Source organism: Lygodium microphyllum, chromosome 3, assembly GCF_053477565.2.
Source record: "Lygodium microphyllum isolate KBCC chromosome 3, Lygodium_microphyllum_v1.1.10, whole genome shotgun sequence".
Classification (NCBI taxonomy): domain Eukaryota; kingdom Viridiplantae; phylum Streptophyta; class Polypodiopsida; order Schizaeales; family Lygodiaceae; genus Lygodium; species Lygodium microphyllum.
The window spans coordinates 141,513,192-142,089,907 of NC_141137.1; the positions used below are offsets into that span (position 1 = coordinate 141,513,192).

The following is a 576,716-nucleotide window of genomic DNA, read 5'->3' on the forward strand; positions in this document are numbered from 1 at the left end:
CTGCGCTTGGCTATCATTTCTTGTGTGTGTTGGCATTATTTATACGCAGTTATAAAATTCATTATTTATTTATATACCTATTTATGGACCCATATCACTTCATGAGAATAAAAACCAATTGTAGAACTCAAGATTGTACTAGAGTGTGGCATATGCATCCAATACTTGTGATAGCCTACTTAATAACAACAAGTATTTTTCAACATCGAGTAGCATGTTACCTTGTCCAAGTCTACTCGCAAAATGTAGCTTCTCCTTAGTGAGAACCTTATCAGCCAAAGAGTTCTCTTGGCTAGTTACAGCTAAGTCCATACCCCGAATAATAGTCAGTACTCAGAAGGAAGTTGGCGCCACATAGGTTGGGTCTCTTTGAGACCGCCATTTGGCCAATCGCTCCTCTCTGAGACCATCATAATCTATGCTCCTAGTTAGCCATTGTAACGCGGTTTTCAAACCAACGTTACTCAAATTGACTTCGACCCTTTGATTGTTGCTTAAGTTGCTATATCTCTAAGAGATTTGGTTTGCAAAGCGCTTCGTTGAATGTCACAACTAAGCGTAGTTCTTGGGCCTCCTCGTTAGAGATGAGTTGCATGTGTTCATGTAGGAGCTTGTCATGGTGCTCATTAATATATTCTTGCTCTTCCCAAGATAGAGGAAATGAAAAAAGTATTCCTCAAGCTGCTCCTTAGGGAATGTACCCATGTCCGCAAGGATGTAGACACATGCGAATAATTCCAATTTAGTTAAGCATTTTGTGACACTTCTATGTTCTATGAAGGCTTGCTTGGTTTCTATCTCCTGCAAGGTTCTAGGAGTTTCTCTAAGCTTTAGCATAGTTGGGGGGTCAGGTCTAGATGAGCAATTTTGGTCAATGTAGGATTTCTTATATCTTTGAGGTTTTCGTGTTTCTCCTAAGGCTTTGCTGCTATTGTGTCATGGTTCCCCTTGGATGTGACAAGTATAGTTCTGTCAACTTGTTGTGACTGTGTTGTATCTACTCTTGATTGGTCAATGTAAGTTTTGTTGTCGATGGATTGAGTGTTGCTTTGTCTTATCAGAATACATGGATTTGTCTGAGGTTTCACCGCTCTTAGGAGAGATGGCCATGGGTTTCTTTGTGGGTAGACTCGACACTTTATTCCCAAGCCCTTCTTGCTCTTGGTCTCCGTCTTCTTGGTGTCCCCAACCACTTGTAACTACTGTTGTTGTCACTATTTTCTCCTCTTGTGATTGGGCAATGAAGGTGTATCCCTTAAAGGCTCAGGGTCCTGAACTAGGTTAGTCATTGATGTGCTTGGTTGGGCCTTAGCTTTCTCTTTCTCTAGTGTGTCCTCATGGGACGTAGCTACAACTTGCTGGACAACCTTGCTAGGTTGATTGGTCAGATGCGCCATCTCCTTGGCCACATCTTTCAGAGGTTTCTCCTCAGGCCTAGGCTTTAGGTTCTTTGACAGTGCTAGAGGTGTTAAGGATGTTGATTGCGACACCTCTTCCATAGGTGAATTGCTAAGGACACGTTCCAAAAGAGGCATCATCAAGGCCAAAGGTTGTGACTATTGTGATTCCTGATCGGAGGTAGTAGCGGCTAGTTCAATGGACTGGCCACTATTGGTAGACTGCGGTGTCAAGTCCTTAAGTAGATCAAAAGTGACCATGTCTTTTGTTCCCCTTTGCACATTCACTTGTGGAAATCGAGCATTAGTTGAGCTAGTCACAATGGGTTGCACAGGCATATCCTTAGGCTGAGAGCTAAGGGTGGTGTCATGTCCCACCTCTTGGACGTTTGGAAGCTTAGATGGAGATAGAGATTGGGATTGAGCAGCTGCACTTGACGACTGTTGTTGTGCTTCATGTGTCCACTTAGGGAAAGAGAGTGTAAGAGATTTGGGACTCCTTGGTGGACTTGGCACTGGCTGGGAGAATTGCTCGTGAGCCTAAGATGCTCGTTATTCTTTTGGAAAATCGAAGGCTCCTTGGGCACTAGTGGCCTTTGTGTACACTTGACGGGTACATATGATATGCGCTTGTTAAGCACGCTGGCCTAAGGATCTACCCTTCGAATAGTCTTGTTTGGTTTCTTGATTTCAATCTTGAGGGGCTCGATCACTCCAATGATTTTGACTCAAGATTTGGTTTTTTGTTTAGATTTCCTCTTGCGCTTTTTTGCTCTTGATACGTCCTGGCCTTTGCTGACACAGAGGTGTTTTAGCAGGGGGTTTTGGTAGCCAAATCCATCAGTTTCCTACGCAATACCCTTTAGAACATATCAACGCTTTGGATATCCATCTTGGCACTATGCTGGCTATCCATCGATACATTCATCTATAAGGCTTGGGATTATTTTGGGGTCTTCTACGATATTTGTAAGTCCAAAGCCCATCCTTGGCATTGTCTCTTGACCTTGTTGTTTTGAGCATGGCCTCACTCACCCGTTTTCTCTGTTCAACATGCACTTGTATGCGATGAGTGTTGGAATCAAGTGGGTCGAGTGGTGGGTGTCTGAGTCAAGTGGTCCAAGGGCCGATTGTAGGACTCGGCCCAAAATTGCCATCACTCGGATAAGCTAAACGTGACGCATTTTTTGCTGGACTCCACAGAATTCGTTGCGCCGAGTGATCGAGGCCTTCCCACTGGCCTAGAATCTCTAAATCCTAACTACACATGCAAGGAAAGGTGTGGAATTACTTGTAGTGGGAAAAGAACTCCTCGATGGCAAGATCAAAGTAGGTCCATGTGATGAAGCTCTCCCTCTCTCTCCAGCTCCCTAAATCCCTGAAATGCAAAATGAGGTCTCTCCTACCACTCGTGGCCTCTTATTACCCTGCCCAGGCCTGCATTCACCTTACTCTTGCTCCCCTTACCAAAATTTAACCTAAATTCTCTATTTTTTTGCCCTTCTTTTCCATGTTTTAACATGTTATACATCAACAGAAAACCTACTGCATGCTCAATTGTTTCGCTCCTATCCTACCTAAATGCAAACAAAAATCATAAAGAAAGTCCTACACTACTCCAACCTACCTTTTCAACTCCAAAAAATATATCAAAAACCTACTTGCTAAGGAGATCAAATACCTCTTCAACTCCCTTGATTCCTACCTATCTATCTCCAGTACAAGTTTGGGGAAAACCCTACTTTAATGCTCGATTCGAAGCGCGCATGTGCTCAAGGCTTGAATCCATTGGTCCCAAAAATGGAACCAAAATGCAGTGGCGATCAACTGTCGAGACCCATGGACCACTTATTTCTTCAAGCGTTCCAAGCTGAGCATCTATGGCTACATCTCACATAGCCGACACACTCTCCATCTCTACAAGTGTAGTGAGCTTACCTCCATGCCTGATCGAGTTACCTCCTCTCCTGAGCACTCCTGTAGCTCCACGATCCAAGTGCAAGCTTCAAGCAACCTCCATCCTCAAGCTCCATTGCCGCAAGCAAGACAAGAGAAGCAAAGAGAAGACAAGAAGAGAGGAGAAGATGGAGAGCTTCCCCTCCACGGTCCCTCACTCTCACACACTCACTCCCTCACACTCTCTCACTCCCTCTCTCAAGCACAAGCTCAAGCACACTCACACACTCACTCCCTCACACTCTCTCACTCCCTCTCTCAAGCACAAGCTCAAGCAAGCAAGCAAGCAAGAAGAAGAAGAAGAAGAGAGCTACTTTTGGCCACATACAAGAATGAGCTTCTCATTCACTTTTCAACTTTATATACAAAACTCTAAAATCCTTTTATATCCTTTTTGACACGGCCCCGGCCATGGCCTAGGACTTTTTTCCCATTGTCCTCCTATCTTCCTAGCTTCCTTCCTACTGCCCATCTACTTCTATAAATTGCACGGTGAGAGCACGATGCTCTTAAAATAAATCATGATGCGCCTTGCACTCTTTTACAAAATTATTGACTTGCACTTTTCTTGTGCGCCCTTTTCATTGATTTAGGACTTTTTTGCACTTATTGTGTTTTCATCTTTTTCTTGGCACGCCTTCGTCTCCTGCTTCACTTTTGCCTTGGCCTTTGTCTTCTGCTTTATATTTTTCAGATTTTCCACCTTGTTCGTCTGAGGGTTAACAATATGAAAAACCATCATGCAAGGCTTTTATTTCCAGTCTTGATTCCAAAATATAGGGCTTCCCTAAAATCACCAAATAACTACATGAATCCTACACAAAAAATGATATTCATCCCTAACATCTCCAATAGTCACGGGTACATTCAGAAAAGCTGCAGAAAGATCCCCTAATGAATTGTATACTGCTCACATGCACCATCGCGGATCTACATCAATTAGCCAACCTCCATTCTCATATAAGTTGTGTGCCATAACATTGATTTCAGAACCATGATCCAAGAGAGCTATGCAAGGTGTCTCTCTTTCTCCCACTTTAACAATTGTCTCTGTCGTGCATTTGTGAATAATGGATGCTTAGAATAAAATGAGCATATTCTTCTTCATGTGCTTGTTGATGGGCATCCCTATTATAGATAGCCTTCTCTTTATGCTTAGTGCTACCCACAATACCATTTTTAGCCACAAGCTTGTTGTCTGCACTTCCATTTAATCCATTTTCAACATCATCTTGTTCCAAAAAAACATTACATGTATCATCATATTCCCTCTGAAGATGTTTCTCTATGTCTTTGTCAACCTGCATCAATGCTTGCAAAACTTCACCATCAAGCTATCTTTTCTGTTTCAGCATATCAATGATTGTATCATGAAATTCACGTTTTGCAATTCCAAGAACTTTGCCAAGTGTGAATTCCACTCTACTGTCAAGTATGCAATCTTCCAAGACTTTTTTAAGGTTTGTGGCAGTCTCAAGATCTGATTGTAACATGTAACTAGGCTACTTGCCCCTTTTCTTCCCTTCTTGTTTCTTCTCTTGAGATGCATCCTCCATAGCATGCTCATATATGGATTTTTTAGCCTCTTTCTGTTGCTCCATTTTAATTTGTGTTATGCATTTAGATGGACCTAAAGAGGAAGGATCAACAATGTCCTCATCTCTTCTTCTCTTTTATTCCACAAGAGCTTCTTGATTATGAAATAAGCATAGGCTGAAAATGAATCCATTGGTGCACTCCATCCCATTCTCCCTCGTATACTCTAACTTGCATCAGCCAATTCAGACTTTGTTATTTTTCCCTTTTCCATGCAATCTAATGCTTGCATCCAAACACAAGATTTTGCTTCAACCATGCCTCCTTTACAAGCTTCATCAGTCCTTTTCAATTCTCAACCTATATGTGGCTGCATCTATGGCAACAAATGCTATCCTTGTAGCCATATCTTTCAATCTCTTCTGCATGCCACCATTTCCAAAATTTGGCTCTATTGGAAAACCACTTTTTGTTGTATGTATTTTACCATCTTTCCAAAAGACTAACCTTTTTTCTTCCGCTTCGTGTGGTAGGTTGTACAATCTCACTTTTCATGTTGTAAATTGTCACACCAAATGCATCTCCTCTTGTATCCTTCTCTATACGGCCTTTGGATTGTTGCTCAACCCTTCTTTTCTACCTTGATATCCAATTTTTCAACCTTTGCATAGATTTCTATCAAATTCATCCTCAAATCATGCATGCTTTGATTAATTCATCCACAGCATCACCTTTAAGAGCCAGACCAACAGGTATAGCTGACTACTCTGCCATAGCTATAGATGCCTTGGCTGCAATTTCAGCCCCCCTCTGAGTACTAGTAGGTGTGGTGCCTGTACCCCATCTTAATTTCATCTGCTCTCTCTTTACCAACATATGCATTGCCTCAGTTACATTGGCCCAATCTGATTTCAGTCCCGTTTCAGAAGAGGCATCTTCTAAACAATCACTTAGCTTCTCCTACAAAACATGATCTGTAGCCTTCAGAAACTAATCAATTTTTTGACTCTCCAATGATTGTTGCTCATCGACATCCAACTGCGCATACCAACTTTCAAATTCATGGAGCAAAGCTGTAGCAGTCAACCCTTTATTGGGCTTTTCAATCCAATCTATAAATGTCTTTTTAGTTACCAATCCTGCATCTTCCAAGAAAGACTATTCTCTCAAAGCTTTCTTAAAAGCTGCCCAATCAGCATCTCTTCTATGTAACTCATCAATCTGATCATGCAATGCATGCATGACCAAATGGAAGAAATACCAACTCCATGCATACTGCGGTATGCCATGAAACAACATCTTTTCTTCATACAATCGGATGAAGGCCGAAACATTTTGACCTTTAAAATGCTTCAATTCTTGTCCCACTGCCTGCAATGCATTCATAGCTAAGGAATCGATTCTTTCTACTTTCTGTCGAGTTTGCATCTGTTGTTGTAACAACTATTGTTGTTGTTGTTGTTGCAACAAAGCAATCATCTGTTGTAAAGCATCACCACCACTTGAACCCATAGAATCCCCCATCTTAACACACCTATACTGCCGACTTTCACATCGGGTTCACCACTGTTAGAGAATTTGGGGTCAAAAGTCTATCGTGGGGGTAAGAGATAGTGGGATGAAGTGAGATTCAGGGAGAGGAGTAGACGAAAGAGAAGGGGTTCAAACAAATAGAAGATGTAGAAGAATATTCACAGAAAGAAATAGAAGATATAGAAGAATACTCATATAGGTGAAGCCTATTAATTTATTTTTGCATTATGAGAAGATAGATCTCTTGTAGACAAAAACGTGCATAAAACAATACCTTCCTCTATGCTACTCAGATCACCAATCTGATGCTTCCATTGGCTCTAAAAGCGGGGTAAAATACCAAGACACTTAGCCAAAATTCTGCTAGATCACTCCATCTTCATCTCCCACTTCGAGGTGCTGTTCACTACCTAAAAATAGAGATTGCACCTCACATGATTTTGCTAATCCTTCTTTTTACACTCAAAATGGTTGAAAGCTACCTACTTTTTTTTACATGTCATCCTATTCTAGAAGTTCTCTAGAGTTCTTGGATTTTTACAAGGGATGATATCTAAAATATCAAAAATTGGCTAAACTTGTCCAAAAATCTAATATTTTTGAACCATCCACACTATGGACACTGACACTAATGTCTAAAATGGCATTGGCTCTCCAGATAAATAAGAAAGCCGCACTTTGGAGTTTTTCACATTGTGGCCACGTAGCGGCATGACAATGCATAGGAGAATCTACTAGATCTAATGTTGAGGTTGTAGTTTTTAATGAGAGTTGGATATGTCATGAAGTGAACATTGGTTTTTGTGGTGCAAATGTCATTAGGAAAGCCACAATTATCTATTAGCCCTCTAGTGGGTTGGTCAAGAATTAGAAATGTAGAAGTTTTACTCTCCACACGATTACTTTAGATCAAAATCCATCCTCTACTGCATATGGATCCAATGTGAAAGATACTTGTCAAATAACCACTTTCATAAGGTTGTAGTGTGAACATTCCAATAATTAAACTAGTTCACTCAATTGCTAATGTGAAAGTAGTTTGATTTGGGGGGCCTTTAGTAACCTTTGAGATAAGGCTTAAAGACTTTATGTAAAATAGGAGCTAATTGAATGTACCAACATGGTGAGTTGACGGTAACAAAGTTGCGTGGGTCCTTAGACTACAATTGATGACAATGATCTTGGTTAAAACATCCTCATGTCCTTCTCAATTGCATTGTTGAGCTTCAGCTCATCCACTAATCCACAAGTAGAGTCAATATCCTTCTCTTCTTTGTCTTTGTTAAAGAGAGCCCTTGCTTACAAGCAAGCCTTGTGCTTATCTTGCAAGCTGGCCCCAAGCTTCTCTCTAGCAAACATGCCCCCTCATTAAGTAGGCCTCGAGATTAAGTAGCCCTATACTTTTGGCATCCAATACATGACTGATTTGAAGCCAAAACTAATTAAAACCTTATTGCATTGCATTAATTTGTAGCCTTCCATGGCTTCCAAAATGCAGTCAAAGCAAGCACTAATGCCTAGAAACTAAGTTCCAATGGCTCTTAAAATATGTATATCTATTTTGGGTGGATTAAATGACGCAACTACAGGAAACACATCTCTTATGAATCAAGTGCATCCCATTGTATTAGGAAAAGGAAATTGAGAGAAAAAAATGTTTACATTAATTATCACAAATTAATTGAGCATGTTTCAAGATAGTAAGCGTACTAGGAAAATTTTGTTCATCGCATTCGTCTTAGGTGATCCATTAAAATTGCACTTAGAAGTAATTAAATTGCACATAATTTGCATGGAAATTTCATGCTAATATGTATATATGAAAAATTTCAAGAATATGCATTAAACTACAATTAAATGAGATGGATTTTATGCATCCGCATTCGTTTTTACTTAATTGAAATAATAGGGAATCCTATTACATCTCACAAAACATAGATTGAACTTGTGTTAGCCTGGGAATGCATCTTATTTCCTTCAAGATATTGCCCTTGAACTAGCAATAGGGGCCTCGAGAATCTATCTCGAGTCATGCAAATCATTTGAGTAGGACATGGAGGCATGGAATTTACAGTCAAAGCCCCCCTAGCATCCAAGTGTCCTCCTACGTTTAGACCAACCCACGGAGAGACCTCTGGTAGTGGGTTCGGTCCACGTTCCCAGCATGGCTATTTAGAATCCCCTTGGCTAGGGTTGGTGGCCACCTAGGGGTGGTTTGGTGTTGTCGGAGGGGTTTTTGTCTAAAGGTTGAATCCACTGGGGATCAGAGGTAGAAGGAAGTAGAGATAGGAGATGGAAGAGAAGAAAAATAATATATAAGAGGTAAACATGACAAATATAAAGCAATGCTCCGCTCAACCTCTCTGTTGTGGGCATAGTCGCATTCCAGTCTCCTAAAATGGTATGAATCGGGTTCTAACTTAACACTACCTAAAGGTCGGTAAAGCCTTGTAAGAAGCCTCCTATTTCTCTAGGACCACCCTTCCATAGGATGGACCCATCGGGGGTTTCTCCCTCTCGCTTCCCTCAATAGGCATACTTTAGTTACCTAATTAGCCCCTATCACATTTATGTGCGACATTTAAAATCAACTTCCTGAATTAAGCCTTTTAGGGAATAGGGTTCATTCACGTAAACTTATAGCACTGACATGAAAACAATTCAGTCAGGTTCCTTGGAAGTAAACTCAATACTGGCATTTTAACTAAGATACAAGTCTTATTCAAAAGTTACAATATCCGCAATCCTTAGGAAAAGAGATTTTTGCATTGGGAAGTATATAATAGTTTTGAAGGATTTTGATAGTTCCTTTAAATTGCACTTATATTATGCATTAGATAGAGTGCACTTGTGAAGTTGCATTCATGAAGAAGAAAAGAAGATGAATGCATACCTCGCAAGTAGATGAACGGATCAAAACTTGGAATGTCTTAGCATTAAAGTTATGGTAAAGCAAACTGATTAGTCAATTGAGTAATCAGAATAAGGGTTAGGGCATTTAGATTTAAACCTAGGGTTCCAGACCATACAATTAGCTATTAATTAATGATTGAAAATCATCAGATTCTTTTCATCATGAGTGAAATTGCTAGTATCAATTGTGTTGGCCAATATCTTGTGGCCCACGTAACTTCTGATAAAGATGCACATGTTGTATTAAATTATTATTAGTAAGTCTTAGGATTGCTATGATTTCTACTATGAAATCAGGGAGAGTGTTTGGTAATGGAAAAACCCTAACATAGGGTTCCTAGGAAGTTGAATGAATTTCAAACCCTAAAGAGTTAGAAGTTGAAAAGATTTTTCTCAAGGCCTATCTTACTTGAAGCTAAAATCCACAAATTGCAATCAACTTTGCTAGGATACTCCTTCATTCAAAATAATGAGAAAATTCAATTAGGTTATGTCTCGAAATCTTAGTTGATAATGGGGATAAAGACGAGACTAGATGCTATCGCATCAAATCGAAAGTTCCTTTGGCAGAGAGAACAAAGAATTGTCTAATACATATTATGCACTTCTGCTTGTGTTTGTACTTAGGAACACCTGTTTGGAAAAGGAGTAATCTAACAAAGGAATTGATAAGAAAAAAATCTTTTAAATTGGATTCAGGTTGAAACACTCGGAAAGGCATGTTGAGCACCCCCAGCTAGCCGCCGCCAACCCTATCCAAGGGGGGTTTTGATAGCCACATCGGGAATGTGGACTGAACCTGTCATGAGAGGTCTCTCCATAGAAGCGTCTGCTCATAGGAGGATGCTCCAGTGCTAGGGGGGGACTTTGGTTGTAAATCTCTTGCCCCCCGAATCCTACTTAGATGGTCTACATGACTCGCGAAGGAATCTCAAGGCCTTGTTACTAGTGTAAGGGTGGATACTTGGAGGAAAATAAGACGCATCTTTACGGATTGCGGGAATTGTCCTATGGATGGGATTTTTATCTCAGTTGAAATTTCAATATCAAGCTTATTTTAAGGGAATTTGTCTAAATTGTTTTCGTGTCAGTGCATAAAATTACATAAAGGAACATGTGACTAACTGGTTAATTAAGGAAGCTACTTGTATGTGTTACTACTAATGTGTCCTTAGGTAAGTAGAAAACTAACTATCACGGGAATTAGGTGGGCAAAACCCTCGACGGGTCTATCCTACAACAAGGTGGTCCCAGGGGACTAGGAGGCTTCTCAACATTCGAATCACGATGACATATTGACCTTAGATAATGTAGAATAGAGCCCTGGCTCATATCATTTTAGGGGACCATAATGGGACTTTACTCAACAAGTAGAGAGGTCAAGCGATGCATCCCTCTCATTTCCCATTCTCTTTGAACCAAGTGTGATATGAGTCCGCTTCAGTTCAAATGCTCTGCGCAAAGTAGATCGTCTGAAGAGACTAAAGACTGACGCTAGAAGGTGGTAGAATGACTTGACCATTACCAAAAAGATTCAGGTTGATCCTAACAAGGTTGGTGGATACGTTTTGTAGCAGAGTAGACTCGAGAGTCACAAACTGACAAACCCTGTGACATTCCGTGGGAGTGCTAGGTAGCATCTTTTAGACCAGACTCCCAATGGACTACGAAAATATGTCAGGAACCAAGCACACTACAGTTCGTATCAGAGAAAACTAACAAACAACATAAGTAAGATAAGAATAAATCAGGTAGAGTGAAGTAATTTTTTCGCTTTTTTTTTTTTGTTTACTCATGTGAGGATTATTGTTGCATCCAGACCTATGAGGCGTGGAGCGAATTCCTCATATTTCATATCATGTTCAGGACTACTATGAGCTCCTCAAGCTATCGCTGATGAATCGACATGATGGGGAACTTGGATCACCTCAACAACCCTTCACCACTGTATGTGGAAAGGCATTGGACTTAGAGTGCAGGTTACTGCTACATAGATACCAATCGGTTATCTTATCTTCAAAACAATCTGAAGAGGCTAAAATGGTTGGAGGACTTGAAGATTATTAAGTTATTCATCTTCCATAAGGCACATGTGAGCTCGATCCTGCACATCGGACACCGGTAGGTAGAACACACTCGCTACGTCTATGAAGATGTGGTCAAAGTCTTGTCAACAGATAGAATTAAAGTAATGGGGAGATACAAACATCATGGCTATCAGAAGCGGGGATTCCCTGAACTTCCCATGGCTTACCGCTTCCTGAAAATCCATTCCCCAAATCCATATTACTACTTGTCCCTGTCAAAGAATCCAATAAGAAACTACTCTCCTAGTGTTGATGTATTTTTTGAACAGTTATCTAGCCTATCCTTATCTCCCCCAAATGATTGTACTTGTGGCTTATACCTCTTTTGAATAAATGAGAATTTTATGATTACCTGACTTGTTGCACAATGTAAAAGTATGTGTGATTTAATCATAATCAGTGCATTGAGACAAGTTGCGAAGAGATTTGTAAATGCAATATTAACATGGAAATTTTAATCAAATTCAGACACAACCCCAAACACAGAATAAAGATCATGTTCCAACACTAAGCTTGACAGAGGCACAAGAGAAGAATTTCTTCTCAAACAAATCAAACCATCGGAATTCGATGGGAAAGGGAAGATTGTTGAAGCTGATGTTGAAGTATGGATTGAATCCATGGAGGATTACTTCAGTGCAGCAAGAACAACACCTATAAACTAGGCTATGATTGCGAAGCTCAAGCTAACCGATGAAGCTAGGCTCTGCTAGTGGAAGCAATGGTGCAAGGATTGGTAGCTGAAAGAACAATAACTTGGGATAAACTCAAAGAGGCAGTGCAAGGGAGATATATGCCACCTGCATACAAGACTTAGAAGATGAACGAGTTCTTTAAGATGAAGCAGTTTGGTCTATCTCTACTCAAAATTTGTCTCCTTGCTAAAGTATACCCTGACTATGAGCATATCCCAATAGGTTTCTAAATTTTGTGATGGGTTAAATCCACCAATGAATACCCGATTGGAATCTATGTGTCCTACGATTTACAAGATGCATTGATAAGATCAGGTCCCATTGCCCAAGAAGTTCAGCCCAAATCCATGAATAATACCCTAAGGTATCTTAGATATGCTAGTTTCTGGTTTACAACTTTCCTTATTTAGAAGGATATCCAAAAATACGTCTTTTTGCAAGATAACTTGCATAAGGATCTGCCGTCCTTGATGAGGGTTTCTCCCTTTTCTCCTTGTGAATCAATTACAAAATGATTTCATACATGTTGCGCAAGTCCTGCGATGGAATAATCTGTTTAGATTCTTTAAGCTGACGTATGTCAGGCCTAGGGTTTCTTCATTTAAGAAGCTTAGGGACAAACCCTAGTTTCGGGTGGCAAAATATACGTAAGAAGAATAGGTATTATCAATATGTCAAAAGGCTGGCCATTTTGACGACGAGTGATGATTTTTCAATGATTTACATGCTTTATTTAATTTTCGAAAACCCGAAATGCGGTTTTTTAGTGGTAAAATGGTAGTTTTTCCGTATTGGGTGGGTAAAAGGTGTTCCCATAGGGAGAAAATGGAAGATAAATTGAATGCTCGTATGCTGAAGCGTTTGGAACAAGAAAAACAAAAAAAAGTATATTTATTGCCAAAAAATCAAGAAAATGAAAAAAATAAGGGGAAAATAGAAATAGTACGTCTTGGAAAAATAAGGAAAAATATAATGATTGTTTGTGGATGTATGGTAGTGGCAAAGCATGAGGTTTAGCCTCAGTTTTCCCTATCTCCTTGTCAAAGTTTGTGATTTACCGTTTTTTATACATCAAAACATGACAAAATAAACCTCTACACCTATGCAATGAAAGCAATACCTAAACGTAGGGGGTTGGGATGTTTGAATGGTGTGATTTGCGTGCTGATTGTTGTTGATTTTTTGATGCATATCATGATATAGAGGGTTTTGTATTTTAATTAAGAGGATAGTAGCACGAGTGTTGTCTCGGTGCTATCCTTACATCGCCGCAACGAGTTAGTGAATAAGCAATTGAAAGCCTGGTTGTGCACACCACGTGTCTCATTGAAAATTATGTTTGAGCACTTTAGAATCATCCACCTTTGCATGTGCATGTAAACCATGGTATCGGAATAAAAAGGCATGGATGCATAGCACCTATTTTCAATGACAATGACCCACGCTTGAGTGCGGAAAGGCATCCTAAGCCGTAGGATAGACGTTCGTTTCTTGGGGGATTATTTGGAAAGGACACATGGTATCTCCTAGAATACTTTTGAAGTGAAAGAGTGGAGTTTGTTCATTTGTTTTATATGTTGAGCAGTGCATCAAGGGGCCAATCCCTGCAATGTAGGAGAGCTGTAGTGAGGCCGCGGTGATTCCACCAATAGGTTGCCTCCCATGTATGTGATTATCGTGGCACTTATTGCCAGTGTGTAAGGGTTCTCCCTCTATGGAGCTTATAGAAAGGGAAACATTGGACTATAAAGCTATAAATGCATAGATTAGGCTTTAGGGCAGTTTGTCCTTTAGTAGCAGATTGACGCTCCTGGCCCGCGAGGCCGTGAGGGTGTGTTTGTGTGTTATGAGCATGAGGTCCGGCTAGTGCCATAGCCAGTGCCGGCCCATTTGAGGTCCCATCAGTGGTGCGTGCCGGGAGCTGCCAACAAGTGGTGGTTCTCGAATCTAGGTTTTTTTAGGGACCAAAAAGTTGGTTTATGTCCTTTGACAAGGACCGTCAAGCCGAAATACAAAAAGCAAAACGTACTGAGAGGGCTAGACGGCGGTTGGAGATTGTAAGTTACTATTCTCCTCAAAGGAGTAGCCCGATACGCATAAAAGCTAGTGGTCTTAGTAACCCAACTGTTGCACATAGTCCTTTAGGTGCAGGAGGAAGCGTAAGTTCTTCCTCTCTTCCACCAAGTCAACCCACTTCAAGTGAGGGTGTGATCCCATCAGTCCAAGCTCCTATTGTTAATCCAATTGTCGTCATGGCACAACCCATTGCAATTCCTACAGGGACGCCGGATCTGCCAGATTTAGGAGTTCCTTTGCCCATTTTTAATGGGTTAGCTGAAGAAGATGCATAGTTTCACATTTGTGAATTCCAAAGATTAATGTTTAATTACTGTATCCAAGATGAGGGACATCTTATGATGTTCTTTAACATGACATTAAAAGGAAGGGCTGCAGTATGGTATCATAGCATAGAAAGTGGAACCATAACCACAATCGACCAATTGTATGCAGCTTTCCAAGGAGAATATGCCCCTAAAAGAGGTGGCCAATACTGGTTGCGTGTTTTGAATGTAACACGCCAAGACCCCCATGAGAATGTGAAAGCCTATGCTAAGAAGCTTAAGGAAGTATTTCGTAAGTTACAAACTTACATTCCTATTCCGTCGGCTGCCCAATTGCTATACTTCTTGCATGGATTGTTCAATATTTAGGTACAATTGAGCAGTGTGGCTTTGGCTGATATAGACACCGCCATCACGCAGGCAGAAGGAGTAGAGTCATGATTACAAACGGCCTACTCCTCTCTAATAAATCTTAATGCGGGTCTAGTACCTGGAGGCAATTTCCCATTGATGAATGGAAGTCAAGGGATGCCTATGAATAACCCTAATGGGAGAGGAAGCATGGTTCAAAATGTACCTTTGCTTCCAGCTCCTCCCAGTGTGACTATGCCTATGGCTAGTCAGTTGGCTCCACCAAATGTCGGAGGCCAAGTTTTGAACCCTAATGTTGTTCCTATGAGTCAACAACCAATGCCCAATCAAATTATTAGGCCAATGGAACGATGGATGGACAATCAAGGCTATGAGTCGAGTGCCTCTAATGTCCTTGGCGAAGTTAAGGATATGATGAAGCATTATACCAACATGATTTTTGAACAATATCAGCAAATAGCTGTTGACGTCAATTTCCTGAAGAAGCAGCAGAATCTGATAGGGAGTCGACGCCCTGAAGAGGGTGGCCCCTCAAGATTCAGCCTGTAAGTGGTATGGCGGATAACATTTCCCTAGAAACTGTCCAAATGTTAAATGTGATATTTGTGGAAAGTCGGGCCACTTAGCCGCTACCTATTGGAGTAAGATTAGTTCCCTCCAACAAGGGAGTAAACAACCAGGTCCAGTTAATCATAGAGCGCAAGATAATAACCTCCAGCAAAATGATGGAGTAAGACAAATATTGCAAAGGGGAAAGACCACTATAGAGGAGTTGCCACATGGCAATGGAGTCAGCCTTATTGAGGCTGTACGCGTCAATGGCGCTGAAACCTCTAACCTACAAGCCGTGACAAGAGGCCAAAAGGCTAAAGAGGGTGACAAAGATAATGCAAAACCGGTCGAGGGAAACCCTAAGCAAGGGGATAAGGCGACGCAAGTCCTAAATCCTAGCGTGGAAGATGGACCTCTAAGGCCTGTTGAGACAGAAAAGTCGATCCTAAGAAGGATGAGGAAGTGCCAAGAAAGGCAAGTTCTCTTTTCGAAGTCAAACCAGATGTAAACCTTTTACAATTGATTAAATTGTCTCCAGGAGTACGCAAGGAATTCAAGAAGATCCTGCGTATTGGGTATATTGTAGAACCTTTGGGCATAGCACGAGTAGGGGAAGATTGGTTTGATCATGCTAAAAAGAATTGCCCTAGGGTTCCAGCATACGTAGATGGAATATTAGTGGAGCATGCTATCGTAGACATTGGGTCCTCCGTCAATATCATGAGTTCAGAGTTAATGGAGAGGTTGGGTCTAGGCATCCAAAAAGATAGCTCCACCCTTCTTAGAATGGCTGATGATAGTCGAAGGCAACCAGAAGGTTGTGGTACTAAAGTCCATGTTACAGTTGCAAGTATAGAATGCTTCTTGGTCTGTAGGGTGATAAGATTTGCAGGATATCCTAGTTATCGAGTCTTGCTAGGTAGGCCTTGGATCTTACGAATAGACTGTCAAGTCGATATACCCACCGATCAAGTGGTTCTAGGTAGAGGTGCTAATCGAGTAATAGTTGATGCTTACCCTGAGTCTCCTCAAAGTGAGAGAGCTCCTTTATCCTCTACTGAATTAGAAACAACAAATGATCCATCTAGTAGTGAGACATCTTCCATCGATGAATCTAAATAGGGGTCCACTACAGAGGATATTTATCAGATAACTCTAAATGAGCCGATAGAGCCGCAAGATAGGATAAGAGACACGGATGTAATTGAGTTGGACCTTGGCACGCCGAATGATTCGTGGCCAATTAAATTAGATTCCATGCTCAGTTCAGCAGAAAGGGAGGACTATGTGTCCCTGATCCAAGAATTCCGCGATATCTTTGCTTGGGAGCTGAGAGGCATTCCTCCCAGCCTGGCTGTTCATATATTCCTGTAAAAGAAGGCAGTCGTCCTATGCATCAAAAAGTATGGCATATGCCTTTTGAATTGAGGGACGGGCTATTTGAGGAGTTACAGAAGTTACGGAAAGCTGGTTTAATCTTCCCTGTACAGCACACGGAATGGTATTCACCAATTGTCATCATGAAGAAGAAAAATAACCAGCTCAGGCTATGTGTAGATTTTAGAGAGCTGAATAAGCAGACGGTTAAGGATTACTACCCGTTGCCATTTATTGACCAGATTTTGGATCAATTAGCGGGCAGGGAAATATATTCGTTCATGGATTGCTTTACAGGATATAACCAGATAGCAATTGCAGAAGAGGACAAGTTGAAAACAACTTTCATTACTTTCTTTGGTACTTTTGCATACCATGTGATGGCCTTTGGTTTGTGCAATGCACCTAGATCATGGCAACGAACAGCAGACAAGACCTTTGGTGACATCTCCCCAAATGAGTTGAAGGTATTTATTGATGACCTCGGGGCAGCCGTTGTAAGGGAAAGGATATTGATTATTTTAAGAAAGTGCTTTGAGCGCTGCAGACAATTTTGTATCGCTCTTAACCCACAGAAGTGTGTTTTTGGAGTGCCTTATGGGCTATTGCTAGGCCATGTGGTTAGTTCAGTAAGAATCAAAATTGACCCTGAAAAGATCAAGGTTATAGTTGCTATGAGTCCACCACGCACTCCGAAAGAGGTACATAGATTTTTGTCATCGATAGGGTACTATCGAAGGTTTATAAATGCCTTGGTAGAAAGGACGTTGCCATTAACGAACTTATTATCCTTTAGATGTCTATTTGTATGGAGCGACCCTTGTAAGGTAGCTTTCGAGGATGTGAAACAGGAGCTAGTAAAAGCACCAGTTTTAAAAGCACCTAAAAGAGGCGAGGGTTTTTACATATTTTCAGCAGCCACCATGCATAGTATCAGCTGCTATTTAGCCCAAATCTAGGAGGAAAAGTGGTATCATCCGATAGCTTTTACTAGTCGAAAATTAGGCATATCAAAAATCAACTACACCTACATGGAGAAGTTGTGCCTTGCGATGGTCTTTGAGACTAAAAAATTCAGGCACTACATCCTCTATGAGAAGGTAGATTTCTATACAAAGGCGGAAGGGCTTAGATTGCTTATGAACAATCTACAACTGCCTAATCGTCTGGCAAAGTGGTTAATCACTTTGCAGGAGTTTGATTATGAGATTAAGAGTAAGCCACCGAGGTTGCAGGGTATTGTGGAATGCCTTGTGGATTTCGGGGAACCGAAAGAGACTTTGGCTGAAGAAAGTGATATTGAAGAAATGTTTAAAATTGATACAGCTTCTATCCCATCTTGGTATGCTGCTATCACGCATTACCTATCAACGGGAGAGACTGGAGCTGGTTTATCAAAATCTAAAAAGAGGAAAATCAGACAACAGGCTTTGAAGTTTTCTTTGATCACAGGAACACTATATCGGCAGGGTGTTGATGATATCTATTGTCGATGTGTGATGCCTGACGAGGTTCCTTTCATCTTGGAAGAGTGCCATGATTCTGCAGTGGAGGGCACTTCACTGGACGGTTGATGGCACAAAAAGCTTTATTCCTTTGAGTACGTTAAGAGGTGTGACACCTATCAAAGACATGATAGCAGAGAGAATAGAAAATGTCCACTTACACCTATTATGGCTATCCTTCCATTTGAGAAGTGGGGCATTGACTTTGTGGGTCCTATCACCCCGTCATCTACTCCTCAGAAGAGGTACATTATAGTAGCAACTGATTATTTTACAAAATGGTCAGAAGCGCGGGCGACGAGGCAGGACAATGCAAATGAGACTGCAAGTTTTGTTTTAGAGCAGATTATGTGCCATTTTGGTCCATCGAAGGAACTAGTGTCGGACCGTGGAACCCACTTTTTGAATAAAGCTGACTGAAGCTTGGCAAATCAAGCATAATAAAACAACCCCTATAATCCGCAAGCAAACGGACAAGTTGAAAGTACTAATATGCAGCTTGTGGGTATCTTTTCTAAAATAGTATCGGAGACGAAACGAGACTGGGATAGGAAGTTGTATGTGGCTATATGGGCGTACAACACCACATTCAAGCGAGCTACCAGCCATACTCCATTTAAATTAGTTTATGGGAAAGAGTGTGTGTTACCCCTTGAAATCAAGTTGCCAACCATATGGTTTGCAATTAACCACTCTTTGGGAGATGAGGATGCACTCTTTGAACGTTTCACGACCATAGCCAACCTGGATGAACTGAAATTGCAGAGCTTATTACACCAGGAGGTAGCTAAACTGTTGAGATATCGAGCTCCACTCGTGATACGCCAGGGTGACCGTTGTGTATTTATGTCACCGACTTGTCAGTTGCAGACGCGGTTGGTACACCGCCCATTAATAATAGCTACATGATAGCTATCCTTATCTACTCTAGTTCGTGGCTCAGGGTGACCGTTGTGTATTTATGTCACCGACTTGTCAGTTGCAGATGCGGTTGGTACACCGCCCATGAATAATAGCTACATGATAGCTATCCTTATCTACTCTAGTTCAAGGCTCAGTTAGTATGCCACCTTAGTTAGTTGAGTTTGGTTTGAGACCCATATATAGGGTTCTTCTATTTCTTTGTATTAGAGTTTTTTTTTTTGGCTTACACAACTAAGAAGAGGAAAACTGTTTTCAGCCTCCACCCTTGTGTGTATTCCCCCATTGTGCAAGCAAGAAAGCTACAAGTGAGACTCCTTGCTTCTCTCCCACAATCCTGACATGGTATCAGAGCCTTGTTCGTGGTAAGGAGCTCAAGAAAGCAAGCTAAGCTCGCGGTGTTCTGGTAAGAGGAGCAGTGTTGCTTTCATTTTCTGTTTTGGGAGCAGATCTCTGCAGGTAGCACAGCCGAAAATTGCAAGAGTGCATTGTCTCAAGTTGAGACGCCCTTCGCAGTGAAGCAAGAGGGCCCTTCACGGTGAAGCAAGAGGGCGACCCTATTTTTTTGATTTGAGGCCATTTCGGGGCCTGTTTTGGAGGCGGAAGTTTTCTGCACGCACTCAGGAAAAGGCTCAGTTTAATGCTATGCAGCCACTGTTCTACAGGTTGGTGAAAAGTTACTGTAGAAATTGCATCGTATGCTTGTGCGCAGAGACATTGGGAGTTTCAGAATCATCCTTGGTTCCTGTTTATGCAAAATCGTCACTAGGAAGTGACTGTGTGGTCAAATACCACTTTCGCCAATTTTGCAGATTTGCCCTTGTGAGGGTGAAGCTGTGTCTTTTGCAGTGACAGAATTTTTTGCAGTATTCTGTAATGGCGTCTGATTCTCTTTCACAGATTGTCACTGAAAAGCTTGACAAGAACAACTTCCAGGCATGGAAGTTTAGAATGACGAATTTCCTTATGGGAAAAGGATATTGGGAATTTGTTGCAGGAAATGAAGAAGAACCAGTTCTTCCTGATGTTCCCAATCAACAGCAAATGCAGGCATTCAAAGCATGGCATGAGAGAGCCAGGAAAGTTATGTACTGGCTGTCTATCAGTATTTCAGACTCTATGATTGTGCATATTCAGGATGCAAGTACGCCAAAGGAGGCATGGGATACTCTGTCAAAAATGTATAGCACAAATACGCAAGCCAGGAAAATGCAGCTCAAGCAAGAGTTGCATAACGTGCAAAGAGAAAGTATGAGCATCAATGACTACCACATGAAGGTGAAGAAGATTGCAGATGCACTTGCTTCCATTGGGTCGCCAGTGGAAGATGATGATTTAGTTTCTGTGACCTTGAACGGTCTAGGAAAGGATTATGCACAGTTTCAGACATCCATTTCAGTTCGTGAAAGATTTCCTGATTTTGAGGAGTTGATTGCTCTTCTAATTTCTGAGGAGCAGAGAAATGGTGGTGCATCTTCTTCAGGAGGAACTTCAAAAGAAGCTGTCTTCTACTCAAATGCTGGAAGAGGTAGAGGCAGAGGTAGAGGAGGCCGATTTGGAGGCCGTGGTAGAAATCAGAATATACAGCAATCTCAAGAAAACCAGTCCTATGGAGGAGGACGTGGTAACTCTAGAGGCAGGGGGAGCCAAAGAGGTCGTGGTGGATGGCAAAGAGGTCAAAATGCAAACAGTAATGTTGAATGCTACTACTGTGGTAAAATGGGTCATATGGCTAAAGACTGCTATAAAAAGCAGAATGACATCATAAATGGAAAACTGCAACAAGGGAATTATGCATCTTCTAGTAGACAGGGTGATGACAGAAATGAGCATTTGTTCATGGTGCAGCACATGAATAATTCTATGACAAGTGCAGAAGAAAGCAATGATGTATGGTATGTTGACTCATGTGCATCAAACCACATGACAGGTCATGCAGAATGGATGGAGGATGCAAGGAAAATGGAAAAACCAGGATTTGTGGAGACTGGTGATGATACTGCACATCCTATTGTGCAGATTGGAAAAATTCCCTTGTCTATGCAGAATGGGATAAAGAAATACCTGTCCGATGTATTTCATGTCCTGAATATCACCAAGAATCTGGTTTCTGTTGGTCAAATGGTTGAGCAGGGCTTGCAGGTCAGATTTAATCCTCATGGATGCTTTGTTGAGGATATGAAAAATAGAGGTCGCTTGATAGCAAAAGGAAAGAAGAAGGGCAGAATGTTTACGTTGGATGCAGACATGTCTGAATTGAGTGCAGCAATGTTTGCACATGGGACCGGTGTAGTTGCAGATATTGATATCTGGCATAAACGCATTGGTCATGTTAATGTACAGTGACTTAAATCAATGCAGGCCCAAAATATTGTTGCAGGATTGCCCAAATTCAAGGTTGCAGAAATGCATAAGGTATGTGAAGCCTGTCAGTTTGGAAAACAGGCAAGGAAACCATTTCCTAGACATGTTCAAGAGAGTAAGAAGCCATTGGAATTAATCCACTCTGATGTGTGGACTACTAAAGCTGCATCTCTTGGAGGCTGTCATTATTTTGTCACTTTTATTGATGACTATAGCAGAAAAGTTTGGGTGTATTTTATGAAAAAGAAAAGTGAAGTTTTTGGGCATTTCAAAACTCTTAAAGCTATGGTTGAAAAAGAAACAGGCCTGCAAATAAAATGCCTAAGGTCAGATGGAGGGGGAGAGTACCTCTCAAATGAGTTTGCAAGGTTCTTGCAGGAGCATGGCATAAAGCAACAATATTCATGCAGTCATACCCCACAGCAAAATGGAATTGCAGAAAGAAAAAACAGACATATTGGAGAGGTGTCTCATGCCATGCTCAATGAAAAAGACCTGCCAGATTTTTATTGGGCTGAAGCAGTTGCTACAGCAATCTACATAATGAACAGGACTCCCACTGCAGCAATACATGGAATGACTCCAGAGGAGAGGTATACTGGTAGGAAACCAGATATTTCTCATTTGAAAATTTTTGGTTGCATTGCCTATGTACATGTGCCAGATGAGTTGAGATCCAAGTTGGATCCAAAAGCTGAGAAGTGCATCTTTATTGATTACTCTCTGCAGCAAAAAGGGTATAGATGCTATAACCCTTCTACTCGTAAGTTTACAGTGAGCAGAGATGTTGTTTTTGATGAGATGAGTAGCTGGTATAAACAAGTAAATGTGATTGATGATGTAGATGCACAAAATGGTAATGCTGCACAGAATTCACAGCAGCAGTCACAAAATATTAGTGGACCTGGAGCGTCCTCTAGCAGTGGTTCACATTCTTCGCCATGGACAGGCAGATTGAGATCAGGAGAATCTTCTCAAAGGAATGCAGATAGTGGTATGCAGGTATCACGAAAAGGAAAAGAGAAGGTTGATCAGCCCATGTTTGATGTGAATGCAGGTCACTCTTATGTGGATGGTGAATCCAGTGGCTCAGAACAGAGCATTGATGATGAGTTGGGTATTCCTTCTATTGTTACACCTGGAGTAAGGAAGACCAGGGATGTTTTGAGAGCACTGGGAGTGAACCTACTTTGCGCAGGTCTACAAGAGCTAGGTATCCTGTGGATAGGCTGAAATATGATGGATTTACAGCCATTCACTATGCATATATGGTTAAAGTGATACAGGAACCAGAACCCACTTCTTTTGAGGAAGCCATGGGAAAAGAAAAATGGGAGAAAGCCATGGATGAAGAAATGGATGCCTTGGAAGCAAATGCTACATGGGTGTTGGTACCTTTGCCTAAAGGTAAGAATGCAATTGGCTGTAAGTGGGTTTATAAGGTGAAGCACAATGCAGATGGTTCTGTGAACAGATACAAGGCAAGATTAGTAGTCAAGGGGTATGCACAAACATATGGCATTGACTATGAAGAAACATTCAGTCCGGTTGCAAGGATGGCAACCGTAAGAGCAGTCATTGCTATGGCTGCATCAAAGGGATGGTCTTTACATCAGATGGATGTAAAGAATGCCTTCTTGCATGGTGATTTGCAAGAAGAGGTCTATATGGAGCAGCCACCAGGTTATGTGCATGCTGTTCATCCTGAGTTTGTTTGCAGGTTGAAGAAAGCCTTGTATGGCTTGAAGCAAGCACCTAGAGCATGGTCTGACAAGATAGGGCAGTATCTTGTCACTATTGGCTTTCAAATTTCCAAGGCAGATTTCTCACTTTATGTGAGAAAAACAGAGAAAGGTATTATGCTACTTGTCATTTATGTTGATGATTTGATTATGACAGGTGACAGTGATGAAGATATCCTTCATGTGAAAATGCTATTGAAGCAGAAGTTTGAGATGAAGGATTTGGGAGAGCTGCGTTATTTCTTGGGCATTGAGGTGATTAGATCACCAAGTGGGATACAGCTCTTGCAGAGGCAGTATGGATTGGACATGCTGTCCAAATATGGGATGACAGGCTGTAAGCCTATTTCAGTTCCTTTGGAGCAGAATGTGAAGCTGAGCACAGATGCAGGTGAGCTTCTGGAAGACCCTACTATGTACAGACGCATAGTAGGAAGTTTGATTTATATGACTATTACCAGGCCAGATTTGAGCTATGTTGTTGGATTGGTAAGTCAGTTTATGCAGGCTCCAAGGAAACCGCATTTGGATGCGGCTAGACGCATACTCAGGTATGTGAAGTCCACATTGCAGTATGGACTATTTTATGAGACTGGGGTTCAGATACAGTTGCATGGATACACTGATGCTGATTGGGCTGGTAGCATTTCTGATAGACGATCTACCAGTGGATATGTGTTCTCTTTTGGGAGTGCTGCAGTCACTTGGAGCAGCAAGAAACAGCCTACAGTTGCCTTGTCGAGCACAGAGGCTGAGTACAGGGGTGCAGCAATGGCTGCATGTGAGGTAGCTTGGTTGCATAAGCTACTTTATGATATGCATCAGTCTACAGATGGGCCAGTTGTCATTTATTGTGACAACATGAGTAGTATACACTTGGCAAATAACCCAGTCTATCATGCTAGAACAAAGCACATTGAGGTGCATTATCACTATGTGCGAGAGAGGGTTTTACTAGGTCTTATTGATCTAGTTTATGTCAGCACAGAGGATCAGGTAGCTGACATATTTACGAAGGCATTGGGCGCAGAGAAGCTGCGCAAGTTCAGAGACCTGCTTGGTGTGCAGGAATTGGGATTGAGCTCGAGGGGGAGTGTTGAGATATCGAGCTCCACTCGTGATACGCCAGGGTGACCGTTGTGTATTTATGTCACCAACTTGTCAGTTGCAGATGCGGTTGGTACACCGCCCATGAATAATAGCTACATGATAGCTATCCTTATCTACTCTAGTTCGTGGCTCAGTTAGTATGCCACCTTAGTTAGTTGAGTTTGGTTTGAGACCCATATATAGGGTTCTTCTATTTCTTTGTATTAGAGTTCTTTTTTTTTGGCTTACACAACTAAGAAGAGGAAAACTGTTTTCAGCCTCCACCCTTGTGTGTATTCCCCCATTGTGCAAGCAAGAAAGCTACAAGTGAGACTCCTTCCTTCTCTCCCACAATCCTGACATAAACATCGGATGAAGCAGTTGCACGATCTTAAAGCAAAGAAGTATACCTTTGAAAAAGGGCAATCAGTTCTGTACTACAATGCGCATAGGGAGCTGTTTCCAGGGAAGCTGGAACCTAGATGGGATGGCCCCTACAAGATTGTGAGGCTAGAGAAAAATAGATCTACGGCTCTACTAGTTGATCTACAGGGAGTAGAATTTAAAAATAAGATTAATCTTAATAAGATTAAACCTTATTATTTCTAAGTATACTAGTATGGAAAAATGCATTGCAGGTCCATGCTGGGGCTGATTTGAGACCTGCAAAAGAGCCTAAAGCTGGTTGATGGGGCGGTTAATTCCTTATTTGGAGCACCCATATCTGGAGCAGAGATACCACCAGGGGAGACTTATCTGGTGGAGCAAAAGATACAAAGTGATTGAGCAAGAAGACAGAACCTTTGTGTGGGAGATCAAAGTCTTCTGTCATCTCTGCTTACAAATGTTGACAAGTATCCCTGTTGAGTTTAATGAAGAAGGTGGGATGGAGCCATTAGTTCATCCTCTAAATATATTAAATTTCGACTATCATAATTACGAATAGAGGAGTTCATAATGGCATGCTGTGTAAACCCATTGTGGACGTACACATTATATTTTGACAGAGCGTCCAAGAGCCCTAATAAAAAAGGGAGTGTTGGAGTAGTAATCCGAGATCCCCGACGTAGAGTTACAATGAAGTTAGCTGCTTATCTCGGGGTAGGATTCACTAACAATAAGGCGGAGTATAAAGCCTTGATTATGGGATTGCATATTGCCAAGCAAGGTGGTATTCGGCGGTTGTTAGTAAAAGGGGATTCCCAGTTAATCTTGAATCAGCTAGATGGGACATACACAGTGCGAAATCCCATCCTTTGTATGTATCATCGAACTGCTATGACCCTACTTGAGGAGTTTGAGAGCGTGTCTCTTCAGCTGATTCCACGTTACTGCAATCAGTTTGCGGATTCATTGGAAAACCTTGCTTATGAAGAAGATTTTTTTTTCAACTGTGGTCCTAGTTTGGTTATTGCTATCAATAATGTGATAGGACCCAGTCGCTTGTGGGGAATGTTATCAGAGCATGCAATATATAGTAGGCGATGGTTGATATGGGTGATGCAAAGAGTAGCCGAGACCCATCTACCATTGTTATCTTGGATCCATAGGCTGATTAGACAACATGTTATGCGTACACCTCTTGCTATATATGCAGGAGGGATGGGTCATAATCTTATGCATTTAGCTTAGCACTGCGAGCCCTATTTTTCCTCCTTGGAAAGGAGCATATTATTGTATATTTGTACTATTTCGGGGAGGGATGTGTAGGTGCTATTTTGTTTTATTTCATTAGGCCAAGAGGGCCCCTTTTGCGAGGTTTTAAATGTTTTATTTCATTAGGCCAAGAGGGCCGATCCATTTTTGTAGTGAAATGCTTTATTTCATTAGGCCAAGAGGGCCAATTGTCTATTTAGTACAGGTGCGGTTAATGGTTTCTTGTTTTAGTCTTGTGCTAGACAGGTTTAAAGAAGAGCTTGGAAAGAGCCTTTGTTGCTCGGAAGCTTCTCGTGGCCCTATCCAGGTGATATCTCTCCTTTACGAGTAACGTGTTTTTATGCTATATGTGTCTGTGTACTTGTCGGGGATTTTCTTTTCTTGTTGGGGACCGGCGTTCAAGGCATGAAGTCCCAAGTTTAGGTTAGGTATGTCTGAGGGAGGTCTGAGTAGTTGTTGCCTTCTGTATAAAGACATTGCCAGGCAACATCGAAAGACATGTTTTAGAAGGTAGTTCTAGTGACCCTGTTTTGCTAGCCTGCTAGGCAGCCGTTCTAGGAGTTCTTGTTAGTTGTGAGGCAGTTAGAGAAGCCTACTAAGATAATGATGGAAAGAGGAAAAATCCTAAAGATCTGAAAGACAATATATAAATATATACAAAGGTGTGTAAAAAGGGGTTCTAACCCCTATAAAAATAGAAAAGAAAAGAAAGGAAAATTTATAAGTAGTTGCTCATCGCCTTGCGAAGGCTTGGTAGGTTCCTGGGGACAAGTCCGACCCGGGGTCGGTGCCTTGTCTTCCTAGGGGTGGCATCTTGCTGGAAAAGAATAAAGTAAGAAAGGTTGGAGCAAAAATAAAAGTGAGCATCAGAAAATGATTAAGTGTTGCCTTGCGAGGGCTTGGTAGGTTCTTGGGTACCGAGACAGGACCTGAGGCCGATGCCCTGTTCTCCTTGGGTCACTACGCTCAGCTCCCTCCTTTTTACACGCCCGAGTGTGGGGGAATCAAAACCTAAAAGAAGAAATGTGCTACAAGAAAATACTTCTTGATCAGGCTATAGGAGTCCTCGCCTAGTAGGAGCTCCTGGTTGTGTTTTCCTTAGTTAGGTAGGTAGTTCAGACCACCACTTAGGGTGACCTCTTTGATAGTTCTTTTTAGTTTGGCCGTGTTGGAGCAATCGGTTAGTAACTAGCTTTGGATCTTCTATCAGATTATGCTAGGCCTACTCCTTATGGATATCATGCCTTGGTTTTGTCAGGGGGTAGGGTGAGCATTGTGCTGTGTTTTAGTATGTATCTATTTTTCAGCTTGATGCTTCCTTTGGTTGTTTTGTGCAAATCTGTTGTGGGATTCGACGAGCTGAGTCGCCCCATCCCGTGGTCGCCAATGAGAGCGGAGTTTTGAGCCTGGGATGTGCCTAAAATTTGCCAAAAAATTTGGAATTTAGGGGAAAAATATTCAACATTGAAGGCGGCGGTTGCAGCTAGGACGATTTCAAGCACCAAGTGAAAGACGACTTTTAAAAGGCGCCCGAGCAACACTTGTGGATTTTTGATAATTTTTTCGATTGTCGTGCAGGATGCCAGGAGCTGCCAGTCAGTGCGGGATACTAAGATGGATGCGCAGGATTTTTCAGAGGTTGAAACAGAGTCCAAATGAGGAAGAGGCCAAAAATTGGCAAAGATTTTAAAAGGTGGACATTGAGAGGACCAAAGGGGGGGATGTCCTTTGGGATTTTAACCTCCCCCCCTTCATTTTTTATGAAAAAACGTGGAGAAGGCGTGGAAAAATGGCATGAAGATGCAGGCGCAAATTTCGCTCCCCCTCATGGATCTTGGATTTGGAGGCTGCAAGTACCTCATGTAACAGAGATTGGGCCTCAACTTCTCCCTCTTGGCTGACTCTATCGCTCGTCTTCGCGTGAGATATGGCTGTCTAGATGAAGAGATCAGAATCTAGTCTTTCTCTCTCCTCCCTCTCTCTCTTCTCTATGGGCTGTTCATGTGCACCATCTTGAAGGAGGAACCGAGAAGGAGAATGAAGGAAATGGTGATGGAGATTGATGGGGAGATGCTGAAGATTGATGGGCAGCATTGGATTGAGAGAAATGGAGGCTCTATTTGCTGGTTATGTAGTCATTCAAGGCATCTCGGGTTACGTAAAAACACGGTATGACCATTTTTATGAAGAAAATGAAGGATTTTTGATAGTTTATGATGATAATTATGTTCTTATTGGATGAAAATTCGTTTGTGTGATGGTTGCATTATGAGTAATTGCTGTGTATCAAAAAATCTTGATTTTTCAATGATTTACATGCTTTATTTAATTCTCGTAAACCCGAAATGTGATTTTTTAGTGGTAAAATGGTAGATTTTCCGTTTTGGGTGGGTAAAAGGTGTTCCCATGGGGAAACAATGGAAGGTAAAATTGAATGTTAGTATGAAGAAGTGATTGGAACAAGAAAAACCAAAAAATAGTATATTTTATTACCAAATAAATCAAGAAAATGAGAAAAATAAGGGGAAAAATAGAAATACGTCTTGAAAAAATAAGGAAAAATATAATGATTGTTTGTGGATGTATGGTAGTGGCAAACCATGAGGTTTAGCCTCAGTTTGCACTATCTCCTTGTCAAAGTTTGTGATTTACCACTTTTTATACATCAAAACATGACAAAATGAACCTCTACACCTATGCAACAAAAGCAATACCTAAACGTAGGGGGTTGGGATGTTTGAATGGTGTGATTTGCGTGCTAATTGTTGCTGATTTTTTTATGCATATCATGACATAGATGGTTTTGTATTTTAATTAAGAGGATAGTAGCACGAGTGTTGTCTCGGTGCTATCCTTACATCGCCGCAACGAGTTAGTAAATAAGCAATTGAAAGCCTGGTTGTGCACACCACGTGTCTCATTGAAAATTATGTTTGAGCACTTTAGAATCATCCACCTTTTCATGTGCATGTAAACCATGGTATCGGAATAAAAAGGCCTGGATACATATCATCTGTTTTCAATGACAATGACCCACGCTTGAGTGTGGAAAGGCATCCTAAGCCGTAGGATAGACGTTCCTTTCTTGGTGGATTATTTGGAAAGGACACATGGTATCTCTTGGAATACTTTCGAAGTGAAAGAGTGGAGTTTGTTCGTTTGTTTTATATATTGAGCAGCGCATCAAGGGGCCAATCCCTGTGATGTAGGAGAGCTGCAGTGAGGCCACGGTGATTCCACCGATAGGTTGCCTCCCATGTATGTGATTATCGTGGCACTTATTGCCAGTGTGTAAGGGTTCTCCCTCTGTGGAGTTTATAGAAAGGGAAACATTGGACTATAAAGCTATAAACGCATAGACTAGGCTTTAGGGCAGTTTGTCCTTTAGTAGCAGATTGATGCTCCTGGCCCGCGAGGCCGTGAGGGTGTGTTTGTGTGTTATGAGCATGAGGTCCGGCTAGTGTCGTAGCCAGTGCCGGCCCATTTGAGGTCCCATCACTATGAGATCTGGTGTGCAAGCAGAGCACTGTATATTCTACAGGAAAGCCCCTTTGGGGCTTATCCGTAGTTATTTTGGGCGTCTGAGACCGTTTCAGGCCCGGTTTTAGAGCCGCAAGGTTGCGTACAACAGTTTCAGGGTATACTATGATTTCAGCTGTATTGACCGAAAGTGGGTGCACACGTTACAAGTTTTGAATCTATAATTTTTAAGGTGTTTGTAGGAAGCAAACATAAGGTTTATGTGCAAACACGTTACAGGTTACATGTAAAAATTGAACAATCAGTGAAAAAGGTTGCTTGGTGTATTATTGTGCACATACTGTGAAAGATTACAGAAGACTAGCTTGTTGTGTTGTATCCTTGTTTGTGATAATGGCAGAGAATGGTGGAAATTCCACTATTGAGAAGCTCGACAAGAACAACTATCCTTCATGGAAGTTCCGTGTGATGAACTTCCTCATTGGAAAGGGCCTTTATGAGTTTATTTCAGGTAAAGAAAAGGAGCCAGATCTCAGTATCTCTTTGACTGCAAATAAATTAAAAGCATGGAAAGAATGGAATGTGAAAGAAAAAAAGGTGATGCACTAGCTATCTACAATCATTGATAATACGATATTGGGACATATCAGAAATGCAAAACCCTAAGGGCTTCAATATTTGTTGCTTTTTACTTGGCAATATTAACAAAATATTTGATATGGTATTTTTGGACTTTGACTGTGTTCAAATTGTCAAGAATAAAGTGAGAGAAGTGAATGAATCTATTCTTCTTGCTGGGATGAGGTATAGTATACCAAAATTTATTTTTACTCACTATATTTTTCTAGCAATAGACTTTCATGTTGATGCTTACTATCTCCATTCCTTTACTAGGTGTGTAATGCATGAGCTCCCCTTTGATATACAACAAAAGATTGATGTTCGTGATCCATCTATCTTGTGAGGTGCCTCCTCCAACAGATCTAGAGGAGTCCTCTGGTAGGTGACTGAAATTCATATCCATGCACATCACCATCCCATCTCCCCATGGAAAATCTTGGACTTAGTTGAACATGGGAATCTCAGTTCTACTTCACAAGGAAGCATGGACAAGTCACCCCTAACAGCAATCTAATGCCCACCTAAGAAAGACCACTTTGTAATCAATCAAAGGCAGGAGTAGAACAAAGGCCATTACAAGGAAGTAGAAAGTTGATCCTAGAGGTCTTGCCTCAAATATCCATCAGTCCTCCAAGACTTTCAAACTTACAAGGAAATCAAAGCCAAGGAGAAAATTCTCATAGTATATTAGATGCCTAAAGGAGATTAGAAGTGCAATGAAGGCTCTAAATAATACAATTCCAAAACTGTCTTTTCAAAGGCTTGTCAAAGAAATTTGCGACAAGCATAGCCCTGATAGTTTTAGATGGACTAGGGCAGCCCTCAACTGTATTCAGGAGGCTATATAAGATTTTCTGATTGAGTTTTCCAAGATTCTTATATCTGTATTGCACATGCACATAGGCTTACACTTATGGATAAAGACATGATAATTCTCAGGAGATTGAGATACAGGTTTTCAAAGGTCCTTGAGCTAGCCCCCCTTCTTGATGTAAAGGCTTTCAATATTTTAAATGTCCCTAGACCATATAGAAATAAGAAAAATGATCCAGTCTTAAGGTTAAACATGTTACCCATGAAAAGGACACAAGACAACATGAGAAAGAGGAAAATTCCATAGAAGAGCAAGCAAATAAATGGAGGCAGTATAAAAGAAAGAAGGAAGAAGAAAGGAAGTAAAACAACTCCCATCTTTTGAAGAGGAATTATCTACCCTTCTTGAAAAGGCTGACCCTAAGGGCTTCAATATTTGTTGCTTTTTACTTGGTGATACTAACAAAATATCTTATATGGTTTTTTTGGACTCTGACTGTGTACAAATTCTCAAGAATAAAGTGAGAGAAGTAAATGACTCTATTCTTCTTGCTGGGATGAGGTATAGTATACTAAAATTTATTTGTACTCACTATATTATTCTAGCAATAGACTTTCATATTGATGCTTACTATCTCCATTCCTTTACTAGGTGTGTAATGCATGAGCTACCCTTTGATATACAACAAAATATGGAGGTTCTTGATCCATTTGTCTTGTGAGGTGCTTCCTCCAACACATTTGGAGGAATTCTCTAGTAGTCCATTGAAATTCATATCCATGCACATCACCATCCTATCTCCCCATGGGAAATCTTGGACTTAGTTGAACATGGGAATCTCAGTTCTACTTCACAAGGGAAGCGTAGACAAGTCACTCCTAACAACAATCTAACGCCCACCTAAGAAAGACTACTTTGTAATCAATCAAAGGCAGGAGTAAGGTTAACATCACACTTGGTTCTAAGAGAGTGGGTGACAGGGGAGAGTGTAACTCAATTCCCCTACTCACAAGGTAAAATCTAAGCTCTCTGGCCCCCTAATATGGTGTTAAACCTGGTAACTAATCCTAACGGTATTGGGAGGGTCACAATTTAATAAGCTCTATCTAGTGTTGGACATCAAAGCCTCCCAGTTTCCTTGATGGGTTTGCTTAGTTTTCTAATTAGCAAAGCATATTACCACATTGTTTAGATATATAAAATGAGCTTCCTTTTATTACTTCGTTAAATTGTGTTCGTTAAACTCGATCTTTAGCACCTAACAAACTATTCAAAAATCATATACTTTATTTCACTATCACTCTACAGAGTGATATAAAACCTTCTTTCCGTAGAAAGACATCATCCAGCCTGGGATAGTACCTTCCAATCCCTCGGGATTGGGCTATATGTGATCGCACTCTATTCGTGATCAACATGGAATTTACTGGCTCATAGCCCTCTAAGCTTCCATGAGCCTCCAAAGACATACTACATAACATGGGCACTTACCACTTGGCCTTTTTTCCTCTCAGGTCTTCAAGTGATCAAAAACCAAAAACACCTACCTCCCTTGAGAGCATAGGACCCCCATTCACAGGTGAGTTTTTCCACACTCCATAGAGTGTAAGAGAGCATTGGGTTGGGGACCCCAATGTCCCGAACCACCACAATCCACAACTTGTCTAACTGTGCAAGCCTAGAATTATAAGAGCCATAACTCATCATTCACAAATTGAAAAAGAGTCATAACCATAAGTCATTTTAACACAGTTGTCAATGCGATGCATAGAATGTATCCCCTTCTTCAATTTCTGTGTTCCTTCCTAAAAATCATTTGATATTACTAACATGCCTTTACAAATTTAAGTAAGCTCTAACTAATCGTGATCCTTTTTTTATGTACTAACCCGATTATTTCCGTTCAGCCATCCATCATGATTACGGCTTATGACTGCAACCTCGGTTTGTTATGGCCGAATAACCCATCCTTCGGGTTAAATGGATTCGAGGTTAACTTTTGCTTGCATTTTAGGAGTGCCTAATTCTTCATGTTGGAGAGTTCTTTGATCGTGACCTCACTCAATATCTCAATGTCTCTTTGGAGCCATGGAAGAAGCTTGATGGGTTTGGGTAGCACTTCTGCATAAGAGTGGAGAGAGAGAGAGAGAGAGAAAGAGAGAGAGAGAGAATCTGATTGCAATAGATCTTTGTTGGATCAATAATAGTAGAGAGACTTCTACATGGATCATTGTGTGTCCTTGACGTGACGCTCTACTCGTGTTTATATAGTAATGAGGGGGGAGAGGGGTAAAGAGAGGGCGCTTGCTTTTTAGAGTTTTGATGATATCATCGACGACAAAGAGAGAACAGTTTCTTTTATCATTTTTGATGATGTCATTGATGACGCTAGGAAGGGGCTCCATTTTTTTAGAGCGAAGATAAAAATTGATTAATATGTGAGCGAGGACACACTATGCACCGCGTGGGCCGATGGGCATCACTCCAAGGCGCATGACGACTAAGGCGGCAACCAAGGCATAGACCTTGGCATACTTGGCAACGGGCTACAAAGGCTTCGTTGGCACCGTTGGCCATGCATGAGAAGCTCCCACTAGCTTGAAGGAAAATCTTCTCGGGAGGTCATCCATCCTAGAAGTATCGTCAACACCCAAGTACACTTAACTGCTAAGTGACTATCCACTAGGCTAATTCTTTTTGTTATTCTATACTACAAACATAGTCTTAATAAGCTAGTCTTGGGAGGGTCTTCCAAGTCTTCTTTCCATGAATTAACATATAATACCTCATTAATAATAACATCTATCTTCATAATAAGAGTCAGTTTCATAATTAGAGTTAGTTTTTAAAAAGGTACCACTACAACATATAGGTCTTATACCGACATTAAAAGTGACGAAAATGCAAATAACAAAATTTACCCCCATCATCACAAAAAGCGTCGTTATTGGTAACGCCATAGAACAATCGGTATTTGCGACGCTGATACCGACACCAATACCGACGGTTTGCGACGGAAATAACGATGCCAATAACGACGCGAGCAGTAAAATTTGCGATGCTAATAGCGACGGTAACAGGGGAAAAAAAGTTTCTGCACTGTGTATAATGCGCTTGCAAACAAAAACAAAGTATACTGAAATCATAACATTGATATATGAAATAAATACATGATCGCATAATAAGCGATTGGTACAATCATGACAAGATATCACTAATACATAGAAAATGTCTACATAGATCAGGCGACCAAAAAAAAAAGGTGTGTGAGCTCTAGGGATCCAAGGGCGAGCTACATATCGAAAGCTCGTCCCACTGCAAAGGAGCATGGAATGGACTCTGCAAAAAATCCAAGGGGTTGTTAGCCGCGTCGGCGGTGTTGAGATATCGAGCTCCACTCGTGATACGCCAGGGTGACCGTTGTATATTTATGTCACCGACTTGTCACTTGCAGATGCGGTTGGTACACCGCCCCTGAATAATAGCTACATGATAGCTATCCTTATCTACTCTAGTTCGTGGCTCAGTTAGTATGCCACCTTAGTTAGTTGAGTTTGGTTTGAGACCCATATCTAGGGTTCTTCTATTTCTTTGTACTTGAGTTCTTTTGGCTTACACAACTAAGAAGAGAAAAACTGTTTTCAGCCTCCACCCTTATGTGTCTTCCCCCATTGTGCAAGCAAGAAAGCTTCAAGCGAGACTCCTTCCTTCTCTCCCACAATCTTGACATGGTATCAGAGCCTTGTTCGTGGTAAGGAGCTCAAGAAAGCAAGCCAAGCTCGCGGTGGTCTGGTAAGAGGAGCAGTGTTGCTTTCATTTTCTGTTTTGGGAGCAGATCTCTGCAGGTAGCACAGCCGGAAATTGCAGGAGTGCATTGTCTCAGGTTGAGACGCCCTTCGCGGTGAAGCAAGAGGGCAGTATATGCTGCGGGGAAGGGCTTTAGCCCTTGGCGACCTTGATTTTTTGATTTGAGGCCATTTTGGGGCCTGTTTTGCAGACGGAAGTTTTCTGCACGCACTCAGGAAAAGGCTCAGTTTTATGCTGTGCAGCCACTGTTCTACAGGTCGGTGAAAAGTTACTGTAGAAATTGCATCGTATGCTTGTGCGCAGAGACATTGGGAGTTTCAGAATCATCCTTGGTTCCTGTTTATGCAAAATCGTCACTAGGAAGTGACTGTGTGGTCAAATACCACTTTCGCCAGTTTTGCAGATTTGCCCTTGTGAGGGTGAAGCTGTGTTTTTTGCAGTGACAGAATTTCTTGCAGTATTCTGTAATGGCGTCTGATTCTCTTTCACAGATTGTCACTGAAAAGCTTGACAAGAACAACTTCCAGGCATGGAAGTTTAGAATGACGAATTTCCTTATGGGAAAAGGATATTGGGAATTTGTTGCAGGAAATGAAGAAGAACCAGTTCTTCCTGATGTTCCCAATCAACAACAAATGCAGGCATTTAAAACATGGCATGAGAGAGCCAGGAAAGTTATGTACTGGCTGTCTATCAGCATTTCAGACTCTATGATTGTGCATATTCAAGATGCAAGTACGCCAAAGGAGGCATGGGATACTTTGTCAAAAATGTATAGCACAAATACACAAGCCAGGAAAATGCAGCTCAAGCAAGAGTTGCACAATGTGCAAAGAGAAAATATGAGCATCAACAACTACCACATGAAGGTAAAGAAGATTGCAGATGCACTTGCTTCCATTGGGTCGCCAGTGGAAGATGATGATTTAGTTTCCGTGACCTTGAATGGTCTAGGAAAGGATTATGCACAGTTTCGGACATCCATTTCAGTTCGTGAAAGATTTCTTGATTTTGAGGAGTTGATTGCTCTTCTAATTTCTGAGGAGCAGAGAAATGGTGGTGCATCTTCTTCAGGAGGAACTTCAAAAGAAGCTGTCTTCTACTCAAATGCTGGAAGAGGTAGAGGCAGAGGTAGAGGAGGCCGATTTGGAGGCCGTGGCAGAAATCAGAATATGCAGCAAACTCAAGAAAACCAGTCCTATGGAGGAGGACGTGGTAACTCTAGAGGCAGGGGGAGCCAAAGAGGTCGTGGTGGATGGCAAAGAGGCCAAAATGCAAACAGTAATGTTGAATGCTACTACTGTGGTAAAATGGGTCATATGGCTAAAGACTGCTATAAAAAGCAGAATGACATCATGAATGGAAAACTGCAACAAGGGAATTATGCATCTTCTAGTAGACAGGGTGATGACAGAAATGAGCATTTGTTCATGGTGCAGCACATGAACAATTCTATGACAAGTGCAGAAGAAAGCAATGATGTATGGTATGTTGACTCAGGTGCATCAAACCACATGACAGGTCATGCAGAATGGATGGAGGATGCAAGGAAAATGGAAAAACCAGGATTTGTGGAGACTGGTGATGATACTCCACATCCTATTGTGCAGATTGGAAAAATTCCCTTGTCTATGCAGGGTGGGAAAAAGAAATACCTGTCCGATGTATTTCATGTCCCGAATATTACCAAGAATCTGGTTTCAGTTGGTCAAATGGTTGAACAGGGCTTGCAGGTCAGATTTAATCCTCATGGATGCTTTGTTGAGGATATGAAAAATAAAGGTCGCTTGATAGCAAAAGGAAAGAAGAAGGGCAGAATGTTTACATTGGATGCAAACATGTCTGAATTGAGTGCAGCAATGTTTGCACATGGGACCGGTGTAGTTGCAGATATTGATATCTGGCATAAACGCATTGGTCATGTTAATGTACAGCGACTTAAATCAATGCAGGCCCAAAATATTGTTGCAAGATTGCCCAAATTCAAGGTTGCAGAAATGCATAAGGTATGTGAAGCCTGTCAGTTTGGAAAACAGGCAAGGAAACCATTTCCTAGACATGTTCAAGAGAGTGAGAAGCCATTGGAATTAATTCACTCTGATGTGTGGACAACTAAAGCTGCATCTCTTGGAGGCTGTCATTATTTTGTCAGTTTTATTGATGACTATAGCAGAAAAGTTTGGGTGTATTTTATGAAAAAGAAAAGTGAAGTTTTTGGGCATTTCAAAACTCTTAAAGCTATGGTTGAAAAAGAAACAGGCTTGCAGATAAAATGCCTAAGGTCAGATGGAGGGGGAGAGTACCTCTCAAATGAGTTTGCAAAGTTCTTGCAGGAGCATGGCATAAAGCAGCAATATTCATGCAGTTATACCCCACAACAAAATGGAATTGCAGAAAGGAAAAACAGGCATATTGGAGAGGTATCTCGTGCCATGCTCAATGAAAAAGACTTGCCAGATTTTTATTGGGCTGAAGCAGTTGCTACAGCAGTCTACATAATGAACAGGACTCCCACTGCAGCAATACATGGAATGACTCCAGAGGAGAGGTATATTGGTAGGAAACCAGATATTTCTCATTTGAAAATTTTTGGTTGCATTGCCTATGTACATGTGCCAGATGAGCTGAGATCCAAGTTGGATCCAAAAGCTGAGAAGTGCATCTTTATTGGTTACTCTCTGCAGCAAAAAGGGTATAGATGCTATAACCCTTCTACTCGTAAGTTTACAGTGAGCAGAGATGTTGTTTTTGATGAGATGAGTAGCTGGTATAAACCAGTAAATGTGATTGATGATGAAGATGCACAAAATGGTAATGCTACACAGAATTCACAGCAGCAGTCACAAAATATTAGTGGACCTGGAGCGTCCTCTAGCAGTGGTTCACATTCTTCGCCATGGACAGGCAGATTGAGATCAGGAGAATCTTCTCAAAGCAATGCAGATAGTGGTATGCAGGTATCACGAAAAGGAAAAGAGAAGGTTGATCAGCCCATGTTTGATGTGAATGCAGGTCACTCTTATGTGGATGGTGAATCGAGTGGCTCAGAACAGAGCATTGATGATGAGTTGGGTATTCCTTCTATTGTTACACCTGGAGTAAGGAAGACCAGGGATGTTTTGAGAGCACCTGGGAGTGAACCTACTTTGCGCAGGTCTACGAGAGCTAGGTATCCTGTGGATAGGCTGAAATATGATGGATTTACAGCCATTCACTATGCATATATGGTCAAAGTGATACAGGAACCAGAACCCACATCTTTTGAGCAAGCCATGGGAAAAGAAAAATGGGAGAAAGCCATGGATGAAGAAATGGATGCCTTGGAAGAAAATGCTACATGGGAGTTAGTACCTTTGCCTAAAGGTAAGAATGCAATTGGCTGTAAGTGGGTTTATAAGGTGAAGCACAATGCAGATGGTTCTGTGAACAGATACAAGGCAAGATTAGTAGTCAAGGGGTATGCACAAACATATGGCATTGACTATGAAGAAACATTCAGTCCAGTTGCAAGGATAGCAACCGTAAGAGCAGTCATTGCTATGGCTGCATCAAAGGGATGGTCTTTACATCAGATGGATGTAAAGAATGCCTTCTTGCATGGTGATTTGCAAGAAGAGGTCTATATGGAGCAGCCACCAGGTTATGTGCATGCTGTTCATCCTGAGTTTGTTTGCAGGTTGAAGAAAGCCTTGTATGGCTTGAAGCAAGCACCTAGAGCATGGTCTGACAAGATAGGACAGTATCTTGTCACTATTGGCTTTCAGATTTCCAAGGCAGATTTCTCACTTTATGTGAGAAAAACAGAGAAATGTATTATGCTGCTTGTCATTTATGTTGATGATTTGATTATGACAGGTGACAGTGATGAAGATATCCTTCATGTGAAAATGCTATTGAAGCAGAAGTTTGAGATGAAGGATTTGGGAGAGCTGCGTTATTTCTTGGGCATTGAGGTGATTAGATCACCAAGTGGGATACAGCTCTTGCAGAGGCAGTATGGATTGGACATGCTGTCCAAATATGGGATGACAGGTTGTAAGCCTATTTCAGTTCCTTTGGAGCAAAATGTGAAGCTGAGCACAGATGCAGGTGAGCTTCTAGAAGACCCTACTATGTATAGACGCATAGTAGGAAGTTTGATTTATATGACTATTACCAGGCCAGATTTGAGCTATGCTGTTGGATTGGTAAGTCAGTTTATGCAGGCTCCAAGGAAACCACATTTGGATGCGGCTAGACGCATACTTAGGTATGTGAAGTCCACATTGCAGTATGGACTATTTTATGAGACTGGGGTTCAGATACAGTTGCATGGATACACTGATGTTGATTGGGCTGGTAGTATTTCTGATAGACGATCTACCAGTGGATATGTATTCTCTTTTGGGAGTGCTGCAGTCACTTGGAGCAGCAAGAAACAGCCTACAGTTGCCTTGTCGAGCACAGAGGTTGAGTACAGGGGTGCAGCAATGGCTGCATGTGAGGTAGCTTGGTTGCATAAGCTACTTTATGATATGCATCAGTCTACAGATGGGCCAGTTGTCATTTATTGTGACAACATGAGTAGTATACACTTGGCAAATAACCCAGTCTATCATGCTAGAACAAAGCACATTGAGGTGCATTATCACTATGTGCGAGAGAGGGTTTTACTAGGTCTTATTGATCTAGTTTATGTCAGCACAGAGGATCAGGTAGCTGACATATTCACGAAGGCATTGGGCGCAGAGAAGTTGCGCAAGTTCAGAGACCTGCTTGGTGTGCAGGAATTGGGATTGAGCTCGAGGGGGAGTGTTGAGATATCGAGCTCCACTCGTGATACGCCAGGGTGACCGTTGTATATTTATGTCACCGACTTGTCAGTTGCAGATGCGGTTGGTACACCGCCCCTGAATAATAGCTACATGATAGCTATCCTTATCTACTCTAGTTCGTGGCTCAGTTAGTATGCCACCTTAGTTAGTTGAGTTTGGTTTGAGACCCATATCTAGGGTTCTTCTATTTCTTTGTACTTGAGTTCTTTTGGCTTACACAACTAAGAAGAGAAAAATTGTTTTCAGCCTCCACCCTTGTGTGTCTTCCCCCATTGTGCAAGCAAGAAAGCTTCAAGCGAGACTCCTTCCTTCTCTCCCACAATCTTGACAGGCGGGTACGTGGACCAAACTCGCCGCGAGAGGTCTCTCCGTGGGTGCTACTTGGAGCAGGAGGATGCTTGGGTGCCAGGGGGGCTCTGGCCGTAAATCCCTTGCCTTCGGGTCCTGCACAAGAGGCCGACGTGACTCGGGAGTGGATCTCGAGGCCGGCATACTTGTCTACAGGCAAAAACTTGGATTAGTAATCCCTGAGGATTATGGATAGCCTTCGGGCAGAATTATATATTGCCTTCGGGCGGATTATGGAAATAGCCTTCGGGCCGGATTATATGATGTATTCAAAAATTGATAAATAAGATCAATTGTTGAAAAGGAACTTTCTTGACATTGTTTTTCTATGTCAGTGCTAAGAATTACGTGAAGGAACCGGTGAATAATTGGCTAATTAAGGAAGCTGATTTTTCATATCAAACTAAATGTGATAGGTAATTAGATAACTAAAGCAACCCTGAGGAAAGTGCGCTGGATGTGGCCATGGGTCCGTCCTATGGATGGGTGGTCCGAGTTGGCCGGGAACTTTTCTCGAAAGAAGTTGACAGCAAGGTAACGATGACTTAGAATCTAGAAAGCTAGAGTCCGATTTGTGTTGTTTTAGGGGAACAGAATGGGACTATGCCTTATGGGCAGAGAGGTCGAGCTCACATCCCTCTCATTTCCCATTCTCCTTGAACCAAGTGCAGCATGAATCCACTTCGACCTTGACGTTTCTACGTAAAGTAGTTCGCCTAGGGTTCGACGCTAGCTGCCGTTCTAGGAATTTGACCATTAGGAAAACCCTAATTTAGGTCGATCCTAAGTGGGAACGGTCGGAATGCTTCCGCTTCGTGGCAGACTCGGAAGGACCTAGATCGCAAACCCCGTGATATTCCGTGGGAGTGCCGGGCAGTGCCTTCTAGACTCTCTTCCCGATGGGCTGCTAAGACGTGTCCTGCAAGTGAATAGGTGGATATGTTACATATTACCTTTCTTGAACATTATTATGGATCTTCCAAGATCTACATAGGATTTTTGCCAATCTTGAGCAGCTTGGATGTCTTGTTGGATCAATTGGATTTGTTGGTCCATCTCTTTAAGCATAGCCTTAGAGGAGTCTACCTTGAGAGTGGGATTTGAGAAGTTTAGAGGTGTACGACATTCTTGTCCATACAAGGCTTGAAATGGCGACATCTTGATTTTTTGTTGAAAAGCTATTTTATAAGCAAACTCCACCAAAGGTAAATGTTCAATCCACCATTTCAATTCTTTACTACAATAAGACCTTAGGATATCTTCAATGGTCTGATTCACCCTCTCAATTTGGCCATCAGTTTGAGGATGATAAGCAATACTGAAGCATAACTTCATTCCAATTGCTTGGAATAGGAAAGTCCAAAACTTAGAGGTGAATCTGGAGTCTTGGTCACTGATTATGCCCTTTGGCAATACATGTAACCTAAATATTACTTTGATAAAGACTCGAGAAATGTCAGATGACTTATATGTTGTTTTGACTGGGATCAAGTGTGCAACTTTTGTCAATCTATCAACCACTACCATGATGGAATCATATCCACTAGCAGCAATAGGTAATCCAACAACAAGGTCTATACTTATTGACTCCCATTTCATTTGTGGAATGTGCAAGGGTTGTAACTCTCTAGGCATCTTGATCCTTTTCACCTTGACTCTTTGACATGTCAAGCAATGAGTTATGTACTTTAATACATCCATTTTTAATCCTGACCAGTGATAGCTCTTACGAGCTGTGTTGAGCATCTTGGCATACCCTGGATGTCCTCGGATGGGGTTGTCATGTGCTTCCCATAAGATCTTGGTCTTCACTTTAGTCTTTTTGGGACACAAAGGTGATCATGGTAATATAGACAACCATTGCTAGCATGATAATCCTTAATCTTAGACCTTTCTTTGTTAGAGCTTTCTCCTTGAAGCACCTTAGCCATGAGTCCTTCATATTCCTTATCTTGAGAAATAGATTGGCATACAAGCTCAAGCAATAGGATTATCAGGTATGGATATGGTTCTTAAGCTTCAAACTTCTACAACACTATTAAGAAAGGCTTTTCGGCTCAAGGCATCTGTAACAACATTGTCCTTCCCTAGACGATATTTGATTTTAAAATCAAATTCTTGCAGTATCCCTATCCATATTTTTTGCCTCATGTTTAAGTCAACTTGTGTGAAGATCCACTTAAGAATTTAATGATCTATCACTAAAGTGAATTCCCTTCCCAAAAGGTAGTGTCTCCATAGTTTCAAGGCATGGATTACTACGAGTAACTCAAGGTCATGAGTAGCATAGTTGGACTTATAGGGTTTCAATTTTCTAGAATTATAGGCCATTGATCTTCCTTCTTGTACTAGCACCCTACTGATTGCAAGTCCACTTGCATAAGTGAGATCACTTTGAATGGTTGATTGAAGTTAGGGAGTTTTAATACAAGTGTAGTGGTTAAAGCTTCTTTAAGCTTATCAAAGCTTTCTTGATGCTCATCGGTCCAAATGATTACTGTATTTTTCTTCAAGAGATTTATCAAGGGTGCATCAATGAGGAAATAGTCCTTGATGAAGATTTGGTAGCATCCTGTCAGTCCCAAAAATCCTCATATTTCTTTTATTGTCTTAGGTATTGTCCATTGTAGGATATCTTTCACTTTGGTAGGGTTTACAGAGATTCCATTAGCAGAAACAATGTATCCAAGATATTCAATCCCGTTAATCAGAAATACTCATCTTGGCATAGAGCTGATTTTCATGGAGTGTTACTAGGGAGATCTTTAAGTGACCTTCATGTTCCTCTATTGATTTGGAGTATACTAGTATATCATCAAAGAATACTAGTACAAAATAATCTAGATATGGTCAAAAGATGTCTTGCATTAGTCAATTGAATGTAGCCAGGGAATTATTCAATCCAAATGGCATGACTAAAAATTCATAATGACCATACCTAGTGCTGAAGGCAGTATTCGGGATATCTTGTTCCTTGATTTGAATTTGATAGTATCTGGACCTTAGATCAATCTTGGAAAAAACTTGGCTCCGTGTAGGCGATCTAAAAGTTCATCTATCTTGGGTATGGGGTACTTGTTTTTTGACCGTAACATGGTTTAGTCCTTTGAAGTCAATGCAAGGTCTAAGTGTTCCGTCCTTTTTCTAGAAGATGACATGCACTTCCCAAGGTGAGTTACTTGGGCGGATAAATACTTGCTCTACTAGTTGCCTCAGTTGTTCCTTAAGCTCAATGAATTCAAGAATATTTCATGATCAACCTCACGATTTGGAGGCAATTGAGTCAGTTCTTCCGGAAAGACATCCTCGAAGTCGTTAATCCAGGAAGGTAGAGTGCCTTCATTACTCTTTTCGACCTTATTCAACCGGATCATGTAGATTGGTTGACCTTTCTTCAATCCCTTCTTGAGTCAACTTGCCTATTCTACTATCATTTTCCTTGTCCCCCCTGGATTTTAGATGCAGTATTTTATTTGTCTTGGGTGCAAGAAAGGAAAGCCTACTACCACAGTCAATTAAGATCATAAATGATGTACCCTTGTAAGTAGATGGAGATTGAATTACTGAAAATTGGTGGTTTGCTCCTTTCTTTTCTACGGCAGCATGAATGGATCCTCTTTCAAATTCTTAACCTAATGTACATTCCTCGAGCTGTGCAATCATGGTATTTACTTGGGCATCATCTATTCTCCCATGTCGATGGCCTGGGTTGTTGTTGCCGTTTCCTCGGCCTCTTCCACCAACCATGTTTGGGCTAGGATTTTGAGGACATTTGGGAAAATTTGCCCTTAGGTGTCAAGTCCTTTCACACTGGTAGCATTTCCTAATTCCTATCCCATTTGGTCCTTGGGTGATTGCATTAGCTCTACCATTTCCTCTGGCATTGGTCATGTCGATACCACGGTTTGGATAGCCCCTTCCATAGTTGTTTATTGGACAGTTCATTTGGCCATTTGGAGTGATTTCCTTGGCCATAGGTTTTCTTCGCATAAGAGAATATTCAAGAGTCATTGGTCTCATTGATTCAAGGCGAGTGTCCAAAGGTGGATTTAGTCCTTGGTAGAACCTTGCAATCTATTGCATAGACTCACAAACTTAGAATAGTATCCTTCCAAGATTTGGCTTAGTTGTCGTAAGTTGTAGAATTCATTCATCTTGATTGATTCCAAAGATGGAGGATAACATCCTTTCATAACTTCTTTGATCTTCTTCCAAGTTTGGGAAGCTTCTATTACCCCTTTATCTTAGCAAAACTATTTTCACTAAAGCTTAGCTTCACCAATAAGACAAAGACGAGCAGTCATGGGCTGATTTGCAGCAGTAGTTTCAACGGCTAGGAAATAGTTGTCCAAAGCCTCAATCCAAGCTTTTGTATCTTGTTCCACTTGGGTCCTTCACCGCTAAACCTAGGTGTTGGTGTCTGCTTGAGAAGAAACTTCTTCTCTTGGAGTGCCTCGTATGTTTCATCAATTTGCACTAGTTGTCGATTCGGATTATCTCTGTAAATTCTTTATTACAAAATGGTGGTTTGGCCTTTCTTTCTATGAATCGATAAGATTTTTGGGAGATTGGGATACTCTAGAAGCTCATAATTATTTTTTTGACTTTAAAATCCTGGTAAGGGTTATCCTATCAAGAGAAATGACCTTTGTATATTAGTCATACATCGAATGATGTAGGGTCTTGTTTCCCCATTAATTGTCATAGTATCATTAACTCTATGTCCTTTAAATAAGAAACATTGAACTAGTTTTAGTTCTTCAACCCATTTCAATAACTTGAGATGTACTTTCACATCTTCGTTTGGAGTTGAGTCTAAGTATAGGTAAGGGTTGTCCCTTCCCCTAATTTTTGGGCTCTAGTTGTAGCCCCTTCGTAAGCTTAAACAACTCCATAGACGAGTCTTCTCTAAGATATCAATTACACTTTCTCTTAATTTCAACATGTTTGATTGGCAAGCAGTGGAATACATCATCTCAAAAATCTTTTGCTTAAAGCGTACTTCATCATTAACTTGTCAAAGTAGCTCAACTATCATCATAAGTTCATAACTCACACTCTTTGAAAATAACAACAAGACTTTATATTTATGAAAAGTATTTACAAAGATGTATTTGATCATACTATGATCTACCAATACATCATCTCATGGATCCTTTCCTCATGAAAAGTATTAGGGTCTATATTCTCATATCTTGGTGGATTCTCATGTACATGGCAAACAACATAATGTGGTGGCTCTTGGGGATAACCAAAACATCCCATACTGAAATAAGGCCTTCTTGGCACTATAGCAACTCTCTCGGGTGGTAATATTTGTAGCACTTTTCGATATACCCATAAGGTTTCAGATATAGGCTCATCCCCAATGTCTAGTAACCATTCGACAAAGGAACTGAACAAAAGGTATATCTTAACTATCCTTAGTTGTTCACCTCATCGAATCCTCCATAGTTCATAATGAAGAAGAATGTTATGCTCACAATATATCTCCATATGTGGCCCATTCCTTGGCCATAAATCTCTCATGTACCATGAGTTAGGATGAGGTTGCAAAACAATTGGAGGAATAAAGATCATCTCCATTATCTCAAATATAGCCTCGTGGTATGAGAATTTATTTAACCCTAAGGCTACTCAATACATGGTGGGAAAAATATCCCGCAAACGTGTAGCTTCCTCTTCACTAAGTTCCTCATGAGCACAATGTGTATGCTAGTGTTAGTGCAAGATATTCAACAACAGTTTTCTTCAAACAAGTGTGGTTATTTTATTAATTCCTTTTATACATTGACAACTTAACCTTACACTAAAAGCTCTTTTGAAGCCTAGGCTCTGATACCATATGTGAGGTGCCTCCTCCAATAGATCTGGAGTCCTCTAGTAGTCGGCTGAAATTCATATCCATGCACATCACCATCCCCTCTCCCCATGGGAAATCTTGGACTTAGTTAAACATGAGAATCTCAATTCTACCTCACAGGGGAAGCGTGGACAAGTCACCCCTAACAGCAATCTAACACCCACCTAAGAAAGACTACTTTGTAATCAATCAAAGGCAGGAGTGAGGTTAACACTGCACTTGGTTTAAAGAGAGTGAGAGACAGAGGAGAGTGTAACTTGATCCCCCTATCTATAAGGTAAAATCTCAGCTCCGGCCCTCTAAAACAATGTTAAACCTGGTAACTAATCCTATCAATATTGAGAGGATCATGATTTAATCAGCTCTATCTAGTGTGGAAAGTTACCGGACTTATCGGGTCCCCCCAGCCACAAGTGTCCAATCGTCAGGATCGAAGCCTCCCAGTTTCCTCGATGGGTTTGCTTAGTTTTCTAATTAGTAAAGAATACTGCCACACTGTTTAGACATATAAAATGAGCTTCTTTTTATTATTTCTTTTAACTAGGTTTGTTAAACTCGATCTTTAGTACATAACAAACAATTCAAAAAGTAGATACTTTATTTCACCATCACTCTGCAGAGTGATACAAAACCTTATTTTTGTAGAAAGACACCATCTAGCCTAGGATAGGACCTTCCAATCCCTCGGGATTGGGATGTATGTGATCGCACTCCATCCACAGTCAACATGGAATTTACTGGCTTAGAGTTCCTCTAAGCTTCCTTGAGCCTCTGAAGCCATCCTACATAATAGGGGCACTTACCACTTGGCCCTTTGCCCTCTCAGGTCTTCAAGTGATCAAAAACCAAAAACACCTACCTCCCTTGGGAGCGTAGGACCCCCACTTGCAGGTGAGTTTTTTCACACTTCGTAGAGTGTAAGGGAGCATTGGGTTGGGGACCCCAATGTCCTGAACCACCACAATCCACAACTCGTCCAACTATGCAAGCCTAGAATCATAAGAGCCATAACTCATCATTCACAAATCCAAAAGCAGTCATAACCATAAGGCATTTTATCACAATTGTCAATGCAATGCATAGAATCTATCCCCTTCTTCAATTTTTGTGTTCCTTCCTAAAAATCATTTCATATTACTAATATGTTTTTATAAATTTAAGTAAGTTCTAACTAATCATGATCCTTTTCTTATGTACTAACCTGATTATCTCCGTTTGGCCATCCATCATGATTATGGTTTATAACCGCAACCTCAGTTTGTTGTGGAATAGCCTATCCTTTGGGTTAAATGGATTCGAGGTTAACTTCCGCTTGTGTTTCAATCGTGACTACTTCTTCACATTGGGGAGTTATTTGAGTGTGACCTCGCTCATCATCTTGACGTCTCTTTGGAGCCATGAAAGAAGCTTGATCGGTTTGGGTAGCACTTTCATGTAAGACTGGAGAGAGAAGAGAGAAAGAGAGGTTTGGCTGATTGCAACAGAGCTTCGTCACATCAATAGCAGCATTTAAGAGACTTCTGCATTGATCGTTTTGTGTCATTGACATGACACTCTATCCCTATTTATATAATAATGAGGGGGTGGGGGGGTAAAGAGAGGGCACCTAATTTTTAGTGTTTTGATGACATCATTGACGACAAAGAGGGAACACTTTCTTTTAGTGTTTTTGACGACATCATTAATGATGTCAAGGAGAGGCTCCATTTTTGTAGCGTGAAGATATAAATTGATGAATATGTGGGCGAGGATGCAATGCGTGCTGCATGGTCAGATGGGCGTCACTCCAAGCCACATGACCAAGGCGGCGACCAAGGCATAGACCTTGGCATCTTGGCCTTGGCATACTTGGCAACGTGCTACGAAGGCTTCATTGGTACCATTGGTTGCGCGTGAGAAGCGCCCACTAACTCGTAGGAAAATCTTCCTGGGAGGTTACCCATCTCGTCAATGTTGTCACCAAGTGCACTTAATTGCCAATTGACTATCCACTAGGCTATTTCTTTTTATTGTTCTATACTACAAACATAGTTTTAATAAGCTAGTCTGCGAAGGGTGTCCTGAGTCATTCTTCCACCATGGACTGGTATATAATACCTGATTAATAATAACAAATATCTTCATAATGAGAGTCAGTTTCATAATTAGAGTTAGTTTTTAAAAATGTGCAACATAAATCAATTTTCTTTGGAATGTGCACATTAAAATAAACTAAGTAATGGGTGGGGACATTACATATCTCATACTATATGAGGAGTGAGTTTAATGCAACTACATTTTACCATTGGTTCAATTCAATTGACTTTGAAAATTTGTAGGTTCTTCTAATTACATAGAATGAAAAGTAAGTAATATGATATTTTGTTAGATTTTATGAGATCTTGTTTTGCTAGACTATTGAAATATTTTTGTTTTCAGTTGTAATGAAAGAGACCTAACTGTCCTAACTAAGGGGAAGGAGAGAGAGAAGGATTGCAGGAGAAGAGGGAGAGGAGAGAGAAAGGCAAGAAGAAGAGAGAGAAAGAGCGAAAAAGGAAGAAGAAGAAGAAGAGAAAGAAGAAGAAGCCATGGAAGCTTGAGAAGGTGAAAAGAGAGTTTTTTGGATAATTTCTGTGATGCCTCAAAATACCCTCTTACACCTTATATACCGTCAATGTGACTGCTATGTTCCCATGCCATGTTCCCATGATCCCCATTCATTACAAACCATCCCGTCTCATAAAGTTTTTGTCCTAAACAACAAGGGATGTGGTCATGTCCTGTAAGGGTGTACTGTAGGAAATCAGCCATAACTTTGTGTGAGAAACTCCAAATGGGACAATTGAGATGTCATTACGGAGCCCATGAGATGTACTTTCAGCCCATGTGGGGAGGGGGGGGAGGGGGGGGCGGGGCTGCAATTAGGTCAAGACCAAAACTGTCACAAAATAGAGGGCTATCCAGGAATTACTAGTGTGTTGTCCCAGATGGTATGGCTGGAGAAAAACAACCATAACTTCCTCTAGCGAACTCCGATTGGGGCAAGTAAGGTGTTGGCACGGAGCCCTCGAGGTGTACTTTTAGTCCATGAATGGGGGATGGGGCTGAAAATGGACCAGGACCAAAACTGGTGCAAAACAGGTGGCTGTTTAGACGCAGACTGCAGCCCAAAACAAATGTCATGGTTAAGTTCCAACCAATACGGCCTCCTTGAGGTGTGAAAATTCATCCAAGATAGATGCTAGGTTCCACGAGGCTTCCATTATTAGTAGGCCTTGCCATTTGATCAGGTATTCATGTATGGAATGGGTGTGGAGTTGCTTTTCACGTTGCCCAATGACCGCTTTAGGAATATATTGGATAAGGCCCTCCTCATCTATGGGTGGTAGCTCCTCTACATAATCTTTGGGAGTGCCAATAAAAGGTTTCAATTGGCTCACATGGAAGACATTATGGATCTTAGTAGTGGGAGGGAGTTGGAGATGGTAAGCCAAGTCCCTGACCTTCTTAATGATTTTGTAGGGCCCATACTAACGGTATGCTAACTTGTTGCAAGAACCGTCCTTTAGTGTAGCATAACGGCACTTGGGGACCTTGAGGAGTACCAATTCACCCTCTTGAAAGTCAAGGGGTCTTCTTTTTGCATCAACATGGAGCTTCATGTGCTCTTGAGCCCTTTTGAGGTTTACCTTGCATTGTTGAAGTAAAGCTTACATGCGGTCCAACTCTTCTTTTCCAAGGGGGTTGAGCTTTTCATTGAAGATCACGTTTGGGGCACCCAATAACCATACAATGCTTCGAAGGGAGAGACTCCAATGCTCGATGAAAGGAGTTGTTGTAAGAAAATTCAGTCAAGTGCAGCCATACATCCCAAGAATTCTACACGTCATGACAAAAATGTCGCAAATAGGTTTCAAGCCACTTATTGACTCGCTCGCTCTGCCCATCCATTTGGGGATGATAGGCTGTAGACGGAGCCAATTTGGTCCCCATGGAGGTGAAAATTGTCTGTCAAAACAGACTCATAAATTTGGTGTCCCGGTCATGTACTACGACGTGGGGTAAGCCATGCAACTTAAAAACATACTCCATAAACTGAGTGGCAACTTGAGATGCTGTAAACTGAGATTTTGTAGGGATGAAATGGGTTGCTTTAGTGAGTCGGTCAACTACCACATAGATGCTATCCCAACCTTTCTTGGTTGTAGGTAAACCAGTGATGAAATCCATGGTAAGGTGGGTCCATTTTCCTTTGGGGATAGGTAAGGGCTACAACAATCCACTCGGTTTAAGAGTGCTATCTTTATTTTGTTGACAAGGCACACATCTAGACACAAAGTCTTTAACATCCCGCCATAGGCCTTTCCAATGGAATCTTTTTGAAACTCGGTCATATGTTTTGAAGACCCCTAAGCTGCCAGCAATTGGTGAAGAATGCATCTCTTCAAGGATCCTTTGGGTGAAAGGAGAGGCACGGGGAATCACAATACGGCCATGGATCCAAATGAGGCCGTTGTGGAGCTGATATTGGGAGTTTTCATCCATGACACCTTGATGTAAATTTTGGAAAAGAGGGCTGAATTCAGCATCAAGAAAGTATGCCTCTTGGAGCTCTTCAATCCAATCATGGTAGAGTTCAGTGATGGATGAAACCTTGCATGCCCACATGCGAGAGAGTGCATCAGCCACTACATTGTCCTTGCCACGAGTGTGGGTAATCTCAAAGTCATAGTTTTGTAGGGTAGCCACCCATCTATGTTGTTTGGGAGTGAGGTTGGGCTGAGTCAAGAAGTATTTGAGTACATAGTGGTCACTTTTCACCTTAAATCTACTTCCATACAAGTAGTGATGCCACTTTTTTATAGCATGAATGACTGCCAACAGATCCTGATCATAGACATGCAACTCTCTCTCTTTATCATCCAATTTTTGGCTCTCAAATGCTATTACCCTGTGTTCTTGCAGCAAGACTGCACCAATACTCCGTCCACTAGCATCACACTAGATGGTAAAATCCTTTGAAAAGTCGGGGCATCGATGGGGGGCTGAAGTGAGCAAGTCTTTCAACTGCTGAAAACTGCAGTTAGCCAATTCATCCCATAGGAAAGCCTCTTTTTTCAGCCTGTCTGTTAACGGGGCTGCAATTGTGGCATAATGGCAAATAAATCTCCGATAAAAAGAGGAGAGGCTAAGAAAACCACGCAAGGAGGTAGTGGTAGTGGGGGTGGGCCACTCCCAGACACATTGCACTTTCTTAGGATCAGCTTGGATGCCTTTTTCACTAACAATGTGTCTCAAGTACTCAACCTCTGTTTGCATGAAGACACACTTGCTTTCTTTGGCAAATAGCCGGTGCTCTCTTACTACATAAAAAAATTTCCTGACATGCTTCAGATGCTCATGCAGTGACTTGTTGTAAATGAGTATATCATCAAAGAATACCAACACAAACTGGAAAAGCCATGGCTGCAATATTTTGTTCATTAAGCTCTGAAACGTGGCGGGTGCATTAGTGAGCCCAAATGGCATGACAAGGAAATGGTACAAGCCACGGTCAATCCGAAAAGCTGTTTTGACTTCATCACCCACCCTCATTCTGATTTGGTGGTAACCAAATCACATATTAATCTTGGTGAAGAGAGCAATGGAGGCTTCGATGGCTAGTTATGCAGTCATTCAAAGCGTCTCGGGTTACGTAAAAACACGATATGGCCATTTTTATGAAGGAAAATGAAGGATTTTTGATAGTTTATGATGATAATTATGTTCTTATTGGATGAAAATTTGTTTGTGTGCTGGTTGCATTATGAGTAATTGCTGTGTATCAGAAAATTTTGATTTTGCAATGATTTACATGCTTTATTTAATTCCTGTAAACTCGAAATGCGGTTTTTAAGTGGTAAAATGGTAGTTTTTCCGTTTCGGGTGGGTAAAAAGAGGGAACATGGGGGGAATATGGAAGATAAATTGAATGTTAGTATGCTGAAGTGATTGGAACAAGAAAAATCATAAAATAGCCTATTTTATTGCCAAATGAATGAAGAAAATGGGAAAAATAAGGAGAAAAATAAAAATACATCTCGAAAAAATAAAGAAAAATATAATGATTGTTTGTGGATGTATGGTAGTGGCAAAGCATGAGGTTTAGCCTCAATTTTCCCTATCTCTTTATTAAAGTTTGTGATTTATTGCTTTTTCTACATCAAAACGTGCTAAAATGAACCTCTACACCTATGCAACAAAAGCAATATCTAAACGTAGGGGATTGGGAGGTTTGAATGGTGTGATTTGCATGCTGATTGTTACTGATTTTCTGATGCGTATCATGACCTAGAGTTCATCGTACTTTAATTAAGAGGATAGTAGTATGAGTGTTATCTCGGTGCTATCCTTCCATCGCCGCAACAGGTTAGTGAATAAGCATTGAAAAGCCTGGTTGTACACAAGCACGTTGCTGATTTGAAAATTATGTTTGAGCACTTTGGAATCATTCACCTTTGCATGTGCATGAAACCATGGTATCCGAATAAAAGGCCTGGATGCGTAGCACTTGTTTTCAATGACAATGACCCATGCTTGAGTGTGAAAAGGCATCCTAAGCCATAGGATAGACGTTCGTTTCTTGGGGGATTATTTAGTAAGGACAGATGGTATCTCCTAGAAACTTTCAAAATGAAGAGTGGAGTTTGTTCATTTGTTTTATATGTTGAGCAGCAGTGCATCAAGGGGCTAATCCCTGCGATGTAGGAGAGCTGCAGTGGGGCGGCGGTGATTCGACCGAGAGGTTGCCTCCCACGTATGTGATTATCGTGGTATTTATTGCCAATGTGTAGAGGTTCTCCCTCTGTGGAGTTTATAGAAACGGAAACGTTGGACTACAAAACTACAAAACTATAGACACATAGATTAAGCTTTAGGACAATTCATCCTTTAGTAGCAGCAGATAGACGCTCCTGGCCCGCGAGGCCGTGAGGGTGTGTTGGTCTGTTATGAGCCTGAGGTCCGGCTTGTGCCATAGCCAGTGTCGGCCCATTTGAGGTCCCATCAATGGTGCTTCTGCCGAGAGCTACCAACAAGTGGTGGTTCTCGAATCTAGGGTTTTTAGGGACCAAAAAGTTGGTTTATATCCTCTGACAAGGACCGTCAAGCCGAAATACAAAAAGAAGAACGTGCTGGGAGGGCTAGACGGCGATTGGAGATTGTAAGTCGTTATTCTCCTCAAAGGAGTAGCCCGATACGCATAAGAGGCAGTGGTCTTAGTAACCCAACTGTTGCACATAGTCCTTTAGATGCAGGAGGAACACAAGTTCTTCCTCTCTTTCACCAAGTCAACCCACTTCAAGTGGGGGTGTGATTCCATCAGTCCAAACTCCTATTGTCAATCCGATTGTCGTCATGGCACAACCCATTGCAATTCCTGTAGGACGTTGGATTTACCAGCTTTAGGAGTGCCTTTGCCCATTTTTAATGGGTTAGTCAAAGAAGATGGGGAGTTTCACATTTGTGAATTCCAAAGACTAATGTTTAATTACCACATCCAAGATGAGGGACATCTTATGATGTTCTTTAACATGACATTAAAAGGAAGGGCTGCAGTATGGTATCATAGCATAGAAAGTGGAACCATCACTACAATCGACCAATTTTACGTAGCTTTCTGAGGAGAATATGCCCTTGAAAGAGGTGGCCAATACTGGTTGTGTGTTTTGAATGTAACACGCCAAGACCCCCATGAGAATGTGAAAGCCTATGCCAAGAAGCTTAAGGAAGTGTTTCGTAAGTTAAAAACTTACATTCCTATTCCGCCGGCTACCCAATTGCAATACTTCTTGCATGGATTGGATTTCAATATTCAGGTACAATTGAGCAATGTGGCTTTGGCTGATATAGACACCGCCATCACGTGGGCAGAAGGAGTAGAGTCACGATTACAAATGACCTACTCCTCTCGAATAAATCTTAATGCGGGTTTAGTACCTGGAGGAAATTTACCATTGATAAATGGAAGCCAAGGGATGCCTATGAATAACCCCAATGGGAGAGGAATCATGGTTCAAAATGTACATTTCCTGCTAGCTCCTCCCAGTGTGACTATGCCTATGGCTAGTCAGTTGGCTCCACCAAATGTTGGAGGCCAAGTTTCGAACCCTAATGTTGTTCCTGTGAGTCAATAACCAATGCCCAATCAAATTGTTAGGCCAATGGAACGACGGATAGATGATCAAGGCTATGAGTCGAGTGCCTTGAATGTCCTCAGTGAAGTTAAGGATATGCTGAAGCACTACACTGACATGATTTCTGAACAATATCGGCAAATAGTTGTTGACATCAATTTCTTGAAGAAGCAACAGAATCTGATAGGGAGTCGACGCCTTGAAGAGGGTGTCCCTCAAGATTCAGCTGTAAGTGGTGTGGCGGATAACATTTCCCTAGAAACTGCCCAAATGTTAAATGTGATATTTGTGGGAAGTCGGGCCACTTAGCCGCTACCTGTTGGAGTAAGATTAGTTCCCTCCAACAAGGGAGTAAACAACCAGGTCCAGTTAATCATAGAGCGCAAGGTAATAACCTCCAGCAAAATGATGGATCAAGACAAATATTGCAAAGGGGAAAGACCTCTATAGAAGATTTGCCACAAGGCAATGGAATTAGCCTTATTGAGGCTGTACCCGTCAATGGCACTGAAACCTCTAACCTACGAGCCGTGACAAGAGGCCAAAAGGCTAAAGAGGGTGATAGAGATAATGCAAAACCGATTGAGGAAAACCCTAAGCAAGGGGATAAGGGGACGCAAGTCCTGAATCTTGGCTTAGAAGGTGGACCTCTAAGGCCTGTCGATCCTAAGAAGGATGAGGAAGTGCCACGAAAGAAGGCAAGAGCTAAAAAAGAAGCACCAAAGCCGGTCCCGAGACCAAAAGAAAGAATGGTTTGGTGAGAAAAGAGAGCTTTGGCTACCTATCATGATTTTGATTTAGCAAGTTCTCTTTGCGAAGTCAAACTAGATGTAAACCTCTTACAGTCACTACAAGGGATCGGGCTCATACCCGCGCTCCTAGCCGCACAAAATGACTTGGGAAAAAAAGTGTCGGGCCCGTGTAATAGCGCATGTATCATCGCGGCCAGAGACATGCGTGTAAAAGCATGTGTACAGTGTCAGCCAGTCGCGCGAATACACGACCCCATACACGCGTTCTGCGCAGTTTTGCTGCAAATTTACACGCGAATCTAACAGACTATCCGCGCAAATATACGCGATTTTGACAGATGACACGCGCTTATACATGCGATTACAGAGGGAAAAAAAAAATCCAGAGAGTGCTTTTGGGTGCCTGGATGCTGTTCCAGCATCCAGCCACCCAAAGGCACTCTCTGGATTTTTTTTTTGGTGCATTGCACCATAAAAAAAGAGTGATTTAGATTTCAAGACACGAATCAAGACTCACTCTCTATGAATACACGATTCAATATTACTATCTAAAACTTAATATACGACTCAAGACTCACGATTCAATACATTGTCAATACATTATACATTTGTGTACAAGGGAGTCCATATGTCAAAATAGCCCATGGCTTTAATTAGGAACAAATATATACAAAGTCAAATAGGGAGCTAGGTGCAAAAAAGCCCATGGCTTCAGTTACAAAAAAAATTTGTACAACCACATCCTATAGTATTCTGAAAGCTAATCAGAGGATGATGAGGACCCTGTGCTCTCTCCATGATCAGAGGAGCTCGCATCGGTATATTCCGATGAGTGGTGCTCGCCTCCACCAGGAGCAGTGGCACGAACATCAGCAGTGGCGGCTGGATCATCAGGGGCAGGAGCATCAGCAGCTTGTGCCTGTTCAAGAAATATACCGTATGTAAGTATACATATATATGCAATTAAATAAACCGAAATCATTCATTTAGAGTTTTCAAGTACCTGTCGACCGTATGGTCTCATGGCCGCGTCAAACTGCGCATCCGTAATACGTCCCTCGTTTCTGAAGATGGCCCACGTGTCACGTCTGCTATTGCGGCGAGCATACCCAATCTCGTGGGTTGTGGGCCTCCTCCCCATAACCCGTCGCTGTAACATAATCAAGATAGTTTGTAAGATCAAAACAATCATAGAATCAATGAATTTGGCAAACAATCAAATAAAGAGGCAAGTTACTTACGAACTCTGCCTCCCACGACTCGACGCCGCCAGATCTGAAATGCGACGATCCAATGGTCTCCATCTGGATCCGTCGTGCCTCCACATGCTGCCTGCTCTTCACGCCTCCCTCTGCGCGCTTCTTTGCCTCCTTCCACTCGCGTTTGTGGGCAGTGGTAGGTTTCTCACAAGGATAGCCACCCGCAGCTACATTCACCCCATCATCGTACGCGAGTTTCTTAAGGTGAGATCTTTTATTACTTAAGATCTCCCTTATTCGCATCCTTCCCCATACATCTGAGAATGTCGCTCGTGGGGGATTGGGGTACTGACTATGTACACTATCTAGGACCTCCCTAACTAACCGGCTATCCTGATCTTTAAATTTTACAAAACAGTTTCTATACATGTTTGAAACTACCCCCCGCATATACTCCATCACCTCTTTCCCTCTCGCATCCATGACTACCCCGCCCCTATCCGTAACATCGTAGAAAATCTCTCCCTCCACCTCTCTCGCCTCCTCCGACTCCTCACTGTCTCCTCGTACATGCCTCCCTCCATGCCCTCTCTCACCGCGTGCCCTACTACCCCTCCCACCAAAGCACCCGCCGCATAATCCTCCACTCCCGCTCTCCCTACTGCGGCGTGGGCTCTCATCTGTACTGCGGGAGTAGCCATGACTAGGGGTGGCTGCACGTGACTGTGTACGTGACTGTGGCTGTGAGGGAGCACGTGATGGTGGCCGTGAGCCCTCACGTGACGGTACAGAGGAGGGTGTGCGTGAGTGTGTCCGTGCAGGGGTGTGTCTCCTCGGTGAGCGTGTATGCGCAGGGGTACGTCTCGCCGGACTCGCAGGCATAGACGGCAGTGGAGAGGCTTGTGTACTTGGGGGCGCGGTGTGACCTGGGAGTCTAGGAGGAGGATGGGCATACATATACTCTGTCAGCTCCACTGGATTAGGATGGCGCCCAAAATGGTTTATCATCTCCATCATCCAAGTGGCGTATGCCCACGGATCGGAGGAAGAGCCTGGATCCATGAAGAATCTGCAAAGCGTCGAAATTCCGCCTCAATGAACCAAGCAAAACATGCATATAAAAAATAAACATATCTCCTACAATATATCTCCTCAATATATCTCCTACAATATATAACCTACAACATATATCTACCATTCTAGAAAATAAACATATCTCTTACAATACCAAACATCGAATTAGTAGAAGATCATAAGCCAAAAGAAGAAGTTCATTTCGAATTAGTGACGAAATTCATGAAAAACAAAAACTCTTTCCTCTATCTTGACGGACATTGTCCATCAAGGGAGAAATGACTAAACACATACACAAGGGTTCCTTCTTCTCTCTTTCCTCTATCTTGACGGATGTCGTTTGTCAAGAAATAAATAGTTAAGCACATATACAATGTGTGTGAATTCTATCCTCTGTCGCTTTCAAGTACACATAGCATGGGTGGAAAGAAAGAAAGCGACACATTTGCCAAAACAAACAAACGACAACCAACCTCTTTGAAAAGTCTTTGAAAAGTGAGTTCGTTGATTCTTGCTTCTCTCTCCCTTTCTGTGTTGTCTGCACCCTTTGCTTCTTTTGGGTAGTCCAAGAGGGAGAAGGCTGGTTGGAAGAGGCAGGTTCGGGGGTTTGGAAGAGCTGGAGGCAGAGGTACTGTAGCGACAAAGAAAGAAGAAGAAGAAGTGTTTTGATGTGTGGCTTTTGAAAGAAAGAAAGCGACGCGCGCGGTAGGTAAACGCAAAAAGCACGCGTGTAAAAGCGCGTGTAAAAGCGCAGCAGAATACATTGTAGACGCGCCTGTACACGCGACACAGAGACTGTTTATACTTTTTTTAAAAACTGATTGTTCTTGTGTATCCATTGTTTTGTGCATAGGATGTGTATGATTTCACTAAAAACTGATCCTACTTCTGTATTGGTTATTTTGGACATAGCATGTCATCATCCTCTTCAAGCAGTTCTGGTGAGGATGAGACAATGCGTCATCGTGATCGCGACGTGTGGCTGGCACAAAGGATCAAGTGTACGTGTAATCGATGTCAAGGGTGCATTGTACGAGCGCGTCGAATTACATTGAATCACATCTCGATGTATGGAGAATGGATTCAAACAGGTTTAGAGGTGAGAAGATGTGAATTGAAAGTATTAAAATAACTCATGGTGTGCAAATTAATGGAGCGCGTTGTAATATATATACTGTGATTGAAGCATGATGCAGTACCACACCCTAACATGGTGCCATACGCACGGCGAGAGCATGCAAAGCGTCGACGAGATGATGCTGGAGCTTCGGGATCTGTTGTCGGAGATGAGTGGGAAAGGGATGACAATAGCCCTGCACCCCACGAAGTTGTGGAAGAGGAAGTGTTTGATGACATGGTGCGGAATCTTTTTAGGGATGATCGCAAAGGTGTGGATGATAATGATATGGAACAAGAGCATCTCTACAACGCTTCATCGACACCGGTTTTTGAAGGGTGCACATTCTCTATTTTACGTGCTTCACTTGAACTGCTCAATATACAAACAGTTTATGGATGGAGCAATGCAAGTCTTGACGCATTATTGAAGTAAGCATTGTAACTTGCAAATTTGAGTTAGTGGTTTTTGGTTTACAGTATAGGGTTTAGGGTTATGGGCTAATTGATGATATTGGATGCAGGCTATTATCAAACATGCTTCCAAAGGGGAATAGACTACCCACCTCAAGAGACAAAGCGAGGCGCTATGTGACATCTCTTGGAGGATTGGATTATGATCGCATACATGCATGCGTCAATGATTGCATTCTCTTTCGTGGGACGCATAAGGAGGCTCGACAGTGTCCCACTTGTGGTGAAGCAAGGTATAGAATAGATGTGAAGAGTTTTGATGTACCTCGTAAAGTCTTGCGACACTTTCCTATAATTCCTCGCATCAAACACATGTTCAAGTGCAAATCCATAGCAGAGCTCATGTCATGGCATTCCTCGCATCGATCGGATGATGGCATGTGGAGAATTCCTGCAGACACAAGATGAGTGGCCCAGCTTTAAAACAGAGCCCAGAAACTTGAGACTTGGCCTAGGTATGGATGGAGTGAATCCGTTTGGTTTCAAGAGCACCGCATACAGCGTGTGGCCGGTTGTGTTGGTGAATTACAACCTTCCACCATCAATGGCGATCAAGAAGGGACATCTTATGTTATCCCTTCTGATTCCAGGGAAACATAAAGTCAAGCATATGGATGTTTATCTTGAACCGTTGATTGATGAGTTGGAGGAACTATGGAGAGGTGTTGCGGTAGTGGACATTAGTAGGCCTCCCTCCTCTCGACACTTCGACTTAAAAGCAGTGTTGATGTGGACAATGCATGACTTTCCAGGATACAGCGATTGTTCTGGTAAGAATTCTAACTACCTCCCGACTCTAATACTACTAGCTATATCAATTATAACTATTGACTTTATTATTCTAACTTTTTTTTTATTTTAACAGGTTTGAGGACATCGGGTAAACATGCATGTCCTATATGTGGCCCTTCATTGGTACATGAGTATGCTGATGGTTTGTGTAAGACCATATTCGATAATCATCATCGATTTCTCCCATCAGATCACCCTAAATATGCTCCTAGTAAGAGGAACATTCATCCACAGACACTTCGTGCAAAAGATTGGAAGCGTATTTGGGAGTCTTCAAATGTTCTTCCTCCAGATGGCATGAACAGGTACATCTCCATTGTTTTCAATCTTGTTTTGTGTAGTCTCTAAAGTTGGAATAAAGATGACAGTCTGCAATCCCTTGTGTAGGTACTCCATTTTTTTCCGGCTACCATATTGGACCCATCTCAAGATCAACCATCTTCTTGATCCCATGCACATCTTCAAGAATGTGGGATCTAGTATTTGGGAACATGTTATTGGTAAAAGAGACAATGTTAGCGTACGGGAGGACTTGCAGGTCGCAGGACGTATGCGTCAAGCTTGGCCACGAGAGGAGGGTGGGCACGTTCGTCTTCCGCCTGCTCCCTGGATTATATCAAAGAAGGAGGAGAAGCAGGTAAAGCAAGCCATCACCACTTTGCGTACTCCCACTGGATGCATGAGATCGTTGAAGGGAGCGTTTACAACCACTAAGAAAAGAGGGGTTGAGCAACTACATGGGTTGAAGTCCCACGATTGGCACAAGATGCTCCAAGTAAGTGTTTTCCAATTATTGTAGGTTGAAATTAAATTTTGTAATGCCCTAACCCAAATATACATGTGCTGTTATGTGCGCAGTTCATACTACCTACTAGCATCGACCATTGTGCAGACAGGAGTTTGAAAAGATGTATTTATAAGATGGGCGAGCTTGTGAGGTATGTAAATCCCATGTAAGATCACCCTTCATTATACCTTGCAAAATGAATGTGCATGAGGTATAACGTACTGTGCATTTATTTTTCAGATATGTTAGTTCCAAAGCAATTGATCCAGCCACATTGGATGATGCGCGTGTTATGGCAGTGGAGGTGGTTTGTATGGTAGAGGAGACTTTTCCGCGAACCATTCTCACAAGTCAACTACATCTCATTGTGCATTTAGTGGATGAAATTTCTTTATGTGGCACTGTGCATGCCCGTTGGATGTTCTTCCTAGAGTGCTTCATGAAGACCTTAAAAGACTTTGTGAGGCAAAGTGCAAGGCCCGAAGGAAGCATGGCTGAGGGTTGGTTGATACAAGAGTCTCTTGTATATATATCAGAATTTCTTGATCAGGTGGATAGCTCTTTGCCGCGACTATGGAGCAATGAAGAGGACTTGAGGATGACGTCTATTGTGCCTCAAGGAAAAGGACAGAGCAAAGTAATTGAGAGAACATTGATTGATGATCTTAATTTCACTTGCATCCTTAATAGTGATGTGATGAGCAGATGGGTTACAAGATACGAGGATGCAAAGACAAAAAGGCAAGCAGACAAAGCTCTCTTTCGGAGGCAACATGGCTCTCGTAAGGCGTACCCTAAGCATCTAGCAACACTTCCGAATGATATTCATGTTGATTGGTTGCATGAGGAAATGGAGAGAGCAGAGAGAGATGAGGGGCTGCATATCACGGCGGAAGAATGGGAGTATGCACGAGGATGCATGTTAAAGGTACATAGAACAAATGTAAATTTGCATTCTTTGTAAGTGATTGGCTTTTCATATTTATTCACATTAATTGCTTACATAGATATTGCTTATATTTTGGTCCAGTGCACTATGTTCAATGCTATATGGTGTGAAGGCAAGCATTTTCGAACACAAAGAATAGATGAAAAGAGGAATACACAAGATTGCGGTGTCATTAGTAGCTTTGAGGGAGCCAATGGAAAAATTGATGATTATTGTGGCACAATCCAAGACATATACAGACTTGACTTTCGCCGCTTCTTTGTGTATGTTTTGGATGTCAAATGGCAAATGAACGTGGTGGAAAAAGGGCCTAACGCAACGATAAAACGCCATGCAAGTGGCTATGTAACTATTGACTCTACAAAGTTTTGGCAAACAAAGAAAGATAGGCTCGTATTGCCACAACAATGTGAGCAGGTATGCATTTTTTTACAAATGTGTTTCATGTACATATATATCTAAGCTCGCGCACCCCTTGACTTTTGATATGCTAATTAATTAATGAATTATGTGTATTTGAGCAGGTTATCTATCTGCCAATGGTGCATGACAGTAAATGGTGGTATGTCATCCCTATTGCACCACGTTCCAAAGTAATGTATAATACATTCACTGATATGGAGCATATGGAGGATGTGGCAAGCCGCAAAGAAGATGATGTCGAACATGCCAATGTAGATGATCATGATAATGAGGATGAGCGTGCCATTTCTCATGATCATGAGGATGACCCTTCCATTGAGGATGATGGTGATGATGATGAGAATGATCAAGGCATCGGTACCATTATCAATGGGCAAAATAGCGATAGTAGAATAAATTTAATCATAGCCTTACAAATTGATCAAATGGATATTGATGTTGATCGTTTGGCAAGGATGGATCTTATTGAAGATGAGATCGAACCCTAACCAATCCATCACTGTATTGTTCCAAATTCATGACATTTCTATTGTATACTTTGTCTTTCAATAACCATATGAAGATATATTTTTCAATATATTACGTTGTTGTAAGTGCATGTAGTGGGATTTTGTAATGGTTTGTAAACACTGCAATGCACAATGACATTTTTAAAACTTAATGGTTTTCTGTTTTGAAAAGAAATGGATTTCTGTAGTTAGGCTCTGTGTTGTGTGTAATAGAGCGTGTATTATGACAGACTTAACACGCAAATACACGCGCCCTCACATGCAATTATACACGCGCTGTTACATGCATGTATACACGCGCCCGATATTGCTGTAAGTATAAACGACCATACACGCGCCCGTAACTTTTCACGTGTAATGGACGCGTGTATGGCGGCATTGTGTTGTAGTGAGTTGATTAAATTATCTCTAGGAGTACACAAGGAATTCAAGAAGATCCTGCGTATTGGGTGTATTGTAGAACCTTGGGGCATAGCACGAGTAGGGGAAGATTGGTTTGATCATGCTGAAAAGAATTTCCCTAGGGTTCCAGCATACGTGGATGGAATATTAGTGGAGCATGCTATTGTAGACACTGGGTCCTCTGTCAATATCATGAGTTCAGAGTTGATAGAGAGGTTGGGTCTAGGTATCCAAAAAGATAGCTCCACCCTTCTTAGAATGGTGGCTGATGATAGTCTAAGGCAACCAGAAGGTTGCGTTACTAAAGTCCATGTTACAGTCGCAAGTATAGAATGCTTCTTGGACTTTAGGGTAATAAGATTTGCAGGACGTCCTAGCTATCAAGTCTTGCTAGGCAGGCCTTGGATCTTACGAACAGACTGTCAAGTCGATATACCCGCCGGTCGAGTGGTTCTAGGTAGAGGTGCTAATCGAGTAATAGTCAGTGGTTACCTTGAGTCTCCTCAGAGTGAGAGAGCTCCTTTATCCTCTACTAAATTAGAAATAGCAGATGATCCATTTGGTAGTGAGACATCATCCAGTGATGAATCTAAAGAGGGGTCCACTACAGAGGATATTTATCAGATAACTCTAAATGAGCTGATAGAGCCGCAAGATAGGATAAGAGACGCGGATGTGATTGAGTTAGACCTTGGCACGCCGGATGATTCGCGGCCAATTAAATTAGGTTCCATGCTCAGTTCAGCACAATGGGAGGACTATGTGTCCTTGATTCGAGAATTCCGCGACATCTTTGCTTGGAGTTATGACAAGCTGAGAGGCATTCCTCCCAGCCTAGCTGTTCATACTATTCCTGTAAAAGAAGGCAGTCATCCTGTGCGTCAGAAAGTAAGGCGTATGACTTTTGAATTGAGGGACGGGCTGTTTGAGGAGTTACAGAAGTTATAGAAAGCTGGTTTAATTTTCCCTATACAGCACACCGAATGGTGTTCACCAATTGTTATCAGAAAAAAGAAAAACAACCAGATTCGACTATGTGTAGATTTTAGAGAGCTAAATAAGCAGACGGTTAAGGATTACTACCCATTTCCATTTATTGACCAAATTTTGGATCAATTAGCGGGTAGAGAAATATATTCGTTTATGGATTGCTTTGCGGGATACAACCAGATGGCAATTGCAGAAGAGGACAAGTTGAAACCAACTTTCATTACCGTCTTTGGTACTTTTGCGTACCATGTGATGGCCTTTGGTTTTTGCAATGCATCCGGATCATGGCAATGAACAACAGACAAGACCTTTGGTGACATCTCCCTAGATGAGTTGAAAGTATTTATTGATGACTTGGGGGCAGCCACTGTAAGGGAAATGATGTTGATTATCTTAAGAAAGTGCTTTGAGCGCTGCAGACAATTTTGTATCGCTCTTAACCCGTGGAAGTGTGTCTTTAGAGTGACTTATGGGCTATTGCTAGGCCATGTAGTCAGTTCAGTAGGGATCGCAATTGACCCTGAAAAGATCAAGGTTATAGTCGCTATGAGTCCACCACACACTCCGAAAGAGGTACATAGTTTTCTGTCATCGATAGGGTACTATCGGAGGTTTATAAATGCCTTGGCAGAAAGGACGTTGCCATTAACAAACTTATTATCCTTTAGTTGTCTATTTGTATGGAGCGACCCTTGTAAGGTAGCTTTCAAGGATGTGAAACAGGAGCTGGTAAAAGCACCAGTTTTAAAAGCACCTAAAAGAGGCGATGTATTTTACATATTTTCAGCAGCCACCATGCATAGTATCAGTTGTTGTTTAGCCCAAATCTGGGAGGAAAAGTGGTATCATCCGATAGCTTTTGCTAGTTGAAAATTGGGCATATCAGAAATTAACTACACCTACATGGAGAAGTTGTGCCTTGCGATGGTCTTTGCAACTAAAAAATTTAGGCACTACATCCTCTATGAGAAGGTAGTTTTCTATACAAATGCGGAAGGGCTTAGATTGCTTATGAATAAGCTGCAACCGCCTGATCGTCTAGCAAAGTGGTTAATCACTTTGCAGGAGTTTGATTATGAGATTAAGAGTAAGCCACCGAGGTTGGAGGGGATTGTGGAATGCCTTGTGGATTTCGGGGAGCCGAAAGAGACTTTGGTTGAAGGAAGTGATATTGAAGTAATGTTTAAAATTGACACAGCTTCTATCCCATCTTGGTATGCTGCTATCACGCATTATCTATCAACGGGAGAGACTGGAGCTGGTTTATCAAAATTTGAAAAGAGGAAAATCAGACAGCAGGCTTTGAAGTTTTCCTTGATCGCAGGAACACTATATTGACAGGGTGTTGATGATATCTATCACGATGTGTGATGCCTGACAAGGTTCCTTTCATCTTGGAAGAGTGCCATGACTCTGCATATGGAGGGCACTTCGCTGGACGGTTGATGGCACAAAAAGCTTTAAGAGCTGGGTATTGGTGGCCGTCCATCTTCCAAGATTCCTTTGAGTACGTTAAGAGATGTGATACCTGTCAAAGACATGACAGCAGAGAGAAATGCCCACTTACACCTATCATGGCTATCCTTCCATTTGAGAAGTGGGGCATTGACTTTGTGGGTCCTATCACCCCGTCGTCTACTACCTAGAAGAGGTACATTATAGTAGCAACTGATTATTTTACAAAATGGTCAGGAATGCGGGCGAAGAGGCAGGACAATGCAAAAGAGACTGCAAGTTTTCTTTTAGAGCAGATTATCTGCCATTTCGGTCCACTGAAGGAACTAGTGTCCGGACTGTGGAACCCATTTTTTGAATAAAGTGATCAAAAGCTTGACTGAGGCTTGGCAAATCAAGCACAAAAAAACGACCCCCTATAATCCACAAGTAAACGGACAAGTCGAAAGTACTAATAAGTAGCTTGTGGGTATCTTGTCTAAAATAGTCTCTAAGAAGAAACGAGACTTGGACAGGAAGTTGTATGTGGCTGTATGGGCGTACAATACAACGTTCAAGCGAGCTATTGGACATACTCCATTTAAATTACTTTATGGGGAAGAGTGTGTATTACCCCTCAAAATCGAGTTGCCAACCATACGGTTTGCAATTAACCACTCTTTGGGAGATGAGCATTCACTCTTTGAACGTTTCACGACGATAGCCCACCTACATGAGCTGAAATTGCAGAGCTTATTACACTAGGAGGTAGCTAAACGTTGGATGAAGCAGTTGCACGACCTTAAAGCAAAGAAGTATACCTGTAAAAAAAGGGCAATTAGTTCTGTACTACGATGCGCATAGGGAGCTGTTTCCAGGGAAGCTGGAACCTAGATGGGATGGCCCCTACAATATTGTCAGGATAGGGAAAAATAGGTCTACGGCTCTACTAGCTGATCTGTAGGGAATAGAATTTAAAAATAAGGTTAATCTTAATAAGATTAAACCTTATTATTTCTGAGTATATGCTAATACAGAAAAAATGCATTGTAGGTCCATGCTGGGCTAATTTGAGACCTGCAAAAGAGCTTAAAGTTAGTTGATGGGGCGGTTAATTTCTTATTTGGAGCACCCATATCTGAAGTAGAGATACCATTAGGGGAAACTTATTTGGTGGAGCAAAGGATACAAAGTGATTGAGCAAGAAGACGAAACCTTTGTGTGGGAGATCAAAGTCTTTTGCCATCACTGCTTACGAATGTTGACAAGTATCCCTATTGAGTTTAATGAAGAAGGTGGGATGGAGCCGTCAGTTAATCCTCTAAACATGCTAAATTTTGACTATCATAATTACGAATAGAGGAGTTCGTGATGGCAGGCTGTGTAAACCCATTGTGGATATACACATTATATTTTGACGGAGCGTCTAGGGGCCCTAATAAAAAAGGGAGTGTTGGATTAGTAATCCGAAATTCCCAACGTAGAGTTACAATGAAGTTAGCTGCTTATCTCGGGGTAGGATTCACTAACAATATGGGGGATTATAAAGCCTTGATTATGGGACTGCATATTGCCCAGCAAGGTGGTATTCGGTGGTTGTTAGTAAAAGGGGATTCCCAGTTGATCTTGAATCAACTAGATGGGACATACACAGTGCAGAATCCCATTCTTTGTATGTATCATCGAATTGCGATGACCCTAATTGAGGAGTTTGAGAGAATGTCTCTTCAGCTGATTCCACGTTACTGGAATCAATTTTGCGGATTCATTGACAAATCTTGCTTATGAAGAAGATCTTTTTTTCAACTGTAGTCCTAGTTTGGATATTGCTATCAACAATGAGACAGGACCCGGTCACTTGTGGGGAATGTTATCAGAGCATGCGATATATGGCAGGCGATGGTTGATATGGGTGATGCAAAGAGTAGTCGAGACCAATCTACCGTTGTTGTCTTGGACTCATAGGCTGATTAGACAACATGTTATGCGTACGCCTCTTGCTATATATGCAGGAGGGATGGGTCATAATCTTATGCATTTAGTTTAGGGCTGTGAGCCCTCCTATTTTTCCTCCTTGGAAAGGGGCATATTATTGTATATCTGTATTATTTCGGGGAGGGATGTGTAGGTGCTATTTTGTTTTATTTCGTTAGGCCAAGAGGGCCAGTTTTGCGAGGTTTTAACTGTTTTATTTCATTAGGCCAAGAGGGCCGATCAGTTTGATAGTGAAGTGCTTTATTTCCTTAGGCCAAGAGGGCCAGTCGTCTGTTTAGTACAGGTGCGGTTAATGGTTTCTTGTTTTAGTCCTGTGCTAGAGAGGTTTAAAGAAGAGCTTGGAAAAAGCCTATGTCGCATGGAGACTTCTCGTGGCCCTATCCAGGTGATATCTCTCCTTTACAAGTATCCTGTTTTTATGCTATGTGTCTGTGTACTTGTAGAGGATTTTCTTTTCTTGTTGGGGACCGGCGTCCAAGGCATGAAGTCCCAGGTTTAGGTTAAGTATGTCTGAGGAAGGTCTGAGTAGTCGTTGCCTCCTGTAAAGACATTGCCAGGCATCGAAAGACCTGTTTTAGAAAGCAGTCCTAGTGACCCTCTTCTGCTAGCCTACTAGGCAGACATTCTAGGAGTTCTTGTTAGTTGTGAGGCAGTTAGAGAAGCTTGCCGAAGGGAAAAATGATGATGATAGAGGAAAAAAACCTTGAATATCTCAAAAGACAATAAATATATACAAAGGTGTGTAAAAAGGGGTTCTAACCCCTATAAAAATAGAAAAAAAAAGAAAGAAAAATTTATAAGAAGTTGCTCATCGCCTTGCAAAGGCCTGGTAGGTTCCTAGGGATGAGTCAGACCCGAGGCCGAGACCTGAGGCCGATGCCTTGTCTTCCTAGGGGTGGCGTCTTGCTAGAAAAGAAGAAAGTGAGAAAGGTGGGAGCGAAAATAAAAGTGAGCGTCAGAAAAGGATTAAGTGTTGCCTCGCGAGGGCTTGGTAGGTTCTTGGGTACCGAGACAGGACCTGAGGCCGATGCCCTGTTCTCCTTGGGTCACTACGCTCAGCTCCCTCCTTTTTACATGCCCGAGGATGGAGAAATAAAAACCTAAAAGAAAAAATGTACTAAAAGAAAATACTTCTTGATCAGGCTATAGGAGTCCTCGCCTAGTAGGAGCTCCTGGTTGTGTTGTCCTTAATTAGGTAGGTAGTTAAGACCACCACTTAGGGCGACTTCTTTGATAGTTCTTTTAGTTTGGCTGCGTTGGAGCAGTCGGTTAGTGACTAGCTTGGGACCTTCTATCAGATTATGCTAGGCCTACTCCTTGTAGATTTCATGCCTTGGTTTTGTCAGGGGTTAGGGTGAGCACTGAGCACTTTAGAATCATTCACCTTTGCATGTGCATGAAACCATGGTATCCAAATAAAAGGCCTGGATGCATAGCACTTGTTTTCAATGACAATGACCCACGCTTGAGTCTGAAAAGACATCCTAAGCCATAGGATAGACGTTCGTTTCTTGGTGGATTATTTAGTAAGGATACATGGTATCTCCTAGAAACTTTCGAAATGAAGAGTGGAGTTAGTTCATTTGTTTTATATATTGAGCAGCACATCAAGGGGCTAATCCCTGCGATGTAGGAGAGTTGCAGTGGGGCGGCGGTGATTCCACCGAGAGGTTACCTCCCATGTATGTGATTATTGTGGTATTTATTGCCAATGTGTAGGGGTTCTCCCTTTGTGGAGTTTATAGAAAGGGAAATGTTGGACTACAAAACTACAAAACTATAAACGCATAGATTAAGCTTTAAATTAGTTCTTTAGCAACAAAAAATAGATGCTCCTGGCCTACGAGGCCATGAGGGTGTGTTTGTCTCTTATGAGCATGAGGTCCGACTAGTGCCATAGCCAATGCCGGCCCATTTGAGGTCCCATCAGTTTGTCATATGTACAACCAGCCCAATTAGCATCTGTATAACCTATCAACTCAATTGGATTTTCAAACTTATAAAATAGCCCATAATCAATAGTACCCTTCACATATAGCATAATCCTCCTTATTGCATCTAGGTGAGGCTTACCTGGCTTCTATACAAAAAACTGGCTAATCAGTCCCACTGAGTAATTGAAATCAAGGCGGGTAATAGAGATCGATCAAGCTGAGCACCATTTTCCTATGCATGGTAACATTCTCTACCTCAACACTAACATCAACCCCAAGACATTCAAATCTAGCAGTGTTTCCATGAGCTTACAATACATTATATTTCAGCAGCATATCTTATGCATATTGTATCTGTAGCAATCATATTCCTTGAGATGTAGACACAACCTCAATTCCAAGAAAGTATTTCAGCTTTCCAAACTCTTTTACCTTAAACTCATCCTCCTGTAATCTGGATTTTATTTCAACAATACCATGATCATTATCTCTAGTAATGATCAAGACATCTACATACACAACCAATACATATCTTGTCTCTGTTTTCTTCATAAATAGACTGTACTTTGCATGTCCAATCTAAAAGCTAAGAAACTGTAAATATGAGCTGATCCAAGCATTCCATGCCCTCGGTGCCTATTTTAATCTATAAAGTGCCTTTTTTAGCCTACACACATGATTTGGGTAATCAGGGTTTGCATTACCCTCAAGCTATTCCATATACAATTCCTCCATCAAATCTTCATTCATAAATGCATTTTGGACATCCCTCAACCAAAGATTCCATCCCTTAGATGCTCTCAAAGCAATGATAGTTCTCATAATTGCCATTTTCGCAACCACACTCAAAGTCTCCTCATAATCCATACCATACTATTGTGCATAAGCTTTAACAACTAGCCATGCTTTGTATCTCTCTAGAGATCCATCTACTTTGCATTTCACTTGTAAACCCATTTATAGCCTGACAACACCTAAAAACATGCCATTTATTGCAACAATTTTTTGGCAAAACTGTATACAATTGACACCTTATTACTAAATTTTTACATGAATTCAATGCAGATGCGGTGTTCGTTGTTGTTGTCTTTGGAAGCCGTGTCCTTGCAGTCTGGCCAGGGAATGTAGGTACAAAATTTAATCTTTTGGCCTATCTACAATCACAGGAAACTCTTATATCTCATTTAGGAGGCACAGGCTTTGGAGACCTAGAATTAGAGACTATAGGACTTTGCAAAATGGAATCCTTTGAGTTTATGCAATCCACATCCTTAGAGCCACTAGAAATCATGTCATTCACGGAAGATTATGCAGTTCTCTTTGAGCTTAATGAGCCTAGGTTACAACAAAGGAGAATTGTGTTAAAGTCCTCAATAGAAAATTGAGATGGCACTAAAGGTACAATAGCATTAAACAAAGATGATCCATCATTGTGGATTCCCACTCATAAGATGTCTGACCATTCCCTTAGCTTCTAAGGATATGAATAACGGCAAGAGAACCTAGAAGAACTAAAGAGAACTCACTAAAACTCAAAGTGTGCCAACTGTATGAAGCATAGTAGTAGCACTAGCTAGCAATATCCACCAAGCCACTTAGTATTTACAAAGGGCCTTTTTGGGATGGATATATCCAGAGACATAGCTGCAGTTGCAAATGAAGTACACTGGGCAGCAAGGTCATAGGATTCAAACATTGATTTGCAGAGGCCATTTGGTTCTTTAGGCAACATGAGTTTACATCCCATGGCAAAGGGGATCAAGTCAATAAATTTCTTCCAAAGCTTCAAACTCAGGCCATGGTATTTGTAAGCCATGCATGAGGGATTACCAAATGGTGTGGAAAGCAATTGCACAACCACAACTATCATGTACCATAACCTTTTGCAAGTTAAAATGCACAAAGGAGATTCCTTCTTTGCTAGGTAAAACACACCCCACATTTTCTCTTATTAAATTAGTGTTACTATCCTTGCTAGCTATGAATATGTACCACTTTGCCTCAATACTCCAATATTTACTATAGTATTAATTTCCTAAAATGTGTGTGCAAAAAGTTAAAATAAGATAGGTTGGGGCTTTCAAAAAATGCTCTCTCTCAACCATGTATTAGAGGGGACATAAGTTCAATATACAATAATTGACACTCTTTGCACTCCTTATGATAAAGGGGGGATGCGAACGACCGTGAGGAGAGAGAGGAGGTGCCGATTGATGAAGGAGGGGGAAACGGTTCAGAATCAGAAGAAGAAGGAGAGCGAGAGAATGTGAGAGAGAGAGACTCTGAGAGAGTCGGTTGTGATGAACGAAAGAAAACCCCGAAGGGTAGCATTCAACCCAACTGTCGGGATCTATATCTGGGTCTGGATACATTTTGCAATTAGAAAGAGAAAGCGGAATTGATGGATGGGTACGCACCACGAGAGGGTGAGGAGCTGTGGCATGAGCGCGATCAGGAGGCCTGCTTGTGTGTGGTGGAGCGACAATCGTTTATATGAATGTGAGAGAGAGAGAGAGAGAGGAGAGAGCGTGGATATTTCCATGACGTTGGACTGCAGGTTTTGGATCATTTTAAGCTTTACTTTGTTGTGGAAGGGCCTGCCATGCCAGAGGCTTCAAGTTCTCATCATTTGGTTGCTCGAGGGCTAGCCATGGAAGGGGCTATCATTCAGCTTTTCTAAGAAGAAGAAGGGAGATCAGACGTCGTTTATAAGCTGGCAATTTTGTTGGCGGTGGTGGTCCAGGACAGAGAGAGAGAGAGACTCGAGGGCGTGAGATTTTTTGGGAAGGGGCGCCACTTAGGCTCCCTCTCCTTTCCCAAATTCGTCCCTCTAAGACAACTAGAGAGAGACCCATATTGGAATACCTGCGTGTCTCTGTTGTTGGAATGCTTCTCCCCTGCTTCCTTGAGCCCTCCATAAGAATTTTCATGAGTTCACTTTGCCAACGGCATTCTGTTTTTTTGTGCTATGCGCTATCTAGTCTAGATTAATGGAGGGATTGCTTTTTCCATGATATTCTACCTTGTGTCGTTGTGGACTATCTTGATTGATGAAGAGACATTTAGTGTAAGCAGCACTCCTAAACACAGAAATAAGGGGCGCCATTTCTGAGGACGAATTGTTTTGCCTTCACTTCTCTGTTAGAAATTATGACGATGGATTGCTTGTGTGTCAGAAAGAAGTGAGGTGGTGTATGATTGCCTCTCTACCCAAATAGGGTCAGGGCGCCATGGGAGAGCAGGCGAGAGGATTTTGGGGGCGCCAAGAAGAGAAGAGGCAAGATAGGAGGTTGCATGTTTAACGGGGAAGCACAAGGACATCCACTCTTCTTCTTCTCCTCCGCCATTTCTATGTTGGCATCTTCTTCATCAAAAACGACATCTACATTCTTCTCTATATGAGTCCTCCCTATATGCACTTCATCCTTTATCAAAACTGATCCATGGTGGCTCTCTTTTCCTTATACATAAGAAGAAGAAGAAGATATTTAGTTCTCCTAATAACCGTTATCGAAAAGGTTTATTCAAAGAAGTGTAAAGACCTAGTTCATACATTGCAATCTTCAAGCCCAATTTAGCAACGTGTTGGAAATCAAGGATGGAATAGAGTTTAAAGTGATTGCAATAGGAAGACTACTTCGATGACTTACCCTTGGCTGGACAACATCAGGACACGGTCTCCAAGGACGTGACGACGAACCGCGGTTTTACACGTAAGTGTCTTAATTCGTTTATCTAAAGTAAATGATATGGCATGATAATTTCTTTAGTTTAATATTTTTAAAATATGTCTTTAAACCTGTTTTCTCATGCTACATGGTTGTTTGCATTTATCTGAACTGGTTTTTATTTATTAAAAATCAAAAACAGTCGAAAACACTAAAAAATGACTCAAAATTATCATAAATAAAATTTTATAAAATTACTGATTGAAAAATTATAAGTTCTGATATTTTTCCTATAAAGCTTATGAGTCAGGGAATTTACTGAATTTCTATCAAGATTTTTAAAGATGTTTTGTTATATTTAAAAATTAGAAAAGAGTTATATTTAGGGAAAAAGCATAGTTTTCCTTTACGTAAAATGTGTTATTTATTGATATAAACTATGGATTCTTAGTGAGATATTGGAAAAAAAATCTTTGATTTGTTAGTGCATTTATGTTGCAAGGGTTAAAGTAAAGAAACAACAATTTAATAATATTTTACTAAAAAATGTTTGTATAAAGATATGGTGTTTTGGTTTTGATAAGAGGAATTACACATGTCGTGGACATTTATGAAACATGGGAGGTTACAAATAAATTAAAAAACTTAACAACACTTTATAATAATTAATAATGTTATGTTGCTATTACAAAATTTAGTTTAAATTAAAACCAAAATCAAATCAAATAATTTAACGATTGGATGGCATGGGGGAAAAAGCCTCAGCATCTATATTAAATTTTTACATGTTATTCATTTTACAATCAATTTCTTAAATACATGGAGTGGAGGGCCACTAGGATAATTTAAAGAAAACTAAGGGGATATATGGGATTTAAAATGAACGTTGTATGTGAACCATAAGAGTGTGGAAAGAACTTGTTTTATCATGCTTGATACTGGTTATAGAAGAGGAAAAGAAAGGACGTGATTTTCGCAGAACGAAAAAAATTATTTAAAAATTAAAAGCAACGACGAAATTTATATACGGAGTGGGAAACATCTACCAAGGGAGATTAAAATTTAGGGGTTTATGGTACGTCAGAAAATTTGATTTGAATGTTTGTTTAAACGGAGATATACAAATAGATCTAAGAGATCTATATCCCTGAAACAACCTTTCCAAAGTCAAACATTAAAAACATTTCCTGGATAAACCGCCACTAGCATGGCAGGAGAACATTATGAGGAGTTGCCCCTGAGAGATGGGGAGAAACCATAGTCATCTTAAGTTTGGCAATTTAGTGCCCAGTATAATTTATTGAAGTTTAGAATCTTTGCAGTTGGACTACTACAAACAACGTTGTAGATATTAGGGAAGGTTAGTGCAAATAAAACAATTAGTGCAAATAATCACTTGTTTAGTGCAACAACTCTTGGGAGTTGGCTTGTTGACCTGGGTAAAAGTGGTTTGGTCTTTGGCCAGTCATTTTTTGGTGCGTCTGCCGGGAGCCGAGTGCGCTCGAACGAGTGATAAATCTTCCGAGGGTATTTTAGATCCTAAGTGTTATTTATGAGTGAATACGCAGTCTCTTTTCTAAGGGACTATTTTCCTAATTTGCCCCAAGAGTGCCAAAGAAAAGTGCTAGACTGGGCGAGAGATACAGAGTTAGTAGAGGGAGGCACATATTTTGGGCCACAATTAACGGTGGACGTCGAACAATTATCCTCTTGGAGCTGGGGTTATAACGACTGTGCGCAAACCATAGTTCTATTAGCGACACACTTTGGGTTAATAGATGCAGTGGAGTTAAATACAATCAGTGTATCGTACCACTTTGATTGGTATCACCGCACAGCTTATCCAACGTTTAGAAGAGTAGTGTGGGATGATGTGTTGCCTTGGATACGTGTATCCAGAGGTTTAAAATTTGCTTTTGACACGAAAGACGTTAGAGAGGTTGCTGAAATTCTAGGCTTAATCCCCGAGCAAGAAGAAAAGTTACCTTTTGGGGAGATAGACCCAGAGTTGCCGACTATTTTGAACCTTCTAAGTGCGCATATAAGCGACAACCTAATTTTATAGCTTCCAATAAAACGAGCGTAATTTTGGAGTATGACAGTAAAAGCTAGTTTAGTACTCGTGGATGAATTCAGAAGAGAGACGGAAGCAGCAAAACGAAGCTAGGGATCAGCGAGTTAGAGAACGAGCAGTGCGACAAGAGGCTTGGCTATTAGAAAGGCTAGAGAGAGTCAACGCATTGCTGAATTTGGGAGTAGACGCTGTGTCTAACTCAACGGTAGAACCTCTTCAGCCTAGCTTATCAACTGATAGAATACTATCAAAGGAAAGTGAAGCAGCTTCATATCAATGGGATCAAGTTGTCTCCAGTACTAGCAGTGTCACTGGGGAAAGAGGTAGGCAAAATAGTGAAAATAGGGAGAGTGAAGCTAATGCTACGGTCGGGAGTATTGAACTGCTCTTTGACTGGGATTTAGAGTCAAATTTGGGATTGCGTCAATTATTTAAGAAACCTCAGGAACCTCCGTGGTTTGATACTATCAACGATTTAGGGTTAGGGCTATTATTTAGAGAAACAATGGCTCGCAACCCAGTCAGATTAGCTGATTTCACGCAATTCGAGGGGCTATGGGACGAAGATCCCGATGCCCATTCGCAAAGATTTGAGGTGACTTGTGTCGCCAATGAGATAATAGATGACGACCAAAAGCTTCATATCTTCCCTGCAACATTAAAAGATGAAGCAGCGAAATGGTATGGGAATTTAGATGCTCAACATAAAGGGACCTATGATGCCTTATCAAGAGCTTTTCTAGAAAAATTTAGACGACAAGGTTTTCAAGATAGATTGGCTCTTCAACTGGATTATCTGTCCCAAGGAGCAACTGAAAGTGTTGAACATTATATTGAGCACATGGAGACAATCATTCGTAAGATGAATCCTGCTCCTGACGATCCCATGCAAAAACGTAAGTTTATTGATGGACTTAATCCTGAAGTTCATCAGCATGTTAGTTTACAACGACCAGCTGCGTTGGTAGATGCTAAAACACATGCTAGATGGTGGGAAGAAGTGCAGCTTAGTCAACAATGACGGAGAGATCTATTCAAAGAATCTCGGACAGAATATCCAAGCACTTCAGGTGGGGTACCTAAGAACGTGTCTTATGTGACCGTTCCTTTAAATCCCTCGGTAACCGCAAGCTCAAACATGTCGAGTGTACCTCTAAATCCGTACACTTCAATTCGAGCCTATATGATGCAGAAAGGAATGCCTTCTATGCCGCAATCTCAATCTCCTCTGGATGAAGCAAAAGTAGCAGATATTATTGCGAAATCTCTAGGAAAATTAAAGGAGGAAATTATGACTGCAGTACAAGCGTCTTTGAAGGAAATTTATTCGATAACGACACAAGGATCTAGTGCTCCACAATCGTCGGGAAATTCGACTTCAAACCCACCTCGATCTAATATCTGGTGTGGTAAGTGTCATGGTTACGGCCATGTGGCTACAGAGTGTCCGACGCCTTCAAGGTTAATGCCCGATCATCCACCGTTTTGCTCTTTTTGCCACAAGACTGGTCATTTAGATACAAATTGTTGGCATAAATTAGGTCAAGAGCAACAACAAGCTCGTTCAATGAAAACGAATTACAATTACATGGATCGTAATAATAGGACTTATGAGATTGGACCACCCAATCAACCTTTTAGGCCACGAGGATTGCCCACCCAGGGTAGACCCCCAGTGCCTCGAAACAATTACAACAGTGATGGCAATCAAGGGAGAAATTCTCCTTTTAGAAGAAATAATGGAAATTTTCGTAATCCAATGGGACAAGGTGGTCAACAAAGACCTAGGGGACCAGTAATTTGTTATCGATGCCAACAAGAAGGTCACATAGCCACATATTGTCGAAATGCGCGTAAAAATCAAGACTATACTCCTCTTTGCAGGAGGTGCAGTGGTGAAGGACACTATGAAGAGAATTGTTCTAAGCGAGAGGATAATAAAATGTCTGACAAAGGGAAACAAACCTCTAACAAACCTTCAACGTCTGCTGCAAATTTAGTTGAAGTAGAAACAATAAGGAAAGATACTGGAGTTAAGTCAAAATTTATACCTCGCAAGGTGACTTTTAGAGCTGACCCGATGATTGGTGTCATTACGAGGGCACAAAAGCAACAACAGAAGGAGCAAGGTTTAGAGGAAGAGAGTCCACAATTAAACGGAGCAGTGAAGGATAAGTCTAAGGACATAGATCCTAATATAGAACTACCTGAATTGGATTCTCCGCAGCATTCCTCTGACCATCCATTATTACCTGTGCCCTTAGTAAATCCTAAGATTCAAGTGGGAGTAGCTCCTTTTCCCGAAAGATTGGTTCCTCCTAAGGAAAGGAGTAAAGATTATGCAGAATCCGTAAATAAGACCTATGATCTTTGGGCTGCATTAGAAGAAATATCATTGACTATTAACCTTCGGCAATTGCTAGAAATAGCACCTGTTTGTCGGAAACAACTTTACCATAAATTAGTTCGGCGTCGAAGGAAGAGGATTGAGATAAACGCTTCTAAAGTCAGTGAAAATTCTTCCAAAGGAAAAACAACTAAGGATGTAAAAATAGTAGATTTATTTGTGGACCCAGGAGCTCCAGTTATCGATACTACTATTAATGGCCACTTGCTACATGAAGTGCAGTTAGATGGTGGCTCAGCAGTTAATTTGATGACAGAACAAGCTATGCAAGAATTAGGATTGAAGGATCTAGAACCTACTCATATTGTTTTACGGGTGGCTGATCAAAGGAAAGTAACTCCTTTGGGGTTACTGCGAAATGTGAAATCTGTAGTAGCTGGATTAGAATTTCATGTGAACTATTTGATCGTTCGTTCGCAAACAAATATTTCATCATATTCTGTGCTGCTGGGAAGACCTTGGTTATACCAAGCAAGATGCATTCAAGACTGGTATAAAGGTTCAATTGTGATTGGTCCTCGAAATGATAGGGTTAAAATACAAGTTATTTCAAAAGGATTTTTGAAAGATTTAGGAGATGAGGCAGTTAGTGAAATGGATGAGAAATCCAACAGTGAGTTTTATGATTCGGGTATGGAGGGGACTGATCATGAAGGGCCTTATGCCTGGTTATTTAAAACACCACATGCAGCAACAGCAGAAAAAGTGGAGGTCAATATAGTAAATCAGCCTCACAAGGTAGAACAGACGGGTATTGGTGAATATGCTGTAGCGTTTTCATCTGACAATGATTCGGATAGCGATATTACTCAGTGGTTATCTACATCCGAAGATACAACCCTCGACTGCTTAATGCTTTCAGCAGAAGAAGCAGAATATCTTGATGATTCGCTTGAAACATGTTTTCAATTGTCTACGGATCAAGAAAAAAATAATCAACAAGATGTATTTTCTGCTTACAATAGGTCGGAAGTGATTTCTATGGATGAATTAGAGGAGGAAGAAATGCCTGAGTTAATGATATCTGATGTGGCTGACATTTCAATAACCTCTTCAGAAGGTATGGGAGAAGATGATGTTACTGATAATCATAATAGTATGCTTGAGAGTAGGATTTTAGAAGCTCTTCCTTATGGGGAAAATGCTTTACCCTTTGGATTTGGACAACTGCCAGATAGAGCTAAAAGGATTTATTACTATCAGCTAGAAGCGAAGGAAAGAGAAAGGAGAAGTAGGCATAGGTGCAAACCCTTACAAAGACCACTATCTCGTGAGGATGAGGATGATTCAGCTTCGGCTTTTAACAGGTTTTCACAGACTTCTCGTGAACATCATGGTAATTACGCTAGGATTATTAGAGAATTGGAAGAGGCATTGGAAGTAGAGCGTGAGGCAGCATTGACTGCTGTGAATGAAGCAATGAAGAAGATTACTGAGTTGCAAAAGGAAAAGGCAGAGTTTCAGTTTAGAGAAAGGCGATATCTAGATGAAATCTCACTTTTAGAATTTTATTTAGAAGAAGAGAAATCTAAATTTAGTAGGGGTGAGTTACAGATGGACCAAGCGTTATCTATGGATACAAATTATTGGGAAGAACATGAAGACACTAATAGGTTTTTGGAAAAAAATAAATCTAAGAATACTTTTGAACCAGAGACTCAAGAGAAAAACCCTACAAATGTTCCCTGGTTGTGTCATTCTTTTAGGCGTTCGACCGGAATTGCGCAGAAGATTTATCGCTGTTCTAGGGGAGCGATAATTGGTTATCAACGAGTCCAATCTGAACCTACTAAGGTTAAATTGCACAATATGCAAGCGGTGGTGTTGCCTCATCCAAAAGAAAGAGTAATGGATTTTACTATTTATGGGGATGGGCAAGAGCCACAACTTAGATGGTTTGAACCTGCAGCACCTAGGAATTTTGTGGAACTGAAACAAGTTATACATTATTTGGGCTGTCGAATTCAGGGCGAGGAGGATGAGAATCTACATTCATTAATTCTCAAGCTTAAGGATAATCAATGGTTTTGGAGTCTAGATGATTAGGAATGTCTAGAAAAGAATACCGAAATTTTACGTCGATATCGCCGTAGGTTACATGCTCAATATCCATGTAATTCAGAGCAGATACCTAGCGTAATTGACTCTGTAAGAACCTCATTTACCATGAAATCTCCTAAAAATGTAAATGTCAATAATGGCGGTTTAGATAAATATGGGAAGAGATATACTGAAAAATCCTTTCCTGAGTTAGTAAATGTCTATGGAGTAGAAGTTGATGGTGCTACGCAAGATAACCTGGCTATTATTCCTTATAGGGCTTTACCCTTAGTAAATTCTGTGAGTGTGGGAGAAGAAGCACTGGAATCAAGTACTAAGAATAATCTGCTTGAAAATGTATTGATGCAGATATCCGAAGATGTGCCCACAATTAAGCCACGAAGAATAGACTCTCTATTTATTGAAGAGCCTGAAGTTGAAGTAGTTAAGCTTAAAATGGCAGAAGGAAAATATTTAAATTTAGGAGACCAATTGGAATCGCCACATCGTGAAAGATTCGAAGAAGTCTTACGAGTGCATGTTGACGCTTTTGCTTGGTCATATAAGGACCTTAAGGGTATCAAAGCTAAATTATGTCAGCATTTTATTGATCTAGAACCAGGCACAAAACCTGTATGTCAACGTCAACGACGAACAAACCCTGTGTATGCAGAGTTAGTGAAATCTGAAATTACTAAGCTTTTAGATGCTCGATTCATTTATCCTGTTGCATACAGTGAATGGGTATCTCCTATTGTGGTAGTACCCAAGAAGAATAGTAAGAAGATTCGCATTTGTGTCGATTATAGAAAGCTGAATAGCAAAACACGTAAAGATCATTTTCCTTTGCCATTTACTGATCAGGTACTTGATAAGGTTGCTGGTCATGAGCTGTATTCTTTCATGGATGGATTTAGCGGTTACAACCAAGTACTAATTCATCCTGAAGATCAATCCAAATCTACATTTACTACTGAATGGGGTACATTTGCTTATAGAGTAATGCCTTTTGGTTTGTGCAATGCACCCGCAACATTTCAGAGAGTTATGATTTCAGCTTATCAAGATTTTCTACGTCAATGGATGGAAGTTTTCTTAGATGACTTTTGTGTCTATGGTACGGCAAAAGAAATGCCTGAGCTACTAATGCAAGTATTTGAACGTAGTGATGAAGTAGGTATATCCTTGAATCCTGATAAATGTGTTTTTGGAGTACCAAAAGGAACCTTATTGGGGCATATCATTTCTAAAGAAGGTATTGCCATGGATCCAGCTAAAATTATTAAGATTTCTGCACTTCCACCTCCAACAAATCTTAAGCAATTGCGTGGATTTTTAGGACACCTAAATTATTATCGGAGATTTATTTCCGATTTTGCAAAGGTGGCATCACCTTTGATAAATCTACTACGAAAGGATACTCCTTTTATTTGGGATAATGTTTGCCAGAAAGCATTTGAATTTCTTAAACATAAGTTAATTGAAGGACCAGTACTCGCATCCCCAGATTGGACAAAAGAATTCCATATTCATGCTGATGCATCTATGTATGCTGTAGGAGCTGTTTTGTGCCAAGCAGATGATAATAAGGTGGATCATCCAATTTATTATGCGAGTCGAAATTTAAGTGATGCAGAAAGGAATTATACCACCACTGAGAAAGAATGCCTATCAATGGTATTTGCGGTTGAGAAATTTCGTCATTATTTATTAGGGAATAAGTTTATCATATATGTTGATCATGAGGCATTAAAGTATTTGCTTAATAAAGCAGAACTTTCAGGACGTGTGATTCATTGGATGTTGTTATTCCAAGAGTTTGATTTTCAAATAGTTACTCGTCCTGGTAGGGCTCATGTGCTAGCAGATCATCTATCACGATTATTAACATCAGACAAGGAGGAAGGTGTGGAAGATGATTTGCCGGATGCATCACTTTTTACTGTGGAGACACAAGTTCCATGGTATGCTGATATTGCAAATTTTCTTAGTATTGCTCGATATCCACCTGGTGCTGATAAGCGCAGGAAACGTCAGATATTAATGCAATCACGCTCCTACGGATTATTAGGGGGTTACCTTTATAAATTTTTTTCACGCGAAGGTATCTATCGACGTTGTGTAAGGGAAGATGAAGTGCCAGTGGTTCTTAAGGCATTGCATGATGAGCCGTGTGGTGGCCATTTTGCCGGTGAATTGACTGCAAGAAAAGTTCTATTAGCTGGTTATTGGTGGCCTACCCTATTTAAAGATGCTTATTATTATTGTCGCAAATGCGATGTATGTCAAAGGACTGGTCGTCCTTCTAAGAGTTTTGCTACGCCTTTGACACCTATACTAGCATTAGCACCTTTTGAAAAATGGGGAATTGATTTTGTAGGCCCAATTGATCCGCCTACTAGATATCGATCGAATCGTTATATCTTAGTCTGTACTGACTATATTACAAAGTGGGTGGAAGCGAAAGCGCTTAAAACGGATAAAGCCATTGATGTGGCTAAGTTTATGTATGAGAATATTGTTACACGTTTTGGTTGCCCACTAGAATTAGTAAGTGACTGAGGTTCCCATTTCTTGAATGGTCTTATCAGCGAGCTAATGGAAATCTATAAAATTAAACATCGCAAATCAACACCTTATTATCCCAGAGCTAACGGTCAGGTTGAAGTAACCAATCGCATTATCTGTGGGATTTTAACTAAAATGGTTGCTTCCCACAGGCGAGATTGGGATGAACGTTTATATGAAGCGTTATGGGCCTATAGAACTACTTATAAGGTGACAGTGCAAAATACACCCTTCAATTTAGTTTATGGTACTAATGCTATATTCCCTATTGAGCAAGAGTTGCCCACTTTACGAGTAGCTCTATCATTTCGACTAGGTGAGGTTGAATCTTTGAAACAACGGATTTTACAATTGGTAAAGTTGGATGAGGAAAGATTATTAGCTCTACAAAGTCTAGAAGCAATGCAAAAACGTCGTAAAGCATGGCATGACCAGAATATTAAAGTACGGGAGTTTAAAGAAGGCGATTTAGTTTTACTTTATGACAGTCGTTATTATAAATTTCCTGGGAAGCTTAAAATTCGTTGGTTGGGACCTTTTAAGGTGATTAATGTTTATGATAATGGTTCTCTTGATGTGCAGGATATTAATGCTGAAAATGAGATATTTAGGGTTAATGGCCTGTGCCTTAAACATTTTGTGACTTAGGCTAGCTAGGTATAGTTAGGTTAGTAGTTACAATAATATTTTGACTAATCCACCCTTGGATGTCTTTTCTTTCTTGGGGGGTTTTTAAATGGGATGCAGGTATGGCCTTTTTGTGGATGGATGCGCTTTACCCTCGTATTGATGCCGATAGTACTGATCCTGTTCATGCTGGACCTTACGATATTCCGCGTTTTCAAAAGCATGACAGGTTTTTATATGCACCGAGAGGGGAGGCCTGTTGTGGTTCTTCTTTTGTGATTATTTTTTGTTTACAATATCATCCACCTTTTGGTTGTAGGTCCTGTCAGCGGCATTTATTTGTGCGTGCTCAGCTCTTGTGTTGGCAATGTCGCACATACTTTCGACGCTATGGTACCACTGCCATGCAAGAAATGATTGGTTATACCTACCAGCGTCATGATTTTAATAGTGTTTTTTCTCCTGAGCGCGGCGCTGGTCAGTCTAGGGTAGGTAGAGAGCAGGCAGAATTTGCGAGATATCGTTCCACTGTCTACCGCCTTACTCCATCTTACCATGATTTGCAGACTAGTGTTCCATGTCCATGTTGGGATTATATTTTTTGGTACATGGATGCGACCGAGGGGCATTCCTTAGATGCTTTACCAGTGGCCCCTATGCCCTACTATGATGATGCAGCTTCGGCTTCGCTCCATGATGTGATGGAGGTTCTTAGCGATGCACCTGATAGCGGATCTGTGACTTCTGATATGTCTACGCTAGAGGCTATTCTTGACCATCCTATAGATGATAGTTTAGTTAATAGGTTTGACTTAGATGGAGTTGATGATTTCGGATTAGGATTATTGTTTTTACTAGAAGATCTCAGAGACTTTGAAGATTTTAGTCTAGATATTTTGTTTTCTTAGTCTTTTATGTTTTTCTTTTATTCTACATTTTGAAAAAAAAAACAAACAAACAAATATATATCGTTTTTAAAAAAAAAAACATACAATGCTTTGAGTTATTGATATCATGTAGATTTTCATGCACTTTAGTTTTATTTTCCACGTAGTTAGGTAGTTGGTTGCATGCACGGTTAGGGTATTCCTCTCAGTGCTGGAGTTTGGGATATTTAAGTTAGTAAGATGGACAGTTCTATATGCAAGAATGGTTATCAAGTGGAGAAATATACTGCTTCTTAAACAACCAAGCAGTGGAAGCGTTACGACAGTCTAGTTGATCGTGATTGTGACATGAGTATTTGACAATTCTTTTGTACAGGGAAAAGTTTTATTATTTATCTAACCCTTTAACATTGTACTGGCTAGTGTATGTTTCATGTGCAGATTTGACTATGATTTTGCGTTACACACTGTTGTATGCTTCTGTTGTTGATTCTTGGAGTTGCAATATCCACGAACATACAAGGTTGTTTCATACCTAAACTTTTTATTTCGTATTCATTTTGAAAAAAATACAAGAATAAAAAAAAATTATGGAACGAAATTAGAGATGTAAAAAGAAAGAAAAAGAAAAAAACAAAAAACACTTAAGTAAATTACATAGGAATTATAAATAAATATTTTAAACAAATATGAATGATATATACACAATTCTGTCTATATGAAGTCCACTCACAAGGGATGGGACTTAGCATTAGGGAGTGATTAAAAAGGCGGTGACGTGTGTGCATAACATAGTGAATTTCATTGTATGGGTGTCCGATTAGGAATCCTATAGAGTTTTCCCCTATCTTTTGGTCGCTTTTCTAGCGATATGTGGGATAGCTGAATAACAAGGTTCTCTCCACGAAATTTTGACTAGGAGTAGCGTGGAAGAAAGATGCTGAGCTGGTGAGTATTCTTTGCTTATCATTTGCCTAGGCAGAGTGACTAGTATTATGCGTTAGATTAGATTCCTCGAGCAAAGTTGTTGAGCTGAAATGTTAGACCGTTCAATTAAGTGATGTCTTCTTAGCTTTTTAGTTGATCCTTTAAAAAAAAAAAACAAAACAATCCTTAAAATCCAATCCAAATATTAAAAGTTCGGAAGAGTCTATATATTTATTCTTTTAAAGAAAGAAAGAAAGAATAAAAACAAACAAGAAAAAAACACCCTGAGACTACAGGGTTTGAAAAAAGACAACCAAAAGAAGATAACCATCGCCTCTGAGGTCCTGGTAGGCTGTAGGGATTTCCTTGACGGGTGCCCTGCGTCCGATGCCTTGCATCTCTTTGGGGTGGGACCTTTTGGGAAGGAGAATAAATGTATATACTCTTTTGACACTGAAAAGAAATGCCATTAAAACTTAAATTAAAAGAAAAACTTTGGACAGTTAGAAGTTACGAACCATTGGCTGGTTGTTCTAGTAGAATGTGGAGGGTTAGCAACTAAACCCTAGGAGTCCTATTTAATGTTGTAGTATTAGTTTGCCTTGTTTGGGTTCTTTGTTAAGTAATGACCTTATCAGTGATGCTCTTTCAGAAGCAATATTTTTAGTAGGATAGTAGTGTGGCAATTTATTGCCTAGAGGGATTATTGTTGTTTAGCGGCTCTAAACAGCTTCCTAGTTGGTATATTCTATGCAATGGAGGAAGCTCTGTTATGCATTTCAGTGGGGAGAGTGAGTAAGGGAGAATGTTAGTTTGCATAAGTTTTTATACAATTTACTTGGAATGTTTGTATGGTTTGTGTTTTAATAGGACACCAACAAGTATTTTTTCCTATCTTTTTAGTGTCTACTAGTTGTCCATGTGCGGTTTTGCAGATCTTGTAGCTGTGCTCGCGAGGACGCTTCGCAATTAAGTGGAGGAGAGTATATTTTTCTTTCAAAGTTGCGTAGCAGTGCTCATGGTAGCAGTGTTCGTGATGCTGAATGTTCGTGATGTAGTTGTGCTCGCGAGGACGCTTCGCAATTAAGTGGGGGAGAATGACAACACCTAAAAACATGCCATTTATTACAACAATTTTTTGGCAAAACTGTATACAATTGACACCTTATTACTAAATTTTTACATGAATTCAATGCAGATGCGGTGTTCGTTGTTGTTGTCTTTGGAAGCCGTGTCCTTGCAGTCTGGCCAGGGAATGTAGGTACAAAATTTAATCTTTTGGCCTATCTACAATCACAGGAAACTCTTATATCTCATTTAGGAGGCACAGGCTTTGGAGACCTAGAATTAGAGACTATAGGACTTTGCAAAATGGAATCCTTTGAGTTTATGCAATCCACATCCTTAGAGCCACTAGAAATCATGTCATTCATGGAAGATTATGCAGTTCTCTTTGAGCTTAATGAGCCTAGGTTACAACAAAGGAGAATTGTGTTAAAGTCCTCAATAGAAAATTGAGATGGCACTAAAGGTACAATAGCATTAAACAAAGATGATCCATCATTGTGGATTCCCACTCATAAGATGTCTGACCATTCCCTTAGCTTCTAAGGATATGAATAACGGCAAGAGAACCTAGAAGAACTAAAGAGAACTCACTAAAACTCAAAGTGTGCCAACTGTATGAAGCATAGTAGTAGCACTAGCTAGCAATATCGACCAAGCCACTTAGTATTTACAAAGGGCCTTTTTGGGATGGATATATCCAGAGACGTAGCTGCAGTTGCACATGAAGTACACTGGGCAGCAAGGTCATAGGATTCAAACATTGATTTGCAGAGGCCATTTGGTTCTTTAGGCAACATGAGTTTACATCCCATGGCAAAGGGGATCAAGTCAATAAATTTCTTCCAAAGCTTCAAACTCAGGCCATGGTATTTGTAAGCCATGCATGAGGGATTACCAAATGGTGTGGAAAGCAATTGCACAACCACAACTATCATGGACCATAACCTTTTGCAAGTTAAAATGCACAAAGGAGATTCCTTCTTTGCTAGGTAAAACACACCCCACATTTTCTCTTATTAAATTAGTGTTACTATCCTTGCTAGCTATGAATATGTACCACTTTGCCTCAATACTCCAATATTTACTATAGTATTAATTTCCTAAAATGTGTGTGCAAAAAGTTAAAATAAGATAGGTTGGGGCTTTCAAAAAATGCTCTCTCTCAACCATGTATTAGAGGGGACATAAGTTCAATATACAATAATTGACACTCTTTGCACTCCTTATGATCTACTCTCTCCTTTGTCTAATCCAAAGAGAAATACACATGATATAGAAGGCAAATATGACCCTTGTCATAGGTCATAGAAGGCTACCAAGACTAGGCATACTATAATGAAAGCAACCTCTATATTGTCTATGATAATGCATTGGACTATTCATATGGGTGTGGTAGTTATGCGTGGGAAAGGGGGGATGCGAACGACCGTGAGGAGAGAGAGGAGGTGCCAATTGATGAAGGAGGGGGAAACGGTTCAGAATCAGAAGAAGAAGGAGAGCGAGAGAATGTGAGAGAGAGAGACTCTGAGAGAGTCGGTTGTGATGAACGAAAGAAAACCCCGAAGGGCAGCATTCAACCCAACTGTCGGGATCTATATCTGGGTCTGGATACATTTTGCAATTAGAAAGAGAAAGCGGAATTGATGGATGGGTACGCACCACGAGAGGGTGAGGAGCTGTGGCATGAGCGCAATCAGGAGGCCTGCTTGTGTGTGATGGAGCGACAATCGTTTATATGAATGTGAGAGAGAGAGAGAGAGGAGAGAGCGTGGATATTTCCATGACGTTGGACTGCAGGTTTTGGATCATTTTAAGCTTTACTTTGTTGTGGAAGGGCCTGCCATGCCAGAGGCTTCAAGTTCTCATCATTTGGTTGCTCGAGGGCTAGCCATGGATGGGGCTATCATTCAGCTTTTCTAAGAAGAAGAAGGGAGATCAGACATCGTTTATAAGCTGGCGATTTTGTTGGCGGTGGTGGTCCAGGACAGAGAGAGAGAGAGACTCGAGGGCGTGAGATTTTTTGGGAAGGGGCGCCACTTAGGCTCCCTCTCCTTTCCCAAATTCGTCCCTCTAAGACAACTAGAGAGAGACCCATATTGGAATACCTGCGTGTCTCTGTTGTTGGAATGCTTCTCCCCTGCTTCCTTGAGCCCTCCATAAGAATTTTCATGAGTTCACTTTGCCAACGGCATTCTGTTTTTTTGTGCTATGCGCTATCTAGTCTAGATTAATGGAGGGATTGCTTTTTCCATGATATTCTACCTTGTGTCGTTGTGGACTATCTTGATTGATGAAGAGACATTTAGTGTAAGCAGCACTCCTAAACACAGAAATAAGGGGCGCCATTTCTGAGGACGAATTGTTTTGCCTTCACTTCTCTGTTAGAAATTATGACGATGGATTGCTTGTGTGTCAGAAAGAAGTGAGGTGGTGTATGATTGCCTCTCTACCCAAATAGGGTCAGGGCGCCATGGGAGAGCAGGTGAGAGGATTTTGGGGGCGCCAAGAAGAGAAGAGGCAAGATAGGAGGTTGCATGTTTAACGGGGAAGCACAAGGACATCCACTCTTCTTCTTCTCCTCCGCCATTTCTATGTTGGCATCTTCTTCATCAAAAACGACATCTACATTCTTCTCTATATGAGTCCTCCCTATATGCACTTCATCCTTTATCAAAACTGATCCATGGTGGCTCTCTTTTCCTTATACATAAGAAGAAGAAGAAGATATTTAGTTCTCCTAATAACCGTTATCGAAAAGGTTTATTCAAAGAAGTGTAAAGACCTAGTTCATACATTGCAATCTTCAAGCCCAATTTAGCAACGTGTTGGAAATCAAGGATGAAATAGAGTTTAAAGTGATTGCAATAGGAAGACTACTTCGATGACTTACCCTTGGCTGGACAACATCAGGACACGGTCTCCAAGGACGTGACGACGAACCGCGGTTTTACACGTAAGTGTCTTAATTCGTTTATCTAAAGTAAATGATATGGCATGATAATTTCTTTAGTTTAATATTTTTAAAATATGTCTTTAAACCTGTTTTCTCATGCTACATGGTTGTTTGCATTTATCTGAACTGGTTTTTATTTATTAAAAATCAAAAACAGTCGAAAACACTAAAAAATGACTCAAAATTATCATAAATAAAATTTTATAAAATTACTGATTGAAAAATTATAAGTTCTGATATTTTTTCTATAAAGCTTATGAGTCAGGGAATTTACTGAATTTCTATCAAGATTTTTAAAGATGTTTTGTTATATTTAAAAATTAGAAAAGAGTTATATTTAGGGAAAAAGCATAGTTTTCCTTTACGTAAAATGTGTTATTTATTGATATAAACTATGGATTCTTAGTGAGATATTGGAAACAAAATCTTTGATTTGTTAGTGCATTTATGTTGTAAGGGTTAAAGTAAAGAAACAACAATTTAATAATATTTTACTAAAAAATGTTTGTATAAAGATATGGTGTTTTGGTTTTGATAAGAGGAATTACACATGTCGTGGACATTTATGAAACATGGGAGGTTACAAATAAATTAAAAAACTTAACAACACTTTATAATAATTAATAATGTTATGTTGCTATTACAAAATTTAGTTTAAATTAAAACCAAAATCAAATCAAATAATTTAACGATTGGATGGCATGGGGGAAAAAGCCTCAGCATCTATATTAAATTTTTACATGTTATTCATTTTACAATCAATTTCTTAAATACATGGAGTGGAGGGCCACTAGGATAATTTAAAGAAAACTAAGGGGATATATGGGATTTAAAATGAACGTTGTATGTGAACCATAAGAGTGTGGAAAGAACTTGTTTTATCATGCTTGATACTGGTTATAGAAGAGAAAAAGAAAGGACGTGATTTTCGCAGAACGAAAAAAATTATTTAAAAATTAAAAGCAACGACGAAATTTATATACGGAGTGGGAAACATCTACCAAGGGAGATTAAAATTTAGGGATTTATGGTACGTCAGAAAATTTGATTTGAATGTTTGTTTAAACAGAGATATACAAATAGATCTAAGAGATCTATATCCCTGAAACAACCTTTCCAAAGTCAAACATTAAAAACATTTCCTGGATAAACCGCCACTAGCATGGCAGGAGAACATTATGAGGAGTTGCCCCTGAGAGATGGGGAGAAACCATAGTCATCTTAAGTTTGGCAATTTAGTGCCCAGTATAATTTATTGAAGTTTAGAATCTTTGCAGTTGGACTACTACAAACAACGTTGTAGATATTAGGGAAGGTTAGTGCAAATAAAACAATTAGTGCAAATAATCACTTGTTTAGTGCAACAACTCTTAGGAGTTGGCTTGTTGACCTGGGTAAAAGTGGTTTGGTCTTTGGCCAGTCATAGCCAATGAGTATTTTTCCTTCACACAACTTGACCAAATCCCAAGTGTCATTTTCAGCCAATGCTACACATTCCTCATCCATGGACACACACACAAAATCTCATCACGAATTGCTTCATAGAACTTTGTAGGCTCTTTGTGACCCATCACTTTAGTCATGTAAGCAAAGTGTCTGGTTGAATACCCACATAAGTCTATCTATAGGCTTTCTGACTCTCCCTAACCTTCTTAACTGTGGTGCAATATGTGATCCCCTCTCATGAGGTGGTACATACCTACTTTGCCTAGCCCTAGGTGTACTAGCAAATAGTATACCAAGTTCATTGTCAATACTGTCACTACCAAGTGACCCATAACCAGAAGTAAGTGGCACAATAACATCTTCAAACATCTTCCCTTTTCCTTTATCTAATCTTCCCCTCAGTAACATATTCGTGTTAATGGACATAGAACCATGACTATGCAAGCAACCTATTCATGGACTAATAGTAGAGATGTGTCTCCTATAGGCCGGCACTAATAGTGGTACTATCCATAGTACAAATTTTAGCATGAGTATCATCCACTGGTCTATTAGAAACAACCACATTTGGACCATCATACCATGAAGCTAGCTCATCAAACACTACATCCCTGTTGCTAACCAACGTCTCATAGGAAATCAAATTGTAGTATTTGTAGGCTTTTCTATCTTATGCATAGTCAATAAAGACACACTTAGTAGCCTTTGCATCTAACTTCCTCCTCTTCTCATTCGGCACATGTACATAAGCAATATATCCAAAGACTTTAAGATGGCTAGTATCTAGTTTGTACCCATACAATTTCTCATTTAGTGTAAGATCATGAATATCAATTATGGGAATTTTGTTTAAGACATATACTACAATTACAATTGCTTCAACCTAATAATAGTTCTGATAAATTCTTCTCATTCAGCATGGCTCTTGCAGTTTCAACAAGCACCATATTTTTCATCTCTACTAGACCATTCTATTGTGGTGTATGACTTTATGTAAGCTACCTTTTAATGCCATACTCAGTCAAGTACCTATCAAATTCATGCAAGACATACTCACTATCTCCATAGATCTCAAGCATGAGATAAAACATCCAAACTCTTTTTTTGTATGTTTTTTAAAGTCATCTAGCACTTCATCCTTATGCTTCAAAATATATAGCCAAGTATATCTGCTAAAATCATCAATAAACGAGACATAATATCTTGCACCACTAAAGGATGCATTATGCACTATGGACCCCATGCATCTAAATGTACCAACTGCAATGGTCTAGTCCTATTTTTGACATGTTTGATAAATAAAAGTCTTGCTTGCTTCCCAAATTAGGAAGCAGAGTATACATGTACTAACTCCATATACTTAAAATTTGGCAAACCAAGTACAACCTCCTTCAGTTGCATGGTTTTCAGCTTTTACATGTGCAAAGTGCTTATGCTAGATTTCCACATCTCTAACTAATCTAGTATCATGAGCAAACATAGTTGCCTTTAACAGAAAACAAGGCTAAGGAAAAAGTGAAATGGAAGATGAAGTCGCGCCAAAGAAGAATCCAAAAATACAAGAAGTGCAAAACAGTCCCAAATCAAGGAGAAATATGCCCAAGAAAAAGCACAAGTCAATACTTTTGTAAAAGAGTGCAAGGCGCACCATGATTTATTTTAAGAGCGTCAGACCCGTGCAAATTGTAAAGGTAGATGGGCAGTGGAAAGGAAGCTAGGAAGATAGGAGGGAAATGGGAAAAAGGTCCTAGGCCACAACCGGCCATGTAAAAAAGGGGATAGGGGGATGACTGGCCAAAAGGGATTTAGGGTTTTGTATATAAAGTTGAAAAGTGAATGAGAAGCTCATTCTTATGTGTGGCCAAAAGTAGCTCTCTTCTTCTTCTTCTTCTTCGTCTTGCTTGCTTGAGCTTGTGCTTGAGAGAGGGAGTGTGAAAGTGTAAGGGAGTGAGTTGTGAGGGTGAGGGATCGTGATTGAGAAGTTATCCATCTTCTCCTTTCTTCTTCTCTTCTCTTCTCTTCTCTTCTCTTCTCTTCTCTTCTCTTCTCTTCTCTTGCTCATAGTAATGGAACTTGGAGCGTGGAGCTTGAGGATGGAGCTTGCTTGAAGCTTGCACTTGGATCATGGAGCTACCAGAGTGCTCAGGAGAGGAGGAAACTTGATTGTCGAGCATGGAGGTAAGCTCACTACACTCGTAGAGATGGATAGCAGGTCGGCTATGTGAGAGGTATCCATTAGTGCTCGGCTTGGAACACTTGAACAATAAGCGGTCCATGGGTCCTGGCAGTTGATCGCCTCTACACCTCTTGTGGCATGTTCTTGTGGGAATAATCAAGAGAATATCGGGATGGGAAATGGCTGTCCAGCTTGAACCAAATGAAGATGAGATGATGTTGATGCTAAGACATGGAAAATCCTAGTAAGTCTCGTTTTTCATGAAAATTTGGTTCTTTTTGTTGCTTGATCATGGAAATGATGTGCATATAGCATAAAATTTGATATGAGTGCAGTTTGTGATGTTTTTTGAGTACTTTCATAAAGAAAATGTAGAATCTAACATCATAATAATAATGAGTAATTAATTATCCAAAATATAAAAAACCACGCAAAATTAAGTAGTTTTTATAATAATCGATCAAATTGATAGAAAGAAGTGTTGTATGTGGATGAAAAAGGGTGTGATGATTGCCATGGTTGATCTTTTCTATTGTGTGATTGGAAATTGAATAATAATGAGTATTTGTAGTAGAAATAATTGAGAAAAAATAAGAAAAAAGAGTAGAAATTTAGAAAAAAATGGTTTTTAAATCTAGAAAATTGTGAAAAATACTAAAACATGTCTGGATGTATGGTGGGCTATAAGACATGGGGTTAAGCCTCATCCTACATCCATTTGGGCATTAAAGGGTTGTTTAGAAGGTGATTCTAAGGGGAAATGTCATATAACATAATGAACGCTACATAATGAATCAATGTGCAATGAAGCTAAAATACCAAGTTATTTTTCATGAAAAAGTAATGATTGTGCATTGAAGTGAAGCATTTAGGTTCTATTGAATATTTAAAGGAAAGAAAGAAAGGGTTAGTCCTCAATGCCGCAATGCGTTAGGGAAGAGCATGAAAAGAATGTCTTTGCACAACATGTGGCTAATTGTTAGTTAAAAGTATTTGAGCACTCTAGGACATGACAAACTACATATGCACAAAGTATGGTATCAAATAAAAACTATTGGATGCATATTACCTATCTGTCGAAGTATTGACCTATGATTGAGCAAAAGAGGTTCCTTTGTTGTAGATTAGAGCGGCTATCTCGAGGAAAGGTTGTGTGAGGAAATAATTAATCTAAGAGATTGAAAATATAAAAAGAGAGGACTATGTTTGGTTCTTTATGTGTAAAATAGCACATTCTAGGGTCAATCTTTGGGGTGCAGGAGAGCCGTAGGGGCCACAACAATCAGCTAGGGGATGCCCTCGATGTGTATAAATTAAGGTGAAGTACTCATTAGGGAAGCTCCTTGTGCTTGGAGTTAGGATGGGCAAACCATTGGACTATAGTTTGGACTATAGTTTGAAACTTATGTCTACAAACGCATTAGTTAGATATCATCTAGATGCTCCCAACCCCAAGGCCGTGATGGTTATTTGGTGTTATAGGAAATCAAGTAGAGCCATCGACCTAGAGCCGATAGAGCTATTATCATGCCCATTTTTGTTCTCGAAAATTGGTGTGTTTTCTAGGAGCTACTAAATAAATGGCAGTTTTTGAACCTTGGCTAATAGAGACCTAGTCAATTAGTGTATGCCAAAGAGAACTGTGATAGATTCAATATATCCTAATAGAAATCACTAAGTTAAGATTCAACGTCAAGAAAGAGCTGAAAGGGCTAGATAGAGAGTAGAGATCCTTAGGAGGTATTCTCCTAAGCATGGAAATCCAATATACGTGAGAGGGAAAGGTCTCGTTGACCCTACTACCCCAATCAGTCTATTAGGGGGAGGAGGAATGTCTAGTATCTCTCCTTCCCCGAAAAGTTGGCCTACTTTGAGTAGAAGTGTAATCCCCCTGATACAAAGCCCTAGAGCAGACTCGCTTGCTATTATGGCACAATCAATTGTAATACCTATGGGAGCACAAGATTTGTCAGCCCTTGGTTTTCCACTACCCATTTTTAATGCGTTAACAAAGAGGATATGGAGCATTATATTAGTGAGTTTGTAATATTTCTGCTAAAAATATTACGAGGCCGTGCGAAGTCTAGGGCAAATGACAATGCCGGCATTGTGATCACAGATGGTGCGGTCTTTAAATGGTACACTCTCCACCGGCCAATCGAGTCTAAGGACTGAGAATCCCGCATTTCTTCATAAGAACCTCCTCTTTGGAGGAGATCAAGATGAAATTGATTAACTTATGGCAAAAAAAAATTAATCCCTTCTTTCCCCCAGCCGAAGGCCATGCTGGAGGGAAGGGAGTGAAGCGCGGTTGATTCAGCACGAGCTGGAGGTCATGGAGGGAGAAGGGCCATGCAAATTGGTCGCATGGGAGAGAGAGGGCTCCTCTCCCTAGACTATAAAAACCCCCTGTGGGGGGGAAGTAAAGGGGAGGAAGAGCGTAACGCTGCAGTTGCCAGGCCGTGTCGAGAGAGAGAGAGTGGAGAGCATCTCACCGTGTGGGACTCGTGAGGAGGAGAAAGCCGCCGCCTGAGCTCGAGGAATTGGGCCGTGAAGTCGCTACCAGCTGCCGCCTTCATTTTCATCCACGTGGTTTTTCCACGACCCCCAGAAGCTTCTAAGGGCCCTTAGAAAGCCCCCATTCTTGTGGCTTTTATAAGGCCCTTCTAAAGTGGTTTTTATAAAACCCCCCCAGGATTTAAGAACCCCTTCCCATGGGGTTCCACCCAAGTCTATTTTACCCTTCTCGTGGTCCATTTAAACCCCCTTCCCATGGGGTTCCACTAAAGCCCTATAAGCTCACCTTGCTCTAGGGTTTTAAAAAAACCCTTCCCGTGGAAATCCTCACTCCCGGGTTTCAAAACCCCTTTTCCATCGGCCCTACAAAGCGGGTTTTTCAAACTGGGAGTTTAAGCCCCTTGCATTCCACAAAGTCCATTTAAAGCTCCCTTCCTTGGACTTTCATGAGCCTTCCCAATCGGTCCTTATAACCACAAAATTTAAGCACTCTTTTCCCCCTTGCATCCCCCATAAAGCTCACAATAGCCAGGTTTTTCAAGCCCCTTTTCATAGCATCCCCGCAAAGTTTTTAACCCCGTTTCCTTTTAAAGCCTTCCATTACAAGTCTTTTAAATCCATTGTATCCCTTTTTGTGAAGGCCCTATTATATCCGGAACTTCCAATTCCCCTTTCCCTTACATTCCCCAAAGTCATTTTTGTCGGTTGTAAAGTCCTAATTGTGAAATCCCTACTTCGAGGAGGAAGCCTATAAAGCCTTTCAAAGCCCAATTCTGTGAGAAGGTGCATCGGTCAAGGAAGCCGAATCTCAAAAGGAATTGCGCATGCAAGGGAGACGAGCCAAGATCATAAGTGTGTGGCCAAGGCAAGAAGGTCGAAGTCTCGATGGCCCCTAAAAAGGCACAAGGTGCAACTGCAGGAGGACCATCTCCTAGCATTCATGTGGACATTTCACAGAATCCAAAAGTCCAGGTTTTCTTCCTATTTCATGATTCACGTCGAAGTATTACAAACATGCATGGTTAATTCAAGGAATTAGGTTGTGTTTATGCCTATCAAATCCACCTAGTTTGATAAGAGGCACTTTTTCACTTGAAATAAATTGGCTAGCTTAAAGGAAATAGCTCACGATTGAAGAATTTGGTCATTGGTATTTTTTTCAATGAAACGAACATAGATCTCTATACGTTCTTAGCAAGTGGTTTATGAATCTAGATCAACTAATGACCATCATTACAAAGTCGAAATTATTGTTGTACACTTTGATCATGCATGGAAAGATAAATTGCATGTTGCATTATTAAACATCTCTTTCTTTGCAATGACTCAATAAAGAAGATTGCTAACAACAGTAGGAATTTGCAAGGCATGGAAATGATTCTAGGGCTGCTTGAAGTAGGTTAAACTCTAGGAAATTGGCATAAATCTCGTTCAACTGCGTAGTTGTTAGAGAAGGCTGCATGGTTCATTTTAAACATAAAACCCTAAAGCTTAGTAGCATGAATCTTGTATGCATGCTTTAGAAGGATCAATGGAAATTATGTCATAACTTAACATACGCTTTGATCTTAACCAGAAAAGTTAGGGTTTGTAAATCTAATCATATGTAGGCAATGAATCATGTGATTACGAGAATGGTATCGTAATCATTTTCATGAGTAGACAAGTAAATTGGTTTACCCTAAAACACCTAAAACCATGAAGGAATTGCTTAGGAAGGGTTAAATCAACATAACATACCCCAAGTGCTAACTAGGGTTTAGCACGTTGAGGACCTGACCTAGTCGCACTTATTGCCAAGTTGAAACTCTCATACCCTAAAAACCTGTCCACATTCACGGAATGCAGAGACAATAGGACATACTTGTGAGAAACGATCTAGGGTTTCTACCTTAGGGATCACTCGCTAAAAAGATGACACTCGATTTGAATTTGGAACCCTAGGACCGACAATGTCGGCCTAGTGCAATCAGGAACGGATTGTTATGAAGACACCCTAACCCTGGTTCGTATCTAATCATGATTCCATGATTAGAAGACGTGGTTTGATGGGTAAAATAGTCCCATGGATTAGATGCGACACTTGTGTAACAAGTTGCAGAGTCCCATGATCTTGTGGTTTGACCACAAGGGAATGGCCAATTCCTCGGAATGAGATTGGTAGATTCTTGTGCAAGTTTATCTTGCAAGAGAATGAGTAGTCATCCTGACATAGCACCTTTCATGGGAAAAGTGACCAAGATAAGGGAATTAGATAAGTGCTTAGAAGCAAAAGACCAATCAGTAATTTGGAGTAACATAGTTACTGCTAATAGAACTTAAGGTATTTGTTAAGTTGGGTTAATAGGGTACTACCCTAACCCAAGGATATAAGGGTTAACAAACAAACCCTTGGGAATCTTGCCAAGTCGCAAGTGATCCTAGATCCAGTGCTGGATGCATTCGAAAAGAAGCATTCACTCCTTAGTAGTTGGCCAAAAATAACGACCAATGGAAATGATTGTGCTTGTAATAGTTTGAAGAGCACTGTTTTGATTTGTTTGCTCAAGGAATTAAAGGATGAAAAGATATCTAATGCTTCAGGTTGAAGACCTAAAGGGTGAGGCAGTCTTAGTTACCCTCGACTGTCTGTCTGACCCTAACCAAGGGGGTTGTTAACCGCACCGGGAAGGTGGACCGAACCCACCGCGAGAGGTCTCTCCGTTGAGCTCTACTTGGAGTAGGAGGACGCTTGGGTGCCAGGGGGGCTCTAGCCGTAAATCCCTTGTCTTCCTGGCCTTGCACAAGAGGCCAACGTGACTCGGTATTGGATCTCGAGGCCCGCATACTAGTCTATTGGCGGAATCTTGGATTAGTAATCCCTGTGGATTGCTGGATAGCCTTCGGGCGGATTATGGATAAGCCTATGGGTTGGACTTTATAAATGTATTCCAAAGATAAATAGGATAAGTTGTTGAAAAAGAACTTGTGTGACATTGCTTTTCTATGTCAAGTGCTATGATTACGTGAAGGAACTGGTGCCTAACGGGCTAAATAAGGAAGCTAATTGATACATGTCCCACTAAATGTGGTAGGTAATTAGACCACTAAAAAAACTTGAGGAAAGCGCGGTACATGTGGCCATGGGTTCATCCTATGGATGGGTGGTCCCGGTTGGTCGGGAACTTTTCTCAGTCATAAAAGACAGCAAGAAGATCGTTTCAAAGGACACAAACAGAAAGGGCGCTGAGCTCGAGTCTAAGTTATCATAATCCTGGTTTACGTTGTTTTAGGGGAACGCTTTATGGAAGAGAGGTTATTGATCAACCTCAATCAAGTGAAGCCATTTTGAAGCTATTTCCAGCAAGCATTTTCATCAATTCCCTTACATTCCCCAAAGTCATTTTTGCCGGTTGTAAAGTCCTAATCGTGAAATCCCTACTTCGAGGAGGAAGTCTATAAAGCCTTTCAAAGCCCAATTCCGTGAGATGGTGCATCGGTAAAGGAAGTCGAATCTCAAAGGGAATTGCGCGTGTGAGGGAGACGAGCCAAGATCATAAGTCTGTGGCCAAGGCAAGAAGGTCGAAGTCTCGATGGCCCCTAAAAAGGCACAAGGCGCAACCGCAGGAGGATCATCTCCTAGCATTCATGTGGATATTTCACTAAATCCACAAGTCCAGGTTTTCTTCCTATTTCATGATTCACGTCGAAGTATTACAAACATGCATGGTTAATTCATGGAATTAGGTTGTGTTTATGCTTGTCAAATCCACCTAGTTTGATAAGAGGCACTTTTGCGCTTGAAATACATGGCTAGCTTAAAGGAAATAGCTCACGATTGAAGAATTCGGTCATTGGTATTTTTTTCAATGAAATGAACATAGATCTCTATGCATTCTTAGCAAGTGGTTTTTATGCATTGCAAGGTAATGAATCTAGATCAACTAATGACCATCATTACAAAGTCGAAATTATTGTTGTACACTTTGATTATGCATGGAAAGATAAATTGCATGTTGCATTATTAGACATCTCTTTCTTTGCAATGATTCAATAAAGAAGATTGCTAACAATAGTAGGAATTTGCAAGGCATGGAAATGATTCTAGGGCTGCTTGAAATAGGTTAAACTCTAACCAATTGGCATAAATCTCGTTCAACTTGCATAGTTGTTAGAAAAGGCTGCATGGTTCATTTTAAACATAAAACCCTAAAGCTTAGTAGCATGAATCTTGTATGCATGCTTTAGAAGGATCAATGGAAATTATGTCATAACTTAACATACGCTTTGATCTTAACCAGAAAAGTTAGGGTTTGTAAATCTAATCATATGTAGGCAATGAATCATGTGATTTTATGAGAATGGTATCATAATCATTTTCATAAGTAGACAAGTAAATTGGTTTACCCTAAAAGGCCTAAAACCAAGAAGGAATCACTTAGGAAGGGTTAAATCGACGTAACATACCCCAAGTCCTAACTAGGGTTTAGCACGTTGAGGACGTGACCTAGTCGCATTTATTGCCAAGTTGAAACTCTCATACCCTAAAAACCTGTCCACATTCACGGAATGCAGGGACAATAGGACATACTTGCGGGAAATGATCTAGGGTTTCTACCCTAGGGATCGCTTGCTAAAAAGATGAAACTCGATTTGAATTTGGAACCCTAGGACCGACAATGTTGGCCTAGTGCAATCAGGAACGGATTGTTATGAAGACACCCTAACCATGTTTCCTATCTAATCATGATTCCGTGATTAGAAGACGTCGTTTGATGGGTAAAATAGTCCCATGGATTAGATGCGACATTTGTGTAACAAGTTGCAGAGTCGCATGATCTTGTGGTTTGACCACAAGGGAATGGCCAATTTTGCGGAATGAGATTGACAGATTCTTGCGCAAGTTTATCTTGCAAGAGGATGAGTAGTCATCCTAGCATAGCATCTTTCTTGGGAAAGGTGACCAAGATAAGGGAATTAGATAAGTTCTTGGAAGCAAAAGACCAATCAGTAATTTGGAATAACATACTTACTGTTGAGAGAACTTATGGTATTGGTTAAGTTGGGTTAATAGGATACGACCCTAATCCAAGGATATAAGGGTTAACAAACAAACCCTTGGGAATCTTGCCAAGTCGCAATTGATCCCGGATCAAGTGCAAGATGCATTCGGAAAGAAGGATTCACTCCTTAGCAATTGGCCAAAAATAATGACCAATGGAAATGATTGTGCTTGTAACTGTTTAAAGAGCATTGTTTTTCTTTGTTTGCTCAAGGAATTAAAGGATGAAAAGATATCTAATGCTTCATGTTGAAGACCTGAAGGGAGAGGTAGTCTCAATTACCCCCGACTGTCTGCTTGACCCTAACCAAGGGGGTTGTTAACCGCGCCAGGAAGGTGGACCGAACCCATCGCGAGAGGTCTTTCTGTTGAGCGCTACTTGGAGCAGGAGGACGCTTGGGTGCCAAGAGGGGCTCTAGCCGTAAATCCCTCGCCTTCCGAGCCCTGTACAAGAGGCCAATGTGACTCGGGATCGGATCTCGAGGCCCGTATACTAGTCTACGAGCAGAATCTTGGATTAGTAATCCTTGTGGATTGCTGGATAGCCTTTGGGCGGATTATGGATAAGCCTACGGGCTGGACTTTATAAATGTATTCCAAAGATAAATATGATAAGCTGTTGAAAAAGAACTTGTTTGACATTGCTTTTCTATGTCAAGTGCTATGATTACGTGACGGAACCGGTGCCTAACGAGCTAATTAAGGAAGCTGATTGATACATGTCCAACTAAATGTGGTAGGTAATTAAACCACTAAAACAACTTGAGGAAAGTGTGGTGGATGTGGCCATGGGTCAGTCCTGCGGATGGGTGGTCCCGGTTGGCCGAGAACTTTTCTCAATCATAAAAGACAGCAAGAAGATCGTTTCAAAGGACATGAATAGAAAGGGCACTAACCTAGATTCTAAGTTATAATAATCTCGATTTACGCCATTTTAGGGGAACAGAATGGGGCTATGCTTTATGGCAGAGAGGTGGAGCTTTGTATCCCTCTCATTTTTCATTCTCCTTGAACCAAGTGCAACGTGAATCCGCTTCAACCTTGGCGTTTCTGCGTAAAGTAGTCGGCTTGGGGTTCGACGCTAGTTGCCGTTTAGGAAATGGCTATTAGGGAAAACCCTGATTCAAGTCGGTCTTTCTTCTTTCCTTTGACCTTCCCTGCAACACTTATAGATCCACCTGAAGATGTGGGGCTACTCAGTCTCCCAGACCAAGGGCTCAATGTAGGTATAGTACTAGATGATGTTTTTGGTCCACTAAGACTCCGTGATTCTTGTTTTTCTATCTGCACATAGCTGTCTTGATCATTATCATCATCTAATACATCACCATCAGGTGCATACCAGCTGTCCATCTCATCAAAGATAACATCCTTGCTCACTCTGAACTCACCTATTAGAGGGTTATAACATCGATACCCTTTCTGCTCTAAAGAGTATTCAATAAAAATACATTTTTTTGCCTTTGGATCAAGCTTCTGCCGTATCTCAACTAGCACATGAACATATGCAACACATCCAAATACGTTCAAGTGCAATACATTGGGCTTCTTGCCACCAGTAAAGCATTCTTCAGGAGTTATTCCATGAACTCCAGTTGTGGGGTTTCTGTTCATAATATAGATAGTAGTATGGACAGTCTCAGACCAAAAATATTTGGGCATATTCTTTTCATCCATTAATGCCCGTGTGACTTCTGCAATATGCCTATTTTTTCTTTTTGCAAACCCATTTTGCTATGGGGTATACCTGTAAGTAAATTGCCTCTTTATCCCATGAGTCCTCAAGAAGCCACTAAACTCATTAGAGAGGTACTCTTCCCCTCCATCTGATCTCAAACACTTCACATTTAAGCTTGTTTCTATTTCAACAGCTACCTTAAAAGATTTGAAGTGCTCAAACACATCACTCTTTTCCTTCATGAAGTATACCCATAACTTCCTTGAACAGTTATCAATAAATGTGACAAAGTATTTGCTGCAACCAAGAGATACATTCTGTGTAGACTCCCAAACATATGTATGCACTACATCAAGTATTTTTCTACTCACTTCTCTGTCATCGAGAAGGGTTTTCTTGCATGCTTACCAAACTGGCATGCTTCACAGACTTTATGCAATTCTGCAACTCTAAATGAAGGAAACCCTGTAACCAATCCTCTGGAGTGCATTAATTTCAGCCTTTGCACATTTGCATGTCCATATTTCAATATCTGCAACTACTCCTTTTCCTTTAGCATACATAGCAGCATCCATTGCTGGAATTCTAGCATCTAAAGTGAATCGGCCAACTCTACTTGCTTTTGTGACCAACCTGCACTTATTATTAAAGTCTTCTACAAAAGAACCTTTTGCATTGAATCGGACCTGCAACCCCTGCTCTACCATTTGGCCAACAGACACTAGATTCTTTGTGATTGATGGCACATGTAATACATTTGCCAGACTCTTTGTCTAGCCATCATACAAGGACAAGGGAACCTTTCTAATGTGTGAAATTGGGTGGCATGAATCATCACCCGTCTACGTATAACCTGGATTTTGTAAGTCATGCATCTCTCCAAACCATTAAACATGTCTCGTCATATGATTAGATGCACCTGAATTGGCATACCATACATCATCATGTGTCCCCTTTCGTATAACTGCATTCATCATATGCTACATAACAAACATATGCTCATTTTTGTCTTCATTCTGTCATAAAGACGATGCATAGTTTCCATACTGCAATTTATCACTGCGAATATTATCGTTCTTATCATAACAATTGGCTGCAATATGATCTGTTTTTCCACAATAATGACAAACAATAGTAGAATTTATAGAACCTCTATTCTGTCATCCACCTCTTCCTCTAGAGCTCCCCCTGCCTCTAAAGTTTCCTTGGCCTCCTGAAACCTGCATTTCACCAAATTGTTAATTGAACCTGTTTTGCTGGTTATTGCCAACACATCCCATACCACGGCCTCTCGAAGAGGATCTACCATGTCCCCTTCCTGAACCTCAGTAAAATGCTTGGACATGTTTACCATTTCTTTCAAATGAATCACCCTGCATATTGATTTCTTCGGTAATCATGAGAGAGATTAGCTCATCAAAAATCTAGAAATGGTTTCCTTACATATATTGAAGTCAAATGATTTTCATGCCTTCTCATTGTTAAGGCCATTAAAAGTGTATGAAACCAAATCATTGTCATCAGGCATTGCATCAATCATTGCTAAAGCATCTACAATGCTCCTCACCTCAACACATACTCATTGATAGATATTTTTCCAAAGATAATAAATGTCATGAAGTTTTACAAGTCTCAAAATAGAACATCTTATTATCAACAAGTATCCTTCTATGTTATGATTTTCTATTGAACCATGATTCTATATCAAGAAACTTGCATTCCAGTGACGTATGAAATGCAAAAGAAGCCTTGTCCATGGGAAGAGCCATGACTTATTATGTTTCATACATTGCGATTTTTTGGGATTTTTTGAAGAAACTTGCATTAGTGGAAAAAAACTACATTGAAGAAACTCGTCAAGCCATGATCATTCATGGAAAGAAATTTCAATTTGAAGAAACTTGCATTATTAGTGACATATGAAACACGAAGGAACTCTTGTCCATTGGAAGATCATGACTAATCGTGTCTCATACATCCGGCCTTTTTTTGTATAATTTGGCAAGAGTTGTCAAGTATTGCAAAGTTGTTAGATATGACCAATGCCCCGCCCTCATTAGGTGCTACCAATGATCCATGGTGCTCAAAGTTGTAAGGCCCCCATTATGAGGAGAAGCCAAATGTGAGCCCGGACATTGGTTGAGTCCTGACTTGTATATCAGATGAGGTCTATGTGACCGGATGGCAAAAAGGTGACTATTGTGGGTCTAATCTTTGGGTTAGACGGAGTGGTTAAGCTGGTAGCAACTCGAGGCGCATTGCATCGAGTTGCGGTGTAAGGGAGTTAAAAGGGGCCCCTATTGTGGGGTCCGGGGGCCGCGGAAGTGGCCCTTGGCTGGGGGGTCCCAGGGGGGGCAGCGCCCCCGGCCCGATGGTAAAGGGAATATTCCCTGGAATACTCCCTGGCCGACTAGTGGAGGCTCATATGGTAGGTTGGTCAGCAGGCCGACCTAACGACCTTCGCGGGCTATAAAAGCTAAACCCCTTCGCAGCCATCTCTCACTCATCTTTCACCCAGTAAGAGTTGTTGTTCCAGCTAGCCTTAAGCTCTTCACCTATCTTCTGTCTAGATCGCCATCTAAGCTTCACACAGTGGAAGCGCACGGGTGGACAGAGCCATCTTTGTATCAGTTGTTTGAAGTTAAAGAATTTACTGATTCTCCTCTTATCTGTTGTGTACTCTCTATCTCTTTCTCAGATTCTGTTCGCTGCGCCGTGTAATATTTTACAAGAGTAACCTCAAAATTGTCAAAGAACTTACATTTTCGAGGGTTTGGCGCATATGCTAGGCGATGAAACCTTCTTTAGCCGCCTTGTGCTAGAGTAATTTTGCACTATGACCAAGTTAACATTGTGTTGGTGTGATCAAGGATAGAAAGAGCTTTGTCTTTGGAAAAAATCTTTTGCGGTTCACTATTTGGGTTTAAAAGGATGTTAGTTTACACGTATGGCTGCCCTAATGCGTAGTTGATTTCACACGTGCAACGGGAATACCATTTTATACACATACTTATATATATATGAAACACAATTTTACCATTTGCAAATTATTTTGAAACTATTATTTCGTGTTTCATGAGTCTTTAATGTGAAATTAAAAATGAATAATGAAACACAAAACTTAGAAATTGGTTTTACTTAGTTTTATGTAGTTTTGAAAGTTTGTTGTGGCATTTCATGATACATCAGGAACTATGAATTATGAAACTAGTTTTATGCAATTTCCCCTAGCTAGGTTTGTGGTCTTTCCCTTAGAGAAGTTCATGATTTTGAATAGTGTGGGGAAAAACAAGGATATTCCCACATAGGAAAATATCAAATACTTCATTGAAATTATCAAGAGCTCACCTTGAGGGACAACATAAGAGGCAACATGACGTTGAAAGGAGTCATGTCCATTAAACGATGGGGTTTTAACTTTTGATGTTCTAGATGCATTGTTTTGGACAATTTTTTTTTATGTTTTAAATGCGAATTCGTTATTTTTTTTGTTAAAGCGATGTATGAAACGCTGTCGCACAAAATAATACGTGCAAAAATTCGTGAAAGTCGCTCGTCGTAAGGACGCTTTGAGATGGAAGAACTCAATAGAGTTTTTAAATGAGCAAACAATTTCTTGATTGACAATATAGGCAAGTTACAGGTTCAGAAACTTTGATGTTAGTGAGGACATAAAGCTCGATCTCAAGCCTAGGGGAGGGGCTTAAAACTCGACCTCAAGTCTTCACTCTTGGATTCGACAAAAAACTTTGAAGAAGGCAATATCTTCAATAATGCAAGTGACACTTGTCCATATACAAGAAACTTTACAAGGAGTAGGGCAAGATAAGCATGGCTTGAGTAGGTCATGGAAGGTAATCCAACTGTTAATGCATACAACTGCTTGAAGATTCCAGTCCAATTAAGATATCAACACCTCATGTGGTTAGAAAAACCTTGACAATGACTTTTTGTAGAGCTGCGTAAAGGTTTGAAGAGTGGAAAACTAGAGATGTGCATGTGGATAGGGGTGCTTTATGTAGAAAAGATTAAATTAATACTATCAGAATTCAGATCTTCTACTCAGTCCGTAATATAGAAACACATAACCATTATCACTTCCTAATTATCAATCTCTTCACACTGAGAAAGATTATATGTAGTTTTACCACCTCCAGAGGACGGCAGCCTCCTATGCTCCTTCAATATTATTTCTGTTTTTGTCATGAGATTAGTCGACTCGCCAACTTGTAGCACGTCAAAACTCAGGTAAGATAACATTACAATTCTGTAGCAACTGACATCGATTTTGCTATATTTTTGCAAGCAGCTCGAGTTCTACAAAAGATTCGCGGCTTCTAATTCAGCATCAATCCATATTGGCATTCGGCCATTGATCATTAATCGATGGAGAAGTCGAAGGGTTGCTTTTTCTTTTAATTCACCAGCATCTTCCACAAGTAATTGTCTTTGTGCTGTTGCAGAAGAGGCCTGGACACGGCTTGATTGACACGGTTGATTGACGCGCTTATTCTTCAGCATGTATCTTATCATTGTCGAAGAGGAGTAGGTGGTCGAATCAAGAATCAAACATTTTAGACGTTGAAGAAGACGGTCATAACACCTCGTCCGCACGCAGGCAGCAAGGAAGATGGTTTAATCCTCATCATCGCTCCACCATCATGTCAGAGAAGTCATCAAGTTTGGAGACTCGTTTGATGCTATAGTACTAGCTCCATCCCCACTCTTCAGCGTTGTCGCCTTCCCTGCGTCTTTATAACCATCTGGCACCTCGAAGAACATTAGAAAAGCTTAAAAAAAACGCATCGTTCGTAACATCAATGATGACGTTGAAGGCGTCATCAATAATATCATTCTACACTTCTGTTTGAGGCACCATCAGTAAAGACAAAGGCGCTGTCGTGCCGTCGTCGTCATCTCCTCAATCAGACCGAATTGCAGGCATGGTCCTCAATTTGCACCCTGTGTTGTGAAAGGCGATGGGATAGTATTATTGCAAGGGAGGGAAAACACGTTGATAGAGTGATCATTGCAAGCATCAATACCAATTGTGGTTCCTAGCCTTGGCCGCGGCCAGCTTCTCGAAACATTCCTTGTTCTTGCACTCGTATATCGGAGTTGCAAGGAGATGGGGCGCGATGAGGTACTACTACGCTTGGTCCAAGAACGCGCGTCGAACTGTCACTAGGCTCCATGTGGGGACCGCTGTCTTGCGGGGCCACGTGGGCGCCCCCTCCAAGTGCCAGTTGGCTGAGCTCTGCGCAGAGCTCTTGCTTTTGCTTGGTTCTCAGCTTATTGATGTTGTTGAGGTAGTGGTATTTGATGCGCTGGCATCTACCGCAGTAGAGGCAGGCCACATGGAGGTCCCAGAAGAAGGCCGCGAGGCGGTTCCACAGGCGTTGTGAGAGCTTGTTGTAGGGCACGGGAACCTTGAAGGTGCTATTGACTTCATGGAAGAGCCCCCGTCCTCGGCCTTCTCCGTTTTGAGCTCTTTTCACATGGTCAATTTTCATCACTCTATATTTTACACCTTGTCCAATCTAGAAGCGGTTTGTAAAGTTTTGCAACTGAACTAGTCAATCTTCATATTTACCCCCCAAATTCAACCCTTTTAAATCACATTGATAAGGCAATCTCATCTTCGGTGTTGAATGCCTAATGACACGTCCCCAAAAACAACTATCTTTAACATTCTAGTGTATAAGGTATCCAATCCATGAACAAGTTCCTCCATATATTGTACAAGTTTTGTGCATTCATCTTTGCTTGTAACTTCTTCCACATTGAACATCAAACATACTTCCTCAATTGCCATCAACAACAAAATAATCACCATGGCATCATAACAACTCCATTAGACTCGTATATTTCCCTCAAATGTTTTATTTAGCCAAATCCACGAAGCAATGATTCAATTCATCACTCCATAATATGCATTCTCCCCGTGTAGTATCTCCCACAAGTACATTTATTTTCGAAAGGCAGAACAAGCTCATTGGCACATCAGTTTGGGAAAAATAGGATTGTGTTACATTCGGCTATAGGAACTGAGTAATAATATGGAGTGGGGTCATGAATTTTCAGGAATCGATAGGTCATAGGAAGCTTGGGGTATCCCTTCATTTGATACCCATTTCTCTCATAACATCCCAGCACCTTGATTCTGCGATAGGCATTATTTGAGTCACTTCCTCGTACACGCTTGACCTTTCGATTGCCAACATGTGGGGTTGCGTTTGCGTGAGCCTCGACAAAGATGTACAACTTCATGATCTTTAAATCCTCCATCCACTTGATTCTCTTCAAGTTGGTCCGAAGGTACACAAGTCGGTGGGCCACTATGTAATATATTTCTGATTCACCTATGCATCTCCATTCCATGTACAGGGGTGAAGGATTGTAGATACGATCTAGAATATTCATCATGCCTAGCCTCCATCTGTAATCCGAAGCACGTATTACAGTCATAAACATAACCTGGAACACCAACAATTTGTTCCATGCTTCGCGACTCTGTAGGCCAGTATCCATAAGTAAGTAAGGAAATGTTCTTAACAGCAACATTGCTCTATTTTCCCTCATTAAGTTTCCTTGTAAATATTAGATTCCGTTGGTTCGAGCCAACTGTAACGTGTCCCCCTGTCCACTTGTAGGACACGTCTTAACAGCCCATCGGGAAGGGAGTCTAGAAAGTGCCGCCCGGGACTCCCAAAGAATGACATGGGGTTTGCGATCTAGGTCTTCCCGAGTCTGCTACGAAGTGGAAGCATTCCAGCCATTCCCACTTAGGACCGACCTGAATCAGGGTTTCCCTAATGGTCAAGTTCCTAGGAGGTAGCTAGCGTCGAGCCCTAGACGACGAACTACTTTGCGTGGAAACATCAGGGTCGAATCAGATTTATGCTGCACTTGATTCAAGGAGAATGGAAAACGAGAGGGATGCGAAGCTCGACCTCTCTGCCCGTAAGGCATAGTCCCATTCCATTCCCCTAAAACAGCATAAATCGGGACTCTAGCTCTGTAGATTCTAGGTCATTGTTACCTCGCTGTCAAATCATTTGAGAAAAGTTCCCGCCAAATCACGACCACCGTTCCGTAGGACAGACCCAAAGTCACATCCACCGCACTTTCCTCGGGTTGCTTTAGTTAAATTTAGTTTGACAAGCAAAAATAACTTCCTTAGTTAACCAAATTAATCACTGGTTCCTTCACCTAACTTAAGCACTAATATAGAAAAACAATGTCAAGCAAGTTCCTTTTCAACATTTGATCTTTATTTATCAATCTTTGGAATACATCAAATAAACATGCCCGAAGGCTATTCTTCCAAGTTCCGCTCGTTGAGTAGTATGCCGGCCTCGAGATCCCATCTCGAGTCACGTCGCATCTTGTGCAAGATTCGAAGGCAAGGGATTTACAGCCAGAGCCTCCCCTGGCACCCAAGCATCCTCCTGCTCCAAGTAGCACCCACAGAGAGACCTCTCGCAGTGGGTTCGATTCATGTACCCGGCACGGCTAACAACCCCCTTGGATAGGGTCAGGCAGACAGTTGGAGGTAACATATACTGCCTCTCCCTCCAAGCTTTTAACTTGAAGCATTAGATGTTTTTCCTGAATTAGTTCTTTGAACAAAGAAGTGAAAACATTGCACTTAAGTATACAATCAAGAACATTCCAGTGGTCGTTTGTACGGCCAACTGCTAAGGTGTGAATCCTTCTCTCCGAATACATCCAGCATTCGATCCGGGATCAATTGCGACTTGGCAAGATCCCAATGGTTTCGTAAGTTGAGTTGCTTGTTTACCCCTTTTTCCTTGGGTTAGGGTTTATACCCTATTGACCCTAATTGTCACTACCTTAGGTATCCTTATGTCTTAGTCAATAAATCGTGGACAACCCCGTTATCCTAACTTGGTTGGTCAATTGCTTTCTTGGCAATTCGTAACTGCCCTAGCTTGGCAAATCAGTTCCCAAGGAAGTGATGTAGCAGGATGACTACTCATCCTCTAGAAAATTAGACTTGTACTTAGAACTCGCCATAATTGGTCTAAGGAGTGGCAATACTATTTTGTGATTTAGACACAAGACCATATGACATTGCAGCTCGTAGCACGAGATAGGTGTCAGTATCTCACTTGTGGGATTATATCCCCCTTCGTACGGTCTTTCTTGATCAAGAATACCTTTGATCAAGATAAGAGCTTGGGAGTCCTCTTGACCCAATCCAACCCTAACCCTACTAGGCCGATAACGCTTTGGCCCTAAGGTTCCTAAATTCATATGGAGGTCTAGTATTTGGTCAATTGATCCATAGGGTGAGAACCCTAGATCGTTCTTGCACGGTGTTTAAATAATCCTAACATTTGTAAATATAGGTATGACCTTTGAAATCGGAAGTCTTAAATCGGCATCCCAAGTGCAATAATAGGCAGAATTTTATCATAGTTTAACCCTACCTAGCACATCGAGGTGACCGTCATATGCTAACTAATCACACCTTTATGAGTTTCATGTAGGCTACTCATTTACACGTGAATTACTTAGTTGATCTAACCAACCCATGATTAAAAATGATCTTTCCTCTAAAGATGCAAATGTTTCCTTCTAGAATTCGCAAGACTTTCCTTTTTTAAAAAAATGGAAGTAACTGCAAGATGTATGCGATGAATCATTCCATGCAAATATGCGATTTGAAGACTATAGACCTTTTCCTTCTATGTAGCTATAAGATCTACAATGATCTTTCTTTCCCTTGCCCCAATTTGGAACTTTGATAAAAGAGCTTCTATCCATGGATGCATCATTCTTTCGTGACGAGATGCCAATGAATACATTGTTGATTTAATCCTTCTTCTACTGCTTATCGCAACCTAATTTGTAACTAACATTGCATGTGAATTGCATAATATCAATTTCATAAATCATTTCCTTTGGGAGATGCAACAAGGACGCGTTCGCACAGATTCATCTTTTAAATTAACTTTAAATCGAATGAATAAATAAATTTCCTGATGCATTTAAACTTCCCTACGAGAATTAAAACATGCTTAATGCCTCTTTTCCATGCGGAAATATTTTCGGAACCTGGGCATTAAGAATTGGGGTGTTTTCCACTCTCGTACTCGGGGTGGAAGCTCCCGCGTGCGCTCCTCTCGTCTTTTGCTTGGGAGCCATTGACGAATTAAATCTCCGCTCAGCAACTCTCCCTTGGTTCCCCTTTTCGATTTCTGAAATTGCCTTTCGTTCGGAATCTCCCTTGCGGCACGAGGGTTAGGCCTTGGGGAACACGGATTTAAAAACCTGGGAGGCACGGTGTAAACTTGGCTTAGGAAGGCTTCAATTAGAAGCTTCCAATAGAAGCTTCCAAGGTTATGTATCACAGGGATGATGTGGAGAGAAATTGATGAAGAAGATGGAGATGACGACGGTGATGATGATGAAGGCGACAGCCTGGCGGCGTGACCAGGGCGGCAGTGGCAACTTCCTCCATGGCAGTAGCAACGGACACCACGATTCCTTCTCTCCCCTCCCCTGAAGCTTGGGAGGGGGGGTTCATATAGTTTGAAGGGGGGGGGGGGGGGGGGGGGGGGGGGGAGTAGCCACACCAAGTGGTGGGCTGCATGCCTCCTCCCCATGCCCCTCCACCACTCACTCATGCTCATACTCCCTCTCCCCGCCATGCAATGGTTGAAGGGGAGGGAGTTAATAAAAAAATTTGCAAAATTATCCCCTTTTTTTCCCATGAAGGGGTGTTCCCACGTGGGCTTGCGGTTTCGAGCCATGGCTTCCTATACACGACACGGGGCTTGTGTTTGTTGATGCATGTGGAGGGAGCACTTAGCCCAAGGTTTTTCTGTTGCGGGAGGTTACTTTGAAACGTTTTTGCACGAGATCTAGAGTCATTAATATTTCGTTGCGGAAATATTACAGTCTTTGTTGAAGAGAGCCCTTGCTTACAAGTAGGCCCTGTGCTTATCTCTCAAGTTGGCCCCAAGCTTCTCTGTAGCAAACCTGTCCCCCTCATTAAGTAGGCCTCGAGATTAAGTAGCCCTATGCTTCTAGCATCCAATACATGAGCTGATTTGAAACCAAAACTAATCAAAACCTTATTGCCATGCATTGATTTGTAGCCTTCCATGGCTTTCAAAATGTAGTCAAAGCAAGCACCAATGCCTAGAAACTGAGTTCGAATAGCTCTTCAAATTTGTGTATCTATTTTGGGTGGAATAGATGAGGATTTGTACTTGAATTAATAGTAGACATTAAGCTTTCAATTCAATGTAGATCTTGATTCATCGTGCTCCTTAATCCAATCCTTCACTCCTGCACGCCCGCTCTGATACCAACTGAAAAGAATCAATATAGATGTGCAATGGAAGGGAGATGGCACAAGATATGGAGGCTTAAGCAATCTTCTTCTTCTTCTTCTTCTTCTTCTTCTTCTTCATTCTAATAGATACCTTTTGACCCTAAAGTCTTTTTACACACAACCTCTCTTTGATTTTATGCATGTATAGGATATAGAATTAGCCTACATTATATTTCTGAACAGAAAATGATTGTTTTATCTGGGGCTTGTAAAAATATTGTGATCATTAGAAACGTTTTTAGTACTTCATATGAAGCTTGGCTGCTCATTTCTAGACAATTGGCAGCTTGTAGATAGGTCATATTATGGAAGCATAATTTAGCACAAAGCAATGATAGTATCTAGCATGTATAAGGAAACATTGAGTACCTTTGTGGTTTGCGGGTGGTGCTAGATCCATTATCACAATGATCTTAAAAATATTAATTGAAATGTTATTTCAAGATACTATATGGCCCAAAATGATGCCATGTTTAACCTAGAATTGGCACTTCAAGAATTGAAGAAGAGCTGGTACCACCGACAATACTCCAAGACTAAATAAAGCTTTTGAGGTAGTCCTCCTAGATGGAGTGGACACAAAGGTCATCCACAAATACCTCAAGCTATTACCTCAACAAATCATGAAAAATAGTGCCCATGAGTCTTTGAAAATTGGTCAATGCATTAATAAGCCCTAGATAGCATGACAATGTAGGCAAATACTTTCCATTTGGTAGTGAAGGTAGTGATAGGATGATCACATTAGGATAAACTTGTACTTGATTATAGCCCAAAAAACCATCCAAAAAGCTATAAGATTTCTTACAACCACGTGATCAATCATATGATCTATGTATGGTAGTGGATAATGGTTTTGTATGGTTCCAACATCCAGTTTCTTATTATTAATACATACTTGAATCTTTCCATTTTCTAAGTACCATAATGATGGGTGATACATAGCCTGTATACTCAATCATGTAAATGAATCCTAGTTTTTACAGTTTTTCTAACTCTTCTCAAATGTGATAAGTATATTGACGATTCATGGGATAAGATGATTGTTTGATTGGTTTGGCATCCTATTTTAGAGGGATAATATGTGTTAGTACTTAGGGTGGTATGCTCTTTAGTCTAAGTAGTTCCAAACAAACGCATCATGATACTCCTTGAATAAATTTACAAGTCATTGTCCATCTTCTAAACTGAGGTCCTCTGCAATATAAATAGGTTTTAAGGGTTTCTCTTTGTTAAACAAGGTTTATCTCCCTCACCTTCACCAAATCCTCAATGGATTTGTTGGTTTGCCCTTCTTGCTTTACACCAAGCAGGAAGAAAAACAATGACTCAATCTCCTTTTTTGTATCTCATAAATCATCTTGGGAGATCATGTGGACTCTATGATGATGACTAACTCCTCAAAGATTAAGAGATTAGCTTTGGTTTTGCCATGGAAACCCGGTCGCATTGGCTCAATAACTTATGCAACTCAAGCCCACTCATAAGGATACAGTAGCCCTTGGTGGAAGCTTATGGCATTGAGTAAGGGGGCATCATAAAGAGAGGAAGTGAGACATACTCACATTAAGGACTGATCATATGACCCATGGTATTCTTATGCTCTTTTTATCTTGACTCATATGTTCGTGGGTTTCTTCATACTCAGTTCCTCCATGAATAATAATTCTAGAGTGGCAAGTATATGCATCTAGTCTCGCTCCTCAATGAATGGAATGGAATTGTGAGAGGTTGTTGGATAAGAGGACAATTACTATCTCCATGTAAGATCATAGAAATTGCATCTAGATCAATTGGAGATGTTTTCCAAGTCTGCATTTCCACCTATACTACATCCTTCTTATTCCCCTAGGAAAACTAGACCATTTCCCTAGTCCTCAATGAGTCATGCATTTCACATCCAAGGTCATCCAAGCAACATATCATAGTCACTCCCTTTCATAATGAAAAAGTTAACCAAAAATTACACCTTGACAATTTTTATTGACCAATCTTTCAAGACATATTTTGGATGGACCTTAAATTCATTGACCACAATCAATTTAGTGACCACAGTCTGATCAAAGGACAAGTTTGCTTGGTGGCTTTCCTTAGACATGGAGCATATTTTTGTTAACTATGCTAACTCTAGTTCTTATACCAATGATTTCTCACATGGTATTGTCCCTAACTAGAGTGGTTTAGTGGTTGAGTTATCAAAGTTTGAGGTTTTAGCAAACAGAGATACATGTAAAGCATTAGAGAGGCTAGAAAGACTCATGGTCTCCAAATTTTTCTTTTAGAAGATACTACCTTTCACACTTGTTCCACTCATGCCTTGATCTTATTGATGTTAGCCAATTGTCACTCAAGATGAGGGTATTTCCCAACCTTTCTTATAGTAGCCTTGTCTATTTGGAGTGCTATTGTTGAACTTTCAGTACTTGATACGAGAGCTATGCCATGTTGAGTAGTCAAGCCTTCGCTCTTCAATTTGAGGTCAGTGCATTTTCATCATTTCTTAGTTTCTTCTTGTCTATCATTGACCCTTTACTTGGTCAATCGCTTTATGGTGATTCCATCTTTCTTACTCTACGCTCTTGTGATAGCATTGATCAAATAGGAATGACATCTTTATCGTTGATCATTTCAACAACATAGAGACTCAAGTGTATGGAGGGTACGATTGCTTGCTAGTACTACCTTTTCATTTGGGATACATATGTGTGATTCTACATTTAGGGCACCATTGGTTTGCTTCATTTTCTTGGGTTGTTCTTGTCTTTGTGGATAGTCGGAGGATGCATCTCTTGGTTATCTAAAATTATAGAAAGCTTTTGTTTCTCATGGCCAAATCATTCCTCTTCCACTTTCTCATCCTAACATCATGATATGCATAGACCCATAATCCATTAGAATAGGATGAACCTCTTTCATCATAGCAAAAAAAGGGATTTATGTACCCCTCACTCCTCAAGAAAGTGAACAAGAGTACCACTTAAAGGATATTGGGCCTAGTGGTCTAGGGATTTGTCAAGGGCTGATTTTGTTCCTTTTGGCACTATTTATCTTAAATGCTCATAAGAAGCAATAAGTCCAAGGGTGGTGCTACATTTGCTAGTTAGTATGGATAATTGAGATCTTGATTGTATTGTGGGTAGTTGAAATTGGGGTTGGGACCTAGAAGTGTTTATAGAGATTTGAAATAAATGGCTTCATTATTGAGAAATGACAAATGATGTATGCTCCAGCAAGAGATGTCTTGAATCCCATATGCATAGTGAAGAGAGTAGAACAACCCAACTTCTATAAAGCATTGTACTTGACTATCACTTTCACAATGATGAATGCAATATCATGATGCTTTCCTCTTTCAGTTAGTTTCGTTGTCATTATCAGTCAAATTCAGAAGATTGTCTTTATGAGTCCAAGCTTCCATCTTGTATCCTAATTCACTTGTGTAATAGTTGTCTACTCATTGTCCATGTCAACATGAATTTAGTCTTAATCTTCCAACGTCCATAGCTCTTGCCACGATCTAGATCTCTGATATTTTCACATTCACGCCCATAGCATCCATAGTTTGTGCAAGTGCATGCTAGCCTTGAGCACTCTAAAGGAAGGTAGTCTCCTCCGCAATGAATTCTTTACGCATTTTGTCAATATGGTCAAGATAGTGTAAGAGTTTCTACCATTTTCAAGAGCTCTTGTTGCTACTCCTTGGTATTAGCCATTAGGTTGTCTCACTCTTAACGCAGCTTAGCTGAAAGTTAGGTGTGGTATGTATGGCTTTCTTATCTTGGTTTCTCTCTATCCTAGATACCCTTAATGAAAGCCTTTGTTACAACCTTGGCGATGGGTCTCCTAGCAACTAAGATATACTTAAAGAGGATCCTTACTTTTGAGACATAGTCTCGCCTGCTCTTTTCCTCTTTGTGCTTAATTTTCGTCAAACAAATGATGTGGTTATCATCATAGGTAACCTTTGCAAAGCATTTTATAAAGAGTTCATTGAGCAATATGAATGATGACATCTCAATGGCATCAAGTCCAATAAACCAGGCATGCCCCTTCTCTCTAAAACATAATCCAAATGCTTGTGCTTGCTTTGTATCACCTATAAGGTTGTTCACCTTGGAAACTTGTTGAAACTATTCAACAAAGCTCTAGCGGTTGTCCCAAGAACAATGCTTGTCTAGTTGGGTTTTTGGTCGAATCTATATTTCCCTAGGGTATTTTGCATTTCTATTAAGAGGCTTTGAGCTATGTCTATATGGTCAAATAAGCATCACTGCATTAGATCTAATAATGAACCTTGCTATGATCTTATAGCTTTGGCATTCAATAGTATCCTTTGGATCTATCCATTTCAATCTACATGATTGCAACATGTTTTTTTGTATTAGTATTGATATCCAACAACTAATTGAGAGTGTCTATTCCTTGCACTTGCATCATGCACTAGGTTTGGTGTATTAGGAAAAATTTGGACTAAAAAATAGTCCTTAAAAATAATATAGTTTAAGATATGAGCCTTTTGGATTATCCAATAAGAAGTCTAGATGTTGACATCCATGGAGGATTAATCTTCTCTCCAAATCTTGGGTTTTTGGCTTAAAAAAGGGGTAGTGGGATATTAAAAAAAGAGACATTGAATGAAAAGTACACAAAATTTGAGTTTCTTTAACCTCTTATTTCTCCCCTTTTTTGGTAAATTTTTAATTTTATATTTTTTCCCTCACAAAATTAGTTTGACCCAAAAGTTTAGCAATAGACTACTTCCTCTCTCTTCTCTATTGTGGTAAAATTTTTGCCTTCATTGAAGCTCTCTAGTGAGCGTAAATAGGGTTTTGAGTATTTTGCTTACCTCTCCACTTTCTTCTCCTTGTGTAGATCTAGAATTTGGCAAAACACATGTGCCCATGTCTGTTTACGTTTTCTATTGTTTGTTGTTTTTTCTCTAGGTTTTGATGTCATTCCTTACTATTATTGTTGTTTTGTTGTAGAGGTTGTTTTGGGGAGGAGGCACAAGTGCTCATCTCTCTCTCTCTCTCTCTCTCTCTCTCTCTCTCTCTCTCTCTCTCTCTCTCTCTCTCTCTCTGTGTTCTATGTGTTGTTTTTTGTTTTAGTTATGTTTTCAATAGATCTTGATATTGGTTCTAATTGTTATTGTTTTCTTGTAGAGTTCAAGTGCTCTTTTATTGTAGTGTTCATTTGGAGTAAGAGCTAAAGGTGCTGATCTCTCTCTCTCTCTCTCTCTCTCTCTCTCTCTCTCTCTCTCTCTCTCTCTCTCTCTCTCTCTGTGGATTTTCTTTGCTACTATCTTTTCAATACATCATAATGTTGGTTCTAATCCTTGTTGTTGTTTTATTGTCGAGATAATTTTGGGTGAGTTTGCATAAGTTCTCATCTCTCCCCCCCTCTCTTTTTCTCTCTGTGTTTTCCTCTTTTCTATTATTTTTTCAGTATACATTCATGTAAATAGTAAGTCTTGCTATTGTCTTTTTGCAGAGATCAATTTGGACAAGATTGGATAGGTGCTCATTGCTTTCTCTCTCCCATTCACACACACACTCTTTCTTCCTCACTATATTTTCCCTTTTTTGCTATCTTTACTTTAGGGTTTGATACTTGTTCTAACTTTCAGATTAATTGTTGTTGTAGCACGACACAAGGTAGAGCAAAGATTTTGTAGCTACAAGTGGTAAACAAGTTGGCACATGCCAGAGGATGTGTAAGTTGGGAGGGTGCGGATGTTGTGATGCTGTGCGTCCACCACTACGAACTTGAGAGTAGAGATTTTCACTAAGAATTTGAACGCATTAGTCAGCGTCATTAGGAACTTGTTTTCCGTTGCGTGTGTCTTTCTGTTTGCATTTTTGCATGACGCATGAGCACATATAGTTTGACTAGGCACGTTCTCTTCAGTGCATTCATAATTTTTGTGTGGACATGGTTTGATTGGTTGCATATCATGGATTTGACATTACATTTGATCTTGAATCATGAGTGAATGAGCACAAAGTTCTATTCCAAAGCATAGTTTGCTAGGACACATTGCATAAATAGGTATATATGGAGGAGTTTTCATGAGTCTGTCTTGGCTATAAGTGTTGTAAAGGAGTTAAGTGATTAGGTCACTTGACTAAAAGCTGAACTGGGCTTATAAATGTAATATGAGAAACGTTTAGCAAGTAATTAACGTAAAGAATATTATTGCCCAGGCACAACCTCAAGTGCAGATTCCTACTTCGACTCCTACACTAAGTACGACTGTAATTCAAGAGAAGAAGTTCCTTCTCAAACAAATCAAGCCACCTGAATTCGATGGTAATGGACCTACAAGACGCACTCATTCGAGTTGCTCCAATAATACAGGAGCTGTAAACCAAGCCTAGGAATAACAGGACTTGGTCTTATAGGGATCAGAACAAGGGAATGTATAATTCTCAGGCTAAGAGAGTGCAGGGCCAAAACCAGGGACAAAGGAAGAAAGCTAGGGCGAACGCTGTTAACAATTGCATTCCTACACAAGGTAATGGCCGCAATCTCCGTTGCTTCCATTGCAACGAGCCTGTTCACTTTAAAAGGCAGTGTGCCAAGCTTAGCAGAGGACAACGTCAAGGGCTATTCCAAGGAGTCGCCCATGGACAAGGAGCCACTGTCAGGGCCAGAGGGAGAACCTCCAATGTTGCCAACAAGGAGCTAGGTGATGAAGAAGATCCATCCATGGAAGCTAACATTGAGAGGGCAACGGTTCATGCCGCTCTTCACAAGAAAGACCCGAATCATCAATTCTCGGTGATTCAAACCCCTTCGGATTACCAAGGTAAAAACTTCAAAACCTTGATTGATTGTGGCACTACACATTCCTTCATTTCACCAGTCTGTGCAAGAAGATTAGGAATAGCCACAAAAGATGCATCTACCTTACTTATGGAATTAGCAAATGGTCGAGAGGTCACTTGTACCAGCCAAACTGCTCAAGTGAAATTCCTACTGGATGGAAAGTCGACTTCGGTCAGATTCAGGGTAATGAACCTAGGTGTCCAGGAATGTTTGCTCGGTATGGATTGGCTAATACCCAATGACGCCCACATTCACTATGGAAAGGGCCAAGTCTCCTTCCGAAATTCCGAAGGGGAACTAGTCACAACTCAAGGAGAGGCTGGGAAGCCAAAAATTCAACTGGCAAAAGCAACACGGATAATAAAAGGAGTTAGAAAGGGGCTACATGTCTATTTGATTAAACTAAATAAGCTAGATCAGAATCAAGAATCTAGGGAAGAACCTTCATGGTTAAAGGAATACGCAAACGTATTTCCTGAAGAGCTAACAGAACTTTCTCAAAGGGAAGTCAATCATGAAATCAAGCTAGCGCCACGAGCTACACCAATCGCAAAGAGACCATATAGGATGTCCATCCTGGAAGCGATTGAGCTGAAGGAGCAACTCGAGTAACTATTAGACCAACACTACATCCGTCCTAGCAGTTCACCATGGGGAGCTCCAGTGCTGTTCCAAAAGAAGAAAGATGGAATGCTTCGGCTATGCATTGACTACAGAGGGTTGAATCAATCAGCCATTAAGAACAAATACCCCATTCCAAGAATATATGAACTTCTTGATCGTCTTCAAGGTACGAAAATCTTCTCTAAAATAGATCTCAGGTCTGGATATTATCAGATAAGGATCAAGGAAGAAGATATCCCAAAGACGACATTCAGCATAAGGTATGGACACTTTGAATTCCTAGTCATGTCATTCGGGCTGACAAATGCTCTTGCTATCTTCAACATGTTAATGCAAGATATCTTTAGGCCCTATCTTGATGACTTGTACTCGTCTTCTTTGACGATACCCTAGTCTACTCTAAGCAGGAAGAAGATCATGAACCCCAACTTCGCATTGTCCTGGAAACAATGAGAGCACACAAGCTTTATGCCAAGAAGAAGAAGTGTGCATTTTTCAAGCGACAGATTGAATATCTAGGATTCATTGTATCAGCGGAAGGAATTCCGATAGATCCGGCCAAGGTCAGAGACGTTCTAGAGTGGCCAACACCTACGTCTGTCAAAGAAATACATAGTTTTCTTGGATTGACAGGATGGTACAGGGTCTTTATCAAAAACTATGCTTTGATTGCAGCAGCGCTGGATGACTGATCTACTAAAGAAACAAGCATCAATTGTATGGTCACCTACTGAATAGTCCAACTTTGACAAACTAAAGCAACGCTTGGTATCAGCACCCATCCTGAAACTTCTAGATCTTAGTAAGAAGTTTGAAGTGATAATAACTGATGCTAGCGCACTTGCCTTAGGATGTGTGCTCATGCAAGAAGGTCATCCCATAGCATAATCTTCAAGGAAATTGAAGAGTCATGAAAGGAATCATGCTACCCACAATCTGGAGCTGTTGGCTATCATTCATGCTCTCAAACTTTGGAGACACTACTTGCTGGGTAACAAATTTACCTTAATGACGGACCATAAAAGTCTTGAATGGATTTTTACCCAGAATGAACTCAATATGAGGCAACGTCGATGGATTGAAGTGCTGGAAGAATATGATTTTGAAATCAAATACTGCCCTGGAAAGGAGAATGTAGTTGTTGATACACTCAGTCGCAAGGCATTTCTAAATTCTCTAATTTTGCAAGATCCATCAACAGCAAGATCTCTAGCCACAAAGGTATCCATGCCAAACAACCCAATTCTTGAGCTAGCTAGAGAATAGGCATGCCATGACCCAACCTATCAGAAATTGCTAAGGGAGATCCCCATCAAAGATCAAGACCCGAAGCTACAAACAAAGTATCAAGAATTCTCTATCAATAGTGGACTTGTTTACTATAGGACGAGATTATGTATCCCAGCAAGACAATCACTTAAGCAGAAGATACTTTGGGAAGCCCATAACTCCCCTTTCTCAAGACATCCTAGCTATGCCAAGACCCTTAATGTGGTCAAAAAGAGCTATTATTGGGAGAGGCTCAAAGGTGACATTCTCAAATATGTCACGGAATGTTTGTCTTGTCAATGCATTAAGGTTGAGCATGTCCAAATGCCAGGGAAATTGCAACCACTTGACATTCCCCAAATGAAATGGAAATTCATTAGTATGGACTTTGTTGTTGGCCTGCCCCAAGTTGAGAGAGGATACAACTCCATTATGGTCATGGTAGATATGCTCACCAAGGTTGCACATCTTATCCCTGTCAAGACAAACTATAAAGCCTCAGACATCGCAAGGTTATTCATCAAGGAAATATTCAAACTGCATGGGTTACCCAAAAGAATCATTAGTGATCGTGACTCCCTCTTCACATCACAACTTTTGAAGCGCTATCTTCGAGGCCATTGGGACTCAACTCTGTTTCAGTACAGCTTATCATCCCCAAACTGATGGTCAAACAGAACGAGTCAACCAATTCATTGAAGATATGCTTAGGACACACTGTTGCCGCGAACCCAAAAAGTGGATTCAATATTTGCCACTGGTTGAGTTTGCCTACAATGCTTCTTACCAAAAAAGCATTCAAATGACCCCTTTTCAAGCATTGTATGGGCACGATTGTCGTAGTACTTTGAGCTTTTCGGATCCAACCTTGAGGGTTGAATCTTCAAAGCAGATGCTAGAAGACATGGATGACCAAATCAAATCAATAAGGCAAGACATCCAAGCTACCAAGGATAGACATAAGGCTTACACAGACTTGAAATGTCAAGATAGATCCTTCGTTGAAGGTGTTATGGTCTTCATTTGCATATGCCCAAAGAAGAGTTCCCTATCCTTGGGTGAATGAAAAAAGCTAAGTCCAAGGTATAGTGGACCCTACAAGATTCTCAAGTGCCTAGGGCCTAATGCTTACAGACTTCAACTCCCTGAAAACCTAAAAGTTCATAATGTATTCCATATCAGCCTATTGAAAAAGTATGTGCCTAACCCTAGTCACGTGCTTGATGATCAACAAGTTGTAATGCCAAGCCAAGGAGTCGAGCTACGGCCTGACAGGATCTTAGATGTTAGGGAGAGGCATTTGAGATCCAGAACCTTGAGAGAATACCTCATCCAGTGGAAAGATTATCTCGAAGAGGATGCCACTTGGATGGATGAAAGTACTCTCAACCAACAATACCCCCAAATCTTCTCGAGATGAGGACATCTCGATTCCTCTAAGGGGGAGAGAATATAATATTTCCGCAATGAAATATTAACGACTCTAGATCTCACACAAAAACGTTTCAAAGTAACTTCTTGCAATAGAATAACCTTGGGCTAAGTGCTCTCTCCGCGTGCATCAACAAACACAAGCCGCGCGTCGTGTATAGGAAGCCGTGGCTCGAAACCGCAAGCCCACGCGGGAACACCCCTTCACGGGAAAAAAAATGGATAATTTTTGCAAATTTTTTATTAACTCCCTCCCCTTCAGTCGTTGCATGGTGGGGAGAGGGAGTATGAGCATGAGTTAGTGGTGGAGGGGCATAGGGAGGAGGCGTGCAGCCCGCCACTTGTGTGGCTACCCCCCCTTCAAACTATATGAACCCCCCCTCCCAAGCTTGAGGGGAGGGGAGAGAAGGAATCATTCTATCCATTGCTGGCATCGTGGAGGAAGCTGCCGCTGCCAGGCTGTCGCCTTCATCATCGCCACCACCATCATCATCATCATCATCATCATCACCGTCGTCATCTCCATCTTCTTCATTACTCTCTCTCCACATCGTCCCTGTGATACAGAAGCTTGGAAGCTTCTAATTGAAGCCTCCCTAAGCCAAGTTCACACCGTGCCTCTCGGATTTTTAAATTCCTGTTCCCCAAGGCATAACTCTCCTGACGTGCGAGGGAGATCTCGAACGGAAGGCAATTTCAGAAATCGAAAAGGGGGACCAAGGGAGAGTTGCTGAGCTGAGATTTAATTCGTCAATGGCTCCCAAGAAAAAGATGAGAGGAGCGCACGCAAGAGCTTCCACCTCGAGTACGAGAGTGGACAACACCCCAATTCTTAATGCCTAGGTTCCGAAAATATTTCCGCATGGAAAAGAGGCATTAAGCATGTTTTAATTCTCGTAGGGAAGTTTAAATGCATTAGAAAATTTATTTATTCATTCAATTTACAAGTTAGTTGCATGTCATGTATTTGCAATTGCTTGCACTTCCATGGTCAATGGTAGTTGAAATTCTAAACGTATGATGCATAAGTTTAAAGATGAATCTGTGCGAAGGCGTCTTTGTTGCATCTCCCAAAGGAAAAGATTTATGAACTTCATATGATGCAATTCGCATGCAATGTTAGTTGCATCTCCCAAAGGAAAAGATTTATGAACTTGATATGATGCAATTCTCATGCAATGTTAATTACAAATTAGGTTGCGATAAGCGGTAGAAGAAGGATTAAATCAACAATGTATTCACTGGCATCTCGTCACAAAAGAATGATGCATCCATGCATAGAAGCTCTTTTATCAAAGTTTGAAATTGGGAAAGGATGCATTTTCATTAAAAGACTAACATCTTGAATTTGATGCATATACGTGGGATTTACAATAAGTAGTTCTGAATGTCAACCAATACCGTTTAGGGCAAGGGAAAGAAAGATCATTGTAGATCTTATAGTTGCATAGAAGGAAAAGGTCTATGGTCTTGAAATCGCATATTTGCATGGAATGATTCATCGCATACATCTTGCAGTTACTTCCATTTTTTTTTTAAAGGAAAGTCTTGCGAACTCTAGAAGGAAACATTTGCACCTTTAGAGGAAAGATCATTTTTAATCGTGGGTTAGTTAGATCAACTAAGTAATTCACGTGTAATTGAGTAGCCTACATGAAACTCATAAAGGTGTGATTAGTTAGCATATGACGGTCGCCTCGATGTGCTAGGTAGGGTTAAGCTATGATAAAATTCTGCCTAGTATCGCACTTGGGATGCTGATTTAAGACTTCCGATCTCAAAGGTCCTACCCATATTTACGAAATGTTAGGATTATTTAAACACCGTGCAAGAACGATCTAGGGTTCTCACCCTAAGGATCAATTGACCAAATACTAGACCTCCGTATGAATTTAGGAACCCTAGGGCCAAAGCGTTATCGGCCTAGTAGGGTTAGGGTTGGATTGGGTCAAGAGGACTCCCAAGCTCTTATCTTGATCAAAGGTATTCTTGATCAAGAAAGACCATACGAAGGGAGATATAATCCCACAAGTCAGATACTGACACCTATCTCGTGCTACGAGCTACAACGTCATATGGTCTTGTGTCTAAATCACAAAATAGTATTGCCACTCCTTAGACCAAGTTTGGCGAGTTCTAAGTACAAGTCTAATTTTCTAGAGGATGACTAGTCATCTTGCTACATCACTCTTCCTTGGGAACTTATTTGCCAAGCTAGGGCAATTACAAATTGCCAAGAAAGCAATTGACCAACCAAGTTAGGACAACGGGGTTGTCCACGATTTATTGACTAAGACGTAAGGATACCTAAGGTAGTGACAATTAGGGTCAATAGGGTATAAACCCTAACCCAAGGAAAAAGGGGTAAACAAGTAACTCAGCTTACGAAACCATTGGGATCTTGCCAAGTCGCGATTGATCCCGGATCAAATGTTGGATTTATTCGGAGAGAAGGATTCACACCTTAGCAGTTGGCCGTACAAACGACCATTGGAATGTTCTTGATTGTACACTTAGGTGCACTGTTTTTACTTCTTTGTTCAAAGAACTAATTTGGAAAAAACATCTAATGCTTCATGTTAAAAGCCTGGAGGGAGAGGCAGTATCAGTTACCTCCGACTGTTTGCCTGACCCTATCCAAGGGGGTTTTTAGCCGCGTTGAGTACGTGGACCGAACCCGCCGCAAGAGCTCTCTCCATGGGTGCTACTTGGAGTGTGGTCTCGGTTGGCTGGGAACTTTTCTCAAATGATTTGACATCAAGGTAGCAATGGCCTAGAATCTATAGAGCTAGAGTCTTGATTTAAGCTCTTTTAGGGGAATGGAATGGGTTTATGCCTTATGGGCAAAGAGGTCGAGCTTCGCATCCCTCTTGTTTCCCATTCTCCTTGAACCAAGTGCAGCATAAATCCGCTTCGACCCTGATGTTTCCACGCAAAGTGGTTCTTCTGGGGCTCAACGCTAGCTACCTCCTAGGAACTTGACCATTAGGAAAACCCTGATTCAAGTCGGTCCTAAGTGGGAACATTCGGAATGCTTCCGCTTCGTGGCAAACTTGGGAAGACCTAGATCGCAAACCCCGTGTCATTCTTTGGGAGTGCCGGGTGGCGCTTTCTAGACTCCCTTCTCGATGGGCTGCTAAGACGTGTCCTATAAGTGGACAGGGGGACACGTTACAAAGACAAAGAAGACAAGGAGATTGACTATGCTTGTGGATTAGAGGATGAGTTGAAGCTCAACAATGCAATTGAGTAGGACATGAAGATGTTTTAACCAGGATCATTTTCATCAATTGCAATCTAAGGACCCATGCAAGTTTGTAACCATCAACTCACAATGTTGGTACAATCAATTAGCTCCTATTTTACAAAAACTCTTTAAACCTTATCTCAAAAGTTACTTAAGGCCCCCGAAATCAAACCATTTTCACATTAGAAATTGAGTGAACTAGTTTAAGTTTTGGAATGCTCATACTACAACCTTATGGAAGTGGTTATTTAACAAGTTGCTTTCACATTGGATCCCCTTGAACTAGTTATTCTCTAAATCGGTTCATAAACTATGTGATCACTTACAAACAATGAAGTAGTTGTTTCAAGGTCAAAAGACCGATTTTTATGCCATTTTTGGATGCCGATTTGAATGAAAAACATTAACAAATAAATTCCAAGAAAATTTCTATGGATTGACCTTGACTTGGACTTTATTCTTGGTATAAAAACTTGTGGAAAAAAAGCATGAAAAGTGATCACTTTTTGACCCATATTTTGATGCTTTTGGGTTGAACAGACATCATTTAAGCTCCATTTTCATTGTTTCTTGCTAGAAAGTTGATGTATGGCATATGGGCATGGTGGTAGGTATATGTCATAGCAATTGGAAACATGTATGATAGACATAGCAGTGTGGAGGGGTAGTGGAACTCAGTTTATGTGTATTTTCTTGAGCATGTTTAATGCTTTTTATTCTTGGACTTAACCGGGTGATGCATGGACTTGTTCACGTGTTAGGATAGAGGTTTGACACATTGCATACTACTAGTTTCTCTAAAATTATAGGTGTCATAGTGTAAGAAACCTCATAGATTATCCAAATCTTTGTTGACAAGTTGACTAACTTGGACAACTACAATGTATGATCCTACTGCATGCAGGCCTTTTTGATGGGGAGACGTCTATAGGATATCATTATGGGTTAAGATGCATATCCTAAACATATTAATGAGCCCACAAAGGAACAAAAGAAGGCCTACAAAGACTAGATAGTTAAAAATAGGAAGGTCTTGCACTGGATATCTATATGCACTTCAAAGATTGCATGGTGCATGGCATGGAAATCGAAGCATTAGTGACTATGTTGCAAAGATAAAGGAGATTGTTGAAGAGCTTGCTTTGATAAATGAACATTTGGATGATGATCATTGGTTTCCATTACTTTAATGGACTTGGATATGCATATAAGTCCCTTGACACCTCTATTTCAGTGAGAGGTAGCTCTATATCTGACTTTGAGGAGTTGGTTGCCTTGTTACTTTATAGAAGAAATCAACTTGGACCTAAATGTATCTATCAATGGGAAGAGGGAAGAATCCAAGTAAAAATAGTATATTTTATTGTCAGAGAGACCATGATAGCTTATCTAGAGCTAGAGGATCTTCATATGGCTCTAGATAGAACTTGGCACATGCTCATAGCTCTTCTAGACACGGTGACTTTATGCCTAAGGCAAGGAGACATCCTACTCTAGAGATGGAGGATGTTCTAGTCTACATAGAGATGGTGCATGTCATTATTGTGGGAAATTTGGTCTTTTTGAGAGGAATGCTATCGTAATCAAATTGCTATGGCTAGGTTCATAGGAAGGACCCACTTTGGGCATTAGGCAAGTGGATATAGTGGTTTTGGCTATGGTTTAAGAGGTGGTTCATCATCTAGAGGTAATCTCTTTACTACACAGCATGTACTTGGTAGTATGAAGCATCCTCCTAGAGAGGATGATTGGTTTTTGGATTCAAGAGCTAAAAAAAATATGACACATCATGCAGGATGGCTTGATAGAAAGTAATAAATGCAAAGTGAAAAGTATGTGTCTAGAGAATGTGATAGATTGCATAAAATAACTCATATTAGTAGTGTTCCTTTGGTCAAATGGTTGATCAATGACTACAAGTAAGGTTCAACTAATTGCTTCATTGAGGAGTTTAGAAATGGAAAACATGGCTATCTTATTGCTCCTAGTCAAAAGAAAGGAAAGTTGTTACTTTGGATGCAGTAACTCCTATCATACATAGCTCTATGTGTAGACCAGGCATGGACAAGATAAAGATATTGAGTTATGGCATAGAACAATTACGCATATTAACTTGCAAAAACTTACAAAATATAGTCTAGACAAGGTTTTCTTAAGATGAAAGGAATCCATGGATGAAGAAATGGATGCATTGACCAAGAACAAGACACATGGGATCTAGGTGAGTTGCCTTATGGTAAGAAAGCAATTGGCTGCAACTAGGTTTATAAAATTAAGTGCAAGTCATTTGGTTCATTAGAAAGTGCAAGGTTGGTTGCAAAGGGTTATGCATAGACATAAGGATTGGACTATCAGGAGACATTTAGTCCAATGGCAAATATGACTACAATGATATCAATGATTCCCTTAGCTTCAATTTATGGCTAGAACTCATATCAAATGGATGTCAAGAATGATTGCTTAAATGGTACATTGAAAAAGGAAGTATATATGGAACATCCAAAAGTATCTATACCCTAGGTATCTACATTATGTGTGTAAGTTAAGGAAGGCACTGTATGGGTTGAAGCAAGCACGTAGAGCTTGGTGTGAAAGAATTAACAACATTAGAGAATTTTCAGTTGTAAAAATGGGCCCTCTAAGAAAATACAACCTTGAACTTTCTCTCTCTAGAAAAATAGCACATTTTCTCATTTTTGGGCCAAAAAGTGTCCCCATATGTACTAAATGGTTGAGATACTGAATCAACTTCTTCCCTGAGGTGAAAGCAAGATCATTAAACGCCCCAAATTCAAAACTTTCAAAAAGTGAGAGTTTATTCTATAGCTTTTCCTGCTTCTATAGCAATGGTGCAAAATCCACCACACGTACGTGCAATGGCAAATACAAACTCACATAATCCACCACACGTAGATGCAATGAGGAACAAAAACATGCAACAACCTCATCTCAACACCAATGCCAAGTATCACTGATGCCAGGCGGCATATTCCACAGTGGATTCCGTGAGGTTTTGCGGCGGATTCTATAAAATTATATTTATTTGCTGGGGCTCGTACACAAGGTGGATTCCTTGTGCGAAAAGTGGATGGGGATGCCTGTCCTGTTCGGGCATCTCGTTAATTTAATGTGCAAGCAGATGATTTCGCAAAATACATATTTAAATTAATGGACATTTATAGATTTAGAGTGTGCACTCGTGTTAAACTAAGGTTAGGATAGATTTCCAACCTATTTATTTATTTTGTAGCTGAAAGCTACTAAATATTCACTTTTGTCAGTTTAATTTTATTATTTTCTAACAATTGTGAATGCTTAAGTTGGTGTAGAGCAGGCAGCAGTGGCGCTGGGAAGCATTGGGCGATAGTATGTATTCAAGTTATTTAAAAGAAATTATCATTTTTTATAGACGCACATCTTAGGCGTGGTGCCAATATTTATTTTAATGCGCTTATTAAAGCGCTTGACATATATTTATTATTTTGTATGTGCATGGGCGTATGATTTAAATATTCATTATTGGTCATTGTACTTGGGCACAACCCGACTCTTGGGACGCCCAACTGCTTTATTCTTTATTTGGACAAAAGCAAACACAAAAGCTAAAGCATGCTAATTGTAAATTTGGGCTATTTTTGAGCTTAGAGATAAATAATATATTAAACACATGCTTTGTGGAGCGCTCACACAAGGCATGGGGGGAGATTGTACCCAATTGGTCTTCTTGCTTCATGTTGTACAAGTCTATTCTCTTGGATTTTGAGCAAAAAGTAGAGTTCTTTGTTCTTGGGGACCTTCCGGCACTCGCTATGTACACATACGACATCTGATTTGTGCACAAGTGGTATTACAACAAAGTTGATAGCGAGGGCTTCCAATCGCTTACCATCTCGCGCGAAGGCAAAGCTCCTGGAACGAACAAGCACTACAATCAGTCTCGTGACAATCTGTCAATACCAGTGCGTTCCTGGCGGTGAAGAACCCCCTGTTACGCAGTCGGATCGCAAGGGACCACTCTTTAGAGGCGAAGGACCACTTGGGAAGCTCCCTTATAAACACATTTTTTTTTTCTAAGTTAGCAGACAGAAATAAGAAGTTTCAATAAGTTTCACAATTCATTAAGCTTAAAAAGCTTAAAGAAAGCTTTGAGCACTAAAAATTCATTGACTGCGACAGCAACATATTCTAATCGCCGTCGAATCCGTCGATGACATGTTCTTGTCCTGGTCGATAGTAATTAATTAGTTAAATTTTTTTAATTAAAGCTTAACTCTTTTCTAAGCTACTAAGATTACAAACCTTCAAGTTTCAATCTTCTCTTAAGCCGGCGTTCACATTAGACAATCCCGAATTCATTTCAATCCCTCAACAAGCCCCTGTTCGCACCTACGCTGTGACAGAGACGAATCCATATGCTGGGAAGCACTGGGCGATAGTGTGTATTCAAGTTATTTTGAAAAAATTATCATTTTTTTATGGGCGCGCGTCTTAGGGGTGGCGCCAATATTTATTTTGACGCTCTTATTAAAGCACTCGACATATATTTATTATTTTGTATGCGCATAGACGTACGATTTAAATATTCATTATCTGTCATTGTATTTGGGCACAGCCCAACTCTTGGGGCACCCAACCATTTTATTCTTTATTTGAACAAAAGCAAACACAAAAGCTAAAGCATGCTAATTGTAAATTTTGGCTATCTTTGAGCTTGGATATGAATAATATACTAAATACATGCTTTGTGGAGCGCTCACACAAGGCATGGGGGGAGATTGTGCCCAATTGGTCTTCTTGCTTCATATCGTGCAAGTCTATTCTCTTGGATTTTGAGCAAAAAGTAGAGTTCTTTGTTCTTGGGGACCTTTTGGCACTCGCTATGTATGCATATGGCATTTGATTTTCGCACCAATCACCTCCACATGGACGTAGAGAATGTTTATACCCCATTATAAAAAAGGAGGGGAGGAAATTACATCTTAAAAATAGTGAAGATGCAACTACGTGAGGGAGGAGCAAGGCATGCCAACCTTTGGTGTGATGGTTCTCTTTATCCCAAATATCCTCACACTATTAGCACCCCACCCTTTTCAAACCCGACTATCCTTCTTAGGTTTGTCGGAGATAGCAAGAATCGCCTTCTTGGCTATTGCAAAGCTATCTCTACAACACCTGCAATGGAGAGTGCAATTATGCACATCAAGAGCAGAACCATCAATAACTTGAAGGCGGAATGCAACCTCCAAGATGAAAAGATCAAAGCCCAACAACAAGAGATAGAAAGGCTAAACAAGTAGCTGCAAATTTTGAGACAGAAGCAAACTTTGCTTGGCCCTCAACAAAAGAAACGAGAACTAAAGAAGGTTGCCTCCGCGCAGGTATGAAGAAATGAATAAGGGCTATCAGGTTAGGAATCTCGTCTTACTAATCTGTGTTTTTTTGTTATTATGTCTCCTTGCTTTACATTGTCCCTCTTGTTTAGGGATGTGCTACAGCCAAACAATGAAAATTGTAACCCTAATGTCAACATCGCAAAACTAATTAAGCCACTTGTTAGCTCAAAGATTGCAGAAAAACTCATACATGAGAAGTTTAAGGCAGTGCAGAGGCAAGTTGTTGAGCGATTTGTGAGCGAGAATATGGTTTCTGTGGAAGGTATACAGAGCACCACGGATGAGAGTAGTATAAGTCGCAATGGCTATGATTTATTACAAAAAGATGTTACAAGTTCATTTAAATCATACAGTATTAAGCCATAGCTCCTGCCCACAACTGCAGCACTCTAAAGACTTTGGAAATATCTTAACTTAAAGCATGAGAAGTATGTTGGAAAGCCCTATCACATCAATGGAGAGTTTCAATAAAACAGAGTCTGGTTGCCTATGACAAAAACAACAATATCTTCATGGATTTGGAGATACTACAGGTTCGAATGGTTGATTTTTACAACATTTCACATGTAGAGACAAATGGCATATTAAACTTTACATTAAAGATAGATGAGTGTTAGATTTTGAAAAACGTTAAGATGGAGAGGATACCCATTACATTGATGGATAGAGCAATGGCAAACATGCCAAGGGATAATCCCGGTTACTTCACTGTACAGTCCAAAATGAATTTATGGTGGCTTGGGACATTTGGTTATGTCAGAGAATTATAAAGCATTGGAATGGGTCTTTCAGGAGACTCCACTACTAGATGTTATTAATACTCAAATGAAAAGACAAAAGACACTATTGGTTCCAAACAAGGGTGACTTTCAAGTTACTTGGCATCTTGCATCAAACTTGAAAACTCTTGTAACAGAGGCCCATTCACCCTTTGTAAAAAATTACACGGTGCAGCGAACAGAATTTGAGAAAGAGATAGAGAGTACACAACAGATAAGAGGAGAACCAGTAAATTCTTTAGCTCCAAACAACTGATACAAAGATGGCTTTGTCCACCCGTGCACTTCCACTGTGTGAAGCTTACATGGCGATCTAGACAGAAGATAGGTGAAGAGCTTAAGGCTAGCTGGAACAACTTTGATTAGGTGAAAGATGAGTGATGGATGGCTGTGAAGGGGTTTATCTTTTATAGCCTACGAAGGCTGTTAGGTCGGCCTGACCCACCTACCATATGAGCCTCCACTAGTCGGCCAAGGAATATTCCAGGAAATATTTCCTTTACCATCAGGCCGGGGGCGCTGCCCCCGGACCCCTGCCAATGCGCCTCGAGTTGCTACCAGCTTAACTACTCCGTCTAACCCAAAGATTAGACCCACAACGGTCACCTTTTTGCCATCTGGTCACATAGACCTCATCTGATATACAAGTCAGGACTCAACCAATGTCCGAGCTCACATTTGGCTTCTCCTCATAATGGGGGTCTTACAACTTTGAGCACATGGATCATTGGTGGAACCTAATGAGGGTGGGGCATTGATCATATCTAACACCCCCCCTCAATGTCCACCCATAGGTGAGCTATCTCCTCGGCCCAATGCCGAGTCTCTGAAGATGAACTTGAAGCAGATCCTTCGTAAGTGCTTTGGTGAAGATATCTGCTCCATTCTCCTCTGTTGGACAGTAGACCAGTTCCACTATCCCATCCTTTATCAAATCACGCACATAGTGATACTCGATCTCTATATGTTTGGTGAGTGCATAAAACACTGGATTTTTGGCAATGGCGATGCAACTCTGATTGTCGCATCTCAGCACAGTTGGTTCTTCATCCTGCACTCCCATATGCCATAGAATCCTTCTCAACAATACTGCTTCACATGCAGCAAAACAAGCTGCCTTGTACTCTGCTTCGGTAGAAGACAATGCCACTGTTGGCTGCTTCTTACTAATCCAAGAGAAAATTCCTGAACCCAAAGAGAAACAATAAACAGAAACTGACTTCCTGGAATCACTGTCTCCTGCCCAATCTGAGTCACAGTTCCCCACAAAAGAAGTTCTGAAACTGTATGTGATACCATAGTCAAGAGTTTCCTTCAAGTATCTGAGCACCCGTATCCCAACCTTACAATGACTCTCATGAGGTTTGTTTGAGAACCTGCTCAAAACACCAACATCAAAACTGATATCTGGTCTGGTGTTATACAAGTAGATCAGACTGCCGACCAACCTCCTATACAAGTAGATCAGACTGCCGACCAACCTCCTATACCTCCCAATGTCTGCTAGTACTGATGTATCCTCGACGGATAACTTTGCATTCACCTCCATAGGTGTAGCTATCTCCTTGCACTCGGTCATGCCAAATGCCTTCAAGATCTCCCATGCATACTTCTTCTGAGAGATGAAGATCTTTCTTGGCTCTTGCCAGACTTCAATGCCCAAACAATAGTGCAGCAAGCCCAAGTCTGTCATTTTAAACTCAGAACTCAAAGCCTTTCGAGTTTAGTTGATCATATCTTCATAGTCACCTGTAATAAGAAGGTCGTCCACATATAGGACAATCACTACAGACTTTTTACCATCCCTGTAAACATACAAGTTAGCATCTGAGGCACACCTTTTGAAGTTTAGGCTTAAAAAGAACTTACCTATCCGCTGGTACCATGCTCTGGGGGCTTGTTTCAGCCCATACATAGCAGCCTTCCATGATGGATCTGCAAGTGCTTCTTCTAAGTCAGTTCGCTCCTTTACTTCTCTCATAATCTCAACCATCAAGGCCATATTGACTATGTGAGCAAAAGCCCTCCTTTACTCCTCTATTCTCAAAGACCTCCTTGGTCCGTCTACCTTCTCCTCAACAGATACAGGTATAGGATTTTTGTGGTCATAGAGCTGCTTCACCCAATGCGGGAATGGCTTTTCCGATGGGTTGATGTCAGGTTGGTGAACTTTTTCCTCATCATCTGAAGATGATGCTTCCTCCTCCTTAAGGATAGGGATAGCTCTCGGGACAGGTTCATAGTGGACTACTTCGCTTGATGATAAAGTGGAAGAACTTGCCTTCTCCTCCTCCACTGTATGCGGCTCCTCCTTGAACACCACATCACGGCTCGCGATGATCTTTGCCTCTTGGTCATATAATTTGTAAGCCTTCTGCTCATCACTATAACCCAAGAAGATACATTTTCTGCTTTTTGGTTTTAACTTGTTTCTCTTCTCATCTGGAACATGTGCATAACATTCACATCCAAAAATTTTAAAATGTGAGACAGATGGTTTCTTACCAGTGTAAGCCTCATGAGGTGTTTTTCTCTTGAGAGCCTTTGTGTAGCTCCGATTTAGAATGTAGACTGCAGTGTTAACAGCTTGAGCCCAAAAATGGTTAGGCAATCCCTTGCCCTTTAGCATACATCTTGTCATCTCCACAATGGTGCGATTCATGTGTTCCACAACACCGTTCTGTTGAGGTGTGTGAGGCGTCATCAATTGACGCTTGATCCCTTTGCTCTTGCAAAAGCCTTCAAACTCCTTTGAGTTGAACTCACTACCACCATCTGTTCTAAATTTCTTCACACTTTTCTCTGTTTCATTCTCAACAAGATTTAGCCATTCTTTAAACTTACCAAAATCTTGAGCCTTATCACGAAGGAAGTACATCCACATCTTCCTACTGTAGTCGTCGACAATCAATATAAAATAAGATCCCCCCAAGGCCTGTGTAGGCATCTTACCACACAAGTCAGCATGCACCAACTCTAGAGGAGCCTATGCTCTATTCTTGCTTTCTTATGAAAATGCACTTCTCTGTTGCTTGCCCATCATACAAGCTTTACATGGTTCCTTCAATTCAGTTATTGTAGGTAGGTAAGCAACCATACCTTGCTTTTGCATCTCCTTCAACACTGCAAATCTGATGTGTCCAAACCTTTCATGCCAAAGCTTACTTGTGCCCACTCCAGTGGTGGCTGTAAGAGTACTTAGCTCACACAAGTTGTTCCTTCTTTCTCATTTGCCAACAATTGTGCTAACACTATTAAGAATTTCTGCACCTGTCTTCTTGAACCTCACTTCATGGCCAAGATCAGTTATGCCAGCAAACTGATAATAGATTTCTCCTGATTTCGAGAACATACAACACATTTGAAAGCTTTTTGACTTCACCATTTGCAGCAACAAAAGAAAGTACTTGTGTCTGCAGCAGGGCATTTAGCATCATTTCCAATCGTCACAGTGATGGATTCTTGTAGAGGCTGCATAGAACTGTATAGACCTTTCTTGTTGGTCATGTGACGGGAGGCCCCACTATCCAACACCCATGAGTCAGTGGTAGATTCTTCTTGCGCCGAGGAGCACACTTCCTCAATGGTCGCCATGAATAATTCCAACTCTGCTTCAGCCGTATTGGCTGTCTCTTTCCCTTTACTTTTAAGGGTACCATTCTTTTCATCTGCCTTCTTGACACGACAATCTGCAATTGCATGTCCTTTCTTCTTGCAGTAGCACTCTCCTTAAAACTTCTTCTTGCCGCCCTTCTTCTTTTTGTCACCATTATTTTTTGTGGAGGAACCATCTTTACCTTTTGCATTGGCAGAGAATGTAACATCTCCATTGTTGCTTCCTTCTCGGGCTTTCAGCCTCAACTCCTCCTCTATCAATAATACACAAAACTCCTCAAAAGTCAAAGCTTGAGGTCTCACCAGAGTATTAAGGGCAGTTACTAGTCCATCAAACTTTTGTCGACAAATCCGAAGACACCTCCAAGCTAGCTCTTCGCTAGTCTTTTGTATCCCAGCGGCAAACATCTGGTCGCGCAGATTATTAATCCGAGTGATGAATGCTTCATCCGTCTCTCCTTCAGCAAACTTCTCCGCTGCTAGTTGATTCTCCAAGTTTTGAATCCTTGTTTGGTTTCGTATTTCATACTGACTCCTTAGTACATTCCAAGCCTCTAATGCTTTGGTTGAATACTGAATCAAAGTCAGAACACTGTCAGAACAGCTTGCAACCAAGCTCGTAGAATATCTGCATTCGGAGAAATCATCACACTAGGATTTGATGGGTCAGGGTAGGCTATGATTCTGTGTCAGTCCCCAACACAATCTCCAGAAGCTCATAAGAATCAAGGATAGTTGTAATTTTGAACTTCCACAAGGTGTAGTTTGTACCATCTAACTTGCCTTCGCTGAAGGTTGGTGGACGAATCCTCAGTATTTGAATAGCCGTTAAAGCAGCACCACCTCCTGCACCGCTTCCTGATGCGCCAGAACCACTTCTGGAAGTCAACATAGTTTCTCTTTGCTGTTGAAGCCTTTGCCTCTTACACACTCTTCGATCTCTAGAGCCCCCTGGGCTCTGATACCATGTAAAAAATTACACGACGCAGCGAACAGAATCTGAGAAAGAGATAGAGAGTACACAATAGATAAGAGGAGAATCAGTAAATTCTTTAGCTCCAAACAACTGATACAAAGATGGCTTTGTCCACCTGTGCACTTCCACTATGTGAAGCTTAGATGGCGATCTAGACAGAAGATAGGTGAAGAGCTTAAGGCTAGCTGGAACAACTCTAATTGGGTAAAAGATGAGTGATGGATGGCTGTGAAGGGGTTTAGCTTTTATAGCCTGCGAAGGCTGTTAGGTCGGCCTGACCGACCTACCATATGAGCCTCCACTAGTCGGCGAGGGAATATTCCCTTTACCATCGGGCCGGGGGTGCTGCCCCTAGACCCCCGCCAGGGGGGCCGCTGGCCCCCTTGGGACCCCCCAGCCAGGGGCTGCTTCTGCAGCCCTCGGACCCCAAAATAGGGGCCCCTTTTAACTCCCTTACCCCGCAACTCGATGCAATGTGCCTCGAGTTGCTACCAGCTTAACTACTCCGTCTAACCCAAAGATTAGACCCACAATGGTCACCTTTTTGCCATCCGATCACATAGACCTCATCTGATATACAAGTAAGGGAGAGAGTGTTGTGATTGATTGATGATCCACTAGCATGATCAGGGCAGTACATCAGATTTGTGTTAGAAGCATACCTCCAAGTACTGAGAGGAGTGGCGTTGATAATTGATGATCCACTAGCATGAGGACAGCAGTACAATATCAGCTCGTCCAGGACAAAAGTTAGAAGCTCCTTCTGAGCACTGATCAGAGGAGTACTGTTAATGTTACTGATTCATGATCCGCAAGCTACATGAGGACAGCAGTACATCAGATTTGTGTTAGAAGCTGCCTGCCTCCAAGTGAGCCGAGGAGTGCTAATGCGCTTGATTGATTGATCATGATCTGCATTTAGTATAATACTGATCAGGGCAGCAGTACAAGGTCAGACACAATGCCAGTATCTTCTTCTTCGCCTACATCGGTCCCAGGTCGATCTGAACGTGCAGTTGACGTGCTCGACTCCAATCGGCTGCAATTCATGGCGCTGATCATCGGAGCAGACTGTTCTCTGAGAGCGGGCAAAAGTGCAGGAAGTGTTAGCTGCTGCAGCTCAGCAAACTACAAATGATCTAATGACACACTTATTATGAGAAGGAGATTTAATTTGGTACTCCTGCAGGTCAAATGTGACCCTGATCACTAATTATAAGTACAGCAAGACCTAGACTGAAATGACTGCTGCAGTGCAGCCTTGAATTGTGAGCTTTGTCCTTTTGACCCCAGCTGCATACAAGAACCAGGGATGGTCTATCACCTGCTGCATGGTGAGGCGACTGCGAGGGTTGGTGTGAAGCATGCCTGCAAGCAGGTCGATTGCCCTCTCGGACACCTTAGGGGCTGACTGGTATTCATCTGCTCGGTGGTCTCCCGGTCGATGATCATGATCACAATGCTTGCTGTGATGTTGACTCCTGAGATGCATAATGGGCTGCTGCTGTCGAAGGTAGGTTCAAAGATCATCGCCATAATATGTGGTGAGCTGACGGATCGAGGCGAGAACCTCCTCATCAGTCTTCCCAGGAAAGGGGAATGTTCCGATGAGAAGGGCATGTAGAAGCACCCCCAAGCTCCACACATCAGCTCGCTCATTGTAAGGGCACATTGATGGGCGCGGATGCTCATTGCCACCATTCTTGCGGCATTTGGCACTGCTAGAAGAGGTAGCTGGAGGAGCAGCTGCTGTAATGACCTCAGGTGCCATGTACATGCTTGTGCCAGCTGCACAATACCGATCGATGTCACCATCATTTGATGATCCCTTGGGAATGCCATACTGATGGCAGCCTCGATCGTCCAGATGCAGGGCCAGACCGAAGTCTGCTAGAAGCACCTGCTCCTCCTGATCCTGATCCCGTCTGATTTGATGACCCTGGAGTACAGTGGGATGATGCAGATTATTACAGCTGGTGGTAGAAGTAGTAAAGCCACTGATCCTTGCAGGAGCTGCTCCATCTGCATGCACAAGCCGTGTAGTACATGCAGATGATGCCACTGATCGATGTACGAACAGCACATTCTCCAGCTGCTCCATCTGCATGCACAAGCCGTGTAGTACATGCAGATGATGCCACTGATCGATGTACGAACAGCACATTCTCCAGCTTGACATCACGATGCATGATGCCGCGAGCGTGGCATGCCACAAGCGTTTGTGCAAGCTTTCGCACAACCCTTGCTGCATCCTGCTCCTTCATGATACAGCCTTGTTGTGATCGGAGCCTGCTGAACAGGTCGCCCCCATCACAAAACTCCATCAAGAGATGCAAAACACCCTGCTTATCAGGGACAAGGCCTTCAATACGCAATGCTCCATCGATCCCCTCCAGTGCCTTTGCCATCCAGAATTCCTGGCGCACAGAATCGTTCCAGCCCTCTTTATTGATTGTGTTGCCATCGACCTTCAGCGTACCGAGCAGAGACTTGCACGCGAGAGTGCGGCGGGTGCCATGCTTCTCTTGGCAGAGGCTGACAACTTCTTGCCCGCCTCTGCCAAGCTGCTTCCCGAGGAATATGAAGTCGTCTTCGGGCGTGAGGATTGGCTTGAACTTGATTCTTGTGATCCCCATGACCTTGCAGGAATTACCTGCAGTAGCACGTCTGCATGCAGCTGGTGAGTTTATGCGGCCTGTGGCTGCTGCTGGCAGTAGAGCGGTAGGAGGAGGGGGAGGAGGTCGTAGTGCAGGCCTTTTGACTGCACGGCGAGTAGCTGCGCCTCCTGGTGCAATGTCGATCTTCTGGGGGGGGCGCTGCGCCTGCTGCTGCTGAAGATCAAGATCAAGCTGCTGCTGCATGATGGAGGGCGGCCTCTTCCGTTTCACGGCCATTCGTGTAATTCAGACGTGTACTCTTCTGCTGCTGCTGCCTCTTCTTCTTCTTCTTCTTCTTCTTCTTCTTCTTCTTCTTCTTCTTCTGTTGTTTCTAGTCTCTAATTCGACTACTTCTTCTGCTTGTCCTCCACGTTGATCCCGCTGCTGCTGCTGCTGCTTCTAGAAGTCTTCCTTCCTTCCTTCCTTCCTTCCTTCCTTAACGTTTCTTCTTCTTCTTCTGCGTTCGCTCGTCAGATGAGACAATCTTTGCTTGCAATGGATGGGAGGGAGCGAGCGAGCGAGGGAGGGAGGGAGGGAGGATTACGTCTTCCAAGTTCTTGCCCTTTTTCCCCCTCGGATTGCCGCATGGCACCCCATCTCAAACCTTTCTTTTCCCTTGCTTCACACGCAAATACACATACACGTGCGCACGTACACACACGTACTCTCTCTCCCCAATACCTTTCTCTCGCTTAGCGAGTTAGTTGGATGACGTATTCTGTAGTTCTCAGTCTCTCTCTCAGTAAGTTGAACGGCACGTTGCCTGGTCCTCTCTCTCTCTCTCTCTCGTTTCGAAGGTCAAACAACTATTATATGTTTCAAAGTACTCAATTTAGAGCACCCACCCTTTTAGATTTTCAATATTAGCTTCCATTTCCTTCTCTCACCTTACACATCTCTCCTAACCATGGTCCTTCTTTAAAGACACGGACCGAGGAGCAATGGAGGTTACAACCGAATGGAGGTGTGCAATGGACCATTGTAAATATTATACACGATAACTTGTATCAAAATCAAACAAGATATTTAGTATGAATGTAAGGCATGTGCTTTAACATGCTAACCGCAAAAAGCAATGTTGGAGTGTAATATCTTTAGCACAAATGGAGCATAGTTTTCGAACTGTGCCATGGCAATTCAAAGATCTTGAAATTACATGAGTTGTACTAAGTTGCCATGTAAATCTGCAAGCCAGGCTCGATTGCATGCAATTTGTAACATTAGTGTAGACTCTCAAGGCAAAACCAAAAAGGTTCCATTCTATTCTCGCCATAGAATGAGCATGCAATAAGAGGTGACCGGTCATTGGAGAAAAAGAGGGTTGGATACCCAAGAGGGAGGGGAAAATCCTAATCCTAAAAACATGTATTGAAAGGATGAGAAATAATAGAACGAGCTATTTATGAGTGTATCTTTTCCATTGTGAGAGAGCTAGTGAGGAAGAGTGTGAGAGATTGAGAGGGAGAGATAAAGAGTAAGAGTAAGGGTCCAAGTGAAACTCTTCATCTCCTCTCCACACACCTTGCTAAATGCATCCCCCTTGAGGCCATAGAGGGTAGAGGACCAAAGGGCACATGTTTGGATGGTGGAGTGCCATGTGCAGCCATCGTGATTGGTGGAGTGGCGTCAAACTTCATAGATCGAACCTCTTGAATGATTAAGAGGGTGTTCAACATCTTATCATGGAGCTCATATAGCCCGCCATTTTGGCTCAATTATGTCGAGATCTAGGACACATCAACCACGAAGTTGCTTGTATGGTTTTTGCGCCAGAATAGGAGGGTGCAAGAGTGCCAACTTTGAAATGCACACAAGTAATTAGAGTTTGTTTCGTGAAGAGTCCCAACACAAACTGCACACAATTTGTTTTGTATATAGGGGTAGATTGTACATTTTTTGAAACCATATTTATTTATTTTCATTAAAATAAGAGAGAGGAAAAAAAGAGACAATGAACATCCTTGTGAGCAAGTGAGGATGAAGAAGGCTTATTACTAAAGTTATTTTTTCTCTACATTATTCTCAAGGCATAGACTATTTAACTTTACCTTCTGTAAGGAATTTGCAAAGACTTGTTTTTTGCTTGAAGGAGATCTCTGCTAAATAAATAAAAAACAAAATACTAAAAAATGCCCATCATTGGGTATTTCATTTGAGCCCGCAGCGGCATAGATGGCATTGCTTATTTGTAAAGGATCGTTTTCTTTTGGGTGAGGCCAAAACCATAAATCTTTATGCCGATGACTCTTCCAGACCCTTTTAGTTTTGTTTTTTTTAAGCAAGCTTTGTATGAAAGAAGCTCAATTGGTTGTCAGCAAACTTCAAAGTTTGTGTTGTCTTTCTTATGCCATATATTAGCTAAGTGGTCTAAAGGACTTGCCTACGAAAAGAAAGAGGGATAGTTGTGGAGTGAAAAAGAAGCCCTTGTACAAATGAGATACCTAGGCACGCACATGGATTGAGATAAAGGATTAGAGGAGAGAGAGAGCTACATCTTTGTCCCTAAAGGATTAGGAGTTGAATCCACTCTATATGTATGCATACATGCATATATTTACTTATTAGTATAATTTAATTAATTTAAAAGAAATGAAAAAGAAAATGTTATGCTTGCTTTTTGGAAAGAGGAAGGGAGAGGGAAATCCTAAGGTTAACAATGGTGGTTTCCCTCTCTACTCCTCCCTCATGATCACCATCTCCATTGCCTTCTCACCCTCCGCCCCCCAGCTTTGGGTGTGGGTCTCTACCCCATCTGCATGGCCATTTTGCTACCCTACAACCCTAGAAAGCCACACACTTACTACCTTAAACACTGCACAATAGTTTTGGTTCATTGTATGTGCTAATAAATAACTACATATGCCTACCTCACTATCTTAATTGGGACATCAACCCTTTTGGGTGGATCGCCTACTACCCTAGTGGTCTCATCGTGTGGATTTGGTTGTTGTATCTTAGCAGATTTGGCATTGCCCCACTACTATTGGTGCGCAAATCGGATGATGTATGCATACGTAGCGAGCGCTGGAAGGTATCCAACAACAAAGAACTCTACTTTAAGCTCAAAATTCAAAAGAATAGACTTGCACGACATGAGGCAAAAAGACCAATTGGGTACAATCTCCCCCCATGCCTTGTGTAAACACTCCACAAAGCATGTATTTAATAATTTATTCATCTCCAAGCTCAAAAATAGCCCAATTTTTACAATTATCATGCTTTAGCTTTTGTGTTTGCTTTTGTCCAAATAAAGAATAAAGCAGTTAGGCATCCCAAGAGTCGAGCAGTGTCCAAATACAATGTCCAATAATGAATATTTAAACCATGTGTCCATGTGCATACAAAATAATAAATATATGTCAAGCGCTTCAATAAATAAGCGCTCTAAAATAAATATTAGCGCCATGACTAAGACACGCACCCATTAAAAATGATACTTTCTTCTAAATAACTTGAATACACGCTATCGCCCAGTGCTTCCCATCGCCACTGCCGCCTACTCTACACATCAAGTGAAGCATTCACAATTGTTAGAAAATAATAAAATTAAATCGACAAAAGTGAATACCTAGCAGTCTTCAGCCAGAATTAAATAAATAAATAGATTGGAACTCTGTCCTAACCTTAATTTAATAAGAGTACGCACTCTAAACTCATAAACATCCATTAATTTAAATATGTATTTTACGGAATCACCCGCTATGGAATCGCCCAGTTGCACATTAAATTAACATGACGCCCGAAAATGACAGGCGTCCCTGTCAACTTTTCGCACAAGGAATCCACCTTGCGTACGAGCCCCGAAAAATAAATATAGTTTTACGGAATCCACCGCAAAAAACCTCACAAAATCCACTCTGAAATATGCCTCCTGGGCATCATACCCCCGGGGTAGGATAGCAATTGTCCTCAATTGCTATTAGCTCAATGTGGAGCGAGTAGTGAAGGGTAAGCACTTAGGTCACAAGTGTGCATCCATTGGGCCTCTTCAACATGATGATTTTTTAATTTTACCAAATATCTAGAATATCTACGGCCAATTCTAGTGGTCATATAATCAATGTCTAAAATAGTTTCACGTTCAAGGATTTCAGTTTCTTCTTCTAAGGAGGATTTTCATAGACAGAGTGGACATGTAATTGGCATTTGAAAGGTCGTAACAAACTGATATGAAAAGTATTGTGAATTTGTCAGTATTGGGGTAGTTCTAATTTAAATTCATTGTTATTGATTTTGTGAATGATTTTGAAAGGTCCATAAAATCTAGGAGCTAACTTTACAACAGGGTGTTTCTCAACACTTTGTAGTCTTCGCTTTTCAGTGTGTAACCAAACATAATCATCAACTGTGAAATTCATTGTGTTTCTTTTTTTATTAGCTTGTTTTGCATATGATTGGTAGGCTTTCACAATCATGTCTTTGACTGCAGCAAAAATAGTAGCATACATATTAGCAATATCATCAGTAGCTTTCACTTTTTTTGACATTGAGGTAACATGTGTAGGCAATCTATATCCATAAATGATTTCAAAAGGTGCTTTTAGTGTAGCTGTATGTGGGGTGTTATTGTATGCAAACTGAAGTAAATGCAAGTGTGTATCCCATGTTTGTGGTTTTGAAATTGTGTATGCACGCAAAAGATCCAAAATTGTACTGTTTGTAGCTTCTATTTGCCCATTTGTTTCAGGATGAAATGTAGATGAAAAATTCAATCTTTGTTCCCAAATTAGCAAACAAAATAGTCTAAAAATTATTGCAGAATCTAGAATCACGATCAGAAATAATAACTTTTGGCAAATCATGGTTAGTGAAAACAGTTTTAAAAAACAATTGAGCAGCTTGAGATACAGTTAACATTTTCTTGCATGGAATGAAATATGCTTGTTTGCTAAATCGATCTACAATAGTCCAAATCATATCATGATTAGCTTGAGTGTTAGGCAAACTAGTAATAAAATCCATTCAAATATGTTCCCATAGTTGTTTTGGAATTGGTAAAGGCATTAACAAAACATATTGCTTACCATGGTGTCGCTTAACTCTTTGACAAATTAAACATTTAAATACAAAGTTAGAAATATCAAATTCCATCTCTGGCAAGTAAAAATCTTCAACCAATGTACGTAAAGTGGAAATAATACCTCTATGCCTTGATATGGGGGACAATAAATTTCGTACAATACAAATGATCTAAATGAAATAGTTACGCATAACCTTTTCTCATAAAACATAAATCCATCAACATAAGATAATGAGTCAATTGAAATCCAATTATTTGCAATTAATTTATTCCAATTAGCTTGAAAACTAGGGTCTTGATCATAGGTATCTTTCATAGGGATAAGGGAATCAAAATATATCATAGAAATAGTATGAATAGTTGGTCTTCTACTCAAGGCATCAGCAACAACATTTTCTTTTCTGGGTTGATATTGGTTAAGTGGATGAAAACTTTGAATAAAAGCAGACCATTTAATATGACGGTCAGAGATTTGTGGCTGACTAAGGAGATATTTGATACTTTGTTGGTCAGTTTTGATCATGAATTCAAATCCCATGAAATAGTGTTTCCATTGTTGTAAAGCTTGTACTATAGCTAGCAATTCCTTATCATAGGTAGAATACTTAAGTTTAGAGGGTTTAAGTTCGTAGCTAGAGTAGGCTATGGGATGTGAATCTTGCATAAGGACAGCTCCTATTCTAGATCCACTAGCATTAGTGACTACTAGGAAGAATGGTCTATTAAAGTGAGGGAGTTGCAATACAGGAGCATGTGTTAAGGTATGTTTTAGTAAATCAAAAGACTTTTCCTGATTTTGAGACCAATGATACAAAATACATTTCTTTAATAATTTTGTCAAAGGTAATGTAAGTAATGAAAAAAATCTCACAAATTTTTTGTAAAAGCTAGCAAGACCTAAGAAAAAACATAATTCATGCATATTTTTAGGTATTAGCCAATTCAAAATTGCTTCTATCTTTTTAGGATTGACTTTAATACCTTTAGATGAAATAATATGTCATAAGTATTCAATGTGGGTTTGTAAAAATTTACTCTTTTCAAGAATAGCATATAATTGATTTTCTTTCAATAATTTGAAAACCAAGTATAAATGTTCATAATACTCGTTCTCATTTTTACTGAAAACCAATATGTCATCAAAGAAAACAATGACACAATGCTGATGCTTCAAAAATATGCGATTCATCATACGATTGAATGTGGCTCGTGCATTAGTTAAACCAAAAGGCATAACAAGGAATTCATAATGTCCAAATTGAGTCCTAAATGTAGTTTTGAAAATATCGGATGTGTCTAGTCGTACTTGATGGTATCCAGATTTAAGATCTATTTTACTAAATATTGTAGCCCCTTATAGTTTATCCATGAGGTCGTCTATCCTAGGGATCAGATATCTATTCTTAACCATGATCTTATTTAGGGCACAATAATCAATGCACATCCTATAGGTGTTATTTTCTTCTTGACTAACATGATAGGTGCACCAAAAGAAGAACTATTGGGTCTAATAAGTCCTCGGGTTAACAATTCTTCAACTTGGTTTTGAATTTCTTTCTGTTCAATTTGATTATATCGATAAGGTGCTTTACATGGTTGTTGAGAACTTGAAATTAAGTTTATTTTATGATCTTCAGGACGTGTAGGTGGTAAGCCAAGTGGTAAGTTAGCAGCAAAATAATCTTTAAATTTTGAAAGAAATTATGTGTGTCTAGGATGCATTTGATTTTCCTTAACTTTAATTTCATTCATCCATATTAAGTAGGATTTGCTACATTTTCTTAATGCACGTTTAGTCTCTATATGACTAAGCAATGGAAAATTATCAAAAGTGTGCATACCATGCAATGCAATTTGTTTTCCATTAGAATGAATCTTCATTGAATGCATGGAATAATCTATATCGAGATTATATTGATGATGCCAAGGCATTCCTAAGATAATGTCACTAGATTGCAAAGGCACAACTAAGAAATTTCTGCGCTCGACATAATCACCAATTTTAATATCTAAGGCATGCACTTCTTGCGTTCCATTGTATCTAGTGCCTAAGAATATAGCCTTGATGTGATAATGAGTCGAAATAGTATGTAAATTTAATTCTTTGACCAATTTTGCAGAAATAAAATCGTGTGTGCTCCCGTCATCATGTAGAACACTTTTCTTTACCATGCACAAGATATTTCATCATTAACAAAGAATGGGGATTTGGCATACCTAGCAAAGTATCTGAAGTAGTACCGATATCATCATCGTCTTCTGTGAAATATGACATTTCTTCATGGTCTTCATATTCAATTACTCCCAAGTAGTTGATGTGAACAGTTGGCTTTTTGGATTGACAATTCACCGCTAGATGTCCAGGTTGATGGCACTTATAGCAAACTATGGATTTGGCTTTAGAAACATTATCGGTAATAGTGGGAAGTTTAGGAATGTTGGGATTTGGCTGGAAAGATGGCTTAGGATCTGGATTTATGTTTGATGGTAAAGCAGGGGGTCATGTCCAAGATTTATGGAATGAAGATGGAACAAAGCGGTTTTGATTGAATCTTCAAAAGTTAGAATTGAATTGCTTTGTACCGAAGTTACCGTTATTTGAGAATTGTTATGGTCACTTCTCTTGTCCTTGAATTTTGTCTTCAGCATCATGGGCCAAGGAAATCACATCCTCGAGAGTCGTTGGCTTAAACATGTTCACTTCTGCATAAAAGTGACTAAGCAAACCAGACATAAACTTGTGTTTATGGGTCGCCTCAGGTATATCTTTGAGCATTCAAAGTTGCAATAAGGTATTCAAGAAACTCTCGTATATTGTGAAATAGACTCGTGATCTCTTTGTTGCAGAAGATCCCAATGCTTGATTGCTTTTTCGTGGAATTGAGTTGGAAGAAAATTCTAAAAATTTTTCTTTTGAAAATCTCCCAAGTAGTAGGACAATCAATGGTTTTGCGGACAACAGTCCACCATAGCGATACTGTGTACACTAAATGGTTAGTGATACACTTGAGTTTGTCTTTTTTGGCATATTGTTTCTCATGGAAATAATCATCAAACTGACTGATAAAAGTGAGAATAGTCTTTCCATCATGTAACCCATTAAAAGTACGGAATTTAAAATTTCTTTTACTTATCTTGGCTTCTTTTAGGATAGATTGTGCTTCGAGTATAGCATCGATCGTGCATCGTATAACATCTTCAGGTTGCGGTCCATCTTGATCGGCAGTAGATCGTTGAAGAGTGGCCAATTGAGCTTGCAAAGTTTGACATGCTCTATGTTCCTCTTGAAGCTGCTTCATAATTAGGTCCAATTTTTACTCCATCGTTAGTTTCGGTAAATCATATTCAACCATAAAATCTTCCATATTTTGATTGGTCATCCTGCAAAATTTCAAAGAACCTCACACACTCGAAATCTTGTTAGTGGGATGAGCATAGCTCAAAGTTGGGTTTACAAGGCTTGCTCTCTCTCTTTTTAAAAATGGCTTTTAGCGATCTTTCTTCTTTGCGAATACGGAAGTTGATGAAATCTTTCTTCGACAAATTATTTGCCCATGAAGACTGCTTATAGCAATCTACTCTTTGGAAATTATCTCTATCATAGCACGGGTGTGAACAGAGGCTTGCACGGAGGTTGAAATGAGTTCGGGATTGACCAGTGTGAACGCTGGCTATAGAGAAGATTTAAGCTTGGATTTTTGAAACTTTAGTAATAGCTTAAACCTTTAAGCTTTAGCTTTTTCAAAATAAAGCTTTAACCAACAATTTGAACTACATCGGGACGAAAGGATGGTGATGTCGACATCGCCACCAGAGAGTGCATCAAAGGTTCTTCTCGGGTGGTCCTCCGTGAGTAGAGACTAGTCCTTCTTCACTATCCAACAACGCATCAGGGGGTTCTTCACTGCCAGGAACACGCTGGTATTGACGGATTGTCACGAGAGTAACTATAGAGCCCCTTCGTTCTAGGACCTTCGCTTTCACGCGAGATGGTAAGCGATTGAAAGCCCTTGATCTCAACTTCACTCTGATACCACTGGTGTGCAAATCGTATGTTGTATACGTATGTAGCGAGCGCTGAAAGGTCTCCAAGAATAAAGAACTCTAGTTTAAGCTCAAAATTCAAGAGAATAGACTTACACGACCACTACAAGGATACATGCGCATAGCAACGGCGGTTTTCGACGTAAATTAGTGGCATTGCTATTTGCATCAGTACTCAGGCAAAAAAATGCAGGTCGAAATCCGAGTGCATCATTTTGCGCAAACGAACGAAAAAAGAGAGAGCGAAAGTGAGAGTGTTGAGAGGGAGAGGGAGAGAAAGAGAGAAAGAAGGAGAAGGAAAGCTTCTCACAGCCACCGCCGTTGTTTGCGAAGAAGAGGAGGAAGTGTACAGAGGGCGAAGAGGAGCCGCCAAATCCATCCTCGAGCCTTTGCGATGAGTGAATATTCCCTCTTGCTTCGTTTTTATTTTTTCTCATTTTGTTTTGCTTGTTTTTGTTAAGAATCATGTGTATTGAGAGAGAAAGAGAGGAAATGAGAGAGGGAGAGAAAGAGAGAAAAGGAAATAAGGAATGAGAGAGAGAGAGTCGTAGTCGTGGTTGTAGTAGTAGTAGTAGTTTTCTTGTTTGTTGTTGTTGTAGTACTAGTAGTTTTTTTTCTTTTCTTGTGTATTGTTGTTTAGTTTTCTTATTTGTAGTAGTAGTAGTAGTTTTTTTCTTTTCTTTTCTTGTTTGTTGTAGTAGTAGTAGTAGTAGTTTTTTTTTAATTTTCTTGTTTGTTATAGTAGTAGTAGTAGTTGTTCTTGTTTTTTTAATTTTCTTGTTTATTGTAATGGTAGTGGTAGTGGTAGTGTTAGTAGTAGTGGTTTGTTGTTGTGGTAGTCGTAGTCATAGTGGTCGTAGTCGTGGTTGTAGTAGTAGTAGTTTTCTTGTTTGTTGTTGTAGTAGTAGTGGTAGTTTTTTTCCTTTTCTTGTTTATTGTTGTTTAGTTTTCTTGTTTGTGGTAGTGGTAGTGGTAGTGGTAGTAGTTGTTGTTGTTTTTTCTTCTTTCCTTGTTTATTCTAGTGGTAGTGGTAGTGGTAGTGGTAGTGGTAGTGGTAGTGGTGGTGGTGATGGTGGTGATAGTGGTAGTTGTTGTTGTTTAATTTTTTATCTCATTTTTTATTGTTGTTGTGGCAGTCGTAATAGTAGTAGTAGTAGTGGTAGTGATAGTAGTAAAAGTTGTTGTTTAATTTCTTCTTTTCTTGTTTGTTGTTGTTGTGATAGTTGTAGTCGTCGTAGTCATGGTTGTAGTAGTAGTAGTAGTAGTGGTAGTAGTTTTCTTGTTTGTTATTGTAGTGGTAGTAGTAGTTTTTTTTCTTTTCTTATTTATTATTGTTTAGTTTTCTTGTTTTTTGTAGTAGTAGTAGTTTTTCTTTTCTTTTCTTGTTTGTTGTTGTTGTAGTAGTAGTAGTTTTTTTTTACTTTTCTTGTTTGTAGTCGTAGTAGAAGTAGCAGTTGTTGGTTTTTCTTATTTTCTTATTTATTGTAATGGTAGTGGTAGTGGTAGTAGTAGTGGCTTGTTGTTGTGGTAGTCGTAGTAATGGTACTAGTAGTAGTAGTTTTCTTGTTTGTTGTAGTAGTAATAGTAGTTTTTTTTTCATTTTCTTGTTTATTGTTGTTTAGTTTTCTTGTTTATAGTAGTGATAGTGGTAGTGGTAGTGGTAATAGTTATTGTTGTTGTTGTTTTTTCTTCTTTTCTTGTTTATTCTAGTGGTAGTAGTAGTTGTTGTTTAATTTATTATTTCTTTGTTTATTGTTGTTGTGGTAGTCGTAGTAGTAGTAGTGGTAGTGGTAGTGATAGTGATAGTAGTAGTTGTTGTTGTTTAATTTTTTCTTTTTTTGTTTGTTGTTGTTGTGATAGTTGTAGTCATCGTAGTCATGATTGTAGTAGTAGTAGCATTTTTCTTATTTGTTGTTATTGTAGTACTAGTAGTTTTTTTTCTTTTCTTGTTTATTGTTGTTTAGTTTTCTTGTTTGTAGTAGTAGTAGTAGTACTTTTTTTAAAAAATTTCTTGTTTGTTGTAGTAGTAATTATTATTGTTGTTGTTTTTTCTTATTTTATTGTTTATTGTAATGGTAGTGGTAGTGATAGTAGTACTGGTTTGTTATTGTGGTAGTCCTAGTCATAGTCATCGTAGTCGTGATTGTAGTAGTAGTAGTAGTTTTCTTGTTTGTTGTTGTTGTAGTAGTAGTAGTTTTTTTCCTTTTATTGTTTATTGTTGTTTAGTTTTCTTGTTTGTAGTAGTGGTAGTGGTAGTGGTAGTGTTAGTTGTTGTTGTTGTTGTTTCTTCTTTTCTTGTTCTTATTCTAGTGGTAGTGGTGGTGGTGGTGGTGGTGGTGGTGGTGGTGGTGGTGGTGGTGGTGGTGGTGGTGGTGGTGGTGGTGGTGGTAGTAGTAGTAGTAGTAGTAGTAGTAGTAGTAGTGGTAGTTATTATTGTTTACTTTTTTATTTCCTTGTTTATTGTTGTTGTGGTAGTCGTAGTAGTAGTAGTAGTGGTAGTGGTAGTGATAGTAGTAGTTGTTATTGTTTAATTTCTTCTTTTCTTGTTTGTTGTTGTTGTGATAGTTGTAGTCGTCGTAGTCCTGGTTTTAGTAGTAATAGTAGTAGTTTTCTTATTTGTTGTTGTTGTAGTAATAGTAGTTTTTTTTTCTTATTTATTATTATTTAGTTTTCTTTTTTGTAGTAGTAGTAGTAGTAGTTTCTTTTTTCTTTTCATGTTTATTGTTGTAGTAGTAGTAGTTTTTTTTTAAAAAAAATCTTGTTTGTTGTAGTAGTAGTATTAGTTGTTGTTGTTTGTTCTTATTTTCTTGTTTATTGTAATGGTAGTGGTAGTGGTAGTAGTAGCGGTTTGTTGTTGTAGTAGTCGTAGTCATAGTCGTCGTAGTCATGGTTGTAGTAGTAGTAGTTTTCTTTGTTGTTGTTGTAGTAGTAGTAGTTTTTTTTTTCTTGTTTATTGTTGTTTAGTTTTCTTGTTTGTTTAGTGGTAGTGGTAGTGGTAGTAGTTATTGTTGTTGTTGTTTTCTCTTCTTTTCTTGTTTATTCTAGTGGTGGTGGTGGTGGTGGTAGTAGTGGTGGTGATAGTGGTAGTGGTAGTTGTTGTTGTGGTAGTAGTAGTAGTAGTAGTAGTAGTAGTAGTAGTAGTAGTAGTAGTAGTAGTAGTAGTAGTAGTAGTAGTAGTAGTAGTAGTAGTAGTAGTAGTAGTAGTAGTAGTAGTAGTAGTAGTAGTAGTAGTAGTAGTAGTAGTAGTAGTAGTAGTAGTAGTAGTAGTAGTAGTAGTAGTAGTAGTAGTAGTAGTAGTAGTAGTAGTAGTAGTAGTCGTAGTGATAGTGGTAGTAATAGTAGTAGTTGTTGTTGTTTAATTTCTTCTTTTCTTGTTTGTTGTTATTGTGATAATTGTAGTCGTGGTAGTACTAGCAGTAGTAGTAGTAGTAGTTTTCTTGTTTGTTGTTGTTGTAGTACTAGTAGTTTTTTTTCTTTTCTTATTTATTGTTGTTTAGTTTTCTTGTTTGTAGTAGTAGTAGTAGTTTTTTTTCTTTTTTTCTTTTTTTTTTCTTGTTTGTTGTTGTAGTAGTAGTAGTTTTTTTTTTTAAATTTTCTTGTTTGTAGTAGTAGTAGTAGTTGTTGTTGTTGTTGTTTTTTATTATTTTCTTGTTTATTGTAATGGTAGTGGTAGTGGTTTGTTGTTGTGGTAGTCGTAGTCATAGTCATCGTAGTCGTGGTTGTAGTAGTAGTAATAGTAGTAGTAGTTTTCTTGTTTGTAGTAGTAGTAGTAGTAGTAGTTTTTTTCCTTTTCTTGTTTATTGTTGTTTAGTTTTCTTATTTGTAGTAGTGGTAGTGGTAATTGTTGTTATTTAATTTTTTATTTCCTTGTTTATTATTGTTGTGGTAGTCGTAGTAGTAGTAGTGGTAGTGGTAGTGATAGTAGTAGTAATTGTTGTTTAATTTCTTGTTTTCTTATTTGTTGTTGTTGTGATAGTTGTAGTCGTCGTAGTCGTGGTTGTAGTAGTAGTAGTAGTTTTGTTGTTTGTAGTAGTAGTAGAGTAGTAGTAGTTTTTTTTCTTTTCTTGTTTATTGTTTAGTTTTCTTGGTTGTAGTAGTAGTAGTAGTAGTAGTTTTTCTTTTCTTTTCTTGTTTGTTGTTGTAGTAGTAATAGTAGTGTTTTTTTTAAAAAAAATTCTTGTTTGTTGTAGTAGTAGTAGTTGTTGTTTTTTCTTATTTTCTTGTTTATTGTAATGGTAGTGGTAGTGGTAGTAGTCGTGGTTTGTTGTTGTGGTAGTCCTAGTCATCGTCGTCGTAGTCCTGGTTGTAGTAGTAGTAGTAGTAGTTTTCTTGTTTGTAGTAGTAGTAGTAGTTTTTTTTTTTTCGTTTTCTTGTTTATTGTTGTTTAGTTTTCTTGTTTGTGGTAGTGGTAGTGGTAGTGGTAGTGGTAGTGGTAGTAGTTATTGTTGTTGTTATTTTTTCTTCTTTTCTTGTTTGTTCTAGTGGTAGTAGTAGTGGTAGTGGTAGTGGTAGTGGTGGTGGTGGTGGTGGTGGTGGTGGTGGTGGCAGTGGTGGTGGTGATAGTGGTAGTGGTAGTTGTTGTTGTTTAATTTTTTATTTCCTTGTTTATTGTAGTAGTAGTAGTAGTAGTAGTAGTAGTAGTAGTAGTAGTAGTAGTAGTTTTCTTGTTTGTTATTGTAGTGGTAGTAGTAGTTTTTTTTCTTTTCTTATTTATTATTGTTTAGTTTTCTTGTTTTTTGTAGTAGTAGTAGTTTTTCTTTTCTTTTCTTGTTTGTTGTTGTAGTAGTAGTAGTTTTTTTTTACTTTTCTTGTTTGTAGTCGTAGTAGAAGTAGCAGTTGTTGGTTTTTCTTATTTTCTTATTTATTGTAATGGTAGTGGTAGTGGTAGTAGTAGTGGCTTGTTGTTGTGGTAGTCGTAGTAATGGTACTAGTAGTAGTAGTTTTCTTGTTTGTTGTAGTAGTAATAGTAGTTTTTTTTTCATTTTCTTGTTTATTGTTGTTTAGTTTTCTTGTTTATAGTAGTGATAGTGGTAGTGGTAGTGGTAATAGTTATTGTTGTTGTTGTTTTTTCTTCTTTTCTTGTTTATTCTAGTGGTAGTAGTAGTTGTTGTTTAATTTATTATTTCTTTGTTTATTGTTGTTGTGGTAGTCGTAGTAGTAGTAGTGGTAGTGGTAGTGATAGTGATAGTAGTAGTTGTTGTTGTTTAATTTTTTCTTTTTTTGTTTGTTGTTGTTGTGATAGTTGTAGTCGTCGTAGTCATGATTGTAGTAGTAGTAGCATTTTTCTTATTTGTTGTTATTGTAGTACTAGTAGTTTTTTTTCTTTTCTTGTTTATTGTTGTTTAGTTTTCTTGTTTGTAGTAGTAGTAGTAGTACTTTTTTTAAAAAATTTCTTGTTTGTTGTAGTAGTAATTATTATTGTTGTTGTTTTTTCTTATTTTATTGTTTATTGTAATGGTAGTGGTAGTGATAGTAGTACTGGTTTGTTATTGTGGTAGTCCTAGTCATAGTCATCGTAGTCGTGATTGTAGTAGTAGTAGTAGCAGTAGTAGTTTTCTTGTTTGTTGTTGTTGTAGTAGTAGTAGTTTTTTTCCTTTTATTGTTTATTGTTGTTTAGTTTTCTTGTTTGTAGTAGTGGTAGTGGTAGTGGTAGTGTTAGTTGTTGTTGTTGTTGTTTCTTCTTTTCTTGTTCTTATTCTAGTGGTAGTGGTGGTGGTGGTGGTGGTGGTGGTGGTGGTAGTAGTAGTAGTGGTAGTTATTATTGTTTACTTTTTTATTTCCTTGTTTATTGTTGTTGTGGTAGTCGTAGTAGTAGTAGTAGTGGTAGTGGTAGTGATAGTAGTAGTTGTTATTGTTTAATTTCTTCTTTTCTTGTTTGTTGTTGTTGTGATAGTTGTAGTCGTCGTAGTCCTGGTTTTAGTAGTAATAGTAGTAGTTTTCTTATTTGTTGTTGTTGTAGTAATAGTAGTTTTTTTTTCTTATTTATTATTATTTAGTTTTCTTTTTTGTAGTAGTAGTAGTAGTAGTTTCTTTTTTCTTTTCATGTTTATTGTTGTAGTAGTAGTAGTTTTTTTTAAAAAAAAATCTTGTTTGTTGTAGTAGTAGTATTAGTTGTTGTTGTTTGTTCTTATTTTCTTGTTTATTGTAATGGTAGTGGTAGTGGTAGTAGTAGCGATTTGTTGTTGTAGTAGTCGTAGTCATAGTCGTCGTAGTCATGGTTGTAGTAGTAGTAGTTTTCTTTGTTGTTGTTGTAGTAGTAGTAGTTTTTTTTTTCTTGTTTATTGTTGTTTAGTTTTCTTGTTTGTTTAGTGGTAGTGGTAGTGGTAGTAGTTATTGTTGTTGTTGTTTTCTCTTCTTTTCTTGTTTATTCTAGTGGTGGTGGTGGTGGTGGTAGTAGTGGTGGTGATAGTGGTAGTGGTAGTTGTTGTTGTGGTGGTAGTAGTAGTAGTAGTAGTAGTAGTAGTAGTAGTAGTAGTAGTAGTAGTAGTAGTAGTAGTCGTAGTGATAGTGGTAGTAATAGTAGTAGTTGTTGTTGTTTAATTTCTTCTTTTCTTGTTTGTTGTTATTGTGATAATTGTAGTCGTGGTAGTACTAGCAGTAGTAGTAGTAGTAGTTTTCTTGTTTGTTGTTGTTGTAGTACTAGTAGTTTTTTTTCTTTTCTTATTTATTGTTGTTTAGTTTTCTTGTTTGTAGTAGTAGTAGTAGTTTTTTTTCTTTTTTTCTTTTTTTTTTCTTGTTTGTTGTTGTAGTAGTAGTAGTTTTTTTTTTAAATTTTCTTGTTTGTAGTAGTAGTAGTAGTTGTTGTTGTTGTTGTTTTTTATTATTTTCTTGTTTATTGTAATGGTAGTGGTAGTGGTTTGTTGTTGTGGTAGTCGTAGTCATAGTCATCGTAGTCGTGGTTGTAGTAGTAGTAATAGTAGTAGTAGTTTTCTTGTTTGTAGTAGTAGTAGTAGTAGTAGTTTTTTTCCTTTTCTTGTTTATTGTTGTTTAGTTTTCTTATTTGTAGTAGTGGTAGTGGTAATTGTTGTTATTTAATTTTTTATTTCCTTGTTTATTATTGTTGTGGTAGTCGTAGTAGTAGTAGTGGTAGTGGTAGTGATAGTAGTAGTAATTGTTGTTTAATTTCTTGTTTTCTTATTTGTTGTTGTTGTGATAGTTGTAGTCGTCGTAGTCGTGGTTGTAGTAGTAGTAGTAGTTTTGTTGTTTGTAGTAGTAGTAGAGTAGTAGTAGTTTTTTTTCTTTTCTTGTTTATTGTTTAGTTTTCTTGGTTGTAGTAGTAGTAGTAGTAGTAGTTTTTCTTTTCTTTTCTTGTTTGTTGTCGTAGTAGTAATAGTAGTGTTTTTTTTAAAAAAAATTCTTGTTTGTTGTAGTAGTAGTAGTTGTTGTTTTTTCTTATTTTCTTGTTTATTGTAATGGTAGTGGTAGTGGTAGTAGTCGTGGTTTGTTGTTGTGGTAGTCCTAGTCATCGTCGTCGTAGTCCTGGTTGTAGTAGTAGTAGTAGTAGTTTTCTTGTTTGTAGTAGTAGTAGTAGTTTTTTTTTTTTCGTTTTCTTGTTTATTGTTGTTTAGTTTTCTTGTTTGTGGTAGTGGTAGTGGTAGTGGTAGTGGTAGTAGTTATTGTTGTTGTTATTTTTTCTTCTTTTCTTGTTTGTTCTAGTGGTAGTAGTAGTGGTAGTGGTAGTGGTAGTGGTGGTGGTGGTGGTGGTGGTGGTGGTGGTGGTGGCAGTGGTGGTGGTGATAGTGGTAGTGGTAGTTGTTGTTGTTTAATTTTTTATTTCCTTGTTTATTGTAGTAGTAGTAGTAGTAGTAGTAGTAGTAGTAGTAGTAGTAGTAGTTTTCTTGTTTGTTATTGTAGTGGTAGTAGTAGTTTTTTTTCTTTTCTTATTTATTATTGTTTAGTTTTCTTGTTTTTTGTAGTAGTAGTAGTTTTTCTTTTCTTTTCTTGTTTGTTGTTGTTGTAGTAGTAGTAGTTTTTTTTTACTTTTCTTGTTTGTAGTCGTAGTAGAAGTAGCAGTTGTTGGTTTTTCTTATTTTCTTATTTATTATAATGGTAGTGGTAGTTGTAGTAGTAGTGGCTTGTTGTTGTGGTAGTCGTAGTAATGGTACTAGTAGTAGTAGTTTTCTTGTTTGTTGTAGTAGTAATAGTAGTTTTTTTTTCATTTTCTTGTTTATTGTTGTTTAGTTTTCTTGTTTATAGTAGTGATAGTGGTAGTGGTAGTGGTAATAGTTATTGTTGTTGTTGTTTTTTCTTCTTTTCTTGTTTATTCTAGTGGTAGTAGTAGTTGTTGTTTAATTTATTATTTCTTTGTTTATTGTTGTTGTGGTAGTCGTAGTAGTAGTAGTGGTAGTGGTAGTGATAGTGATAGTAGTAGTTGTTGTTGTTTAATTTTTTCTTTTTTTGTTTGTTGTTGTTGTGATAGTTGTAGTCGTCGTAGTCATGATTGTAGTAGTAGTAGCATTTTTCTTATTTGTTGTTATTGTAGTACTAGTAGTTTTTTTTCTTTTCTTGTTTATTGTTGTTTAGTTTTCTTGTTTGTAGTAGTAGTAGTAGTACTTTTTTTAAAAAATTTCTTGTTTGTTGTAGTAGTAATTATTATTGTTGTTGTTTTTTCTTATTTTATTGTTTATTGTAATGGTAGTGGTAGTGATAGTAGTACTGGTTTGTTATTGTGGTAGTCCTAGTCATAGTCATCGTAGTCGTGATTGTAGTAGTAGTAGTAGCAGTAGTAGTTTTCTTGTTTGTTGTTGTTGTAGTAGTAGTAGTTTTTTTCCTTTTATTGTTTATTGTTGTTTAGTTTTCTTGTTTGTAGTAGTGGTAGTGGTAGTGGTAGTGTTAGTTGTTGTTGTTGTTGTTTCTTCTTTTCTTGTTCTTATTCTAGTGGTGGTGGTGGTGGTGGTGGTGGTGGTGGTGGTGGTGGTGGTGGTGGTAGTAGTAGTAGTAGTAGTAGTAGTGGTAGTTATTATTGTTTACTTTTTTATTTCCTTGTTTATTGTTGTTGTGGTAGTCGTAGTAGTAGTAGTAGTGGTAGTGGTAGTGATAGTAGTAGTTGTTATTGTTTAATTTCTTCTTTTCTTGTTTGTTGTTGTTGTGATAGTTGTAGTCGTCGTAGTCGTGGTTTTAGTAGTAATAGTAGTAGTTTTCTTATTTTTTGTTGTTGTAGTAATAGTAGTTTTTTTTTCTTATTTATTATTATTTAGTTTTCTTTTTTGTAGTAGTAGTAGTAGTTTCTTTTTTCTTTTCATGTTTATTGTTGTAGTAGTAGTAGTTTTTTTTTAAAAAAAATCTTGTTTGTTGTAGTAGTAGTATTAGTTGTTGTTGTTTGTTCTTATTTTCTTGTTTATTGTAATGGTAGTGGTAGTGGTAGTAGTAGCGGTTTGTTGTTGTAGTAGTCGTAGTCATAGTCGTCGTAGTCATGGTTGTAGTAGTAGTAGTTTTCTTTGTTGTTGTTGTAGTAGTAGTAGTTTTTTTTTTCTTGTTTATTGTTGTTTAGTTTTCTTGTTTGTTTAGTGGTAGTGGTAGTGGTAGTAGTTATTGTTGTTGTTGTTTTCTCTTCTTTTCTTGTTTATTCTAGTGGTGGTGGTGGTGGTGGTAGTAGTGGTGGTGATAGTGGTAGTGGTAGTTGTTGTTGTGGTAGTCGTAGTAGTAGTAGTAGTAGTAGTAGTAGTAGTAGTAGTAGTAGTAGTAGTAGTAGTAGTAGTAGTCGTAGTGATAGTGGTAGTAATAGTAGTAGTTGTTGTTGTTTAATTTCTTCTTTTCTTGTTTGTTGTTATTGTGATAATTGTAGTCGTGGTAGTAGTAGCAGTAGTAGTAGTAGTAGTTTTCTTGTTTGTTGTTGTTGTAGTACTAGTAGTTTTTTTTCTTTTCTTATTTATTGTTGTTTAGTTTTCTTGTTTGTAGTAGTAGTAGTAGTTTTTTTTCTTTTTTTCTTTTTTTTTTCTTGTTTGTTGTTGTAGTAGTAGTAGTTTTTTTTTTAAATTTTCTTGTTTGTAGTAGTAGTAGTAGTTGTTGTTGTTGTTGTTTTTTATTATTTTCTTGTTTATTGTAATGGTAGTGGTAGTGGTTTGTTGTTGTGGTAGTCGTAGTCATAGTCATCGTAGTCGTGGTTGTAGTAGTAGTAATAGTAGTAGTAGTTTTCTTGTTTGTAGTAGTAGTAGTAGTAGTAGTTTTTTTCCTTTTCTTGTTTATTGTTGTTTAGTTTTCTTGTTTGTAGTAGTGGTAGTGGTAATTGTTGTTATTTAATTTTTTATTTCCTTGTTTATTATTGTTGTGGTAGTCGTAGTAGTAGTAGTGGTAGTGGTAGTGATAGTAGTAGTAATTGTTGTTTAATTTCTTGTTTTCTTATTTGTTGTTGTTGTGATAGTTGTAGTCGTCGTAGTCGTGGTTGTAGTAGTAGTAGTAGTTTTGTTGTTTGTAGTAGTAGTAGAGTAGTAGTAGTTTTTTTTCTTTTCTTGTTTATTGTTTAGTTTTCTTGGTTGTAGTAGTAGTAGTAGTAGTAGTTTTTCTTTTCTTTTCTTGTTTGTTGTTGTAGTAGTAATAGTAGTGTTTTTTTAAAAAAAAATTCTTGTTTGTTGTAGTAGTAGTAGTTGTTGTTTTTTCTTATTTTCTTGTTTATTGTAATGGTAGTGGTAGTGGTAGTAGTCGTGGTTTGTTGTTGTGGTAGTCCTAGTCATCGTCGTCGTAGTCCTGGTTGTAGTAGTAGTAGTAGTAGTTTTCTTGTTTGTAGTAGTAGTAGTAGTTTTTTTTTTTCGTTTTCTTGTTTATTGTTGTTTAGTTTTCTTGTTTGTGGTAGTGGTAGTGGTAGTGGTAGTAGTTATTGTTGTTGTTATTTTTTCTTCTTTTCTTGTTTGTTCTAGTGGTAGTAGTAGTGGTAGTGGTAGTGGTAGTGGTGGTGGTGGTGGTGGTGGTGGTGGTGGCAGTGGTGGTGGTGATAGTGGTAGTGGTAGTTGTTGTTTAATTTTTTATTTCCTTGTTTATTGTAGTAGTAGTAGTAGTAGTAGTAGTAGTAGTAGTAGTAGTAGTAGTAGTAGTAGTAGTAGTAGTAGTAGTAGTAGTAGTAGTAGTAGTAGTAGTAGTAGTAGTAGTAGTAGTAGTAGTAGTAGTAGTAGTAGTAGTAGTAGTAGTAGTAGTAGTAGTAGTAGTAGTAGTAGTAGTAGTAGTAGTAGTAGTAGTAGTAGTAGTAGTGATAGTAGTAAAAGTTATTGTTTAATTTCTTCTTTTCTTGTTTGTTGTTGTGATAGTTGTAGTCGTCGTAGTCGTGGTTGTAGTAGTAGTAGTTTTCTTGTTTGTTGTTGTTGTAGTACTAGTAGTTTTTTTTCTTTTCTTGTTTATTGTTGCTTAGTTTTCTTGTTTGTAGTAGTAGTAGTAGTTTTTTTCTTTTTTATTGTTGTAGTAGTAGTAGTAGTTTTTTTTTTAAATTTTTTCTTGTTAGTTATAATAGTAGTAGTAGTTGTTGTTGTTTTTTCTTATTTTCTTGTTTATTGTAATGGTAGTGGTAGTGGTTGTAGTAGTGGTTTGTTGTTGTGGTAGTCGTAGTCATAGTCATCGTAGTCGTGATTGTAGTAGTAGTAGTAGTTTTCTTGTTTGTTGTTGTTGTAGTAGTAGTAGTTTGTTTTCTTTTCTTGTTTATTGTTGTTTAGTTTTCTTGTTTGTAGTAGTGGTAGTGGTAGTGGTAGTGGTAGTAGTTATTGTTGTTGTTGTTTTTGCTTCTTTTCTTGTTTATTCTGGTGGTAGTGGTAGTGGTGGTGGTGGTGGTGGTGGTGGTAGTGGTGGTGGTGATAGTGGTAGTGGTAGTGGTAGTTGTTGTTGTTTAATTTTTTATTTCCTTGTTTATTGTTGTTGTGGTAGTGGTAGTGATAGTAGTAATTGTTGTTGTTTAATTTCTTTTTTTCTTGTTTGTTGTTGTTGTGATAGTTGTAGTCGTCGTAGTCATGGTTGTAGTAGTAGTAGTAGTAGTAGTAGTTTTCTTGTTTGTTGTTGTTGTAGTACTAGTAGTTATTTTTCTTTTCTTGTTTATTCTTGTTTAGTTTTCTTGTTTGTAGTAGTAGTAGTTTTTTCTTTTATTTTCTTGTTTGTTGTTGTTGTAGTAGTAGTAGTGGTTTTTTTTAATTTTCTTGTTTGTTGTAGTAGTAGTAGTAGTTATTGTTGTTTTTTCTTATTTATTGTAATGGTAGTGGTAGTGGTAATAGTAGTGGTTTGTTGTTGTGGTAGTCGTAGTCATAGTCGTAGTAGTCGTGATTGTAGTAGTAGTAGTAGTAGTAGTAGTAGTAGTAGTAATAGTAGTAGTTTTCTTGTTTGTAGTAGTAGTAGTAGTAGTAGTAGTAGTAGTATTTTTTTTTCTTGTTTATTGTTTTTTAGTTTTCTTGTTTGTAGTAGTGGTAGTGGTAGTGGTAGTGGTAGTGGTAGTAGTTATTGTTGTTGTTGTTTTTCTTCTTTTCTTGTTTATTCTAGTGATAGTGGTAGTGGTATTAGTATAGAGAGAGATGTTTTGTTGAATGAAATCGGTAGTAGAGAAATAGAGATGTTTTGTTAAAGGAAACGAGAGAGGGAGATGAAGAGAAAAAGAAAGAAGGAACAAGAGAGAGGGAATAAGCATACAACATAATAAAAAAAGAGAAAAATAGAGAGAGATGGAAAGAGAGAAGAGAATCAATGGATAAAAAACAAAGAGAGGGTAAGATTTTGTTCTTTAACATCTTCTTTTCTTGTTTGTAGTGGTAGTAATAGTAGTAGTAGTAGTAGTAGTGGTGGTGGTGGTGGTGCTGGTGGTGCTGGTGCTGGTGGTGGTAGTGGCAAGGTTCGATCCAATACCACGAGATGGAAAACACTCTGATATACGTTAATTTTGTTGAGTTACAAGAGAAGAAATCCATTCTTAAACAATTTAAGAAAGAAAAAAAGAATGATAACAAGAACAAATTGTTTGTCGTAATATAGATCAAATGGAAAACGATGAAGGTCGTGATGTTCAAGATCGCGAGGTGTATCTTAATCAGCGTGTCCCATGTCGACCTTGCTCTCAATGTAAGCTGGCAATTAGAAGAAAACGTCGATTGTCTATAGAACATGTACGACGCTTTGGCTAGTTTTAATCAGAGATCATTGATCAAGCAATCTCAGATTTTGAGCAAATGGTAATAAAAGTGTATATCAATCATACATTGTATTCACAAGCTAATTGAATACCATATATAAAAACATCGGATGTGGTTGGCAAATTTTCTATCCAGAGAGGTGATGTCTCGTCCCAAGGAGGAGTGCATCCTTTGTAGCCAGTTAGAAAAGTTCATGGTTGTGTGATGGATGGAGTGCCTGAGCCAATCCACCACTTGGAAGGTACTACCCAATCTATACCGTCAATACCAAATGAGACATGCAACCTTCCAAACTTTTCTACAATCTTGGAGCCTGAGATGGAGGCAATGATCGATGCATTGATGCCTATGGATGTCGAGATATCTGATCCGCTTAGAGAGGAAGCATCCATACCATTATATGATGGGTGCCGAGTATCTCACCTGAAGACACTGCTTGCACTCCTAAGTGTGCAAGCTAAATACGGGTGAAGCGATGTGAGTGTGACCATGTTATTCAGGTACCTTGTACGTACGCTTCGTTGATTTCTTTTCGTCACTATCATAAAAAACATTGTACTTTGTCAAGGTATTTTATGATTTTTTGTCAGGTTACTGAAGTATCATATATTACCACGTACAAATACCATGCCTGAGTCTTGTGATGATGCACAACATGTTTTACGAAAGCTTGGGATGGACTACAATAACATCCATGCATGTATCAATGATTGCATATTGTTTCGAGGAGAATATGAGACTATGAAGATATGTCCAAAGTGTGGTGCTCATAAGTATCGACAGGACGTGCAAGGGCAAACCATTCTTTAAAAAGTTTTTAGACACTTTTCGCTTATCCCCCGTATAAACCACATGTTTCGTATGTTCGGCATGGCGAGCTTAACAACGTGGCATGCGCACAATAGGTCCACAGATAGAGTTCAACGAATATCAGCGGATTCATGCGCATGGAGCCACATTGACTCTACCTTCCCGGGCTTTGCTTGAGAGCTAAGGAATCTTCGGCGCGGTTTTGCTATGGATGGCGTGAACCCATTCCGTCTGCGCTCAACTTCTTACAGTGTATGGCCTATAGTCCTTGTCAACTACAATATCCCTCCATGACTTTTTACGAAGAAATGATATCTCATCCTTAGCTTGCTCGTTTCGGGCTGCTACAAAGTCAAAAATATGGATGTGTATCTTTGTCCATTAGTCGATGAGCTTAATATTTTGTGAGAGAAGGGGGTCACCGTGCAAGATATGAGCAAGCGCGATGGTCGACGGTCCGCCAATATTTGAGCCATTCTCATGTGGACCATGCATGACTTTCTAGGATTAGGAGAGTGCTCAACTAAGTAGGCTTTCGTTCTCGTTGGTATTCACTGGATAGAGGTATTGAGACATGTCTGGTTACCTCAGGTTATCATACATGTCCATTGTGTGGACCACAGTTAGACTCCCGAAGGTCACGAACCATGAAGAAGATGGTATATCAAGGATACACTGCTTTCTTGCCAGAGGGTCATGAACTCAAGGAATGAAATGGAATGCAACGGTTCTCAGTTTTCTATGAGTTGCGATATTGGATCCACTTACACATCAACCATTTCAATGCCTTCTTCAACTTACACACTTTGTTCTCTGAATGGGGGGCCTCAAACCCTGGTGGCTAAGCCATGTACACCTCCTCCTTGAGGTCACCATTTAAGAACGCTGACTTAACATCCATTTGATACACTGGCCACTTCTTGTGGGCAGCCACTGCAAGTACCGTGCGAATAGTGATCATTCTGGCAGTTGGGGCAAATGACTCTTGAAAATCAAACCCTTCAACTTGTGAAAATCCTTGGGCAACCAGTCTAGCTTTGTACTTTTCTAAGGTACCATCAGCCTTGTACTTTACCTTCCATATCCACTTGGTGCCAATAACCTTCCGCTTTGCTGGTCGATCCACTAGCTCCCAAGTGTCATTCTTCATTATGCTGTCATACTCCGCCAAGTTTGTACTACGAATGGATTGTAAGTGGCCTATAAATTTTGCTATTTGGAGTGTAGTTGTTGTTCATAATGCTTTCTCATTTGTAGCAGTTTGTACTACCAATTGCGATCGCAGGATGCCTTACTCCAGAAATATGTGGGGCGATTTACAAGTTGTCAACTTTAGTGCAATGGATCTCACAGAAGGACATTAAGACGTCCTCTATTGAATCCACAAGGCGGGGAGCAGTGGAGACGGTCTGTCTCTTTGAGAAATACTTGCCTACTAGCATGCTCACAATACAAATCCACCTTCTTATTTATCGTGAAGATAAAGTGGAGATTGCTGGACCTGTCCATACGTGATGGATGTTTTTCTTGGAGTGCTTCATTAAAACCCTAAAAGGCTTTGTGTGACAATGAGCTTGGCTAGAAGGTAGCATGGCTGAAGGTTTGTTGGTGTCTGAGGCGTTAGTGGATATTTCACAATGGCTACCAACGATGGATTTAGACAATAATATACTATGGTTACTGAAGGACAATGATAGACTGACCAGAGATGTGGTGGTTGGAAATGGGATAGAAAAAAGAATGGATGTTGCAATGGAGGAAAATGTGAATCGCTTTTGTATGTTGCACCATGCCTCCATGGAGACGTGGCTCGTTAGGTACCAGCAAGCTAGGAAAGATCGGGAGAAAGCCCGATCTGAATTTCAACGTAGTACGTGCCATCAATTGATTTCATATCCCGAGGGCATAGAGAAGATGCCGCGGTTTATGTCAACACGATAGTTGCATGGAGCTCTGACTGCAGCGTCTCGTAAAGGGGCGGAGGTCTCAACGGAGAAGTGGGAATTCTCAAGGGGATGTAGTCCAAAGCTGATGATGTGTTTAGGAATTGTCGTATCTATATTTTATATGTGACAAATAATTGAGTGTTTCAATGTACATTACAAAATATATAGTGCGGCGTGGTCGCACGGACGTCATTTTCGCGTGGAGCGTATTGACAAAATGCACTCCACAATAGATTGTGGTATCATGGCAAAGTTCAAGCAAGAGAGTTGACTTGAAAAAAGTTTCTTCTGCAACTTTGTAGACCAGGTCGAAACCGATCGGGCATCGCGGGAATGGAGTATTTTGGAAACTTGCAAAGTATTGTCACGATGGATTACTATAGCTTCTCCATGATCCTATTCGATGTGCAGTGGTTCAAAGTGGTACTTGAAGGAGCTGGAGCAACAGTTCAACGAGGTCCATCTGGATTTCTTGAAATAGATTTCGAAAAAAAATGAACGGATTTGCGTGACACGTTTGTGTTGCCAGTCCATTGTGAATAGGTGCATGAACTCATGCTTTTTTTAATTGTATTATGACATGGTACATGTCACAATAGTTAAATCTCTCTTGTATGTGATTTTGAATAGGTAATTTTCTATCCAAACCCTCGACAACCTCGATGGTGGTACATTATACCTTCAGCTCCCCAAAGTGCGAGAGTATATGATCATAGCGATGTTCCGAGCAGCATAAATGAAGACAATATGCAAATAGAAGGGTCGATATTGCAAGGGGTGGAGACCACTGAAAGCTTGGAGCATGTAGAGGAGCCAGCATTGGATAACCATAATGGAAATACAAGAGTCCAAGAATTCTTTGAGAACGAGGTAGAATCATCCTTTTGTGGTGACATATCTATCAACCTTCCAGTGTATGCGGAGTTGTGTCAGGAGATTGACATGGGACCATAGTGTACTTCATACTTAGAGCATCCACCTACTCAACAAATCGCTTATAAGGATACATAAGATATGCATTTTAAGTAATATCATTTTTTAAAGATTTATATTATTGTGCTTTGTATAATTTATATTGATTATGCTAGCATCAATTTTTGTCTGTGCAGGTGATCTTTGTGGATATTTAGATCATCACAATGAGTCGAGGGATGAGCAAGGAGGATCTACAAGAGATCTTCATGTGTATGTCGCCAGATCAGATGGATCGATTCAAAGATATGATAGACCGGGAGCTGTCTCGGACACCATCAGACCGTTCTATTAGATCTACTTTGATGCGCTCTAATGCTTCATTTTGGAGAAGACAAGGTTGACGCTCTAGACTTGGGCCAAACAGAGGGAGTGGTTCAGGGGGATGCTGCAGAGACCTGGATGCAGTGAGCCTGCGGTCGGCTCGGGATACATGTGCTACTCCTTGCTCTCTCGTGGCAGTTTGAGAGAGCATGGATTAGGCGGTTGTTGTGGAGGTACAGATGCAATGTCTCCTTTATTCTGCTGGAGTTGCGTCCCCCATAGGATTTGTCACACCTATGGGCACGTCTACTCCAGTCACTCCAACTTTTGCTCAGCCGTGCGCAAGAGGTACCCCTATGGGTGCTACTCTGAGAGATACTATCCCCGTAGGTACACTATATGTACAAGGGTATCTTGAATATGCCCAGGAGCATGGCCATAGGTGGGAGAGGACACATCTTAGGTGTACCCCAGAGGGGTATGAATACCTTGTAGATGATAGGATAGGAGCCATCATCATGAATGATGAGGGGAGGAGGAGGATGATGGTTCGTGTGAGAGATTTGTGCCAACAAGTTTTTCGGCACAACGTCTTGGATCATTGGAAGAACATACCAGAGGGGGGCAAGGACTACATAGTAGCATCCTTGTATGAGGAGTTTTCGGTACCAGCCACAATAGATAGGTTTTCCATGGGCTGGATGATGGAGTGCATGCGTGCGTACATGTCACACAGACGATCGGATGCACGCAAGGCACTTAAGAGTGGGGCCTCAAAGCCCGAGTGGCTAGACGCAGATGATTGGCGTTGACTTAGGGAGGAGGCTAGAGATTCTCCAAGACGTTGGAGATAGCAGCTCGAGGCGGTAAGGGCACGATTGGAGGCATGAGTGGTCCATCATCTTGGGAGTGGCAGCCACAGGACATATCTGGAGGACTTTGTAAGTTTTTCTTTTGTTCTGCTTGCTTATTTTTTTGCAATATCCCTTTGTACTAACAATCATGTTTCTAACAGTTGTATTTTGTTTTCTTTGCAGCATTCCATTACAAACCGCGATCCCACTGGCCTAGAGACTTGATATGCAGAGAGACACAGTCTCACTGTATTAATCAACCGATTGTATGGACATGGCGGCCCTATAAGTCACTCATCTTTCTTGTCCGTAGTTACTAAGTTTAATTAAAATACATTATTGTATGGTGGACTGATGCGTAGTTGTTGTTTTGTAGAGTTCGTTCAATGCTTCTTTGCGGCGGGTCGAGATTTCGGATGGCGAGGATCTACAGATCGCGCTTGGATCCCTGGAGCTCATATACTCTTCTTTTTTGGTCACGTGATTTGTGTAGGCATTTTCTATGTAGTAGTAGTATCTTGCCATGATTATACCAGTCGCTTTCATTACGTGATCATGTACTTATTTCATGTATCACTGTTATGATTCAAGTACACTTTTCTTTTATTTACACGAGCATTGTACACATTACTAAAACTATTTTGTATGGCCCAAATAAAGCACATAGTGTTATATGTGGTAGGGTAGCTTGCTGCCCTGCCACAATTTTTTTTTCCTTGTTACCATCCCTATTAGTGTCACAAATTTACAGCACGTGTTGCTCTCAGCGTCGCAACATGCATCGCAAAGCGTCTTTATCAGCGTCACTATTTGGGTTGGTATCAGCATACCGACTGTTCTATGGCATCGCCAATACCAACGTTTTTTGCGACGACGGGGAAAAATTTCTTTATGAACATTTTCCTCACTTTAAACGTCGGTATAAGGCCTGTATCTTGTAGTGGGCATGAGAAAAAAGACCAATTGGGTACAATCTTCCTCCGTGCCTTGTGTGAGTGCTCTACAAAGCATGTATTTAATAATTTATTCATCTCCAAACTGAAAAATAATCCGATTTTTACAATTAGTATGCTTTAGCTTTTGTGTTTGCTTTTGTCCAAATAAAGAATAAAGCAGTTGGGCAACCCAAGAGTCGAGCAGTGTCCAAATATAACGTCCAGTAATAAATATTTAAATTGTGTGTCCATGTGCATACAAAATAATAAATACACGTCAAGCACTTTAATAAATAAGCGCACCAAAATATATATTAGTGCTACGTCTAAGATACGCGCCTATAAAAAATGAGGATTCACAATTATTAAAAAATAATAAAATTAAATTGACAAAAGTGAACACCTAGCAGTCTTCAGCTACAAAATAACTAAATAGGTTGGAACTCTGTCCTAACCTTAATTTAATACGAGTGCGCACTCTAAACTCATAAACATCCATTTATTTAAATATGTATTTTGTGGAATCACCTGCTATGGAATCACCCAATTATATATTAAATTAACGTGACACTCGAAAAAGACAGGCGTCCCCATCAGCTTTTTGCACAAGGAATCCACCTTGTGTAGGAGCCCGGTAAATAAATATAGTTTTACGGAATCCATCGTAAAAACCTCGCGGAATCCACAGTGGAATATGCCTCCTGGCGGCATAAACTATCTCCACCAATTACGACTTTTAGCCACACCACCTCTACAGCTTACACATGTATCACACCAACCCTCCATTGCATGATTGATTAATAAATTATCAGCCTTCACTATAGGAGGCACCCTTGCCTTTAACCTTGACACACAAATAACAATGTTGGATGGACACAAATAATGCTGCCAAAATCACATGTATTCATTGCAAAAAAATTCTATGGTGCCAGACCTAGTGCAGAGAATCTTTTGAGAAAGATTCTAGCTTGGAATTGTATTTAATATCAGGGCTGGTTGGGCGGTTGATAAGGAATTGAAAGAAACCAATAAAAAATACGATGCATTGGGTACCTGCACCATCATTTTGGGGCATCATGAAGTGATACAACTCGAGAAGCTAGTAATCAACATGGAATGGGGCACCTATTCATGTGGTTTTACAATGACAATGTGGATCGTATATGAGACATATATTTTTCCTTTCAACATGCACCACCCAAAGTTCCACAAGTATGGTTGGTGATACGAGGCACATGTTGAGATGTCAAGCTTTACATGAGCTAGCATCCACTACATGCCTTGGTGATGTGGCATGATATTAAATTTCACTAGGATGTGAGGTGATCCACATGAGGATATGCCAGTGATCCTATAGCTAGACTACGCATATGTAGTCCATCCTTGGTTATGACACATTCATTGTATCACCTCTTCTTTTCTAGTGGGTTTACACTTAGTGACCACGTGCACATACGTTGTGGTACTTTTATATTAGTCTTTTATCATGTTATAGACTTAGTTCTTTTGTGTGGAAGACAAAGAAGATTTCAGTCCTCTCCCTTTGTATTCTCAAGTCTCCATTGCTTTTATGTGTATATGCTCTTGGGTGATTCACCTCTCTCCTCTCTTGTTTATTTTCATGGTATCAGAGCCGTCCCATAGTTACATGGAGGTCTATTGAAGGCTAAGGTTAAGGCGTTGGAGCACGAAAGCAAGCAAGAAAGCAATGGGTAAGAAACTCTTTCACCTTGCTTGATTTGCTTGAGGTTATAGCCGTAGAAGACTCGTGAGGCTGGTAGGGCTATAGTCTCTGATTCTAGTGAAACTTGATGAGTAGGTAGAATGGTGTATTTTTTTAATAGATAAGCTCTTTAGAACTTGATGGGACCTAAAATGGGCCGGCACTCGCTATGGCACTAGCCGGACCTCATGCACACAACAGACAACCCCACTACATGGCCTTGCGGCTAGGAGCATCTAAGACTCACTCTACACTAAATGCTAATGTTGTTTTCATATTTGTATTATGTCATAGTCCAACATTTACCATCCCTTCTCCTCAGAGGGAGATCCCATAACATATATGCATAATACCTCATAGCACAAACATAGGGAAGCACCTCTGAGCTAACTGCCATGGCTCCATTGCGACTCTCCTATACCTCGGGGATTGGCCCCAAGATGCATCGCTCCAACATGAAATACACACAATACAAGCTCCACTCTTTCATTTTGAACGTATTCCAAGAAATATCATGTGTCCTTACCAAATAATTCCAAAAAAAAAAGATTGACCAACCTACAACTTAGTGTAAAATATTACACGGCGCAGCGAACAGAATCTGAGAAAGAGATAGAGAGTACACAACAGATAAGAGGAGAATCAGTAAAATTCTTTAACTCCAAACAACTGATACAAAGATGGCTCTGTCCACCCGTGCGCTTCCACTGTGTGAAGCTTAGATGGCGATCTAGACAGAAGATAGGTGAAGAGCTTAAGGCTAGCTGGAACAACAACTCTGACTGGGTGAAAGATGAGTGTAAGATGGCTGCGAAGGGGTTTAGCTTTTATAGCCCGCGAAGGTCGTTAGGTCGGCCTGCTGACCGACCTACCATATGAGCCTCCACTAGTCGGCCAGGGAATATTCCAGGGAATATTCCCTTTACCATCGGGCCGGGGGCGCTGCCCCCGGACCCCCGCCAGGGGGGCCGCTGGCCCCCCTGGGACCCCCCAGCCAGGGGCCGCTTCCGCGGCCCCCGGACCCCACAATAGGGGCCCCTTTTAACTCCCTTACCACGCAACTCAATGCAATGTGCCTCGAGTTGCTACCAGCTTAACCACTCTGTCTAACCCAAAGATTAGACCCACAATGGTCACCTTTTTGCCATCCGGTCACATAGACCTCATCTGATATACAAGTCAGGACTCCACCAATGTCCGGGCTCACACATGGCTTCTCCTCATAATGGGGGCCTTACAACTTTGAGCACCATGGATCATTGGTAGTACCTAATGAGGGTGGGGCATTGATCATATCTAACACCCCCCCTCAATGTCCACCCATAGGTGAACTATCTCCTCGGCCCAATGCCGAGTCTCTGAAGATGAACTTGAAGCAGATCCTTCGTAAGTGCTTTGGTGAAGATATCTGCTCCATTCTCCTCTGTTGGACAGTAGACCAATTCCACTATCCCATCCTCCATCAAATCACGCACATAGTGATACTGGATCTCTATATGTTTGGTGCGTGCATGAAACACTGGATTTTTGGCAATGGCGATGCAACTCTGATTGTCACATCTCAGCACAGTTGGTTCTTCATCCTGCACTCCCATATGCCATAGAATCCTTCTCAACCATACGGCCTCACATGCAGCAAAACAAGCTGCCTTGTACTCTGCTTCGGTAGAAGACAATGCCACTGTTGGTTGCTTCTTACTAATCCAAGAGAAAATTCCTGAACCCAAAGAGAAACAATAACCAGAAACTGACTTCCTGGAATCAATGTCTCCTGCCCAATCTGAGTCACAGTTCCCCACAAGAGAAGTTCCGAAACTGTATGTGATACCATAGTCAAGAGTTTTCTTCAAGTATCTGAGCACCCGCATCCCAGCCTTCCAATGACTCTCATGAGGTTTGTTTGAGAACCTGCTCAAAACACCAACAGCAAAACTGATATCTGGTCTGGTGTTACACAAGTAGATTAGACTGCCGACCAACCTCCTATACCTCCCAATGTCTGCTAGTGCTGATGTATCCTCAACGGATAACTTTACATTCACCTCCATAGGTATAGCTATCTCCTTGCACTCGGTCATGCCAAATGCCTTCAAGATCTCCCATGCATACTTCTTCTGAGAGATGAAGATCTTTCCTGGCTCTTGCCAGACTTCAATCCCCAAACAATAGTGCAGCAAGCCCAAGTCTGTCATTTCAAACTCAAAACTCAAAGCCTTTCGAGTTTGGTTGATCATATCTTCATAGTCACCTGTAATAAGAAGGTCGTCCACATATAGGACAATCACTACAGACTTTTTACCATCCCTGTAAACATACAAGTTAGCATCTGAGGCACATCTTTTGAAGTTTAGGTTTAAAAAGAACCTATCTATCCGCTGGTACCATGCTCTGGGGGCTTGTTTCAGCCCATACAATGCCTTCTTCAGTTTACACACTTTGTTCTCAGAATGGGGGGCCTCAAACCCTGGTGGCTGAGCCACGTACACCTCCTCCTTGAGGTCACCATTTAAGAACGCTGACTTAACATCCATTTGGTACACTGGCCACTTCTTGTGGGCAGCCACTGCAAGTACCGTGCGAATAGTGGTCATTCTGGCAGTTGGGGCAAATGACTCTTGAAAATCAAACCCTTCAACTTGTGAAAATCCTTGGGCAACCAGTATAGCTTTGTACTTTTCTAAGGTACCATCAGCCTTGTACTTTACCTTCCAGATCCACTTGGTGCCAATAATCTTCCGCTTTGCTGGCCGATCCACTAGCACCCAAGTGTCATTCTTCATTATGCTGTCATACTCCGCCTGCATAGCAGCCTTCCATGATGGATCTGCAAGTGCTTCTTCTAAGTCAGTTGGCTCCTTTACTTCTCTCATAATCTCAACCATCAAGGCCATGTTGACTATGTGAGCAGAAGCCCTCCTTTGCTCCTCTATTCTCTGAGACCTCCTTGGTCCGTCTGCCTTCTCCTCAACAGATGCAGGCATAGGATTATTGTGGTCATAGAGCTGCTTCACCCAGCGCGGCAATGGCTTTTCCGGTGGGGTGATGTCAGGTTGGTGAACTTTTTCCTCATCATCTGAAGATGATGCTTCCTCCTCCTTAAGGATAGGGATAGCTCTCGGGACAGGTTCATAGTGGACTACTTCTTCGCTTGATGATAAAGTGGAAGACCTTGCCTTCTCCTCCTCCACTGTATGCGGCTCCTCCTTGAACACCACATCACGGCTCGCGATGATCTTCTTTGCCTCTTGGTCATATAACTTGTAAGCCTTCTGCTCATCACTATAACCCAAGAAGATACATTTTCTGCTTTTTGGTTGTAACTTGTTTCTCTTCTCATCTGGAACATGTGCATAACATTCACATCCAAAAATTCTGAAATGTGAAACAGATGGTTTCTTACCAGTGTAAGCCTCATGAGGTGTTTTTCCCTTGAGAGCCTTTGTGTAGCTCCGATTTAGAATGTAGACTGCAGTATTAACAGCTTCAGCCCAAAAATGGTTAGGCAATCCCTTGCCCTTTAGCATGCATCTTGCCATCTCCACAATGGTACGATTCCTGCGTTCCACAACACCATTCTGCTGAGGTGTGTGAGGCGTCGTCAATTGACGCTTGATCCCTTTGCTCTTGCAAAAGCCTTCAAACTCCTTTGAGTTGAACTCACCACCACCATCTGTTTTAAATTTCTTCACACTTTTCCCTGTTTCATTCTCAACAGGTATTAGCCATTCTTTAAACTTACCAAAAGCTTGAGCCTTATCACGAAGGAAGTACACCCACATCTTCCTACTGTAGTCGTCGACAATCAACATAAAATAAGAAGATCCCCCCAAGGCCTGTGTAGGCATCTTACCACACAAGTCAGCATGCACCAACTCTAGAGGAGCATGTGCTCTATTCTTGCTTTCTTGTGGAAATGCCTTTCTCTGTTGCTTGCCCATCATACAAGCTTCACATGGTTCCTTCAATTCAGTTATTGTAGGTAGGTGAGCAACCATACCTTGCTTTTGCATCTCCTTCAATACTGCAAATCCGATGTGTCCAAACCTTTCATGCCAAAGCTTACTTGTGCCCACTCCAGCGGTGGCTGTAAGAGCACTTAGCTCATACAGGTTGTTCCTTCTTTCTCCTTTGCCAACAATTGTGCCAGCACTATCAATAATTTCTGCACCTGTCTTCTTGAACCTCACTTCATGACCAAGATCAGTTATGGCAGCAACTGATAAGAGATTTCTCCTGATTTCGGGAACATACAACACATTTGAAAGCTTTTTGACTTCACCATTTGCAGCAACAAAAGAAATAGTACCTGTGCCCGCAGCAGGGCATTTAGCATCATTTCCAACCGTCACAGTGATGGATTCTTGTAGAGGCTGCATAGAACTGTATAGACCTTTCTTGTTGGTCATGTGACGGGAGGCCCCACTATCCAACACCCAAGAGTCAGTGGTAGATTCTTCTTGCGCCGAGGAGCACACTTCCTCAATGGTCGCCATGAATAATTCCAACTCTGCTTCAGCCGTATTGGCTGTCTCTTTCCCTTTACTTTTAAGGGTACCATTCTTTTCATCTGCCTTCTTGACACGACAATCTGCAATTGCATGTCCTTTCTTCTTACAGTAGAAGCACTCTCCTTGAAACTTCTTCTTGCCGCCCTTCTTCTTTTTGTCACCATCATTTTTGGTGGAGGAAACACCTTTGCCTTTTGCATTGGCAGAGAATGCAGCATCTCCATTGTTGCTTCCTTCTCGGGCTTTCAGCCTCAACTCCTCCTCCATTAATAATGCACAAAACTCCTCAAAAGTCAAAGCTTGAGGTCTCACCTGAGTATTAAGGGCAGTTACTAGTCCATCAAACTTTTGTGGACAAATCCGAAGACACCTCCGAGCTAGCTCTTCGCTAGTCTTTTGTATCCCAGCGCCAGCCATCTGGTCGCGCAGATTCTTAATCCGAGTGATGAATGCTTCAACCGTCTCTCCTTCAGCAAACTTCTCCGCTGCTAGTTGATTCTCCAAGTTTTGAATCCTTGTTTGGTTTCGTGTTTCATACTGACTCCTTAGTACATTCCAAGCCTCTGACGCTTTGGTTGTATGCTGAATCAGAGTCAAAATACTGTCAGAACAGCTTGTAACTAAGGCACACAATGCATCTGCATTCCTTCGTTTCCAAGCTCGTAGAAGATCTGCATTCGGAGGAATCATCACACTAGGATTTGATGGGTCGGGGGTAGGCTGTGGTTCTGCGTCAGTCCCCAGCACAGTCTCCAGAAGCTCATAAGAATCAAGGATAGTAGTAATTTTGAACTTCCACAAGGTGTAGTTTGTACCATCTAACTTGCCTTCGCTGAAGGTTGGTGGACGAATCCTCAGTGTTTGAATAGCCGGTACAGCAGCACCACCTCCTGCACCGCTTCCTGATGCGCCAGAACTGCTTCCCGGAGTCGACATCGTTTCTCTTTGCTGTTGAAGCCTTTGCCTCTTGCACGCTCTCCGATCTCTAGAGCCCCCTGGGCTCTGATACCATGTAAAATATTACACGGCGCAGCGAACAGAATCTGAGAAAGAGATAGAGAGTACACAACAGATAAGAGGAGAATCAGTAAAATTCTTTAACTCCAAACAACTGATACAAAGATGGCTCTGTCCACCCGTGCGCTTCCACTGTGTGAAGCTTAGATGGCGATCTAGACAGAAGATAGGTGAAGAGCTTAAGGCTAGCTGGAACAACAACTCTGACTGGGTGAAAGATGAGTGTAAGATGGCTGCGAAGGGGTTTAGCTTTTATAGCCCGCGAAGGTCGTTAGGTCGGCCTGCTGACCGACCTACCATATGAGCCTCCACTAGTCGGCCAGGGAATATTCCAGGGAATATTCCCTTTACCATCGGGCCGGGGGCGCTGCCCCCGGACCCCCGCCAGGGGGGCCGCTGGCCCCCCTGGGACCCCCCAGCCAGGGGCCGCTTCCGCGGCCCCCGGACCCCACAATAGGGGCCCCTTTTAACTCCCTTACCACGCAACTCAATGCAATGTGCCTCGAGTTGCTACCAGCTTAACCACTCTGTCTAACCCAAAGATTAGACCCACAATGGTCACCTTTTTGCCATCCGGTCACATAGACCTCATCTGATATACAAGTCAGGACTCCACCAATGTCCGGGCTCACACTTGGCTTCTCCTCATAATGGGGGCCTTACAACTTTGAGCACCATGGATCATTGGTAGTACCTAATGAGGGTGGGGCATTGATCATATCTAACACTTAGGTCATCTCACACGCTCAAGCATAGGTCATCCTAACAGAAAACATGTGCTATGCATCCACTTCTTTGTATTCTGATAACATGGTTGATATGCACATTCAAAAGTGGATGATCCTAATGTGCTCAAACATAATTTTCAATAAGAAACGTGTCGTGCATAACCAGACTTTCCAATGCTCATTTACTAACTCGTTGTAACGATGTAAGGATAGCAACGAGACAATGCTCATGCTACTATCCTATTAATTAAAATACAACGAACTCTATATCATGATATGCATCAGCAAAATCAACAATAAACAACATTGAAATCACAACATTCAAACACCCCACCCCCTAGATTTAGGTAGTGCTTCCACCGCATAGGTGTAGGGATTCATTTTGTCATGTTTTGATGTATGAAAAGCAAAAAATCACAAACTTTGACAAAAAGATAGGGCAAACTAAGTATAAACCTCATACTCCGCTATCGTGTTGCTGCGCATCCGAGCCGTAAACACCTCCGTTTTTGTTGTGCATCTGTGTTATCTTTTCGCGTGTGTTTCATTGTGTTTGATTGCTGCATTACCTTTCCATCCTTTTCAGTACCCGCATCCAATGTACATACTCCACTTGTGTGTTTGTGTTTGCGTGTGTTTCTGTTTGCGTGCATGTTGTGTGTGTGCTAGAAAAATATGAAAAACTGATGTCAAAGAATATTATTATGTTGTCAATTTCAATGATGAATTCCAAGAAAAGCGCAGGACAGGCTTCAAATCCCCAAAACAAACAAGATGTGCTTTGGCGTTGGAGACTCCCAAAAGCAAGGCGACATCGAAGTTGATATCGAGGATGGAGATGATGGTGAAATTATGAAGTTTGTCTAAGGCTTTTGGGACTCAAGCAAATCTTAAATCCTCAAAAGGAATTGCGAAGTCTATAAAAAGAAGAAAAAGCACTTGAACATTTCAGAAGTGGACACAGTTGCATTTTATAGATTACAACAAAGTTATGATCAAGGAACCAATAACTCCATCCCAAGCTTTGTTTGGCTTAAGGCCACAACAAGCCAACCGCAACCAACGACACTCCACAAGACCGAGAAGTACCATGGTAGAAGCTACTTATTTAATCTAAACTATGCATCCCCAAACGAAGATGACATGAATGATGAGAATTACGTGGATCACCTTACTAATGGGAGCAACTAAATTTGTTGGGCTTTTTTTTTTTGCATAGCTATTCTTGTTAAAGGGGAGCTTTTTCTCTCTGGAACAGGCAGTGAAACAAGGGGAAGATCAGCGCTGAAGAAGGAAGGGAGTTGTTTTTTGGAAGATGAAGAGGCAGAGACAACATTGATGAAACTTCTGTCGGTGATGAAGGCAAAGGAAGCAGAAGACCTATCGACCTACAGTCATGCAGATGACAATGATGGGGAAGGAGACCTGGTTGTGCTCCTGATGCTCCCAGCCGTGATTGCTATTCCGTGAGTTGATGATCTCTGCTGCTGCTTTGGAGGAAGGTCAAGACAACAATGAACGATAGTTGCATAAGAAGACGGCAGCGATAGTGACGAAGGGCAGGTGCCAGAGCATTCACCACAAGTCGTTTTTTAAAGCATCAAGTCCAAGACCAGATGGCGCCTGTGATCAGTCCGAACATCGTCTAGCAGCTCCAAGTGATCCTGCCTTCGATCTTGGCAAAGCTCATTGAGAGGAGCAGAAGAATAGTCTCTCGAATCGATCAGCCTTTTGCATATGACTTTGCTTATTTGCCCATCTATTTCAAAAACCGATGCAATTTGGGATTTGCCACTGGTACTGGAGGTGTAAAGCCCTTCTGGAAGTTTTTGGTGCAGATCAATTTGATGACAAAGATAGTAATGAAAGAAAGCAGAAAAGTTTTTTTTTCAACTGGTGGTACTTTGGACTTTGCACAGGTGCCTTATTGGCATTTACAGTTATTGTGTACATTGAGGACAATGCAACTTGGGGACTTGGCTTTGGCATACTGGCAGTTTTAGCAGGGACTCCCGTGTATTGGAACAAGGTTTTAGGTGGAAGCCCTCTAACTCATATACTTCAAGTGTTTGTTGCAGCTGTTTGGAGGTGGAACATAGCAGCACCTGTTGATGACACACTCCTGCATGAAGTACATGACACAGAATCACTGCGAATAGGGAGATAGAAACTTGTGCATACTGCAGGATTACGGTGTCTTGACAAGGCAACACTTCTGGAGAACCATGATTACAGGGGTGATGTCCTTGCCCAACTGGATAGACAACTGACTGTGAATGACTTCTAGTTGCATTGTGAAAGATCATTTTCTGTGAACCGCATCAGCTACTCTGCTTTTTCAGCGTGTCTGGAGAGGTTGTCATGCTGCTTGCAAAGCTGCAGACAACTTTCGTGATGAGTGGGATGCATATTTGACAAAAGACTGGAAAGTGCTTGAAGAAAGGGAGCCTATGCAAGCTCTTATCAGATGTTTTATCCACTGGACCTGGAGATTGATCAAGCTGTCTATAACTAAGTCCTGAATCTGGATGAATTACTTGGTGCCCTGAAAAGCAAGCTCTTACGCTTTATTGTAAAGCAGTGGACAGATTGTAATGCTTTGTCATTTATTTTGACACTATACCCATAAGTCTTCAACACTGGTCTATGAAAAGAGCTTTATCAAAACATTGCAGCCGAGAGATGCTTAGCCTATGCAAATTCCTGCACAAGCTGGATGTTCAGAATGAGCACTCATGGATCTCTTGTAATTTACTTGACAAGCAATATAGTGATCTTTGACATAAAAAATTGAGATCTTCTTGTTAGCCTCTTTCCTTGCTGCATCTTTAACCCCGTGTTTTGCAGCTCTTGCACGAATTCCACGACATTTCTGGTGAACTCGACGTGAAAGCGCTGCATCAATTTTCAGCAAGATGGTAGACTCGCAAGAAGAGATGACAGACGAGAATGTCATGAAGCATCTGTTTCAGTCGTTTACATCCTATATGCAACAGCAAGCACACGTGAAATGCGATAGTGATGCCATGGATGCCTTGAAGGCTGTCCAACAGGAGATGAAGCAATTCAACGGCCAGCAAGTTTCAACTTACCTTCATTTATATGAAGAAAAGATGAAGTTTTTTGGGGTTTCTCAAGACGTTTGGAGCCGCTACTTCTTGGGATCGTGGTTCGCGCGCTTGAAGTCCAAATTTCAGAAATTCAAGGAACACATGCTGGTTGGACAGAGTTTAAGAAGGCATTAAAAGATGAATATTTTTTGGAGGATACATGTCTTATGAATCGCAAGAATTTCTTAGCATGGGTTTCTATGCCTAATAAGGGACTTTTAGTTATCGCCCTTCTGTGAGAGTTTGAGAGCCGCTATGATCAGTTGGATGGAACTGAGCAGCAAGCTTTGGAAATGCAGAAAGTGGAATTATTTTTACAAGCTGCTGATGCTGATTTATAGGAAAAGTTGGATGATCTTTTGGAAGATCAAGCTACCGATTCAGGCTTAAAGACCGAGTGGAGACATGTCATTGATGCTGTGAATGCGCTTGTTAAGAAGCAGCGCAGGAGGGTACGATTGCATCGTAATTCAGGATTTTCTTCTGAAAAATCCTTGGAGACCTCTACTTCTACCCCTGCTGCAAGTTCTATGCCTAAGCCTACTCCTCCTGTCCACCAGTTCCTGCTACTCCAGTGCCCTTATCAGTAGATGATGCTATTAAAGGCTTGGCAGATTTGACGATAGAGGCAGTCAAAGCTAAAGTTGGAAAGTTAAAAGAGCAACTTATGTCAGTACCTGCTGTAGCACCTGCTCCAGTGACTGCTTTCCCAGTTGGCCAAAGAAAAGGGAGAGGATGTATTTGGTGCGATAGTACAGAGCACCAACATTGCAGAGATTGTGATGCTTTTCAGGAAGTGCGTAAGAAGAACGTAGTGTTTTGGGGACAAGATGGGAAGATATGGCTGACAGAGACTGGTGCTCCTCTTGACACGAACTTTGGTAAGGGAGGCATGAAGAAGCTCGTTGATGATATGGCTGCGCGATCAGCTTATGTGAGTGTTAGAGGAGATGCTTCAGCTTATGGAGTCCAGCTTGAGCAGAAATTAGATGGAGACTCTGCTTTATGGTCCTCTGCTTTGGAGATAGCGAGAAGAGGGAAAGTTCAGGCATCCACTATGACTTGTGTGGGCTCCAGCATCCGAGGAGAAACGGGATGGGATTCTCCTGTTGACATGTATTCTATTTTTGCTTATATGGTGAAAACACGGGTTTAGATGCCATGGTTGAGGAAAAGAGAAGAAGAGATGAGGAGGGTCTCAGCACCTCCAAAAAGACTAGAGGGGGTGACTTTAATTCACCACCTATTACAGCTCCACCTATGACGAGTTCTCCAGTACAATCAGGTCCTGAACAACCTATGGGAGACAAACAGATGAAAGAAAAGAGACAACCAAGAAAGGAGCCAGGATCTTGTCAGACCTTGATATGCAGACGGATATGAGTAAGATTTTTCATGAAAGAATTTTGAATAGTGAAGTCACTTTTACTGTTGGTGAAGCTCTTGGGATTGCTAGAAGAGAAATACAAAATCAGATGCAGGATCTTTTGCGGAGGAAACGACATGCAATGGAAGGACCTGCTTTACAGGGGTTATGGCGTGGAGCTCTTGGGGAAGAGCATGATGATGCAGTGATGGTTGAGAATGCTTCTGTCAATCCGCAGTTGGAGAAAATAGTTTAGCCTATGCAGTATGAAGATGATGATACCCTTATCCTCATTCCTCGCAGCCATTTTTCACGCAGTCATTGGGTTAGAGCAACCACTGAGACGATGGTAAGGATTGGAGAGAAACAGATTCCTTTGGTTGCTTTAGTTGATCATGGTTCCGAGATTAATCTTATTGCTCGAGGTGTTTATGAGAGTGGCAAGTGGCCTATGGATGCAGAACATGGCTGCGCATGAGAGCAGCCAATAATACTTCTGGTGATATGTATGCTGCTTGTCCGAGCATCAGAATTTCTATTGGTAATGTTGAAGAGGATTATCATTGCTTTGTTCAAGATTCTTGCTCTTATCCGATTATTCTTGGACAGCCTTTCATTACAGAAGCAAGAATGGAGACGAAAGTGATGGATGATGGCTCAGCCTATGCACGGATACGCAGTAAGGATGGTGTGCGAGCTGTTCACTTTATGACTGTTGGAGTAAATCATCCGAGAAATAGGGACTCCTTGCGTGAGGCACCACTACCTGCGAAGGAGTTGGATTTTCATTAGGTACCACTGTCTTGCGAGACGCCAGTGGTACGGAGCGGAGAAAAGAGGAGATCTCGCCTCCTGGCAGCCAATCTTTCTCCACTAATTTTTTTGGTTTTTCTTTAGATAGTTCAGTGAGTTATTAGAAAATTTCAGATTTGTCTAGAGCTGCCAGGCAGTACATTGGTCGTAAGGAGAAAGAGTTGAAGACTGCAGGTATTTTGCAAGCAGAAGAGCATGTGGATGGGCTGTATGAAGGAATGTCTTATGCAGATACATTGTCTGAGATGGAAAATATGCTGAAAACTGATGTATGTAAGGGTTTAAAGATCATACCTGTGCAAACCTTGGATATGTATCAAGAAATTTCTGATTTTATGCTGAAAACAGAGTCAGAGATTGAGAAAACTCAGCAAACCGAATCTATGGCTGATCTTGATCAGTTTTCAGAGTTGCAGAGGGCTGAAACCTTTCAGCCAGCAGAGTTAAATGCTGGAAAAATTCAGCATATAGAATATGAGGCTGCATCATGGCAGTCCACAGAGCAGAGGGCTGAAACCATTCAGCCAACAGAGTTTAATGCTGAAAAATTTCAGCATACAGAGTTTCAGGCTGCACCCATGCAGTCCATAGAGCAAAGGGCTGAAATCTTTTAGCCAATAGAGTTGAGAGTTGCTGAAAAATTACAGAAATTGCAGCAAAGAAAAGAGTGCCTGACTGATGCCAAGGTTGACACGAAGTATAAAACAGTTGATAAAAAGGTTAAGCCAGTTGCAGGACCACTTCCTCCTGATAGTGATGAGCAGATAGAAAAAACTATGAAGCAGCCTATGTTGAGAGATCCTGCAAATATTGGCCATGAATTTACAGCTGAAACTCTTGCAGAATTGAAGATTGGAAATGATGATTTCTTGCTTCCAGTGGAAAAATAATGTTTTAGAGAGATGCTTGGACGACATGGTAAGGCATTTGCTTTCTTTCCTCATGAAATTGGCTGCATTAGTCCCGAATTGGTTGTGCCTATGGTCATCTTCACTGTTCCTCATGTGCCATGGAATATACATCCTATACCTGTGCCTAGAGCACACTTGCCAAAGCTAATAGAGTTGCTGAATGAGAAGATTAAGATGGGGATTTTGGAACCCTCTTCTGCGCCCTATTCTAACAGGTGGTTTACTGTACCAAAGAAGAATGGAACCTTGAGATTTATTCAGGATATGCAGCCCGTGAATAAAGTGACAATCAGGAATGTGGGAATAGGTCCAGTTGTAGACGAGTTTGCCGAGGGTTTTGCAGGATGAGCCATCTATTCCCTAGGTGACTTGTATTCCGGTTATGACCAATTTCAGCTTGCCTTGGAAAGCAGGGATATTACCACTATGCGGACACCTATTGGTCTTGTGAGGATGTGTACCTTGCCTCAAGGTGCCACCAACTCAATTGCTCATATAATGAATGCTATGCATAAAGTTTTGCGAGACTATATTTCGCAATATACCATGCCTTTCCTAGATGATGTGCCTATTAAGGGTTGTGCAGAAGAAGAAAAGAATGAGAGTCTTGATTTGTGAGGATGTAGACAGTTTGTGGCTGAACACTTGGTTGCTTATGAGCAAATATTGACACGATTAGAGGAGGTGAATTTGACTCTTTTAGGGCTGAAATCTGTCTTTGGTGTTAATAAAGTTATCATAGTTGGGCATATGGTTGGATATTATGGCAGAAAGCCTTCACCTGCAAAGGTGGATGCCATAAGCAGGATTGCAGAGTATTGCTCGACTACTTCAGAGGTGCAGAGATTTGTGGGAGCTTGTATATTTTACATGATTTGGATTCCTCATTTTGCTCACATAGCAGATGTTCTCTATCAGCTGCTTCGAAAGGGGCAGAAGTTTCATTGGGATGAGAAGCATTCGAAAGCCATGCGTAAACTCAAGAAGCTGTTGCAGCCAGCTCCTACTCTTCACAAGGCGGATTATCAATATGGATGGCCAATCATGTTGACAGTTGATACTAGCCCTATTGGCATAGGTTGGGCAGTGGGACACGATGATGTTGATGGGAATAGATATGCAATCCGTTTTGGAGCTAAAGTTCTTCATGAGCGACAGAGAAGATATCCGCAGATTAAAAGAGAGTTGTGGGAGTAGTCACTACATTGAAGTGTGATAAAGGGTATTTTATTGGTGCTTCAGTTGTTGTGGAAACAGATTGCTTGCCTTTGCTTGACATGATTACTAGCTATTCGACTGCAGATATAGCGATGCTTCGGTGGATTGCCTACATCAAATCATTGAATCCAGAATTTCGACACATAGCAGGAAAAGATAATCCAGTTGTTGCTGACATGCTGTCTAGAGCGAGATATGAGGATGAGGAGTCAATGCTTGCAGAAGATGATGAGACAGAGTTTGCAGCTTCTATCCTTGTTCATGATTGTCATGTATCTACTGTTGAAGCCTTTACTGAAGAACTCTATGTTGGCGAGTGGCTGCAAATTGGTCAGTATCTGAGTTCATTGACTCGAAGAGCTGATTGGACAGATGATGTATTCAAGAAAATCAGAAGAAAGGCTTATGGGTATTTCTTGAAAGATGATTTTCTTTGGAAGCACCAAAGAAGAGAGGCGGCCTACCCTTGAGAGTAGTTTGTGAGGCAGTGATGCAGATACAGATTATGCGAGAGTTTCATGAGAGTTCTTGGGATGGACATAGAGGTGTGTGGGCTACCTATGAGAAAATCAAAGAAAGATACTGGTGGAAAAGGATGTATAAAGATGTTTCCCACTTTGTGGAGACTTGCAGGGACTGTCAGCTCTACTCTTTAGTGCGTCATCATGATGAGTTGCATCCGACCTATCCTCTATGTATGCATTATAAGTGGGTGGTAGACTTGGTTACTTTGCCAGTGGGACTTTGGCAGATGAGATATCTTGTCTTGGCTAGGGAGGATCTTACAAACTATGTTGAAGGCAGATCTTTGCGGACGAAGACCACCACTACAGTATGTAAATCCTTGTTGGAAGAAATATTTTGCAGGTATGGATGTATAGGCAAGATTACAACTGATCGTGGAGAGCTAGATGCAGATGAAGCTAGAGAATTTTTCTCATGGCTTGGGATTAAGTTGGCTCTTACTACTACCTATAATCTAGAGGGGAATGGCAAGAGCGAAAGAGGACATCCGCCGATAGTTAAGGCATTAGCAAAAGCTTGTAGAGGTTAGATTGGAGATTGGCCGAGATTACTACCTTTTGCATTGTGGGCAGATTGCTCTACACATAGCGTGACTACTAGATATATGTCTGCAGAGTTGATGTATGGGCAAAAACCTGTCATGCCTACTGAAATTTGTGTTCTCACGTGGAGTGCTCTTCCTTGGCATGAGAATTTATCAAGAGAGGAACTTCTAGCTCTTCGGATTCGTCAACTAGAGAGAAGGGCAGAAGATGTGCAGCTAGCAGTTGATCGTTTGAAGGCAGCTCGACTCAGAAACAAGGACAGATTTGATTTGAGGCATCACTTGCGGCCTAGAGCCATAAAAGAGGGAGATTGGGTTCTAGTCTACGACAGTAGCCTAGAGAATCAGCATAGCAGCATGATAAAAATGGTTCAAAGATGGTTTGGACCATATGAGGTGAAACAGGTTTTTGACAACACTACCTATGAGTTGGCTGAATTGGATGGGATGGTATTGAGGGTGCCCATTGCTGGAAAACGAGTCAAGATTTTCAAGAGAAGAGAAGATGAAGAGTATGCACTTGAAGCATTGGCAGAAGAAGAGCTGTCAGAAAAAATTCTAGCAGAAGAAGCAGAAAATATGGATGATGAAGCTGATGGAGAAACAAGTCTACTGGAAATTGATGAAGGACTGGACCTGTTTGTGGACTTAGACGATCATGGATAGTTGGCTCATCCGGAGGATGCGCAGGTTTAGAGGGGGTGGATGTCATGTTGTTGCGCATCCGAGCCGTAAACACCTCCATTTTTGTTGTGCATCCGTGTTATCTTTTCGCGTGTGTTTCATTGTGTTTGATTGCTGCATTACCTTTCCGTCCTTTTCAGTACCGCATCCAATGTACATACTCCACTTGTGTGTTTGTGTTTGCGTGTGCTTCTGTTTGCGTGCATGTTGTGTGTGTGCTAGAAAAATATGAAAAAACTGATGTCAAAGAATATTATTATGTTGTCAATTTCAATGATGAATTCCAAGAAAAGTGCAGGACAGGCTTCAAATCCGCAAAACAAACAAGATGTGCTTTGGCGTTGGAGACTCCCAAAAGCAAGGGGACATCGATATTGATATCGAGGATGGAGATGATGGTGAAATTATGAAGTTTGTCTAAGGCTTTTGGGACTTAAGCAAATCTTACATCTTCAAAAGGAATTGGGGAGTCTATAAAAAGAAGAAAAAGCACTTGAACATTTCAGAAGTGGACACAGTTGCATTTTATAGATTACAACAAAGTTATGATCAAGGAACCAATAACTCCATCCCAAGCTTTGTTTGCCTTAAGGCCACAACAAGCCAACCGCAACCAATGACACTCCACAAGACCGAGAAGTACCATGGCAGAAGCTACTTATTTGATCTAAACTATGCATCCCCAAACGAAGATGACATGAATGATGAGAATTACGTGGATCACCTTGCTAATGGGAGAAACTAAATTTGTTGGGCTTTTTTTTTTGCATAGCTATTCTTGTTAAAGGGGAGCTTTTTCTCTCTGGAACAGGCAGTGAAACGAGGGGAAGATCAGCGCTGAAGAAGGAAGGGAGTTGTTTTTTGAAAGATGAAGAGGCAGAGACAACATTGATGAAACTGCTGTAGGTGATGAAGGCAAAGGAAGCACAAGACCTGTCGACCTACAGTCATGCAGATGACAACGATGGGGAAGGAGACCTGGTTGAGCTCCTGACGCTCCCAGCCGTGATTGCTATTCCGTGAGTTGATATCTCTGCTGCTGCTTTGGAGGAAGGTCAAGACAACAATGAATGATAGTTGCATAAGAAGACGGCAGCGATAGTGACGAAGGGCAGGTGCCAGAGCATTCACCACAAGTCGTTTTTTAAAGCATCAATTCCAAGACCAGATGGCGCATGTGATCAGTCCAGACATCGTCTAGCAGCTCCAAGTGATCCTGCCTTCGATCTTGGCAAAGCTCATTGAGAGGTGCAGAAGAATCGTCTCCCGAATCGATCAGCCTTTTGCATATGACTTTGCTTATTTACCCATCGATTTCAAAAACTGATGCAATTCGGGACGCCACCAGGCGCAAAAAGTTATGTACTGATCGAAAGGCTTGCATACTATGGTATCACTTCAAATCTTGTCCTATACTTCACAGAGAAGCTGCATTTACAAACAGTTTCTGCAGCCAAAAATGTGAACATTTGGACAGGGGTCACCACCATATTGCCTATCCTAGGAGCCTTCTTAGCTGATGCATATTGGGGATGATATCGAGCAGTCACTTATTTTTCAACACTATATATTGCAGGATTCATCCTGTTGACTCTTTCAGCGTCTATTAGGTCTCTCAAACCATCCTCTTGCAGCAAGGATGCAGTCTCTCCAGAAGCAAACTCAGTCCAGTTAGCTTTTTGTTTCCTCTCTTTATATCTAATTGCCAATGGTACAGGAGGTGTAAAGCCCTATCTGGAAACTTTTGGTGCAGATCAACTTGATGACAAAGATAGTAATGAAAGAAAGCAGAAAAGTTTTTTTTTCAACTGGTGGTACTTTGGACTTTGCACAGGTGCCTTATTGGCATTTACAGTTATTGTGTACATTGAGGACAATGCAACTTGGGGACTTGGCTTTGGCATACTGGCAGTTTTGATCACTCTCGCATCTGGTCTTTTTCTAGCAGGGACTCCTGTGTATCGGAACAAGGTTTTAGGTGGAAGCCCTCTAACTCATATACTTCAAGTGTTTGTTGCAGCTGTTCGGAGGTGGAACATAGCAGCACCTGTTGATGACACACTCCTGCATGAAGTACATGACATAGAATCACTGTGAATAGGGAGACGGAAACTTGTGCATACTGCAGGATTACGGTGTCTTGACAAGGCAACACTTCTGGAGAACCATGATTACAGGGGTGATGTCCTTGCCCAACTGGATAGACAACTGACTGTGAACGACTTCTAGTTGCATTGTGAAAGATCATTTTCTGTGAACCGCATCAGCTACTCTGCTTATCCAGCATGTCTGGAGAGGCCGTCATACTGCTTGCAAAGCTGCAGACAACTTTCGTGATGAGTGGGATGCATATTTGACAAAAGACTGGAAAGTGCTTGAAGAAAGGGAGCCTATGCAAGCTCTTATCAGATGTTTTATCCATTGGACCTGGAGATTGATCAAGCTGTCTATAACTAAGTCCTGAATCTGGATGAATTACTTGGTGCCCTGAAAAGCAAGCTCTTACGCTTTATTGTAAAGCAGTGGACAGATTGTAATGCTTTGTCATTTATTTTGACTCTATACCCATAAGTCTTCAACACTGGTCTATGAAAAGAGCTTTATCAAAACATTGCAGCCGAGAGACGCTTAGCCTATGCAAATTCCTGCACAAGCTGGATGTTCAGAATGAGCACTCATGGATCTCTTGTAATTTACTTGACAAGCAATATAGTGATCTTTGGCATCAAAAATTGAGATCTTCTTGTTAGCCTCTTTCCTTGCTGCATCTTCAACCCCGTGTTTTGTAGCTTTTGCACGAATTCCATGACACCGCCACTACCATACATTCACAAACACTCATTATATTTTTTCTTATTTTTATGAAGCGTATTTCTATTTTTTTTCCTATTCTCTTATTTTTATGCATTTATTTTTCAATAGTCACTATTATTTTTTTAATTTTGTTATTCTAATCATTTCAACATACTAGAATTCAATTTTACGTTCCATTTTTCCCCATAGGAACACATTTCACCCAGCTGAAACGACAAAACCATCATTTTACCCTTGAAAACCACATTTCGGGTTTTGCGGGATTTAAATAATGCATGTAAATCATTATGAAATCAGAATTTTTTTAATAGATAGCAATTAAACATGATGCAACCGGCACTCAAACAAATTTTTATTGCAGAAGAACATCATTTCCAAAATATCAAAACCCTTCATTTTCTTCATAAAAAATAGTAACACCGTGTTTCTACGAAACCCAAGACGCATTAAATGATTGTGTGAACAGAAGATGAAACCTCCATTGCTCTCAATTCCATGCTGCACATCAAGCTTTAGCATCTCCATTTATCTCCATCATCATTTGCTTCAATCTCCTTCTCGATTCCTCCTTCAAAGTAGTGCGCATGAACAACCCATAGAGGGGAGAGAGGGAGGAGAGAGAAAGACTAGAACATGATCTCTTCATCTAGGTAGCCATTGGACGGGCCAAGAATGGCAGTGGAGAGCATAGGAAGAATGTAGATCAGGGATGTAATCGATGGGGTGCGTTGTATTATACCTCCATAGCCCCCCTCTCCCTAAAAAATCAACGCCTACAAAGACGTTGCCATTTTTTTTCCTTCCTCACGAAAAAAATGGTCCCCCCCCCCTTCCCCCCCCAATTCATCAAATTTTGGGGGTGGAGACCCCAAGGGTCACACCCCCTAAGTTACAAGTCCTTTTACACTTGAGTTCTTTTTGAGCCTTGGCCTCCAGGCACTCTCGTCTCTCGTCCGGCCTCCGAATCGGCTTTTGAAAAATTCTAGGCATCCGTCTCAAGGTCCCGCACTACCTGGCATCTCCCAGGATCCAATCTGACATAATGGAAAATTATGAAAATTCCCCAACCATCTATCGGTGTGTCTTTGAAGCACTTTTGGAGGTCGTTGGTTGCTTGCTGCTTAAAATCAACTCGAGTGTCTATTCCGCCTTCGACAAATTCTATTTTTCCCTTGAAATTCGGATTTTTTGGCTATTTTTAAGCACTTCTCAGAGTCAAGAATTAGCTCTCAGAACTTAACCGCTATGATTTTTGGCATTTGCAGTCATTTCGACCTTCGTTCTAGACCTACAAGTGGTCTTGACCGCATGACCGCATGTATGCTGGAAAGACACTAGGTCTTTGGGTGTGGGTGTGAATAAGAGTAGTAATGAATGGATAGATGTATATGATGTTAGAGAGATTATTAAGCGAGGCTGGTCGGGCTATAGTCTTTGATTCTAGTGAAACTTGATGAGTAGGTAGAATGGTGTATTTTTTGTAGATAAGCTCTTTAGAACTTAGCCGCTATGATTTTTGGCATTTGAGGATATTTTGGCCTTCGTTCTAGACATTCAAGTGGTCTCAACTACATGATCGCACATATGATGAAAAGACATCGGGTCTTTGGGTGTGAGAGTAAATAAGAGTAGTAATGGATGGATAGATGTATATGATGTTAGAGATATTATTAAGTGAGGATTAACGGTAGTAAGAGATTAGACATATTCTTGTATGAGAGCAAAAATGATGATAGAGATTACGCAGAGTAAATACAAATGAGTGATAAAACAACACATATATAAGAGATCAAAGGCTCAAACTATCCTAAAACCAATCCTTGACTAAGAAAACATGTTCACAATGAGTCTCTCCTTCATCGTGTCATGTTTCACCTTGTTATACCCAAAAACTTGCATCAAAAGTACTAGCTTCTACTCTGTTGCTTAGATAGAAAATTTGATGGTTCTGTTGACTTCAAAAGGGGGGGAAAGCTCCAAGACACCTAATCATAATTCTCTCGGATCGCTACTCCTCCCTCTTCACTATCCGAAATGTTGTTTGTTGCCTGAAAACTGCGATTTCGTGTATTGCAAATTCAAGAGTCCTTCCTTTTTACATGAGATCTCCAAAACTGGCTGAAAATCAACTTTCTTTTTGTATGACACCCTATTCTAGAAGTTTTCTATACTTTTTTAGGATATGTACAAAAAATAATGTCCAAAATATCACTCAACGGTTTTTCACATTGTGTCCACGTAGGGACACGACATCTGGAGGGGGGAAACCTTTACCCTAAAAAGGTTTATTTAAAGAGTGAGAAAGAATAGAATAATCTATTTATATGTGTGCCAACTTGGTATACTTTCTTTCTTGTTTCCATTGTGAGAGAGGGAGTGAGGAAGAGAGTGAGAATGAGGGACCAATTGAGTGAAACTCTTCCTCTCGTCTCCACACTCTCTCTTGCCAAATCCATCCTTATCTCATGCATGTGGAGGTCATAGAGGGTTGAGGACCAAAGGCCACATGTTTCTATCATGGAGTTTTCCATGTGCAATGGTTATGCTTGATGGAGTGCTTAGCAATCTCACTACAAGTGAATCGTTGTGTTCATAGATCATGTAAGAGGTTAGGTGAGAGATAGTAGTTGTAATTTGCATATCAAACCTCTTGAATGAATACGATGGTATAAATTGTCCCATTTTTTAGCTCATGTAGCATAACACACATAGATATCATACACTGATGGCAATGAGATTTAAAGGAAGGTATGAAAGGCCTCACTAATGATCTTGAATTTATTGTTAAGTTGTGTTTATTACTTCGTATTCTTACACACTTTCTCAAATGCTTGCTAGTTTTCATCCATTTAGTGATCTTCCTCTCACCACAAAACCTTTTATTTACTTTTCTTTAAAATTATAGTTGAACAATGGGCTTAAAAAGAGTTGGTTAAACCTTGGTAATCACAAGGAGATGCAAAACTTATGTAACTAGCTCACTACTTACAACATTGAGGATCTATTATCCACATGCAATCAAGTCTAATTCAAGATTAGAAATAATTAATAGCGACTACAATTGCACAAACTTTCTATATATTTTGCATTTCACAATCTCCAAGGACCCTACCACATGTCCACAAAGGGAATACACACCCTTTATTTCCCAACTCACAATTGTGAGCTAATTTAGCACCTGAGTAAATATTTGAGAGGATACATTTAACTACTCCATCTACATTAATAACACTTATCCACACACCACTAGATATGGTTTTACTTATGTACAAAAACACCAAGGTGAAAGCATGGCTTAGTAGTACAATACAGATTATCAAGGACATTACCTCCTTTTTATAAAGTACATCTCAAATTTGGTTACTTGTTTAGTCTTATGTTAAAATTCTTATTCCTTATTTTTAAAAACATTTGGTTTGTAATAGCTTATTTCTTGCTTTTCCATGATGATTTCCTTATGTGCTCTCTCTCTCTCTCTCTCTCTCTCTCTCTCTCTCTCTCTCTCTCTCTCTCTCTCTCTCTCTCTCTCTCTCTCTCTCTCTCTCTCTCTCTCTCTCTCTCTCTCTCTCTCTCTCTCTCTCGCATGTGTCATGGGCCTCCATAGGCGCTTCTCTAGCTCTCTCTCATTGTGATGAGCTAAAAATTATGGCCTACATCACAAATCCTAACTATCTTGCACTGACAAGTTGAAGATTTACATACCCACACACACTCTCTCTTTGCTATCTTGGTCTCGCTGTCTACCTTCTCCTCAATAGATGTAGGCATAGGATTATTGTGGTCATGGATCTGATTCACCCAATGCGACAATGGCTTTTTTGGTGGGGTGATATCAGGTTCGTGAACTTTTTTCTCATCATTTGAAGATGATGCTTCCTTCTCCTTAAGGATAGGGACAGCTCTTGGGATAGGTTCATAGTGGACTACTTCTTTGCTTGATGATAAAGTGGAGGAAATTACCTTCTCCTCCTCCACTATATGTGGCTGCTCCTTGAACACCACATCATGGCTCGCGATGATCTTCTTTGCCTCTTGGTCAAATTTGTAGGCCTTCTGCTCATCACTATAACCCAAGAAGATACATTTTTTACTTTTTTGTTTTAACTTGTTTCTCTTCTCATCTGGAACATGTGCATAACATTCACATCCAAAATTTTGAAATGTGAGACTGGTTTCTTACTAGTGTAAGCCTCATGAGGTGTTTTTTCCTTGAGAGCCTTTGTGTAGCTCCGATTTAGAATGTAGACTACAGTATTAATAGCTTTAACCCAAAAATGGTTGGGCAATCTCTTTCCCTTTAGCATACATCTTGCCATCTCCACAATGGTGTGATTATTGCATTCCACAACACCGTTCTGCTAAGGTGCATGAGGCGTCGTCAATTGATGCTTGATCCCTTTGCTTTTGCAAAACTCTTCAAACTCCTTTGAGTTGAACTCACCACCACCATCTATTCTAAATTTCTTTTTACTTTTCCTTGTTTCATTCTCAATAAGTTTTTGCCATTATTTAAACTTACCAAAATCTTGAGCCTTATCACAAAGGAAGTACACCTACATCTTCCTACTGTAGTTGTCGACAATTAGGATAAAATAAGAAGATCCCCCCAAGACTTGTGTAGGTATCTTATTGCACAAGTCAACATCCACCAACTCTAGAGGAGCCTATGCTTTATTCTTGCTTTCCTGTGGAAATGCCTTTCTTTGTTGCTTGCCCATCATACAAGATTCACATGGTTTCTTCAATTCAGTCACTGCAGATAGGTAAGCAACCATACCTTGCTTGTGCATCTCCTTCAACACTACAAATCTGATGTGTCCAAACCTTTCATGTCAAAGCTTACTTGTGCCCACTCTAGCAGTGGCTGTAAGAGCACTTAGCTCATATATGTTGTTTCTTCTTTCTCCTTTGCCAACAACTTTGCCAGCATCGTTGAGAATTTCTGCACTTGTCTTCTTGAACCTCACTTCACGACCAAGATCAGTTATTGCAGCAACTCATAACAGATTTCTCCCAATTTCAGGAACATACAATACATTTGAAAGCTTTTTGACTTCACCATTTGTAGCAACAAAAGAAATAGTACATGTGCCTGTAGCAAGGCATTTTGCATCATTTCCAACCATCACAAAGTGATGGATTCTTATAGAGGATGCATAGAACTATATAGACCTTTCTTGTTGGTCATGTGATGGGAGCCCCACTATCCAACACCCATGAGTTAGAGGTAGATTCCTCTTGCACTGAGGAGCACACTTTCTCAATGGTTGCCATGAATAACTCCAACTCTACTTTAGCCATATTGGCTATCTCTTTTTCTTTACTTTTAAGGGTACCATTCTTTTCATCTACCTTCTATAATAAAACATAAATGCCTTAGTATAGGATAAGTATAAAAGGTAGAGGTGTAACATGTGTAGCATCTTTTTGCCATTTTACAAACATTACTTGTTTGAGGTGTCCACATCCCACCATCTAAGAGGGTGAATAGTTTTGGCCAACATACCTTGGGATGCATACCTTGCTGTAGCCTCTCATCATTTCATTCTCAACCAACATTGGTAATACCATTTCTTGCCAAGCCACCTTGGCTATGGCTTCTTGGCATTTTATGTATATTTCTTGTATTTTTAGTTTAAAAGCCTGTTGTGCCCCTCTTGTCTCGGAGCCCATGCAATTTTAAAATTTAGGCGCAGGTACATTTTCCATTATCAGATTTTGGCACAAGTACATCATTGATCATAAATATTTAGGGTTCCATAAGTGGTTGATGAACCATTGGAAGAGGGGCAGAGCATCTCCTATTTTTAGGATACCTACAGGTGTTTGACAAAGCTTTGATAGATAAAACAATAGTTATATACCAATCTACAAGTTATTCTTGAGCCCTACAGGTGTCCCATAACCCTCTCCTGGTTACTACAATGGTTTACAAGGGATTCCTTCACTCAGGGTATTCCTACAGGGTCAAATAGGGTTTCCACAGGGTGTTAACATGTTGTAGAAATTCTCTGGACAGTTACACAATTCCTATTAAAAAAATTCTATCATGATCTGATTTGGAATCTTAATATCTTGATTTAAAGAGGGGATCCTAAGCTTTGATTTAAATAAAAAATTTTGTTGATCCGAAATTGGGAGCAAAAGTTATGGCCAATTTACCAACAGGGGGTCTACTGGATTGCACCTAAACAGGTTGTCTAGGATACACTGTTTGAGTTCATTCTACCCATATAACTTATTGCAAGATGAGATATTACTAAATATAGTATATAAAGATATAATAAACTTTCCATAGAGCTATGAAGCATTGGGATTGGTGCCATATTCCGAGAGAAACAAGGGGTTAAGTGACAAACTGTCTACTACTACATCACTGTTTCCTAATGGCTAGGAATAAGAAGAAATACCCTATTACTGAGGCATTGAATGATGGTGTTAAAGACTTACAAGAGGATGAAAATTACACAAATGAAGCCCATAATGTTAATCAAATAGATAAATAATTAAGCACTGGGATTGCTTATAGCACAAATCAAGGACAACGTGACATACATGAAGAGCATGCAAAGAATGATTATCTCCTACTGTCAAAAGAGTTGGGACATGTCAATGAAGGCCTTTCTAAGGATTGAAAGTCTCTGAATGAAGGTTTAATCCATATGAATCAAGGTTTGTTGTAAGGGATGGCACAGGTAAACCAAGGAATCTCTGAATTGCAGCAAATCAATAAATCCTTATTCCAAGAGCTCATCTCAGCCATAAAGGAAATCGGAAGCAAACCACAAAGAGAACCTCAAAATATTGAAGACTCCCATGCAATTCCCTTTGTTGGTAATCCTTCCCATCCAAGCAAAGAAAAGTCTCAGCCCCAGTAATGCACACTTTTGAAAGGGGAGAATAATCTAGAGTGGGGGGGCAACCATCATCCTTCACAAATTCATTGTATTCATACCCCAAGGTCTCAGTCTAGCAGTCCAAAGGATAATCATAGATATGAGGGGGAACAAGACAACACTCGATGGGATAATTATTATCATGGATGTGATACTTTCTACAAGAATTTTTATGATCAACCCTCAAATGCACAAAAAGGGAATGCATGCAACAATCAAGTTCATGAAGGTGGAAGACATGATGAGTGAAGATCAACTCATGATATCCCAAACCAAGAGCATGTTTCAAATGGACAACCTTCATCTCATGATTTTGGACCACCAACTTTTAGAGATAATTCATGGAATAAAGATTCATGGAGACAACAATCTCATGGGCAACCATCTTACAATGAAAAAGAATATAAAGAGAAGATCAATATCACTAATTTCAAAGGAGATAATGCTTCACCTTTGGAATGGGAAGAGTGGATCAATAAGCTTGAATTGTACTTCACCCTTTATCCTATAAGTGGGGAGGCCAAAATTTATTTCGCAGCTTGAGAGTGGAATTTAGGTGACGGGAAGTGCTTAAAAATAGCTAAAAATTATGAATTTCAAGGGAAAAATATTCACCGTCAAAGGCGGCGGCTCGATCTAGGACGATTTTAAGCATAAGCAGTCGACGGGCGCCCAAGTGACCCATCCGGATTTTTAGTACTTTTTCTATCAGTCAGGATAGGATGTGGGAGCTGCAGGCCTGTCCGGGATGCCGAGAGGGACGCCCAGAAATTTACAGCACGTCAATCGGAGTCCGTATGAGGAAGTAGCCCAAAAACTGGCCGGGGTGCCAAAAAGGGGGCCAAAGTTGGAAATATCAAAAGGTGTGGATAGAGGGGGGTGACCTTTGGCCCCCCCCCCCCCCCCCAAAAAAAAAACGTGATGGAGGGGGGGCGGCGGCTGTTTTCAGCTGCCGAAAAAAACGCGCCCCCCCCCCCCCCCCCAAATCGAGTTGATGGCTGCAAAGCAAGCCAGGAAATCAAGCACTGTAGGCCACTACATCCTTTCTACACTCTGTATCGCTCCGCTCCACGCATTCAATGGCAGCCTGTAGAGGGAGAGAGAAAATCATTCTTTCTCTCTCCTCCCTCTCTCTCTTCTAAAGGCAAGTTCATGTGGGAAGAAGAAGGAAGAAGAAAGAATGGTGGAGGCTTGTCCGGCATGGATCGGATTGCTCCACGGGCTGGAAATGGTGATTGGTGATTGTGCTGGACATGAAGTGCTGCTGATTTTCAGATTTGCAGCCATGGACATGAAACCCGAAACACGCAAATAAGCGGTAATTCAAAATTTTCAAAGGAAATTTGAGATTTTATGGCTTTGGATTGATGAAATGTTGTTCATGTGGGCTAAAAATTGTTCATGTTGCTGTTTTCTATGAGTTCTTGCTGGTCATAATCAGAAAATCAGAAAGATATGCATCTTGTGGTTCAAAATAATACATTAAAACACGTAAAACATGAAAAATCAAGGGAAAATGATGGTTTTTTTGCATAAAAATGGGAAAGTGAATAGGAACACCAACTAAACTTTCATTTTTCTGCAAGAAGGAACTAAGGGCCACAGCCCATAACCTGTTTTGAATTTTCAGTAAATAAATAATGCAGAAAATTAAGAAAAAATACAAGAAAAGGGTGAAAAACCCTAAAAAATAGGGGAAAAATACATTTTGGGTTTCAAAAAATAAGGATAAATAAGAGAAATGTTTGTGAATGTTTGTGGGGACTGAAGCATGAGGATTTGCCTCAGTTCAACCCCACCTTCTTGTTCTAGTGTGTCTTTTTCCGTTTTTTCCACATAAAATGATGGTAAAATACCCTATAAATCTATCCAACGATGCAATATTTAAACGGGGAAGGGTAGAGGAGTTGAAATATGTCTAAATGCCATGTGAGATGATGGGAAAGTTGCTGATTTCTATGCATAGCATTTAGGACGGATGATAATTAAAATTAAGAGCTTAGTAGCACGAGGATCACCTCGGTGCTAGGCCCATGCAACAAAGCACGAACGGTAGTTGAAAATCATTAAAAGAATGTTTTTGCACTTGTGCACGATACTGTTTCGCTAAATGTTTGAGCACTAGGCATCCACCAAATGCATAGAGCATGAAAAGAATTTAGAAAATATGAGTGACCAGCTCCTGGACATGCATTGCAATTGGTTTATTGGAACCTGACCTACGATGAGAGGCAGTGAGGTACCCATGTTGTAGGCTAGTCGTGGGGTCTAGGGGAAAGAGAAGTAAGGACAATGGACACGCGTATTTGGTACCTTGAGCGATTTTTGTGCGAAATGTCTAAATGTTGAGCGATGCATCGAGGGGCCAATCCCCAAGGTGTAGGAGAGTCGTAGAGGGTTGACGGCATTCAGCTGTAGGAGGAACCCCATGTGTATGTGATTCGAGCCTATTTGGCTATGTGAAAGGGACTCCCTCTGAGGAGTAATATTGGGTTAGGATCAGTTGGACTACAACGTATTACAAACACAATGTTTAGGAAGGCAGAGATTTTGATAGACGCTCCTGGCCGCGAGGCCGAGGGGTTATCTTGTGCGTAGTGATGAGGCTCGGCTAGTGCATGAGCCAGTGCCGGCCCGTTTTTTAGGTCCATCAGTGGTGCGTCTGCCAGGAGCCGCTTAAAAGTGGCGGTTCTCGAATCCTGGTTGTTTAGGGACCAACTAGCAGTTTATGCCAAAGGATACTGAGATTGATCCGTTATTTATTGATAAGCATCGTCTAGCAGAAATCCAAAAGCAAGAAAGAGACGAAAGAGCTAGGCGACGTGCTGAAATTTTTAGGAGATATTCTCCTAAGCGTAGCGGCGCTGAACCCTTACGAGGGAGTGGATCTAGTGGTCTTGGGGCCACAAGCAGTAAGTTAGGAGAAGGTGGAAGCTCTAGTGCTCCCCTTCCTTCTATAAGGCAGTCCACGTCAAGTACGGGAGGTGTAACCCCACCGTCCCCTATTCCTAGTGCAAATCCAATCCTTGTCATGGCACAGCCTATTGCAATTCCAGCAGGAATGACGGATTTTCCGGCTCTAGGTTACCCGCTACCCATTTTTAATGGGTTAGTTGAGGAAGATGCGGAACTCCACATTAGGGAGTTTCAAAAGCTGATGTTTAATTGTCGCATTCAAGAAGAAGGACATTTAATGATGTTCTTCAATATGACTCTCAAAGGAAGAGCCGCTATATGGTATCATGGTTTAGAAGCCGGAACCATATTGAATATTGATTCATTTTATGGAGCTTTTCGAAGGGAGTTTGCCCCTGAAAGGGGTGGGCAATATTGGTTGCGTGTACTCAACGTGACCCGCCAAGAACCACACGAGGATATTCGTGCTTATGCGAAGAAGATAAAAGAGGTTTTCCGTAAGTTGGACACCTCTATTCCTATCCCCGCAGCTGCCCAATTGCAATATTTCCCACATGGTTTGGACTTTAATATCCAATTGCAGTTGAGTAGTGTCCCCTTGGGGGATATAGATACTGCCATTACACGAGCACAAGAGGTGGAATCCCGACTACAAGCAGCCTATGCTTCTCGAGGCAATTCGAACATGGGTTTAGTATTGGGAAATAATGTGGCAATGGCCAATGGCAGTAGTGGTCAAGGGATAGCGATGGCTAACCCTAATGGGAGAGGGAACATGATACAGAATGTCCCTTTATTACCAGCTCCCCCTAGCATGTCGATGCCTACGGGCAGTCAAATGGCTCCAAATGGTGGAGGCCAGGCGTTTAATTCTAATACCATGCCTGTGGCTCAACAACCAGTGCCTAATCGAATTGTTAGGCCGATGGAACGGCATGGTAATGACCAAGGCTATGAGTCGAGTGCTTCCAATGTTCTTGGCGAGGTTAAGGACATGATGAAGCATTATACCAACATGATTACGGAGCAGTATCGACAAATAGCTGTTGACGTCAACTTCCTTAAAAAACAATAAAATTTAATAGGAAGTAGATACCCAGAGGAGGGTGCACCTTCGAGGTTTAGTTGCAAATGGTGTGGCGGGCAGCACTATCCAAGGAATTGCCCAAATGTTAAGTGCGACATCTGTGGGAAATCCGGCCACTTAGCAGCTACTTGCTGGAGTAAGATCAGTTCCCTCCAGCGAGGAAGTCGGCAACCAAGGCCTGTTAATCATCGTGCCCAAGGAAATGATTCCCAGCAAGAGGACGGGCCTAAACAAATACTTCAACGACCAAAGACTACAGTAGAGGAGCTACCAAGTAGTAGTGGGGTTAGTTTGATTGAGGCTGTACGCGTTAATGATGCTGAAACCTCTAATCTGCGAGCTGTCCTTACAAGAGGTCAAAAGGGTCGAGAGGCCGACAAGGATAAGCCTGTCGATGGAAACCCTAAACAAGGCGACAAAGGGACGCAAGTTTTGGATCCTGCCATGGAAGGGGGACCTTTGAAGCCCGTAGAAAGTAAAGCCAATAAGGAACCACCAAAGAAGAAGGTGAAAGTTAAGAAAGAGGCAATAAAGCCGGTTCAGCGACCTAAAGAGCGGATGGTTTGGCGCGAAAAGCGAGCTCTATCAAACTATCATGAATTCGATTTGGCGAGCTTTCTTTGCGAAGTCAAGCCGGATGTGAATCTTTTACAGCTTATTAAGCTTTCCCCAGGGGTACGTAAGGAATTTAGAAAGATTCTACGTATCGGGTATATCGTAGAACCTTTGGGTATTGCGCGAGTTGGTGATGACTGGTTCGAGCATGCTGAGAAGCATTGCCCAAGGGTTGCAGCCTATGTCAATGGGATATTAGTAGATTATGCCATTGTCGACACAGGATCATCGGTCAACATTATGAGTTCTGAACTGATGGAAAGGTTGGGTCTTACGATCCAGAAAGATACCTCCACAATTCTCAGAATGGCAGATGATAGTTTGAGACAGCCGGAAGGCTGCATTACTAAGGTCCATGTCACTGTTGCAAATGTAGAATGCCTGTTGGACTTTAGGGTGATTCGTTTTGCAGGCCGTCCAAGTTACCAAGTATTACTCGGACGACCTTGGATCTTGCAAGCGGATTGCCAAGTAGATATACCTGCCGGTCGACTGATATTCGGCAGAGGTGCCCAGCGTGTGGTAGTTGATGCTTATCTTGAGTCCCCGCAGAGTGAGAGAGCTCCTCTATCTTCTACAGAATTGGAGACATTAGAAGATTTATCTGCCAGTGAGACATCATCGAGTGATGAGTCCAAAGAGGGATCCACACGGAAGACATCTATCAGATCACTTTGAATGAGCCGATAGAGGGCCAAGATCGTATAAGAGATGCAGATGTTATCGAGCTAGACCTTGGTACGCCTGATGATTCGCGGCCAATCAAATTAGGTTCTATGCTCAGCTCAGCAGAAAGGGAGGACTATGTGGCCTTGATCCAGGAATTCCGTGATATCTTTGCCTGGAGTTATGATGAGTTGAGAGGCATCCCTCCTAGTCTTGCTGTTCATACAATTCCGTTGAAGGAGGGCAGTCGTCCTGTACGGCAGAAAGTAAGGCGTATGCCTTTCGAATTGAGGGACGGCCTGTTTGAAGAGTTACAGAAGCTTTGAAAAGTGGGTTTGATTTTTCCTGTGCAACACACGGAATGGTGTTTGCCAGTTGTGATTAGAAAGAAGAAGAAGAATCAAATCCGTTTATGTGTAGACTTTAGGGAGCTGAATAAGTAGACAGTTAAGGACTACTACCCGTTGCCATTTATTGACCAGATTTTGGATCAATTAGCGGGTAGGGAGATATATTCGTTTATGGATTGCTTTGCAGGATACAACCAAATAGCAATTGCAGAAGAGGATAAGTTGAAAACAACTTTTATCACTGTATTTGGTACTTTTGTGTACCATGTGATGGCCTTTGGGGTTTATGCAATGCGCCTGGTTCGTGGCAACGAACAGCAAATAAGACATTCGGTGACATATCCCCTGAAGAGTGGAAGGTGTTTATTGATGACACCGTGAGAGTGAGGCAGTTGATCATTTTAAGAAAATGCTTCGAGCGCTGTAGACAATTCTGCATCGCCCTAAACCCGTGGAAGTGTGTTTTTGGAGTGCCTTATGGGCTGTTGCTGGGTCATGTGGTCAGTTCGGTAGGAATTGCGACAGACCCCGAGAAGGTTAAAGTTATAGTTGCCATGGGTCCACCACGCACCCCGAAGGAAGTTCATAGCTTTCTGTCTTTGGTTGGTTACTACCGTAGATTCATCAACACCTTAGCAGAAAGAACATTGCCGCTTACAAATTTATTGTCCTTTAGCTGTTCGTTTGTATGGGGTGACCCTTGTAAGGTAGCATTCGAGGATGTGAAACAGGAGCTAGCAAGAGCGCTCGTTTTAAAAGCACCTAAAAGAGGTGAGGTGTTCTATATATTTTCGGCAACCACCATATATAGTATCAGCTGCTGTTTAGCCCAAATTTGGGAAGAGAAGTGGTACCACCCGATTGCTTTTGCTAGTCGGAAGCTGGGGGTATCCGAAATCAACTATACTTACATGGAGAAATTGTGTCTAGCGATGGTCTTTGGGACCAAGAAATTCAGGCATTATATTCTCTATGAGAAAGTCGTGCTTTATACGAAGGCGGAGGGGCTTCGGCTATTGATGAATAAGCTACAGCCGCCTGATCGTCTAGCAAAGTGGTTGATTACTTTGCAGGAATTTGATTATGAAATCCGTAGTAAGCCACCAAGGTTGCAAGGCATCGTGGAATGTCTTGTGGACTTTGGGGAGCCAAAAAAATCTGTGGCTGAAGGTAGTGACATGGAGATGTTATTTAAAATAGATACGGCATCTATTCCCTCCTGGTATGCTGCAATAATGCATTATTTATCGACGGGAGAGGCTGGATCCGAATTATCTAAATCTGAGAAAAGGAAAATTAAGCAGCAAGCGTTAAAGTTTGCTTTGATCGCAGGTACATTATATTGGCAAGGGGTTGATGATATCTATCGCCGGTGTGTGATGCCTGACGAGGTGCCATTCATTTTGGAAGAGTGCCATGATTCTGCTTGCGGTGGCCATTTTGCTGGACGGCTTACAGCACAAAAGGCTTTAAGAGCAGGTTATTGGTGGCCTGCCATCTTCCAGGATGCGTTTGCGTATGTTAAGAGATGCGATATTTGTCAACAACATGATAGTCGAGAAAATAGGAAACGACCACTCACCCCTATTATGGCGATACTTCCATTTGAGAAGTGGGGAATAGACTTTGTGGGACCTATTACTCCGTCGTCGACTACGCAAAAGCGGTACATCATTGTAGCAACTGACTACTTCACAAAGTGGTTAGAAGCACGTGCAACAAGGAAAGATGATGCTAAAGAAACTGCTAGTTTCCTTTTAGAGCAGATAATATGCCGGTTTGGTCCGCCGAAAGAATTAGTGTCGGACCGCGGAACCCATTTCCTGAATAAGGTGATTAAAGGTTTGACAGAGATGTGGCAAATCAAGCATAACAAGACAACCCCATATAATCCGCAAGCCAATGGGCAAGTTGAAAGCACCAACAAGTAGCTTGTGGGCATCCTGTCCAAAATTGTGTCGGAAAAGAAACGGGATTGGGATAAAAAGTTATACGTGGCAGTGTGGGCCTATAATACGACCTTCAAACGAGCCACTGGCCATACCCCGTTCAAGTTAGTATATGGGGAGGAGTGTGTCTTGCCTTTAGAAATTGAGCTGCCGACTATTCGGTTTGCCATCAATCATTCTTTGAGCGATGAAGACGCACTTTTTGAACGCTTGACGACACTGGCACATTTAGATGAGCTTAAGTTGCAGAGCTTATTGCACCAAGAAGTGGCGAAGCGCCGAATGAAGCAGCTACACGACCTCAAAGCCAAGAAATACACCTTCAAGAAAGGACAGCTTGTTCTGTATTATGATGCACGACGTGATACAATCATGAAGCTATGATAGAAGAAAAGAGAAGAAGAGATGAAGATGTTGCCGGTCCCTCCTCTTCGCGGCCAACTAAACGTGTGACAAGAAGTAAACTGGATCAGCAGAAGGTTGCTGAAAATCCACCACCACCAGAGCATGATATGGGAAATGCCCCACAAGCAAAGAAGACGAAAGGAAAGAGAAAAGGTAAACATCCTGGCTACAAGTTGCAATCTGACATAGAGATTGCAATGGATCTCAAGCGGATCCTAGAAGAAAGGACTCTAGGAAGCAGAATTGAATTTACATTGGGTGAAATTCTCGGAATTGCAAAACGAGGATTTCATGATGTAATAATTGATGTAATTAAACGAAAAAGACAATATGTTGGTGAGGAAATCGAAGAATCTGTGCATGCTTTTTTGCAAGCACTTCATGTGTATTTGTAGGATGAAGAGAAGCTGAATACTCAAGGGATTCGATTAGAGGCAATCAAAGAATTGATTGCAACCATAGAAGCCAAAGATGAAGACATCTATGAAGCAGAAATTGAAGAAGCTATTGCAGAGAATGTTATGGTGGGGTCTTCTCAATCCAAAGAGCAACCCATGCATAAGAAAGAAGCTCGTCTTCACAACATGAAAGAAGAGATTGATGCTCATTTTGTTCCTAGTAGTCACTACTCCCGTATCGATCGGGCAATGGTGACCACCGAAACCGTTGTCAAGATTGGAGAAAGAGAGACTCCATGCATTGCCCTTAAAGACCATGGCTCAGAGATCAACGTCATGTCAAGAAGTCTCTACGAGAATGGCAGATGGCCCATAGATGTGGACCCAGGATAGCACATGAAAGCAACCAATAATTCCTCTAGCAATCTCTATGCGGCATGTCCTTATGTACGAGTTACTATTGTTAATGTAAAAGATGAATTTCTTTGTTCAATATTCCTACAGCTATCCTATTATTCTTGGTCAACCTTTTATTTCTGAGTCTCATTTGGAGACAAATGCCCTTGATGATGGTTCATCATATGCTCGGATAAGAAGTAAGGATAATGACAAAGCTGTCCAGTTTCTGATTGTATGTGTAAATCATCACCGGAATAGAGATCGATTGAGAGATCATCCTGTACCTTCTAATGCCCGAGAATTTAAGGGTTTTTGGGTAGCACTACTGTAAGTGGAGGCTATGGCGGTGCTTCATGTCATAAAAATTTGTCTCCACATGTAAAGGGGGCTATGCAAAAAGCTGACTTGCAGGTATTTACGGCCAATAGTGTGGGCTATTATAAATAATTTTCAGCCATGAATAGAGCTGAAAGAAAGCATTTATGTCATGTGGAATGAGAGCTGAAGCAAGTTGATGTTTTGGCTGAAAATGAAGAAATTTCAGGGCTATTTCATGGGCTGATTTATAATGATACATTGGCTGAAATACATGAAGATGTTCATGCAGAAAATCAGGCTGGAAATCACTCCATACAAGTATGCACATTGGATATTTATGACATAATTCAAGAATTTGTAGATCATGAAGCTTTTGGACAGCCAAACAAGGTTGAGATACGAGTAGAGACGAAGTATAAGATAGTTGACAAGAAGGTCAAGCGGGTGGCAACTCCACTATCTCTCGAAAGTGAAGGACTGGCAGAAAGGGCATCCAAATAGCCAAGCCTTCGTGACCCCAAAGATATTGGTCACTAATTTACAGATGAAAGTTTACAAGAGCTTAAAATTGGTGAAGAATCTTTTCTCTTGCCAGCTGAAAAGCAAGCCTTCATGCAGATATTAAAGAAACATGGAAAAGCTTTTTCATTTCAGCCTCATGAAATTGCCTGTGTGGATCCAAGTGTTGTGGTACCAATGGTGATTTTCAAGATCCTACACATTCCTTGGAATCTTAAACCGATTCCGGTACCAAGGGCTCATTTGGCTAAGTTACTGGAGATTTTAAATGAAAAGATAAAGATGCGAATATTGGAGCCATCTTCAGCTCCGTATTCCAATCGATGGTTTATCATGCCTAAGAAGAATGGATCTCTGCGATTCATTCAAGATTTACAGCCTGTCAATAAAGTCACTATTAGAAATGTTGGTTCGGGGCCAATTATTGATGAATTTGCTGAGGCTTTTGTAGGTATAGCAATTTATTCCATGGGTGATTTATATTCGGGTTATGACCAATTTCAGCTTGCTTTGGAGAGCCAAGACATTACCACAATGAAGATGCCTCTTGGTTTAGTCCGCATGTGTACTCTACCTCAAGGAGCTACAAATTCAGTAGCTCACATGATGAATGCCATGCATAAAGTATTGAGAGATTATATTCCCTAACTAACTCTTCCTTTCCTTGATGATGTACCGATCAAAGGATGTGAAATTCATGAGAAGAATGAAGAACTCAATGAGCTTGGATGCCGCAAGTTTGTTTCTGATCATATTAATGATTGTGCTCAAATCTTGTCTAAATTGGAAGAATTTCATCTTACTCTTTCAAGTGCTAAATCTGTTTTTGGAGTCGAAGAAGTTCTTGTGATAGGGCATATGTGTGGTGCATATGGCCGAAAGCCTTCTCCAATCAAGATTGATGCTATTAGCAAAATGCAGGAAATATGCACAAATGTTTCGGAGGTGAGAAGATTTCTTGGAGCATGTGTTTTCTATCTTATTTGGATTCCACATTTCGCTCATGTTGCTAAAAATCTTTATCAACTATTAAGAAAAGGCCAAAGGTTTATATGGGAAAAAGAACATACTCAAGCTATTCAAAAATTGAAGAAATTGTTGATTTCTGCCCCCACCTTAAAGAGGGCTAATTACTCTAATGGATAGCCTATCATACTCACAGTAGACACAAGTCCTATTGGGATAGGATGGGCAGTCGGTCAAGATGATCTTGAGGGAAACATATATGCAATTTTCTTTGGAGTGAAGGTTCTCAATGAACATCAAAGAAGGTATGCTCAAATTAAAAGAGAACTTTGGCGAGTTGTAACTGCATTGAAGTGTGACTGGGAGTACTTCATGGGCGCACATGTAATAGTTGAAACAGATTGTCTTACACTCTTGGGCATGATTGCCAACTGTTCCACTCCCAACATAGCTATGCTAAGATGGATAGCCTATATTAAATCCTTAAATCCTGATTTGAAACATATTGCAGGAAGAGATAATCTAGTTGCTGACATGCTTTCGCATGCCAGATATAAGGATGAAGAAGAGATGATGGATGAGGAAGAAACATAGTCTATATTTGCTAAAAATGATACGGTAATTGCAGGTTCAGATATGAAAACAGCAAGTACAGCTATTTCTAATGATGGTAGAGCTATCAAAAATGCAGGTACATCATTAATTACATCAAGTACAATAGGTTCAGCTGCTGTAACAAAATTTACAGGAGCAAAGAAAGAAGAAACAACCATGGAAGGACAATGGGCAATTGAAAGACAATATGCTCAATGTTTTGTTTTGGTTTGTTCACACTTTAAAGAAGAATATTATGCAGGTGATTGGCTAAAAATTGGCCAATTTCTAAGCACTATGGCAAAGAAGGAAGATTGGACTAATGAAGAGTACAAGAGAATGAGGAGAAAAGCCTATGGCTTCTTTCTCAAAGATGGCTACCTTTGGAGGCATGCGAAAAAGAAAGGAAGAGCGCCTGTTCATGTCTCAGGAGATAAGAAGACTCAAAAACAGGTCATGCAAGAATTTCATGAAAGCCTATTGGCTGGCCATAAAGGCATATGGGGCACTTTTGCCAAAATAAAAGAGAAATTTTGGTGGCAAAACATGTGTAAAGACATTGAGCATTTTGTCGAGACTTGTCATGTTTTCCAAATGTACTCTATGGTTAAGCATAGAGATGGGCTTCAGCCTACCTTTCCTTTATCTATTCATTACAAATGGGTTGTTGATTTAGTAACCATGCCTACAGGAATTTGGAACATGAGATATCTAGTGCTTGCTAGAGAAGATCTCACAAATCAGGTGGAAGGAAAAGCCTTGACAACAAAGTCCACTCAAGCTGTTTGTAGATTTTACTTGAAGAAGTATTTTGTAGGTATGGCTTTGTTGCCAAAGTAACTGCTGATAGAGGAGAATTGGATGCCAATGAGGCTCGCCATTTCTTTGCTCAATTGGGAATCAAGCTATCTCTTACATCAGCCTACAATCTTGAAGGCAATGGTAAGAGTGAAAGAGGTCATCGACCAATTCTTAAAGCATTGGAAAAATCTTGCAGAGGAAAGATGAGAAAATGGCCTAGAATGCTTCCATTCGCGTTATGGGCTAATAAAACTACCCATAGAGCAGTAACAGGTTATATGCCGGCGGCTAAATTAATATATAGGCAGCCACCTATTATGCCTATTGAGGAGTCTATTATCACATGGAGTATCTTGCCTTGGGATGAAGGCATAAATAGAGAAGAGCTGCTGATTTTGCGCATAAGGCAGCTTGAAAGAAGGCCAAAAGATGTCAAGATAGCCATTGAAAGGCTGAAGGCAGCAAGATTGAAGAATAAGAAGAGGTTTGACAAGCATCATTGACTCTGTCCAAGAGGTATTCAAGAAAATGATTGGGTAGTTGTCTATGACAGCAGCCTGGACAATCAATATAGTGCTCATAAGAAGCAAGCCAAGCAATGGTTTGGACCATATGTGGTGAAGGTGGTACATAATAATGCTACTTATACTTTGGCTGAAATGGATGGAACCATGGTCAAGGTACCAATAGCCGATAAACATATCAAGCTCTTCAAACGAAGAGAGTCTTCTACTTATGACCTTGATGACTTGGATGTGAGCCATCTGCTTGAAGACAAGGAAGATGAAGAAGACTTAGAGGATGAAGATGAAGATATGTCAGAAGAAGAGCCTCCTTAACCTGCAATTTTGTGAAATGGCACATGCAGGAGGATGTGCAGGTTAGGAGGGGGTGAATGTCAAAGAGTTTTCTATTCATGATATAAATCATAGAGTTCTTATGTTTGCAGAAGAACTTCATTAGGATTCACATGAGAAACTTTCATACATAATTCAGTCATTGTTTCCCAAAATCCAACTTAGATATCACTTAATTTCATAAGTTCTTTTGTAAGTGTCATGCAATTTTTAGTTGTACCATGTATATTGACAAAAATTAAGTCTATGGGAACCACAACTTGATCAACTGGAGGTAATTGACAGTCTGTAGGCTATGTCACATTAGTTCAAGAGGAATATTTTCCTCGAGATCAAGAGAAGTGCCAAAAGTCCACTAGGTTTGTATGGGACCTGGAATAATGGACCTATATGACTTATAAGTGACCTAAATGATCAAACTGTAGTGTGGGAGCTCAAGGGAGTGCAGCCCACATTTTTTGGTGCAAATTTCAGGCCTATATACCTGTGGCAGATGGAGGGTGAGCTGAAGGCTATGGTGCATGCTCCAAAGCATGCAAACTCAAGGCAAAGTGAAGATAAAGAAGGAGATACAAACAAAGAAGGTGAGAGCTCTTCTGGCCTGTCCATTTGGTAAGACAAAATGAGTCGTATGAGAGTCCATAAAAGGGGAAAACTGAAAAAAAGTATTCAGCCTGCTCTTATGTACGTCTTCTTCCATTCTCTTACCATATTCATAGTCCAATGAAGCCCATCTTGTACCCAAGTACTTGAATGACTTTGGGGCAAGCAAAGGGGAGGATTTTGGAGGTGTATGGGTTGTTTTGGACTAAAAAAACCAGTCATAAACAGGGCAGCCCACTGTTCTTGTCCATTTTGAAGGGAAATCAAGTGATCTATGTGGTTGTAAGAGAAGGAATTGACCTCTTAACATCAGGACTTCATTTGAGAATGATTAGAGAGGCTTATTCTTGAGATTATGTGCATTTTTGGAGCTTATTTATGGGCTGGAAATTACTATTTTAAAACAGGGCTGAAGTAAATTTTATGCTTTGACAATGCATCTCATGAGATTTTGATCTATGTCTTGGATGTAGTAGAGTCTACCACCAAAATACTTGTATCTTGGAGTTGTTGTCCATTAATATTGTTGAAATAGAAACCGTTTGAGCTTGCATTTGAAGTATGCATTTGGATTAAATCTAAGATAATCCTTAAATGTATTGGCTTATTATCCGCATATGCATTTGATGTAATCAAGACAAAGTCTTTCATTCCATTCATGTATGCTAAGTAAAAGAAAAAGCTTGAGGTCTTCTTCTTCAACTCAGTCATCTCTAAAACCCAAGTTTTATCAAATGTAACAATTCCGAAATAAAAACACACATTCCTCATACGAATCCCCTCTTAGGAGGCTATAAGGTTAGGATAATGACAAATTTTATTATTATTATTCCCCTTATCCCCCCCAGTCGACTGTCGTGCTGGAGGGGAGGGGAATAGCAGGTATGATCAAGCTCCTCGATGGAGCTTGCAGGGGGGAAGTTCCCATGCAAAATGATGCGTGGCGGAGGGAGGATTCTCTCCCCTCACCTATTTAAACTGTAATAGAGGCTACAGGTTGGAGAGAGACTGCCGTAGAATAAAGAGGAAGACGCCGTCGACTCCGCCGTGCATAGAGGGAGAGAGTGGAGACTCTGTGTGCAGTCGTGAGGGAGGGAGAGATTGACAGATGCCGCCCAGTCACCATTGCAGCTACCGCTGCAGTCCGGGCCCACATTCACGCCGCCAGCTGCTTTGCAGTCTGCCCTCTCTGCCATTTGTCACGCCGTTATTGCTATCAGCTCACCACGAAGTAGCCCCCTTTTCCCTCCACGTGGGCTCCACAAAACTTCCAGAGGCTTTGGAAGCTTCTTAGGAAGCTTCTATAGCTCCTAAGAAGCCCCCTTTCATACCCTTTGTTTCCCCCCCCACATAAAAAGAAAAGACTCCTCTTTAAGCCCCCTTTTTTTTTTCCCCACACAAAATCCACTGTTAAGGGTCTTTGACACCTTTTTTTTCCCATACAAAAGCCCCTCATAAGGGTCTTTTACACCTTTTATTTTCCCCTTTCTTGTGGGTCTTTAAAAGGCCATTAAGCTCTTTCCCGTGGCTTTAATGAGCCTTACTCTCGCAAAGGATTTTAAAACAAGCCTCTTCCCGGGATTTAAACCCTTCTCGTGAGTTTCTCCCCTCCTCCACAGAAATATCCCTTCAAATGTCTTTTATACCCTTTGCCCCCTTTTTCAATCCGTTAAAAGTCCAGTTAATACCCCTTTTCCATGGGTCCTATCCGAGGCCTTTAAAAAGGCTCCCAATTAGCCCGAGTGCTAAACCCCTTTCTGTGTATTTAATTTGCACCGGAGCTTCTACAAAAGGAAGGAAAAAACATTCATAAGGGACGGTGGAATTACAAAGGGAGTTTCGCAAAGCTGCATCCAAGACGGAAAGGCCGGATTCGTGATGGCTCCTAAGAAAGCACAAGGCGCAACCGTAGGAGGATCGTCTCCTAGCATCCACGTGGACATCTCACCACAAGTCTAGGTTTTCCTTCCTAATTTTTATTTTACGTTGCTATAATTCAATCATGCGTGGATGCTTTTCAGAGATAGGATGCATTTTTTGTATTAAATACTTTGGCTAATTTTGAAAGAATTAGCTCACGACGGAAGAGTTCGGCCATTAGTATTTTCAATAAAACGAACAAAATAAAGTGAGCAGAAGATTGATATGCATTTCTAGCAAGTAGTTTTTGTGCATTGCAATGAAATGAAATTAGATCAATGTCCATATTTACAAGACGGAATTATGAAAGTGCACTCCGATTAAGCATGAAAGGAATTAACCGCATATTGCATTATTGAACATTTTTTTCGAAATAATTCCTAAAGAAAGTTGCTAGAAACCGTAGGAAATTGCTAGGGCTGCGTGAAGAAGATTTTACTCCAGGTAAGTGGCCTAAAAACTTAAATCAACAAAAGAGTGTGTAAGTTCTGCATACGACAAATTCATTCGAAAATGAAAGTAGTAAAAGACTGCATGTTTTAGCATGAATCTTGTTCGCATGTTATAGAATGATTAATTGAAATTAGGTTATAACCTAACCTATGCTTGATCTTAAACCAAAAAGTTAGGATTTGAAAATCAACTTACGTGTAGACAATAAATCATGTGGTTATGGAAATGATAACGTAATTATCTTGAAGAATAGGTAGGTTAAATTGGCATAAACCTAAATACCTAAAACTGTGGAGTACGCATTTAGAAAAGGATTAATTCAATGCAATGTATCCCAAGGAACTGACTAGGGTTAGCCTGGTGAAGACATTTACCTAGTCGCACGTATTGCCAAAAAACTGAAACTCCTATACCCTAAATGCTTGCCCACATTCACGGAATGTAGGGACAGTAGGACATACTTGCGAGAAGTGATCTAGGGTTTTCCTAAGAATCTCTCGCTAAAAAAAAGATGAAACTCGAAACCCTAGGACTAACAAGTCAGTCTAATGCCATCAGGAACAGATTATTTTGTGACTCCATTCGATGGGTAAATAGTCCAATAATTGATGCGACACTTGTGTAACAAGTTGTAGAGTCGTGTGATCTTGTGATTTGATCACAAGGGAATGGCCAAATTCCTCGGAATGAGATTGGCAGATTCTTACGCAAGTTATCTTGCAAGAGGATAAATAATCATCCTAATATAGTATCTTTCTGAGGTAAAGATAATTGCTTGGAAGCAAAAAACCAACCAATAAATTGAAATAACATATGAACTTAAGGTATTGATCAAGTCGGGTTAATAGGGTACGCCCTAACCCAGGATATAGGGGATCTTGCCAAGTCGAAATTGATCCCGGATTGAGTGCTGGATGCATTCGGAAAGAAGGATTCGCTCCTTAGCAGTTGGCCAACAATAACGACCAATGGAAATGATTGTGCTTGTTACAGATTTAAGAGCACTGTTTTGCTTTGTTTGATCAAAGAATTAAAGGATAAATGGATATCTAATGCTTCAAGTTGAAGGCCTGAAGGGAGAGGCAGCTTCAATTACCTCCGACTGCCTGCCTGACCCTAACCAAGGGGGTTGTTAACCGTGCCGGGAAGGTGGACCGAACCTGCCGCGAGAGGTCTCTCTGTTGAGTGCTACTTGGAGTAGGAGGACGCTTGGGTGCTAGGGGGGGCTTTGGCCATAAATCCCTCACCTTCCGGGCCCTGCACAAGAGGCCAACATGACTTGGGATTGGATCTCGAGGCCCGCATACTAGTCTACGGGCGGAATCTTGGATTAGTGATCCCTGTGGATTGTTGGATAGCCTTCGGGCAGATTGTGGATAAGCCTACAAGCTAGACTTTATGTATTTCAAAGATAAATATAATAAACTGTTGAAAAGGAACTTGTTTGACATTTTTTTCTATGTTAAGTGCCATGATTACGTAAAGAAACCAGTGCTTAACGGGTTAATTAAGGAAGCTGATTGATACATGTCCAACTAAATGTGTTAGGTAATTAAATAACTAAAACAACCTGAGGAAAGTGCGGTGGATGTGGCCATAGGTCCGTCCTATGGATGGGTGGTCCCAGTTGGCTGGGAACTTTTCTCGAATCGCAATGGACAGCCAAAAGATCGTCAAAGAGAACACGAACAACAAGAGCGTTGACCTAGAGTTATATAACTGATCCCGATTTACGCTATTTTAGGGGAATGGAATGGGACTGTGCCTTATGGTAGAGAGGTTGAGCTTTGCATCCCTCTCATTCCCCATTCTTCTTGAACTAAGTGCACAGTGAATCCGCTTCGGACCTGGCATTTTTGCATAAAGTAGTTCGCTTGGGTTCGACGCCAGTTGTTGTTAGGAAATGACCAATAGGGAAAACCCTAATTCAGGGTCCTAAGTGGGAACGACTGGAATACTTCTGCTACATGGCAGACACGGAAAATCCTAGATTGCAAACCCCGTGACATTCCATGGGAGTGCCGGGCGGAGCTTTCTAGACATCCTTTTCGATGGATTGCTAAGACGTGTCCTGAAGATAACAGGTGGATACGTTACATCAAACCCTAATCTTTTCTCCCTCTCCTAACCTTGAATCCCACACTCCTCTTCTGCTCTAAACCCCGGTGGAAGACCTTCAACCCTCAACACGACAACAACATCGGGTTCACCAATGTCGGAGGGGTTTTGGTCAAAAGAACGAATCCACCGAGGATCATAAGTAGAAGGAAGTAGAGATAGGAGATGGAAGAGAAGATAGAGAATGCCCAAGTGGTAAACACGACAAAAACAAATCACAATGAATTGAATCAATATGTATTGAAAGAACCTGGAATCTTTGCACTGCTCAGAAGCAATCTCCAAGCATTAGTTCTCATGGAGCTCCTTCATAGTCCAAAAACGTGGATAAAAAAAATCAGCTCTTTCTCTGCTACTCGGCACCCGAATCTAATGGCTCTGTTGGCTCCGAAAGGGGGGTAAAAACCTAGGACGCCTGGTCACGGATCTCCCAGATCACTCCTTCTTCCTTCACTTCAATCCGTAGTTTTCAGCTTGTTTACAACGATCGCGAAACGCGTGATTTCGTCAGTTTGTCTTTTTTATGAAAAATCTCCTAATTGGCTCAAAAAGCAACTAGCTTTTTGCATGCCATCCTAATTTAGAAGCTTTTTCTAACTTTTTCAAAATTTTACATAAATAATATAAAAATAGACTAAAATTATCCAAAAATCTAGTATTTTTGGATAATCCATGCAACTCACACTAGTAATAATGGCCCAGATCACATTGACTCTTTAGATCAATAGAGAAGTCGAATGATGATGCATTCCATACTTTTTCACACTGTGTCCTCATAACATCACGACACCGTATCGTGCATGAGATGCACTCTTCACCCTTAGCAGGACACCATGGGTTGTTCAAAATATTTGATAATATCCATAAGAGTTTCTATTGGAAGGGCATTTGGAGGGATATTAAGGATTATGTTATGCAATGTCTTTCGTGTCAACAAAATAAAGATTCCTCTCTTCTACCCGATGGTTTACTTCAGCCACTTTCTATTCCTCAAGGCAAGTGGATTGATATTACAACGGATTTTATTGTGGGCTTACCTACAACAAAGCATGGGTGGAATAGCATTTATGTGGTGGTGGACCAGTTGACTAAATCAACTCATTTTATCCCTACCAAGGCTCAATTTACAGCAAAGCAATTGGTTGAACAATTAATGGAATGTATTTTTAAGCTTCATGGTATGCCATTGAAAATAGTATCTGATCGTGATACTAAGTTAATGGGAAGTTTTTGGAGGAGTTTATTCACTTCTATGGGAACAATTTTGACTCCTAGCACAACATATCATCCCCAAACAGATGGCCAAACGGAGTGTATCAATAAATGGTTGGAAGTCTATCTTCATCATTTTTGCCATGACACTCAAGATTTGTGGGATCATTGGTTACATCTTGCTGAATTCTATTATAATAACACTCATCATATGGGCATTAGCATGTCACCATTTGAAGCACTTTATGGATACAAAGTGCAAATACCTTCAACCCTTTTTTCATGAAGATGTGAATCCATAAGCCAAGGCTGAAGTTGAGGAAATGGAAGCTCTTTCGCATCAATGCAAGGAAAACATTAGGAAGGCCCAATATGTTATGAAGGCTTATGCTGATGAAAAGAGGAGACCTTTGGAGTTTGAAGAAGGAGATTGGGTATTCCTCAAAGTGCCTAAATCTAGGTATGCTTCTCTCAAAGGTAGTCATAATAAGTTGGCTCATTGTTACTATGGGCCTTATCAAATCCTCAAACGAGTTGGTGAGCTTGCATACAAGATTGATTTTCCTTCTTCAACAAGGATTCATTCTACCTTCCATGTTTCCCAACCTAAGAAATATGTGGGTCCAGTCATAAAGGTTTTAGAAGAGTTACATCCCATGGATGAAGATGGTCTTATCATTTATGAGCCTGAAAAGGTTATTGGCAAAAGGAGTACCTTATTAAATGGCGAGGTTTGCCCATGGAGGAGTCTACTTGGAAACCATCATCATACCTTGATTCTTTTCCATGGCTTTTGCAGGAAATAGAGTAATAACTGAACATGATAGCTTGCTGTATTAAATTTTTGTCATAAAAATAATTACTCTATGGTAATCAAAATTAGATTTTTATGGCATAGCTGGATACTAGGGATTGTCCTCTACATTTCCATAGTTCATACATGATAATTAGGCATTTCTTCTTCAAGTTATGGCCATTCTTGTGCAACAACCTGTTTTGGACAGTTTCCAGCAGTATATTCAAATTTCATATCTATACCTCATTGACATATGAGATCTTCTTCAACTTGGAGTTTCATTACAGCATGGATTCATCACTCACAAAGCTATCCCTGTTCTCTTTCTTCATCAATTACCCCAATTCCAGCTTTGAGGACAAAGCTCTTTTAGGCTGGGATGGCTTGTAATAAAGCATAAATGCCTTAGTCTAGGGTAAGTATAAATAGTGGAGGTGTAACATGTGTAGCATCTTTTTTCCATTTTACAAATATTACTTGTTTGAAGTCTTAACCTCCCACCATCTAAAAGGGTGAATAATCTTGGCCACCATAGCTTGGGGTGCATATCTTGTTGTAGCCTCTCATCATTTGATTCTCAATCAACATTGGTAATACCATTTCTTGCCAAGCCAACTTGGCTATGGCTTCTTGGTATTTTATGTCTATTTCTTGTATTTTTAGTTTATAAGCTTATTGTGGAATTTAGCTTTATTACACCTTCATGACATGACAATATGCGATTGCATGACATTTCTTCTTGTAATAGAAGCACTCTCCTTGAAACATCTTCTTACCGCCCTTCTTCTTTTTGTCACCATCATTTTTGGTGGAGGAACCACCTTTGCCTTTTGCATTGGCAGAGAATGTAGCATCTCCATTGTTGCTTCCTTCTTACGCTTTCAACCTCAACTCCTCCTCCATTAATAATGTACAAAACTCCTCAAAAGTCAAAGCTTGAGGTCTTACGTGAGTATTAAGAGTAGTTACTAGTCCATCAAACTTTTGTGGACAAATCCAAAGACACCTCCTCGCTAGCTCTTGGCTAGTTTTTTGTATCCAACCGCCACTCATCTGGTCATGTAGATTCTTAATCCGAGTGATGAATGCTTCGGCCATCTCTCATTCAACAAACTTCTCCACTATTAGTTGATTATCCAAGTTTTGAATCCTTATTTGGTTTTGTGTTTCATAGTGACTCCTCATTTAGTACATTCCAAGCCTCTAATGCTTTGGTTGTATGCTGAATCAAATTCAGAACACTGTTAGAATAGCTTGTAACTAAGGCACACAATGCATATGCATTCCTTCATTTCCAAGCTCGTAGAAGATATGCATTTAGAGAAATCATCACATTAGAATTTGATGGGTCGGGGGTAGGCCGTGGTTTTGCGACAACAGTCTCCAAAAGCTCATAAGAATCAAGGATAGTCGTAATTTGGACTTCCACAAGGTGTAGTTTGTACCATCTAAGTTGCCTTTACTAAAGGTTGGTGAACAAATCCATAGTGTTTGAATAGCTAGTACAATAACACCACCTCTTGCACCGCTTGTTGATGCGCCTAGAATCGCTTTTGAAAGTCAACATAGTTCCTCTTTTGTAATATTTCCATGCAATAAAAGTTAGTTGGTTAGTTCGAAAGTTAGTTAGTCAATTAATAAGTTAATCACATTACTAACTAAAGACTAACTAAGGTAAATATATTTAAAAAAATTGAGAGTCATAAATCTGACATTTTTCTCGGATTAATAAGGACCATAGCCACCCTTCACGAAAAGCACAATGTGAACGGGGCTTATGAGCCATATTAATCACTAGTATTAATGCGTATAGTTTGAATGGTCCAAAAAATATTAGATTCTTGGGGGGGAAAAAAAACTATTATATTTTAGATATTATCCTAAAAAGATAGAACTAAAAGTCATTTGAAAGAAAAGACAAGTGACGTTTTAGTTAGTTTTGGAGATTTTATAAAAAGAGAAATAAAGAAAAGTGACTAGCAAAATCAAGCGTGCCATGATCGCAGTCTACAGGCAATAGACAACACTTCGAACAAAGAAAAGAAGAAGGAGTGAACTAAGAACTTTCTAATCAAGTGTCTTGGGGTTTTACCCCCCTTTTGGAACCAATGTAACCATCAGATTTATGATCTGAGCATCAGATCACTGAGTCTTCTAAGAGCCCCTCCACTCTTGTTCTCAGACTTATCTCCTCCTCTCTAATTCATTATAAATATGAGGCATGGGAAGGCACAATGGAGCATAAGGAGACCCCGAAAGGCTGCAAGAGAGAGGGAGAGAGAGAGTATACCCCTCCAAGAGATTGTGAGAGAGAGCTTTATATATATATATATATATATATATATATATATATATATATATATATATATATATATATATATATATATATATATATAGAGAGAGAGAGAGAGAGAGAGAGAGAGGAGTTACCCCGAGAGGCTGCACAATTTTCCTCTATCTCGATCATCGATTTAACCATCTTCTCTTTCGCTCTCCCATCTCAAATCTATTCCACCTTCTTAATCTCTTGAGTCTACTCGATTTAACCATCTTCTCTTTCCCTCTCCCATCTCAAATCTATTCCACCTTTTTAATCCTCAATTTAACCATCTTCTCTTTCACTCTCCCATCTCAAATCTATTCCACCTTCTTAATCTCTTGAGTCTACTCGTGGACGATGGCCTCCAAGCAAAGAATTTAGCATGCGGATGACAATCCTACAACCAGCAATAGAGCTTCGGGCAAAGGCATCACTGTCAATCCAATTACGATACCAATAGTAAGTAATGTAGTTTCAAATTGATAGATGCTTTTTTTAATGCTCACAAGGATTTACCGTCGGATTACTTTACGTATTGTTAAGTTAGAACCCGATTCATGCCATTTTAGGGGATCTGAATGGGACTATGCCCTACAGGCAGAGAGGTTGAGCGGTGCATCCCTCTCGTTTCCCATTCTCTATGAACCAAGTGCAGCATAAATCTGCTTTGACTCTATTGTTCCTACTCAAAGTGGGTCATCTAGAGCTCGACGGTAGCTACTTCCTAGAGACTTGGCTGATAGGAAAGAAACCCTGACGGTCCTAAGTGGGAATGACCGGATACTTCCGCTTCGAGGTAGACTCGAGAAGACCTAGATCGCAAACCCTGTGACATTCCTTGTGAGTGCTAGATGGCGCTTTCTAGAATCCCGTCTCGATGGGCTGCTAAGATGCGTCCCACAAGTGGTGAAGCGGACACGTTACAGTTGGTATCAGAGGGAAACTTCATGATGATACATGATTGATTAATGTTTGGTTCATAGACATATTCTACATAGAAATAACCTGAGTCGTATGGCTTGATTGTCAGGCACCTTCTGCACCCACGAATGCTGGCATGCAAGAGAAAAATTTCTTCTCAAGCAATTTAAGACACCCGAGTTTGATGGAGAAGGGTTAGACGTCGTAGCAGAAGCAGAGATATGGATTGAGACAATGGATGACGATTTTTCTACTTCGGGAAGTGCCTCCATGAATCAAGCAATGATTGAAAACTGAAGTTAGTTGGCTAGGCTCGATTATGATGGAAGCAATGGTGCAAAGATCAAGGTATTTTTGAAGCCCTTGTTACGTGGATGTTGTACACGAATGATACCTTCCGCCAACCTACCAGACCTTGAAGATGAATGAATTCTTCAAGCTCAAGCAGCTGGAATTAACCCTGGAAGCTTAGTACTCAAAGTTTGTAATCCTACTGAAATATCACCACCTATGGATATTGCACAGCAAGTATCCAAGTTTTTCCATGGCCTGAACACTCTTTTGAACCATTGTCTTGAAGCAATGCGTCCAACGGACTTGCAAGACACATTACTCTGAGCGAATCCAATTGTCCAAGAACTTAAATTGGGCAATTGTAGTAAAGATGACTATGGAGATCAGGATAAGAGATGCCATACGTGTGGAGTGATAGGGCACATCCGTAGGAGATGTCCTTACCGTCAATGCTTCCATTGTAATGAGCTAGGACATATCCAAGCAGACTGCCCTGATCTAAGTCCAGAATACATTGAGCCTCCAAGAAAACGAAGCTACACAGGTGCGGTCTATGGATATATATACGAATCAGATGAAGACGAAGATCTAGAGCCCACTAAACCTTATTAGGAGGACTAAAATTCCTAGAAGCTTAATCCATATGTAACACAATTGAGAATAAATCCTACTCTTGTACCTATGGTTAATTCGAATAATATGAGTGCACTACTTGAAACATAAAGAGTAGTGCAACGGATGCATAGTGGGTCTTAACCCACAGGTCATAAGCCCCATTAGTGCTTGTCTTCCCCAGTTTCTCTCGAGATGAGGACATCTTAATTTCTCTAAGGGAGGGGAGGATGTAATATTTTCATGCAATAAAAGTTAATTGGTTAGTTCGAAAGTTAGTTAGTCAATTAATAAGTTAGTAAGATTACTAACTAAAGAATAACTAAGGTAAAAACAGGCTAGCATTAATAGCTAATAATTTTCATTCAATTAAAAATATATTTAAAAAAATTGAGAGTCATAATCTGACATTTTTCTTGGATTGATAAGGACCCTAGCTACCCTTCACGAAAAGTACAATGTGAACGGGACTTATGAGCCATATTAATCACTAGTATTAATGTGTATAGTTTGAATGGTTCAAAAATATTAGATTCTTGGGAAAAAAAAACTATTATATTTTAGATATTATCCTAAAAAGATAGAACTAAAATTCATTTAAAAGAAAGTACAAGTGATGTTTTAGTTAGTTTTGGAGATTTTATAAAAAGAGAAATAAAGAAAAGTGACTAGCAAAATTGCGCGCGCTGCAATCGTAGTCTACTGGCAGTAGACAACACTTCGAACAGATAAAAGAAGAAGGAGTGAACTAAGAGATTTCTAATCAAGTGCCTTGGGGTTTTACCCCCCTTTTGGAGCCAATGCAACCATCAGATTTATGATCTGAGCATCAGATTACCGAGTCTTCTAAGAGCCCCTCCACTCTTGTTCTTAGACTTATCTCCTCCTCTTTAATTCATTATAAATATGAGGCATGGGGAGGCACAAGGGAGCATAAGGAGACCCCGAAAGGCTGCAACAGAGAGGGAGAGAGAGAGTATACCCCTCCAAAAGATTGAGAGAGAGAGCTTGAGAGAGAGAGAGAGAAAGAAAGAAAGTTATATTAATGTCTTCTAAAGACCAAAACTGGCCTATGAGACAAACTGTAATACAACTGATGAGGTCCAGCTATCCGAAATAAAAGTGCTGAATGAAAAGCTAAAAACTGAAAACTGAAAATACGGTGTTGTGAGTGTGATAAGTGTCGTATATGTGTATGTGCGTATGTAGCTCTGGTATTCCAGATAATGGCTACAAAAGGGGAACAAATGTCGGCTGTGATAGGGGAACAACTGTCAGCTGTGATAAAGTGGTGCGATGTGTATATATAACAGATGCAGGGAGATATACTATCCTGGGATGTAGTAGCAGTCGTCGAAGTCGCTAATAGCAGGTGATCCCTCTTGGATGCAGGATGTGATACATCGGCGGTGGAGAAAGAGCAAACTGGAGATCTGAGATCCAATGTGTCGAGTGTCGTCGGATCTCAGTCTGCTGTCGATGTAGATTAAGAATCCTCCGGATCTCCTGTCGGTGTGGCTGTGGGGTTCGAAACCCCCGGATCCTCGTGCGGCGTCGGGTACGCTGGTCCTCAGCCCGCTGTAGTGTGAGCCCGGAGGTCTGGCTGGAGGCTGATATAGTAGCTCTCACTCTTTCTGTCTGAAAGAACTGTGTAATAGTCGTCTGGGTGGGCCCCTCTCTGACTGGGACCCGCTGTGTGCTCTTCTCTCTGATGTGCCATGCCTCTCCCAGAAAACGGCCAAATGATCTCTGATCCATATCAGTCATACATCCCTGAAGTGAGCTGCTCAATGTGTATCTAGATCTCAACTCTGAGTATGCCGGGCATCTGAGAACAAAATGCTCCTCACTCTCCACCTCTGATCTGCAAAGGGGGCATATCCTCTCCTCCCGTGGGATGCCACTGGCTCTGCCACTCTCAATCATAAGCTGATGTGATGATACCCTGAGCTGTCCAATAAGAACTCTCAATCGATGTGGCATATAGATCTGCATATATCTCGGAATCTCTATGAATCCCTGCTCTGATATGCTCAAGAACTGTGTATAATAATGTGCCATCTTCGATGGCAGTGGCTGTGCACGGCTGACCCATGTCCTCTGTATATAAATATGCCATATCTCCTGTCTGATGACTCTGTTCCTCTCAGAGAGAGAGAGGGTGTAAGTGGGAGCCTGAGTATCATATAGAAGAGGTGGGAGTCTATCAATGTCCAGCCCATGTCTGTCAAACCAAGCTCTAGTCTGTGCATACCATGATGTGGTATCCCCCGCTCGAGCCATCTCCTGAGATGCCATATATGCTCTATATGCAATGTGATCTCTGTCCATATCCTGAAATCTGTGTAGGAAGCAGACTGTCTGAAATAATGCCTCGACTAGCATGGGCGGTGTGGCAAGCTCTGCTCGCACAATGTCATGTGGGACTGAGGCCTTGCTGCGAATCAATCTAGATATCATGATCACTTGAGGTCTCTCCATCAATGTCCATACATAATCGGCAAGGCCTGGCCCCCATATAGCTGCTCCATACATCAGTGCTAGAGTGACTAGAGTATCAAAGAGCCACCCCTTGGTGCGGGGCTCCTGGAAATGTGCCTGATAACACTGTCGCTCCATAAGAGCCAATGCTGAGTATCCTCTAGTGAGGCAGTCACGAGCTACCTGTGTCATCGAGAAAGTCCCTGAAGCTGCTGTAAAGGTGACTCCCAAATATACATATGATCCAGTGACCTCAATACTCCCTCCTGCTGCCATGAAAATACTATGTCTACGTATCTGAGCTGATGTATGGAATATAAGAACCTTGGTTTTACCAAGGTTCACTGTCATGCCTCTCTGTATGCAAAAATCATCCAATGCTAATAAATGCTGCTGTAATCCCTGAGCTGAGTCTGAGACCAACACAATGTCATCTGCATATAGTAAGATATGAACTGTGGCTCCACTGAGATCTATACCTCCACCGGCTCGCTGTTGAATAAACTCTGCTATCTCATCAATGTATAGCCCAAATAGAATCAGTGAGAGTGGGCATCCTTGTTTCACACCAATGGTGCTCACAAGGGGATCTGATATACCTCCCGGACATCTGACTCTGCTAGTAATCCGCTCATATAGTGCATAAATACCCCACATCATGTCATCATCCACCCCCAGATCAAGTAGGCGTCTGAAAAGCCTCTCTCTCGGAACCATGTCAAAGGCTTTGCGGAAATCCACAAAGCAACAGTACAATCTCTGTTTCTTCACTCGTGTCTGGTCGATCAGACAACGGAGAGTGAAGATGTGGTCTATGGTAGAAAATGCCCGTCTGAACCCTGCCTGTCCGGGTGTGCGCATGCACTCTCTCTCTGCTAGCGTGCTGAGCTCCTCCTCCATCACCGTGCCATAAAGTTTGGACAAAACTAGCCCAATCATGATGGTCCTATATGTGTTAGGATCCATAGGATCCCCTGACTTGTGGATAGGTACAATGGTGTGCTCTGTCCACGAGTCAGGGAACCCCTCCGACAATGCACGGTTGAAGAGAGAGAGAGAGAGAGAGAGAGAGAGAGAGAGAGAGAGAGAGAGAGAGAGAGAGAGAGAGAGAGAGAGAGAGAGAGAGAGAGAAGAGTTACTCCGAGAGACTGCGCAATTTTCCTCTATCTCAATCCTCGATTTAACCATCTTCTCTTTCACTCTCCCATCTCAAATCTATTCCACCTTCTTAATCTCTTGAGTCTACTCATGGACGATGGCCTCCAAGCAAAGAATGTTGCGTGCGGATGACAATCCTACAACCAACAACAGAGCTTCGGGCAAAGGCATCATTGTCGATCCAATTGCGGTATCGGTTGTAAGTAATGTATTTTCGAATTGATAGATGCTTGTTTAAATGCTCACAAGGATTTATCATCGGATGAATTTAGGTATTGTTAAGTTAGAATCCGATTCATGCCGTTTTAGGGGACCGAAATGGGACTTTGCCCTATGGGCAAAGAGGTTGAGTGGTGCATCCCTCTCGTTTCCCATTCTCTATGAACCAAGTGCAGCATAAATCTACTTCGACTCTATTGTTCCTACTCAAAGTGGGTCATCTGGAGCTCGATACTAGCTACTTCCTAGAGACTTGGCTGATAGGAAAGAAACCCTGACTTCAGGTGGGTCCTAAGTGGGAACAGCCGGATACTTCCACTTCGGGGCAGACTCGGGAAGACCTAGATTGCAAACCCGGTGACATTCCTTGCGAGTGCCAAGTGGCACTTTCTAGACTCCCCTCCCGATGGGTTGCTAAGACGTGTCCCACAAGTGGTCAAGCGGACACGTTACATCTTTGTTGTTGAAGCATTTGCCTCTTGTAGCGTACGCACCTATAGACTATCCAGGTATGTCTTAGCAGTCCATCGAGAAAAAAATCTAAGCGTTGGCACTTGGCACTCCCATGGAACCTAAGATAAAGGTTTGTAGGGGTCAAGTCTCCTGTAGCATTCTAGCGTCAATTTTGGACATCCTACTTTATGTAGACTTATCCAATTTGAAGTAGAACCATGCCGCACTTGGTTCAAGGAGAATGGGAAATGTGAGGGAAGCGTTGCTCAACCTCTTTGCCCGTAGGAAATAGTCCCATTCTGGTCCCCGAAAATGGCATTAATCGGATTCTAGCTTAACCATACCTAAATGTGAAACGACAATAAAACCTTGTGAGAAGCCTCCCAATTCTCTAGAACCACCCTACCATAGGACAGACCCATCGGGGTTCTGCCCTCACCCGCTTCCCTTGATAGCTTTAGTTTTCTAATTAGATCCTATCACATTTATGTGTGACATTCAAAATCAGCTTTCTTAATTAGGCCTTTTAGGAAAAAGGGTTCATTTGTGTAATTTATAGCACTGAGACCGAAACAAACAAGCAAACCTTTTTACAAAAAAGTTCCTTATCTTCAAGTTAATCTTTGTCTCCTACCCATACAGGAGAATTATGTATCCCTTCTGTCCAAGAGAAGTACCCGGTCCAAATCACATGGCACCGTAATTTCTATCCTTTATCTAGAATAGGATCTTCCAACGCCCTAGACATTGGACTTACAGTAGTCTACAACTCTATTTCGGACTCGGAAAGGGGTGTCCAGAGCTCCACTGACCCCCCAAGCGACCTAGGAGCGAGACACACTTTCTGTGGTTGGACTTTTCACCACTCGACCTTCAGCCCGTGAATCGAGTAGTGCCCTCTCGAGGTAATCCGCAATGCGATCTTGGAGATGACCATCCGTGCAAATATCCTTCCTTAACTAATCCAATTAAGAATCAAGCACAATCAAGGTAATCAGCCTAATATTATCTTCCAAGGAAACATTCCTTTATTTCCCATGGCAACTTGTCATCACAAACCCCAGCCATGCATTTACCATCAAGCACAAGCACTTGGAATAATCATCCAGATCACATTCCAATAATCTATTCAATGCAAAAAATAATTTAGGACTTATTTGATCATTCAACAAAAACAACGGTATCCTTTTCCAAAATTGCAGGAGGAGTGGCAATAACCTTTCCATCACGTATTTACTCTCCCCCCTGGGATCATGAGCAATTTTACATAAAATTTACTTAACACACCCTTCTTTTGGTTAAGCATATGTTAAGGTTTCGAACACTTAGTATGACATAAGTTCTATTATTCACTTTCATTGATCGATAACCCAGCCTTCTTCCCAACAAATACAAAAACATCGATCTTTCCTTTAACTTAGGGTTTCCTAATCCCTAGAGTTCTTGCATGGAGATGTTGCTAACCCAATTCCCAAATACATAGTTGCTATCGAACGGATCTCAAGGCATCGTAATTTTAATCCTAATGATTGTTTTTTGTACTAATTACCCACAACTTCAAGATTCGAATGAATTTATAGTTCATGACATTAGCAAGAATTTAATACAAGGTCAATTTGTGTACCATCAATGCATGTTTCATTTAGTCTTTCCCGTGCACGTCTATGTGCATAACCCTTAAGTAACCTTATATGTTCTTTATGTCACGTATAGCTTTGTCATGTAGTGCTAGGATGCAGGGTATTTGAGTACATGGGTTTGTGCGAACCTCATTGCGCCACATGCATAAATCTATGCGATGTCATCTAAGGTTGTGGAAAGCATTAGCCTATGATCCCCTATGAGTTCCTTAACTATCGAAAAATAAATTCAAGCTACTTGTTGAGATGAATTTATGCACATGCCTACGCCTCAATGAATAGTGGAGATGAAAATTAATAACCATATATTTGGATATGAGTTATCCATACCTGACGTTGTTATCCTATTAGCAATAACATGCTGGCCGGAGGCTCCATTGTTGGGTGCGAGATTACCATTGGTGCATGTCTCCCTACGTTTGGGGGCCATACTTTGGCTTATGTATCTCCCCCTTTCTCTATCTCTTGTCAGAGAGATGATGTGCCGATGTGACTTCTCTTGATTGCGACAGGGGTTTAACTCGTGAGGAAAGGGAATAAATTGCGGGGAAGAGACGAAGTGTGTGGTCACCCTCTAAAGACGGGAAGGGCTCCCTCTTTCTCTTCTTCTCCTTCTCTTCTTCTCTCTCTCTTCCTCTCCCTATCTCTCTCTCTTCTTCTTCTTCTTTTTCTCTTCTTCTCCTCTCTCCCTCTCTCTTCTTCTCCTCTCTCTCTCTTCTTCTTCTTCTTCTTCTTCTCTTCTTCTCCTCTCCTTCTCTTCCTCTTCTCCCTCTCTTCTTCACTTCTCTTTGTTTTTCTCCTCTCTCTCTCCCTCTCTCTCTTTCTCTCTCTCTCTCACACCTTCTCTCTCTCCCAGTGGTAGCAAGGGAAAAAAGGGTTGTACCCCTTTTGCAGTTCGACACAGGGGAGGGGGGAAGAATTAATACGTGTTGCTCAAGGAGGGGAGGAGGGAAGAATTAATACGTGTTGCTCAAGGAGGGGGTGGGGGGGGAAGGGTTATTATGGGGGGGAGAGAAAGAAAACATGGAGAGGAGGTGGGAGTGATGGTGGGATCTCCTCCACCTATCGTGCATGGTGGTGGGAGTAGGCTCGTGGCCTTGGTGTCATTGATGATATCATCGTCTTTATCATCTTTGTGTTCTATGTTGACTCCTCCTTGCACCGTCTTCCTCCTCTTTCTGCCTATCAACTTCTTCTTTCCCCCCCTCGCCACCTATCGGTAATGATAGGGTGAGGGGAAAGGAAGAATAATTCAATTGTTATTATTATTTTTAATAATAGGGGGGCATTTTATGGGGCCGCAACGGGACATTACAGCCTCTTGCGCACTCTTCAATCCCTAGAGCCCCCTAGGCTCTGATACCATGTTAAAATTACATGGTGCAGCAAACAAAATTTGAGAAAGAGTTAGAGAGTACACAACAGATAAGAGGAGAATTTAAAAAAATTCTTTAGCTCCAAACAATTTATACAAATATGGCTCTGTCCACCCATGCGCTTCCATTGTGAAGCTTAGATGGAAATCTAGATAGAAGAGGTGAAGACCTTAAGGCTAGTTGGAATAACTCTAACTGGGTGAAAGATGATAGATGGTTGTGAAGGGGTTTAGCTTTTATAGCCTCTAAAGGGGATCATGATGGATGACCTTCCATAAGCATTTGGTTCTGTTGACCTTCCATGTACACATGTGTTTGTTGACCTTCCATATGCACATGTGTCTGTTGACCTTCCATGTGCCCGTGTGTCTATTGACCTTCCATATGCACATGTGTATGTTTGTAACGTGTCCACCCATTTACTTGTAGGACACGTCTTAGCAGCCCATCGGGAAGAGAGTCTAGAAAGCACCACCTGGCACTCCCACGGAATGTCACGAGCTTTGCGATCTAGGTCTTCCTGAGTCTGCCACAAAGCGAAAGCATTCCGGCTGTTCCCACTTAGGATCGACCTAAATCAGGGTTTTTCTAGTGTTCAAATTTCTAGAACGGCAGCTAGCATCGAACCCTAGGCAAACTACTTTACGTAGAAACGTCAGGGTCGAAGTGGATTCATGCTGCACTTGGTTCAAGAAGAATGGAAAACGAGAGGGATACAAAGCTCGACCTCTTTGCCCATAAGGTATAGTCCCATTCCATTCCCCTAAAATAGCACAAATCGGGACTCTAGTATCCTAGATTCTAGATCATCGTTCCTTGTTGTCAATTTCCTTCAAAAAAAGTTCTTGGCCAACCGAAACCACCCATCCGTAGGACGGACCCATGACCACATCCATCGCACTTTCCTCGGGGTTGCTTTAGTTGTCTAATTATCTACCACATTTAGTTGGACACGCATAAAACAGCTTCCTTAATTATCCAATTAGTCACCAGTTCCTTCACGTAATCTTAGCACTGACATAGAAAAACAATGTCAAACAAGTTCCTTTTCAATAATTTATCTTATTAAACATTCTTTGGAATACGTCATAATAATCCAACCTGTAGGCTAATCCATAATCCACACGAAGGCAATCCAGAAATCCTCAGGGATTACTAATCCAAGTTTATGCCCGTAGACTAGTATGCCGGCCTCGAGATTCAACCCCAAGTCACGTCGGCCTCTTGTGCAGGACTCGGAAGGCAAGGGATTTACGGCGGCCAGAGCCCCCTTGGCACCCAAGCGACCTGCTGCTCCAAGTAGTGCCCAACGAAGAGACCTCTTGTGGCGGGTTCGGTCCACGTTCCTGGTGTGGCTAACAACCCCCTTGGTTAAGGTCAGGTAGACAGTCAGGGGTAACTGATGCTGCCTTTCCCTCTAGGCCTTCAACCTGAAGCATTAATTATTTTTCCATCTTTTGTTCTTTGAGCAAAGCAATACAAATGGTGCTCCTAAATTGTACAAACACAATCAATCGAGTGGTTGTTTATCTGGCCAACTACTAAGGTGTGAATCCATCTCTCCAAATGCGTCTAGCATCCGATCCGAGATCAATTGCGACTTGGAAAGATCCCCAAGGGTTTCATTGCTTGTTTACCCTTTTATCCATGGGTTAGGGTTTATACCCTATTAACCCAAATTAACCAACACCTTAGGTTCCTTAAGTTAAGTTAGTAAATCTTGGGCAACTTCGTCGCCCCATCTTCATTAATCCTTTGCTTGCTAGGCAATACATAACTCCCCCTAACTTGGAAAATTAGCCCAAGAAGGGTGATGTAGCAGGATGACTACTCATCCTCTTGCAAGTTAGACTTGCGCTAGAATCTGCCAATCTTGTTCTAAGGAGTGGCAACTCTACTTTGTGATTTAACACAAAACCATGTGACATTGCAACTTGTTGCACAGGTGTCACACCTAACTCGTGGGATCATTTCTCCCATCAAACAACGTTTCTTGGATAAGAAATATGTTTGGCCAAGATGCAGGGTTTGGGAGTCCTCTTGACCCAACCCAACCCTAACCTTACTAGGTCAGCAACGTTCGGACCTAGGGTTTCTAAATTCAATCGGAGATCTAGTATTAAGTCATTCGATCCTTAGGGTAAAAACCCTCGATTGTTATTGTATGGGCGTCCAATTAGCCCAAACATTTTGTGAATGTGGATAGGACCTTTGGGTTCGAAAGTCTCGATTGGGTGTCCCAAGTGCGATACTAGGCAGAATTTTTAATGTGCTAGCTCCTACCTAGCACGTTGAAGTGTTCATCGTACCAACTAGTTATGCTTTTACGAATCCCTTGAGGGTTATAACATTACAAGTGATTTAGCTAAATTGGTCTACTTGTCTTGCGACAAGAAAAGACCTTTTCTTAAAGATGCTAAACTTGTTCTAAAGGTGTAAATAGTTGCAAGACATCACATTACGTGTAAATATGCGATTCATTACTTCTATGCAACTATAAGGTTTGCAATGACCATTTCTTTTCCTTGCTAAAATCATGATGATTGACAACTTGGGGAATAACTTGCATAAAACGTACATAGTTTTACATCAAGGAGCTATGCCTACAACCTTTCGTTTAATGCAATTGAATTTCAGGCTTTAATATGACATGCAACCTTTTCTAGATACAACTTCGATAAATGAAGTTCATGTATGACGAATGTCATAAGACTTATGCTGACTTAATCCATTCCACGACACTTAATTCGTCTTAAAATGCAAGCATCATCACATGTAATAGGCAAGTTCATGGTTTCCTTTTCATACCATGCAAGTCTTTGGACAACATTCTAACGGATGTTTAACGATTATTTTCTACGAATCATATCTAGGAACCATGAAAAAAAAACAAGCGCATAATGCATCTAGGCAATGAATTCCTAGATATGATTTGTAGAAAATAATCGTTAAACATCAGTTAGAATGTTTAACGATTATTTTCTACTAATGCATCCTTGTCTTCCTTGTCTCGTAAGACGAATGAGTAATTTGTATTCCTAACTTCCTTATGAAATTTAGACATGCCCAATGCATTTCGTTTATGCAGAATTAAACTTCTAAAAACCTGGGCATGAGGACTCATAGGGATGTCCACGCTTAAACTCATCCATTGCTACATCCTAATGGGCATAACCAACAACATTCTCAAAATAAGTGGGCTCAACATCCTCAACCACCTTTACCATATAAGCATAATGGTTAGCTAGATAACCTTCAAAACTAAAACTTTTAACATGGTATTTGACCTTGCTAGACTTGCATACCACTAAATCACTCAATGGAACCTTTACATTTCCATGTGCTCTTTGAACACCTAGTGTCTTGACTGAAGGAATACCAAGCTCATCATTCAAACTCTCTAAACCATTGGAATCTCCATCAAATCCCGAATGACTAGGAGATGCATCATTACCATCTAACACTTTATTCTTCCCTTTGTCTTTACTTCAATACTAGTAGATGCACATGAAGATGTGGGACTACTGCTTAGTCTCCCAAACCAAGGGCTAACTATATATGTAGCACCAGATGATGATATTTCTACACATAACTATCATGATCATCATCGTCACCCAATGCATCACCACTAGATGCATACCAACTACTCATCTCATAAAAGATAACATATTTGCTCACTCTAAACTCACCTATGACAAGGTTATTACAAGGATACCCTTTCTGCTCTAAATAATATTCAATAAAAATATATTTTTGAGCCTTTGGATCAAGCCTCTTTTGTAGCTTATTTGGCACATGAACATATGCAATACGACCAAACACTTTCATGTGTGACATATCAAACTTCTTGCCAGTTAAGCATGCTTTGGGGGTCATCGTATTGAACTATAGCTATGGGAATTCTGCTCATAATACAAACAACGGTATGAATAGCTTTAGATCAAAAATATTTTGGCATATTCTATTCAGCCACCATCAATGCCTACTTTTTCTTTCTGCAACCGCATTTCTCTTTGGGATATGCCTACAAGCAAACTATATCTTTCTCCCATGAGATCTCAAGAAGTCACTGAACTCATTAGAGAGGTACTCTCTCACTCTAACTTTCAAGCTTGCTTTTGTTTCAACAGTAGCCTTGAAATTTTGAAGTACTCAACACATCACCCTTTTCCTTCATGAAATACACCCATAGATTTCTTAAATAATCATCAATAAACATGACAAAATATTTGCTGCCACCAAGAGATATGTTTTGTGTATATCTCCCAAATTTCTATATGCACAACATCAAGTATATTCTTGCTCACATCATCATCATGTGAAAAAGGTTGTCTTGGCTGCTTTGTCAAATTGACATGCTCTACACACTTTATGAAATTCTGTAACTCCAAAAGCATATAGGCCTATAACCAATCCTTTGGACTGCATTAATTTCAACCTTTGCACATTTGCATGCCCAATATGTTTGTGCTATATTTCAATTTTTGCAACCACTCATTTGCCTTTAGCATACATAGTAGAATTCATAGCAAAAATTCAACATCTAAAGTGAACATGTGGCCAAATCTACTTCCTTTTGTGACCAACTTGTACTTATCATTAAAATATTTCACAAAGCTGTATTTTACATTAAATCAAACCTAAAACCCTTGCTATACCATCTAACCAATAGACACTAAATTCTTTGTGATGGATGGCACATGTAGTACATCTTATAGATTCTTTATCTTATCATCATGCAAGACAAGGGAACCTTTCCAATGTATAAAATTGGGTGACATGAGTCATCATCCATTTGTATGGATTTTGTAAATCTTGCATCTCTCAAACCATGGTTTGATCATAGCTAGTTATAAGATTAGATGCGCTTGAATCAACATACAATACATCATCATGTGCCCCCTTTTTTGAAACAATATTCATCATATTCTATATAACAGACAAATTCTCATTTTTGTCTTTATTCTATCATGAAGACGATGCATACTTGTTGTAATTTACCACCACTGCAGATATCATCCTTCTTAGTATAACAATGGTTTGCAGTATGACATGTTTTGCCACAATAATGACATTGCGAGAACCTCTGTTCTTCCATCCACCTCTTTCTCTAGAACTCCCCCTCTCTCTAAAGTTTCTATGGCCTCTTGAAACCTGCATTTCACTAAACTACTAATTAAACCTGTTTTGTTGGTTATATCATTAGCACGTTCCATACCAGACCTATTGAAGAGAACCTGCAACATTCCCTTCTTGAACTTGAGCGAAATACTTAGACCTCTTCACTACTTCTTTCAGATAATTCACCCTACATGTTGATCTCTTCAGTGATCATGAGAGAGACCAATGCATCAAAACTAAAAAAACATCTAGGCTTTCGTACATATACAAAAGTGACAAATGATTTCTAGGCCTTCTCAACATTATTAAGGCCACCCAAAGTAGATGAAACCAAATCATCATCATCAAGCATTGCACCAATAGCTACTAAGGCATATGCAATACTTGTCACTTTTAAAACATACTCATTTATAGAAAACTTCCCTTTCTTCAAAGTATTTAACCCTTGCTAGTTGAATCTTCCGTGTCTTTGTATTTACTAAAAACATATTCTCAAAGATTGTCCAAGTTGCATGTAAAGTTTCTACATTTCTGATATACCCCAACATAGTGTTGTCAATGACTACACATAGCCAATACATCACCTTTTTGTTTTTTGCATTCCATTCTTTCTACACCTTTAATTCTTATGTAATTGTAAGATTACTTAGCTCTAGCTCCCTTTTTTCACCTGAAACGAACTCCTAAAGACCTTTTCCGCTATGAAAGTTCATCATACAAAAATTTTATGATGGATAATTATTTTTATCCTGCTTCTCAATCATCGGGTTTCCACAGTTCTCTATCATTTCCACAAAATTTATACAAAATAGCAAGAAAGTCTTCTACAATCTTTTACAACAAGTGCACAATAACACATCAAACAATCTCTTTCACTGACTGCTCACAATAGTATATACAATCTATAACTTTTTTGTAGATAAAACTTGTGTTTGCTTCCTGGAAAATACCTTAGAACTTATAGATTTGAAATGTGTAACATGTGCATGCACTTTTGAGCCATTGACATAGGCAAAATTATAATGTACCATAAAACTATTGTCTGCAACCTTGTAAGTCTAAAATAGGACCCAAAACAGCCTCAGATGGCAAAAAAGCAATGAGTAGACCCTAGAGGACTTTTCTATAGAATATACGTGCACACCAAATCTAATAGCAATATGAGATTTTTACTCTACCCTACTTCGGGTGCCTCCAGAGGTTCTATCCAAGAGAAAGAGTGGAAGAATGGGAGAGCTTCTTACCTATTGCTTGCTTGCTTAAATCCTTGCTTCTTCTCCTTTACTTTAGCCTTCAAAAGCAGCCTCTCTCAGTAGCACCACTCTAATATCATGTTCAGAATCGCACAATGGGGGGACTTGCTTGAGATACTGTGCCAAACACACACCATACATACAAGAGAAAGATCACTCAAGAACATAGAAAGAGAGATGGAGGCCAAAAAAATTTCTTGCTAGTTTCTTCTTCTTCTTTTATACACAATACAATGTACACAATGTATAGATATGATACAACATAACATGGCCTACTAAGTCAAATAGTGTATAGTTGACTATACTAATCGATTGATGCTATAACTATGCCAGTTGTTGGTAGGTGTAACAAACTAAATATAATAAGTGATAAGTGAGTGAATATATGAGGATCATAATGACTACTGACATGCTAAGTATAGACATGTGGACCCATCTAACAAGGCAGTCCATCATCAATGTCTACACATGTTGAGCTTGCTATCTCAACATGGGAGCATATACCAGACAATTGTATGACATCAAAGGAGATGGGTTGCATTGTGATGTAAAAAAATGAGAAATGATGGCATTCACATGGGAGTGCATGAGGATGAAAATCTACAAAGAGACTAAAAAAATAATTATGAAAAACTTGTAAGTAAGATGACAATGTAGGGAAAAAAAAACAAGCAAGGTAATGAGGCAAAGATGAAGAGTACCTTAAATTCCACTTTTGGCATCAAAAAGGCACATTCACACGAAAAATAGACAAAAAACATAAGAGAAGACATGCCAAAAATAATAAAACATTAATAATAGAAAATGCATGAGTTGAAAAACAGAGTATAGGACAAAGAAAAATGTCTAGATTGAAGTGTCAAACACAATTGGCCAATGAAAACATAATTCTAGTGCCAAATGGATGTGTTCATATGAAAAAGTGCAAAAAAACACAAACGAAAAATACAAGAGAAGGTTCAAAAACTAATAACCAACAATCAGGATGTCAAAATGACACACAATAGAAAATGAAAAATATCTCTTTTGATGGATTGGGCAGGGCTATAAGACCAAATGTTAGTTACATCACAAAAAAGGCATGTTCCCATGAAAATAAGATAAAAATGTATATTCTTTTCAAAAATTAATATTACATGATCTATAACTCAGAATAGGAGATTGTAAAAAAGAAAAAATCCATTTTAAAGGGAGGAACATGGTTGTAATCTCAAATTTCCATTTCTAGTGATGAAAGGGTGCATTCATATGGAACATAGAAAAAATTAAAAAAATTAGGAAACGTAAAAAGGGGATCCCTAGAGACAATAGGTAACAGGATAGTGGGTGGGGAAGGAACTCCAGAAAGTTACATAAAATAAATATCATCAATGGGATAATCATAAGGAGTGTTCACATGATTTTGTGCGAGATGGATGTGCATGGACATGTCCCCACACTTAAGACCTTATGTGATAGGGTTACGATGAAAAACAAGAGCCAATACATTGACAAACAACCTACTCATATATCTATCAACTTATAACATGACACACACACATATAGAATACAAAGAGTAAGGTTAGAAACACTTGGTTTGTTAACAATTGGTCATTGATAAGCGAGGTGTTGGAATCGTTTAAAGGAGGTGCCATGGCTCATCACAGTATATGTGTAGTAAAGTAGGGACCATCCATAACACCCAAGGAGGTAGTTTTGTTGTTTGAGACCATTGTCGAAAAATAATTTAGTACTCAAACACACCAATCACTCAGTGTAAAATGTAAAATAAGCATTCACCACTCAGTGTAAAATGTAAAATAAGCATTCACCTCAAATATGCATGTTATTGGAGGAGAAATGAAGAAACCCTTATCGCACACCCAATTTAGAAGTTGACAAGATTCAGGGGATTTAGAGGGACTATGTCAGTGTGCACAATGGATGGTGTATTGGTGTATCCCAACACAACTAGTATAAGTTCAAAACTAAAAGAAGATTAGGGAGTCTTATAGTGCATTACATAGAATAGAATGATTATTATGTCATATGGTGGTTGCAAAGGCCCATCCTATGTGAGCGTAGGAAAATGAGAATGTACTTGTTGCCATTTGTTGCAACATTCCTCAATCCTCACCTCTTACTTGCTGGAACAAAAGGGTAGTCACGCTTAGCTCCCCCTTTATCTCATGCTTTGTTGATAGATACACAAGGGAAATCTATGTCCTAATATCCATTGATTTATTACTCACTACTACTTGTGCAAATTTTGTATACCTTGTGTGCAATTGATGGTGCAACCATGCATCTTGCTCCATACTAGCATATAGTGTGAGAAAAAAAAGGATAGGAAGTCTTATGATGCCACGCATAGAACATATCATGCATTGTGCATTGAGAGCTAGCCTAATCCATGCGTACAACAATATATTCACACATTGAACCTATTATTTGATATGGAAGGGAAAGGATTGGTCACTCGCCCCACTCTTTGTCTCACACTCATTTAATAAATAGAAAGGGAAGCCTATACTCGTATCCCCATCCAATTAGGATGAAAGTTCACATCATTCAATGGTTGTTGATGTGAAGATTAGCTTGTCGATTATGTCAAATGGTGTCTCTTGAGCCAAATGCACAACAATCAAGACATTGGACAAACTTCTATTGTTTTAAAAGTTGCAACTCACTTCGATGATAATCTCTCACCTTGTCTCTCAACTTGTGGTCACAGATAGTGGTCAGTGGAGGTGGCCTTGCAGGTGGTTTTGGCAACCAAATCCAAAATTTTCCACATAAAAACCTTGAGCACATTCTTGAAGCATTTGGGGTTGAAATTCTACCACAGGGGTAAGAGATAGTAGGGTGAAGAGAGATTTAGGGAGAGCAATTGATCAAAGAGAAGGGATTCCAATGAGAGATAGAAGATGTAGAAGAAAACTCATAGAGGTGAAGCCTGTCATTTTATTTCTACATCCTAAGAAGATAAGTCCCTTGTAGACCAAAAACGTACATCAAACTGTAGCTTCTTCTCTGTTGCTCAGACCGCCCATTTAATGCTTTTGTTGGCTCTGAAAGGGGAGTAAAGCACCAAGACATCTAGTTAGAATTCTCCCAAATCACTTCTTCTTCTTCTCCCAAGTTTGGAGTGTTGTTTGCTGCCTATAAATTGTGATCGTGCATCACACAATTTTGTCAATCCTTCTTTTTGCATAAAATCCTCCAAAAAATGGCTGAAAGCCACTTACTTTTTAAATAAAAAATGTCACTCTATTCTAGAAGTTGTTTACAGCTTTTGGATATTTACAAGAAATAATATCTAAAATATAAAAAATAGGCTAAACTTGTCCAAAAAACTAGTATTTTTGAACCATCCACGCTAGAACACTGACACTAATGACTAATATGGCATTGGCTCTAGATCAATAAGAAAGATGAATGACGATGTAGTCTAGAGTTGTTCACACTGTGTCTGCATAGTGGCACGACATCCAACCCCTCTTAACCTGCACATCCTCCGGAATGTGCCAAAGTCTTATGGATTTGCAGTGTTAGAAGAAGTATTCTCTGTTATGTCAATGTCTTCATATTCTACCTCTTTTTCTTCTTCCATATTCTCAAGTTCATTCTCTATATCCAACTCCTTCAACTCATATGCTGAAGACTCCCTACATTTAAAAACACCATATTGGGGAATATGGAAATTTTCCATAAGTTTGGGACATGTGGTTAAATCTTTGGATTTGTCATAACTGGAATATTATAACTCCAAATCAAGCGCTCTATAGCTCAATAGATTCCATTTTTCAAGAGCTTTCTAATGATAGGTCATATCATATGGTTTTGAGAAACTTATGGGCATGTTATTCGGGTGCCACCTTTTTAGTATTCAAAAAATGAGAATTGGGAGATTCCCAAACTCACTAATATTGTGTTTAAAGAGCTTAATACATTTTCTAGCCCTGGAATCCTTAGAGTTGTCCCATTCATCTCATTTAATGCATATGTAGCATTGTCAAAAATAAACCTTACCACATATGGACCAAACCACTGCTTTTCCATCTTTCGACTGGCACTATGCTAATTTTCCAAGCTGCCGTCATAAACCAACACCAAGTCCCCTTCTTCTATAGCTCGTGGTCAAAGTCTGTGTCGCTTTTCAAACCTCTTCTTGTTCTTTATCCTTGTAGTCTTCAGCTTTTTCATGGCTGTCTCAATGTCTTCAGGCCTTCTTTCCAACTGTCTAATGCATAGGACCAACAAATCTTCTCTATTCAAACCCTCTTCCCATGGTAGAATACTCCAAGTAGTAACAGTCTCCTCAACAAGCATGTTTGGTTGTTTTCCATACGTTAATTCATCAAGTATATACCATGTAATTTCACTATGAGTGGTCCTATCATCCCATAAAGCAAAGGGTAACATTCTTGGCCACTCTTTCATCCTGCCCTTGCATGACTTTGCTAATGCCTTAATGATAGGCTGATTACCTCTTTCACTTTTTTGTAACGTTTCCACCTGTTCACTTCAGGACACGTCTCAGCAGTCCATCGGAAAGGAGGTCTAGAAAGCTCCGCCCGGCACTCCCATGGAATGTCACAGGGTTTGCGATCTAGGACTTTCCGCGTCTGTCATGTAGCGGAAGTATTCTGGCCATTCCCACTTAGGACCGACCTGAATTAGGGTTTCCCCTACTAGTCATTTCCTAAACGGCAACTAGTGTCGAACCCCAAGCAAACTACTTTACGTAAAAATGCCAGGGCCGAAGCGAATTCACGCTGCACTTGGTTCAAGGATAATGGGAAACAAGAGGGATGCAAAGTTTGACCTCTCTACCATAAGGCATAGTCCCATTCCGTTCCCCTAAAACAGCATAAATTCAGGATTATTATCACCTAGACTATAGGTCAGTGCCCTTGCTATTTGTTTCCTCTAAGATGATCTCCTTGTTGTCCATTATGATTGAGAAAAGTTCCTAGCTAACTGGGACCACCCATCCGTAGGACGGACCCATGGCCACATCCACTGCACTTTTCTCAAGTTGTTTTAGTTGTCTAATTACCTACCACATTTAGTTGGACATGCATCGAATAGCTTCCTTAATTAGCCCATTAGGCACCGGTTCCTTCATGTAATCATAGCACTTGACATCGAAAAACAGTGTCAAACAAGTTCCTTTTCAACAGGTTATCATATTTATCTTTGGAATACGTTTATAAAGTCTAGCCCGTAGGCTTATCCATAATCCGCCCGAAGGCTATCCAACAATCCACAGGGATTGCTAATCCAAGATTCCACTCGTAGACTAGTATGCGGGCCTCGAGATCCAATCCCGAGTCACGTTGGCCTCTTGTGCAGGGCCCAGAAGGCGAGGGATTTACAGCTAGAGCCCCCCCTGGCACCCAAGCGTCCTCCTACTCCAAGTAGCGCTCAACGCAGAGACCTCACGCGGCGGGTTCGGTCCACCTTCCCGGCGTGGCTAACAATCCCCTTGGTTAGGGTCAGGCAGATAGTCGAGGGTAACTGAGGCTGCCTCTCCTTCAGGCCTTCAACCTGAAGCATTAGATATATTTTCATCCTTTAGTTCATTGAGCAAACAAAGCAAACAGTGCTCTTTAAACTGTTACAAGCACAATCATTTCCAGTGGTTGTTATTTGGCCAACTGCTAAGGAGTGAATTCTTCTCTCCGAACGTATTCAACATTCGATCCGAGATCAATTGCGACTCGACAAGATCCCCAAGGTTTCGTTTGTTAACCCTTATGTCCTTGGGTTAGGGCCGTACCCTATTAACCCAACTTAACCAATACCTTAAGCTCTATTAACAGAAAATATGTTGCTCCAAATTATTGATTGGTCTTTTGCTTCCAAGAAAATATCTAATCCCCTTATCTTGGTCACTTTTTCCCAAGAAAGGTGCTATATCAGGACGACTACTCATCCTCTTGCAAGATAAACTTGCGAAGAATTTGCCAATCTCATTCGGAGAAATTGGCCATTCTCTTGTGATCAAATCACGCGACTCTGCAACTTGTTGCACAAGTGTCACATCTAATCCATGGGACTATTTTACCCATCGAACGGTGTCTTCTAATCACGAAATCATGATTAGATAGAAAATAGGGTTTAGGGTGTCTTCATATCTAATCCATTTCCGATTGCACTAGGCCGATTCCGTCGGTCCTAGGGTTCCAACTCAATCCGAGTTTCATCTTTTTAATGAGCGATCCTTAGGGTAGAGACGCCAGATCGTTTCTTGCAAATACGTCCTATTGTCCCTACATTCCGTGAATGTGGGCAAGACTTAGGGGATGAGAGTTTTGACTTGGCAATAAGTGCGACTAGGTCAAGTCCTTAACATGCTAAACCCTAGTTAGCACTTGGAGTATATTGTATCGATTTAACCATCCTATGCGAGTCCTTTGCAGTTTAGGTGTTTAGGGTAAAACAATGTACTTGTCTACTCCTAAAGATATTGTCTTGATCAAAGAGGGGAAAAACTAGTTGCATTACGATACCATTCTCGTAAACACACGATTTATTGCCTCTATGTATGATTAGACTTACAAACCCTAACTTTTCTTGTTAAGATCAAAGCACATGTTAAAATTCGCATACAATTCATGCCACTAAGATTTTAGGGTTTTAGGTTACAACGAACCATGCAGCCTTTCCTAACTACTATGCAGTTGAACGAGATTTATGCCAATTGACTAGAGTTAATCCTACTTTATGCAGCCCTAGAATCATTTCCATGCCTTGCAAATTCCTACGGTTGTTAGCAACCTTCTTTAACGAATCAGTGCAAAGAAAGAGATGTCTAATAATGCGACGTGCGATTTAATCTTTCCATGCATAATCGAAGTGTACTACAATAATTTCAATTTATAATGATGGTCATTAGTTAATCTAGATTCGTTACTTTGCAATGCATAAAAATAACTTGCTAAGAATGCATAGACATCTTATGTTCTTTTTTTTGTTCCTTTCATTGAAAAATACAAATGACCGATCTTCAATTGTGAGTTACTTCCTTTAAAATAGCCAATGTATTTCACTTGAAAAAGTGCATCTTACTTCCGTGAATTAACCATGCATAATTGCAATATTTCGACGTAAATAAAAAATATGAAGAAAACCTGGACTTATGGGTTCGGTGAAATGTCCACATGAATGTTAGGAGATGATCCTCCTACGGTTGCGCCTTGTGCCTTTTTAGGGGCCATCGTGAATTTGAACTTCTTGCCTTGGCCGCAGTCTTATGATCTTGGCCCGTCTCCCTCGTAGGCGCAATTCCCTTTGAGGTACGGCTTCCTTGACCGAAGCACCGACTTGTGGAATTGGGCTTTGGAAGGCCTTCGAGTTCGGAGCTTGGGCCTTCTTTCTTAAAAAGTCGGGATCGCTTATTGATAATCTAAAGGGAAGGCCTTTAAAACCAGGGGGGGTAAAGATTTTACTTGTGGTGGATGCTATGGAAAGGGGACTTGAAAATTTCGGGGTTGGAATGATCTTACGGAGATCCAATATAAAGGCTTTCAAATCTAGGAATAAAATGGCCTTCACGAAAAGGTGCTTAAGAAAAACCCGGGGTAAAATGGCTTGTGGGAGTTGCAATGGGAAGGAGGGTTTTAAATCCAGAGGGTAGAGTGGACTTCAAGGAGATTCAATGGGAAAAGGAGTTAAAACCCAGCTAATATGGCTTTATGCAAGTCCATGGGAAGGGGCTTTAAAAGAAAACTGGGGGGTAAGGTAGACTTAAGGAGATTCTGTGGAAAAAGGGGGGTTTAAAACCAGCTAGTGTGGCTTTATGTGAATCCATGGGAAGGGCCTTTAAAAACCCGGGCTAAGGTGGGCTTTATAGGGACTTGGGTGGGGAATCCACGGGAAGGGGGGCTTGGAGAGCCCCCTTAGAAGCTTCTAATAAACTTCTAGGAAGCTTCTGGGGGCGTGAACAGGTCTACGTGGATGAGGTAAGGATGATGGTTACGTGGAGGGGGAATGTGGCGGCGCAACCTGGCCTCTTGCAGCGGCTTCATGAGCCTAGGCGACAGCGTAGCTCCTCCACCCACGCCGGCTACAATACCTCCTTCAACTCCCTCTTCTCACGATAATGGCAGCCTGTCCTTCCTCACGACTCAAAATCCTCCACACTACCCTCCTCCACGCCTTAGAGGGGGTTTATATAGGACAAGGGGGGAGAGGGTTCCCTCCCCTACGTGGCCCCCTGCATGGATTCTTTCCTTCAACCTCCCCCATTGCCCAAAATAGCCCATTCCCTTCCCTCAGCCACATATCGGCTGGGGGAAGGTAAATAATAATTTTTTTTGCAATAATTCTATTATTATCCCTTTGACCTCCTCGCAAGAGGATGTTCACCTGCAGTTATGCGGGTTCTTAAACCTCGGTCCCATTTTTGCCATTGGAGAGTTATGATACCTTGCGTATAGTTTAAAGCTTGCACCGTCGATAACTCCAATGCCAAAATTGACCTTTGCTTGAGTTTCACACGGGCTGGTAACATTTTTCAACAGAGATATTACATTCTCTCCCCCTTGGAGAAATTGAAATGTCCTCATCTCGAGATAAACTGGGGATATTGATGGTTGAAAGTGCTTTCATCCATCCAAATGGCATCCTCCTCAGGATAATCTTTTCACTGGACGAGGCATTCTCTCAAGGTTCTGGATCTTAGTTGTCTCTCCCTAACATCTAAGATTCTGTCAGGCCATAGCTCAAGGACTCCTTGGCTAGGCATTACAATTTGTTGGTCATCAAGTACATGGCTAGGATTAGGTAGATACTTCTTCAGTAGGCTGATATGGAATACATTATGAACTTTTAGGTTCTCAGGGACTTGCAGTCTATAAGCATTAGGTATTAGGCACTTGAGGATCTTGTATGGCCCATAACACCTTGGACTTAGCTTCTTGCAATCTCCTAAGGATAGAGAACTCTTCTTTGGCCATACGCAAATGAAGACCATGTCTCCTTTCTCGAAGATTCTATTTTGACGCTTCAAATCCGCGTATGCCTTCTGTCTATCCTTGGAGGCTTGGATGTCCTATCTTATTGACTTTACTTGGTCATCCATCTCTTCCAACATCTGCCTTGAAGCTTTAACCCTCAAGGTTGGATCTGAGAAGTTTAAAGGACTTCGACAGTCATGACCATACAATGCTCGAAAATGGGCCATCTGAATGCTTTGTTGGTAAGAAGCATTGTAGGAAAACTCAACCAAAGGCAAGTATTGAATCCACCTTTTTGGTTCACGACAGCAGTGTGCCCTTAGCGTATCCTCAATAACTTGATTGACTCTCTCCGTTTGGCGATCAGTTTGGGGATGGTAAGCTGTACTAAAACAGATTTGAGTCCCAATGGCTTCAAAGATAGCTCTCCAGAAGTGTGACATGAAGAGAGAATCACCATCACTAATGATTCTTCTGGGTAACCCATGTAGCTTGAATATTTCCTTTATAAACAACCTCGCAATGTCCGAGGCTTTATAGTTTGTCTTAACTGGAATAAGGTGTGCAACCTTAGTAAGCATGTCAACCACAACCAGGATGGAGTTGTATCCTCCTTGAACTTGGGGTAGGCCAACAACAAAGTCCATACTGATGAATTTCCATTTCATTTGGGGAATGTCAAGTGGTTGCAATTTTCCAGGCATTTTGACATGTTTGGCTTTGATACACTGACAAGACAAACACTTAGTGACATATTGGAGAACGTCACCTTTAAGCCTCTCCCAATAGTAGCTCTTCCTAACTGCATTGAGAGTCTTAACATAGCCAAGATGTCCTGAGAAAGGGGAATCATGAGCTTCCCACAGTATCTTTTGCTTAAGTGACTGGCTTGCTGGTATACATAATCTTGTTCTATAGTAGACAAGTCCACTATTGATAGAGAATTCATGATACTTAGCATGTAGCTTTTGGTCGTGGTCCTTGATAGGAATCTCCCTTAGCATCTTTTGATAGGTTGGATCATGGCATGCTTCTTCTCTAGCTAGCTCAAGTATTGGGTTGTTTGGCATGGATACCTTTTTGGCTAGAGATCTAGTTGTTGATGGATTTTGCAAGATTAGTGAATTAAGGAATGCCTTGCGACTGAGTGCATGGACAACTGCATTCTCCTTTCCAGGTCGGTATTTGATTTCAAAATCATACTCCTCCAGCACTTCAATCCATCGACGTTGCCTCATGTTGAGCTCGTTCTGGGTAAAGATCCACTTGAGACTTTTATGATCAGTCACTAGAGTAAACTTGTTGCCCAACAGGTAGTGTCTCCAAAGCTTTAGAGCATGGATGACATCTAGCAATTCTATATCATGGGTAGCATAATTCTTCTCATGGCTCTTTAGTTTCCTTGAAGAGTATGCTACAGGGTGACCTTCTTGCATGAGCACACTTCCTAAGGCAAGCGTGCTAGCATCAGTTACTACCTCGAACTCCTTACTGAGGTCTGGAAGTTTTAGGATAGGTGTTGATACCAAACTTTTCTTCAATCTATCAAAGCTAGATTGTTCGACAGCTGACCATGCAATGGATGTTTGCTTCTTCAATAGATCTGTCAGAGAGGTGCTGCAATCAAAGCATAGTTTTTTATGAAGACCCTATATCATCCTGTCAATCCAAGAAAACTGCGTATTTCTTTGACAGTTGTTGATATTGGCCATTCTAGAACATCTCTGACTTTGGCCAGATCCAATGAGATTCCTTTCACTGATACAATGAATCGCAGATATTCAATCTCACGTTTGAAGAATGCACACTTTTTTATCTTAGCGTACAGCTTGTGTGCCCTCATTGTCTCAAGGACAATCCGAAGTTGGGGTTCATGATCTTCTTCCTGTTTAGAATAGACTAAAGTGTCGTCGAAGAAGACGAGCACAAAGTCATCAAGATATGGCCTAAAGATATCTTGCATTAACCTGTTGAAGGTGGCAGGCGCATCCGTAAGTCCGAATGACATAACTAGAAACTCAAAGTGTCCATATCTTGTGATGAAGGCCGTCTTTGGGATATCTTCTTCGTTGATCCTTATCTGATTGTAACCAGACCTGAGATCAATCTTGGAGAAGATCTTCACACCCTGAAGACGATCAAGAAGCTCATCTATTCTAGGAATAGGGTACTTGTTCTTGACAATTGATTGATTCAACCCTTTGTAATCAATACACAGTCGAAGTGTTCCATCTTTCTTTTTCTGGAACAGTACTAGAGCTCCCCATGGTGAACTGCTAGGATGGATGTAGCCCTGATCTAGTAGTTGCTTGAGTTGTTCCTTCAGCTTAATTGCTTCTGGGATGGACATTATATAAGGTCTCTTTGCAATTGGCGCAGCTCGTGGTACTAGCTTGATCTCATGATCCACTTCTCTTTGAGGCGAGAGTTCTGTTAGCTCTTCAGGAAATACGTCCACGTACTCCTTTAGCCATGAAGGTCCTTCACTAGACTCCTGCTTCTGATCTAACTTATTGAGCTTAATCAAGTAGACAGGTAATCCCTTTCTAGCTCCCTTTATAATCCGAGATGCTTTAGCCAATTGAATTTTCAGCTTTCCAGCCTCACCTTGAGTTGTGACCAATTCCCCTTCAGAGTTTCAAAAGGAAACTTGGTCCTTTCCACAATGAATGTGGGCATCATTAGGTTTAAGCCAATCCATCCCGAGTAGACACTCATGGATACCTAGGTTCATGACTCTGAATTTCACCGAATTTTTCTTTCCTTCGAGAAAGAATTCCACCTTAGCAGTTTTCCTGGTACAAGTGACCTCACGACCATTTGCTAATTCCACAAGCAAGGTAGGTGCTTCTACTGTGGCTATTCCTAATCTTCTTGCACAAGCTGGTGAGATAAAGGAATGCATGCTGCCATAATAAATCAAGGTCTTGAACCCTTTACCTTGATAGTCCGACGGTGTCTGAATCACCGAAAACTAGCGATTTGGCCCTTTCTTGTGAAGAGCGGCATGGACTGTAGCCCTTTCAAACTCTGCTTCCATGGTCGGATCTTCTTCTTCGCACATTTCCCTATTGGCAATGTAGGCGATTCTTCCTCTGCCTCAAGTAGCGGCTCCTTGGCCACGGCAAGTTCCTTGGAAAGGTACTTGACGATGTCCTCCGCCAAGCTTGGGACATTGCCTCTTGAAATGACCGGGCTCGTTGCACTGGAAACAACGAAGATTTCGGCCATTGCTTTGGGTAGGGACAAAGCTATTGGCATTATTAGTCCTTGCCCTCTTTCTTTGTCCCCGGTTTTGACCTTGAACTCTCTTCATTTGAGGTCTATATGCTCCTCTGTTTGGGTCATTATAAGACCAAGTTTTGTTACTTCTTGGCCTAGCTTGCACCTCCTGAATTATAGGCGCAGCTCAAATGAGTGCGTCTTGTAGATCTGTTGGGCATATTGATTCGAGACGGGTACTAATTGGTGGGTTTAAACCAACACAAAATTTTGACACCTGCTATGTCATGTCCATCTGTGGCGCATACTTAAGAAGTGAGATGAATTTTGAGTAGTATGCGTCAAGAGTGAGTCCCAGCTGTTTCAGCTCATAGAACTCATTCATTTTCTGTGTGTGATACGCAGATGGTAAGTATCTTCCTTGCACAGCTTTCTTTAACTTTTTCGAGGTAACAGATCCTTTTGCAATCCATTGATCTCTACACCATTGCTTCCACCAAAGCCTGGCTTCGTCGGTGAGCTTCAGCTTGGCAAGCATAGCCTGGTAGGCGGGTGCAGTACCGACTGCTTCAAAGTAATCCTCCATGGACTCTATCCAAATTTCAGCATCCGCTTTGACAGTCCTACCTTTCTCGTCAAATTGAGGCGGCTTAATCTGCTTGAGAAGAAACTTCTCCTGGATCACGGCAGTACTTGATGTAGGAGGCGAACTGGGTATCTGTACCTGGGGTTGTGCTTAAATAAAGGATTCTTAACGTTATAACTCACTAATCGTTATGATTTATATTTCATACCCAATTCAACTATCAACCAAGAATCCTAGTCACTTAACTTTTTATCAATTCTCATGGACAAGACAGACATTGATAAAAAGAAGTCTTATTGCATTTATATGGGCATAGCCCTTTCGGAGTACAATATTTCTTGGGATGGAAAAGCAACTGTTACATTTAGTTCAGGGAGAATAGTATTGTATTACATTTATCTACGGGAACTAGATAATAGTATGGTTTCGAATCATGGATCTTCAGGAATCGGTAAGTCATTGGAAGATTAGGGTATCCTTTTCTTTGGAACCCATTCTTCTCATAGCGCCCCAGCACCTTGATCCTGTCGCGGCGGGGATTACACAAGTCACTTCCTCGTATACATATGAGTTCAGCTCAACCCTCCGACCTTGAATATGTAAAGTTGAGTTTACATGGAGCCCCAAGAGGAACACCAAGGAAAAGGGAATTCTCTTGCAAGAAAATCTATCTTGTAACATCAACAAGCTTTTTTATTAGGTTTTATATGATCACAATGAAGAAAACAACACCAGGCACAACAAATCTTCATGCAGCATCATGTAGATCTCCCACGGATTTGATAAAATCAACCATATTCTTCATCATCTTCACAATCTCCATCAAAAGAACAATAAACAACAAAGAAAGACACCACTTTTTCTGGAAATAAATCACATAGTATTCTTCTTCATGATCTTCATAGTTCTTCTCTCTTCTCTCTCATGTAGATACATTGTTTTAGCATAGATTTTGACTATCTCTCAATTCTCTCTCTCTCACAATTGTTACTCTCTCAAATGTACATCAATGCCTCACTAAAATACTCAATAATCACTCATAATTATCCTCTCTTGGTCGTGGATACACCTTCCAAAAGGTATATGTGGTATGAAGGGGCACCAGAAACTTCATAGTGTCCTGTGAGATCTGTCTTCTGTCACTGTCTTCTGTAACCTTCTGTGAATCTTTAGCAGCTACTTCTTCACTTCAATTATCTTGAATAGAGCTTCCATTCATCCTTTCCTAAGACAAAAACACTTCCCAAAATATCCACACATCCATCATAACACTCAACAGAAACAATAGAACAGAACCACAGAGCAACAGAAGTACAGAACAACAGAGCTACAGAACCCTACAGAACTTCACAGAAGATCAACAGAACCCATAAAAACCATAAAAACCAAAATAAAACCAATTCAATCTTTCATAAACCTCTTCACATAACTTCAATCATCTCTCAAAACATTCATTCAACCATCTCTACAACCAAAACAGAAACAAAACAGAACAAAACATAAGAAAAACAGGCCTTACAGAACCAAACAGAAAACTTACAGAACCTTTACAGAACAAAACATCCTCATCAAAAACCATCAAAAACCCTTCAAACTTATCCAAACCTTTCCAAACACTTCAAAATATCTTCAAATACAAACAATCAGTCATAAAAAACAACCATTTATAATAAAAAACAACAAAAAATCAGCCCAAAAACCATCATATTTCACACTCAACATATCCCCACACTTAGACAAGGAAGCGTCCTCGCGACCTCAGGAAAAAATGAATAAAAGCTCAAATCTCTTTGCCAAAAAAACTTCAATCAGCTCAATATACTAGCTACTATCACGACCCCAACATCAGCTTCATAAAACCTGTATCTTAAACACACATATGAAAGGAAAATTCTTTATCCACTAACTCATCTGAAAAACATTAAAAATAAGGACAAACTAATAAAGGATATAATATGTTTCAGCTTCCAAATCTTCAACTGCAACTTCATCCAGCTAATAATCAACATCATCAATCTTCACAGCTCCATCTTCATCAGCTCCGCATCCATAAAGAAAAAAAAACAAAAATACCCAATACAAAAAATACCCATACACAAATATAATCTGAATGGCAAAACTCCTCAAAAATTTTATGAAGAGAAAGAAAAAATTTCCATCAAAAAGAAGAGAATGGATACAATCAAGAAAACCCTCCTACTAAGTAGGATGAAGGTATTTCTTCTTAAACTGCAAACTAATTTTAAGACGATCCAAGGCTTTGGTTTCACCCACAAAGTACTGAGGTACATTTTGGAGGAATTGTAGGCAACACATCCTTTCCAATAAAATGATAAATCTGGTAGGGAAGGCCTGTGCAAAATAATATAAGAGATCCATTTGAGCAACTGCTACATCCTCATTTGGATTAATCAGCATCTAGGGGATACCCTTGCGAGTATTCAAGTGTGACTGATGATGCATGAACGCAAGATACCAGCAAAAGTGAGCAGCAAGACGAACTGTGGTATCTCCAGAGGTACCATGTACCCTAGCAAAGGAAGGTAAGAATTAGAACACGTTGCAGAAGTATCCCAGGACCCTGGAATGAGAGGCCAATTAAACACTGGACCTGTCACTGAATCATGTAATGTCCACTGTCTTCTACGAAGGATGTCACCATCATACCCTGGGGTATCCAACACTATTTGGGGAGGAAGGTTAATATAATCTGTCAGAGAGGGTAATGGAATCAAAGGAGAGCACTGTAATGAAGGATAGGATAAATCATAAAAAGAGGGTAATTGAAGAGATAAAGAAGGTGGAAAAGATGAAGAATACATAAAAAATGTATGAAGGGATTATGTTGGAAAAACTGAAGGAACAGGAGGAACAATAGGTTGAGGTTCAGAAGGAGTAGGAGATAATGTAGGATCAGCAATGAAAGGACATGTAGTAAACACTAGAATGTGAGGAAATCCTGAAGGGGTAAATGATAAGAGAGGAATATTATCAGGACTAGATGAAAGAAGAGAAACATATAATGGGAAACGATAAGACATTAGGGAATATGATAAAATATCAGCAGGATCTAGAGGATAAATAGTACATCGGAAATTTAAATCCTGAAAGAAAGACTCAGTAAATAATGGGTTATCAGCAATGAAGTTCAACAACTGAGATTGAAGAGGCTGGATATCTGATTTATGGAAGACACTTTTGAGGTGATGAGGTTCCAAAGCAACATCCTCCAAAGGTGGATGCCAAGCATATCCCTTGCACCAAGACGTCTGCTCATGATAAGTTCTCAAACTCTCTGCTAACAGAAGCTCAACTGAATGGACATACATCACTGCCTGTAAAATGACATCTCCCACATAAACATTTAAATCTTCCTCATCAGGGATCTGTAGATAGCTTGTAAGATACATGAAAGAGAGTAACTGGATCTCATGGGAAATCAAGTCATCCACAAATCTGTCAAACACAGCTCATAAGAGATCCGTAGGCCATAGATTGGACCATCCATCCTGTGGAGGCTCTAAATCCACATTGCTCAAAGAGATATATAAGGCAAACCTCTGTTGATGATACTTCACCCAAAAGGATGGAGGAGGGGACACCAATTCAGTATAACGGACAAAATCATTCTGAACACAATCCATCCGCTGTTGAAGGCAATCAACCTTAGTTGAGAACCCATCACAGAGCTTAGCTTTATGTTGCAACTGAGTAAGCTCCTCTTGAGATGACACAATAGAAGATACAGGAGCAGGAGGGGAAACACAAAGAACATCCACCTTCTGATTAAGTTCTTCAATGAGTTTTTGTTGGGACGCGACAGTGTCCTAAGATTGCTGGAACTGACCCTCACTGGTAGCAAGCTTACTAGCTAAAGTGATCATCTCCGTAAGGGCAGAAGTCTTCTCCAGCATCAAAGATGCATTCTCCTCCTCTAACTTAGCAACCTTAGCTTCTAGCTCCTGAATAGTGACTTTCTATGAATCCATGAGGGTTGTGGCAGTAGTCATCTAATTGTGGATATCATTGAGGGTAGCCTTTTCGGAAGACAGATCCGCCAGTGCTTTGCTCAACTGACTAGTGAGAGAATCAACCTTGTCTTGCACGGAAGTATAAACACTGGTATACAGTGTCTGAAGACAGGAAGTAAGGGAAGTTTCCAGTGTAGATTGGACATTGGAAACTAGTTGTGGAAGCATGGGTCTAGCTAAAATGGTTTGTAATGTTGAAGGGATCTGTGAATCCAAATTGCCTTCCTTTTGAGCAGCAAATAGGTTTGTACAGGAAAGGAATGAAGGAAGGGCACTACCAGACACAGCAGGAGTGGATGTTTGCACCAGTGGATCTTGGACAGAAGGATTGGAAGGTCCCTTTGTACGAAGGCGTTTCTCTCTAGAAAAAACAACAGGTGACTCCTCATCTTCTGAATTAATCTGCATGGGCCTAGGAGAAGAAACTAATACTGTAGGCTGCACTGGTAAAGGAGCTGGATCTGGCACTGGAACTCCACCAGGAGGAGGTGCAAAAGTAAGGATCCTCTGTAGGAAGGCACCATAAGAAACAGTACTATTCTGACCCTTCCTGACACGCTGGAAATGCTGATCCATCTTAGATAACAGGAAACTTGCCTAGTTGAATTTAGCTCCCTCTAGAATCTTCACAGAAGCTGTGAATAATTCTTTTGACAGGTATTTGGATGCAGCCTTTCCTGACATGAACCGGTCCTGTAAGAACTGACATAACTGCTTCCAGACTGGAGAAGAAATGTGGGCAACAGACACCCCTGAGCTATTAATAAGCTGGTTCAAGAGCAAGGGGGTGGAAGTTTCCTTTCTCATCAGCGTGACTATCTCCTCGGCCGTCAGTAGCTGGTTACCACTGGGCACAAAGGAAGCAGATAAGGGCAAGCATAATGCGTCACTGATATTGGCTACTGATAAACATAATGTCCGGTTATAAGCTAGGCCAGATTGGTTTTTGTAAGAAGCGAGGAAAGAATAACACAGCTTCTCATCCACAGGGGATAAAGTGAGAGCCACAAATGGGCGAAGGCCAGCTCGTCGAATACAATCTGCCTCTAACAGAAGAGAATAGTCATGGACTGCAAGAGGAACATGCAGACATAGATGCACCCTGTAACCCTATATCAGACAGAAAATAAAATAAAACTACATTCCGTAGCCCAGACAGAGACTCAAAAAATCATGACTCAAGCAAACATTCTGACTAAAAACGAGAATAAATACCATGTTGACCAATGTCAGATTGCTACTCCCACTCCCACGTAGCGTTCACGTCCTATAGTGCAGCGGAGTGTGTGAGTGAAACTAACGACTCATTTTTTATTATGTAAACAATTAAGCATCGTTCATTATTAAATTAACCCATTAATGCATGGTGAGTCGATATCGTAACCCAGCCCCACTCAAATTTTGACACGACTGGACGGACTGACTGGGTCTCTACTAATGCAATTCTTTGTTATAATTAGATGATATATGGCACTTGCGTGCATGCATGCGTGACTTCAGGGGTTGATTTTAATTACAAGTTAATGTGTCCGAGACGTGTGTGCGTATGCATTTGTGAATTGATTTTAATTTATAACTTAAGTGGGTTAGGGTGCAAAGGTGCACATGCAACGGTGGGGATTCTTTTTACAATTAACGTTTGGTTTGTTTTATTTACAATTTATGAGGTGCAGTCTGTTAATTATGTGTGTGCAACGTTCGGTTGATTTTATTTACATGATGGAACCTAGAACGGGCCGGCACTGGCTCGTGCACTAGCCGGACCTCTATCTCACGCGCTCAACAACCCCACGGCCTCGCGGCCAGGAGCGTTGATGACACATACATTGCCTTCCTAAATATCTTGCATTTGTATTATGTCATTTGTAATCCACTCTTCTCTCACCCACTACTCCTCAAAGGGAGTCCCTTACACATTGCCTAATGGCACGAAGCACAGACATAGGGGGTCCTCCAACGGCTGAATGCTGCCACCCCTCTGCGACTCTCCTACACCTTGGGGATTGGCCCCTCGATGCATCGCTCAACATATAAACATTTCGTACAAAATCCACTCAAGGTACCATTTAATCATATACAGGAATGTACCATTGTCCTTACTTCTCTTTCCCCTAGACCCCATGACTAGCCTACGGCTTAGGGTGTCCTGTCTCTCACTCAACATAGGTCAAGGTCCTAATGAAAGCAATTGCTGTGCATCCAGGATTTCTGATACCTTTAAATATTTCCATGATTTATGCATATTGTGGATGCTAAGTGCTCAAACAATTAAAAAATCAATATTGTGCACATGTGGAAAACATCCTTTTAATGATTTTTAACTACCGTTCTTATGCGGCGTTGCACGAACCTAGCACCGAGGAAACCCTCGTGCTACTAGGCTCTTATTCTATGATTATTCACCGACCTATATGGCATGCAAACAAAAACCAGCAATCTTTTCATCATTTTACTCCACATCTAGACACATTTTAACTACTCTGCCCTCCCATCGATCAAATGTTGCATTGTTGTATAGATTTATAGGGCATTTTGCCATCATTTTATGTGTAAAAAGCGAAAAAAGACGTACTAGAATAAGAAGGTGGGTTTGAACTGAGGCAATCCCTCTTATTCTTTGAGAAAAGGTGGAGACACCCTCGGGAATAGGAGAAAAAGAAAAAAAAGAAGAAAAAAAAAACCAAACTGCTATGGGAGAAAAGGAAGCAATTCCCTGTCATAGCAGCCCTCGTTCCAAGAAAAGGTGGAAACACCCTTGGGCGGGAAGCTGGTTGTGGAAAAGGTGGCAACATCCAACAGTCCAGAAAGTGGATTCATCAGTTGACATCCTCAGGATCCAGTTCCGAAGCTACCTCCCTTGGTATGATATGTCCTGTGTGTCTCTATAGAGCGTCTAACAGTCCTCTAGCAGACGACATGTCCTATCCAACACAACGTTCGATCTGATGGCTACCTCCTTGGGTATGCCTCTTCAACAACCGACGACGCGATCTTCATCAACAAACCATCGAGTGCTGCGAGCTTTCATCCTAACAGGATGGGGAAGTGAGTATGGGTTTCCCTTTGTACCTATCAAATGAGCGTGAGACAGAGGGTGGGGCGAGTGACCAGCCCTTCCCTTTCAAATCAAATGAGAGGTACGCTGTGTGAATGGAGTGTTGCACGCACGGGATGGGCCTCTCAATGCACAAAGCATGATCTGTTCCTGTGCACTGCATTATAAGGCTCCCTGGCCTTCTTTCTCGCACCGTATGACGGCACAGGGCGGGATGCACTGTTGCACCATCAAATGCGCACAAGGCATACAACCTCTGCACAAGAAACTGTGAGGATTACATCAATGGGTGTAAGGAATGGGCTGCCTCCTGTATTTATCAATAGAGCATGAGACGGAGGGGGGACAGAGTGTGATTGGTGTGTCCTCAAAACAATTATCGAGAGGTGAGGATTGAGGGACGTTACAACCCTTGGCGCAAGGTACGTTCTCTTTTCCCTATGCACACATGGGATGGGCCTCTGCCGCCATCACAGACACGTCATCCTGTTCTGTACACTGCACTCCAAGGCTCCCTGGCCTTCCTGCTTGCACCTATGCCAGACGGGGATTAATGCACTAACGCACCATCAACTGTGCACCTTGGCATACTCCCTCTGCACCATCCCCCTTGTCGATTTCTAAAACCAGGTGTGAGATTTGGGTTTCCATTATTCTTCCCTCGAGTGATATCAATACTGGGGCGAGTGCCTGTTCTCTCATCCCATCTGAGTGCTGTGACCTGAGTGACTATCCTTCGTCAGCGACACCTGCCCCACGAGCTTTATCCATCAGCTACCTCCCTGGGTGTTGTTACATGGTCCCTGCCATGTTGGACACGTCTGTTGCATATCGAGTTCTGATACCTCCTGCCGTCGCCTGAGACACAACGCGCGACATCGACAATCGATTTCAACTATCTGCAACACGGGCCAAGTTTTCCTAACCCTATCTCCGGATTGCATGTGTATGTTAAGGTGTTAAGTGTGGGGACGTCAGCGTCCAATCTGTTAGAGTCCAGTCGATTGTCAAGTTGTAGGTTGTCTTGTTGCATTTACCTTGCCCGTTCAGGTTTTAAGTGTGGGGACGCATCCCTGCGCGTCCATGCTGCATACCGCCCTGTATATGCCTCACTTTGATCATGCATGTATGCCATGACTTTCTTTTACCTTCCTGGGGTCCCTTCCCCACCCACATGTCCACTGTCACCCCTCCCTTGGGGATGTTCCTCCTCCATTTCTCTTTCTCTCTTATTTTGATGTATTTCCATGTGAACGTACCCTACATTCAGCGGACTTCCAATCTGACTTTAGAAACCTGCTCGTCCCTTTGAACTGTCCAATTTTCCTTTTTACCCACCCCTGTTCCGGTTCACGGTTCTCGCGTTATTAATTTTTGAAGCATTTTGCACACATTAGCCGGTTTTCCATGTGAACGCACTTTTCTTGCTTCGGAACAGTGATTTGACGTGGAAACCTTGACCAACACTTTCCCCCTGACATTTTTTGTTTTTACTCCGTGTCCTTCCGATGCACGGTTTGTCCGCTATTAATTTTTGCAGTTTTTCGAGACCTTTTCGTGCGTCTTTTTGATATTTTTCCATGTAAACATGCCCTGTTTGCATCGGAATTCCAGTTCGACTTGACAGTCCTGTCCAACCCGCCTTTCCCCACCTTTTTTCTTTTTCCTCCACCCTCTTTCGACTTCTAGATTTTTAATTATTAATTTTTAAATGTGTTTTCGGGTGTATTTTTGGTGTTTTTTGCATGTGAACCCCTCCTACTTCTACCAAAACTGCGTTCTAATATGACAATCCTGTGCCACCCCTTCTTGCGAACAGTTTTTCTTTTTACTGCATGTCATTCCGGCAAGCGGTTCATCCAATATTAATTTCCGATTTCATTTTTGGGTCTGTTTTTTGGGTTTTTCCCATGTGAACGTGTCTTATCTCAGTTGGAACCATGTTTTGATGTGATAGGATTGTCGGGCACATCTTTCTGCACATTTTTCCTTCTTCCTGCACCTCGTTCCGATGCACAGATCTTCCGATATTAATTTTCATTTGCGTTTTCGGGGCTGTTTTTCGTGTTTTTTGCACCATTCCGTTTCGATGCCCGGATTGTGAGATATTAATTTTTCCTTGTTTTGCCATGTCTCGCGTGACTCGTTTCGCGCGTGAACGCAAATATCTAATCCCCTTATCTTGGTCACTTTTTCCCAAGAAAGGTGCTATATCAGGACGACTACTCATCCTCTTGCAAGATAAACTTGCGCAAGAATCTGCCAATCTCATTTTGAGAAATTGGCCATTCTCTTGTGACCAAACCACAAGATCATGCGACTCTGCAACTTGTTACACAAGTGTCGCATCTAATCCATGGGACTATTTTACCCATCGAACGGTGTCTTCTAATCACGGAATCATGATTAGATAGGAAACAAGGTTTAGGGTATATCCAATCCATTTCCGATTGCACTAGGCCGATTCCGTCAGTCCTACGGTTCCAACTCAATCCGAGTTTCATCTTTTTAACGAGCGATCCTTAAAATAGAGACCCTAGATCATTTCTTGCAAATACGTCCTATTGTCCCTACATTCCGTGAATGTGGGCAGGACTTAGGGGATGAGAGTTTCGACTTGGCAATAAGTGCGTCTAGGTCAAGTCCTTAACATGCTAAACCCTAGTTAGCACTTGGAGTATATTGTATCGATTTAACCATCCTAAGCGAGTCCTTTGCGGTTTAGGTGTTTAGGGTAAAACAATGTACTTGTCTATTCCTAAAGATATTGTCTTGATCAAAGAGGGGAAAAACTAGTTGCATTACGATACCATTCTCATAAACACACGATTTATTGCCTCTATGTATGATTAGAATTACAAACCCTAACTTTTCTTGTTAAGATCAAATCACATGTTAAACTTCGCATACAATTCATGCACTAAGCTTTTAGGGTTTTAGGTTGCAACGAACCATGCAGCCTTTCCTAACTACTACGCAGTTGAATGAGATTTATGCCAATTGACTAGAGTTAATTCTACTTTATGCAGCCCTAGAATCATTTCCATGCCTTGCAAATTCCTACGGTTGTTAGCAACCTTCTTTAATGAATCAGTGCGAAGAAAGAGATATCTAATAATGCGACATGCAATTTAATCTTTCCATGCATAATCGAAGTGTACTACAATAATTTCGACTTGTAATGATGGTCATTAGTTGATCTAGATTCGTTACTTTGCAATGCATAAAAATAACTTGCTAAGAATGCATAGACATCTTATGTTCTTTTTTTTGTTCGTTTCATTGAAAAATACAAATGACCGATCTTCAATCGTGATTTACTTCCTTTAAAATAGCCAATGTATTTCACTCGCAAAAGTGCATCTTACTTCCGTGAATTAACCATGCATAATTGCAATATTTCGACGTAAATCAAAAATAGGAAGAAAACCTGGACTTGTGGGTTCGGTGAAATGTCCACATGAATGTTAGGAGATGATCCTCCTACAGTTGCGCCTTGTGCCTTTTTAGGGGCCATCGTGAATTCGAACTTCTTGCCTTGGCCACAGTCTTATGATCTTGGCCCGTCTCCCTCGTACGCGCAATTCCCTTTGAGGTACGGCTTCCTTGATCGAAGCATCGACTTGCGGAATTGGGCTTTGGAAGGCCTTCGGGTTCAGAGCTTGGGCCTTCTTTCTTTAAAAGTCGGGATGGCTTATTGAGAATCTAAATGGAAGGCCTTTAAAACTGGGGGGGGTAAAGATTTTACTTGTTGTGGATGCTATGGAAAGGGGACTTGAAAATTCCGGGGTTGGAATGATCTTACGGAGATCCAATATGAAGGCTTTAAATTCTAGGAATAAAATGGCCTTTACAGAAAGGGGCTTAAAAAAAACCCGAGGTAAAATGGCTTGTGGGAGTTGCAATGGGAAGGAGGGTTTTAAATCCGGAGGGTAGAGTGGACTTAAAGGAGATTCAATGGGAAAAGGGGTTAAAACCCGGCTAATATGGCTTTATGTGAGTCCATGGGAAGGGGCTTTAAAAGAAAACCGGGGGGGTGAAGTGGACTTAAGGAGATTCTATAGAAAAAGGGGGGTTTAAAACCGGCTAGCGTGGCTTTATGTGAATCCACGGGAAGGGCCTTTAAAAACCCGGGCTAAGGTGGGCTTTATAGGGACTTGGGTGGGGAATCCACGGGAAGGGGGGCTTGGAGAGCCCCCTTAGAAGCTTCCAAGAAGCTTCTAGGAAGCTTCTGGGGGCATGAGTAGGTCTACATGGATGAGGTAAGGATGATGGTTATGTGGAGGGGGACTGTGGCGGCGCAACTCAGCCTCGAGTGGCGGCTTCACGAGCCCAGACGACAACGCAGCTCCTCCACCCACGCCGGCTACGATACCTCCTTCAGCTCCCTCTTCTCATGATAATGGCGGCCTATCCTTCCTCATGACTCAGAATGTTGAGTGTTGAAATGACTTGTTTTTTGGATGATTTTTGTTGTTTTTGAGAGCTGAATGGTTGATTTTATGGGATGATTGATTGATTAGGAAGTGGATTGAGAGTGTTTTGGATGATATTGATTGTATTTTGGAAGATCATGATGTTTGTTGATGGTTTTGTGATGTTCTGATAGGTTTTGAATGGTTCTGTATACCTTCTGTTTTGTTCTGTTTTGGTCTGTTTTGTTCTGATTGTCTTCTGTAAAGAGGGATGGAGTTTAGATTGATGAAGAATGAGATATTGTGAAAGCTTATTGAATGGTTTGTGAGAGTTTTGAATGGTTTGAGTATAAGTTATGTGGTTTTGATGACCTTCTGTAACCTTCTGTAGGTCTTCTGTAGAGCTTCTGCTTCTGTTCTGCTTCTGTTCTGTTTCTGTTCTGTTCTGTACTGTCTCTGTTCTGGTACTGTTCTGTAGACTGTTCTGTAAGTGTTCTGTGGAATGTATGTGTGATTTTGAGGAAAGTTTTCTAGCCTTGGAAAGAGGTGAATACAAGTGCAAAAGAGCTGAAAGAAGTGGAAGAAGTAGCTGCTGAAGACTCAAGAGAAGACTAGAGTGAAGTGACAGTAGTGAGCTGTGAAGAGACACTGTAGTGGCTCTGGTGACCCTTCATATCAGACATACCTCTTGGGAGGGGTATCCACGACCTAAGAGTGATTATTGAGAGTAATTTTTGAGAGATTGTAGTGAGGATATGATGTATTATTGATGGAGTGAGAGAGAGAGAGTCAGAGATAGCCAATTCTATTGAAACAGAGTGATTGTATATGAGAGATTGAGAGAGAAGACTATGAAGATATTGAAGATGAATACTATGTGATGTATTTCCATTCAAAGATGGTGTACTTCTTTGCTTTCTTTGTTCCATTGATGGATTTTGTGAAGATGTTGAAGAATATGGTTGATTCTATTAAAAACCGTGGGAGATTTACATGATGCTGCATGAAGATTTGTTGTGCCTGGTGTTCTTTTCTTCATTGTGATCATATGAAACATGATAAACAAGCTTGTTGATGTTACAAGATAGATTTTCTTGCAAGAGAATTCCCTTTTCTTTGGTGTTCCTCTCGGGGCTCCATGTTTTTGGTGTGCAGCCGGGGAAACTTGCCATCAACAAGCACCAAAAGAGGCTGAAAATGAAGGAATTGGCATTGCCAAGAAGAGAAGAATTTAATGGATGTTTGTAAAGTTCCTTCTTCCATTGAAGAGTTGGAATTCCTCATAATCAAAGCAACTTTCCATAAGAAGTTCATCCCACAATGGCGGAAACACATCACCATCATGATGCATGCTCTATGTGGTGGACAGTTTCCTCTTCCTATTGAAGCAGCAGAAACTTGCATCTTGGTGGCAAACTGTTTGGGAACAAACTGAAGAGCAGAAACAGAGAGAATGACCATCCATGGAAGATTTGGCATTCATTGAGAAGTTTCCAGACAACATCAAGTGGGAGATTGTGAAGAAACTTCAGGAGTCTTGGTCTGTAGAGGTTCACAGGGACAAGAAGGAAAAGAGTTGGAATTTGTTCGTGGACGCTCAACAGCAAGATACATGGGATGCTTGGTGTACTGATAATCTTCTGTTTGTTCAATTAGCAACCCACTGGAAGTTGGTAGACAGAGTGTTCTTCACAACATACACTATTGAAACCATCAGAAGCTGGCATTACTATGATGATGGCACCACCACAATGCTCAGACGTATGCATTTTGACACCTTCAGAACCGAATACCTTCCTCTGTGCAGTGGCATGAAAGCAGAATTTAGGGACGTTGAGAGGAAAGAAGTAGAAGAAATGTTGGCAAGAGAGTCCTCCAGAGACTGAAGCCTTCTGTTAACCCTCTGTGGAGCACTAACAACATAGTGGAGTCAACCCCCTGATGAATGACGCAATAAAAAGGCAAGCGTTGGAACGAGTCCAGAGGTACGTGAGAAGAGAGAAAGCAAGAATCAGAGCCGAGAGCGAGCTCGCAGCAGAAGCCGCCTTTGACGCCCTTGCGGAACTCTTTACAGAAGTCCCAATGGCACATCAAGCCCTTCCTCCTTCTGCTGGAGGTCCACTTCCAAGCCAGATCCGTCCTGGAAATATTGATGACAGACCAGCGAATGTAGTCCCATTGCCAGTTTTTAAGGGAGAGTACAATGAAGACCCCGATCTTCATGTAGCAGAGTTTATGGTAGCATGTGTGGCTAACAATGCCAGAACCCCTGAGCATTGGTTAGCAATATTCCCCGCCACTTTCAAGGGCGCGGCGTTTCAGTGGTATGAGAGACAAGCAGCAGGAACTTTTGGCACATGGGACGACCTAAAGTTGGCCTTCCTCACTAAATTCAGGCGTGAAGGTTTTGAAGAGCGGATGAGAGAGGAATTTATGAACCTAAGTCAGTCCTCTGGAGAAAGAGTAGAAGCTTATGTCTCACGAATGGAATCCATCCTGAAGAGATGGACTAACCATAATCTAGATGATGGCATTCAGAAGGGAGTGTTTCTCAGAGGATTACAACCAGAAGTCCGTAAGTTTGTGGAGCTACAAAGACCAGCCACCCTGCAAGCTGCAACAGAAGGAGCAAGACTGTACGATGAAGTGGAAGCTAGATTAGCGATGAATTCAGGAAGAGGAGTCCTACCTCCTCTACTGTCAGGAATGATGTATCCACCAAATGCAGTCCCAAGGACTGTTCCCTATCCCTACCAACAGATACCCCCGGTATCACAGTACAGTGCACCAAATCCACAGTGGCCACAATCCATGCCTCAAATGATGGTTCAACCACAACAACAATGGTCCCAACCAATTTCCTCAATGCAAAATCAGCAGCAACAATGGAACCCTACCAACTGGAGTCAACAGCCAACAGTTCAAACAGGAGCTCTGAATCAGAACCAGAACAGAGACCCCTCTGTACCAGCCCAACCAGTTTATGCAGTGATTACAGAGACTCCTCAAAACCCTCCTACCAGTACGTCCGGAGGAGAAAGCTTGAAGGATTATTTATCCAACTCAGTTGCAAACATCAAAAAGGAGTTGATGGATGTGATTACAAAGCAACTACAGACGCTGAAAGTGAACACAGCGAGCATATCCAATGTTGCAGGAGCAGGAAGAGATGTGATGCGGTCAAATACTTGGTGTGGTAAGTGTCATCAAGCAGGTCATTTAGCCACTGAATGTACACGGAAACCAACCATTCCTGGGGCCTTCTGTTCCTACTGTTTGCGGAAGAACCATACAGAGGACATTTGCTCTCTGAAGGAGATGCATGATAGGAGAAGAAAGGAAGAAGACGCAAGATTTAACTTGCTAGAATCCAAAATGACAACACAAGATATTGGACCCAAGCCTAGAGAGTTTGGTCCTAATTTCGGACCCAGAAGATTTCCTTCTCAAAGTTACAGAGGAAGACAGTCTGGCGGTGGTCAGAGATCAGAAGTGGAATGTTACAGATGTGGAGAAAAGGGACACATCTCACCAAATTGTCCAAATCCTCGAAGGTCAGTGGATTACAAGCCCTTATGCAGTCGATGCAAAGGAGAAGGCCACACTGCAAAAGACTGTCCAAGCCCAGCCCCAGTGAAAAACAGTGCTACTGATAGTCCGTCCAAGGCCCAAGAGCCTACCTCCAATTTGGTGGAATTGGAAGTTGCTGCCATCACGCGTGCAAAGCAGAAGGAACCATCTATCCAGAAAGAAAATAACCCTCCAGCCAGAACAGTGAAGTTCAGTCTTCCACCAGAAGAACAGAACAGAACAGAGCCTAACAGTGCCGTACAGAGCCCTACAGAGCCACAGAGAGTTACAGAGACAGTTACAGAGACAGGACCAGAGGTCTAGGATACAGAAGAGGAGGAAGTGCCACAAGTGGCAGAAGAAGTTCCTGTAATTTCTCTGATGGAAGAAAGAGGGAAAATGAAAATGGGTGTTGCCCCATTCCCTAATCGGTTAGAGAAGCCAGTGGATACTATTAAGGAATACGATCTGGTCAGAGATCTAGATACCTTTAAACCAAACCTCACATTCCGACAATTATTGATGTTGTCTCCCAGTTGCCGGAAAAGATTCAAAAGTATACTGACAAAAAGACGTGGTTTAAGGATTGCTCCCTCAACAGCAACAAAGTCCAACAAGGCTCCAGAGCCTGTAAAGGAAGTGGATGTGGCTAATGCTTTTTTAGATCCAGGTACCCCAGAGACTGGCGTGTGGATAGAAGGCTGCTTCATTGCAAATGCACTGATTGATGGTGGTTCATCAGTGAACATTATGACGGATGTGACGATGAAGGATCTAGGCTTACAAGGTGTGCAACCAACCCAATGGCTCATCAGACTGGCGGATCAGAGTAGAATCAAGCCTTTGGGCATTCTCCCATATGTGAAGACTACAGTGGCTGGAAAAGATTATTGGCTAACCTATCTGGTGGTGAAGCCAAACTCTTATGGTACATCCTATCCTCTGTTACTAGGCAGACCATGGCTTTTTGAAGCCAGAGCAAGGACGGATTGGTTCAAAGGCACTTTGACCTTGGGCAGAGGACCCAACAAAGTGGTGCTGAAACTGTATGGTTCTCAAAAAGGACATGGATCCACCTCCTTGGAATTATCTTCTGATTCCCCTAACGAGGCTACAGATGGAACATCAGCAGACGAAGATGCTGTCAAACAGATCCTTCCTAAGAAAACAGTGGCACATTCCTTAACAGTGGATACTGTAAGCCGACTTCCAAAGGATGCAAAGCCATTATCAATGGGTGAATACTTCCTGCCTGAACCGGGAATGACTTCTGAAGTCACTTCTGATAGTGAGATAGAGGCATGGATGTACTGCTCTCCCTGTTACATGGCCACAGCAGAGCCAGAGACAGAGGCAGGAGAGGAACCAGAGAATCTGTTCTTCTGTTACAGAGCTCCTACAGAAGCAGAAACAGAAGCAGAAACAGAAGCAGAAGCAGAGACAGAGACAGAAGAGGATGAATATGATATGGACGAAGAAGATTATGAAAGTAAAATGGAAGAGTCTATCCCACCTGAAGAGGATACATTTGAGGAAGAAGTTCCAGAAGCATCAGAAGCCGATGAGCTCATGCTATGGGACAGAATGGCAATGGTACCATTTGGTTTGGTAAATGTATCTTCTCATATGAAAAACCATTATAAGAAATGGATAAAGAAGAACAAGCCGTCTTTCAGTAGTGGCTCCTGCCGTCCTAACCCATCCTTGCCAAAGAAAGATGATGATGATGCACCGTGCCAACAAGCACCAGTCCAACTAACCCAACGAGCATCAGAGGGTCCCTGTTATGTGACGTTCCTGGATGTATCTTCAGAAGATGAGTCTTCAAGCCAAGAGGTAATTAATTTGGAAACCAAACCCGAAACAGCTCTAATTCCATTTCAACATCTTAAGGAGCAACCTAAGTCTCCACCAAAAGAAGAAGTTGGTTCTAGTGGGACATCAGACGAGGACACCACTCCCTTGAAGGAGTCGGATCTGTATCCAGAAGCAGTCCGTGGAACCTTCATCCGTGAAGTAGAGGGTGAAAGGCAGTTAACCTTTGTGGATTCAGAAGGCACTGAACGCCACTTGAAGGTGGGTAGTAGTCTCCCAGAAGAGGAGTTCTTAACCTTGTACAACTTGTTGAAAGAAAATTTGGACGTGTTTGCGTGGTCTTACAAAGACCTAAAGGGGATTGATCCCACAATATGTCAACATCATATTGACTTGGAGCCTGATGCCAAGCCAGTACGGCAACGACAGAGGCGAATGAACCCGAATTATTCCACATTGGTGAAAGCGGAGCTGCTGAAGCTTCTAGAAGCCGAGTTCATCTATCCAGTGGCAAATAGTGAATGGGTTTCACCCATCGTGGTTGTACCCAAGAAGAATGGCAAATTGCGAATATGTGTGGATTTCCGAAAGCTTAATTCCAAGACAAAGAAGGATCACTTTCCAATCCCTTTCACAGACCAACTGTTGGACACAGTGGCAGGACATGAACTTTATTCTCTTTTGGATGGATTCAGCGGATACAACCAAGTCCAAATCGCAGAAGAAGACCAATCCAAAACAACCTTCACCACAGAATGGGGGACCTACGCTTACCGAGTGATGCCATTTGGGCTCTGCAATGCCCCTGCTACTTTCCAACGAGTCATGATGGCTGCATTTCAAAATCATCTGCACGACTTCATTGAGGTATATTTGGATGACTTCTGTGTCTATAGTTTGATCAGTGAACACTGGGGACATCTGGAACAATGCTTTGACCGATGCCGGGAGTATGGGATTTCCCTCAACCCCGACAAATGCATCTTTGGGGTCTCTTCTGGAGTCTTGTTGGGCCACATTGTCTCAGCACAAGGGATATCAACAGACCCTGCAAAGATCGAAAAGATCTCAGCTCTGCAAGCACCCACCAACCTCAAACAGTTGAGAGGATTCCTAGGCCATGTGGGTTACTACAGAAGGTTTATAGCCCATTTTGCGACAAAGGCAACTTCCTTGCACAAGCTTTTGAGGAAAGATGCAGAGTTTACTTGGACAGAAGAATGTGACAAAGCCTTCCACACTCTGAAGCAGTGTCTGATAGAGGCACCCATCCTGCAACCTCCTGATTGGACGAAAGAGTTCCACGTACACACTGATGCATCAATTGAAGGCTTAGGTGCTGTCCTCTGCCAAAAGGGCTCCTCGAAGTTGGATCAACCGATCTATTATGCAAGCCGAAAAGTCACTGATAGGGAACGAAACTATACAGTGACAGAGCTGGAGTGCTTGGCAATGGTGTTTGCCCTAGAAAAGTTTCGCCATTACCTCCTATCCACCCACTTTAAATTTTATGTGGATCATGAGGCCCTGTCCTTCTTGATGAACAAAGCAGATGTGAAAGGACGAATGATGAGATGGCTCCTTCTATTCCAGGAGTTCGACTTTGAGGTGGTTACTAAGCCTGGTCGTTCCCATGTTCTGGCTGATCATCTGTCGCGTATCCCACAAACTGCAGACGAGGAGCAGGATGATCCAGACCTCCCTGATGCTTCCCTATTCTTGGTAGAAACTGTAACTCCCTGGTATGCAGACATTGCCAATCTGCTGGCAACCCAACAATACCCTCCTGGTATTTCTAGTCGGGAAAGGAAGAAGCTCATGCTAGAATCATCCCCCTACACCCTGCTAGGTGGTGCACTGTACAAGAAAGGCAAAGATGAAGTACTCAGAAGATGTGTTGCCGGAGATGAGGTTGGGATTGTTCTGAAGGCTTGCCACGACGAGCCATGTGGAGGTCAATTTGCAGGAGAAGCTACAGCCAGGAAGGCTCTGCTAGCAGGATATTGGTGGCCTACCATTCATAAGGATTCCTATGATTACTGTAAAAGATGTGATGCTTGTCAAAGAATGGGGAAACCCACCAAGACAAGTGCCATGCCATTACAACCTATCCTTCCCTTGAAGCCGTTTGAGAAGTGGGGCATTGACTTCGTAGGTCCAATCGATACTCCTACCAGAAGGAAACAGAACCGATACATCCTCGTATGTACGGATTATATTACAAAGTGGTGTGAAGCTAAAGCCCTAAAGCGGGACGATGGTAACAGCGTGGCCCTATTCATGTACGAGAATATCATCACCCGTTTTGGCAGTCCCTTAGAGCTGGTAAGTGACAGAGGCACTCATTTCCTCAACAAAGTCATGGCCGAGTTGACAGAGTTGTATAAGATCCGCCATCGCAAGTCCACTCCCTATTACCCCAGAGCCAACGGCCAAGTCGAAGTCACCAATCGCATCCTCTGCTCAATTCTGACAAGAACGATTGCCGCACATCGTCGTGATTGGGACGATCGACTTACAGAGGCCCTCTGGGCGTACAGAACCTCCCATAAAGCAGCAACAGGACAAACACCCTTCCAGTTGGTATATGGTACAGAAGCAGTTTTTCCTGTTGAACTGGAACTACCCTCTTTGAGAGTGTCGATCAAAGAGCGTTTGGGGGATGATGATTCACTGCAACGCCGTCTCTTGCACTTGGAATGTTTGGACGAAATTTGCAGGATGGCTCTACAGTGCATGGAAGCCACGCAAGCTCGACGTAAGGCCTACCATGATAGTTTCATCAAGCACAAGGAGTTCAAAGAAGGTGATTTGGTCTTAGCCTATGATTCACGCTTTGGCAAGTTTCCTGGCAAGCTCCAACAGCGGTGGATGGGCCCCTATAAGGTACTTGCAGTCAATCCTAATGGCTCTGTCCAAGTACAGACCTTGGATGCCTCTGATGATCCCTTTCTGATCAATGGATATCGCCTGAAGAAGTACTTCCCTCCTTGGGGATCTTGACAATTACGGACACTTGATCTTTTCCCTCGTTGGCGCGGCACTGTACTTCTTATGATGACACTTTTGTTAGCCGTTCTTCAATCACTCCTGATGAAGTGGAGGCAACCCTCTGTCCCCTCAAAACCCCCTTCCAGCCTTGATTTCTTATCCTCTATTTTCCACCAGCGACAGTGGCGAGGTGGGTTCTGACAAATGGTCTTTCTACCATTCCCCTGCTCAATATTGAAAAAAACAAAACATATCGGTCATGGGAGAAAAGGACTTAGGTCCCTGTCATGCCGACCTATTCTTCGAGAAAAGGTGGAAACACCCTCGGGAATAGAAAAAAAAAAAAGAAAAGAAAAAGAAAAAAAAAACCAAAGAAAAAAAAAACAAATAAACAAATCTGTTATGAGAGAAAAGGAAGCAATTCCCTGTCATAGCAGGCCTCGTTCCAAGAAAAGGTGATAAACACCCTTGGGCGGGGAGCTGGCTGTGGAAAAGGTGGTAACACCCAGCAGTCCAGAAAGTGGATTCATTGATTGATATCCCTCGGATCCAATTCCGAAGCTGCCTCCCTTGGTACGCTGTGTCATGGGTCTCTTTGCAAGTAACTAACTGTCCTCTAGTAGACGACATATTCCTATCCAACACAATGTTCGAATTTTATGGCTACCTCCCTGGGTACGCCTCTTCAACAACTGATGACGCGATCTTCATCGACAACCCCTTGAGTGATGTGAGCTTTCATCCTAACCGTATGGGGAAGTGAGTATGGTTGCCCTCTGTATCTATCCACCGAACGTGAGACAGAGGGTGGGGCGAGAGACCAGTCTTTTCCCTTCAAATCGAATGAGAGGTGAGAAGTGTGAATGAAGTGTTGCACGCACGGGATGGGCCTCTCAATGCACAAAGCACGATTTGTTCTGTGCACTGCACCATAAGGCTCCCTTGCCTTCCTTCTCGCACCGTATGCCGGCACAGGGCGGGATGCACAGTTGCACCATCAAATGCGCACAAGGCATACAACTTTTGCACAAGTGATTGTGAGGATTACATCAATGGGTTTCAGGAAAAGGCTGCCCTTCTGTATCTATCAACAGAGTGTGAGACAGAGGGTGGGTTGAGTGTGACTGGAGTTTCTTCAATCAAATACCGAGAGGTGAGATTGAGGGACGTTGCGACATTTGGAGTCAGGTATGTTCCTGTTTCCCTATGCACCCACGGGATGGGTCTTTACCATCAACACAAGACACATCACCCTGTTCTGTACACTGCACTGTAAGGCTCCCTTGCCTTTCTCCTTGCACCTATGCCAGACGGGTTGGACGCACTAATGCACCATCAACTGTGCACCCTGGCATACTCCTTTTGCACCATTCCCCCTTGTCGATTTCTAAACCGGGTATGAGAGATGGGTTTTTAATCATTATTCCTCAAGTGATATCAGTCATGGGGCGAGTGACTGATCTTTCATTCCAATTGAGTGACTGTGAGTTGAGTGCAATATCTCTCATCATCGACGAATTTCCTGCGATTCCTTCCATCAGCTACCTCCCTGGGTGCTGCTGCGTGGTCCCTTCCATGACGAACGTGTGCCAATAAGATGCCTTGGTCCCTCCAGCGCCGACAACAACACTGGACGTGCCATCGATACTCAACCTTGATTCTTGACGAAATGGGCCAAGTTCTTCTAACCCTACACTTTGGTTTTTTCGTGCCGGTCATGTTTTAAGTGTGGGGAAGTTAGTGGATGGTCTGTGGCATGGTCCTAGGTCCCTGTTGCTCGGTTAACCCTATCCGTTAAGGTCTTAAGTGTGGGGATGCGTCCCTGCGCGTCTACCGTGCGTATCCTTTGCAAATGCCTCAACCTGTTCATGCATGACTACCATGATTTGCTTTTACCCTGATGGGGTCCCTTCCCGCCCGCCCGGTTATGTTCCACCCACCCTTGGGGCTGTTTCCTTGCAGTTTTCTTTCATTCCCTGATTTTGAGGTCCTGTCATGTGAATGCATCCTACGTTCACTAAAATCCAAATCCAACATTATAGCCCTGTTCCTCCCTTTGAACTGACTATTTTTCCTTTTTACCTACCCCTGTTCCGGTGCACGGTTTTCGAGTTATTAATTTTTGAAGCATTTTACGTAATTTAGACGATTTTCCATGTGAACGCGCTTTTCTTGCTTCAGAACAATGATCTGACGTCATAGCCCTGACCCACGCTTCTTCCCTGACATTTTTTCTTCTTATTCCGTATCATTTCGATACATGGGTTGTCCGTTATTAATTTTCCGGGTTTTTCGCGCCTTTTTCGTGCGTATTTTTGACATTTTTCCATGTGAACTTGCCCTATTTGTATCGGAATTCCAATTTGATTTGACAGCCGTGTCTCCTGTTCCTTCCCCTACCTTTTTCCTTTTTCCTCCACCCTTTTTCGACGTTCGGATTTTTACTTATTAATTTTTAAATGACTTTTTGGGAGTATTTTTGGTGTTTTTTTGCATTTGAACCCCTCCTATTTCCGCCGGAACTGTGGTTTGACGTGATAACCCTGTGCCACTCCTTCCTGCGGACATTTTTTCTTCTTACTGCCTGTCATTCCGGTAAACGGTTCGTCCGATATTAATTTCCGATCCCATTTTTGGGTTTGTTTTTTGGGTTTTTTCCATGTGAACGCGTCTTACCTCAGTCGGAATTATGTTTTGACATGATCGGATTGTCGGGCACATCTTTTTGCCCAGTTTTCCTTTTTTCTGCACCTCATTCCGATGCACGGATCTTTCGGTATTAATTTTTAAATTGCGTTTTTGGTTCGTTTTTTGTGTTTTTTGCACGTAACTACCCTTTACTCTTCCCGGAACCCCCGTCCCGTATTTTTCTTGTTCCCCCCCTGTCGTCTTGCCCACTTTTCGTTTTTACGATATTTCGTTTTGACATCCGGATTGTAAGTTATTAATTTTTCTTTATTTTTCCGTTTTTTTCTCGCGCCCGTTTTGCGCGTGAACGCGCCCGTTTTCGATTTAACGCGTCTCCACGCGCCCCGGTCGTGTCCGCGTACCCCGTACCGTCATCCCCGCGTCGTTTCAATCCCGTCACGGCAAATTTTTTTACCCCGCCCCGCGCACGTGTGCGGGACGGGGATCCGTCCCCTCTTGACCCCGCCCATCCTCCCTTACCCCTGCCCACCTTTTATTTTTATTTTTTAAAAAAATAATACTAATTTAAAAAAAAAAAAAAAACAAACCTACCCAACGGACACCCTTCCCCCCCGAATTCCAACCGTCCCTCTTCTCTCTCTTTTTCTTTCTCTTTCTTTCTCTCTCTCTCTCTCCCTCTCTGTGCGTTCTCCTCCTCTCACGGCTTCTCCTCTCCCCGTCGTCACCTCCTTCTTCCTTCTTCTCCCTCTCCCTCCTTCTCTCCTCCCTCCTGACGACCTCCTCCACTTTCTCTCTCTCCCTCTCTCTCTCTCTCTGCGCCTTCTCCCTCTTCTCCATCTCTTCTTCCTTCTTCTCCCTCTCCCTCCTTCTCTCCTCCCTCCCGACGACCTCCTCCACTTTCTCTCCTCCTTCTTCTCTCTTCCACGCCTTCTCCTTCTCTCTCCACTTCTTCTCCTCTCCCTCTCCCCCTCCTCCTCCACAGAGCGCCCCCCCCAGCGCTGTCCTCCTCCTCCTGGTGGCCGCCTCCTCGCGTGGTCGTCCGCCACCTCGCCGCCGCTGCCGTCGTCGCCTCCAGGTCGCCTGCCGGACCGCCTGCGCCGCCGCTGCCGTCGTCGCCTCCAGGTCGCCTGCCGGACCGCCTGCGTCGCCGCCTGCCAGAACGCCTGGTCGCCGCGCCCGGAACGCCCGCCGTCGCCGCCCGGTTTGCCGCCTCCTCGCTTGGTCGTCCGCCACCTCGCCGCCGTCGCCGTCCAGTCTGCCGCAGCGCCGCCGGTTCGCCCTCCCCTCCTCCTCCTCCCCTCCTCCTACCTCTTCCTCCCCTTCTCCTTCCTCTCCTTGCCCGCCGCTCGACCTCCCGCCGTCGTCGCTCGACCTCCCGCCGTCGCCGTCCGACCACCCGCCGCCGCCGCCGTGGTCGTCGTCGCCGCGCCGCACCGCCACCTCGCCTGGTTGCCGCCTCGCCAGAGCCGTCGCCGCTGGCATCGCCCACCTCCACCTCCCCTCACCTCCACCTCCAACCTCCACCTCCTCCTCAGGTCACTAACTCACTAAGTTAAAACCTAACCTAACTCACTAAGTTAAAACCTAATTAAACTAACTTAGTCAAAACTTACCTAAACTAACTTAGTTACAACTTAACTTAACTAACTTAGTTAGAATTAATTAACTAACTTAGTTAGACTTAACTAACCTAGGTAGACCTAACTTAACTAACCTAGGTTGACTTAGCAGACTAACCTAGGTAGATTTACATGACTAACATGACTAACCTGACTTAAGTGACTTATGACTAATGTGACTAATGTGATTAATGTGACTTAATTAATCACAACCTTCATTTTTCCCTAAAAAAATTTCAAAACTTTTTCTAAAAACTCCTTCTGCCAGTTGCCAATTTTTGGACCTTTGTCTGCTAGGAATTGCCTTTCCTATAATTTCAGAAAAATCCATCTTTCCTAAAATTACCCATAAATTGCCAAAAAATATGGAAAAATCATTTTAAAATTTGTAAAAAATTCTAAAAAATTCTAAAAACATTCTAAAAATTTTCCCTCACCTCCCTTGCTCATTTTCCATTTATTCCAACATAAAAAATCACACCTAAAAATACAATTAAAAAAAAAAAAAAAAACCCAACATAAATCAAATTAACACATCTGCTAAGGTGTTGTTTGTTGTTTCATCAGTGCTTTTTGCTTTTCCTTTACTGGGACTCTTCCGTGCGCATTCCTGCATTTCATACACACCCTTCCAGGTATTTATTTTCTGTTATTTATTTATTTATTTATTTTCCCCCTTAATCACAAATTAATTGTTAAAATAAATTCTTTCATTCACCCACAATTTCCACGCGCATTCGCGCCAAACACACATTTTTTTTAATTAAAATAAACCAGCCGTTCACTTAGCACGCGCTACGTGCGCTACAGAGGCACTTTAAAATTTTTAATTAAAATAAACCAGCCGTCACATGAGCACGCGCTGGCAAAAAAGCGCTCCACATCACCTTAATTATAATCAATGAATTGCATTTAGAGACCCAGTCGGGAATCGAAGTCCGGGAATCGTATAAAAGCACCGGTTTAACCTAATAATTGGTAATTAAATTCATAATAAGGAACCGCCGTTTTCTTATTAAGGTTTATCACCTAATAAAAATTCACCCATTTTTAATAATTGATTAAAATCAACCCTTCATTAAATAACTCCCCCCTCACTGCACTTAATCCCCTTTTTAATGAAGTGTTTCGTGGGATGGGTATATGCAGTTCTTAGTGTTATTTTCCATGGTCCAGTCTTGGTTCTATCATAGATGTCGTATTGATATGTGTTGGATATGATATGGTTTTGGTTTCCTGTTTTAGTTACGGTTACGGTTACGGGTACGGTATGTAGTTTTTTCTTTTGTTGCCTGATACGGGGTTCCGGGTGTTTGTCTGATGCATCGCATGAAGCTTTCGGTCGCATTTGTCTCGAGGTCATGTCAAATTTTTTCTAGGATGTGGTTTGCTTGGGGTTCGTAGGTCGGGTCATGTCTTATTTGGTAATCATCTTATCCTTGGTTTTTGTCTGTTGGTTTGCAGGCATTCTCCTTGATTGTCTGTGTTTGTGGTGTGTGTGTAACCATCTGAATGGCGCCTTCTCATGCTCCTCCCCCTATCCAGTACGTCCCACTAGTTAGTAGGGATTACTCGTCCCTACTTACTTTTGAGCCCCTTACGAAGGCAGGACTTGCTGCTTTTGTGGCCACTCCTTTTCCATTACTTCCTGAGGATCCGTCCGTATGTGATGAGTTCCTGGCCTCTTACAGCAAGAAGACAGGAGTAGTCCAAGGCATGTCTATGACATTGACATCTCGCGGCTTAGGGAAGGCTCTGTCCTTACCCTCCAAAGGAGAACCTTTTGTGACCACTCGACAGCTCTTCTCTAATGAAGAGATTCTCAAGCTGTTGCAGAAGCAGACAAGGGAAGTCCTTGATGTTAAGAAGGTGATAAACTCTTCAGGAGTTTCGTTTTCTATGATCACTGATCCCGTCTAGAAGACGATGTGCCAGTTCCTTCAGGACAGGTTCATGCCTGCCAAAACTCCATCCCACTATTTGTCCAAAGAGCTTTTCACAGCTTCCAGGATGGTGCTGAAAGGAGTTGCCATTGATTGGAGCACATACCTCCTTACTAAAATGGATCAGCATTTTGTTAAAGTCACGAGGGGTACTGTTACCAATGTTACCTACGGATCCTATTTGTCTGCCTTCTTGACCTATTCAGGTTCACAGAAGACTGTACCTCCACCTCCTCCATCAGACCCAGTACCTCCTCCTCCACCTTCAGAAGAGTCAGCACCTATGGACATTGAGGATGATGATTCTCCGCCTCCCCTGGTCATACAGCGCAAACGCTTGAAGAGGGTAGCGGATAAAGCCCCTGCTGTACTTCCCTCAGTGCCTATCCCTGCTACTTCTGGCAGTGAACTCCCTGGGTATCTCACTTGCAATAATCTGTTCCGAGCACATAGAGAAGGATCCTTGGAGATCTCAGTTTCTTCCCTGAACAGTCTCGTTTCAGGAGATGCCATTCCTTTCCTCTGCAAGGATATTCAAAGTTCCATTGAGTTATCAGTGACAGCCTGTGTTCAACAGCTGTACGCATCTTTCTATGAGGAGCTCATGCAGTCCAAAGACCAGTTGCATAAGGCAACATCTGAGTTAGCATCTGCTAAGGATAACCTAGCGGATCTATTTAAGCAAATGGAACAACAAACCCAACTGGTTGCCACTCAAAGCGATGAGATTTCTTCATTGAAGACCCAGTTATTCGAGGCTCAGTCACAGGTTACTAGCCTTTCAGCAGAGAAGGAGAGGATGTCCAGTGAAGCGAAAGAATTCCAAGTTCTTTTAGATGACAAGCTTTCAGCTTTACAGACTGCTAATGACACAGTGGCCAACCAAGCCTCCCAAATCCAGCAGTTGCAAGATCAGCTTGCAAAGTCCCGCTCTGTTCCTCCAAGCCCTCCTGTTCCATTAATTCCTTCTCTTTCACAGCAGGACTTGGCTGCCTTACAGAGACAGGCTACTTTGTGCCCTCTATTCCAAGACAAAGTGGAAAGATTGCAGTCCAGAATGGACTTGTTATAGTCTACCTTTGAACAGTTTCAGGAATATGTCTTACCTGACCATTCTTTCTTTGTCCACTACCATTTACAGAAGCTGGTCTTCTATATGAAGCTTTCCACGATGGATTTACCTTTTCCAGAGGATGGCTGGAGTGGGGCTTGGTCTGGTCTGCTGAGTTGTTGACAGAGGTAGTCAGAATGCTCTTTGAAGATTCTGTCACGCCAGACACCATGCTGATGGCATACATGTATCTCCGAGGAGATTTGTTAATTCCAGATGAGGTAGATATGGCATGGTATGTGGGAGATGTGGTCTTACAGGCTGTCCTATATGTCAATCATTTGGAGTTGCGCATAGCTGATATGTTTCAGAGTTATTCCTCCAAAGTAGCTGATTGTCAGGATAGTTCGTGGCATCCTATGATTGATTTGGTGGTCCTCAATCAAAGACAAAACACAGCTCCTACCTTTGCACAGAGTACTAACCAACTGAGGGTGGATCTCTTAACCTATCTTTCCAAACATAATCCATTTGATGCTACTTTCTTTGATGCCTATCATAGACGATCTCTCTTAGGACCTTCTGTTCCTACCCTCCTTTATTACCAACAATTGGCTCACCGTTATGCTATATATTTTTCCCTTTGTCAAACAAATTCCACAGTAATTTTACCACTTCTTTTCCAACCTTCCAATTTCCCTCAAATTCCTATTTTCACTTACTGTTCCTTTATTGAGGATAGGGTATTTTCCCCTTCTCCACCCTGTCCTTCACCCCTCATCAATGTGCCCTCCACGTTTCCTATTTATCAGTTAACACCGTTCCTTAGTGATTCCTTACAAATTTCTGCCACTCCTTCTTTAACCTTTTCTTCCTTTTATGATTTTTCCTATCCTTCCCTACATCCACTTTCCCTTATTCCATTACCCTCTCCTAACACTTCCATATCTCAACCACCTCAGTTGGTTAGTGACTGTGCCGGTTTTGATACTCAGATTTCCAGAAGAAGGGGATGGAGTTTGGATGATTGCCTTACAGGACCGCAGATTAATTGGCCAGTAATTCCAGGGGAATGGACAGTTTCAAGTCAAGCTTATCAAAACTATGTTCATTTTGCCCAACAATATTCACAGTCTGCAGATCCCTCAGTGAGATTAACTGCTCACTTTGCTTGGTACCTGGCGTATATGCATAGGCATTCCCATACTGATTCAAAGCCTATTCCAAAGTTGTGCATGAATCTCAATGTTAGCATTGATTCTCAACAGTTGGAGATACTGTATTTTCATGCCCTCTGTTTGCCTAGCAGATACTTGGTCCTATTGGAAAGGATGTGCTGTCTCCAATTTTTCCAAAATCCTCCTAAAAACTTTGTAGATGAATCCTTATCTATGGATCGATTCAGACAACATCAATCTTTTAAGAGGGATCATCTTCATTGATACCTTTCCAATGTATGGTGCAAGCTTTTTAATGCCAAACTCTTCTTTTTGAAGAAGTCATTCAGATGGTTGTGTATTAGTGTTTGTGTTGTGAGTTCATGTATGTCAAACGAACGTGGTGGTTTCCTATTGGATCTTGTGTACGAGCTATGTTTTGGAGATTTGTAGAGATGGGGTCGTGGCTGGAGAGTTGAAGAAGATGATGCTGATGAAGAAGAAGCAAACTCTTATATCCTTTACAAATTTGTGGTGATTTTTTAGTTTGATAAGAGGTGTTAATTTCAATAGAGTTTTCCTTTCTTTGTATTTTTATATCAGCAACAGGTTATAAGTTGGGGTCATGGTGGATGGATTCTTTGTAAGAAGATATTGAAGATCACAGTGAAGCTTTTAAATGAACTTGTATTCCCTTTTTCCTGGGTCGCGAGGACGCTTCCTTATTAAGTGTGGGGATATGTTGAGTGTTGAAATGACTTGTTTTTTGGATGATTTTTGTTGTTTTTGAGAGCTGAATGGTTGATTTTATGGGATGATTGATTGATTAGGAAGTGGATTGAGAGTGTTTTGGATGATATTGATTGTATTTTGGAAGATCATGATGTTTGTTGATGGTTTTGTGATGTTCTGATAGGTTCTGAATGGTTCTGGATACCTTCTGTTTTGTTCTGTTTTGGTCTGTTTTGTTCTGATTGTCTTCTGTAAAGAGGGATGGAGTATAGATTGATGAAGAATGAGATATTGTGAAAGCTTATTGAATGGTTTGTGAGAGTTTTGAATGGTTTGAGTATAAGTTATGTGGTTTTGATGACCTTCTGTAACCTTCTGTAGGTCTTCTGTAGAGCTTCTGCTTCTGTTCTGCTTCTGTTCTATTTCTGTTCTGTTCTGTACTGTCTCTGTTCTGGTACTGTTCTGTAGACTGTTCTGTAAGTGTTCTGTGGAATGTATGTGTGATTTTGAGGAAAGTTTTCTAGCCTTGGAAAGAGGTGAATACAAGTGCAAAAGAGCTGAAAGAAGTGGAAGAAGTAGCTGCTGAAGACTCAAGAGAAGACTAGAGTGAAGTGACAGTAGTGAGCTGTGAAGAGACACTGTAGTGGCTCTGGTGACCCTTCATATCAGACATACCTCTTGGGAGGGGTATCCACGACCTAAGAGTGATTATTGAGAGTAATTTTTGAGAGATTGTAGTGAGGATATGATGTATTATTGATGGAGTGAGAGAGAGAGAGTCAGAGATAGCCAATTCTATTGAAACAGAGTGATTGTATATGAGAGATTAAGAGAGAAGACTATGAAGATATTGAAGATGAATACTATGTGATGTATTTCCATTCAAAGATGGTGTACTTCTTTGCTTTCTTTGTTCCATTGATGGATTTTGTGAAGATGTTGAAGAATATGGTTGATTCTATTAAAAACCGTGGGAGATTTACATGATGCTGCATGAAGATTTGTTGTGCCTGGTGTTCTTTTCTTCATTGTGATCATATGAAACATGATAAACAAGCTTGTTGATGTTACAAGATAGATTTTCTTGCAAGAGAATTCCCTTTTCTTTGGTGTTCCTCTCGGGGCTCCACAGAATCCTCCACACTACCCTCTTCCACGCCTTACAGGGGGTTTATATAGGACAAGTGGGGAGAGGGTTCCCTCCCCTACATGGCCCCCTGCATGGATTCTTTCCTTCAACCTCCCCCATTGCCCAAAATAGCCCATTCCCTTCCCTCAGCCACATATCGGCTGGGGGAAGGTAAATAATAATTTTTTTTGCAATAAATCTATTATTATCCCTTTGACCTCCTCACAAGAGGATGTTCACCTGCGGTTATGCAGGTTCTTAAACCTCGGTCCCATTTTTGCCATTGGAGAGTTATGATACCTTGCGTATAGTTTAAAGCTTGCACCGTCGGTAACTCCACTGTCGGGATTGACCTTTGCTTGAGTTTCACACGGGCTAGTAATATTTTTCAACAGAGATATTACACTTTTTCCATTTTCTTTAGGATTGTAGTTGAAGTTAAAGCCACAGCTTGATACCCAATCGTGTGAAAATAAGTCACAAGCTTCATCCTCATCCAATTCTCCTCTAACTACAACCACTTTACTAACACAACCATACTTGCAAAATACTTCTTTCAATAAGAACTTGCAAACTGCTTGAGTAGTCTTTGTACTAAGAGCTTGACCTTCCATTTGATTTGTCAAGTCTTCTCATGCAAGCACACGATATCTCATATTCCATAAAACTCTAGGCACGGTAACCAAATCAACCATCCATTTGTAATGCAATACGTAGACAATGGATAGGTCGGTTGCAACCCATGTCTATGCTTTACCATGGAATACATCTAATAGTCACTACATGATTCCACATAATGCGCAATTTCTTTATATATATTTTTCCACCAATACTTCTTTTTGATCTTGGCACATGTGCCCCAAAATCCTCTATGTCCATCCCATAAACTTTCATGAAACTTCTGCATCACTGGTTGTTGAGAAGCCCTATCTCCCAATACTGCATGTATGGGGGCTTCTCTCTTTTTCTTTGCATGCTTCCATAAATATCTGTCTTTCAAGAAAAACCTATAAGCTTTTCTTTTAATCCTTTTGAGTTCAATTTCAGACCACTTAGCCTTCTTTGCACGAGGCTGATATATTTGCCTATTTTTAGTCAATCAGCCTCATATAACTCTTCCAAAAATTGTGTTCTCACTGAAGCATAACACTGATGATGCTTTCTCTCTACTACCCATCTCTTCTCCATGGCTGTAAGTTCTTTTCTTACTACTATTGTGCCTGTTGTATTTGTTGTTGTGATAATTCTACTTGCATTAATGATAGTTGTACTTTCTATTTTTAGATTTGTACATATAGTAACAATAGCTACATACTCATATCCTACTATCATAAAGTCGTTTTCAGCACCTAACACATCGTCCTCTTCATATTACATTAGCTCCTCTTAATCTTCAAAACTTGCTGTGAAAACATGTCAGCCATGAGGTTTTCTCTATCCGCAATATGCTAAAAATTAGGGTTAAGTGACTTTATATATGCAATCCACCATAACATGGCAATATCGGGAGTTCAGCAAACCCTAACCAAGGGGGTTGTTAACCGCGCCGGGAAAGTGGACCAAACCCACCACGAGAGGTCTCTCCGTTGAGCACTACTTGGAGCAGGAGGACGCTTGGGTGCCAGAGGGGGCTCTGGCCATAAATCCCTCACCTTCCACACCTTGTACAAGAGGCTAACGTGGCTCGGGATTGGATCTCGAGGCCCGCATACTAGTCTACGGGCGGAAACTTGGATTAGTGATCCCTGTGGATTGTTGGATAGCCTTCGGGTGGATTGTGGATAAGCCTACGGGCTGGACTTTTTATATTTCAAAGATAAATATGATAACCTATTAATAAGGAACTTGTTTGACATTTTTTTTCTATGTCAAGTGATATGATTACGTGAAAGAACCAGTGGCTAACGAGCTAATTAAAGAAGCTGATTGTTACATGTCCAACTAAATGTGTTAGGTAATTAGATAATTAAAACAACCCGAGGAAAGTGCAGTGGATGTGGCCATAGGTCCGTTCTACAGATGGGTGGTCCCGATTAGCCGAGAACTTTTCTCAAAACACGATGGACAGCCAGAAGATCGTCAACGAACACGAACAACAAGAGCGTTGACCTAGAATTATAACTGATCCCGATTTACGCTATTTTAGGGGAACGGAATGGGACTATGCCTTATGGCAGAGAGGTTGAGCTTCGCATCCCTCTCGTTTTCCATTCTCCTTAAACCAAGTGCAGCATGAATCCGCTTCGAACCTGATGTTTCTGCGTAAAGTAGTTCGCTCAGGTTCGACGCTAGTTGCCATTAGGAAATGACCAATAGGAAAAACCCTAATTCAGGTCGGTCCTAAGTGGGAATGGCTGAAATACTTCCGCTACGTGGCAGATGTGGAGAGTCCTAGATCGTAAACCCTGTAACATTCCATGGGAGTGCCGGGCAGAGCCTTCTAGATATGCTTTTCGATGGACTGCTAAGACGTGTCGTGAAGATAACAAGTGGACACGTTACAGTTGGTATCAGAGCAAACCAACAAGGAATTGTTTTTATGAAATCTTAATAAGATAAAGTAAAGCAAATGTTGTTGTTCCAAACATTTCCTTATTTTCAATGCTTTCTTGCAGAATTACGAAGCATGGAACAAGTTCTTAGTGTTCTAAGTCATGTTTATGACTGCAATGCATTCCCTTGATTACCCAAAAAGGGTTGAGATGATGAACATCCTAGAGCGAATCTATAATCCATCGCATTTGTACATGGAACAAAGATGGACGGGTGCCTCAGGAATCTACTATATAGCTGCCCATCGATTTGCTTACCTAGAGACCAACCTAAAGAGGATCAAGTGGTTGGAAGACCTGAAAGTCGTGAAGTTGTTCATTTTTGTGGAAGCTCACGTAAACTCAACTTTACATATTCGAGGTCGAAGGGTTCAGATGAACTCATATGTATATGAGGAAGTAACACGTGTGATCCCCGTCAACAGGATTAAAGTGTTGGGGCGCCATGAGAAGAATGGGCTCCAAAGGAAAGGATACCCTGAACTTCCAATGACTTACCGATTCCTGAAGATCCACGACCCGAAACAATACTATTATACAATTCCTGTAGATAAATGTAATACAACATTGTTCTCCCCAAACTAAATGTAATAGTTGGCTTATCATTGCAAGAAATGTTGTATTCCGAAAGGACTATGCCCATATAAATACAAATAAGACTTCTTTTTATCAATGTCTGATTGTGCATGAGAATTGATAAAAAGTTAAGTAGTTACATTGCTTGCGTGATAGCAAAAATGGAGATGTAATATAAATCAATAACGATTATCGTGTAATAACATTAAGAAACCTTTATCCAAGCACAACCCCAGGTACAAGTTCCTAGTTCGCCTCCTACATCAAGTACTGTTGTAATCCAGGAGAAGAAGTTTCTTCTCAACCAGATTCACTACAAGGATTTAAACCCATAGTACGGCGGGTAGCGATGCAGGTAGCAGCATAGCAACGCCCCACAGGGAAAAAAAACAGGCCGAAATCGAGCATGTGTTTATTTCGCGTACTTTCGTCTATTGTTTTGAGATCAAGAGCGAGAGAGAGAGCGACCATCGTGAGAGAGGGAGAGGAAGAAGGCTTGCCACCACCATCGCCGCCACCGCCGCCGCCACCGTCGTTCACGAAGGAGAGGAGGAGCCTTCATCGTGAAGAGGAGCCACCAAACCGTCGCCATATCTCATCAGTGAGTCTATTCTCTCCTTCTTTTGCTTTTTTAGGGTTTAATTCTCTTTCTCTTTTGCTTGTTTAGGAGAGGAAATGAAAGAGAAAGAGAGGGAGAGGGAGAGGGAGGGAGAGAAAGAGAAAGAGAGAGGGAGAGAAAGAGAAAGAGAGGGAGAGGGAGAGGGAGGGGGAGCAAATGAGAGAGGGAGAGAAAGAGAAAGAGAGGGAGAGAGAGAGGGAGAGGGAGGGAGAGTGCATTCTCTCTCTCTCTCTCTCCCTTTTGCTTTTATAATTTGTGTATATATATTGAGAGAGGGAGAGGAAATGCGAGAGAAAGAGAGGGAGAGGGAGAGGGAGGGGGAGGGAGGAAGAGGGAGAGGGAGAGGGAGGGAGAGGGAGAAAGAGAAAGAGAAAGAGAGGGAGAGGGAGGGGGAAGGAAACGAGAGAGGGAGAGGGAGAGGGATGGGGAGGAAATGAGAGAGGGAGAGGGAGGGAGAGTGCATTCTCTCTCTCCCTCTCCCTTTTGCTTTTATAATTTGTGTATATATATTGAGAGAGGGAGAGGAAATGAGAGAGAAAGAGAGGGAGAGGGAGGAAATGGGGGAGAGAGGGAGAGGGGGAGGAAGGGAGAGTGAGAGGGAGGAAATGGAAGAGGGAGGGGGATGAAATGAGAGAACAGAGAGAGGAAGAGTGTATTCTCTCTATTATTTATTTAATTTTTGTATAATTCGTTTATAATGTGAGAGGGAGAAGAAATGAGGGAGAGGGAGAGGGAGAAAGAGAGTGAAATTAAAGAGAGGGAGAGGGAGGAAATGGCAGAGGGAGGGGAAGGAAATGAGAGAGAAAGAGAGGAAGAGAGAGAGGGAATGAGAGAGGGAGAGTGTATTCTCTCTCTTTTTTATTTATTTTTTGTATAATTTGTATGTAATGAGAGAGGGAGAAGAAATGAAGGAGAGGTGGAGGGAGAAAGAGAGGGAAATTAAAGAGAGGGAGAGGGAGGGGGAGAGGAAATGAGAGAGGGAGGGGGAGGAAGAGAGAGAAAATGAGAGAGGGAGAGGGAATGAGAGAGGGAGAGGGAGAGGGAGAGGGGGGAGAGACGAAAACATAATAGGGAAATGAGAGAGGGAGAGGGAGGGGGAGAGGAAATGAGAGAAGGAGAGGAAGAGAGCCAAAGGAAATGAGAGAGGGAGAGGAGAGAGAAAAAAAGGAGAGAATGAGAGGAGAGAGAAAAAGAGATAAGATGTTAAACATAATAGGCAAATAGAGCAGAGAGGGTATAGGTGAGGGTGAGGGCGAGGGAGGGAGAGGAAATGAGAGAGGGAGAGGAAGAGAGAAAAAAATGAGAGAGGGAGAGGAGAGAGAAAAAAGAAAAATTTATTAAAAATAATAGAGAAAGAGAAAAAGAGAGGGTCAGGGTGAAGAAGCGACATGAAATGAGAGAGGGAGATAAAGAGAGAAAGGTAAATGAGAGAGGGAGAGGAGAGAGAAGAAAAAATGAGAGAGAGAGAAGAGAGAGAAAAAGAGAAAAGGTAGCATTAAACCTAATAGGGAAAGAGAGATAGAAAGAGAGGGTGAGGGCGAGAGAGGGAGAGGAAGAGAGAAAACGAAATGAGAGAGGGATAGGAGAGAGAAAAAATGAGAGAGAGAGAGGAGAGAGAAAAAGAGAGAAAAACCATTAAACCTAATAGGGAAAGAGAGAAAGAGAGGGTGAGGGCGAGGGAGGGAGAGGAAATGAGAGAGGGAGAGGAGAAAGAAAAAGGAAATGAGAGAGGGAGAGGAGAGAGAAAAATGAATGAGAGAGGGCAAGGGAGTGAGAGGAATGAGAGAGAGAGGAGAGAGAAAAAGAGAGAGAGAGGGAGAGGAATGAGAGGGAGAGGAGAGAGAAAAGGAAATAAGAGGGAGAGGAGAGAGAAAAAGGAATGAGAGAGAGAGGAGAGAAAATGGAATGAGAGAGGGCAAGGAAGGGAGAGGAATGAGAGAGAGGAGAGAGAAAGAGAGAGAGGGAGGGAGAGGAATGAGAGGGAGAGTAGAGAGAGAAAAGAAAATGTGAGAGAGAGAGGAGAGAAAAAGAGAAATATCATTATACCTAATAGGGAAAGAGAGAAAGAGAGGGTGAGGGCGAGGGAGGGAGAGGAAATGAGAGAGGGAGATGAGAGAGAAAAATAAAATGAGAGAGAGAGGAGAGAGAAAAAGGAATGAGAGAGGACAAGGGAGGGAGAGGAATGAGAGAGAGAGGAGAGAGAAAAAAGAATAAGAGAGAGAGAGAGAGGAGAGAGAAAAAGGAATGAGAGAGAGAGAGAGAGAAAAAGAAAAGAATGACAATAAAAACAAATTGTTTATTGTAACGTAGACAAGATGGAAAACGAAGAAGGTCCTGTTGTTCAAGATCGCGAGGTGTATCTTAATCAACGTGTCCCATCTCTCAATGGAAGACTGACTAGAGATGTGGTGGTTGGAAATGGGGTAGAAAAAAGAATGGATGCCTCAATGGAAGAGAAGGTGAATCGCTTTTGTATGTTGCACAATGCCTCTATGGAGACATGGCTCGCCAAGTACCAGATCGCTAGGCAAGATCGAGAGGAAGCGCGAGCTAAATTCCAACGTAGTACGCATCATCGACCGATTTGATATCTCGAAGGCATGGAGGAGATGCCGAGGTTTATGTCAACACGATGGTTGCATGGAGCTTTGACCGCAGCATCTCGCAAAGGGACAGAGGTCTCAATGGAGGAGTGGGAATTCTCGAGGGGATGTAGTCCAAAGGTGATGAGGGGTTTAGAATCTGTCATATCTAAATTTTATATGCGACATCTAATTTAAGTGTTTCAATGTATAGCACAAAATATATAGTGGAGCGTGGTCGCGCAGACGACATTTTCGTGTGGAGCGTATTGACAAAATGCGCTCCACAATGGAATGTGGTATCATGGCAAGGTTCGAACAAGAGAGCCGGCGACGAGCAACGGATCGAAACATGGTTGTGGATAAGATGGAGTATTTTGGGAACTTGCAAAATATTGTTACGGTGGATTATCGTAGCTTCTCCATGATACTATTCGATGTGCAGTGGTTCAAAGTGGTACTTGGAGGAGCTGGAGCAACAGTTCGACAAGGTCCATCTGGATTTCTCGAAATAGATTCCGAAAAAAAATGGACGAATTTGCGCGACACCTTTGTGTTGCCGGCCCATTGTGAACAGGTGCATGGACTCATTTGCTTGCTAATTGTATTACGACATGGTTTATGTCACAATGGTTTGAACTCTCTTATACGTGTTTGTGAACATGTAATCTTCTATCCAAACCCTCGACAACCTCGATGGTGGTATGTTATACCTTCAACTCCCCGAAGTGCGAGAGTGTAATATCCCGAAGGCACGCGTGAATTGCCTCAATGGAGGATAATGGTATTGGATAAATTCTTTAGATATAAGCAAAATTTTTAAATTATTTCCCCTCTCCTCCAGCCAACTGTCGAGCTGGAGGAAGAGGGGAATAGTATGGTAGGCAAGCTCCTTGCTGGAGCTTGCCTAAGCTATGGCACATACGCCTCGCCACGTAGGGGGGGAGGTCCTCACTTCCCCCAGATTATATAAACCCTTTGGGTAAGAAGGGAGCAGGCGGCTACCATGAGTAGGAGGAATTTTTCCTGCGCCGTTTGAAGGTCGGAGAGGGGGACACACTCGCTGTGCTAGCCGCTTGGGCAGAGGAAAACGACGCCATCGAAGGAGGGAGGAGCCGCTGCCGCCTGACTTTGCCGTCCGCTGCCTATCCTCCCAGCACGCCGCTTGCAGTCGCAGGCCTTGCCACCTGCCCATCATGCCGTTAGTCGCCGTTAAGCTTTTCCCCCCACGTGGCCCTTCCAGAAAGCTCCTTGGAAGGTTCCAAGGTGGGCTTCCTAAGCCCTTGTTTCCCCCCCCTCCCGGGTTTTTAAATCCCCCCCTAAGCCCCCTTGTTTCCCCTCCCGGTTTTAACCCCCCCTAAGCCCTTGTTCCCCCCCCCCCCCCCCCCCCCCGGGGTTTTATTCTCCCTTAAGCCCTTGTTTCCCCTCCCGGGTTTTAATTTTCCCCTAAGCCCTTGTTCTTTTTCCCCCCTCTTAGCTCTTTAGACTATTCAAGTCACACCCATAGGCCTACTTTGTCCTTAGGCTACCTTGCGGACTTCCATTCTCTTGCATAAATTCCTTCACTCACTTTTTAGATCTTTTTGTGCAAGTGCTCTCTTAGTTGAGCTTTTTGTTCTTAGTTTTATCAAACAAGCCGGTGTCCACACACTCCCATGTCCTAAAAAAAAATCCAATTCATCATCATGGCCTCGTATGGTATCCAGTAAGGAAGAAATAGCCGTGAGATAAAAGATAGGGAGGAAAGTAGAGGGAGTGAAAAGAGGGAGTGAAAGAGGAAGAGTGGGAAAAAGGTAGGAAGGAGAAGACGGTGGAATTCCAAGAAGAAAAAGAAAAAGGCTATCTCACATTCGAACTACGATGCCGCCGAAGAAAGTCCAAGGTGTAGCGGCGGGAGGGTCATCTCTCGGTATCCATGCGGATATCTCACCTCAAAGCCAGGTTTTTTCTTCTTGGTGTTAATTCGGTTTTAAGTCGATCATGCAAAGAAAAATTGTTAAGGATAGGATATATTTGTTCGAGTTATTTTTAAATGAAGGAGTTAGCTTATGAATGACAATGTATATAACTTAGCTTTCTTCAAATTGCATTCAAGTATTATAAAACTACAGCAAGATTAATCATTTACTATAGTAATATATTCCTAAAGTGTAGAAATTATATCTTGCACCATTAGTCTTATTCCCTTTCGCAACGATTCATGGTAAATAGCTAAATTCAAGAAAGGTTTCTTCAATGCTCAAATTACTAGGGAGTTATCTTTGCTAGTTGCACATCTTAGCAAGGAAATTGTTGTTATTAGGCATGAGTTCATCTTTAAAGGAGGCGGAAGTTAAATGTTAGGAATTAACAAGTATAAAAATTAGATATACGAATTCATTTGGAAAGAAAATGTAAAAGGGGACTGTTGGATGACACTCTATTAACACTTTCCCCTGCTATTTGAGGACTTGGGACTAATAAAGTGTGTATACACCAATTTCTCAGCTAGGCCTTTTTGTCCCAAGGAGTATTGTCGCTCTTTGTATCACCTTGGCATTATGCATGCTATATGCCAAATTAAACTGCATTGATTGGGAAAGTAAAATGTCACAAGGATAGTAAAAACCGTGACAAGACGATTAATATTACCTCCCAAAAGATAACTGAATCAATCTAAACATAGAAACATTCATACCCTAAACACTTGACTACTTTCCTTACCGTAGGGACAATAAATTCATAAAGATAGAAACTAGGGTTTGTCCCTAAGCTTCTTAAATGAAGAAACCCTAGGCCTGACATACGTCAGCTTAAAGAATCTAAACAGATTATTCCATTGCAGGACTTGCGCAACATGTATGAAATCATTTTGTAATTGATTCACAAGGAGAAAAGGGAAAAACCCTCATCAAGGACGGCAGATCCTTATGCAAGTTATCTTGCAAAAAGACATATTTTTGGATATCCTTCTAAATAAGGAAAGTTGTAAACCAGAAACTAGCATATCTAAGATACCTTAGGGTTAACCAAGTTGGGTATGCCCTACACCGGAATATAAGAGATCTTGCCAAGTTACAAGACACCTTGGGAACGAGTGCTGATACACTCAAAAAGGAAAGAACACTTCCTTAGCAGTTTGCCATACAACTGGGTCGATTAATGGAAATGTTTGTGCTTGCTAGAGATTTTAGGGCTCTGTTTGAATTATGAATTACAAATTAAATAAGTACCTATACTTCAGGTTAAAGGCCTGAAGGGAGAGGCAGCTTCAGTTACCCTCGACTGCCTGCTTGACCCTAACCAAGGGGGTTGTTGACCGCGCCGGAAACGTGGACCGAACCCGCTGCGAGAGGTCTTTCCGTTAAGCTCTACTTGGAGTAGGAGGACGCTTTGGTGCCAGGGGAGCTCTGGCCATAAATCCCTTGCCTTTCGGGTCCTGCACAAGTGGCTAACATGACTCGGGATTGGATCTTGAGGCCCGCATACTAGTTGACGGGCGGAAGCTTGGAATAGTGATCCCTGGAGATTAGTAGTTAGCCTTCGGGCAGATTATGGACAAGCCTACAGGCGGAACTCCTTGTATTTCAAAGATAAAATGATGAAATGTTAAAAGAACTTGCTTGATGTTGTTTTTCTATGTCACGTGATAAGATTATGTGAAGGAACCAGTGCTTAACAAGGCTAATTAAAGAAGCTGATTGTTATATGTCAAATTAGTGTGTTAGATAATTACATAACTAAAACAAACCGAGGAAAGTGCGGAGATGGGCCATGGGTCCGTCCTACGGTTGGGTGGTCCCGGTTAGCCGGGAACTTTTCTCAAAAATCTCGAAGAACAGCGGAATGAAATCATCATCAAAAAGAATAACGAGAACGATGACCTAGAGCTACGTCTTACCGATTTACACTGTTTTAGGGGAACGGAATGGGACTATGCCTTATGGCAGAGAGGTTGAGCTTTGCATCCCTCTCGCTTCCCATTCTCCTTGAACCAAGTACAGCGTGAATCCGCTTCGGACCTGGCGTTTCTACGTAAAGTAGTTTGCTCGGGTCGACGCTAGTTGCTGTTAGCTGATGACCCATCAGGAAAACTCTAATTTCGGTTGATCCTAAGTGAGAATGGCCAGGATGCTTCCGCTACGTGGCAGAGGTGGAAAGACCTAGATCGTAAAACCTGTAACATTCCACGGGAGTGCCGGGCGGAGCTTTCTAGACATCCTTCCCGATGGACTGCTAAGACGTGTCTTGGATGATACTAGGGGACACGTTACAGTTGGTATCAGAGCCGACCCACAACGGAATTGTTTTTATGAGATCTCAATAAAATGAAGTAGAGAAATTGTTACTGTCCAAACATTTCCTCATCTTCAATGCTGTCTTGCAGAACTATGAAGCGTAGAACAAGTTTTTGGTGTTTCGGGTCATGTTTATGACTGCAATGCATTCTCCGCTTTATAGACAAAGAATTGGGATGATGAACATCCTGGAGCAGATTTATAATCCATCACCTTTATACATAGAACGAAGATGGATGGGGTCTTCAGGAATCTACTACATAGCTGCCCACCGGTTCGCTTATCTACAGACCAACCTAAAGAGGATCAAGTGGTTGGAAGACTTGAAAGTCGTGAAGCTGTTCATTTTTGTGGAAGCTCACGTAAATTCGACTTTACATATTCAAGGTCGGAGGGTTGATGAGGAAGTAACCCGTGTAATCCCAGCCGACAGGATTAAAGTGTTGGGCCGCCATGAGAAGTATGGATTCCAACGAAAAGGGTATCCCGAACTTCCAATGAATTATCGATTCCTAAAGATCCATGACCCAAAACCCTATTATTACACAGTTCTTGTAGACAAATGCAATACAACGTTGTTCTCCCCAAACTGAATGTAATGATTGGATTATCATCACAGAGACGTTGTATAAGGCTACACCCATGTAAATATAAATAAAGACTTCTTTTATCAATATCTGGCTGTGCATCAAAGTTGTTAAAAAGTTAAGTAGCTTCATGATTTACGAGATAGCTGAACTAAAGATAAGCTAACGTCAATTATCATATAATAACGTTAAGAAAACTCTTATCCAGGCACAACCCCAGGTACAGGTTCCAAATTCGCCCCCTACATCAAGTACTGCTGTGACCCAGGAGAAGAAGTTCCTCCTCAAGTAGATAAAGCCACCCGAGTTTGACGGGAGAGGCAGATTCGTCCAGTCTGATGCTGAAATATGGATTGAATCTATGGAGGATTACTTTGAAGCAGCTAGTACTGCACCTACCAATCAGGCCATGCTCGCCAAGTTAAAACTCACCGGCGAAGCCAGACTTTGGTGGAAACAATGGTGCAGGGATCAAGGGACTTCAGAGGGGTCCGTTACCTGGGAGAAGTTAAAGAAAGCCGTGCAGGGGAGATATTTGCCACCTGCATATCGTACATAGAAAATGAATGAGTTCTACGAGCTAAAACAGCTAGGACTCACCCTTGACGCATACTACTCTAAATTTATCTCACTCTTAAAGTATGCGCCACAGATGGACACGACACAGCAGGTGTCCAAATTTTGCGCGGGCTTAAATCCACCCGTAAATACCCGTCTCGAATCTATGCGTCCATCAGATCTTCAGGATGCACTCATTCGAGCGGCACCTATAATTCAGGAGGTGCAAGCTAGACCAAGGGGTAATAAAACTTGGTCCTATAGTGACCCGAACAGAGGAGCATTCAGACCTCAAGTGAAGAGAGTTCAAGGTCACAATCAGGGACAAAGGAAGAAAGCAAGGACAAATAACGTCAACAACTTTGTTCCTACTCAAAATAAAGGCCGAAACCTCCGTTGTTTCCACTGCAACGAACCCGATTACTTCAAGAGGCAATGTCCCAAGCTCAGCGGGGGACATCGTCAAACGCCTTTCCAAGGTGCAGGCCGTGGTAAAGGAGCCGCCACCCATGGAAGAGGAAGAACTGCCTGCATTGCCAATAGGCAAAGATGCGAAGAAGAAGATGAGGAAGATCCGACTATGGAAGCAGAATTCGAAAGAGCGACAGCCCATGCCGCTTTACACAAGAAAGGGCCGAATCGCCAGTTCTCAGTGATTCAAAGACCGTCGGACTATCAAGGTAAAGGTTTCAAAACCTTGATTGATTGTGGCAGTACACATTCCTTTATCTCACCAGGATGTGCGAAAAGATTAGGAATAGCCACAGTAGAAGCACCTACCCTGCTTGTGGAATTGGCAAACGGTCGTGAGGTAAGTTGTACCAAGCAAACTGCTAAGGTGGAATTCTTTCTGGGAGGAAAGAAGACTTTAGTCAAATTTAGAGTCATGAATTTAGGTATCCATGAGTGTCTACTCGGGATGGATTGGCTTAAGCCTAATGACGCCCACATTCATTGTGGAAAGGGTCAAGTTTCCTTTCGAAACTCTGAAAGGGAATTTGTCACAACTCAAGGTGAGGCAGGAGTGCCAAGAATCCAATTAGCCAAAGTATCTCGGATCATAAAAGGAGTCAGAAAAGGATTACCCGTCTACCTGATCAAACTCAACAAGTTAGATCAAAAGCAAGAATCTCATGAAGGACCTTCTTGGCTAAAGGAATACGCTGACGTATTCCCTGAGGAATTGATTGAACTTCCGCCTCAAAGAGAAGTAGATCATGAGATTAGGCTAGTACCTGGAGCTGCACTAATTGCAAAGAGACCTTATAGAATGTCCATACCAGAAGCAATTGAGTTGAAGGAACAGCTCAAGCAACTGTTGGATCAGGGTTACATCCAGCCTAGCAACTCACCGTGGGGAGCTCCAGTACTATTCCAGAAAAAGAAAGATGGGACACTTCGACTATGTATTGATTACCGAGGGTTGAATCAATCAACAGTCAAGAACAAGTATCCTATTCCTAGAATAGATGAGCTTCTTGATCGTCTTCAAGGTGCAAAGATCTTCTCCAAGATTGATCTCAGGTCAGGTTACTATCAGATAAGGATCAAGGAAGAAGATATTCCAAAAACAGCCTTCAATACAAGATATGGGCACTTTGAGTTCTTGGTTATGTCATTTGGGCTTACAAATGCACCTGCCACCTTCAATAGATTAATGCAGGATATTTTTAGACCATATCTTGATGATTTCGTGCTTGTCTTCTTCGATGACACTTTAATCTATTCTAAACAGGAAGAAGATCATGAACCTCAACTTCGGATTGTCCTTGAGACAATGAGGTCCCATAAGCTGTATGCAAAAATGAAGAAGTGTGCATTCTTCAAGCATCAGATTGAATATCTGGGATTCATAGTATCATCAGAAGGAATATCAGTAGACCCAGCCAAAGTCAGAGATGTGCTTGAATGGCCAATACCAGTATCCATCAAAGAAATACGTAGCTTTCTTGGATTGACAGGATGGTATAGGGTCTTTATCAAAAACTATGCTTTGGTTGCAGCACCTCTTACAGACTTACTAAAGAAGCAGACTTCTATTACATGGTCAACTTCCAAACAAAATAGCTTCGATGAATTGAAGCAAAGTTTGGTATCAACACCTATTCTAAAACTTCCTGACCTTAATAAAGAGTTCGAGGTAGTAACTGATGCCAGCATTCTTGCCTTGGGGTGTGTACTTATGCAGGAAGGTCATCCAGTAGCATACTCTTCAAGGAAATTGAAGAGTCATGAAAAGAATTATGCCACGCATGATCTGGAATTATTAGCTGTCATCCATGCTCTAAAGCTTTGGAGACACTACGTGTTGGGTAACAAGTTTACTCTAGTAACCGATCATAAGAGTCTCAAATGGATTTTTACCCAGAACGAGCTCAACATGAGGCAACGTCGGTGGATTGAAGTGTTGGAGGAATATGATTTTGAAATCAAGTACCGACTAGGGAAGGAGAATGTAGTTGCCGATGCACTCAGTCGCAAGGCATTCCTAAATTTCCTAATTTTGCAGGATCCATCAACGGCCAGATCTCTGGCTACAAAGGTATCTATGCCAAACAACCCTATACTTGAACTAGCTAGAGAGGAAGCACCGTCAGACTATTAAGGTAAAAGTTTCAAGACCTTGATTGATTGTGGCAGTACACATTCCTTTATCTCTCCAGCTTGTCCAAAAAGACTAGGAATAGCCACAATAGAAGCATCTATTTTGCTTGTGGAATTGGCAAATGGTCGTGAGGTTACTTCTACCAGGAAAACTGCTAAGGTGAAATTCTTTCTGGGAGGAAAGATGACTTTGGTCAAATTAAGAGTCATGAATTTAGGTATCCATGAGTGTCTACTCGGAATGGATTGGCTTAAGCCTAATGATGTCCACATTCATTGTGGGAAGGGCCAAATTTCCTTTCCTAACTCTGAGGGGATTTAGTCACAACTCAAGGTGAGGCTGGAGTGCCAAAAATTCAATTGGCCATGGCATCTCGAATTATAAAGGGAGTCAGAAAGGGACTACCTGTCTACTTGATTAAGCTCAACAAGTTAGATCAGAAGCAGGAGTCTAGTGAAGGCTCTTCTTGGCTAAAGGAATATGTGGATGTATTTCCTGAAGAACTAACAGAACTCCCGCCTCAAAGGGAAGTGGATCATGAGATTAAGCTAGTACCAAGAGCTGTGCCAATTGCAAAGAGACCTTATAGAATGTCCATCCCAGAAGCAATTGAGCTGAAGGAACAACTCAGCAAACAACTGCTAGATCAGGGCTACATCCGTCCTAGCAGTTCCCCATGGGGAGCTCTAGTACTCTTCCAGAAAAAGAAAGATGGAACACTTCGACTATGTATTGATTACAGAGGGTTGAATCAGTACAAGTACCCTATTCCTAGAATACATGAGCTTCTTGATCGTTTTCAGGGTGCAAAGATATTCTCCAAGATTGATCTCAGGTCTAGTTACTATCAAATAAGGATCAAGGAAGAAGATATCCCAAAGACGGCCTTCAACACAAGATGTGGATAGTTTGAGTTCCTAGTTATGTCATTTGGGCTTACGAATGCACCTGCCACCTTCAACAGGTTAATGCAGGATATTTTTAGGTCATATCTTGATGACTTCGTGCTCGTCTTCTTCGATGACACTTTAGTCTATTCTAAATAGGAAGAAGATCATGAACCCCAACTTCGGATTGTCCTTGAGACAATGAGGTCAGATAAGCTGTATGCTAAGATGAAGAAGTGTGCATTCTTCAAACGTTAGATTGAATATCTGATTCATAGTATCAGCGGAAGGAATCTCAAAGGACCCAGCCAAGGTCAGAGATGTGCTAGAATGGCCAATACCAACATCTTTCAAAGAAATACACAGCTTTCTTGGATTGACAGGATGGTATAGGGTCTTCATCAAAAACTTTGCTTTGATTCCAGCACCTTTGACAGACTTACTGAAGAAGCAAACATCCATTGCATGGTCAACTCCCAAACAAACCAGCTTTGATAGATTGAAGCAAAGTTTGGTATCAGTACCTATCCTAAAACTTCCAGACCTCAATAAGGAGTTCGAGGTAGTAACTGATGCTAGCACACTTGCCTTAGGTTGTGTGCTCATGCAGGAAGGTCATCCTACAGCATACTCTTCAAGGAAGCTGAAGAGTCATGAGAAGAATTATGCTACCCATGATCTGGAATTGTTAGATGTCATCCATGCTCTAAAACTTTGGAGACACTACCTGTTGGGTAACAAGTTTACTCTAGTGACTGATCATAAGAGTCTCAAGTGGATCTTTACCCTAAATGAGCTCAACATGAGGCAACGTCGGTGGATTGAAGTGTTGGAGGAGTATGACTTTGAGATCAAGTACCGACCAGGAAAGAGAATGTAGTTCCCGATGCACTCAGTCGTAAGGCATTCCTAAATTATCTAATCTTGCAAAATCCATCAATAGCTAGATCTCTAGCCACAAAGGTATCTATGCAAAACAATCAAATACTTGAGTTAGCTGGAGAGGAAGCATGCCATGATCCAGCCTATCAAAAGATGCTAAGGAAGATCTCTATCAAGGATCATGATCAAAAGCTGCAGGCTAAGTATCGTGAATTCTCTATCAATAGTGGACTTGTCTACTATAGAACAAGGCTATGTATACCGGCAAACCAGTCACTTAAGCAGAAGATATTATGGGAAGCTCATGATTCCCCTTTCTCAGGACATCTTGGCTATGCCAAGACTCTCAATGCAGTTAGGAAGAGCTACCATTGGGAGAGGCTTAAAGGTAACGTTCTCAAATATGTCACCGAGTGTTTGTCTTGTCAACGTACATTCCCCAAATAAAATGGGAATTTATCAGTATGGACTTTGTTGTTGGCCTACCCCAAGTTCAAGGAGGATACAACTCCATCATGGTTGTGGTTGACATGCTAACTAAGGTTGCACACCTTATTCCAGTAAAGACAAACTATAAAGCCTCGGACATTGCAAGATTATTTATCAAGGAGATATTCAAGCTACATGGGTTACCCAGAAGAATCATTAGTGATCATGATTCTCTCTTCACATCACACTTCTGGAGAGCTATCTTTGAAGCCATTGGGACTCAACTCTGTTTTAGCACATCTTACCATCCCCAAATGGATGGCCAAACAGAGCGATTCAATCAAGTCATCGAGGATATGCTTGAGGCACACTGCTGTCGTGAGCCGAAAAGGTGGATTCAATACTTGCCTTTGGTTGAATTTACCTACAATGCTTCTTACCAACAAAGCATTCAGATGACCCCTTTCCAAGCATTGTATGGTCATGACTGTCGAAGTCCCCTAAACTTCTCAGATCCAACCTTGAGGGTTGAAGCTGCAAGGCAGATGTTGGAAGAGATGGATGACCAAATAAAGTCAATAAGACAGGACATCCAAGCCGCCAAGGATAGACAGAAGGCATGTGCGGACTTGAAGCATCAAGATAGAATCTTCGAGGAAGGGGATATGGTCTTCATTCACGTATGTCCAAAGAAGAGTTCTCTATCCTTAGGAAATTGAATGAAGCTAAGTCCAAGGTATTTTGGACCATACAAAATCCTCAAGTGCCTAGGACCTAATGATTATAGACTGCAACTCCCTGAGAACCTAAAGGTTCATAATATATTCCATATCAGCCTATTGAAGAAGTATGTACCTAATCCTAACCATGTACTTGATGGTCAACAAGTTGTAATGCCTAGTCAAGGAGTCCTTAAACTAAGGCCTGAAAGGATCTTAGATGTTAGGGAGAGACAATTGCGATCCAGAACCTTGAGAGAATGCCTCGTTGAGTGGAAAGATTATCCCGAGGAGGATGCCATGTGGATAGATGAAGGCACTCTCAACATTCAATATCCCTAGTTTATCTTGAGATGAGGACATCCTGACTCCTCCAAGGGGGAGGGAATGTAACGTTTCCAAAACAAAGACACACATTCCGCATACAAATCCCCGCTTAGGAGGCTATAAGGATTATGATAATGACAATTTTTTTTAAAAATTCCCCTTATCCCCCCAACCGACTGTCGTGCTAGAGGGGGAGGGGAATAGAAGGTGTGATCAAGCTTCTCGATGGAGCTTGCAGGGGGAAAGAGGCATGCGAGATGCCACGCAAGGGAGGGAGGATCCCCTCCCCTCCCCTATTTAAAGTCTATGCCATGAAGGGAGAGGGGGAGACATGCTAAGAGGATACTCTGCCATCGTGAGGGAAGAGTGGAGATGCTGTTGTGTGGTCATGAGGGAGAGAAAGGAGGAGCCACCTTACACAAATGCTGCCGTTGATGAGAGAAGGAGAGGACAATCGCCGCGCCACTCCACTATCGTGATGGAGTAGAATGCCGTGGAGAAGAAGGGGAGGTGATGTCGTGAAGCCATCCACCTACCGTCTCTGTCGCCGCCACCTGATCAAGGTCAAACCCCACGTGCTTCTTTAGAAGCTTTAGAAGCTTCTAAGGGGGGGGCTCTATAAGCCCCCTTTCCCCCCTTGATTTGCCATTGAAGGCCCTCAAGTGGTCCTTAAGCCCCTCCCCCCCCACCTACAAAAATTCCTTCTTAAAAGGCCCTTTTCATACCCTTTCCTCCCACCCTCTCGAAAGTCACTCCAAAGGGCTCTTTAAGCCCTTTTCCCCCTTTTCCTACGGGCCTTCAAAAAGGCCTTCCAAAGAGGTTTGATAAATCCCTCCCTCCCTGGGTTTTAAAACCCTTCTTGTGGGTTTTCCCCAAACCCCCCCCCCCCCCCCCAACAATCCAAAACCCTTAAATCCTTTCTTGTGGTCCTTTCCCAAATCCCTATCACCGTTCTTGTATCCCCTTCCCTTTGGGATTCTTCCACCCAATTTTGCGTGAATTCCACCTAAATCCCTTTCTGTAAGGTTTCCCACAAGTCCTTAAAGCCTCTTTGTGGACTTTTCCTCTCCTAACCAGTTTTAAGGCCTTCTAAAGCAAATTCACTACGGGTGTTCGCGTACGAAGGAGACAGACAAGATCATAACTCCACGCCCAAGGTGAAAAGGCTGAATTCGAAATGGCTCCTAAGAAAGCACAAGGGACATCCGTAGGAGGATCGTCTCCTAGCATCCACGTGGACATCTCACCACAAGTCCATGTTTTTCCTCCTTATTTTTATTTTACGTCGTTATAATTCAATTGGGCATAGATGATTTTTGGAGATAGGATGCATTTTTCATCTTAAATGCTTTAGTTAATTTAGAAAAATTAGCTCACGATGGAGGAATTTAGTCATTAGCATTTTTAACAAAACGAACAAAATAAAGTGAGAAGAAGATTGATATGCATTCCTAGCAAGTAGTTTTGTGCATTTCAATGAACTAAACTTAGATTATTGTCCATATTTTCAAAACGGAATTAAGATAGTGCACTCCGTTTAAGCATGGAGGTATAAACTGCATGTCGCATTATTAGGCCATATCTTCTTCGCAATGAGTCATTATGGGAAGTGCTAATAATCCATAGGAAATTGCAAGGCATAAAATGATTCCTAAGTTGCATAAATTGGTATAAATATCATTTTTTCAACTGCACAATTATTAGAAAAGGCTGCATGTTCTAGCATGAACCTTGTTCGCAAGTTATAGGATGATTAATCGAAATTAGGCTATAACCTAACCTATGCTTGACCTTAAACGGAAAATTTAGGGTTTGAAAATCAACTTACGCGTAGATAATGAGTCATGTGGTTATGGAAATGATAGCATAATTATTGTTAGAATAAACAGGTTAAATGGGCATAAACCTAAATACCAAAAACCACGGAGTACTCGTTTAGGAAAAAAAGGGTTAATTCAATGCAAAGTATCCCAAGGAACTGACTAGGGTTAGAACGGTAAAGATATTTACCTAGTCGCACGTATTGCCAAAACTGAAACCCTATATCCTGTCAAGATTGTGGGAGAGAAGGAAGGAGTCTCACTTGTAGCTTTCTTGCTTGCACAATGGGGGAATACACACAAAGGTGGGGGCTGAAAACCATTTCCCTCTTCTTAGTTGTGTAAGCCAAAAAAACTCTCGTACAAAGAAATAGAAGAACCCTATATATGGGTCTCAAACCAAACTCAACTAACTAAGGTGGCATACTAACTGAGCCACGGACTAGAGTAGATAAGGATAGCTGTCATCTAGCCATTATTCATGGGCGGTGTACCAACTGCATCTGCAACTAACAAGTCGGTGACATAAATGCACAACGGTCACCCTAGCATACCACGAGTGGAGCTCGATATCTCAACACTCCCCCTCGATCTCAATCCCAATTCCTACACACCAAGTAGGTCTCTGAACTTGCACAGCTTCTCTGCGCCCAATGCCTTCGTGAATATGTCAGCTACCTGATCCTCTGTGCTGACATAGTGATAATGCACCTCAATCTGCTTTGTTCTAGCATGATAGACTGGGTTATTTGCCAAGTGTATACTGCTCATGTTGTCACAATAAATGACAACTGGCCCATCTGTAGGCTGATGCATATCATAAAGTAGCTTATGCAACAAAGCTACCTCACATGCAGCCATTGCTGCGCCCCTGTACTCAGCCTCTGTGCTTGACAAGGCAACTGTAGGTTGTTTCTTGCTGCTCCAAGTGACTGCATCACTCCCAAAAGAGAACACATATCCACTGGTAGATCATCTATCAGAAATACTACCAGCCCAATCAGCATCAGTGTATCCATGCAACTGTATCTGAACCCCAGTCTCATAAAATAGTCCATACTGCAATGTGGACTTCACATACATGAGTATGCATCTAGCCGCATCCAAATGCGATTTCCTTAGAGCCTGCATAAACTGACTTACCAATCCAACAGCATAGCTCAAATCTGGCCTGGTAATAGTCATATAAATCAAACTTCCTACAATGCATCTGTCATAGTAGGGTCTTCCAGAAGCTCACCTACATCTGTGCCGCTCAGCTTCACATTCTACTCCAAAGGAACTGAAATAGGCTTACAGCCTGTCATCCCATATTTGGACAGCATGTCCGATCCATACTGCCTTTGCAAGAGTCGTATCCCACTTGGTGATCTAATCACCTCAATGCCCAAGAAATAACGCAGCTCTCCCAAATCCTTCATCTCAAACTTCTGCTTCAATAGCATTTTCACATGAAGGATATCTTCATCACTATCACCTGTGATAATCAAATCATCAACATAAATGACAAGCAGCATAAAACACAATATTAGTGAGTTTGGGAATCTCCCGATTTCCATTTTTTGAATACTAAAAAGGTGGCATCCGGATAACATGCTCATAAGTTTCTCAAAACCATATGATGTGACCTATCATTGGAAAGTGCTTGAAAAATGGAATCTATTGAGCTATAGAGCGCTCGATTTGGAGTTATAGTGTTCAAGTTATGACAAATCCAAAGATTTGACCACGTGTCCCAAACTTATGGGAAATTCCCATATTCCCCAATATGGTGTTATAATATCTTTCTCTGTTTTTCTCACATAAAGTGAGAAATCTGCCTTGGAAATCTAAAAGCCAATAGTGACAAGATACTGTCCTATCTTATCAGACCATGCTCTAGGTGCTTGCTTCAAGCCATACAAGGCTTTCTTCAACCTGCAAACAAACTCAGGATGAACAGCATGCACATAACCTGGTGGCTGCTCCATATAGACCTTTTCTTGCAAATCACCATGCAAGAAGGCATTCTTTACATCCATCGAATGTAAAGACCATTCCTTTGATGCAGCCATAGCAATGACTGCTCTTACGATTGCCATCCTTGCAACCGGACTGAATGTTTCTTCATAATCAATGCCATATGCTTGTGCATACCCCTTGACTACTAATCTTGCCTTATATCTATTCACAGAACCATTTGCATTGTGTTTCACCTTATAAACCCACTTACAACCAATTGCATTCTTATCTTTAGGCAAAGGTACCAATTCCCATGTAGCATTTGCTTCCAAGGCATCCATTTCTTCATCCATGGCTTTCTTCCATTTTTCTTTTTCCATGGCATCATATTTCAGCCTATCCACAGGATACCTAGCTCTGGTAGACCTGCGCAAAGTAGGTTCACTCCTAGGTGCTCTCAAAACATCCCTGGTCTTCCTTACTCCAGGTGTAACAATAGAAGGAATACCCAACTCGTCATCAATGCTCTGTTCTGAGCCACTGGATTCACCATCCACATAAGAGTGACCTGCATTCACATCAAACATGGGCTGATCTACCTTCTCTTTTCCTTTTCGTGATACCTACATACCACTACCTGCATTGCTTTGAGAAGATTCTCTTGATCTCAATCTGCCTGTCCATGGCGAAGAATGTGAACCATTGCTAGAGGACGCTCCAGGTCCACTAATATCTTGTGACTGCTGCTGTGAATTCTGTGCAGCATTACCATTTTGTGCATCTACATTATCAATCACATTTAGTGGTTTATACCAGCTACTCATCTCATAAAAAACAACATCTCTACTCACTGTAAACTTACGAGTAGAAGGGTTATAGCATCTATACCCTTTCTGCTGCAAAGAGTAACCAATAAAGATGCACTTCTCACCTTTTGGATCCAACTTGGATCTCAACTCATCTGGCACATGAACATAGGCAATGCAACCAAAAATTTTCAAATGAGAAATATCTGGTTTCCTACCAGTATACCTCTCCTTTAGAGTCATCCCATGTATTGCTGCAGTGGGAGTCCTGTTCATTATGTAGACTGCTGTAGCAACTGCCTTAGCCCAATAAAAATCTGGCAGGTCTTTTTCATTGAGCATGGCACGAGATACCTCTCCAATATGCCTGTTTTTCCTTTCTGCAATTCCATTTTGTTGTGGGATATGACTGCATGAATATTGCTGCTTTATGCCATGCTCCTGCAGGAACCTTGCAAACTCATTTGAGAGGTACTCTCCCCCTCCATCTGACCTTAGGCATTTTATTTGCAGGCATGTTTCTTTTTCAACCATAGCTTTAAGAGTTTTGAAATGCCCAAAAACTTCACTTTTCTTTTTCATAAAATACACCCAAAATTTTCTGCTATAGTCATCAATAAAAGTGACAAAATAATGACAGCCTCCAAGAGATGTAGCTTTAGTAGTCCACACATCAGAGTGGATTAATTCCAATGGCTTCTTACTCTCTTGAACATGTCTAGGAAATGGTTTCCTTGCCTGTTTTCCAAACTGACAGGCTTCACATACCTTATGCATTTCTGCAACCTTGAATTTAGGTAATCCTGCAACAATATTTTGGGCTTGCATTGATTTAAGTCGCTGTACATTAACATGACCAATGTGTTTATGCCAGATATCAATATATGTAACTACACCGGTCTCATGTGGAAACGTTGCTGCACTCAATTCAGGCATGTCTGCATCCAATGTAAACATTCTGCCCTTCTTCTTTCCTTTTGCTATCAAGCGACCTTTATTTTTCATATCCTCAACAAAGCATCCATGGGAATTAAATCTAATCTGCAAGCCCTGCTTAACCATTTGACCAACAGAAACTAGGTTCTTGGTGATATTCGGGACATGAAATACATCCGACAGGTATTTCTTTTTCCCATCCTGCATAGACAAATGAATATTTCCAATCTGCACAATAGGATGTGCAGTATCATCATCAGTCTCCACAAATCCTGGTTTTTTCATTTTCCTTGCATCCTCAATCCATTCTGCATGACCTGTCATGTGGTTTGATGCACCCGAGTCAACATACCACACATCGTTACTTTCTTATGCACTTGTCACAGAATTGGTCATGTGCTGCACCATAAACAAATGCTCATTTATGTCATCACCCTGTCTACTAGAAGATGCATAATTCCCTTGTTACAGTTTTCCATTCATGATGTCATTCTGCTTTTTATAGTAGTCTTTAGCCATATGACCCATTTTATCACAATAGTAGCATTCAACATTGCTGTTTGCATTTTGGCCTCTTTGCCATCCTCCACGAACTCTTTGGCTCCCCCTGCCTCTAGAGTTACCACATCCTCCTCCATAGGACTAGTTTTCTTGAGTTTGCTGCATATTCTGATTTCTACCACGGCCTCCAGATCATCCTCCTCTACCTCTGCCTCTACCTCTTCCAGCATTTGAGTAGAAGACAGCTTCTTTTGAAGTTCCTCCTGAAGAAGATGCACCACCATTTCTTTGCTCCTTAGAAATTAGAAGAGCAATCAAAAATCAGGAAATCTTTCATGGACGGAAATGGATGTTCGAAACTGTGCATAATTCTTTCCTAGACCATTCAAGGTCACATAAACTAAATCATCATCTTCCACTGGCGACCCAATGGAAGCAAGTGCATCTCCAATCTTCTTCACCTTCATGTGGTAGTCATTGATGCACATACTTTCTCTTTGCACATTGTGCAACTCTTGCTTGAGCTGCATTTTCCTAGCTTGCATATTTGTGCTATACATTTTTGACAAAGTATCCCATGCCTCCTTTGGCATACTTGCATCTTGAATATGCATAATCATAGAGTCTGAAATGCTGATAGACAGCCAGTACATAACTTTCCTGGCTCTCTCATGCCATGCTTTAAATGCCTACATTTACTACTGATTGGGAGCATCAGGAAGAACTGGTTCTTCTTCATTTCCTGCAACGAATTCCCAATATCCTTTTCCCATAAGGAAATTTGTCATTCTGAACTTCCATGCTTGGAAGTTGTTCTTGTCAAGCTTTTCAGTGACAATCTGTGAAAGAGAATCAGACGCCATTACAGAACAGTGCAAAAAATTCTGTCACTGCAAAGAACACAGCTTCAGCCTCACAAGGGCAAATCTGCAAAACTGACGAAAGTGGTATTTGACCACACAGGCACTTCCTAGTGACGATTTTTCATCAACAGGCAACAAGGATGATTCTGTAACTCCCAATGTATCTGCGCACAGGCATACGATGCAATTTCTACAGTGACTTTTCACCGACCTGTAGAACAGTGGTCGCATAGCATAAAACAAGGCCTTTTTCTGAGTGCGTGCAAAAAACTTCCGCCTCCAAAACAGGCCCCGAAATGGCCTCAAATCAAAAAAACAGAGCAACCGTGGGCTAAAGCCCTCAACTGCAGCATATACTGCCCTCTTGCTACACCGCGAAGGGCATCTCAATCTGAGATAATGCACTCTTGCACTTTCTGGCTGTGCTACCTGCAGAGACTTGCTCCCAAAACAGAAAAATGAAAGAAACACTGGTCCTCTTACCCGAACACCACGAACTTGGTTTGCTTTCTTGAGCTCCTTACCATAAAAAAGGCTCTGATACCATGTCAAGATTGTGGGAGAGAAGGAAGGAGTCTCACTTGTAGATTTCTTGCTTGCACAATGGGGGAAATACACACAAAGGTGGGGGCTGAAAACCGTTTCCCTCTTCTTAGTTGTGTAAGCCAAAAAAAAAATCTAGTACAAAGAAATAGAAGAACCCTATATATGGGTCTCAAACCAAACTCAACTAACTAAGGTGGCATACTAACTGAGCCACGAACTAGAGTAGATAAGGATAGCTGTCATCTAGCTATTATTCATGGGCAGTATACCAACCGCATCTGCAAAAACTAACAAGTCGGTGACATAAATGCACAACGGTCACCCTGGCATACTACGAGTGAAGCTCGATATCTCAACATATCCTAAATACTAGCCCACATTCACGGAATATAGGGACGGCGAGACATAGTTGCGAGAAAAGATCTAGGGGTTTTTCCTAAGAATCTCTCGCTAAAAAGATGAAACTTAGAACCCTAGGACCAACAATGTCGGCCTAATGCAATCAAGAACGGATTGTTATATCTAATCATGACGCCATGATTAGAAGACATTGTTGATGGATAGAATAGTCCCATAGTTTAATGCGACACTTGTGCAACAAATTGCAAAGTCGCATGATCCTGTGATTGGATCAGAAGGGAATAGCCAATTCCTTGGAATGAGGTTGGCAGATTCTTACTCGAGCTATCTTTCAAGAGGAAGAATAATCATCCTAATATAGTATCTTTCTTGAGTAAAGATAATTGCTTGCAAGCAAAAGACCAACCAAAAAATTGGAATAACATATGAACTTAAGGTATTGATCAAGTCGGGTTAATAGGGTATGCCCTAACCAGGATAAAGGGGATCTTACCAAGTGGAATACGTCCGTGTATTCCTTTAGCCAAGAAGGTCCTTCACTAGACTCTTGCTTCTGATCTAGCTTGTTGAGCTTAATTAAGAAGACATGTAATCCTTTTCTGACTCCTTTTATGATTCGAGATGCTTTGGCCAATTGGATTTTTGGCACTCCAGCCTCACCTTGAGTTGTGACTAATTTCTTTTTAGAGTTTCGAAAGGAAAATTGGCCCTTTCCACAATGAATGTGGGCATCATTAGGCTTAAGCCAATCCATTTCAAGTAGGCACTCATGGATACCTAAATTCATGACTCTGAATTTGACCGAAGTCGTCTTTCCTCCCAGAAGGAATTCCACCTTAGCAGTTTGCCTAGTACAAGTAACCTCACGACCATTTGCCAATTCCACAAGCAAGATAGGTGCTTCTACTGTGGCTATTCCTAATCTTTTTGCACAAGCTGGTGAGATAAAGGAATGTTTACTGCCACAATCAATCAAGGTCTTGAAACTTTTACCTTGATAGTCCAATCACCGAGAATTGGCGATTCGGGCCTTTCTTGTGTAGAGCGGCATGGACTGTCACCCTTTCAAACTCTGCTTCCATGGTCGGATCTTCTTCTTCTTCTTCTTCGCACATTTGCCTATTGGCAACGCAGGCCGTTCTTCCTCTGCCTCGGGTAGCGGCTCCTTGACCACGACCCGTTCCTTGGAAAGGTGCTTGGCGATGTCCTCCACCAAGCTTGGGACATTGCCTCTTGAAATGACCGGGCTTGTTGTAGTGGAAACAATGGAGGTTTTGGCCATTACTTTGAGTAGGAAAAAAGTTGTTGACATTATTAGTCCTTGCTTGCTTTCTTTGTCCCTGATTATGACCTTGAACTCTCTTCATTTGAGGTCTGAATGCTCTTCTGTTCGGGTCATTATAAGACCAAGTTTTGTTACCCCTTGGTCTAGACTGCACCTCCTGAATTATAGGCGTAGCTCGAATGAGTGCATCTTGAAGATCTGATGGACGCATAGATTCGAGACAGGTATTTACTGGGGGATTTAAACTAGCACAAAATTTGGACACCTGCTGTGTCATGTCCATCTGCGGCGCATACTTTAAAAGTGAGATGAATTTATAGTATGCGTCAAGAGTGAGCCCCAGCTGTTTTAGCTCGTAGAACTCATTCATTTTCTGTGTGCGATATGTAGGTGGTAAGTATCTTCCCTGCATGGCTTTCTTTAGCTTCTCCCAGGTAACGGATCCCTCCGCGATCCCTTGATCCTTGCACCATTTCTTCCACCAAAGCTTGGCTTTGTCGGTGAGCTTTAGCTTGGCGAGCATAGCCTGATTGGCGGGTGCAGTACCAGCTGCTTCGAAGTAATCCTCCACAGATTCAATCCAAATTTCAGCATCTGCTTGGACGGACCTGCATCTCCCGTCAAACTCGGGTGGCTTAATCACTACAAGATATAGGCCTTATACCAACGTTTAAAGCGACGAAAATGCAAACAACAAAATTTGCCCCCGTCATCGCAAAAAGCGTCGTTATTGACAACACCATAGAATAGTCGGTATTGGCATCGCTATCAACGTCGGTATTGATGTCACTATCAGCATCGGTAGTGGCGTCGCTATGATAGCGACGTCAATACTGACACTGATAGTGACGATTTGCGACGTGCATAACGACACTAATAGTGACGCGAGCAATAAAATCTGCGACGCTAATAGCGACGGTAACATGGATAAAAAAATTTTGTGGCAGGGCAGATATAGCACTGTGTGCTTTATGAGAGCCATACAAAATAGTTTCTGCACTACTGTGTACAATGCTCTTGCAAACAAAAACAATGTATACTGAAATCATAAAACTGATACATGAAATAAATACATGATGGCATAAAAAGCGATTGGTATAATCATGACAGGATATCATTAATACATAGAAAATGCCTACATAGATCAGGCGACTCAAAAATAAAGGTGTGTGAGCTCCAGGGATCCAAGGGCGAGCTATGTATCCTCGTCCCCTGAAAGCTCGTCCCGCTGCAAAGGAGCATCGAACGGACTTTGTAGAAAAAGAAACAACACATCAGTCCACCATACAATAATGCATTCAAATATCTCATGGTAACTACGGACAAGAAAGATGAGTGACTTACAAGGCCGCCGCATCTATACAATCGGTCGATCAATTTAGTGAGACCGTGCCTCTCTGCATATCGAGTCTCAAGGGCAGTCGGATCTCAATTTGTAATGGAGTGCTGCAAAGAAAACAAAATGCTAACTGTTAGAAACATGATTGTCAGTACAAAGAATGTTTCAAAAAAATAAACAAGCAAAACAAAAGAAAAACTTACAAAGTCCTCCAAATATGTCATGTGGCCCCACTCCTAAGATGATGGACTACTCCGGCCTTGAGTCGTGCCCTCGCCACCTCGCGCTACTGACTCCAACGTCCTGGAGAATCTGTAGCCTCCTCCCTCAGTCGACGCCAGTTGTCTGCATCTAACCACTCGGGCTTTGCAGCCCCACTCTTGATTGCCTTGCGTGCGTCCGATTATCTATGTGACATGTATGCACGCATGCAATCCATCATCTAGCCCGTAGAGAATCTATCTACTGCGGCTGGCACCGGAAACTCCTCATGCAAGGATGCTACTATGTAGTCCTTGCTCCCCTCCGGTATGTTCTTCCAATGATCCAAGACGTTGTGCCGAAAAACTTGTTGGCACAACTCTCTCATGCAAGCCATCACCCTCCTCCCCTCATCATTCATGATGATGGCTCCTGACCTACTATTGACTAGATATCCATAACCCCTAGGAGTCTACCTAAGATGGGTCCTTTCCCATCTGCGTCCACGCTCCTGGGCATATCCAGGAGACCCTTGTGCATCCGGTGTACCGATGGGCCGGGTAATATCTCTCGGAGTGGCACCCATAGAGGTGCCACCTGCTGATGGCTGCGCAAAAGCCGGAGTAACTGGAGTAGACGTCCCCACAAGTGTGACAAATCCTGGAGTTGATGCAGCTTCAGCTGAACGACGAGATGGAGACACCATGTCCATGTCTCCACAACATCCAAGTTAGCCACGAGAGCGAGAAGTCGCACCTGTATCCCGTGTCGACCGCGGGCTCACTGCCTCTGTATCTCTGCAGCATTCCCCTGATCCCGATGCACTCCCTCCCTCTGGCCCAAGTCGTGAGCATCGAGATCGTCTGCTCAAAGCCGAAGCATCTGATCGCGCTGAAGCAGATCTAGCAGAGCGCCCTGACGAAGACCGAGACAGCTCCTACTCTTCCATCTCTCTGAATCTGACAATCTAGTCTGGAGACATGTGTACGAAGATGTCTTGTAACTCCTCATCGCTCATCCCTCAACTCATCCTGAAAATGTCACCTGCACAGACAAAAAATGATATTAGAATAATCAATTTAAATCATACAAAGCATAGTAATATAAATCATTTAAAAAATCTCACTTAAAATGCATATCTTATGTACCCTTATAAGCGATTGGTCAACGAATTGAGTAAGTGGATGCTCCAAGTATGAAGTATCCTATGGTCCCATGTTAATCTCCTGACACAAATCTGCATACACTAGAAGGTCGATAGACATGTCACCACAAAAGAATGAGTCCGCCTCGTTCTCAAAGAATTCTCGGACTCCTGTATTTCCATCATTGTTAGCCGATGCTGGCTCCAAGCTTTTGACGGCCTCTACCCCTTGCAATATCGACCCCTCTATTTGCATATTATCTTCATCTATGCTCAGAACATCGCTTTGATCATATACTCTCTGTAACGTGTCCCCTAGTATCATCCAAGACACGTCTTAGCAGTCCAACGGGAAGGATATCTAGAAAGCTCCGCCCGGCACTCCCGTGGAATGTTACGGGTCTTACGATCTAGGTCTTTCCGCGTCTGCCACATAGCGGAAGCATCCTGGCCGTTCCCACTTAGGATCGACCGGAATTAGAGTTTTCTTGATGGGTCATCAGCTAACAGTAACTAGCGTCAGACCCGAGCGAACTACTTTACGTAGAAACGCCAGGTCCGAAACGGATTCACGCTGCACTTGGTTCAAGGAGAATGGGAAGCGAGAGGGATGCAAAGCTCAACCTCTCTGCCATAAGGCATAGTCCCATTCCGTTCCCCTAAAACAGCGTAAATCGGTAAGACGTAACTCTAGGTCATCGTTCTCGTTATTCTTTTTGATGATGATTTCATTCTGCTGTTCTTCGAGATTTTTGAGAAAAGTTCTCGGCTAACCGGGACCACCCAATCGTAGGACGGACCCATGGCCCATCCTCTGCACTTTCCTTGGTTTGTTTTAGTTATGTAATTATCTAACACACTAATTTGACATATAACAATTAGCTTCTTTAATTAGCCTTGTTAAGCACTGGTTCCTTCATGTAATCTTATCACGTGACATAGAAAAACAATATCAAGCAAGTTCTTTTAACATTTCATCATTTTATCTTTGAAATACAAGGAGTTCCGCCCGTAGGCTTGTCCATAATCTGCCCGAAGGCTAACCAGTAATCTCCAGGGATCACTATTCCAAGCTTTTGCCCGTCAACTAGTATGTGGGCCTTGAGATCCAATCCCGAGTCACGTTAGCCTCTTGTGTAAGACCCGGAAGGCGAGGGATTTACGGCCAGAGTCCCCCCTAGCACCCAAGCGTCCTCCTACTCCAAGTAGAGCTTAACGGAAAGACCTCTTGCGGCGGGTTCGGTCCACATTCCCGGCGCGGTCAACAACCCCCTTGGTTAGGGTCAGGCAGGCAGTTGGGGGTAACTAAAGCTGCCTCTCCCTTCAGGCCTTTAACTTGAAGTATAGGTCCTTATTTAATTTGTAATTCATAATTCAAACAGAGCCCTAAAATCTCTAGCAAGCACAAACATTTCCATTAATCGACCCAGTTGTATGGCAAACTGCTAAGGAAGTGTTCTTTCCTTTTTGAGTGTATCAGCACTCGTTCCCAAGGTGTCTTGTAACTTGGCAAGATCTCTTATATTCCGGTGTAGGGCATACCCAACTTGGTTAACCCTAAGGTATCTTAGATATGCTAGTTTCTGGTTTACAACTTTCCTTATTTAGAAGGATATCCAAAAATACGTCTTTTTGCAAGATAACTTGCGTAAGGATTTGCCGTCCTTGATGAGGGTTTTTCCCTTTTCTCCTTGTGAATCAATTACAAAATGATTTCATACATGTTGCGCAAGTCCTGCGATGGAATAATCTATTTAGATTCTTTAAGCTGACGTATGTCAGGCCTAGGGTTTCTTCATTTAAGAAGCTTAGGGACAAACCCTAGTTTCTATCTTTATGAATTTATTATCCCTACGGTAAGGAAAGTAGTCAAGTGTTTAGGGTATGAATGTTTCTATGTTTAGATTGATTCAGTTATCTTTTGGGAGGTAATATTAATCGTCTTGTCACGGTTTTTACTATCCTTGTGACATTTTACTTTCCCAATCAATGCAGTTTAATTTGGCATATAGCATAATGCCAAGGTGATACAAAGAGCGACAATACTCCTTGGGACAAAAAGGCCTAGCTGAGAAATTGGTGTATACACACTTTATTAGTCCCAAGTCCTCAAATAGCAGGGGAAAAGTGTTAATAGAGTGTCATCCAACAGTCCCCTTTTACATTTTCTTTCCAAATGAATTCGTATATCTAATTTTTATACTTGTTAATTCCTAACATTTAACTTCCGCCTCCTTTAAAGATGAACTCATGCCAAATAACAACAATTTCCTTGCTAAGATGTGCAACTAGCAAAGATAACTCCCTAGTAATTTGAGCATTGAAGAAACCTTTCTTGAATTTAGCTATTTACCATTAATCGTTGCGAAAGGGAATAAGACTAATGGTGCAAGATATAATTTCTACACTTTAGGAATATATTACTATAGTAAATGATTAATCTTGCTTGTAATTTTATAATGCTTGAATGCAATTTGAAGAAAGCTAAGTTGTATACATTGTCATTCATAAGCTAACTCCTTCGTTTAAAAATAACTCGAACAAATATATCCTATCCTTAACAATTTTTCCTTGCATGATCGACTTAAAACCGAATTAACACCAAGAAGAAAAAACCTGGCTTTGAGGTGAGATATCCACATGGATACTGGGAGATGACCCTCCCGCCACTATACCTTGGACTTTCTTCGGCGGCATCGTAGTTCGAATGTGAGATAGCCTTTTCCTTTTTCTTCTTGGAATTCCACCGTCTTCTCCTTCCTTTTCTTTTACCTTTTTCCCACTCTTCCTCCTTCACTCCCTCTTTTCACTCCCTCTACTTCCCTCCCTATCTTTTATCTCACGGCTATTTCTTCCTTACTGGATACCATCCGAGGCCATGATGATGAATTGGATTTTTTTTAGGACATGGGAGTGTGTGGACACCGGCTTGTTTGATAAAACTAAGAACACAAAGCTCAACTAAGAGAGCACTTGCACAAAAAGATCTAAAAAGTGAGTGAAGGAATTTATGCAAGAGAATGGAAGTCCGCAAGGTAGCCTAAGGACAAAGTAGGCCTATGGGTGTGACTTGAATAGTCTAAAGAGCTAAGAGGGGGGGAAAAGAACAAGGGCTTAGGGGAAAATTAAAACCCGGGAGGGGAAACAAGGGCTTAAGGGAGAATAAAACCCCGGGAGGGGGGGGGGGGAAACAAGGGCTTAAGGGAAAGGGGGAATTTGAAATCCTAGGGGGGTGTGTGGTTCCAAAAACCATGGGAAGGCTAAGGGGCTTTTTGAAACCCCGCGGGGGGGGGGGGGGGGAGGGGGGAACAAGGGCTTAGGGGGGTTAAAACCGGGAGGGGAAACAAGGGGGCTTAGGGGGGGATTTAAAAACCCGGGAGGGGGGGAAACAAGGGCTTAGGAAGCCCACCTTGGAACCTTCCAAGGAGCTTTCTGGAAGGGCCACGTGGGGGGAAAAGCTTAACGGCGATTGACGGCGTGATGGGCAGGTGGCAGGGCCTGCGACTGCAAGCGGCATGCTGGGAGAACAGGCAGCGGACGGCAAAGTCAGGTGGCAGCAGCTCCTCCCTCCTTCGATGGCGTCGTTTTCCTCTGCCCAGGCGGCTAGCACAGCGAGTGTGTCCCCCTCTCCGACCTTCAAACGGCGCAGGAAAAATTCCTCCTACTCATGGCGGCCGCCTGCTCCCTTCTTACCCAAAGGGTTTATATAATCTGGGGGAAGTGAGGACCTCCCCCCTACGTGGCGAGGCGCATGTGCCATAGCTTAGGCAAGCTCCAGCAAGGAGCTTGCCTACCATACTATTCCCCTCTTCCTCCAGCTCGACAGTCGGCTGGAGGAGAGGGGAAATAATTAAAAAAATTTGCTTATATCTAAAGAATTTATCCAATACCATTATCCTCCATTGAGGCAATTCACGCGTGCCTTCGGGATATTACATTCTCTCCCCCTTGGAGGAATCGAGATGTCCTCATCTCGAGATAAACTGGGGATATTGATAGTTGAGAGAGCTTTCATCTATCCAAGTGGCATCCTCTTCGGGATAATCTTTCCAGTGGACAAGGCATTCTTTCAAGGTTCTAGATCTTAACTATTTTTCCCTAACATCTAAGATCCTTTCCGGCCTTAGTTCAAGGACTCCTTGACTAGGCATTACAATTTGTTGGTCATCAAGTACATGATTAGGATTGGGTACATATTTTTTCAATAGGCTGATATGGAATACATTGTGAACCTTTAGGTTCTCAGGGAGTTGCAATCTATAAGCATTGGGTCCTAGGCATTTGAGGATTTTATATGGCCCACAATACCTTGGACTTAGCTTCTTGCATTCTCCTAGGGATAGAGAACTCTTTTTAGGGCATACCCAAATGAAGACCATGTCTCCTTCTTTGAAGACTCTTTCTTGATGTTTTAAATCTGCATATGCCTTTTGTCTATCCTTGGCTGCCTGTATGTCTTGTCTTATTGACCTTATTTGATCATCCATGTCCTCCAACATTTGACTTGAAGCTTCAACTCTTAGGGTTGGATCAGAAAAGTTTAGGGGACTTCAACAATCATGACCATACAATGCCTGGAAAGGGGTCATTTGAATGCTCTGCTGGTAAGAAGCATTGTAGGCAAATTCAACTAATGGCAAGTATTGAATCCACCTCTTCGGCTCTCGACAGCATTATGCCCTAAGCATATCCTCAATGATTTGATTTACTCGCTCTGTTTGGCCATCTGTTTGGGGATGGTAGGCGGTGCTAAAACAGAGTTGAGTCCCCATAGCTTCAAAGATAGCTCTCCAGAAGTGTGATGTGAAGAGAGAATCTCGATCGCTAATGATTCTTCTAGGTAACCCATGTAGCTTGAATATCTCCTTGATAAACAATCTTGCAATGTCGGAGGCTTTATAGTTTGTCTTTACTGGAATCAGGTGTGCAACCTTGGTAAGCATGTCAACCACAACCATAATGGAATTGTATCCTCCTTGGACTTGGGGTAAGCCCACAACAAAATCCATACTGATGAATTCCCATTTCATTTGGGGAATGTCAAGCGGTTGCAGTTTCCCTGGCATCATGACATGTTCGGCCTTGATACGTTGGCAAGACAAACATTCAGTGACATACTTGAGAACGTCACCTTTAAGCCTCTCCCAATGGTAGCTCTTCCTAACTACATTAAGAGTTTTTGCATAGCCAGGATGTCCTACGAAAGGAGAATCATGAGCTTCCCATAATATCTTCTGCTTAAGTGACTGGCTTGCTGGTATACACAACCTTGTTCTGTAGTAGAAAGTCCATTATCAATGGAAAATTCCTGATACTTAGCTTGCATCTTCTGATTCTGCTCCTTGGTAGATATTTCCTTTATCATTGTTTGGTAGACCAAATCATGGAACCACGGACCCACTTTGTGCGGCTTTTGAGGTGCGGTGCAAAACTCACGGTGACAGGTCTGAAAGTCCTGCCCTTGATGTGCCCTAAGTGTGAAGTGGGGGAGGAGCTAGAGAGAACTCTAGATGCAATGAGTACGGTGCACCATAATAGTGAATGAAGACTGCAAGCACTTTCTTTTCATTTCTTTTTTTTTTTTTTTGGGTGAATGAGAGAGAGTACATTGGGCAAGGTATGGGGCACCTATTTGGTCACGGGGAGGTCGCAGGCATTGTGATAAACATGCGCAACTTTGTAGGTATTCCTTAATACCGGCTCTAGCTCTTAGAGGAGTGGTGGATTCCGTTAGTGTGTGTGTGTGATTCTGTTTGGATGCATGATGTGTGTGTGTTAGAAAAATATGAAAAAATTGATGCCAAAGGACATTATCAAGCTGATAATTTCAATGATGATCTCTAAGAAAAGTGCAGGGAATTGTGAAATCAAAGGAAGGTTTGTGGAAGCGATCATCTAAGTTCAAAAGTTCCCATGACATAGAGTTGAAGGAAGTCTCTCAAAAGCTGCTTAAGCAAGCAAAGCACTAGTGAAGCACCGAGGGAGTATTTTGCCATCCAATTCTCAAGGCCGAAGTCGAAGTTTATGCGCAGATCACTCATTGTAAAGCTGACTGTCAAAGGGGCAATGCATGCCTCCAAAGATAATCTTCAAGGTCAAAATCAATGTTGGTGCATAGATCTCGTAAGGGTGTAAAGAAACTATCTTGTCAAAGAGGAGTGTTTTTTGAGCTCAGTTAAAAGAGGAGAAGGAGAGACTAATTTTGGGGGGTCTGAACTGTTTTTGGGGGAAAGGCTGCTGGAAAAAGAGGGGAGAGAGGTGCTCGTGCATAACGTCAAGGGAGGAATCGTGGCCTTGTTACCAACGGGTCTTGGCTTCAATGGGCTTTCCGGGAGGAAACAGAAAAATGAAAATCGAATCGTTCTGAGTTAATAATGAGCAATCGACAGAGGAGCTCAGGTAACAAAACCATAGAGATCACGGGTGTGACAAGGGATCTGGGACGAGCTCTCGCCGTGGAATAGGCTGCTAGTGAACAGAAGGAGAGAGCTCGAAGGAGTGTTGGGAAGAACTGTTATCTAAGCCACCCTCAGAGCCTACGTTTTTTTTGAACTGAAACCACAACACCGTCTCTTTCCATTGAATGGATGCTTCAGATGGCCACGTTCTGACACAAACCGCTGTCCCTCACTCGACACGCTTTCTGCGGCACACGCTCACAAACAGTCTCTGTGGAACTCACAGGCCGACTCAGCTGCCAGCTGCTAAGGCTCTCAGGAGAGACCGTCAATATCAAGGAACACCAGATCGTTGAATTCTTCCTCGGTTCTGCGCTCAAAGATGAAGTAATGAAAATCATGGCCGCCCAGAAGCAGACCCGAGCCAGCCAGTGTACCGCTTCAAGGTCTTCATTGTTATAGGAGACAACCATGGCCATGTTGGCTTGGGTGTGAAGTGTAGTAAGGGGGTTGCGATTGCCATTCGTGGTGCCATCATCCTGGCTTCAAGACAGATGCGTATGTAATTGGTGAAGCAACAGATGGTGCAGTTGGATCCAACAGAAAACGAAACAGGAGTAGCCCCTGAACCTGCCATGAAAACTCTCCATTCGAGACATACAAAGAGCCTCACACAACGCTAAGTTGTAAAGTGAGATAAACCAGTCTATGGATAGTGATAGACTGATTGTGAAGCATTAAGTTGAAATGTCCCGGTCAAGCAAAGAGAGATCTTACCTGAACCAGATCTGAAAGGTGCAATTGCCTACTGAATCTAAAATTTGTCAGAAGACATCTAGAGTAGCAGCTGCTTTACTAGTGCAAGGTTGTGGCCCCAAGACAAGGATTCGTCATCCAAACCAATGCCATGTACAACACTTAATCCACATGCGGCAGAGTTTGTTTCTAAGGGATTGAAGCTTTTAGATGGGAAGGCTTCTTCAGTAACTAGATCAACAACCTGATGATTTTACACCAGAATTTGAGTATCTATCTGAGATAGTAGATGACAGATTAGAGTTCCAGCAGTTAATGCTGGAAGAGATTGTAGAAATTGACCCCATCAACCTACTTGAAAGTCTTGCTGATATCTATTCGGCAAATAATGGTGATCTTGGCCTCACCATTGAGATGTTCCTCCCATCACTGTGATGAAGAAAAATCAGGAAATAGGTCTGTTGCTTTTCATGAAAATCTCTCTTACTTCTGGATCTTCTGAAATCCTCTGCTGATCAGGCAACTGCCAAATTACAGAATGAACATGCTGATGTGAATAATGTTTTTCTTCCTATTGTAACTGTCATCATACACCTGAATATAAACAGTTTATGAGATACTTCAGATTTTTCTGAACATGAACTTCATGTAACTCACTTGACAAGGAATATAGTGAACTTTGGCATCAAATATTTGAGTTCTTCTTGTTAGCCTCTTCTCTTGCTGTATCTTGAACCCCGTGTTCTGCAGCCCTTGCGTGAACTCTACGACATCGTCCCGCTTTAGGGCTTTAGCTTCACACCACTTTGTGACATAATCCGTACATACGAGGATGTATCGGTTCTGTTTCCTTCTGGTAGGAGGATCAATCGAGCCTACGAAGTCGATGCCCCACTTGTCAAACGACTTTAGGGGAAGGATAGGTTGTAGTGGCATGGCACTTTTCTTGGTGGGTTTCCCCATTCTCTGACAAGTATCACATCTTTTACAATAATCATAGGCATCCTTATGAATGGTAGGCCACCAGTATCCTGCTAGCAGAGCCTTCCTGACTGTGGCTTCTTCTGCAAAGTGGCCTCCACATGGCTCATCATGGCAAGCCTTCAGAACAATCCCAATCTCATCTCCTGCAACACATCTTCTAAGCACTTCATCTTTGCCTTTCTTGTATAGTGCACCGCCTAACAGGGTGTAGGGGGTCGATTCTAACATAAGCTTCTTCCTTTCCCGACTAGAAATACCAGGAGGGTACTGTTGGATTGCCAGCAGATTGGCAATGTCTGCATACCAGAGGGTTACAGTTTCTACCACGAATAGGGAAGCATCAGGGAGGTCTGGATCATCCTGCTCCTCTTCTGCAGTTTGTGGGATACGCGACAGATGATCAGCCAGAACATGGGAACGACAAGGTTTAGTAATCACCTCAAAGTCGAACTCCTGGAATAGAAGGAGCCATCTCATCATTCGTCCTTTCACGTCTGCTTTGTTCATCAGGAAGGACAGGGCCTCGTGATCGACATAAAATTTAAAGTGGGTGGATAATAGATAGTGGCGAAACTTTTCTAAGGCAAACACCATTGCCAAGCACTCAAGCTCTGTCACTGTATAGTTCCGTTCCCGATCAGTGACTTTTCGACTTGCGTAATAGATGGGTTGATCCAGCTTTGAGGAGCCCTTCTGGCAAAGAACTGCACCTAAGCCTTCAATAGATGCATCAATGTGTACATGAAACTCCTTCGTCCAGTCAGGAGGTTGGAGAATGGGTTCCTCAATTAGACACTGCTTCAGAGTGTTGAAGGCTTTGTCACATTCTTCTGTCCAAGTAAACTCTGCATCTTTCCTTAGAATCTTGTGCAAGGAGGTTGCCTTTGTTGCAAAATGGGCTATGAACCTTCTGTAGTAACCCACATGGCCTAGGAATCCCCTCAACTATTTGAGGTTGGTGGGGGCTGTCAGAGCTGCAATCTTTTCAATCTTTGCAGGATCTGTTGATATCCCTTGTGCAAAGACAATGTGGCCCAACAGAACTCTAGAAGAGACCCTAAAGATGCATTTGTTGGGGTTGAGGGAAATCCCATACTCCCGGCATCGGTCAAAGCATTGTTCCAGGTGTCCCCAGTGTTCACGGATCAAACTATAGACACAGAAGTCATCCAAATATACCTCAATAAAGTCGTGTAGATGATTTTGGAATGCGGCCATCATGACTCGCTGAAAAGTAGCAGGGGCATTGCAGAGCCCAAACGACATCACTCGATAAGCATAGGTCTCCCATTCTGTGGTGAAAGTTGTTTTGGATTGGTCTTCTTCTGCTATCTGCACTTGGTTGTATCCACTGAATCCATAAGGGAATAAAGCTCATGTCCTGCCACTGGGTCCAAAAATTGGTGTGTGAAAGGGATAGGAAAGTGATCCTTCTTCGTCTTCGAATTGAGCTTGCGGAAATCCACACATATACGAAGCTTGCCATTCTTCTTGGGTACAACCACGATGGGTAAAATCCATTCACTATTTGCCACTGGATAGATGAACTCGGCTTTCAGAAGCTTCAGCAGCTCTACTTTCACCAATGTGGAATAATTCGGGTTCATTCACCTCTGTCGTTGCCGAACTGGCTTGGCATCAGGCTCCAAGTCAATATGATGCTGACATATTGTGGGATCAATCCCCTTTAGGTCTTTGTAGGACCATGCAAACATGTCCAAATTTTCTTTCAACAAGTTGTACAAAGTTGACAACTCCTCTTTTGGTAGGCTGCTACCCACCTTCAAATGGCATTCAGTGCCATCTGCATCCACAAATGTTAACTGCCTTTCACCTTCTACTTCACGAATGAAGGTCCCGCGGACTGCTTCTGGATACAGATCCGACTCCTTCAAGGGAGTGGTGTCCTCTTCTGATATCCCACTAGAACCAACTTCTTCTTTGGGTGGAGACTTAGGTTGCTCCTTGAGATGTTGAAATGGGATTAGAGCCATTTCGGGTTTGGTTTCAAGATTAGTTACCTCTTGGCTTGAAGACTCATCTTCTGATGACACGTCCAAGAATGTCACATAACAGGGACCCTCTGATGCCTGTTGGGTTTGTGGGACTGGTGCTTGTTGGCACGGTGCATCATCATCATCTTTCTTTGGCAAGGATGGGTTAGGACGGCAAGAGCCACTACTGAAAGATGGCTTGTTCTTCTTCTTAACCCATTTCTTAAAAAGATTTTGCATATGAGAAGATCCATTTACTAGACCAAATGGTACCATCACCATTCTGTCCCACAGCATGAGCTCGTCTGTTTCTGATGCTTCTGGAACTTCTTTTTCATATGTATCCTCTTCAGGTGGGATAGATTCTTCCGTCTTGCTTTCATAACTGTCTTCTTCAATATCATCTCCATCCTCTTCTGTCTCTATCTCTGGCTCTGTCTCTGTCTCTGTCTCTGTCTCTGTCTCTGTCTCTGTCTCTGTCTCTGTCTCTGGCTCTGTCTCTGGCTCTGTCTCTGTAGGAGCTCTGTAAGAGAAGAACAGGTTCTCTATTTCATCTTTTGCCTCTGTCTCTGGCTCTGCTATGGCCATGTAACAGGGAGAGCAGTACATCCATGCTTCTATCTCACTGTTAGAAGTGATTTCGAAAATCATTCCTGGGTCAAGCAGGAAGTATTCTCCCATTGATAATGGCTTTGCATCTTTTGGGAGTTGGCTTACAGTATCCACTGTTAGAAGTGATCTGTTTGACAGCATCTTTGTCTGCTGATGTTCCATCTGTAGCCTCATTAGGGGAGTCAGAAGATAACTCCAAGGAGGTGGATCCATGTCCTTTTTGAGCACCATATAGCTTTAGCACCACTTTGTTAGGTCCTCTTCCCAAGGTCAAGGTTCCTTTGAACCAATCCGTCCTTGCTCTGGCTTCAAAAAGCCATGGTCTGCCCAGTAACAGAGGGTAGGATGTACCATAAGAGTTTGGCTTCACCACCAGATAGGTTAGCCAATAATCTTTTCCAGCCACTGTAGTCTTCACATATATGGGAGAATGCCCAAAGGCTTGATTCTGCTCTGATCCGCCAGTCTGATGAGCCATTGGGTTGGTTGCACACCTTGTAGGCCTAGATCCTTCATTGTCACATCCGTCATAATGTTCACTGATGAACCACCATCAATCAGTGCATTTGCAATAAAGCAGCCTTCTATCCACATGCCAGTATCTGGGGTACCCGGATCTAGGAAGGCGTTAGCTACGTCCACTTCTTTTACAGGCTCTGGAGCTTTGTGTAATATTTCCGCACACTGCGTACCGTAAAAATTGACTTTCCGCACGCCGTGAAAATCCTGTGCAAGGTTATTCCCTACATCGTATTATTGGGAGCATAATCCATACCATGCACGCTCAAAAATGAGGCCTCCACATTGTAAATAAGAGGCTGAGGTTGAAGACCGTAGAAAACCGCGAGGGAACACCCTTTTTGAAGGGGCAATTTGGAGATTTTTAGGCAAATTTTTTTAATTATTATCCCTTCCCCCAGCCGATGCATGGCTGGAGGAGAGGGAGTGTGGGGAGGAATGGCCAAGGAGGAGTGAGTTGGATTGCATGAGGAGGAGTCCTCCACGTGTGTAGAGGCCCTCTATCGACCCCCCCCCTTTTGCCTATAAGAACTCCCGTTAGGGAGAGAAGGGAAAAAGGAGAGGGACGGGACTGTGAGGAAGAGGAGAGGACGCTGTTGCCGCCGTTGGGGAAACCAGGCCGTCGACGTTGTGAAGCCGCCGCGCTGCCGCCCCAGTCCGCCAGCCGCCAGCCGCCATAGCCGCCGCCACGGCCGCCAGACTGCCACGGTCCGCCGCCGCCTGGATCACGATCCCCCCCCCCCCCCCCCCCGACGTGCTGCAGAAGCTTGGAAGCTTCTTAGAAGCTTCTTAAGAAGCTTCTAAGGGGGCTTTCTTAAGCCCCCTTCCCACTAGGTCCCATAAGCCCCGTTTCCACGAGCTTTCCGGGATCTTAAAACCCATACCCTATAAAGGGGTACTCCTACCTAAGGGAGAAGTAAACATATTTTGAGACTACTTGCCAAGACTCGGAGGGAATTTAGAGAGCCATAAAGGGTAAGGACAAAACCCGGAGCCCAAATCCTCCACGCCTACGATGGCCCCTAAAAGGACACAAGGTGCGACTGCGGGAGGTTCATCTCCGAGCATACAAGTGGATATCTCCCCGAGCCCACAAGTCCAGGTTCTTTCAAGTTTATTCTCGCATAAAGAAATATTTAGGCACGCTTATTCCATAAGGAAGAACGCATTTTACGCATTGTGGCAGCGTTAATAATACATTTGATAAATTATCTCTTTAAACATTAGATAAGGTTGATGCATGTCATGGAATTGAAATGGTTGCATTTCTAGAGTTGTCCGCCTTAAAAGACTAGCTGCAAGTTGCTATTTTGGAACATTATCAAAGTAATGAGTCTAAACATATAGGGAAATGAAATTGATAAGTGCATTTGGTTACTAGATATGGTAGGGATAAGCGTGTGCCGCATTTTGGGCAACATCTTCCTTGTAATGATTCATGAGGAAAAGTTAACACCCATAAGATATTAGCCGAAAAGAAATAGAAGAGTACGAAAATGACCTTATGAACTTGCAAGTAGCATGTAACATGGAATAAGTTAACACTAGTTTTAGTTGGTATGAACTTCATTAACTACATTGTAGCTAGGGGAAAGTTGCGTGTTGCATAGTCATCATGCAGAAATTTCATTCATCAGGAGCCGTTTTTAGGAAAGGCCGCATGGTTTAACAAAGCACGAGATTCTAAAGTGTAGACAACAAGGTTGTAAGCATGATTATTTGATGTAAGTCCTAGTATGTCCTAGGAAGGTTAGTATCCAGATTATCATGCATTACCAAGGAAATATAGAGTTATTGTGAACCATGTGATGCATGGGAGCAATGAAGCACATGTTTACATGTAATATGTTAGTTGCAACTATTTTTCCTCTTTTAGATCTAGTTTATTGTCTCTAGGAAGGATTCATCCTTGTCGCGAGACAAGCATAATGAATTATCCAAATCACCTAGCCACAAAGGAATCATATGGTACGATAGACACCCCGAGGTTAAGGATTCGGCCAAGTTTTCCAAATGTCGCTAAGTCGAAACCTTCAAGCCAATAGTCCTAACCACATTCCCAAAATGTTGAGCTAATTGGATGCTCATGTAAACAATAATCTAGGATTCCTACCTTAAGGACCAAGCGTTCAAGATGATGAAACTCGATTTGAGTTGGACTAAACGCTGTCGATTTAGTGAAATTAAGGATGGGTGGGTAAAAGACACCCTAAACCCTCCTTCTCGACTGTAGTTAATTTCGTGACCTGAATACGCCATTCATTAAGGGAAATGATCTCTTAGAATGGAGGCGACACTTGTGCAATAAATTGCAACGTCACATAGCTTGCGGTTTGATCGTGAGAAGTTTTGCCATTCCGTGGATTAAGGTTGGCAGGTTCTTGCGCCAGTTTAAACTCGCAAGGGGAAAAGGGTAGTCGTCCTTTTACTCTATCCTAATTAGGGAAACTTTGTCAAGATTAAGGGAAGCTAGGCATTTGCTTGGACGAAAATGATTAATCAATAAACTAAAGCGACATGGTCGCCGGAATTTACCATAAACCAAACCTAAAGTGTTGACAGGGTATGACCCTAGCCCAAGGACGATAGGAATCTTGCCAAGTTGCAATTGATTCCGGATCGAATGCGGGTTGCATTCGGAGAAAAGGAGTCACTCCTTAACAGTTTGCCAGCCAAAACGACCATTGGAATTGATTGTGCTTATAACAGTTTAGAAAGCACTGTTTGCATTGTTTGCTCAATGAACTAAAGGATGAAATGATATCTAAATACTTCAGGTTGAAGGCCTGAAGGGAGAGGCAGCTTCAGTTACCCCCGACTGCCTGCCTGACCCTAACCAAGGGGGTTGTTAACCGCGCCGGGAACGTGGACCGAACCCGCCGTGAGAGGTCTCTCCGTTGAGTTCTACTTGGAGCAGGAGGACGCTTGGGTGCCAGAGGGGGCTCTGGCCGTAAATCCCTCGCCTTCCGGGCCCTGCACAAGAGGCTAACGTGATTCGGGATTGGATCTCGAGGCCCGCATACTAGTCTACGGGCAGAAGCTTGGATTAGTGATCCCTGGTGGATTACTGGATAGTCTTCGGGCGGATTATGAACAAGCCTACGGGCGGAACTCCTTGTATTTCAAAGATAAAAGGATAAAATGATAATAAAGAAGTTGTTTGACATTGTTTTCTTTATGTCCTGTGATAAGATTACGTGAAGGAACCAGTGCTTAACAGGGTTAATCAAGGAAGCTGTTTGTTATATGTCAAATTAATGTGGTAGGTAATTACATAACTAAAACAAACCGAGGAAAGTGCGGAGGATGGACCATGGGTCCGTCCTATGGATGGATGGTCCCGGTTAGCCGGGAACTTTTCTAAAAAAATCTTCAATGAACAGAGGGATGATCCTCATCGCCGAACAAATAACTAGAAGGATGACTTAGATTTACCTGTTACCCGATTCACGCTGTTTTAGGGGAACGGAATGGGACTATGCCTTATGGCAGAGAGGTTGAGCATTGCATCCCTCTCGTTTCCCATTCTCCTTGAACCAAGTGCAGCGTGAATCCGCTTCGGACCTGGCGTTTCTGCGTAAAGTAGTTCGCTCGGGTCTGACGCTAGTTGTTGCTAGCTAATGACCTAGATCGCAAGTCCCGTAACATTCCATGGGGGTGCCGGGCGGAGCTTTCTAGACATCCTTCCCGATGGACTGCTAAGACGTGTCCGGAATGATTCTAGTGGACACGTTACAGTTGGTATCAGAGCCGACCAACAATGGAATTGTTTTCATGAGATTTCATTAAAAATGAAGTAAAGAAATTGTTGCTGTCCAAACATTTCCTCATCTTCAATACTGTCTTGCAGAATTACGAAGCGTGGAACAAGTTTTTGGTGTTCCGGATCATGTTTATGACTGCAATGCATTCTCCGCATTATAGGCAGAGAATTGAAATGATGAACATCCTGGAGCAGATTTATAATCCATCACCTCTATATATAGAGCGAAGATGGACTGGGTCTTCAGGAATCTATTACATAGCTGCCCACCGGTTCGCTTATCTACAGACCAACCTGAAGAGGATCAAGTGGTTGGAAGATTTGAAAATCGTGAAACTGTTCATTTTTGTGGAAGCTCACGTAAATTCGACTTTGCATATTCGAGGTCGGAAAGTTGAATTGAACTCATATGTATATGAGGAAGTAACCCGTGTAATTCCAGCTGATAGGATTAAGGTATTGGGCCGCCATGGGAAGTATGGATTCCAGCGGAAAGGGTATCCTGAACTTCCGATGAATTATCGATTCCTAAAGATTCATGACCCAAAACCCTACTATTACACAGTTCCTGTAGACAAATCCAATACAATGTTGTTCTCCCCAAACTAAATGTAATGATTGGATTATCATCACACGAGATGTTGTATAGGGCTACGCCATATAAATATAAATAAGGACTTCTTTTTATCACTATCCGATTGTGCATCAGGGTTGTTGCAAGAAGTTAAGTAGCTTCATGATTCATGAGATAGCTGAACTAAAGATAAGCTAATGTCAATGATCATACAATAATGTTAAGAAAACTTTTACTCAGGCACAACCCCAGGTACAGGTTTCAAATTCGCCCCCTACATCAAGTACTACTGTGATCCAGGAGAAGAAGTTCCTCCTCAAACAGATAAAGCCACCCGAGTTTGACGGGAGAGGCAGATTCGTCCAGTCGGATGCTGAGATTTGGATTGAATCTATGGAGGACTACTTCGAAGCAGCTGGCACTGCACCTACCAATCAGGCCATGCTCGCCAAATTAAAACTCACCGGTGAAGCCAGACTATGGTGGAAACAATGGTGCAGGGATCAAGGGATTTCAGAGGGGTCCGTTACCTGGGAGAAGTTAAAGCAAGCCGTGCAAGGGAGATATTTGCCGCCTGCATATCGTACACAGAAAATGAATGAGTTCTATGAGCTAAAACAATTAGGACTCACTCTTGACGCATACTACTCTAAATTTGTCTCACTCTTAAAGTATGCGCCACAAATGGACACGACACAGCACGTGTCCAAATTTTGCGCAGGCTTAAATCCACCTGTAAATACCCGTCTCGAATCTATGCGTCCATCAGATCTTTAGGATGCACTCATTCGAGCGGCACCTATAATTCAGGAAGTGCAAGCTAAACCAAGGGGTATTAAGAATTGGTCTTATAGCGACCCGAACAGAGGAGCATTCAGACCCCAGGTTAAGAGAGTTCAAGGCCACAATCAGGGACAAAGGAAGAAAGCAAGGACAAATAACGTCAACAACTTTGTTCCTACTCACGGTAATGGCCGAAACATCCGATGTTTCCACTGCAATGAACTCGGTCACTTCAAAAGGCAATGTCCCAAGCTTAGCGAAGGACTCCGTCAAGGTGCAGGGCGCGGTCAAGGAGCCGCCACCCGTGGTAGAGGAAGAGTTGCCTGCATTATCAATAGGCAAAGATGTGAAGCAGAGGAAGAGGAAGATCCGACTATGGAAGCGGATTTCGAAAGAGCGACGGTCCATGCCGCTCTACATAAGAAGGGCCCGAATCGCCAATTCTCGGTGATTCAGACACCGTCGGACTATCAAGGTAAAGGTTTCAAAACCTTGATTGATTGTGGCAGTACACATTCCTTTATCTCACCAGCGTGTGCTAAGAGATTAGGAGTAGCCACAGTAGAAGCACCTACCCTACTTGTGGAATTGGCAAACGGTCGTGAGGTAACTTGTACCAGGCAAACTGCTAAGGAGGAGTTCTATCTGGGAGGAAAGAAAACCTCAGTCAAATTCAGAGTCATGAATTTAGGTATCCATGAGTGCCTACTCGGGATGGATTGGCTTAAGCCTAATGACGCTCACATCCACTGTGGAAAGGGTCAAGTTTCTTTCCGAAACTCTGGAAGAGAGTTTGTTACGACTCAAGGTGAAGCGGGAGTGCCAAGGATCCAGTTAGCCAAAGTATCGCGGATCATAAAAGGGGTTAGGAAAGGATTACCTGTTTACTTGATCAAATTCAACAAGTTAGATCAAAAGCAAGAGTCTCATGAGGGACCCTCTTGGCTAAAAGAATACGCTGACGTATTCCCTGAGGAATTAACTGAACTTCCACCTCCAAGAGAAGTTGATCATGAAATAAGGCTAATACCTGGAGCTGCGCCAATTGCAAAGAGACCTTATAGAATGTCTATTCCGGAAGCTATTGAGTTGAAGGAACAACTCAAGCAACTGTTAGATCAGGGTTACATCCGGCCTAGCAACTCACCATGGGGAGCTCCAGTTCTATTCCAGAAAAAGAAAGATGGGACACTTCGACTATGTATTGATTACCGTGGGTTGAATCAATCAACAGTCAAGAACAAGTATCCTATTCCTAGAATAGATGAGCTTCTCGATCGCCTTCAAGGTGCAAAGATCTTCTCCAAAATTGATCTCAGGTCAGGTTACTATCAAATCAGGATCAAGGATGAGGATATTCCAAAAACAGCCTTCAACACAAGATATGGGCACTTTGAATTCTTGGTTATGTCATTCGGGCTTACAAATGCACCTGCCACCTTCAATAGATTAATGCAGGATATTTTTAGACCATATCTTGATGATTTCGTGCTTGTCTTCTTCGACGACATTTTAGTCTATTCTAAACAGGAAGAAGATCATGAACCTCAACTACGGATTGTTTTGGAGACAATGAGGTCTCATAAGCTGTATGCAAAAATGAAGAAGTGTGCATTCTTCAAACGTCAGATTGAATATCTAGGATTCATAGTATCATCAGAAGGAATATCAGTAGACCCAGCCAAAGTCAGAGATGTGCTTGAATGGCCAGTACCCGTATCCGTCAAAGGAATACGCAGTTTTCTTGGCTTGACAGGATGGTATAGGGTCTTTATCAAAAACTATGCTTTGATTGCAGCACCTCTTACCGACTTACTAAAGAAGCAAACTTCTATTACATGGTCAACTCCCGAACAAAATAGCTTCGACCAATTGAAGCAATGTCTGGTATCAGCACCTATTCTGAAACTTCCTGACCTCAATAAGGAGTTTGAGGTAGTAACTGATGCCAGCATTCTTGCCTTGGGGTGTGTTCTTATGCAGGAAGGTCATCCGGTAGCATATTCTTCAAGGAAATTGAAGAGTCACGAAAAGAATTATGCCACGCATGATCTGGAGTTATTAGCTGTCATCCATGCTCTAAAGCTTTGGAGACACTACCTGTTGGGTAACAAGTTTACTCTAGTAACAGATCATAAGAGTCTCAAATGGATTTTTACCCAGAACGAGCTCAACATGAGGCAACGTCGATGGATCAAATTATTGGAGGAGTATGATTTTGAAATCAAGTATCGACCAGGGAAAGAGAATGTAGTTGCCGATGCACTCAGTCGCAAGGCATTCCTAAACTCCCTAATCTTGCAGAATCCATCAACGGCCAGATCTCTGGCTACAAAGGTATCTATGCCAAGCAACCCTATACTCGAACTAGCTAGAGAGGAAGCAAGCCATGACTTAGCCTACCAAGCAATGATAAAAGAAATATCTACCAAGGATCAGAATCTGAAGTTACAGACCAAGTATCATGAATTTTCTATTGACAATGGACTTGTTTACTACAGAACAAGGCTATGTATACCAACAAGCCAGTCACTTAAGCAAAAGATATTATGGGAAGCTCATGATTCCCCTTTCGCAGGACATCCTGGCTATGCAAAAACTCTTAATGCAGTTAGGAAGAGCTATCATTGGGAGAGGCTCAAGGGTGACGTTCTCAAATATGTCACTGAATGTTTGTCTTGCCAACGTATCAAGGCTGAACATGTCTTGATGCCAGGAAAATTGCAACCACTTGACATTCCCCAAATGAAATGGGAATTCATCAGTATGGATTTTGTGGTGGGCTTACCCCAAGTCCAAGGAGGATACAACTCCATTATGGTTGTAGTTGACATGCTTACTAAGGTTGCACACCTGATTCCAGTAAAGACAAACCATAAAGCCTCCGACATTGCAAGGGTGTTTATCAAAGAGATATTCAAGCTACATGGGCTACCTAGAAGGATCGTTAGCGATCGAGACTCTCTCTTCACTTCACACTTCTGGAGAGCTATCTTTGAAGCTATTGGAACTCAGCTCTGTTTTAGCACTGTCTACCATCCCCAAACGGATGGACAAACAGAACGAGTAAATCAAATCATTGAGGATATGCTTAGGGCTTACTGCTGTCGAGAGCCGAAGAGGTGGATTCAATACTTGCCGTTAGTAGAATTTGCTTACAATGCTTCTTACCAGCAGAGCATTCAAATGATGCCTTTTCAGGCATTGTATGGTCATGATTGTCGAAGTCCCCTAAATTTTTCTGATCCTACCCTAAGGGTGGAAGCTTCAAGACAAATGTTGGAGGACATGGATGACCAAATAAGGTCAATAAGACAAGATATACAAGCAGCCAAAGATAGACAAAAGGCATATGCGGATTTGAAACGCCAAGAGAGAGTCTTCGGAGAAGGAGACATGGTCTTCATTCGTGTACGGCCGAAAAAGAGTTCTCTATCTCTAGGTGAATGCAAGAAGCTAAGTCCAAGGTATTGTGGACCGTATAAAATCCTCAAATGCCTGGGACCCAATGCTTATAAATTGCAACTTCCTGATAACCTAAAAGTTCACAATGTATTCCATATTAGTCTCTTAAAAAAATATGTACCCAACCCAAATCATGTACTCGATGACCAACAAGTTGTAATGCCTAGTCAAGGAGTCCTTGAACTAAGACCCGAAAAGATTTTAGATGTTAGGGAGAGACAGTTGAGATCTAGAACCTTGAAAGAATGCCTCGTCCAGTGGAAAGATTATCCCGAAGAGGATGCTACCTGGATGGATGAAAACTCTCTCAATCTTCAATATCCCCAGTTTATCTCCAGATGAGGACATCTCGATTCTTCTAAGGGGGAGAGAATGTAATATTTCCGCACACTGCGTACCGTAAAAATTGACTTTCCGCACGCCGTGAAAATCCTGTGCAAGGTTATTCCCTACATCGTATTATTGGGAGCATAATCCATACCATCTACGCTAAAAAATGAGGCCTCCACATTGTAAATAAGAGGCTGAGGTTGAAGACCATAGAAAACCGCGAGGGAACACCCTTTTTGAAGGGGCAATTTGGAGATTTTTAGGCAATTTTTTTTAATTATTATCCCTTCCCCCAGCCGATGCATGGCTGGAGGAGAGGGAGTGTGGGGAGGAATGGCCAAGGAGGAGTGAGTCGGATTGCATGAGGAGTCCTCCACGTGTGTAGAGGCCCTCTATCGACCCCCCCCTTTTGCCTATAAGAACTCCCGTTAGGGAGAGAAGGGAAAAAGGAGAGGGACGGGACTGTGAGGAAGAGGAGAGGACGCTGCTGCCGCCGTTGGGAAAACCAGGCCGTCGCCGCCGTGAAGCCGCCGCGCTGCCGCCCCAGTCCGCCAGCCGCCAGCCGCCATAGCCGCCGCCACGGCCGCCAGACTGCCACGGTCCGCCGCCGCCTGGATCACGATCCCCCCCCCCCCCCCCCCCCCCCCCCCCCCGACGTGCTGCAGAAGCTTGGAAGCTTCTTAGAAGCTTCTTAAGAAGCTTCTAAGGGAGCTTTCTTAAGCCCCCTTCCCACTAGGTCCCATAAGCCCCGTTTCCACGAGCTTTCCGGGATCTTAAAACCCATACCCTATAAAGGGGTACTCCTACCTAAGGGAGAAGTAAACATATTTTGAGACTACTTGCCAAGACTCGGAGGGAATTTAGAGAGCCATAAAGGGTAAGGACAAAACCCGGAGCCCAAATCCTCCACGCCTACGATGGCCCCTAAAAGGACACAAGGTGCGACTGCGGGAGGTTCATCTCCGAGCATACAAGTGGATATCTCCCCGAGCCCACAAGTCCAGGTTCTTTCAAGTTTATTCTCGCATAAAGAAATATTTAGGCACGCTTATTCCATAAGGAAGAACGCATTTTACGCATTGTGGCAGCGTTAATAATACATTTGATAAATTATCTCTTTAAACATTAGATAAGGTTGATGCATGTCATGGAATTGAAACGGTTGCATTTCTAGAGTTGTCCGCCTTAAAAGACTAGCTGCAAGTTGCTATTTTGGAACATTATCAAAGTAATGAGTCTAAACATATAGGGAAATGAAATTGATAAGTGCATTTGGTTACTAGATATGGTAGGGATAAGCGTGTGCCGCATTTTGGGCAACATCTTCCTTGTAATGATTCATGAGGAAAAGTTAACACCCATAAGATATTAGCCGAAAAGAAATAGAAGAGTACGAAAATGACCTTATAAACTTGCAAGTAGCATGTAACATGGAATAAGTTAACACTAGTTTTAGTTGGTATGAACTTCATTAACTACATTGTAGCTAGGGGAAAGTTGCGTGTTGCATAGTCATCATGCAGAAATTTCATTCATCAGGAGCCGTTTTTAGGAAAGGCCGCATGGTTTAACAAAGCACGAGATTCTAAAGTGTAGACAACAAGGTTGTAAGCATGATTATTTGATGTAAGTCCTAGTATGTCCTAGGAAGGTTAGTATCCAGATTATCATGCATTACCAAGGAAAGATAGAGTTATTGTGAACCATGTGATGCATGGGAGCAATGAAGCACATGTTTACATGTAATATGTTAGTTGCAACTATTTTTCCTCTTTTAGATCTAGTTTATTGTCTCTAGGAGGATTCATCCTTGTCGCGAGACAAGCATAATGAATTATCCAAATCACCTAGCCACAAAGGAATCATATGGTACGATAGACACCCCGAGGTTAAGGATTCGGCCAAGTTTTCCAAATGTCGCTAAGTCGAAACCTTCAAGCCAATAGTCCTAACCACATTCCCAAAATGTTGAGCTAATTGGATGCTCATGTAAACAATAATCTAGGATTCCTACCTTAAGGACCAAGCGTTCAAGATGATGAAACTCGATTTGAGTTGGACTAAACGCTGTCGATTTAGTGAAATTAAGGATGGGTGGGTAAAAGACACCCTAAACCCTCCTTCTCGACTGTAGTTAATTCCGTGATCTGAATACGCCATTCATTAAGGGAAATGATCTCTTAGAATGGAGGCGACACTTGTGCAATAAATTGCAACGTCACATAGCTTGCGGTTTGATCGTGAGAAGTTTTGCCATTCCGTGGATTAAGGTTGGCAGGTTCTTGCGCCAGTTTAAACTCTCAAGGGGAAAAGGGTAGTCGTCCTTTTACTCTATCCTAATTAGGGAAACTTTGTCAAGATTAAGGGAAGCTAGGCATTTGCTTGGACGAAAATGATTAATCAATAAACTAAAGCGACATGGTCGCCGGAATTTACCATAAACCAAACCTAAAGTGTTGACAGGGTATGACCCTAGCCCAAGGACGATAGGAATCTTGCCAAGTTGCAATTGATTCCGGATCGAATGCGGGTTGCATTCGGAGAAAAGGAGTCACTCCTTAACAGTTTGCCAGCCAAAACGACCACTGGAATTGATTGTGCTTGTAACAGTTTAGAAAGCACTGTTTGCATTGTTTGCTCAATGAACTAAAGGATGAAATGATATCTAAATACTTCAGGTTGAAGGCCTGAAGGGAGAGGCAGCTTCAGTTACCCCCGACTGCCTGCCTGACCCTAACCAAGGGGGTTGTTAACCGTGCCGGGAACGTGGACCGAACCCGCCGTGAGAGGTCTCTCCGTTGAGTTCTACTTGGAGCAGGAGGACGCTTGGGTGCCAGAGGGGGCTCTGGCCGTAAATCCCTCGCCTTCCGGGCCCTGCACAAGAGGCTAACGTGATTCGGGATTGGATCTCGAGGCCCGCATACTAGTCTACGGGCAGAAGCTTGGATTAGTGATCCCTGGTGGATTACTGGATAGTCTTCGGGCGGATTATGAACAAGCCTACGGGCGGAACTCCTTGTATTTCAAAGATAAAAGGATAAAATGATAATAAAGAAGTTGTTTGACATTGTTTTCCTTATGTCCTATGATAAGATTACGTGAAGGAACCAGTGCTTAACAGGGTTAATCAAGGAAGCTGTTTGTTATATGTCAAATTAATGTGGTAGGTAATTACATAACTAAAACAAACCGAGGAAAGTGCGGAGGATGGACCATGGGTCCGTCCTATGGATGGGTGGTCCCGGTTAGCCGGGAACTTTTCTAAAAAAATCTTCAACGAACAGAGGGATGATCCTCATCGCCGAACAAATAACTAGAAGGATGACTTAGATTTACCTGTTACCCGATTCACGCTGTTTTAGGGGAACGGAATGGGACTATGCCTTATGGCAGAGAGGTTGAGCATTGCATCCCTCTCGTTTCCCATTCTCCTTGAACCAAGTGCAGCGTGAATCCGCTTCGGACCTGGCGTTTCTGCGTAAAGTAGTTCGCTCGGGTCTGACGCTAGTTGTTGCTAGCTAATGACCAAACAGGAAAACCCAAATTCAGGTTGATCCTAAGTGGGAACGGCCAGGATACTTCCGCTACGTGGCAGACGCGGGAAGACCTAGATCGCAAGTCCCGTAACATTCCATGGGGGTGCCGGGCGGAGCTTTCTAGACATCCTTCCCGATGGACTGCTAAGATGTGTCCGGAATGATTCTAGTGGACACGTTACACTTTGTTGGACTTTGTTGCTGATTGATGAGTAATCCTTAAGCCACGTCTTCTTATCAGTATACTTTTGAACCTTTTTCGACAACTGGTAGACAACATCAGTAATTGTCGGAATGTGAGGTTTGGTTTAAAGGTATCTAGATCTCTGACCAGATTGTTTTCCTTAATAGGATCCACTGGCTTCTCTAACCGGTTAGGGAATGGGGCAACACCCATTTTCATTTTCCCTCTTTCTTCCAACAGAGGCATCATGGGAACTTCTTCTGCCACTTGTGGCACTTCCTTCTCTTCTATCTCCTGGACCTCTGGTCCTGTCTCTGGAATTGTCTCTGTGACTCTTTGTGGCACTGTGGTGCTCTGTATGGCACTGTCAGGCTCTGTTCTGTTCTGTTCTTCTGGTGGAAGATTGAACTTCACTGTTCTGGCAGGAGGATTGTTTTCTTTCTGGATAGGTGGTTCCTTTTTCTTTGCACGCGTAATGGCAGCAACTTCCAATTCCACTAAATTGGAGGTAGGCTCTTGGGCCTTGGCCGGACTGTCAGTAGCACTGTTTTTCACTGGGGCTGGAATTGGACAGTCTTTTGCAGTGTGGCCTTCTCCTTTGCATCGACTGCATAAGGGCTTGTAATCCACTGACCTTCTAGGATTTGGGCAATTTGGTGAAATGTGTCCCTTTTCTCCGCATCTGTAACACTCTACTTCTGATCTTTGACCACCGCCAGACTGTCTTCCTCTGTAACTTTGAGAGGGAAATCTTCTGGGTCCGAAATTAGGACCAAACTCTCTAGGCTTGGGTGCAATATCCTGCATTGTCATTTTGGATTCCAGCAAGTTGAATCTTGCGTCTTCTTCCATCCTTCTCCTATCATGCATCTCCTTCAGAGAGCAAATATCCTCTGTATGGTTCTTCCGTAAATAGTAGGAACAGAAGGCTCCAGGAATGGTTGATTTTCGTGTACATTCAATGGCTAAATAGCCTGCTTGATGACACTTTCCACACCAAGTATTTGACCGCATCACATCTCTTCCTGCTCCTGCTGTTGAGAGAGAGAGAGAGTACGAGAGAGATACACAAGACATGCTCCCAAAGAATGATTCATATTGATGTAGAGTTAGTATATATAGGTGAGACCCAAGTCAAGTGAGAGATGATATATATAGTTGTAACATCCCCACTCAAACAAAGGTCTCTGACTGCGAGTGAAAAAACCCTTGGGGAGAACAAGGGAAAAACCCGAGCCCCTACACATACCTACGATACAAAAATGATTTACTATAAAGTTTTCTTAAATACAATGATACATGCCTCAATCAGTGAGACAAGAACTTGGAGCAATACCAAGTTCATGTCTTAATGAGCTAAAGCGGGCTTCACTAAGAGCTTTTGTGAAGATGTCTGCAACCATTTGATCACTGGGACAATGCTCCACCATAATGGAACCTTTCTTGACTTCATGTCGAACATAATGATAATGAATAGCAATATGCTTTGATTTACTATGTTGTATATAGTCTTTGGTAAGACTAATAGCACTTTGGTTATCGCATCGAAGAGGTGTACTAGATGATGAAGGATGTCCCAAATCTGCAAGTAGTTGTCGAAGCCAAACTAGCTCGCGAGCTGCTAATGATGCAGCAACATATTCGGCTTCAGTTGTAGAAACCGCAACACATCGTTGTTTCTTGCTGGACCAAGAAACCAAACATCCATTTACAAAGAAACAATTCCCACTTGTAGATCGCATGGATAAGTGTGAACTTGCCCAATCAGCGTCTAAGGTCAAGAGAAGTTGAAGAAGATAAAGAAGAATCCTCTCGACGACGATAAATAAGACCAAATTCCTTAGTACCCTTGAGGTACTTAAGAATACGTTTTGCAGCACTCCAATGAATAGTGGAAGGGAAAGAAAGATACTGTCCCAAAAAGTTAGTTGCAAATAAAATATCTGGTCTTGTGTTTAAACCAATAAATTGAAGACAACCAACAAGATTAGCAAAAGGTTGATGAATGGCTGATTCTTCATTGCGTGTTGTAGATGTACCCTTGGTAGAGCTTGAAAGAATGGGAGTGTTAGCAGAGTGCGCATTTGTCAACCCAAACTTCTTAACAATATCACTAATAAACTTTGTCTGGCGAAGAAGAAGAATTCCTTGTTGTCGGTGTCGTTGAACTTGAATACCCAAACAAGAATGTATCTCACCAAGATCCACCATTTCAAATGCAGTCGATAAAAGCTTCTTCATAGCATCCAAGAAAACAATATTATTTGACATAAGAATAGTATCATCAACATATAGAGCAAGAATAATAAAATATTTGTCCTCCCTTTTGATGTAAAGATTTGGGTCAGCAAAACATGCAACAAAACCTTTAGATGTGAGGAACTGATCAATCTTAATATACCAAGCACGAGAGGCTTGCTTCAATCCATATAATGCACGATGAAGCTGACATACAAGATGCTCCTTTCCTGCAATCATAAAACCTTCAGGTTGCTCCATATAGATTTCTTCTTCAAGATCTCCATTGAGAAAAGCCGTTTTAACATCCATTTGGTGAATTTCTAGATCAAATAGTGTTGCAAAAGCCAAAATCATACGAACAGTTGTGGAGCGCACAACGGGAGAAAATGTTTCTTGATAATCTACTCCTGCAATCTGTGAGTAACCTTTTGCAACAAGTCGTGCTTTGAACTTATCAAATGAGCCATCAGCTTTGGTCTTGGTTTTATAAACCCATTTACATTTGATAGGAACACGATTTGGGGGGAGTTCAGTAAGAATCCATGTACCTTTGGAGATTAAAGAATCGTACTCAGCTTGCATAGCTTCTTGCCATTGATCCCTTTGAGACGAATTGATAGCTTCCATATACGATATTGGATCCTCTTGGACAGACATAGCATCATCAAAGACATCATATTCAATAGAATAGAATCCATGCTCTATCTCAATAGGAAGATCAACATAGATCTCCAAATTTTCATCAATCTTCTTTGGAGGTGAAGGAGGTTTATGATCATCAGAATTAGTAGAATCACAAAGCAAGTAAGGAAATGCACTAAGCAAAGATTGTGTATCATCTGAAACATCTGACGACCATGTGCCACCCATAGTCTTCTCATCAAATATAGCATCACGACTAATGATAACCTTTTGAGAAGAAGGATCATAAAATTTGTAACCTTTGGAATGATCTGAATAACCAAGAAAAATAACCTTCAAACCTGGAGGATCCAACTTATGTCTAGTGTCCTTGGGCACATGAATATAAGCAATGCAGCCAAATATGCGAAAGTGAGAGACTGAAGGTGTCTTCCCTGTCCAAATTGTTATAGGAATTTTACCAGCAGATGCAGTAGTTGGAAGATGATTTTGAATAAAAATTGCTGTTAGAAGTGCTTCAGTCCAAAACTTTCGAGACAAACTAGAGTGTATAAGCATGCAATGCATAGCATTAAGAATCGTGCGATTTTTGCGCTCAGCAACACCATTTTGCTGAGGAGAATAAGGAACTGTAAACTCATGATGAATACCTTGATCCTTACAGAAGTCATCAAATAGATTGGATACATATTCACCGCCGTTGTCACTACGAAGCGTCTTTATAGAGAATCCAGTTTGAAGCTCCACACTTATCTTGTATTGTTTAAATATAGATAAAGCCTCAGACTTATGTCGAAGAAGATAGACATGTGTGTACCGTGAGAAATCATCAATGAAAGTTATAAAATATCGATATTGAGACTTTGAAGCAGGAAAAGGACCGCAAATATCGGTATGAACCAAATCCAAGAGAGCACAGGAATGTGATGAAGTAGAAGTGTGGAAAGGCGAACGATGGTGTTTTCCAAGTGCACAGTACTCACATATTCCCATACGTGGATGAGATTTAAGATCCATACCTTGCACAAGACCATGACGATGAAGATCAAGAGTTTTGGCAAAATCGGAGTGTGCAAATCGTTGATGCCATAATTTGCAATCTGCATCTCCAGGGGCAGTAACAACATTTGCAACTGTATCATTCAATGATAGCTCAAATAGATTACCATGTCGAGGAGCCACTGCTATAGTATGCCCGTCTTTCTCTATACGACATTGATTATGATCAAAGCCAACAAACAAACCAAGATCAACTAGACGAGCAACAGAAAGAAGATTTCTTTGCAAATCTGGAACATGAAGAACTCCTCTTAATATTCTAGTGGATGAAACAGTCCCCAGATATAAATCACCCACTCCTTTGACTTGACAAGTCGTATCATCCGCAAGGTAAACAAACTTCTTGACAGGAAGAGAATGATAATTGTGAAGCCACTGCGATTGGTATGTCATGTTTCCAGTGGCACCTGAATCAACGATGAATAGAGAACCATCATGAACATGAAGTACCTTTTCTGGAGAGATATCATAATGGATGAAATTGAGCTCCTGATGAGTATGATCATCATCAGTTGTAGTTTGTTGAACAATATAAGCTCGAGAATGTTCTTCATCATATCTGCGTTTATAACAACGACGAGATGGATGATCTGTATGTGCACAATAATCACAAGGAGGAAAACTTTTGGACGAGCGAGGTTGCTTTGTAGTAACTCCATGCTCCTCATCATATTGACGTGCCCAGCAATCAGAAGCCACATGACCTTTCTTATCACAATAAGAAAAATGTTTGTTAGGATAAGCAAGACAAGAAGATTTACTACCTGGATTAGGGCGTCCACCCTGCTGAAAACGTGAAGCAGGACGCTTGCGAGCAACAAAAGCAACATCAAAATCCCTTTGTTCCCGAGTGACCAAAACAGCATCAGATTTTTCCAAATGATGCTCATGTCGTTGAGAATATTCAATAAGAGATATACATGCTTTGTCAAAGTGGATATCATCCTTGTTAGACAAAATAGTGATGATATTGTCATATAAAGGATCTTTGATGGTATGAAGAAGTTGAGTAACAATCTGATTTTTAGCAACAGGAGCGCCAGCAGCACCAAGCTGATTGATAATGTCTTTAAAAGCCTCGATATGAGAGTGCATAGAGGTACCAACCTTATATTGAAGATTCTTCAAACAAGTTTGGAGATATAAAATTTCGGTGACCGATTTCTTCTCAAACGTTGAGATAAGATACTCCCAAATAGCATGAGAGGTTTCCAGATGAAAGACATCCAACATAAGTGAGTCAGGAAGTGCAGACAATATATAACGACGAGCCGCTTTGTCACGACGAATCCAATCAGTATAATCAATTTTCCATTGTTCAAATAATGGACCATCAGTAATCACAGAATTGTTATTCATCACATCAATAGGTTGAACTGGGCAAGACAGGTCGCCCAAAACAATATCAAATAATTCGTCACCTTCAAGAATTAGCATCATCTTTGCTTTCCACCCAGGAAAGCCTTGTCCTTGGAAGAAGGGAACCGAACGTTGGCCAGACGGATATCCGTTAACAATTACGCAATTGGCCATGCCTGTATGTCGAGAGAAAACAAATAAGATGAGATCGCAGAATCTGCAAACCATAATCAAGATGAGCGTAGTTGAGACGCATGACAATCAAAATAGGGATATGCACGTAAGAACGACGAAAAGTATTGAGTGACTAAAAAGAAAGCCCGAAATAGAGAGGCGTAACGTGCAAGACGAGATGACGCATATAAGAAAAGTGCTATTTCGGTCGAGCAAAGAACGTGAACGATAATAAAACATCGCTAAAAATAGCAAGATGTTTGCTTGTCGTAATCAACATCATTAACGAAGACGAGCGATTAATAAACTGTAATTGGGGATTAACAAACTGTAATTAGAAATACAGTTTTAAATAAAGAATCGCAGATTTGAGCAAAATTGCTGTCTTGAATCCTGAACTGTCATAACTTTTGATCCAGAACTCCGATTGACAAGCGGTTTTGACAGGATTCGAGAGCACGATGAGAGCTACGCACCTGGACCTGGTTTTGTTTTTAAAGACAAAATTAACTAATACTTCTAATTTGAACAAGTTCATGTATCAAATCATCACTTGTGCAAAGAATTCAATCAAGTATAAACAATGAAACAACTTATCTTCCTTGTTGTTGCTACGCATCCATAGCTCTGATACCATGTTGAGAGAGAGAGAGAGTACGAGAGAGATACACAAGACATGCTCCCAAAGAATGATTCATATTGATGTAGAGTTAGTATATATAGGTGAGACCCAAGTCAAGTGAGAGATGATATATATAGTTGTAACACCTGCAACATTGGATATGCTAGCGGTATTCACTTTCAGCGTCTGTAGCTGCTCTGTAATCACATCCATTAACTCCTTTTTGATATTTGCAACTGAGTTGGATAAGTAATCCTTCAAGGTTTCTCCTCCTGAGGTACTGGCAGTAGGGTTTTGAGGAGTCTCTGTAATCACTGCATAAATAGGTTGGGCTGGCACAGAGCGATATTTGTTCTGATTCTGATTCAGAGCTCCTATTTGAACTGTTGGCTGTTGGCTCCGGTTGGTAGGGTTTCACTGTTGCTACTGATTTGACATTGGGAAAATTGGTTGGGACCATTGTTGTTGTGGTTCAACCATCATTTGAGGCATTGATTGTGGCTATTGTGGATTTGGTGCACTGTACTGTGGTACTGGGGGTATCTGTGGGTAGGGGTAGGGGACTGTCCCTGGGACTGCATTTGGTGGGTACATCATTCCTGGCATCAGAGGAGGTAGGATTCCTCTTCGTGGATTCATCGCCAATCTAGCTTCCACTTCATCGTACAGTCTTGCACCTTCTGTTGCAGCTTGCAATGTGGCTGGTCTTTGCACCTCCACAAACTTACGGACTTCTGGTTGTAATCCTCTGAGAAACACCCCCTTCTGAATGCCATCATCTAGATTATGGTTAGTCTATCTCTTCAGGATGGATTCCATTCGTGAGACATAAGCTTCTACTCTTTCTCTAGAGGACTGACTTAAATTCATAAATTCCTCTCGCATCCGCTCTTCAAAACCTTCACGCTTGAATTTAGTGAGGAAGGCCAACTTCAGGTCGTCCCATGTGCCAAAAGTTCCTGCTGCTTGTCTCTCATACCACTGAAACACCGTGCCCTTGAAAGTGGCGGGGAATATTGCTAGCCAATGCTCAGGGGTTCTGGCATTGTTAGCCACACATGCTAGCATAAACTCTGCTACATGAAGATCGGGGTCTTCATTGTACTCTCCCTTAAAAACTGGCAACGGGACTACATTCGCTGGCTTGCCATCAATATTTCCAGGACGGATCTGGCTTGGAAGTGGACCTCCAGCAAGAGGAGGAAGGGCTTGATGTGCCATTGGGACTTCTGTAAAGAGTTCCGCAAGGGCGTCAAAGGCGGCTTCTGCTGCGAGCTCGTTCTCAGCTCTGATTTTTGCTTTCTCTCTTCTCACGTACCTTTGGACTCGTTCTAATGCTTGCCTCTTTATTGCGTCATTCATCAGGGGGTTGGCTCCACTCTGTTGTTAGTGCTCCACAGAGGGTTAACAGAAGGCTTCAGTCTCTGGAGGACTGTCTTGCCAACATTTCTTCTACTTCTTCCTTTTCAACGTCTCTGAATTCTGCTTTCATGCCACTGCACAGAGGAAGATATTCGGTTCTGAGGGTGTCAAAATGCATACGTCTGAGCATTGTAGTGGTGCCATCATCATAGTAATGCCAGCTTCTGATGGTTTCAACAGTGTATGTTGTGAAGAACACTTTGTCTACCAACTTCCAATGGGTTGCTAATTGGACAAACAAAAGATTATCAGAACACCAAGCATCCCACGTATCTTGTTGTTGAGCATCCACGAACAAATTCCAACTCTTTTCCTTCTTGTCTTTGTGAACCTCCATAGACCAAGACTCCTAAAGATTCTTCACAATCTCCCACTTGATGATGTCTGGAAACTTCTCAATGAATGCCAAATCTTCCATGTATGGTCATTCTCTCTGTTTTTGCTCTTGAGTTTGTCCCCAAACAGTTTGCCACCAAGATGCAAGTTTCTGCTGCTTCAACAAGAAGAGGAAACTGTCCACCACATAGAGCATGCATCATGATGGTGATGTGTTTCCGCCATTGTGGGATGAACTTCTTGTGGAAAGTGGCTTTTGTTATGAGAAATTCCAACTCTTCAGAGGAAGAAGGAACTTTACAACCATCCATTGAATTCTTCTCTTCTTGGCAATACCAATTCCTTCATTTTCAGCCTCTTCTGGTGCTTGTTGATGGCAAGTTTCCCCGGCTGCGCACCAAAAACATGGAGCCCCAAGAGGAACACCAAGGAAAAGGGAATTCTCTTGCAAGAAGATCTATCTTGTATCATCAACAAGCTTGTTTATTAGGTTTTATATGATCACAATGAAGAAAAGAACACCAGGCACAACAAATCTTCATGCAGCATCATGTAGATCTCCCACGGATTTGATAGAATCAACCATATTCTTCAATATCTTCACAAAATCCATCAATAGAACAAAGAAAGCAAAGGAATACAATGAATTGAATCAATATGTATTGACAGAATCTAAATTCTTTTAACTGGCACTACTCAGAAACAATCTCCAGGCATTAGATCTCCTAGATTCTTTTCATAGAACAAAAACATGCGTAAAAACAACAGCTCCTTCTCTACTGCTCGGAACTCAAATCTGATGACTCCATTGGCTTCCAAGGAAGGGGGTAAAACCCTAGGACACTTGATCACAGATCTCCTAGATCACTCCTTCTTCTTCTTCTAGTTCAAAGTGCAGTTTTTCAGCCTATCAACAGTGATCGCGACGCAATTGCACCAATGTGTCATTTTTATGAAAAATCCAATAACTGGCTGAAAAAGTAACCTTCTTTTTGCATGCCATCCTAATCTAGAAGCTTTTCTACCTTTTTTATATTTTTACAATAAATAATATAAAAAATAACATATCACATTGACTCTCTTGATCAATAAGAAAGTCGAATGATGATGCATTCCATGCTTTTTCACACAGTGTCCGCATAGCATCACGACAGTGCGCCCTCCAAGAGTTCAATCTGATTCATTATTTCCATTTCTTTTATTAGTTTGGGGGGTTATGCAATCCTTTAACAAGCGGTGTTCCTAAATTTAGAAGCACAAATAATGGTGAAGGCGAGTACTCCCAGGACATCTGCTAAGGTGGAGTCCCTATCTTGACAGTTAGCGCTTGTCCTTCTTGCCTTGGCGTCAATTTTCAATATCCTCTGAGGGATAGAGAATACCCTCTTTCCAACACCCCACTCCTAAGTGATAGGAGCGAGCAATTATAGAATTGAATCTTTGACGGTAACTCTCCTAGCTTGCTAACCTTTAGTCCAGGCTTCTTGTCTTGGAAAAACGACACACCGAGTTTTCTTGTATATTAAAATTGAGTTGTATCATGGTTAAAGGTGATATCTTCAAGGTTGTTTTGGCTTTATTGAGGCCAAATGTAGGATAGAGACCAATGAGTGGTTTACTTAACTCAAGGTCAACCTATAAATGTAACAATAGTTTGGCTCATTTACTTTTAAACCCTAAGTAAGTCGAGTTAAGCCTTAGCCTTACATATCACATAGGATTTATCTTATTGAATTGCCTTGAGCAGTTAAATTTAGCACTTCATATGTGCATCTTATATCTATCTTTAAGAGGAATCCCTAGCAATGCAACTGAAACTGTCCATGATGCCACACAATCTAGATGCGAGTCTTTCCTAAGATGATGATGCCATGCAGAGATTCTACTCTTGGGAATTCATTTCAATGCACTTATGTAAATCATAAATAGAGACTTGTATTTTCCTTTTATGCGAGGAACATGAAGTCATCAGGCCTAATGCAAATGCAAGCTACTTCCCTATAAAGGTATATAGGAGCCTAATACTCGGCTTAGTATTTTAATGACCGAAACATACTTAACCATTTTTGTGGCAACTCATGATCATCATGAACTTGATTCAAGCCTTTACACCTATCTTTCCAATTTTGCAAATTTTGCGATGCAAACAATATGATTTTTGCCTAATGATGACTATACTTTAACGTTCAAATATCCCATTTTTAAGTTTCTTTTACTTCTCAAGTATTCCAATGCTAGTGCATAAATCTAATGCACTACGAACACAATCAATAAAGTCCTTGATTTCAGTGTGCACCAATGCGTAATATTTTGCGCAAGTTGTTCGTTCTAAAATATGCCAAAGTACAATAACACACAATTTTCAACATGATTAAATAATGCAACCTAATTGGTGATTAGTTATCATAGATTTTTTCCAATATACTTTTCCCTTCTCAATTGAAGTTGATCTATGTTTTAAAGAGTTCCCATCAAAGTAGGATTAATGGGATGCACTTGGTGACCAAGTGTCATGGTTCCTTGACCCACATCTCCATCGGTTGAAGCAGGATTCACACTCGATTAGACCTTACTTTGCTTGGGAGGCATCGTATAGTTTGGATTTTTCTTCACAGCTACGCACCCAGGATACAAGCGAGTTAACTCCTTGTGGAAAAAAATCAACCGTGAGAACCCTCTCAAAGAGGGGGGAAAAGAGGGGAAGATTGAAAGCCTCCAAGGGAAATTTCCCTTTCTCTCTCTCCTCTCTCTCTCTCTCTCTTTCTCTCACTCTCTCTCTTTCTCTCTCTCTCTCTCCAGACTGATAGCAAGGGAGGGTAGTGGTAGTAATCCCCCTCCTCATGCCTAAGGGGGATTTTATAGTGGTATTGGGGGGAATAGTGGGGTATGGAGGCTCCCCCCTTATCCCCATCAAACCATCCAGGTGGATGCTTGTCATGCAAAGTAGGGTGGAGGGGGAGAGAAGTGTTAGTCAATATAGCTCCACTGCCACCCATCGCCATGCCCCCACCAGAAGCATCGAACACCGCAGCTCCCCCATGCCCACATAGGCACATCATGTCTACATCCGTGTGCTGTGGCAACAACAAGCCGTTCTCTTCTAGCTCGAGCTCCCCCATGCCTCCGCCATTACCAAACTGACATCCCACAACAACTCCCTTTCGTCTACCACCTTGATGGCATGAGTAAGGGGGCGTTTTTTTAATTTATTGTTAATTTAAAAAGGGGGGTCATTCGACGGGGGAAATATTACAGGACTTGACCAAACCCTCGGGGATTGGTACCAATGCCAAGCAGAAAGTAAGTATATCAATAGTCCATCTAGACACATTATTTTTCTATGTATACTATTTTGAGCTAACTTCATATCAATGTAGGCCATGCTTGATATTGATGATTTTGCAAGTGTGCGAGAAGGGTTGGGGACAATTCGGAAAGGATGCCTCCATATTAACAAGATCCCCATTGCCGGCACAGCCATTTTGCATGCCACCTTTACCCCAAATAGACGGGTTCAACTTTCTATCCTGAAGGCCCTATCAAAAGCATTGTGCGCATCCATTGTCACCTCAAATGCGCACAAGATCATTCTTTTTAAAAAGAAGTTGGTAAAGCACATTTGATACAAGCCTGCATAGAAGGATACTGCAAGCTGTGGGGATTAAGAAAGACATAGGAGCCATCCATACCGCCATGTAGAAGAGTATGAAGGTAGGGTTGCTGCCAGAGGCCAAGAAGAGACGAAAGTAGACCCATGAGAAAAGCAAGTGCCTGAAGATGGCCTAAAACTTGTATTGAGTTTGCAGATTGTAAGCATAGTCCTATAAAGCAAAATCCCTTTGTACTTTGCACTATAATATAAAATTTTTCTTGCAATCTCTCTCTCGAGCATATTATCTAATTTTTAGCATTCAACTATGATAAGATTGAAGGATTTTACAAACCAACGATACATGATACCCATATGCATATTTTCAAAGTATGATAGATGCACAAAATACAATTAAAAAAATTTCAGTCAAAAATTTATGGTTCGACAAGCCATTCAGCTTAGTTCACTATTGTAACGTGTCCACTAGAATCATCCCGGACACGTCTTAGCAGTCCATCGGGAAGGATGTCTAGAAAGCTCCGCCCGGCACTCCCATGGAATGTTACGGGACTTACGATCTAGGTCTTCCCGCGTCTGCCACGTAGCGGAAGTATCCTGGCCGTTCCCACTTAGGATCGACCTGAGTTTGGGTTTTTCTGTTTGGTCATTAGCTAGCAACAACTAGCGTCAGACCCGAGCGAACTACTTTACGCAGAAACGCCAGGTCCGAAGCGGATTTATGCTGCACTTGGTTCAAGGAGAATGGGAAATGAGAGGGATGCAAGGCTCGACCTCTCTGCCATAAGGCATAGTCCCATTCCGTTTCCCTAAAACAGCGTGAATCGGGTAATAGTTAATTCTAAGTCATCGTTCTCGTTACTTGTTTCGGAGATGACGATCATCCTCTGTTCGTCGAAGACTTTGAGAAAAGTTCCCGGCTAACCGGGACCACCCATCCATAGAACGGACCCATGGTCCATCCTCTGCACTTTCCTCGGTTTGTTTTAGTTATGTAATTATCTACCACATTAGTTTGACATATACAAACAGCTTCTTTGATTAACCCTGTTATGCACTGGTTCCTTCACGTAATCTTATCACAGGACATAAAGAAAACAATGCCAAACAACTTCTTTATTATCATTTTATCCTTTTATCTTTGAAATACAAGGAGTTCCCGCCCGTAGGCGTATTCATAATCCGCCCGAAGGCCATCCAGTAATCCACCAGGGATCACTATTCCAAGCTTCCGCCCGTAGACTAGTATGCGGGCCTCGAGATCCAATCCCGAGTCACGTTAGTCTCTTGTGCAGGGCCCGGAAGGCGAGGGATTTACGGCCAGAGCCCCCTCTGGCACCCAAGCGTCCTCCTGCTCCAAGTAGAACTCAACGGAGAGACCTCTCACGGCGGGTTCGGTCCACGTTCCCGGCGCGGTTAACAACCCCCTTGGTTAGGGTCAGGCAGGCAGTCGGGGGTAACTGAAGCTGCCTCTCCCTTCAGGCTTCAACCTGAAGCTTTAGATATATTTTCATCCTTTAGTTCATTGAGCAAACAATGCAAACAGTGCTTTCTAAACTGTTACAAGCACAATCAATTCCAATGGTCGTTTAGCTGGCAAACTGTTAAGGAGTGACTCCTTTTCTCCGAATGCAACCCGCATTCGATCCGGAATCAATTGCAACTTGGCAAGATTCCTATCATTCTTGGGTTAGGGTCATACCTACCAATACTTTAGGTTTTGTTGTGGTAGGTTCCAGCGACCATGTCGCTTCAATCTATTGATTGGTCAATTGCTTCCAGGCAAACCCTAACTTTCCTTTTCCTTAGCAACTATTTCCCAGGAAAGGTGATGTAACAGGATGATTACTCATCCTTTTGTAGGTTAACTTAGCGCAATAACTTGCCAACATCATTTCCAAGAAATGACAAAACTCTCTCGTGGACAATCTCAAGTCTATGCGATGTTGCGACTTTTTGTACATGTGTTGTATCTATTCCACGGGATCATTTCACCCATTGAATGGTGTATTCAGGTTACGGAATTAACTTCAGGCGAGTAGCAGGGTTTAGGGTATCCTCCAACCCATTCCTAATTATGTTGGCCCATGGTCCTAGAAATTTGCAACTCCGTCGGAGTTTCATCATTTGAACGAATGATCCTTAGGATAAAACCTTAGATCATTTTATGCATGAACATCCGATTGATTCGACATTTCGTGAACGTGTGTAAGATCTTTGGGTTTGCGGGTTTAGACTTGGCAACAAGTGAAAAACTAGGTCGAATTCTTATTGCACTTGGCACTTGGGATACCTATCATATCGACTGAGCCATGCCCATATGAATCCCTTGTGTTTTAGGTTACTTAGACAACTCAGTATACTTGTCTTGCGACAAGGATGAACCTTCTAAAACTAAATCTAATGGAGAACAATAGTTACAACTACACCAATACGCGTAAACATGCGATTTATTGCTTCTACGCATCACATGGTTCACGATAATTTTATCTTTCCTTGGTGTAGCAAAAATGCATGATAGTCTGGATACTAACTTTTCCTAAGACCTATTAATCATGCCTACAACCTTGTAGTCTATACTTTCGAATCTTATGCTTTGACGAACCATGCAACCTTTCCTAAATGCGGCTTCTGATGAATGACGTCTTCGCATGATGACTATGCAATACGCAACATTCTCCTAGCTATAATGTAGTTAACGAAGTTTATACCAAACTAAAGCTAGTGTTAACTCATTCCATTTTACATGCTATTTGCAGGTCCATAAGATCATTTTCGTACTCTATTATTTCTTTTCGGATAATATCTTATGGGTGTTAACCTTTCCTCATGAAATCATTACGAGGAGGATGTTACCTAACATGCGGCACACGCTTATTCCTACCATGTCTAGGACGAAAGAGAATGCACTTATAAATTCCATTTCTTTGCCCTAAGTTTAGGCTCATTACTTTGATAATGTACCAGAAAAAAAAAAACTACATGCAACTAGTCTTCTAAGGTGGATAACTCGTTTCAAATTCATGACATATTTCAATCTTGCCTAATGTTTCAAGAGATACTTTATCAAATGTATTTTTTTCCAATTTCCACATGCATTAAAATTAAGCGTAAAAATGCAATCTCCCTTATGCACTAAGCGCGCCTAATCATTTCTTTATGCGAAAATAACTCGAAAGAACCTGGACTTGAGGGCTCGGGGAGATATCCACTTGTATGCTCGGAGATGAACCTCCCGTGGTCGCACCTTGTGATCTTTTTGGGGCCATCGTAGGCGTAGATTCGGCTTCTGATTTGCCTTTGTGGTCTACGAATTGACTTGCCTCGGAATGCAGCCTTCCGACTTTTGCCTTTTTCCTCGTATGCGGAAGATTCCTTTGCGGGATGGCGCTTGCGGAAAAAGGGCTTTAAAGTCTTTTTGCGAAAAGCCTTTTTCGATGGGTCTAGTGGGGGTCCTTACGGGCTTCACCTTCCCCTCTTCAAAGTCCCGGGGAGGGGTATGAATGGGCCTTTGGGAAATGTGGTGGGAAGGGGGGTTAAGGAAGCCCCCTCCTCTTAGAAGCTTCTAAGAAGCTTCTAAGAAGCTTCTGGACCCCCTGCAGCAACGTTGAGGGCGGGGGTCGTGATCCAGCGTGGCGGCGGCGGCCTGAGATGGCTTGGCGGTCTGGGCAGCAGCGATGGCGGACTGGCGGCAGCGTGGCGCTTCACGGCGACCTCCCCCTTCTCACAGCCCGGCCTCCTCCCTTCACGTCCGGCACCTCCTCCAGCTCTTCTAGCACCCCCTTGCTAGGGGGTGTTTATATAGGCATGGGGGGGGGGTGGGGAAGAGGGCCTCCACACACGTGGAGGACTCCCCCTCATGCAGTCCGACTTCACTCCTCTTAGCCATTCCCCCCCCCCCCACACTCCCTCTCCTCCAGCCATGCATCGGCTGGGGGAAGGGATAATAATTAAAAAAATTTGCCTTGAATTTATCCAATTGCCCCTTCCCAAGCGGTCGTTTCCTTGCGGTTTTTACGGTCCTCAACCCCTGCCTCTAATTTACAATGTGGCGGCCTCGTGAATGGTATGGATTAAGCTACCAATAATACGATGTAGGTGATACCCTTGCACAGGGTCTACACGGCGTGCGGAAAGTTTAATATTTACCGTACGCAGTGTGCGGAAATATTACATTCTCTCCCCCTTAGAAGAATCGAGATGTCCTCATCTCGAGATAAACTGGGGATATTGAAGATTGAGAGAGCTTTCATCCATCCAGGTAGCATCCTCCTTGGGATAATCTTTCCACTGGACGAGGCATTCTCTCAAGGTTCTGGATCTCAGTTGTCTCACCCTAGCATCTCAAATCTTGTCCGGCCTTAGTTCAAGGACTCCTTGACTAGGCATTACAATTTGTTGGTCATCAAGTACATGGCTAGGATTAGGTACATACTTCATTCTTCAATAGACGATTATGGACTACATTATGAACCTTTAGGTTTTCAGGGAGTTGCAGTCTATAAACATTAGGTCTTAAGCACTTGAGGATCTTGTATGGTCCACAATACCTTGGACTTAGCTTCCTGCAATCTCCTAAAGATAGAGAACTCTTCTTTGGGCATACATGAATGAAGACCATGTCTCCTTTCTCAAATATTCTATCTTGACACTTCAAATCCGTGTATGCCTTCTGTCTATCCTTCGCAGCTTTGATGTCCCGAGAAAGTGAAATCATGAGCTTCGCACAATATCTTCTATTTAAATAACTGGCTTGCTCGTATACATACTCTCGTCCTATAGTAGACAAGTCCACTACTGACAGAGAATTCACGATACTTAGCCTCTAACTTTTGTCCCTGGTCCTTGATAGAGACTTCCCTTAGCATCCTTTGATAGGCTAGATCATGGCATCCTTCCTCTCTAGCAAGCTCAAGTGTTAGGTCGTTTGGCATGGACGCCTCTATAGCTAGAGATCTAGCTATTGATAGATTTTGCAAGATTAGTGAATTAAGGAATGCCTTGCGATTGAGTGCATCAACAACTACATTCTTCTTTCCAGGTCGGTACTTGATTTCAAAATCATATTCCTCCAATACTTCAATCCATCGACGTTGCCTCATGTTGAGCTCGTTCTGGGTAAAAATCCATTTGAGACTCTTATGATCGGTTACTAGAGTGAACTTATTTCCCAACAGATAGTGTCTCCAAAGCTTTAGAGCATGGATGACAGCTAATAACTCCAGACCATGAGTGGCATAATTCTTTTCGTGACTCTTCAATTTCCTTGAAGAATATGCTACTAGATGACCTTCCTGCATAAGAACACACCCCAAGGCAAGAATGCTGGCATCAGTTACTACCTCGAACTCCTTATTGAGGTCAGGAAGTTTCAGAATAGGTGCTGATACCAAACATTGCTTCAATTGGTCGAAGCTATTTTGCTCGGGAGTTGACCATGTAATGGAAGTCTGCTTCTTTAGTAAGTCGGTAAGAGGTGCTGCAATCAAAGCATAGTTTTTGATAAAGACCCTATACCATCCTGTCAAGCCAAGAAAACTGCGTATCTCTTTGACGGATAATGGTATTGGCCATTCAAGCACATCTCTGACTTTGGCTGGATCTACTGATATTCCTTCTGATGATACTATGAATCCTAGATATTCAATCTGACGTTTGAAGAATGCACACTTCTTCATTTTTGCATACAGCTTATGAGACCTCATTGTCTCCAACACAATCCGTAGTTGAGGTTCATGATCTTCTTCCTGTTTAGAATAGACTAAAATGTCATCGAAGAAGACAAGCACGAAGTCATCAAGATATGGTCTAAAAATATCCTGCATTAATCTATTGAAGGTGGCAGGTGCATTTGTAAGCCCGAATGACATAACCAAGAATTCAAAGTGCCCATATCTTGTATTGAAGGCCGTTTTTGGAATATCCTCATCCTTGATCCTGATTTGATAGTAACCTGACCTGAGATCAATTTTGGAGAAGATCTTTGCACCTTGAAGGCGATCAAGAAGCTCATCTATTCTAGGAATAGGGTACTTATTCTTGACTGTTGATTGATTCAACCCACGGTAATCAATACATAGTCGAAGTGTCCCATCTTTCTTTTTCTGGAATAGGACTGGAGCTCCCCATGGTGAATTGCTAGACCGGATGTAACCCTGATCTAACAGTTGCTTGAGTTGTTCCTTCAACTCAATTGCTTCCGATATAGACATTCTATAGGGTCTCGTCGCAATTGGCATAGCTCCTATTACTAGCTTGATCTCATGATCTACTTCTCTTTAAAGCGGGAGTTCTGTTAACTCTTCAGAAACTACGTCCACGTATTCCTTCAGCCAAGTGACCAATTCACTTTACTACTTTTATCAATATTCACAGTCAAGACAATCGGGAAAAAGTTTTATTCCATTCATATCAGCATAGCCCTTTCATGGTATAATTATTTCTTTGGCCGATGGAACAAGTTAATACATTAATTCGAGGAGAATAAGATGTTGTTGCATTCAGCTACAGGAACTGAGTAGTAGTACGGATTGGGGTCATCGATCTTCAGGAATCGGTAGTTCATTGGAAGATTAGGGTATCTTTTCCTTTGATATCCATTCTTCTCATGACGTCCCAAAACCTTGATTCGGTCGGCATGGATTCTTTGAATTACTTCTCCGTACACATACTTATTCTGGTTAACCCTTCGACCTTCAACCTGTAGAGTCGCGTTTGCGTGAGCCTCAACAAAGATAAACAGCTTTACGATCTTCAAATCCTCCATCCACTTGATTCTCTTCAAGTTAATTTGAAGGTACGCAGGTCGATAGGCAGTTATGTAATAGATCCCTGAAACACCCATCCATCTCTGTTCCATGTACACAGGTGATGGATTGTAAATGCGGTCTAGGATGTTCATCATCTCAACCCTTTGTCGATAATTTGTGGAATGCATCGCGGTCATAAACATGACTCGGAACACTAAGAACCTGTTCCATGCTTCATAATTCTGGAAGACAGTAATCAAAGTAAGGAAATGTTTGGGACACAACATTTGCTTTACTTCTTCTTATTAAAATTTCCTAAAAACAAGTCCTTTGTTGGTTTGCTCTGATACCAACTGTAACGTGTCCACTAGAATCATCCCAGACACGTCTTAGCAGTCCATCGGGAAGGATGTCTAGAAAGCTCCGCCCGGCACTCCCATGGAATGTTACGGGACTTACGATCTAGGTCTTCCCGCGTCTGCCACGTAGCGGAAGTATCCTGGCCGTTCCCACTTAGGATCGACCTGAGTTTGGGTTTTTCTGTTTGGTCATTAGCTAGCAACAACTAGCGTCAGACCCGAGCGAACTACTTTACGCAGAAACGCCAGGTCCGAAGCGGATTTATGCTGCACTTGGTTCAAGGAGAATGGGAAACGAGAGGGATGCAAGGCTCGACCTCTCTGCCATAAGGCATAGTCCCATTCCGTTTCCCTAAAACAGCGTGAATCGGGTAATAGTTAATTCTAAGTCATCGTTCTCGTTACTTGTTTCGGAGATGACGATCATCCTCTGTTCGTCGAAGACTTTGAGAAAAGTTCCCGGCTAACCGGGACCACCCATCCATAGAACGGACCCATGGTCCATCCTCCGCACTTTCCTCGGTTTTTTTTAGTTATGTAATTATCTACCACATTAGTTTGACATATACAAACAGCTTCTTTGATTAACCATGTTATGCACTGGTTCCTTCACGTAATCTTATCACAGGACATAAAGAAAACAATGCCAAACAACTTCTTTATTATCATTTTATCCTTTTATCTTTGAAATACAAGGAGTTCCCACCCGTAGGCGTATTTATAATCCGCCCGAAGGCCATCCAGTAATCCACCAGGGATCACTATTCCAAGCTTCCGCCCGTAGACTAGTATGCGGGCCTCAAGATCCAATCCCGAGTCACGTTAGTCTCTTGTGCAGGGCCCGGAAGGCGAGGGATTTACAGCCAGAGCCCCCTCTGGCACCCAAGCGTCCTCCTGCTCCAAGTAGAACTCAACGGAGAGACCTCTCACGGCGGGTTCGGTCCACGTTCCCGGCGCGGTTAACAACCCCCTTGGTTAGGGTCAGGCAGGCAGTCGGGGGTAACTGAAGCTGCCTCTCCCTTCAAGCTTCAACCTGAAGCTTTAGATATATTTTCATCCTTTAGTTCATTGAGCAAACAATGCAAACAGTGCTTTCTAAACTGTTACAAGCACAATCAATTCCAATGGTCGTTTAGCTGGCAAACTGTTAAGGAGTGACTCCTTTTCTCCGAATGCAACCCGCATTCGATCCGGAATCAATTGCAACTTGGCAAGATTCCTATCATTCTTGGGTTAGGGTCATACCTACCAATACTTTAGGTTTTGTTGTGGTAGGTTCCAGCGACCATGTCGCTTCAATCTATTGATTGGTCAATTGCTTCCAGGCAAACCCTAACTTTCCTTTTCCTTAGCAACTATTTCCCAGGAAAGGTGATGTAACAGGATGATTACTCATCCTTTTGTAGGTTAACTTAGCGCAATAACTTGCCAACATCATTTTCAAGAAATGACAAAACTCTCTCGTGGACAATCTCAAGTCTATGCGATGTTGCGACTTTTTGTACATGTGTTGTATCTATTCCACGGGATCATTTCACCCATGTGTTGTATCTATTCTTTTTGTACAATCTCAAGTCTATGCGATGGCGGACTGGCGGACTGGCGGACTGGCGGCAGCGTGGCGCTTCACGGCGACCTCCCCCTTCTCACAGCCCGGCCTCCTCCCTTCACGTCCGGCACCTCCTCCAGCTCTTCTAGCACCCCCTTGCTAGGGGGTGTTTATATAGGCATGGGGGGGGGGGTGGGGAAGAGGGCCTCCACACACGTTGAGGACTCCCCCTCATGCAGTCCGACTTCACTCCTCTTAGCCATTCCCCCCCCACACTCCCTCTCCTCCAGCCATGCATCGGCTGGGGGAAGGGATAATAATTAAAAAAATTTGCCTTGAATTTATCCAATTGCCCCTTCCCAAGCGGTCGTTTCCTTGCGATTTTTACGGTCCTCAACCCCTGCCTCTAATTTACAATGTGGCGGCCTCGTGAATGGTATGGATTAAGCTACCAATAATACGATGTAGGTGATACCCTTGCACAAGGTCTACACGGCGTGCGGAAAGTTTAATATTTACGGTACGCAGTGTGCGGAAATATTACAACTATTGTCCTACCCACTCACATGTTATAATATCTAGGGCTTCCTAGACTACCCAAATCACCTTTGTAATGGCATTTCTGGGTATTTTGAGCCAAAACTAAGTTGAATGGCCTGTTGAACCACAAATATTTTACCAACTAATTTTTAAAAATTTTCATGTACTTCACCACTTGTATGACACATGCTAGCAATTATCATTCGGCAAAGTAAAAATGCTTAACTAAACCATTGGCTCAATATTGATTGCTCGTTCTTAATCATCAAGTTTTCAATTGACGTTGCAAGTTTAATCATTACACCACCATGCGCAAGTACAATATGAAACATTTGAGGCACAATAAAAAGTAATGGTTTATCACTACATGCCAAAGTTTATAAAGTACATTGCATTGTAGTGTGTTACAAAAACTATAGGCCCTTGGAACCTCTATTCTATGCCCCCTCGTATTTATCTAGCTAGCTGCATATCTCTCTCCATGATGGTCACCCACTTGGCATGAATCACACAAAGATATGCATCCTCAAAAAGGGCTATAAGGTATGCTTCTACAGCTTCATGGGATAACCTTCACTGCAATCCCTTACATGGAAAATGGAAAGCTATAAGAGTGAAGGATTTTCCCCACTAACTATGCAAAGGACACTTTCCTGATCATTAGGCTCTTTGCTCTTTTGGTACTTGTGGATCTCCCTTAGGTGATAGTTCTTCATCTTCTTTATCCTTTGCCTTGAGACTTGTCTCGTTGGACCTCACCGTGGTTGACATCCTTGTGCTAGTTGGGCTTGGGGTTGGGTGTAATATTTTCCCCCTTCGCATAGGTAACCCCCCCTAAAAATAATTAAAGTTAATTGAATTTTTTAAATCACCTTCCCTCCCTGTCATCATCGAACAGGTGGCAAGGGAAGGAAGAAGTAGATGATGACAGGGAAGAAGAAGTGGATGATGAAGGGACAGAAGCAGTGGAAGATGATGCCAATGAAGGAGAAGATGATGATGATGAGGAGGAGGAGGGGAGGCCACGTGGCCTACCACCCCCTTGGGCATATCGACCAACCCCCCGGCCACTTGGAGGGGCTGAGAAGCCTCACCAACATGCAGACGGCAACAGTGGTGGACACCACCACCACCACCACCACTCCACTACCTTCCCATCTTCCCCCCCCCCCCCCCCCCCATCAAACGAAAGGAGGAGGCCTTGGCTCTCTCATGGGAAGAGAGAGAGAGAGAGAGAGAGAGAGAGAGAGAGAGAGAGAGAGAGAGAGAGAGAGAGAGAGGAAGGGAGAGCGAACCCTCTAGAAGGTTCTTCTTCTTTTCCCCTCCATAGAGGTGGCCACACACAATTTTCCTTTTTCTTTTTCTTGAGCTTATTCCCTATCCTGTGAGCAAATTTCCCCCAATTTCCCCCAATTTCCCCTCCCCCCCTTGTCTTGAGAAAGAGGCCATTAAAGTCCCTATGGGGGTTCCACTAAAAGCGAGGAAGATCAAGCATGGCCTCCAAGTGAAGAATGTCCAGTGCAGGTGGCAATCCCACTATCTGCAACGAATCCTCGGGCAAGAGTATCAGCGCCAATACAACTACGGTACCGGATGCAAATAATACGCTTCTAAGTTTTTAGCTACTTGCTTCGATTTTTGCATGGGACACATCAGGATTGTACTATGCCACACGAGAATATATCATTGAAAAGGATAGATTTCATCTCAAATTTTTGAAAGACAGAGTTTGCAAAGTGCATGTATCAAGAGAACTAAATTCGCATCTAGATGCTATGTGACAAATCTATATGTAGCATGAACAACATATAAGGTTCCAAGGTATTGTCAACCCCCTCTTCTTGCAAATTAGTAGCTATGTTTTCACCACATTGAAGGGATATGTTGAGCTTGCATGCCTAATGGATTGTATGGCAAGCAGCTTAGTCTAAAAGAGAATCATTTTCAAAGCTCTAGACCCTTGCCCAAGCTCTTGCTAATATCACAAACTGATAGCTTATATTTAATAAATGATAATAGGGATTAAAACTAAGATGCCTTGAGATCCGTTTGTTAATTACTAGTTTCATCAATCCAATTTGGAGTTAGGCTAGATACAAACAACAACTCCAGGCCTCAAAGACAAGTGGAGAGCTCAAGGATTAGGAAACCTTAAGTCAAAGGAAAGACCGATACTTTTATACATGCTAGGAAGAAGATTGGATTGTCACTCAAAGTAAGTGATCAATAGAACTTACATCTTGTATAGTTGTAGGAGGCCTTGACATATGCCTTAGCCAAAGGAAGGGATTGTTATTGCACAGTATCACTCTTAGATCCCAAGGGGGGGAGAGCGAATATGCAGGTGAAAATGTTATCACATCTATTCTTGCATTATTTGGAGAAACACCATTGGTTTTGTCGATTGATCAAACAACGTCCTAAATTCTTTTACATTCAACTGATTGTTGGATTGTCATTTGGATAATATTCCAAGTGCTTGTGATTGATGGTAAACTCATGGCAGCGGTCTGTGATGACAATTTGCCATGGAGATAAAGAAATATTTTCTTGGAAGATTATATTAGGGCTGACTTCCTTAACTGTGCTTGATTCTTAAATGAATTAGTTAAGGAAAGGTTCTTTGCACATGGGTGGATCATCTCCAAGATCGCACTGCGAATCAACCCGAAAAGGGCACTACTCGATTCACAAACCGAAGGTTGAGTGGTGAAAAGGCCGACCACGAAAATAATGTTTCACTGCTAAGCAGCTTGCGGGTCAAGTGGAGCTCTGGACACCCCTTGTCAAGTCTAGAATGGAGTTGAAGACCTCTCTGGCTCCAATGTTTGTGGCATTGGAATATCTTATTCTAGATAAAGGATGGAATTTGTGGTGCCATGTGATTTGGACCAGCTACTTTTACAGGGTAGAAGGGACATATAATTTCTCCTATATGGGCAGGAAACAAAGATTAAGTTGAAGATAAGTTGAGTAATTTTTTTGAACTTGTTTTTTAAAAGGAGTGCTTGCTCTGTATTCATGTCTATGCTATAAATTATGTAAACAAACCATGTTTCCTAAAAGGATTAATTAAGAAAGCTGATTTTAAATGTCACACATAGATGTGATAGGACCTAATTAAATAACTAAATAATTCCTATTGAGGGAAGCGGGTGGACAGAACCCTTCAAGGTCCATCTTACAGCAGGGTGGTCCCAGAGAACTAGGAGGCTTCTCACAAGGTTTTACCAATGCCGGTCAACTCTTGGAAATTATTAGGTTAGAATCCCAATTCATGCCGTTTTAGGGGACCGAAATGGGAGTATGCCCTACGGGTAGAGAGGTTGAGTGGTGTATCCCTCTCGTTTCTCATTCTCTTTGAACTAAGTGCGACATGGGATCTATTTCGACTTGGGTATCTTTACGTAAAGTAGGATGTCCAGCACCCGATGCTAGAATGCTATATTAGGAGGCCTTGACCACTAGAAACCCAAAATTCATGCCAATCCCAATGGGTTCGGTTGCAAACGTTTCATTGCAAGGTGGACTGAAGAAACCCTAGGTGACAAACCTGGTAAGATTCCATAGGATTAGAGCTAAACTTTGTAATGATATATGATTGAGTAATGTATGGTTTGTAGACATATCCTAAATAGAATAACCTAAGTGGTATGGCTTGGTTGTCACCTTCTGCACCCACGAATATTGACATGCAAGAGTGGAAATTCATTCTCAAGTAAATCAAGGCACCGGAGTTTGGTGAAAAAGGAATAGATGTAGAGGGGGAGATATGGATTGAGTCGATGGATGATTATTTCTCTGCTTCAAGAACTGCTTTTTCCAATCAAGTAATGATAGCCAAATTAAGTTAGTTGGCCAAGCTCAGATATGATGGAAGTAATGGTGTAATGATCAAGGTATTTTTGAAGCCGCTATCACTTGGGTTTAGCTGAAAGATGCTATATGCGGACAATACCTTCCGTCAACCTACCAAATTTTGAGGATGAATAAATTCTTCAAGCTAAAGCAGCTGGAATTAACCTTGGAATTTTACTACTCAAAGTTTGTAACCCTATTAAAATACACACCACCTATGGATATTGTGCAGCAAGTATAAAAGTTTTGCCATGGCACCGTCTTAAAGCAATGCGTCCAAGTGACTTGTAAGATGCATTACTTCGAGCGAAGCCAATCCTCCAAGAAATTAAATCACGAAATTGTAACAAAGTTGATTCCCGAGATCAGGACAAGAGATGCCACATGTGTGGAGAGATAGGGCACATCCGTAGGAGATTCCCCAACCATGGATTATTCCACTACAATGAGCTAGGGCATATTGAAGAAGACTGTCTTGACTTAATGCTCTAAAAGGTATCGAGCCTCCAAGAAAACAAAGCTACATAAGTGAAGTCTTTGGATATATAGAGGAAATACATGAAGACAAAGACTTAGAACCCACTACACCTCTTTAGAATGATTAGAAATCCTAGAAGTTTTATCGACATGTAATAAAACTTGTATTGGAATAAACCTTACTCTTGTAACCATAGTTAACTTGAGTAATATGAGTTGCAACAATTTTGAGCCTAGAACTTACAAGTGATCATATATACATTACCAATGAGTGATAGTTATAACTTGCAATGAATTTCTCTTAAGTTGTTTCTTCTCAACAAATATAGATTAGGTCTTACCAGAATGTTCAAGATTGGGAGTATTATTTAGTATTACAAGCAAAGCCAATTGTCCATGGATCTCAGTCCAGATCTAAAAAGAGGACAATTTGGAAACAAAGTTTTCGAGATAAAGGACCACTTCGGTCGGCAAAGAGGAGCCGATGTCGCGAAGAGGAGCCGCCGAATCCATCCTCGGGCCTTTACAGTGAGTGCATTGTTCCTTCTTGCTTTGTTTTTGTGTTTTCTCTTTTTATTTTACTTGTTTTTGTTAAAAATCATGTGTATTGAGAGAGGGAGAGGAAATGAGAGAGGGAGACGAAGAGAGAAAAGGAAAGAAAGAACGAGAGAGAGAGAGGGAGAAAATATTAAACATAATAGGGAAAGAGAGGGACATGGAGAAGGAGGAAGAGGAAATGAGAGAGGGAGAGGAAGAGAGAAAAGGAAAGAAGAAACGAGAGAGAGAGGGAGAAAACATTAAACATAATAGGGAAAGAGAGAAAGAGAGGGAGGGAGACAGGGAGGGGGAGAGAGGAGGGAGAGGTTGTTATTGTTGTTGTTGTTTTATTTCTTCTTTTATTTTTTTATTGTTTAATGTTGTTGTGGTAGTCATAGTAGCGGTAGCGGTAGTTGTTTTTTAATTTCTTATTTTCTTGTTTATTATTTTTGTGGTTGTCGTAGTAGTAGTAGTGGTAGTGGTAGTTGTTGTTTAATTTCTTATTTTCTTGTTTGTTGTTGTTGTGGTAGTCGTAATAGTAGTAGTGGTAGTGATAGTGATAGTAGTAGTTGTTGTTTAATTTCTTCTCTTCTAGTTTATTGTTGTTGTGGTAGTCGTAGTCGTGGTCATAGTCATCGTAGTCGTGATTGTAGCAGTAGTACTAGTAGTAGTAATAGTAGTTTTCTTCTTTGTAGTAGTAGTAGTAGTAGTTTTTTTTTCTTTTCTTTTTTATTGTTGTTTAGTTTTCTTGTTTATTATAGTTGTTGTTGTTCTTGTTATTGTAGTAGTAGTTTTTTCTTCTTTTCTTTTTTGTTGTTATTGTAGCAGTAGTTGTTGTTGTTATTGTTTTCTCTTCTTTTCTTGTTTATTGTAGTGGTAGTAGTTTATTGTTGTGGTAGTCGTAGTCGTCGTAGTCGTGGTTATACTAGTAGTAGTAGTAGTAGTGGTTTTCTTGTTTGTTCTTGTTGTAGTAGTAGTAGTTTTTTCTCCTTTCTTGTTTTTTTTAAAAATAGTTTTCTTGTTTGTTGTTGTTGTAGTAGTGGTAGTAGTAGTAGTTTTTTCTTCTTTTCTTGTTTGTTGTTGTTGTTGTTGTAGTAGTTGTTGTAGTAGTTGTTGTTGTTTTTGTTGATTTTTCTTCTATTCTTGTTTATTGTAGTGGTAGTGGTAGTGGTAGTGGTAGTGGTAGAGAGAGAGAGTTGTTGTGGTGGTCATAGTCGTCATAGTCGTAATTGTAGTAGTAGTACTAGTAGTAGTAATAGTAGTTTTCTTGTTTGTTGTTGTTGTATTAGTAGTAGTTTTTTTTCTTTTCTTGTTTATTGTTGTTTAGTTTTCTTGGTTTTTGTTATTGTAGTAGTAGTTTTTTCTTCTTTTCTTGTTTGTTGTTATTGTAGTAGTAGTAGTTGTTGTTGTTGTTTTTTTTTTCTTCTTCTTCTTTTCTTGTTTATTTTAGTGGTAGTGGTAGTGGTAGTGCTAGTGCTAGTGGCAGTGGCAGTGGCAGTGGCAGTGGCAGTGGCAGTGGCAGTGGTAGTGGTAGTGGTAGTGGTTAGTCGTAGTCATAGTGGTAGTGGTCCACTAAAGAAATCAACAAATATATTAATGCTTAGAAATAAGACGATCAAGGCCGCCAGTGACAAAACAGCAAGGGATCATCAAATGATGATGATGATCGGTATTGCATAGCTGGCACATACATATACATGGCACCTGAGGTAATTACAATAGCTCGTCCTCCAGCTACAGCTTCTTGTAGCGGTTCCAAATCTTGCAAGAATGGTGGCGACAAGCATCCATGCTCGTCAACGTCGTATCCTTATGATGAGTGAGCTAATGTGTGGATCTTGGGGGTGCTTCTACACACCCTTCTCATGGGAACATTTCCCTTTCCTGGCAAGACTCATGAGGAGGTTCTCACCTCGATCCATAAGCTCACAAGATGTTTTGGTGATGACCTTCAACCCTACCTTCGACAGCAGCTGAATCATCTCAGCAGTGGACATCGTAGGGAGCATCATGATCCTGATCATCGACCAAGAGACCATCACGCACATGAATATCAGTTAGCCCCCAAGGTGTCCAAGAGGGCAATCGACTTTCTCGCAGGCATGCTTCGCACCGACCTTCCTATCTGCCTCACAATGCAGCAGGTGATGGGCCATCCCTGGTTCTTGTATGCGATTGGGATCAAAAGGATAAAGCTCACGATTCAAGGTTGCACTACAACAGTTATTTATATCTAGGTCTTGATGATGTACTTATACAGTTATACTTAGTGATCAGAGTCACATTGACCTTGAGGAGTGCCAAATAAATCTCCTTGTAATATCATATGATTTGTAATCTCCTTCTTTTAATCAATGTATCATATGATTTGTAGTTCTCTAAGCAGCAAGTAACACTTCATGTACTTGTGCCTACTCTTAGAGCAGGACAGTCTAGTCTGATGATCACGGCATTAATGGCAAGTACTGTCAACTGTACCTTCACATCGACCTGTGAATGATGATACTGGCATTGCATCTCATCTCCTACTGCTGCCCTGATCAATATTTTGCTAGCTGTGGTTCATGATCAATAAAGTACAGTAACTTGGAGGCAAGCAACTTCTAACACAAATCTGATGTACTGCTATCCTTATGCGAGTAATGGTGGATCATCAGTCAGTCACATTGCCACTCCTCTGATCAGTTCTTGGAGGTAGTTCATTAGTCCTGGATGAGCTAATATTGTACTGTTGCCCTCATGCTAGCGGATCATCGAGAAATTACAACACTCCTCTCAGTGCTTTGAGGTCAGCTTCTAACATGTGTCTACATATTGTTGTGCTGCTGAGTTTTCTTTGGCAGTTCCAGATTTAAGTAAGCGGCATATATAGTATGTATTTGTGCCGGTAGGAGTAAAGCAAGAAGCATTTAGCTATAATGATCTTGTAATAGGTTAAGGTTACAGTTACTCGATCTGATGCACTGCGCTCATGCTAGTGGACTTCTCACTTGGATGCACCTTATAATACAAATTTCATGCACTGCGCGCACTCATGGGACTCGATCATCAATCAATTTTACAACAATAGTACTCCTCACAATACTCAGAGGCACCTTGATCTAACTTATGTCTGTATATGGCTATACTGTAATGAGTTTTCTTCACGAGTACTGTAATGAGTTTTCGTAGTGAGATTCATCATGTTAAGAAAAATGCGTACGTATATACTTGTGCCAGGTGGAGTAAATTCAGTGGCAACTTAGCTATAATGTAGCATCATGAGGTTCCAATGTAGGATGCTCTAATTTCTATGATCAGAATATCGCAGTACTATTTGCAGAAGACCATGTGCATAGATATCTGTCATATCGTAGCAATGCGCAAACTATTATGTTGCATAATCAATGTATAGTTGAGGTTGGAGAAAACGTTCAGCATGGTACTATGCTTTGCCATCCTCAAAATTTTGTTGTGTGATCAGTCAACAAACTTTGTAATACAGTTGGTTGTTGTAATCCGGTCAGTTATGTATTAGAGAGTACTCAATCCCTAGCTAAACTAATCAACAGGCTAAGATCTCGTGAAATTCTATTCCTCCCAAGAAGGCTTCAGCCGAGAACTGCACCAACTTGGAGTTACTCCAACACTTGAGGATGAAGATTTTGATTAAAATTGGTGTACGACCAGTGTGCTTATCACAACTGCAAACTTTGCCCAAATCCAACGTAGCAGGGATACGATTAGAAAACATCTAGAAGATATGCCCGTAGTATTATAATTATTTTGTCATATCATATACGAAATCGATGGACCAACTTGCATCGCTTTAGAAATTCAAAGCACTCATTGGCCTTGCCCATGGAGGAAGACACCCAATAGAATTTATGAAAGAGCGGGTCCACGCTAACTCGGAGAGTAAGGTTATCTCCACTCATTATGATTCACCCAACAATTACTTTGTCTTTCTCTTTGCAACCACACTAGATTCCAAGAATGTAGCTGTTACGGGCAAGGTGAATCAATTACTTCAATCCCATATTGAAATGGAAAGTAGGTCAATGGTGGCTACCTTCAAGCTTGATGAAGAAATCACATTTGTTTCTATGGATGTCTCCGTGACTCTATGCTCTCGAGTGCCATAGACTTAGATGTTGACACCTTCAACCAACTAGTTGGTAATGTAAATAAGTTTGTGTGTGTTGATATATCTTACTACTATATTATTTTTGTTGTAGGTTTGAAAAGTCACAAACCTCATGGCTTTTCGAATCTAGCCCCTTCCCAAACCTACCATTTTAAATTAAAATCCCCTTTCTCTCATGTTTAGTCACTCTCTCTCTTCCCCCTCCCTTTTTTATTATAACCCCCCTCCCCCCCAACGTGTAGTCTCTCTCTCTCTCTCTCTCTCTCTCTCTCTCTCTCTCTCTCTCTCTCTCTCTCTCTCTCTCTTGTAGATTAAACTTTTCCATTTAAACTTCCCTCCTTTTTTTGTCCTCTTTTAATTCAATATTTCTAAAAATATTTTTTAGTTTAAAATAGTTTTGACATAGTTTTTATATACTTTTTTAGAGAGAAGGGAGGGGAGAGGAGAGAAGAAAAGAGAGAGAGAGAGAGAGAGAGAGAGGGAGGAAGGAATTGAGAGAGAGAGAGAGAGAGAGAGAAAGAGAATTATAGAGAGAGAAAAGATAAAATTAAATATAGAGAATTAAAAAAAAGAAAAAAGAGGAGAGAGAAAATTGTAATAAAGCATAAACGCCTTAGCCTAGGGTTAAGTATAAAAGGTGGAGATGTAACATGAGTATTCATGTTGCAACATTCATCTATGATTCTTAGCCTTTCATAGCAATATAATTTCATGCCTAGCCACCTTAGCTATTGTTTCTTGGCACATATGGTGTATTTCTTGTATCTCTACTTATTTTTCTTGATGTGTGAATTATCTATTTTACATTGGTATCAGAGCTTGGACTTTGAACCATGGGAAGAGTCATTATCTTGGGGAAATCTAGTCACAGGGATAGGTGACAGGTAACTGGAGTACAACATTTAGTTATAGTGGTTGGCATAGTTAAAACCATGACTAGCCATGGTTATTTGCATCAAGTCGTCACTAATATGAAGGTTCTTAGAGCTGAACATGAAGAAATTGGAGGCTCTATGGTGAAAATAGCAATTCGTGGCTCTTTTACATGACATTTTAGAGGTCCTTGAGTTAAGTGTGGTTAACAAGGATTAAGAATGGACTAAAACAAAGGTTACTTTTGTAAACACAGAGTTTTTATCTCTTGTTTCTTCTTCCTATAAGCTTTCTCTACAACTCCATAGCCAAGATCTTGCTTCCATCTCTTCCTCAGTGCCCTGATGGTCCAAATAGCTACCATAGATCAATTCTTCATATTGTAAGCTTGTTATAGAGTACTTATATGCTTTCCTTACACCTCATTTTGATCATGAGGTAAACGAGTATGTTAATGTACTGTTTGCGCCAATTTTCATGAAGACACACTACCTAATCAACATGAGAAAAATGGATTGCAAACTCTATTCCCAGTCTATGGTATGATAGAAGCAAACTTCATCACTCTCTCTTGAATTCTTGGATCTTCAAAACCCTAACCATGGCTAAAAATGGATAGCATAAATATTCCTTAAATTTCTTGAAGATTTGGCTTCTTATTGATATCTTTTAGCTTCCAAAGGTCAAGGGGAAGCATCTACAACACACATTGGATCTACATTGAGGATTTCAAGCAAGACTGGAGCATCCTCTTCTCTTGATTTGGGGCAAATAGGGCAACCACTTGATTCTTTTAAAAAAAATTGTCTTTGAAGATTTGAATCATGGGGCTTTTGGCTCTTGATGCCTCGTAAGGCTTCTAGGCATTGGATTTTGCCAAATTTGAAGGTCTTGCTTCAAAATTGCAATAATGGAGCTTGATTTTGATGTTGCAAGTATATGGATAGCTTATGCAAGTTCAAGTACTTCAATGGGAGAGCTCTTTTTCAAGATTTGAAGTATTCTACTATCTTGGAAGTTTCATCATTGATTCCCCTTCAATTTTGAGTCACATTTGGATCTCAAAGGATCATCTCCATCAAGCTTATAGTCATAGGAGCTTTCTTGGAGAAGAATTGGAGTTTATGAGCTGAATATTCATCCTGAGAATTACAATGTGAAGGTATTCTTGGCCACCTCAAGCTGGAGATCAAGCTTTTCAAGTCTCATATGGTTGTTGAAGCTTCCATGATCATCTATCTTCAACAATGAAAGAGGTACTTCTACATTTTGCTTTTAATTCCTTTTAATTTCAATTGATAAAGCCATCCATTTGCTAAAAAAAGAAAATTAAGAGTAATAATATTTTGAAATTCACAACTAAGTGCATATAAACCCAACATAGGGCTAAATGTGGCTATGATAGATTTTCTTCATCCTGCCCACTTAAAATCAGTAGCCAAATTGATGCTAATCTCATTTGCTGGAATTTTATAGCTAACCCTGACTTTGATTACTTGAATGTAACTGATTGCAATATGGCTAAAAGTAAAAATCAAATGGTAAGTGGAATTCATTGTATGCAGTGAGTCATTGCAAGAAAGGACAATACCTATCCCTATTCTTTTCCATTTGATCAATTTCCTACTTCCATTTTCATATCATTTAAGGGATGAAATAATTCTTTTTAGCCTATTGTATATCATCACTATTTTTCTTCGCTTTAGTATGTACCTTGCCATGTCTATACCCCCATGAGGAAAAGTGAATGCCGAACGAGTTGGCATGACAATAGTGAGGTGACCCTCCCCTATTGACGAGAACCGTGAACGGGAGCATAAACCGGCTTGAGAGGAAAATTTGCACACCCCTCAAGTCATGGATCCCATGCATTTTTTTCAATTTAGGTGGAGATACATCTCTTGAGCCAAGAATTGACAGTGGTATTTCAATAAGATCAGTGGTTCATAGATGTTACAGACATTCAGTAACAAGAGAACGTGGTTATTTAGCCCTCTTGATTACTACAGGTGATAGGGTAATTACTGATTATTTCCAACAGTTACCAATCAATTACATGTATTTTCTTGGATACCTGCAAGTGCCTGGGTATTTATAAGGTTTAGGAATTCACAGGACATGTACATAATTTCTGCTCAACAATTTTTTTCCATGATCTAATCTGAGAGCTTCATATCTTGATTTGAAGAGGGGATGTCAAGATTCCATTTAAACGTTTTAGTAATCAGACAACGGGAGCAAAAGTTATAATAGTTTTTTTGATCCGTGGTCTAAGGGACTGGTAGGCTGACTGGAGTGCATTGTTTGATGTCATTGCACCTATTAGCCCTCTTGCAAGCTAGGATATTGATAAATATGTAATATCCCCACTATATGAGCTTCTTTTGGGTTAAGAAATCATTGGGATTGGTGCAATATTAAGCAAGATATTGTCAGTTTTCTCTAGAACAGACATTTTTGAAAACAACTATCCCTAATGGCTAGAAAACAAAGGGAAAGACCAAGTGATGGAAACCATTCAACAGGATATCAGAGAGTATGTCAATGATAAAAATAACACCAATGAAGCCCATAATCAAGACCAACAAGATGAAGGTATTAGTGTTAGTAATGCTCATAGTGTACAACTTGGCAATGATGAGAATCAATTGTTTCATGAACCTTTTGAAGACCCCATACTTTCAAGAGAGCTACAATGCCGAATATTGGGATGCATGATGCTTATGGTGAACAACTCTCTAATTCATTAGGAAAGATGGAGAAAACATCCAATGAAGTGAATGAGAGTCTTCAGCAATAGTTGGTCAAGTTTATGTAGAGTGGATTTGAAAATGCAGTAGCAAAGTCTATGAAAAGGGGATTTGATGTATTAGTAGCCCATCACAGACTTGAAAACTCTAACCACACCTTCTATGCCAAATGTACCCACTTCTCATCTTGGAAATACTTTAGCTCCCATAGCCAACTAATATGAAAGGAAAATGAATTGATTAGCCACCAATAATGTCAATCTTTGTGAAAGGAGAGCCATCAACATTGAAGAGTGTCCTAATATCATCAAAGCATCATGCTCATCCAAATTCAATTCAAGACATGAGGCCACTTATGAGGAGGAGGTGGAATTAAGAGAAGATGAGAATGAAGAGTTTCATGGATGTGATCCGTTCCACAAATCCTTTCCTTTCCAATCTACCATCAGGCAAAAAGAATCGGAGGTGCATGATAAGAACGGAAGATTTGAGGAAAGAAGGTCATTCCATGATATCACTAACAAGGAGAACTCATTTTATGGTCAACCCACTAGTGGACAACCTCATTCTTTTGGATTGGTCAACCAAATCAAGGTGGTAATGCTTCTAAACCAAAATCTTTTGAAAGAGGTTCAATGTAGAGAGAGTCTTGGAGACAATCATCCTTTTGACAGAACTCTAACAATGTTCAGCCAACTTATAATGAGAGGGAGTACAAAGAGAAGATTACCATTTCCAACTTCAAGGGGGATAATGCATCTCCAACGGAGTGACAAAAATGGGAAAATAAATTAGAGATGTGCTTCACATTATTTTCTCGCCATGATGAAGCTAAGATCTATTTTGTAACACTCCATCTTGAGGGCTATGCACATATATGGTGGGGATACATGCAAAGAGTTGGTCACACTTTTGCTCTTTGGGAAGATTTTAAGAAGGCAATGTTAGAGGTGTTTGTCTCTCCAATGGAAAAAGAAAGATTACAAACAAGATGGTATGGTATTCAACAAAGGGGCATGTCCGTGACTACTCCAATATATTCCTCAATCTCTCTATGTACATTAAAGGAATTGATGATTCGAAAAAATTAAACAAATATTTCTTCTGTCTAGATCCAACCCTTTCTTCGGAAGTAGGTGCAATACAGCCCAGCAGCATTCATGTCGATGCTATTCAATATGCTAAAGGTTATGGGCAGAAATATAGAAGAGATTCAATGGGTATTCAGCCTAAAAGTTCAAGGTATTCCTCACCAAATTAGTCTTCTAAGTTTGGAGCTCATTTCAACCAGCCAAGGGATGTGTATAGACAAGATAGTAAGGGAATTAATACCTACAGTAGTAATTACAACAAGGTGTCTACTTATCCAATGGTTTATGGGTCAAAACCAAGTGTTGGTGGTGGTTCTAGACCAATGGCTGAAGCTCTTTTACATCAATGCAAAGAAAACATTAGAAAGGCACAAGATGTTATGAAGTCTTATGTTTATGAAAAGAGGAGTCCTTTAGATTTTGAATAAGAAGATTGGGTGTTTTTCGAAGTGCCTAAATCCAAGTATGCTTCTCTTAAAGGCGGTCATAATAAGTTGGCTCATCGTTACTATGGGCCTTATCAAATCCTCAAATGAGTTGGTGAGCTTGCATACAAGCTTTATTTTCCTTCTTCAACAAGGATTCATTCTACATTCCATGTTTTCCAACTTAATAAATATGTGGGTCCAGCCATAAAGTTTTTATAGGAGTTACCTCCCATAGATAAAGATGGTTTTTATGGGGCGGAAAAGATTATTGGCAAAAGAGAAAAGGTTTTAAGGAACCATCCACTACTGGAATACCTTATTAAATGGCAAGGTTTGCCCATGGAGGAGTCTACTTGGAAACCATCATCATGCCTTGATTCTTTTCCATGGCTTTTGTAGGAAACAGAGTAAAATCTAAACAGGACAACTCGCTATATAAAAAAATATGTCATAAAAATAATTGCTCTATTGTCATCAAAATTAGATTTTTATGGCATGGTTGGGATTGTCCTCTACATTTCTATAGCTCATACATGGTGATCGGACATTTCTTCTTCAAGTTATGGCCATTCTTGTGCAATAGCCTATTTTGGACAGTTTCCAACACTATACTCAGATTTCATACTTGTACTTCATTGACATATAAGATCTTCAACTTGGAGTTTCATTCTAGCATGGATCCATTACTTACAAAGTCATCCTTGTAATCTTTCCTTGTAAATTGTTCCAATTCTAACTTTGAGGACAAAGCTCTTTTAGGCCGGGATGGATTGTAATAAAGCATAAATGCCTTATCCTAGGATTAAGTATAAAAGGTGGAGATGTAACATGTAAAGGTGGAGATGTAACATGTGAAGGATCCATATAAAGGGGTTATTTAGAGATTGAATAAAAAAGAGATGTGTTTTACTTAGGAAAAACTCATAGATAATGGTTCTCAAAAAAATATAATCATATTTTTTTGCTCGTATGTGACTTCAAGCGGTTTTATTAGCAAGGTCATGAAAATGCTCCAGGAGCACATGATGCAATTCCAAATTACCTATCTTCTTGTGAGAAAAGATGGCATTAGTTAACTATGCAGATTCTACACAAACAAAATTCCACATGTATTAGGAAAAACAAAGAAAATACAAAAAATTAAAAGAAGAAACACAATTGGAAGCATACCATTCCCTTTATTCAAATGTTTTTTGTAAGACAACCATCCTTAGTATTTTCATCAGTTCCCAACCTCTTATTTGACTTTGATGTCTTTTAACTCCTCCAACTTTTTTTCATTACTCTTCATCCAAATATCTTGAAGATCTTGAATCTAATTCACATTTTTTGCATTCTCACTATGGGCAATGTTTGCATTCTTTATCAGATAAGACAAAGGCACCGTCAAGATTATTATCTTCCCCAAGATAGATGGTGTGCACAAAGATGACATCTTTTCATGTAGAGTGGTAGTCTCTAGTTTTACATTTTGTTATGATTTCACATTCATCATTGAGCATGTGCTTATGTTCCTAACATTGGATGAAAAAAGCATGCCAGTGGATTCCGTTGGAGCCCACTAAAGACATGAGGGACAAGCATTTGATATTCAAATTCATATGCAAGTTGGAATGATCGAGTGAATCAAAGAGAGTGATTGTTGGAGTCTCCTAAATCTACGAAAGCATCTTGTCTTGATGGGATGCATTCATATGGAGAGCTTCAACTTCTATATTGATGGTAGAAAGGTGAGCTTGTTTAATATTAGATTTTTTTTTTGGTTGAGACATAGTAGTTCAAATCTTACTTGGTTTTTTTTCTTTTAAATGGACAAAAGAATGGAGAGGAATTATATGTTATCGAGTGCTTAATATTCTTGCTTAAAATATATATATATTATAAAGGCCAGGTGAAGACTCGAGGAAGTGATAATGTTACATTGGGATGGGTTAATCTAATACACTCGCCACTAAGTCCAATCGAGACATGGCTTAGCAAAAGAAAAAAAAATCGTATTTCTCATGGGAACCTCCTCTTGGTAAGAGGATAAGGGATAAATATTGAATTAATGCAAATTTTTTTACTTTCCCCCAGCCAAAGCGTGGCTGAGGGAAGGGGATGGTACTAATATGGGAGAGTGAATGAGGTGGAGGGGAGAGTCTACATGCGGCCTAACATGTGGGGGAAAGGGAAGGCCTTATCCCTTCCAATAAATACCCCTCTCTAAGGGGTGAGAGAAGAAAGGGGTCGTGGTAATAATCTAGAGGGTCGTGGTGATAGTCTGGAGGGTCGTGGTGATAATCCGAAGGGTCGTGGTGATAATCAGGAGGGTCGCAGTGACAATCTAGAGGGCAATCTCGCTGGTGGAGGCATTCCACGCAGGGGCAACCATGCTGTGTGTGAGGGAGGGCCTGAAGACGCTGCACCGTGTGTAGAGGAAGCCGCCAACTGCCGCCAGCTGCTGCCACACCAGCCGCCAGCTGCCGCCAGGCCAGCCGCCAGAGCTGCCGCCATCCTTATCCCCCCCTGACTCCCTGTCAATCGTCGTCATCCCCCCCATTTCGAGTTTTTTTTTCTTTCTTTTCTTCTCCTTTGACCACGTGGATTTAGGGGGAAATCAGAAGCTTCCTAAGTTATGGAAGCTTCTTAAAGAAGCAAGGCCTAAGACCTTGTACACACGGGATCATTCCGGGAGGGGGTTTAAAAGCCCTCCCTTAAAACCTATGTTCCCACAGGCCTAAATCCCACAAGTTCATTCGCAAGAGGTTTTCTCAAATAGGCTTCAAAGCCCACAAGCCATTAGTAAGCTCTTTTTTCCGTAAGAACCATTCATAAGGCCTTTCCACAAAAAAATCCCCGTGCCTAAAACCATAAGTCCCATCTTGTGTTTGACCCCGTGTTCTACCCTCATATTTTCTTTTTTTTTTGTACACTCCTGAGGCCATCCTAAACCCCGTACAAGCCTTTTTCCCCCATACTATAAACCCTTGTGTTATCTTTTAAATTTCGCTTTGGGTTTGAAAAAAATCCCTAAATCCTTCCACTCCTTTGCCAAAGATATCCCAAGGGCTTTCATAGATGTTTGTGAAGCCACACTCACACATAATTTTCCACCGTGATTATATCCTATAGACCATTTTTCTCTTAAGCTTTATAAACCTTTCCCTCTCCGAAGAAGCTAAGATTTTTGAGATCTTATTATCCCTTCTTGTGGTCAACTTTTTGAACGACTTCTTGCCTCGAAAGAGAGAAGGTGGAAATCCGGAAGAAAGAATAAAAGTTGTCTTCACATTCCAACTGCGATGCCGCCTAAGAAAGTCCAAGGAGTAGCTGCGGGAGGGTCATCTCCTGGTATCCATGTGGATATCTCACCCCAAAACCAGGTTTTTCTTCTTCTTGGTTTTAAAATCGGTTTTAAGCCAATCATGCAAAGATAAATTGTTAGGGATAGGATATGTTTTTCCGAGTTATTTTGAATGAATGAGTTTAACTTAAATCGAACAAATGATAATGTATAGAACGTAGTTTCCTTCGAATAGCATCATGCATTAAAACAAATTACGAGCAAGATTATTTTCCTACTGTAGTAGTATATTTCGACTAAGTCTTGAAGGTACAAAAACCACAACTTGCACCATTAGTCCTATTCCTTTTTGCAACGAATCATTGTAGAAGATTAAATTCATGGAAGGTTTCTTTCATTGCTCAAATTACTAGGAAGTTATCATTGCTAATTGCATATCTTAGCAAGGAAAAGATTGTTATTTGGCATGAGTTTCGTGTGCAAGGAAAAAAGAAGATTAAATTGAGTTTTACCGACTGAAAAATCAATTGTCACAAGGGTTTTTTTTTTGGCATGAGTTTCGTGTGCAAGGAAAAAAGAAGATTAAATTGAGTTTTACCGACTGAAAAATCAATTGTCACAAGGATTTTAAAAAAAACCGTGACGAGGTGATCAATATTACCTTCCAAAAGATAACCAAACCAATCTAAACTTAGAAATACCATGCTGCAAAAATATGCCTTGGAAATGATTTAAAGACCAAAGAAAAGTTTATGCCTTAAGCACTTGAATACCTTCCCTGATTGTAGGGTCAATAAATTCGAAAATGTAAAAGAACTAGGGTTTGGCCCTGAGGTTCTTAAAAAAAGACCGTAGGTCTGACAAACTTCAGCTTAAAGAAACTAAAACGGATTATTTTACCGCTGGACTTGCGTAGCAAGTACGAAGTCATGTAGTCTTGTGATTGATTCACAAGAAGAAAGGGTAAAAAACCTCAACAAGGAGGGCAGATCCTTACGCAAGTTATCTTGCAAAAGGATGTATTCTTGGATTTCCTTCTAACTAAGGAAAGTTACAAATCGGAAACTAAAGTATCCAATGAGCTTTAGGGTTGACCAAGTTGGGTTAATAAGGTACGCCCTAACCCGAAACATAAAGGATCTTGCCAAGTTGCAAGACACCTTGGAACGAGTGTTGATACATTCAAAAGGAAAGAATAATTCCTTAGTAGTTTGCCAAACAACAGGGTCGATTAATGGAAATGTTTGTGCTTGCTAGAGATTTTAGAGCACTGTTTGATTTATGAATTACAAATTAAATGAATACCTATACTTCAAGATGAAGGGCTGAAGGGAGTGGCAGTTTCAGTTACCCCCGACTGCCAGCCCAACCCTAATCAAGGGGGTTGTTGACCGCGCCGGGAACCTGGATCGAACCCGCCGCGAGAGGTCTTTCCGTTGAGCTCTACTTGGAGCAGGAGGATGCTTGGGTGCCAGGGGGGCTCTGGCCATAAATCCCTCGCCTTCTGGGTCCTGCACAGAGGCTAACGTGACTCGGGATTGGATCTCAAGGCCCGCATACTAGTTTACAGGCGGAAGCTTGGAATAGTTATCCCTGCGGATTACTGGATAGCCTTCGGGCGGATTATGGACAAGCCTACGGGCGGAACTCCTTGTATTTCAAAGATAAAATAATGAAATGTTAAAAAAGAACTTGCTTGATATTGTTTTTCTATGTCACATGATAAGATTACGTGAAGGAACCAGTGCTTAACATGATTAATTAAAGAAGCTGATTGTTATATGTCAAATTAATGTGTTAGATAATTACATAACTAAAACAAACCGAGGAAAATGCGGAGGATGGGTCATGGGTCCATCCTACGGTTGGGTGGTCCTGGTTAGCCGGGAACTTTTCTCAAAAATCTCGAAGAACATCGGGATGATCATCATCATCAAAACGAATAACGAGAGCGATGACCTAGAGTTAGGTCTTACTCGATTTACGCTGTTTTAGGGGAACGGAATGGGACTATGCCTTATGGCAGAGAGGTTGAGCCTTGCATCCCTCTCGTTTCCCATTCTCCTTGAACCAAGTGCAGCGTGAATCCGCTTCAGACCTGGCGTTTTTGCGTAAAGTAGTTCGCTTGCGTCTGACGGTAGTTTTGTTGTTAGTTAATGACCAATTGGGAAAACCCTAATTCCGGTCGATCCTAAGTGGGAACGGCCAGGATACTTCTGCTACATGGCAGACGCGGGAAGACCTAGATCGCAAATCCCGTAACATTCCATGGGAGTGCCGGGCGGAGCTTTCTAGACATCCTTTCCGATGGACTGCTAAGACATGTCCTGGATGATACTAAGAGGACACGTTCCAGTTGGTATCAGAGCCGACCAATAACGGAATTGCTTTTATAAAATCTCAATTAAATGAAGTAAAGAAATTGTTGTTGTCCAAACATTTCCTTACCTTCAATGCTGTCTTGCAGAGTTATGAAGCGTGGAACAAGTTTTTGGTATTTCGGTTCATGTTTATGACTACAATGCATTCTCCGCTTTATAGACAAAGAATTGGAATGATGAACATCCTGGAACAGATTTATAATCCATCACCTCTTTACATAGAACGAAGATGGACGGGATCTTCAGGAATCTACTATATAGCCGCCCACCGGTTTGCTTATCTACAGACCAACCTAAAGAGGATCAAGTGGTTGGAAGACTTGAAAGTCGTGAAGCTGTTCATTTTTGTGGAAGCTCACGTAAATTCGACTTTACATATTCAAGGTCGGAGGGTTGAGATGAACTCATATGTATATGAGGAAGTAACCCGTGTAATCCCAGCCGACAAGATTAAAGTGTTGGGCCACCATGAGAAGTATGGATTCCAACGGAAAGGGTATCCTGAACTTCCAATGAATTATCGATTCCTAAAGATCCATGACCCAAAACCCTACTATTACACAGTTCCTGTAGACAAATGCAATACAACGTTGTTCTCCCCAAACTGAATGTAACGATTGGCTTATCATTACATGAAACGTTGTATTCAAAAAGGCTATGCTCATGTAAATACAAATAAAGACTTCTTTTTATCAATATCTGGCTGTGCATAAGAGTTGTTAAAAAGGTTAAAACCTTTATCCAGGCACAACCCCAAGTATAGGTTCCAAATTCGCCTCCTACATCAAGTACTGCTGTGATCCAGGAGAAGTTCCTCCTCAAGCAGATAAAGCCACCCCAGTTTGACGGGAGAGGCAGATTCGTCCAGGATGATGCTGAAATTTGGATTGAATCCATGGAGGATTACTTTGAAGCAGCTGGTACTGCACCTACCAATCAGGCCATGCTCGCCAAGTTAAAGCTCACCGGCGAAGCTAGACTTTGGTGGAAGCAATGGTGCAGGGATCAAGGGATTTCAGAGGGGTCCGTTACCTGGGAGAAGCTAAAGAAAGCCGTGCAGGGAAGATACTTACCACCTGCATATCGTACGCAGAAAATGAATGAGTTCTATGAGCTAAAACAGCTAGGACTCACTCTTGACGCATACTACTCTAAATTCGTCTCACTTTAAAGTATGCGCCACAGATGGACATGACGCAGCAGGTGTCCAAATTTTGTGCGGGCTTAAATCCACCAGTAAATACCCGTCTCGAATCTATGCGTCCATCATATCTTCAGGATGCACTCATTCGAGCGGCGCCTATAATTCAGGAGGTGCAAGCTAGACCAAGGGGTAACAAAACTTGGTCTTATAGTGACCCGAACAGAGGAGCATTCAGACCTCAAATGAAGAGACTTCAAGGTCATAATCAAGGACAAAGAAAGAAAACAAGGACAAATAACGTCAACAACTTTGTTCCTACTCAAAGTAATGGCCAAAACCTCTGTTGTTTCCATTGCAACGAACCCGGTCACTTCAAGAGGCAATGTCCCAAGCTCAGCGGAGGACATCGTCAAATGCCTTTCCAAGGAGCACGCCACAGTCGAGGAGCCATTAGCCGTGGAAGAGGAAGAACTGCTTGCATTGCCAATAGGCAAAGATGCGAAGAAGAAGAAGAGGAAGATCCGACTATGGAAGCTGAATTTGAAAAAGCGACAGTCCATGCCGCTTCGCAGAAGAAAGGGCCGAATCTCTAGTTCTCGGTAATTCAGACACCGTCGGACTATCAAGGTAAAGATTTCAAAACCTTGATTGATTGTGGTAGTACACATTCCTTTATCTCACCAACATGTGCAAAAAGATTAGGAATAGCCACAGTAGAAGCACCTACCTTGCTTGTGGAATTGGCAAATGGTCGTGAGGTAACTTGTACCAGGCAAACTGCTAAGGTGAAATTCTTTCTGGGAGGAAAGAAGACTTCAGTCAAATTCAAAGTCATGAATTTAGGAATCCATGAGTGTCTACTCGGGATGGATTGGCTTAAGCCCAACGACGCCCACATTCACTGTGGAAAGGGTCAAGTTTCCTTTCGAAACTCTGAAAGGGAATTTGTCACAACTCTAGGTGAGGCAGGAGTGCCAAGAATCCAATTGGCCAAAGTATCTCGGATCATAAAAGGAGTCAGAAAAGGATTACCCGTTCACTTGATCAAACTCAACAAGTTAGATCAAAAGCAAGAGTCTCATGAGGGACCCTCTTGGCTAAAGGAATACGCTGATGTATTCCCAGAAGAATTGACCGAACTTCCGCCTCAAAAAGAAGTGGATCATGAGATTAGGTTAGTGCCTAGAGCTGCACCAATCGCAAAGAGACCTTATAGAATGTCCATACCAGAAGCAATTGAGCTGAAGCAACAACTCAAGAAACTCTTAGATCAGGGCTACATCCGGCCTAGCATTTCACCATGGGGAGCTCCAGTACTATTTCAGAAAAAGAAAGATGGGACACTTCGACTATGTATTGATTACCGAGGGTTGAACCAATCAACAGTCAAAAACAAGTATCCCATTCCTAGAATAGATGAGCTTCTTTATCGTCTTTAGGGTGCAAAGATCTTTTCCAAGATTGATCTCAGGACACGTTACTATCAGATAGGGATCAAGGAAGAAGATATCCCAAAGACGGCCTTCAATACAAGATATGGGCACTTTGAGTTCTTGGTTATGTCATTCGGGCTTACAAATGCACCTGCCACCTTCAATAGATTAATGCATGATATCTTTAGACCATATCTTGATGATTTCGTGCTTGTCTTCTTCGATGATACTTTAGTCTATTCTAAACAGGAAGAAGATCATGAACCTCAACTACGGATTGTCCTTGAGACAATGAGGTCACATAAGCTATATGCAAAAATGAAGAAGTGTGCATTCTTCAAGCGTCAGATTGAATATATGGGATTCATAGTATCATCAGAAGGGATATCAGTAGACCCATCCAAGGTCAGAGATGTGCTTGAATGGTTAATACCAGTATCCGTCAAAGAGATACGTAGCTTTCTTGGATTGACAGGATGGTATAGGGTCTTCATCAAAAACTATGCTTTGATTGCAGCACCTCTGACAAATTTACTAAAGAAGCAGACTTCCATTACATGGTCAACTTCAGAACAGAATAGCTTCGACAAATTGAAGCAAAGTTTGGTATCGGCACCTATCCTAAAACTTCCTGACCTTAATAAGGAGTTCGAGGTAGTAACTGATGCTAGCATTCTTGCCTTGGGGTGTGTACTTATGCAGGAAGGTCATCCAGTAGCATACTCTTCAAGGAAATTGAAGAGTCATGAAAAGAATTATGCTACGCATGATCTGGAATTACTAGCTATCATCCATGCTCTAAAACTTTGGAGACACTACCTGTTGGGTAACAAGTTTACTCTAGTAACCGACCATAAGAGCCTCAAATGGATCTTTACCCAGAACGAGCTCAACATGAGGCAACGTCGGTGGATTGAAGTGTTGGAGGAATATGACTTTGAAATCAAGTACTAACCAGGGAAAGAGAATGTAGTTGCGGATGCACTTAGTCGCAAGGCATTCCTAAATTCCCCAATCCTACAGAATCCATCAATGGCCAGATCTCTGGCTACAAAAGTATCTATGCCAAATAACCCTATACTTGAATTAGCTAGAGAGGGAGCATGCCATGATTTGGCCTACCAAACAATGCTAAAGGAAATATCTACCAAGGAGCAGAATCAAAAGTTGCAAGCTAAGTATCAGGAATTTTCCATTGATAATGGACTTATCTACTACAGAACAAGGCTGTGTATATAGCAAGCCAATCACTTAAGCAGAAGATAATGTGGGAAGCTCATAATTCTCCTTTCGCAGGACATCCTGGCTATGCTAAGACTCTTAATGCAGTTAGGAAGAGCTACCATTGGGAGAGGCTCAAAGGTGACGTTCTCAAATATGTCACGGAGTGTTTGTCTTGCCAACGTATCAAAGCCGAAACTGAAACCGCTTGACATCCCTAAAATGAAATGGGAATTCATCAGTATGGATTTTGTTGTAGGCTTACCCCAAGTCCAGGGAGGATACAACTCCATCATGGTTGTGGTTGACATGCTTACTAAGGTTGCATACCTAATTCCAGTAAAGACAAACTATAAAGCCTCCGACATTGCAAGATTGTTTATCAAGGAGATATTCAAGCTACATGGGTTACCTAGAAGAATCATTAGTGATCGAGATTCTCTCTTCACATCACACTTCTGGAGAGCTATCTTTGAAGCTATTGGGACTCATTTCTGTTTTAGCACCGCCTACCATCCCCAAACGGATGGCCAAACAGAGCGAGTAAATCAAGTCATTGAGGATATGCTTAGGGCATACTGCTCTCGTGAACCCAAAAAGTGGATTCAATACTTGCCTTTGGTAGAATTTGCCTATAATGCTTCTTACCAACAAAGCATTCAAATGACCCCTTTCCAAGCATTATATGGTCATGATTGTCGAAGTCCTCTAAACTTTTCTGATCCAACCCTAAGGGTTGAAGCATCAAGGCAGATGTTGGAAGAGATGCATGATCAAATAAAGTCAATAAGACAAGACATACAGGCGGCCAAGGATCGACAGAAGGCATACACGGATCTGAAACGTCAAGAAAGAGTCTTTGAAGAAGGAGACATGGTCTTCATTCGCGTACGACCTAAAAAGAGTTCTCTATCCCCAGGAGATTGCAAGAAGCTAAGTCCAAGGTATTGTGGGCCGTACAAAGTCCTCAAATGCCTAGGACCTAATGCTTATAGATTGCAACTCCCTGAGAACCTAAAAGTTCATAATGTATTCCATATCAGCCTATTGAAAAAATATGTACCCAACCCTAACCATGTACTTGATGACCAACAGATTGTAATGCCTAGTCAAGGAGTCCTTGAACTAAGGCCCGATAGAATCTTAGATGTTAGGGAGAGACTGTTAAGATCCAAAACCTTGAGAGAATGCCTCGTCCAGTGGAAAGATTATCCCGAAGAGGATGCCACTTGGGTAGATGAAGGCGCTCTCAACCGTCAGTATCCCCAGTTTATCTCGAGATGAGGACATCTCGATTCCTCTAAGGGGGAGAGAATCTAATATTCTTGCTTAAAATATATATATATTATAAAGGCCAGGTGAAGACTCGGGGAAGTGACAATGTTACATTGGGACGGGTTAATCTAATACACTCGCCACTGAGTCCAATCGAGACATGGCTTAGCAAAAGAAAAAAAAATCGTATTTCTCATGGGAACCTCCTCTTGGGAAGAGGATAAGGGATAAATATTGAATTAATGCAAATTTTTTTACTTTCCCCCAGTCGAAGCGTGGCTGAGGGAAGGGGATGGTACTAATATGGGAGAGTGAATGAGGTGGAGGGGAGAGTCTACATGCGGCCTAACACGTGGGGGAAAGGGAAGGCCTTATCCCTTCCTATAAATACCCCTCTCTAAGGGGTGAGAGAAGAAAGGGGTCGTGGTAATAATCTAGAAGGTCGTGGTGATAGTCTGGAGGGTCGTGGTGATAATCCGAAGGGTCGTGGTGATAATCGGGAGGGTCGCAGTGACAATCTGGAGGGCAATTGCTGGTGGAGGCATTCCACGCAGGGGCAACCATGCTGTGTGTGAGGGAGGGCCTGAAGACGATGCGCCGTGTGTGGAGGAAGCCGCCAACTGCCGCCAGTTGCTGCCAGGCCAGCCGCCATCCTTATCCCCCCCTGACTCGTTGTCAATCGTCGTCATCCCCCCCATTTCAAGTTTTTTTTCGTATCAAAAGAGCATGGAACCTAGTGATCAAGAAAGTGTCCTTTGCATAGTTAGTGAAGGAAATCCTTCACTCTTATAGCTATCAATTTTCTATGCAAGGGATTGTAGTGAAGGCTATCCCATGAAGCTGTAGAAGCATAACTTATTGCACTTTTTGGGGATGCATATCTTTTTGTGATTCATGCCAAGTGAGTGACCATCATGTAGAGAGATATAAACAAGAGGGGATAGAGATTAGAGCTGCCAAGGGCCTATAGTTTTTGTAACACACTACCATGCAATGTACTTTATGAACTTTGACATGTAATGAAAAACCACTGCTTTTTATTGTGCCTCAAATGTCTCATATTGTATTTGTGCATGGTAGTGTAATGATTAAATTTGCAACATCAATTGGAAACTTGACAATTAAGTAGAACGAGCAATCGATTATTGAGCCAGTGGTTTAGTTAAACATTGCCGAATGATAATTGCTAGCATGCGTCATACAAGTGATGAAGTACATGAAAATTTTTAAAAATTAGTTGGTAAAAAATTTGTGGTTCAATAGGCCATTCAACTTAGTTTTGGCTTAAAATACCAAGAAATGCCATTAGAAAGGTGACTTGTGTAGTCTAGGAAGCCCTAGATAGTACGGCACGTGAATGGGTAGGACAGTAGTTAACTAACCTGAATGGCTTGTCGAACCATAAATTTCCAACTGTCAAATTTTTATTGTATTTTATGCATCTATCATACTTTGAAAATATGCACATGGGTATCATGTCGGTTTGTAAAATCATTCAATCTTATCATAGTTGAATGCTAAAAATTAGATAATATGCTCAAGAGATAGATTGCAAAAAAAAAAAGTGCAAAGTACAAAGGGATTTTTCTTTATAGGACTATGCTTAGAATTTTGTATCTCAATACAAATTTTAGGCCATCTTTAGGCGCTTGCTTTTCTTACGTGTGTACTTTCGTCTCTTCTTGGCCTCTGGCAACAACCCTACCTTAATGCTCCTTTGCATGGCGGTCTAGATGGCTCTTATGGCTTTGCTAATCCCCACAGCTTGTAGTATCCTTCTATGCAGGCTTATACCAAATGTGCTTTACCAACTTCTTTTTAACAAGAATGATCTTGTGCACATTCGAGTTAATGGTGGATGCATACAATACTTTTGATAGGGCCTTCAGGATAGAAAGTTGAGCCCATCTGTTTGGGGTAAAGATGGCATGGAAAATGGCTGTGTCAGCAATGCGGATCTTATCAATGTAGTGCCCTATGGAGGCATTCTTCTCGAATGCTCCCCGACCCTTCTCGCATACTTGCAAAATCATCGATGTCAAGAATGGCCTACATTGATATGAAGTTGGCTCAAAATATTATACATAGTAAAATAAAGTTCTAGATGGACTATTGATATACTTACTTTGTTCTTGGCATTGGTAGAAACCTTCGAGGGTTTGGTCAAGTACATACTCAGTCCATACTTGACTTGGACTTGTCAATCGAGGGGGCTTGCTGCTCTTCCACAAGGGCACCTATGTTGCCACCAAGCTAGCCTACACTGCCTCAAACTCTTGATGCCAACCATGGCATGCTTCCCCAAGTCCACAACATCTCCAAGTGCGCAACTGTGGCATGCTCCACCAAGTCCACAACATCTCCAAGTGCTATGAGTGTCCTATCTATGTCTTCTAGCTTCGAGTTGTTATACTCCATAGATAGATCATTAGACATAAGGGGGAAGTCATGGGTGATTGCTAGCATTGATAATGGCTCATCCTCCCTCAGTCCAAAAATTTATCCACATCATGGAGAAACATGGATTCTTTGTCACATCGATGAAGACTTCACTCGTGCTATCAATGTGATAGTGTGCATCGATGCTAGAGACTGCAACCTCTTGCTTACCTAAGCCACCTCCTAAGGTGTTAACCATAGAAACTATAACTCTATCGGCCATAAGGTCTAGAGCTTTTACCTCTTCTATAGCCTTTGCTTCCTCTCTAGCATTGTCCATGGGTAATGGCTTTGGATTAGGGACATCCTTCAGTAATCCTCCCACATGCTCTTCAACATCCACTACGATTGCAGGTGGGTCTCACCTTCATTGAGTAACAAAACAAAAGTGGTAGTCCATGAGAGATAGTTAGTTCCATGATGATCAAAGTTGTATTCCCTAGCTTGCTAAGGAGTGAAGTGCTTGAAGTGGATGGGGGTGATATTTACATAAAAATGACCTAGTCATTTTCAAAATGCCTCCCTCCCATTTATGTACTTCAAGAGATTGCATAGCACCCATTTCTCATTGAAATCCTCAAACCCAACAATATATTCTCTTAAATATGTGTTCATGTACTCAATAGGGTATTGCAAGCTTGGACCATGCCATAATATTGTATCATAGTACTTGATATTGGGACAAAAAATATTATACACATTTTATTTCCCAAGAGAGAATTACGTGTGTTGAAGAAATTGCATGAAGCTATTAAGTGTGTGATCCATCGTGCAAGAAGGGGTGAAAGAGGCAAGTGCAAGGGTGTTTGGGAGAGGAGAAGTGGTTGGAGAGTTGGAAAATGAAAATGAAACCAAGTGAATGATTTTTATAAGCCATATACTTAGAATTTTAGTTTCAAAAAATCCATTAAATTATTTCAATACAATTTTAAAAAGTAAAAGAAAAAAATCATTAAAAAGTTCAAAATATATAATGTTAGAGAATCTAAAATATGTATAAAGAATTTTAAAAAATCCATTGATCTATTCGTCGTTGATTTTTTATAAATCATTTTGTACATACATTTTGACTTGTTGCAAAGCACTTGTAACGTGTCCTCTTAGTATCATCCAGGACACGTCTTCGCAGTCCATCGAAAAGGATGTCTAGAAAGCTCTGCCCGACACTCCCATGGAATGTTACGGGATTTGCGATCTAGGTCTTCCCGCGTTTGCCACGTAGCGGAAGTATCCTGCCCGTTCCCACTTAGGATCGACCGAAATTAGGGTTTTCCTGATTCGTCATTAACTAACAGCAACTAGCGTCGGACACGAGCGAACTACTTTACGCAGAAACGCCAAGTCCGAAGCGGATTCACGCTGCACTTGGTTCAAGGAGAATGGGAAACGAGAGGGATGCAAGGCTCAACCTCTCTACCATAAGGCATAGTCCCATTCCATTCCCCTAAAACAGCGTAAATCGGGTAAGACGTAACTCTAGGTCATCGCTCTTGTTATTCCTTTTGATGATGATGATCATCCCGCTGTTCTTCGAGATTTTTGAGAAAAGTTCCCGGCTAACCGGGACCACCCAACCGTAGGACGGACCCATGGCCCATCCTCCACACTTTCCTCGGTTTGTTTTAGTTATGTAATTATCTAACACATTAATTTGACATATAACAATCAGCTTCTTTAATTAATCCTGTTAAGCACTGGTTCCTTCACGTAATCTTATCACGTGACATAGAAAAACAATATCAAGCAAGTTCTTTTTTAACATTTCATCATTTTATCTTTGAAATACAAGGAGTTCCACCCGTAGGCTTGTCCATAATCCGCCCAAAGGCTATCCAGTAATCCGTAGGGATCACTATTCCAAGCTTCCGCCCGTAAACTAGTATGCGGGCCTCGAGATCCAATCCCGAGTCACGTTAGCCTCTTGTGCAGGACCCGGAAGGCAAGGAATTTATGGCCAGAGCCCCCCTGGCACCCAAGCATCCTCCTGCTCCAAGTAGAGCTCAATGGAAAGACCTCTCGCGGCGGGTTCGGTCCACGTTCCCGGCGTGGTCAACAACCCCCTTGGTTAGGGTTAGGCAGGCAGTCGAGGGTAACTGAAACTGCCACTCCCTTCAGCCCTTCATCCTGAAGTATAGGTATTCATTTAATTTGTAATTCATAAACCAAACAGTGCTCTAAAATCTCTAGCAAGCACAAACATTTCCATTAATCGACCCTGTTGTTCGGCAAACTGCTAAGGAATTATTCTTTCCTTTTGAATGTGTCAACACTCGTTCCAAGGTGTCTTGCAACTTGGCAAGATCCTTTATGTTCCGGGTTAGGGCGTACCTTATTAACCCAACTTGGTCAATCCTAAAGTTCATTGGATACTTTAGTTTCCGATTTGTAACTTTCCTTAGTTAGAAGGAAATCTAAGAATACATCCTTTTGCAAGATAACTTGCATAAGGATCTGGCCTCCTTGTTGAGGTTTTTTACCCTTTCTTCTTGTAAATCAATCACAAGACTACATGACTTCGTACTTGCTGCGCAAGTCCAGCGATAAAATAATCTGTTTTAGTTTCTTTAAAAGCTGAAGTTTGTCAGACCTAGGGTCTCTTTTTAAGAACCTCAGGGCCAAACCCTAGTTTTTTTACATGTTCGAATTTATTGACCCTACAATCAGGGAAGGTATTCAAGTGCTTAAGGCATAAACGTTTCTTTGGTCTTTAAATCATTTCCAAGGCATATTTTTGCAGCATGGTATTTCTAAGTTTAGATTGGTTTGGTTATCTTTTGGAAGGTAATATTGATCACCTCGTTACGGTTTTTTTTTAAATCCTTGTGACAATTGATTTTTCAGTCGGTAAAACTCAATTTAATCTTCCTTTTTCCTTGCAAATGAAACTCATGCCAAATAACAATCTTTTCCTTGCTAAGATATGCAATTAGCAATGATAACTTCCTAGTAATTTGAGCAATGAAAGAAACCTTCCATGAATTTAATCTTCTACAATGATTCGTTGCAAAAAGGAATAGGACTAATGGTGCAAGCTGCGGTTTTTGTACCTTCAAGACTTAGTCGAAATATACTACTACAGTAGGCAAATAATCTTGCTCGTAATTTGTTTTAATGCATGATGCTATTCGAAGTAAACTATGTTCTATACATTATCATTTGTTCGATTTAAGTTAAACTCATTCATTGAAAATAACTCGGAAAAACATATCCTATCCCTAACAATTTATCTTTGCATGATTGGATTAAAACCGATTTTAAAACCAAGAAGAAGAAAAACCTGGTTTTGGGGTGAGATATCCACATGGATACCAGGAGATGACCCTCCCGCAGCTACTCCTTGGACTTTCTTAGGCGGCATCGCAGTTGGAATGTGAAGACAGCTTTTATTCTTTCTTCCGGATTTCCATCGCCTCTCTTTCGAGGCAAGAAGTCGTTCAAAAAGTTGACCACAAGAAGGGATAATAAGATCTCAAAAATCTTAGCTTCTTCGGAGAGGGAAAGGTTTATAAAGCTTAAGAGAAAAATGGTCTATAGGATATAATCACGGTGGAAAATTATGTGTGAGTGTGGCTTCACAAACATCTATGAAAGCCCTTGGGATATCTTTGGCAAAGGAGTGGAAGGATTTAGGGGTTTTTTTCAAACCCAAAGGGAAATTTAAAAGATAACACAAGGGTTTATAGTATGGGGGAAAAAGGCGTGTACGGGGTTTAGGATGGCCTTAGGAGTGTACAAAAAAAAAAGAAAATATGAGGGTAAAACACGGGGTCAAACACAAGATGGGACTTATGGTTTTAGGCACATGGATTTTTTTGTGGAAAGGCCTTACAAATGGTTCTTACGGAAAAAAGAGCTTACTAATGGCTTGTGGGCTTTGAAGCCTATTTGAGAAAACCTCTCGCGAATGAACTTGTGGGATTTAGGCCTGTGGGAACATAGGTTTTAAGGGAGGGCTTTTAAACCCCCTCCTGGAATGATCCCGTGTGTACAAGGTCTTAGGCCTTGCTTCTGATAGTTCTTCATCTGCTTTATCCTTCGCCTTGAGACTTGTCTCATTGGACCTCAGTGTGGTTGACATCCTTGTGCTTATTGGGCTTGGGGTTTGAACGCACATGTAGGTAGCTCAGCAAGTGCTAGTTCTAAAGTGGGGAGGAGGAGAAGGAAGATGTTTGGATTACTTTATTTTTAGCTTGGGGCATTGCATAGGACCCTTACTACCTATTGAGTATTTCTTGGTTGCATCTCCACTAGCCTCTAGCCATTCTATCCTATCCTGGGGCCTATTAACATTGTCATCAATGTTGCCCTCATCGTCATTATTTTCACCTTCCTCATCCATATAGAGGCATCACCCTCATTATTCTCCAAACCGTTATTGTTAGCTTCCACATCCTCACTTGCTTCTTCCTCTTTGGAAGAATCTTCTTTCTTGCAAGCTCTTTTCAAAGTCTGAAAGGCCGATTGAGCCTCTAGAGGATCTTTCAGCCTTTAGATGGATGGGGGGGAGAGGATATGGAGACAACAAGGTTGTGCTGCTATTGGAGTCATCTTGTCAATTGAAATTGGGGATCTCTTTGCATTGCCACAGTGAAGAAGTGAAAACTTGTCATTGGCCTTGGTCTAGTAGTGGATGTCATCACATAGTTTGCTTAGCACGGGACATGAGGTGGATTTGAATAGAAAAGATAAAGATAACAATAGAAGTATAAAATAGGAAACGAACTAAAAGAGCTCTATTTATATGAAACTTAGTAAATTTAGGGTTTAAGAGGGGTTCACATGTGGTTTTATATACATGCCTATTTTGACCCTTCCCTTCACCTTTTCATATACCATGCTACATTCATTCCACTCATTAATATTTTTTGTGCCTTGACTTTCTCAATAGATGCTTCACGTCTAGAGAGAGGCTCCATTGTGTATACATAATTGATATGTAACTTCAATAACTTGTCAAATATGTGCATGAGGCAATGCAAAGTGAAAAAATGCACATTCTCAATGTTAATTGGGAATATGGCTTTCCAATTCTCATTAACATGTGACCTATTGGTGGTGCCTTTCTATTGCAGGCTACTGCTTCTCCCTTGCAACATTATCTGTAACCTTAGAAGAATTGTTTGGTTCATGGAAAATGGACAAGGCAATGATACTAATGCCTTAATGTTGCGATTGAACATACACTTTAGAGTCTTGAGATCATCACCCAAGTACTAATTAATGTTGAATTCTTTAACTCCTTCCACATAGAGCTTCTCCCCACTTGCTTGATTGGAAATTATATCTAGATATGGAGTATGTTGGAAGATCCAAGAGAGAACAATATGGGTCTCCTTATGCACTTCAACTACTACTAGCCACCAAATTTCCTTTTCTAATTGCATACTAAACGGTTGGACTACTAGCAATCATAGTTGATATAAACTTAGGTGAAATACAGTACTATATTGAGTCCATAATTTTAGATTAAGACAATTCAATACCTTTCAACCATTATACCTTATAGAAATGAGCCATGGCACATTGCAACTTAACCAAGTTAACATAAATATTGTTGAAGTTATCATAGTCATAAGAAATCTTTCCAACTTTAGTTCCCTCCGCTTCCATTTTTCCAACAATAAAAGAATATCCTCATATTGAATCAGCAATGTATATATTTTTGCTCATCTCTACAACTCTTAACTGAAATGGACAAGGGAAAATCATGTGCTTTATCTTACTACGAGCCAATATAGTTGATATCATACCATTTATTGGTGCGCAGATCGGTCGCAGATAGCTCACGTGGTGAATCCCGGAAGGTCCCCAAGAACAAAGTACTCTACCTTTTTGCACAAAAACCCATGTAAAAGCATGCACGACAAGAGGCAAGAGACAAATTGGGTTCAATCTCCCCCATGCCTTGTGTGAGCGCTTCACAAAGCATGTATTTTATGTATATTTCCAATCTTCATGCTCAATAATAGCCCAATTACAAAAATATGACAAGCTTTTAGCTTTTGAGTTTGCTTTCTACAAAAATAGAAAAATAAAGCTAATGGACGGTGCCCATAGAGTCTGGCACGCCCAATCTCAATGTCCAAATAGAAATAACATATCCGGGTGCATAGGCGCATACAAAATAATAATCAATAATCAATGTCTCTATAGACATAACAAAATATAGGCGTGGCGCCTATCAAAATATAGTCCAAAGGTCGAATACTCGCTAAACTCCAATGCTTTCCTCCGCCACTGCTGCTATCTCTACACATCAACTGAAGCATTCACAATCGTTAGTAAAATAACACAATTAAACCGACAAAAGTGAATACCTAGCAGTCTTCAGCTACATAAATAAATCAACTGGTTAGAAATAAATCCTAACCTTAATTTATTACGAGTGCGCACTCTAAACTCATAAACGTTTATTAATTTAATATGCATTTTGCGGAATCACCCGCTATGGAATCACCCATGTACACACTAAATTAATGAAACGCCCGAAAAGGACAGGCGTCCCCATCAACTTCTCGCACAAAGAATCCTCTTTGTGTATGAGCCCCGGTCATATAAGTTTACGGAATCCACCGTAAAACCTCACGGAATCCACCGTGGAATATGCCTCCTGGCATCATACCCCCGGGGTGGGATAGCAATTGACCTCAATTGCTATTAGCTCAATGTGGAGCTAACAAAGTGGGGAAAGCATTTAAGTCTCTAGCGTGCATCCATTGTGCTTCCTCTACAGGATGGTTCTTAAATTTTACTAGATATCTAGAATACCTTCGGCCAGTTCTAGTGGTCATGTAGTCAGTGTCTATGATGGCTTCTGGTTCAAGTATTTCAGTCTCTTCTTCTAGTAAAGGTGGGTTTTCATAGACAGGGTGGATAGGTAATTGGCCTCTAAATGGTCTCAATAAACTAATATGAAATGTATTATGAATTTTCCAATGAGATGGCAGTTCTAACTTGAAAGCATTGTCATTAATCTTATGAATGATTCTAAATGGTCCGTAGAATCTAAGAGCTAATTTGACAACTGGATGTCTATCTACACTTTGCAGTCTACGCTTTTCTATTCTAAGCCAAACATAATCATCAATTTTAAAATTCATGGCTTGTCTTTTCTTGTTGGCTTGTTTGGTATATGATTGTTGGGCTTTAGCAATCATATCCTTTACCTCATCAAAAATAATGTTATGTATAATAGCAATATCATCGGCACTTTGTATTCTATTAGACAAAGATGCAACAGGGGTAGATAATCTATATCCATAAATAACTTCAAAAGGTGCTTTCTTTGTAGATGTGTGTGGTGTATTATTGTAAGCAAACTGTAATAAATGCAAATGAGTATCCCATGTCTGAGGTTTAGAGATAGTGTATGCACGTAAAAGATCTAAAATAGTGCTATTTGTGGCTTCTGTTTGTCCATTTGTTTCTGGATGAAATGCAGATGAGAAATCAATCTTTGTGCCTAGATTTGCAAACAGTGTAATCCAAAAATTATTACAAAATCTAGAATCTCGATCTAAAATAATCACTTTTGGCAATCCATGGTTAGTAAAAATAGTTTTCAAAAATAACTGTGCTGCTTGTGATGCTGTTAGAGTTTTCTTACATGCAATGAAATATGCTTGCTTACTAAATCTATCTACAATTGTCCAAATCATGTCATGGTTAGATTTAGTATTTGGTAAACCAGTAATGAAATCCATAGATATATGTTCCCAAGGTTTAGATGGAATAGACAAAGGCATTAATAATCCATATTGTTTACCATGATGTCTCTTTATTCTTTGACAAATCAAACATTCAGAAACGAAATTAGATACATTTGCATCCATATGCGACCAATAAAAATCTTCAGTTAACATGCGTAATGTAAAAATGATACCTCTATGACCTTGATATGGGGGACAATGAATTTCATTCAAAACAAAAGATCGGAATGGAATAGTAACACACAGTCTCTTTTCAAAGAACATAAATCCATCATTATATGACAATGAATCAACAGGAATGAAATTATTTTGAACTAATTTTTGCCAATCAGAATGAAAAGTAATATCCTGGTGATATGTGTCTTTCATAGCAATCAAAGAATCAAAAGATATGATAGAAATATTATGAATTGCAGGTCTTCTACTCAATGCATCAGCAACTACATTTTCTTTTCCAGGTTGGTATTGAATGATAGGATGGAAACTTTGAATGAATGAAGCCCATTTGATATGACGGTTAGAAATTTGGGGTTGACTAAGTAGATGTCTAATGCTTTGCTGGTCGGTCTTTATCATGAATTCTGAACCCATTAAATAATGCTTCCATTGTTTTAATGCTTGTACAACTGCTAAGAGTTCCTTGTCATAAGTGGAATATTTGAGCTCAGAGGGTTTCAGCTTAGAACTAGAATATGCTATTGGATGGTTGTCTTGCATTAATACGGCTCCTATTCCTGATCCGCTAGCATCGGTCACAACTAGAAAGAATGGTCTGTTAAAGTCAGGCAATTGTAGAACAGGGGCATTGGTTAATGCACGTTTAAGTAAGTCAAAGGATTTCTGCTGATTTTCAGTCCATTGATAAACAATTCCTTTCTTAAGAAGTTTGGTCAATGGTAAAGCAAGTAATGAGAAATTACGTACAAACTTCCTATAAAAACTAGCAAGACCAAGGAATGAGCGTAATTCATATACATTTTTAGGAACAGGCCAATGCAATATTGCGTCAATTTTCTTAGGATCAACTTTAATTCCTTCTTTTGATACAATATGACCTAGATGTTCTATTTCTGTCTTAAAGAATTCACTCTTTTCAAGATTTGCAAACAATTGATTTTCTTTCAGTAATTGAAAAACTAATGATAAATGCTCATAATGCTCTTTTTCACTTTGACTGAACACTAAAATATCATCAAAGAAAACAATCACACAATACTGATATTTTAGAAAAATACGGTTCATCATTCTACTGAAAGTAGCAGGTGCATTAGTTAATCCGAATGGCATGACTAAGAATTCATAATAGCCAAACTGTGTCCTGAATGCAGTCTTAAATATGTCAGTTCTATCTAACCTCACCTGATGATATCCAGACTTAAGGTTAATTTTACTAAATATAGAAGATCCTTGCAGTTTGTCCATAAGGTCATCAACTCTAGGTATAGGATACCTATTCTTAACAGTGATCTTATTTAATGCTCGGTAGTCATACGATAAGTATTATTATTTTTCTTGACTAGAAGTACAGGTGCACCGAATGGAGAACTGCTAGGTCGAATTAAGCCTCTATTTAGTAATTCTTCAACTTGACTCTGGATTTCTTTTTGCTCTATTTGATTGTGCCTATATGGTGCTTTGCAAGGTGGTTGTGTGCCAGGAATTAGATCAATCTTATGGTCTTCTGGACGTGATGGAGGTAAACCTGGTGGTAGGTATTCTGCAAAACAGTCCTTAAAATATGCAAGAAATTCCTTATGCCTAGGGTGCAGATGATTTTCCTTTGCGTGCAATTCATTCACCCAAATGAGATATGATTTAGTATTCTTGCGTAGTGCACGTTTTGCTTGAGTATGCGAAAGCAGTGGAAAAATATGAGATGCATGCATACCAAATAATGTAATAGATTTTCCTTGAAAATTAATATTCATTGTGTGTGTGGAATAATCTATATTGGGATTATGTTGGTGTCTCCATGGCATTCCTAGGATAATGTCGCTTGACTGTAATGGGACAACTAAGAAATTTCTTCTTTCAATGTATGGACCAATTTGAATTTCTAAATCTTGAACTTCTTGTGTGCCATTGTACCTAGTGCCTAAAAATGCAGCTTTTATGCGATAATGCGTAGGTACAGTATGCAATTTCAATTCCTTTACCAATTTTGTTGAAATAAAGTCATGGGTACTACCGTCATCATGCAATATAGTTCTTTCTTTTCCATGCACCATACATTTCATAGTTAACAATGAATGTGAATTAGGCATACCTGGTAAAATATCGGAAGTAGTAGTAATATCATCGTCTTCTTCAGTAAAATCCGGCATATCCTCATGCTCGTCTTCGTCCATGGCTCCAAGGTAGTTGATATGTGCTGATGGCTTCTTTGAATGACAATTTGCTGCGAGATGCCTTGGCTGGTGACACTTGTAGCATACTATTGGCTTGGCTTTGGTCACATTATTTGCAATGGCTGGGAGTCTGGGTATATTTGGATTTGCTTGTGGAATAGGTTTAGAATTTGAATTGACAGTGGATGGTAATGCAGGTGGTTTAGGCCAATTCTTGCAGAAAGATGGTGATGAGAAACGACCTGGATTAAACCTTCTGAAATTGGAATTGAATTGTTTAGATCCAAAATTACCGTTTTCTTGGAATGGCTGTGGTCGTGGATCTCTTCCGCGTAACTTATCTTCAGTGTCGTGAGCTAAGGAGATGGCGTCTTCAAGGGTAGCAGGCTTGAACATGTTCACTTCAGCGTAGTAATGTCCAAGAAGTCCAGACATATACTTCCGCTTATGTGTCGTCTCTGGTACGTCTTCAAGCATGCGTAACTGTAGAAGTGCATTCCAAAAACGCTCTGTATACTGTGGAATAGGCTCACGATCTCGCTGTTGAAGTAAATCCCATTGTTTGATAGCCTTCTCATGAAATTGCGATGGAAGGAAATTTTGCATGAACTTCTTCTTGAAATCTTCCCATGTAGCAGGACATTCTATACTCTTGCGGACTACAGTCCACCAAAGTGATGCTCTGTCTATCAGATGATTAGTAACACACTTGATTTTATCTTTTTCGGGATAAGTTTCCTCATGGAAATAGTCATCAAACTGGCTAATGAATGATAAAACAGACTTTCCTTCTCTTATGCCATTGAAAGTGCGAAACTTGAAACTTCGTTTACTTATCTTGGATTCCTTGCGAATGGTTTGTGCTTCAAGAGTGGCGTCGATGGTACGTCGAATCAAATCTTCAGCTTGAGGTTCTTCTTTATCGGTGGACGCTCTTTGTAGTTTTGTCAATTGCGCTTGCAATGCTTGCCTAGCTCTTCGCTCTTCTTCCAATTGTAGCATGATAAGATTCAGCTTTTGTTCCATGGTAGGCTTGGGTAGGTCGTCTTCAGCCATAGGATCATCCATATGTGGGGTAGTCATCCTGTAAAACTCAACAAACCTTTCTCACTCAAAATCAGGTTAGCGGGATGAGCGTAGCTCAAATTTGGGGTTACAAGGCTATGTATTTTTGGGTATTTCTTCTTCAATTTTCAGAAATTCTGCAATATTTCTGTTTCCGTTTGCTGAAAGTACTTCAACGAACTTGTAGATAGGTAGAACAGCTTGCTGCGAACAACTTTCCAGTTCAGAGTTTTTGCATACGAACAAGTCTTCTATGAGTTTTAAGCACTAGTTAGTTCTGATTTAGTCTGACTTGCAGAGTTGCAGACTTAGCAGACTTGCAGAGTTGTTGACTTGCTGGACTTAGGCCGACTTGCAGAACTTGCAGAACTTGATTACTGTCGACTTGCGGAACTTGACTTTGACAGCGCAGGACCTGGAGTTACTGAACTTGTCTGCCCAGTGTAACTTGCAGAGAGTTGTGTGACTTAGCTTAATTTGACTTGGTAATTAAGCTTAGTAGCTTAATGGTGGAGTAAACAGGCTGCCGTTTTTTTTCGTGGGGGGGGGGCCGTTTTTTGATGACGCGGAAAAATCGGAGCCACTTCTTGATACCTCGAAGAGATTTTGAAGAAGCTTAAGCTTCTTTTAAGCTTTTTAAGCTTTGTAATTAAGCTTTGAGTAAAGAAGATTAAGAGCTTTCTCACTGGTTTTCAACGACTTATTGATGGAGATGATTGCGTGGTCCTCCGCCTGCAGAGCCTAGTCCTTCGCGATCTGACAGTGGAAACAGGGGTTCTTGATCGCCAGAAGTCTGCCTGTATCGACGGTTCGCGATGAGATTGACTGTAGAGCCTGTTTGTCCCTGGAGCTCCGCCTTCGCCCGAGATTGGTAGCGATTGGAAGCTCTTGATCTCTGATCCGCTTTGATACCACTGGTGCGCAGATCGGTCGCAGATAGCTCACGTGGTGAATCCCGGAAGGTCCCCAAGAACAAAGTACTCTACCTTTTTGCACAAAAACCCATATAAAAGCATGCACGACAAGAGGCAAGAGACAAATTGGGTTCAATCTCCCCCATGCCTTGTGTGAGCGCTTCACAAAGCATGTATTTTATGTATATTTCCAATCTTCATGCTCAATAATAGCCCAATTACAAAAATATGACAAGCTTTTAGCTTTTGAGTTTGCTTTCTACAAAAATAGAAAAATAAAGCTAATGGACGGTGCCCATAGAGTCTAGCACGCCCAATCTCAATGTCCAAATAGAAATAACATATCCGGGCGCATAGGCGCATACAAAATAATAATCAATAATCAATGTCTCTATAGACATAACAAAATATAGGCGTGGCGCCTATCAAAATATAGTCCAAAGGTCGAATACTCGCTAAACTCCAATGCTTTCCTCCGCCACTGCTGCTATCTCTACACATCAACTGAAGCATTCACAATCGTTAGTAAAATAACACAATTAAACCGACAAAAGTGAATACCTAGCAGTCTTCAGCTACATAAATAAATCAACTGGTTAGAAATAAATCCTAACCTTAATTTATTACGAGTGCGCACTCTAAACTCATAAACGTTTATTAATTTAATATGCATTTTGCGGAATCACCCGCTATGGAATCACCCATGTACACACTAAATTAATGAAACGCCCGAAAAGGACAGGCGTCCCCATCAACTTCTCGCACAAAGAATCCTCTTTGTGTATGAGCCCCGGTCATCTAAGTTTACGGAATCCACCGTAAAACCTCACGGAATCCACCGTGGAATATGCCTCCTGGCATCATTTATGGCCTCATAGCCTTGTCAACTAACATCGACTGTATCACAAGCTATTTGAACTCCTTCTAGGGATAAACTATTTAGGAACATCTACAAGAATTTCATTCATAGTAGCAAGCTGGAGGGCTTAATATTGAGGGTCTCTCAAAATTCCAATAAAATTCTTCTGTTGTAAGAATGCCTTCAGAAGCTCTATTTGCTAACCCTCACCTTGGCCTCCAACATCATAAAAAAAGTTCCCAAGGAAAAGCAGATATTTTTAGGGAATTGGCATTATCTTTCAATAGAAAATGATGAACCTTAATGCTTGCACACATCTTTTTTGCGCTCTACCACTCAAGGATAGTGATAGCATTGGAAGTAATCGATGTTTTCTTTCCTTACAACCCATGGAAGGTTGCTTGCACCTTTTTTTCAATGTTGTTATCCTTCTCCATTTTCTCCAAAGGCAATTTTAATGAAGCATTCTATCGACTAAGCATTTGCAATAACCTAGTAGACCATTTTTACCATCCCCGACAAATGTAAGCAAAAAAGAGGTGGAATTGAAAGGTGGATTTAGCCTAGTGCTAGGATCATTAGGATACAAGGAACCACCCACCCAAATATCAATATATTTCTTTCTCTCTAAATGATATTGGAAAGTAGTTGTTGCATCTAGCTCATGCTTGCATGATAAGGGGACTTTGCAATAGCATACTCTTCATCTACATGAACATGCAAATCTACCTTTCTCTTATGATTTCTTACGTCCCTGAGTGGTTCCATTAGAGAAAGAGAAGAAATGGAGTAAGATTAAGTTTCATGTGACAATACTAGTTTGGAATGGCTAAAAAGCAAAAGAGAGCATGAAAAATTCTTAGATGCATACATAATATGGTTAGGCACCAGATGAAAAAGACCATGTTTTGAGAGGGGAGATAAAAAGTCACTTTTTGGGATCAAAATTAGTCCACCCTTGATGTGGTAATGTTTGCAAAGTAGGTTGAAGGCATAGAAAGCATCCAAGCATACCTCAATGGAATCATGTAGATGGTTTTGGAATGTAGCCATCATGACTCAGTTGGAAGGTGGTTGAGGTATTGCAGAGCCCAAATGGTATCACTATGTAGGCGTAGGTTTCCCATTCTATAGTAAAGTTCTTATGTAATTTGCACTTGATTATATCCACTAAATCCATCGAACACGGAACACAACTCATGTGATGTGATTGTATCCAGTAATTGATCTATGAAGGGGATAGGAAAATGGCCCTTCTTCATATTAAGTTCAATTTGCAAAAGTCCACACAAATGCAAAGCTTCCCCTTCTTCTTGGGTTCAACTCCACGATAGGTGAAATCCATTCACATTTGGCAACTAGATAGATGAATTGAGCTTCCAAGTGTTGACCAATGCAAAATTCATGCACTTTTGACATTGTTGAACAAGCTTGGCATTGGGCTCCAAATCAATGTAATGCTGGCATGTAGGACCAAGCAAAAACATCTAAGTTATATTTTAGTAGGTCATGGAGGACCAATAACTCCTTGTCATAGGAAGGCTATTGTCCACTTTAAGATGACGTTTAGTCCCATTTGTATCAATAAAATTCTATTTATTTTCTTCTTGTACTTCTCTAATGAAGGTTCCATGGACAAAAGCTCTAGCTATAAGTCAAACTCCCTTAAGGGAGTTGCCTCTTCTTCTAATGCTTCGTTGGACCTAGCTTCTTTTGCGTTTGGTTGTGACATGTCTGATACTCATGGATGATAAAATGGGACATGGTTTTTTTTAACATTATTTTAAAGGGATAAGCACTCTATAACTCAAGGATTCATCACTTAAGGAAGCATCTAGGAACTTTGCATAACAAGGACCCTTTGGATTTCTTTTCTATTATGGCACTTGCACTTCTTGTGGCACAATGCATCATCATCATCCTCTCTTCAAGGGGGTCGATCAAGGTGACAAGAACCACTAGTAAAGGAAATCTTCATTTTTTGGATCCATTTTTGACACATCTTCTAAATACTTCATGGACAATTAATCATCCCAAAAGGAACCATTGTTATTCCAGCCATAATAGCATAAGATCTACATTCTCTAAGGCCTCTATGGATGCATTATCATTAGTATTCTCTTCTAATGGAATATATTCTTCCACTCTAAACTCTCAAGATCTTACATTTCACTTCCATTGTCTTCCTCTTCAAACTCTGTCTCTACCTCTAGAGGGGCTATGTAGGAGAAAAAAAAGCTCTCTGCTTTGAATTCTTCTTTTATCTTGAGCTTTGATGTGGCCATAAATGGAGAAGAGAAATATATGCATGCCTCTATTTCATTTGGGGGGGCTCTGTAGAATAAGAACAAGCTCTCTACTGAATTCTTCTTCTATCTTTGGCTCTATTGTGGCCATGTGTTGTCACGATTGTGGGAGAGAAGGAAGGAGTCTCGCTTGAAGCTTTCTTGCTTGCACAATGGGGGAAGACACACAAGGGTGGAGGCTGAAAACAATTTTCCTCTTCTTAGTTGTGTAATCCAAAAGAACTCTAGTACAAAGAAATAGAAGAACCCTATATATGGGTCTCAAACCAAACTCAACTAACTAAGGTGGCATACTAACTGAGCCACGAACTAGAGTAGATAAGGATAGCTATTCATGGGCGGTGTACCAACCGCGTCTGCAACTGACAAGTCGATGACATAAATACACAACGGTCACCCTGGCGTATCACGAGTGGAGCTCGATATCTCAACACTCCCCCTCGAGCTCAATCCCAATTCCTGCACACCAAGCAGGTCTCTGAACTTGCGCAGCTTCTCTGCGCCCAATGCCTTCGTGAATATGTCAGCTACCTGATCCTCTGTGCTGACATAAACTAGATCAATAAGACCTAGTAAAACCCTCTCTCGCACATAGTGATAATGCACCTCAATGTGCTTTGTTCTAGCATGATAGACTGGGTTATTTGCCAAGTGTATACTACTCATGTTGTCACAATAAATGACAACTGGCCCATCTGTAGACTGATGCATATCATAAAGTAGCTTATGCAACCAAGCTACCTCACATGCAGCCATTGCTGCACCCCTGTACTCAGCCTCTGTGCTCGACAAGGCAACTGTAGGCTGTTTCTTGCTGCTCCAAGTGACTGCAGCACTCCTAAAAGAGAACACATATCCACTGCTAGATCGTCATTCAGAAATGCTACCAGCCCAATCAGCATCAGTGTATCCATGCAACTGTATCTGAACCCCAGTCTCATAAAATAGTCCATACTGCAATGTGGACTTCACATACCTGAGTATGCGTCTAGCCGCATCCAAATGTGGTTTCCTTGGAGCCTGTATAAACTGACTTACCAATCCAACAGCATAGCTCAAATCTGGCCTGGTAATAGTCATATAAATCAAACTTCCTACTATGCGTCTGTACATAGTAGGGTCTTCTAGAAGCTCACCTGCATCTGTGCTCAGCTTCACATTCTGCTCCAAAGGAACTGAAATAGGCTTACAGCCTGTCATCCCATATTTGGACAGCATGTCCAATCCATACTGCCTCTGCAAGAGCTGTATCCCACTTGGTGATCTAATCACCTCAATGCCCAAGAAATAACGCAGCTCTCCCAAATCCTTCATCTCAAACTTCTGCTTCAATAGCATTTTCACATGAAGGATATCTTCATCACTGTCACCTGTCATAATCAAATCATCAACATAAATGACAAGTAGCATAATACCTTTCTCTGTTTTTCTCACATAAAGTGAGAAATCTGCCTTGGAAATCTGAAAGCCAATAGTGACAAGATACTGTCCTATCTTGTCAGACCATGCTCTAGGTGCTTGCTTCAAGCCATACAAGGCTTTCTTCAACCTGCAAACAAACTCAGGATGAACAGCATGCACATAACCTGGTGGCTGCTCCATAGAGACCTCTTCTTGCAAATCACCATGCAAGAAGGCATTCTTTACATCCATCTGATGTAAAGACCATCCCTTTGATGCAGCCATAGCAATGACTGCTCTTACGGTTGCCATCCTTGCAACCGGACTGAATGTTTCTTCATAGTCAATGCCATATGTTTGTGCATACCCCTTGACTACTAATCTTGCCTTGTATCTATTCACAGAACCATCTGCATTGTGCTTCACCTTATAAACCCACTTATAGCCAATTGCATTTTTACCTTTAGGCAAAGGTACCAATTCCCATGTAGCATTTGCTTCCAAGGCATCCATTTCTTCATCCATGGCTTTCTCCCATTTTTCTTTTCCCATGGCTTCCTCAAAAGAAGTGGGTTCTGGTTCATGTATCACTTTAACCATATATGCATAGTGAATGGCTGTAAATCCATCATATTTCAGCCTATCCACAGGATACCTAGCTCTCGTAGACCTGCGCAAAGTAGGTTCACTCCCAGGTGCTCTCAAAACATCCCTGGTCTTCCTTACTCCAGGTGTAACAATAGAAGGAATACCCAACTCATCATCAATGCTCTGTTCTGAGCCACTGGATTCACCATCCACATAAGAGTGACCTGCATTCACATCAAACATGGACTGATCAACCTTCTCTTTTCCTTTTCGTGATACCTGCATACCACTATCTGCATTACTTTGAGAAGATTCTCCTGATCTCAATCTGCCTGTCCATGGTGAAGAATGTGAACCACTACTAGAGGACGCTCCAGGTCCACTAATATTTTGTGACTGCTGCTGTGAATTTTGTGCAGCATTACCATTTTGTGCATCTACATCATCAATCACATTTACTGGTTTATACCAGCTACTCATCTCATCAAAAACAACATCTCTGCTCACTGTAAACTTATGAGTAGAAGGGTTATAACATCTATACCCTTTTTGCTGCAGAGAGTAACCAATAAAGATGCACTTCTCAGCTTTTGGATCCAACTTGGATCTCAACTCATCCGGCACATGTACATAGGCAATGCAACCAAAAAATTTCAAATGAGAAATATCTGGTTTCCTACCAGTATACCTCTCCTCTGGAGTCATTCCATGTATTGCTGCAGTGGGAGTCCTGTTCATTATGTAGACTGTTGTAGCAACTGCTTCAGCCCAATAAAAATCTGGCAAGTCTTTTTCATTGAGCATGGCACGAGATACCTCTCCAATATGCCTGTTTTTCCTTTCTGCAATTCCATTTTGTTGTGGGGTATAGCTGCATGAATATTGCTGCTTTATGCCATGCTCCTGCAAGAACTTTGCAAACTCATTTGAGAGGTACTCTCCCCCTCCATCTGACCTTAGGCATTTTATTTGCAGACCTGTTTCTTTTTCAGCCATAGCTTTAAGGGTTTTGAAATGCCCAAAAACTTCACTTTTCTTTTTCATAAAATACATCCAAACTTTTCTGCTATAGTCATCAATAAAAGTGACAAAATAATGACAGCCTCCAAGAGATGCAGCTTTAGTAGTCCACACATCAGAGTGGATTAATTCCAATGGCTTCTCACTCTCTTGAACATGTCTAGGAAATGGTTTCCTTGCCTGTTTTCCAAACTGACAGGCTTCACATACCTTATGCATTTCTCCAACCTTGAATTTGGGCAATCCTGCAACAATATTTTGTGCCTGCATTGATTTAAGTCGCTGTACATTAACATGACCAATGCGTTTATGCCAAATATCAATATCTGCAACTACACCGGTCCCATGTGCAAACATTGCTACACTCAATTCAGACATGTCTGCATCCAATGTAAACATTCTGCCCTTCTTCTTTCCTTTTGCTATCAAGCGACCTTTATTTTTCATATCCTCAACAAAGCATCCATGAGGATTAAATCTGACCTGCAAGCCCTGTTCAACCATTTGACCAACTGAAACCAGATTCTTGGTGATATTCGGGACATGAAATACATCGGACAGGTATTTCTTTTTCCCATCCTGCATAGACAAAGGAATTTTTCCAATCTGCACAATAGGATGTGCAGTATCATCACCAGTCTCCACAAATCCTGGTTTTTCCATTTTCCTTGCATCCTCCATCCATTCTGCATGACCTGTCATGTGGTTTGATGCACCTGAGTCAACATACCATACATCATTGCTTTCTTCAGCACTTGTCACAGAATTGTTCATGTGCTGCACCATAAACAAATGCTCATTTCTGTCATCACCCTGTCTACTAGAAGATGCATAGTTCCCTTGTTGCAGTTTTCCATTCATGATGTCATTCTGCTTTTTATAGCAGTCTTTAGCCATATGACCCATTTTACCACAGTAGTAGCATTCAACATTACTGTTTGCATTTTGACCTCTTTGCCATCCACCACGACCTCTTTGGCTCCCCCTGCCTCTAGAGTTACCACGTCCTCCTCCATAGGACTGGTTTTCTTGAGTTTGCTGCATATTCTGATTTCTGCCACGGCCTCCAAATCGGCCTCCTCTACCTCTGCCTCTACCTCTTCCAGCATTTGAGTAGAAGACAGCTTCTTTTGAAGTTCCTCCTGAAGAAGATGCACCACCATTTCTCTGCTCCTCAGAAATTAGAAGAGCAATCAACTCCTCAAAATCAGGAAATCTTTCACGGACGGAAATGGATGTTCGGAACTGTGCATAATCCTTTCCTAGACCATTCAAGGTCACGGAAACTAAATCATCATCTTCCACTGGCGACCCAATGGAAGCAAGTGCATCTGCAATCTTCTTCACCTTCATGTGGTAGTCGTTGATGCTCATACTTTCTCTTTGCACATTATGCAACTCTTGCTTGAGCTGCATTTTCCTGGCTTGCGTATTTGTGCTATACATTTTTGACAAAGTATCCCATGCCTCCTTTGGCGTACTTGCATCCTGAATATGCACAATCATAGAGTCTGAAATACTGATAGACAACCAATACATAACTTTCCTGGCTCTCTCATGCCATGTTTTGAATGCCTGCATTTGCTGTTGATTGGGAACATCAGGAAGAACTGGTTCTTCTTCATTTCCTGCAACAAATTCCCAATATCCTTTTCCCATAAGGAAATTCGTCATTCTAAACTTCCATGCTTGGAAGTTGTTCTTGTCAAGCTTTTCAGTGACAATCTGTGAAAGAGAATCAGATGCCATTACAGAAGACTGCAAAAAATTCTGTCACTGCAAAAACCACAGCTTCACCCTCACAAGGGAAAATCTGCAAAACTGGCGAAAGTGGTATTTGACCACACAGTCACTTCCTAGTGACGATTTTGCATCAACAGGCAACAGGGATGATTCTATAACTCCCAATGTCTCTGCGCACAAGCATACAATGCAATTTTTACAGTAACTATTCACCGACCTGTAGAACAGTGGCTGCACAGCATAAAACTGGGCCTTTTCCTGAGTGCGTGCAGAAAACTTCCGCCTCCAAAACAGGCCCCGAAATGGCCTCAAATAAAAAAAACAAGGTCGCCGAGGGCTAAAGCCCTCACCCGCAGCATATACTGCCCTCTTGCTTCACCGCGAAGGGCGTCTCAACCTGAGACAATGCACTCCTGCACTTTTCGGCTGTGCTACCTGCATAGATCTGCTCCCAAAACAGAAAATGAAAGCAACACTGCTCCTCTTACCAGAACACCGCGAGCTTGGCTTGCTTTCTTGAGCTCCTTACCACGAACAAGGCTCTGATACCATGTCACGATTGTGGGAGAGAAGGAAGGAGTCTTGCTTGAAGCTTTCTTGCTTGCACAATGGGGGAAGACACACAAGGGTGGAGGCTGAAAACAGTTTTCCTCTTCTTAGTTGTGTAAGCCAAAAGAACTCTAGTACAAAGAAATAGAAGAACCCTATATATGGGTCTCAAACCAAACTCAACTAACTAAGGTGGCATACTAACTGAGCCACGAACTAGAGTAGATAAGGATAGCTATTCATGGGCGGTGTACCAACCGTGTCTGCAACTGACAAGTCGGTGACATAAATACACAACGGTCACCCTGGCGTATCACGAGTGGAGCTCGATATCTCAACATGTGTCAGGGACAGTAGCACATCCATGCCTCTATTTCAGTGTCAAAACTAATTTTAGAGGTTAATTAAGGCTTAAGCAAGAGGTATTTACCCATTGATAGTGACTTTGCTTCCTTGAGAAGTTGACTCAGAATGCCTATTGTAAAGGACTATGCTTTTATCTTCTTTGGAAAGATTTGTTTGATGGTGTCTTCTTCTGTTGATGTTCAATGTGTAGCTTCATTGGAAGAGTCAAGTGAGACTTCAATGGAAGTGGATCCATTTTCTCTTTGGGAACCATGTAGCTTTAGCACCACTTAATTAGACCCTTGTCCAGGGCTAGGGTTCCTTTGAACTAGTTAGAACAATAGGGGGTAAGAGGTCCCATAAGAGTTTGGCTTCACAACCAAATAAGTCATCTAGTAATCTCTTCTAACAAGGATATTCATGACATAAGGGAGAAAGCATGGAGGCTTGATTTTTTTTAAATTTGCTAGCTTGATGATCCATTGAGTAGGCTACATGCCCTATAGTCCCAAGTCCTTGGTTTGTTACATCAATCATTATGTTCAGTAATGACTCTCCATCTATCAATACATATGTAATGAAGCAACCTTCTATCCATGCACCGGTCTCTTGGGTACAAGGATCCAAGAAGGCGTTGGCCATGTCCACTTCTTTTACTGAGGCTCTAGAGCTTTATTGGCTTTTAATGTAGATGTAGGTTTGGCAATCCTCAATCCATGTCTTCATGTCACAATGCTTTTGAATCTTTTGCGGCACAACTGGCAGGCAGCATTAGCAAATTTTAGAATTTCAAATTAGGATAGAATGCATCCATGTCCTTTACCAAATCATACTCTTTTATGGGGTCTATTAGCTTCTCCAACTAACTAGGGAATGGGATAACATCCATCTAACAAGGGAGTCATACTCTTTTATCTGGTTTGGTGGCTTCTCCAACGAAAGGTACATCCATCTCTTTTTTCTTGTGGATCTCTCATTCTACTTCTTAGGTTGTCTCTTGTGTCCTTTTGTGGCACTAGAGTGATCTGTATTGTACTATCTTGTATTGTAGTATTTTCTGGCTATGTTGGAAGCTTAAATTTCATAGTTTTGGAAGGGGTATTATTCTCTTTTGGATTTATTAGTTCTTTCTTTTTAGCACGTGTAATCGTGGCAATTTCCAATTCTATTAAATTAGATGCAAAATCTTGAGTCATTGACTAATTATTAGTGGTATTAGCCTTCACAAGGACTGTGCTAGGACAATCTTTGGTAGTATGGCTTTTGTCTTTACATCTACTATATAGAGGCTTTTAATCCAATTTCGTCTTTACATCTACTATATAGAGGCTTTTAATCCATGGACCTTGTGTTTGGAGAGTCTATAGCATTTCACTTCTAACCTCTGAGGGACCACCTCTTGACTATCATCCTTTAAAGCTTTGAGAGCGGTTCACTAGCAAAGGCACAGCGCCTCCCTAGAAGATCGACATTATGCCAGGAGGCGCAGCTACTCACCGTGCAGTCAAAACTCCTGCACTACAATTTCATCCCTTGCCTCCTCCTATTGTACTGCCAGTAGCATCCACCATAAGCCACATAAACTCATTAGCTACATGTAGACATGCCACTGCAAGTAATTCCTGCAATGTGATGGGGGTCATAAGAATCGAGTTCAAGCCAATCCTCATGCTCAAAGATGACTTCATATTCCTATGTGAGAGATTGGTAATATCTTAGGTACCGAGACAGGACCTAAGGTCGATGCCCTGTTCTCCTTGGGTCACAACATGCTCAGCTCCCTCCTTACAAGCTCGATTATAAAATACTAAAGAAAAAATGTAGTCAAATGGAAAAAAATAGACCAGGCTATAGGATTCCTTGCCTAATAGGAGTTCTTAGTCCAATTATTCTAGGTTAGGTAGGCCAGTCATACCACCACTTAGGATGTCTCCTTTGATAGTTCTTTTTAGCTAATCTGTGTTGGAGCAGTTGGTTAGTGGACTAGCTGTGTTTGTGTTTTGATGTGTACTTTATTTGTAGAAGCTTGATGCTCTTTATGGTTTCTATTTCTACAAATCAGTTTTTAGATTCAAAGGGCTAAGTCGCCTATCCCGTGGTCGCCCAATGAGAGCGATTTTTAAAGCCGAGATTTAAGTGCAAAAATACCTCTCGACCCATAAAAGAGATATTTTTGGTGCAAAATGAAACAGTTGCAGATCAAGGAGTTCAAGTTTTCATAGATGCATTTTGATGCCAAAAATCCAATGCAAGTGACCGTTTGTCAATCAGAGTCTTTTTTACCCCCATTTAATGGCCAAAAAGGTTTGGCATTATCAAGCAATACTAGATTTGCAAGCTAGAAAGTATGTGAGGGAGGCCAATGTGATAGATTTCAATGCCATAAAGTCATCTGTGCAATCAAATCGCAATTTTGAGATCGTTTAACCCTCCAATCAGGTTGGAACCACTCTGGGAAAGTGTGAAAAGCCAAAATGTGAACTAGATCATTTAGGAGTTAAAGCTTAATAGTGTTTACGAAGAGGCACAACCCAAAAATCACATGCCATGGCACCGTGCATTTTTTTTCAATGCCTCCTTCTTCTCCTAAAATAGTGATTTTTCTTGGCTGCAATGATCTCCTTCATGCTCTTGGGCATCAAATGCTTTAGTTTTTCCCTCTCCATCACTCTCTGATCTATGAGAGAAATGGTGTACTATTCACCTCCGTGCTTCTTGTTCATATGATTGTTTATGAGAGAGAGGGAGGGTTGATTTGATGAATTGGTGATGGACGATGATTTGGAAGCATAATGGGAAGTATATTGGGTGATTTGGAAGTGTTAGCAGCTTGGAAATTGCATCAGCGGCTTCATTTCCTTGAAATACGAGATGTATATATGTGACTTTTTGAGTAAGTGATTTAAATTGATTCATCATATGCACTAATGATTCATCATCAAAATTAAGTCACATATATACATCTCTTTATGCTCTTTATGATTCATCATATGCACTAATGGTTGCAAATGATTGAAACATGTTTGCTAATGTATGTAATTCTAGAAATTCATTCATTTTTCTCTCTTTATATTAAAAAAAATAAAATCACAAAACTTGAAACACGGGATTTGATGGACAAATAAGGTTGTTCTTGGGTTTTGGGATTCAAATGATGTTCATGTGGCATAAAATTGAATATGTTGATGGATCACACTTCTCGTAAGTCATACAAATCAAAAAATAAGAAATAAATCAATAATGTATGTTGAAATAAATGAACAAATACATAAAAATTAGTCAAAAAAGAAAATAAATTTTTAGGAAAAAATAGTTTTTGTGCATAAAAATTTATGAAAAGTTAGGAGAATGTTTGTGAATGTATAATAAGGTGAATCATGAGGCTTTGCCTCAATTTTCCTTTGCTTATATATTAAACTGCATGTTTTAGGGCTTGTTTCTATGGAAAATTGTCATGAAATCTCTCTTCATTTGTGCAATCAATCTAAATGTAAACTCTAGGGAGTGTGGGCTTGAAATGAAAATATATTTGATTAAGTTGTTGATTTCTTTGCATATCTTAGCATATAGGCCATGGTTCGTATAAGCTTTAAGAGGTTCAATAGCATGGATTAGCCCGCTACTGTTCCTTAGCAATGACACACGATAATAGTAGAAATAAATAATTAAAGATTACTTGTGCACTCCACATTGGCTGGTTTTTAGTCAAGTATTTTGAGCAAAAAATGGCATACACTTTACATGTGCAATTTAAGCATGGTATCAGAATGTAAATTCCTGGATGCATTGCAATTATATGTCTATGTGACGACCAACATTGGGAGTGTAAGATTTCAATTTTCTGTAGTTTAGTTCTATATCTTGGGGGAAATCGATTAAGTGAGAGATATATATATTCTCTTGATTGTTATGCTTATATTATGAGGGGACTCTATTATGTTTGTATTCTATGTATAACATGACACATCTTGGGGCCAATCCCTGGGCTGGAGAGCCATAGGAGCCATAGCATTATGTGGAGGGAGGGATCTCTTTATGTATATGAATCAAGGTCTTGATCACGTATATGTTTGGATACTCCCTGTATGGAGTTGGAAAAGGGGAAAACCATTGGACTGCAATCGATACAAACATGTTATTTATTTAGAGTAGTATATAGCCACCCTATGCTCTTGGTCGTGAGGCCATGAGGGTGGTTTGTTGAGCTTAGGAGGCTCGGATAGAGCCCTAGATCTTGTGTTAGACCCATTTTAGGTCCTCATAAATTGATGCACAGAACTTTTGATCTATGTATATCAATGTTCATTTAGCGTGGGTGCAAGTATACATTCAAGCTCATTTATATAACATTAATCCACTCCTTGCGCAAACTTTATTTATCTCATTGCAATGAAATATAGAGATTAGGATCTAATGTCAAAGAAGTTTGTCCTTGCATAGTTGGAACAGGTAATCAGGATTGGTTGCAGCCATATGTGAACCTTGAGCAACATGATTCTCCTAGGATGGCATAGAAAAAAGAATGAATGGTATGTTCATATTGAAAATGTAGAAGCTATGAAAATGACTAAAACATAGTAACTCAGGAAAGAATACACTAAATGCAAAGACACCTAGCACAAATAGAGAAAAAAGAGATCTCTAAAATGAATGAATGCTATTAATGACTCAAAGTGAGTATAAGATGCTCAAATACCTAGCACTCTTGCATACTAGGCAACATTAAATTGTCCTAAAGGTCCACAACCCACTTATTAGAGAAGAGCCTTTACACAAACCACTTTTGATCCACTTGTGTAATTAGCATAGTTATCATAGACTAGCACTCTTTCCTAATTATTCCTCCTATTCCTCACTCTTCAATGGACCAAATTTTCTTCAATGTCTATGTTGTTACATGCTCTCACTAGACTTGACAAGCAAGCTTTATACTTATTTCAATTACATACTCAAATTAGTGTGCCTTTTAGCATATAGAGATGCAATCACTTCAATGTTGACCAACATGATGTCAACCTCCAAGGGAATTGAACCCCTATTGACCTTTAAAGGTCATCACCATGCAATCACTCCAATATTGACCAACGTGATGTTTAGCCGTAGGGGAATTGAACTCCTATTGACCTTTAAATATCATCACCATGGGCTCCTTACCACCCTTCCGTTCATTGGCAATTGTATACAAAAAAAGGTATGCAAAAAAATTGATTTAAACAAGTTACTTTCCTTTTTAAAGTGATAGGAACCTAGATGCATCTCTCAATGTACATAATTAGTTGAATGATCATTGATCAATTCAATGTTAGCATTATCCCTAATGAATTCTTTGAGTTCATGGGCTTAAATCTCAGCATTCGTTGCTTTTGCCATTTGGACAATTTGTAACTTCAATTTTCGGAGGCCATTTACTTATTGAGTATCCTCTATATCACTCTCATTGCATCTATTGATGAGTTGACACTTTTGGCTCTAATATTTTTCTTGTCTTGACTTCTAATATGGTGTTTTCCTATATCTTATTGTCACTAGTATCAAGATTTGTGTTGTCAAAATTTTTTCATCCTCTAGGATTCATTGGCATGAGTCATATCCATGGCATAGTAAGAGACTCTAGATCTCTATAAAGGAATGCTTGCTTAGAATGCATAGGAAGGATATATGCCATCCTTTATGGTCATCAATCAAGTGGAGTTGATGGACCAAAAACCCATGGGCTCAAATATGATAAGTGTCACATTTGTACCTTTGTACTTAGCATAGAACCAATCTACCTTCAAGACAACCTCTCACAAAACACAATTTTAAAGAGTGCAAACAAATATAGAAAAAACATGTAATATGGTAGAAACTCTTATGACTTATTTTATGACTCGATAGTTGAGCTCATAAATTGCAACTATATAGCCAATGTAGCCAATTTTCGCATCAATGAGATTTTTATCTTTTGTGCTTACATGCAATAATTTCCACATACTACCAAGAGCATGAACCTATGCGGATATTAGACACACATTTAAAGATGCCAAGAAATATATTACACATATTTTAATTCTAATGTGAATTGTAAAGAAAGATATCATCTCCTGATCACACATAGAACTCAACTCAATCCACTCTATAGTGACATTAATATTTTTTTTTCACACCCATCCAAGAAATTATGGAAGGAGGTGGCTATAGTCTTCTAGATTTGTTTTCCTCTTCTTCAAATACACTTGCATTCTTCTTTGTATTTTTTCATGAACCTTACCATACACTAGGAGTTATAGATCATGAAGATACTTAGATTTTGTTGCTCTTTTGGCTTGTGATGCAATGGAACTCCCTTTCCATGTCATATACCTTGTCTGATATCCTTGTTGACTCTTCCTTAAATCATGCAAGTGAAGCATCTCCATCAAGGTGTCGCACGTATTCTCTAAGATAGTATATGGACTCTTTAACCATCCCTTGGTCATTGAACCCTCAAGCCTTGATCTTTGTTGCACATAGCTCTTTAGTATCCTCATCTATCTTTCCACAAAAAGCAACCAACGATTATCAATAAATCTTGCTAGCTCAATCTTCTCCACCAAACAAATGAGGTCATGCACCTAGATGTGAATTAATGGTCTAGGTAAATCTCTCTTCATAAAAAAACAAGCTAAGTGCATTTAAGATTCGTCTATGGAATGAACCATGTGTCTATTTCTTTGCTTTTGTTCCACTTTCTTGAAACCAAAAAGTAATATATTAGTCACATGCCTTTACAACATGAAACTCAAAACATTAGAGAGACGTATTGAAATATACCTAGTTAGTTTGCCTAAGCGATATTGATATCTCATATGTTTTTAGTTAGGCAACCACATCAATGACAAGAGGAAAAACATGTTTCACTCATTAAATATATACACTTAGAATTGCATAAAATATAAAGATTAGTGTATTTAACAATGAAAAAAGAAATTTCACCTCAAGGATGTTATGCCAATCATGGGTCTTAAGAGAAGACATGGTGACATTATTTGATCAAGAACATTGTATTCAATAATGAAGCAATAAATTTCATATTTAAGTTAACAATGTTATACTGATCATGGGTTGTAAGAGAAACAAAGTGGCATGATCTATGGATAATTTTGGTAATGATCCTCCATATCCTATTAATGTGTGAATGGATCATATTTGCTTGTTTATCTTCTAGATTTCTTGCTGCATTAGTATTCACAGAGCTGGTTGGAGTGTACTTAATTTTCTTCTCCTGGTTGAAACATTTGGGCAATCACAATGCCGATTTAGAGTTTTGTCACCTCGAATACTTTCTAAATACCTTAGTATCCTTTGAGTCAACAAGATGTTTCCAAAGAGAGTATCCAACATTCTTGAAAATATGCATTAGATCAAAAGGATTTGTGATATTTAAATATTTCTAATGTTCCAAAGAATACTATGTGGAGAATGAGGGAGCTATCAATTACTTCACAATAACTTGTGAACATTCTTCATCCTCATCGTCTCTTGTGGCCTCCAATAATGGATCTATGAGTGGACATTCAATTCACTTTTTCTACTAGTCCATTAGACTTTGACATATAGGACATTGCCTACTCTTGACCTTTCCATTGAATTGTTGTACTTGCATAGGGCCACGTAGTGGATGGTTTTGGGATAAGAAACATTGATAACAAAGGTAAATATTCTTTTTTAGAATTTTTCTATAAATTGACCTTTGTCAATCACCGCAAGCCTTGTAGCACTTGGTAGATGGACCTACACAAAAGCAATCACTTAGTTCATGTAACATGGGGTTGAATACAAACTTGAAATCAATAAAAGATGAATGAACATCATGCATACTAGAGAAAAATCCATAGTAAAAAAAGTCATTAATTTTCCAAGCTATGATACCACAAACTTTGAAGCTATTCTTATCTTTGGCATTGAACACATACACCACATCTATCTTCTTCCATAAAGCCTAAAGTCATCGATAAGAGGTTGCAAAAAATATATGTTTATACCCTTTACTTAGCATTTATTTGAGGTCAATAAAGACAATATTAGGTTCTCTTTTTTAATGCAACAGAAAGGAGGCAAGTTGTTTTTTATAACCACAACTAGCCATGTTGACAATTTTCTTGACTCATGAAGAATGGATTGACACCATCCACCAATGATGACATCCAATGCTACACCTATCTTGATGTTGTAAGAATCTATTCCAAACTCTAGCCATGTGGAATAAATGTGCTTGAAGGTGGGGAAAACAGCTAGGATATGGATAACCTCATCTTTGTTTGAATTTTTTGGCCACCAATCCATAAGTTTTGATAATTCATGCGGTTGTGAAAAATATACTTTATAAGTGGAGTGAGTTGAAAATGTTATGGTACGTGATCTATGGGTGCAATAATGTAGTATACTTGTGAGTACTAAGCAATGGGGGCGAATGGGTGCCACAAAATCAAATCTCTTCTTTTTGAAGGGTTGATGAAAGGGTTAATGGATGTGCAAGAGAAGGGAGATGGCATAAGATATAGAGGCTTAATCAAAATTTCTCTTCTTCATCTTCATTCTTCTCTTACTCCCATTCAACATTATACACCCAAAGTATCTCATTAAAGTGATAGATACCTTTTAACACAATATTAGTGACTTTGGGAATCTTCCAATTCCCATTTTTTGAATACTAAAAAGGTGGCACCCAGATAACATGCCCATAAGTTTCTCAAAACCATATGGTGTGACCTATCATTGGAAAGTGCTTGAAAAATGGAATCTATTGAGCTATAGAGCGCTCGATTTGGAGTTATAGTGTTCAAGTTATGAAAAATCCAAAGATTTGACCATGTGTCCCAAACTTATGGAAAATTCCCATATTCTGTAATATGGAGTTTTTTAACCCTAAAGTCTCTTTACACATAACCTCTCTTTTATTTAATGCATATGTAGGATTAGACTTAGCCTATGTTATATTTCTCAATAGAAAATGATTGTTCTGTATGGGGATCGTAAAATTGTTGTGATCATTAGAGCATTTTTTAGTGCTTCATACAAAGCCTGTCCATTCCTAGACATTTGGTAGCTTGCAGATAGGTCATGCTATGGAAGCATAGTTTAGCACAAAGCCATGATAGTATCTACCATGTCCAAGGAAACATTGAGTACCTTTGTGATTTGTGGGTAGTGTTAGATCCATTATCACACTGATAAAAACAAACTACTATGGGAGAAAAGGGAGAAATTCATTGTCATAATAGGCCCTGCTCTAAGAAAAGATGGTGAAACCCTTATGTGTGAAGCTAGCTATCAAAAAGGTAGTGGCACCCTATAGTCCAAACTAGTTAAATCATTAGTTGATATTTTCTAGATACAATTTTGCATCCACCTCCCTTGGTTCCTTGTGTCATGTGACTCCACATAAAATCTAAATCCTATAGTAGATGAAATTTCTTATGCCCAACACATGTTCTTGACCTATTAGCTACCTCCCTAGGCATGCCTCTTCATTAATAGAAATCGTTTGATATAATCAACAATATTATCTTTATCAACAACCATTGAGTGATGTGAGATTTTATCCTAATCAAATGGGGATCCGAATAGGGGCTAGTCTCTCTATCTACTATTGAATGACTGTGAGACAAAGGGTGGGGCAAGTGACCAATCCTTTTCCTTCCATTCAAATGAGAGGTGAAATGTATGAATGCACACATGGGTTGGGCCTCTCAATGCACAATGCATGATCTATTTAATGCGCAATACCATAAGGCTCCCTAACCTTTTATTTCTCATACCGTATGCTAGTATCGAGCGAGATGCTGGGTTGCGCCATCCATTGCACAGAAGGCATACAAAACTTAGACAAGTGATAGTGAGAAATAAATCAATGGGTATTAGGACATGGTTTACCTTCTTGTATCTATCAACAGAGCATGAGACAAAGGGGGGGGTTGAGCATGTCTTCCCTTTTGTTTCAACAACTAAGAGGTGATGATTGAGGGACATTGCAACAAATGGCAATAGGCCGTACATTCTTATTTTTATATGCACACACAGGATGGACCTTTGGAACCAACATACGACATGACATGTCACTATGTTCTATGCAATGCACTATAAGGCTCCCTAGCTTTCTTTTAATCTTGGACCTATACTAACCGGATCAGGATACACTAACACACCATCCATTGTGCACATTGGCATGCTGCCTCTAAACCCCCAAAATCTTGTCAACTTCTAAACTAGGTATGCGATAAGGGTTTCTTCATTCCTCCTCTAATAACATGAGTATTTGGGGTAAGTGTTTCTTCTATGATTTTATACTAAGTGATTGGTGAGTTTGGGTTCTGAATTCTTTGTTGATAGCTGTCTCCAACAACAAAGTTATCTCCTTGGATGTTGTGTGATGGTCCCTACTTTGCTAAACATATGCAGCAATAAGCCATGGTGCCTCTTGTAGATGATTCCAACACCTAGCTCTCAACAACCAATTGCTATAAATGCCGAGTATTTCTAACCCTAATCTTTGTATTCTATATGTGTGTGTGTTATATCATAAGTGTTGGCATTGTAAGCTTCGATGTTTGCGGGTGTGTATATGTGAAAGCACTCTTATGTGCTTAAGATTGTGTGGTGCATGAATATGGATGAGAGATGTGGAGTAAAGTGTGCCACATAGGGCACACATGTAAAGTGTGGGTTGTATGGTGCCACATAGGGCACACATGTAAAGTTTGGGTTGTATGGTGTCACATGGGGACACACATGGAAAGTGTGAGGGATCATTGATGGAGTATCTCCTCCTTTATATATGTAACATGTGTATGCAATGAAATAGAAGAGAACATTTGTTGAGTGTGCATATTGTTTGCCTTCTCTTTGTAGCCATGGAGTTCCTTGTCTATTACAATCCTCCGTGATAGTGTATCAATCATTTTGTACACACCATGATCAACCCCACATTCATTTTCTTGACATGGTATTAGAGCCATGGTTAGGGCTCTTGATCATGGTGCTTTTTTTAAATGTATGTAGCCTATATCATTCTATGCCCTTAGTATATTTTAACCATTCCTTTCTTAAAAATTGTGCACACTCATTATCATTATGATAGCAAATGAGGGAGTTGAAAAATTTTTAGGATTATGAAGAGGCCATCAACATCAAATGAAGGATCTTTGTATAATGGAAGCTAGAAATGGAGTTTTACAGCACGAATTGTCGAGCCATTGTCAACCAAGAAGCTGCTAATAGGAGGCAAAGGTATTTGGTTGTTTTTTTTCTCCCGTTACTATTTTTGAGCATGGAAGAATGCTCAAATAAGAGAAAGCTTGTTGTTTGTGGACATTGTTGTCCTATTGGCTCTTGCTATTGAGCAAGAAGCATGTAAAGATGCATATACTTGCTATCATTGGTATGGCAAGTGGTGTTGGGTTGGTTGCAATCCAAGTTGGAACATGCTGGTTGAGGCATGTCTCATATGTACACTCAAGGATGAGTATGTGGAGTGGAAGCAAGGAAGGATTTTACACATTGGTACCTTGACGGCTTCTCAAGAAGAGAAGCATGCGAAAGGCAACCTTGAAGTGTATGTCAAAACAGAGAATGGAGACCTACAACCATGGCCAAAAAGATTGTACTTGTGGAGATAAAAGAGAATTACTTGCATCAAATTGATCTCCTCTGATCGAAACAACTCCATCGACGGCAAAGCAAAAGGTTCCCTCCAGTTTGCCATTGCGTAGATCTTTGGTTCACAAGCAGTGAGCTAATCCTACTTTACAAGGGAAAAGAATGCATATCACCTGCGAAAACCTAATGGACCCGATCCAAGGGGGCTAAGGGTTTCCTGCAGATAAAAGCCAACTGCGTGTGTGTTAAGTGTGTGCCTATCTCTCTCAGTGTGCCTCTTTCACAGTGAGACTGCAGCAGATCCAGCAAAAGCAAAAGGCAACCTGCTCAGATGTATCCATCTCACGAAAGACAAATTGAATCGGGACATTTCAAATGGACCCTGCATGCCTATATGTGCAAAAGGCGGATGAGAGGAAGTTATTTAGAGCCCAGAATTGAGAGAGAGAGAGAGAAGAAAAAGCAGTGTAGGCAGAAGAAGAAGAAGCAGGGGAGAGAGAGAGAGACTACCGTTTTCTCTCTGCCAAGGAGAGAAGAAGAAGTAGAAGAAGATTCAAAGTCTGTGGTAGAGCAAATTCAGGGTCTTTCTGGATGGTGTGCCATTTCGTGGGGCCATGCTTCTCCACGCATGCCCGTAAGGCAGCCTCCTGCTTCCACGCCCACTTCTGCTTCGATAATGTAGTGGGCCATCTATATCTGCAAAGACCGTGGAGAAGTTATCACCATTGACTAACACACGAATATCTTCGGGGGGGCTTTCATCAAGAATTTTCAGCTCACGTGCAAGCTCTTTAATAACCCGAGGCGAGCATGTCGATGAGCTCGAACATGATGCGTCTACTGCGAGCTTTATGGGAGCGATTATGGAGGCCCGGAAGCTCGTCCCCTATCTTCTACTGCTAGTGGGGTTGTCGCAAGGCACACGAGACATGGGAGAAGAGAGAGCACAGAAACGAAGAGTCGAACAAAAAAAACCTTGTCAGTGACGATAGGACGAAGGAGTTGCCATGTGGCAACCTTATCTTTTCTGGGTTTTTGGCATGTGTAAAGCCCCATTCATACACCAAAGCAAAAGCTAAGTTATACATTCTAAATATGTTTGTGTGAAACAATGTGAAAAAAAAAAACATTCACATTTGTATTCTAGATAATGATAGCTAAACTTGAGAGTTGAAAATGAAAAATTGTACTTCACCCATGGTATGAGGGTACTCTATCCGAGCCCACCTAGAGGCTCAGAATGAATGTATCTACATGCATGTGTGAGACAAGGTTGCAGAAGAATTGGCTTGTGCAGGGTTCTCTGTCTGAGATTGAGATCTCAAAAAGAATTTTGCGAGTGCGTGGTGTGTGCACATGATTGTTGCACCTTGAGGTTTGTCATACCTTTCCCGAACATCTAGGATTGTTCAAAAAGGATGGGGTAGTTTCACCGGAGCAAGTGGTGCTCAAACAAACATTGTACACGCACATAAAACATGCATATGGTGGACTAGATGTGTCTAGTCATATAAACACTCCAATATAGCATTGAGGGGGAGTGTTAAGAAGTAGCGATTGTTAAGAAGTATCGATTGCGGTCATGTAATGCTACATTGGATGGATGACAAGGTAAAATTAAACACCTCACTTAAGAGGGGGTGTTGGCATTGTAAGCTTCGGTGTTTGCGGGTGTGTATATGTGAAAGCACTCTTATGTGCTTAAGATTGTGTGGTGCATGAATATGGATGAGGGATGTGGAGTAAAGTGTGCCACATAGGGCACACATGTAAAGTGTGGGTTGTATGGTGCCACATAGGGCACACATGTAAAGTTTGGGTTGTATGGTGTCACATGGGGACACACATGGAAAGTGTGAGGGATCATTGATGGAGTATCTCCTCCTTTATATATGTAACATGTGTATGCAATGAAATAGAAGAGAACATTTGTTGAGTGTGCATATTGTTTGCCTTCTCTTTGTAGCCATGGAGTTCCTTGTCTATTACAATCCTCCGTGATAGTGTATCAATCATTTTGTACACACCATGATCAACCCCACATTCATTTTCTTGACATGGTATCAGAGCCATGGTTAGGGCTCTTGATCATGGTGCTTTTTTTAAATGTATGTAGCCTATATCATTCTATGCCCTTAGTATATTTTAACCATTCCTTTCTTAAAAATTGTGCACACTCATTATCATTATGATAGCAAATGAGGGAGTTGAAAAATTTTTAGGATTATGAAGAGGCCATCAACATCAAATGAAGGATCTTTGTATAATGGAAGCTAGAAATGGAGTTTTACAGCACAAATTGTCGAGCCATTGTCAACCAAGAAGCTGCTAATAGGAGGCAAAGGTATTTGGTTGTTTTTTTTCTCCCGTTACTATTTTTGAGCATGGAAGAATGCTCAAATAAGAGAAAGCTTGTTGTTTGTGGACATTGTTGTCCTATTGGCTCTTGCTATTGAGCAAGAAGCATGTAAAGATGCATATACTTGCTATCATTGGTATGGCAAGTGGTGTTGGGTTGGTTGCAATCCAAGTTGGAACATGCTGGTTGAGGCATGGCTCATATGTACACTCAAGGATGAGTATGTGGAGTGGAAGCAAGGAAGGATTTTACACATTGGTACCTTGACGGCTTCTCAAGAAGAGAAGCATGCGAAAGGCAACCTTGAAGTGTATGTCAAAACAGAGAATGGAGACCTACAACCATGGCCAAAAAGATTGTACTTGTGGAGATAAAAGAGAATTACTTGCATCAAATTGATCTCCTCTGATCAAAACAACTCCACCGACGGCAAAGCAAAAGGTTCCCTCCAGTTTGCCATTGCGTAGATCTTTGGTTCACAAGCAGTGAGCTAATCCTACTTTACAAGGGAAAAGAATGCATATCACCTGCGAAAACCTAATGGACCCGATCCAGAGGGGCTAAGGGTTTCCTGCAGATAAAAGCCAACTGCGTGTGTGTTAAGTGTGTGCCTATCTCTCTCAGTGTGCCTCTTTCACAGTGAGACTGCAGCAGATCCAGCAAAAGCAAAAGGCAACCTGCTCAGATGTATCCATCTCACGAAAGACAAATTGAATCGGGACATGTCAAATGGACCCTGCATGCCTATATGTGCAAAAGGCGGATGAGAGGAAGTTATTTAGAGCCCAGAATTGAGAGAGAGAGAGAAGAAAAAGCAGTGCAGGCAGAAGAAGAAGAAGCAGGGGAGAGAGAGAGAGACTACCGTTTTCTCTCTGCCAAGGAGAGAAGAAGAAGTAGAAGAAGATTCAAAGTCTGTGGTAGAGCAAATTCAGGGTCTTTCTGGATGGTGTGCCATTTCGTGGGGCCATGCTTCTCCACGCCTGCCCGTAAGGCAGCCTCCTGCTTCCACGCCCACTTCTGCTTCGATAATGTAGTGGGCCATCTATATCTGCAAAGACTGTGGAGAAGTTATCACCATTGACTAACACACGAATATCTTTGGGGGGGCTTTCATCAAGAATTTTCAGCTCACGTGCAAGCTCTTTAATAACCCGAGGCGAGCACGTTGATGAACTCGAACATGATGCGTCTACTGCGAGCTTTATGGGAGCGATTATGGAGGCCCAGAAGCTCGTCCCCTATCTTCTACTGCTAGTGTGGTTGTCGCAAGGCACACGAGACATGGGAGAAGAGAGAGCACAGAAACGAAGAGTCGAACAAAAAAAAACTTGTCAGTGACGATAGGACGAAGGAGTTGCCATGTGGCAACCTTATCTTTTCTGGGTTTTTGGCATGTGTAAAGCCCCATTCATACACCAAAGCAAAAGCTAAGTTATACATTCTAAATATGTTTGTGTGAAACAATGTGAAAAAAAAAAACATTCACATTTGTATTCTAGATAATGATAGCTAAACTTGAGAGTTGAAAATGAAAAATTGTACTTCACCCATGGTATGAGGGTACTCTATCCGAGCCCACCTAGAGGCTCAGAATGAATGTATCTACATGCATGTGTGAGACAAGGTTGCAGAAGAATTGGCTTGTGCAGGGTTCTCTGTCTGAGATTGAGATCTCAAAAAGAATTTTGTGAGTGCGTGGTGTGTGCACATGATTGTTGCACCTTGAGGTTTGTCATACCTTTCCCGAACATCTAGGATTGTTCAAAAAGGATGGGGTAGTTTTACCGAAGCAAGTGGTGCTCAAACAAACATTGTACACGCACATAAAACATGCATATGGTGGACTAGATGTGTCTAGTCATATAAACACTCCATATAGCATTGACGGGGAGTGTTAAGAAGTAGCGATTGTTAAGAAGTATCGATTGCGGTCATGTAATGCTACATTGGATGGATGACAAGGTAAAATTAAACACCTCACTTAAGAGGGGGTGTTGGCATTGTAAGCTTTGGTGTTTGCGGGTGTGTATATGTGAAAGCACTCTTATGTGCTTAAGATTGTGTGGTGCATGAATATGGATGAGAGATGTGGAGTAAAGTGTGCCACATAGGGCACACATGTAAAGTGTGGGTTGTATGGTGCCACATAGGGCACACATGTAAAGTTTGGGTTGTATGGTGTCACATGGGGACACACATGGAAAGTGTGAGGGATCATTGATGGAGTATCTCCTCCTTTATATATGTAACATGTGTATGCAATGAAATAGAAGAGAACATTTGTTGAGTGTGCATATTGTTTGCCTTCTCTTTGTAGCCATGGAGTTCCTTGTCTATTACAATCCTCCGTGATAGTGTATCAATCATTTTGTACACACCATGATCAACCCCACATTCATTTTCTTGACAATAAGTGTGTAGACACACGAGTAGATTGTTTCCCTTGTTGGTCATCATAACCTAGTCACATAAGGTCTTAAGTGTGGGGACACATCCATCTTACATAAAACCATGTGAACATCCCTTATGATTGTCCCGTCTTCCAAAAGAAGAACTAGTGGTCCTGCGAGACTTACTAAAGGAAAACTTAGACGTGTTTGCTTGGTCATATAAAGATCTAAAGGGGATTGATCCCACAATATGCCAACATCTTATTGACCTAGAGCCTGATGCCAAACCTGTAAGTCAAAGACAAAGGCATATGAATCCTAATTATTTTGCTCTGGTAAAGGCTGAATTATTGAAACTTCTTGAAATCAAGTTCATTTATACGGATATAGTGAGCTTACCTCCATGCCGTTCGAGTTACCCCCTCTCCCGCACACTCCGGTAGCTACACGATCCAAGTGCAAGCTTCAAGCAAGCTCCATCCTCAAGCTCCACGCTCCAAGCTCCATCACCGCGAGCAAGAGAAGAGAAGAGAAGAGTGCTATACAAATTGTGGCCTTGGGCTATATTTCTTCGAGAACATTGTAGACTCCATGTTGCAATCCTTAAAACTATGGGATGGAGTTTATATGGATATAACTCCCAAAAATACTTGAACTTTGTTTATTAAAACATGATTAAAAGTTATCTCTTGCAACAAAAATATCAACTCTAAATAAAAGTTAATTCTACATACATAATACTGACCTATGCATAAATCAAGATAGGAGTTTAGGTTAAGACAACTGCCATGAGTAAGGAGTTAGTGCTATGGCCACCTTTGGATATCGAGGTACGCTTACACTAGGTGTCACCTTGAAAGAAGCACCCATGGAAAACACATTGTACTGTGAACCAGGAGAAGTTGGTCAGATAACAGTCCAATGCCTTGAGAAGGAGCCACTAATGAAATGAGCCAAAGTTAATTGAAATTTTTTATCACCTTTCCTCCCTGTCATCGCCGAACAGGTGGCAAGGGAAGGAAGAAGTAGATGATGACAGGGAAGAAGGAGTGGATGACAAAGGGGGAGAAGTAGTGGAAGATGACGTCGATGAAGGAGTGGATGACAAAGGGGGAGAAGTAGTGGAAGATGATGTCGATGAAGGAGATCATGATGATGATGATGATGATAAGGGGAGGCCACGTGACCTACCACCCCCCTTGGGCATATTGACCAGTCCCATGACCACTTGGAGGGGCTAGCAGATAGCAACAAGTGGCAGACACCACAACCACTCCACTGCCTTCCCATGCCCCCCCCCATCAAAGGAAAGGAGGAGGCCTTGGCTCTCTCACGAGAAAATAGAGAGAGAGAGAGAGAGAGAGAGAGAGAGAGATAGAGAGAGAGGGACAGAGAACCTTCTAAAAGGTTCTTCTTCTTTTCCCCTCCTTAGAGGGTGGCCACACACACTTTTCCTTTTCCTTTTTCTTGAGCTTATTTCCTACTGCGCTAGCCAATTTCGCCCCCTTTCTTGAGAAAGAGGCTGTTGAAGTCCCTATGGGGGTTCCACTTAAAGCGAAGAAGATCAAGCATGGCCTCCAAGCAAAGAATGTCGAGTGCGGGTGGAAATCCCACTATCCGCAATGAATCCTTGAGCAAGGTATCAGCGCCAATAAAACTACGGTACTGGATGTAAATAATATGTTTCTAAGTTGTTAGTTGCTTGCTTTGATTTTTGCATGGGACACATCAAGATTATACTATGCCGCACGAGAATAGGTCATTGAAAAGGATAGATTTCATCTCAAATATTCAAAAGATGGAGTTTGCAAAGAGCATGTGTCAAGGGTTCTCCACATTTTCAAAGACCCATATTTTTCCACAAAATATGATCCATGAGCATATAATATGTGCTACAAATGTATGGAGCATTGACATTAGATTTGGAGTGTCAGCATGATGTTGGTTTCTTTCATAACTAGCTTTGTAAAATCATTGAGCACTGAATGAAATTCAACTTGAGTGGAATGATCTATTGATGGCTTTAGCATTATATAGACTAGCTTATCTCAAAAGAATGCCAACGAGCATTCTTATGACTCGGTCTAGTCTCTTTCCAAATCTGTACTACATTTCCATAAATCTTTGCATAGCTCTTGCTTTAACTTTGATGGCTTTCCAATCATATTTCTCAAGAATCTCTTTACATTCATTCCACTCATTAATATTTTTTGTGCCTCGACTTTCTCAATAGATGCTTCACATTTGGATCGAGGCTCCATTGTGTATACATAATTGATATGTAACGTCAATAACTTGTCAAATATGTGCATGACGCAATGCAAAGTGCAAAAATGCACATTCTCAATGTTCATTGGAAATATAGATTTCCGATTCTCATTAACATGTGACCTATTTGGTGGTGCCTTTCTATTGCAGGCCACTGCTCCTCCCATGCAACATTATCTATAGCCTTAGAAGAATTGTTTGTTTCATGGAAAATGGACACGGCAATGATACTGATGCCTTAATGTCGCAATTGAACATACACTTTAGAGTCTTGAGATCCTCGCCCAAGTACTAATTAATGTTGAATTCTTTGACTTCTTTCACATAGAGCTTCTCCCCACTTGCTTGCTTGGAAATTATATCTAGATATGGAGTATGTTGGAATATCCAAGAGAGAACATTATGGGTCTCCTTATGCACTTCAGCTACTACTAGCCACCAAATTTTCTTTTCTAACTACACACTAAACAATTGGACAAGCTTGCTATCTTTTGCATAGGCCATGGCATCTGTTACAATTCATCAAGCTTGATAACAAACTCCATGGTTGGTGATATAGACTTAGGTGAAATAGTGTACTATATTGAATCCATAATTTTAGATTAAGACAAGTCAATACCTTTCGAGCATTATACCTTATAGAAACAAGCCATGGCACATTGCAACTTAACCAGGTTAACAAAAATATTGTTGAAGTTATCATAGTTATAAGAAATCTTTCCAACTTTAGTTCCCTCCACTTCCATTTTTCCAACGATAAAGAAATATCCTCATATATTGAATCAACAATGGATATATTTTGTGCTCGTCTTACAACTCTCAACCAAAATGGACGGGGAAAAATCATGTGCTTTATCTTGCTACGAGTCAATATAGTTGCTATCATACCATATATGGCCTCATAGCCTTGTCAAGTAACATCGAATGTACCATAAGATATTTGAACTTCTTCTATGGATAAACTATTAGGAACATTTATAAGAATGCCATTCATAGCAGCAAGCTAGGGGGCTCGATATTGAGGGTCTCTCAAAATTCCAATCAAATGCTTGTGTTTTAAGCATGCCTTCAGAAGCTCAATTTGCTGACCCTCACCTTGGCCTCCAACATCATCAAAATTTTTCCTAAGAAAAAATAGATATTATTAGGGAATTCACATTGCCTTTGAATAGAAAATTACGAACCTTAATGCTTGCACACGTCTTTTTCACGCTCTACCACTCAAGGATAGTGATAGCATTGGAAGTAATCGATGTTTTCTTTCCTTATAACCCATGAAAGTTTGCTTGCACCTTTGCAACTTTGCTTTTGCAATGTTCTTATCCTTCTCCATTTTCTCCAAAAGTAATTTTAATGAAGCATTCTCCTCCTCCAAGGTTTAATTTCTTTGCATGTCTATTGCCATGTCTTTTCCCTTGTCTTTATATTGCTTCAATTCTTCTTTAAGTTTTTGCACTTTGATTTGCTAATCTTGTAGGGATTTTTGCAACACATTTAAAGAACCCTAGGGTTGTAACAAAGATTGATGAGTGCTATATAACACTGATTGATAATATTGACGCATATGAATATTTTTATCTAAGCATTTGCAATAAACTAGTTGACCATTTTTACCATCCCCAACAAATGTAAACAACAAAGAGGTGGAATTGAAAGGTGGATTTAGCCTAGTGCTAGTATCATTAGGATACAAGGAACCACCCACCCAAATATTGATATTTTTGTTTCTCTCTAAATGATATTCGGAAGCAGTTGTTGCATCTAGCCCATGCTTGCATGATAAGGGGACTTTGCAATAGCATACTCTTCATCTACACAAACATGCAAATCTACATTTCTCTTACGATTGCTTATGTCCCTGAGTGGTTCCATTAGAGAAAGAGAGAAAATGAAGTACATTAAGTTTCATGGGATAATACTAATTTGGAATTTCTAGAGAGCAAAAGAGAGCATGAAAAATTCTTAGATGCATATATAATATGGTTAGGTACTAGATGAAAAAGACCATGTTTTGAGAGGGGAGAGAAAAAGTCACTTTTTGGGATCAAAATTAGTCTGCCCTTGATGTGGCAATTAGGATTAGTGGAGCATAAAGTACATATGTAACTACCTCTATAGGGTCCTAGGTCTCACATATGTGGGTATTTAAAAATATGTGCTGATTTTGAGGGCCTTCAATACAAAAAAGTGTATAGAAAATAAGTATTTCAACTTGCAATATGATTGGGTTCCTTTTGAGAAAAAAAAATATTTTTTGTGAACATTTTTAAATTTTTATTTTTGGGATAAAAATTAATCCAAGTTGTCGATGTGGCACTTTTGTAAGAGTAGTAGTCCCTTCTTGGAGATCACACTTCATATCATTAAGGTTGTCCAAAACTACAAACTATAATGACCTACTTTACAACTAGTATGTACCATACTTATAGCACTCTTATAATAGCCACTCTAAAGCAGCTCCTCCTCTGGAATATGCCAGACGTCTTAGTCTTCAGTAGGCTCAAAGCCCTTTGCATCATCCACAAAGTCATCCTCTTCATTATCTTGTGTGGTACTTGTCTCCAAGTCTTCTTTCTCATAAGCATTGTACTCTCTTCTTTTTTGAATAATTTGATATATTTTCATGTAATAAGTTTCCTAATCTTTATACCATCCAACTCATTGAGAGAATATGTAGCATTATCATGCACATGCTTAACTCGATACAAACCAAATCACCTTTTTAAGACATTCCGAATATTGCTATGTTGAGTGTCTATGGTGTTATCATAAACTAGCACCCAATCTCTCTCCTATATGGCCCTTGATCTGAGTCTTGCCTCTTGTTAAATCTTTCTTTATTATGAAGACTTTCTACCCTTAACTTTACTACTATCTCTATGTCCTCCTATCTTCTCAGATGTGTATAGTAAGCATGTCTTCTATAGTTAGCCCTCCCTCCCAAGGTAAAACACTCCATGTGGTAGTCACCTCTCAAGAGGAATAATAGGCTTTTGCCCATACATTAGTTCAGTTTGGTAGATATCAACTTGTTGCTCTATGTGTATTCTAGTCAGCATAGCAATAACCATGGCCACTCTTTCATTTTGCCTCTACATGACTTTACCAATGCCTTAATGATAGAAGAATGTCCCCTATCACTTTTCCCATTTCTCTTTGGATTATACGATAATGTCAATGCAAGCTTGATACCCAATTGAGAGAAAAGTCACAAGCCTCATCTACATCAAACCCTCCCTATTTGCAATGATCGTATCTACAAAGCCATAGCGACAAAAGACTTCATCCAAGATAAATTTGCATATATAATTTGTTGTCTTAGTGTTCAAGGCTCCCCCTTTCACTTGATTAGTCAAATATTCACATGCAAGCTTGATATTCCTCATCTACCAAACTCATATAGGCATGGTTACCAAATCAACCACCCACTATAATGAATGAAGAAAGATAGGTTGGCTACAAACCATGTTTGTGCTTCACTAATGAATATGATTCCACAAACTGTGAAACAATCTTTCACATTTCTTGCCACTTCTACCTCTCCTTAATCTTTTCACATCTAGCCCAAACTCCTTTATGATCCACCTAAATACATTCATAAAAAATCTACATCACATGTAACTAAAGTAGCCCTACCACAAATGAATCATAATGAAGTCCCTTTCTTCCTCTCTAGTTGTTACTAGACAGTTACCCACCATCCTTTAGAAAATACTCATACACTTTTTTTATAATTCTCTGGTATTCCTCTTGAGTTCAGTCATCTTCCTTTAATAGTGTGCTCAAGTATTGACCAATTTTCAACCACTCTCCTTCATATACCTCTTTTAACATGTCAGTGCTAAAAATAACATCTATAATAGTGCTTTTCTGTTGTTGTCCATGCATTTTCTGTCTATTTCTTGTTCTTGAATACATGGTCTATTTTGTGCTTCATCAAAGTGTCTTCTTGGAAGGTTGAAGCTATGTATATGGGCTGAAATAGGCAGCCCACATAGTGATTTTGTGGACAACAATTCCTTTTTCTTCTCAAATGCTTCATATGGTATGATTTACACTTGTATTTGGTTGATCTATGCACTCTATATTAGAGAAAGTCTATGCTATCATCACATGTGAGAGTTAGCAACAGTAATCTTTTAATTCATTTCTTGCTTTATAGTTGACATCCTGTCAAAATATGCATGTTTTATGAGCCCCTATGGCAGGGCAATGTTTGAAGACCATTCATATTTGCTTTGAGTTGAATTAAGAGGAGCTTTCCCTCTTTACTTCTTGGCTGTGATAACTTAACCTTATCTCGATCTTTATTTGAAGCTCTCTTGAAGCAAAGTTATTTATCCATCAAGCCTTGTTATTGACTCGTAAGCTTCAGTTTACATTGAATGTAATCATACAAAGTTGAATGATGGGATGCAAAGTTGTTGATTATACATGTACTTAATTTCATAATCCGTGACTGTTCTTACAAGAAAACAACCTTGACTTGGTTTTGAACTTATGAGGAAATACTCTTGTGTCAACCCTTCTCTTTTCTCAACCAATTCTAGAGTCTAAGCTCTTGAACCCTTAAACAATATTTTCTCTCAGACCCTAGTGATTAACCAAGAAATACATCTTAAACCTTTTAAACATTCATTGTAATCTACTAATCTCTTAAGGACGCATTTCCAACTATCTTGCCCATTTTTCTTGCCAAGCCCCTAGTGACCTTCAAGTCTACGCACTGCGATAATGTTTCATTAGTATCCATTTTTCTTAATATTTCTTGTTGATGAGAAATGAAATTTTTTATAGAGGGATCAAATTGCCACAAAAGTGAATTTTTTGATACAAGGCTAGTGTTAATAGGTTTTTAAATTGCTACAAATAATCTTCCACCAACATCCTCTTTTGCTTTACTATTTTGATTTTATCTAGTACATCACCAATAGTTTTATCCTTACAAAATCTCAGAAAGAAAGCATTCCTTAGGTCATTATAAATAGAAAACTTGGCTAACCCATAGGTTTTGAACCAATTCATTGCCTTATCATGCAAAATAGTAACAAATTGAGTCAACTTGATTTGGTCATTACATCATGGACACTTTAATCGAGTGAGTTTCAAACTAGGCTACATACCAATCTAGATCCTACTATTTCCCATTGAAAAACTTAGTTTTCTTAACTAGAGGGTTAGGTGGAGACTAGGCTAGTGTAGGAGGTTTCTTAGGAAGTTTAGGTGGCAAGGGATTAAAATGTAATTGTCTCCTAGTGTGGGTAATCTGAATAAGAATGTGATTGCCTAAAACAATTATTTGGATGTTTGCATAAAATAATTTACAAATTTATTAGAGATTGAATCCTATCCTAATGAACTTGTAGTTAATGCTTGAGAATTAGATTGTTGACAATGGCCCCTTTGGATAGTGGTTGATCCATGCACAGTTGATCTACTGGCTCGGGATCACAAACGTTTGGCCTTGGAATTCACAAGGACTACATTTTCCCTGAAGTTTCTCTATGATAGGAGGTGCATACCCCGACAATCTGTAATGGCCATAGCCATTAGTACAAGGTGGTTGCTATGTTGCTACTTCTACAACTACATCATGGTTGCATATTTATGATAGCAGTGTCCATGTCCAGCTTGCGTCTATTCAGTGGGATAGATCAAGATAAGATTGCCAAGTTTTTTTGTCCTGCTACAACACAAGTATCGCTTGCAATAGACATATAGAAGTAGAGAGAAGAAGGAATTCTTGCTGCCCTTGTTTGCTTTGTAATTGGCCACCTATTTAAGCCTCAAGTGCGTACATAGAGCAATCAAGATGCTCCCTTCCACAATGCTTTATGCAATATCTACTTGCATCAAGCATAGCAATGCCATGAATCCACCACAAGAAGAGAAAAATAAGTGTTGCTGCCCACAATACTTAGTTTGGGCTGAAATATTCAGCCCACTTTCTTCTCATAAGCAAGTCAAGAGGGTTTCTTGACTCTCCTCTCTCCAAGCTTCCACTATGGTAGATTGCACTGAGCTTCCAAGAGCATAAATGAGCCCTTTAGATCAAGATAATCAATAGAGCAAGTAGATGAATTTCAGTCCTTCAATTTACTAGATAGGAGGTCCATTAACAGTTCCCAAAGACTCAAGACAGTGGATTTAATGTCTCTCTTGACATGGGAGATCTAATTTAGCATACATAGGTCAGGCCTAGACCTTCCTCAAAACTCATAATCAAGCTCTCATAAGTATGGGCTGCTATTTCCCCTTAAATACACAGTTTTGCCTTCTTTTTCTTAGCCAAGAATGGCCTTGTCCAAGCACGAAGAGAGTAGCACTTACATGTCAAGTGGAGTTTGCTGCAGATACTTGTGGTTGCATGGCTTGAACTACCCCTTCATGTGGTAGCTTTAGACACCTCTTCCCCTACTCCATCCATGGCGCGTGCTTCAGCCCGCAAAATGTGGCGGAAAAAATGGGCTATTTGATGCCCTCTTATCTCTCATTTGTCTTGTTCTTTGATATCATAAGTCACACAAGTGATAATGCAAGGCATATACCATGTCCTATGCACAAAGACATAGTCAAATTCATGAAATTTGGTGATTTTTCTCAATAATAGACTTGTGAGACCTATTTTTGAAGTAATTACATCACTGACACATGCAATCAAGCTCACAACCAAGCCATTGAAGTGCCCAAAATTACTTATATCATGACATATGGAGCATGACTTACAAGACTTGTAGCAACTTCATATGAGTAAGTAACTAAATTCAATCATCTTGATAGCAAACCATGGTAAATTTATTGCATTCAAAGGTAGAGAGCCCCCATCTTTACTACACCATACCATATGTTGGTGGACTTAGGTTTTTATGACTTTTTGCACTAGGCACATCTCTATGTAGTATATCTAGGTTTCAAGTAACTTAGTGATATATGTAAAGGATTAAAGTTTTTATGTTTAGACCATGGGCAAAGAATCTCATGAAAATGTGACAAGACAAGATAGTAGTTGAACAAAATTTAAAAAGTTCAAAATAAGCTAGAAAGTGTATATTTCTATATGAGACCATTTTTATAAAAAATCAAAAACTTTTAGTGTTTCTAATCAAAACCATCTCAAAAAAAATGTACAGCTAAAAATTTCAAAAAAATACTTTGATATGTATAATATGCATTTCCATTAAGAGATTTGTAATTAGATAAAAGTTACCAACTTTTTAAAGAGCTCTAAATAAGCATTGTTGAGTGCTGTTTTAACCAATTTTCATGCACTTTTGAAAATCTGGTTTTTATAGAAAATGAAATTCCCCTTGAAACTTGTTCCAAATCATGTATTCTACTATCTTATGATATTGATAAAGTCTTATCCAATTTTAGTATCATATACACATGTTATTTAAAATATAGTGAAATAGGACCTAAGCCACTAACATAGCATGCATCCACTTTTGGGGAAATTTACAAGACTATTGTTAAACAGCTTGGATGAGAATAATTAATTATCTCTAAATATGCAAATTTAATATTTCTTTAAGGGATTAAATAAAAAGATTTGGGGGTCCGTTGGCCAATGTGGAAATAGGAGCACAACAAACATGGAACACTTTAATTGAAGCTACTATAAGGCCATTCTTATATACTAGGAGATGTAGGATCTAATTTTGCAAAGTGATGAAAAAAGTAATTTTAAAGATAAACAAAAGAAAGAAGAAGAATCGACAAAAAAATAAGGCAAGAGGTAAAACTCTCACCATAAATCCTCTATTTCAAAATCTTCTTCTTAGAAGAAATGTTAGATCAAAAGATACTGAAAAAAGTGAAAGCCTTAGGATTTTCAGCACTAGAGTGGTAATAGAAGGTATGCAAGATTTGTAATAAAACAAGTCATGAAGCAAAGATTTGTTGGTATAATCTTAATGGGGAAAATTTACATCCACCTAAAAGAATGCAACAACCAACAATCGTACATCATGTTGTTACAAATAATCAAATGCATAGGGGATGTAATAAAGCAAATTAATACCGTAGCCAATATGATGCCTTAGGTCTAGGGTTAGATATAAAAGGGCTAAGTTGTAACTTTCCAAGCATCTTTTGCAAACTCTAAAAATTTCTTGTTTGAGATTTCGACCTCCCACCGTCCATTGAGGGTGCATACTCTTTGGCCACCAAGGCATCGGGGTGGATTCCATGCCCTTCCATAGCATGAGGAGGATATCATGCTGAAGCCTCTCATGAATGATTCTTTGCTATTGCTCTTTGGCCACCAAGGCATCGGGGTGGATTCCATGCCCCTCCATAGCATGAGGAGGATATCATGCTGAAGCCTCTCATGAATGATTCTTGGCTATTGTATCAAGTGGTGACATGATTCATGGCAGCCTAGATACATTGGCTATAGCTTTCTTGGCATTTTAGTATACTTTCTTTTTTTTAGTATTTTTAGCTTATTGTGGGAATTAGCTTCTTTACAATGGTATCAAAGGCTTAAATTTGATTCTTGGTAAGGTCATTTTCAAGTCTAGATCTGGTTACTAACACCATTCAAGAGGGGTTCAAGATTTGGTTATAAGACTTGGTACAATTCAAATTATGACTAGTCAGGGGTTTCTTGCAATTAGTATTAACCAATTTTAGAGCTCCTGGAGAAGATCTAAAGTGAAAATGGCTAAGAAGAGGCCGATTTTGGAGGTTCTTGGTATAGGTAGGATAAATAAAGATTAGAAAAAATATTAAACAGGGGTTACTTTTGTTAAACAAGGATTTCTCTTCTTTCTCTCTGCTTGTTCTCAAGCTTCCATGGATCAATCTTGATCATATCTTCTTTCCCTAGCTTCTACCATCAGAGAGGCTTACCTAGCTTAATTCTTGACCTATTTTTCCACTGACTGAGAAGGAGAATGGGAGGAGATTTGACCCTGTGAAGAAGGAAGCTGCCACCGAATTCCGCCTCGGCCTCATCTCCGCCCTGCCCGCCAACACACCGCCAGAAGGACTGCCCGCCATTACGCCGCTAGAAGAACTTGTCTCCTTTTTCTTCCACATGGAGTGGCCACTCCCTCAGAAGCTTCTTGAGAAGCTTCTAAAGGCCTTTGGGAAGCCCCCCTTCTTGTGGGCTTCCATAAGGGCCTTCAGGTGGGTTTTAAAAACCCCCTAGGATCCAAAGCCCCCTTCTTGTGCCCTTTCCTATTGCCTTTACAAAGCGGGTTTCTTTTTACCCTCACCCCGGGATTTAACCCCTTCAAAAACAGCTTTTTACACCACCTTTCCCCCCTTGCGTTCTTACACAAAGGGAGTCTCACCCCGGGATTTACGCCCTTCACAAGCACCCCCTTTTCCCCCCTTTTTTTCATTCCATCCAAGCCCCTTTAAAAGCCCATTTACCCCGAGAAATAAGCCCCTTTTCCCCCTTTTTTTGTCATTCCTTAAAGCCCTAGCAAGTGGGTTTTAAATCCCCTTTCCGTGGACCCTTTTCCCTTTACCCCAACAAAGCGGTTTTTTTACAAACCAAGGACTTAAGCCTCCTTTCACCTTGTATCCTCGAAAATTGAGAACTTTCCCTTAGCATTTCCATAAAGTCATTTCCGTTGATTTCCCCCCCATACAAGTCTTTTAAGGTCTCCCATTGGATTCCTACACAAGCCTTTTAAAAAACCATTTTCGAGGAGGCAGGTTTAAGGCCTTCTAAAGCCGGTTCCAAAAGATAGAGAAATTAATCAAGGAAGTCGAATCACAAAGGAAGTTTCGCATGCGAAGAAGATGGCCAAGATCATAAATTTGCGTCCAAGATGAAAAGGCCAAATTTGCAATGGCTCCTAAGAAGGCACAAGGCGCAAACGCAGGAGGAGCATCTCCTAGCATCCATGTGGACATTTAACCACAAGTCCAAGTTTTCTTCCTAATTTTGATTTACATCGTAATAATTCAATTGTGCATGATTCATTTACGAAAATTAGAATGCACTTTTTCGATTGAAATACGTTGGCTAAATTAAAGGAAATAAATTCGATCAAAGAATCAGTCATTTGTATTAAACGAATGAAAAAAAAGAGCATAAGATCTCTATGCATTCCTAGCAAGTGGTTTTTATGCATTGCAAAGTAACGAACTTAGGTTATCTAATGACCATCTTTATAAAGATGAAATTATTGTTGTACACTTCGATTATGCATGGAAAGATTAAAATCACGTTGTTACATGAGCGGTGATCGAGAGCAAGCCTCACTCACAACCCGATAACGAGATGTTAAGGAGTGCCCGTTGGGGTAATTGACTTTGTTGAATGCACAACACAACTTAAAAAATTCAATTATTCGATCGTATACCACAAGCCACACAAAAACAAAACAAAGCCTCTTATAGCTCAAAAAATTTTTTAAAACCCGTATGCGGGTAGAGCATCACACAACCACAACACAACAAAAATACCAACAATTCGAAAACAAACAAAATGAGATATATTTTCGTACCTTAACAACCTTGAGCTGATGCTCGGCGCTTTGACACCCAAAAGCTCCAACTTCCAAATTGACATGATAAGAGCTCACTCTAGCATGCGACCCTCCACTCTCCTCTCTCACAAAATACAATTGTAATCAAGGGAGAAGGCCCTTAACTCTTCATTCTCCTCTCTTTATATAGTTTTCTATCCACACTCACACACATAAAGCTTTTTGCTTTCAGCTTTTGGCTTTTGCTTTTCTACTGCTTTTCACTATTTTTATTTTTTCTGCTTTATGCCTGTTTGCAACTTGTTGGGATCATAACTTCGTCATTTGAACTCCGAATATAGTCATTTGGGTACTCAAAATGATCGAAACGCATTACTCGACAAGCTAGCGTAGGCAGAATTACAAAAATCCATCAAACTCGGAAAAAAATACTGATTTTTGTAAATCACATCATTTTTTCTCCATCTTTCATCTTGGACGACTTATTCCCTTCCTTGGCCTATTGTTCTTGTGATTACACTTTCAACACACATGTCCTCTTTTTCTTCAAGAAATACTTGCTGACGATGTAAAACGTACGACCTTTTTCCTTTTATCATTGAGTCTTCAAAATAAATATTCGCTAGATATGAACGTGTTTCTTTTATGCAGTGTGCCCTAACAGAAATATGCTTTGGAATAGAACTCCGTGCACAACCATACATGATTTGAGAAAACATGCAATTGATCTATGATATGGAATCAATCAATCCATGCTACACACAAAATAATGTATGCATTGAAGAATTGTGCCTAGCCTCTCTAGAGGTGATTGTGCGTCATGCAAAATGCAAATAAAATTCCTTGTTAATTTAAAGTTTCTTATCATCACCTCTCAACTCTCTTCAAAAAGATATGATATACTCCGCTCCACCCTTCCAAAATCTCACATCACTCTAAAAAATGATGGTTCTCAAGATGTTGACCAAATATGAACAATCCTTCTCACCATTGATGGTGTCCTTCACGACCCTCTAACTCATCCAACCACCTTACACTCTCAACCAGAAGTTCTTAACTTTATGATGAGCATCCCAAATATCATACGTGTAAGAAATGTGCCTGCTCAATGATAGGTGCTCTCTCATGTGCGCGTGCATCTAAAATTTACTACATATAGCTACAACGGACCTCATGCCGTGCTAGTGCTTAATGATGGTGCAAAATGTGCATAATTCTAATCCATGACATGGAAATATTTGATAAGAACATGAGACGACCCTCGAGTGTAGTTCATCAACAAATGCAACGTGAAGTGCTCGTGAACCCATTATCCCCTGTGATGTGCAAAAGTCTCGACAAGAAAAAATACCTAGCTCCTCAATGTTCAGTAACTATTGACAAACACAAGCTTCATCCTGTCCAAAAAAACACCAAGCTCGACCAAGGCTATCAAGTTTCACACTCAAAAAATCAAACAAAATGACAGAAACAAAACCTAGGTTAAACAAACACAAGAAATCCAACTACGAACAACAAAACAAACTGTCACACAAACAACTAAGCTAGCAAAAATCAAACCTAACTACAGTTTGACTACGGTTTTTTAGTTTTCAGAAAAACACTTGACAACGTATCGCATTATTAGGCATCTTTCCTTCAAAATGATTTATTAAAAGAAGGTCACTAATAATCCATAGAAATTTGCAAGGCATGGAAATAGTTCTTGAGTTGCATGAAGTAGATTAAACCCTAGACAATCAACTACGTAAATAGTTACGAGAGGTTGTGTGATGTTCATTCAGCGTACGAATATCTCACTTATAAAAAAAGTTAGAAAAAAGCTGTATGGGTCACATAAAACCCTAAAGTTTAGTAGCATGAATCTTGAATGCATGATAAAAAAAATATCAATTGGAAATAAGCCATAACTTAACTTACGCTTTGATCTTAACTAAAAAAGTTAGGGATTGTAAATCTACTCATACATAGGCAATGAATCATATGGTTGCGAAAATGATATCGTAAATATCTTCAAGAATAGACAAGTAAATTGGTTTAACCTAAACACCTAAACTGTGAGGGACTCATTTAGGAATGGTTAAATCGATGCAACATATCCCAAGTGCTAACTAGGATTTAGCACATTGAGGACGTAACCTAATCACTCTTATTGCCAAATCTAAAACCCTTATACCCTAAAGACTTGCTCACATTCATGAAATGTAGGGACACTAGGACGTACTTGCGAGAGATGATCTAGGGTTTTTACCCTAAGGATCGCTTGCTAAAAGAATGAAACTCAATTTCGATTTGGACCTTTAGGACCGACAATGTCAGCCTAGTGTAATCAGGAGTGGATTGTTATGAAGACACCCAAACCCTGTTCCTTATCTAATCATGACCTGTGATTAGAAAACACCGTTTGATGGGTAAAATAGTCCCATAGATTAGGTGTGACACTCGTGCAACAAGTTGCAGAGTCACATGATCTTGTGATTTGATTACAAGGGAATGGACAATTCCTCGGAATGAGATTGGCAGATTCTTACGCAAGTTTATCTTGCAAGAGGATGAATAATCGTCTTGATATAGTACCTTTCTTGGGTAAACTAACCAAGATACAGGGATTAGATATTTGCTTGGAAGAAAAAGACCAATCAAAAAATTGGAATAACATATTTACTGCTAATAGAACATAAGGTATTGGTTAAGTTGGGTTAATAGGGTACGGCCCTAACCCAAGGATATAAGGATTAACAAACAAACCCTTGGGAATCTTGCCAAGTTGCAATTGATCCCGGATTGAATGCTAAATGCATTTGGAAAGAAGGATTCACTCCTTAGTAGTTGGCCAAAAATAACGACCAATGGAAATGATTGTGCTTGTAAAAATTTAAAGAGCACTGTTTTGCTTTGTTTGTTCAAAGAACTGAAGGATGAAAAGATATCTAATGCTTCATGTTGAAGGCCTGAAGGGAGAGGCAGCCTCAATTACCCCCGACTGTCTGCATGACCCTAACCAAGGGGGTTGTTAACTGCACCGGGAAGGTGGACCGAACCCGTTGTGAGAGGTCTCTCTGTTCAGTGCTACTTGGAGCAGGAGGACGCTTGGGTTACAAGGGGGGCTCTAGTCGTAAATCCCACGCCTTTCAGGTCCTACACAAGAGGCCAACGTGACTTGGGATTGGATCTCAAGGCCCGCATACTAGTTTATGGGTGGAATCTTGGATTAGTAATCCCTGTGGATTGCTGGATAACCTTCGGCGGGCAGATTATGGATAAGCCCACGGGCTTGATTTTATAAATGTATTTCAAAGATAAATATGATAACTTGTTTAAAAGGAACTTGTTTGACATTGCTTTTCTATGTCAAGTGCTATGAATACGTGAAGGAACCAGTGCGTAATAGACTAGTTAAGGGAGCTGATTGATGCATGTCCAATTAAATGTGGTAGGTAATTAAATAACTAAAACAACTTGAGGAAATTGCGGTGGATGTGGCCATGGGTCCGTCCTACGGATGGGTGGTCTCGATTGGCTGGGAACTTTTCTCAATCTTGATGGACAGTAAGAAGATATTTTCAAAGGACACGAACAGCAAGGGCGCTGACCTAGAGTCTAAGTTATAATAATCCAATTTATGCTGTTTAAGGGGAATGGAATGGGACTATGCCTTATGGTAGAGAGATCGAGCCTTGCATCCCTCTCGTTTCCCATTCTCCTTGAACCAAGTGCAGCGAGAATCCACTTCGGCCCTGGCATTTCTGTGTAAATTAGTTCGCTTGGGGTTCAACGCTAGTTGCCGTTTAGGAAATGACCATTAGGGAAAACCCTGATTCAGGTCGGTTCTAAGTGGGAACGGCCAGAATACTTCTGCTACGTGGAAGACGCGGAACGTCCTAGATCGCAAACCCCGTAACATTCCATGAGAGTGCCAGGCGGAGCTTTCTAGACATCCTTTTAGATGGAATGCTAAGACGTGTCCTGAAGTTAACAGGTGGACACGTTACAGTTGGTATCAGAGCAAACCAACAAAGGATTTATTTTTAATAAATCTTAATAAAAAAGAAGTAAAGAAAATGTTGCTATTCCGAACATTTCCTTACTTTCGATGTTGTCTTGCAGAATTACGAAGCATGGAACAAGTTCTTACTCTTCCGAGTCATGTTTATGACTGGGATGCATTCCCCAGTTTATTGACAAAGGGTTGAGATTATGAACATCCTAGAGCGTATTTATAATCCATCGCCTTTGTATGTGGAACGAAGATGGACGGGTGCCCTCCGATTTGCTTACCTTCAGACCAACCTAAAGAGGATCAAGTGGTTGGAAGACCTGAAGATCGTGAAGCTGTTCATTTTTTTGGAGGCTCACGTAAACTCAACTTTACATTTTCGAGGTCAGAGGATTGAGATGAACTCATATGTATATGAGGAAGTAACCCGTGTAATCCCCGCCGACATGATCAAGGTGTTGGGGCGCTATGAGAAGAATGGGTTCCAAAGAAAAGGATACCCTGATCTTCCAATGACTTGCCGGTTTTTGAAGATCCATGATTCGAAACCATACTATTATCCAGTTCCCGTAGATAGATGTAATACAACATTATTCTCCCCAAAATAAATGTAAACAGTTGCCCTATCATCCCAAGAAATATTGTATTCCAAAAGGGCTATGCCCATATGAACGCAATAAGACTTCTTTTTATCAATGTCTATTTTGTCGAGGAAAATTGATAAAAAATTAAGTGGCTAGGATTCTTGATTGATAGTTGAAATGGAGATGAAATATAAATCATAACGATTAACGAGTAATAACATTAAGAAACCTTTATCCAGGCACAACCCCAGGTACAGATTCCCAGTTCGCCTCCTACATCAAGTACTATTGTAATCCAGGAGAAGAAGTTTCTTCTCAAGAAGATTAAGCCGACTGAATTTGACGGGAAGGGTAGAACTATCCAAATGGATGCTGAAATTTGGATTGAATCTATGGAGGATTACTTTGAAGTAGCCGGTACTGCAGCCGCCAACCAAGCTATGCTCGCCAAGCTGAAGTTCACCGGCGAAATCAGGCTTTGGTGGAAGAAATGGTGCAGAGATCAAGGGATCGCGGAAGGATCCGTTACCTAGGAGAAGCTGAAGAAAGCCGTGCAAGAAAGATACTTACCACCTGCATATCGCACGCAGAAAATGAATGAGTTCTACGAGCTAAAACAGCTGGGACTCACTCTTGACGCATACTACTCTAAATTTGTCTCACTTCTTAAGTATGCGCCACAGATGGACATGACATAGTAGATGTCAAAATTTTGTGCTGGTTTAAACCCACCATTGAATACTCGTCTCGATCTATGCACCCATCAGATCTTCAAGATGCACTCATTCGAGTTGCGCCTATAATTCAGGAGGTGCGTGGCAACGGGGTAATAAAACTTGGTCTTTTAATGAACCGAACAGAGGAGCATTTAAGCCTCAAATGAAGAGATTTCAAGATCAGAATCGGGGAAAAGAAAGAAAGCAAGGACTAATAATTCCAACAGCTTTGTCGCTAGCCAAAACAATGGCCAAAACTTCCATTGTTTCCACTGCAACGAGCCTGGTCATTTCAAGAGGCAATGTCCCAAGCTTGGAGGAGGACATCGCCAGGCATCTTTCCAAGGAACTAGTTGTGGCCAGGGAGCTGCTACCCGAGTCAGAGGAAGAACCGCCTGTGTTGCCAACAAGGAAATGTGCGAAGAAGAAGATCTGACCATGGAAGATCTGACCATGGAAGCAGAGTTTGAAAGGGCGACAGTCCATGCCGCTCTACACAAGAAAGGCCCAAATCGCTAGTTCTCGGTGATTCAGACACCGTCGGACTATCAAGGTAAAGGTTTCAAGACCTTGATTAATTGTGGCAGTACACATTCCTTTATCTCACCAGCTTATGCAAGAAGATTAGGAATATCCACATTAGAAGCACCTACCTTGCTTGTGGAATTAGCAAATGGTCATGAGGTCACTTGTACTAGGCAAACTGCTAAGGTGGAATTCTTTCTGGGAGGAAAGACAACTTCGGTCAAATTCAGAGTCATGAACTTAGGTATCCATGAGTGTCTACTCGGAATGGATTGGCTTAAACCTAATGACGCCCACATTCATTGTGGAAAGGGCCAAATTTCCTTTCGGAACTCTGAAGGAGATTTAGTCACAACTCAAGGAGAGGCTGGAAATCCAAAAATCCAATTGGCCAAAGCATCTCGGATCATAAAGGGATTCAGAAAAGAACTACCTGTCTACTTGATTAAGCTAGATCAGAAGCAGGAGTCTAGTGAAGGACCTTCATGGCTAAAGAAATACGCAGATGTATTTCTTGAAGAGTTGATAGAACTCCCACCTCAAAGAGAAGTGGATCATGAGATCAAGCTAGTACCAGGAGTTGTGCCAATTGCAAAGAGACCCTATCGAATGTCCATCCCGGAACCAATTGAGCTAAAGGAACAACTCAAGCAACTGCTAGATCAGGGCTACATCCGTCCTAGCAGTTCACCATGGGGAGCTCCAGTACTGTTCCAGAAAAAGAAAGATGGAACGCTTCGACTGTGTATTGATTATAGAGGGTTGAATCAATCAACTGTCAAGAACAAGTACCCTATTCCTAGAATAGATGAGCTTCTTGATTGTCTTCAGGATGCAAAGATCTTCTCTAAGATTGATCTCAGGTCTGGTTACTATAAGATAAGAATCAAGGAAGAAGATATCCCAAAGACGGCCTTTCAACACAAGATATGGACACTTTGAGTTTTTAGTTATGTCATTCGGGCTTACGAATGCGCCTGCCACCTTCAAGAGGTTAATGCAGGATATCTTTAGGCCATATCTTGATGACTTCGTGCTCGTCTTCTTCGACAACACTTTAGTCTATTCTAAACAGGAAAGAAGATCATAAACCCCAACTTCGGATTGTCCTTGAGACAATGAGGGCACATAAGTTGTATGCTAAGATGAAGAAGTGTGCATTCTTCAAACGTCAGATTGAATATTTGGGATTCATCATATCAACCAAAGGAATCTCAGTGGACCTAGCCAAGGTCAGAGATGTGCTAGAATGGCCAATACCAACAACTGTCAAAGAAATACGCAATTAACTTGGATTGACAGGATGGTATAGGGTCTTCATAAAAAACTATGCTTTGATTGCAGCACCTCTAATAGACTTACTGAAGAAGCAAACTTCCATTGCATGGTCAACTCCCGAACAAACCATCTTTGATAGATTAAAGCAAAGTTTGGTATCAGCACCTATCCTAAAACTTCCAGACCTCAGTAATAAGGAGTTCGAGGTAGTAACTGATGCTAGCACGCTTGCCTTAGGATGTGTGCTCATGCAGGAAGGTCATCCTGTAGCATACTCTTCAAGGAAACTGAAGAGCCATGAGAAGAATTATGCTACCCATGATCTAGAACTGCTAGCTATCATTCATGCTCTAAAGCTTTGGAGACACTACTTGTTGGGTAACAAGTTTACCCTAGTGACTGATCATAAGAGTCTCAAGTAGATCTTTATCTAGAACGAGCTCAACATGAGGCAACGTCAGTGGATTGAAGTGCTGGAGGAGTATGACTTTGAAATCAAGTACCGAACGGGAAAGCAGAATGTAGTTGCCGATGCACTCAGTTGCAAGGCATTCCTTAACTCATTAATCTTGCAAAATCCATCAACAGCTAGATCCCTAGCCACAAAGGTGTCTATGCCAAACAACCCAATACTTGAGCTAGCTAAAGAGGAAGCATGCCATGATCTAGCCTATCAAAAGATGCTAAGGGAAATCTCTATCAAGGACCAGGACCAAAAGATACAGGCTAAGTATCATGAATTCTCTATCAATAGTGGATTTGTCTACTATAGAACGAGGCTATGTATACCGACAAGCCAGTCACTTAAGCAAAAGATATTGTGGGAAGCTCATGATTCCCCTTTCTTAGGACATCCTAGCTATGCCAAGACCCTCAATGCAGTTAGGAAGAGCTTCTATTGGGAGAGGCTTAAAGGTGACGTTCTCAAATATGTCACTGAGTGTTTGTCTTGCCAACGTATCAAAGCCGAACAACATGTCAAAATGCCAGGGAAGTTGCAACCACTTGACATTCCCCAAATGAAATGGAAATTCATCAGTATGGACTTTGTTGTTGGCCTACCCCAAGTTCAGGGAGGATACAATTCTATCATGGTTGTGGTTGACATGGTTACTAAGGTTGCACACCTTATTCCAATAAAGACAAACTATAAAGCCTCTGACATTGAAAGGTTGTTTATCAAGGATATATTCAAGCTACATGGGCTACCCAGCAGAATCATTACTGATCGTGATTCTCTCTTCACATCACACTTCTAGAGAGCTATCTTCGAAGCCATTGGGACTCATAGCTTATCATCCCCAAACTGATGGCCAAACGGAGCGAGTCAATCAATTCATTGAGGATATGCTAAGGGCACACTGCTTTCGTGAACCAAAAAGGTGGATTCAATACTTGCCTTTGGTGGAATTTGCCTACAATGCTTCTTACCAACAAAGCATTCATATGACCCCTTTTCAAGCATTGTATGGTCATGACTGTCGAAGTTCCCTAAACTTCTCAGATTCAACCTTGAGGGTTGAAGCTTTAAGGCTGATGTTGGAAGAGGTGGATGACCAAATAAAGTCAATAAGACAGAACATCCAAGCCGCCAAGGATAGACAGAAGGCATACGTGGATTTGAAGCGTCAAGATAGAATCTTCGAGGAAAGAGACATGGTCTTCATTCGCGTACACCCAAAAAAGAGTTCTCTATCCTTAGGAGATTGCAAAAAGCTAAGTCCAAGGTATTGTGGACCATACAATATCCTCAAGTGCCTAGGACCTAATGCTTATAGACTACAACTCCATGAGAACCTGAAGGTTCATAATGTATTCCATATTAGCCTATTGAAAAAGTATGTACCTAATCCTAGCCATGTACTTGATGACCAACAAGTTGTAATGCCTAGTCAAGGAGTCCTTGAACTACGGCCTGACAGGATCTTAGATGTTAGGGAGAGACAACTGAGATCCAGAACCTTGAGAGAATGCCTCGTCTAGTGGAAAGATTATCCCGAGGAGAATGCCACTTGGATAGATGAAAGCACTCTCAACCATCAATATCCCTAGTTTATCTCGAGATGAGGACATCTCGATTCCTCCAAGGGGGAGAGAATGTAATATTCCTGCGGAAAATTATTACATACACGTGTGAAGTCTCGGGCATTGTGGTTGCGAACAATGCAGTCATTAATTGTATACTTTCCATGGGCCAAATTGAGATTTAGGACTATGGGTTGATAAAAACCCGCGCTCTTCATAAGAACCTCCTCTTAGTAGGAGGCCAAAAGGATAATATTTGGAATAATGGCAAAAAAAAAATTTAAGTATTCCTCTTTCCCTCAGCCGACGGTCGTGCTGGAGGAGAGGGAGTGGAGGCGGCATGACTGAGAATCCTTGCTGGAGCTCATGGAAGGGTTATAGCCATATGTAAGGCCACGTGGGGGAGGGAGGTACCTCTCCCTCTCCTTATAAAACCCATCGCCATGGGAACTGGAAGGGGAGAGCTAGGAGCCGTGATGCTGCCAGTCTGAGGAGAGAGTAAGGAGTGCTACGCTGTCATTAAGAGGGAGCTGGAAGAGATATCGTATCACTGATTGAGAAGGACAGTGGGAGGAGATTCGATGCCGTGAAGAAGGAAGCTGCCGCCGAATTCCGCCTTCGCCTCATCTCAGCCCTACCCGCCAACATGCCGCTAGAAGGACTGCTCGCCATCACACCGCCAGAAGAACTTGTCTCATTTTTCTTTCACGTGGAGTGCCCACGCCCTCAGAAGCTTCTTGAGAAGCTTCTAAAGGCCTTTGGAAAGCCCCCCTTCTTGTGGGCTTCCATAAGGGCCTTTCAGGTGGGTTTAATAACCCCCCCCCCCCCCCCCCCCGGGATCCAAAGCCCCCTTCACGTGCCCTTTCCTATTGCCTTTACAAAGTGGGTTTTTTTTTACCCTCACCCCGGGATTTAACCCCTTCATAAGCGGTGTTTTACACCACCTTTTCCCCCTTGCGTTCTTACACAAAGGGAGTCTCACCCCGGGATTTACGCCCTTCACAAGCACCCCCTTTCCCCCCCTTTTTTTCATTCCGTCCAAGCCCCTTTAAAAGCCCATTTACCCCAAGAAATAAGCCCCTTTTCCCCATTTTTTTTGTCATTCCTTAAAGTCCTAGAAAGTGGGTTTTAAATCCCCTTTCAGTGGACCATTTTTCCTTTACCCCAACAAAGTGGTTTTTTTACAAACCAAGGACTTAAGCATCCTTTCACCTTGTATCCTCGGAAATTGAGAACTTTCCCTTAGCATTTCCACAAAATCATTTCTGTTGATTTTCCCCCCATACAAGTCTTTTAAGGTCTCCCATTGCATTCCTATACAAGCCTGTTAAAAAACCATTTTTGAGGAGGCAGCTTTAAGGCCTTCTAAAATCGGTTCCAAAAGACGGAGAAATTAATCAAGGAAGCCGAATCACAAAGGAAGTTTCTGTGCAAAGGAGACGGCCAAGATCATAAATCTATGTCCAAGACAAAAAGACCAAATTCGCAATGGCTCCTAAGAAGGCACAAGACGCAAATGCAAGAGGAACATCTCCTAGCATCCATGTGGACATTTCACCACAAGTTCAGGTTTTCTTCCTAGTTTTGATTTACGTCGTAATATTTCAATTGTGCATGATTCATTTACGAAAATTAGAATGCACTTTTTCGATTGAAATACCTTGGCTAAATTAAAGGAAATAACTTCGATCAAAGAATCGATCATTTGTATTAAATGAATGAAAAAAAAGAGCATAAGATCTCTATGCATTCCTAGCAAGTGGTTTTTATGCATTGCAAAGTAACGAACTTAGGTTATCTAATGACCATCTTTATAAAGACGAAATTATTGTTGTACACTTCGATTATGCATGGAAAGATTAAAATCACGTGTCACATTATTAGGCATCTTTCCTTTGAAATGATTCATTAAAAGAAGGTCGCTAATAATCCATAGGAATTTGCAAGGCATGGAAATAGTTCTTGAGTTGCATGAAGTAGATTAAACCCTAGACAATTGACTTAAATCTCAATCAACTACGTAAATAGTTACGAGAGATTGTGTGATGCTCATTCAGCGTACGAATATCTCACTTAGAAAAGAAGTTAGAAAAAAGTTGTATGGGTCACATAAAACCCTAAAGCTTAGTAGCATGAATCTTGAATGCATGATAAAAAAAGGATCAATTGGAAATATGCCATAACTTAACTTATGCTTTGATCTTAACCAGAAAGGTTAGGGATTGTAAATCTACTCATACATAGGCAATGAATCATGTAGTTGTGAAAATGGTATCGTAAATATCTTCAAGAATAGACAAGTAAATTGGTTTAACCTAAACACCTAAACCGTAAGGGACTCGTTTAGGAATGGTTAAATCGATGTAACATATCCCAAGTGCTAACTGGGGTTTAACACGTTGAGGATGTAACCTAATTGCTCTTATTGCCAAATCTGAAATCCTTATATCCTAAAGACTTGCTCACATTCATGGAATGTAGGGAAACTAGAACGTACTTGCGAGAGACGATCTAGGATTTTTACCCTAAGGATTGCTTACTAAAAGAATGAAACTCGATTTGGATTTGGACCTTTAGGACCGACAATGCCAGCCTAGTGCAATCAGAGGAGCAGATTGTTATGAAGACACCCTAACCGTGTTCCTTATCTAATCATGACCCGTGGTTAGAAAACACCATTTGATGGATAAAATAGTCCCATAGATTAGGTGCGACACTCGTGCAACAAGTTGTAGAGTCGCATGATCTTGTGATTTGATCACAAGGGAATGGCCAATTCCTCGGAATGAGATTGGCAGATTCTTACACAAGTTTATCTTGCAAGAGAATGAATAATCGTCCTGATATAGTACCTTTCTTCGAGAAAGTAACCAAGATACGGGGATTAGATATTTGCTTGGAAGCAAAAGACCAATAAGTAAATTGGAATAACATATTTACTGCTAATAGAACTTAAGGTATTGGTTAAGTTGGGTTAATAGGGTACGGCCCTAACCCAAGGATATAAGGGTTAACAAAAAAACCCTTGGGAATCTTGCCAATGTTGAACAGTGCGCGAGGGAGACAAGGAACGGAGGAAGAGAGAGGAGAAGAGAGACACGAGACACCGGAAGTGGAACCCCATAAGTGCATCAAGTGAGCACACATAGTTGCACTACAACAGAAACGAGGCATAGACGTGCATGTTAGATGCGCAAAGTTGGGCGCATCTATCACAGCGTCTATAAGCGCGTGTAAACGTGCGTGTAAATAGATGCGACTTTTGCGTCTATATATCCGTGCAAATAGACACGCTTATACACGCAAAAATAGATGCACACGTCAAAATTCAAATCATACTTAAATCATTTCTTTTCAAACTACGCCTTTCCTTTCCTACGTTTTTTGCGGTTCTGAAGCTTGAGTTTAGCCGACATGCAGTCCCTTCATGCCTCACCTAGTCTTTTCATGCCTCACCTCCTCATGACTCACCTCTTCTTTCATTTCAAACACACAAGAAGGGAAAAAGGAAAGCCAAGGAGAGGAAGAAAGAGAGAACAAGAGAGAGGAGAACAAGAAGAAGCAGCAAGCAAGGAAGCAAGCATTAAGGGAGGGTAACTCACCAAGGAGAGAAAGAAGGAGAAGGAAGAAGCGCCACCACCTGCCACACCAAACACCCAAGGTGAGTCTCTCTCTCTCTCTCTCTCTCTCTCTCTCTCTCTCTCTCTCTCTCTCTCTCTCTCTCTCTCTCTCTCTCTTCCTCTCTCTGCTCTATCTGTGTATTTAGGATTTGTGATTCCATTATGTATTGCATTTTGTAAATCAATAATGGCGGTCATCTGCTAAAATCAGCCGACCAAGCGCGTCTAATAGCGCGTCTGCATCTCAGTGTAGACCCAGATATAGACGCAAAAAATGTTTCTCTAGAGACGCGTCTTTGAGCGCGTGTGCGGGCGCGTATGCTCTGCAGTGTACACACGAGGATACACATGCTGACAGATGCCCACAGAGATGCAGGTATAGACGCTGTATGTAATATGTTTTATCTACACAGGGTAATATGATTTTTCTTGTGTAGATGTGGAATCCTGGATCCTCCAGTATCCCATTCAACAAGGAGCAATTCATGGGGGAGATGACCAATTATCTTGGTCACCCTCCCACTGCAGATGAGGTTTTCAATGTGATGTCTGGGACACCTATCACATCTTTGCCTACACAGGGATCACCTAAGGTACATGGATCGGCCGAAGCACGTACATCTACAGAGGCACGTGTATCGAGTGAGGTAGAGGGTAGTGCACATCGAGGGAGGAGGGAGAGTGGTGCGGGAGGACGATGTCGTATTGCTGCGCATTCGAGGCGTGAAAACCACCCAAAAGTTGTGCGTGTGATTTGATACTTTGTACATACTTAGTTGTTATGTTTGCTCTTTCATTCTATGCTGAAGACGGAGAAGAACAGGGAGTTTTTGGTAGACTGGTAACTCAAGATGCAATCTCATGGGCTACACTTATTTCAAGATATGCCGATTATGGGCTTTGTGAGGATGTTTCCAACATCTACAACTGGATGGTATTTCTGCTGATGCTAGTACATTTGTTTACAGTCTGAAATCATGTAGCATCATAGGAGCTTTAGATACAAGCCGAGAACTTCATGTAGAGATATAAAAAAGGGGGCTAGATAATGAGTTTCATGTTGGCAATACACTTGTGGACATGTATAACAGATGTGGTCGGGCTTCAAGCATGTGGCATTCTTTGGGCATGGCTGCAGCATATTGAGCTCATCAGTGGTGGAAGAACATGTTAAGCCAAATGTTTCTCCTAAAGAAAGCGGTATTCTAGCATCTTCTATGCTCTGCTTTCTTTTGAAGCATCGGCACAGTGAAGGAGGCACCCACAATGCATATGGGTCCAACATGTCAGCTCCCATCTCTTGAGAAAACTCTGAAGGGATCATCAAATCAAACACAGGCCTGCCTGAATCCAGCAGTTCAACAGAAGAGCTTGCACCAATCCTTGGATTGATGCTGAAGAGAGATTTTAGCCTTTTCTCGTGCAATTGTAGGCAGGAAGAGGTGCAGAAATTCGCTTCTTCCCAGCAACTTTATTGAGTCAGAAATGCACGACCCTCATCAACCCACAAATCACTTGGATGGATGCCCAGCTTGACACTACCGCGGTTAATGTCATGCGTCTTCTCCATTTTTATACGAAAGACGCCTCTCACGAGGGAACTCATCGAATGCACTCATGGAGATAGGATCTAGGTGATCCTCAGCTATGGCTATGGCTCTGGAAGGAGGCTTGGTCGATATAAAAAAATGTGATTAATGCTGAAATTGGCCCGCTTTCCTGGGGAAAAAGAGGCTTTTCTGGGAAAAGGGGGATCGCTGTCTTTGGGAGAGAAGGACGACAAACTTCTACTGGGAGGACAGAGAAAGGATTTTTCCGCCCCTATCTGGAATCGAGATTTAAAAAAAGCCGACGCTGATAGTATGTATCGATGACTGCCAGCATCCACAAGGTACCCTCTGACGAGGAAGAGCACAATCGTGAATAATCCTGGAGTGGCCGAGTGGCTAAAATTAGCTCCAACATGGTCGTCTAATCTTGGAGGGGCTTGTCAAGCTTGTTGATGAGAGGCGCACCTAGGTCCAGTCTATGGAAGAGGAATTTCAGAAGGCGGAGGCCAAACTGGTAGAAGCATGCAAAAAATTAACAGAAGCAGAGGCACTGCTTACTTGTGCACAGAGCCGTTTTCTGCCCAGGACTTCAGGAGAGCTCCTCTGTCTCACCTGCGAAAGTTGAATCTAAGCAGGATGTTGAACCTCGCGTCAAGAATGAAGGCATCGATGAGGAGCCTCAATCTAGCAAGCCACCGTTTATCATATCTGGTTTGAATGGATACGCCAACCAGAGCTTGAAATCAGGGCCTAATATACGAATGACCGAGTACCAACATGTAGCGACGAGGAGTCTTCCGATGCTCAGCTAACAAAACAATCTCCAGCAGCCAATCTGAAGCGGCCTTTATGGATAAGAATAGAGGAGGACTGATTGGGCGGAGTCTGTTTCTGTATCTGCTATGAAACAGGGGAAGAGGATTGAATGCTAGGAAGAGGAAGGAATCCAAAGAAAATTAGAGGGAATTGCAGGAGCATTCAAACAGATACTGTTATCAATCCTGGAAACAATGGTGGACCTTTGTTGGACTCTGAAGGAAGGCTGTTTGGCATTACCATGACCAATTTCATAAGAACAGGAGATGTTGCAAGTTTTAACCAAACAAAGTGATATATTGAGTTCACTTCTTCGATGCAAAGATAAGGATTGTCAAGACTTGGCTGTAATGGGACTGGAGCAGCTTTCATGCTTAAGCTGGTTGATTGTGGAAAATCATGAGTACTAATGGGTTGGATGTTTAGTGCCATATAATTGTGTTCTACATTTTCAGCAGAATGCTTACTCCTTGGTTATTTTTAAGGACTCTTTCTCACTCTGAGTTAGAGTGGGATTACAACTGAGGCTTTACCTTTGTAGGATCACATTGTCCATACTTGTTGCGATGTGTATAGCAAGAGTCTAGTCTTCAACATACAGATTATCTCGGTGTTTTCTATACAGTACTGATCAGCAAAAAACCTGTAAAGTGTTTCTTTCTGAAATAGCAAGAAGGGACGTGAAGGACTTCAAATTTTGAGCATAAATCAGATTTGTTTCCTTTATAAAGCTGAAGCTGTTGATGTTGAACGAGTTGATTATAGGACCATTAACTGAAATTGAGGTGACCTTGTTTCAAATTGAATCGTGATTTCGCTTGATTGAACTTCTATCCTGAAATTAGTCAAGGTCCTCTGTGGTCGTGACTTTGCTTTCGAAAACCCTTCGACATCTTTGGTGAACCCGACGTGAAAGCGTCGCAGAAATTTCAGGATGGGTGATACTTCAGCCTCTATTTCAGCCTCTTCTACAATTCCAGCTGTGTCTACTTCAGCTCCATCAATGACTGCTGCGTCAAGTACTTCAACAGAGGATCTAAAGCAGATTTTGCAGAATATGTCCATGTATATGCAGCTCCAAAATCAACAAACACAATTGTATATGCAGCAGCAGCAACAATTGCATCAACAGTAGTTGTCTCAGCAAAGGCAACTCTATTCGGAGCAGGAGAATGCAAACAGCGCGACTAAGGCTATTGAAGCAGTTGAGAATGAGAAGAAGCTATTTGACGGCCGTAATGTTTCAGCATATTTGAAGACATATGAGATCAAGATGGGGTCATCCCGCCAAATGACATAGTCTTTAACATCCCGCTAAATGCCCTTCCAATAGAAAGTTTTATGGATATTGTCAAATATTTTAAACAATCCATGATGACCCACTAAGGGTGAAGAGTGCATCTCTTGCAAAATACGATGCTTGAAAGATGAATGGGGAACCAAATACACCCTTCCATGATACCAAAGATGACCATTATGCCATTTGTAGTTGGGATAATCTTCTCCTTTGCCTTGCTGAAAATCTTTCATCATAGAAGCCGCTTTCTCATCAGGAAAATACTCTTCTTGGATATCATGATCAATCCAATCCTTATGTACGGTAGAGATAGTTGAAATGGAACAAGCCCACAGTCTTGACAAAGTATCCGCTGCTACATTGTCCTTCCCCGCCATCATGTATGAATTATCAAAGTCATATCCTTGAAGAGTGTATGAATTATCATGTATGTAACCATCGTCTTTGTTTTGGGGACAAATTTGGTTACGAAAGAAATTATTCTAGCACACGATGATCACTTTTTACCTTGAAATGACTACCATATATATAGTGATGCCACTTTTTAATAGCATGCAAAATTGCCAACATCTCTTGTTCATAGACATGTAGTTAACACTCCTTAACATCAAGCTTGCAACTTTCATAGGCTATAACTCCATGCTCTTGATATAGGACAGCCTCAACTTCTCTTCCACTAGCATCCGCACATGTAATGAATTCCTTAGAGAAATCTAGGTATCCAAGAATAGGTGTTGAAACTAAGAGAGATTTCAGCTCATTAAAAATCTTGTCGACTATGGAGTCCCAAAAGGAAGACTCTTTCTGCAGCCTATTGGTCAAAGGAACCACCACATGAGCATAATTCTTTATAAACCTCCTACAGAAGGAAGAAAATCCAAGGAAACCCCTCAAAGAAGTAGAATTCGTAGGAGTAGACCGCTCTTTGACACATTTCACTTTGTTGGGATCCACTCGAATGCCTTGCTCACCCACAATGTGACCCAAGTATTCCACTTCATCTTCCATAAAAGAATAATTTGATATTTTGGGAAAGAGTGTGTGTCTTCTTAATATGTGAAAGACCTCTCGTACATGCATCAAATGCTCCTCCTTGGATTTTCTATAAATGAGGATATTGTCAAAGAATACAAGGACTATTTTGAACAAGAAAGGCTACAATATTTTATTCATGAGAGCTTGAAAATTAGTGGGTGTATTTGAAAGCCCAAATGGCATAACCAAGAAATGTTCTAACCGTCTTTCAGTCCTACATGCTATTTTATACTCATCTCCTTCCTTCATTCTAATTTGGTGATAGCTTGAATGAAGATCAATCGGTAAAGACCTTTGCATCTTTAAGCTCATCCAAAAGGCCATCAATGCATAAAATCGAGTATCTATTCTTCACCATGGACTTATTTAGCTCCCTATAATCATTACACATGTGAAAAGATCCATCCTTTTTCTTTACCAAGAGTATGGGAGAGACAAATGGAGATTGACTTGCCTTAATTAAACCCATTTGCAGCAACTCTTTGACTTGTCGCTCCACCTCTTCCCTTTCAAACTTTGACAAGCGATAGGGAGGTCTGCTAATGGGTTTTATATTAGGCAAAAAGTGGATAGGGTGATCAACTCTCTCTTTGGAGGCAAAGATGATGGTGGCTGAAATAAATATTTGTATTATTCCAATAGCTCTTCCAACCTTGGATCCTTTTTCTTCTGAAGAAGATGTCTGGTGCCTGCTCTTCATCTATTTTTGCAAACAAAATAGTGAAGATACATAATCTTGCATTGATTTCTTTTCATAACTTCTTCATGGATATGAGTTCCAATTGTTTTTTACCAATTCCTTTCAATTCTATATGATGTCCATTCCATTTAAACTCCATTTTCATGTTTTCTAAGTTCAATGAAAATTTGCCAATGGAATTTAACCAATCACAACTAATGACAACATCTATAGGTCCCATTTCTAAAGTAATCAAGCCCACTTGTATGGTACATGAATGAGATAAGGTGATAGGAGTGTGTAGGCACACTTCATTGCTTAATTCATAAGCTCCATTGGAAACTTGGATCTTCAATGGCGCTTGCATTTATTGAGGTAGCAATTTCAGCCCATGCAAAGATTTGGTATTTATGAAGCTATGGGTGCTACCTGTATCTATCAAAAGATGAATCACTTTCCCATTGATTATCCCCTCAAGTCTCAGGGCATTTTCTCACTTACAATTGGTCCATGCATCATGAGAAATTGCACATAAAAAACCACTCGATTCAAAGGGAAAACTACCCATAATATCATAGAACTCATAATTAGTTTCATCATCCTCACCATGCATGTCTTCAACCATAAGGTTTGCATCCACATGAAACACATTTCCCTCTTCACCTTCATCTTCATTCGGATCATTGATGATGAAAAAATTGAGCTTGCTATTTTTGGGTTTATATTTCAGCATATGGTCTTGTGTCCACTTTTCTCTGCACTTGAAGCATAAACCTTTGGCCCGCATGTCCCTAATTTGATTATCAAAAAGGACTTTGCTGTAAGTGCTATTTTGAGATCCCTTTTGTGCATTTTTAGCCCTTGTAAAGTTTTGTTTTGCTTTGGCCATTGGTCTAGAACCACCACCAACACTTTGTTTTGACCCACAAACCATTGGATAAGTAGGCACCTTACTATCTTATCTATACCCATCCCTTGGCTGGTTGAAATGAGCTCCAAACTTAGAAGAGTGATTTGATGAGGAATACCCTGCACTTTTAGGCTGAATACCCATTGAATATCTTCTATATTTCTGCGCATACATTTCAGCATATTGAATAGCATCATCACCACAAGGGAACAAGGGCATAGCGACGGGAATTGGGGATGCAAATTACCGGCGATGCAAATAGCGATGGTACTCTGAGAAAAAAAAACTGGGCAAAACCTGAGCGCAACATTTTGGCACAAAGATTTTGAGAGAGATTGAAAGAGATCATGGCTTTAGGAGGGAGAGGGAGAGGAATATAGAAAGAGAGAGAATGAGAGCTTTTCACCGTTGCCGCCGTTGTTCCCGACGAAGAAGAGGAGAAAGTGCACGAAGGAAGAAGAGGGGTCATCGCGAAGAGGAGACGAAGAATCCATCCTTGGACCTTTGTATTGAGTACATTGCCTCCTCTTGGTTTGTTCTTGTTCTTTTTTCTTTTCTTTTGTTTGTTTTTCTTGAGAATGAGGTGCATTGAGGGAGAAAGAGAGGTAATGAGAGAGGAAATGAGAAAGGGAGAAGAAGAAAGAAAAAGGAAGAGAGAACGAGAGATAGAGAATAAACATGAAAAATAACAAAGAAAGAGAGAAAGTGAGAGAGAAAGGGAGGGATAGAGAAGAATGAATGAGAAAACATGAGGGGGTGGAGAGAAACAAAGAGAGGGGCAACAAAGAAAGAGAGAGAGAGAAAGAAAGAGAAGGGGGAGAGAACATGAAATGAAGAGTGCAGAGAGAGGTGGATAAATTGTGTTACGTTAGTTAGAGAACTAAAGCTACTCTTCAAGGGAAGGGGGCGTTTAAATTGCCCATGGATTTTTATACAGCAAAGTGGTCCTAGTTAGCCAAGTGAATTCTATTAAGAATCTGAATCGCTAGATTAGGTCAAGTTAGGAATGATCGAATATTAACTATCCTAGCGTGTCATCCCAGATCCAAATCAAAGTTATTTTAGGGGACGTGAGTTGAGACTATATCTTATTAATAAAGTGGTTGATGCATATTACTCCCCCTCATTTCTCACTCTCTTTAAACCAATGCAATGTTTTACTTAGGTTTGAGAGATGATAGCAAAGTAGTTATCTTAAGCTAATAATAGATAACCACGATAAGAGACTATAGTCATGATCAAGGATTGCTTTAGGTTGATCCTTGTGGGGTTGAGGTGGACCTTTCCCTATGAGGTAGACTTAAGTAGTTTGAGGTAATGCAGTTTGATTATTACAAGGGAGTTTTGAGCGGAAGTTACATTGATTACCTCTTGATAAATTTGTGCCATTAGGATTTAGTAGATAGATATGTTACAAATATAGATATGCACCTAGATATGACTATAGTCTCTAGATTTGCAAGGCCATACACTCTCTAGAATTTAGATGAAAAGGGATCAATTTGGATGATGATGATTGTGGTGGCTCGTGGGTCATCCTAAGTCGCAGCTCTCTTCTATCGCCCTTGCCAATTCATTCCACGGTCCACTACAATCATCATCATTGATGTCAGGATGAGCCACACGGTACACCATCATGTCGAGGAAGAGGGTCATGTCACTCACAAGGTAGGTACCGCATTGAGATCTCAATCATAGTACCCCGAAATGACGTTTTGGAGCTGTCGTGGTTTTGGCCCGAAACGAAAACGAGGAAATGTTGTTTCTGCTTCCTGTGGAAAAACAGGCAAAGGATTATCTAGGGAAAAAACAAGCTTCATTTTACATTTTCATTTGGTCTTCGACGTGTTCGTCTCCTGCACTCTAGCTCTCTACGATTGTCGCTCCACACCACTACGCATGCTCCACACCACTACACACGAGGGCAGCAGGGCTGGTTTCATTGTCGCCTACACAGATTTGTGAAGCCAAAGTGGTCCAGGAACCATTAGCCTTCTTCTCCTTTCACAACTCCTTGAGGCTCCTTCTTATGCCTCTGCCCTTGCGCCTGCAGCTTCAATGTCTCTGTCACTACCTTAGAGTGACGACTCTTATTTTATGGATGCTCAGATTTTAAAGAACATGGATCAACGGATGACTGATTAGTGATGAGTCGTGAGTGTTCACTGGTTCAGTGCTGAACAGGGGGGTAAGTTGTCACGTTGAACGGGTTTTGTCATTTTGGCGCGAGTGGGGACCGCGGTTCAAGAAAGAAAATAGTATAAAATAATTAAAATTTACCCTTTTCTTAGACCTCCAGGGCTAAGGCTCAAGGGTGAAGGACCAACCCGGCCAACTTGCCAAGGCTCAAGACTCAAGTTCTATCGAGTCTCCAGAGTCGACTCTCAACCCTTAGATCCTATAGGCTACTACCTAGTTTAATCTCTACTGGCTAGTCTCTAGGACCTATATATATATATATATATATATACATATATATGTATGTATATATATATGCCTAGGCTCTATGGACACCTTACCCCATACGAGTAGACTTCATTTGAAATCTTTATTCAAAAATTTTAGGTTCACTTTGACCCCTTATCCTCAAATTTCACAACAAGGATATCAGGCCATAGCGTTGCCGATTAGCGATGAAAAATAGCAATGGTACCCAGAGAAAAAAAATACCGGTCGAAACCCGATCGCATTTTATTTCGTGCATTCACAAAAAATTTCGAGAGGGAGAACGAGAGAGAGAGAGAGAGAGAGAGAGAGAGAGAGACCGTCTTGCTGAGAGGGAGAGAAAGAGAGAAAGAAGGCTTCTCATCGCCACCGCCGCCACTGTCGTCTGCAAAGAAGAGGAGGAGGTGTACGGAGGGTGAAGAGGAGCCGCCCTCGCGAAGAGGAGTCACCAAACCCTTCTTTGAGTCTTTATGGTGAGTGCATTATCTCTCTCTTTTACTTGTTTTTTATATAATTTGTGTATATTGAGAGAGGAAGAGGAAATGAGAGAGAAAGAGAGAGAGAGGGAGAGAGAGAGGGAGGGAGAGGAAATGAGAGAGGGAGAGGGAGAGGGAGGGAGAGAGAGAGAAAGAGAGAGAGAGGGAGAGGGAGGGGGAGGAAATGAGAGAGGGAGAGGGAGGGAGAGTGCATTCTCTCTCTCTTTTACTTGTTTTTTGTATAATTTGTGTATATTGAGAGAGGGAGAGGAAATGAGAGAGAAAGAGAGGGAGAGGCAGAGGCAGAGGGAGAGGGAGGGAGAGGAAATGGAAGAGGGAGAGGGAGGAAATGGGAGAGAGAGAGAAAGAGAGGGAGAGGGAGAGAGAAAGAGAAGGGGAGGGGGAGGGAGGGAGAGGAAATGGGAGAGGGAGAGGGAGGAAATGGGAGAGGGAGAGGGAGGGAGAGAGAGAGAAGGAGAGGGAGAGGGAGAGGGAGAGGGAGAGAGAGAGAAGGAGAGGGAGAGGGAGAGGGAGGGAGAGAGAGAGAAGGAGAGGGAGAGGGAGAGGGGGAGGAAATGGGAAAAGAAAAGGAAGGGAGACATTAAACATAGTAGGAAAATGAGAGAGAGGGAGAGGGAGAGGGAGGAAATGGGAGAGGGAGAGGAAATGAGAGAGGGAGAGGGATACATTAAACATAATAGGGAAATGAGAGAGGGAGAGGAAATGGGAGAGGGAGAGGAAATGAGAGAGAAAGAGAGGGAGAGGGAGAGGGAGAGGGAGGGAGAGGAAATGGGAGAGGGAGAGGGAGGAAATGGGAGAGAGAGAGAAAGAGAGGGAGAGGGAGAGAGAAAGAGAAGGGGAGGGGGAGGGAGGGAGAGGAAATGGGAGAGGGAGAGGGAGGAAATAGGAGAGGGAGAGGGAGAGGGAGAGGGAGGGAGAGAGAGAGAAGGAGAGGGAGAGGGAGAGGGGGAGGAAATGGGAAAAGAAAAGGAAGGGAGACATTAAACATAGTAGGAAAATGAGAGAGAGGGAGAGGGAGAGAGAGAGGAAATGAGAGAGGGAGAGGGAGGGAGAGGAAATGAGAGAGGGAGAGGGATACATTAAACATAATAGGGAAATGAGAGAGGGATAGGAAATGAGAAGAAGCTATTGGAAGGGCATTTGGCGGAATGATCGAATATTAACTATCCTAGCGTGTCATCCCAGATCCAAATCAAAGTTATTTTAGGGGACGTGAGTTGAGACTATATCTTATTAATAAAGTGGTTGATGCATATTACTCCCCCTCATTTCTCACTCTCTTTAAACCAATGCAATGTTTTACTTAGGTTTGAAAGATGATAGCAAAGTAGTTATCTTAAGCTAATAATAGATAACCACGATAGGAGACTATAGTCATGATCACGGATTGCTTTAGGTTGATCCTTGTGGGGTTGAGGTGGACCTTTCCCTATGAGGTAGACTTAAGTAGTTTGAGGTAATGCAGTTTGATTATTACAAGGGAGTTTTGAGCGGAAGTTAAATTGATTACCTCTTGATAAATTTGTGCCATTAGGATTTGGTGGATAGATATGTTACAAATATAGATATGCACCTAGATATGACTATAGTCTCTAGATTTGCAAGGCCATACACTCTCTAGAATTTAGATGAAAAGGGATCAATTTGGATGATGATGATTGTGGTGGCTCGTGGGTCGTCCTAGGTCGCAGCTCTCTTCTATCGCCCTTGCCAATTCATTCCACGGTCCACTACAATCATCATCATTGATGTCAGGATGAGCCACACGGTACACCATCATGTCGAGGAAGAGGGTCATGTCACTCACAAGGTAGGTACCGCATTGAGATCTCAATCATAGTACCCCGAAATGACGTTTTGGAGCTATCGTGGTTTTGGCCCGAAACGAAAACGAGGAAATGTTGTTTCTGCTTCCTGTGGAAAAACAGGCAAAGGATTATCTAGGGAAAAAACAAGCTTCATTTTACATTTTCATTTGGTCTTCGGCGTGTTCGTCTCCTGCACTCTAGCTCTCTACGATTGTCGCTCCACACCACTACGCATGCTCCACACCACTACACACGAGGGCAGCAGGGCTGGTTTCATTGTCGCCTACACAGATTTGTGAAGCCAAAGTGGTCCAGGAACCATTAGCCTTCTTCTCCTTTCACAACTCCTCGAGGCTCCTTCTTATGCCTCTGCCCTTGCGCCTGCAGCTTCAATGTCTCTATCACTACCTTAGAGTGACGACTCTTATTTTATGGATGCTCAGATTTTAAAGAACATGGATCAACGGATGACTGATTAGTGATGAGTCGTGAGTGTTCACTGGTTCAGTGCTGAACAGGGGGGTAAGTTGTCACGTTGAACGGGTTTTGTCATTTTGGCGCGAGTCGGGACTGCGGTTCAAGAAAGAAAATAGTATAAAATAATTAAAATTTACCCTTTTCTTAGACCTCCAGGGCTAAGGCTCAAGGGTGAAGGACCAACCCGGCCAACTTGCCAAGGCTCAAGACTCAAGTTCTATCGAGTCTCCAGAGTCGACTCTCAACCCTTAGATCCTATAGGCTACTACCTAGTTTAATCTCTACTGGCTAGTCTCTAGGACCTATATATATATATATATATATATGTATGTATATATATATATATATATATATGTATGTATATATATATGCCTAGGCTCTATGGACACCTTACCCCATACGAGTAGACTTCATTTGAAATCTTTATTCAAAAATTTTAGGTTCACTTTGACCCCTTATCCTCAAATTTCACAACAAGGATATCAGGCCATAGCGTTGCCGATTAGCAATGAAAAATAGCAATGGTACCCAGAGAAAAAAAATACCGGTCGAAACCCGATCGCATTTCATTTCGTGCATTCACAAAAAATTTCGAGAGGGAGAACGAGAGAGAGAGAGAGAGAGAGAGAGAGAGAGAGAGAGAGAGAGAGACCGTCTTGCTGAGAGGGAGAGAAAGAGAGAAAGAAGGCTTCTCATCGCCACCACCGCCACTGTCGTCTTCAAAGAAGAGGAGGAGGTGTACGGAGGGTGAATAGGAGCCGCCCTCGCGAAGAGGAGCCACCAAACCCTTCTTTGAGTCTTTATGGTGAGTGCATTCTCTCTCTCTTTTACTTGTTTTTTGTATAATTTGTGTATATTGAGAGAGGAAGAGGAAATGAGAGAGAAAGAGAGGGAGAGGGAGAGAGAGAGGGAGGGAGAGGAAATGAGAGAGGGAGAGGGAGAGAGAGAGAGAGGGAGAGAGAGAAAGAGAGAGAGAGGGAGAGGGAGGAAATGGGAGAGGGAGGGGGAGGAAATGAGAGAGGGAGAGGGAGGGAGAGTGCATTCTCTCTCTCTTTTACTTGTTTTTTGTATAATTTGTGTATATTGAGAGAGGGAGAGGAAATGAGAGAGAAAGAGAGGGAGAGGGAGAGGGAGAGGGAGGGAGAGGAAATGGGAGAGGGAGAGGGAGGAAATGGGAGAGAGAGAGAAAGAGAGGGAGAGGGAGAGAGAAAGAGAAGGGGAGGGGGAGGGAGGGAGAGGAAATGGGAGGAAATGGGAGAGGGAGAGGGAGAGGGAGAGGGAGGGAGAGAGAGAGAAGGAGAGGGAGAGGGAGAGGGGGAGGAAATGGGAAAAGAAAAGGAAGGGAGACATTAAACATAGTAGGAAAATGAGAGAGAGGGAGAGGAAGAGAGGGAGAGAGAGAGAGGAAATGAGAGAGGGAGAGGGAGGGAGAGGAAATGAGAGAGGGAGAGGGATACATTAAACATAATAGGGAAATGAGAGAGGGATAGGAAATGAGAGAGGGAGAGGGAGAGGGAGAGGGAGAGGGAGGGAGACATTAAACATAATACAGAGACATTAAACATAATAGGCAAATGAGAGAGGGAGAGGGAGGGAGAAGAAATTAGAGAGGGAGAGGAAGAGAGTAAAAGGAAATGAGAGAGGGAGAGGAGAGAGTAAAAAATGAGAGAATGAGAGGAGAGAGAAAAAAGAGAAAAGATGTTAAACATAATAGGGAAAGAGAGAAATAGAAGGTGAGGGTGAGGGAGGGAGAGGAAATGAGAGAGGGAGAGGAAGAGAGAAAAGGAAATCAGAGAGGGAGAGGAGAGAGAAAAAGAAATGAGACAGAGAGAGAGAGAGGAGAGAGAAAAAGAGAAAAATCATTAAACCTAATAGGGAAAGAGAGAAAGAGAGGGTGAGGGTGAGGAAGGGAGAGGAAATGAGAGAGGGAGAGGGTGAGGGTGAGGGAGGGAGAGGAAATGAGAGAGGGAGAGAAAGAGAGAAAAGGAAATAAGAGAGGGAGAGGAGAAAGAAAAGGAAATAAGAGAGGGAGAGGAGAGAGAGAAAAATCATTAAAGCTAATAGGGAAAGAGAGAAAGAGAGGGTGAGGGTAGGGAGAGGAAATGAGAGAGGGAGAGAAAGAGAGAAAAGGAAATAAGACCTTACAACAAGCTCATCCTAGGCTCATAGGGGTTAGGCCGATCCTCAACAAACCTAAGGGATATATGGCTAGAGAACCCTAGCACACTTCTGCCTCCTAGCATAATATTCTTCCTGCAAAGAGACCTCTCATACATGGGACTTGTCCTAGTCTCCACCATGCAATTATACAACAAACGCAATCAGCCTATCAGTTAGAAAAACATTCATTTTTTCATAATGTAAATCCAAAAATAACTTTGGATATTCCATAAAAATCAATCTCTTCTTAAAAATACAAATACAAAAAACTAAAACAGCATCATTCATATGCTTTGCAAAACTAAAACAACATCACCACAAGATCTCTTAGGAAACTCATCTTCAACTATCAATTTTAATTAAAAAATATAATATAAAATCACTTGCAAGGAAGGACACTCTTTTATCATTAACTCTCTTTCTTCCTTAGAATAGTCTTAGGAACAAATTTCTGCTCTAACAAGCATATATTTGAGCATAATAACTATTTTAAGGTTTATTCCATGAGTAGTAGTAGTATATATGCAACCATTAAGCTAGAGATCATGCTTTAGTATCTGTGGAGATCCCAATCTCATGCCCTCATAGAGATTGTAGTGTGCAATAGTTTAGAGACAAGGTGGGTGAGTTGTAAATGGTAAAGGAGAATTCTATTGTTGATGGAGAGAAGATGAGGTGAATTGCCAATTCTATTCTTAGTGAGTGCAACCTACCCATAGTATGGCATCCATGATCGATTGAAATTAGTAAGACTTTGAAATCCTACCTCGAGTATTATAACTATTGTTTTGTGGTGGATTTTCTTACCATAATTCAATGTCAATTTGTGCTTGTGTTTTCCACGGTGTGTTGACTATGGGTGTCAAATGCTCTAGTCGGATCTCTCTCTCTTTCTCCTCTCTCTTCTCTCAATCCTTCTCTCTTCCTCAATCTTCCCTGATTCTCCCCCTATCTCCCTAAATTCTTTTATACTCTCCCTAAATCCTTCTATCTCCCCCTATCTCTTTTCCCTCTCTATCTCTCTTTCTATTTCTACCTCTCTCACTTCTCTCCTCTTCTTCTCTAACTTTACTCTCTCCCTAACTTTTGTCTCTCTCTTCATCTCTATATAAGTAGTCATAGTCATAGTCGTAGTTGTGGTCATAGTCGTGGTCGTGGTCGTCGTGGTCTTGGTGGTTGTGGTCGTGGTCGTGGTCATGATCGTGGTCATGGTCATGGTCATGGTCGTGGTCATGGTCATGGTCATGGTCATGGTCGTGGTCGTGGTCATGGTCATGGTCGTGGTCGTGGTCATGGTCGTGGTCGTGGTCATCGTAGTTGTAACGTGTCCACTAGCATCATCCAGGACACTCTTAGCAGTCCATCGGAAACGATGTCTAGAAAGCTCCGCCCGGTACTCCCATGGAATGTTATGGGATTTGTGATCTAGGGCTTCCCGCGTCTGCCACGTAGCGGAAGTATTCTGGTCGTTCCCACTTAGGATCGACCGGAATTAGGGTTTTCCTGATTGGTCATTACCTAACATCAACTAGTGTCGGACCCAAGCAAACTACTTTACGCAGAAATGCCAGGTCTGAAGCGGATTCACACTGCACTTGGTTCAAAGAGAATGGGAAACGAGAGGGATGCAAAGCTCAACCTCTTTGCCATAAGGCATAGTCCCATTCCGTTCCCCTAAAACAGCGTAAATCGGGTAAGACATAACTCTAGGTCATCACTTTCTTGTTTGTGTCATTTGACGATCATCCCGCTGTTCTTCGAGATTTGAGAAAAGTTCCCGGACAACCGGGACCACCCAACCGTAGGACGGACCCATGGCCCATCCTCTGCACTTTCCTTGGTTTGTTTTAGTTAGGTAATTATCTAACACGTTAGATGGACATGTAACGATCAGCTTCTTTAATTAAACCGTTAAGCACTAGTTCCTTCACGTTGTCATGGAGTTCGTGCAAGAGCTACTGAACACGGGGTTTAAGATGCTGCAAGGCACGAGGCTAACAAGAAGATCTTAATTTTTAATGCCAAAGATCACTATATTGCTTGCCAAGTGAATTACAACAAAGAAGCTGCCAACTACTCTTGACAAGAAGCTGCAGTTATAGGCATACCGCCTTAGAAAAATAACTTGTGATCTCCATGTATACCCAAGAAGACTGGCAAGTTCAGCTCCTTTGGTTATCTGACATTATGCCATCACCGTGCCTATGATAAGAAGCTGAATCCGCAGACATCAAGGGCAGGGTGACAAAAATCTCCTCTTTTTTTGTACTGATCGACTTCGTCCATAGTTATGTGCTGCTCTAACAATACATTGAGTGTACCACACGATACATGATGTGTTTCACCAAGTATGGGATTGAAGGGAGCCTGTCCAAAAGGAGCCAGCCTTTTGGTTGAAATATGCCAAGCTATCGCACTATGAAAACGTTGCATCGGACTTGTGCCTTCTGCACATTTGGAGAGTAGATCTTCTCCACAGCAATACAAGCTTCCCCATAAACTTGCAGTTCAGATTTGGGCATGTTCCATCCCAATCCAACAGCTCAGGTGCCATGTAGAAGAAATCTGTTGTCCTGCCATGAAAAGAGGTCTCCTCCAGCAATTTGCAGTATCATGCCAAGAAGAACATATGAAACAGGAAGTCCAAATCTAGCCTTCCAAAATAAAAGAAGTTTGTGAACAGTCGCCAGAATTCAAAGTGCCGCACAATCTTATCAAAATTGAGATAAATGTGGTAAGGGGAGATCAGAAACTCATGAGAACATGTGGATTACGTTTGCTCCATACATATACCATCATAAAGGTGAGCAAGTTCAGCTCAAAAACAGAATTTTTGCTAGGGACTCAGACACCAGCTGGAACATGCCACCAACAAGCACAATTCCTGTCAAGATGCTTTCCCCCTCTGTCAACAGCTGCCCGACGGTCCCTTTTGCGCATGGCTACAGGAGCTGAGATTTAGGCACGCTGTGAAGAATTATGCGACGAACGATGGAATCATAGATCTGATACAAGCAAACAGCCGTGTTGGCTGGATTTAGGTGACAGAGCTTTTGAGGCATTTTTCTGAACAACAGTTTGCGATCCTCCCCATATAGCGCGTCGTCCTCCCCCAGAAACAACCAGACGAAAAGCAAAACGAAAATCACGCCCCAAAAATCGACAGAGAAGGCGCTAAGAGTGAGAGAGAGTAGAACTCATTCTTGTGGATGTTCCTATCCCGTTTGATCTCCCAATGGTGTGGCCAGTGTAGTAGCCACAACACGATGCTCCTTACTTGTTACAAAAAACTGGGCTACAGCTCTTAAGTTACCGCCTTTGTTGCTTCATTGTCCCGCATGTTACGTTGGCCTTGTTCATGTGCAACCTTTGTCTTCATAGCTTAAATGTCGGCTTCTGCATGGCTTCCTTTGATTCCACGGTTTCCTGCACTTTTCTTGGAGTCCTTCATTAAATTTGACAGCATGATAATATTCTTTGGCATCAGTTTTTCATATTTTTCTGACACACACACAACACGCACACAAACAGAAACACACGCAAACACAAACACACAAGTGGAGTATGTATATTGGATGCGGGTACAGAAAAGGACAAAAAGATAATGCAGCAATCAAACACAATGAAACACACGTGAAAAGATAACATAGATGCACAACAAAAATGGAGGTGTTTACAGTTCGGATGCGCAGCAGCACGACATCCACCCCCTCTAAACCTGTGCATCCTCTGGATGAGCCAACTATCCATGATCATCTAAGTCCACAAACAGGTCCAGTTCTTCATCAGTTTCCGATAGACCTATTTCTCCATCAGCTACATCATCCATATTCCCTACTTCTTCTGCTAGAATTTCTTCTGACTGCTCTTCTTCTGCCAATGCTTCAAGTGCATACTCTTCATCTTCTCTTCTCTTGAAAATCTTGACTCATTTTCCAGCAATGGGCACCCTCAATACCGTCCCATCCAATTCAGCCAACTCATAGGTAGCACTGTCAAAAACCTGTTTCACCTCATACGGTCCAAACCATCTTTGAACCATTTTTCTCATGCTGCTATGTTGATTCTCTAGGCTACTCTCGTAGACTAGAACCCAATCTCCCTCTTTTATGGCTCTAGGCCGCAAGCGATGCCTCAAATCAAACCTGTCCTTGTTTCTGAGTCAAGCTGCCTTCAAACGATCAACTGCCAGCTGCACATCTTCTACCCTTCTCTCTAGTTGATGAATCTGAAGAGCTAGAAGCTCCTCTCTTGATAAATTCTCATGCCAAGGAAGAGCACTCCATGTGAGAGCACAAATTTCAGTAGGCATGACAGGTTTCTGCCCATACATCAACTCTGCAGGCATATATCCAGTAGTCACGCTATGTGTAGAGCGGTCTGCCCACAATGCAAAAGGTAGTAATCTCTGCCAATCTCCAATCTGACCTCTACAAGCTTTTGCTAATGCCTTAACTATCGGCGGATGCCCTCTTTCGCTCTTGCCATTCCCCTCTGGATTATAGGCAGTAGTAAGAGCCAACTTAATCCCAAGCCGTGAGAAAAATTCTCTAGCTTCATCTGCATCTAGCTCTCCACGATCAGCAGTAATCTTGCCTATACATCCATACCTGCAAAATATTTCTTCCAACAAGAATTTACATACTGTAGTGGTGGTCTTCGTCCGCAAAGATCTGCCTTTAACATAGTTTGTAAGATCCTCCCTGGCCAAGGCAAGATATCTCATCTGCCAAAGTCCCACTGGCAAAGTAACCAAGTCAACCACCCACTTATAATGCATACATAGCGGGTAGGTCAGATGCAACTCATCGCGATGCCACACTAAAGAGTAGAGCTGACAGTCCCTGCAAGTCTCCACAAAGTGGGAAACATCCTTATACATCCCTTTCCACCAGTATCTTTCTTTGATTTTCTCATAGGTAACCCACACACCTCTGTGTCTAGCCCAAGAACTCTCATGAAACTCTTGCATAATCTGTATCTGCGTCGCTGCCTCACAAACTACTCTCAAGGGTAGGCCGCCTCTCTTCTTTGGGTGCTTCCAAAGAAAATCATCTTTCAAGAAATACCCATAAGCCTTTCTTCTGATTTTCTTGAATGCATCATCTGTCCAATCAGCTCTTCGAGTCAATGAACTCAGATACTGACCAATTTGCAGCCACTCGCCAACATAGAGTTCTTCAGTAAAGGCTTCAACAGTAGATACATGACAATCATGAACAAGGACAGAAACTGCAAACTCTGTCTCTTCATTTTCTGCAAGCAACGACTCCTCATCCTCATATCTCGCTCTAGACAGCATGTCAGCACAACTGGATTATTTTTTCTTGCTATCTGTCGAAATTCTGGATTCAATGATTTGATGTAGGCAATCCACCGAAGCATCACTATATCTGGAGTCGAACAGCTAGTAATCATGCCAAGCAAAGGCAAGTAATCTGTTTCCACAACAACTGGAGCACCAATAAAATACTCTTGATCACACTTCAGTGCAGTGACTACTCCCCACAACTCTCTTTTAATATGCAGATATCTTCTCTGCTGCTCATTAAGAACTTTAGCTCCAAAGCGGATTGCATATCTGTTCCCATCAGCATCATCCTGTCCCACTGCCCAACCTATGCCAATAGGGATGGTATCAACTGTCAACATGATTGGCCATCCACACTGATAATCCGCCTTGTGAAGAAGCAGCTGATAGAGAACATCTGCTATGTGAGCAAAATGAGGAATCCAAATCATGTAAAATACACAAGCTCCCACAAATCTCCGCACCTCTGAAGTAGTCGAGCAATACTCTGCAATCCTGCTTATGGCATCCACCTTTGCAGGTGAAGGCTTCCTGCCATAATAACCAACCATATGCCCAACTATGATGACTTCATTAACACCAAAGACAGATTTCAGCCCTGAAAGAGTCAAATTCACCTCCTCTAATCGTGTCAATATTTGCTCACAAGCAACCAAATGTTCAGCCACAAACTGTCTACATCCTCGCAAATCAAGACTCTCATTCTTTTCTTCTTCTGCACAGCCTTTAATAGGCACATCATCTAAGAAAGGCATGGTATACTGCGGAATATAGTCTCGCAGAACTTTATGCATAGCATTCATCGTATGAGCAACTGAGTTGGTGGCACCTTGAGACAAGGTACACATCCTCACAAGACCAATAGGTGTCCACATAGTGGTGATATCCGTGCTTTCCAAGGCAAGCTGAAACTGGTCATAACCAGAATACAAGTCACCTAGGGAATAGGTGGCTCGTCCTGCAAAAGCCTCGGCAAACTCATCCACAACTGGTCTTGTTCCCACATTCCTGATTGTCACTCTATTTACGTGCTGCATATCCAAAGTAATGATAATCCTCTTCAACATTGCCAATAGAAATTCTGATGCTCGGACAAGCAGCATACATATCACCAGAAGTATTATTGGCTGCTCTCATGCGCCAGCCATGCTCTGCATCCATAGGCCACTTGCCACTCTCATAAACACCTCGAGCAATAAAATTAATCTCGGAACCATGATCGACTAAAGCGACCAAAGGAATCTGTTTCTCTCCAATCCTTACCACTGTCTCAGTGGTTGCTCTAGCCCAATGACTACGTGAAAAATGGCTGCGAGGAATGAGGATAGGGGTATCATCATCCTCATACTGCATAGGCTGAACTATTTTCTCCAACTGCGGGTTGACAGAAGCATTCTCAACCATCACTGCACCATCTTGCTCTTCCTCAAGAGCTCCATGCCATAATCCCTATAAAGCAAGTCCTTCCATTGCATGTCGTTTCCTCCGCAAAAGATCCTGCATCTGATCCTGTATTTCTCTTCTAGCAATCCCAAGAACTTCACCAATAGTAAAAGTGACTTCACTATTTAGAATTCTTTCATGAAAATTTTTACTCATATCCATCTGCATGTCAAGGTCTGACAAGAGCTTGAATCCTGGCTCCTTTCTTGATTGCCTCTTTTCTTTCATCTATTTGTCTGCCATAGGTTGTTCAGGACCTGATTATGCTGGAGAACTCGTCATAGGTGGAGCTATAGCAGGTGGTGAAACAAAGTCACCCCCTCTAGTCTTTTTGGAGGTGCTGAGACCCTCCTCATCTCTTCTTCTCTTTTCCTCAACCATGGCATCTAAACCCTGTGTTTTTGCTATATAAGCAAAAATAGAATACCTGTCAACAGGAGAATCCCATCCCGTTTCTCCTTGGATGCTGGAGCCCACACAAGTCATAGTGGATGCCTGAACTTTCCCTCTTCTCGCTATCTCTAAGGCAGAGGACCATAAGGCAGAGTCTCCATCTGATTTTTGCTCAAGCTGGACTCCATAAGCTGAAGCATCTCCTCTAGCACTCATATAAGCTGATCGCGCAGCCATATCATCAACGAGCTTCTTCATGCCTCCCTTACCAAAGTTCGTGTCAAGAGGAGCACCAGTCTCTGTCAGCCATATCTTCCCATCTTGTCCCCAAAACACTACGTTCTTCTTAGGCGCTTCCTGAAAAGCATCACAATCTCTGCAGTGTTGGTGCTCTGTACTATCGCACCAAATACATCGTCTCCCTTTTCTTTGGCCAACTAGGAAAGCAGTCACCGGAGCAGGTGCTACAGCAGGTACTGACATAAGTTGCTCTTTTAACTTCCCAACTTCAGCTTTGACTGCCTCTATCGTCAAATCCGCCAATCCTTTAATAACATCATCTACTGAAAAGGGCACTGGAGCAGGAGGAATTGATGGATTTACAACAGGAGGAGTAGGCTTAGGCATAGAACTTGCAGTAGGGGTAGAAGTAGAGGTCTCCAAGGATTTTTCAGAAGAAAATCCTATATTACGATGCAATTGTACCCTCCTGCGCTGCTTCTTAACAAGCACATTCACAGCATCAATGACATGTCTCCATTCAGTCTTTAAGCCTATATCTGTAGCTTGATCCTCCAAAAGATCATCGAACTTTTCCTATAAATCAGCATCAGCAGCTTGTAGAAATAATTCCACCTTCTGCATGCTAAGAAATTCTTGCGGTTCATAAGACCTGTATCCTCCAGGAAATATTCATCTTTTAATGCCTTCTTAAACTCTGTCCAACCAGCATGTGTTCCTTGAATTTCTGAAATTCGGACCTCAAGCGTGCGAACCACGACCCGCAAGAAGTAGCGGCTCCAAACGTCTTGAGAAACCCCAAAAAACTTCATCTTTTCTTCATACAGATGCAGGTAAGTTGAAACTTGTTGGCCGTTGAACTGCTTCATCTCCTGTTGGACAGCCTTCAAGGCATCCATGGCATCACTATCGTGTTTCGCATGTGCTTGCTGCTGCATATAGGATGTAAACGATTGAAACAGATGCTTCATGACATTCTCGTCCGTAATCTCTTCTTGTGAGTCTCCCATCTTGCTGGAAATTGACGCAACGCTTTCATATCAGGTTCACCAGAAATGTCGTGGAGTTCGTGCAAGAGCTGCTGAACATGGGGTTCAAGATGCTGCAAGGCATGAGGCTAACAAGAAGATCTCAAATTTTTATGCCAAAGATCACTATATTGCTTGCCAAGTGAATTACAACAAAGAAGCTGCCAACTACTCTTGACAAGAAGCTGCAGTTATAGGCAGACTGCCTTAGAAAAATAACTTGTGATCTCCATGTATATCCAAGAAGACTGGCAAGTTTAGCTCCTTTGCTTATTTGACATTACGCCATCACCATGCCTACGATAAGAAGCTGAATCCACAGACATCAAGGGTGGGGTGACAAAAATCTCCTCTTTTTTTGTACTGATCGACTTCATCCATAGTTATGTGCTGCTCTAACAATACATTGAGTGTACCACACGATACATGATGTGTTTCACCAAGTCCCAATCCAACAGCTCAGGTGCCATGTAGAAGAAATTTGCTGTCCTGCCATGAAAAGAGGTCTCCTCCAGCAGTTTGCAGTATCGTGCCAAGAAGAACATATGAAACAGGAAGTCCAAATCTAGCCTTCCAAAATAAAAGAAGTTTGTGAACAGTCGCCAGAATTCAAAGTGCCGCACAATCTTATCAAAATTGAGATAAATGTGGTAAGGGGAGATCAGAAACTCATGAGAACATGTGGATTACATTTGCTCCATACATATACCATCATAAAGGTGAGCAAGTTCAGCTCAAAAAAAGAATTTTTGCTAGGGACTCAGGCACCAGCTGGAACATGCCATCAACAAGCACAATTCCTGTCAAGATGCTTTCCCCCTCCCTCAACAGCTACGCGACGGTCCCTTTTGATCATGGCTATAGGAGCTGAGATTTAGGCACGCTGTGAAGAATTATGCGACGAACGATGGAATCATAGATCTGATACAAGCAAACATCCGGCTGGATTTAGGTGACAGAGCTTTTGCGGCCTTTTTCTGAACAACAGTTTGCGATCCTCCCCATATAGCGCGTCGTCCTCCCCCAGAAACAACCAGACGAAAAGCAAAACGAAAATCACGCCCCAAAAATCGACAGAGAAGGTGCTAAGAGTGAGAGAGAGTAGAACTCGTTCTTGTGGATGTTCCCATCCCATTTGATCTCCCAATGGTGTGGCCAGTGTAGTAGCCACAACATGATGCTCCTTACTTGTTACAAAAAACTGGGCTACAGCTCTTAAGTTACCACCTTTGTTACTTCATTGTCCCGCATGTTACGATGGCGCCGCTCAAATGAGTGCGTCCTGAAGATCTGATGGACGTATAGATTTGAGACGGGCATTTATTGGTGAATTTAAACCCGCACAAAACTTGGACACCTGCTGTGTCATGTCCATCTGTGGCGCATACTTTAAAAGTGAGACGAATTTAGAGTAGTATGCGTCAAGAGTGAGTCCTAGCTATTTTAGCTCGTAGAACTCATTCATTTTCTACGTGCGATATGCAGATGGTAAGTATCTACCGTGCACGGCTTTCTTCAGCTTCTCCCAGGTAATGGATCCCTCTGCGATCCCTTGATCCCTGCACCATTGCTTCCACCAAAGTCTGGCTTCGCCGGTGAGTTTTAACTTGGCGTGCATAGCCTAATTGGTGGGTGCAGTACCAACTGCTTCGAAGTAATCCTCCATGGATTCAATCCAAATTTCAACATCAACCTGGACGAATCTGCCTCTCCCGTCAAACTCGGGTGGCTTGATCTACTTGAGAAGGAACTTCTTCTCCTGGATCACAGCAGTACTTGATGTAGGAGGCGAATTAAGAACCTGTACCTGGGGTTGTGCCTGAATAAAGGTTTTCTTAACGTTACTATATGATAATCGACATTAGCTTATATTACATCTTTAATTCAGCTATCTCGTAAACAATGTAACTACTTAACTTTTTATCAACTCTTATACACAGCCAGACATTGATAAAAAGAAGTCTTTATTTGTATTTACATGGGCATAACCCTTTCGAATACAATGTTTCATGTGATGACAAGCCAATTGTTACATTTAGTTTGGGGAGAACAACGTTGTATTGCATTTATCTATAGGAACTGTGTAATAGTAAAGTTTTGGGTCATGGATCTTCAGGAATCGATAAGTCATTGGAAGTTCAAGATATCCTTTCCGTTGGAATCCATACTTCTCATGGCAGCCCAACACTTTAATCCTGTCGGCAGGGATTACATGGGTTACTTCCTCATATACATATGAGTTCATCTTATCCCTCCGACCTCGAATATGTAAAGTCGAATTTACGTGAGCTTCCACAAAAACGAACAGCTTCATGACTTTCAGGTCTTCCAACCACTTGATCCTCTTTAGGTTGGTCTGTAGATAAGCAAATCGGTGGGCAGCAATATAGTAGATTCCTGAAGCACCCGTCCATCTTCGTTCCATGTATAAAGGTGATGGATTATAGATCTGCTCCAGGATGTTCATCATCCCAATCCTTTGTCTATAGAGCGGAGAATGCATTGCACTCATAAACATGACCGAAATACCAAGAACTTGTTCCACGATTCGTAATTCTGCAAGATAACATTGAAGGTAAGGAAATGTTTGGACAGCAATAATTTCTTTACTTCATTTCATTGAGATCTTATAAAAACAATTCCGTTGTTGGTCGGCTCTGATACCAACTATAACGTGTCCACTAGCATCATCCAGGACACGTCTTAGCAGTCCATCAGAAAGGATGTCTAGAAAGCTCCGCCCGGCACTCCCATGGAATGTTACGAGATTTGCGATCTAGGGCTTCCCATGTCTGCCATGTAGTGCAAGTATTCTGGTCGTTCCCACTTAGGATCGACCGGAATTAGGGTTTTCCTGATTGGGCATTACCTAACAGCAACTAGCGTCGGACCCAAGCGAACTACTTTGCACAGAAACGCCAAGTCTGAAGAAGATTCACGCTACACTTGGTTCAAAGAGAATGGGAAACGAGAGGGATGCAAAGCTCAACCTCTCTGCCATAAGGCATAGTCCCATTCCGTTCCCCTAAAACAACGTAAATCGGGTAAGACATAACTCTAGGTCATCACTTTCTTGTTCGTGTTATGTGATGATCATCCCGCTGTTCTTTGAGATTTGAGAAAAGTTCTCGGCCAACCGGGACCACCCAACCGTAGGACGGACCCATGGCCCATCCTCCGCACTTTCCTCGGTTTGTTTTAGTTAGGTAATTATCTAACACATTAGTTGGACATGTAACAATCAGCTTCTTTAATTAAACTATTAAGCACTGGTTCCTTCACGTAATCTTATCACGTTGTCGAAGGGTTTCAAAAGCAATGTCGCAACTTCAGAAGTCCTTGATAAATTTCAGGCTAGAAGATCAAGCAAGAGAAGTCCTTGATAAATTTCAGGCTAGAAGATCAAGCAAGAGAATGAAATCAAATCTGTTATGACTGCAAAAACTTCCTGTGATGTTGATCAGTTGGAAAGATCAAAAATGTTCATGATCATATAGAATTCTTTGTATTGAATGAACCACATTCAAAAACATAGAAGAGTTCTGCATAGTATATATCATGTGTGTTTCTCTGTTAGAATAATAAATGTGCTTTGGTGATGGAGTAGATGGGGTGAAAAAGCGGCATATGGATGAGATATTATCAAGAAGGACTTGTTGATTCTGACTAAATCTTCTATTTCTGCACACTTCCACAGAGCAGCACTCTATCCATTATTTGACAGTTCTAGCTCCTTGACATGTGATTGAAGGCCAGATAGTTTCTCATGGTTTCAGCTTCTTGTACACTGTCCAAACGCAATCTTGTTTGCACTTGGTAGGATTGAATTAAAGACATCACTTTGCATGAGCATCCTCCCTTCTTCGTTAGAGCATCTATTTATCCTTCCTTTCTGTTATGCTTCATACTGAACTGAGCTACCAACATCTATAAGACTTGCCCTCACTGAAATAGGACTTTCCTTCCTTGATGTGATTGTTGCATCTGAGCATGGAACAGTTGATAATATGTTGGTCAAATCTGTTATAATTTCAGGACACCCTGCATTCTTTTGAGCATTCAAAGGGACTCCACCCTCTTGTCCAGCTCCATAGTTGCTTCAATAAAGTCTATAAGAACAAAAGGAGAGCTGCTTTTTCCACAAGCTTTAATTACAGTGGCCACCAGTTCAGAAGGAAAACCCATCTCTTGTAATTCAGTCGATGGATCAATCTCTGAATTGTCAATGATCTCTTTTGAATTCAATCTTTCTTGTTTATCACATACATCCTCATAAGGTCGCAAATCTGACTCCTCAATCGTAGACTGTTTGACTACTGTCATCACTAGCATAGCTTACGAGGCTTTGCATGAAGAAAGAAATGCTTCCACATGCTTCTGATGCATTTTGAACAGCAGTGGGACTGAACCCCAAGAGAGTACACCGAGTTGTACGCCAATTGCCTTGTCAGAAACTCGGTTATAATGTGCTTGGTCCTAGAAGGTCAATGTAAGCGTTACTCTGTTTCAATTTTTGACGATGTGATAGTGCTCAGAGAAGCGGATCGACCAAAACTGTCTGACAAAAATCACAGCTTTGTAGTTGATGAGATTAAGGAGCGCTGGCAGAAGGTAAATCACTATTGTCTGATTAATCTTTTTAGCGCAAGCCACTGTATCTTGAGGTGAGCTTTGAAGTAGCTTTTAGCTCCAGGGCATTGTTGTCGAGATCGACATTCTGCAGGTTGTTTGCATCCCAGAGTCTGCCATGAACACATTATCGGCACAACAGGGCCTGAGCAAAATGACGATTAATAGAATCCAGACAATCCTCCATCCGAGTTCAATCCCGTTGTCATGGATGATCAGATTCAATCTGTCGTCATCGAAAATCTTCAAGTGAATCGAGTCCTGATTATTTATGGGTTATTGAATTCAAAGGGGCGGGAGGTATACTCTATGCGGATGAATTATTTCAGCTACGGGGCGGCAGGTACACTCTATGCGGATGAATTCTCAGCTACAAATTGATTTTCCTGGTACCCCATTAAAGCTCCAGCATCAATTATATCCAATATCCTTCGAAGTTGCAAGGTTCTTCATCGTTTCCCCAGTCGATTCCCCTCTGTTGCTTGACAACAGTCGATCCTCCTCCCAATACAGTGTGATAGCCTCCCATCCTCCTTCTTTCCTCTTTCACAAGCACTGTGCAGCCCAAATGCCGCAATCCTCCTACTCCCCAATACACCACACTATTCTCCCCGTACTTCTGCATTTCCTTTTTTTTCCCGTGCTTTTTTTCTCTTCCGCCCTCTTGAACCAGAAAAAGTCCCCACTTTTTTTTAGCCACCCTTTTCTTTTTTTATACACACGCAGATTGTGCCTATCGAAAAGCGGCCTCCATCTTTAGCAAATATAAATGGAGAGCGACAAGGATAGCACAATCTCCAATCAAAGGTTGGCATAACATGTACACAATTTGCCCCTTCAAGGCAGATTAAACAGTGCTGTACTGCCACCTGAAGTAACACTATTACTTGTCTTGGGGGGAGGGTCCACCAAAGCAATCAAGACGATGAGGCCTATAGAAGCCGAAACATGCTACTACTATGTGTATCCGTCCCAGCGAAGTGGGCAAAACAAACACCAGCAACAACAATGTGCACCGAAAAACCCCACCTCGCACGCACAATCTCACCAACTGTATGTGCTGATGATGCCTTCCGTTTGATTTCAATGGCAAGTACTCCAAAAAGGAGCACCTAAATTGTCATCTCACTCGCATACCAGAAAGGGCCATTGACACCATACTCCCATGTAACATTAGAGCTTTGCAAAATAGTAGCTGCCCAAGTCCACTGTGATACAATTACACTCGCAATCAAGCCTATCTTGATGCTCCTACCAGCTGTATTGCACCATTCTGAGATGTGCTAAACATCAAGCAAGCTCCCACATTTGGCATACATATCCACCAATGTACTTCGACTTGCATCTCTTGGAATTAGTTTAGTACTTCCTCACAAAGCCCATAATCGGCATATCTTGAAATAAGTGTAGCCCATGAGATTGCATCTCGAGTTACCAATCTATCAAAAACTCCCTGTTTTTCTCCGTCTTCAGCATAGAATGAAAGAGCAAACATAACAACTAAGTATGTACAAAGTATCAAATCACACACACAACTTTTGGGTGGTTTTCACACCTCGAATGCGCAGCAATATGACAACATGACATAGAAAAACAATATCAAACAAGTTCTTTATTAACATATCATCATATTTATCTTTGAAATACAAGGAGTTTCACCCGTAGGCTTGTCCATAATCCGCCCAAAGGCTATCCAGTAATCCACAGGGATCACTATTCCAAGCTTCCGCCCGTAGACTAGTATGCGGGCCTCGAGATCCAATCCCGAGTCACGTTAGCCTCTTGTACAGGACCCGGAAGGCGAGGTATTTACGGCCAGAGCCCCCCTTGGCACCCAAGCGTCCTCCTGCTCCAAGTAGAGCTCTACGGAGAGACCTCTCGCGACGGGTTCGGTCCACGTTCCCGGTGCAGTCAACAACCCCCTTGGTTAGGGTCAGGCAGGCAGTCGGGGGTAACTGAAGCTGCCTCTCCCTTCAGGCCTTCAACCTGAAGTATAGATATTCATTTAATTTGTAATTCATGAATCAAACAGTGCTCTAAAATCTCTAGCAAGCACAAACATTTCCATTAACCGATCTTGTTGTTGGCAAACTGCTAAGGAAGGAATCTTTCCTTTTGAATGCATTTAGCACTCGATCCGGGGTACCTTGCAACTTGGCAAGATCCTTTATATTCTGGGTTAGGGCATACCCTATTAACCCAACTTGGTCAACCCTAAAGTTCATTGGATACTTTAGTTTTCGGTTTTAACCTTCCTTACTTAGAAGGATATCAAAGAATACATCCTTTTTGCAAGATAACTTGCATAAGGATTCGCCATCCTTGTTGAGGGTATTTCACTTTTCTTCTTATGAATCAATCACAAGACTATATGACCTCATACTTGCTACACAAGTCCTGCATCGTAATATACGATGAAACAATCCGTTTAGTTTCTTTAAGCTGACGTTTGTCAGACCTAGGGTCTCTTTTTAAGAACCTCAGGGACAAACCCTAGTTCTTTTACATTTACGATTTATTGACCCTACAATCAGGGAAGGTAGGCAAGTATTTAAGGTATAAACATTTCTTGGATTTTTAAATCATTCCCAATGCATATTTCGTAGCATAAGTATTTCTAAGTTTATGTTAATTCGGTTAACTTTAAGAAGGTAATATCGAGATCACCTCGGCACGATTTGTTATCTATGTGACAATTGATTTTTCAGTCCTAAACTTTATTCTTAGGCAGCATTGCAGTTGTAATCCTTCGAACGTGAAGGCAGCTTTACACTCCTTTTCCGGAATTCCACCACCGCTTCAGTATTCTTCTTCTTTCTTTCGAGGTAAGGAGCCGTTTAAAGAATTGACCATGGGAAGGGGGTAATAAGACCTTTAAGGTCTTAGCTTCTTCGGGAGGGAAAGGTTTACAAAGCCTAAAAAGGCCCTATAGGGTATATACACGGCAAAAAGGTTGTGTGTGAGTGTGGCTTCGCAAAGATATGAACCTTGGGAGATCTTTGGGCACGGGAGTAAAAGGACTTAGGGGTTTTCAAACCCAAGGGGGAAATTTGAAGGGTAACACAAGGGTTTATAGTACGGGGGAAAAAGGTGTGTAAGAAAAAAGGGGGACACGGGGGTTAAAAAGGGCTTAGGGGGTGTGTTAAAAAAAGAATATGAGGGGGTGCAACACGGGGTTTCAAGGAAAACACAAGAAGGAACTTATAAATTTAAGCACGGGGCGGGGGGGGGGGGGGGGGGGGGGCGGATTTGTGGTTTATGAGGCCAAGGGGAGTGGGGGTTTAATGGCCCCGTGGGAAGGGTTAAGGGTTTAAGACCGCGAGGGGGGGGGGGTGAAAGGATTCTAAGGTGATAAAACCGGGAGGGGGGGTGAAAGGGTAAATGAAGGTATAGGAAGGGGGCTTAAGGGTTTAAAAAACCAGGGGGAGGGGGGGTGAAAGGATAAAAGGGATATGAGGGGGTGAAAGGGGGCTTAAAGAGCCCCCTCCTAAGGCTTTATGGGCTGCAGCACGTGGCAATTTGGAGCTTGATGACGGTGGCCAACCCTCACGATAGTAGGTGGCGTTTGGAATCGGTGGTAGACGTCACGACGCAGCTCCCTTCTCCTTCCCTCCACACGGTGCAGCAGCACCGTTCACTCTCTCCCCTCCTCCACACAATGGACCTCCCACAGTCGCCGTCACAGCCTTCTTCTCTCCCTCACAGTCTATCAGCCTCACGACCTCCTCACGGCGAAACCCGATTATCACAGCCTTCCTCCTACCTTCACAGTCCCCATAGCCCTGGTTTTATACGTAGAGGGAGAGGTACCTCCCCTCCCCCACGCGGCGTGAATGCATGGCCATGAATCCAACCAAGCTCCAGCGAGGAGCTTGCTGGCTCCTCTATCCCCTTCCCTCCTTCCAGCACAACGCGCCGCCGAGAAAGGAAAAAAAATAATCTGAAATATTACAGTAGTCGTAGTCATGGTCATGGTCGTCATAGTCATAGTCGTAGTCGTGGTCGTGGTCGTGGTCGTGGTCATGGTCGTGGTCGTAGTCGTAGTCGTAGTCATGGTCATAGTCGTAATCATAGTCGTAGTCATGGTCGTGGTTGTCGTGGGGGTCGTGGTCGTGGTCGTGGTCATGGTCATAGTCATGGTTGTGGTCATTGTAGTCCTGGTCATGGTCATTGTCGTCGTAGTCATAGTCGTAGTCGTAGTCGTAGTCATAGTCGTAGTCGTAGTTGTAGTCGTGGTCGTGGTCATGGTCATAGTCATAGTCATGGTGGTGGTGGTGGTGGTGGTGGTGGTGCTGGTGGTTGTGGTCATAGTCATAGTCCTGGTTGTCATGGTCATGGTGATGGTGGTGGTGGTGGTGGTCGTGATAGTGGTGGTGGTGGTGGTGGTGGTGGTCATGGTGGTGGTCGTGGTCATAGCGTAACGTAGAAAGAGAGAGAGAGATGGAAGGATAGGATAACAATTTAAGAAAGAAAAACAAAGAGAGAGATGGAAGGAGAGGAGAACAATTTAAGAAAGAAAAAAAGAATGATAACAAAAACAAATTGTTTGTCGTAACTTAGACAAAATGGAAAACGATGAAGGTCCTGTTGTTCAAGATCGTGAGGCATATCTTAATCAGTGTGTCCCATGTCCTTGCTCTTAATGCAAGCTGGCAATTAGATGAAAACGTCGATTGTCTATAGAATACATACGATGATTTGGCGAGTTTCAATCTGAGATCATTGATTAGGCGATTGTAGATTTTCAACAAACGATAAGAAAAGTTAATATCAATCATGCATTGTACTCGCAAGCTAATTGAATATCATATACAATAAGATTGGGTCTGGCTGGCAAATTTTCTATCCAGGGAGGTGACGTCTCGTCCCAAGGAGGAGTGCACCCTTTGCGGCTAATTAGAAGAGTTCGTGGGCATGCGATGGATGGAGTGCATGAGCCAATCCACCACTTGCAAGGTCAATCTATACTGTCAATGCCAGAGGAGACAAGCAGCCTTCTAGACCTACCTACAATCTTGGAGCCTGAGATGGAGGCAATGATCGATGCATTGATTCCCATGGATGTCGAGACTTCTGATCCGCTTAGAGAGGAAGCATCCATACCATTATATAATGGGTGTCGAGTATCTCGCGTGAAGACACTGCTTGCACTCTTAAGTGTGCAAGCAAAATACAGGTGGAGCGATGCGAGTTTGACCGAGTTATTTAGGTACCTTGTACATACGCTTCGTTGATTTCTTTTCGGCACTATTATTTAAAAAAATTGTGCTTTTTCAAGGTGTTTTATGTTTTTTTTTTAGGTTATTGAAATATAATATATTACCACCTGCAAATACCATGCCCGAGTCTTGTAATGATGCACGACATGTTTTACGAAATCTTGGCATAGACTACAACAACATCCATGCATGTATCAACGATTGTATACTGTTTCGAGGAGAATACGAGACTATGGAAACATGTCCAAAGTGTGATGCTCATAGGTATCGACAAGACTTGCAAGGGCAAACTATCCCTTAAAAAGTTCTCGCACACTTTTCGCTTATCCCCTACATAAACTACATGTTTCTACGTCCAGCATGGCAAGCTTGAGAACGTGGCACGCGCAAAATAGGTCCACGGATGGAGTTCAACGAATATCAGTGTGTTGAGTGTTGAAATGACTTGTTTTTTAGCTGATTTTTGTTGTTTTTGAGAGTTGAATGGGTGATTTTATGAGATGATTGATTGGTTTGAAAGTGGTTTGAGAGTGTTTTGGATGATATTGATTGTGATTTGGAAGTTCATGATGTTTATCAGTGGAGATATGTGGTTCTGTGATGTTCTGATAGATTCTGATTGGTTCTGTATAGCTTCTGTTTTGTTCTGTTTTATTCTCATTGTCTTCCGTAAGGAGGGATGGAGTATTGATGGATGAAGATTGAGATCTTGTGAAAGTTTATTGAATGGTTTGTGAGAGTTTGGAATGGTTTGAGAATGAGTTATGTGGTTTTGATGACCTTCTGTAACCTTCTGTAGGTCTTCTGTAGAGCTTCTGTCTCTGCTCTGTTCTGTTCTGTACTATAGCTGTTCTGGTATTGTACTGTGACTATTCTGTATGCTTCTGTATGTGTTCTGTTGGATGATAGTGTAGCTTGGGAAAGTTTTCTAGCCTTGGAAAGAGGTGAATACAAGTGCAAAAGAGCTGAAAGAAGTGAAAGAAGTAGCTGCTGAAGACTCAAGTAAAGACTGGAGTGAAGTGACAGTAGTGAGCTATGAAAGGACATTGTAGTGGCTCTGGTGACTCTTCATATCAGACATACCTCTTGGGAGGGGTATCCACGTCCTAAGAAGGATTATTGAGAGTGATTTTGAGAGATTGTAGTGAGGATATGATGTATTATTGATAGAGAGAGAGAGAGAGAGAGAGTCAGAGATAGTCAATTCTACTAAACAGAGTGATTGTATATGAGAGATTGAGAGAGAAGACTATGAAGATATTGAAGAAAGGACCAATAGTAAATTGGAATAACATATGTACAGCTAATTGAACTTAAGGTATTGATTAATTCGGGTTAATAGGGTACGGCCCTAACTCAAGGATATAGGATTAACAAACAAACCCTTGGGCATCTTGCCAAGTCGCAATTGATCCTGCATTGAGTGTTGGATGTATTCGGAAAGAAGGATTTGCTCTTTAGCAGTTGGCCAAAATCACGACCATTGGAAATGATTGTGCTTGTAACAATTGTATAAAGCACTATTTGCTTTGTTTGCTCAAAGAATTAAAGGATGAAAAGATATCTAATGCTTCAGGTTGAAGGCTTGAAGGGAGAGGCAGCTTTAGTTACCCCCGACTGCCTGCCTGACCCTAACCAAGGGGTTGTTAACCATGCCAAGAAGGTGGACCGAACCCACTGCGAGAGGTCTCTTCGTTGAGCACTACTTGGAGCAGCAGGACGCTTGGGTGCCACGGGGGGCTCTGGCCGTAGATCAATCACCTTTCGGGCCCTGCACAAGAGGCCAACGTGACTCGAGATTGGATCTCGAGGCCCGCATACTAGTCTACGGGCGGAATCTTGGATTAGTAATCCTTGTGGATTGATGGATAGCCTTTGGGTGGATTATGGATAAGCCTACGGGCTGGAATTTATGTATTTCAAAGATAAATATGATAACCTCTTGAAAAGGAACTTGTTTGACATTGCTTTTCTATGTCAAGTGCTATGATTACATAAAGGAACTAGTGCCTAACAAGCTAATTAAGGAAGCTGATTGATACATGTCGAACTAAAATATGGTAGGTAATTAAATAACTAAAACAACCTGAGAAAAGGGCAGGGGATGTGGCCATGGGTCCGTCCTACGGATGGGTGGTCTTTGTTTGCCGGGAACTTTTCTCAATCATGATGGACAGCAAGAAGATCGTTCAAAGGACACGAACAGCAAGTGCGCTAACTTAGAGTCTAAGTTATAATAATTCTGATTTACACTGTTTTAGGGGAACGGAATGGAACTATGCCTTACGGCAGAGAGGTTGAGTCTTGCATCCCTCTCGTTTCCCATTCTCCTTGAACCAAGTGCAGCATGAATCCGCTTCGGACTTGGCGTTTTTGCGTAAAGTTGTTCGCTCGAGTTTGATGCTAGATGCCGTTCAGGAAATGACCAATAGGGAAAACCTTGAATCAGGTCGGTCCTAAGTGGAAATGGCCAGAATACTTCCGCTACATGGCATATGCGGAAAGTCCTAGATCGCAAACCATACTTTGAACAGCACCATCGCCACAGGGGAACACACCATCAGCCGCGCCGTTGAAGCTATGCATGGGGATCGCCATCTTCCACCTTCCTTTTTCCTCCACGTGGGCTCTCCACGTTGCCTAGAAGCTTTCTGGAAGCTTCTAGGGCCTCTTTAAGCCCCCTTTCCCCCCCTTATTTCCACCAAGAGCATTTTTAAACCCACCCCCCGGATTTGAACTCCTCCCCGTGGGATTTTTTCCCCCCCACAAAAATCCCTCTTTAAGGTCTTTTACACCCCTTGTCCCCCCTTTTCCAATCCACTAAAGTTCGTCTAGTACCCCCTTTCCCATGGAGTCCTATCCGAGGCCTTTAAAAAGGCTCATTAAGCCCTTTTCCCCCTTAGGTTTCCACAAGCTCCCATTAGCTGAGATTCTAAACCCCTTCCCTATTGCCTTCTTAAGCGGGTTCTTGTTACCCCAGGATCTTTTAAAATCCCCTTTTATTTGCCTTCCCAAAGCAACCTTTCACACCCCTTTTTTCTTGAATTTTAACGAGGAAACCTATAAAGCCTTCTAAAGCCGACTCCGAAAGACGGTGTAAGCGGTCACAAAGGGAGTTTTGCATTCGAAGAAGATCGGCCAATATCATAAATCTGCATCCAAGATGGAAAGACCGAATTCGCAATGGCTCCTAAGAAGGCACAAGGCGCAAACGCAGGAGGATCATCTCCTAGCATCCATGTGGACATTTCACCACAAGTCTAGGTTTTTCTTCCTAAAATTGATTAACGTCATAATATTTTGATTGCGCATGAATCATTTATGAAATTAGGATGCACTTTTTCGATTGAAACACTTTGGATAAATTAAAAGGAAATAGCTTACGATCAAGGAATTGGTCATTTTTATTTTCCCAATGGAACGAATCAAAGGACATAAGACGTCTACGCATTCCTAGCAATTTGTTATATGCATCACAAATAACGAATTTAGATCAATTAAAGATCATCTTTATAAAGTCGAAATTATTATCGTGCACTTTGATTGGGCATGGGAGTATAAATAGCATGTCGCATTATTAGACATCTCTTCTTCACAATGATTCGTTATAGAAAGTTGCTAATAATCCGTAGAAATTCACAAGGCATGAAATGGTTCTTGAGCTGCATAACTCTAGTCAATTGGTATAAATATCGTTTCAACTACGTAATTGTTAGAAAAGGCTGCATGGTTCAAACATAAAACCCCAAAGCTTAGTAGCATGAAACTTGATTCCATGTTATAGAAGGATCACTAGGAATTATGCCATAACTTAACTTACGCTTTGATCTTAGTCAGAAAAGTTAGGGATTGTAAAAACTACTCATACATAGACAATACATCATGTGGTTACGAAACTGGTATCGTAAATATCTTTAAGAATAGATAAGTAAATTGGTTTAAACCTAAACACCTAAAAATCGCGACGGACTCGTTTAGGAAGGGTTAATTCAATGCAACATATCCCAAAGAGCTAACTAGGGCTTAGCACGTTGAGGACAAGACCTAATCGCTCTTACTATCAGAACTAAAACTCTTATACCTTAAAGACTTGCCCACATTCATGGAATGTAGGGACAATAGTACATAATTGCGAGAACCGACCTAGGGTTTCTACCCTAAGGATCTCTTGCTAACAGGATGAAACTCGGTTTGAATTTGGAACCTTAGGACCGACAATGTAGGCCTAGTGCAATTAGGCTTAGATTGTTATGAAATTACCCTAACCCTGTTTCTTATCTAATCACGATACCGTGATTAGAAGACATCGTTGATGGGTAAAGTAGTCCCATGGATTAGGTGGGACACTTGGCAACAAGTGCAGAGTCTCATGATCTTGTGATTTCATCACAAGGGAATGGCCAATCCCTCGAAATGAGATTGCCAGATTCTTACGCAAGTTTATATTGCAAGAGGATGAGTAATCATCCTGATATAGTACCTTTCTTGGGTAAAGTGACCAAGAAACGGGGATTAGATATTTGCTTGGAAGCAAAGGACCAATAGTAAATTGGAATAACATATGTACAGCTAATTGAACTTAAGGTATTGATTAATTCGGGTTAATAGGGTACGGCCCTAACTCAAGGATGTAGGGTTAACAAAAAAACCCTTGGGCATCTTGCCAAGTCGCAATTGATCCTGCATCGAGTGTTGGATGCATTCGGAAAGAAGGATTTGCTCTTTAGCAGTTGGCCAAAATCACGACCACTGGTAATGATTGTGCTTGTAACAATTGTATGAAGCACTATTTGCTTTGTTTGCTCAAAGAATTAAAGGATGAAAAGATATCTAATGCTTCAGGTTGAAGGCCTGAAGGGAGAGGTAGCTTTAGTTACCCCCGACTGCCTGCCTGACCCTAACCAAGGGGTTGTTAACCATGCCGAGAAGGTGGACCGAACCCGCTGCTAGAGGTCTCTTTGTTGAGCACTACTTGGAGCAGGAGGACGCTTGGGTACCACGGGGGGCTCTGGCCGTAGATCAATCACCTTTCGGGCCCTGCACAAGAGGCCAACGTGACTCGAGATTGGATCTCGAGGCCCGCATACTAGTCTACGAGCAGAATCTTGGATTAGTAATCCTTGTGGATTGTTGGATAGCCTTTGGGTGGATTATGGATAAGCCTACGGGCTGGAATTTATGTATTTCAAAGATAAATATGATAACCTCTTGAAAAGGAACTTGTTTGACATTGCTTTTCTATGTCAAGTGCTATGATTACATAAAGGAACCAGTGCCTAACAAGCTAATTAAGGAAGCTGATTGATACATGTCCAACTAAAATATGGTAGGTAATTAAATAACTAAAACAACCTGAGAAAAGGGCAGGGGATGTGGCCATGGGTCCGTCCGTCCTACGGATGGGTGGTCTTGGTTTGCCGGGAACTTTTCTCAATCATGATGGACAGCAAGAAGATCGTTCAAAGGACACGAACAGCAAGTGCGCTAACCTAGAGTCTAAGTTATAATACTTCTGATTTACGCTGTTTTAGGGGAACGGAATGGAACTATGCCTTACGGCAGAGAGGTCGAGTCTTACATCCCTCTCGTTTCCCATTCTCCTTGAACCAAGTGCAGCATGAATCCGCTTCGGACTTGGCGTTTCTGCGTAAAGTTGTTCGCTCGAGTTCGATGCTAGATGCCGTTCAGGAAATGACCAATAGGGAAAACCTTGAATCAGGTCGGTCCTAAGTGGAAATGGCCAGAATACTTCCGCTACATGGCATATGCGGAAAGTCCTAGATCGCAAACCATACTTTGAACAGCACCGTCGCCACAGGGGAACACACCATCAGCCGCGCCGTTGAAGCTATGCATGGGGATCGCCATCTTCCACCTTCCTTTTTCCTCCACGTGGGCTCTCCACGTTGCCTAGAAGCTTTCTGGAAGCTTCTAGGGCCTCTTTAAGCCCCCTTTCCCCCCCTTATTTCCACCAAGAGCATTTTTAAACCCACCCCCCGGATTTGAACTCCTCCCCGTGGGTTTTTTTCCCCCCCACAAAAATCCCTCTTTAAGGTCTTTTACACCCCTTGTCCCCCCTTTTCCAATCCACTAAAGTTTGTCTAGTACCCCCTTTCGCATGGAGTCCTATCCGAGGCCTTTAAAAAGGCTCATTAAGCCCTTTTCCCCCTTAGGTTTCCACAAGCTCCCATTAGCTGAGATTCTAAACCCCTTCCCTATTGCCTTCTTAAGCGGGTTCTTGTTACCCCAGGATCTTTTAAAATCCCCTTTTATTTGCCTTCCCAAAGCAACCTTTCACACCCCTTTTTTCTTGAAGTTTAACGAGGAAACCTATAAAGCCTTCTAAAGCCGACTCCGAAAGACGGTGTAAGCGGTCACAAAGGGAGTTTTGCGTTTGAAGAAGATCGGCCAAGATCATAAATCTGCATCCAAGACGGAAAGACCGAATTCACAATGGCTCCTAAGAAGGCACAAGGCGCAAACGCAGGAGGATCATCTCCTAGCATCCATGTGGACATTTCACCACAAGTCTAGGTTTTTCTTCCTAAAATTGATTAACGTCATAATATTTTGATTGCGCATGAATCATTTATGAAATTAGGATGCACTTTTTTGATTGAAACACTTTGGATAAATTAAAAGGAAATAGCTTATGATCAAGGAATTAGTCATTTTTATTTTCCCAATGGAACGAATCAAAGGACATAAGACGTCTATGCATTCCTAGCAATTTGTTATATGCATTACAAATAACGAATTTAGATCAATTAAAGATCATCTTTATAAAGTCAAAATTATTATCGTGCACTTCGATTGGGCATGGGAGTATAAATAGCATGTCGCATTATTAGACATCTCTCCTTCACAATGATTCGTTATAGAAAGTTGCTAATAATCCGTAGAAACTCACAAGGCATGAAATGGTTCTTGAGCTGCATAACTCTAGTCAATTGGTATAAATATCGTTTCAACTACGTAATTGTTAGAAAAGGCTGCATGGTTCAAACATAAAACCCCAAAGCTTAGTAGCATGAAACTTGATTCCATGTTATAGAAGGATCACTAGGAATTATGCCATAACTTAACTTACGCTTTGATCTTAGTCAGAAAAGTTAGGGATTGTAAAAACTACTCATACATAGACAATACATCATGTGGTTATGAAACTGGTATCGTAAATATCTTTAAGAATAGATAAGTAAATTGGTTTAAACCTAAACACCTAAAAATCGCGACGGACTCGTTTAGGAAGGGTTAATTCAATGCAACATATCCCAAAGAGCTAACTAGGGTTTAGCACGTTGAGGACAAGACCTAATCGCTCTTACTATCAGAACTGAAACTCTTATACCTTAAATACTTGCCCACATTCATGGAATGTAGGGACAATAGTACATAATTGCGAGAACCGACCTAGGGTTTCTACCCTAAGGATCTCTCGCTAACAGGATGAAGCTCGGTTTGAATTTGGAACCTTAGGACCGACAATGTAGGCCTAGTGCAATCAGGATTAGATTGTTATGAAATTACCCTAACCCTGTTTCCTATCTAATCATGATACCGTGATTAGAAGACGTCGTTGATGGGTAAATTAGTCCCATGGATTAGGTGCGACACTTGGCAACAAGTGCTGAGTCTCATGATCTTGTGATTTGATCACAAGGGAATGGCCAATCCCTCGAAATGAGATTGCCAGATTCTTACGCAAGTTTATCTTGCAAGAGGATGAGTAATCATCCTGATATAGTACCTTTCTTGGGTAAAGTAACCAAGAAATGGGGATTAGATATTTGCTTGGAAGCAAAGGACCAATAGTAAATTGGAATAACATATGTACAGCTAATTGAACTTAAGGTATTGATTAATTCGGGTTAATAGGGTACGGCCCTAACTCAAGGATATAGGATTAACAAACAAACCCTTGGGCATCTTGCCAAGTCGCAATTGATCCTGCATCGAGTGTTGGATGCATTCGGAAAGAAGGATTTGCTCTTTAGCAGTTGGCCAAAATCACGACCACTGGAAATGATTGTGCTTGTAACAATTGTATAAAGCACTATTTGCTTTGTTTGCTCAAAGAATTAAAGGATGAAAAGATATCTAATGCTTCAGGTTGAAGGCCTGAAGGGAAAGGCAGCTTTAGTTACCCCCGACTGCCTGCCTGACCCTAACCAAGGGGTTGTTAACCATGCTGAGAAGGTGGACCGAACCCGCTGCGAGAGGTCTCTTCGTTGAGCACTACTTGGAGCAGGAGGACGCTTGGGTGCCACGGGGGGCTCTCGCCGTAGATCAATCAACTTTCGGGCCCTGCACAAGAGGCCAACGTGACTCGGGATTGAATCTCGAGGCCCGCATACTAGTCTATGGGCGGAATCTTGGATTAGTAATCCTTGTGGATTGCTGGATAGCCTTTGGGTGGATTATGGATAAGCCTACGGGCTGGACTTTATGTATTTCAAAGATAAATATGATAACCTCTTGAAAAGGAACTTGTTTGACATTGCTTTTCTATGTCAAGTGCTATGATTACATAAAGGAACCAGTGCCTAACAAGCTAATTAAGAAAGTTGATTGATACATGTCCAACTAAAATATGGTAGGTAATTAAATAACTAAAACAACCTGAGAAAAGGGCAGGGGATGTGGCCATGGGTCCGTCCGATGGATGGGTGGTCTCGGTTTGCCAGGAACTTTTCTCAATCATGATGGACAGCAAGAAGTTCATTCAAAGGACACGAACAACAAGTGCGCTAACCTAGAGTCTAAGTTATAATAATTCTGATTTACGCTGTTTTAGGGGAACGGAATGGGACTATGCCTTATGGCAAAGAGGTCGAGTCTTGCATCCCTCTCGTTTCCCATTCTCCTTGAACCAAGTGCAGCATGAATTCGCTTCGGACCTGGCATTTCTGCGTAAAGTAGTTCGCTCGGGTTCGATGCTAGATGCCGTTCAGTAAATGACCAATAGGGAAAACCTTGATTCAAGTCGGTCCTAAGTGGGAATGGCCAGAATACTTCCGCTACATGGCAGATGTGGAAAGTCCTAGATCCGCTACATGGAGGATTACTTTGAAGCAGTCGGTACTGCACCCGCCAACCAAGATATGCTCACCAAGCTAAAGCTCACCGGTGAAGCCAGGCTTTGGTGGAAGCAATGGTGGAGAGATCAAGGGATCACGGAATGATCCGTTACCTGGGAGAAGCTGAACAAAGCCGTGCACGGAAGATACTTACCACATGTGTATCGCACGTAGAAAATGAATGAGTTCTACGAGCTGAAACAACTGGGACTCACTCTTGACGCATACTACTCTAAATTCGTCTCACTTCTTAAGTATGCGCCACAGATGGACATGACACAGCAAGTGTCAAAATTTTGTGATGGTTTAAACCCACTAGTGAATACCTGTCTCGAATCTATGCGCCCATCAGATCTTTAGGTTGCTTTCATTCGAGCTGTGCCTATAATTCAGGAGGTGCAGGCTAGGCCAAGAGGTAATAAAACTTAGTCTTTTAATGACCCAAACAGAGGAGCATTTAGGCCTCAAATGAAGAGAGTTCAAGGTCAGAATCGGGGACAAAGAAAGAAAGCAAGGACTAATAATATCAACAACTTTGTCCCTACCCAAGCCAAACGCGGGAACTTTCATTGTTTCCACTACAACGAGCCCGATCATTTCAAGAGGCAATGTCCCAAGCTTGGAGGAGGACATCGCCAACAAGCACCTTTCCAAGGAATGGGCCGTGGTCAGGGAGCCACTACCCGAGGCAGAGGAAGAACCGCCTGTGTGGCCAACAGGGAAATGTGCAAAGAAGAAGATCCGACCATGGAAGGAGAGTTTGAAAGGACAATAGTCCATGCTGCTCTACACAAGAAAGGCCCGAATCGCCAGTTCTCGGTGATTCAGGCACCGTCGAACTACCAAGGTAAAGGTTTCAATACCTTGATTGATTGTGGCAGTACACATTCCTTTATCTCACCAACTTGTGCAAAAAGATTAGGAATAGCCATAGTAGAAGCACCTACCTTGCTTGTGGAATTAGCAAATGGTCGTGAGGTCAATTGTACCAGAGAAACTACTAAGGTGGAATTCTTTCTGGGAGGAAAGACGACTTCGGTCAAATTCAAAGTTATGAATTTAGGTATCCATGAGTGTCTACTCGGAATGGATTGGCTTAAACCTAATGACGCCCACATTCATTGTGGAAAGGGCCAAATTTCCTTTCGGAACTCTGAAGGGATTTGGTTACAACTCAAGGTGAAGCAGGGAAGCTAAAAATTCAATTAGCCAAAGCATCTCGGATTATAAAGGGAGTCAGAAAGGGACTACCTGTCTGCTTGATTAAGCTCAACAAGTTAGATCAGAAGAAGGAGTCTAGTGAAGGGCCTTCTTGGCTAAAGGAATACGCAGACATATTTCCTGAAGAGTTAACAAAATTCCCGCCTCAAAGAGAAGTGGATCATGAGATCAAGCTAGTGCCAGGACCTGCGCCAATTGCAAAGAGACCCTATAGAATGTCCATAATGGAAGCAATTGAGCTAAAGGAACAACTGAAGCCATTGCTACATCAGGGCTACATCCATCCTAGCAATTCACCATGGGGAGCTCCACTACTATTCCAGAAAAAGAAAGATGGAACGCTTCGACTGTGTATTGATTACAGAGGGTTGAATCAATCAACTATCAAGAACAAGTACCCTATTCCTAGAATAGATGAGCTTCTTGATCACCTTCAAGGTGCGAAGATCTTTTCCAAGATTGGCCTCAGATCTGGTTACTATCAGATAAGGATCAAGGAAGAAGATATCCCAAAGACAGCCTTCAACACAAGATATGGACACTTTGAGTTCCTAGTTATGTCATTCGAGCTTATGAATGCGCTTGCCACCTTCAACAGCTTCATGCAGGATATCTTTAGGCCATATCTTGATGACTTCGTGCTCGTCTTCTTCGACGACACTTTAGTCTATTCCAAATAGGAGGAAGATCATGAGACCCAACTTCGGATTGTCCTTGAGACAATGAGGTCACATAAGCTGTATGCTAAGATGAAGAAGTGTGCATTCTTCAAACGTCAGATTGAATATTTGGGATCCATTGTATCAGCGGAAGGAATCTCAGTGGATCCATCCAAAGTGAGAGATGTGCTAGAATAGCCAATACCAACAACTGTCAAAGAAATACACAGTTTTCTTGGATTAACAGGATGGTATAGGGTCTTCATAAAAAATTATACTTTGATTGCAGCACCTCTGACGGACTTACTAAAGAAGCAAACATCCATTGCATGGTCAACTCCCGAACAAACCAGCTTTGATAGATTGAAGCAAAGTTTGGTATCAGCACCTATCCTAAAACTTCCAGACCTCAGTAAGGAGTTCGAGGTAGTAACTGATGCTAGCGCACTTGCCTTAGGATGTGTGCTCATGCAGAAAGGTCATCCTGTAGCATACTCTTCAAGGAAACTGAGGAGCCATGAGAAGAATTATGCTACTCATGATCTAGAATTGTTAGCTTTCATCCATGCCCTAAAGCTTTGGAGACACTACCTGTTGGGTAACAAGTTTACTCTAGTGATTGATCGTAAAAGTCTCAAGTGGATCTTTACCCAGAAGGAACTCAACATGAGGCAACGTCGATGGATTGAAGTGCTGGAGGAGTATGACTTTGAAATCAAGTACCGACCTGGAAAGGAGAATGTAGTTGCCGATGCACTTAGTCGCAAGGCATTCCTTAATTCTCTAAGCTTGCAAAATCTATCAACAGCTAGATCTCTAGCTACAAAGGTGTCCATGCCAAACAACCCAATATGTGAGTTAGCTAGAAAGGAAGCATGCCATGATCCAGCCTATCAAAAGATGCTAACGGAGATCTCTATCAAAGACCAGGATCGAAAGCTACAGGCTAAGTATCATGAATTCACTATCAATAATGGACTTGTCTACTATAGAACGACGCTATGTATACCAGCGAGCTAGTCACTTAAGCAGAAGATATTGTGGGAAGCTCATGATTCCCCTTTTTCAGGACATCCTGGCTATTGAAGTGTCAAGATAGAATCTTCAAGGAAGGAGACATGGTCTTCATTCGCGTACATCCAAAGAAGAGTTTCCTATCCTTAGGAGATTGCAAGAAGCTAAGTCCAAGGTATTGTGGACCATACAATTCCTATCCTTAGGAGATTGCAAGAAGCTAAGTCCAAGGTATTGTGGACCATACAAGATCCTCAAGTTCCTAGGACCTAATGCTTATAGACTGCAACTCCCTGAGAACCTAAACATTCATAATGTATTCCATATCAGCCTATTGAAGAGGTTACGGTGGATTACCGTAGCTTCTCCATGATACTATTCGATGTGCAGTGGTTCAAAAGTGGTACTTGAAGGAGCTAGAGCAACAGTTCGACGAGGTCCATCTAGATTTCTCAAAATAGATTCCAAAAAAAAATGGATGGATTTGTGCGACACCTTTGTGTTGCTGGCCCATTGTGAACATGTGCATGAACTCATTTGTTTGTTAATTGTATTACGACATGGTACATGTCACAATAGTTTAAACTCTCTTGTACATGTTTGTGAACAAGTAATCTTCTATACAAACCCCCTACAACCTTGATAGTGGTATGTTATACCTTCAGCTCCCTGAAGTGCGAGAGTATATGATCAAAGCGATGTTCTGAGCATAGATGAGGACAATATGCAAATAGAGGGGTCGATATTGCAAGGGATGGAGGCCACCAAAAGCTTGGAGCCAGCATCGGCTAACAATGATGGAAATATAGGATAACGAGGTAGACTCATCCTTTTGTGGTGACATGTCTATCGACCTTCCAGTGTATGCAGAGTTATGTCAGGATATTGATATGGGACCATAGGATACTTCATACTTGGAGCAACCACTTACTCAATTCGTTGACTAATCGCTTATAAGGGTACATAAGATATGCATTTTAAGTGAGATCATTTTTTTAGGATTTATATTACCGTGCTTTGTATGATTTAAATTGATTATACTAACATCATTTTTTGTCTGTGCAGGTGACATTTTTAGGATGAGTAGAGAGATGACCAATGAGGAGTTGCAGGATATCTTCACGCACATGACTCCAAGCCAGATCGCAAGATTCAGAGACATGGCAGACCAGGAGCTATCTCGAACATCGTCAGGCCACTCTGCTAGATCTACTTCGGTGTGATCGGATGCTTCAGCTTCGAGCAGACGAGGTCGATGCTCCAAACTTGGGCTAGAGGGAGGGAGTGCTTCAGGGTCAGGGGGATGCTGCAGAGATATGGAGGCAGTGAGCCCGCGGTCGCCAGGGGATACAAGTGCGACTCCTCGCTCTCGTGGCGGTTCCAAGGAGCATGGCTTAGGCTCAGGTGGATGCTGTGGAGGCACGCACACGATGTCTCCATCTCGTCAATTTGTTGGAGTTGCGACACCTCCAGGATTTGTCACACCTATGGGGACGTCTACTCTAGTTCGGCTTTTGCTCCAGCCGTCTACAGCTGGCACCCCTATGGATGCCACTCTGACAGATATTACCCGGGTCGGTACAACAAATGCACAGGGGTCTCTTGGATATGCCCAGGAGCGTGGACACAGGTGGAAAAGGACCCATCTTAGGCATACCCCAGGGGGATATTCCTATCTAGTCGATGATAGGTCAGGAGCCATCATCATGAATGATGAGGGGAGAAGGGTGATGGCTCGCATGAGAGAGTTGTGCCAACAAGTTTTTCGGCACAACGTCTTAGATTATTGGAAGAACATACCAGAGGGGAGCAAGGACTACATAGTAGCATCCTTGCATGAGGAGTTTCTGGTTCCAGTCTCAGTAGATAGATTTTCTACGGGTTGGATGATGGACTGCATACATACATATATGTCACACAGATGATCGGACGCACGCAAGGCACTCAAGAGTGGGCCTGCAAAGCCCGAGTGGCTAGACGTAGATGATTGGCGCTGACTAAGGGAGGAGGCTACATATTCTCCAGGACATTGGAGTCAGCAGCACGAGGCGGCGAGGGCACGACTAGAGGCCGTAGTGGTCCATCATCTTGGGAGTGGCGGCCATAGGACATATCTATAGGACTTTGTAAGTGTTTCTTTTGTTTTGCTTGTTTATTTTTTTGCAATATCCTTTGTACTGACAATCATGTTTCTAACAGTTAGTATTTTGTTTTCTTTGCAGCATTCTATTACAAATCACGATCCGACCGGGCCTTGAGACTCGATATGTAGAGAGGCACGGTCTCACTGCATTGATCGACCGATTATATAGACGCGGCGGCCCTGTAAGTCACTCATCTTTCTTGTCCGTAGTTACCATGTTTAATTAGAATGCATTATTGTATGGTGGACTGATGTGTTGTTGTTTCTTTTTTTGCAGAGTCCATTCGATGCTCCTTTGCAGCGAGACGAGCTTTCGGATGGCGAGGATATGTAGCTTGCCCTTGGATCCTTGGAGCTCACACACCTTTCTTTTTTGGTCGCCTGATCTGTATAGATATTTTCTATGTAGTAGTGATATCTTGTTATGATTGTATCAGTCACTTTCATTATGCGATCATGTATTTATTTCATGTATCAGTGTTATGATTTCAGTATACTTTGTTCATCATCGATTTCTTCCTATTGACCATCCCAAATATGTTCTCCCTACTAATGGAATGACTCCACAATCTCTAACCATTCGAGATTGGAAGGAGAGATGGATTAATGCCGACAGCCACCCTCCACTCGTGGCATGAGTCGGTAAGAAGTATATTTCTCTCGATTGACTTTAAAGTATTTGGCATGATGAATTGCTTACATAATATATTGTTTTTTTTGTTAGGTTCTCTATATTTTTTCATCTTTCGTATTGGACTGAACTCAAGATCAATCACCTATTGGACCCCATGTACATATTCAAAAATGTTGTATCTACATTATGGGATCACTTGATAGGGGCTCGTGATTCAGTCAATGTAAGGGAGGATTTACGTAACATTGGTCACATGAGACGAGCCTGGCCACGCATTGGACCTAGAGGAAAGATTGAGCTACCCCATGCACCTTGGATGCTGTCAAAGAACAAGGAAAAAATAGTGAAGGAACAGATATGTAGCTTTCAAACACCCACAGGATGTATGAGATGTCTCAAGGGAGCCTTCATAAAGAAAAAGAAAAGGGGTGTGGAGCAACTATCTGGTTTGAAGTCCCACGATTGGCACAAAATGATTCAAGTAAGGGTATCTCTAACCATGAATATAGTAATTAGTGGAGTGACTATGTGTAAACTTTGGGGTATGATGACTTTTTCCTCAACTAATCATTTGATCTATGAATATTATTTACATTCAGTTCGTACTTCCTACTAGAATATCCCATTGTGTATCCAAAGATGTATGTGATATCATTTACAATATAGGAGAGCTTGTGAGGTGTGTATACATTGTATTTTTTCATTATATATTGCATACATCATGTAGTGAACCTCTTTGAATTTCTACACAAAAATAAACAATTGTCAAATACATCCTGACAGATACGTGAGCCTGAAGGAAATTGATCCAAACACATTGCAAGATGCTCGAGTATTATTTATTGAGGTGATTTTTTTGGTGGAGAAAATTTTTCCTCGCTCCATTTTGACTACTCGATTACATTTACTCGTACATTTGATTGATGAGATCGCACTTTGTGGGGCTATTCATGCAAGGTGGATGTTTTTTCTTGAGTGCTTCATGAAAACCTTGAAAGATTTTGTGAGGCAAAAAGCTTGGCCTGAGGGAACCATGGCTGAGGGTTGGTTAGTGCCATCATCCCTTGTTTATATCTCTGAATATCTTGCTGAAGTGGACCCCTCTCAACCACGACTATGGAAAGATAATGAAAACTTGAGGATGACCTCTATAATATGAGCAAATGGGTGACACTATATAATGAAGCAAGGGAAAGAAGAAAAAGCCAAAGACAAGCATTTTGCACCAGATATGGACGTAATGTCTCATTTTTATATCATCTAAATGCGCTCCCACGTCATATTGATATAGATTGGTTACATGAGGAAATGGAGAGAATGGAAAAAGAGGAGGAAATTAATATATCTCAAGAAGAGTGGGAATACGCACGTCGAGGTTGCTTATCAAAGGTGAGACATACTATCAATTAATTTGTTTCTAGTTATATTTTAGATAATAAATTGACATGTTTGATCTTAATATTTTACTACTAGTGCACATTATTCAATGCTATTTGGTGTGAGGGTAAACATCTTCGAACTCAACAAATAGATGAAAAGAGAAATATCCAAGATTGTGGTGTCCTTGCTCACTTCGAGGATTCCAATGGTACCATGGAAGGTTATTGTGGCTTGATCCAAGATATTCTGAAGCTTGACTTCAGACGATTCTTTATATATGTACTAGATGTGAAGTGGTTTAAAGAAGTGGTAACAAATGGTGAGCATTACACAATCAGACATCGTCCAAGTGGTTTTGAAATCATTGACTCTACAAAATTTCACCAAAACAAGAATGACACATTAGTACTACCTCAACAATGCAAGCAGGTATTATGTAAAAGCTAATTTTTTTATATGCGTACATGTGATACATATACACAATATAATAAGTATATTTAAGTTTCTTGCTTTTGTTTTTCAAATACACGTTGTGTATCATCCAATGGTAAACAATAACCGATGGTGGTATGTCATCCCTATATCTAATCGTTCAAAACCAATATATGGTAAATATTACCGACATAGAGATAGCAGATGGCAATCCAACAATTAATGATGATGTACATGATGACATCATAATGGATGATATGCGTGATATAGTATAAGATGAACCTTGCGAGGATGTTCAAGGAAACACAGAAGAGGACAATAATGTGATTGATGATGATGAAGTTATTGAGCAATATAGCAACACATCTGATAGTGGGATAGACTTATTTGTTTCGTTACCTCTTGGTAACATAGACCTAGAAGTAGATAGTTTAGCAAGGGCTGATCTCATTGAAGATGAGATAAATCATTCACTGTAACATACTTAATTTTCTTACTGACTCACTGTGTATTCTTAATTCTATGGAAAATATCATACGCACATTGTAACGTGTCCACTTATTGTCTTCAGGACACGTCTTAGCAGTCCATTGGAAAGGATGTCTAGAAAGCTCCGCCCGGCACTCCCATGGAACGTTACGGGGTTTGCGATCTACGACTTTTCGCGTCTGCCACGTAGCTGACGTATTCTGGCCGTTCCCACTTAGGACCGGCCTGAATCAGGGTTTTCCCTATTGGTCATTTCCTAAATGGCATCTAGCGTCGAACCCGAGCGAACTACTTTGCGCAGAAACGCCCAGTCCGAAGCGGATTCACACTACACTTGGTTCAAAGAGAATGGGAAACGAGAGGGATGCAAGACTCGACCTCTCTGCCATAAGGCATAGTCCCATTCCGTTCCCCTAAAATAGCGTAAATCAAGATTATTATAACTTAGACTCTAGGTCAGCGCCCTTGCTGTTCGTGTCCTTTGAATGATATTCTTGCTGTCCATCATGATTGAGAAAAGTTCTCAGCCAACCGGGACCACCCATCCGTAGGACGGACCCATGGCCACATCCCCTGCACTTTCCTCAGGTTGTTTTAGTTATTTAATTACCTACCATATTTTAGTTGGATATGTATCAATCGGCTTCCTTAATTAGCCCGTTAGGCACTCGTTCCTCTACGTAATCATAGCACTTGACATAGAAAACCAATGTCAAACAAGTTCCTTTTCAACAGGTTATCATATTTATCTTTGAAATACATAAAGTCCAGCCCGTAGGCTTATCCATAATCCGCTCGAAGGCTATCCAGCAATCCACAGGGATTACTAATCCAAGATTCTGCTTAGAATGCAGGCCTCGAGATCCAATCTCGAGTCACGTTGGCCTCTTGTGCAGGGCCTAGAAGGCGAGGGATTTAAGGCCAGAGCCCCCCTGGCACCCAAGCGTCCTCCTGCTCCAAGTAGCACTCAACGGAGAGACCTCTCACGGTGGGTTCGATCCACCTTCCTGGCACAGTTAACAACCCCCTTGGTTTGGGTCAAGCAGGCAGTCGGGGGTAACTGAAGCTGCCTCTCCCTTCAGGCCTTCAACCTGAAGCATTAGATATCTTTTCATCCTTTAATTCTTTAAGCAAACAAAGAAAATAGTGCTTTATATAACTGTTACAAGCACAATCATTTCTAGTGGTCGTTATTTTGGCCAATTGCTAAGGAGCAAATCCTTCTTTCTGAATGCATCCAGCACTCAATGCGGGATCAATTGTGACTTGGCAAAATCCCCAAGGGTTTGTTTGTTAACCCTATATCCTTGGGTTAGGGCCGTACCCTATTAACCTGACTTAATCAATACCTTAAGTTCAATTAGCAGTACATATGTTATTCCAATTTACTGATTGATCCTTTGCTTCCAAGCAAATATCTAATCCCCGTTTCTTGGTTACTTTACCCAAGAAAGCTACTATATATGGACAATTATTCATCCTCTTGCAAGATAAACTTGCGTAAGAATCTGCCAATCTCATTTCGAGGAATTGGCCATTTCCTTGTCATCAAATCACAAGATCATGCGACTCTGCACTCGTTGTCAAGTGTTGCACCTAATCCATGGGACTAATTTAACCATCAACGACGTCTTCTAATCATTGTATCATGATTAGATAGGAAACAGGGTTAGGGTATTTTGATAACAATCCGATCCTGATTGCACTAGGCCGACATTGTCGGTCCTAAGGTTCCAAATTCAAACCGAGTTTCATCATGTTACCGAGCGATCCTTAGGGTAGAAACCCTAGGTCGGTTCTCGCAATTATGTACTATTGTCCCTACATTACATGAATGTGGGCAAGTCTTTAAGGTATAAGAGTTTTAGTTCTGATAGTAAGAGCGATTAGGTCTTGTCCTCAACGTGCTAAACCCTAGTTAGCTCTTTGGGATATGTTACATTGAATTAACCCTTCCTAAACGAGTCCATTGCGATTTTTACGTGTTTAGGTTTAAAACAATTTACTTATGTTGAGATATCGAGCTCCACTCGTGATACGCCAGGGTGACCGTTGTGTATTTATGTCACCGACTTGTTAGTTGCAAACGCGGTTGGTACACCGCCCATGAATAATAGCTACATGATAGCTATCCTTATCTACTCTAGTTCGTGGCTCAGTTAGTATGCCACCTTAGTTAGTTGAGTTTGGTTTGAGACCCATATATAGGGTTCTTCTATTTCTTTGTATGAGAGTTCTTTTGGCTTACACAAACTAAGAAGAGGAAAACTGTTTTCAGCCTCCACCCTTGTGTGTCTTCCCCCATTGTGCAAGCAAGAAAGCTTCAAGCGAGACTCCTTCCTTCTCTCCCACAATCTTGACATGGTATCAGAGCCTTGTTCGTGGTAAGGAGCTCAAGAAAGCAAGCCAAGCTCGCGGTGTTCTGGTAAGAGGAGCAGTGTTGCTTTCATTTTCTGTTTTGGGAGCAGATCTTTGCAGGTAGCACAGCCGGAAAGTGCAGGAGTGCATTGTCTCAGGTTGAGACGCCCTTCGCGGTGAAGCAAGAGGGCAGTATATGCTACGGGAAAGAGCTTTAGCTCTTGGCGACCCTGCTTCTTTGATTTGAGGCCATTTCGGGGCCTGTTTTGGAGCCGGAAGTTTTCTGCACGCACTCAGGAAAAGGCCCTGTTTTATGCTGTGCGACTACTGTTCTACAGGTCGGTGAATAGCTACTGTGAAAATTGCATTGTATGCTTGTGCGCAGAGACATTGGGAGTTACAGAATCATCCCTGTTGCCTGTTGATGCAAAATCGTCACTAGGAAGTGACTGTGTGGTCAAATACCACTTTCGCCAGTTTTGCAGATTTGCCCTTGTGAGGGTGAAGCAGAGTTTTTTGCAGTGACAGAATTTTTTGCACTCTTCTGTAATGGCATCTGATTCTCTTTCACAGATTGTCACTGAAAAGCTTGACAAGAACAACTTCCAAGCATGGAAGTTTAGAATGACGAATTTCCTTATGGGAAAAGGATATTGGGAATTTGTTGCAGGAAATGAAGAAGAACCAGTTCTTCCTGATGTTCCCAATCAACAGCAAATGCAGGCATTCAAAGCATGGCATGAGAGAGCCAGGAAAGTTATGTACTGGCTGTCTATCAGCATTTCAGACTCTATGATTGTGCATATTCAGGATGCAAGTACGCCAAAGGAGGCATGGGATACTCTGTCAAAGATGTATAGCACAAATACGCAAGCCAGGAAAATGCAGCTCAAGCAAGAGTTGCACAATGTGCAAAGAGAAAATATGAGCATCAACGACTACCATATGAAGGTGAAGAAGATTGCAGATGCACTTGCTTCCATTGGGTCACCAGTGGAAGATGATGATTTAGTTTCTGTGACCTTGAATGGTCTAGGAAAGGATTATGCACAGTTTCGAACATCCATTTCAGTTCGTGAAAGATTTCCTGATTTTGAGGAGTTGATTGCTCTTCTAATTTCTGAGGAACAGAGAAATGGTGGTGCATCTTCTTCAGGAGGAACTTCAAAAGAAGCTGTCTTCTACTCAAATGCTGGAAGAGGTAGAGGCAGAGGTAGAGGAGGCCGATTTGGAGGCCGTGGTAGAAATCAGAATATGCAGCAAACTCAAGAAAACCAGTCCTATGGAGGAGGACGTGGTAACTCTAGAGGCAGGGGGAGCCAAAGAGGTCGTGGTGGATGGCAAAGAGGTCAAAATGCAAACAGTAATGTTGAATGCTACTACTGTGGTAAAATGGGTCATATGGCTAAAGACTGCTATAAAAAGCAGAATGACATCATGAATGGAAAACTGCAACAAGGGAATTATGCATCTTCTAGCAGACAGGGTGATGACAGAAAAGAGCATTTGTTCATGGTGCAGCACATGAACAATTCTGTGATAAGTGCAGAAGAAAGTAATGATGTATGGTATGTTGACTCAGGTGCATCAAACCACATGACAGGTCATGCAGAATGGATGGAGGATGCAAGGAAAATGGAAAAACCAGGATTTGTGGAGACTGGTGATGATACTGCACATCCTATTGTGCAGATTGGAAAAATTCCCTTGTCTATGCAGGATGGGAAAAAGAAATACCTGTCCGATGTATTTCATGTCCCGAATATCACCAAGAATCTGGTTTCTGTTGGTCAAATGGTTGAACAGGGCTTGCAGGTCAGATTTAATCCTCATGGATGCTTTGTTGAGGATATGAAAAATAAAGGTCGCTTGATAGCAAAAGGAAAGAAGAAGGGCAGAATGTTTACGTTGGATGCAGACATGTCTGAATTGAGTGCAGCAATGTTTGCACATGGGACCGGTGTAGTTGCAGATATTGATATCTGGCATAAACGCATTGGTCATGTTAATGTACAGCGACTTAAATCAATGCAGGCCCAAAATATTGTTGCAGGATTGCCCAAATTCAAGGTTGCAGAAATGCATAAGGTATGTGAAGCCTGTCAGTTTGGAAAACAGGCAAGGAAACCATTTCCTAGACATGTTCAAGAGAGTGAGAAGCCATTGGAATTAATCCACTCTGATGTGTGGACTACTAAAGCTGCATCTCTTGGAGGCTGTCATTATTTTGTCACTTTTATTGATGACTATAGCAGAAAAGTTTGGGTGTATTTTACGAAAAAGAAAAGTGAAGTTTTTGGGCATTTCAAAACTCTTAAAGCTATGGTTGAAAAAGAAACAGGCCTGCAGATAAAATGCCTAAGGTCAGATGGAGGGGGAGAGTACCTCTCAAATGAGTTTGCAAGGTTCCTGCAGGAGCATGGCATAAAGCAGCAATATTCATGTAGTTATACCCCACAACAAAATGGAATTGCAGAAAGAAAAAACAGACATATTGGAGAGGTGTCTCGTGCCATGCTCAATGAAAAAGACCTGCCAGATTTTTATTGGGCTGAAGCAGTTGCTACAGCAGTCTACATAATGAACAGGACTCCCACTGCAGCAATACATGGAATGACTCCAGAGGAGAGGTATACTGGTAGGAAACCAGATATTTCTCATCTGAAAATTTTTGGTTGCATTGCCTATGTACATGTGCCAGATGAGCTGAGATCCAAGTTGGATCCAAAAGCTGAGAAGTGCATCTTTATTGGTTACTCTCTGCAGCAAAAAGGGTATAGATGCTATAACCCTTCTACTCGTAAGTTTACAGTGAGCAGAGATGTTGTTTTTGATGAGATGAGTAGCTGGTATAAACCAGTAAATGTGATTGATGATGTAGATGCACAAAATGGTAATGCTGCACAGAATTCACAGCAGCAGTCACAAAATATTAGTGGACCTGGAGCGTCCTCTAGCAGTGGTTCACATTCTTCGCCATGGACAGGCAGATTGAGATCAGGAGAATCTTCTCAAAGCAATGCAGATAGTGGTATGCAGGTATCACGAAAAGGAAAAGAGAAGGTTGATCAGCCCATGTTTGATGTGAATGCAGGTCACTCTTATGTGGATGGGGAATCCAGTGGCTCAGAGCAGAGCATTGATGATGAGTTGGGTATTCCTTCTATTGTTACACCTGGAGTAAGGAAGACCAGGGATGTTTTGAGAGCACCTGGGAGTGAACCTACTTTGCGCAGGTCTACGAGAGCTAGGTATCCTTTGGATAGGCTGAAATATGATGGATTTACAGCCATTCACTATGCATATATGGTCAAAGTGATACAGGAACCAGAACCCACTTCTTTTGAGGAAGCCATGGGAAAAGAAAAATGGGAGAAAACCATGGATGAAGAAATGGATGCCTTGGAAGCAAATGCTACATGGGAATTGGTACCTTTGCCTAAAGGTAAGAATGCAATTGGCTGTAAGTGGGTTTATAAGGTGAAGCACAATGCTGATGGTTCTGTCAACAGATACAAGGCAAGATTAGTAGTCAAGGGGTATGCACAAACATATGGCATTGACTATGAAGAAACATTCAGTCCGGTTGCAAGGATGGCAACCGTAAGAGCAGTCATTGCTATGGCTGCATCAAAGGGATGGTCTTTACATCAGATGGATGTAAAGAATGCCTTCTTGCATGGTGATTTGCAAGAAGAGGTCTATATGGAGCAGCCACCAGGTTATGTGCATGCTGTTCATCCTGAGTTTGTTTGCAGGTTGAAGAAAGCCTTGTATGGCTTGAAGCAAGCACCTAGAGCATGGTCTGACAAGATAGGACAGTATCTTGTCACTATTGGCTTTCAGATTTCCAAGGCAGATTTCTCACTTTATGTGAGAAAGACAGAGAAAGGTATTATGCTGCTTGTCATTTATGTTGATGATTTGATTATGACAGGTGACAGTGATGAAGATATCCTTCATGTGAAAATGCTATTGAAGCAAAAGTTTGAGATGAAGGATTTGGGAGAGCTGCGTTATTTCTTGGGCATTGAGGTGATTAGATCACCAAGTGGGATACAGCTCTTGCAGAGGCAGTATGGATTGGACATGCTGTCCAAATATGGGATGACAGGCTGTAAGCCTATTTCAGTTCCTTTGGAGCAGAATGTGAAGCTGAGCGCAGATGCAGGTGAGCTTCTGGAAGACCCTACTATGTACAGACGCATAGTAGGAAGCTTGATTTATATGACTATTACCAGGCCAGATTTGAGCTATGCTGTTGGATTGGTAAGTCAGTTTATGCAGGCTCCAAGGAAATCACATTTGGATGCGGCTAGACGCATACTCAGGTATGTGAAGTCCACATTGCAGTATGGACTATTTTATGAGACTGGGGTTCAGATACAGTTGCATGGATACACTGATGCTGATTGGGCTGGTAGCATTTCTGATAGACGATCTACCAATGGATATGTGTTCTCTTTTGGGAGTGCTGCAGTCACTTGGAGCAGCAAGAAACAGCCTACAGTTGCCTTGTCTAGCACAGAGGCTGAGTACAGGGGTGCAGCAATGGCTGCATGTGAGGTAGCTTGGTTGCATAAGCTACTTTATGATATGCATCAGTCTACAGATGGGCCAGTTGTCATTTATTGTGACAACATGAGTAGTATACACTTGGCAAATAACCCAGTCTATCATGCTAGAACAAAGCACATTGAGGTGCATTATCACTATGTGCGGGAGAGGGTTTTACTAGGTCTTATTGATCTAGTTTATGTCAGCACAGAGGATCAGGTAGCTGACATATTCACGAAGGCATTGGGCGCAGAGAAGCTGCGCAAGTTCAGAGACCTGCTTGGTGTGCAGGAATTGGGATTGAGCTCGAGGGGGAGTGTTGAGATATCGAGCTCCACTCGTGATACGCCAGGGTGACCGTTGTGTATTTATGTCACCGACTTGTCAGTTGCAAACGCGGTTGGTACACCGCCCATGAATAATAGCTACATGATAGCTATCCTTATCTACTCTAGTTCGTGGCTCAGTTAGTATGCCACCTTAGTTAGTTGAGTTTGGTTTGAGACCCATATATAGGGTTCTTCTATTTCTTTGTATGAGAGTTCTTTTGGCTTACACAAACTAAGAAGAGGAAAACTGTTTTCAGCCTCCACCCTTGTGTGTCTTCCCCCATTGTGCAAGCAAGAAAGCTTCAAGCGAGACTCCTTCCTTCTCTCCCACAATCTTGACAACTTATCTATTCTTCAAGATATTTACGATACCATTTTTGTAACCACATGATGTATTGTCTATGTATGAGTAGTTTTTACAATCCCTAACTTTTCCGACTAAGATCAAAGCGTAATTCCTAGTGATCCTTCTATAACATGCAATCAAGTTTCATGCTACTAAGCTTTAGGGTTTTATACCAATTGACTAGAGTTATGCAGCTCAAGAACCATTTCATGCCTTGCGAATTTCTACGGATTATTAGCAACTTTCTATAACGAATCATTGTGAAGAAGAGATGTCTAATAATGCGACATGCTATTTATACTCCCATGCCTAATCGAAGTGCACAATAATAATTTCAACTTTCTAAAGATGTTCTTTAATTGATCTAAATTCGTTACTTGTAATGCATATAACAAATTGCTAAGAATGCATACATGTCTTATGTCCTTTCATTCGTTCCATTGGAAAAATACAAATGACCAATTCGTTGATCGTAAGCTATTTCCTTTTAATTTATCCAAAGTGTTTCAATCAAAAAAGTACATCCTAATTTCATAAATGATCCATGCACAATGGAAATATTACAATGTTAATCAATTTTAGGAAGAAAAACCTGGACTTGTGGTGAAATGTCCACATGGATACTAGGAGATGATCCTCCTGCGTTTGCACCTTGTGCCTTCTTAGGAGCCATCGAAAATTCAGTCTTTCCGTCTTGGACGAAAATTTATGATCTTGGTTGATCTTCTTCGAACGTGAAACTCCCTTTGTGACTGCTTGCACCGTCTTTCGAAGTCGGCTTTAGAAGGGTTTATAGGTTTCCTCCTTATACTTCAAGGAAAAAGGGGTGTGAAAGGTTAATTTGGGAAGGCAAATAAAAGGGGATTTTAAAAGATCACGGGGTAACAAGAACCTGCTTGAGAGGGCAATAGGGAAGGGGTTTTAGAATCTCGGCTAATGGGAGCTTGTGGGAACCTACGGGGGAAAAGGGCTTAATGAGCCTTTTTAAAGGCCTTAGATAGGACTCCACAGGAAAGGGGGTACTAGACAAACTTTAGTGGATTGAAAAAGGGGGGACAAGGGGTGTAAAAGACCTTAAAGAGGGATTTTTGTGGGGGGGAAAAAAAACCCACGGGGATGAGTTTCAATCCCGGGGAGAGGGGTTTAAAAATGCTCTTGGTTGAAAAAAGGGGGGGGAAGGGGGCTTAAAGAGGCCTTAGAAGCTTCAAGAAGCTTCCAGAAAGCTTTTGGGCAACGTGGAGAGCCCACATGGAGGGAAAAGGAAGGCGGAAGATGGCAATCCTCAGGCGGCAGCTTCAACGGCGGCTGATGGTGTGTTCCCCTGTGGCGGTGGCGCTGTTGGGGCAACTGCTGGCTCTCTTCTCCCCTTCAATGATGGCAATAGTGTAGAATCCTTATGACCCTCTCCCCTCCTCAACTCCAGCGAGACATCTTCCAGCTCTCCCCTCACTTTCCCCCACAAGGCTTTTATAGGTGAGGGGAGGGGATCCTCCCTCCCCCATGTGGCCTCCTGCATGGCCTTCACTCCTCCAACAAGCTCCAACAAGGAGCTAGGTCATAGCACCTTCCCTCCCTCTCCTCCAACACCACAGTTGGCTAGGGGAAGGAGGGGATAATTTTTTAAAAACTTTGTGCCATAATTTCAATTTATTATACTTTTGACCTCTTCCCAAGAGGGGATTCATGAGACATATGCGGTTTCATTAAACCATAGTCTTGATTCTGCCCATGGAGATTATGATACATCGTGTTTAAGTTCGTAACGTCCGGGACCCACTGCCGGCATTGACTTGCGTGAGTATCACGGGGTTTAGATATCAGAAATGTTACATTCTCTCCCCGTTGGAGGAATCGAGATGTCCTCATCTCGAGATAAACTGGGGATATTGATGGTTGAGAGTGCTTTCATCTACCCAAGTGGCATCCTCCTCGGGATAATCTTTCCATTGGACGAGGCATTTTCTCAAGGTTCTGGATCTCAGTTGTCTCTCCCTAACGTCTAAGATCCTGTCAGGCCGTAGCTCAAGGACTCCTTGACTAGGCATTACAACTTGTTGGTCGTCAAGTACATAGTTAGGATTACCTACTCCATCTCATCTATAATCGTGTTCAGATCCATTGCTCGTCGCCGGCTCTCCTGTTCAAACCTTACCATGATACCAGAGTTCATTGTGGAGCGCATTTTGTCAATACGCTCCATGCAAAAATGCCATCCACGTGACCATGTTGCACTATATATTTTGTACTGTACATTGAAACACTCAAATTAGTCATCGCATATAAAATATAGATACGACAAATCCTAAACACCTCATCACCTTTGGACTACATCCCCTCGAGAATTCCCACTCCTCCATTGAGACCTCTGCCCCTTCGCGAGTCGCTAGGGGCAAAGCTCCATGCAACCATCGCGTTAACATGAACCGCGGCATCTCCTCCATGCCCTCGGAATATCAAATCGGTTGATGACGTGTACTATGTCGAAATTCAGATTGCGCTTCCTCTCGATCTTGCCTAGCAATCTGGTACTTGGCGAGCCACGTCTCCATAGAGGCATGGTGCAACATACAAAAGCGATTCACCTTCTCCTCCATTGCAACATCCATTTTTTTTTCTACCCCATTTCCAACCACCACATATCCGGTCAGTCTATCATCATCCTTCAGTGACCATAGCATTTTGTTGTTTGGATTCACTGTTGGTAGCCATTGTGAAATATGCACTAGCGCCTCAGACACCAACCAACCTTCACCCATGCTACCTTCTGGCCGAGCTCATTGTCACACAAAGCCTTTTAGGTTTTTCATGAAGCGCTCCAAGAAGAACATCCATCGCGTATAGATAGGTCCAGCAATCTCCACTTCATCTACAAGATGCACAAGAAGGTGGATTTGTATCATGAGCATGCTGGTAGGCAGGTATTTCTCAAAGAGACAGACCGTCTCCACTGCTCCCCGCCTCGCGGATTCAATAGAGGACGTCTTAATCTCCTTCTGTGAGATCCGTTGCACCAAATTTGACAACCTATAAATGGCCTTGCATATTTCTAGAGTAAGGCATCCTGCGATCGCGATCAGTAGTACGAATTGCCACAAATGAGAAAGCATTATGAATAATGGCTACACTACAAATTGCAAAATGTACATGCCAATTACAATCCATTCATAGTACAAACCTGACATATCTTATGCAAGTCATGGGATTTTAGCCCTGATAATTGGTCATCTTTAGAAAATGCAGACCTGAGAGAATGCATCATACCCGTCGGAGTGCGGATAGACTTGACTCATTGCTTCACAATGCGCTCTTCTTTAGTGGACAAAACCCAAGGAGTGCGAGGTAGCTACACGCGACCATCATCACTCTATTATGGCCAAAACGCCTCCATCTTGCCTATCTCCTTCAAATCCATTCGTGCCCCTATAGTGTCTCTCTTTCCTATGATGTGGTCCCATAGCAAGCTATCCACATTCTTGAAAATATGCATGGGATCCAACAAGTGGTTGACCTGTAAGTGGGTCCAATATGGCAACTCGTAGAAAACTAAGAATCGTCGTATCCCATTTAGATGTGACTCCGTGTGGACCGTTTTCAGCTCGTACCAACTTGCGGCATTTACGTGTTGGAGATCGTCCAAGAAAACCTTTCCTAAGTTCATGACCCTCTGGCAAGAAAGTGGTGTGTCCTTGATATACCATCTTCTTCATGGTTCGTAGCCTTCGGGAGTCTAACTATGGTCCGCACAATGGACATGGATGATAATCTGAGGTAACCAGACCTGTTCCAACACCAGGACCCAGTGAATACAAGCTTGAACGAGATAAAATATAGATATTACCAATGAGAACGGAAGCCTATTTACATGAGCACTCTCCGAATCTCAGAAAGTCATGCATCGTCCATATAAGAATGACTCGAATATTGGCAGACTGTCGACAATCGCGCTTGCTCATATCTTGCATAGTGACCCCCTCCTCCCACAAAATCTTAAGCTCATCGACTAATGGACGAAGATACACGTCCATATTTTTGACTTTGTAGCGGCCGGGGATGAGTAAGCTAAGGATGAGATGTCCTTTCTTCATAGAAAGCCATGGAGGGATATTGTAGTTGACAAGGACTATAGGCCACACACTGTAAGAAGTTGAGCACAGACTGAATGGGCTCACGCCATCCATTACAAGACCGAGCAGAAGATTCCTTAGCTCTCAAGAAAAGCCTGGGAAGGTAGAGTCAATGTGGCTCCATGCGCATGAATCCACTGTGGAGTCCCAAGAGGAACACCAAGGAAAAGGGAATTCTCTTGCAAGAAAATCTATCTTGTAACATCAACAAGCTTGTTTATTATGTTTTATATGATCACAATGAAGAAAAGAACACCAAGCACAACAAATCTTCATGCAGCATCATGTAGATCTCCCACGGATTTGACAGAATCAACCATATTCTTCAATATCTTCACAAAATCCATCAATAGAACAAAGAAAGCAAAGGAATACACCATCTTTGAATGGAAATACATCACATAGTATTCATCTTCAATATCTTCATAGTCTTCTCTCTCAATCTCTCATATACAATCACTCTGTTTAGTAGAATTGACTATCTCTGACTCTCTCTCTCTCTCTCTATCAATCTCTCAAAATCACTCTCAATAATCCTTCTTAGGTCATGGATACCCCTCCCAAGAGGCATGTCTGATATGAAGAGTCACCAGAGCCACTATAGTGTCCTTTCATAGCTCACTACTGTCACTTCACTCCAGTCTTTACTTGAGTCTTCAGCAGCTACTTCTTTCACTTCTTTCAGCTCTTTTGCACTTGTATTCACCTCTTTCCAAGGCTAGAAAACTTTCCCAAGCTACACTCTCATCCAACATGATGGACCTAAAAACGGGCCGGCACTGGCTCATGCACTAGCCGGGCGTCATCACTACGCACAAGACAACCCCTCGGCCTCGCGGCCAGGAGCGTCTATCAAAATCTCTGCCTTCCTAAACATTGCGTTTGTAATACGTTGTAGTCCAACTGATACTAACCCAATATTACTCCTTAGAGGGAGTCCCTTGCACATAGCCAAAAGGCTCGAATCACATACACATGGGGGTTCTCCTACGGCTGAATGCCGTCAACCCTCTGCGACTCTCCTACACCTTAGGGATTGGCCCCTCAGTGCGTCGCTCAACATCTAAACATTTCGCACAAAAGTCGCTCAAGGTACCAAATAAGCATGTCCAGGAATGTACCATTGTCCTTACTTCTCTTTCCCCTAGACCCCACGACTAGCCTACAACATGGGTACCTCACTGCCTCTCAACGTAGGTCAGGTTCCAATAAACCAATTGCAATGCATGTCCATGAGTTGGTCACTGATACTTTCTAAATTCTTTTCATGCTCTATGCATTTGGTGGATGCCTAGTGCTCAAACATTTAGCAAAACAGTATCGTGCACAAGTGCAAAAACATTCTTTTAATGGTTTCCAACTACCGTTCGTGCTTCGTTGCATGGGCCTAGCACCGAGGTGATCCTCGTGCTACTAAGCTCTTAATTTTAATTATCATCCGTCCTAAATGCTATGCATAAAAATCAGAAACTTTCCCATCATCTCACATGACATTTAGACATATTTCAACTCCTCTACCCTTCCCCGTTTAAATATTGCATCGTTGGATAGATTTATAGGGTATTTTATCATCATTTTATGTGAAAAAAACCGGAAAAAGACACACTAGAACAAGAAAGTGGGGTTGAACTGAGGCAAATCCTCATGCTTCAGTCCCCACAAACATTCACAAACATTGCTCTTATTTATCCTTATTTTTCGAAACCTAAAATGCTTTTTTTCCCTATTTTTTAGGGTTTTTCCACCCTTTTCTTGTATTTTCCCTTATTTTTCTGCATTATTTAATTACTGAAAATTAAGAACAGATTATGGGCTGTGGCCCTTAGTTCCTTCTTGCAGAAAAATGAAAGTTTAGTTGATGTTCCTATTTACTTTCCCATTTTTATGCCAAAAACCATAATTTTTCCTTGATTTTTCATGTTTTTCGTGTTTTAATGTATTATTTTGAACCACAAGATGCATATTTTTCTGATTTTTTGATTATGACCAGTAAGAACTCATAGAAAACAGTAACATGAACAATTTTTAGCCCACATGAACAACATTTCATCAATCCAAAGCCATAAAAACTCAAATTTTCTTTGCAAAATTTAAATTACCGCTTATTTGCGTGCTTCGGATTTCATGTCCATGGCTGCAAATTTGGAAATCAGCAGCACTTCATGTCCAACACAATCACCAATCACCATTTCCAGCCCGTGGAGCAATCCGATCCATGTCGGACAAGCCTCCATCATTCTTTCTTCTTCCTTCTTCTTCCCACATGAACTTGCCTTTAGAAGAGAGAGAGGGAGGAGAGAGAAAGACTGAAATCAGGGTACTAAGACCACTAGATCCACTCCCTCGTAAGGGTTCAGCGCCGCTACACTTAGGAGAATATCTCCTAAAAATTTTAGCACGTTGCCTAGCTCTTTCGTCTCTTTCTTGGTTTTGGATTTCTACTAGATGATGCTTATCAATAAATAACGGATCAATCTCAGTATCCTTTGGCATAAACTGCTAGTTGGTCCCTAAACAACCAGGATTCGAGAACCGCCACTTTTAAGCGGCTCCCGACAGACGCACCACTGATGGACCTAAAAACGGGCCGGCACTGGCTCATGCACTAGCCGGGCCTCGTCACTACGCACAAGACAACCCCTCGGCCTCGCGGCCAGGAGCGTCTATCAAAATCTCTGCCTTCCTAAACATTGCGTTTGTAATACGTTGTAGTCCAACTGATCCTAACCCAATATTACTCCTTAGAGGGAGTCCCTTGCACATAGCCAAAAGGCTCGAATCACATACACATGGGGGTTCTCCTACGGCTGAATGCCGTCAACCCTCTGCGACTCTCCTACACCTTAGGGATTGGCCCCTCAGTGCGTCGCTCAACATCTAAACATTTCGCACAAAAGTCGCTCAAGGTACCAAATAAGCATGTCCAGGAATGTACCATTGTCCTTACTTCTCTTTCCCCTAGACCCCACGACTAGCCTACAACATGGGTACCTCACTGCCTCTCAACGTAGGTCAGGTTCCAATAAACCAATTACAATGCATGTCCAGGAGTTGGTCACTGATACTTTCTAAATTCTTTTCATGCTCTATGCATTTGGTGGATGCCTAGTGCTCAAACATTTAGCAAAACAATATCGTGCACAAGTGCAAAAACATTCTTTTAATGGTTTCCAACTACCGTTCGTGCTTCGTTGCATGGGCCTAGCACCGAGGTGATCCTCGTGCTACTAAGCTCTTAATTTTAATTATCATCCGTCCTAAATGCTATACATAAAAATCAGCAACTTTCCCATAATCTCACACGGCATTTAGACATATTTCAACTCCTCTACCCTTCCCCGTTTAAATATTGCATCGTTGGATAGATTTATAGGGTATTTTATCATCATTTTATGTGAAAAAAATCGGAAAAAGACACACTAGAACAAGAAAGTGGGGTTGAACTGAGGCAAATCCTCATGCTTCAGTTCCCACAAACATTCACAAACATTGCTCTTATTTATCCTTATTTTTCGAAACCCAAAATGCATTTTTCCCCTATTTTTTAGGGTTTTTCCACCCTTTTCTTGTATTTTCCCTTATTTTCTTGCATTATTTAATTATTGAAAATTAAGAACAGATTATGGGCTGTGGCCCTTAGTTCCTTCTTGCAGAAAAATGAAAGTTTAGTTGATGTTCCTATTTACTTTTCCATTTTTATGCCAAAAACCATCATTTTCCCTTGATTTTTCATGTTTTTCGTGTTTTAATGTATTATTTTGAACCACAAGATGCATATTTTTCTGATTTTTTGATTATGACCAGCAAGAACTCATAGAAAAAAGTAACATGAACAATTTTTAGCCCACATGAACAACATTTCATCAATCCAAAGCCATAAAAACTCAAATTTCCTTTGCAAAATTTAAATTACCGCTTATTTGCGTGTTTCGGGTTTCATGTCCATGGCTGCAAATTTGGAAATCAGCAGCACTTCATGTCCAACACAATCACCAATCACCATTTCCAGCCCGTGGAGCAATCCGATCCATGCCGGACAAGCCTCCATCATTCTTTCTTCTTCCTTCTTCTTCCCACATGAACTTGCCTTTAGAAGAGAGAGAGGGAGGAGAGAGAAAGACTGAAATCAGAGATCTTCAAAGAGGGCATCATTGCGCGAGCGAAGGGCGGCGATAGAGTCAGGGTTCAGAGGGGAATCAATGCCCAATGTCGATTGGGGGGGTTGCTCACAGGCAGGAGATGGCTCCTCCATCATCATGGCGAAAAAATCGGGCGCAGTATGGCGCCTTCTTCTCCACGATTTTTCTCTTCATCAAGTGCATGAAACTTTCATGCTACATTAAAAATTGGGCTCCCAAGGGTCATGCCCATTTGGCCAAACTTTGGTCCACCTTTTCAAATCTTGCCCACTTTGTGGCTATTTCCCCGTTCGGACTCGGAATCGAGCTCTGAAAAATCCTGGGCGTCCGGCTTAGCATCCTGCATTGGCCAGTATCTCGTGTCAACCCGCACGACTGTCTGAAAACAAGTGTCGCTCGGGCGCCTTTAAAGCACTTTGGCGCTTAAAATCGTCCTAGATCGAGCCGCCACCTTTGACGGTGAATATTTTTCCCTTGATATTCATAATTTTTAGCTATTTTTAAGCACTTCTCGTCACCTAAATTCCGCTCTCACAACAGAACACATACAGAAGCATACAGAACAGTCACAGTACAGTACCAGAACAGCTACAGTACAGAACAGAATAGAGCAGAGACAGAAGCTCTACAGAAGACCTACAGAAGGTTTTAGAAGGTCATCAAAACCACATAACTCATTCTCAAACCATTCCAAACTCTCACAAACCATTCAATAAACTTTCACAAGATCTCAATCTTCATCCATCAATACTCCATCCCTCCTTACAGAAGACAATCAGAACAAAACAAAACAAAACAGAAGCTATACAGAAGGTATACAGAACCAATCAGAACCTATCAGAACATCACAGAACCACATATCTCCACTGATAAACATCATGAACTTCCAAATCACAATCAATATCATCCAAAACACTCTCAAACCACTTTCAAACCAATCAATCATCTCATAAAATCACCCATTCAGCTCTCAAAAACAACAAAAATCAGCCAAAAAACAAGTCATTTCAACACTCAACATATCCCCACACTTAATAAGGAAGCGTCCTTACGACCTAGGAAAAAGGGAATACAAGTTCAGGGAAAAGCTCAACTTTGATCGTCAATATCTCTTCAAAAAGAATCCATCCACCACGACCCCAACTTATAACCTGTATCTGATATAAAAATACAAAGAAAGGAAAGCCCTTTATACATTAACACTTCTTATCAAACTAAAAATCACAACAATTTGTAAAGGATACAAGAGTTTTCTTCATCTTTATCAGCATCAGCTTCAACTCTCCAACCACGACCCCATCACCACAATTCTCCAAAATGTAGCTCGCACACAAAATCCAATCCAATAGGAAACCACCACATTCGTTTTACATAAATGAACTCACAACACAAACACTACACACAACACAACCATCTGAATGACTCCTCAAAAAAGAGAGATTTTCATTAAAAAGCATCCACCATACATTGGAAAGGTATCAATGAAGATGATCCCTCTTGAAAGATTGATGTTGTCGGAAACGATCCATAGACAAGGATTCATCTACAAAGGTTTTGGGAGGATTTCGAAAAAACTGAAGACAGCACATCCTTTCCAACAGGACCAGGTATCTGCTAGGCAAACAAAGGGCATGAAAATACAATATATCCAGTTGTTGGGAATCAATGCTCACATTGACATTCATGCACAACTTTGGAATAGGCTTGGAATAATTATGAGAGTGCCTATGCATATACGCCAAGTACCAAGCAAAGTGAGCAGTTAATCTCACCGAAGGATCTGCAGACTGTGAATACTGCTGAGCAAAATGAACATAGTTCTGATAAGCTTGATTGGCAGCTGTCCATTCTCCTGGAATTACTGGCCAATTGATTTGAGGTCCTGTATGGGAATCATCCGAACTCCATCCCCTTCTTCTGGAAATCTGATTATCAAACCCGTCACAGTCACTAACCAACTGAGGTGGTTGAGATATAGAAGTGTTAGGAGAGGGTAGTGGAATAAGGAAAAGTGGATGAAGTGAGGGATAGGCAAAATCATAAAAGGAAGAAAATTTTAAAGAAGGAGTGGCAGAAATTTGGAGGGAATCACTAAGGAAGGGTGTTAACTGATAAATAGGAAATGTAGAGGGTACATGAATGGATAGAGAAGGACAGGGTGGAGAAGGGGAAAATACCCTATCCTCAATAAAGGAACAGTATGTGAAAATGGGAATTTGAGGGAAAGATGAAGGTTGGAAAAGAAGGGGTAAAATAGTTGTGGAATTAGATTGACAAAGGGAAAGATATAGAGCATATCGGTGAGCCATTTGTTGGTAATAGAGGAGGGTAGGAACAGAAGATCCTAAGAGAGATCGTCTATGATAAGCATCAAAGATGGTAGCATCAAACGAATTATGTTTTGAAAGATAGGCTAAGAGATCCATCCTCAGTTGATTAGAACTCTGGGCAGAGGTAGGAGCTGTGTTTTGTCTTTGATTCAGGATCAAGGTAGCCTGTCTTTGAAGAACAGCCAAGTCCTGCGGTGAAAGAGAAGGAATCACGGGAACATTAGAGCTTGGAGGAACAGACCGGGATTTTGCCAGTTGATCTTGCAACTGCTTGATTTGGGAGGCTTGGGAGGCCACTGTGTCATTAGCAATCTGTAAAGCTGAAAGTTTGTCATCTAAGAGAGCTTGAAACTCCTGCGCTTCTGTGGACATCCTCTCCTTCTCCTCTGAAAGGCTAGTAACCTGGGATTGAGTCTCTAGTAACTGGATCTTCAAAGAAGAGATCTCATCACTTTGGGTGGCAACCAGTTGGGTTTGTTGTTTCATTTGCTTAAACAAATCTGCTAGGGTATCCTTAGCAGAAGCTAACTCGGATGTTGCCTTATGCAACTGGTCCTTAGACTACATGAGTTCTTCATAAAAAGACGCGTACAGCTGTTGAACACAGGCTGTCACTAACAATTCAATGGAACTTTGAATATCTTTACAGAGGAAAGGAATTGCATCTCCTGAGACTAGACTGTTCAGGGAGGGAACTGATATGTCCAAGGATCCTTCGCGATGTGCTCTGAACAAGTTATTACAAGTGAGATACCCAGGGAGTTCACTGCCAGAGGTAGCAGGGATGGGCACTGAAGGAAGTACTGAAGGAGCTTTATCCGCTACCCACTTCAAGCATTTGCGCTGTATGACCAGGGGAGGCGGAGAATCATCATCCTCTATGTCAATAGGTTCTGACTCATCGGAAGGTGGAGAAGGAGGTACTGGATCTGATGGAGGGGGTGGAGGCACAGTCTTCTGTAAACCTGAATAGGTTAAGAAGGCAGACAAATATGATCCATATGTGACATTGGTAACATTACCCCTGGTGACTTTGACGAAATGTTGATCCATTTTAGTGAGGAGGTAAGTGCTCCAATCAATAGCAACTCCTTTCAACACCATCCTGGAAGCTGTGAAAAGCTCTTTGGACAAATATTGGGATGGCATTTTGGCAGGCATAAACCTGTCCTGTAGAAATTGACAGACCATCTTCCATATGGGATCAGTGATCATAGAAAAGGAAACTCCTGAATAGTTGATCACCTTCTTAACATCCAGCATTTCCCTTGTCTGCTTTTGCAACAGCTTCAGAATCTCTTCATTAGAGAAAAGCTGACGAGTGGTAACAAAAGGTTCACCTTTGAAGGGAAGAGAAAGAGCCTTCCCTAAGCCTCGAGGTATCAAAGTCATAGAAATCCCCTGGACTAGTCCTGTCTTCTTACTGTAGGGGGCCAGAAACTCATCACATAACGACGGATCCTCTGGAAGCAATGAAAAGGAAGTAGCCACAAAAGCAGCGAGTCCCGCCTTCGTGAGAGGCTCAAAAGTGAGTAGGGAAGAGTAATCCCTACTAACTAGTGGGACGTACTGGATAGGGGGAGGAGTGTGAGAAGGTGCCATTCAGATGGTTACACACACACCACAAACACAGACAATCAAGGAGAATGCCTGCAAAGCAATAGACAAAAAACCAAGGATAAGAGAACAACCAAAACAATAAAACGTGACTCGACCAACTAACCCCAAGCAAACCACAACCTAGAAAAAATTCGACATGACCTCTAGACATATGCGACCGAAAGCTTCATGCTATGCATCAAACAAACACCCAGAACCCCGTATCAGGCAATAAAAGAAAAAACTACACACCGTACCCTTAACCGTATCAAAGACAGTAAACCAAAACATCACCACATCCGACACATATCAAGACTACATCGTTGATAAACCAGTACTGGACCATGGAAAGAACTCTAATGATTGCGCATACCCATCCCACGAAACGGTTCGTTAAAAAGGGGAATTAACTGCAGTGAGGGGGGATTAATTTAATGAAGGGTTTATTTTAAGAAATTATTAAGAATGGATGAAGTTTTATTAAGTGATAAACCTTAGCAAGAAAACGGTGGTTCCTTATTATAAATTTAATTACCAATTATTAGGTGAAAACGGTGCTTTAATTCGAATCCCGGACGTCGATACCCAGACTGGGTCTCTAAATGCAAGTTTAGTGATTACAAATTAAGGTGATGTGGAGGGCTTTTTTGCCAATGCGTGCTCTTGTGACGGCTGGTTCATTTTAATTAAAAATTAAAGTGCCTCTGTAGCGCACGTAGCGCGTGGTAAGTGAACGGCGGGTTTATTTTAATTAAAAAATATGGTGTGTTTAGCGCGAATGCGCATGGAAACTGTGGGCGAATAAATAGTTCATTTTAACAATTAATTTGTGATTAAGGAGGAAATGAAAATAAATAAAGCACATAAAATAAATACCTAGAAGGGGTGTGTGTGTAATGGCCTAAATGCGCACGGAAGAGTCCCCCAAAAGAAGTGAATCCAGTAAAAGAAAAGTAAGGACCACTGACGAAACAACAAAGACAACACCTTAGTGGGTTTGTTGATTGTTATTAGTTGTTAGTAGTGTATGACGAGTTATTAGTATGCTTGGTGTTTGTGTTGTTGTTTGTTTGTTTGTTTTTTTTTTTTGAATTTTTATGTTGTTTTGTTGTGTTTTGTTTTTTGTGTTTTTTTTTTAAATGTTAATTAGTTGGAGCTTTTTTTTCGTTTGTCAAGTGGTGAGTGTGATAGTTGAGGGGGAAATAGGTGTGGTGGGTGTTGGAGTTATGTGTGGTTGGCAGGATGTGTTTTTTTTGTTTTTTAATTCTAAATAAATTGGATGTGGATGTGTACATATTTTAATGTTTATTTGCAAAAGGAAGAAGAATTAACAATGGATATGGGATGAAGGAAAAAGAAAATTTCAGCCAATTAGGAAATATCCACAATTTAGGGTATGAAAATAAGATGGAGATTTTTAGGGTGAAGTGTTGTGTGTTGGTCATATTTTTTCTTTTTTTTTGTTTTTTTAAATAAATATGGGTGCCATGTATGAAAATATTTTAAAGTGAAAAATGAAAGAAAAAAGGGCAAGGGGGGTGGGTGGAGTTTTTGAGAAATTTTTAGAAATTTTTAAAGAATTTTTTTACTAATTTTAAATGAATTTTTGACATTTGTTGGTAATTTTGGGATAAATTGGGAAATATTGAATTTTCAAAAATTTTGAGGGGTGAAAATTTTCAGTTGACAAATTTCCAAAAATGGGCAAAAAACGAAGGGAATTTTTAGAAATTTTTCTGAAATTTTATGAGGTGGAAATTAATTTAGAAATTAATTAAATCAGTTAAATCAGAAAAATCAGCTTAGTCTGGTAAGTAAGGTCAAATTAAGTCAGCTAAGTCTGGGTAGTCTGTGTAAATCATGTAAGTCAGACTAAGTCAAGTCAGGTTAATCAAATGGAACTAAGTTAGTCTGGGTGAAGTCAGATAAGTCAGGTAAGCAAGTCAATGGAGACTAACCTAAATGAGGTTAGTGTAACTAAGCTAGGGTTAGATGACTAAGTTAGGGTTAACTAACCAGGGGGTGGGATTAGTTAACTAGGTTAGGGTTAGTCTAACCAAACTAGGGTTAGTTGACTAGGTTAGGGGGAGAACTAACCTAGGTTGGGTGGGTTAGAGGTTAACCAACCTAACTAGGGTTAGTTGGGTGGGTTAGGGGTTTTATCTGCACCAAAATATATACAAAATTTGGGTCCTCAAGTGTAGGACAATACTCTCAACCCGCTTAGACTTCAACATGTCTCCCAGACTAATTGAACTATGTCTTGTGCACGATCAACAAGACTAGCACTACCCCTAGGGAGAGACCACATATGAGAGGTTTTCAATTGCAGGTATTGAAAACTCCAACGAAAGCATCATTTGCTCTTCATCGACACTCAACTCTAAATTCTTATCCTTTATCATCGAGCAAGCCCGCCAAGAATCGTCATGTGCAAATAGTGCGATTCATATTTGTGGGGGGAGGGGGGGGCGGAGTCGGCGGCGGCAAGACGACGGCTAGCGGAGTCGGCGGCGCTCGGCGGCGGCGGCGTCTGGAGACGAAGGCGGGAGGCGGGCGACCAGGCGGCGACGGCGTCTGCGAGACGGCCGGCTGGCCGCGAAGACTTCGTCCGGCGGAGGAAGGAGGGAAGGTGGGAGGCGCAGGGGAGGAGAGAAGGTGGAGGGTGGCGCAGGGTAGAAAGAAGGTGGAGGGCGGCGCAGGGTAGAAGGCGGGCAGGAGGCGGAGGAAGGAGGGAAGGTGGGAAGCGCAGGGTAGGAGAGAAGGTGGAAGGCGCAGGGTAGGAGGATGAAGGAGGAAGGGGAAGGAGGCAGGGCCAGAGGATGAAGGAGGAAGGGGAAGGAGGGAGGGAAGAAGGGAGGGCGGGAGGATGAAGGAGGAAGGGGAAGGAGGCAGGGAAGAAGGAGAGAGAGAAAAGAGAGGAAAGAGAGAGAGAGAGGGGGTAGTTGGAATTCGAGGGGGGGAGAGGGTGTCCGTTGGGGGGAGGGGTGGGTAAAAAATGTAAAAATAAATAAATAAATAAATACATTAAGTAATTAATTTTTTTAAAAAGGAAAAAAAAAGGAGAGGTGAGACGCCCCTGTCTCGTGCGCATGCGCGGGGCGGGGGTAAAAACATTTGCGGGGCTGGGAGTGAAAAGGCGTCCGGATACGGGGACGGAGCACACGGACACGACCGGGGCGCATTAAGACGCGTAAAATCGAAAAAGGGCGCGTTCACGCGCGGGACGGAGCGCGTAAAAACTCATAAAAATAAAGAAAAAATAATAACTCCCAATCCGGACGTCAAAATGAAAGGGCGTAAAAACAAAAAGTGGGCAAGACGGCAGGGGGAAGACAAGGAAAATATGCGACGGAGGTTCCGGGAGGGGTAAAGGGTGGTCACGTGCAAAAAACACAAAAAATGGATCAAAAAACGCAATAAAAAATTAATATCAGAAGATCCGTGGAGCGGAATGAGGTGCAGAAAAAAGGAAAACTGTGCAAAAAGACGTGCCCGATAATCCTATCACATCAAAACATAGTTTCGACTGAGATAAGACGCGTTCACGTGGGAAAAACCCAAAAAACAAACCCGAAAATGGGATCGAAAATTAATATTGGACGAACCAGTCACCGGAAGGACATGCAGTAAGAAGGAAAAATGTCCCAGGAAGGGATGGCACAGGTTATCACGTTAAACTGCAATTCCGGTGGAAGAAGAGGGGTTCACATGCGAAAAACTCCAAAAATACACTCGAAAACTCATTGAAAAATTAATAAGTAAAAATCCGGAAGTCGAAAGAGGGGGGAGGAAAAAGGAAAAAGGTGGGGAAAGACAAGGGGGACATGGTAGTCAAATCAAATTGGAATTCCGATGCAAACAGGGTAGGTTCACATGGAAAAATGTCAAAAAGACGCACGATAAAGTCGTAAAAAACCGGAAAATTAATAATGGACGTGTATCGGAATGACTCGGAGTAAAAAGGGAAAATGTCAGGGGAAAAGTGGTTGGCAGGGCTATGATGTCAGATCATGGTTCCGAAACAAGAAAAGCGCGTTCACATGGAAAACCGATTAATTTGCGTAAAATGCTTTTAAAAATTAATAACTCAAAAACCGTGCACCGAAACAGGGGTAGGTAAAAAGGAAAAATGGTCAGTTCAAAGGGAGGAACAGGGCTATAAGGTTGGATTTGGACTTCGGTGAACGTAGGGTGTGTTCACATGGCAGGACAACAAAATCAGAGAATAAAGGAAAACTGCAACGGAACAGCCCAAAGGGTGGGTGGAAAATGAACTGTTGGGTAGGAAGGGACCCCATCAGGGTAACAGCAAGTCATGGCATAGATGCATGAGCAGGTTGAGGCATATGTAGAAGGGTATGCAATGTAGACGCGCAGGGACGCGTCCCCACACTTAAGACCTTAATGGATAGGGTTAACCGAGCAACAGGGACCTAGGACCACGCCACAGACCATCCACTAACGTTCCCACACTTAAAACATGACCGTCACTGAGAAACAGAATGTGTAGGGTTAGAAAAACTTGGCCCATGTTGTTGAGAATCACGGTTGATTGTCAATGGCACTTCCTGTGTTGTTGTCGGCTTCTGGAGGTACCAAGGCATCGTCTCGGCACACGTCCATCATGGCAGGGACCATGTGGCAGCACCTAGGGAGGTAGCTGATGGAAGGAATCACAGGAAATTCGTCGATGATGAGGGATATTGCACTCAACTCACAGTCACTCAAATGGAATAAAAGAACAGTCACTCACCCCATGACTAATATCACTCGAGGAATAAGGATTGAAACCCATATCTCGTACCCTATTTAGGAATCAATAGGGGAATGGTGCAGAGGGAGTATGCCAGGGTGCACAGTTGATGGTGCATTAGTGCATCCAACCCGTCTGGCTTAAGTGCAAGGAGGAAGGCAAGGGAGCCTTACAGTGCAGTGTACAGAACAGGGTGATGTGTCTTGTGATGACGGCAAAGACCCATCCCGTGGGTGCATAGGGAAACGGGAACATACCTAACTCCAAGTGTCGTAACGTCCCTCAATCTCATCTCTCTGTAATTGAATGAAGAAACTCCAATCACACTCAGCCCACCCTCTGTCTCACACTCTATTGATAGATACAGGAGGGCAGCCTTTTCCTGAAACCCATTGATGTAATCCTCACAGTCACTTGTGCAAAGGTTGTATGCCTTGCGCGCATTTGATGGTGCAACGGTGCATCCCTCCCTGTGCCGGCATACGGTGCAAGAAGGAAGGCCAGGGAGCCTTATGGTGCAGTGCACAGAACAAATTGTGCTTTGTGCATTGAGAGGCCCATCCCGTGCATGCAACACTTCAGTCACATTACTCACCTCTCATTTGATTTGAAGGGAAAAGACTGGTCTCTCGCCCTACCCTCTGTCTCACGCTCTGTTGATAATTATAGAGGGCAACCATACTCACTTCCCCATCCGGTTAGGATGAAAGCTCGCGTCACTCGATTGTGTGTCGATAAAGATCGCGTCGTCAGTTTTGCTGAAGAAGCGTACCCAGGGAGGTAGCCATCAAATCGAACGTTGTGTTGGATAGGACATGTCGTCTGCTAGAGGACAGTTAGACACTTTGCAGAGAGACACAGGACACAGCGTACCAAGGGAGGTAGCTTCGGAATTGGATCCTGGAAAGATCAATTAATGAATCCACTTTCTGGACTGCTGGGTGTTGCCACCTTTTCCACAGCCAGCTTCTCGCCCAAGGGTGTTTATCACCTTTTCTTGGAACGAGGCCTGCTATGACAGGGAATTGCTTCCCTTTTCTCTCATAACAGTTTTGTTTTTCTTTTTTTTTTTCTTGTTTTCCCCTATTCCCAAGGGTGTTTCCACCTTTTCTCGAAGAATAGGTCGGCATGACAGGGACCTAAGTCCTTTTCTCCCATGACCGATATGTTTTTTTTTTTCTTTTCTTTTTTTTTTCTTCTCTTCGAATTTAACAAGGGAATGGTAGAAAGACCATGTATCAAGATCAACCTCGCCACTGTCGCTGGTGGAAAATAGAGGATAAGAGATCACGGCTGGAAGGTAGGGTGGAGGGGACAGAGGGTTGTGTCCACCTCATCAGGAGTGGCTGAAGAACGGCTATCAGAGATAGCATCATAAGAGTGATAATGCCACGCCAACGGGGGAAAGGATCAAGTGATCGTAATTGTCAAGATCCCCAAGGAGGAAAGTACTTCTTCAGACGATATCCATTAATCAGGAAGGGATCATCAGAGGCATCAACGGTCTGCACTTGGACAGAGCCATTAGGGTTGATGGCAAGTACCTTATAAGGGCCCATCCACCGCTGTTGGAGCTTGCCAGGAAACTTGCCAAATCGTGAATCATAGGCTAGGACCAAATCACATTCTTTGAACTCCTTGTGCTTGATGAAGCTGTCATGGTAAGCCTTGTGTCGAGCTTGCGTGGCTTCCATGCACTGTAGATCCATCCTGCGAATTTCGTCTAAACATTCCAGGTGTAGGAGACGGCGTTGCAATGAATCATCCTCCCCCAAACACTCTTTGATAGCCACTCTCAAAGAGGATAATTCTAGTTCAACAGGGAAAACAACTTCGGTACCATACACCAGCTGGAAGGGTGTCCTGTTGCGGCTTTATGAGAGGTTCTGTACGCCCAGAGGGCCTCTGTAAGTTGATCATCCCAATCACGACGATGTGCAGCAATTGTTCTTGTTCAGAATCGAGCAGAGGATGCGATTCGTGACTTCGACTTGGCCGTTGGCTCTGGGGTAATAAGGAGTGGACTTGCGATGGCGGATCTTATACAACTCTGTCAACTCTTCCATGACTTTGTTAAGGAAATGAGTGCCTCTGTCACTTACCAACTCCAAAGGACTGCCAAAACGGGTAATGATATTCTCGTACATGAACAAGGCCACGTTGTTACCATCGTCCCGCTTTAGGGCTTTAGCTTCACACCACTTTGTGACATAATCCGTACATACGAGAATGTATCTATTATGTTTCCTTCTGGTGGGAGGATCGATTGGGCCTACAAAGTCAATGCCCCACTTCTCAAACGGCTTTAAGGGAAGGATAGGTTGCAGTGGCATGGCACTCGTCTTGGTGGGTTTCCCCATTCTCTGACAAGCATCATATCTTTTATAGTAATCATAGGCATCCTTGTGAATGGTAGGCCACCAGTAACCTGCTAGTAGAGCCTTCCTGGCTGTGGCTTCTCCTGCAAAGTGACCTCCACATGGCTCCTCATGGCAAGCCTTCAGAACAATCCCAATCTCATCTCCTGCAACACATCTTCTGAGCACTTCATCTTTGCCTTTCTTGTACAGTGCACCGCCTAGAAGGGTGTAGGGGGCTGATTCTAGCATGAGCTTCTTCCTTTCCCGACTAGAGATACCAGGAGGATACTGTTGGGTTGCCAGCAGATTGACAATGTCTGCATACCAGGGAGTTACAGTTTCTACCAAGAATAGGGAAGCATCAAGGAGGTCTGGATCATCCTGCTCCTCGTCTGCAGTTTGTGGGATGTGCGACAAATGATTAGCCAGAACATGGGAACGACCAGGCTTAGTAATGACCTCAAAGTCGAACTCCTGAAATAGAAGGAGCCATCTCATCATTCCTCCTTTCACATCCGCTTTGTTCATCAGGAAGGACAGGGCCTCATGATCCACATAAAACTTAAAGTGGGTGGACAGGAGGTAATGGCGAAACTTCTCTAGGGCAAACACCATTGCCAAGCACTCCAGCTCTGTCACTGTGTAGTTCCGTTCTCTATCAGTGACTTTTCGGCTTGCATAATAGATGGGTTGATCCAGCTTAGAGGAGCCCTTTTGGCAGAGAACTGCGCCTAAGCCTTCAATAGATGCATCAGTGTGTACATGGAACTCTTTCGTCCAATCAGGAGATTGCAGAATGGGTGCCTCAATCAGACACTGTTTCAGAGTGTGGAAGGCTTTGTCACGTTCTTCCGTCCAAGTAAACTCTGCATCTTTCCTCAGAAGCTTGTGCAAGGAGGTTGCCTTTGTTGCAAAATGGGCTATGAACCTTCTATAGTAACCCACATGGCCTAGGAATCCCCTCAACTGTTTGAGGTTGGTGGGTGCTGTCAGAGCTGCGATCTTTTCGATCTTTGCAAGGTCCGTTGATATCCCTTGTGCAGAGACAATGTGGCCCAACAGAACTCCAGAAGAGACCCCAAAGATGCATTTGTCGGGGTTGAGGGAAATCCCATACTCCCGGATCGGTCAAAGCATTGTTCCAGGTGCTCCCAGTGTTCACGGATCAAACTATAGACACAAAAGTCATCCAAATATACTTCAATAAAGTTGTGCAGATGATTTTGAAATGCGGACATCATGACTCACTGGAAAGTAGCAGGGGCATTGCAGAGCCCAAACGGCATCACTCGGTAAGTGTAGGTCCCCCATTCTGTGGTGAAGGTTGTTTTGGATTGGTCCTCTTCTGCTATCTGCACTTGGGTCCGCTGAATCCATCCAGAAGGGAGTAAAGCTCATGTCCTGCTACTGTGTCCAACAATTGGTCTGTGAAAGGGATAGGAAAGTGATCCTTCTTCGTCTTGGAATTGAGCTTGCGGAAATCCACACATATTCGCAATTTGCCATTCTTTTTGGGTACAACCACGATGGGTGAAACCCATTCACTATTTGCCACTGGATAGATAAACTCGGCTTCCAGAAGCTTCAGCAGCTCTGCTTTCACCAATGTGGAATAATTCGATTTCATTCGCCTTTGTCGTTGCCTTACTAGCTTGGTATCAGGCTCCAAGTCAATATGATGCTGACATATTGTGGGATCAATCCCCTTTAGGACTTTGTAGGACCATGCAAACACGTCCAAATTTTCTTTCAACAAGTTGTACAAGGTTGACAACTCCTCTTCTAGGAGGCTGCTACCCACCTTCAAGTGGCGTTCAGTGCCATCTGCATCCACAAAGGTTAACTGCCTTTCACCTTCTACTTCACGGATGAAGGTCCCACGGACTGCTTCTGGATACAGATCCGACTCCTTCAAGGGAGTGGTTTCCTCTTCTGATGTCCCACTAGAACCAACTTCTTCTTTTGGTGGAGACTTAGGTTGCTTCTTAAGATGTTGAAATGGGATTAGAGCCGTTTCGGGTTTGGTTTCAAAATTAATTACCTCTTGGCTTGAAGACTCATCTTCTGATGACACATCCAGGAACGTCACATAACAGGGACCCTCTGATTTCTGTTGGGTTTGTGGGACTGGTGCTTGTTGGCACAGTGCATCATCATCATCTTTTCTTGGCAAAGATGGGTTAGGACGGCACGAGCCACTGCTGAAAGACGGCTTATTCTTCTTAATCCATTTCTTATAAAGATTTTGCATACGAGAAGATCCATTTACCAGACCAAATGGTACCATCGCCATTCTGTCCCATAGCATGAGCTCGTCTGCTTTTGATGCTTCTGGAACTTCTTCTTTAAATGTATCCTCTTCGTGTGGAATAGATTCTTCTGGCTCACTTTCATAACCTTCTTCGTCAATATCATATCCATCCTCTTCTGTCTCTGTTTCTGTCTCTGATTCTGCTTCTGCTTCTGTCTCTGTTTCTGCTTCTATCTCTGCTTCTGTCTCTGTTTCTGTCTCTGTCTCTGTCTCTGTCTCTGTCTCTGTCTCTGTCTCTGTTTCTGTCTCTGTCTCTGTCTCTGTCTCTGTCTCTGTCTCTGTAGGAGCTCTGTAAGAGAAGAACAGGTTTTCTATTTCATCTTCTGCCTCTGTCTCGGCTTCTGCTATGGCCATGTAACAAGGAGAGTAGTACATCCATGCTTCTATCTCACTGTCAGAAGTGATTTCAGAAGTCATTCCTGGTTCAGGCAAGAAGTATTCACCCATTGATAATGACTTTGCATCTTTTGGAAGTCGGCTTACAGTATCCACTGTTAAGGAACGTGCCACTGTTTTCTTGGGAAGGATCTGTTTGACAGCATCTTCGTCTGCTAATGTTCCATCTGTAGCCTCATTAGGGGAGTCAGAAGATAATTCCAAGGAGGTGGATCCATGTCCTTTTTGAGAACCATACAGTTTCAGCACCACTTTGTTGGGTCCTCTACCCAAGGTCAAGGTTCCTTTGAAAAGCCATGGTCTGCCTAGTAACAGAGGATAGGATGTACCATAAGAGTTTGGCTTCACCACCAGATAGGTTAGCCAATAATCTTTTCCAGCCACTGTAGTCTTCACATATGGGAGAATGCCCAAAGGCTTGATTCTACTCTGATCCGCCAGTCTGATGAGCCATTGGGTTGGTTGCACACCTTGTAGGCCTAGATCCTTCATTGTCACATCCGTCATAATGTTCACTGATGAACCACTATCAATCGGTGCATTTGCAATGAAGCAGCCTTCTATCCACACGCCAGTCTTTGGAGTACCCGGATCTAGGAAGGCGTTAGCCACGTCCACTTCTTTGACAGGCTCTGGAGCTTTGTTGGACTTTGTCGCTGTTGAGGGAGCAATCCTTAAACCACGTCTTCTTGTCAGTATACTTTTGAACCTTTTTTGGCAACTGGGAGACAACATCAATAATTGTCGGAATGTAAGGTTTGATTTAAAGGTATCTAGATCTCTGACTAGATCGTATTCCTTAATAGGATCCACTGGCTTCTCTAACCGGTTAGGGAATGGGGCAACACCTATTTTCATTTTCCCTCTTTCTTCCAACAGAGGCATCATGGGAACATCTTCTACCCCTTGTGGCACTTCCTCCTCTTCTATCTCCTGGACCTCTGGTCCTGTCTCTGTAACTCCCTGTGGCACTGTAGTGCTCTGTACGGCACTATCAGGCTCTGTTCTGTTCTGTTCTTTTGGTGGAAGATTGAACTTCACTGTTCTGGCAAGAGGATTGTTTTCTTTCTGGATAGGTGGTTCCATCTTCTTTGCACGTGTGATGGCAGCAACTTCCAATTCCACTAAATTGGAGGTAGGCTCTTGAGCCTTGGCTGGACTGTCAGTAGCACTGTTTTTCACTGGGGCTGGGCTTGGACAGTCTTTTGCAGTGTGGCCTTCTCCTTTGCATCGACTGCATAAGGGCTTGTAATCCACTGACCTTCTGGGATTTGGACAATTTGGTGAGATGTGTCTCTTTTCTCAATATCTATAACACTCCACTTCTGATCTCTGACCACCGCCAGACTGTCTTCCTCTGTAACTTTGAGAGAAAAATCTACTGGGTCCAAAATTAGGACCAAACTCTCGAGGCTTGGGTCCAATATCCTGTGTTGTCATTTTGGATTCCAGCAAGTTGAATCTTGCGTCTTCTTCCTTCCTCCACCTATCATGCATCTCCTTCAGAGAGCAAATATCCTCTGTATGGTTTTTCCGCAAACAGTAGGAACAAAAGGCTCCAAGAATGGTTGGTTTTCGTGTACATTCAGTGGCTAAATGGCCTGCTTGATGACACTTACCACACCAAGTATTTGACCACATCACATCTCTTCCTGCTCCTGCAACGTTGGATATGCTAGCGGTGTTCACTTTCAGCGTCTGTAGCTGCTCTATAATCACATCCATCAACTCCTTTTTGATGTTTGCAACTGAGTTGGATAAGTAGTCCTTTAAGCTTTCTCCTCCTGAGGCACTGGCAGGAGGGTTTTGAGGAGTCTCTGTAATCACTGCATAAACTGGTTGTGCAGGTACAGAGGGGTCTCTGTTCTGGTTCTGATTCAGAGCTCCTGTTTGAACTGTTGGCTGTTGACTCCAGTTGGTAGGATTCCACTGTTGCTGCTGATTTGGCATTGAGGAAATTGGTTGGGACCATTGTTGTTGTGGTTGCACCATCATTTGAGGCATGGATTGTAGCCACTGTGGATTTGGTGCAGTGTACTGTGATACTGGGGGCATCTGTTGGTAAGGGTAGGGGACAGTCCCTGGGACTGCATTTGGTGGGTACATCATTCCTGGCATCAGAGGAGGTAAGACTCCTCTTCCTGGATTCATCGCCAATCTAGCTTCCACTTCATCATACAGTCTTGCACCTTCTGTTGCGGCTTGCAGTGTGGCTGGTCTTTGCAGCTCCACAAACTTACGGACTTCTGGTTGTAATCCTCTGAGAAACACTCCCTTCTGAATGCCATCATCTAGATTATGGTTAGTCCATCTCTTCAGGATGGATTCCATTCGTGAGACATGAGCTTCTACTCTTTCTCTAGAGGACTGACTTAGGTTCATAAATTCCTCTCGCATCTGCTCTTCAAAACCTTCACGCCTGAATTTAGTGAGGAAGGCCAACTTCAGGTTATCCCATGTGCCAAAAGTTCCTGCTGCTTGTCTCTTATACCACTGAAACGCCGCGCCCTTGAAAGTGGCGGGGAATATTGCTAACCAATGCTCAGGGGTTCTTGCATTGTTAGCCACACACGCTACCATAAACTCTGCTACAAGAAGATCGAGGTCTTCATTGTACTCTCCCTTAAAAACTGGCAATGGAACTACATTCACTGGCCTGTCATCAATATTTCCAGGACGGATCTGGCTTGGAAGTGGACCTCCAGCAGGAGGAGGAAGGGCTTGATGTGCCATTGGGACTTCTGTAAAGAGTTCCGCAAGGGCGTCAAAGGCGGCTTCTGCTGCGAGCTCGTTCTCAGCCTTGATTTTTGCTTTCTCTCTTCTCACGTACCTCTGGACTCGTTCTAACGCTTGCCTCTTTATTGTGTCATTCATCAGGGGGTTGGCTCCACTATGTTGTTAGTGCTCCACAGAGGGTTAACAGAAGGCTTCAGTCTCTGGAGGACTCTCTTGCCAACATTTCTTCTACTTCTTTCTTTTCAATGTCCCTGAATTCTGCTTTCATTTCACTGCACAGAGGAAGGTATTCGGTTCTGAAGGTGTCAAAATGCATACGTCTGAGCATTGTGGTGGTGCCATCATCATAGTAATGCCAGCTTTTGATGGTTTCAACAGTGTAGGTTGTGAAAAACACTCTGTCTACCAACTTCCAGTGGGTTGCCAATTGAACAAACATAAGGTTATCAGTGCACCAAGCATCCCATGTATCTTGTTGTTGAGCGTCCATGAACAAATTCCAACTCTTTTCCTTCTTGTCTCTGTGAACCTCCACAGACCAAGACTCCTGAAGCTTCATCACAATCTCCCACTTGATGTTGTCTGGAAACTTCTCAATGAATGCCCAATCTTCCATGGATGGTCATTCTCTCTGTTTTTTCTCTTCAGTTTATTCCCAAACAGTTTGCCACCAAGATGCAAGTTTCTGCTGCTTCAACATGAAGAGGAAACTGTCCACTACATAGAGCATGCATCATGATGGTGATGTGTTTCCGCCATTGTGGGATGAAATTCTTGTGGAAAGTGGCTCTGATTATGAGAAATTCCAACTCTTCAGTAGAAGAAGGAACTTTACAAACATCCATTGAATTCTTCTCTTCTTGGCAATGCCATTTCCTTCATTTTCAGCCTCTTCTGGTGCTTGTTGATGGCAAGTTTCCCCGGCTGCGCACCAAAAACATGGAGCCCCAAGAGGAACACCAAGGAAAAGGGAATTCTCTTGCAAGAAAATCTATCTTGTAACATCAAAAAGCTTGTTTATTATGTTTTATATGATCACAATGAAGAAAAGAACACCAGGCACAATAAATCTTCATGCAGCATCATGTAGATCTCCCACGGATTTGATAGAATCAACCATATTCTTCAATATCTTCACAAAATCCATCAATAGAACAAAGAAAGCAAAGGAATACACCATCTTTGAATGGAAATACATCACATAGTATTCATCTTCCACGACCACGATCACGGCCATGACCACGACCATGACCATGACCATGACCACGACCATGACCACGACCATGACCACGACTACGACTACGACCACAACTACGACGACCACGACCACGACTACGACCATGACCATGAGCACAAGCACGTCTATGACTATGAAGACCACGACCACGACCACGACCACAACTATGACTATGACTATGACCACGACTACGATGACCACGAACACAACCACGACCATGACTATGATCACGACTACGATGACCATGATCATGACCACGACCATGAGTAGGACCATGACCACGACCATGATGACCACGATCACGATGACCATGACTACGACCACGACTAGGACTAGGACTATGATGAGTTTCCTAAGAGATATTGTGGTGATGCTATTTTAGTTTTGTGAAGCATATGAATGATTATGTTTTAGTTTTCTATATTTGTCTTTTTAAGAAGAGATTGATTTTTATAGAATATCCAAAGTTATTTTTAGATTTACACTATGAAAAATGAATATTTTTATAACTGATAGGCTGATTGCGTTCATTGTATACTTGCGTGGTGGAGGCTAGGACAAGCCCCATGTATGAGAGGTCTCTTTGCAAGAAGAACATTATGCTAGGAGGCACAAGTGTGCTAGCACTACAATAGAAACGAGGCATAGACGCGCAAAGTCGGGCGCGTCTATCAGTGCGTCTATATGTGCGTGTAAAAGAGCGTGTAAATAGATGCGAATTTTGCGTCTATATATCCGCATAAATAGACGCCAATATAGACGTGTCTACAGACGCGCAATTATTTAACCACCTAAAATTGGACTTAATATAATCAAAAAACCAGAGTTAATAATTATCTAACCACCTGAAATTGATTCTTGAGTATGCACGTGTGCGCATGATAAAAACCATAGAATTAAGAATACACATTGATACATTGAATAAAAAAAGTAGAGTTAATAATTATTTTTGCATTGCTCTCTAATGAATGACAGTTCCTCCAGTTGACAAGCCTGATATAAGTAATTAGCAGCAAGTGACAGAAACCTTATTATACAATTAGTAGCAAGCATTGCAATATGTATCTCGCAATTTCTCTACTTGAATATGATAAAAAATACTTCCTTTTTATTATGAAAAATTCCATTTAGCTTTAAACTTGACTATTGATTCTTGAGTATGCACGTGTGTGCATGATAAAAACCATAGAATTAAGAATACACATTGAATCATTAAAAAAATTAAGTATGTTACAATGAATGATCCATCTCATCTTCAATGAGATCAGCCCTTGCTAAACTATCTACTTCTAGGTCTATGTTACCAAGAGGTAACGAAACAAATAAGTATATCCCACTATCAGATGTGTTGCTATATTGCTCAATAACTTCATCAATATCATCGACAATCACATTATTGTCTTCTTTTGTGTTTCCTTGAACATCCTCGCGAAGTTCATCTTGTACTATATCATGCATATCATCCATTATGGTATCATCATGTACATCATCACTAATTGTTGGATTGTCATCTGCTATCTCCATGTCGCTAATATTACCATATATTGGTTTTGAACAATTAGATATAGGGATGACATACAACCATCGGTTATTGTTTACCATTGAATGATACACAACCTGTATTTGAAAAACAAAAGCAAGAAACTTAAATACTTATTATATTGTGTATATGTATCACATGTATACATATAAAAAAATTAGCTTTTGCATATATACCTGCTCGCATTGTTGAGGTAGTACTGATGTGTCATTCTTGTTTTGGTGAAATTTTGTAGAGTCAATGATTACAAAACCACTTGGATGACGTCTGATTGTGCAATACTCACCATTTGTTACCACTTCTTTAAACCAGTTCACATTCAGTACATATATAAAAAATCATCTGAAGTCAAGCTTCAAAATATCTTGGATCAAGCCACAATAACCTTCCATGGTACCATTGGCATCCTCGAAGTGAGCAAGGACACCACAATCTTGGGTATTTCTCTTTTCATCTATAAGTTGAGTTCGAAGATGTTTACCCTCACACCAAATAGCATTGAATAATGTGCAGTAGTAGTAAAAGATAAAAGATCAAACATGTCAATTATTTATATAAAATATAACTTATAAAAACAAATTAATTGATAGTATGTCTCACCTTTGATAAGCAACCTCGTGCGTATTCCCACTCTTCTTGAGATATATTAATTTCCTCCTTTTTTTCCATTCTCTTCATTTCCTCATGTAACCAATCTATATCAATATGACGTGGGAGCGCATTTAGATGATCTGGAAATGAGACATTACGTCCATATCTGGTGCGAAATGCTTGTCTTTTGCTTTTTTTTCTTGCCCTTGCTTCATTATATAGTGTCACCCATTTTCTCATTACATCACTATTAAGCACACAAAAACTATTTAACTTACGAAGTTCTTCTTTTTTTAGCCCTTTACTCATTCCTTTTCCTTGAGGTATTATAGAGGTCATCCTCAAGTGTTCATCATCTTTCCATAGTCGTGGTTGAGAGGAGTCCACTTCAGCAAGATATTCAGAGATATAAACAAGGGATGATTGCACTAACCAACCCTTAGCCATGCAATCCTCAAGCCGTGCTTTTTGCCTCACAAATCTATCAAGGTTTTCATGAAGCGCTCAAGAAAAAGCATCCACCTTGCATGAACTACCCCAAAAAGTGCGATCTCATCAATCAAATGTACGAGTAAATGTAATTGAGTTGGTTCCTTCGAGCTCACGTATCTATCAGGATGTATTTGAGAGTTGTTTATTTTTATGTAGAAATTCAAAGATATATAATGAAAAAATACAATGTATACATACCTCACAAGCTCTCCCATCTTATAAATGATATCACGTACATCTTTGGATACACAATGGGATATGCTAGTAGGAAGTACGAACTGAATGTAAATAATATTCATAGATCAAATGATTAGTTGAGGAAAAAGTCATCATACCCCAAAGTTTACACATAGTTACTCCACTAATTACTATATTCATGGGTAGAGATACCCTTACTTGAATCATTTTGTGCCAATATATATTTTTGTCTGATTTCAAAATAGAACAATTAATATTATGATTCATAAGCCAAACTGAATTGATACCTACTTCAATAACGCATCCAAACTGACATTACTCCATCCATAAATTATTTGCAAGTTAAGTATCTCGAGGGACGCACGAAGAATGGAGTACGTACAACCTTCATACAACGGAGTAGATGACGCTACGTATAGTGGATCATCTGGCTTCGTAGAGTGACCTTCTTCCTAAACCAGTTGCAAAAAAAGATGGTGTACCATGTTGTCCAAAATCTCATCCTCTATGACTTGATGGGGCATTTCATGAGGGCTACTATCATGGTCATCAGTCTCCACTCTTCTTGAAGACTCTGCCTCCTCGCGTCGACGTTTTGCAGCCTCTCGACGCCCAAGAGGGAGCATCTGAGGATGTGGCACCACATCCTGCTCAACCACAAAAGGGAGTTTCATGTACATTGATATATATTGAGTAACATAGACTAGCAATCTTAGTGTTTAAAAAAAAAATGAATACCAGTGATTTTTCTCGGTCCCATTCTCCATACAAGCTGAGGTGTGACATTGCAATTCGATGTGCTCAAAAAATACACCCTCGACAACGATCACACATGCATTTAATTTTTCATCGTAGCCATGCATCTCGATTATGAAGACGTAATGTTTCATCCTCACTTGAGGATGTGCTCGTTGACTCATCAGCATGCACCGCACTAGGTGATGACGACGACATGATTAAACCTAATTCATGACAACATCAAAATATTTGTCATTCATCAAAAACTTCAAGCTAGCGTATTAATTATTCTAAGATCTCAATTTTAAATATACAAAACTCATCATAAATACATTAAAACTTATGATAAGAATTCACTATCAAAACTTATCTAAAAAACATAAAATTATGATAAAACCTAAATGCACATCTATATCTGCATTTACATACACGTCTATTTTAGCGTCTATATGCGCGTCTACGTTCGCGTCTATACACGCGTTTACGTAAACTTAGACGCGCATATACACGCCAAAATAGACGCACACGTCAAAATTCAAAACATACTTAAATCATTTTTTTTCAAACTGCGCCAGTCCTTTCCTACGTCTTTTGCGGTTCTGAAGCTCGAGTTTAGCCGACATGCAGTCTCTTCATGCCTCAGCTAGTCTCTTCATGCCTTACCTCTTTTTTCATTTCAAACACACAAGAAGGGAAAAAGAAAAGCCAAGGAGAGGAAGAAAGAGAGAACAAGAGAGAGGAGAACAAGAGGAATAAGAAGCAGCAAGCAAGCAAGCAAGCATCAAGGGAGAGTAACTTACCAAGGAGAGAAATAAGGAGAAGGAAGAAGTGCCACCACTCGCCACACCAAACACCTAAGGTGAGTCCTCTTTCTCTCTCTCTCTCTCTCTTTCTTTGTTTGTGTATTAGGATTTTTTATTCCATTAAGTATTGCATTTTGTAAATCATGAATGGCATTCAGTTGGATTGAAATCAACCGACTGAGCGCGTCTGCCAGCGCGTCTACATTTCAGTGTAGACGCACGAATAGACGCACAAAAATGTTTTCTCTCATTGCGTCTGAGGCCGCGTCTCCAGGCGTGTGTACTTTGCAGCCTACATGTGATGATACACGCGTGCGACAGAAGCATTGACCTAGAAACCGCGTGTGATAGCGCGTCTATACTGCATCTCAGATGCGGATATAGGCGCGCTCTGTATAGAGGGTTGACTTTAGGAACACGTCTGAGAGCACATCTATACTGAAATTTAGAGGCGGTTATACACGTGCCAACGCCAGCTCTCATAAAATACAATTTTCATTAAAATAATATATTTTTGCAATGATGAATATGACCAATCCCATGTTTGTGTTTATCAGTTTTCTTGTTTATGAGAAGCATTAGCACTTAAGTTTTATAATCAATGTCTAAAGAAAGCTAGATTATTAGCACTTTCAAGTGCCATGAGAATCCATGTATTTTTTCTATGTGTGAGCATCAAAAGCCTTCTCTTACATAATGATTATAGGCTCACTGAATGATTTTTCATAATTATTGTTAGATTGGATCAAGGATTATGGCTCTTTAAAAATGTTTAGGTGTGGATGAAGATAATATATGATTTTTTGTATGCAAACAAATTTGTCTTTTTCCTGTGTTTTTCTTTTGCAGATGTCGCATTCTGGTTCATCTAGCAATGACCTCGATTTGGATCGCATGAATGATACATTGGCCTTGTTCAGCAGGGAGGTCAATGTATTTTTTGGAGGTTTTCCTAGTAGGGAAGACTTCATGGGAGAGATGACCAGACACCTTGGCCGCTCTCCCACAGCAGACGAGGTGTTTAGCATCATGTCTGGAACGCCTCTGACATCTTTGCCTGGCACTACTTCCCAGACTCCAATTCAGGTAATCCACGTGTAGGTACTCCACATGCAGGTACTCCACATGCAGCACCTGTACATGCATCGGCTGAAGCACAAGCATCAGCCGACACACGTGCATCTGCTGAAGCATGTGCATCGAGCGAGGCAGAGGGTAGTCCACAGAGAGGGAGGAGGGAGAGTCGAGTGGGAGGACGAGGCTTGTGTGGGGTTTGCCTAGGAGGTGGCGAGCGATCACCCTCACCAATAGATCATGTAGAGGAGCCTGTACCCCAGTACTATAGAGTTACAGATACTGGTGGCATCTTCCATGATGATGAAGGAAGGGATGTAATGGCGTACATGAGGAGCATCATGCATACGACATATAAAGATTATTTCGTCTACTTTAAAAATCAGAAAAGCAGCTTGTGGCAGGAGGTATTGAGGGCAGTCCAGAAGAGGTACCCAAATCCTGAGGGTCAGCGATTCTCGGATGATTGGGGATGCACAAAAGTGAGGGATTTGCTTCACAACAAAAGATCCCACCTCATGACACGCGCCAGGGACTCACTGCGGAGGTAGGAGGAGGGGCGTGGAGCCTATAGCCAACCACCTATGTGCCACTGCATAGAGTGGAAGAAAGCAGCAGAGAAAGTGAAGAGTCGCCAGCATGTAGAGATGCGACGGATCCAAATGGAAACCATGAGATCGTCGCATTACGGATCGGGCGGCAGAGAGTCGTGGGAGGTGGAGTTTGTAAGTATATTTTGATTTCTAGTTTTTTGAAATTTATATTTCTTTCAATTCTTTATATAATTTGTTCTAATACATTGTGTCTCATAATTGTTTGTATATATCATGATTGTTTTGCAGACTACTATCATTGGTAGGATACCTACTCCTAGAGAGGTAGGTTACTATCGAAGCCATAACCACGTAGCCACATGGCTTCACTTCTATGAGGAGGGTCTCATCACTGAGGACCAATATAACCGGGCTATGAGGATTCGACAGCCAGAGGAGGTATGTTTTTCTTACTTTCCTATTAAAATTATAGCTAATTATAACTTTTTCTCCACCATGTCTACGTAAGCAACCTTGATCTTTTGTGTGTGTAGGAGAACCCGGATGTGGAGCATAGCGAGGAGGGGAATAGCGACGCTAGTAGCCATGGTGGGGCTAGCAAAGATGTTTCTTCTTCAGATTCGTAGAGGAGCACCATACCTCCTCTATGGCCTTGTTTTCTTTTATATGTATTATCCATCTTTGAGCCTACTACTTGCAGCCACGCTTTAGGTCGCAAGCACTTAAACTCCCCATGTAAATGCTTTTGATCTATAATGAATACATGGACTTTTATTTTCAATTCTCGTGCTTTTAGATCCATTTTCTTTTTCCTAAATGCACAATCTAATGTATGGGCAACCACATGGTCTCTGCTGTTTTTTTCCCACTTCTGTTTTGCGTGTCTATCTACGCGTCTAAATTGCAGAAAACGCGCGTTTATAAGTGCGTCTACAATGCAAAGTACACGCACTCATACACGTACCAGATAATTCAAATTTAAAAAATAAATTAAATATCTTTTTTTTAAAATAAAATTTTTTGTTTTTTGTTCGCGTCTATGGGTGCTTGTAAAAGCGCGTCTATAAGCGTGTCTATATACCCGTCTAATTGCCAGATAGACGCGTTGGTAGATGCATACACTACAACATATAGACCCAATAGCGATGTTTAAAGCGACAGAATTATTCATGGAAAAATTTATCCCCGTCATCGTTATTCTCGTCGCTATTAGCGACACGATCGATTCGTCGCTATTTGCGTCGCTATATGCGTCGCTATTTGCATCGCTAACCCAATTAGCGATGTAAATAGCGACGCTAATAGCGATGGATATAGCGACGCATATAGCGACGCAAATAGCGACGGTTGCAGAGTAAATTTGCAACACAAATAGCGACGGTTACAGAGGGGGGAAAAAATAGGTGGTAGGGCATACAGCCCTGCCACCCTTCTAGCTATATGCATTAAATATTCTTGCATAATTCATTTGCCAATGTCAGCTACATCTAATGTCTAAAAATTGTGTATGAGATTATTTAAAAAAAACTGAATCCTTTGATTGCAAAAGCAAGATATAATTAATTCGAAAAGGTATTTCGCAAGGAGCTTTTTCATCACTTACTTAGGCCCGAGAAAAAAAAGAGATTGTGATTACAAAAGCTAGATATAATCAATTCAAAAAAGTATTAATCAAGGAGCTTTTTTATCACTTGTTAGGCCCAAGAAGAAGAGCTTCACTTCAAGCTTTCATTATAGTCCCATTGAATAAGTCCCATTGATCTTCTGCTTACTCTAGCTTATTCCAACATTGTTCTAGTCTTTTTGGGGGAGCATTTGGACATCTGTAAGAGTTATACCATGGTGTTGGAGCCAGAAACCCTTATATAGGGAGTGGTAGTGTCTCTAAGCTCTACTTCTTCCTTTTTGTTTTTACCCACGTCTAAGTCATCTTCTATCTCTTCTTTCTTGTCTTCACCCTCAATCTCAATGGATGGAGGTGTTTTAAGATCAAAAGAATCAAGCTCATCCCCCCCCTTCTCAAACTCCATTTTTTGAGCTCAGATTAGTTACTGTACTCCAAGTAGATCCATAAAACAAACAAATTTCTCTTTACCAAGTGATTTGGTAAAGATATCGGCTACCTGGTCTTGTGTCTTCACATGAAGTAGATCAATCTGTCCTACAAGTACCATTTCTCTAATGAAATCGTAATGAATCTCTATGTGTTTGGATCTAGCATGATAGACGGGGTTTCTAGCTAGTATCCATATACACCTCAAGTTGTATACATAACCCTCATGCTACTCCATATATACCTCTTCAAGCAAGTCACCATTCATGAATGCATTTTTGACATCCACTTTTCATAATTTTCAGCCCTTAGAAGCCACTAATGCAATGACTATTCTCACCATTTCCATCTTAGCAACCGAGCTGAAAGTCTCCTCATAATCTAGGCTGTATTGATGTGCATATCCCTTTGTAATGAGCCGGGCTTTATACCTTTCCAACGAACCATCTAACTTGCATTTCTCTTTATAAACCCATTTGCTTAACGACATTGAGTACCTCATTCTTGTACTTCCGAATGTACAGCCATGTGTATCAGTTGAAATCATCTATCCAACCGACACTAGATTCTTGCAAATTTCGTTCTACCATCTGTCCAATCGACAATAGATTTTTGGTAATAGAAGGTACATGTAGTACATCATGTAGGCTCTTCTTTCTATCGTCATAGCTGTAGCAGTCTACCTTCCTACTGGTGGGCTGTCTCACACTCGTGCCCGGTTTCCATCTCCTCTTCTTCTCTAGTGGTCGTTGTGCTCTATGGGGAGTAGCTGTTGCTGCACTAGAGGAGGCTCCACCTTGTACTCCAGGTGGCGGGCTTTGGCATGAGGCCTCTCCGTGGTCGAGAAACGAGGAGATGCTTGCTTTGTGCCTGTCATGCAAGCTCGAGGAGGCAAAAATGGAGAAGAGACAGAGGTTGGCTTCTCCTTTGTAGTTGTCCTCTCTCTTTTAGTGGATGTGGTGGCAATGGTAGTGGCAATAGCAGCTTCTCTCTCTCTCTCTCTCCCTCTCTCTCAATCTCCCTTGTGTTGATCTGTCTCCCTTCTTCTCTCTATACATCTCTTCATCAACAAAAATAAAAAGAGAAGTAAATAAAAGAGAAAAACAAAGAGAGAAGATATAATACATTTACCTCAAAGCTTGAAGAAGAATCCTTTCGCGCTTCTCTCCTTCTTTTTCTTCTCCTTCACGGGTTCCCTCATTCTTCTTTGCATTTGTCCCCTCTATTTTTGTGGTGGATTGGCGGTGGCAGTGACCTCTCTCTCTCTCTCTCTCTCTCAATCTCCCTTGCGCATGTTGATCTCTCTCACTTTTTCTCTCTATACACTCTTCATCAATAAAAAGAAAGAGAGAAGTAAAGAAAAGAGAAAAACAAAGAGAGAATAGATAATGCACTTACTCAAAGCTTGAAGAAGAATCCCTTCGCGCTACTCTCCTTCTTCTTCTTCTCCTTCACGGGTTCCCTCCTTCTTCTTTGCAGTTGTCCCCTCTCTTTTTGTGGTGGATTGGTGGTGGCAGCGATCTCTCTCTCTCTTTCTCTCTCTCTCTCTCTCTCTCTCTCAATCTCCCTTGTACATGTTGATCTCTCTCACTTCTTCTCTCAATACACTCTTCATCAACAAAAAGAAAGAGAGAAGTAAAGAAAAGAGAAAAACAAAGAGAGAATAGATAATGCACTTACCTCAAAGCTTGAAGAAGAATTCCTTCGTACTTCTCTCATTTTTTTCTCATTCGGGAGTTCCTTCCTCTCCTTTACACTTGTCTCCTCCCTCTTCATGGATGGTGGCAGTGGCAACGGCCTCTCTCTCTCTCTCTCTCTCTTGCTTGTTTACAAACCTGTAAAATGCTATCGGGTTTTGACAAATTTTTATGAAGCCCCTCTCTCTCCTGTTTTTTATTTCTCTCCATCTCTCTCTTTCTTCCCCCTTCTTCTCTCTATTTCTCTCCCTCCTTCCCTCCCCACTCTCACTCAACTCATCTCATTGCAAAGACAATCAAAGATAGAAAATAAAAAGCTTAAGAAACAAAGATATTGAAAGAAATGTCACCCCACCTCTCTTTATCTCTCTCTCCCCCCTTTCCCTTTATTTTTCTTTATTAACCTTCTCTCTCATTCTCTCATTGTTTTCCTATTTCTCTCTCCCTCTCTCACGCTCTCTATTTTTTCTCTCTATCTCTCTTTCTCCCTCTCTCTCTCTTCTTTTCACTCTCCTTCCTCTCTTTACCTCACCCTTCTTTTCTACGTCCTCCTCCTCTCTTCCTTCCCTCTCCCTCTCTCTATTTCTCTCCCCCTCCCGTCTCCCTCTCTCTATTTCTCTCCCCCTCTCTTTATCTCTCTATTTCCCTTTCTTTGTTTCCTCTCTCTTTGTTTTTCCCCCCTCTCTCTCGTTGTTTCTCTCACTCATCCTCTCCCCCTCCCTTCATCGCTCATTTCTCTCTTCCTCTTTCTCTTTATTTCCTTTCTCTACCTTTTTCTCTCTTTCTCTCCCTTCATTCTTCTCCCTTCTTTCCTCCCTCCCTCTCTTTCCATGTATCTCTTTGCAAAGAAAAACAAAAAAAGAAAACAAGATAACACAAAAATAAAGCAAGAAGAGGCAATGTGCCCACCTCAAAGGCCTGAAGATGAAACCCTTTGTATCTTCTCTTTGCACCTTCCCTCCCTTCTCCGTTGCACACTTCTCTTTCTTCTTCATATATAACGGCGGTGGCATGGTGATGAGCTCTCTCTCTCTCTCTCTCTCTCTCTCTCTCTCTCTCTCTCTCTCTCTCTCTCTCTCTCTCTCTCGCAAAGCTTTAAGCTCTCTCGCTCTCTCTTTCATTCTTTCTCGCAAATTTTTTCTCGGCGAATGTTACGCTCGGGTTTTCAAAACTTTTTTCCCAGACCGGCGTCGCTATTAGCGTCGCTATATGCGTCGCTATTAGCGTCGCTATATGTGTCGCTAATATTAGCGACGCAAATAGCGACACCGCTTTTTTGCGTCGCAAATGGCCGTCGCTATTGCCCCATTCCCTTGTAGTGATAGAATAAATTAAATAAATAACAATTTTGGTTTTTTATGCGCTTGTATTTGTGCGTGTATATGTGTGTCTATTGCGCGTCTATATTTGCATGTAAATTCATTTATACATGCGATTATAGACGCGACGATGTAGACGCGCAAATAGACGGGCGGATGGACGCACTCGTAAGATTTTCTGTATATTCAAAAATCGCGTCTAAAAGTGTGTCTATGAGGCCTTTTTGTTGTAGTGTAGGATTCTCTAGCCATATATCCCTTAGGTTGGTTGAGGATCGGCCTAACCCCTATGAGCCTAGGATGAGCTTATTGTAAGGTCTTATTTCCTTTTCTCTCTTTCTCTCCCTCTCTCATTTCCTCTCCCACCCTCACCCTCGCCCTCTCTTTCTCTCTTTCCCTATTAGGTTTAATGATTTTTCTCTCTTTTTCTCTCTCCTCTCCCTCTCTCATTTCCTTTTCTCTCTTTCTCTCCCTCTCTCATTTCCTCTCCCTCCCTCACCCTCACCCTCTCTTTCTCCCTCACCCTCTCTTTTTCTCTTTCTCTATTAGGTTTAATGATTTTTTTCTCTTTTTCTCTCTCCTCTCCCTCTCTCATTTTCTTTTCTCTCTTTCTCTCCCTCTCTCATTTCCTCTCCCTCCCTCACTCTCACCCTCTCTTTCTCTATTAGGTTTAATGATTTTTTTCTCTTTTTCTCTCTCCTCTCCCTCTCTCATTTTTTCTCTCTCCTCTCACTCTCTCATTTCCTTTTCTCTCTTTCTCTCCCTCTCTCATTTCCTCTCTCTTCGTCAGCCTCACCCTCTCTTTCTCTCTTTCCCTATTAGATTTAATGATTTTTCTCTCTTTTTCTCTCTCCTCTCTCTCTCTCCTCTCCCTCTCTCATTTCCTTTTCTCTCTTCCTCTCCCTCTCTCATTTCCTCTCCCTTCCTCACCCTCACCCGCACCCTCTCTTTCTCTCTTTCCCTATTATGTTTAACATCTTTTCTCTCTTTTTCTCTCTCCTATCATTCTCTTATTTTTTTCTCTCTCCTCTCCCTCTCTCATTTCCTTTTGCTCTCTTTCTCTCCCTCTCTCATTTCCTCTCCCTCCCTCACCCTCACCCTCTCTTTCTCCCTCACCCTCTCTTTCTCTATTAGGTTTAATGATTTTTTTCTCTTTTTCTCTCTCCTCTCCCTCTCTCATTTTTTCTCTCCTCTCACTCTCTCATTTCCTTTTCTCTCTTTCTCTCTTTCCCTATTAGGTTTAATGATTTTTTTCTCTTTTTATCTCTCCTCTCTCTCTCTCATTTCTTTTTCTCTCTCCTCTCCCTCTCTGATTTCCTTTTCTCTCTTCCTCTCCCTCTCTGATTTCCTCTCCCTTCCTCACCCTCACCCTCACCCTCTCTTTCTCTCTTTCCCTATTATGTTTAACATCTTTTCTCTCTTTTTCTCTCTCCTCTCATTCTCTCATTTTTTTCTCTCTCCTCTCCCTCTCTCATTTCCTTTTGCTCTCTTCCTCTCCCTCTCTCATTTCTTCTCCCTCCCTCTCCCTCTCTCATTTCCCTATTATGTAGCATGTCTCCCTCCCTCTCCCTCTCCCTCTCCCTCTCCCTCTCCCTCTGCCTCTCCCTCTCTCAGTTCCCTATTATGTTTAATGTCTCCCTCTCCCTCTCTCATTTCTTCTCCCTCCCTCCCCCTCCCCCTCTCTTTCTCTCTCTCTCCCTCCCTCTCCCTCTCCCTCACTCTTATTTTCCTATTATGTTTAATGTCTCCCTCCCTCTTCTTTTCCCATTTCCTCCCCCTCTCCCTCTCCCTCTCTTTCTCTCTCTCTCCCTCCCTCTCCCTATCTCATTTCCTCCCTCTCCCTCTCCCTCTCTCTCATTTTCCTATTATGTTTAATGTCTCCCTATCCCTCTCCCTCTCCTTCTCTCATTTCCTCTCCCTCTCTCATTTCCCTATTATGTTTAACGTCTCCCTCTCCCTCTCCCTCTCCCTCTCTTATTTCCTCTCCCTCCCCCTCTCTTTCTCTCTCCCTCCCTCTTCCTTTCCCATTTTCTCCCCCTCTCTCCCTCTCCCTCTCTCTCATTTTCCTATTATGTTTAATGTCTCTCTCCCTCTTCTTTTCCCATTTCCTCCCCCTCTGCCTCTGCCTCTGCCTCTCTTTTCTCTCTCCCTCCCTCCCTCTCCCTCTCTCATTTCCTCCCTCTATCTCTCCCTCTCTCTCATTTTCCTATTTTGTTTAATGTCTCCTTCCTTCTCCCTCTCCCTCTCCCTCTCCCTCTCCCTCTCCCTCTTCCTCTCCCTCTCTCATTTCCTCTTTCTCTCTCATTTCCCTATTATGTTTAATGTCTCCCTCTCCCTCTCCCTCTCCCTCTCTTATTTCCTCTCCCTCCCCCTCTCTTTCTCTCTCCCTCCCTCTTCCTTTCCCATTTGCTCCTCCTCCGTCTCCCATGTCCTCCCTCTCCCTCTCCCTCTCTCATTTTCTCTCCCTCTAAGCTTTGCTAATGGGAATGCAAAGTATAGTTTCATAACCTAAGATAGTATGTGCTATCCACTACCTTTGCCAAAACCATGCGAATGAGTAGTTATTGCTTCCAAGTCTCCATATTCAATGCCTTTTCCCTACATGAACAAGACATTGCAAAGATTAGTAATAAGAAAAACACAATAGAACACTTGAAGCACAAAAGATCAAATATTTCAACAATATAATTAAGAACCACATTATAATGGAACTAATAGTTTTCTTCAATACCTTCAAGTGCTATGCAAACTATGGCCTTGGGCTATAGCTCTTCTAGAACTTTGTACACTCAATGTTTTAATCCTTAAAACTATGGGATGGAGATCGAATGGACAAGACTCCCATAAAGACTTGTACTTTGGACACTCCATGTTGCAATCCTCAAAAGATGATTAAAAGTTACCTCATGCAACAAAATTATTAACTCAAAATCAAACTTATCTCTACATAATGAATATCAATTTATATATGAATCAAAATTTATATCATCCACCACCCTTGCCAAAACCATTCGATTGAGTGGTTCTTGATTCTAAGCCTCCCTCTTCAATGCCTTTTTCCTACACAAACTAGACATTAGCAATATGGAAAATATAATAAAGCACTTGAAGCACAAAAGCTCTAACATCTCAATACTACAATTAAGAACCAAAGTACAATAGAACTAAGGGTGTTCTTCTATATCTTCTAAAGTGCTATACAAATTGTGGCCTTGGGCTATAGTTCTTCCAGAACATTGTACACTCCATGTTGCAATCCTTAAAACTATGGGATGGAGTTTATATGGATAATACTCCCATAAATACTTGAACTTTGTTTATTAAAAAATGATTAAAAGTTATCTCTTGCAACAAAAATATCAACTCTAAATAAAAGTTAATTCTACATAAATAATACTGACCTATGCATAAATCAAGATAGGGGTTTAGGTTAAGACAATTGCCATGAGTAAGGAGTTGGTGCTATGGAAACCTTTGGATATCGAGGTATGCTTACACTAGGTGTCACCTTGAAAGAAGCAACCATGGAAAACACATACCAGGAGAAGTTGGTCAGATAACAATCCAATGCCTTGAGAAGGAGCCACTAATAAAATGAGCTTCATTCCAAACACAATGTCCAAGTACTTAGGATTATTATCCACATGAACTCTAGATATTCAAAATGGCAAATATGCATAATTGTTTTCATGTGTAATGACCTTTTCATTGATGGTCTTAAGTTTCTTCTAGTAAGAGGTGATGATAATCTTCACAAAGGTAAATCAAAATGTAAGAACCTTCATAACAACCTTCGAATTAAGTCCCTAATTGTCCTTAATAGTAGGAAAATGACACAATTCATATTGTATTTTTCCCAAAAAGCTATCGTATGAGAATAATAAATTAGAATATGTTTTAAAAGGCATTCCATTGAGATTAATAGTCGTAAAGTCTATCAACTCGTTCAACCATGTATAACTCTCTTCTTCTAATGAGAGAGTAGCATTCATAAAAGAGAATGATGACACACATGTATTCAAAGGCTAGAACGCTTCTTCAATACTCAATTTCTATAAGCATTGGATAAGTACAATATACCCTTCTCAGCACAACATATAGATCTAATAACAATGATCGAAGCCATGGAATTATTCATGGAAAAATTTGCCCCCTTCATTACTATTAAGGTCACTAGAAAATCATTGCTATTTACATTGCTATCTACGTCACTATATATAGAGAGGTAGATGCCAATGCACTATATATAGCAATGTAGATACCAATGAAAATATTGATCCAAATATGGAGATAAAAGTGATGTTTCCAATAAATTTTTGATGCTAACAGCGACGATTGCTGGGTGAATTATCGTGGGTAAATTTTGGACGTAAATAGTGATGGTTATTACAGACCAAAAAAAGGATTTGGATTGTAGACCTTGTAGCCCTGCTACCCTTCTAGTTATGTAACTAAATATTGTTCTATAATTCACTTACAAATACAATATACAACTAATGTTCAAAACTTGCATATCATGATTCGACAAAAACAAGGAATCCATTGATTGAATGTATGAACAAGTACAATCATAACATCACATTCTAGTACTATATTAAATAATAAGAAAGAGGAAAACAATAGGAAAAGCTATCTATGAAAGATGCTAAAAACGAGCGGCATGAAATGAAAGGAAAATGTGTATAAAGAAAGATAGATACAATCAATAAAATAACAAAATATGTGGCAGAAGGCCAAAAAAAGAGTGGGATGCTCTATGAATCCAAGATCCAGCTTGTCACCATTTGATGTACTCATCTTGATGCAGCTCATCATCGAAAGGAGTTTGCAACACAACCAAATATCAATCTAGATTAGACAATGTATTTTCAAGAACTAAAAATTGGAAATATTAAAGAGGCATGACTCACCATGCGTCTATAGCTTGTCAATAAGTGTAGTTAAACGATGTATTTCTGCATATCGTGTCTCCAAGCTTGTAGGATTGCAATTTGTAATGGAGTGCTGCAATAAAAAAGACAAAGTAGCATTGTCAGAATTAGTTTATTACTGCAGAACACATAAAATAAGAAAGTGAACATAACTAATAGAGAACTTACAAAGTCCTCTAGGTAGGTCATGTAGCCATTGCTCCCAAGGTGATGCATAACTTGTTTGCCTCTTGCCATGTCCTTGCTGCCTCTTCCTACTACTACCATCACCCTAGAGAGTCCCTAGCCTCCTCTCTAAGCTTCCTTTGGTCCTATAGGTCTAGTCACTTGGGCTTCCTTGCACCACTCTTCACTACCCTTCGGACCATCTGTGCGACACTAGATGCATATTAACTCTATCGTCCATTCTATGGAAAAACAATCAGCTACTGTAGGTATTGGAAACTCCTCATGCAAGGGTGTTATTACATAGTCCTTTCTCGGCTTTGGTACATTCTTCCAGTGATTAAAATTTATCATGTCTAAAAACTTAGTAGCATAGCTCATGCATACATATAATTAGTCTCTTTCCTTCATCATTCATGCATAGGATATGGGTTTTTTGCTCCACTTAGTGACCGCAATTTGGTGGGGTGGATCTAATGTATCTCTTAGAGTAGCATCTATAAGAGGAGTGGCATCTGCAATAGCTAAGAAAACCTTGGCATCACAGGAGTGAAAGTGCTTATATGTGTAGCCATGTTAGTGGGTGATGGGTATCCACTCGATTGATGGGAGGGTGACACTACATTGGTGTCTTCACCGAGCATGTACCATAGCCACCCTCTCTAGAACTATGATGAGAGCAAGGAGTACCAACCCATAGAGAGGTCACAACATCCATATCTTTGCAACGCCCCCTAGAACCACCCTCGGAACAAGGAGGAAAGGAAGTCCATGGTTTCCAAAAGCATCCACCATGGCCACCACCTCCATCACTCAAGCAAGGGGTACTTGAGCCACCTCTCTTTGTGGCCAACCTAGAGCGTTGACTCTACCTTTCCTAGAGACCGACTTGCCAAAACATGCTTAGGAAAAAAACCCAAAATGCCAATACATTGATCAAGAAAACTCAGAATTTGCTATCGCCTTGAAGCAGCCATCTATTCTAGAGACGTATGCATGAAAATCTCATGTAGCTCCTCATTTATATACTGTTGATCCATCTTGCTCTCTAAACCATTTGTAGTGACCTACACAATCAAAAATAGATGCTAAGACATTCAATACAAAAGTAAAAGTGAAGCATGCTTAAAACATATATATGTGGATTTGCAAGTAAGTTAAAAATATACGATAAAGTACCAATATAATGGAATAGTTAATGACTCTAATAATAATCAAATGTAAATACAATTGATTTTTTAGCTCCATAACAAGCTCTTGGTATATGTCAATATACATTGGAAGGTCTTGTTACACAAAGGTGGATCTAGAGCATAGCAAGAGCTATGGAGGTTGGAAGATGAATACAAGATTCATGATGGCATAGACAATGGATTGACTGTTACACAAGTCACTACAAGATATAGGCCTTATACCGACGTTAAAAGCGACAAAAATGTTAATAAAGAAATTTACCCTCATCGTCGCAAAGAGTGTCTTTATTGGTCACGCCATAGAATAGTCGCTATTAGCATTGTTATCAGCGTCGCTATTTGCGTTGGTTTTAATGTCGTTATTTGTGTCAGTATCAGCATCCCACTGATACCGATGCAAATAACAATGCTGATAACGATGCTTTGCAACGCTAATAGTGACACACGTAGTAAATTTATGACGCTAATAGCGATACTAATAGGTTTAAAAAAAATTGTAGCAGGCCAGCGTGATTTATTTGGGCCATACAAAATAGTTTCAAAAATGCGTACAATGCTCCTGTAAATAAAGACAAAGTGTACTTAAATCATAACACCGATACATGAAATAAATATATGATCGCATAATGAAAGCGACCGGTACAATCGTGGCAAGATACTACTACTACATAGAAAATGTCTACACAGATCACATGACCAAAAAAGAAGGGTGTGTGAGCTCTAGGGATCCAAGGGGGAGCTATAGATCATCGCCATCCAAAACCTTGTCCCGCTGCAATGGAGCATCGAATGAACTCTGCAAAAAAATAAACAACTACACATCAGTCCACCATACAATAATGCATTCTAATTAAACATGGTAACTACGGACAAGAAAGATGAGTGACTTACAAGGCCTCTGCATCCATATAATTGGTCGATCAATGCAATGAGACCGTGCCTCTTTACATATCTAGTCTCAAGGCCAGTGGGATCACGATTTATAATGTAGTGCTGCAAAGAAAATAAAATACAACTGTTAGAAACATGATTGTCAATACAAATGATATTGCAAAAAAATAAGTAAGAAAAATCAAACAAAAACTTACAAAGTCCTCCAGATATGTCGTGTGGCTATCACTCCCAAGATGATGGACCACTTTGGCCTCTAGTCGTGCCCTCGCTGCCTTGCGATGCTATCTCCAACATCTTGGAGAATCCGTAGCCTCCTCCTTGATTCGGCACCAATCGTCCGCGTCTACATACTTGGGCTTCAAAGCCCCACTCTTGAGTGCCTTGCGTGCGTCTAATTGTTTGTGTGGCATATATACATGCATGCACTCCAACATCCAGGTCGTAGAAAATCTATCTATTGTGGCTGGTACCGGAAACTCCTCATGCAAGGATGCTACTATGTAGTCCTTGCTCCCCTCCGGTATGTTCTTCCAATGATCCAAGACGTTGTGCTGAAAAACTTGTTGGCACAACTCTCTCATACGACCCATCACCCTCCTCTCCTCATCATTCATGATGATGGCTCCTGACCTATCATCTACAATGTAGGCATACCCCTTTGGGGTATGCCTAAGATGGGTCTTCTCCCACTTGCGACCATGCTCCTGGGCATATCTAGGAGACCCCTGTACATCTAGTGTACCGACCGGGGTAGTATCTATCGGAGTAGCACCCATAGGGGTGCCACCTAATGGACGGCTAAGCAAAAGTCAGAGTGAGTGGAGTAGACGTCCCCACAAGTGTGACAAATCTCGGAGGTGACGCAACTCCAATAGAATAATGAGACAGAGACACCGTGTCGTGCCTCTACAACAACCACCTAAGACACACTCTCTCGAACTGCCACGAGAGCGAGGAGTAGAACTTGTATCCCGAGCCAACCACGGGCAACCTGCATCCGAATCTCTGCAGCATCCCCTTAAACCACTCCCTCCATCTGGCCCAAGTCTGGAGCGCCGACCTTGTCTACTCAAAACTGAAGCATAAGATCACTCCAAAGTAGATCTAATAGAGTGGCCTGACGGTGTCCAAGACAACTCCTGGTCCGCCATGTCTCTGAATGTCGCCATCTCATCTGGAAACTTATGCGTGAAGATCTCCTGCAGCTCCTCATCGCTCATCCCTCGACTCATGCTGATGATCTAAATATCCACAAAGGTCACCTGCACAGACAAAAAAGGATGTTAGCATAGTCAATTTAAATCGTACAAAGCATGGTAATATAAATATTAAAAACATGATCTTACATTAAAATCCATATCTTATGTACCCTTATAAGTGATTCGTCAACAAATTGAGTAGGTGGATGCTCCAAGTATGAAGTATCCTATGGTCCCATGTCAATCTCCTGACACAACTCCGTATACACTGGAAGGTTGATAGACATGTCACCACAAAAGGATAAGTTCACCTCGTTCTCAAAGAATTCTTGGACTTTTGTATTTCCATCATTGTTACCTGATGTTGGCTCCTCTACATGCTCCAAGATTTCGGTGGCCTCCACCCCTTGCAATAGCGACCCCTCTATTTGCATATTATCTTCATCTATGCTCGAAACATCGCTTTGATCATATATTCTCACACTTCGGGGAGCTAAAGGTATAACATACCACTATCAACATTGTTAGGGGTTTGGATAGAAGATTACATGTTCACAATCATGTACAAGATATTTAACTATTGTGAAATGTACCATGTTGTAATAAAATTAAAAAATAGATGAGTTCATGCATCTATTCACAATGGGCCAGCAACACAAAGGTGTCGCAAAAATCTGACCATTTTTTTTCGGAATCTATTTCGCCTTCAAGTACCACTTTGAACCACTACACATCGAATATGATCATGGAGAAGCTACAGTAATCCACCGTAACAATAATTTGCAAGTTCCCAAAATACTCCATCTCATCTATAACCGTGTTTGGATCCATTGCTTGTCGTTGGCTCTCTTGCTTGAACCTTACCATGATACCACAATCTAATGTGGAGTGCATTTTGTCAATACGCTTCATGCAGAAATGTCGTTCGCGCAACCATGCTGCACTATATATTTTGTACTAAACATTGAAACATCAATTAGTTGTCACATATAAAATATAGATACGACAAACCCTAAACACGTCATCACCTTTGGACTACATCCCCTCGAGAATTCCAACTCCTCGGTTGAGACCTCCGTCCTTCGCGAGACGTTGCAGTCAAAGATCCATGTAACCATCCCATTGACATAAACCGCGGCATCTCCTCCATGCCCTCGGGATATGGAATCGGTCAATGGCGCATAGTACTACATCGAAATTCAAATCGTGCTTACTCTCGATCTTTCCTAGCTTGCTGGTACCTAGCGAGCCATGTCTCCATCGTAGAGGCATGGTGCAACATACAAAAGCGATTCACTTTCTCCTCCATTGTAACATTCATTCTTTTTTCTACCCCATTTCCAACCACCACATCTCGGATCAGTCTATCATGGTCCTTCAGCAACCATAGTATACTGTTGTCTGAATCTACTGTTGGTAGCCATTGTGAAATATGCACTAGCTCCTCAGACACCAACCAACCTTCAGGCATGCTACCTTCTGGCCGAGCTCGTTGTCGCAGAAAGCCTTTCAAGATGCAACATACAAAAGCGATTCACTTTCTCCTCCATTGCAACATCCATTATTTTTTCTATCCCATTTCCAACCACCACATCTCGGGCCAGTCTATCATCATCCTTCAACAACCATAGCATACTGTTGTCTGAATCCACCGTCGGTAGCCATTGTGAAATATGCACTAGCGCCTCAGACACCAACCAACCTTTAGCCATGCTACCTTCTGACCGAGCTCATTGTCGTAGAAAGTCTTTCAGGGTTTTCATGAAGTGCTCTAAGAAGAACATCCATCGCGTATGGACATGTCCAGTAATATTTATTTCATCTACAAGATGCATAAGAAGGTGGATTTATATCATGAGCATACTGGTAAGCAGGTATTTCTCAAAGAGATAGACTGTCTACATTGCTCCCCGCCTCGCAGATTCAATAGAGGACGTCTTAATCTCCTTCTGTGAGATTCATTGCACTAAAGTTGACAACCTGTAAATTGCCCCACATATTTTTGGAGTAATGTATCTTGCGATCGCGATCGGTAGTACAAACTGCTACAAATGAAAAAGCATTATGAACAATGACTACACTCCAAATAACAAAATACACAGGTCACTTACAATCCATTCATAGTACAAACCTGACATATCTTATGCCAATCATGGGATTTTAGCCCTGATAATTGGTCATCTTCAGAAAACACAAATTGAGAGAACGCATCATACTCGTCGGAGTGCAGATAGACTTGATTATTTGCTTCACAATGCGCTCTTCTTTAGTGGACAAAACCCAAGGAGCGCGAGGTATCTGCAAGCGACCATCAACACTTGACTGCGGCCAAAGCGCCTCCATCTTGCCTCTCCTTCAAATCCATTCGTACCCCTATAGTGTCTCTCTTTTGTGTGATGTGGTCCCATTGCAAGCTGCCCGCGTTCTTGAAAATATGCATGGGATCCAACAAGTGGTTGATCTGTAAGTGGGTCCAATATGGCGGCTCGTAGAAAACTGAGAACTGTCACATTCCATTTGGATGTGACTCCGTGTGGACCATTTTCACCTCGTACCAGCTTTGGGCATTCATATGTGTTGGAGGTTGTCCAAGAAAACCTTCCCTGAGTTCATGACCCTCTGGCAAGAAAGCAATGTATCCTTGATATAACATCTTATTCATGATTCGTGACCTTCGGAGTCTAACTGTGGCCCGCACAATGGATATGCATGATAACCTGAGGTAACCAGACCTATCCCAACACCTCTATCTAGTAAATACAAACTTAAACGAGCTATGATAGATATTACCAATGAGAACGGAAGCCTACTTACCTGAGCACTCTCCGAATCCCAGAAAATCATGCATCGTCCACTTGAAAATGGCTCTAATATTGGCAGACCGTTGACCATCGTGCTTGCTTATATCTTGCATGGTGACCCCCTCCTCCCACAAAATCTTAAGTTCATCGACTAATGGACGAAGATACATGTCCATATTTTTTACTTTGTAGCGGCCGGGAACAAGTAAGCTAAGGATGAGATGTCATTTCTTCGTAGAAAGGCATGGAGGGATATTGTAGTTGACAAGGACTATAGGCATCCATTATATAATGGTATGGATGCTTCCTCTCTAAGCGGATCAGATGTCTCGACATCCATGGGCATCAATGCATCGATCATTGCCTCCACCTCAGGCTCCAAGATTGTAGGAAAGTCTCGAAGGTTGCCTGTCTCCTCTAGTATTAATGGTAAAGATTGGGTAGTACCTTCCAAGTGATGGATTTGCTCAAGCATTCCATCCATCGCATACCCACGAACTCTTCTAATTGGCCGCAAAGGGTGCACTCCTCCTTGGGATGAGACGTCACCTCCCTGGATAGAAAATCTACCAGCCACACCAAATATTTTTGTATATAGTATTCAAGTAGCTTGCGAATACAATGCATGATTGATATAAACTTTTCTTACCATTTGCTCAAAATCTAAGATTTCTTGATCAATGATCTCAGATTGAAACTCGCCGAAGTGTCCTACGTGTTCTATAGACAATACACGTTTTCATCTAATTGCCAGGTTAAATTGAGAGCAAGGACATGGGACACATTGATTAAGATATGCCTTGCGATCTTGAATATCATGATGGACCAAAAAACGGGCCGGCACTGGCTCATGCACTAGCCGGGCCTCGTCACTACGCACAAGACAACCCCTCGGCCTCGCGGCCAGGAGCGTCTATCAAAATCTCTGCCTTCCTAAACATTGCGTTTGTAATACGTTGTAGTCCAACTGATCCTAACCCAATATTACTCCTCAGAGGGAGTCCCTTTCACATAGCCAAAAGGCTCGAATCACATACACATGGGGTTCCTCCTACGGCTAAATGCCGTCAACCCTCTGGGACTCTCCTACGCCTTGGGGATTGGCCCCTCGATGCGTCGCTCAACATATAGACATTTCGCACAAAAGTCGCTCAAGGTACCAAATAAGCGTGTCCAGGAATGTATCATTGTCCTTACTTCTCTTTCCCCTTGGGACCCGCGTCTACCTACAGCATGGGTACCTCACTGTCTCTCAACGTAGGTCATGTCCTAATAAACCAATTGCAATGCATGTCCAGGAGTTGGTCACTGATACTTTTAAATTATTTTTCATGCTCCATGCATTTGGTGGATGCCTAGTGCTCAAGAATTTAGCAAAACAGTATCGTGCACAAGTGCGAAAACATTCTTTTAATGGTTTCCAACTACCGTTCGTGCTTCGTTGCATGGGCCTAGCACCGAGGTGATCCTCGTGCTACTAAGCTCTTAATTTTAATTATCATCCGTCCTAAATGCTATCCATAGAAATCAGCAACTTTCCCATCATCTCACACGGCATTTAGACATATTTCAACTCCTCTACCCTTCCCCGTTTAAATATTGCATCGTTGGATAGATTTATAGGGTATTTTACCATCATTTTATGTGAAAAAAACAGAAAAAGACACACTAGAACAAGAAGGTGGGGTTGAACTGAGGCAAATCCTCATGCTTCAGTCCCCACAAACATTCACAAACATTGTTCTTATTTATCCTTATTTTTCGAAACCCAAAATGCATTTTTCCCCTATTTTTTAGGGTTTTTCCACCCTTTTCTTGTATTTTTCCTCATTTTTTTGCATTATTTAATTACTGAAAACTCAAAACAGGTTATGGGCTGTGGCCCTTAGTTCCTTCTTGCAGAAAAATGAAAGTTTAGTTGATGTTCCTATTTACTTCCCCATTTTTATGCCAAAAAACCATCATTTTCCCTTGATTTTTCATGTTTTTCGTGTTTTAATGTATTATTTTGAACCACAAGATGCATATTTTTCTGATTTTTTTTATTATGACCAGCAAGAACTCATGGAAAACAGCAACATGAACAATTTTTAGCCCACATGAACAACATTTCATCAATCAAAAGCTATAGAATCTCAAATTTCCTTTGAAAATTTTAAATTACCGCTTATTTGCGTGTTTCGGGTTTCATGTCCATGGCTGCAAATTTGGAGATCAACAGCACTTCATGTCCAGCACAATCACCAATCACCATTTCCAGCCCGTGGAGCAATCCGATCCATGCCGGACGAGCCTCCATCATTCTTTCTTCTTCCTTCTTCTTCCCACATGAACTCCCCCTTAGAGGAGAGAGAGGGAGGAGAGAGAAAGACTGTTTTTCTCTCTCCCTCTACAGGCTGCCATTGAATGTGTGGAGCGGAGCGATACGGAGCGTAGGAAGGATGTAGTTCCCTGCTGTAGTTGGTTCCATAGCTTACTTGCAAGCTCTCATCACGATTTGGGGGGGGAGGCGCGTTTTTTTCGGCGGCTGCCTGCACGCCACTTCCTTCCCCTTCACGAAAAAAATTGGGGGGGTTGAGAAGCCAAAGGGCACCCCCCCCTAATCACACCCTTTGAAATTCAAATTTGGCCCCCTTTTTGGGCACCCCGGCCGGTTTCGGGCCAACTTCCGCATACGAGCTCCGATTGACGTGCTGTAAATTTTTGGGCGTCCGCCTCGGCATCCCGGACAGGCCTGCAGCTCCTACATCCTGTCCTGACTGACATAAAAATTACTAAAAATCCGGAGGTGTCACTTCGACGCCCGTCGACTGCTTATGCTTAAAATCGTCCTAGATAGAGCCGCCGCCTTTGACGGTGAATATTTTTCCCTTGATATTCATAATTTTTAGCTATTTTTAAGCACTTCCCGTCACCTAAATTCCGCTCTCATTGGCGACCACAGGATAGGGCGACTCAGCCCGTCGAATCTAGGAACATATCTACACATAAACAACCAAAGAAGCATCAAACTGATACAAAACAATTATAATAAAACTCAGCACAATGCTCCCCCTACCCCTGGACAGAACCAAGGCATGACATCCACAAGGAATAGGCCTAGCATCATCTAATAGAAGATCCGAAGTGAGTCACGAACCAGCTGCTCCAACACAGCCAAACTAAAAAAAACCTATCAAAGAGGTTGCCTTAAGTGGTAGTCTGAACTACTTACCAACTAAAAACAACACAACTAGGAGCTCCTACAAGGCGAGGACTCCTATAGCCTGATCAAAGAGTATTTTCTTTCAGTATATTGCTTCTTTTAGGGTTTTTATTTTATCCATCATACTTGGGCATGTAAAAAGGAGGGAGCTGAGCGTAGTGACCCAAGGAGAACAGGGCATCGGCCTCAGGACCTGTCTCGGCACCCAAGAACCTACCAAGCCCTCGCAAGGCAACACTTAATCCTTTTTTAACGCTCACTTTTATTTTCGCTCCAACCTTCCTTGTTTTGTCATCATTTTTTTGTTCCAGCAAGAAGCCACCCCTACGAAGACAAGGTATCGGCCCCGGGTCTGATCCGTCCCCAGGAACCTACCAGGCCCTCGCAAGGCAATGAGCAACGGCTTATATATTTTCATTTCTTTTCGTTTCTTTGATAGGGGTTAGAACCCCTTTTTACACACCTTCGTATTTATATTCATCTTAACGGATGTACAGGGTTGCTTGGCATCATCATTATTAGCTTCTAGCAGGCTTCTCTAACTGCCTCACTACTAACAAGAACTCCTAGAACGGCTGCCTAGCAGGCTAGCAGAACAGGGCCACTAAGACTTCCTTCTAAAACAGGTCTTTCGATGCCTGACAATATCTTTACAGGAGGCAATGACTACTCCGACCTCCCTTAAACATACGTAGCCTAAACCTGGGACTTCATGCCTTGGTTGCCGGTCCCCAACAAAAAGATATCCCCTCGACAAGTACAAAACCACATATAACAGGGAAGAAAGGTACTCGTAAAGGAGAAATATCACCTGGATGGGCCGTAAGAAGCTTCCATCGCAGCAAAGGCTCCTCCTGGCTCCACCAACATTCACGAACACGAAACCTGTCCAGCACAACACCTAAAACAAAAACCCAATTAAACGCACCCGCACTAGACAGGGAAATGGCCCTCTTGGCCTAATGAAATCAGACATGACTTTGCTACAAAATTGAATCGGCCCTCTTGGCCTAATGGAATCAAACAATACTATGCATAACATCCTCCTGGAAACAACTATGATAGACATCAAAGCATACTATTCCCAGGGGAACAGAGGCTCGTAGCCCTAAACTAGGTGCATTAAATTATGACCTATCCCTCCTGCGTATATCGCAAGAGGTGTTCGCATCACATGTCGTCGAATCAGTCTATGGGTCCAAGATAATAAAGGCAGATGAGTCTCGCTTACCCTCTGCATCACCCAAATCAACCATCGTCTGCCAAAGAGGGCATGTTCAGAAAGCATACCCCACAAACGACCGGGTCCTGTCTCATCATCAATAGATATATCGGGACACGGGCCACAATTAAAGAAGAGGTCTTCTTCATACGCAAAATTAGCCAAAGAATGGGCAAACTGATTCCAATTCCGTGGAATCAGCTGAAAAGACACTCTATCAAATTCGTCTAGCAGGGCTATGGTAGTATGATGGTACATACAAAGGATAGGGTTTCGTACCATGTACGTCCCATTGAGTTTATTTAAAACCAACTGAGAGTCTCCTTTCACCAATAACTGACGGATACCACCCTTCTTCGCAATATTCAAACCCATAATCAGGGCTTTGTATTCTGCCATATTATTGGTAAAATTCACCCCGAGATAAGTAGCTAACTTCATGACAATGCGTCGTCGGGGGTCTCGGATGACAACTCCTACACTTCCTTTTTTGGATGCACCCCTGGACACCCCATCAAAGTACAACGTGTACGTCCATAAAGGGTTTACATACCCCTCCATCCTGGACTCTACTCGTAATTATGGTAATCGAAATTCAGCATATTCAATGGGTGGACTGTAGGCTCCATCCCTCCATCGTCATTGAATTCAACAAGGATGCTCGTCAAAATTTGTAGGCAGTGATGGCAGAAGACCTTGATTTCCCAAATAAATGTCCCGCCTTCTTGCTCAATCACCTTGTATCCTTTGCTCCACCAAATGAGCTTTCCCTGATGATACCTCTGTTCCAAATATGGGTGTTCTAAATAAGGGATCAGACGACCCATCAACCTTTATCACGATTTCCTTTTGCAGATGTTTGATCGATCTCTCCTAGACCTGCAAGGCAGTCATAGCATTAGTGCAATCAGAAATAATAAGGTTTAATCTTATTAAGATTAACCTTATTTTTAAATTCTATCCCCTCAAGGTCAGCTAACAAAACTCTGGATTTATTCTTGCCTATTCTAACGATCCTATAGGGCCCATCCCATTTGGGCTCTAGCTTGCCTGGAAATAATTCACGTCGTGCATCATAATACAGAACAAGCTGTCCTTTCTTGAAGGTGTATTTCTTGGCTTTGAGGTCGTGTAACTGCTTCATTCGGCGCTTCGCCACTTCTTGGTGCAATAAGCTCTGTAGTTTAAGCTCATCTAAATGTGCCAGTGTCGTCAAGCGCTCAAAAAGTGCATCTTCATCGCTCAAAGAATGATTGATGGCAAACCGAATAGTTGGCAGCTCAATCTCTAAAGGCAAGACACACTCCTCCCCATATACTAACTTGAACGGGGTATGGCCAGTGGCTCGTTTGAAAGTTGTATTATAAGCCCATACTGCCACGTATAACTTTTTATCCCAATCTCGTTTCTTTTCCGACACAATTTTGGACAGGATGCCCACAAGCTGCTTGTTGGTACTTTCAACCTGCCCATTGGCTTGCGGATTATATGGGGTTGTCTTGTTATGCTTGATTTGCCACATCTCTGTCAAACCTTTGATCACCTTATTTAAGAAATGGGTTCCACGGTCCGACACTAATTCTTTTGGCAGACCAAACCGGCATATTATCTGCTCTAAAAGAAAACTAGCAGTTTCTTTAGCATCATCTTTCCTTGTTGCACGTGCTTCAGACCACTTTGTGAAGTAGTCAGTTGCGACAATGATGTACCTCTTTTGCGTAGTGGACGACGGAGTAATAGGACCCACAAAGTCTATTCCCCACTTCTCAAATGGAAGTATCGCCATAATAGGGGTGAGTGGTCGTTTCCTATTCTCTCGACTATCATGTCGTTGGCAAATATCGCATCGCTTAACATACGCAAACGCATCCTGGAAAATGGCAGGTCACCAATAACCTGCTCTTAAAGCCTTTTGTGCTGTAAGCCGTCCAGCAAAATGGCCACCGCAAGCAGAATCATGGCACTCTTCCAAAATGAAGGGCACCTCGTCAGGCATCACACATCGGCGATAGATGTCATCAACCCCTTGCCGATATAATGTACCTGCGATCAAAGCAAACTTTAACGCTTGCTGCTTAATTTTCCTTCTCTCAGCTTTAGATAATTCGGATCCCGCCTCTCCTGTCGATAAATAATGCGTTATTGCAGCATACCAGGAGGGAATAGATGCCGTATCTATTTTAAACAACAACTCCATGTCAGTACCTTCAGCCACAGATTCTTTCGGCTCCCCAAAGTCCACAAGACATTCCACGATGCCTTGCAACCTTGGTGGCTTACTCTTGATTTCATAATCAAATTCCTGCAAAGTGATCAACCACTTTGCTAAACGATCAGGCGGCTGTAGCTTATTCATCAATAGTCGAAGTCCCTCCGCCTTCGTATAAAGCACGACTTTCTCATAGAGAATATAATGCCTGAATTTCTTGGTCACAAAGACCATTGCTAGACACAATTTCTCCATGTAAGTATAATTGATTTCGGATACCCCTAGCTTTTGACTAGCAAAAGCAATCGGGTGGTACCACTTGTCTTCCCAAATTTGGGCTAAACAGCAGCAGCTGATACTATACATGGTGGCTGCTGAGAATATATAGAACACCTCACCTCTTTTAGGTGCTTTTAAAACGGGCGCTCTTGCTAGCTCTTGTTTCACATCCTCGAATGCTACCTTACAAGGGTCACCCCATACAAACGAATAGCTAAAGGACAATAAATTTGTAAGCGGCAACGTTCTTTCTGCTAAGGCGTTGATGAATCTACGATAGTAACCAACCGAAGACAGAAAGCTATGAACCTCTTTCGGAGTGCATGGTGGACCCATGGCAACTATAACTTTGACCTTCTCGGGGCCTGTCGCAATTCCTACCGAACTGACCACATGACCCAGCAATAGTCCATAAGGTACTCCAAAAACACACTTCCGTGGGTTTAGGGCGATGCAAAATTGCCTACAGTGCTCAAAGCATTTTCTTAGAATGATCAACTGCCTTCCTCTCAAGGTGGCAGCCCCTAAGTCATCAATAAACACCTTCAACTCTTCAGGGGATATGTCACCGAATGTCTTATCTGCTGTTCGTTGCCACGAACCAGGCGCATTGCATAAACCAAAGGCCATCACATGGTACGCAAAAGTACCAAATACAGTGATGAAAGTTGTTTTCAACTTGTCCTCTTGTGCAATTGCCATTTGGTTGTATCCTGCAAAGCAATCCATAAACGAATATATCTCCCTACCCGCTAATTGATCCAAAATTTGGTCAATAAATGGCAACGGGTAGTAGTCCTTAATTGTCTGCTTATTCAGCTCCCTAAAGTCTACACATAATCGGATTTGATTATTCTTCTTCTTTCTTATCGCAACCGGCGAACACCATTCTGTGTGTTGCACAGGAAAAATCAAACCCGCTTTCCGAAGCTTCTGTAACTCTTCAAATAACCCGTCCCTCAGTTCGAAAGGCATACGCCTTACTTTCTGCCGTACAGGACGACTGCCCTCTTTCAACGGAATTGTATGAACAGCAAGACTAGGAGGGATGCCTCTCAACTCATCATAACTCGAGGCAAAGATATCACGGAATTCCTGGATCAAGGCCACATAGTCCTCCCTTTCTGCTGAGCTGAGCATAGAACCTAATTTGATTGGCCGCGAATCATCAGGCATACCAAGGTCTAGCTCGATAACATCTGCATCTCTTATACGATCTTGGCCCTCTATCGGCTCATTCAAAGTGATCTGATAGATGTCCTCCGTGGTGGATCCCTCTTTGGACTCATCACTCGATGATGTCTCACTGGCAGATAAATCTTCTAATGTCTCCAATTCTGTAGAAGATAGAGGAGCTCTCTCACTCTGCGGGGACTCAGGATAAGCATCAACCACCACACGCTGGGCACCTCTGCCGAATATCAGTCGACCGGCAGGTATATCTACTTGGCAATCCGCTTGCAAGATCAGAAGTCGTCCGAGTAATACTTGGTAACTTGGACGGCCTGCAAAACGAATCACCCTAAAGTCCAACAGGCATTCTACATTTGCAACAGTGACATGGACCTTAGTAATGCAGCCTTCCGGCTGTCTCAAACTATCATCTGCCATTCTGAGAATTGTGGAGGTAACTTTCTAGATCGCAAGACCCAACCTTTCCATCAGTTCAAAACTCATAATGTTAACAGATGATCCCCTGTCGACAATGGCATAATCTACTAATATCCCATCGACATAGGCTGCAACCCTTGGGCAATGCTTCTCAGCATGCTCAAACCAGTCATCACCAACTCGCGCAATACCCAAAGGTTCTACAATATACCCAGTACGTAGAATCTTTCTAAATTCCTTACGTACTCCTGGGGAAAGCTTAATAAGCTGTAAGAGATTCACATCCGGCTTGACTTCGCAAAGAGAGCTCACCAAATCGAATTCATGATAGTTTGATAGAGCTCGCTTTTCACGCCAAACCATCTGCTCTTTAGGTCGCTGAACTGGCTTTATTGCCTCTTTCTTAACTTTCACCTTCTTCTTTGGTGGTTCCTTATCGGCTTTACTTTCTATGGGCTTCAAAGGTCCCCCTTCCATGGAAGGGTCCAAAACTTGCGTTCCTTTGTCGCCTTGTTTAGGGTTTCCGTCGACAGGCTTATCCTTGTCGGCTTCTCTACCCTTTTGACCTCTTGTAAGGACAGCTCACAGATTAGAGGTTTTGGCATCATTAACGCGTACAGCCTCAATCAAACTAACCCCACTACCACTTGGTAGCTCCTCCACTGTAGTCTTTGGTCGTTGAAGTATTTGTTTAGGCCCATTTTCTCGCTGGGAATCACTTCCTTGGGCACGATGATTAACAGGCCCTGGTTGCCGACTTCCTCGTTGGAGGGAACTAATCTTACTCCAGCAAGTAGCTGCTAAATGGCCGGATTTCCCACAGATGTCGCACTTAACATTTGGGCAATTCCTGGGATAATGCTGCCCACCACACCATTTGCAACTAAACCTCGAAGGTGCACCCTCCTCTGGGTATCTACTTCCTATCAAATTTTGTTGTTTTTTAAGGAAGTTGACATCCACGGCTATTTGTCGATACTGCTCCGTAATCATGTCGATATAATGCTTCATCATGTCCTTAACCTCGCCAAGAACATTGGAAGAACTCGACTCATAGCCTTGGTCATTACTATGTCGTTCCATCGGCCTAACAATTCGATTAGGCACTGGTTGTTGAGCGACAGGCATGGTGTTAGAATTGACCGCCTGGCCTCCACCACTTGGAGCCATTTGACTGCCCGTAGGCATCGATATGCTAGGGGGAGCTAGTAATAAAGGGACATTCTGCATCATGTTTCCTCTCCCATTAGGGTTAGCCATCGCCATCCCTTGACCACCACTGCCATTGGCCATTGCCACATTATTTCCCAATACTAAACCCATGTTCGAATTGCCTCGAGAAGCATAGGCTGCTTGTAGTCGGGATTTCACCTCTTGTGCTCGTGTAATGGCAGTATCTATATCCCCCAAGGGAACACTACTCAACTGCAATTGGATATTAAAGTCCAAACCATGTAGGAAATATTGCAATTGGGCAGCTGCACGGATAGGAATAGAGGTGTCCAACTTACGGAAAACCTCTTTTATTTTCTTCGCATAAGCCCGAATATCCTCGTGTGGTTCTTGGCGGGTCACGTTGAGTACACACAACCAATATTGCCCACCCCTTTCAGGGGCAAACTCCCTTCGAAAAGCTCCATAAAATGAATCAATATTCAATATGGTTCCGGCTTCTAAACCATGATACCATATAGCGGCTCTTCCTTTGAGAGTCATATTGAAGAACATCATTAAATGTCCTTCCTCTTGAATGCGACAATTAAACATCAGCTTCTGAAACTCCCTAATGTGGAGTTCTGCATCTTCCTCAACTAACCCATTAAAAATGGGTAGCGGGTAACCTAGAGCCGGCAAATCCGTCGTTCCTGCTGGAATTGCAATAGGCTGCACCATGACAAGGATTGGACTTGCACTAGGAATAGGGGACGGTGGGGTTACACCTCCCGTACTTGACGTGGACTGGCTTATAGAAGGAAGGGGAGCACTAGAGCTTCCACCTTCTCCTAACTTATTGCTTGTGGTACTAAGACCACTAGATCCACTCCCTCGTAAGGGTTCAGCGCCGCTACGCTTAGGAGAATATCTCCTAAAAATTTCAGCACGTCGCCTAGCTCTTTCGTCTCTTTCTTGCTTTTGGATTTCTGCTAGACGATGCTTATCAATAAATAACAGATCAATCTCAGTATCCTTTGGCATAAACTACTAGTTGGTCCCTTAAACAACCAGGATTCGAGAACCGCCACTTTTAAGCGGCTCCCGGCAGACGCACCACTGATGGACCAAAAAACGGGCCGGCACTGGCTCATGCACTAGCCGGGCCTCGTCACTACGCACAAGACAACCCCTCGGCCTCGCGGCCAGGAGCGTCTATCAAAATCTCTGCCTTCCTAAACATTGCATTTGTAATACGTTGTAGTCCAACTGATCCTAACCCAATATTACTCCTCAGAGGGAGTCCCTTTCACATAGCCAAAAGGCTCGAATCACATACACATGGGGTTCCTCCTACGGCTAAATGCCATCAACCCTCTGCGACTCTCCTACACCTTGGGGATTGGCCCCTCGATGTGTCGCTCAACATATAGACATTTCGCACAAAAGTCGCTCAAGGTACCAAATAAGCGTGTCCAGGAATGTACCATTGTCCTTACTTCTCTTTCCCCTTGGGACCCGCATCTACCTACAGCATGGGTACCTCACTGTCTCTCAACGTAGATCATGTCATAATAAACCAATTGCAATGCATGTCCAGGAGCTGGTCACTGCTACTTTTAAATTCTTTTTCATGCTCCATGCATTTGGTGGATGCCTAGTGCTCAAGCATTTAGCAAAACAGTATCGTGCACAAGTGCGAAAACATTCTTTTAATGGTTTCCAACTACCGTTCGTGCTTCGTTGCATGGGCCTAGCACCGAGGTGATCCTCGTGCTACTAAGCTCTTAATTTTAATTATCATCCGTCCTAAATGCTATGCATAGAAATCAGCAACTTTCCCATCATCTCACACGGCATTTAGACATATTTCAACTCCTCTACCCTTCCCCGTTTAAATATTGCATCGTTGGATAGATTTATAGGGTATTTTACCATCATTTTATGTGAAAAAACGGAAAAAGACACACTAGAACAAGAAGGTGGGGTTGAACTGAGGCAAATCCTCATGCTTCAGTCCCCACAAACATTCACAAACATTGTTCTTATTTATCCTTATTTTTCGAAACCCAAAATGCATTTTTTCCCTATTTTTTAGGGTTTTTCCACCATTTTCTTGTATTTTTTCTCATTTTCCTGCATTATTTAATTACTGAAAATTCAAAACAGGTTATGGGCTATGGCCCTTAGTTCCTTCTTGCAGAAAAATGAAAGTTTAGTTGATGTTCCTATTTACTTCCCTATTTTTATGCCAAAAAACCATCATTTTCCCTTGATTTTTCATGTTTTTCGTGTTTTAATGTATTATTTTGAACCACAAGATGCATATTTTTCTGATTTTTTTATTATGACCAGCAAGAACTCATAGAAAACAGCAACATGAACAATTTTTAGCCCACATGAACAACATTTCATCAATCAAAAGCTATAGAATCTCAAATTTCCTTTGAAAATTTTAAATTACCGCTTATTTGCGTGTTTCGGGTTTCATGTCCATGGCTGCAAATTTGGAGATCAACAGCACTTCATGTCCAGCACAATCACCAATCACCATTTCCAGCCCGTGGAGCAATCCGATCCATGCCGGACGAGCCTCCATCATTCTTTCTTCTTCCTTCTTCTTCCCACATGAACTCCCCCTTAGAGGAGAGAGAGGGAGGAGAGAGAAATATTGATTTTCTCTCTCCCTCTACAGGCTACCATTGAATGCGTGGAGCGGAGCGATACGGAGCGTAGGAAGGATGTAGTTCCCTGCTGTAGTTGGTTCCATAGCTTACTTGCAAGCTCTCATCACGATTTGGGGGGGGAGGCGCGTTTTTTTCGGCGGCTGCCTGCACGCCACTTCCTTCCCCTTCTCGAAAAAAATTTGGGGGGTTGAGAAGCCAAAGGGCACCCCCCCCAATCACACCCTTTGAAATTTCAAATTTGGCCCCCTTTTTGGGCACCCCGGCCGGTTTCGGGCCAACTTCCACATACGAGCTCCGATTGACGTGCTGTAAATTTCTGGGCGTCCGCCTCGGCATCCCGGACAAGCCTGCAGCTCCCACATCCTGTCCTGACTGACATAAAAATTACTAAAAATCCGGAGGTGTCACTTGGGCACCCGTCGACTGCTTATGCTTAAAATCGTCCTAGATCGAGCCGCCGCCTTTGACGGTGAATATTTTTCCCTTGATATTCATAATTTTTAGCTATTTTTAAGCACTTTCCGTCACCTAAATTCCGCTCTCATATCACGACCTTCATCGTTTTTCATTTTGTCTACGTTACGACAAACATGTTTTTTTTGTTATCATTCTTTTTTTCTTTCTTAAATTGTTTGAGAAAGGATTTCTTCTCTTGTAACTCAACAAAAATTAACGTATGTAAAGTCACCACCCACCCACAAATTAACGTATGTCGGAGTGTTTCCCGTCTCATGGTATTGCACTGGACCTCACCACCATTCTCTTTGTTTTTAATCCATTCATTCTCTCCTCTCCTTCCAACTCTCTCTTTTTCTCTTTCTTTATTATGATGTATGTTTATTTCCTCTCTCTCGTTCCTTCTTTCTTTTTTTTTCTCCCCCTCTCTCATTTCCCTTAACAAAACATATCTCTCTCTCTACTATCAATTTCCTTTAACAAAATATATATCTCTCTCTACCACTACCACTACCACTACCAATACAATAAACAAGAAAAGAAGAAGAAGAAGAAGAAAAAAACAACAACAACTACTATGACAACAATGTAATATTTCCGTTGAAAAATATCACTAACCCGCGTGAGACTCATGCAAGGAAATTTCGGCATCAAAGATATGAACGGTGCGATCTTTCTATTGTACACAACATGACCCTCCACTGGCAAAAAAAAAATCGAGACAAAGGTTTAATAAAAAAACTGCATATCTTCATGAGAACCTCCCCTTGGGAGGAGGTCAAGAGGATAAGGTTAGGTTTATGGCAATTTTTTTTATATTCTTCTTTTCCCCCCAGCCGAAGGCCGTGTTGGAGGGGAGGGAGTGAAGCACGGATGCGTAAGCTCGCTTGTTGGAGGTCGTAGAAGGGAGAATGGCCATGCAACTGGCCGCGTGGGGGAGAGAGGTCTCCTCTCTCTATCCTATATAAACCCCTGTGGAGGAAGGAATGTAGGGAGGGCTGAAGGAGAGAGTCGTGTGCTGATTGTCACAGACCGTGAGGGAGCTAGGAGTCGTGATGCCGCCAGTTTGAGGAGGGTAAGGAGTGTTACACTGCCATTAAGAGGGAGTTGGATGAGAAAGCGACAGAGGAAAGGAGCTGAGATTCGTGAGGCTAAGGGCCGTGAGGGAGTGATCAGGCGTGGTGAGGGAAGATGCCATCACATCATTGTTGAAGGCCACCAGTTGCTGCGTTAGCGCCACCGCCTAGAGCTGAGCACGCCTTCAAACACCATCGTTGCTTCAGCAAGTCGTCAAAATCATCCCCTCTTTCCTCCGCATGGTTTTAACAGCCACACAAGCTTCCAAGAAGCTTCTTGGAAGCTTTTAAGGGGGCTCCCTAAGCCCCCTTTCATATTGCAAGTCCCACAAAGGTTCATTTTAGCCTCGGGGTCCTTTAGAACTCCCTTTTTATTGGCCTTCCCAAGCAATCACTTATATCCCCAGAAATTGGACCTTTTCTCCTTGCATCCCCCATAAGGCACACTAGTTGGATTTTAAAGGCCTTTCCCTAGCCTTCCCACACACGTCCTCAAATCCCTTCTCATGGATTTTTCCCTCCCCTAGCCAGTTTTAAGCCCTTTCATAGCATGTCCACAAGGCTATTTAACTCGAGTTCCTTTTAAATCCTTCCCACACAAATAGCCATTTTAGAAATTCCCGTGGATTTCCCCCCTCACAAGTTATCTTAAAAGTCCTTCCTAGGGAGTTTTATAAACCCTTTCCAAAGGGGTTTTTATAACCCATAATTTATGCAACCTTTCCCCCTTTACATACTACCAAGCTATTTTTTTTCCCCCTTTCCGTGTAGACCATTTTATTCCTGGAACTTCTACGAAAGGAAGGGGAAGTTCATAAGTCCCCATTTCCAAAGCCCAATTCCGCAAGATGGTCCTTGGGTCAAGGAAGCCATACCACAAAGGAAATTTCGCATACGAGGGAGACGGGCCAAGATCATAAGACTGCGGCCAAGGCAAGAAGGTCGAGTTCACGATGGCCCCTTAAAAGGCACAAGGTGCAACCACAGGAGGATCATCTCCTAACATCCATGTGGACATTTCACCGAATCCACAAGTCCAGGTTTTCTTCCTATTTTTGATTTAAGTCGGAATATCGTAATTATGCATGGTTAATTCAAGAAAGTAAGAGGCACTTTTACGATTGAAAAACATTGGCTATCTTAGGGAAAATAACTCACAATCGAGGAATCGGTCATTAGTATTTCAAAGGAACGAATGAAAGAAGGACATAAGACGTCTATGCATTCTTAGCAAATTGTTTATAAATGATTTCATACATGTTGCGCAAGTCCTGCGATGGAATAATCTGTTTAGATTCTTTAAGCTGACGTATGTCAGGCCTAGGGTTTCTTTATTTAGGGACAAACCCTAGTTTCTTATCTTTATGAAATTATTGTCCTTACAGTAAGGAAAGTAGTCAAGTGTTAGGGTATGAATGTTTCTATGTTTAGATTGGTTCGGTTAGCTTTTGGAAGGTAATCTTACTCATCTTGTCACGGTTTTACTATCCTTGTGACAATTAACTTTCCCAATCAATACAGTTTAATTTGGCATATAGCATAATGCCAAGATGATACAAAGGGCGACAATACTCCTTGGGACAAAAAGGCCTAGCTGAGAAATTGGTGTATACACACTTATTAGTCCCAAGTCCTCTAATAGCAGGGGAAAAGTGTTAATAGAGTGTCATCCAACAATTCCCCATTACATTTTCTTTCTAAATGAGTTCGTATATCTAATTTTTATACTTGTTAATTCCTAACATTTAACTTCTGTTTTCTTTAAAGATGAACTCATGCCAAATAACAACAGTTGCCTTGCTAAGATGTGCAACTAGCAAAGATAACTCCCTAGTAATTTGAGCATCGAAAGAAACCTTTCATGAATTTAGCCATTTTACCATGATTCGTTGCGAAAGAAATAAGACTAATGGTGCAAGATATAATTTCTACACTTTAGGAATATATTACTATAGTAAATGGTTAATCTTGCCTATAATTTTATAATGCTTGATGCAATTTGAAGAAAGCTAATTTGTATACATTGTCATTCATAAGCTAACTCCTTCGTTAAAATTAACTCGAACAAATATATCTTTCCTTAACAAATTTTCTTTGCATGATTGACTTAAAACCGAATTAACACCAAGAAGAAAAACCTGGCTTTGAGGTAAGATATCCACATGGATACCGGGAGATGACCCTCCCGTAGCTACACCTTGGACTTTCTTCGGCAGCATCGTAGTTCGAATGTAAGATAGCCTTTTCCTTTTTCTTCTTGGAATTCCACCGTCTTCTCCTTCCTTTTCTTTTACCTTTTCCCCACTCTTCCTCCTTCACTCCCTCTTTTCACTCCCTCTACTTCTATCCCTATCTTTTATCTCACGGCTATTTCTCCCTTACGGAATACCATACGAGGCCATGATGAAGAATTGGATTTTTAGGACATGGGAGTGTGTGGACACCGGCTTGTTTGATAAAACTAAGAACACAAAGCTCAATTAAGAGAGCACTTGCACAAGAAGATCTAAAAAGTGAGTGAAGGAAATAATGCAAGAGAATGGAAGTATGCAAGGTAGCCTAAGGACAAAGTAGGCCTATGGGTGTGACTTGAATAGTCTAAAGAGCTATGAGGAGGGGAAAAGGGCAAGGGCTTAGGGGGGAAAATTAAAACCGGGAGACAAGGGGGCTTAGGGGGGAAAATTTAAACCCCGGGGGGGGGGGGGGGGGGGGGGAGGGGGTAATAAGGGCTTTGGGGGGGGGGATTAAAATCCGGAGGGGGGAAAAACAAGGCTTAGGGGGGGGTTATACCAGGAGGGGGGGGAACAAGGCCTTAGGGGGGAATTAAAAACTCGGGAGGGGGGGGGAAACAAAGGGGGTTTAAAGAAAAACATAAGGGGGGGGGGAAGGGGGCTTAAAGATCTCCCCCTTAGAAGCTTCCAATAAGCTTCTTGGAAGCTTCTGAATGTACGTGGCGTCACGGCTCGTTGTGGATTGGTCGACGACGGCCCCTCCAGCTCGTCAGTCGGCTGGAGGGATAGGGGGGAAATTTAAATTTTTTTGATAAGTTCCATTTATTCTCTCAATGCGGAATATTATACACACCCAAAGACAACTGTTGTGTTGCTGGTTTTCGTAGAATTGTTTCCAACAACTATATTGGGATGAAAGGTTCTCGAACCAAAATTCATTGTGATGAATTTCCATCTCCATAAATGAGCTCATAAGTATAGTACTGTTCTATTTGGCAAACCTATCTAGAAGTAGAAATAGAATAGCAATATACATCTCGACAATACACAATGCTACTACACTCGATGACCGCTGTGGATTGTATAAAGCAAGATTCACCTGAAATTGAAAGGCAAGTGATCACCTGCCTGTGCGGATTACACAATTCATTCCCATTTTTTTTGAAGGATGTTTTCTGACAGGAGTGACTTGTTCTTGTTCACTTTCTATGTGATTAGTATACTCAGCTCCATTAATGCATTCAGCTCCATTCAGACCAATCGCAACAAGTTCATCCACAACAAAATCTGTAACATGCACAGGCTCTTCACCTTTGATCAAACTGCTCCTCTCTCTAACCACTTCCTCTTCATCTGACTTTGCAAACACAAGCTCTGTATGTATTAAGTGGTGATCCTCCATAGTAAGAATATCACTTGATGTGTTCAGGATCTCAGTTCTGTTTTCAACTACACCATTCTTACATTCAGTAAATGGGTGAGAACTCTGTCTCTCTTTTCTTGAGAAGCTCTTTGGTTCATCATCAACACTTTCCTCATGCTTGCCTACAATAGTCTTCAAGCTCTCTATGGAATTTGTGTTTCTTTCACCAGTTGGACAACTCGTAACTTCATGGACTGGTGCTAGCACAGCCTGTTCTTCATTTGAACCTATAAACCCTTTCTAATAATCCTTGAGATTATGTCAACAACTTCACCAACTTTACCTACAAGCTCAAACTGTTCTTTAGAGCATGTGTTTCCTGTCCGAAAATCTACACTCTTCAGGTGTGTATTTTCACTCTCAGCTTTAGACCCCTCTCCACTATACTGCCCACGCAGAATAAAATGCAAACACAATGACTAAGTATGTACAAAGTAACAAATGTCACACACACAACTTTTTGGTGGATTCTATACCTTGGATGTGCAACAGTATGACAGCGGTGTATGTCAACGCCATGGTTGCATGGAGCTTTGACCGCAGCATCTCACGAAGGAAGGAGGTCTCAATCGAGGAGTGGGAATTCTCGAGGGGATGTAGTCCAAAGGTGATGACGTGTTTAGGATTTGTCGTATCTATATTTTATATGCGACAACTAATTGAGTGTTTCAATGTACAGTATAAAATATATAGTGCACTGTGGTCGTGCGAACGGCATTTCCGCACGAAGCGTATTGACAAAATGCTCTCCACATCAGATTGTGGTATCATGGCAAGGTTCAAGCAAGAGAGCCAATGACAAGCAACGGATCCAAGCACGGTTATAGATGAGATAGAGTATTTTGGGAACTTGCAAAGTATTGTTATGGTGGATTACCATAGCTTCTCCATGATCCTATTGGATGTGCAGTGGTTCAAAGTGATACTTGAAGGAGCTAGAGCAACAGTTCGACAAGGTCCATCTGGATTTGTTGAAATAGATTCCAAAAAAAAAAGGACAGATTTGTGACACCTTTGTGTTGCCAGCCCATTGTGAACAGCTGCATGAACTCATTTGTTTTTTAATTGTATTACGATATGGTGCATTTCACAATAGTTAAATCTCTTGTACGTGATTGTGAACATGTAGTCTTCTATCCAAACCCCCGACAACCTCAATGGTGGTATATTATACATTCAGCTCCTCAAAGTGCGAGAGTATATGATCAAAGCGATATTCCGAGCATAGATGAGGATAATATGCAAATAGAGGGGTCGATATTGCAAGGGGTGGAGGCCACCGAAAGCTTGGAGCATATAGAGGAGCCAACATCAGGTAAGAATAATGGAAATACAAGAGTCCAAGAATTCTTTCAAAACGAGGTGGACTCATCCTTTTGTGGTGACATGTCTATTGACTTTCCAGTGTATGCGGAGTTGTGTCAGGAGATTGACATGGGACCATAGGATACTTTATACTTGGAGCATCCACCTACTCCATACGTTGAAGAATCCCTTATAAGGGTATGTAAGATATGAATTTTAAGTAAGATCATTTTTTAAAGATTTATATTACCGTGATTTGTATGATTTAAATTGACTATGCGAACATCATTTTTTGTCTATGCAGGTGACCTTTGTGAATATTTAGATCATCAGGTTGAGTCGAGGGATGAGTTATGAGGAGCTGCAAGAGATCTTCACACTTATTTCTCCAGATCAAATGGCGAGATTCAGAGATATAGCGGACCAGAAGCTGTGTCAGACACCATCAGGCCACTCTATTAGATCTACTTTGGTGCGATCTAATGCTTCACTTTTGAGTAGACGAGGTCGACGATCCAGACTTGGGCCAAACGGAGGGAGTGATTTAGGGGAATGTTGTAGAGATCCGGATACAGTGAGCCCACGGTCGGCTCAAGATATAGGTTCTACTCCTTGCTCTCATGGCGGTTTGAGAGAGCATGGCTCAGGTGGTTATTGTGGAGGTACGACACGGTGTCTCCTTCTTGTCGTTCAGTTTGAGTTGCATCACCTCCGAGATTTGTCACACTTGTGGGGATGTCTACTCCACTCACTCTGGCTTTTGCTCAGCCATCCACAGGTGGCACCCCTATGGGTGCTACTCTGATAGATACTACTCTGGTCGGTATATCAAATGAACAGGGGTCTTGTAGATATGCCCAGGAGCATGGTCGCAGGTGGGAGAGGATCCATCTTAGGCATACCCTAGAGGGGTATACCTACCTTGTAGATGATAGGTCAGGAGCCATCATCATGAATGATGACAGGAGGAGGGTGATGGCTTGCATGAGAGAGCTGTGCCAACAAGTTTTTCAGCACAACGTCTTGGATCATTGGAAGAACATACAGGAGGGGAGCAAGGACTACATAGTAGCATCCTTGCATTAGGAGTTTCCAGTACCAACTGCAATAGATAGATTTTCTACGAGCTGGACGTTGGAGTGCATGCGTACATATATGTCACATAGACGATTGGACGCACGCAAGGCACTCAAGAGTTAGACTTCGAAACCGAAGTGGCTAGACGTGGACGACTGGCCCCAACTCAGGGAGGAGGCTACAGATTCTCCAAGACGTTGGAGACAGCAGCACGAGGTAGCGAGGGGACGACTAGAGGCCGAAGTGGTCCATCATCTTGGGAGTGGTGGCCACACAACATATCTGGAGGACTTTGTAAGTTTTTCTTTTGTTTTGCTTGCTTATTTTTTTGCAAAATCATTTGTACTAACAATCTTGTTTCTAACAAGTGTATTTTGTTTTCTTTGCAGCACTCCATTATAAATCGCGATCCCACCGGCCTTGAGACTCGATATGCAGAGAGACACAGTCTCACTGCATTGATCAACCGATTGTATGGATGTGGTGGCCTTGTAAGTAACTCATCTTTCTTGTCTGTAGTTACCATGTTTAATTAGAATGCATTATTGTATGGTGGATTGATGTGTAGTTTTTTCTTTTTTTGAAGAGTCCGTTCGATGCTCCATTGTGGAAGGACAAGGTTTTGGATGGCGGTGATCTATAGCTCGCCCTTGGATCCATGGAGCTCACACACCCTTCTTTTTTGGTCACGTGATCTGTGTAGATATTTTCTATGTAGTATTAGTATCTTGCCATGATTGTACGGGTCGCTTTCATTATGCGATCATGTATTTATTTCATGTATCAGTGTTATGATTTAAGTGCACTTTGTCTTTATTTACACGAGCATTGTACGCATTTCTGAAACTATTTTGTATGGCCCAAATAAAGCATGCTGTCCTGCCACAAATTTTTTTAAACCTGTTATTGTCGTTATTAGTATCGTAAATTTATTGTACACGCCACTATTAGCGTCGCAAAATGCATCGCAAAGTGTCGTTATCAGCATCGTTATTTGCATCGGTATCAGCGCGACGCTAATACCGACGCAAATAGCGACGCTAATACCGACGCAAATAGCGACGTTGATAACAACGCTAATACCGACTGTTCTATGGCCTCGCCAATAAAGACGCTTTTTGCGACGACAGGGATAAATTTCTTTATTAACATTTTCGTCGCTTTTATTGTCAGTATAAGGCCTATATCTTGTAGTGACTTGTGTAACAGTCAATCCATTGTCTATGCCATCATGAATCTTGTATTCATCTTCCAACCTCCATAGCTCTTGCTATGCTCTAGATCCATCTTTGTGTGGAAAGACCTTCCAATGTATATTGACATATACCAAGAGCTTGTTATGGAGCTATAAAATCGATTGTATTTACATTTTCTTATTATTAGAGTCATTAACTTTTTCATTATATTGGTATTTTATCATATATTTTTAAGTTACTTGCAAATCCACATATATATGTTGTAATCATGCTCCACTTTCACTTTTGTATTGAATGTCTTAGCATCTATTTTTGATTGTGTAGGTCACTACAAATGGTTTAGAGAGCAAGATGGATCAACAGTATATAAATCAGGAGCTACAGGAGATTTTCATGCTTATGTCTCTAGAATAGATGGCCACTTCAAGGCGATAGCAAATTCCAATTTTTCTTGATCAATGTATTAGCATTCTAGTTTTTTTTTCTAAGCACGTTTTGACGAGTTGGTCTCCAGGAAAGGTAGAGTCAATGCTCTAGGTTGGCCATAAAGAGAGGTGGCTCAAGTACCCCTTGCTTGAGTGATGGAGGTGGTGGCCATGGTGGATGCTTTCGGGAACCATGGACTTCCTTTCCTCCTTGTTCTGAGGGTGGTTCTTGTAATATTCCCGCATATGAATCTCCTCTTAAGTTAGATAATAGCAATTTTTTTTTTCTTTTTAAATTATCCCCTCCCTTCCCCAGCCGAGGGCCGTGCTGGAGGAGAGGGAGGGGAGGCACGATGACTGTGCATCATGCTGGAACTCATGGAAGGCTTGATGCTCATGCATCAGGCCGCGTGGAGGGAGGGAGGTACCTCTCCCTCCACCTATAAGAACCATGGCTATTTCAGGGAGAAGGGAGGGGCTGGACGAGAGGACGGCGCCAGACTATGGGAGGCATTGAACCTGGGATAGGCTGCATAAGGTCGTGAGAGAAGGAGGCCATGACAGACTATGGTGGCCATTGTGTTGAAGGGGAGGAAAAAAAGGCTGCACAACAGGCTGCTTGAGAGCACCATGTGGAGGAAGGAAGAGAGAGCTGCGCTGCACTGCCACAGCTGCCGCTGAGTCCAGAATGCCGTTGCCTGCTGTCGTGAAGCATGACCGCCATCAAAGCTCCCATCCTCTATCTCCACGCCACGTAGCTCCCTGAAGCTTCTTAGAAGCTTCTCTAGGAAGCTTCTAAGGGGGCTTCTTTAAGCCCGCTTCCTATTGCGATCAGCCACAAGCCCATTTTACCCTGGGTTTTTAAAGCCCCTTCCCGTGGATTCCCCATAAAGCCCATATTATCCCCGGTTATTTTTTTTAAGTCCCTTCCTATTGGATCTCCATAAGACCATTGTACCCCGGGATTTAAGTCCCCTTCCCATAGCATCCACCACAAGCAAATCTTTACCCCCGATTTTAAAGCCCTTTCCATTAGTTTCTCAATAAGCCCATCCTTCCCGGCTTTGAAGCAAAGGAAGCTACTAAAGCCCTAGCCCCGATTCTTGTAAGAAGAAGAGGGGTTTCTGTAAACCCTTCCCACTCAATTTCCCCCATAAACCCATCTCTAAATTTTCCCCCCACACTCCCTCTCCACAAAGATCTTTATCCCTGGAACTTCTATGAAAGGAAGGAGAAGTTCATAAGTCCCCATTTCCGCAAAGCCCATAAAACCATTCCTAGCCAGAATTTCAAGGAGAAGAATCTCTCAAGCCTCTGTTTCCGCAAGGCTTTCGCAAGAACCCTCTCACGAATCCCTCTTTTCCGAAAGAAAGAAGGCCCAAGCTCTGAACCCTAAGGCCGACTAACTGGCCTAATGAAATCAAACATTAAAACCTTAAAGAAATTGGCCCTCTTGGCCTAATGAGATCAAACAGAACAGCACCTACACATCCCTCCTTGGAATAAGGCAGATATACGAAAATACGCTCCATTCCAGGGGAAAAAATAGGACTCTTAGCCCTAAACTAAATGCATCAAGTTGTGATCCATCCCTCCTACATATATAGCAAGAGGTGTATGCATAACATGTCATCTGATTAACCTATGGGTTCAAGATAATAGTGGTAGATGGATCTTGGCCACTCTGCACATTACCCATATGAACCATTGCTTGCCATATAATGCATGGTCTTATAAAATCCAAATTCCACAAGTTAAGGAGCCATACCTCAAAGGGATTTGCGCGTACAAGGGAGAAGGCCAAAGATCATAAGACTGCGAGCCAAGGCAAGAAGTTCAAATCCCCGAAGGACAACCAGAGGTCGAATTCACGATGGCCCCTAAAAAGTTACAAGGTGCAACCGCAGGAGGATCATCTCCGAATATTCATGTGGATATTTCATCGAACCCACAAGTCTAGGTTTTCTTCCTATTTTTGATTTACGTCAAAGTATTGCAATTATGAATGGTTAATTTATGGAACTAGGATGCACTTCTGCAATTGAAATACTTTGGCTATTTTAAAGGTAGTAACACATGATCGAAGATCGGTCATTTGTATGTTTCAATGGAATGAATGAAAGATGTCTATGCATTTTTAGCAAGTTGCTTCAGTGCATTGCAAAGTAACGAATCTAGAACAACTAATGACTATCATTACAAAGTCGAGATTGCGTAATGCTCAATCAGCGCATACGGATATTTCATTCAAAAAATGAAGTTAGGGAAAGGCTGCATGGTTTGTTTAACATAAAAACTTAAAAGCTTAGTAGCATGAGTCGTGAATGCATGCCCTAGTAGGACCAATGGAAGTTATGCGAATTTTAACATGTGCTTGGTCTTAACAAGAAAAATTAGGGATTGCGAATCTAGAGGAAATGAATCGCGTGCTTACATGAATTATGACGTAATGCAACTAGTTTTTCCCCTCTTTGATCAAGACAATATCTTTAGGAATGGCTCGTCCTTGTCGTAAGACAAGTAAATGGGTTTACCCAAAACGCCTAAACCGCAAAGGACTCATTTAGGATAGTTAAATCGATACAATATACTCCAAGTGCTAGCTAGGGTTTAGCACATTAAGGACTTGACCTAGTTTCACGCACCTGTTACCAAGACGAACCCTTAAACCAAAGGTCCTACCCACATTCACGGAATGTAGGGTACAATTGGACGCTCATGCATAAAACGATCTAAGGTTTCTACCCTAAGGATCACTCGTTCAAATGATGAAACTCTGATTGAGTTGGAATTCCTAGGACCGAACGTTGTTGGCCTAGTGTAATTAGGAATGGGTTGGGTAAGAAGACACCCTAAACCCTGCTTCTCATCTGGAGATAATTCCGTGACCAGAAAACGCCATTCAATGGGTGAAATGATCCCATGGAATAGATGCGACACTTGTGCAAAAAGTTGCAACGTCGCATAGACTTGTGATTTGTTCACAAGAGAGTTTTGCCATTTCTTGAAATGGGGTTGGCAAGTTCTTGCACAAGTTTAACTTGCAAGAGGATGAGTAATCATTGTGTTACATCACCTTTCTTGGGGAATAATTGCCAAGTAAAGGGAAGTTAGGTATTTTCTTAGAAGCAAATGATCAATCAATAAATTGGAGCGACATGGTCGCCAGGATTTACTGTTAATAAAACCTAAGGTATTGGTTAAGTTGGGTTAACAGGGTATGGCCCTAACCCAAGGACAATAGGGTGAACAAACAAACCCTTGGGGATCTTGCCAAGTCGCAATTGATCCCGGATCGAATGCTGGATGCATTCGGAGAGAAGGATTCACTCCTTAGAAATTGACCAAATAAACGACCACTGGAATTGATTGTGCTTGTAACAGTTTAGAAAGCACTGTTTGCATTATTTGCTCAAGGAACTAAAGGATGAAAAGATATCTAAAGCTTTAGGTTGAAGGCCTGAAGGGAGAGGCAGCTTCAGTTACCCCCGACTGCCTGCCTGACCCTAACCAAGGGGGTTGTTGACCGCGCCGGGAACGTGGACCGAACCCGCCACGAGAGGTCTTTTCGTTGAGCTCTACTTGGAGCAGGAGGAGGCTTGGGTGCCAGGGGGGGCTCTGGCCGTAAATTCCTCGCCTTCTAGGTCCTGCACAAGAGGCTAACGTGACTCGGGATTGGATCTCGAGGCCTGCATACTATTCTATGGGCGGAAGCTTGGAATAGTGATCCCTGGCGGATTACTGGATAGCCTTCGGGCGGATTATGGACGGGCCTACGGGCTGAACTCCTTGTATTTCAAAGATAAAATGATGAAATGTAAAAAAAGAACTTGCTTGATATTGTTTTTCTATGTCACGTGATAAGATTACGTGAAGGAACCAGTGCTTAACAAGATTAATTAAAGAAGCTGATTGTTATATGTCAAATTAATGTGTTAGATAATTACATAACTAAAACAAACCGAGGAAAGTGCGGAGGATGGACCATAGGTCCGTCCTACGGTTGGGTGGTTCCGGTTAGCCGGGAACTTTTCTCAAAAATCTTGAAGAACAGCGGGAGGATCATCGAAAGCAATGACCTAGAGTTATGTTTTACCCGATTTACGTTGTTTTAGTGGAACGGAATGGGACTATGCCTTATGGCAGAGAGGTTGGGTTTTGCATCCCTCTCATTTCCCATTCTCCTTGAACCAAGTGCAGCGTGAATCTGCTTCGGACCTGGCGTTTCTGCGTAAAGTAGTTCGCTCAGATCTGACGCTAGTTGCTGTTAGCTAATGACCAAACAGGAAAACCCAAATTCAGGTCGATCTTAAGTGGGAACGGCTAGGATACTTCCGCTACGTGGCAGACGCGGGAAGACCTAGATCGCAAGTCCCGTAACATTCCATGGGAATGCCGAGCGGAGCTTTCTAGACATCCTTTGCGATGGACTGCTAAGACGTGTCCTGGATGATTCTAGTGAACACGTTATAGTTGGTATCAGAGCAAACCAACAAAGGACTTGTTTTTAGGAAATTTTAATAAGAAGAAGTAAAGCAAATGTTACTATCCCAAACATTTCCTTACTTTCAATGCTGTCTTGCAGAATTATGAAGCATGGAACAGGTTTTTAGTGTTCCGAGTCATGTTTATGACCGCGATGCATTCCACGGATTATCGACAAAGGGTTGAGATGATGAACATCCTAGACCGCATTTACAATCCATCACCTGTGTACGTGGAACCGAGATGGATGGGTGTTTCAGGGATCTATTATATAGCTGCCCATCGACCTGCGTACCTTCAAATTAACTTAAAGAGAATCAAGTGGATGGAGGATTTGAAGATCGTGAAGCTGTTCGTCTTTGTTGAGGCTCACGCAAACGCGACCCAACAGGTCGGGGGTCGAAGGGTTAACCAGAATAAGTATGTGTACGGGGAAGTGATTCAAAGAATCCCTGCCGACCGAATCAAGGTTTTGGGACATCGTGAGAAGAATGGATATCAAAGGAAAAGATACCCTAATCTTCCAATGAACTATCGATTCCTGAAAATCGATGACCCCAATCCGTACTACTACTCAGTTCCTGTAGCTGAATGCAACAACATCTTATTCTCCTCGAATTAATGTATTAACTTGTTCCATCACCCCAAGAAATAATTGTACCTCGAAAAGGCTATGCTGATATGAATGAAATAAAACTTTTTTTAAATCAACGATTGTCTTGACTATGAATATTGATAAAGAAGTAAAGTGATTTGGTCACTTGGCTAAAGGAATACGCGGACGTAGTTTCTGAAAAGGTTAACAGAACTCCCGCTTCAAAGAGAAGTAGATCATGAGATCAAGCTAGTAATAGGAGCTGCGCCAATTGCAAAGAGACCCTATAGAATGTCTATACCAGAAGCAATTGAGCTGAAAGGAACAACTCAAGCAACTGCTAGATCAGGGCTACATCCGTCCTAGCAGTTTACCATGGGAAGCACCAGTATTGTTCCAGAAAAAGAAAGATGGAACACTTCGACTATGTATTGATTACAGAGGGTTGAATCAATCAACAGTCAAGAACAAATATCATATTCCCAGAATAGATGAGCTTCTTGATAGTCTTCAGGGTGCCAAGATCTTTTCCAAGATTATCCTAGGTCTGGTTACTATCAGATAAGAATCAAGGAAGAAGATATCCCAAAGACGACCTTCAACACTAGATATGGACACTTTGAGTTCTAGTTATGTCATTAGGGCTTACGAATGCGCCGGCCACCTTCAATAGGTTAATGCAAGATATCTTTAGACCATATCTTGATAACTTCTGCTCGTCTTCTTTGATGACACTCTAGTCTATTCCAAACAGGAAGGAGATCATGAACCCCAACTTCGGATTTTCCTTGAGACAAGGAGGTCACACAAGCTGTATACTAAGATGACGAAATATGCATTCCTCAAACATCAGATTAGTTATCTAGGATTCATCATATCAGCAGAAGGAATCTCAGTGGAGCCGGCCTAAGTTGGAAATGTTCTAGGATGGCCAAATACCAACAACTGTCAAAGAAATACGTAGCTTTCTTGGATTGACAAGATGGTATAGGGTCTTCATTAAAAACTATGCTTTGATTGCAACACCTTTGACAGACTTACTAAAGAAGCAAACGTCCATTGCATGGTCAACTACCAAACAAACTAGCTTTGATAGATGAAGCAAAGTTTGGTATCAAAACCGATCCTAAAACTTCTAGACCACAATAAGGAGCTCGAGATAGTAACTGATGCTAACATTCTTGCCTTGGGGTGTGTACTTATGCAGGAAGGTCATCCAGTAGCATACTCTTCAAGGAAATTGAAGAGTCATGGAAAGAATTATGCCACACATGATCTGGAATTACTAGTTGTCATCCATGCTCTAAAGCTTTGGAGACACTACCTGTTGGGTAACAAGTTTACACTAGTGACTGACCATAAGAGTCTCAAATGGATTTTTTTTACCCAAAACGAGCTCAACTTGAGGCAAACGTCGGTGGATGGAAGTATCGAAGGAATATGATTTTGAAATCAAGTACCGACCAGGGAAGGAGAATGTAGTTGCCAATGCACTCAGTCGCAAGGTATTCCTTAATTCTCTAATCTTGCAAAAATCCATCAATAGCTAAATCTCTAGCTACAAAGGTGTCCATGCCAAACAACCCAATACTTGGGCTAGCTAGAGAAGAAGCATGCCACGATCTAGCCTATCAAAAGATGCTAAGAGAAATCTTTGTCAAGGATCACGACCAAAAGCTACAGGCTAAGTATCATGAATTCTCTGTCAATAGTGGACTTGTCTACTATAGAATGAGAGCATGTATACCGGAAAGCCAGTCACTTAAGCAGAAGATATTGTGCAAAGCTCATGATTTCCCTTTCTCAGGACATCCTGGCTATGCCAAGACTCTCAATGCAGTTAGGAAGAGCTACTATTGGGAGAGTCTTAAAGGTGGCATTTTCAAATATGTCACTGAGTGTTTGTCTTGTCAACGTATCAAAGCCGAACATGTCATGATGCTAGAGAAACTACGACCGCTTGACATTTCCCAAATGAAATGGAAATTCATCAATGTGGATTCTTGTTGTAGGCCTACCCCAAGCCCTGGGAGGATACAACTCCATCATGGTTGTGATTGACATGTTTACTTATTCCTGTAAAGACAAAACTATAAAGCCTCAAACATTGCAAGGTTGTTTATCAAGGAGATATTCAAGCTACATGGGCTACCTAGAAGAATCATTAGTGATAGTGATTCTCTTTTCACATCACATTTCTGGAGAGCTATCTTTGAAGCCATTGGGACTCAACTCTGTTTTAGCACAGCTTACCATTCCCTAACCGAAGGTCAAATGGAGCAAGTCAATCAAGTTATCAAAGATATGCTTAGGGCATACTGCTCTCGAGAGCCGAAGAGGTGGATTCAATACTTGCCTTTGGTTGAATTTGCCTACAATGCTTCTTACTAGCAAAGCATTCAAATGACCCCTTTCCAGGCATTGTATGGTCATGATTGTCAAAGTCCCCTAAACTTTTCTGATCCAACCCTAAGAGTTGAAGCTTCTAAGCAGATGTTGGAAGAGATGGATGACCAAGTGAAGTCAATAAGATAGGACATCCAAGCCACCAAGGATAGACAGAAGGCATACGTGGATCTGAAGCGTCAAGATGGAATCTTCAAGGAAGGAGACATGGTCTTCATTCGCGTATGCCCAAAGAAGAGCTCCCTATCTTTAGGAGATAGCAAGAAGCTAAGTCCAAGGTATTGTGGACCATACAAGATCCTCAAGTTCTTAAGACCTAATGCGTATAGACTGCAACTCCCTGAGAACCTAAGGGTTCATAATGCATTCATATCAGTCTATTGAAGAAGTATATACATAATCCTAACCATTTACTTGATGACCAACAAGTTGTAATGCCTAGTCAAGGAGTCCTTGAACTAAGGCTTGATAGGGTCCTAGATGTTAGGGAGAGATAACTGAGATCCAGAACCTTGAGAGAATGCCTCGACCAGTTGAAAGATTATCCGGAAGAGGATGTCACTTGGATAGATGAAAGCACTCTCAACCATCAATATCCCCAGTTTGTCTCGAGATGAGGACATCTCAATTCCTCCAAGGGGGAGAGAATGTAATATTCCCGCATATGAATCTTCTCTTAAGTTAGATAATAGCAATTTTTTTTTTCTTTTTAAATTATCCCCTCCCTTCCCCAGCCGAGGGCCGTGCTGGAGGAGAGGGAGGGGAGGCACGATGACTGTGCATCATGATGGAACTCATGGAAGGCTTGATGCTCATGCATCAGGCCGTGTGGAGGGAGGGAGGTACCTCTCCCTCCACCTATAAGAACCATGGCTATTTTAGGGAGAAGGGAGGGGCTGGACGAAAGGACGGCGCCAGACTATGGGAGGCATTGGAGCTGCGACAAGCTGCGTAAGGTCGTGAGAGAAGGAGGCCGTGACAGACTATGGTGGCCATTGTGTTGAAAGGGAGGAAAAAAGGGCTGCACGACAGGCTGCTTGAGAGCGCCATGTGGAGGAAGGAAGAGAGAGCTGCGCTGCACTGCCACAGCTGCCGCTGAGTCCAGAACACCGTCACCTGCTATCGTGAAGCATGACCGCCATCAAAGCTCCCATCCTCTATCTCCATGCCACGTAGCTCCCTGAAGCTTCTTAGAAGCTTCTCTAGGAAGCTTCTAAGGGGGCTTCTTTAAGCCCCCTTCCTATTGGGATCAGCCACAAGCCCATTTTACCCTGGGTTTTTAAAGCCCCTTCCCGTGGATTCCCCATAAAGCCCATATTATCCCCGGTTATTTTTTTTAAGTCCCTTCCTATTGGATCTCCATAAGACCATTGTACCCCGGGATTTAAGTCCCCTTCCCATAGCATCCACCACAAGCAAATCTTTACCCCCGATTTTAAAGCCCTTTCCATTAGTTTCTCAATAAGCCCATCCCTCCCGGCTTTGAAGCAAAGGAAGCTACTAAAGCCCTAGCCCCGGTTCTTGTAAGAAGAAGAGGGGTTTCTCTAAACCCTTCCCACTCGATTTCCCCCATAAACCCATCTCTAAATTTTCCCCCCACAATCCCTCTCCACAAAGATCTTTATCCCCGGAACTTCTATGAAAGGAAGGAGAAGTTCATAAGTCCCCATTTCCGCAAAGCCCATAAAACCATTCCTAGCCGGAATTTCAAGGAGAAGAATCTCTCAAGCCTCTGTTTCCGCATGGCTTTCGCAAGAACCCTCTCACGAATCCCTCTTTTCTGAAAGAAAGAAGGCCCAAGCTCCGAACCCTAAGGCCTTCCAAATCCAAATTCCACAAGTCAAGGAGCCATACCTCAAAGGGATTTGCACGTACAAGGGAGAAGGCCAAAGATCATAAGACTGCGAGCCAAGGCAAGAAGTTCGAATCCCCGAAGGCAAACCAGAGGTCGAATTCACGATGGCCCCTAAAAAGGTACAAGGTGAAACCGCAGGAGGATCATCTCCGAATATTCATGTGGATATTTCACCGAACCCACAAGTCCAGGTTTTCTTCCTATTTTTGATTTACGTCAAAGTATTGCAATTATGCATGGTTAATTTATGGAACTAGGATGCACTTTTGCAATTGAAATACTTTGGCTATTTTGAAGGTAGTAACACATGATCGAAGATCGGTCATTTGAATGTTTCAATGGAATGAATGAAAGATGTCTATGCATTTTTAGCAAGTTGCTTCAGTGCATTGCAAAGTAACGAATCTAGAACAACTAATGACTATCATTACAAAGTCGAGATTGCGTAATGCTCAATCAGCGCGTACGAATATTTCATTCAAAAAATGAAGTTAGGGAAAGGCTGCATGGTTTGTTTAACATAAAAACTTAAAAGCTTAATAGCATGAGTCGTGAATGCATGCCCTAGTAGGACCAATGGAAGTTATGCGAATTTTAACATGTGCTTGGTCTTAACAAGAAAAATTAGGGATTGCGAATCTAGAGGAAATGAATCGCGTGCTTACATGAATTATGACGTAATGCAACTAGTTTTTCCCCTCTTTGATCAAGACAATATCTTTAGGAATGGCTCGTCCTTGTCGTAAGACAAGTAAATGGGTTTACCCAAAACACCTAAACCGCAAAGGACTCATTTAGGATGGTTAAATCGATACAATATACTCCAAGTGCTAGCTAGGGTTTAGCACATTAAGGACTTGACCTAGTTTCATGCACCTGTTACCAAGACGAACCCTTAAACCAAAGGTCCTACCCACATTCACGGAATGTAGGGTACAATTGGACGCTCATGCATAAAACGATCTAAGGTTTCTACCCTAAGGATCACTCGTTCAAATGATGAAACTCTGATTGAGTTGGAATTCCTAGGACCAAACGTTGTTGGCCTAGTGTAATTAGGAATGGGTTGGGTAAGAAGACACCCTAAACCCTGCTTCTCGTCTGGAGATAATTCCGTGACCAGAAAATGCCATTCAATGGGTGAAATGATCCCATGGAATAGATGCGACACTTGTGCAAAAAGTTGCAACGTCGCATAGACTTGTGATTTGTTCACAAGAGAGTTTTGCCATTTCTTGAAATGGGGTTGGCAAGTTCTTGTGCAAGTTTAACTTGCAAGAGGATGAGTAATCATCCTGTTACATCACCTTTCTTGGGGAATAATTGCCAAGTAAAGGGAAGTTAGGTATTTGCTTAGAAGCAAATGATCAATCAATAAATTGGAGCGACATGGTTGCCAGGATTTACTGTTAATAAAACCTAATGTATTGGTTAAGTTGGGTTAACAGGGTATGGCCCTAACCCAAGGACAATAGGGTGAACAAACAAACCCTTGGGGATCTTGCCAAGTCGCAATTGACCCCGGATCGAATGCTGGATGCATTCGGAGAGAAGGATTCACTCCTTAGAAATTGGCCAAATAAACAACCACTGGAATTGATTGTGCTTGTAACAGTTTAGAAAGCATTGTTTGCATTGTTTGCTCAAGGAACTAAAGGATGAAAAGATATCTAAAGCTTCAGGTTGAAGGCCTGAAGGGAGAGGCAGCTTCAGTTACCCCCGACTGCCTGCCTGACCCTAACCAAGGGGGTTGTTGACCGCGCCGGGAACGTGGACCGAACCCGCAGCGAGAGGTCTTTCCGTTGAGCTCTACTTGAAGCAGGAGGACGCTTGAGTGCCAGGGGGGGCTCTGGCCGTAAATCCCTCGCCTTCCGGGTCCTGCACAAGAGGCTACCATGACTCGGGATTGGATCTCGAGGCCCGCATACTAGTCTACGGGCGGAAGCTTGGAATAGTGATCCCTGGCAGATTACTGGATAGCCTTCGGGCGGATTATGGACGGGCCTACGAGCTGAACTCCTTGTATTTCAAAGATAAAATGATGAAATGTAAAAAAAGAACTTGCTTGATATTGTTTTTCTATGTCACGTGATAAGATTACGTGAAGGAACAAGTGCTTAACAAGATTAATTAAAGAAGTTGATTGTTATATGTCAAATTAATGTGTTAGATAATTACATAACTAAAACAAACCGAGGAAAGTGCGGAGGATGGACCATAGGTCCGTTCTACGGTTGGATGGTTCCGGTTAGCCGGGAACTTTTCTCAAAAATCTCGAAGAACAGCGGGAGGATCATCGAAAGCAATGACCTAGAGTTATGTTTTACCCGATTTACGTTGTTTTAGGGGAATGGAATGGGACTATGCCTTATGGCAGAGAGGTTGAGTTTTGCATCCCTCTCGTTTCCCATTCTCCTTGAACCAAGTGCACCGTGAATCTGCTTCGGACCTGGCGTTTCTGCGTAAAGTAGTTCGCTCGGGTTTGACGCTAGTTGCTGTTAGCTAATGACCAAACAGGAAAACCCAAATTCAGGTCGATCCTAAGTGGAAACGGCCAGGATACTTCCGCTACGTGGTAGACGCGGGAAGACCTAGATCGCAAGTCCCGTAACATTCCATGGGAATGCCGGGAGGAGCTTTCTAGACATCCTTTCCGATGGACTGCTAAGACGTGTCCTAGATGATTCTAGTGGACACGTTACAGTTCTAGGGGGCATTGCAAAGATATGGATTTTGTGACCTCTCTATGGGTTGGTACTCCTTGCTCTCATCATAGTTCTAGAGAGGGTAGCTATGGTACATGCTCTGTGAAGACACCAATGTAGTGTCACTCTCCCATCAATCGAGTGGATACCCATCACCCACTAATTACATGGCTACATATATAAGCACTTTCATTCCTGTGATGCCAAGTTTTTCTTAGCTATTGCAGATGCCACTCCTCTTATAGATGCTACTCTGAGAGATACAATAGATCAACCCCACCAAATTGAGGTCACTAAGTGGAGCAAAAAACCCATATCATATGCATGAATGATGAGGGAAAGAGACTAATTATATGTATGCATGAGCTATGCTAGTAACTTTTTAGACATAATAAATTTTAATTACTGGAAGAATGTACCAAAGCCGAGAAAGGACTATGTAATGACACCCTTGCATGAAGAGTTTCCAATACCTATAGTAGCTGATTGTTTTTGCATACACTACAACAAAAAGGCTCCATAGACGCAATATTTGAATTGTGTTTAAAAATGTCGGGTGCGTTTATTATTGCGTCTAAAATTTCACATCTACAAGCACGCTTATAGTGAAAACTACATGCGCATATAGACGAGCATATACACCCGAAGATAGATGCTCCTATAGACACACTTATAGATGCACATATGGATGCGCATATACACGCGCATATACACACGCATATACATGCGCACATACATGTGCATATACATGCACATATAGATGCGATTATAGACGTGGAAAATAGTGTATGAAAAAAAAACCTCAAAGGAGATGTGGTTGTTTAATGCGAGCACGTCTATAGGCGCGTCTACTCTGTGGATCAAACGCGCTCTTACACGCACCAGGTC

At 41.5% G+C, this 576,716-nt stretch overlaps 2 protein-coding genes across 2 annotated transcripts; one reads left to right on the forward strand and one right to left on the reverse strand.

The window, feature by feature from the left end:
- Positions 1-55,449: 55,449 nt before the first annotated feature.
- On the reverse strand, positions 55,450-56,371 carry LOC148038965 (uncharacterized). The gene is made up of 3 exons (XM_087675514.1): positions 55,931-56,371; positions 55,693-55,839; positions 55,450-55,608 (listed from the first exon to the last, which is right to left on the reverse strand). Exons 1-3 carry the CDS (start codon positions 56,369-56,371, stop codon positions 55,450-55,452), a joined length of 747 nt encoding a protein of 248 aa, XP_087531640.1.
- A 1,504-nt stretch (positions 56,372-57,875) lies between these two features.
- On the forward strand, positions 57,876-58,514 carry LOC148038966 (uncharacterized). The gene is made up of 2 exons (XM_087675515.1): positions 57,876-58,061; positions 58,149-58,514. Exons 1-2 carry the CDS (start codon positions 57,876-57,878, stop codon positions 58,512-58,514), a joined length of 552 nt encoding a protein of 183 aa, XP_087531641.1.
- The last annotated feature ends 518,202 nt before the right edge of the window (positions 58,515-576,716 follow it).

Coding starts and splice junctions, on each gene's coding strand:
- LOC148038965 (XM_087675514.1), bottom strand. CDS start 56,371: ATGGATGCGAGAGGGAAAGAGGTGATGGAGTATATGCGGGGGGTAGTT. Junction 55,840..55,930: donor AGTCGTGGGAGGCAGAGTTC/GTAAGTAACTTG, acceptor ATTATGTTACAG/CGACGGGTTATGGGGAGGAG. Junction 55,609..55,692: donor TGAGACCATACGGTCGACAG/GTACTTGAAAAC, acceptor TTTCTTGAACAG/GCACAAGCTGCTGATGCTCC.
- LOC148038966 (XM_087675515.1), top strand. CDS start 57,876: ATGTCATCATCCTCTTCAAGCAGTTCTGGTGAGGATGAGACAATGCGT. Junction 58,062..58,148: donor GGATTCAAACAGGTTTAGAG/GTGAGAAGATGT, acceptor CTGTGATTGAAG/CATGATGCAGTACCACACCC.